We start from the raw sequence: 505,554 nt of genomic DNA, 5'->3' as shown, positions 1-505,554 counted from the left end.
GTATGTATGTATGTATGTATGTACGTATGTATCAAATGTATATGTCCCTCCATCTTACACAAAGTGACTCTGGGCGGCATATAATAAAACCAACAATTAAAAGATTATACAAAAGCCATTTAAAATAAATATAAATAAAAAACAAGGTGACAAAAAAGAATACATCAGAACATTGTACATGATGCAGCCAACACATGGGCTCCCCGTTGGCAGGGGATTCCCCAGGCTTGCTGAAAAACCCACATTTAAGGGATTTCTGGAAGGTCAATAGGGTTGGGACCAACCTCACCTTGTGGGGGACGATATCCCAAAGAGCAGGTCCCACAGCAGGAAAGACTTGTCTCCTAGGCCCCATCAGATGGAACTTTTTGGTGGATGGGACCCAAACATGCCTCTCCTGCCAGACCTGATGAGATGGGGAGATGTAACTGGGGAAAGCCAGTCCCTCAAATAAGCTGGCCCCTTGCCATGTAGGGCTTTAAAGGTCAAAACCAGTATGCTCTGATTAATCCCTTGGACTCTGGTACTGAACACTATCTGTAATGGTTGAATGGCTGGACTTCTTTTGCTGCTGCTTTAGCCTATCAATCAGTGTAGCTTGGCCTGCCTCAGCTTCCCTCTCTGAATAAACCTAAGTACTAGTAATAACTAATAATCTCCTTGTGAAGCTTCTTGGGTACAATCATGACATAATTCTCCATAAGAATCTTTTCAAACTTGGCATTTTATGAAGAGTTAGGATTGCAAGTCTCTTAAAATTTGAGTGGGTTTATTAAATGGGTAGATTTGTTTTGATTGTATAGTGTAGTATATAGATTGTATAGCATTGAGTTATATAGGTAATCCTCAGTTATCAACTGTAATTGGGACCAGGAACTCCATTGCTAAGCGACACAGTCATAAAGCAAACAATCACATGACTCTGCCAACTTATGATGATAGTTTCTGTTGTGGTCATTAAGCAAATCTCGTGTGGTCATTAAGCATGATGTCACGTGACCACGACTTCTGCCAGCTTCCCCACTGACTTTGCTTGTAAGAAGCCGACAGTGAAGGTCACAAATAGTGATCACGTGACTGTGGGATGCTGGACCATTGTAATTGCATGCCATTCCCAAGCGCTAAAATTGCAATCCTGTGATTACAGTGACGCTGCAATGGCTGCAGCTTTGAGGACCAGCTGTAAGTTTCCTTGTTTAGTGCCATCGTAACTTTGAGCTACATTGTAACAGTTGCTGAATGAGTGGTCACTAAGTGAGGACTACCTGTATATAAAAAAGGCAGGATAAAAATATATCTCCAATAATAACTTATTCATCAAATTAGAGTATTAATATTATAAAGTAATAATTGACTATACATCTGAGATCCAGATGGCCCTACCCTGTTAGTCTTCCAGAAGGCCATGAAGACATCACTCTTCCCCAGGTGCTAGGCCAGGATAGGAGTCAAGTCCAGCACATGTGTAGTTTGGTATGGGATTATTAACAAAGTTTTGTCGGCACAAATAAGCAAGTAGTCCTCTTATAAGAATTAATACTAGTGTACAAACTACAGAATTACAAACTAGTGTAATTCTGTGAGTTTGGCTGAAGCTGGTTTCCCTAGATTCACCTTTCTTCATCTGATGTGCTAGGATCACATCTGTTGGATCTATTAGTTAGCATGGTAAAATTAAAAAATCTGCTTTACAAATACAGGTAGTCCTCATTTAGCAACCAGAATTGGGACAGGCAACTCATTTGTTAAGCAAAGCAGTTGCTAAGTAACACCACAACTCTGCTTACGATCTTATTTCAGCTATCCTTTGCTTTACAGACCTGCAAAGCTCATAAATGCAGGGATTGGTTGCGAAATTACTTTTTCCTCACTGTTGTAACTGCGAACAGTCGCTAAATGAGACAGTTGCTAAACGAGGACTACCTATATGTTTACTGCACATCTTGTAATGTATGTTGTAAAGCTGTAGTGTTGCAGATTAGGTACCACTAGATGGTGCTATTGCTTATGTCACATTTTTAATGTTTCCAACCCAAAAGAATGCAGCAGCTATTATGTAATTTCTAGGCTCAGCACACTGTTCTTTACCTGTCTGTTAGCAAGGTAACTCTCTGTAAATCCAACAGTACTGGACTGAATTGAGTACGGGGAGAGAAGCCAGTCAAAGAAAGACTGAAAATGGGCCACATTGGGCTGGGGACTGCAGAGGGAAAAAAAGTCTAAAAAATCCCCCCAGTGCATCCCTATGGGAGAGGCAGTTGAGCAGCTCCTCGGAAGGTTGGTGTGTGCTCCATTCTTTCAGTCCTTCTCCCTCCTGTTTATGTGACTCAGAGCACAGCATATACAGCCCACCTGCTGTTTCCCAGTGCATACAAATACACAAACAGACCACGATGGAGAGTAGAAATACAGACATGCGCACAGATGCAGCATGTTACTTTGTTACACAGAAGAAAATACAGTCACTCCTATCCTGTGGCCACTGCTGGCAGAGGGTGGGAAGAATTCCAGAAGCCTTTACCTTGTTTTTCGTTGCAATCCAATGGCATGTTAGAAAGAAATTATGTTGGGATTCTGTCTGTTTCTGTCCATCAGCAGGATAACACTCTGAAAACAGAACAGAATGAGACAAAATCGGGGTGGGGGAGTGGGGGAATAAGCCAGAAAAAGCAATCCTGAATTTGAAAATGGGCCCAATCTTGCTAGAGGCTGCAGAGAAAAACATTCCCGAAAGTTCCCCCTGTGCTTTCTTATGAGGACCCAGAGTCCAGGCAAGTCAGCCAGGTGCTACCACCTACTGAGACATCTATTTATTTTTTAATTACTTTAATATTATTTATTAATTTTACCTCGTCCAAAATAAACTGAATGCCTATTCCACAGTCCACTTGTTTTTTGATCAGGAGCATCTTTCTCTTGTCTGGATTAATTTTCAATTAGTTGTCATCCAGCCCATTATTACTTCCAAACATTTCTTCACAACATTAAAACTTCCCTGGTAGTAGATGAAAAAGGAAAACAAACATCTGCATATTGGTATCGGGGTATCCCAAATACCCTAATGATCTCATCCAATGGTTTCATTTAGGTGTTGAATAACATGGGAGGTAAGAATGGATCCTGAGGAATTCGGTGTGCCAAAGTTCATAAGCTGAATGCACATCCACATATTTCGCCACCTAAAACCAACCTCTGAAGAAGGATAGGAAACATTTAGAAGCTGCACCTTCTAAACCCATCCCTACCAGGAAGTTCAGAAGAATATGATGGTCAATGGTAACGAACACTGCTGAGAAAACCAGTAGGGACATGCCCCACCTGTCTACTTCCCCAGCATAACTCATCCACTGGGCTGTCCAAAAAGATCTTAGTCCAAATCCAGACCTGAAACCAGAATGTAATAGTTAATAGATAATAGATAATTTAATCCAATTGAAATCCACATTAAAATCAAGGATTAGATAAATGTATGAGCAATTAAAAACTTGGCAAAATAGTGTTCTTGTCAACTTCCTAAATACTGGGAGAGTGTGGGTCAATCACATTTCTCTTGGGAGTATATTTCATAGCCTGGGAGCCACCAAGAAGGCCCTTTCCTGCATACTGTAATGCAACTCTGGCAATGGATATCTTCAGAAGGGCCTCTTCTGCTGAACTGAGTCGCCAGGCAGGTACACAGCAAGAGAGGCATCCACAGATAAGAGAGGCTCCAGCATTTATGGCTTTATAGATCAATCCCAAACTTTGAACTCTGTCTGATAGACAATTGGCAGCCAGTGTAGTTTTTAAGTACAGGGATCATATGATCCCTACATCTTGCATTGGTCAACAACCTGGATTTTGCATTTGTACCAATTGCAATTTCTGGACACTTTTCAATAGTAAGTATGCTAGCTGGGATTGCAATGGCGAAGAGGCCTGAGCATCTCATAAAAGGGATTGGCCACTAGAAGCAAAGTTTGTAGTCAAAGTTGGTTTATAGGGTTTCCCTCTTTGACTCCTTTATGTGCCTTCTTTGAGCTACTTCATGTACCTCAATTTGATTAGACCGATAGTCTCAAGGTTGTCACCACTTTAAATTCCTTTTTTTCTGCTTCATTCTTTTCCTTACAATTCAGCTAGATCAGGAGATTTGGCCTCCTTTCTAAATGTAATTCCCTAATAAAGTTGTTCTTTAAAAAAAGAAAAGAAAAGCACTAACCTTTATGCAAGTTGCTCTGTTGCTTTTATTTCTCTCTGCACACATATTTGTGCTGCATAAGACTAATTACACAAAAATCTCCTGAGGTTCCCCAGAGTACATCTTGCTTCCTTTCTTATGCCCTTCCTCCAGTCCAGCCTCAGAGTAATTTAAGGATCATACACATTTTGTTCAGAACTCTGTAACCATTATTGAATCTTGCTATTTGTCCTTTTTCCTTTGACAGCCAACAGGTAAAAGTTTAATCCAGAAATTGCTTGCTCTCAAATATTTTTGTTCATCCTTGCTCAACGCTATCTTTGGTCTACTCTGATGTCTCTCTTAGTATCAGACAGAGAATATAAAAGATCTGGGAAGCAGCTTTAAGAGCCTAGTCAAGTGTCAGTGTTTAGCTACCTTTTAATCAACTTCTATGCAAAATCCTTAGGGTTCAGCTTGAGTTTTTGCCTCTCTTAAATTATGGTTAAAAGCCTGGAGAATAAAGAACAGCTTGTTGTGCCCACAGCGCTCTTCTAATTCTCTGTAACTATTATTCTTTAAACTAAGAATACATATTAGAAACCATGGTCAACACAGTATAAATCATTGAATGAAATTATAAGCTGTTAAATCAGTACTGAAAATCTAATGTAATTGGAATAACAATTCTTAGTTTTTTAAAAACAATATATTATATAATTTATGAGTAATTAATGATATATTGGAAAATCATAATTTCTGTGGTATTTTAAACCCCTTATTTATTTATTTGTATTTTACTCTTTTATTCTTTTTACTTACCTTTTATCTCTCTTTGTTTATACTCTTTCTCTAAAATGTCTAATTAAAAGAATAATTAAAAAACTGTCCACATAATCACCAGGAGGGAAGCTTGACCTGAGGATATCTTTACATTTTCAAGCTATACATAAATTATGGAATAATAGTGTTCTTTTTTCCTCTCCAAAACCAACTAATTGTTTCCATAGCCCAACATTTTCACCACAAAGAATGGTCACTTTACATGCCCTGCCATGTCAGTCAGAGTGGCTCCTTCTGTAGTTTATGAGTCATAGTACTATATTCCTTATTTTCTACATACCTTTCATTTTCCCATTTTATACCACATGCAGTAGAATAAGCAAAATGCTAAGAGATCTATAATCATTAATTATTATTTTTATTGTAGTATATTTAATATTTCCACCATGAGCTCAGAATAACATCGGCAATAGGCACCAAACTATTTAATCCTCACATTAATCCTAACTTCTTGTATATATGGAAGAGGAGGGCAAGAGTACAACTTTCAGATTTTTGAATCTGGAGGGTTGTTTGAGCTAATTATTCTCCAGCGTAGAAGTATCTATTGCATTTGGAGAACAGATTTGTTTGGAATGTGGCATCACTTTCAAAAATATTCCTCCACATCAGTGACTGCCTTAACCAATATTTACAAACTTGCATATATACATGTGATCTAAAGACATGGTGAAATATCATATTTGGTAAACCAGGGACAGAGAAATTTTGGAAGCTTGGAGTTGCATTTGGGATAGGTAGGACAATAATGTCATAATGATTGGTGAAACTGAAATTTCTGGGGAGTTCTTTGGAGGTAGGTTTCTTGTTAGGTCTGGTTTCTTGGTTTTAAGGTGTATTTTCTGGGACTTAAATAGTGATGACAAAATGACAACAAGCTTGCAATGATGTTACAACACAAACGCTGCCATCATGTACTTGTGTCCTGACATCTGGCACAAATAGAGTGGCTGCCAGATTACAGCATTATCCAATTATCAGTTGTACTCAAGACTTAACTAACCATTCAAATAGTTGCTGGCATCAAAAATAATGCCATCTGAACTATTCTAAATTTTAAATTCATGTGCAGAAGCCATGATTCTCATATTTATTATTTACCAATCCTGCCTGGTCATTTCCAGAACATGTTTACTGATCATTATCTAGCAATAAAACTTCTATCCTTTTACTACCAGTGTGACTAGATCTAAGACATTCCTCCATTGTTTTGCTGGGAAGTGCTATGAGACAGGCTGATAAACACATATTTGCTTAAACTCATTGAGGCATTATGTCAGTTGAAATTACAACTGAAGTGAAAGAGAAAAAAAAACAGGATTAGATCAGCAGGCTATCTAGTCCAGCTTTCTGTCTTAGTTGATGGCCAAATAATGCATGCAGGAAATTCATATGCAGGATTTGAGAGCAATAGACTTAAATGATCCTGAGCAACTGGCTTTTAAAATTAGTTGTCTTTTGATTCTGTAGGTAATATGGCCATCAAAACTGTTAGTCACTGATGGCCCTTTCCTCCAAAAATATGTCCAAGATCCAGATGACATCTTAGGCACCAAATTCCAAAAGTTACTCACGTACTGTGTAAAACAAAACAAAACAAACCCAAACCCCAAACCAAAAACATTTATTCTGAATCTCACTACATTTATTTTAATGAATTAATTGTGAGAGGAGGTTTTTTTCCCTCTACATTTCCCATAAACTGATAGAATTTTATCATGCCCCGCCTTAGTTGTCTTCTTGCTAAGTTAGAAAGTCCCAAACCATATACTTTTTCCTTGGAGAATAGCTACTCTGTTTTCCTTTGATGAGAGGTATAGAGAAGCTCCCCACTCTTAGACTGTATGTCTCCTGCAAGCCCACTTCCTTTCATATGTCTTAAATATAGGTGCTCTGTTTTTCCACAGATTGACTAGTATTGTTCTCAGTTGGAGATACTGAAAAAGTGCTGGAAAGACTTCAGTGCAAACCTTCCCCAAACCATGGCTTGGGTTGTCTTGAGAACAGTGATCATCTTGGCTCCAGATGCTATATAGTTGCAAGAAATCTCTATCATCTATCTATCTATCTATCTATCTATCTATCTATCTATCTATCTATCTATCTATCTATCTATCTATCTATCATCTCACACACCCACACACATGCACACTTTTCCAACCTGGAACCCTCTAAATATGCAAGAAATTGTAGAAGTTATATGTCACCAAAATGTGGAAGTCCCCAGGCAAGTTCATTCTCAATGGTGAACTCAGAAAAGAAAAATTCCACACTAGCTTAGTCATTGCCTAGGCCAACAAGGACTAGGCAATGGGCATCAATAAATAAATGGGCTAGAGGGCAGAGCTGGTCCTGCTAGCAAACAGGGTGGTAGCTGTAATGTGACTAGATGGCCCAGCAAAGTGGAAGAAATGATCAGTTGAAGAAACTTCAGCAGTCATGAAATGCTATTTCAAATCAGATCCTGAAACTATGGGATTTCCAAAGAGAATGTTTGATGTTTGAAAACATAAATAACCAGACTCAGAAACTGATGAAAAACACTATGGATCAATGAAGATTTATCTTTAGAATAAAAGGACATCAAATTGCAAGAACTGGAAAAACTGACTATACTAATAATATTGATAACAATATCACAAATTAAACTGAAGATCATCAAATAAATTAACTTTTTGAAGAGCTGCTGGGAGGGGTCATCTGTCAGTTTAGAGTGAACTATCATCAGTATGCTAATGATACTCGAACATATATCTCTACTCTTGGCTGTTAGAATAACACAGTCTTGCTGTCTCTCATATATCAAAGCTGCTATGTTCCATTTCAAAGAATGTTATTATAGTATCTTCATACTTTGGATATCAGAACTTCCTTCATGTTAACCAGCATCCATATCAGTAGCAAAGTAATTCTTCCTTGTAATTTGGGATTAATGTAGATGTGTGAATGCTTAAACTGTTTTTGACAATCTTTCTGATAATCATGAGGCTCTAGCTTTTGGTTCATCTGGGTGCAAGAGACCAGTGATTCACTGTAACATGCTTGCTTTGAAAAATAAAACAATTGTTGGATTATCTCCCATTGTTTGCTTTTTTGGGGTGAGTTTTCAGTTTAGACTAAAGTTTTGGGGGAAGAATTCACAAATCAATGGTATCATAATTAATAGGGGGAATTAATGTGGAATTCCCCACATGAAATTAATCAGTTCAGTCAAGAAATAGCAGGTTCTCCTATCATGATAGGATATCAAAGATATTGGCTCAGCTGACATTAGAAATGAAGAAGCAAACTGTAGTTGATGCAGAGAAATGAAGAGCTATGCATTCTCTACAATCCATCTCAGAGGACTTTGCAACATGGAAAGAGTTGAACAGCAAAACAGGTTGTTCTCAGTAAAGGAGAACAACCTTCTAAAGAGGACAGGTGCATACGCCTGTTGCAGTACAGGGGAAAAACTGTTGCAGTGCAGGGGAAAAGTTGCCCATGAATGACTTGAGCAAGCTGTGTTGCTGTGTTGAAAGCTGTGTCAACACCTTTGATCAGTAGCATTTGATTCTGATTGAGACAAAACCAAGTCCATAAGGATATCCTGTTGTTCAAAGAAGGGGTACTTCTGGGCACAATCTGCATTCAAGTCTTTTCTTGGCCTTGTTTTCACTCTGATTTACAAGCCTACATTTGTCTGCCAATCATGAAATGCAGCCACCTCGGAGATGGTGAAAGAGTTCCCTTTGTTTTGAACAGTGTAGTGAAAGCACATTAGCATTGTATTTCAGTTATTTTCTGGCTGAGAACAATCTCCCTTTGTATAGAACTCTGATCACATGTCATGGACCAGTAAGTCAAGGTGAGAAGAATAGAAATGCATCTCATATATCTCAAAGTGGTGCTCAGGAAGGAAGAGAGTAAAAAGAAAATCCGGGGTTTTCCTTTGAAATTTTCTATTTTCCACAGTACCTAACTACAAAGAGTCAATTTACTTGTAATTACAATGCTGAACTCATTACTGTCTTTGAGTTCATAGTCAGGCAACAATAACACGTTTTGGTCAGAGGAGAATGTTCTTTCAAAAAGAAATGCCACTTGTAGCAATGATAACATGCATATATGGTGGTAGCAGTGGAGTTCTGGAATCTGCCCTGTGGCTAATATAGAAACTTGTTTGGAGATTGCTATGTTTGTAATAAAAATCAGGTAGCAAATGTTATAAATAATATGCAGTTGCAATTATGCAACAATGCAATAAATAAAATGAGTCCTATTAGAATTCCCCTAAGAGAGGAATGGCCAGCCCTTCCTATTCTATGCTCTCCAAAAATATTGTTACAGCTCCCATAATTCTGTAAGCCAAGACACCAGTAGACAAGTGATCCTGCATATATACATCTTTATGTTTGGGGTCCACATATATTTGAATATCTACTGAACTCATGCTGGGGAGATGGAGGGTGGGGAGAGACAAACCATGTCTCTTTCACAGAAAAGAAGGTGGTTGAGTATCCCCTTCCATGTTTATAGCTGAAGAGATCCAAGCACAACCAAAATGTTAGCAGTATTCCATTATATCATTTGTTTGGAGATGTTAGCCTAGAAAGCAAAACATATTTAACTTTGCTTCTCTAATTCTGAGAAATCAAGGAAATTGAATAAAGTTAATACAAACAGGAATTTAGTAGAGGAAAAGAATGATCCCTTACATCTAAAATGCATTTCTTTAGGAAATATTACACATAGTCAAGTTATGCCGACACATCAAGAAAGAAGGAGAATCTAAAGAACTTCAGTGAGGATTTAACTGAACACTTCCAGGGTGCTTAATGTAGTATACACTTTATAACAATTTGGAAAAAATATCTGGGATAGTTTTGTTGCTGAATTTCAGAAGCAATGAAAAGTATCTTCCAGGGACCATCAAGACTGTTGTGTGTCAGAGGTAGTGTAGTGATGTATTTGGGTTACCACAGGTTGCCAATCAGCACGCACAAAATGTGATAAAAATGGAAGATGTGGAAAGAACTGGAGGAAATTTTATGTCAGTAGTACTAGACCTTTTCAAATGCCCAAAGTGATCTTATAAAAATGGAATGGATCCAGTATGCACAGGAGTCCAATGGTCAGGACTTCAGAATCCACATAAACCTTATGCTGTAGCAGAAGTAAGTTGTACACAGGTTTTAGATTCATTTTGTTGTCCAAGATCTTCCTTTGAAAGCAAGTGCTGAAAAGTTGGCAGAAATTCCCACCATTCTGAAATGGGATATCTAGAAATTGAACTGCAGACCCTAAAATGGGCCTGTTCAAACAACTCCCTATCCATTAAATCAGAGGGAAAAAAGCTATGACATGCATTGCAGAGCCCCACCCACTGCATAATTGCCCTGCCTACTGAAACATTTCTTCTCTGCAGTGTTAGTAAGGATAGTCCCCAGGCACCAAAACATTGCCCTTCTTTGCCTTACAAGTACGGCTACTGGATCTGAGTTGCAAAAATCTGGTTGACCACATTATGCATCTCTTTGTTTCTCTCTGCACTTTTGCAGCCCAGCTCTAATAGCTCTATTACAGACTTCCTGTGGAGAATGTTAAAAAGGAATTTCCCAGTAGCAGTAACTCTTAAAGGAAACTGTTATGTTTGCATCAATTCTAGCAAGATGTCACATATCACAAAGTCTGTATTTCATTTTTTCTCTGCAGAGGATGCTATACATGCTTGGGCCTATGCATGGAGTTAAAATATTACATCAGTTTGCTTGATACTATCATAGAAAATACTGTTCACTATCTTTATATTGAGGAAATTGCTTCTTTTACTGGGAGTTGCTTCATCAAGATGTATAGATGTACATATGCATTACTTCAATTTATATTCTGACTTTTCCCCCATTGGATGCTCAAAGCAGCCCTGGGCTGATGTTCACTTTGGAAGATAGATGACTCCCTGCTCAACTGCTAGTTTATAAGATTTCATTTTGTGAATCAACAAACTCCATTCTTTGGCAGCACAAAATGGGTGTGCGGAATAGAACCAGCCCTGCGCAGGCCTTGGCACTATTCCAAACTACTCTATTGGACAATGAAGTTGAAAAACATGGGGGATGATTGCTGTTAAATTGTCTTGGGCTAGAAGTGACGCAGTAAAACAATGAATGAATCTGGTAAAGTGGTTTCTATGAGAGGAGTCTACTGAATTTAATTGCAGCGATGCAAACAGGTTGGCGAGGGAGCAAACCTTCTCCCCCGCAGATTCCAAATAATGGTGTGTTGCAAGCTTGACAGCACTGGGTAAACATGGGTTATCCCTGTAGTGCAAGGTAGAGTTGATAATACTTGCTATATTGTTCTACATTTGGAGACAGCCAAAATAAAAGACTTTCCGTGTATGGTGTTCAAAAAACACAGCAGCACACCATAATGAATAAAGTACTGGGCCATTTTCATATACTGACCAAGTTCATGCATTATGCAAAAACCATTATGTGGTTTACTTTGTTTTTGCTTAGTATATTATCGGAACCCAATCACTGTTGTTTGTAAACTATGGGATATGGCTTAGTGGCACTGGCTTATACAATAAACTATGGTTAAAATAATTAATGGCTTACACTGATATGTGAACTCAGCACTGAATCTCATCTTAAATTTCTTTACTACTAACAGTTTTTTAGTAATGGAAGAGAAAGAGAACAATAAATAAATAGATAAGGAAAAGAATGGCGTGAATTTTAAAGGTTGAGCATCTAGGAGAAGCAAGCTTTTTCTCTTCTTAGTGTATAGTCCTTTCCAACCTAGTGCTCTTCAGACATGTGGGATTTAACTCTCATCACATCAAGCTGGCTGCGTATTAGGGAAATTGAAATCTAACACATCTGGAGGACACACAGATGAGGAAAGATGCTGCACTTGACCTCAACAGGGACAGGAGTTTTTTACAGTTAGCTAAATTTGTGTAAAGCTTTCTGTACTGTTTGGTTCTATTTTTCAGCTCATTATTAGGCAAGCACACTTGTGTATAACAGCAAAAACAGTTCTTTCCAAGAGATTCTTGATAACAAGTCTGTACAAGGATTTTGGTTAGGATGGCTGCTGTAATGATTATGGCGTTAGAAAGAATAAAAACACATCAACAAAGTGAGATGATACTAAATTAGGAGGAAATACACATCTCAAATGAGGACATACAATAATGTTGTCTCAAATACCTTAGGAAACTGTAAATGTGATCACTAATTATGGTAGAGTAAGTAATTATGGACGAGTAAGATAATATATTTTATAGTACAAGTTTAGATGAATTCTAGAGTGATTGCCTGCTGATAGACTGCAAAGATACATTAGTAGCGAATAATTAAGCCTCCATAGTTAAACGTACTTAGCCACAGGAACATAATACACGGTTAAGTAAAGCAGGAATAACAACGATTAGCAATAAAATAAGAATTAAATTCAACAAAACTAGAAGAGATAGCAGTGTTAAAAATAAACACCAAAGCCATATTTAAAAGCTACATTTTAGCTAAAACAACTTTGAATATTAACTTTAAAAACTCTGAGCAGCACAAAGATTGATCTCCTGCAGAGTACAATTATGGTTATTAAAAGCCATAGTAGTAAGACTGCTAATGATGTGTGGCTGTCATATCACTTCCATTCAACAACCGAATGATTTTCTTTAAACAAATTATTTTCTTTAAACAGAAATTAAGCAGAAATTCTACTTCCAAATAGAATTTCTGTTTAGTAGTGAAACAAGATAATTAATGCACTGAAGAAAATAAATTGGGCCCAATCCAGGAAAAAGTTAACAAGTTATGTTCCATGGGGAAAAAATGGGACTAATAACACAATTCTATAGAATTTTCATAGCTGGATTCACTCAATAGGACCCAAAGGTATAGCAAATATATGCTGGGGTACACGTTTGATAGCTAATTCTGAAGTCCGGGTACAAAATGGACAGGACTGTAGCATAGTAGAGCTGCAAGCTTTCAGATGTGCAATTCTAGTCTCTCAACAACATTTTGACCTTCTTGCCATAATGTGCAGTTGACTGTCACCAACAATTGAGACCTTTCTGATATTTGCCCCTGTATGAGTTAATGATGTAGAGTGGAGTTTCCTGCATTCTTTCCTCAGATGTAATCCTTTTGCCATTACTCTTCTCCATTCAGTTTAGGCAATACCTGCACACTAAGTTTAACATCATATTCAACAAGCTGTCGCTTTTTTCAGCGCTTGGTTGGGACATGTGGTTTGGGCTAACAATAACCAACATTAAAACCAATATACATATAATGTTAACCTTAGTTAATCTCGTGTCTCATGTCTCTCTAGGCAAAAACAAACTTAAATTTGCAGTCAAGTATATATTCAAAAGGGGTTCTACTCAGTGGGGCAGGAACTGATGAGCTGATCTAGACAGGAGTTGAAGATAGCACCTGCTCATAGCCTACACATCAAATTATGCTCAGAAGGATGTATTACAAACATTTAAGCTCAAACGGCACCTGAGGGACTTATGCAGCCAGCTAGACTAGTTCTTTCAGTAGAATGAACAGAGAATAGCACACTTTCTTTTCCCTGCCCTGGATAGTTACACTCATCTGAGTTACCCTATAATAAAATAGCAGTGGTAGCATTTAATGCAACATCACTTTCCATCTCTATACAGTTGTCTCTCTTTCTCTCTCTCTCTCTCTCTCACACACACACACACGGAGAGAGAGAGAGAGAGAGAGAGAGAGAGAGAGAGAGAGAGAAGATCTGTGAGCAACAGGCATTTTATGACTATACGTCCCTGTGGTTACGTGATATTCAGAAATGGGTAGAATAGGAATGAATATGCTGCTTGTCTTCATTTATATTTTACATGTAATGCTGGGGATACTTAAAAAATATACAAAAGTACCATTGCTCATGAAAGAGGAATGGGAGAAGTGTGTACCGCATACAGTGCCAAGTATTTTGATAAACCTAATTTGTTATCAGTTTTAACATCAGTTTGATCATCAGTGTACATTATAATTTAAATAGTATCATAAACAAAGTATTCCAAAGCCACCAAAGAGATTACGGTTTTGGGTCATGGAGGAAGTCCCCAGTCAAAACATTCAGTTGTCAGATTTCTTTTAAAGTGTTTTTGTCCCTTGGCACAAACTGTCCAGATAATTTTAATTAAGAAACTGATCATTCTTTCCATGTCTTCATAAATTTGTAGATTTGGGGAGGGCTGGGAGGAGGACATAATTCCAAGTTCTAGAGAAGAAAGTGACAAAAAATAAGTGTGTCTCAAAGTGGGCTGTGCTTTTTCTGATCTGACAAGTCCATCAGTCCTTATATTGCTTTTAGTTCTTGGAGCTTGGTAAATCAATCTTTGACAATCTTGACTACTAGTCTTTAACTGACCATTGGGTTTACTGTAATAGTCTTGTATATTGGTCATCTTTGCTTTAAACTCTGTTTATAAGGTTGTGGTGGCAGAATTATTGTTGTTGCTGCTGCTGTTATTTCTCCCTAGCATTTTTCCCACAGGTGCAGGATTGGCTTTTTTGGATCTACCAAATCTTGATCCATTGTTTGTGACAGGAACTGACCAACCCGCTTGTCACCCAAGCCTGACGTTGTGGGCTGAGAGAGGGTGATTGGAGCAAAGTCTCCCAGCTGGCTTTCATGCCTAAGGCAGGACAAGAACTCACAGTCTCCCAGTTTCTAGCCTGGTTTCTATCACTACCTTTATACCACTAGATGACATATTATTATTATTATGGTTGGTTGCATAGTCAGCCAGATGTTTAGACTGGATCTGGCATTTTTATCCACCAATCTAGTCCTTCCCAAGGACTTGGGACAAGCAGATGTTGTTGTTTGATGGTGTTAAAGGTATTGTTGCAGGGTATAAGCTGTTCTAAGTGAAACTGCCTTTTGCAATTGACTGATGATGATTTTGTCAATGCTGATGGTGTTCAAGTGATGTTCTACAGGTTCTGGGATTGCACCTAAGGCACCTGTATCTATTGGTACTATCTTTGCTGTCTTTTGCCACAGTTGTTCTATTTCTATTTGCAGGTCTTTGTATCTTGGGATTTTCTCCAGTTCTTTCTCTTCTCTTCTGCTGTCTCCAGGTATTGCAATGGCCACTTTCCAGACTTTTTTGTCTTTCTTATCAACAGTTGTTAAGTCTGGGGTGTTGTGTGACAGGTGCTTGTCCATTTTGAATTCTAAAGTCCCAGAGCGCTTTAGCTTCTTCATTTTCTATTACTTTGTCCCACCAGTTCTTGTTTGCAGGCAAATGGTATTTCGTGCAGATATTCCAATGCACTATTATTATGATTATTATGATTATTATAACATTTGATCTACAATAGCATCTCTGAAATAACAGACTCATCTTAGATATGTCAGTGGGAGCTGTTGCTTTAGGTCACAGATGCACAATTTGTAGCCTACATGCCACAGGTGGTCTACTGGAGCATGAGAGGTGACTCCTTACTTTCCCCAGATTTTATTACTCCCCACCAAATTCCGTGGCACTGCTGCTTCTATCTTGTCCTGCCACGTGCAAGAGAATGAGATGGATTTACCCCCCCCCCCATAGTTCCTTATTTATTTTAAATCTGCTAATCAACTGATATGTAAGGGGGGTAGGAGAACCAATAAAATTACATATGTGTTTTAAATTAATTAAAACTAATAATATTAATGTATAATTTATTTTTCTTCTGTGGTCTCGTCCTATTTTGCAGTGTAGTCCCCAACATGCTGTTCAAAGGCTGGGTGGCCTCTGTCACAACAGAAGTTTCATCTTTGCCTTAGATGTTGAAGTGGCAAATTTAGTGCATTTGGCTAAAATAGAATCATTTACCATATCCCCTCTAAGTGACGGTTCACATAGGCGAGTTGTGGCACTGAGAGGACCATTGCAGATTTCTTGTCCTTGTCTTACATTTGCCCCAATGTCTGATTTATCCAGTTACAGAGTATAACAACCTGAAGTTGCAATGGTTAAAAGTTGTTTGGATTACATGACATAAACTGATCCTTCCTTACCTAAATTGTTCCTGTATCAAAAACTTCTTTGTATGAAACCAATTAGCTATAAAAATAGAAAGCAATTACCTTTGGGAGTCATCTATTTTTGAAATATACCAGCTGGCAAAATAAGAACACTTTACAATGTTCTTGCACATACAGCATGCCATCCTATATTACATGGAAACATATTCTGCTCTAAAAGCTGACCATGGGTCAAAAGCATTAGTACATGAAACAAGAAAGGGAGGCAGGGGAAGCAGGAAGAGCTGGACTAGAAGAAAAACCCACGCTTGCTCCTGCCACTTGGAAGGCTGTAATATTCTGCTTGCAAAAACTGGGGCAATCTTTTCATGCTAGGGCAGTCCAGATGTGTTTGGACTTTGGGGCTCAGAAACCCTAGCAACTTAGCCGGGGATTCTTGGAAATGAATGCTGAACACAGTTGGGAGGCTCCCACTTGGTGAAAAGTGGAGTTTGGGCAAAAGTTAATAGACAGTCAAAGGATAGCCTCTCCTCTTCACATTTCCTCTTTCCATTTTTGTAAGGTTGGCCAGGGGGGAAATAGGCTAATGATGCAAGGAATCACAGCACACTATCAGCAGTGTTACAGAATCTAATATCTAGGAAAAGGATAAGAGAGGAAACTTTAATGGTTCTTGGCAAATCTTGCTATACTATGTACAGTTGCAGTCATGTGGGGCTGGGGGGGGGCAGGAAAAGGCAATTAAAATGATGGTGGGAGCAGTTGGAACCCTTCCTTCATGATGAAAGGTTACAATGTCTGAAGCTTTGAAAGAAAGCTTAGAAAAAAGATGAGTAATGGGGCCAAGATAGAGGTGAATATAATCATGCATAGAAAGTGGCTGGAGAGACATTTCTCTCCGTTTCAAGTAATACCTGACAGTGAGGTCATCCACTGATTTGGAATAGCAAGAGATTCAGGGCAGATAAAAGGAAGTCTTTCCCTGTGCACTGCATATAGCTGAACCATGTAGTCCTCTATATATACAGTAGATATGATGATGGGTATCAGTTCAGATGACTTTAAAAGAGGATCAGACAAATTCAAGGTGGATAAAACTATCAGCGATCTCTAATGGTAACACTACCCGTTATTTCCAGATTTAGAGGCTGAGTACTTACCAAAACCAATTGTTCATCTCCAGCAGTGAAAGTGAACTATTGTTTTCACATCCTACTTTAGGCCTTCCAGAGGTACCTGAATGATCATGGTTGGCAAGAGACATTCAGCTGTGACTGGGTTCAGTTTAGCATGCAAAGCTAGATTGTAATTTAGCCAGTTTGTGGCTCAGTGGCTGCATTTACTTTAGGCACTTAATCTGGTAACTGAATTAGTATATTTTCTGCTTTGATACAGTACCCTGAACCAAATGGAATGTTCACATGCATTAAGCCACACAAAAGGAACCTAAAGTTAAAACCAACCAGTCTTAGTACGTTGTGTGCTTGCAATTTCTAAATCTTCATCTGATCTTGTTAAGCACATTGAACTAAGACAGTAAAATGAATTATGTTATCCATTGCTTAGCATGTTCTCTGAATACAACCACTAAGCATTTAGTCTGGTCTATTAGGACATTTTGTATGTTTTTATGTTCATACTGCTATCTTGGCATTCTTTTATAGTTTCAGGTATTCGGTGTTCTCACTGTTGGACCCCCAGAATCACAACTGACCAATCTTTAGCTGGAATAATAAAGTTTTGGCATATGAATTGTAGCCATCAAATCCCCCAGTCTTTTGTGAAATAAGCTAGCCCCCTATTTTCTGCATGTGGTAGAGATAGGGGGAGCTTCTACTCCCTATGATAAGGAACTTTTCTTAAACAAGCTTCTTTGAACTATCCTAGGCATACCTAAGGATACACCTGCTTCCTTTTTGCATGCAGAAACTTGTTAAAGCTAAGATAATTATCGGGTTAGGCTCCTCTCCTGACTCTTGGCTTGACAAGATGTGCCTTTTGGAGGAAAGGAAATCTGCTAACTCGCCTTGCATTTTCTGGTTTGTATCCCTAACTACTCATATGAATGCCTTTAGCTTTTCACCAGATTTTTTTTAAAGAATTCAGTTTAATTGATACCCAGCTGTAACAAGCTAGGGAAAGGAAGCCCTCTAGATAGGGTAGCATTCAATGGGCAAATCTTCTTAATGGCATAGAATGTACCCTAAGTGGTTCTCTTTCTCTCTGCTGTACTTTTAAGCATAGAAGAAGGATGCAAGGGAGGACCCTAGATGATCTTGCAAAGGGAGCTGGTTGGGCCATACACACCAGAATGCAGCCCTTGGATGAGTTCTAATGTCCCATACATTTGGGTAGGATTTTATAGGTTGATCATACTAAGTGTACATGACCCCAAATTGCTTCTTGCTTAAAGTAATCACTTACAAGATATGATTACCTGTTTAATAAATATAGATTCTGTGCTGGCCATTCATTGTTTGTGCTGGAGATGTTAATATCTTGCTCCCTATCAGCCATTTCCTCCTTCCGATAATTAGTTTTAAACTGATTTCCAGGTGAACTTTTAATCCTAAATGGTGTGATCATCATCACTACTTGATATTCAAGTGATAATGTCTTCCAGAAAATTCCTCACACTACACCAGATTTTTCAGAACAGAGTTTTGGATATTTTTCAAAGGAGTCTTTCTAAAATCACAGACACACACAAACATTGCCCCTTGGAATGCACTTAACAAAACTAAAGTTGAATGTGGATATTATTTAATATGTACAACAGAGCCATCTCCTCAAGAGGCACTCACCAGACTTCAATTTCATCAGCTCTTAGAGATGGTTGATTCCATAAAACACTACATTACTTGTATTTTTGTCCATGACCATTTTTGGAGTACCTTTGGAAGGGGAAATCCCTCTGGACTTATTTGTATAAAGTTGAATATCCAATGAATTTAGCTAAGGAGACACTACTGGATAGGCTGGCAATCAGAAATTTTGTAATATGTTTTGGCAATTAACTATTATTTATTCATACAACCACTGTATTAACTATGTTGTTTACATTTTAATACATTGTTTATTTTAATTATGGTAGACTGCTACCCTACCTAGACCTTCTATTGCTCGTTATGATCTATGGTTGAAACAATATATAGACTGATTGGTTCATGTTCAGTTATCCACGGCTTGGCATATTGTCTAAATACACCCATAAGCATTTAGCCTGGTTTAGTAGGATACTTTTTATGTTCCTATGTTTATAAATGCAATGCTATTAAAGTATGCAATGGAAAGTGTATATCTCTTTGTAAATACCCATTTTATTTTCTAAAATGAAAATTCCTTCTTGTATAAATCTCTCCTAAGGTGCTCCTGGAATGTAAGTTTGCATCCAACTGAAGGACTGGGCTGCCTCTTCTCCCTGTCCCCATACTAGTATCTCCAAAGTCTGAGAAGCCTATTGAGTCGGTGCACAGATTTAAGAATCAGCAAGCTGTCATTTTGTCATGAACCCACTAAGCATTCTTAGGAAAAACACTTCATCTCCAACATGGGAAACAATGATACTAGGTTCTAGAATAGCTTTAGGAATTATAACTAGATAATTCATACTCCTTGAATTCTTGAAAGATGTTTGCAAGTGTTCCCCAGCTGGCTGAGGAATTCTGGGAGTTGAAGTCCACACCTCTTAAAGTTCCCAAGGTTGAAAAACACTGAGTTAATATTACTGAACTTCATAATAAAAATGATTTTTGTAGCTATGGAATATATTTTTAAAACTTTATGGAAAGAACCAATTTTTCAGTCACTGACAGCAACATTGTCTATTGTTAGAAAACAAATTCTATGAGAATACCATCTTCCTGAGGAAGCATACCCAGCTTAGTAAGGGAAATGAAAGTTTAACAGTGCTATATCTTTACTCTGAAGTAAATGTTGATTTTGTTGGCTTATCATGTGAAGCCAAAATGGGGTTTGTTCAGATTTGGCTTATAAACCACTGTAGTTTACAAAGCATGATGTATGGCTTACATGTGCAAATCCAGCCAAGTGAGCTTTATTTAATAAAGCATAGTTGCCTGCACCGGAAGTCAACATGTTCTGTAGCCTTAGATGATTTAATTAACCTTACTTTTGAATAGTCATGTATGAGATTGTATTTCCAGTCCTTTCTAATGTCCTCCGTATTAGTGGCATTTGCTCCATGTAACTGTTCACTTTTTCTAAAAATGTTCCAAAAATGGCATCTCTTGACCTTGACTGACTTCTGACTGCCTGGTCAACTCTCTCTAGCTATTGCGCTACAGAATTTCTGAAAGTATCTAGCAACATACCGTCTTCTGCCATTTACTTTTTAAACGTTTTATAGTTGTAATCAATATTTATTTATTTATTTATTTATTTATTTATTTATTTATTTATCATATTGATATAATATAAACTATCTGGCATTTTTGCCAGTTGATTTAACTAGTCTAAGCCATATATTAAAAAAAAACATTGAAATAAACTGATAATACTCTGACATGACAGCAGAAATGTATTCCCATTATGCAACATTTTTTTGCATGTAATTTATCCATAATATCTAAATGTGAATCCTGCTGAAGCCAGTTTGGACTATCAAACTAAATTTTGCATACATTTTGACAAATGTAACTCAGTCAATCTGAGTACTGTAATTTTAGCAAGAAGAATATATCTGGAAATAACTAGAGACTCTGAAGGAACAAAGTTAAAATCTCTATGGATTTTCAAAGAAACCATTGAACTCATAATGGGCCTCCCTTGCACTGTGTCCTTCCTCTGAGAATTTGCCATCCTGTGACTATCAGAAGTCTAGCTGGGTGTGATTTGAGAAAGGCAGTACCCAAGCTGTGAAATTTCATGCCTAGAGAAATGTTGCTGTTTATTTTTTGGGTGTGCTGTGAAGATCATTCTGTTTCACGTGCTATTTATTTGTGTGATTGCTTTAGAACATCCACTGCGTTTTTTCCAGTAGAATAAATCCTGAGGTATAGCACTCACAGACAGGGGGAAAAAATCACCCAGTGTTTCAGGAAGGCAGCCAGGTAATTTTGTTATTACCTGGATTCTATACAAATGTGTGTCTGTAGGCCTGCAGGAGGATTTTTTTAGTTCAAGAAAACAAACTGATTTGCACATAAAGGGATTTCATGCACAATTAAATTACTGTCCCTGTACAATTTCTGATTTTCTGATGCAGAGATCATCTTCTTTAGTTATTTTTACCATATTACTGTAATGGCCTGACAATTGTAGTTTTACCCCCTATTCTACGACACTGGTCTTGTCTCATCCAGAGGGCATGATTCACTCAGCAGTGTTTTGTTACAAGCCTTATTTATGTCAAAATGAGGACAAATCTGTCATATCATTGCACAAATGATGCAACTATGTAATTGTGTCATGTTGTCTGACACAAGTACATAAGTTGCATGTGACATCATGATGCACGTGTCATAATTTGTCTGCCCCCCCCCCCCGCCCATGCAGATACCTATGGGCCTAATCTTAACCTGCTGCTTTCCATTCCACATAAAACAGAAGAGGGTGAAGGAACTCAAAACTGACATCACTGTCTGTTACCACAGCAAATATTGAGGTGGCTAGAAAGTCAGTTTGCTTAGCGGTTAAAGGCACCAGGCTAGAAACCAGGAGACTGTGAGTTCTAGTCCTGCCTTAGGCACAAACCCAACTGGATGACCTTGGGCCAGTCCCTCTCTCTCAGCCCTAAAAAGTAGCCAATGGCAAACCACTTCTGAAAATCTTACCAAGAAAGCTGCAGGGAGTAGACCAGGCAGTTGCCAGGAGGCAAGACAGACTCAAAAGTGCACACACACAAAAGTTTTGCTAAGAATCTCTAGTGGGGAACAGCTGAGAGTTTCTCTGTCCTTTCATTCCTTTGTAATAGAAAGACAGTTTTTGCGTAACATGCTTCCCATAGTTCCCAGTTCTCCAGGCAGGTTGGGAAACAAGTTCTGGGTTTGCCACTGAAGTTCTTGTGTGATACCTGAGTAGGGCCACCATCTCTGCAAAAAATCAGACAACCGCTAATGGGAGCAGAAAAAACAGAAATGTCTAACTCATTGCTGCTATCTAGTGGCCAAATGGAGCTTTGCAGGAAGATTTATTAGTCCAGAATGAGTATTTGATATCAGGGGCAGCTGCAGTGCCTGAGCTACAGACCAAGAAATGGCCTCAGGTCATCCAGCTGTCTTGATCGTGCCTGAGTTTTTCTTCCTCCACCAAGACTGAGGAAGACTCCTGGGCAAATGGAACATAGGAATAGAAGAGAAGACCTGCTCTGTTCTCCATTTCCTGACTAAAAAATAGAGGGCTCCGTGGCTTGTTAGTCACCTGTTAATTTGATCTGACCAGGAAATTATTTGCCATGCAATGTAACTACTCAATACAGAACAGGAAGTGCTTGGAATTAGTGAAAGGTGCTTCATTATAGAGAAGCCTTTCTGAACCTTAACTTTCAATATTTTGGGGTGGGGGTAGGGGAATAATTTTTCTCAGGCCTCTTGGGAACTTGAGTTATAGACTAGCATCAACAAATACATACTTCTGTTGGCCACCTGGGGTGAGAGAGCCAATGCCCACACAGAGTCGAGGGAAAGAGAATCTCTTTATTTCTGTACAGAGGCAAAGAGAGGCGCATGGGGGCTATGCCCAGCAAAAAGCGTGTGTGCCCACCCAGTTCAGCAGGCTACATTTTATAGCATTCTCTACGACATTAGATACAACCTCATTGGCAAGCATGATCGTGTCACACCTACTAGGTTGGGCTTTCTTGCAGTTGCCATGAGGAACTACCTAACTTCCTTATTCTCCATCTTGGGGGGTGCACTTAATTAACTATGTGTCCCATCTTTGGGTCTGTTTTTTACTATGCTATGATGAACTCTGGTGCTCTTTGTGACCTACATACGGGTCCTTGGCCTATATATGCCAGAAAAACCACTTGATGGGCCAGATGGGAAACTATCTTCCACTCTTGTGCTAGACAGAAAGAGCTTAACCACAGTGTCCTTTGTTTCCTGCTGAAGGAAACAAAGACTGATACCTATACGTCTGATAACAGCCCTTGGCTAACAGCTTCCTAAAGTGCTAAGCCTGTGAACCAAGTAAAAGCCAGAACATCTGCAAATAGGCTGCTTCCAACAGAGAATTCCAACATCAGGCCCTCACTTCTCTATGCATTCATGTGTCCTGGTAGGTTTCTATTTTTGGAAATCTGGTCACTCTAAAGCACACAGTCTGCATTTGCTTGGCCCTCATTTAAAGGAGTCAGTATCCTCCTCTTTAGCTAAAGTTTTTCAGTTTGAATTAATAGTCATTTTAATTCCTTTTATCCATGTTTAATTGTTTATATTTAATATTTTAATTGTTCACTACTTTTAATGCCTTCAGGGCAGAAAGTCTGGATATAAATTCACACACACACCCCAGCCACCACCACTAGGGTAAAATGTGGTTGGCTAGTTCACTGTGTTGTGTAACACAGCTAATGACTTCATATACTGCAGAACAGTCAGGAACGTGAAGCAGAAAACCTCAGACACCTTCCAGATGCAGAACACTTCCTCTCCTCTGCCAAAATTTTTGTATAAATCATTGCTGAAGACAGAGGCAGTGACATGTAGCCTTCTGTTTGCAAAAGCCATTGGTTTAATTTGAAAAAGAACAGTTGAAGAAATAGCACTGTTTCTCTTGAGGGTAAAATGTAATTACAAAGTTCTGGACAAAAATATGCAGCTTCATATACTTCAAAGAGTTCACTTCTTAAAGAATACATCTAAAAGCTGATAGTGTGATTTCTGGTTTTCCAGGTACTGTGATCTGCATTGGTAGCAAAGTTTCAAAGTTCTTTCTCTGCCAAAACTCACCCAGTTCCTTTCTGCACACAAATAAGTGAAGTATAGTCTGTGAATTCTAGGCTTCCATGCACTTTAATTTTGTGGGCAAGGGAGGGAGAGGTTTAATGCTTTCTTTCTTTTCAATTTCCTAATAAAAACCACAACTCTTGACTTGTTCTTTGCTCATAGTTGCATTTTACAACACGATCTTCAGAAGCTAAGTTAACCATGAACATGACCCAGGCCTCCTGTGACCCCCCTGAACCCCTTTTTGTGGTCTAGTGTCCCCATACTGCATATATTGTGACCTCCCCAGTACAACAGGATAATGGGAATTGTAGTCCAAGACTTCTAGAGAAAGCCAGATCTGGAAAGGTTGATATAAGATCTCTGCATATTCACAAATCCCTGCCTGTATTTTAAGATGACCTGGACTTTTGCCATAATGTCTTACCTTCTACTGTATTGCAAATGTGTGGGTGGATGGAAAATCCCCTTCTATCATCTGAACATGAAATGCATTAATATCTGCTAAATGGGAGAATTAATCTGCTGCAAGTGATTTTGAATCTGCACCTTTGAATCATATTAATTTGTTTATTCAGCCCATTCAGCATACAACTCAGCATACAAATCATATGTTGGTAGTCCTCTCCTCCAACACTTGGCAGTTTCTACTAAGGTGTCTAAAATACTTTATAGGATCACTTAGAGCTCAACTGACTTTGTGGATTTTTTTGTGAGTTAAAGATTGTGAACTCTTAACATATTCAGATGGCTTTTAATTATTTTGTTTAATATTACTTTGCATCCTCCTGAAGGGAATCATGGCACTAAAAAGAAGTTCCAGGGATAATGGCTTTGGCTCGTTCATCAGTTATGGCCCTACCTGGATTAGAAGGCCTTGGCAGGGATATAACTCATGCCCTTACCACCACACAACTGGATAACTGAAATTCACTCTGTGTGAGACTGCCTTTGAAGCTGATTCGGAAGCTACACTTGACACAGAATGTAGTGGAGATGGGTGGCCAATAAATTTAAATAAACACAATAATAAGGAAGTCCAACTTGAATGTAGCTTGGATTGATTACAAGAAGGCATCTGATTCCCTGCCACATGATTGGACAATCAAGTGCCTAGAAATAACAGGAATCAGTAGAAACATCAGAAGCTTAGTGCAAAGATCAATGGCACAATGGAAGACATAGTTGCTGATCAATGGCAATAGACTGGGAGAGGTTAACATCAAAAGAGGAATCTTTCAAGGAGACTCACTATCACCACTACTGTTTGTCATTGCACTGATTCCTTTGTCAACAATACTGAACAAGTCAGGACATGGCTTCCAAACATCAAAAACATCTGTCAGGCTATCCCACCTCCTTTACATGGACGATCTGAAGCTGTATGGAAAAACACCATCTGAAATAGAATTGCTGCTCAACACTGTCTGAATATACAGTACAGCCAAGACATTGCAATGGAGTTAGGACTGGACAAATGTGGCACCCTTACCATCAACAGGGGAAAAATAGTGAAAACTGAAGGTATCAAGATGCCTTATGGAAATAACATCAAGAGTGGATGAAGAAGATCACTACAAATACCTGGGCATCCTTCAAGCTGACAACATCAAGCGCACTGAAGTCAAGAAGAAGGTTAGTAGTGAATATATCATGAGAGTGAAAAAGATCTTAAAGTCCAAACTCAGTGGAGGAAATGCCATCAAGGTACTTAACACCTGGGCAATTCCAGTCATTAGATACACAACTGGAATAGTGGACTGGACTCAAGCAGAACTAGAAGCCCTGGATAGGAAGACCAGAAAAATAATGACAATGAATCATGCCTTTCATCCATGCAGCGATGTTGACAGACTCTACTTACCAAGGAGCATTGGTGGTGTGGAATGTTGCAAGTACACCAGACAGTTGAAGAAGAAAAAAGGGCATTGGAAGAATATCTGAAGGACAGTGAAGAAGATGCACTGAAGCTAGTATACCATGAAGGCTTAGTGAATACTGAACAGGCCAAACCGGCCTACAAGAAAGACCAAATGAAGAATACAAAAGAGACATGGCAAGGCAAAGTATTACATGGCCAGTACACAAAAAAACTAGCAGGCAAAGAAGATAACAACAGGACCTGGCAATGAGCAGGGAAGCTGAAGAAAGAGACAGAGGGGCTAATTCTGGCTGCACAAGACCAAGCCTTAAGAACAAATGCATACAAAGCCAGAATCGAGAAGAGAGCAACAGACAGCAAATGCTGCCTCTGCAAAGAAGCTGAAGAAACAGTGGACCACCTAGTTAGCTGCTGCAAGAAGATCGCACAGACTGACTACAAACAACGGCATGACAAAGTAGCAACAATGGCGCATTGGAATAGCTGCAAGAAATACCATTTGCCTGCAAGCAAAACTGGTGGGACCAGAAAACAGGCAAAGTAATAGAGAATGAAGAAGCTAAAGTGCTATGGGACTTTAGAATTCAAACAGACAAGCACCTGCCACACAACACCCCAGACTTGACAACTGTTAATAAGAAAGACAAAAAGTGCTGGATAGTGGACATTGCAATACCTGGAGACAGCAGAATAGAAGAGAAAGAACTGGAGAAAATCACAAAATATAAAGTCCTGGAAATAGAAGTAGAACAATTATGGCAAAAGAAAGCAAAGATAGTACCAATAGTTATAGGTGCCTTGGGTGCGATCCCAAAACATCTGGAGCACCACTTGAACTCCATCAGCTTTGACAAAATCACCATCAGTCAATTGCAAAAGGCAGCTTTACTTGGAACAGCTTATATCATGCAAGGATACCTTTAACATCATCAAACCGTCAAACAACATCTGCCTATCCCAGGTCCTTGGGAAGGACTCAACAGGTGGATTAAAATTCCAAATCCAGTCTAAACATCTGGCTGTGACCAACAACAATAATAGTGGTCAGACTACTGACAGGGGAAAACCACTACTGCAGAAAAACACCTACATGGGGTGGCTGCAAGGAAGCTTCTGCACCCCTTCAAAGTGCTGGCAATCACCTTTAAAGCCATATATGGCACAGCCCTGTCACATAACAGATTGCAGGAAGCAACATGAATCTCCTTGTCCTGGGAGGGCATCTAGAGAGGTGCTGCTCAAGGGTCCACCTTGGTGTGAGAGGAGAGGAGCAGGCCTTCTCAGTGGTTGCCTCTACAGTATGGAATAAGCTGCCCCAGAAGCCCATTGAAGCAGTTGCTAAAAACCTTCCCTTCAAAACAGACTTTTGTTGCCTAAGATGTGCTAGGGGGCAATTGAGTGATTTATTGTAAGGTGCATTTATGATTGGATTTAATGGAGGCAATAGGGATGCTTCTTTTACACTGTGCACCGCCCAAACTCTTAGGATTGGGCGGCATAAAAATCGTTGGAATAAAACAAAGCAGGGAGAAAAGCCTAACTCTCATTAAGTCTCCTCCGAATCAGCGACCCGGAAGCCCGGGACCGTCTCTAGGCTAGCTGCTCGCCTTCGGGGGCAGCCGCTCTTGCTGCGGGAGCCCGCTAGATGGCGCCCCAGAGCCCTCGCGGGTTTTCGTGCGGGTTGCCCAGCTGCGGCTTCGCCTTGACGGGCCGCCGCTCACTCCGTACCGGCTCGGGCTGTGAGTGGCGGAGGAGCGAATCTGGGTCGGGCGGGCGCGTGGGCCGAGACGTGGACCTTGAGCTGCGGCCGGGGCTCAGGTGAGAGAAGGGGGCTTCCTCCTGTGCGGGAGGGGCGGAGCGGCGAAGCTCTGCGGTTGTGTGTTGCGCGTGTGTGGGTGTACAGTTGGAGGGATTCCGGAGTAAGAGGTGGTGGATGCGGAGAGCCCCTACGATATGCGCTTGTGGGTCGGGGGGCGGAGGGGGGGTGCCGAGGTCTGCGATCTGGAGGTGGGCGGGTTTACACCTGGATTCAAGAAAAGATCGGGGGCGGGGAGTCAGGCATACTGGAAAGCCGAGTATGCTGTAGATTTTTTGGGGGGGGGGTTCGCGCTGGTCACGTGTCACGATTAGGCTGGGGTACATCGGGACGTATGTTGGCAGTCAGAGAAGACTGAAAGTATGGAATGTGCGTTTAAGACAAGGCATAGCAGCCTGATGCTCTCCAGAGCCTAGTCCCTTCGGACTGCAACTCCTATAAGCCCCAGCCAGCATTGGCATTGTCAGAGGTAACGAGGGTTATAATCCAAATTACCTGGAGAGCCTTGGGTTGCTGTCTCCTTGCTGAAGATATGAATGGGAAGGGAAGCATGAGGAACTGGAGTGCTTGAGAGTTGGACTATACGAGGGGCAGGATGTGGCTAATGGTCACCCCAGTGAGAAGTTACCACACTGATGGGGCTTCCTGGGGGAGGGAGTTGCAGGCTAAGCTGGCAGCATGTGAGGGGCGAGGAAACGGGCTGAGGTTGAGCCACTAGAGGCAGGATGTGGGACTCAGATGCTGGATCGATCGGGCAGGCAGGGCACGTGGCACTGGGTAAAACAAGACTGACCCTGGCTACTTCAGGGACGGACTTGTCCAGGGCATGGCAGCCCTTGGCGTTAGAGTTCAAGAAAAACTCTGGTGTGTGGATGGGAAGACTCAGAGGACAGGAGGAAGTTGAGGTATGGGTTATCTGTGCATGGAAATAACTGACTCAGGAATCTGTAGGAGTTTGCACTGGAGAGCGTGCTGGATTACGGAGAGAGCAGTGGTGACCCAAATGTCAAAAAGCCTACACAGTGTGGAATGTGCTTGTTTTGAAATACTATTTTGAAACCAGGGATGTGGAATTGCTCTTTTCTGAAATAACTGTTTTTTTAAAAAATGAAGATAAGGAGGAAAGTCTACCCTAAGTTTATTGTTGGTCTTTCATTAAGGCCTGCGAAAAAGTGGCAGAAAAATTGCATGCTCTTTTGTGAGATTCTGTCTCGTCCTAATTTAGGGATTGCCCAGCTGTTCATTTTGAAAGTTGTAAAAATAAGTGATAAAAATTTTGATAAGAGCTGACTGACCTGCTACTTTGAAACATAGAAAATTTGTTAATAGAGACGGCTATGGCTTTTACTGATATATTTACAGGAATTTGGCAGTGATATGTATATGTGGGTCACCTGAGAAATGTCACTTCACTTTTCCTATGCAGGTGTGCATGGGTATGTACAAGTACAGGCTAGACAATGACAGCCTGCCAGTGGATGCTTTAATTTGGATTTCTGCACCAAAGCCTAAATGATCTCTTCCAACTATAATTCTGTGCATCTGATAATTGGGGTTTTTTCTTATTGGAAGCTGCAATCAGTGTACCACCTAGTAAAATAAACACTTGTGACACTGTCACACATGACTTTGTACTTATCTGTTTAAAGCATTTATATATGGCTTCTCATTAAAAAAAATCTGCACTGTTACATAACCTAATGAGGAAAACATCGTATGTGAAATGACCTTCAGATACTTTAAGAATAGGACAAGCTGTTCTCTGGGGGTATCAGATGATAGGAAGATTGGTAATGAACCCCCCCTTCTCTTTTAATCATGTAGCCTTCTGTACTTACGGTGAAGGTGGCTGAACCTCCTGCTGTATAAACCTTTCTGTGTTTTTTCAAAAGTGAGCACTGTCGAATTTAGTAGTATAGTTCCACATAAAAGTGGATAGATTTTAAATTCTAGCTGTTGCATTTTATATTAATCAATATCCACAAATACATTTGTAGTCTTTGACTCTAGTCACTGAAATTTCTGTTTATGCCAATGATGTAGGTCCCTGAATTGGCACAACATTTATTTCTATCAGAAGAGTTACTAAAGTTAGGTTGTTGTGTTAACCTGGATGGTCTATATGTTTATTTTTGCGGGCAATGAACTAGAGAATTTCAGACTACTGCAGTCCTTTCGCTAATATCAGCAGGAAGCTTGCAAGACACAAGTAGGAGTCCAGGACAAAGGAAGAAATAAATAAAATTACTACTAATGAAGCTACTCTGTTATGGCCAACTATGCAAAAGACAGATTATTTACTTCTGTTATTGTTGATTCCCTTCTTTTCCTTCTTTTTTAGTGCAAACTGTCTCCAAATGATGTGCTAAATATTTTGCCATGTGCCTTACCAAACAAATCCCATATTTTCCCACTTTCATTGCAGGTCTTCTTCCTTCCTGTGGGCTCTGTACTAAAGTTTATGATGTAGTGGGTCTGTTATCTTCCATTTGTCTAGAAGAGAGAGAAAAACACTTCATTTACCATGACTTCTTTTTGTCTAACAACTTGCACTGCTGGGTTCTTGTGCAGTGTTATACACACACACACCCCTTACAGATCCATCTGAATCTTTTCCCTTTGCAAATGTAATGGATTCTTGTAATGGAGTGATTTATTTAGCCCTTTTTTTGGCAGGCTGATTGTTGTAAGAAGAAACCACCAGAAGCACTCAAAATAATTGATGCCCATCTACTTGAGGCTTTGGTAGTGAATAGCTGCATAAGCCCTAGCACCTTGTTTTGGAGCAGTGTACAGCAAGGATGTTCTACCAGCTTGGCAATTTATGGCTGCTGCTGTACAAGCTGGCATTAATACGATCTTCCAGTTACTCCAGGCATATCCTCGGAACTGGAAGTGAACAGTTCCATGAGTTCTTGTGTAAGCTCATTGTATTACAGGATAGGAATACATGGTGCCTTTCCTTACTTGCACGTAACTGTAGCACAAACGTGCCTTGGCAACTTCTTTTTTCTGTTGTCTGCCCCTAAAGTCATCTCATCTGTAGCTCATGAGTGCACTTAAATTGTCCTTACTGTACCAGTTTAGAAGAGCATTTCCCCCTTATTCCAGCACCATCCAAGGGCAACTTCAAGATTGTTAGATTTTTTCCATTATCTTGGAAGGTACAGTAGCTAGTTGGCTGGCAGTGACTAGGAACAGAAATGATGAGGGTAGGATAAGAAACAGACAACAGTGACAGCAATTTTAATGCTAGCATAATTTTTTGCCAACTTAAGGATGGATGGATATCAGCATAACTAGATATTTGGAGAAGGCGGCATTGATTTTTGGCCAGAAGTCTCATACGCAAGAAGGAGGGCATTTCTGCTTTATAATAACAAAGAACAAGACATATGCTGACTTGCAGTATTGAGCAGTTCCTGTTTTTGAATTTAGGGCAATGCCATAGAATCAAAGTATGTCAACTATTTTACCTTGGGAATTCTTACAACTATCTTGTGAAACAAGCAAATTTGATAATTTTCCTTTAGTAGCTGAGGGAGAACAGCTTATTTCTTAATGGCTAATTGGATGCTTGAACAAATGGACTCCAAGTTATGTCCCTCAGAGATGCTGCAACTCTTCTTCCTTTCATATTTATATGAATCTGAATTTGGTAGAAGCATATACTAGCATTAATATTCTATGAAGATCATATTTTAATTGTATGTTTGGTGATGTAGGGCAAAAGCACTACCTATCCAGGTACTTCCTTCTAAACAACTTTCTTCATCTAAAGCTAGAATAGGTATGTTGCAATCTTATGCACAGTTATCAGTGAGTTAATTCCATTTAAGACAGTAGAATTTCTCAATAGACATACATATTAGCACTGTTAATAGGATTATTGCTTTAGGAAGACAGGAACTTGGTTACTACTGAATCAGACCATTGGTCCATCTAACCCAGTGTTGATGATGTGCCCAAATGGGCTTTTGGGATGTCCGGTCATACTTGACACTGACACAGATCTGGGTGTCCCATGCTGGGATTTCAGCCTACTGTAAGTCAGCTCCACCTTTTAGGCATGTCTCTCTCAGAATCAGCTCTAGAAAGCTGGAAGTGCTTCAACAATTTCAGCACCCAGCACCATAGGTATTCCTGCTAGGAAGAATGACCTCAAGATAACCTACCAAAACAGATCCCAGAATAGTCACCATGACATCCCTACAATTTTGCCCCCAAATATAAAGTAATTTAGAATCTATATTAATCCTAACCCCAAGGTAGTCATCGTAACATGTCTACTGGTTCAGCCCCAAGACACTAAACACAATTCAATCAAATCTGCTACATTCTAGCTCCTCACAGGCATGGCAGCACCATTCCACTCAGCATGCACCCCTTCGACTTCTTAAGTGAATTATAACATGAGAATCAAGAACCCATCAATACTAGATTGTTTGGTCTCTTTACTAGCTTAAATGAAAACTTACAATATTTAAAGTTGACACCTGAAATTGTAGTCTAAAGAGGGAAGCAAGGAAAAAAAAGGGAGAAATTTTTAGAGAAGATCTTCCTAAGAAGCTCTTTGATTGGCCATCATCCATGGCAGTTGATTTTTCAGGGCAGGGCTGGGTGAAGAAAGGATGCTGGGTAGTATGGAAACCAACAAGGCTGGTTCATCTCCAAGATGCCAGATGATTTCCTCCTCCTTGCAGTGTCTTCTCTTTGTTTTAAGGTTCAGCACTTCATAGAGGTGTTCGACAGATTTTCCCCCAATTGGTTCTTTCACCCCATTTCTCCATATGTGACCAAGACCGCTTGATGCCCTGTTTTCTTTACTTTCTATCTGTCTGAACCTATGATAAATTAAAATTTTCTCACTGCAGGCCCTTTGACAGACTGTGTCAGAGCACTTCTACTTCTTTCTTTGGCCCTTGGTGGTTGGCTAAGAATGCTTGGAGTCTGGGGTCCAAACTGCATCTGTTAACTGCAAGATCTGATAAGGATTGAAGGGGGGAGGAGGTTGTAACGATCTACATCAGATCATTTTTGTCATGGTGTTTCTGCCAAAAGCAAGATTTTTGGCCTATCAGTGATCCTGACTGGCATGGCTGTTCAGGATTCAGGCAGGAGCTTTTCTAGTAGTGAGTGGAGAAGCTAGGAATTGAACCTGTGAGCTTCTGAATGTAGTGTGTCTATTCCACAACTCGCTATGCTATCTGCGTGTGTCTACAAGGTTTCTTGCAAATAGCATCTATGGGGAAGTCTAGGATTTTAATTGGTAACATAGCAAAGTGTTCCAGTCCAGATAGGTTCCCCTGTGGTTAATATTTGCTAAAATATAGATGGGAGATTTAATTATGTCTCTCCATCATCTTACCAAGTCCAGCCTAGAGGCTGTATCTGAAAAATCCCTATTAGTAGCATTGTAAATCTAAAAAAAAAAAAGCCTTCACATCTGCATTTCTTTTTAAAGAAGACCAGTAACAATACAGGATTCTGGCACAAAGCAGAAGATTAGCCAACCTGTGTTTAGAAATGTCTAATGAATTAAAAAAAAACAACCATGTTTATAGCTGGTTTATTCATTTGCCCATAATTCTGTTCCCCACCCCACCTGTTAATGTCTATCCTAAAGCCATCTTCTTGTAATATAATCCTATTAGCTCTTCTACCAATTGTAATAGTAACGAAAATCAACAGGTTTGCAGATTGCTTCTGCTAGCAGACTGAAATCTGTTACTATATCATATGGACTAGGCAACCTGACACAATCTATAGCATTTGGCCCTGATGCTGAAGTTGATGAGTCCAAAATATCTGAATGATGTGAAATATCTGACTTAACTATTGGCGTTACTTAGGTCTTCATACCTCCTTCAGTTTCTCATTTCCCTCGTGCCCAGACTTTTCCTCCAAGTGGCTGTTGAAGATGCTGAAATCATATCACTTTCTCATGTGCGTTTTATGGACATGTAAACTCAGTGTTAAATAACTTACAGTAGTTCCCTATTTATAAACTTTAAAGTGATGTATAAATATACAAAATGCCAGGCATTTGCAATCTCTCATTATCACACTTGCTTTTTAACCCTTCTGCCATAACCCTTCTGTCACATCACTTCTTCCCACTTGCAGATAACTTCACCAGCATCTGTGGATCTTTCCAAACAATTGGCTCTAGCTGAAGAGAGAACCACTGGAATATGGTTACCTCTGTATACAAACCCTCGCAGGAGCTTAACCTGGGGTTGTTGAGCCACATACTGCCTCAGGTTGTGCTCTTTCATTTGAGGCAGATCACTTCTGCTGAATTGTAATTGTTATTGTGACAAAAGAGAAACATTGAGGGGTAATTGTGTATAAGTAATGAAATCTAATTTCTCTCCAAATTCTACCCATTTGGAGGATTGAGTCTCTCAACAGTATGCTACTGAAAGTTCAAGAGTAGATCTCAATGAAAAGAAAAAAAGTTGCACAGCTGGGCACTATACAAAGGAAAGGTACTGTTGCTCTGCATTCAGAGAGAACATTGTATGAAATGAATTAGAAACTTCAGTAGAGGAAGATCCCTCCCCATAACCTTTGTGGTAACAATGGCAGGATCAAAAAATAATGAGTACAGGAGATCTGTTATTGTTCCCCAGACCACTATTCTCCATGTGTTCTTCTAACTGAGAATAAAATCAAGAAGAATTCAAAGACAAAACTGTTGTCATAATGGGTGACTACACTTAACCATACAAAGACTGGATAAATACCTATATGTCTATATTATCTGGACCCCTTTCAGTCTGGTTTCAGACCAGGGTACAGGACCGAAACTGCTTCAGTTGTGCTTGTGGATTAACTCTGGCGGGAGTGGGAGGGGTTAATACAGGTAATTGGGACCAGGAACTCAGTTGCTAAGCGACGTGATCATAAGGCGCGATGTCATGTGACCAAACTGACTTACGATGGCCGTTCCACAAGTCTCAGTTGCCGTTTTTAGGCGAATCCTATGCAGTTGCAGCATCCCAGTCACATGATTGCGATTTGTGATCTCCTGCTGACTTCCCCATTTACTTTGCTTGTCAGAAGCCAGCAATGAAGGTCACAAATGATGATCACACGACCACAGGTCGCCGACTGCCCAAATCATGATCACATGACTGCAGGGATGCTGCAACGGCCACAACTATGAGGACCCGTTGTAAGTACCCCTTGTTGAGCGCCGTTGTAACTTTGAATGGTCGCTGAACAAGTATGTTAAGCAAGGATTACCTGTACATCCATCCTTGCTCTTCAAAACCTCTCAGGGGTCTTCAGTACCATCAATCATGGTATCCTTCTGGACCAGCTTTGAAGGTTGGGAGTGGGGGCATTGTGTTCATGCTGATGATACTCAGCTTTACATCTCTACCCCTGGCTGACCGTGTGATACAGTGGAGGTTCTACATAGATGTTTGGAGGCTGTGGGGGAGAAGAGGCTTCAAGTCAACCATAGCAAGATCGAGTGGCTCTGAATTTTAGGGGCCCCTGGATCATCTCTTGTTCTGTATAGGGTTGTGCTGCCCCAAACAGAACCAGTGTGCATCCTGGAGGTCCTCCTGGACTCGCAACTCCTGTTTGAGGAACAGATGCCAATCATGACTTTCATACAACTTTGTTTTTTGCACCACTTGCACCCTTTCCTGGACCGGGAGACTTTGCTCATTGTCACTCGCACTTTAATTACCTCCTGAGTGAGTTACTGCGGTGTGCTGCATGTGGAACTGCCCTTGAAGAACATTCAGAAGCTGCAGCTGGTGCAGAATTCAGTAGTGCAAGAAGTTATAAATGCCTCTTGGGGTGCCATTGTTACACCTCTACTCAGATACGAATATCTGAATTGTGGTTTTCAAGGAGAGAGCTTAAGGCAGTGAGGCAATCATGGTGATAAAATGTGTTCTAAATCAGAAGGATGAGGCTTTATTAAAAGGAGCAGCCTGGGCAGCCTTCTCCAGCTTGAATACCCTCCTTAGGTGGGGGCATCAGCTCCTGTGATTCCATAGCCAGTATCCCCATTGCTCTGAATTCTGAGAGTTGGTCTACATATCTGAAAGCTTCGCTCTTGCTTATAAATCAAAAATAAGTAAGCCAAGTTCAAATTAATCCATCCATGAGTTCTTAAAGAATTCAAATGTAAAATTGCTGATTATTGAAAGTAGAAATATGTTACATACCATGGAAACTAACAAAGGTAACTTTGGTCTGTAAAGTAGCCAATATAGTACCAGTTTTCAAAAAGAGTTGTACAGATACAGTGATAATATAAACATCCTAAAGTATTACATAAATATGCACTGTTAGCACTAGTATTGATTGTTACATTATTCTATTTCCTTTTTGGCATCTTCATTGTGTAAAGCAACAGCATGGATATTTTCCAAGCCTACTTTTAAAGATGTAAATGGAAGTATAGCTACAATGGTCCTTATCAGGGTGTGTATATACTGTAGGTGTGTGTGTGGTCCACTGCACTGTATTGGCAGCGGGAGAATACTACAGGTAAGACTTGAGCTTTTCATTTTTCAGAAAAATAATTAATACCAATAAATGGGGTTTGGATCTGGCTGCCAATTTTCTGTTTTTATAACAGATTTCTTAAAACTCTGTCCAAATTGTCTGCTTTGTTCTTTGAAGACAACATCTTTAAGAAATATGGGTTCATTTGCATATTTCTGTTTAGGCTGCAATCTTATACCTTATGCAGATCACGTGGAGCATCTCACTGAACTGAGAAATTGAAATCAGTAGTGTTTAGTTAGGAGTAGACATCTATAGGACTGCACTGTTAGTTAATAACTTCAGGAAAACCTTCCCAAAATGGTGATTCAAAAGAAGGAATCACTATCAAATTCAACTTATACTTCTTACTCAAACAACATTATACCAAAGTCATGTTGAACCCAGTTTATGTCAAGAGTGTGTACCCTTTTTGAAAGTAGGGACTGCACCTAATGTTTGCTCATTTCATTTTTATTTTTATTTTCATTTCATTTCATTTCATTTATTATTTTAGCTGTTCAATTTTACCCCTCCTTTTCCCTAGGAACAATGGTTTTGGTGGGGAATCTCCCTTTAGTTTATGCCCAGAAAAACAACCCTGTGAGTTAGGTTGGAACTAGAGACAAAATGATAGGCCCAAAGTCACCCAGGGAGTTTCCATGGCTGAGGCTGAATTTGAACAGGGTCTCCCAAGTCTTAGTCCAACACCATGGCCGCTGTACCACATTGACTGAGGACTGCAGTAGACATAGTGATAATGCAAAGTGGACAGGCATGAAGGTGGGCCTAGGATTTTCTACTTTTTCTTGTTTTGGGAGGAGGGAGATTTGCTTTTTAGCTATGCTTAGTTATTGTAGACTCACATTACAGTTTTCATGAGTTCCTCACCTCAAAACAGCACCAAACAATGGGGTAGTACAATTGGAGAAGGCCCAGAGGCCATAAAGAAGAGCTTAGGGGTGCCTGTTGCCCAGTTCGGGTTTATAGTTTAGCGTTAATGTGTGAAGCAGGGCACAACAGCTTAAAACAACCTGAGGTTTAGCATGATATGTGGACCCAACCTCAGCCTGGCTACTCTGTTTAAAAAAGTGTCAAGTTCAAAATTTTCTTGGTCCATTTGGTTGTCTAAGGGAATTCTGGGAGTTGAAGTTCACGCATCTTAAAGTTGCCAAGGTTGAGAAACACTGGTCTGTGTTATTTGGTTAGCCTCTGAAAACCTACTTTTCCCCATTGATAAGCCATTATTTGGCCTGCATGAAAATGCAGCAGAGGGTCAGAGAGTTTGGATACATCAGCAATGAGAGGAGGCAAGCATTCCTGATGCCACCTAGATTCCTGGAAGGGGGGCAAGAGGAACACTCACCCTGTCTTGGACTACATCCACAGTTGATGTGTAGCTCATGGCCCATTGCCCTGTACTGCTCTTGGGAGTAAAAGATTGTTCATGCTTGTTTTAGGTTATGTAAATATCAAAGGTGCTATTTCAGTGGAGTTTACCTGGGTAAATTTGTCATATTTAAGCTGAAAAACAAAATGTTTTTATGAGAAATTATTTTGGTTGCCTTTTTTTATACCTCGATGATAAGTTTATTTTCCTCTGAGACAGCTTGTGCTTATTGAGTGCATTGCCTTCCCAAATTGTACTGCTGATAGGTTGACAAGCATTGTCTTCAAACACTATAACATATTATTGCAAAATTGGATATACCACTGCAGCTTCAGCCTAATGGGATTTTTCGTGGTACAAAAGAAATGAAGTGGAGTTGAATTTCTAAGTATGGATTCGTCATTTAAAAAAAAAATAAAGATGAGAAATTGTTCTTAGCAGTGAAAGAGTGGTAGTTTCCCCTCCCAATTAATTTGGACAAAAGCTTTACTTGTTGGTTATTTATTTACACATGCAGATGTTTTATCCTGATCCTGCATCACTGAGAATGCTTCATAGCAGTTTAAGACCATGACATAGTAAAACACATTCATTAAAATGGGGAGGCAGAGTCCGTTGATAAAACAATCCTTAAATATATAAACTATTTAGCTAGTAGATATTGAAAAGAAAGATCATCCTCAAGTGGTAAAAGACATCCAGATGGTAGGACCATCTGTTCTTTGTAGGGCTAACAGTTTCATGGAATGGATTGTCCTACAGATCCTGTGAGATCATCATCAGGAGCATCAGAAAAGCCCTGTTGGATCAGGCATCTATCTAATGCAGTATTTTATGTCACACAGAATTACATGGCAGCAATGGGGTGCATTTGGGATACTCACAAGTATGGATAGAAGCCACTATTGTTCCAGAGTAGCTGGTATGTAAGATATGCACCTGTCAAAACAGCCATCAGTAGACTGATCTTTCATCAATTTGTCTAGTCATCTCTTAAAGCTATCTAAATTGGTGGCCTTCACCATATTGTAAGGCAGCAAATTCCATAGTTTAACCAAGTTTGTGTAAAGAAAAAATAGCTTAGATATTAACACTGCTGAAGATCCAGGAAGCAGAGGATTGTCTCCTTTCCAACAATCATATTTTACCTTTCATGAATTTCTTGTCCCTGTAATTTGGAGGAACCCAACTGCTTTCCCGTGAATATGTTCTAGGATCAAGTTCAAGTGTTTCAGACTTTCATACCTATGGAGCAAGAATAATAGGCATTTCATAGCTGTTTTAAACAACGGGGCTGTTATGTGGTTTTAAACATAGGGATACATTGCTTTGGTGGAGAGGACAATGGAAGGAAAATAGCATTAAGCCAACGGCTTTAGATAGGTAACTGTTCAGAGTTACAATTCAGGACACTGTTACCCACATGTCACAGCTTGTAAAAGAAATGTCCAGCCTAGGCCCATTTTGTAGGCTTCAGGGCTGTCTTGTTGCTTTGAATTTGTGCAGACTGTTGCAGCTGCACAGCCTGTGATGCTCCGTTGTTACAGAGAGCACCCCAAATGTGTGGCAGTGTAGGAAGGTTAGAGGCAGAGTGATCTGTACTGAGAAAGCCCACCTTCTTCACACTGCTGGTCTTTGAACCAGCTTCTGTGTGGCTGCCCCAAAGAGATTACAGTTTTTCATCACTGAAAATAGTCTTTCAAACCTGGTTTCAGGTGAGACCTTAAATCATAGGTTTTAAAAGTTTTGTTTCTGGGATGTGTCAGCTGCAGTGCATTCAGGGTGGCTTTGAATAGAAAAGAACTGTACTTAACAGGAAGGGCTGGACAATGATTACCATAGCACCAAGGATGTAAACTGGTTAAATAATTTTTAGTTGATTAATATTCTGCCTCTTTGGATAATCCATTAACCAAATTAGCACATTTTAGTGATCTTGGTTATGTCTCCTGTTAAGATATTGAAGGCAGGGTGTAAATTCTAACCCTTCCTTCAATAGCTTCAAAAGAGCTGTTGTTTATAACAGCGTGGGATACTCCAGTGCCATGCACATCTGCTGAAAACATCAGGTCCCCCCTCCTGATCAAAGCGTTTTTACCAGATTGTAATTTTTAATATGACAGGTGAGGCAATTATTAAATAGATGACTAAGAAAAAAATAGTGTGAATTTACTAGAACTAACACACTTTCTAAAAATTATGTTTTGTTTTTGTTTATAGTGATTCAAAATTCTCCTGTGATTTAAAGATGTAGTCACATAAATGAATAGCAATAAATGCTTGATTCACTGATGAAATCAATTTAACAGTTGCATACCTCCTGAAAGTCCTCTAAGTTGGAAGGGAGGCATATATGAATACAATATGGCCCACGTGCCCCATCTGCAAAAATAGTTTTGTTTCCTCATCTTAGTAACGACTGACCACAAATGTAACAAAATATGTACTATCTGCTCAACTGTATGTAACTTGACTATGTAATGTAGCTAACTCTAGATCATTTAACTGAGATATGTGTTTCTGGTTGCCTCCTTACAAAATGCCAATTACTTGTAGTGAAATGCCTCACTGAGTTCTTGACCTCATGTGCCTAGGTACTAAGATGGCCTAGCTACTGAACCTAAAAAGAGTCCTACTACTTGACTTCTTGTTGGATTCAGATGTCTTGCATAAAAGCTGATTTGTCACTCAGTAGGTTGTGTTCAGGATTCCTTTTGTTAAACCAGTCCCATCTTGTTCAGCAGATGTTATGAAGGTGAATGAATCTAGATCTTTTTTCAAAAGGAGATTTCATGAGTTGAGTGTGATTTACCATGTTGTACAGGACAACCACCCTAAGAATTTATGATTTCTTCAGTACAAGCACTAAGTTGCTGTTGTTGAATGTTACAAGTTTATAGTTTGTAAGAACCAGACTTTCAGAGATTAGGTGTGGTCAAACTGGGTGGCAAATAGGGAACGGAAGTAGAAAATGTGCCCAGGAGTGAGAGAACAGGGAGGCAGTTCCCCAACCATTACACCTGAATGAGAGTGGAGTGGGGAATCGCGGAAGGTAACAGGAGAAGGTAAAGAAGATGAAGTGAAGGATTATTACATTTTTTGGGGTATGTTTTTGCTATCTTACATTGAATATTCACTCTTGGGGGAGTTGGTATGTACTATAATGATAATGATATATCATAGACTTGTAAGTTATTTATTTATTTATTTATTTATTTGAATTTATTGGCCGCCCAACTCCAGTGGACTCTGGATGGTGCACATAAAAACCAGCTAAAAATATTAAATCAATAGGCAGGGCAGACTAAAACGCCCTAATAACAAAATCCATGAAATAAAACAGGGGCCATTAAACAAATAACAAACATCAACCCCAGGCCTGGGACCAAAGCCAGGTTTTTAAAGCATTCTGGAACCCCAGGAGAGAGGGTGTTGTCCTTATCTCTGGGGGAATGCTGTTCCAAAGGGTAGGGGCTACAACAGAGAAGGCATGCTTCCTTGGTCCCATAAGACGGCAACATTTAATGGAGGGTACCTGGAGCACACCGACTCTGCTAGAATGTACTAGGTGGGTAGAAAGAATTGGAGACAGTGGGTCTCTCCGGTATCCAGGCCCTATGCCATACAGGCTTTATAGGTAATAACCAAATCTTGAATTGCATTTGGAAGCCAACTGGCAACCAATGCAGGTCACGTAGCAGTGGTGACCTATGGGCACACCAAGAGGTGCCCATTATTGCTCACACTGCTGCATTTTGAACCAGCTGCAGCCTCAAGGTCTTCAAGGGCAACCCCATGTAGAGTGCATTGCAATAATCCAGTTGTGAGGTGATCAGGGCATGAGTGATTGAAGAGTCTCCTAACTGAGGAAAGGGCCCAGTTGGCATACAGAATGAACCTATGCAAAGGCCCTCCTGGCCGCAGCTGCCAACAACTCTTCAAGCAGTAGCTGCAAGTCCAGAAGGACCCCCAAGTTGCACACCAGTCTTGACTGGGGAAATGCATCCCCATCCAAGACCAAAGACAGTAACATCCCTGACCCAGGGGGTCCAAATAGCCACAGTCACTCAGTCTTCTTAGGATTGAGCTGAAGTCTGTTCTGTCCCATCCAGACCCAAACAGCCTCCAGACACTGGGTCAATACATTGACAGCTTCACCTGTGCCACTTGGGGTGGAGATGTAGAGCTGGGTATCATCAGCATACTGATGATACTGCATCTCGAACTAGCAGATAATCTCACCTGGTGGTTTCATGTAGGTGTGAAACAGGAGAGGGGAGAACATCAAGCCCTGAGGCACCCCACATATGAGGGGCTATTGATGTGATCTCTCCTCGCCCCCATCAACACCAGCTGGAACCAACCACTGAGGAAAGAGGTGAACCACTGGAGCACAGTGCCTCCCACTTCTAACCTCCACAGTCAGTCCAGAAGGATACTGTGGCTGACAATATTGAAAGCTGCTGAGAGATCAAAGAGCATTAGGATGGATGCACCACCTCCATCCCAGCTCTGCCAAAGGTCATCAGTAAGCATGACCAATGTTGTCTCTCTACCATAGTCTGGCTTGAAGCCAGATTGAAACGGGCTCAGATAATCTATTTCCTCCAAGATCCTCTGTAGCTGTCGTCCAACCATCTTTTCCACAACCTTCGCCAGAAAGGGAAGATTGGAAACTGGCCGATAATTCTCCAACAGGGAAGGGCTGAGTGATTTCCTCTTGAGGAGGGGGTGTACTACTGCCTCCTTCAAGGCTGGTGGGACCATCCTGTCTCTCAAAGAGGCTGAAACCACCTCATGAACCCATCTTGTGGTCATCTCCTGGCTGCTTTAATAATTCAGGAGGGACAAGGATCTAACAAACAGGTGGCTGGACTAACAGACAAAAGGACCTTGTCCACTTCCTCAGGCATAACAGAATCAGTCCAGATAACATCACAAGACTGTTCCCTGGGCAACTCATTAGGACTTTCCCACTTGGAGTCTAACTGTGAGTGAATCAGAGTGATTGCCAGATAGCATGAATATTCCTCACCACGGCCCTGGAGATGATCTTATGGCCCAGCCTCCACCCCCAAGAGGGAGCGGGTCACTCTAAACAGGGCCAGCGGGCAGCTATAAGGGTGGAGAAATAGCAACATTTCGCTACCCTTATCGCCATGATGTAGGCCTGAATATGGGCTCTTACTCATGTTTGGTCAGATTCACTCTTTGCCTTTCTCCAACTGTGCTCTAGGCAATACTTCTGGTGTTTCATCTCTTGGAGCTCTTCGGAAAACCAAGGACCACCCTGAGATTGGCACGCTGAGAGAGTAATCCAGTCCAGGGCCTCCGTCACATGCCTATTCAGGCTGCGGCCAAGGCCTCAGCTGAAGGGCCTGACAGGTCCTTGGGAAAAACCCCAAGCTCCCTCTGGAACCTAACAGGATCCATCAGTCACTTAGATGTGTTTGAATGAAGCAAGCAGTATCAAAGTAGCTGTATACCCAATACATGAATAAATTATAATGGGCACAGATAATGAGTATCTTCTAAATGTGCCTGGAGTTGTAAGACTTCTATCTTTGCAATGATACTACAGTTGAGAATGGCTTGTAATTCCACAACACTCCTAAGGCAAAAGTAGGTCTCTTGTACTGTATAGGTTTCATTATAGCCTCTCTTAAGCTGGAAACATCTATCTCACACAGAGGCTTCTATTATTTTCTTTAACTGTAGTGCAGCTCCCGTCTTGGCCAATTTAATCAGACGTGTTCTTTTTGCCCAATTCTTGTAATTAATACTTTCTTTGAAAGCCAACCTATATCCAACCCTCTGTATTCTGCAGTAATTCCTTCTTTTCCCCCTCTCTTGAAAATACTGGAATAGTAACTGGGAATATTAAGTTTGAAAAGGAGAACTATATACCCAGTGGTGCTTGATTATTGACAATTACTTGTAATGGTCTATAAATGTGGGCCCAGGAGATCTCAAGCACTTATTTTTTCCTCCATGAATCCTGCCAGCTCCAAAAGCTGTTTTTTTTGTATTTATTTAATTAATTAAATTTATAAGGCTTCCCAACTCTACAATGACTGGGCAACAAACAGTAAAAAGGTAAAATACGATTAAAATCAAAGTGTCTGGTAGAAAAATGAACCATTAAAAAACAAATACACAGGACCACCACCCACTCTAACACAAAGCCTGGGAAAAGAGCTGGGTTTTCAGGGCTCTTTTAAATATGGCCAGGATAGGGGCCAGACATATCTTGGGAGGATGGTATTCCAGAGAGCCGAGCTACAACAGCGAAGGTAGACTTCCTAGGCCCCATCAGGTGACACTGTTTAATGGATGGGACCTGGAGTATGCCAACTCTACCCAATTGTACAGGCCAGTCAGAAACCATGAAAAACAGATAGTCCTTTAGATAACCAGGCCTTGTACCACTTAAAATTAATAACTGGCACCTTGAATTGCACCCAGAAACTTTCTGATAACCAGTGCAGCTCATGAAGCAAAGGTGTTACATGGGACTGACAAGGCATGCCCATAATTTCCTGTACCACTGCATTCTGGACCAGCTGAAACTTCTAAGTGGTCTTTCAGGACAGCCCCATGTAGAGTGGATTGCAATAGTTCATACATGAAGTGACTGAGTAACTATCTGAAAGGTCTCACAGTCCAGGTAAGAGCTCAGTTGGCATACAAGATAGGTTTATGCAAAGGCTTTTTTAACTATAGCTACCACATGCTCCTCAAATAGTAGCCATGAGTCCAAGAAGACCCCCAAGTTACGCACCAGTCCCCAAGAAGGAAGTGCAACCCCAGGATTAAGGGTGAAACTTCCCTGGCTCAGGGGATCCAAAACCCATAGCCACTTGGTCTAGTCAAGATTGAACTTTAGCCTGCCCCTCGCCATCCAGTCCCCCACAGGCTCCAGACACTTGGACAAGACCTTGACAGCATTGCCTGGTTAGTCCAAAGTCAAGATGCATAATTGGGTATCATCCGCATATTGCTGATACCTGATCCCAAACCTTACCTAGTGGCCCCATGTAAAACAGAAGTGCAGAGCTCCAATGTTCCCCACGCACCAGAGGCCTTGGACTTGAGGTCTTCCTTTCTGTCAATACTGGCAGGATCTCGGTACAGAGAAAGGAGGAGAGCCCTGCAACATTGTGCCTTCGACTCCCACTCCCTCTGGAACTCCACAAGGTCAATTAATCATCTAGGGTGGAGCAATCTAATATATAGTGCTTATGTAAAAGAATATTTTCCATTATTTTTAAGATTTGTTGGATTAATATTTTGAAAATACTTCATAAAATAGGCTGTAACTTTATATATTCCTAATGTGACACCTTGTAATCAATAGTTGTTTACAGCAAAGTATGGATGGAGAAGCAATTGGATGTTTTATTTAACTAAAAGGGGGTTTAGTAAGTCTCTCAAAGATTCATATTTTTCTATTTCATTATGTAAGAAACTGCACATTTCAAACATTAAAAACTTTTGAACTACTCCATTGTGAATTCTGTTTGATCTTATAAAATGGAATGCCTCCACAGAAAATAGATCTTTAAACACAAAATGGGTGGTTTTGGATTTAAAATATACGTCACACAAACATATGGGAAACACCCTGTTTCAATAATAAGCTTTGTTTCAAGATCTTTATAAACTAAGCTCCCTAAAGTTCTGGGAGAGATTCCTTATTCAAGAAATGATATTGGAGTGATGAAAACCTCACACTTCTCCCAGTGCAGAATTTAATATGGTAGCAACTTTATTAAGAAGACACTATTCCTATGTTTAGTGAGATACTGTTTTGTTGGAATGTATTTTGTTTAAGTATGTTAAGGATATTTCAAAATGGGAAGCTGGGGAGATAGCAGGATCTTGTTGACTTTGACTACTGTACAGTAATGTAATCCCTAGAGCAGTGTTGTCCAAACTTGGCCACTTTAAGATGAGTGGACTTCAACTCCCAGAATTCCCCAGCCAGCTTGGGCAACAAGTTTGGACAACACTGCCCTAGAGCCTCTGAAAAAGGTAGCCTTTTATCTTCAATGTCTCATATGTCCCAATGCAGCCTTATTCAACCTGATGCCATCTAATTGCTTTGCACTGCAATGCCTACCACAGCCAGCCAGCATGCCCACTGTGGTTAGTGATTATGGGAGTAGTCCAGTACATCTGGAGGGCACTAGGATGAAGAACGTTGTTAATTCTATTTGTGATGCTAGAAGTTAAGGTGATGCTGAGATGGAAGGCTGCTTTTGCTTTAGCTGTGAGCATGCTGCCAGAATTTGACCTACTTTCTGATGACTCTGTCATTGTGCTCTGGCAGGTTCTACTTCCTAAGTCTTAATAATATATGTTATTAAATTAACCTTTGCCTTGATGTGCTTCTTTTATGTACAATACTTCTTTATTATATGGTAGACTAGATAGGACAAATACTTCAAATAAGTCCCTGGATTTCTGGAGATTGAAATTCTATAAATTCTTGGTTTTCCAGGAATATTGGGTTTTACTCATGTTAAACTAAAATTAATTATTAATCTTTGTGGTAAAAAATTAAAAAGACACAGAAATCTATAGGCAGTATTGAAATCTGGCTGGGGTATTCATTGTTCCAGGAGAGAAATTAAGGTCTTTTTTTTGCCTAGTTCCCTTCCTTTCATGGATTTTATTTTCTGACCTTCGTCCCTAGAACTTTTCTCCTGAGCCATGTCTTGTCTCTTGACATTATTTCTCTCTCTCCTACTTAAAGCGTTTATGTAATAATAAAATGAACAATCGTACATTTTCTAGTTTCAACATGGATTATGAATGGGTTACAAAAATGACAATAAGATAGGGAACATCCTCCTGGCTAAATGTCTGGCTAGAAATGGCTTCTAGCTTGGTGTTACTTGGAAATAAATTCCTTTTAATAATTAGGTATTATTTCCACGTAAATATGTACTTTAGATTTAGAATACCTACGTGATACCTCAACTAGAGCTGTAATGCCGCCTTATTTGCTAGCACATAAAAACTATTCAGATGTGGTAGTGTGCAGTATTGAGAGAAAGCTGCCTGAGGCCAAAAGACAGAAATTGCTATTGTGTGTTTTTCCTAAGGACTTATTCTTCCATGTATTTCATTAACAAAACTCTGTAGTTGAACCTTTTGGCACTTTCCATTTTTGTTTCCACCCAGACTCAAAGAAGGGTAGACTTTTTGATCTCTTAGGATCCCAACTTTATTCATTATAATCCTTTCACAGCTTCAAAGAAAGACTACTTCAACATATATGTTTTTATTTTTAAAATTTGTTATATTACCAACCACTGAAGTTTTTCTGCAGTTTATAGTATACATATTCTGTGACTGGGATGTCACCTCTAATGAAGCTTACATTGTGTCAGCATTTAGGTGCGTATTTTCACTGCCATGACTGGTTAGATTTTCTCCCATTCTGTCTAGATCTTCTCCCCTTCCTGGATATCCCTGTTCTAATTCTGATTTACCATGCAGTGGTGGCTAAAATAGCAACCATCTCTGGTGTATTAAATGTAATGGCACACTTGCTCTTTGGTCGGCCCCATTGTTGCTCCAAGTACTCTAGATGGTATGTACTGGAACACAGATCTGGATTCTCCTATCAGTATAAATTATTCAGACTGAGAAAAATGTGCATAATGTAGTTGCTAGTAATGGGAAAAAGCTGTGTAGACCATTAATGCCTTGTCCGCTAACAGCTGGTGGAGATGTACAAAAGTCTGCTGCAGCTTTGGTGATTTCTCCAAACATTGCCTACAAACCTCTAAGCTGTTAGTTTCTAGAAACTTGATATTGTTTTTAAATGGAAGATGGAACTCTTGGGATACTGAATCCAGTCTCATTCACTGTAAGGAAAACTGACATAGAGCCCTCTCAAGGCATTCTTTGCTTCTGAAACATTTTAAATGTCCACCACAGTGCAGTTAGCAAACTTGTCAGTTCAGAGAGAAACCTCTCACTTAAAATAATATGCAAAGAAGGAAATGGATATTCAGAATCCATTCAGTCTGTCTGGGAACCTCTCAGGCATATTCTTTGTTAACTTTGTATTGTGCTGGCTTCCTGGATGTGCTTTTCCCATAGCTGTGGATTTTATTGGATGTTCCATTAGACTCCCAGCTCCCAAGTTAGTCAAGCGTGCCCCCAATACGTATTCAGTTTAAAGAGACATGTAAGCAAGACCTTTGAACTTTATAACCTTGGAGTTTTGCATGCTTTGCTAGCTCAGGAGACTTGCTTGATGCTGTTTGGCTAATAGCTGATCTGCATCACTAAAATTCACATTGTGTTTCTTCTGTTTCAGTGGAGAACAAAATAGATTAATATGCAATTTGGCCAGAAAAAAATAGACAGTTTTTGGAACTGATACTGGGTTTAAAATTAATATTGATGGGGACTGTTCCCCATCTGGTTGTTCAGTATGCTTGAAAAGACCCTCTTGCTTTTAAAAGCACACCACAGAGTTTCAGTAATCTTTTCATAACTCTTAAGACATAAAGAGATAGTGCTTCTAGATGACATGTTGATAACGCAATCACTTGGCCTCAGGTACGGAATCTTCTTCCCATGTTCTCCTATTGCTGTTTCTATCTTTTTACCTTATTAAAAGTTATGTAAAGGAAACAAAGACAGATTAGTTAGCCAGTGCTTTTTTTACTGATAATGCTAATACCCACAGTGTACAAAGTTCTCCTGGAATTTCCTAATTGTTCAGGAATTAAGAAACATAAATCATTACAGTACTAAGATTGTGGCTCTCCATTGTTCTGTCCTTGCACTCCCTTATTTATTTTTAAACACTATACTATATATACTGTTCTTGTGCTGCTTTGCAATCAATCATCTCTCTGCCTGTCTGTCAGCACTATGCTGCTTTTCCATCAAAAGTCCAATGTGCCTTAACAGTAAGCAAAAATAATACAGTAAGCAAGGTATAAGGTGAAATAATACAGTGTATTAAAAACACCATGCTTAGCTGGTAAATAATCTGTTCAGTCATGGCTTACCTCTTCAAGAGGGATATCAAAAGAGAGGCTGTATTTTATGACTGTAGCTGCCAGATTCTGTTTTGGGTCTTTGCTGACACAGGTTTTGTTAATATGCTTGCCAGGACAATGCTGAATTGTAGGAACCAGAAAAGTGGCTTTGTCCAGATGAAAAGAACTGGTGATTTTTCTTTTGGGAAGGGTTCTGTTAGGGAAATGGATTTTTGAGCCCTGATAAATGTAGGCCGCCTGCTCTTAAAAGAAATTATTCATTCTTCTAAAGGAGACAGAATAATAGGATAGGAGAATAACCTGAAGCATTTGCAGAGGGAGTTAGATGTAGTATGTGCATATGAATTTCTGATGCTCATAGATTAAAGCTGGTGTTAGCAGGAGTAATTGCTTGGAGTATGAAAAGGGTGTGTGTTTTAGGTTAATTATTTCAAGAATATCATTCCCTCCCTGCCCTTAGCTCTTCCCAGTAACTAACCTACGTATAACCTTCAGGGCAATTCCAATTTCCAGTAATTGCATAATATTTATGGGGAGGGGGAATAGTGGGCAGTGGCACTAAATATCACTGCACTTTGGAGTAACATAACTAGAAACATAAGCTGAGGTTTTCTTTTGATGGATGACTTCCTCTACTCTTTTAGCAAGTAAATTTTCCATTCTGCTTTTAAAAGCATGGACTTTCCAGTCTAAACCAAGATGAGTAACTTACTTCCTGCACTTTCAACAGTTCCCTGTGTTCACACTGGGTGAAACATTAGCCAACTTTTTAATATTCAAACGACTATTTTTTTAATGTGTCCTCAGAGGCAAAAAGCTACAGATTGATCACTAGCCAATGAAAACTTGGGAAGCTGGTACGGTTGCAAGGGTGCCCAAGACTAGAGATTGTATCTTACTTCATGATCCCCTTGATCAAGAAGGAGAAGCCCAAGAGCTGCCCTGCCTGCCCACTGCTGATCTTGCCCTCTGCTCTTTCTTAAATGCCTTGCAGAGAAAAGGAGCTGATGCTGCCCTGCTCTTTGGTTAAACTTTAGTCAGTGTTTGCTTTTTGATAAGGGAGTGCCCTGGTTTCTTTGGAAGCTAGAGCCAGCTGAGTGTTTTATCATCAGCCAATCACTTTCTACAGGAACAAACAGGTAGAGTGGCAAAGTTCAAAGCCTGTTTGCAGTTTAGAAACCTAGTAAGATTGGATGATTTTTAACGGGAAAGGGTGTGTGTGTGTGTCACACCCATGTCTGGTTGAAGTGCACATTTATAACAGCCTAGTTACATGGCAAATCCCATGATTTTTTTTGATACATGATAAAGGTTTGCCAAATATAGTTTAGCTATTTTAATATGAATTTTAGGAACCATTTCCTCAAACTTAAAAGATCTCTCTCTTTCCCCTCCCTCCAAAACTTAAATAATAGACTTTTATTAATGGGCCGAGAATGTCAGGAGTTGCAGTCCCAATATATTTTGAGGGCAACAGGTTGCAAAAAGAAATCTTGGGTATTTCAGTTACATTTTCAGTTCAAAATATAAATACAGCTGAGTAAGGGAACTACTTACTGTGCATACTAACAGAGAGATTTATGATCCTTTTGCTGGGAGGAAAAAAAAGGTAACATGCAGAAGAAGACAAAGCCAGAACCATCCTAGACCAGGAATGGGCAGGGTTCAGGCATGTTGGATTTCCTTTTTTTTTTTTTTTAATAGAATCTGTAGAAGTAGCAGCCAGGTCAAGAATAAATGCCCAGATATGTTTTCAGCACATTTCTAAGGAATTAAAATTGTAGGCTATCCATGCTGAAATCCACTCCTTTTGGATTTGATTGGTATGCTTTCTTCCTGAAGCAACTTCATTTGGCTGTAAAAAATAATTTCCTTAAAAAATTAGGAGTCAGAAACTGTTTTGTAACATCTTGCCTGATGAAAAGTACTGGAGAATTCAAAGGTTTGCACACTCTTTTTGTGCCGTTTTGCTTGGTCCTAATAAATGTGTGACCTGATTATGGATTTTGAATATGTGTGCGTGTTCCAATAGAAAAGAATATCTGTAGCTCAGGGTTGAACTATGGAGTTCTTGGTGCTCTCTCGGCTTGGTTGTTTCCTTGTGTACACTTCATTACCCACCTAGGTAACATCATCAGTGTGAGTAAGAGTGGGGTTTGATGCCTGTTTATATGCGGTAGCTTACTCTGCCAGCAAGGAGGAAACTACACCCCCACTCAAAACTATGAATGCAAAGAATTGTCCTTGGATCCATATTGAGAATGATTGTTATGTCTTGGTGCTAATGTTGCAGCCATGCTCTTTGTTTAGAATGTTGCCTTTCTTAATATGGTTTTGCTCAGGTCATGTTATCCTTCCTCAGACAGTATCCAATCTGGGAATTACAACACAAAAGATCTATAGTTTTGTTTTTATTTAAGGCAGTTCAGGAGGACAAGTAGAAGTTCCAAATTCAATCACAGTAGTGGTGCTGACAAAGTACTTTAAAACTTCCATCCAGTTCCCTGGTCCTTAGTGCTTTGGTGACTGTATTTAAAGAAAATCAGTTCTGGATCTCCTACATAATGTCAGATGTGATCTAATAATGATATTTAGGGGTAAATAGACTTATTAAATACATGAGGTGAGAACAGCCAAGTGCATATTTGTTTCCAGAATAAAACTAGTGCAGTATTTTTTTTCTTGCAGCTCAACATATATGCTCTGATTTTTGTTCTGTTCTGTTGAATATCATGCTTTTCTTTAATACTGAAGGTTTTATTGTATGACGCAACAAGGTCTCAAAGAGAAAAAACAAAATCCTGATGTCTTTACTAGTTGTGCCTTGAACATCTCACCTGGTTTCCTTTGACAACTTCTACATTCTGTCCTTCAGTCAGTTTGAGTAACAGTAGATTGCATTCTATTATATGGGCTGGGTTGTTAAGATTTTTTTCCCCTTATTACCTGGGGTTTGAACAGATTCTGAGCAGGCCAAAGACTGTTCTTCCACATATGATGTGAATTACTGAAAACTCCATGAGCTCTGATAACAGCAGCACCTGGGTACAGATTAACCTTTGTTTTTCCTTATGAATTGAAAGAATGTCCTTTATGTCTTTCATACATGCCAAAGTTTAACTGTGCATGTAGTTTCGCAACCAAAGGACCTATTAACAAATGAGATCAGATTTAGATCATTCTTGTCTTTCCAGTTGCATTTCACAACTGACCCACACACTTTTCACACAGCTTTGGGCATATTGTAAGTCCCAGTTCTTGCATTCTTTTCAATAGCTGAGTATCGCAAATCTGCTTACTATTGTTATTTGCCCTTTTTAAAGGCAGGCAGTAGATCGCACCAAGCCTGTACCTTGTTCCACTCTTGCACAATTTTGATTTCGCTGTCCATGGATCTCTCTGTTCCTTCTTTTCTTATCTGTGATGAAAGCTCTATGTGGTGAACATATAGGCACATTTAAAAAATCTTAATGTTACCTTAGGTACTTCACCATCTGATCTATTTGTGTAGGTAAAGAGACACCAAAAGGAAATATTTCAAATTCTAAAGGGAGGAAATCTGGAAATACAGGAACATTTGGATCAGTATGAGGCAAAGTTGATATGAAATGTGACAAATGCTTGTGCAGGTACAGGTTTAATCTTTATCAGTTCTGCTGCCTTTGTTTGGCATGATACCTTCATATTGAATCTGGCTATGCTCAGTTACTTTATGTAACGGAAATAGGGAATCAATGGCCTTCCAGTTGTTGCTGAACTAAGCATTTCTCACCATTGACCGTACTGTTTGCTTGTCAGAGTTGTAGTGCAGCAACCTATGGAAGGTTTTCAGCCTTGTGGAAAATACCAGGTAAGGGAACTAGATGTGTAGAGATGCATAATGGAGACCAATATTTATGAGCTAAGCTTCCTTTAAATGTATAAGAGAAGCCATTAACAATCAATGTTTAGGCCTTGCTTAGGCCTTGCTTACTTAGCCACCTTGAATATGGTATGTTGAGAACAGTGTGGATCTTTACTTTCCCCTCTCCTACCATCTTATTTTGTTTTAACTGGGAAGGAGATTTGTGATACTGCTTTCAGAATTACTGCCCCATCTCTTTTGCCAGTTTCTTCATTGGCCACATTTCTTTTGTCTAAAACTGCTTTAAACAGTGGTTTGGTGTAGTGGTGAAAGTGCTGAACCAGGAGACTGTGAGCTCTGTTCCCCCCTTAGGAACAGAAGCCAGCTGGGTGGCTTTGTGCCAGTCACACTCTCTCTCAGCCCAACCTACCTGCCAGGTTGTTGTTAGGGGGAAAGTAGGAGGAGGGAGCATTATGTACACCGCCTTGAATTGTAAAAAATAAAGGCAGGATATAAACTGAAGAACAGCAGGGAAAAAATTAAAACAAAATATTACAGAAAAGCAAATAACTTGGGAATGTGCTAAAAGTATGTATCTTTTCTTAGATTCATTTGTGATCCTAAGGAAAGATAGCATTTTTAGCATCCATATTCCATGTTTATATTCCATTATATAATAATTTTTGGATAAATTATTAGGTATTATTTGTTGAAAATATCTAAAAAATGAAGATCAAATATGAATAATAGTATCTTTAATTAAAGGATACTTCAAGACTTTTGGATGATTTGTTAATTTTTCATCAGTGTTATTTTTTCCATTTGTAAATATCATAGAGTCAAAGACAGATGTACTTTAGTTTTATCAATGTAGCAGCTAACAACAAATATTGGCTTAATTTCTTGTGTTGTACCATGCTGTATCCTGGGGAAAAAGAACAAGAAAACTGTGCTAGAAATAACTATTAAAAGCTGTTGTATAATTTTCCCCCAAAAACTTTAAATCAAAAATAGTAAGTAAATACAGTCAAAGAATGGGAGAAGAAGGAAAGGAACATGGGCCAGGTGTTCTTTAGATGGCAGCGAAATTAAAACCTTGGAGGGATCCAAATTAATTATTATTTTTAAAAGGATCAGTTCATGGTATTTAAAACCTGTCATGCCATCATTAAGTCTGCTCTGTTTTGAATCAGGTGCTGGCTAGTAGAATTACTGTAGGCTTACAATTAATCTAAATTATTCTGTTAAATCCCATATACAGCTTCAGACTTCCAGAGAATCTGCAAGTTGGAAGAGTTGGTTGATAGCATATTTATAGACATTCAAGCCATGACAAGACTGATGACTCTTGGATGACACAGTATCAGGATATCCAGCAACTTTACTCTCTGTTTGTTTGGCAATATAGAATTATGTATATTGTGCTAGGGGTCATGAAGAGTCGGACACGACTTAACGACTGAACAACAACATATTGTGCTAGAAAGCAAAGCCTGAACTTTTAGCATCATTTTTATTTCTAAGATTTTTTTTCTAGATTCTGTATCACCCCCCAGAGGCCTTCTTGGAGAACAAATATGGTAGATGATTTGTTTGGAAGAATGACCAGCTGACCAGGAAAAAGTAAATGGGATGTTAAAGGTTTAATTATCAATTTGATGTCTGGAAGATGGTTTTGTTTTTTTTGGTGACTGGCTGTTCCCAATACAACCATCATTTTGTTAATATACATCTGCTTCTCCTGTGGCAGTAATTTCATGAGAACATGCTCTCAAAATTTCCAGTGGGTCCACTGTTCCCAAAAGATATCCTACTCTGCTACTAACATGTAGATGTACTGTTGCATTTCACTTGGTTTTCTAGTGCCTGCTGAAATGGTGGTGCTGTCTGGTGCACAATTTGGCTGAGGTCTTAGTTGCAGCCTGGAATGAGTGTGTGATGAGGGCCTTGGATTGGATTGCACCTCTGCAGACTCTCTGTGATCACGGATCCCATAGGGCCCCTTGGTTTACAGCAGGGCTCAGGAAAATGAAATGACACAAGAGACACCTAGAGTGCCGCTGGAGGGAGTTGAAAGATTAAGCTGACCAAGCAAAGATACACACCTTAATTAGGACTTACCTTGTGGTGGTAAGAGCGGTGAAGCATGCTTACTTCTCCACTCTCACTGCATTCACAAATGGCCAGCCAGCAGCCCTATTTCGGGTGACCAGGGCCCTCCTGGGTAACGGGGGGGGGGGGCAGGGGAGCCTTTGCAGGGTTGCCATGAGGACTATTCTAGGCATATGTCAAAGTTGCTCGACTTCATTTGGAGTTGGACTCTGGCTGGGCAGATCCAGTGAAAATGACTGAGACAAGTCCTAACTCAGTTATCTGGAAAGAGTTTAAGCTGATCAGTCATGAGGAAGTAGACAGTGTCCTTACTGCTGTGAACTCTGCCACCTGTAGTCTGGACCCATGCCCCTCCTGGTTGGTTAAGGCCTCCTGGGAGGTGGCATGTGGTTGGGTCCAAGCAGTGGTAAATGCCTCCTTGCAGGAGGGGGTGGCTCTGCCAGCCTTTAAAGAGGTGCCCCCTCCTCAAGAGGCCATCCTTGGACCCTACAGTTTTGGCCCCTTTATCCTTTGGATAACTTCTGTCCAGTCTCCAAACTCCCCTTTTTAGGGAAGGTTGTTGAAAGGGTGGTGAGCTCCCAGCTACAGAGGGCCTTGGATGAAGTGGATTATCTGAACCCTTTTCAGTCAGGATTCAGGCCGGGCTACAGTACCAAGACAGCATTGGTTGCAATTGTGGATGACCTTTAGAGGGCTTGGGATGGGGTTGGTGTGTCTATCCTGGCTCTTCTGGATCTCTCAGCAGCTTTTGATACCATCAGCCATGGTACCTTGCTGGACCAGCTTTGGGGATTGGGAGTGGGGATCATTGTCTTGCAGTGGTTCTCCTTTCTCTATGACTAGTACCAGTCAGTGCTACTGGGAAAGGAGAGGTCCAGCTCTAGGTGCCTACTATGTGGGGTGTCTCAGGGCTTGGGTCTCTTTCCTCTATTTAGCATCTAGATGAAGTCACTGGGAGACATCATCTGCCAGCATGGGGTTCAGTATCATTAGTATGCTGATGATACCCAATTATACATCTCTACTCCATGTGGAGCAGGTGATGCTGTTCAGGTGCTGGCTCAGTGCCTGGAAGCTGTAAGGGCCTGGATGGGGAGAAACCAGCTGCAACTCAACCCTAGCAAGATGGAGTGGTTGTGGGTTTTTGGCCCTCCAGGGTCAGGAGAGTTGACATCTTTGACTTGGACAGGGTAACACTTCCCCCGCACAGATCTGGTGTGCAATTTGGGGGTCCTCTTGGGTTCATGGTTCCTGCTGGTCAGGGCCAGGCAGCTGTGGCCAGGGGGGCCTTTGCACAAATTCATCTTGTGCCCAATTGCACTCATTCATGGACCAGAAGGCTTTTCTCATAATCACCCATGCCTTGGTCACCTCCTGTTTGGATTACTGTAACACACTCTACATGGAGCTACCCTTGAAGGCCATCCAGAAGCTGCAACTGGTCCAGAATGCAGTGGCATGTGCAGTTTTAGATGCCCTACAGTTCACCTAAGTAACACCACTGCTGCATGAGCTACACCGGCTCCCAGTTGCTTTCTGGGTGCAATTCAAGGTGCTGGTTATCACCTTTAAAGCCCAACATGGCACAGGGCCAGGTTACTTGCCAGACCACCTCTCTCTGAGGGTATCTGCCCATCCTACTAGGTTAGACAGGGTGCGTGCGCTCCAGGTCCCCTCCCTTAAATGTTGTCATCTGATAGGACCTCGGAGGCACGCCCTTTGGAACAGCCTCCCACCTGAGATCCTAGGGATCCCTATCCTTTTAGCCTTCCAGAGGGCTATGAAAACCTGGCTCTTTACCCAGGTATTGGTCTAGGATGGGGGTTAAGCTGTGAGGACGATTGGTCTGGTGCCTGGGGGGAAGGGTACTTTTGTTTATAACTATATTTTTTATGGATTGTTGTGAGCCACCTAGAATCATCATATGAGATAGATGGCTGTGTAAGTCCTGTAAATACATAAATAAATAAAATAAATATGCTCCACATGCAGAACTGTGAACCTGTTAGAGCTCTAATTACAGATTATGTGCTCTTTGGTTGGGGCAGGTTCTCCTGTGTAGGAACAAGATTAGGCATTCTGAGAGATGCCAAATGTTAATTCAAGTCTTACTTTCTGTGTACGTTGTTATTAAAAACAATAGTAGTAACAGAATGCGAGATGAGATAGAACCTAAAAAGTACTTTAAATATGCTTTTTTATTTGGTTTGATGTCTTTAACAAAATGTTTGTTTCAGATTAAATAGAATCGGCAGCTACACTGTGCAGTTTGGTGGCAACACAAGGATATATGTGGGCTTGGTTTCCTGAAAACGTTTGATCAGTACTTGCCATTTAAAGCCACTTACTCATTTGTGGTTTTCACTAATGTCATACAATTTATCTGGAAAGAGGTAGGATGATTTTCCATTGGAGGGTTTCCCCTGCTTTGGCTACAAAGATGAGTTTGGATGAAATGTTTAACATAAGTCCCAACACTTAAGAGATAGTCCTCTTTTTCTGGTAGTGACCTATAGGATAATAACTCTTCCAATTTTGTCTTTAGGAGATGCCTTTATATTGGTTTGTTAATGTGAACTGAGTAAGGTGAATTGATACAGCCAGAATGACATGTTTGAGCTAAAAATCTGGTTATGAAATACTGCAGCTTAATTCTTCTGCGCATGATATACAGTAGCTGAAATCCAGATGTGGTAGTTAAAGAGTTGGATTAGGAGTGGGGAGACCCAGGTTCTTGTCCATTCTGAACCACAGAAGAAACTGGGTGACTTTGGCCCTTTGGTTGTTGTTGAGGGGAAAAATAAGAAGAGGGAGTGCTATGCAAGCCACTTCCTGTATGAGTCAGGATATAAATCTAATAAATACATTTATCTGGGTGTAAACCCCATTGAACTCAGTGGGACTAACATCTAGGATTGTAATCATTTTACATCCTGCAGCTGTTAAGATAAACATGGTTAGTAATAGAACAAGTATGTGTTTAACCTATTTCTTTAATCCAAAGATCATACATCCACACACTCATTATTAATATATAAATAGATGCAAGACACAGTCTTACAGAGTAGATGAATATAGCAGAAGGAAAAGGTTTTTCCACAAAATGTAATGGAGTGGAAGTTACTATATTAATTAGCATGTCACAGTCCATCCTTTTCATCCTTAATGTTTCCTTTGCATGATGGGGCTTTGCAGTGTTGTTGCTAAAGATATGTGGCTTTCTTGCTGTCATATGTGATAAACCAGGATGACTCAGGGAGCTGATAAATGGGACTGGCCTATAGACATATTGTTAATAACATCTCCAAACACTCACTTGTTATGTGCTAACTGGTGGAATAAACCTTCTGGATGTCCTTGTGCCTTAAATCAGCAAGCAGAAGCGCAGTTGTGTGCATTTTATTCCTTCAGACTTGCTCCCCATATAAAATGGAAAGCTGTGTTTACATTCAATAGATTTTTTTCTTCTTTCTTTGGAACACGTGGATGTAGCTTTTTTCCATTGGAGAGCATCTACTTATATGCTTTCTTCATGTTCTGAAAACAGCTGTCTGGTTCATCACTTCCTAACAAGAGAGTAGATGTTGAGCCACAAAGGCTTGATGTGCTCACTCCTGTTGCTTCTTGGTGCTGTTTTTTGAGCTAAGCAGACGGAGTGGATGGAAAGGTGACTGTGGCAAAAGGATTAGCTGCTGGATTAAGAGAGGCTGGTAATCAGCAATTGCTCCTGGCAGAAGATTGAGTTCTGGCATGTTGCCTATCAGTGCCCTGTCATAAGCCCTATTGAATTGCATAAGGCTATACTCATTATATTATATGCTTATAAATGTAAGTTCATCAGAGAAGGCTCTGGTTTGCAAGGCTAATTGAGCTTAAGTTCAAGGCCAAAACTGGCATGGAGCCAGAAGTTGCCATCTGCTTCAAGTGACACCAGTGGTGGGGTAAGATGTGTAAATTGTGGCATTAAATTGGGTTTGGAAGAGTAATGCTGCTGTCAGGACGTGAGGTGCCTTTGAGCTGTGCATCAGGCAGCATAATGTCTTGGGGTATTGATAGATAAAAAGAGTGGGCAGTGGGCTTATACAGCCTCTTTACTGTATTTCTGGCATATTTTATAAGCTATCTAGTTCGTTTTATTTTATTTTTACTTAGTTCCTGTCCCTTGACTCATGTGTTTCAGAAATGTTCTATGGATCACTTTGGACATCAAAATCCTAAGATAATAAAATGTAATCTAGACATTTATTAATATGTTGAGATAGAAGAGAATAGATTTACTCAATAAAGGGAATACTTAGACATCTGTTATAAGTGCAGGTCATTTGTGCAGTGTCTTGGAATAATATTTAAAATGAATAAAATGTGATTAAGCCAACCTCTTTTTGTGCCCCACTGATTTTCAGATGAAATATTTCAGCATTTACTTATTCTTCCCACTGATTTCTGTGGAGAGAAAAAAAAAACCTTACTGAACTCTAAATAGATAATGTCCATAATGTTTAGCTTTATTTCAGATTGGCTTTTGGCAAATCACTGTTGCCAAGCACTGAAGAGTCAAGAACAGAAGCTTTACTTTCCATTCCATGGATGTTTTTAAATACTTCCTTAAGATAAGGGAATTTAGCTTCTTAATGTTATGACCTTGATGCTGGTAGAGATCATCTGTTAATTTGGGATAAGGTGTCACTAATATGCTGGTGACACTCAGCTGTATATCACCACTTCAAATTGAACTAGGGATGCTGTGGAAAGCTTGAACTAGTGTCAGATCAAATTTCTCCAAGACTGAATTGCTTTTCATTAATAAACATCTAGAAATGTTGGTATAGTAGTTATTCTGAATGGTGTTGTACTCTTCCTGAAGGAGTTGGTTTTTTGTTTTTTTTTTAATCTAGGAATCCTCCTGGACTTGCAGCTACTGTTTAAGTAGCAGGCAGAGGCCACAGCTACTTTGCCCAATTTTGTCTTGTGAGCCAGTTATAACCTTATCTGATCCAGATTGTCTTGGCAAAAGTAACTCGTACTTTGGTCATCACTTGGTTGGATTACTGTAATGTACTCTATGTAGGGCACCCTTGGGAGATGATCCTGAAGCTGCAGCTGGTCCGAGTACAGTGACTAATTACTGTAAAGTCACTACTGAAGTCACTACATTGGCTACTGATAGATTCTTGGGCCAATACAAAATGAGTTATTCCCTACAAAGCCCTATACAGTTTAGCACTGGATTGTACAACTCCTTGGCCCCAGAAAACTGTGCAGCTCTTTACCATTTAGCATTGTACAAAGCCATCAGAACAACCCTATTCTACCATGTTTTTAACCAAAATTGAAAGTTTATGATGGCCATTTTTTTTAATTGTATATTTTTCTTTATGTTGTAGTCTCTATTTTTTACTCTGCTGTATACTGCCTAGAGCCTGAAATACCCATGATCCTTGTGTAACCTTGTTCCAGATTGTCCACTGCAATTTATACTTCCACTTAGCTTGGAAAAGAATAGCGTTTTCCTGGAAGAATATGATATTGATATATTATTGGTCAGATGTGTGGAAAATACAGCACCTCCCCCCAGAAGTATTTTCTGGATGGAAGATATATAAATACTGTGCAAGCATATTCATCTTTTATATTGTAAACTGATCATCTTGAATCTTGAACTGAATCAATAGTTTAATTTATGGTCTTAAATTAAGAATTATCTCTCTTCTGTCTTTCTCTGATATCAGTAGGAATGGAAAGGAAAATATATACATTTTCTGAAGGTATATTTGGAAGTGAGTTAATTTATACTAATACAATACTAATTTGAAACAGATCTTTTGCCAAAATGTTTGCCATTGCATTCTTCCAGGATATTTTTTTCAACTTTTTAGTTTAGCCTACAGCTCTAAGATTCCCTAATAACCTCCTCTCCAAGTATGAACCAGGCTGATCTTGAAAAAGCTTGTTCATTTTTAAAAAAAAATCAGGCAAGGTCAGCTATGACATTCCATAATTTTCTTTTTATGAAAAAATTCTTATCAAAGGAAAGTCAGAGCAGTTAGTTAGTGGGTACATCTTTTTTTTAGTTAAATCATAACACTCATTCTGGATTGGATCTTGCATGGAACAATAGAGAAGGCTTGAATTTTCTTTGTTTGCAGGTTCAGTTGCCCAAAAATAATGCATTGATTCAAGCATTACTTTTTGACAATGTGAATTTCAGGCCTACAAAGGTAGTCTGATATTGCAGCAGTAGGACAAAATACAAAAAATATCCAACCTCCTCTCCCCTCCCAATAGAGCTTCATTCTGGATTAGTTCTTCTGCATTTCAAATTAAAGTAGTTAGCTGCTAAGTAGATTTCTATATTAGCATGTAAACTCATACATTCTATTGAGAAACTCTATCAGTCTGGAGGAACAAAGAGAAATCTTCCAGTGAAATTCTTCTTCCTTCTTTTATTAAGTTTCAGAAACAATGCTTTACAGGAAGAATCTCAGCAACTTTCTAGATTTCCTATTGTAGAATCTCTGTTTCATATTGCAAGAGTTCAGAAGCATGGTTCATGAATTTTCACATTCTGCAATACATTACTTCTCTCTTTCCCGTTAGAGTCATAATCAATTTTGTTTATGAAGGCTCCAAATAAGCCCCACCCCCTGTTAATATCACTCAAGTAATGTGTATTAAGCATAAATGCATTCTGGAGGAAGTCTTCACACATGTGTGCATTTGTTGGCTTCCCTGTGAGCCAAGATTCTGCTTGATGAGTGTGCTAGTTCATATAAAGAACAGTGTGTGTACAGTTGTACACGTGATTCCTTTCCTCCTGTGGATAGATAAGCTCAGAGTAAAACCATTTACAGATTTGCATCATTTAAGTAATGCTGACTGGGGTTGGGGTTTAATTGGAATGTCACATGATGAGCAATCTGGAATTAAAGACTGGAAGTCTCTTGGCTACTGCTATGATACATAACACAGACTTAGCTTAGTTGTGGAACAGCATAATCTGTGACCTAAACCAGGGTCTGTCGAAGGCACCTCTAACTTTTGAAGAAATCAGAAAAGAAATATTCACATCTGTAGGCTGGACTAGTATGATTATAAAAGAACATTCTGTTGGATAATGATAACCCAGGAGGCAAACCTAATTTTCATGAATGAGAAGGGGTAATTGTTAACTACCATATGGGAGAGTGTTTGAAAGCTGGTAAAAATGAAATAAAATCAGAAAATATCTATCTGATTAAAAATATTTGAGTTGTCAAATAGAGACATCTGTTATTTCTTTGTTATGAGTTCTTTCTGTTGAATGCTACATAATTCATGACTAAATTTGCATAGCTTGCAACCAGTAGTAATGAATTGCAAGATCTTCAGGAGAGATTTGGCTTTGTTTTCCAAAGAAATAAGCTAAATCTAAGAAATGGCTTTCTTTCAGAGCTGCCACCTGCAGCTTGTTTTCTCTCCTGAAGCCAAATTTTCTCCAAAGTGTTGTGGGTTAATTAACCTGCTATGGCGCAACCTGGAAGTCAGGAGAGGCTATTCCTATAAACCTCTGTTTTCCCCTTCAGCAGCTTCCTGTTTTTCAGACTTCATGTACACGATAATTTTGGCTACTTTTACAGGTATGTTCAAGTATGATGTCACCATGGCCATATTTTATAAGAAAAACTTTGTTGGATCTGACTGAAGGCCTCTCTGCCCTGCATTCTCTTTTCACAGTGAGTCATCACTTCCCTGTGAGAAGCCCTTCAGCAGGATGGAGATAAAACCCTCCGTCTTCTCTTCCCCAGCAATTGGTAGTTATGTGTCAGCCTAGCGAAGCTGTCCAGACAGGAAGCACAACCAGATGGACTAATTCTACTTTATTGTAAGGTTACATTAACAGAATCTTGCAAGTCTGAAAGTACATTTCTCCCCCGTTGCTTTTACTGCCCAAGAAACTAGGGAGGGTCCCTTCTGAGATGTTTGTCATGCCCATATTCCTTTTGCGGGCTGAGATGCCTCTTGTCCAACCGTTCCCCTGGCTGTGGCTCTTCCCCCTGTCTTCCAGGGTCATTCCTACATACCATTACATTATGCTGCTTCTGATAATGGAGGTGATGTTCATAATCTGATGCTCTCTCTCAGCATTTTTATAATAATATTAATTTTTGTGCTTCCTGAATATTTTTACAATTGTTTTTTATAGTTTGTTTGTACACCATAAAATTCACATCACATGAGATGGATGGCCATATAAATATGACAAACAAATAAATAAAATTAAAACAACTCACTACAATATGGCAGTGTGTGTATACAACCATAATTAGTATTAAACAAGTACTAACCTGGGTACTGCCGCCTGTCACAATCGGGTGGGTATACAGATTCTGCACTAACCCACTAGTCAAGTAGAAAGGTCTTTAGAACTGTTTTAGAAGATATCCGACAATTACAAAGACAGAGGGAAAGAGGAAACTGATTTCAGAGTTGTAGAGCTAGGTCCCTCAAGGCCAGAACCTGGAAACCACAATTCTGGAATGAGGAACAGAAAGAAAACTCTGCCTAGAGGAATGTAAAGAATGAACAGGAAGATATGGAGAAATAAGGGCAATAGATACTGGGGAATTGTGACTGGGGAGCTCGAAATATGAGCACCAATGGTTTCAGCTAGGTTCTGGCTCAAATAGGGAGCCAGTGAACAACTGTGCAGTATAACAAAACATAAGAATAACATGGAAGGTCGAGAACAACGCAAGCAGCACTGTTGTGAAGAAAGATGAGAGGGTGGAAAGAGGAATTGGGAACATCTGCCATGAGAGTATCATTGCAGTAGTGGAAGTGTGAAACAACTAAGACATTAACCAATAAAGTGAAAGTCTCCTCCACCAGAAACTCTTAGATCATGATGTTATGAATACTCATCAAATAAAAATGGGAAACTCTTGCCGTAAAACAATAAACAGGTGCAGAGTCAGTTAATAATTGTTAAAAATCTGAGCCTTCAAGTGGAGGAAACTGGGCCAATCTAAGAGCCTGGAAACATATAGGGGAGGAACACAATAAAGAGCAGGAAGGACAATCAGGCTGAAACACATCTTATCCATACTCAACCTGAGGCAATGGAAGGACATTCAGGATGAAGTATTAATAAGATATTCTGTTACTGTTGACCATGTAATGCCCTCAATGACCACAAAAATCTGATATCCTTGGCATAACAATTATATTGAAGGCCTGACCCTGAATGAGGGCACCAATGGGAAGAGAATAAATATAACCCATGAGGGAACCCCTTGTAATAGGAAATACATGGCATTATAAGACTTTAACCACCAAGTGCACAGTCAGTGATGCTCAGGAGCCATTATCCAAACAGCACTAGCTGGTAGTCAAGTATATCAAAGGTACCGTCAGATCCGAAGGAGCAGCACAGATATAAGACATTGAGATTTAGCCACCAGAATATTTTATCTATCTATCTATCTATCTATCTATCTATCTATCTATCTATCTACCTACCTACCTACCTACCTACCTACCTACCTACCTACCTACTAATCAATCAATCAAAATCAATTTATATAGCTGCCCATCTCACCACAGGTGACTCTGGGTGGCGTACAACAAAGCTAAAAAACAGTAAAACACATTAAAAATATATAAACAAAATAAAACAGAATAAAAAGTTAAAAATAAGGGAGCCACCTCACTAATTCCCTGTCCCCTGAAGTCCCCAGGCCTGCTGGCATAACCAAGTCTTCAGGGACCTCCAGAAGTTCAACAAAGAAGAGGCCAGTCTTACCTCAAGGGGGAGAAGATTCCACAGCACAGATGCCACAGCAGAAAAGGTTCAGAGTTCTGAAATATCATTCAGAACTCAAGATAGTGCTGTCTCATTGAGCTATCTGCTTGAAGTTCTGATTTATATGGATTGAGGAGGCTGTTTGGAAGACAAATGAGGAATTAATTGTGAGACAGCAGCTCTTTCAAGTTATAAAAAGGAAGCAGACACAGGCTGGTAGCTTGAACATGAAGAAGGTTCCAGAGGCGGTTTCTTCAACAGAGGACAAAGAAAACTGTATTTCAAAGAGTCTTGAAAATTGTCAGTGGTTAAAGAACAATTCAACAGTCAGATAACACAGGACAGAAAAACAGGTAAAAGAGTAGGAGGCAGGCCGGAAAGGGATCAGCCAGGGAGTAGCATAACCCTTCCAGGTTTTTGAAATTCTTTCTCTGAGACAGGAGTGTATTCAAATACCATAAGGTAAAAAACCATAAAAAAGGTGGTGGAGGAGAGCTGGTGAAACGAAAATAAGAACAGCGTTTGCCATTTTGTTAGAGAAGAATTCTTGCAAGCTTTCAACTGAAGGCATATTCTCCAACACAACAGTAAAGAGAACCAGTAGAGAATGAAAGATAAAGAAGAGGCCTGGGACTGAATGGAGCCTGAAAGAGGCCTGCTTTGCCTCTGACAGGTGAGATAAGGCACTTCCCAGATACCTTTCTAGCCCTCTAACCAGAACCCTCTCTCTCCTCAGAGCTGCAGATCTTCATGGCCGGGGCGGCCTGGCACAGGTTTACAATCAGGAGTATCTCAGTCCAGAGGAGTTTTTTTGATATCAAAGGTATAACTACAGGAGTTAAAGGATCAGCAGTGGTAGATTCTATGGAATAGGAAGAGGGGGAGGCAGAGGGGGAAAAATGCAAAAAAAACCAACAACCAAACCCTGAGAGATGTCTCTAAAACTACAGGTGAAAATGACTCACATGAGATAACATGAATAATCACACAATATGCAGTTCCTGTTAGGTGGAAGTTGAGGTGGCAACAATTGAATTATGAGTTTCATTAAAAAGCCTGAGTACTTTGAAATATTGGGGGGGGGGGCTTTGTTCTAACCATTCTCCCCACATCATATATAATTTAACTATCATTTACACATTTTCCTCATGACCCCCTTACTTGCTTTTTTCCTAAACTAAGAAGCCCTAAAACTTCGTTTGCAGAATTTCTGTAGTCCCTCAATCATTTTGATTATCCTGTTATGCACCTTTTACAATATTTTTTTCAGCATTCTTTCAGAGGTTGGTATATTCTAAGGGTGGTTGTGTCATAGATTCATACAAAGGCATCATGACATTGGTAGTTTTATTTTGGGTTTCATTCCTAATTACCCTCAACATGAAATTTTAGCCTTCTAGAGTAAATACACACTGAACTGATTTTTTTCCTTGAGCCTGTGCACTGTAATTCCAAGATTCCTGCCTGACAATATTAGCACAAGCCCCTCAGTGAATCTGTGGTTAGCAATTTTTGCCTCAACCAGCATCACATTATACTTGGTTATGTTCAGTCAAATTTTAATTTAATGGTAATTTTTTTTTTCTGTTTGGAAAGATGCTTTTGGAGTTCTTTGCTGTCATTAGCGAATTTTACCATCTCACTGCTCACCTCTAATTCCAGAACACTTGTGAGCAAGTAAACAAGCATTGGTTTCAGTACAGCTCTTGGAAGGGAGGGGCACTATTTACATTCCCCATTATGAGAACTTTCAATTTATTCTTGTTCTCTGCTTCTATTCATTATAAATTATTGATTCAGAAGAGGAATCCTCTCTTATCTCATGACTACTTTGTTTGCTGAAGTCTTTTTAAATGAGATACATCATCAAAACAATTTCACATCTGAGCAGTTTTAAGAATTCTTCGATGGACAGCATCAGGAGTGGGCGGCTTGTTTGTTTTCAGCTTGTCAATTAGCTTTAGATGGAATTCCTTCTCTTGACACCATTCTTTGCCTCGGCAGCTCAGATTCTGTTTCTAAAAATGTCAGTTCAGGGACAGTGTCTTATCTTTTTCTTCTGCAGTGAAAACAAAAGCAAAGAATTCATTTAACTTCTCAGTCTCAGAATCCTTTCCCTTTCTGTTGTTATGCAATAGATTAGCTGCTTCCACTAGCGGGTTCCTTGAATCGTGTCTATGTGTATTTAAACTGGGTTCATACCTCATGCTAAGGCAAGACCTACAGACTACAGTGGCTGGGTTCACCCACCAGCTAAAACAAAAACAAAACATGTTATGGCTTAGCACAATGTATAAACCAATTCCTTTAACTGGCTGCAATTTCAACAGTAGAATGTCGCTGAACTTCAGTTCCAAGCAGCCCCAGTCAGCATGGCTAATGATGAGGGATGCCAGAGGTTATACTTCAACACCTGGAGGGACCCAGGTTCCCTGCCTTGGTTCTGCAAAATGCTTATAGCCTATGTCTGCCCATCTGAACAATCAAAAAACATAATTGGCCTTCATCTCCAGGGGATTACTCTTCTCAAGCATGAAGCTGTTGGCCTCATCTGGCCATAGCTAAGAATTCATTCTTTGCTGGTAGGAAAGAAAGAATTGATAATTTGATACTTTGTTTATATTGCAGTTGTTTATGAGATGGTCCTTGCTTGATTAGCACTCAGACCAACAGTGCTATAGTGACTTTCTGGTCATACTCATTTTTTAAAGTCATAAATTGATGTAAAAAACAAAATGATAAGACAAATAAGAAAACCTCCACACCTTATTCCAGCCTCCCTCCATCTTCTTTATTATGTTCTAATCTGTCCATAGCAAATACCTTAGAGTAAGGTCATAGAATTGCAGAAGGGAGCTTCTTTGTTAGAAGTTGGAGATGAGCTAGTTCTTCCATTCATTTTTCTCTTCCCAAGCTCCTTAGTGTTTGAGAATTATAACCCCCAAGAGCAGCAGTGTCCTTGGATGTGTGTGTCAAATAGACAAGTTCAAAGCCCCACCCCTTTGTATGTGCATATGACTTTGCAATGGTACAATTGCCATCTTGCCTGTTTTGACCCCGTCCCCACCTATGTATACTACTGCCCTAGAGTAAGGTGGGCAAACTTTTTCTCCTGTCAAGAACATTCCCACTGAGTAATTTTCTAGGGCCGCATGCCAGTGTTGGATAAATCATCCAACTAATATCTTACCAATTTTACTTTCTCTTTTGGTTTCTGAACTTTGTTTCCTTTTCCCCCTACACGATAAACTTTTGGAATTAACAGCTCTTGATGACTATCAACCATACTATCCTTCTGAACCGTCTGATACGATTAATGTTTTGTGGTAGTTCCGGTCCTTCCTGTTGAGCTGTGTCCAGAAAGTGGTGTTGAGAGATTGCTATTTAACATCTAGTTTTTGAACTAAGGTTCTATTTTGTCCCCATGCTGTTGAATATCTAAATGAAAGTGCTGCTGAAGATCATTTGGAGTTTTTAAGAGGGGTGCCATTAGTATGCTGATAATGTCCAATCCTTCTGTTTCATACCATCTAACTCCAAGAAAGCAATCAGTGCCCTTCAACGTTGTCTGAACTTTATAAAGGGCTAGAAGAGGAAGAACAAAAATAATTTAAGATAAGATAAAGGTGGTGATGATCAATAAGAAACTGGACTTGGGGATGAAGGTTTAGACTTTTTGGATAGGGGTTGTACTACCCTTAAAAGAGCAGGTTTACAGTCTGGGAGAACTATTAGATCCTCAGTTGTCACTGGAGGGCAGGTGGGAGCTATGGCAAGGAGTATATTTTAAAAATTCCAGCTACTGTGCCAGCTTCTATAGTTCCTTACTGGTTTGGAAATATATTCCACTCTTGGTTATATACCTTATTGATACATTAAAAATGTCAGGAACTAGCAAGTTAAGCTGTTAGCTGGTGCAAGGTATGGGAATAGTGGCGCTGAAGATTGGCCCTGGTTGCTAATTGCAGGTACAGTTTAAAATGTTGGTATGGACCCCTAAAATGCTAGATGGTTTAGAGCCTAGCCTTCTGTACATCTGTTAAGACATTTGGTTCTGCAGGCAGGGTCTTCTGAAGGTGCCCTACTGTCAGAACTTGTGTATCTGGTATGCAGGAAAAGGCTTTATCCTGGGTTACTCCCAGACTGTGGAATGCACTCCTCAGTAATTGCATTTGACTCCCACTCTCTTCTAGCCAAGACATTTTTATTTTGCCAGGCTTTTAATCGTTCATTGGTGGCTGCATTCGTGTTAGCTTATATTTCTAAAAGCTTCCTTTAGTATCCCATAGTTTATTTATGTTAAGCTTGAATGCTGAAATTGTCTAGAAAGATATAATAATCTGTGAGTTAGACTGGATTACACTGGATTACAGGTTGCTTTGTGTTGCCTTAGAGAGCCAGGCTCAAAAGTAAGCTTTTTTCATATTCTTCCCCTCTTATTTGGTATCCTGTCTGTACCATTAGATGGGAGCAATAGTGAAGCCTTACTTGATTCTTTATTGAAACTGAGTTGCATGGATCCAGACTTGAATTACATAAATTCCTGATCATTAGCGTTAGGTTTTGCACAGAGCACTCAATCTAATTCCTCAGTCATTTGAATAGCAACTGGTTTATCACTTTCCATAAATTAATTTGGGGATCACCTTAATAGTTATATTCTCATGACAAGATCTTAGCTAAGTGATACTTAATCTGTTACCATCCAAATGTACTAGCTTTACAGTGTCCAGAATTCCTTTGGTCACGCTAGCCAGGAATTCTGAAAGTTGTCTTGGCGACACTTCTGGAAGGCACCCAAATAGAAATGCTGTTTTAGTCTAGTACAACCTGCTTTTTGTTTAAGGACAGGGTGTTGGGGTTAGATTTGTCTTTTGCCTGTTGGTTTCTGCAAAATATATAAGGAGAATGAATCTTCAGCAAATTTTTATCTGGAATTCTCTGGTAGTATATATAACGTTAATGAGTTTGTTCATAGCCGCTGTATCACACCATTAGTGAATACCATTATGTCATCGAAAGCTTCAGCGGAGTCTTCTAGCTTTTAAGCTATGAATAACTTCTCAGCTTTTAGCTTGTTCATTAGAAATGCTTTAATATTGAAGAAAAATCTCTTTGGTTTTCATTTGCCATTTAAGTTTTGTGTGCTTGGCCTAGCAATGTCTTTTTGATGAAATTTCAGCTTTATTGCAAACAGTCTGTACCTTTTTATGAAAGTGCTTCTGGTTCTGGAAGGCCAAAACTGGGTCTTTATATCACTCCAGTGCTATGTGTTGTGCCTATTTAACCAGAGACTTAGGAAGTGTAGAAACAAATGCTGGTTTACACTTTTTATTTTCCACTTCACAGCTAAAAGCACCAGCGCACAGGTACATATGCATACCTATTTGACTAAGTTTATCTGGCCAGGATAGGTTTGCATTACAGAATAAATTGAGGCAGGGTGGCCATCATGCACTGTATCTCTTTCTGTCTGATGTCTCTAAGATGTTATAGTTCCCATTGACTTTTATAACTTCCGGAAAGGCACTCTTCTATTGCCTTTCCATTTGAGTATCATTGCTTCGTTCAGTCCTTCATGTTTTGGGAGCTATCAGAGTGGTACATACAGTCCACTTTCCCTTCAGCGCTCAGAGCAGAGAGATTCAGATGTTTCATTAGGTCATGCCCCGATGTACAGTACTTTACGTGACTTCCACCACCACCCTCTTGGGGAGGGGCGAAATTTCTCTGTTTTTACACAGTGAATATCCTGTCTGGTGCTTTCAGTTAGATTGACCACCAGGAAGCACTGTGTGACTGTTTTTGTCCTTAATGGGATTCCTCAGATGTGGGTAGATATTATAGTATATACATTATATCCTTGTTTGGGGAGCTATCTCTTCTTTGGGGAATTTCTTCATGTTTTGAGAACCATCTGTGGTTGTTTCTTAGTAATCTTCATTCTGGTAGTTTTCCACATGGTGTATATTCTTAAATGTTTCAGAACAAACCTTTCTTCTTCTATGGTTTCCTTTGAGTGAGCGTTATATATTCCATTTTTCATTCACAACATCACACAAATACAGTACATGACACAAGGTGTGCATGTGTATCTACAAGAACCAAACAGCTACAAACTAATGCGTATGATAATAACATAGCAATGCTGGTAACGATATGTCATACTTCTCTGTATCCTGCTGTATTACAGTTCTCTTATTTGGAGGAGTACCCTGAGGCAGTCTGCTAAAACAATAGTTATAGTATACATTCCTGGATAACAAATATACTGTTCTTTTTGTATGATCAGTATTTTTCTTGTGGATATGATAATACCATTGTTCAAATCAGGGGCTGCCATAACATTTTTGTTCATTTGGCAAGCTTCTAATACATCTGCTTTCCATGCTAGTAGCCTTATAGTGTAGCACAGTGTTTCTCAACCCTAGCAATTTTAAGATGTGTGGTCTTAAAGTAGCCAAGGTTCAGAAACACAGGTGTAGCACTTCTCCAATAATCTGTGTATCAAAGAAGTATATTGCCAAAATTTCAGGGGAAAAAAATGTCTAAATTTAGTTCCCTTTCCTTGGGCATTGCAAGTGGATCCCCAGTTAAATTCTCTCTGGCTGTGCTCCTAACAATTATGTGGAGAAAATTAGTAAAATCAGAAGACAGTTTAGGGGATTAGAAGGGAAGAATAGTCTTTTGAGTATTCCTCAGAGTAAAACAAAATCCCAAACAAAAACAGAACAAAAGCAAATGTGGCTGAAAGTAAACAAAAAGCAAAATCAAGCAATTATCTTGCTTCTTTCCTTGCTTTGTTAGTTTATTGTTGCAGGACATTTTTAATGAATAGGAGAATTCAAAATAATAACATTCTCATCATGAGGCCATATAATAAATGTTACCAAGTTTTTAGCTGCTTCTGTAAACTAGGGCATGCCTGTCACATTTTTCCTATGACAAAAGAGATCACTAGAAAACTGAACTGCCATTAAGTAATGTTTTGGTTTCTTTTGTAGTTTTTAAACAAACCCCATTTTGGGGAGATTATTTTCATAAAGTTCCCTCCCCCCCCCCCGAATCCTATTAGATTGAAGCTGAATGTGCACTATAATTACTTGAAGAGAAGAAGATAAGAAATTTGGTGTTTGGATCTGTTTGGAAGATTAGAAAGGACTCTAAATCTGTGTGATTCAAAGCAGAGCATCTACAGAACTTTCACCCACACATCCATGCAGCAGAAAGTCTGAAGAAAACACTTCATTTGACTCAAGGAAAATAAACCAAGTTAAAAATAAACCAAGAGTTACATAGGTTTCCCATAGGGATACCTACCTCTGATTTAGAATTCACTTTTTGCTATGGATTTGGGAGACTGCAGAGTTCATCAGTGGATGTCCAGTGGTTTCTTATACCTGAGAGGTCCTTCCAAATTGTTCTCAGTCTCATCTTCTTCCCAGTGCAATATGGAAGCAATAATGCCAACCTGTCTTACAAGGTCATTAAAAGTATATTTCTTATATCAGTTTTAATACTAAAAATACCAAGTATTAAGAGTAGTAAGTAACTGAAGTGCTGAGCTACATCAGAATTTTATTCCTTTCTAGCAATAAATCTGAAATGAAATAAACAATTGCTATTATTGTTCATATTATTGTATCATATTAAAGCACTAATAAAATAAGGCATAAAAATGCAAAAATGCAAATGTGTCTTCTCAGTATTTTCACTTAAGCAATCTCCAGGTTTGTGTTTAGGCATTTTAGTGCCTTATATACAATCCTTAAACAAAGGAGTTGTTCACAATTAGCTTGTTTTTCTCCAGATTTTTTAATTTATATAACATAGGGTATTTAATAATTCAGCTGTATTTTCTAACTGAAGCTGTAATGTCACTGCAGTAAAAGAGCTAATTTCTGTAACATTCAAGAACTGGCCTTGGAGAATCCAATGCATTTCATGTATTTGTTTGTGGCACTGGGATTTAATGAGGGCAATTTTCAGATCTAGGAAAGAAAAAGAGTTTTTAAAACATCTTGCTAGGACTACGTTGTCAGTGACTTTTCAGAGCACCAATACAATTTTCCACATGTGACACATTGGTTGACAACTGAAGAATGACTGCCTGAAATGATGAGGAAAAAATATACTGTAGGACAAAACTGAATACTACCGAGTCTTAATACAGAATATTAGGTGGGGCAGGAATGAGGAACAACCTAACAGGGATGTAGAGGAGAGACATTGCTTGATCTACAGGTACAGTGACCGTATGTCCTTTATTATAAAGGACAGTCTTTTATTTCAGAAAGCTGTCCTTTAGATTTATTTAATTTAATTATTTATTTTCTTGGTTTTGCCCTTGAATTTTCCTTTGTAAAGCAAAGTTATAAACATAAACAATTAATTTTTAAAAAATCCTTATGAACCTCTTTCAGATCTGCCCCTTTTTCAGGTTTGTCCTTTATCTTTTCCAAGAAAATATGGCCACTGTATCTACAAATCAAGTTGTAGTCATATAGAAGCCAAGGATATACCATGCAAAGTACTCAGGCTATCATTTGTATCTTTCCATTTTGAGAAGTTGGAGGGCAAATTCAATCAGCTGTGCAACTCCACATATTCAGATGCATCAGCCCATAGCTAGGCTGAATGATGTTTACCTTTTAAAAGATACTGGTTAATTTTATAGCAAATGTTTGACTTGAGAGATGCCATCTCTAGATTAGACACATTATATTAGTGCTGGAATGTTGCTTTATTTTTTTTTTAAAGCTTTCATTTTGTATTTCAGGATTTTCTTCGCAAGCTGTGATGACACATGTAGAATCGACAGGAAACTTCCAAGCATCTAAGGCAAATTTGTAGAAAAGGGCTGTCTTGCCCTGTGAGCAGCAGCCTTGGTTGACCAAGAAAATGAGAGAGAATGTGCTGTTTTATCTGATGGGTCTCTCTGTGGCCACAGTAATGGGATATCCTTCCAGGCTGTCTTCTGCGGATTTGGATGCCACCCCCCGTATAACAATTGTCTATAACGGTAAAGGAAGTCTCCTGGTTTTCTGGAACTAGTGAACTGCTAATTTGGATGCATCTTGAATGCATATGAAGAATATTATGGAGTGTGTGTGTGTGTGTAAATATTTAAAATGCATGTATACTCCATGTTGTCATTGTATAAGCAAATTTCTGGATTCTCTGTCTTTCTTATACATTCCTTTGTGACACTTTCAAGGCTAACACGTTTAATTTTGTAGGCATGTTGTAACAGTCTGTTTGGTGACTGTATTTAAAACAAAGAAGAAAAAAATGTTCTTTATTTTTGGTAACTCTGCTTGCTATGAATTATAAAGCCCATGGAATTCAAGGTACCCAAATTATTGTCCTCTGTATTGTTTTCATAGCCTGCTTTCTTGAAGTTGGGCAGAAGGATTGATAATCCAGGGCCCCTATAGCTCTGATTATTCTCCAATAAACAAATTCTAATGTGAAGCAAATCCTAAAAGGCAAACTCTGCAAACCATCTTCCAAACATGGCTGTGGCAGACACTCTAGTATCTTGTAATATGTAGGATGTTTGTTTTGACATCTTCAAATCTTTTGAAATAATTGTTGCAAACACTTTGCTGTCTGTTCCAAGTTTCAAATATGGCCTCCTCAGAAATGGGATATGGGTTAGCCAGTTTTGATTATAGGAAGCTGACCAGGCTAGCTCTTATCTCTCAGTCCTTCACCAATCAGAGATCCGTGTGTGGAAATACAGAGTGAATTAGATTGTTATGAACACAGTAAATGAATTTATTAAACAGTTATTCCATAGCTTCTTGAATTTTGCTGATAGGGAAGAGCCAATAGAATTATTTAGAGGTTCTTGCTTTGTTTATTATTTTAATGCTAAAGTGATAATAGTTGCCTTGTAGTTTTGAATCTGTTCTGTCATATGTGCTTTGACAAATGCTGATAGTAGGAAGTCAGGTTTTTGTCTTTGAGGTGTTATCGAAAATGATATACTGTAACTCTGCACAAGAGAGATGGAAGGAAAAGAATGCTGAGTTATCTAAGTCCTTTCAGTTTGAAAAAGTTGTTTGTTTATAATCACTCTTACTTTTTAATGTCCGTGTGGAAAGGTTTTATGTTGCATCTGAGTATTACATATGCTGTGTAGTCTCTGATTTCTGATATCAGTTATGGAGTACCTCACTTGACCTTTTGATGGTAGAAGTGTGATTTGCTACTGTTGATCCAGAACCTTCACACTTCTGTGATACTGTAACTTAATGGATTTCTGAGACCATACCAAAGAGACAGTTGGTTTTGTGAGGCTGAAAACAATGAAGGGCAGATGTACATTGGTGATTAGCATGAGTTTGGAGAAACTATTAATATTAATGTGGAGAGAGTGCACTATGGTGTGAATGAATGATATAATAATGGCAATGCGCTGATTCCTTTCATCTGTTATATTCAATGGCTCTGTAAACTGGAGTGTAGGAAAACCCAAAATATTAAATAACTTTTACGTTATGTTTAATATTTTAACTATCAGTTTTGTTACCTTCAGTGAAATGTATTGTTCCATCTTGAAATAATCAGTCATACTTTGGATAGGCCCCACCCTATGTGGCCCAAAGCAGTTGACTGATTGTCAAGGACCTCACTTCTGTCGCAACCAAAGGATACCAGATTGGGAAACTCTTCCCTAAATGAACCGTAGATACTGGCTTGTTCAACCATTCAGTGTGTTATCTTACAGAGTGCTTATACAGAAGAAAAGTTCCCTTTTGAGAGGCCCCAGTTAGGTTTGTTGCCCTTAGAATGGTTCCTTGTTTTACTATGGAACAGAGGTGGAGAGGAAATCCTGCTTTAAGAGCTGTGTGAGAGCTGCCATTGATGATTACATGCCAGGTTGAAGCTGTCAGCACTGCTATCTTTCGCCTCAACATGCATGTCTGATTATATCAGCATCTTGGTACAAATCCCCAGGCTCCACTTTCCTGGGAATCTGCATGCATTAGAAACGCATGATCAGAAGTTTCCTCATGACGGCAAGGGAAAGGGGGGAAGAGTTTTGTTTGGTTTGCATGTGCTGCCTTGCCCACAGCTATGTTTTACGTTGGCTGCCTCTGGGTGGTACCCGGCTTAGAAGGTTGAATTTGTCAATCCCAACAATAGAATTGTTTAATAATGCTAAAACTTTGAATAATCTCTGTTCTCTCCTGTTTAAGCTTTGAGAGAACAAACAGCAAAGTGAGGCCAATCAACAGTCTATAAATCATGTCACAGAAACCAAAAGCAATGAGTCCGAAGGACAGGAGCAAAGACTAAATCAGTAGCTACTCCAGAGGTCAGCAACCAAGCCAGGACACAAGTTTAACAACAGTGTGAGCAACAGGCAGTGTCCAAAAATGCTATGAGTTCAGGCACAAAGAGGACCAGGCTCAAGCACTGAGAAACCAGGGGCAGGCTAAGAGCTTCACGGGCCTCCGAATGCCGTGCTGCATCCTCTGAAACTCTTTCAGGTAACCTACAACAGACCAGAAAAGGTTTCTAAGAATTTGAAGCAGAAAACTATAATACAAGCCTTAGAACAGACCTAACAGTTTTAAACCCAAGCAGCCAACCTCTCCCTTAAAAGAAACCCAGAAAACAAATGGGCATAGCTTCATTTTGCATTATTACCATATCCCACTACAGCCCAAAAATGTTAAGTGCATCCTCCAAGCACATAAGATTGCTTTCTTCCACCATTTCTGTTACAGCAGAACAGCAAGACTGTTATATTGGCTGAGTTTGCCTAACCTGTTCAACTAGGCTAAAATGGGCTTGAGTAATTTGTGATTCAGTGTGTTGTGGGAACCCAGCAAGAGTCTCATTATATGGTATGATCCAGGCCATCCAATTAAGCCAAAACTGCATGTTATATGAACATAGGAGCTGAATTACTGTATGTTAATCTGGGTTGCATGTTGTATGTGAACACAGGCATTATTTCATCCAAGGTCTGCTTTATAGTAAAGACTGTACCCCCAAAGCTTCATTCAACACTATTAAGACTATCCACCTAGAAGGAATGTGCAGGATCAAGGACTTGCTCTTGAGGAGTCCTTCGTTGCAGCCAAACTCTCTTGCAGCTCTCTGCCTATGACCTTGAATCCTGAGCTGCCTGCATTCCTGAAGGTTCTGAAGGATCTGCTACTCTGGGTAAGGCATAGCAGAGGATGGGCCAGGCACAGCCTCATGTGCAGGTCGTGGGCTCCTTTGCCCTTTGAACTCTGTCTCATTAGAGATAACTCCTTCAAGGAATTTATGTCACCAGTGAAAACAACAACACCCTTTTGTGCAGGTCTTGCTGAAGCTGCTGAATACAGGACTTACAGTATGGGCAATACATTGGAATTGTTTTTGTCTATGCATTCAATGTCCAAGATGGAACTTTCATGCAAACCTTTAGTATCAAAAAGATGCCAGGAAAGCAGTTTTTGTTCCACAATCAAAGAAACAGGAAGTGGGGAACAATGAAGTTGCTGGGAGGATAGAAAAAAATGTGGGCTTTTGGAATTTTTTGATGTATGCTAAGATAGTGGAAAGGGTTGTGAAAATGGAAGCACTGAAGGTGAGGAAATCATCCATAGGAAAGGGATGAGGAAAAGTATAAACCTTAAACATCTCCTGCCTCTCTGGCCACAGATGTCTATTCCACAACTTTCAACAATTACCTGAATGCTTTCATGCATTCCTCTGTTTTTGTGAGGTCTGTATGGTTATTTTAAAAAATGAATGAAATAGTGTTTTAGGCTACAGAACTTTCTCTGAGCCTTGAATGTTATTCCAGGGGTTGCACTACTAAGAGCAAGGAGAATCAGATGAAGAAGTGGACAAGGACAGGGTCAAACATAAATTTGCTTTAATTTAACTTACACTTAGCTGAAGCTTATTTAATTAAATACAATGAATATGTATAGTAAATATGTATAGAATAGTATTTACCTTTTGTCACATTAAAATTCCAGTTTGGAAGGAAGTTCCCAACTTTAGACAGGCCCGGGAGCTGTAATCAAGACGTTTGCATAAAATCCTGTCTCTCTGTGTGTTGCGTGTATAGTGTGTGTGTGTGTGTTACTCCCCTGATATAGGGCAAGAAATGCAATTTAGTATTTGCCTGGAGGCTGTGGGTGCCTGGAGGCTGTGGGGGCCTGGATGGGGGACAACAGGCTTCAGCTGAACCCTGGTAAGACGGAGTGGCTGTGGATACAGGGAGCCTCAAGATCTAGGACCTTGTCATCTTTGGTTCTTGACGGGGTTGCACTACCCCAGACAGACCCGGTGCATAATCTGGGGGTTCTCCTAGACTCACGACTCCTGCTCGAAGAGCAGGTGGCAGTCGTGGCCAGGAGGGCCTTTGCACGACTTCGTGTTGTGCGGCAGTTACGCCCCTTCCTGGATCAGGGGGACCTCCGCACGGTCACTCATGCCCTGGTCACCTCTGGGTTGGACTACTGTAATGCGCTCTATATGGGGCTACCCTTGAAGAGTATCCGGAAGCTACAGCTGGTGCAGAATGCGGCGGCGTGGACAGTTCTTAATGCCCCTAGGAGGGCACATATAACACTGCTGTTGCGCGAGCTGCATTGGTTACCAGTTTGTTTCCGGGTCCAATTCAAGGTGTTGGTCATCACCTTTAAAGCCCTTCATGGCACGGGACCAGGTTATCTGAGGAACCGCCTCGCCCTGGTCACTTCAGCCCGTTCCACTCGGTCCAGCAGAAGGGGCAGGTTGCAGACCCCACCGGTCAGGGAATTTCGATTGGTGGGGTCTAGGCAGAGAGCCTTTTCTGCTGCAGCGCCCGCCCTATGGAACATCCTGCCTCCTGAGGTCCAGTGTGCCCCCTCCCTCATGGCCTTCAGGAAAGGTATTCAATCCTGGCTTTGCCGGAAGGCCTGGGGGCCAGAGGGGGGCCCGCACCTGTGGAGATGGGTGGTGGGATGATGGGTTGCCCCCCCCAGCATCTTACAAATTTTTATAGGGCCAAAATTAGAGGTGGTTTTTTAGGGTATTTTTAATATGTTTTTAAATTATTTATAGTTTTTAGCCATCTTGGAGAGAATTGTATTTCTTCTTTTTTATTGTGAGCCGCCCAGAGTCACCCGTGGGGGAGATGGGCGGCATACAAGCCAAACAAACAAACAAACAAATAAATAAATCCAGTTCCACAGTGACAAAGTTAATAAAAATATTACAAGAACCAGGTGGCCTGCAGCTGAAACTAGAAGATATCTGAAGATTGAGGAAGGTGGTGTTAATGCAATGAACCATTGGCCAATTTTGCTAGTGGAATCTTAGATTTTCTAATGGTGTTTTGGTTGGAATTGAATTGCCCTCTAAGGAGCTGCTCTGAATGAATAACAGACTCATTTTCCTAAAAACAGCATCTCATTAATCTATAATTGCTATACTGAAGATTGCAGAAGTTCTGTCCCTGTTCTTCCTGTGAATTGTTAAGGCTTCTTGGGATATTGCACATAAGGAAATGATGGCTTGTGTTCATAATGTTTGACAGTTCCTACATCAAGGTGTTCCACTAGTTTCAGTTGACTTGGGATTCCACAGAAAGTTTCACACAAAGGTGGCATAATCTCCATGCAATAGTCCTGTAGATATTAAGCTGTCAGGATCCAGACTATGTATTTCCAGATTGGTATGAAAGATGCTTCTGACTCACTGGGGTTCAACATGCTCCAATCATGCTACAGTGGCATAGGATTCATTCTTGTAGAGGTAATGTTCAGATAATATATGTATCTACATTGAAATTGGTTGTGCTCTTGACTATTGGCCATGCTGTTTTTTCTCCAGCATATTTACCTATGGCAGTGCTGGTCAGGTTTCAAGCTTTTTTGTGGTAAATAGGAGATGGTCATTTTTTGTAGTACTGCCTTGAAAGGACAACAGAGGAAGCAAAAGAAGATTTAGGCAAGATGAAGGTAAGGAAGTGCAGGGCAACTGGCATGGCACAGGAATGCATATTAGAGGCCAGATCATGCAGGGACACAGTCTGAGTTCAAAATTGCAGCAAGACATTATGAGCTTTGTTTGATTTTGACTTAGCATAATATGTGAACCTGCATAATGCCAATCATACTTTATGATTCAGTGTTGTGTGTGAAACAGACCACTATTGCTTGATTAACAAGCCATGGTTAAAAATAGAGATTCAAACCTTTGATGGCTTACACTTTCTAAATAATTGTGGTAATGAATGCTATTTTGTGCTGAAGATGGCTGCAATTTAAACTTGTTTTTTTTTTAAAGCAAGAGAGAGAGAATGCTGTCTATTTTTTCCCAAGGGCTTAGATGCATAAAGATCAATAAGCTGTTCCTGAGATTTCTGGAGATCAGGAAAGTGTAACCATGTTACTATCATTAATACCTGGGATGAATTTGTTCCAGATGGATGCTTTACCAGAAATACTGTACATCTTAAACCTCACAATTGGGAAGGAAGAAAGCTATCCGAATTGAAAACTGCTGAACTACCCTTCTGTTTTTCTACTCCTTGCAAAATTACAACTTCCGAAGCCTCTTCTGCTTCTTTTATGTTTATGCAATGAAAAATCTGTGCTGAATTAATTAAGAGCTTAGAAGATATATTGGTCCTGGTTGGGAAACTAGAGTGGTTGATAGGTGTTTGTTTCTACTGCATCCCTCTGTGAGAAGACAAATGCACCTGTTCACTTGATTGGTTGAATTAATTTGCCATCTGTTTGGGCTTGACCAGTAGAGGTACTAGTAGAGGATCTTTTTTGTGACTGACATAGATACCAAAGGCAATTTTCTGGGCCTGAACAGCCAGGGAAAGCAAGTAATTCTTGCTTTCTTCCTTTAGCCTACAATACATCCACATAACAAATATGCCAAGGGACAAAATAGTCTTCTTGGGAAATGAAGCCAGTGGATTTCTGTAAATCTTTCATATACAGTACTGCGCAAAAGTTTTAGGCAGGTGTGAAAAAATGCTGTAAAGTAAGAATGCTTTCAAAAATATATATTGTAATTGTTTATGTTTATCAATTTACAAAATGCAAAGTGAGTGAACAGAAGAAAACCCAAATCAAATCAATATTTGGTGTGACCACCCTTGGCCTTCAAAACAGCATCAATTCTTCTAGGTATGCTTGCATGCAGTTTTTGAAGGAACTGGTCAGGTAGGTTGTTCCAAACATCTTGGAGAACTAACCACAGAACTCCTGTGGATGTAGGCTGCCTCAAATAGGCTGTCTCTTCATGTAATCCCAGACAGACTCGATGATGTTGAGATCAGGGCTCTGTGGGGGCCAAACCATCACTTCCAGGACTCCTTGTTCTTCTTTACACTGAAGATAGTTATTCATGACATTGGCTGTATGTTTGGAGTCGTCCTGCTGCAGAATAAATTTGGGGCCAATCACATGCCTCCCTGACATGGATAAGTATCAGCCTGTATTACTCAGCATTGAGGACACCATTGATCCTGACCAAATCTCCAACTCCATTTGCAGAAATGCAGCCCCAAACTTGCAAGGAACCTCCCCCATGCTTCACTGTTGCCTGCAGACACTCATTCTTGTACCGCTCTCCAGCCCTTTGGTGAACAAACTGCCTCCTGCTACAGCCAAATATTTCAAATTTTGGCTCATCAGTCCAGAGCACCTGCTGCCATTTTTCTGCACCCCAGTTCCTATGTTTTCATGCATAGTCGAGTCACTTAGCCTTGTTTCCATATCGGAGGTATGGCTTTTTGGCCACAATTCTTCCATGAAGACCACTTCTGGCCAGACTTCTCTGGACAGTAGATGGGTATACCTGGGTCCCACTGGTTTCCACCAGTTCTGTGCTGATCTTCCAATGTTGAAGGGAAGTAAGCATGATGTGTCTTCCATCTGCTGCATTAAGTTTCCTTAGCCAACCACTGTGTCTACGGTCCTTAACTTTGCCCATTTCTTTGTGCTTCTTCAAAAGAGCTTGAAACCCCAGTCTGCTTTGCAATTTTTTCCTGGGAGAGACCTTGCTGATGCAGTATAACTACCTTGTGTCTTGTTGCTGTGCTCAGTCTTGCCACAGTGTATGTGACATGAAACTGTCTTCCACAACCTCACCTTAGTAGCAAAGTTTGGCTGTTCCTCACCCAGTTTTAAGCCTCCTACACAGCTGTTTCTGTTTCAGTTAATGACTGTGTTTCAACCTCCATATGAAATTGATGATCATTAGCACCTGCTTGGTATAATTGGTTAATCATACACCTGACTCTAATCCTACAAGATCCCTGACTTTGTGCAATTGTACAAAGTGTGCAAGTATAAGAATTGATGCTGGTTTGAAGCCAAAGGGTAGTCACACCAAATATTGATTTGATTTAGATTTCTGTTCTGTTTGCTCACTTTGCATTTTGTAAATTGATAAACATACAATTACAATATATATTTTTGAAAGCATTCTTACTTTACAGCATTTTTTCACACCTGCCTAAAACTTTTGCACAGTACTGTATATTGCTACTTTCCTCTTGAGTTGGTTGTGCTAATACATGCATGTTAATCAGCTGCTAGAGAATCTTGGCTGTTGCACATCAGAGTGTACAGAAGCAAACTACAAGGCATACCACCTTTTGGGGAAGGGGAATCCATTTTAATCATAGAACATCTGTACTGATCTCTGCCCACAGTAGCTTTTCATTGGTGAAATAATAATAGCAAACACATATTTTCTAAAAAATCATTTAATAGTCAGGTGAAACCATCCAAGCTTTGGGAAATGCCAAAGCAGAAAACCAAGTTAATAGAAAATTAACTCCCTCATTCTCCCCAAATAAATCAACAGTTATGAGCATGCTCAGCGTGTAGGGAATACTGACTGATAATTTGAGTTACAGGATGGAAAAGTGAGAGGGAGAGATGGAATGGAGATTCTCTGAAAAGGAGCTGGTTGGCTGACTATATCCAGAAGAACACCACATGTTGCAATGTTCTGTTGTGGTTGTTGATCACATAAAACTTCTACTTCCTGAGAAAAAAGCAAAGTTAAGGGACCTTCCAAAATGCTGCTTAGGAAGCTAACATGGCTTGCCTTAAAACGGATTGGGGCAGGCAGCTCAACAATTGGAAGTCCAGATTTCATGTTGTATGAGAGGTTTTCCTGATTTTGAGACTGCTGCCTTCTGTGTAACTGGAGGAGCTTGAAGCCCTGCGGTTTCCCTGTAGATTCACTCTGAGACAGTCATCAGTATGGAGGGACTTGTAACTGGTACAGGAGCAGCACGTAGGATTTGGCAGTTTGCCTCTAAGTGATTCTTATAGACATTTTCTCACAAAGTACTGCTAATTGCTTTACACCAGTTTGGCAGCCAAGTTAAGAAGAATACAATTCCTACCTTGTAGAAGCGGCAGGAGAATGAGTAAGTTTAACATTTTACAAATGTTATCTAAATGTCACATAGAATTGGGAAAATTGGTTTGTTTATGAGATGTTTTTTCTCATGTAGGAACTGGGCCATATCTTGCCTGACATAGCTGTTATATGCTGGGTACAATTTCAGTTTTTATTGAGAAAAAGTTAGTTTCAGTCAAAGAATCATATCTGCCATAAGTAGTGATACTGCTAAGAGCAATAGGATTCTCCAAGCTTGGAAATCAAAATTTCTGGAATGTGCTTCTTATGGAATCTAGCTCCTTGAAACACCCACTGGTAACTCATGCAGATTTATGTGTCTCTCTCGCCCTTTTAAGGCTGTCTGGCATAGTAGTTCCAAGTCTTTTCCTTTATGTGGACCATTACATCATAACTGAAAGCTTTTGAGTGGTAGGCTGATCCCCACTACACATGCTAGGTAGGGATCAATCAAGTGGCATCTGCAGGCATTTCAGGCACCATGATGCATATGATTCCTTTAGATGATACCTGTAGGAACTCAGCATTAAATGATTTAAGATATCCTGTATTCATGTAGATAAATTAAAATAAGGAAGAACACTAACATCTTTTGAAATTTGTAATTTTCATATTTTTTACTTGAAAAAACAAACCTGCTTTGGCTTGCACAGTGGTTTCCAAACCACAGACTGGGAACCATTGGTGTAACAGCAGTCTAAGTGTATATATTTCAGGATCTGACAGGTATGAGCAGCTTCAGTAAAGTGGTCAACAACCAAATGTGCGTGCTTGGGAGAGGTACAAATTGCGTCACTGATCCTCAAGGCAGCAAAGACTTGCTTGTTGTAGAAAGTTGCAGACCTTGTAACAAGTTTTGGAGCTCTCTTTGGCTTGGATATCCATCAGAACAGAAGCAAATTATTGCAATGTGGCATTTTATCAATATTGTGCACCCTACATACTTAACTTGGTGTTGCCCTTGGTTTCTGAAAGCAAAAGGACTGTCTTCCAGTAGAGGTTATGATAAAAGAGTAGTTTGGGTAGAATGCAATGAAAGGATTAACTGCCTTTAATGAAATACCCAAACTGGCAACAAAGAGAATTTGGAGAGGGGAAAGAGACTGTGAAAGACAGGAATAAAAGAGGGAAAGAAAAGGAGATAACCCACACATATAAAGAAAAATAGTCGCCCTTGTGAAAGAACAAATAGTTGTTCTGGAAATAAGCATACTGGATGAATTTTGTTGATCTACCTCTTTAAAGAGAAAACTTCTTCCTGTCCTTTCTGTTCATGCAGTATTACAGTATTGTTAAAAATCGTTTTAAGTAGTCATAATCAACTGGTCCTCTATAGAAATGACCCTGAGCCAGGGGATAGCAAAATTTGAGGAGTTAGGAGCTTCAGCAAAACCTCCTGACCTTCTAGAGCAGTGTTTCTCAACCTCAGTGAATTTAAGATATGTGGACTTCAACTCCCAGAATTCCCCAGCCAGCATGTTGGCTGGGGAATTCTGAGAGTTGAAGTCCACACATCTTAAAGTTGCTGAGGTTGAGAAACATTGCTCTAGAGACCACCAAAGGCCATATGATGAGGTTGTGGTGTCAGCACAAGAGGTGTGGCCAGAATTTTGTTGCCTTTCTGGAGTGGTTATAAAAGTAGGAATGGGAGCAAAAAGCCTCCTGGAGACAAACCACCCCCATTTCCATCATTAAACCCACCCCAAACCTGAAAAACAGACCAAAAAATGGTGCTAAAATTCAACTATTTTGTTGCTAAATTTTGCTGAGGTGGTCTCAGGATATTGGTGGCAGTTGCACACAACCCACATGTTGCCCATTTTGGGACTTACCTATGGTTTATATAACCATGATTTCATGCATAAACCGTAATTGGCTGGGTTCATGCAATACACTGAACTGTAAACCATAGTTCACTGTAGGTTTACCCACACTTTAAGCCACTAACAAGCAAGAGACATTTTGGCTATGTGCATTGTGTGCACAGAGAGTATATGATTACAGTAAATGTATTGTTATCAAGTGATTTACCACTGAATTTACGTGGTATTTAATTTAATACATACATAACCTAAATATGAGGATTTCATCTGCAGTATAGGCACTGCTCAGGAACTATAGGCACTGCTCAGGAAGTAGGATAGTTTTAAATCTTGTGTCCTTCAAGATTTACTGTAGTTGACCTGAAGGAACAGCCTGAAATGATAGCAATAAAACATGTCAACATGTTTATAGCTGCTGTTGTGCAAGTATACAAGGCTAACATAAAATTCTTTCTGGCAAGCAGTTCATACCAGCAGCTTCCCTTTTGGATGAAGTTTTTAAGATCTTGAACATAAAAAATAACCCGTTCTTCAAGTTTCAGAGTCAGTTTCTTACCCCAGGGTTTTTTCATCCTACAACGCTGAAATTCTTTTAAAGTGTTTGTAAAGAAATAAGACATCCACTCAGCCATATTCCTCTATAATAAGTGACAATTGAATGGTCTAAGTCCAGGTCACTGAATCATGTTGCCTGCCTAGACTTTGGAATGGCCGTTCATATTGGAGTAGTACTACAGCATTCAAAATGGGTGCTGAACGTGAACAGATAAGACCCCAGTGGCAAACACTGCATTGGGAGATGGCGGCTTTCTTAGTCTGGTATCCCTGCATATTAGTTGGACTGAAACTGTCGCAATCCCTCAGCCAACATGAAGGCTGGGATTATGGGGTTTTATTTCTGTGCTCTACATTCCAAACACCCTCAGATTCTTAAAAAAATGAATGGGGAATCATTCCAGCATTTTCTTAAAATTCAAAATAAGTTTATTTTTGATGTTAAATTCAAGTAGGAGGCAGTCAACATACAGATACAGTGAGAATACTGATCACATTTCGGTCAAATTGTAGCAGAGCAGAGGTGAAGTGATGAGTAGATTGCAAGAAAATGATGAAGTTAAAAACCATTTGTAGCTTAGCTGATTAAACAGCTATTGATCCCTGTGATAACATCTTGATAATGGAGGATCCCAGGAAGGCCAGTGTATACACAGCACTTTGGGATCTCCTAAGGTCAGGTTACTTCAAGTCTTGGCTAATCACCACAGGAAATGGATGGTCACAACCATGGGTATACATAAAGGAATCCATGTTAGGCAGGATAAGTTAGAGAGTCATTCTTCTCTCAAATGTTAGGAAAATTCATTGACCCAGTGCAGCCCACAAAGGTTGTCTTTATACAGGTTGGGAAAACAATTCACTGTGTTAACGGAGAGTGGCTGAAATTAATAACAGATTTCTTTTGTATTTGTAGTAAAAGGCCTAGTTGATGCTTCTTGAAAAGGAGAGATAGTAGTTAACACAATATTGATTCCTGACATAGTGATTTGACTAGTGGTAAGGTACTTGAATTATGTTTCTCTACATTCACCCTATTGTATGATTAGTGTGCCATTTTAAATCTCTTCAGTGTGATTATAGGGGATGTAAAAATGTGCATACTTGCTGACGATCAAGAAATAGCTGCTGAGCCTTTGACTGCTGCTTATTGTTAAGACTTAGGGCTGAGAAAGCTACTGTGATAGACTCCAGGCATAGATTGACAGACTTGAAGAAGCTTTTGGAATGCTCTGCTTTTTTAATTATTTTCTTTTTAGACCTTTTCATGAAGCTAACTTCTTATGGTTTAAACCTATGACAATGGGAATTAAGACATTTTGCTTTTATCCTAGTCTTTAAAGATGTATCATTCCATTACATCTCTTGTTACTCACTTTTTAGAATTACCAGTAAATATAATCCATTGGTATGATTTAAAGCTGCAAACATGTGTTGTTATGTTGTCATGCTCTGTTGGGTCATAGCCAGTTCCTGGTGATTCTATGGATAAAAGCTATCTAAGTTGTCCTGTCTCTCCCCGGGGTATTTCTGTGGCTTCCAGGTCCCCCCCCCCCATTTACCTACCTTATGCACTATTGGCTTCTTCTTCTCCTTCTGACAATCTTGCCCAGCATTATTAACTTTTCCATAGATGCAACAGCCCTCATGATATATCCAAAATACGATAGCTTTTGTTTCATGATCCTTGCTTTCAGTGAGCACTCTGGCTTGAGTTCCTCTAGTATTGAACAATTGGCTCTCTTGGTTGTCCAAGGAATGTGAAATCGCCTTCTCCAATGCCATAGCTAAAAGGAGTTGATCTTCCTCTTGTTCTTGCATAGAATCCATCCTTTGCATTCATACATTATAAAAGGGAATACCACTGAGTGGATCATTCTAACTTTTGTCTTGAATGAAATGTCTCAGTCTTTCGTCTAGGCCCCTCAATGCCTACTAGCCCTTTGTTAATCTTCTTTGCATTTCTTTTCACGCTCACCATTTTTATAAATTATAGAGCTTAGAAAATTGAAACTGTCAACTACTGTTATTGTCTCTTTGTCATAAATTCTTCTGGACATAATCTTAGTTTTCTTGATGTTAAGGAAAGCCCTGCTTTTTTGTTCTCCTGTCTTATTTTAGAATGATCATTCTTAGGTCTTCTTCAGTTTCTAACACTAACCTAGTGTTGTTGTTAGATAGTTGGGGATAATTCAATTTATGTAGCTGTCCAACTCAAGTACATGATTCTGGGTGGCTCACAACATTAAAAACAATTAAAATAATACAAATTTTAAAATAAAACAAGAAATAAAACACACAGCAGCCGGAGAATCATTAAAAGGCTTCAACATAGTCCAGAAATGGGCTCTGTCCCACACCCGGGGTCCCAGGCTTGGGCAAGAATCAGGTCTTCAAAGCCTTATGAAAGGCCAGCAGGGTGGGGGCCAACCTAATCTCAGGAGGGATGATATTCCAGAGGGTGGATGCCACGGTAGAAAAGGCTCTTCTTTGGGGCCCCACCAGCTGACACACCTTGACTGACGGAACCATCAACATGCTTCTCCTGTTGGATCAGACAGGACAGGTAGAAACAATTGGGAAGAGGCGGTCCCATAAGTAATCTTAGGTTATTGACATTCTTCCACTGATTCAGGTCGTTCTTTGGAAACTTTTGGCTCTTGTTATATATTTTCTGTCTTCCTCTTTGCAATCATTTTAGCTTCTTCCCACAATTCCTTGAGCTCTCTATCCGCTAGATCTTTGAATCTGTTTCTAACCTCAATCTTATATTCTTCTGCAATGGGTTCTAGATTATATCTTATTGGGACTGGATATTTTCTAATCTTTTTCAATCTGATGTGTATTTCTGTACAGTGATACCTCGGGATACGAACGCCTCTGCTTGCGAATTTTTCGGGTTACGACCAGCTCTGGCCCCAAAATTTTACCTCGGTTTGCGAACTCCGCCTCGGGGTACGAGCCATTTTCCGCCCGTGCCACGTGGTCCGTGGCCATTTTCTGCCCGTGCCACGTGGTCCGCGGCCATTTTTCCGCCCGTGCCACGTGGTCCGCGGCTGTTTTTCCGGCCCTGCCGCGTGGTCCGCGGCTGTTTTCGCGCCGCGCCGGGCTGTTTTCGCGCCGCGCTGGGCCGCGCCGTTTTCGCACCGGGCCGCGCCGCGCCGGGCCGTTTTCACGCCGCGCCGCGCTGCACTGCACCCAGCCATTTTCGCGCCGCACCACGCCGCGCCCGGCCGCTTTCCGTGTGGTCCGTGGACGCCAGAACGGATTAACAGTAATTACATTGAACCTTATGGGAAATTGCCTCAGGTTGCGACCAAATTCGGGCGGAGGGCGGAACGGATTAACTGGATTTACATTGAACCCTATGGGGAAATTTGCCTCGGGGTGCGACCAAATTCAGAGGGCGGAACGGATTAACCGGATTTACATTGAACCCTATGGGGAAATTTCCTTCGGGTTACGACCAACTCGGGATACGCCCAGAGTCACAGAACGGATTAAGTTCGTATCCCGAGGTACCACTGTAATTAATAGTTGATGGTCTGATCCACAGTCAGCAGCCAGCAGTGTCTTGCAGTTCAGCATAGAGCTTTTCCATCTGTTGCTACATAAGATGTAATATATTTCATTATGGAAGTGATTAGGTGTAGAGACAAGTTTGTTGTTGAAATAATGTGTTCATCACATACAGCCCATTTTCTTTACAGAAGTCTATCAGTCATCTTACATCATTGTTCCTAGTCCAAATTTTCCAACCAATTTCAATGCTAATTCCTCTCCAACTTTTCCATTAAAGTCACCAATTAGAACATCCTTCTTTAGTGTTTGAACTAAAACTGGGGTAATCTATAGAATGTATCAACCATTTCTTCAGTACTGGTCCATATATCTGTATAATCATTAAATTGAATGGCTTTCCATGAATCATGATGGAAATTATTCCACTACTAACTGGGTTGTATTCTATTAGATGTATCCTATGCATACATACTTGCAAGTAAGCCACACTGAACACATGCAGCAAAGACTACAATGGTATTGGAAGGCCTAAGAGAATAATCATATTTGTGTTTATTCCAGAAATAGTCCTGTTGAGTTCAGTAGGTTCAGTTTACTTCCAATAAACATGTATGATTATTATGGTGTATGTCTTCGTTGGTTACAACCTTATACATATTGGTTTAGGAGTGAGCTTTACTGAACTGTGGTAGAGCTTATTTTTGATTGGACATGCATGGTACTTGTTCAGTAATTGGGTAGGGTAGAGCTGGCTTATAGAGCCAAGCATGAACCAGAAGGAGGTGAATTTTATCTGGTAAATTCTCTTGGTATGAATTGTGATCCCATAATGAAGAAAAAAGAACATTCCAGTACATCAAGCATGCATTATAAATAAGTTACCTTTAAATGTTTTATATACACATATCCTTTACATTGACCTTGAAATGCCAAACTGGTTTTCATTTTAAATTAATTTTCTGCCCATTCCCAAAAAGTGAGGTAGAGAAACCATATGAGGGGAGAAGGAATAGTAGCAAAGGGAAAATCCACAATTAAGAGGTGAAATGAAAACAATTACTTATCTTGAAATTCTAAGAGGGAACTTGTTCAAGGCATTGTTGTTTTGACTTTTCAGAAGTCAAAACAGTATTTATAAGTTGGTTTCCAAATCTCATGAGACCCCCAGTTTTGGGAGATTTCAGGATGAGATTTCTGAAGTCTCCTAAGGTCTTACTGATCTTGTGTGAACGCTGAAATTTGCCAATTTGCCAATATTTTTTGTGTGTATATGTGCACACACTTATATAATTTTGGGAGGATCTGGGGATGCAACATTGCCAAACTACAGTATCATCTGTTTGGCCACAATGGAGCTATATTAGATGGTCTTGCTTCAGAGAATACATCCTTCCATGCTGCTACTGCTTCTACTGAGACATACTGAACTCCATAGGCTGTGCTTTACTGCCATCTTAAGATGTGATAGAAGCTAGCTCTAATATCCCAGCTGGCTTAACTGTACTGACCAGGAATTGTGGGAACTGAAGCCAAACACAGTAAAAGGCCACTAGCTGGAGAAAGGTGCTTAAAACATCATTTTTGTTGAACAGGCTGCATGCAGCTATAGTATGTTCCAGTCCTTACTATTAACAAATGGAAGCCAAGAGCAGATGGCTGATTCAGAAACACAACAGGTAAGTTCTGCTGTTGTCTTTGTAATCAAACCTTAGTTTATGGAGCTCCTAGGCAACTAGTTTCATCGATGCCTGCAGATAGCCAGGACCTTGAATTCTCATCTCTCTTCCCTACCCTCTAAGAAAAAATTCAAATAACTATCTGATAATGCACCTTCATATGGGATTATTATTTAAGATTTGGCTCTTAATGTGCTTTTGAATAACTCCCAGCTCTCTGTGGCCATGTCCTAATTGATGGGGAGTGCCAGAGTTCACTTAATTAACTGAGACTTAGACAGCCTGAATGAGAGGGATCCCAACTAAAGGGAATGCTGCCATTCAAGCAAATGACACTCTAGTTTCTTCCAGGTGGGAGAAAGTAGGAGCAGAGCTGACATGTATGTGCTCTATCTAGTCTGTAGTCACCATATATTGAGACAAAAACTGAAAAGGAGATAGACTATATTGGACAGAACTTGATTCAAATAGTGTACAATGTAGCTTGATTAATACCATACAATGTAGTTGCACTGACAGTTGCTGCTGTAATCTCTCCTATCCTTTCTACTGGATCATCTCTTATGTTCCATTTCTCTTCAATAGGATTTCCTTATTTATTTAAACAATGTGTTTTCTGCCTATTATCTCCAGAGTTCCAGGCGATTCACAACAGGTAAATTTTAACAATTAAAAGCATTGCTCTAAGGCAAAAAATATATATAAAACATAGAGCACAGCGGAAGAATAAAACATATACCAGCTTTTGAAAATATATGTAGTATTAAAATCAGTAATTGATTGTAAAACAAAAGGTAAAGTTAGGATAAATCCTTTAAAAGAGGTGCTACCAAATACTTGCTAACTGAAAGCACCTCTTTTCAGATAGTTAAAGCAGCCACATCTTTTTCCAAGCAGCTGACAGAACAAGTAGCAGTGCCTTTTTTCAAGCTTGCATGGAAACCTGAAAAAGGTTGGTCTTCTTTAATGAATAACAGAAAGATGGTGTGCTCATGTAAAGTCTGAAGCACATTTTCCAAATCATTTTGCAAATATACATGGCCTTGCTATATAGACAAATGTTGACCTTTTGTTAACAAGCTGTAAATGTTTGCTTTGGACTGTAGCATATTTTGAATAGTCACAAGGCCAAAGCATCTCTTCAATTATTTCCCAGTTACGTTGGGAGTTCAGTAAAGAGAGAGCATTTAGATCCAATCCATGGTCACTTTCTTCAGCTTGTTCTTTTTCAGCTCTTAATAATTGGCTTTCCAGACCAATGCACTGCTTTATTCTGATATCATATTGCCCAAAAGTCTGTAATGCTTGATTAATTATGGGACAATTAACTTTGGATAAAGGTAGTGCAAATCCAGGAAACATTTCAACACTGCAGATGTGGTCTAGGACAACTCCACAAGGGAGAAATAATCAACTAACCTAGATGAATTTCTCTTGCTTTATTTTGGGATAGGCAGACTTGCTCTCCATAAGCTCCCTACAATGGTTAAATTTACCCCTGAGAATTGCTAGCTCCATTTGGATTAATGTTGCCTGAATGCAGTTGGAGACTATAGGCTTTGCATCAATTCCCATCTCCCAGCTTATGTAAAGAAAGATTCAGTCTGCTCTGACTTTTAATGACATTCATGTTATGGGCAAAACTAAAATGATGCAGGAGTCCCTAGTTTCACTCAAGGGTATATCCTGCAGGGATATGTGGATGACTCATTTAATCCCTAGTTATGCACCAGCTATAGCATCAATGCCTATTCTTCTCAGCCCCTGGGACCACAGTTGTCGTAGCAAAAGAAGCGAAAACCATCTATCAGTGCTCTTTGCTGGTAATGGAAGCTTATGGGGGCAATTTTCTAGAGGAAGTATCCATTCTGAACTGCGAATCCAAATCTGGCTCTTGTGGTAGCTCTTTGGGAAAGAGATCTTGGAGGTCTTCAACATAATAAATTGTTTGGTTACCACTAACAAGGAATTTGTACAAAGTAAGTTTCAAGTCATAGTTTGGAATAAATCCTGATTAGAACAATCATAATTGACCTGATTGCTATGATAGCGATCCATAGCTACAGAACATTAGGAATGGGAAAACTGAAATGGGTGTATACTGTGGAAGAGAGAAATACATTTGGCATTGACAGTTGTCAAACCAGAGTGAGGCAGCAAAATATTTGAGCCAAAATATGTTTATATTTGTAGATATATTAATGAGAAGATTCCCTGTAAGACTGGCAAATAACGTATAACATTTAACTTATGCTATGAATACTTCTCATTGTAGCCAAGATTAATTTACATAAATGTTTTCATTTACTACTGTACTATGTAATAAACTGACTAAGTGTGGGGAATTGCTGACACAAATTGCTGTCAGAACCTGTTGTGATATATTGGTTAAAAAAATAAAATTGCAGAGGAATTGGTATGATATATATACAATAGAAATAATCTAATAAAGTAATTGTTTAACTTTTGGGGTTACAGTCTTTTTCTGGAAACCTACAAAGTCCCTTTGAAATAAAAATTAAAGTCTAGCAGACATAGAACATAACATCCTAATGTTTAGTAATGCAATCAAGCTATAGATTCCTTGCCATACAAAGAAGTCCAGCTGCATATATTTGGGATTTAGGTATCCTCTTTTATAAAGTCCACTCCCCACCTCCTGAGCTAACCATTTTTTTAAAGCACCCAACCATTTTCCTATAAAATAATCAAATAGAGTGGTACCTCTACTTACGAACTTAATCCGTTCCGTGACTCTGATCGCAAGTCGAGTTGGTCGCAAGTCGAAGTAAATTTTCCCATAAGGTTCAATGTAATTACTGTTAATCCGTTCCGGCGTCCGCGGACCACGCGTCAGGGGTGGAAAAACAGCCGCTGACCATGCGGCAGGGTGGAAAAAATGGCCGCGGACCATGTGGAACGGGTGGAAAATGGCCGCGGACCACATGGAATGGGTTGAAAATGGCCGTGGACCACGTGGAACGGGCGGAAAATGGCTGCGGACCACATGGAACGGGCGGAAAATGGCCGCGGACCACGTGGAATGGGCGGGAAAATGGCCGCGGACCACATGGAACGGGCGGAAAATGGCCGCGGACCACGTGGCACGGGCGGGAAAATGGCCGTGGACCACGTGGCACAGGCGGAAAATGGCTCGTAAGTCGAGGCGAGTTTGTAAGTAGAGATAAATTTTTGGGGCCGGAGCTGATCATATCTTGAAAATTTCGTAAGTAGGGGCGTTCGTAAGTAGAGGTGCCACTGTACTCTGGAACTCAAAAAGTGTCCAGTTGGGGGATCCATTAAACAGCCTTTTTCCTTTTCATGCTGACCCCCAAAGCAACTTTCCTTTAAGATTGAAATGTGTTTTCCCTGACCTGGAAGCACTAACAGCTGGGCAAATAAAAAAGTGTTCTGAACTTCTTTCAAATAAAAGCTTGACTTGTAAGAATCTGAAGTGTACCCTGTTGCCCACATTCAGGTTGCCCAGTTCTGTGTAGTGTAATTATTTGTTCTAGTTATCAGGGGATCCTTACGCCATTAGCTAGTCCATAAATAGTTACAGAAATAATGGGATGTGTGCACATTGAATATAGCAACTTGTTCTGTATGCAGGATCCCTGTTCTTTTCCTTCAGAGTCTTCTGAAATGTGGGCTATGTGTCATTGCTTTGGTGTACAGTAGCGCGTATTTCCTGCTATTAGTAGTGGGTGAAAAGGCAGCACAAAGATTCAGGTGCACCACAAAATAAAACAATACTCTTAATTCTTCTTAGAATAGAAAGGCTGATCTGCTAAATGGAAGCAAAGACCAGAACCCAGCCATGGCTAAAAGGAGCTCTTCCAATGAAGAATAACATTCATATATGACTTGGGTGTCTCCTGTGTAGTATATTTCTTCAACCCAACAGCGTTTATACTGACTAGGGTCTCATAATCCTCTGACCTTCCCTAACATAAGGCTATTCAGATGTCAAGATGAAAGAGGTAGACAGAGGCTGAAGGGAACAAATTGATGAACCCTTGAGTGCACTGAATTGTGCAAAAGTAGTGTTAATTTTCATCCAATACAAAGGGAAAGCATAGTGAAGGTGGCCAGAGTGAAAGCTTCCACAGAGGGGAATTTTCCTTTCCATGCTGTGACTGAAAGCAAGCTGAGATACTGTAAAACCAGTCTGATGGGAGATTTCTCTGAACCTTAATCATCCCTACCTCTCATTATACAAATATGAGGAAGTGTTGGGAAAGGTTTGCCTAAAAACTGTAAGTGTTGAACATAGTTCCATAGTGAAAAGCATTTCATGGAAACTATGTTTAGCAGAAGAGGAAAAGGAGAAACATTGGAGAGTTGATGCAATACTATATAGACCAAGAATGGACTGTGATTAAAGGGTGGTAATAAATTCTTGCCCCATTGGCCCAGATAGGGAACCTCTTAATCTCTGGTACTTTGTGGCTGTATTCATATGGCACACTAACTACAAATTAGCCAACCACATTTTATCCTAGGATGTTGGGTGAATCTACATTTGGTGGTTAATTTAGGGATTCCATATGGCTTGCCAGTCTTTAGATGATCACTAAATGGCAAGCAATAGAATTTTTGGTATCTCTCTGCTGCCCTCTAATACTTATCTGGATTTTTGTAGCTCATATAGTAGCCAGTTAACTTGTGGTTCAGTGTATTGTAGTAAGATACTGCTGTGTCAGGTATGTGAGCATTTTTTAAAAACAAAGTTTAATTCCAAAGGTATGTTTTAACTCTTCCTGTTATAATCAAGATTTCATCAAAAATTGCCCCACTCCTTTGGCACCTGTCACAGATTATTTTCCTAAGGGTAATTGTAATGGTGATGGTGGAGATTACTTTCATCACATTTATGAGAATAGTTCTAGGGATCTCCAGAAACAAATCTGGCATGTATTAATTATTCTTTCCAAATGGAACACACACCCTTTGCTTCTGAAAAAGAATAACCTACAATAATAGCTGAGTTCATTCATAACAAAAAATCCTGAAATCCATAGAAGGGTTTCTATTAACACCAATCCAACTGATAAAAATAAGCTTGCAAGTTTTCAGGTCTTGAGAATTATTCATCAGATAAAAATACTACAAAAATCAAAAGAAAAGAAAGAAAACCAAGAGTCGGCCAGTTGTTTCAGCCATGAGATGAGTAGCTTCTGGACTAAAGCTGTTCTGTACTGTATAGGGAATGTTAGCTGTGGTCAGTGTTAATGGTACTCCTAGCATTCAGGGATAAAAAATAATGTGCCACCTCTAGAAATTCCATTAAAACAGGAAAGCAGTCCTTGGTTAAGTTTGGATTTGTGAGGAGTTCTAGTAAAAAAATGTGGCCTTTCCCTATTGCAGAGCTGACATGTTCTCCATCCACCCTCAAGTTGGCAGAAAATCTGCTCTCCCCATTGCTGATCCTTATCCTGCTTCTGCTGCCTCTGTTTTAATTCACCTGAATTCCTTCCAAGACTGTAGCAGATGACAAAACCAGACAGAGTTTACACATTTTGAAGCTATCCCTAGGCGCTTTGAGAATAAGGGGGAGAAACACCGTTTTAACACTGGTGCAGCTATGGATGACTTAAGCTTGTTTCTCATGAGCTTAGGATGAAGTGAAGGCAGTGTCATGGGAACATGGCAGAAAAAAGAGGTTGCCATGGTTAAGTGCAGGTAAGAAAAGGTCCTTGGTTTTTTGATAGGGTGAATTTGTGCTCCGTTCCATAATATCTTCTGAGCCATTTTGTAGATGCAAAATATTATAAAACAATGCATTTGCTATAACATTCTCAAGAAGTTAGTTTTGTTCAACGAAGGCCCCCACTTCTGCTCTATTTTACAGAAGAAAGCAAACCCTTTTCAATTCCTTTCATGTTCTGGGACTGTTCTCTAAAAATCTAACACTGCCAGCTGCATTGCATGCCCTGGGTAATGTATGAATCCCTTTGTTCTGGCTAACCGATATACTGGAAGCTTTTAACTTGCCCTGTAGCCATGTTCCTCCTTTGCTGTAGGCAGAGGGCAGAGTATTTGTTTTTTCATCAGAGGCGTACTTGCTTTTACAGTAAGGAAGCCATCCAGCTCCCCTGAAGCGCAAAAGGATGTATGCCTATGCTGCTGTTTCAAAAGGCTGAGTTAAAAGATTAGCAGGAGAATGACATTGAGTCATGCCTGCTGCATCTCAGTGCCACCCCAGCAAAAATATAAGGAAGCAGTCTATTCCTTCTGTTCCAGCTGCTTCTGCTGAGAGTGTGCATGCTTAAGAACTGCACAGAGCTCTTCTTCAAGGAAATACTCATAAGAAAGATGGCAGGAAGAATATTTCCAAGGAGAATGTTCATCAGTGCATTTAATACAGGTTGTTTGCAATATGTTCAAGAATAAACAGTTTTGTGGGTGTCCCAAATTGTAGAAAAGAAAAATTTCTGAAAGGAGTATATGAATACAGGTAGTCCTCGTTAAATGACTGCCTTGTTTAGCAATTATTCGAAATTATGACAGTGATGAAAAAGTAACTTTATGACCGATCCTTGCATTTGTGACCTTCGCAGGTCTGTAAGGCAAACGAAAACTGAAGTAAGATCATAAGCACAGTCATAGTTTCACTTAGTGATCACTTCGCTTAATAACCGTATTGCTGGTCCCAATTGTGGTCACTAAATGAGGACTACTTGTATGTGGAAGCCGACATTCTAGTTACTTAGAAAATAGAGATTAAATTCCTTTTTGCATCTTCCTTTGTTATTCTTGTCATTACTAATGATAAAAGAAAACCTCTTTTAAATGGTGATGGATTAAACAGGCATATATCTAGGACATATATATCCCTGTATCCCTCTCCTCCCACCTCACGCTGAGACTTACATTCTTGGACTTCTCTTCTGCAAAACTGCCTTTTCCAATTGGGTACTATCAGTAAGATTGATTGCAACACTTTGGGGAAGCTTCACTAAAAAAATATTTAAAGATATTTTAGTTTACATCAGATCACACAGGATAATGGAAGTTCAGAGCAGTGAGGTAGTTGGAGAGATAGGAGTTGATCTATTTTTTTCATCTTGTTGAAATGCCATCTGGATTTAATTTTTGCATGAGATGGTACAAAGTTAATATCACCTGAGGATATGCCTCTTGCTGTCTCTGAAAATGAAATAAAATATTGTAATCAAACAGTGTGGATAATTTATACTTTGGTCCTACAGTGTATGCTTTAACTGGAAGTTAATTCAGTTTAGATTGGTCAGCTTTTTTCCATGTCAGGGTTTTGTGTGCACTAGACTAGCTTATAAAAATATAAACAACTGTCTTTATCCCTTATGTCTGCAAAACTCTCTTACAAGAAAGCATATAATTTCTGCTTTATACAAATAGAAGAAAAGCTACTTCAGTCCAGGGCTAAAGTAGGATTTCGCCCAGCTTCCAACTGAACTATTTATTGTGTATCAAGACATGTTTTTCATAGAGAGCAGCTGCATCTTGGGGTTTTATTTGCATGGGAGGATCCTTGTGATTCTTAGCTGCATATTATCTGTTGCATATTACTAGCTGCAGAAATGGACAAATACCTTGTAGAATTGGCTTTCTAGCACATCGAGGAAATTCCAGTTGGATTCCTGGGCTCCATAATATTTCATGGCTTTGCCCAAGGGCTAGAGCAGTGTATGGCCTGTTTAGGAAGAGGGAGAATAGCAACTCCTGCTGGCCTCTTGTGTGTGCAAGAATGAACTTGAGAAGCACTCTCTATTTGGCATGATACTATAATCATAACACAAACACTACAGCACCTATTGATCTGCAACTAATTTTAGTGGATCCCTTCTGCTTATGTGAGAGAAAGAATATGGAGGAAAGATATAATTTATTGCAGTAGAGAAATCTCTTCCTACTGGATCCTACAAACTTCCAGCTGCAAATAGTTTTTCCTTTTTAAACATAGTTGTTCAGACAAGACTGTGACATTTCTTTGTTTTAAGGTGCCTGCTTCTCTTTACTGTGTTGAAATAAATCTTTCAGTTCCTAAAATGCTTTTTCACTTGCAAAAGTTCTTCTCTTTTTCTATCTCTGGGTCCTCAGTGTGCTCAGCATACCTACAAATATCTCTCTGGGATCTGACAGCCTATCTGCTGTCCCAGCTTTAGGTATATTTTAAAACTTTTTTTAATGCTGCCTATTTTCAATGGATCTCTAAGATTTTTTTTTTTTTATAGCTTAGAACTTTGAAAGGATGCCATTTACTAAAAAGCACAACATTAAACAAGGGTTTTGGGGACTAGGGAACTACACATCTGTTGAAAAATATACTTGTGATGTTCAGGAGTGCATACCAAACATCTTTTTGAATTATTGAAGCAGCTTTTTCTAGCCTCCTGGCTGCCTATCTGTGCCTGGAAAAGGCAAAAGAAAGCAAACTGGCTGTGCATGCAGACATGGGTGAAGATAGATAAGAGCAGCTTAAGAAGCAGTTGGAAAAGCTGGGGAAAAGACACAGCTGCTTTAATGATTGGAAGAAAGATGCTTGGTATGTCCCCCTACACATTGCACCACCCTCCTTTTGAAAGATTTGCACAACCCTAGTAGGGACCATCCCACTGAAAGCAGGGTAGAGGGGATGGCAGGTTGCTTTCGGATCAATAGGTATCTTGTGGGTGGGTATGCCCCCTGTGGCAGCCATTTTGTGATTGGGAAGACTCTCCAGAAGCCATTGTGTGAGAGGACCAACAGGTTCCCAAAATTGCAAATGGTGCCACCAGTTCTAAGAATGTTGGAAACCAATGATGTAATCTCATTCTCAGGGTACTGCAAAATTATTTTTGGTTGTTTTCGGCTATTGTAGTGAGGTGACAAGCGATAATGCATCTACTGCATATTTTTCCAACTTTGGAGGCTTCCTGGCTAGCTATTCTGAAATAACCTCATGGGAAGCGTTCCCTAATAATGGTCTTGTTCCTAAAACATGCATATTTGGGTCAGTGAATTGTGGGAACGTTAAAAAGGAGTCAGTTGATTCAGTCAACTAAACCACAAGGAGGTTAAAAGTAATCCCAAATAGGCTCACTATTGCCAAGGATTAAATTCCATCCAATCAGCTGTGTTGGGGGAATATCAAATCATAGTCATATTTTGCACATTTAGTCCTCCAAGAAAAAAGTATGGTGATTCTGTTTGCCCAAAATGGTGGTTTTTGACCCAGTCTGATTCTGGGTTGCCAAAACTACTGGTAAGGATATTTGATTGGTTTAGGTATGTTGAAGGAAGGGCACCAATATCTTTCCTCTGAATTTAATAGAAGCAAGGGAAGGCAGGGAAATAGCAGATTCCTTGAAAAGTGGTGGTTTAGTGAAAGACAGAACTTTGTAACTGATCGGTGGTTTCAGGAGCTGTGTGGTAAAATGGGAGAGCTGGCTTTCTTGCTGGTTTTGAGGAAGTTACCTTTCCCTCTCTACTGGTTGGGAAGTAGGGGAGCTGCCCAGCTCAGCTCAAACCCACTTCACCCCACAGCTCCCTGATCAGGCAATTCAACAGCTACAGGGAACTGCTAGACGTGGTGGCAGCTGGCTCTGCTCTCCTCCTGTCCCCCCTCTTCCTCCCCCCACCCCCTGTAAAGCAAAGAATTGGGGCTACCAGCATAGGCAGTGAAGTGCAACACATTCTAAATGTGTCCCGAAATTGCTGCTGGTTGCTGTTGATTTAAGTGGAAATTACTACCAGCACAGCCCACCACAACATAAAGATATCTCCTGCATGGGCTGAAGATGAGATGAAGGCAATGTCATGGGGATGTGGCAGGATAAAGATGTCACCAGGGGACATTTGGTCATACAATGGCAAAACCCTCAGTCTCTCTTCACGAGCCTTAATTTCAACCTTGATTTCTCAGCATTGTCTGTGGTACAGTTACTGACATTCATATTGGCAGTATTTTATAATTACTATCCAGAAGTCATTAAATGGCCCAAAGTTCTGTTATTTGTAAGAAACACAGTTTTATGTATGTGCAAATTTCTCCAAGTAAAAAACACAATTGAAATGTCTTCCAGAAGTTTTAGTAATGGAATAATGATCCTGATCAACAGATTTAGTAAGTCTGAGCAACCTTGAGAAGAACGACTGAGAAAATAGCCAGGGAAGGGCATCTAGCAGACCATCCAATGTGAATGTCACCTATCTTCATGGCACCTCAGGGGACCTATGAGGTTAATTGCTGGCCTTGAATCATGTTCTCTTTCACAATTAGAACTAACGTTCTCTTGGGTGGAAGGAGTGTTAGTGCTACAGTTCTCTCTGCTGAGACTCATCCTGCAGCTCTGCACTGTGGTGCAGCAATGACATTTCAAAGGCAGGTATCTACCATCCGTTATGATCTGATTCCCCTTCGTTAGGACTGCAGCAGCAACAAGGTGTCTCTCGAGTGTTTGAGCTTTGCTCAGAAAATGTATTTGATCTAGGAAGGCAGGAAGAGTCATCAAGTTACAGTACATAAACGTAATTTGTAGTGATTTGGTGCATTCAGACTGTCTTCTCTATTTACATGTCATTTGTATCTGCTACAGTACATGTACATGAGCAGAATTGGTGTTTTCATAAGCAGTATGTTATTTGGAGCACCTTCTTAGATTGGTACCCTTCTCATATGTTAGACCAGTTCATAGAATTCCTAGGTAAAATGGTCCAAGGCCATGTTAGCTTAGAATTGTTAACGTGATTGAACATATCTGAAAGGCATCAGATTAGAAGGATAGTGTAGAATCTTAGAACAATGTGATTCTCCACTAAGGCTGCATCTAGGTTAGTGGTGGGAAAGTGACCTTGCAGATGTTACTGAACTATAGCTACTATTACTCTTAGCATTGGCCATGTTGGCTGCAGCTGCTGAAAGTTGTAAAACAGTAATATCTGGAAGCCACAAATTCCCCATTTCTGAACTAGATGTTTCTAGTTTTATATATCAGGCAAACTATTTCAAAATGGTTTGAATTCCACACCCCACATGTTAGGAAATTTCCATCAACATTGTATCAGTGATACTGGTGAACTAATACATGGCATCCAATCTTTGTTAACTAACTTCCAGTAATTTGTGCAGGGTTGTCTTGCTTGCCCAAGGCATTTCTCATGTCTCTCATTACAGTATAAGTGTCAGAAGCTTATGTATTGGTGGGGGATGGAGAAGTTCTTCCTTTCCAATAAATACTGTTTTACATTTGTGAAAGTATTTTTGGAATTATTTGGAAAGCTCACAGATGGAGGCTAGTCTGGGGAGTTTTTTTAAAAATCATACCTGATTTCAAATGATTTCCTATCCTGCCAGTCCTGGTCTGAGCTGCCTTCTGATGAGAGCCTGAGAAGAAGGAGGTTACATTAGGTGATATAAATAGCACATACCATCCAGGTAGCTGGCACCCAGGGGCTTTTGTGTCCCAATCAAGATTATTGTTTCTTTCTCGTTTCTCTCAAGGGAGTTTTCTTTCCTTTCTATGAAGAGGAGGCCCAAAATGATTGTTGAGAAGTATTACTTTCACATCTATACACATCTATAATTGAACAAAAGAGTTTGTGTTATAAGCAAAATTTGTATTCATAGTTCTCACAGATGTTTTCTGTTCTTCTATAATAGCAGCTGGTATGCAGATAATTTACTGTTTTCTGTCAAAAAGAGGTGCTTTTGTTAAAAGCAATATGATTTAATATCATTGGAAGAAGTTCAATCTATTTTGCCTTGCAGGTTAAATTAGGATTAAATTCTGTTGGGTTTGACCTTAGTATATTTTATACAGTTTAATGTTTCTTCCGATGTTGTCCTAGGAAATGGGGCGTTATCTTCTAAGGCAATCAGATACTGATTCAGTTATTTTATCTTTCTTTCATTCACCCACCCACACACTGAAGGTTTCTGAAAGCTCACATTTCCAGTTGAAAAGCACAGCCTTGATATGAAGGAAGAACCACCTCTTGATTAATTTTTATTCATATTGTAGAGAACAACATTCTTAATCTAATATCCTAAAGATGCATAGGACTATAACCCCATCACTGCTACCATACCCCATATGGTATGGGAATTGTAGCCCCACCTGGAGGGTACCAGGTTTTGAAAGGCTGCCACAAAACATAGCCCTCCAGAGTGGCTAAGCCAAAATTCAGTAAGTATGCTGCCCATCTATGCAACTCTTATTTAATGCCTGCAGAAAAGAGAAATTTGAGGGCTTTTCCTCAACCTGGTGCCTTGCAGTGTAGGGCCATAGCTGCTATAATTCACAGCCATCATCCATCTGTGCTGGAGATAATGGGATTTAGTCTAACCCATCAGGAAGAGCCAAGTTGAGGAAAGTTGAAATGTAGGATGTCATGAACATACATACATACATACATACATACAGTACATACATACACTGAGCCAAGTTCAGTTGCCATCCTGGTATGCTATTGGTGTTCAGTCCTGTTGTGAGCCTGACAGACTGAGGTTTCACATCAAGGCTGTTCTCCAAGGGCTAATCCTAGCCCTTTCAAGATCAAGTGTCAGAATGATCTCAACTTGAAACAGCTTATTTCTAGAATAAGGAATTTGCTTAGTTCTTGTTCCTCTTTTCTGCCCATTGTCTTGAATATTGACCTAAGTTTGGTTGCTTGAGTATCTTTTGTTTTGGATTTTGTTTTCAGCATGATATCAGCTAAACTCCTACTTCTCTCTTATTCTTATTTGCTCCTCTGAAACTTAACTTCATCTATTTTATGAGTATCTGCACTATGTAGAAGAAGATCAGGCTCTCTGGGACTCAGCACCTAATAGCCTAAAGCATGTTCTTGCTGGTACCTAATCTGAGTATTGTCCCTACATTAGTATTGGGTCCTCACTTTAGGAATAGTTTAGTTAGATTTCTGTCTTACGAGTTTCGTTGACTCTGAAGAAAGGAGAGAGACCTCTCAAGATTAATAGTTGCTGCAGCATGGTTAACATTGATTTAGAATTCATAGCTTATCTTCAGAAGACAGAAAGAGTTCATTGGATCAATAGAAACTTCATAATAGCTGGCTTCACACTGTGCACTAATTAATAAACCATAGTTGAGTGAGTTTACATGTGTATGCTAAGCCATAAGCCATAGTTTGCATGCTGTTATTAGCTGAATTCACAGAGCAAGTTAAACAAACATTTAAAAAGTCATGTAGGTAGGAAAAAAGAAATCATATTAAAAGAATCAAGATCTACTAGAGATTGCCATCATTCTACTAGAAAAAAAAAACTGTGTTAATCTCTGTCCTTGGGCAAAGGTTGCTATGGTTACATGATACAACTGGAGGTGGAACAAAACTCACAAAACTGATTGCAATCAATTGGAGAAACTTAAAAATCAACTAAAAATATTGATCCCTGAATTGGTGACTTTAACTATTAAAGTAGATAACCAAAAAGATAAGGAAACCAAGTCAAACATGACTTCTGGAATTCTTTCCAAGTCCTTAATAACAGTTCACTCCAGGTCAGTGACTGGGAGGAGCTTAGAACAGGTAGACAACAACATTCTGAGTTATTGCCCAACGGGGAAATTTTTCAGGATTTTGTTTTTTTCTGAATTTAACCTATTTTTTGCTGGCTTCTCCCTTCACACCAAATCTCATCCTGTTCTGTTCAGTTCAGTTTAAAGATTCATTGTGCTAACTGATTGGTAGATGGAGAGATCCACCTTTTCACATAATTTCTCCCCGACACTTTATTTGGTAGGAAAGAATAAAAATGACCAATCAGTAAATTTTGACCCATGCAAAATTGGGATCATTGCACTGGGAACACCAATAGCAATGCAAGCTTTGATAGCTTATTGTTAAATAAAGCTTTGGTAAGAGACCAGCTTTATCAGATTCTCCCTCCAGAAAATGGAAAACAACCATGGCTTCTGCCCATCATTAGATATCAGCTCCTTCCCATTTTTAATAGTTTCTGTTCCATCTGGTCAAATAAGAAATATTATTAGAGCTACCATATTTAGGCTACAAAAATCTAGATGATTACTACATAGCAGCAAGGAGATATGGAAAACTCTTTGCTTCTACCTAGTGGCCATCTGTATTTTTGCAGCCACGTTGCAGTAGTCTAAATACTATTAACTTTATAGCAATTATTGGTTTTGCTTGTCTTTTTGGAACCATGTTCCTTTTTCCTTTTGGATTGTAAGGGTGTGAGCAGGTGATGCTTTTTTTAAATTGATTTTTATGAATGCTACTGGAAGACCCACTTTTTTTTAGCAAAGGGTGGTCTTCATAAATAAATAAGGTGTTTATTTAAATTAATGTTGTAAGCCAGGTCATGTCACTTTTAAAATTGGCCTCATGTTTCATGCTAAGCCAATGGTGTAGATGGTTTGAAGCATTGTCTTCGTTTTGAAGCTAGCCATCATGGATTAGTCAAATCATGGTTAACAATGGGTGAACCTGCTTACAAGTAAGTCTTACTAAGTTCTATAGAATTTACTCCCAATTAAGGATAAATAGAGTAGCTATTGAAGGTAGCAAAACTGCAACACTTCTGCAAGGGAATATCAAGCATTATGGGATTTGATTTTATCTGAGTAAAAACAAATCATTTCATGATAAAGTCTATGCATCATTATTTAAATCACATTTTCTCTTAATTTAGGATTTAGGAATTATATGTATTATTTCACATATTCTGTCTTTCTACTTGGAGTTCAAGGCAGCACACATATTGGTCTCCCCTATTATTATCCTCACAGCAATCCTATGAAGTAAGTTGTGCTGCAAAATAATAACCATTCCAAGCCACTAATTGGCCTCCATTCCTTTCTCATGTGTAATCATCCATTCAGATTTTTGAATCATTGTAGTGTTTTTCTTTAGAAATAGCAAAGCATATGAAAAGCTGTTTCATTTCTTTACACTGTAATCCTGTAACCATTTCCTGGCAGCAAGACAGATATGCGTAAGATTGCACTTTTAGTGATTGAGATGATCTAGGAAACAACATATTTATGGGCAGGCCAAAGTAACTCAAATATATTATCTGTGATCAACAGCCCATCCTGGATGGTGATGCTTTCCTTTCAAAGTCTTTAGGTGGTAAGCTTGTATTTGTTTACAGACATTTACCCAGCCTAGAACAAGTATTAATCCACAGCAGAAAACACCACAAGGGTACAGACATGGGACTCAAATCCTGTTCCAGACCTAGATGCCAACTCCTTCATCTCTTCTGGCAACTTTATCATCAAATCTAAGAACACTCCCACATCAGGGAATGTGCACTTGCTCTTCCTCCAGGATGATATATGTGGTCCTCTGTTGGCATTATCCCATGACACTTGACACTGGACAATTGGCCATACTCTGTATAAAAGAATCAGTGGCATAAATCTGGTATCAGAAATGGCAACATCCAAAGACCAATAAGAAAACTTCTCAGCTCCCCTGGATATGCTATCACTAATTGAGCAAAGGAATGAAAAAAGATCAATTTAATTATAAAACAGCTGATTTACAATTTATTAGAAAATTTAGCACCATTTCTTACACATTAAACAGCAACCTTTAGTCATGCAGTTAACCAGCTCATTAATGCAAAAATGTTTGTGTCACACCTAACTACCGTGTTGTTAATAGTCATTGTCTATTTTGTCTCTCACCTCTCCTTCCACCATTCCCCTTCCTTTCACTCCCCACCCCCAGCAGCTCTTGTGTAGGTATATCTGTGCCTGCCTGTCTATATCTGTAATACTGCTTTCTTAGGACTCTACTCAGTGCAGCTGATAAAGTGATCTGCAAAACCTTAAGGAGTAATAAATGTATTAATTGCTGTGATACCACAAGCCTTTTTGTTATTTTGATGCAAAGACTTAGATTAACCTGTCAATATCTCTTTGAAGCTTTGTATTTATTTACTTGAAGGTTTATAAGCTTTTTCCTTTCAATAACAGGGACATAAAGTGGAGAGGAATCATTTATAAGAGAAAACTTACAAAATCAATAAAACTGTTTAAAAAACATATGAACGGAAATGTTTGTGAGCGATAATTCTTGAGTCTGGTGAGTGTCTGTGTGAGATGAGTCATCAGAGCCCTTATTTGGTTGTGTTGAGCTGTTGGATACCTGCTGAGTGATTACAAGTTCTTGGAAAAGCTTATTCAGAGGACTGACTCCAATAGTACCTGCACTTTAAAACTCAGTAGTTGTTTGTGATGTCTTGGAGCTTTATATGATGCTTAAGATAATTGTTCAGAGTTGCATCAGGCAAAACATCAGGTCATTATGGCTGTCCAGAACACCAGCAGGGTGAAAGCCATCCGGATCTCAGGGGGGACCCCATTCCAGAGGGCAGGCACTGTGACAAAAAAGTTCTGCTCCTTGGGTCCTAGAATGATAGGATTGGAAGGGATCTTGGAGGTCTTCTAGTCCAACTTCTGCCCAAGGCAGAAGCCCTCATCCATCTCAGACAAATGATTGTCCAATCTTTTCTTGAAAACCTCCAGTGATGGAACACCCACAACTCTGGGAGGCAAGCTGTTCCACTGCTTAATAGTTCTCACTGTCAGGAAATTCCTCCTTATTTCCAGGTTGGATCTCCCTCTGACGAGCTTCCACCCATTGCTTCTTGTCCTACCCTCAGGTGGTATGGAGAATAAATTGACACCCTCTTCCCTGTGGCAGCCCTTTGAGTATTGGAAGACTGCTATCATGTCTCCCCTTGTTGAGCTAAACATACTGTCCTGATAATGACATTGTTTGAAGAAATCCTTTTGTTATCAATAAATCAATTTGATATGCAGATGCTAAGGGATGAGTGGAATAAAGAATTAGAGGTTTCTATATTGCCTAGACAATGGGAGAGTATCTTAACTTCTATACCAAGAGTGTCAATGGACCTTAAATTATGACTTATGCAACAAAAAATAATATTTAGAATTTATTGGACTCCACTACGTCTGTATAGAAAAGGATTGTCAAAAACAGTATTTTGTTGGAGATGTAATAAGGACAATGCCTCTTTAAGACATATGTTTTTACAGTGTCCTATACTTACTAAGTTTTGGGAGAAAGTACTGGACTATATAAATACAATTGTACGACAAAAGCTAAAATTTTCAGAGAATAATATCCTTTTGAAGTGTATACCTAGTACATTGAACTTGACAACTGGACAATGTAAATGGATTCTCTGTGCCCTTACTATGGCCAAAAGGCTGATATCGCAACATTGGAAAGATAAATGTATGGCCCCATTTAGTCAGTGGATTGAAGACCTTGCTACTTTTGAGCAGATGGCCTATAGACTTAGACTTTGTATGGACACGTATAATGAAATGTGGGAGTCATTTATACAAAATACACTGGGTTTAAATAAAAACAGGAAAGTCTCATAACTATATTAGAAATATATATGTACTTGAATAATGTTTGTATTAGATAAGCATATATAGAATTGGAACTGTGTACTATTATAATGATATATTAACTTTCTTTTGTTGTTGTATTTTTTCACTTTTAGGTTAAAGCACTTTTTTTTCCTCTTTTTTTTGTAATTAAAAAAATTAATAAAATATAATTAAAAAAAGAAGAAATCCAGGGTGCACCAATCTTGTCAGCTTGAATTTGACAGGTAGATACTATGGCAAATAAGCAGTCCCTCGAATAACTGGGCTCTGTGCTATGTTGGGATTTAGGTTAAGTCATAACCAGCACCTTGACTTGCACCTAGAAGTAAACTGGCAACTAATCTACATTTCTTAAGTCTATATCTAAAAATCTATTTGAAAAATATTATGCATATTTTGGATGGCATTTGAAAATCCAGGAAGGGTTTTATAAGAATTAATTTGTTTCCTCCATGATAATTCCTGCCTGGTTGGTTTACTTATAGTCTAGCAATATAATACTGAAGATATCAATAGCGCTTTAAGGTCTCAAATTTCTCTGTATTCTTGTTTATAGAAGTTCTTTCTTTTTCTCCCCAGCTTTGAAGCATGCAAGGCACTTTAGCAGCCATGCCCAGAATTACACCACCCTCCTGCTGGAAGAGGAGAAGGGAATTCTATATGTGGGAGCCAGAGGGGCAATCTTCTCCTTAAGTTCCAGCGACATTACTGATGACTCCTATCAGATAGTAAGTGTTGTTTTATCCAGTTGCCATGCCTGCTGTCTTTCCTTGGTAAATGCACATTGTGTGTGTGTTTTTAAAATATTTTTTATTAAAGATTTTCACATAAATAAAAGATAAACATGAAATTATATAGAGTGAAATTAAAAAGGAAAGAAAGATAAAAGAAGTAGAAAATACAGTGTAGACAGGAAAAATAAAAGAAAAGATATATAAACAAACCTTTTCTGAACTTCTTTATAGCAGTTACAAATATATTCATTATATCGCCTCCCTCTTTAAAGTTACAACATGGTTCTCTACTTCCCATATACAACCCTTTTTAATCAGCAAATCCATAAATCACCATTTTCTTTTTTTTCCATTTTCAGCAAAAAAGTCCATAAGAGGTTTCCAGTTTTTTTTATAAAAGTACTTGTCTTATCCCTGATCACTTTCTCAAGTTCTGCCATCTTCACGGTCCACTCTTCCACTGTAGATATTTCATTATTTTTCCATCTTTGTGCATATGACAGTCCCGCTGCAGTTACCATACACAAAATCAGTCTTCCATAAGTCTTGATTTCATCTGAATATTGGTCTTTAAAATTCTTTGTATCATTATATGTATTTGTATCCAATATTTTTTTGCTTTTTTGCAAGTCCACCATACATGGTAAAATGTCCCTTCATTTTTTTCACATTTCCAGCATTGCTTAGAAGTACCTTCATACATCTTTGATAATTTCTCTGGAATCATATACCAATGGTACATCGTTTTATAAAAGTTCTCTCTTAAATTGTAACAAAATGTGAATTTCAGCCCTTTTATCTACATTCTCTCCCATTGGTCCATCTTTTTGTTATAATGAAAGTTCTTAGCCCATTTTATCATGCATTCTTTAACTTCTTCTTCTTCTGTTTCAAATCTCAGCAAAAGTATATACATTTTAGCAATAACATGTCCATCATTTGTACATAATTCAATTTCAAATTCCGTCTTACGTTGTTCAATACCAATTACCCTTTAATCTATATTAAATCTCTCTCTTAATTGTGCATATGAAAACCATTGAAAACTAAATCCCTGTGGAATCAGATGTTCTCTAGACTTTATCTTAAGTTCTCCGTTTTCCTGTACTAACAAATCTTGATATATTAACTATTCATCTTTGCCCGTTGTTTCTTTTCTATAAAATGCTTCTTGTGCTGAAACAATACTGTAAGGGTATTTTCAGGCACAGCCTGGGATTATATGTGTTTCATATTGTTAATATGGCATTCCTAACATAATGATTTTTTTCATACCACAAAAAAACATGCCACCCAAACCTCAGGTTGTATTCTTTTAATTCTAACATTTTCTTATTTCTCAACAGCACCCACTCTTTCATTCAAACCAAAAAACAGGCTGCAAAGTACAGTTTAAAATCAGGCAGGCCTAATCTTCCTCTTTCCTTTGCATCTTGAAGAATTTTATATTTAACCCTTGGTTTCTTCCCCTGCCTTATGAATCTAGATATATCTTTCTGCCATTGCTTAAAAGGTGTGTCATTAGTCAAAACAGGTATTGTTTGAAATAGCAACATCATTCTAGGTAGTATATTCATTTTTACCACAGAAATTCTCCCAAAGAGTGATAATTGCAACTTCTCCCATCTTAACAAATCTTTCTTAATTTCATTACATACTTTAACGTAATTATTTTGAAATAACATACAATTCATATTAGAGATAGTAATACCCAGATATTTTACTTTTTTCTCAATCTGAAAGCCAGTTTTTACCATCAATTCTTTTTGATCTTCCATTGTTATATTTTTATTAACATCTTTGTTTTTTATTGTTAATTTTAAATCCAGCTAACACATCCAATTCCTTTAATTTTTCCATTAATATCTCTATTCCTTCCATAGGATTTTCCAAAATTAAAACCAAATCATCTGCAAATGCCCTTAATTTGTATACTTCTTTTTTAACCTTCACCTCAGCGATTCTCTCATCTTGTCTTATGTCTTCAAGAGCTAGAATGAATACCAGTGGAGAAAGTGGGCATCCTTGCCTTGTTCCTTTCTGTATCTCACAGAGCTTTGTCAGTTCCCCATTAACTATAATTTGTGCTTTTTGTAAAGTATATATCGATTTTACCCATTTAATAACATTTTCTCCAAAGTTCATCTATTCCAGGATTTTAAAACAAAAAAGTCCCGTTCAAATTGTCAAATGCTTTTTTCACATCAAGGAAAATCAACATGGCTTGTTTTATGCTACTCCAAGTATTCTGCTACTCCAGGTATTCTAATATGTCAAGATTACCTCTGATATTGTCCCTTAATTGTCTTTTAGGTAAAAAGCCACACTGATCTTCATGAATAAAATCTTGCAAGACATTTTTCATCCTTTCAGCTAGAACATTGTAAATATCATATAATCATTATTCAGTAAAGATATTGGTCAATAATTTTTCGGTAAAATCAAGTCTTGACCTTCTTTAGGAATTAATGCTATATTTGCATCTGTCTAGCTGTCTGGTATCTTTGGTAAATGCATATCATTAAGGGATCTGTACAGAAAATTTCAAGGAGGAATGGATACAGCTGTGGACTCAGCTCTATTTAGTTCATCAGGTGTTCTTCAAACAGCCTCAAGAGCAATGTATACACGGCACAAGTTCGTACTTCAGAAGGGCTGAGTATTTTATTTTGTTAGATTTTCTTCAGCTCTTTATTGCCTAAAATATTTTTACTCTCAATTTAAATTTGAAATCTGCTTTGATAAGGAGATATGACTGATTGAGGGTTGGCCAATCAGTCCTGTGCAATTCAGTTTTTGCTCTAACTAGGAACAGATTCTTTTCTTCTCCCTCTAAATTCAGGTTACAGCAGAAAGATACATATGGAAAAAAGATGGAGAGAATGCTCTTTCCTAGTGGATTGGTTAGATTAGATTAGTTCCTTTTTATTATTTTATGTAGAGTTGCTTGGGTTGATATTTTCATATGTATTATTTAAGGATAGAGCTTATACATTATTGCACCCTTTATCTTTTCTGAATTGTTATATATATTGTTGTCTGTTTTATATGTAGTGAAACATTTTAGGCCCGGTGTTTTGAAAAGTGGCATAGAAATAGATAACTGAGATGCAATGTTCTGTATCTCCACATAGCCTTTATTATGTTAGAATATAGTCACTCAAAGGCTGTTTTCACAAGGAGATAGACATTGGGGGTAAATTTGAGATTTCTTTTATCCTGTTTATTTACCAAGGGAGGAGAAGAGCTGAGATCTTATTTATATGTTTTATTTTATTTTTAAACCACTTACCATTACTGGAAATTTCAAGCAGTTTATAGTAAACAAAATATAAAATGCAAATATAGATTAAAACAGTATAAAAAGTTTTGTGTACAGTTTAAAATATAAGGAAAAAAAGGAAAGCAAGAATGAAGCATTTATGCCCAGAAGGCTGTCAAGAGCCACCCAAGTGATGTAGTTGAAGTATAGCATGAATTTCAGGGAGAGAGCATTGTAAACAGTGCAATCACCTGGAAAGCCAGACTGTACATTGTGGCTTAGCATGATGATCAGGGTCAAAATGGCTGGGGGTCATTAGTGCAGAAATAATATATTTGCACTCTTATTTGGGCCCCTTGTGTTTACCCCGCCCCCTGCTCTCTATTTATTCAGAATGAGAAAGCAACTCTTGAAGGGGTAAAACCCTCTCTAATATCCATAAAAACTATTTTTCCACAGTATGTAGCAGCAGCCTAAAACTCTCATTTCAGTCAAGGACCTTTCAAAATAAATGGGCTACAAAACTCTCTAGTGCCTTCCCTGCTTTGTTTTTAGATAAATTCACTTATTCTGAACAAAGCTAAACATGAACTCTGAAGGGGTTTTGTGAGCTTCATGGGGTTTGCTTTTTAATGTCATAATTAACCCGTTTCCTGTGCTGGGATGGCTGAAAGAATAACGAACTCGTTTTCTGTTACTTTGCAGCTAGATTGGGAAGCATCTCCTGAGAAGCAAGCAGAATGCCTGAAGAAAGGCAAAAACAACAAGGTAGGTGCATTGCCTCTGCCTCTTTCTGGGTATCTGACTAGCTTGTTTGAACCTTTAACAAACAAGAAAATGGTACAAGAAGTCCTATGAAAATTATGTTCTTGCTTCCTCTTTGTAGACAGAGTGTTACAATCATGTCAAGCTTTTGCAGAGACTAAATTCAACCCATCTGTATGCCTGTGGCACATATGCCTTCCATCCACTCTGCACATACATTGTAAGTAAAAGTGGGGGGTGGGGGGGATTTTCACCACTGCCTTGGGCTTTCATTTTACTTATCTGCAGTGAAATGAGGGTGATAGGGAGTCCATAATTAAATGATTCTCTCCCACAAGTTTGAAGGAATTATTATCAACTGGTTTCTGACATTCCCAGTCATTATTCTGATCAACAGCCTTTTCATATGGAACTGGTAGTATGTAATAAATCAGTCTCCAATCCTGGCTCTTCCATTGCTAATTCCTGCCAAGGTGGAATGGAACGGTCTGGAGGAAGAGAATCTATTTCTGTAGCTTGCCATGACAAAGGCAGATCTTGCCAATTTTTTTCCCTCACTGTTCTTTGTTGATTTTCAGGAAGCGGTTGAGCCTAGACTGATGCTCTGAACAGCACTCCTTTAATTTTGTTCCTATAAAACAACATTCCCCAAACTCAAGCTTTCCATGTGTTAAACTATAACTGCAGTAATTCCCAGCCAGTTGTCCATGAAAGTCACCAAGTTGGTGAAGACTAACATAACCTTATTTTCCATAAAGAACACAGGAAAATGAAAGCACAAATATGCCTTTATTAAGTCACTGTACATTCATATTTACATTGATTTCATTAATGTTGGAATGCATCATGTTATTTGGAGTCAAGGAAAAAAATATTGGGGTGGAATCTGGGAGACTGTGGTTCAGATCCTCACTCCACTGTGAAGCTGATCTTGGGCAAATCATATTATTCCAGCCTAACCTATCTCACAGTGTTATTAAATATATCATAAATAGTATATTCTTGGATTTTTGGAGGAACAACAGGGATCAACATCTGTGATTTTAGATATATACTTACTAGTAGTCAGATAAATAAAGGAGTTTTTCTTGGTAGGAAAAATGATTCAATAGCTCTTTTATGTAATGGGGGAGCAGAGTTGGGATGAAGGCCTGTTCAGCTGCTTCTTGTTTATGTTTGATCCATTGTTCTTCAAGCTGGTACATCTGCTGCAGATAAATGGTACATTCTCTACATTGAAACTCCAGTGGGCTATAGCTGGGGAAATACATTTTCTCCCAGCTCTCTCTAATTAGTGGACCAGTTACAGTAGGTCATATTATATGATGTCACTAGTGATAGGATTTCTTGTTTTTATTGTTGGAACATCTCTACTATTGGTAGATTGTATTTAATTTCACATTCCATCACTCAAAGGAAAAGAATATCAACCCTTGCTTTTTCAAGGATCATTTAACCCCAGTTATGTTTATTTAGCTATTATATCTATGTTAATGACACACAAATACCTATGTATTCAATGTATAGATTCAAAATTTTATTCTTTACTTTAATCTTTTAATTAATCTGATTGCTTTATTGTGAAATTAAAAAGGAATGCATTCTGACTTCTAAAAAATAGAAAAGAAATCAAATGCTTTTCTAAATGCAAAGCTTTAGGAGACCTTGAGGAGACCTATAGGGTCAGGCTTAGACAAATCTCCTTGGATACTGCACTTCAAAGAACAAGAAAGGTTGTTGATAAAGAATTGATAAAGCTTTGTTACACTCCCTCTGCCTCTCTTTTTACTACCAGTGTGAGAAGTGTATTTAATAGATACTGTCAAATTGATCTCAGTGGATCCCACAGAAAGGAGGTGTTCTTTTAGTCACAGTCCAAGATGCTGAGTTGAGATGCAAAATTCTATGAATGACAAGCAGCCCTGTATCCCCCCCCCTTTTTAAATTCATAACCTAATTTATGATTTGCCCCATTGCTGTGGAGAGCTTTTTTTGGGGGGGGGGGAATATGGGGATATCAGAAGCCAGGTTCCGGGAGCAGATTTGGAAGAGAAAGATGAACTATAATTCCTTAAAACTGAGATGAATTTCATCCTTTTCAGTCTTTAGTCTTTAATACTGATCAATAAAAACTGTTTTAGAGGATAATCCTACAGGGGTGAGAGGTGATCCAGTCTTTGTAATGTCTTCTCTCCACAAGAACCCTTGTAAAATCTCTATGTAACTGGTGGACTTGAGTGCTTCAAGATATGGTGGTATATATGTTTGTGTTTAATTTTTCTTGGTGAAATATAGCAAACCAAAAGTAATACAACAGTGATAGAACAATACAATATCTAATAGTGATTAAAATAAACTAAAACATAAAGGGAAGAGAAGAAAGAAAATAATCCATATCATCTTCGTATAAAACTAGTATAAATCTGGACCCCCATAAGCTGCATGATATAGTTGACACAATTGTCAAAAGATGTCAGAAGATAAGTTCCTTTTTGAAAAATAAAAGCTCTTGTTAGTTAGAATGGCATCGTTTGAGAAACAAAAACGACAGAACAATTGCTTCAATGTCAAAGTAATTACATTTAGGATGAAAGTTCTTCCTGTTGCTTGAACATTGCATTTAAGCTTTGAAGCATATACTTCAACATTTGCTGGACAGAGATCTATGGTATAATCATTTCATTTGGTATATTCTCCGGAGAGCATTATCTTCTCTTTGAATCCATGTTTTGCCTTTGGCAGTCTCTTCTGTTTTTTTTTCCCAGGGTCTTGCTACATTTCTCCATGTTATGCTTTCATTTTTCCTTTATCTTCCTTAAACTCTTTCTTTGTATTCTTTAGGTATATCCTTGCACTGAAATTCAGTCATTTGAATTATCCCAGCCCCAGTTCAATCTCTGGAGTCCCTGGGGTTCTCTGAGCTTGGTTCTTCTCTTGCAAATGCTTCATTACTCAGCTAGGTAACAACTTCAGTTCAATATGTGAAAGATGCTACAATTGCAGCCTTTCAGTAGTTTCTTCAAGATATCTAGATGCTGTGAAGCTTTCCTGAGATCTCTTTATTCCTACCCTTCACTTCCTTTCTAGGCCTTTGGACACTTCCTGCACTGATCTCACTCTTAAATCCATGAAGCAGGGCTGAAATGTGCCTCAGTGCAGGACATATTTTACACAAGATTCTTCTTTTTTGTCTCCTTTATTCTTCCATTCACATGTAGTATGATGCTTCTATAAATCAGTTGGTTGGATCACATGTTGTCCTTGTGGAACTGGAACAATTGCGTTCTTCTGCTTTTATTAGCCACTTGCATCTATTTGTACTGTCTTGTCTCTTGCTGTACTAGATGCTTCTTTTTTGTTTTGTTTAGTTCCATGCATTGTGTCAGTTCCATACATGTATCTTTTAAGCTGTTCCCTATAAATAAAGGGGACCTCCACACCACTAGCATTTTTATTCTTCCAGAGAATTGTATTGCCTTCATAGACAGTCTTGGAATAATCGACATTGTCGTGGAATTTTGCCAAAGACAGGAGCACAATGTTGAGAAGAACCATGTTTATTGCAATGATCATTGGGTGCCTGCTTTCAAGAAAAAGGGACCCTGAGCAATAGAAAAGGATAGAATTTACACACTTTTGAGGTTGAGAGGTGGGAAATCTGAGGAATCTGATTAGAGGATAGGTTTGGATAGGTGTTAAATGGGGGATAAATGAGATAAGAACCACAAACCCTTAAGCAGACAGGTAATGGCCCTCCCATTGTTTCAGTATGATAGAGTTAAGAGGGCTATTTTTGGCAGCAGAACATAGTCACTCTTAGGTCATGCAATGGCTTGGAGCTGATCCTGTTTTGCATGAACAAAGAATGGCAGAAGGAAGTGGAGAAAAGAAATTGCAGGAGTGGTGGTGGGGGGAGGGCAGAAAGAGAGGCAAGGGGGAGGGAGGAGTAAAGAGTTTGCTGCAGGAGAGGCAAGGGGAAGGGGGGAGAGTTTCCAGCTTTACTTTATTATTTTTCCATGACAACATCATTCTACAGCTGTTCCAAGAAATCAAGCTCAGTCCATCCACGTCTCACTGTCTTGCTGTTGGCATTGGGGAAAAAAATTGCAATGGACACTTTAATTGCTTAATAAAGTATCGTAAAGCCTGGTGTGAGGGACCAGGGTCTCCATCTGCTTAGTTGGCTTATCTGTGATGTGGTGGGAAGGGAAGGGAAGGGAAGGGAAGGGAAGGGAAGGGAAGGGAAGGGAAGGGAAGGGAAGGGAAGGGAAGGGGAAAGACCAGGACAGGAGTCAGGAGTGGGCATTAGCAGGAGTTCTCTCCAACAGGAAAGCTGCCTGCCCACAAGCCCTGCAGAACTAAAGCATTTCAGATTGCAAAATGGAAGTTGTGCAGTTTAGGATTGTGGGCAGCCAAGACAGAAGAAAGTGTGGGAACAAAATTGATATGGATGATAGCATGGGACCTTACTGACTTTTTGCAAACTATTAAAAACTTGGTTGTTCTCTCAAACCTTGGGATAGGATGGTGGTCAAGTCCCTCTGGTTTTTGGTTTTATGATTATTATTTATTTAAATTTATTGGCCGCACAACTCCAATGGAAAATTCGTGTTATTGAGTTGGTCTTCCAGTTAGCTGTATTCTTTTTTGATATACTGTATACTGTTTTATTTTAATTGTAAGCTGCCTAGAGTTGTTGTATAAAGTTCTCTGCATCTTTCTATGTCTTTTACATCAAGCAGATCCTCCATGGATCGGAATACCCTCCAATCCATTAGTCTCCTGCTGAAAAAAATGTGGCTTGGAAAACAGCCCAGTATTCACCAATGAATTATGGATTTATTGAACAGCAAGAAAAGGAATTTCTGCTACTGTTGGCTTATTTTCCTACAATCTTGTTTGCTTCAGAACATATTTGTCTCACCTTTTATAATATATTTTTAAAAAATTAAACAAGGCATGGTGAGGACTGAAGAAACAAAGGTGATATAGATTATACCCAGCTATAGAACAGTAACAGCACAGATTTTTTTAAAAATCAGTACTACAACTTAAAACAGAGAAAAGAGTTTAAAAAAATTAAAAGATGGGGAATGGAATCCTGAAAACATCATTAAATTAGGACTGATTTTTTTAAAACAAGGGTGCACAATGTTTTCTGTCCAAGGCCTAAATTTGATCTCATTTAATGTATATGATCTTAATTAAAATTAAAGATAGGTAATATGATTATTCTCAATCATATATTTAATAGTTTTCTCATGTGTCATATTAAAAATTACAGTTTGGTAAAAACATTTGGAAGCCTCTGAAGAGTACAGTACATCCAAAGCTTTAGCTTAGGCACTCTGCTTTAAACAATTACAAGAAATAGCTGCACCATCCCAAGTCACCCCTGAAACAGACTTCATAATGAACTTCCAACAAGTCAGAAGTGAGGAGACCAGACAAGCCTTCTAGGAAAGATTCTTCTTGAGCCTGATAGATTTGCCAAAAAGTGCCATTTGCTTCTCTTAGGACTCAGCTGAGACTCTGTGCTCTGCATCCTTATGGTCAGGACCTTTCATTTGCTGAGATGGGATTAGCTGTGCTCTCAGGCAGTTCTTTGGGCTTCATCTTAATCAGCTCACTGAAATCTCTGACAATCAGAACCTTGTTTAAGAAAGGATGTACTTCAAAATAATTGAAGGACGTGGCTTCCAAATCCCTAAAAGGATTTGGACCTCATTGCTGTCTCACTTTGTGCAATAGGAAGCTAAACTCCAAAGAAAGAGCTGGGCCTCTTTTCAATATTGCTGCGAAGGAGCAAATATTGTCTGGGAGGAGGTGATAGTGCTTGAGATACATTGAACTTGGGGTGTTTAGGGATGGTCTAAGATAGTTACAAAAGTTCAGAAGAATAAAAATGTTACTAGGAAGTTGGAATAAAGCTAAGACTCTTTCCTGTTGGTGCTTACATTTCAGAGTAAATATTATTTTCTCATGGATGCCGGTTGGATTGAGAATGAGAGAAACACAAATAAAAGAAAATGGTTATTTTTCCAGATCTTTTAGTGTTTGTGCTTATATTTGTTTTTATTTTCCAGAAATGTCTGGAAATGTTTCTACTAGTAACTGTTATACTCTAAACTGTTACTTTACACCTAGAGGGGACAGTCTTTTTGGACCGGAGAGCTGCCCTTGGTCTCCAAGTTGCAGTTGAAAGCACAATCCCCAAAGTTGGCAGGGCAGGATTAAGAAATGGCTAGGACCAGGACATAAACTAAATGTAAATTAAGTACAAGTAGTATGATTTCCCCATGTATTTAATTATGTTCCCCTTTGTTTCTCTCTCTCTCTCACTCCCCCCCCCCCCCACAAACCATGTGAAATTTTGGAGGGGGTTAGAAGCAACATATGTGATCCTGGGTCTTCAAGTTGTGTTTTTCTGCTTTACAGTGTTTTGTTTTAAAATGGTAGTTGATCAGTCCAAAAAAGAATGTCATTAAATAGTTTTGTATAAAATATGTTAAGACAAGTAGGTCAAGATAAAGTAGTAAATCTGCCACAATGTAAGATTTGGATAAATTCAAACTTTTGTATGGGCATTTGGTGCTCTGCATCAGAGCTCCAGTCACTTCCAGTCCACGTGCACTGAGTGCTCCTCCTCAGGCCAAGTAGCTAATGCTAATTAGCTAATGCTAAATGCTAATTGAGGCCAACCATCTGGTTCACAAGGAGGGCATTACTGCTTTTGCTCAAAACCAGCACGGTGGTTCTAAACTCCTGGAGTAAGAAACATCTCTCATTTTGTTCAATTTCCAATTATACTTGCATGATTGACTCAACTGGCATTATTAGAAGTTACTTTTAAAAACAATTTTGGTATTGGGGTTGGGAAGGAGAGAGGAATTAAAGAGCAGGTCCGCAACTTGAGGGTCCTCCTGGAATCATGGCTCTGCTGGGTAAATGGGTGGAGGTCAGTTGCATCCTTACGTGGGACAGGAGGCTTACCACCTGATTAGACTACTGTAAGGTACCCTACATGGGGCTACCCTTAAAAAACATCTGAAAGCTTTGGTTGGTTCAAAATGCAGTGTCCTGGATGCTCATGGGTACTTACCAGTAAGCACATATTAAACCTGTTCTGCGGCCCTGGACTGGCTCTCCATTATTTTCTGGTTGCAATTTAAAGTCTGTTTTTAATCAATAAAGCTCTTCACGTCTTGGCACCAGGCCACTTGCAGGACTGCAGCTCCCCACTAGAGTTGGACCAAGGCTTGGAAGCATTGTTTTGCTGCAATGGGATCAGCCCCCTGGAATAGCCTCCCATTGGAGGCTCAGTTGTTCCCAACATTACCTGCCTTCTGGAACAAGCTGAGAGCAAGCTATTCCAGAGGGCTTTTGGTTCTGACCTGTTACATGATTCCGGGATTTTTTAAGTCGTTACAATTTCCTTCTTTCTGGTGTTTTTATGTTTTTGTTATTGTGAGCTGCTGAGTGTCCTTTTGTGATTGTGATAGGATATACATTTGATAAATAAATAAATGTGTGAGAAACTGGAGGTGTAAGTATCTGCATCTTAGGAAAAAAAAACCCAAAATTGATGGAATTAGAAAAAGGTATTTATTGACCAGTAGAAACTACACACTGGATTCACCTCTTATGCCAAACCAAAATCATGCAAACTTTTTGCAACCAAGTGGCATCCTGGTGAACTGGGGGGCGGGGCACACTCCAAAAGGTAGGGGTAGAACCAGATCTAAACTAAGCTTTTGTTTAATTGACATTTAATTAAAATTAAATATAATCAATAGGATTACATTCTGATCATGTAAAACATACTTTCTCATTGTGTCACATTCAATATTATAATGTGAAACAAATTTTATTATTGATTGATTGATTTCTCACATTGATATATTGCCACAATCCAAACTGTTGAAGGTCATTCACTTGGGTGAAGCTGTACCCAAGCTTTTGGGAGAGGAGTACATACAGCCCAGGGACCCCAGGTACTGCAGTTCTGTGCTAAATCATAGTTTACTGTTACAATTATTTGCACTAACCAAACTGCCACTGAGCAGCACGTGTTCTGCAGAGAGAGAACTATTCTCAGTTCTGGGAAATGCTGATCTTTGTAGTCTACCAGAAAAATAATGAGCTAGCCATATTGGTCCCCTTGTTCTGATTAACTGGAAGTATGGGTACTGTAAATGGGCAGTGGGTATGTGGAAGAGTGGGAGTCCTTGTCCCAAAAGGCACCCAGCAGCTTTCTGGGGGAGTGAGCATACAGCTGACTTGAAAGAATTCCTTCCTGTCTCTACCTTGCTCCTAGAACATTTGGTATTTGCTTCCATGGTGGGAGAGTGGAGCTCCAAGATCATCAGGGAAGAGTTCTCTGTCTTAAGAGTGACTTGCGTCTTCTGTTCATCTTCTGCAGGATACCAATAAATTCACGTTACCCTCTCACTTTGAGGAAGGGAAAGAAAAATGCCCTTATGATCCTGCCCATGGCTATACAGGCCTCATTGTGGGTATGTAGTTCCCTTCTCCACAACCCTTTTCTATGCTGCAACTTTGCTTGGATTCAGAGTGGGCAGAGTGAGAAATTCCTCTCCGAAGTGTGGGGGCGGGGGGCGTTTGTGTGGAACTTCAAAGGAAGGCATCACCAGCGATCACTACCTGAGGGTCTAGTGCATCTCTGTCCCCGGCGCTTAGTTTTCCTATTCTGGGTGCCAAAGCAGCTGTGGTGTCTTCTGTTATCAGAAACCAAAGCCCAGCCATACATGCAGTGCTCACCCCAGGCAGGGATGGAGGCATAAACAAAAAACCCCTTTGGTGAGGGTGATTGAAACCCCTTTTTTTCTTTGTTCCCATCCAGTTTTGTCATTTTTACCATCTTTATTCTTTCTGTTGTTGGCTCTTTGTTGTTTCCTTGTTTTTAAATGTTTTAAGAATTTGTAACCGCCCAGAGTCTCTGGAAGGCGGGCAGCTTATTTATTTATTTAAGAAATTTCATGAGTGGGTAACGCTCTGGCTGTCTCTTGAAAAATCCTTCTGTGTCTAACCATGTTAAAATCGCTATGCCCCTGGCACACCTCAATGACTGTAACAGACCTAGAGGAGGTAGAGGAGAGTTTATTAAAAAAGGTCGATCACTTAGTGAGCAAATCTATTGGGATTTATTTTCCTTACTGCTTTTGCTGCATTTATTTCCCAGATGGCAGTTTATATACAGCAACACGCTATGAATTCCGCAGCCTACCAGACATCCGACGCAGCCGGCACCAGCGGGCTCTGAGGACTGAGGAATCCCCCTTGCACTGGTTGAATGGTGGGTCCTACAGCCACAGCTCAGCTCTCTCGTTCCTCACCCTCCTAGACAGGAAAGACAATCCTGCATTTACCTACATTAGCCTTCGTATGTCTGGAATCATAGCTTAGTTCCATTCCCCAAAACTGACAGCCGGCCATTTGAGTTGGCTTCTGGAAAACTCTGAATTCAAGGTGTGAACCGAAAGCCCCTCCCTCACTTGCTTGAGAGACTCCAGGCTTTTGATGGTTGACCCATCCTGTGCAAGCAGCATCTTCCTTAGACACTTTTCCTTGCTAACCTTTTTCCTTCTCTTGGGTATATGCAGATGCAGAGTTTGTGGCTTCTGTGTTGGTCAGGGAGAGCATGAGGAACTCCATGGGGGACGATGACAAAATCTACTATTTCTTCACTGAACGTGCTGGAGAGGAGAGCACATCGATATTTGAGAAGACCCAGCTGCCCAGAGTAGCTCGAGTGGCTCGAGTGTGTAAGGTAAAGAAAATGGTCTGTTGTAAATATACATTTGCACTAGTGAAGGCATTTGGAGGGTTGGTTCAAGCTACTATGCAAATGAAGTAGAGGCTATGGACGCCTCTGGTCATCCCCTTAATTTGATCAAGCGCATGCAAGCTGAGTAAGGGATTTGTTTAACCTAGCTCTCTTCTGTTCCAGAATGATCTTGGCGGCAAAAAGATTCTTCAGAGAAAATGGACATCCTTCATGAAAGCAAGGCTGGTCTGCTACATCCCTTACTATGAAGTACTGAAAGATGTTGACAGTCTGGATGGTGGTAACTGGACGAGCACTGTCTTCTATGCAACATTCAGCTTATCAGCCCAATGGTGAGCCAAGCATTTTTACACCAACGATTTAGTATAAATTTGGGCACAGGTGGTTTTTAAGGTTAGGAGCACATTTGGAATTTTGATAGCATGGGATAGGCAGAATAATGCTATTGTGGTTCATAAAATGTCTGCCATTTTTGGCCATGGCTTTTTATCAAAAGGCAAGAGAATCTCCCAAGACCCTCTTTACAATTGTTAATTGGTAATTTGTCTCATATCCTCATAACCATCCTGTTTTCCCTTCCTTTTTTTCCCCCCAGCCTCATCCCAATTTAAACCCTACATTGCTTCAGCCACTCCATATATCTGTTGAAAGGACCTGTGGTTCACAGAAGCTTATGCCTTTTAATAAGTTTGTTAGTCTGAAAAGGTACCATCCAGTGGACCTTTATGAGGCACAAAGGCAAAGTTGGAAATAAATGTGTTTTGCTTTGAAGTGTGTCAGTTTTTGACATATTCATTTGTAATTAAAACATTATGTTAGATAGTCAGTGGAAGAGGGAAGCTGTTAGACACCAAAGGAGGTATGTGAGGGCAAAACAGTGCTCACATGTGCTATATTGTTGCCTCTGAGGTAACTGTACAGGAAAGGTGTGTTGGAATGTGTCATAAATGACACTTTGCATGATGTGACCCATCAACTTTACCAGAAGGCAAGGAGAGTGCTAGGAATGCTTAGGGAACAAGGCAGAAACTAGGCAGGCAGTGTCATGGGCCTGTGAGTATTGGATGCAATTCTAATCTGCCTGCTGTATTGGAGAATTTGCATCCTGACCCATGTAGCAAATAATGTGGAGAAGTCCTAGAGCAAGAAAGGTTCATCATATATGTCTGGATGTTCTAGAAAATATTTGCACAAACTGGTACAAATTAGTTCAATCTGAGTTCCAAGCCAACAGACTCAACCCACTTTTGAAAGGATTCTAGAGACCTTCATAACATAGTCTATATATGTTCTACTATTTAACCTCATTAAAGCACTGAGAAAATCATCTGATGTTGATAGGGGAAAAAAAGATTGGTAATTATGTTCCTGATCTCTTCAGGAGCCCTTGAGCTAACTCCTCTTATCTTCAGATACTTCTTGAACTTTTTTTTTTAAGTACTGATGCAGCAGGTCACTCTTCTTCTCCTAGCACTAGTCACCCTAGGCATCTTATATTGGCTAAGACAGGCAGATTTTTAAATTGTACTTGACCCTCATTCCACCAAACAGTAGTGGGTGGATAGATGGAACACAAGAGACTCTTGGTTGTGATTGCCGGTACAGTCATCTGTCCTTATAAATGCTTTGGCACCTGTAATTGGTGCAGCAACCAGCCAGAGTTCCTGTGGCCATTTTATGAAAGTTCTCCGGGTGACTATCTGTGATGTAGATTAATACTATGCAGAAGGTGGTAGTGATAGGAAAAAGAATCACCCCAATATTTTGGCAAAATCACTTTGGCCTAACTGGGAACAAAGACTGTGCAATTTGCCATATGGACTGTAACTACAACCATCGTTTCATGGGGGGGTTTTTTCCTTCAGAATTTCTGGACTGAGCCCAGGCCAGCTTTTTGCATTTTTCTCTTAATGATAGTGTGAATTTTTACAAGTTCTCCTCAGTTAATTAACACCTTTGTGCTTTTGTAATATTTGTCAGCTTTGAAGTCTGCATTTATAGCAAATACCACCCAGAGAGCTACATCCCCATTGTGAAGGGACTGCATACCAAATATATTTATTAATAATTAGCACTTGCCATTGATCTCAAAGGAGCATTTGGAATGCACAAGATATTTTATGTGTAATCTTTCCAAATTTAAAAGACTTCCTTTTATCTTCAAAAACAAATAATACTAATCTTGTGCACCCTCAGCTGTCTTTTTTTTTTTTCTCATGGATCAGCATAGTTGAACTGCGAAATTTGCTGCCCACAGATGTCAGGGTGGCCAAAGGAATTTAGAAGATTTTTAAAGGAGACTGGACAAATTTACTGAGGATGGAGCTACCAGTGGCAACTAATCTTGGTGGCTGCTTGCTACTTCCATTATCTCAGAAAAGCAAGTTTTGAATTCCAGCTCTAGAGAGCAACAATGGAAGATGGTTATCACACTCTTGTCCATATTTTCTGAGTTTCTTGAATGAAACTAGTTGCCTACAGTGTGACACAGACAGCTGGGTGAAATGGGTCCTTAGCCGGATACTCCTGTGTTGAGATTCCAAGATTTCACCTTCCTCTGCATCTTCCCTTTTCCCTTTTCCCTTGCCTTTCCTGAGAGTTAGGCCTTAGGGAAGACTAGTGGGCTGTATTCAACCCATGGGCTATAGATTCTCCATTTTTGGGTCAAAGGAATGGAACACATATAGAAGTGTCAGGGAAGAACTGATATACATGAATATGAAGAACTGATGGATTTGTAGGCCTCAGTATTTTCTCCAGAGCATGACAAAGAATGCTAAAACTTCAGATTCCTTATAAGGTCCTAGATTATGACAAGAAGTCATCTGATTCAGAAACAAAAAATCGAAAAGACTAGCTAAGTGAAAGAGACTGAGCCAGCTCCAAAGAGTGGCACTATATAAAGAACTTGGTGTACAACATATGTTCTAAAAACAGAGGTTCACAAGATCAAGGTAGCATACCAAGACCAATGGCAGGCTTCAGAGACCCTGTGATGAAGTGCTTCCTGGCAGGTTAGCAACAGCAAAAGAAGCTGAGTCCAAACCACTATTTCAATGTCTTATTATGACCCAGAGCAACATTGTAGCTGGGATTGATCAAAGCAACAACTCATAATGCTGTGTGATTTGTAAACCATGATTTATAGCTCAGCATGTTGTATGAATAATTGGGTTATTAAATATGGTTAAGTAAACTGTAATTTGGCCTGTTGTGAAAAGACAGCCTATATCAAAAACACTGTGGGAGATTTAAGGGGCAGTAGTGACTCCTACTGGGACTTGGAGACCCTGACAGCTGCCTGATTGTGTTTGGTGCTATTGATAAACTTGCAGATTACTGACATCGTCTGCCAGACAAGTTGCCTCGAAGCCCCAGTGAATCCTTGTATCTTGCTGTAATGTTGATGACAATTTCTTGGAAGCCAAACAAATATAAAAATGAAGAAGGGCAATCATTTGACTGCAAAAAGGTTGCCTGTCTTAGTCCTAAGGGAATGTAATCCTCCACAGAAATTAAGTTTCCCTTCTCTTGGTTTATGATTGATGGTTAGATTTAGTCCTTTCCTACCATTTCCCTATATTTTCCAGGAGGAGCATAGAGGTGTCTGCTGTTTGTCGATATAACATCTCTGAGGTGCGGGCAGCTTTTGAAGGGACTTACATGGAATACCAAGACTCCTCCCGCAAGTGGTCCCAGTACAATGGGGAGATACCAGAACCACGACCAGGATCAGTGAGTTGTATTCATCTGTATCTTATCTTCATCCTTATCCAGATAAAGTGTACAGGAGTCACATGTACTCCCTTGTCACAAGAGATCCAAGGATCAGGGTGAAATATAAATGGGAACTCCCTGTGATATATTACAGAGGAGTTGTGCCACTTTTTACTGTAGGTAGATGATCAAATGAGGTAGGTTGAGTATGTGGGGAAATTATATGGGAGAGCATTCAGACGTTTGCTGTAGTTTGAAGGAGTACAATTCCATCAACTGATATATCACAGAAGGCCTTAATTTGTATGCTTTAGCTCTTTTGCAAGCTTGGTCCCTCCAGTTGTTTTGGATTATGTGTCCCAACATTTCCAGTTGATAATGATGGGAACTGCAGTAAAACACATCTGGAAGGAACCAGGTTAAAGAAAGGAACATTACAGCTTTGGATCTGGGTGGGCCAATTATAGCAGTTTCCCCTCTGCAGTGCATTACCAATCGTGCCCGCAAAAGAGGCTACAACTCCTCCCAGGATCTACCCAATGGTGTGCTGGATTTTATCAAGCTTCATCCACTGATGTATGAAGAGGTGAAACCTACAGATAGAGTCCCTCTGCTAGTGAAGAAAAATGTGGTCTACACCCAAGTTGCAGTAGACAGAGTCCAAGCCCTGGATGGGCACATGTATGACATCCTCTTTTTGGGGACAGGTAATTGCAACTAAGTTCATCATATGTTTATGTGTGTTTGGGTGTACTCTAACAACTCAAGAAACTTTTAGTTGTTAGCTCCTTTCTTGACTGTATGCAAGAAAGTCTAACCATAATTTCCTTGTTTATTATAAGTTTTCCAAACCTCTATATTCTATATAGTACAGAAGTTTGCTTCCCTAAAACTAAGCTATCTCAGCGTTGCTCAGTTTTGATTGACAAGCAGGTGCTATATTTTTCCTTATAGCAGTTTATATTCAACTTCCTTCTGTGTTGCTTCTGGAGGGAGTGCATCCAGTCCTGCCTCCAAAACAAAGACTTCTCCCTTCCTTGTTTTCAACTCCCCATGCTCAGAGAAGTTGTCCATTTTGTGAATATTTCCCCATCTCTCAAAAATAATAGTTCTTGATTACGAAAAGACACAAATTTAATCCATGTAGAGGAATTGGGAATATTGTTCTGGAAAGGGGCAGGTGGCGTCATGGACACACAGTTCTGGATAGTATTTAGAATGTTGTTAACTCAATTCAGAAATACAGTTCTCAGTAGTGGGAATGGGAGGGTCAGGCAAATCTGTGATTTGTAGTAGTTGCTATAAGTGGCCTTTTGAAATCTGATTTCCTCCAAAAGTCTTCAACTCTTAGAATTCCAATCCCAAGATATTCTGATGATACAGATTTGGGAAGTCTACCCTGCAACACAGACTAGCTCTACATCATTAAAGTGTTCCTTTGCTCCATCTCAATTTGGAATTGGATAGATTTCTCATTTACCAGTCAGGGTCAGGATACAACCACATCCTACAACAAAGCCTTAATGATGAGACTGTAAAGTTAATTTTTCTTGTTGCTCCTTTAAACAATTAACTACCTCTGACTAGGTAATGGCTGGATTCACAAGGCTGTTGTCATTGGCTCCATGGTCCACATCACAGAGGAGATGCAGGCCTTCAAGAACCCCCAGCCTGTGGAGAACATCATCATTTCCAAGCAACAGGTATAAACAGTTGTAGAACCTTCCCCCAATACCATTGAATACAGCACCTTAAATTACACATGTTCCAGTGAAAAAAACATGCATTACAAAAATAGCAAACTCATTTGAGTAGTTGTATGCCAGTGTAAGAATCAAACCAACACAGTCTGAATTTATCACCAAATCATGCCTAGTTTCTCTTTAGTTGGCCTCCATGTCCACAGCAGGCTGGTAGATAAAATAACTGATAGAGGTATTTTACTTTTTCATTTTCAAAAATGGTTTTTTAATCTGCTTTATTTTATTTCACTTTTAATTTATTTTTAAAAGTGGTTTTTAGTTTGCCTTTCGTTATTAAATGAATTCCAAGGTCCATTAATTAGACCTTAGAGCAAATGATACTGAATTTAAAAAAGGATAAACATTTTAGACTTTTATAGTTTGTTTTCAGTCTCTTAACTGAACTCCTTCCAACAGAAGTCCACTCATGATAACCTTGAGCTTTCTTTATTTCTCTAGTGTAATTCAGGTGAAAAAAGAAACAATTTTGTTGTTATCAATATACTGTATAATTGAGAAATAGAAACCAATCATCCAGCAGTCCAGATCTGCTTTCTGTCTGCCAATAGCATTAAAATGTGATGTTGTAGCTTGAAAGAAAGGGTGGCTCTGCTCAAAGCTTGCCCTCCATAAAATAAAGGGAAAAAAATACAACTACAGTAGTGGAATCATGGTGTGGATGAAGGTTCTGCTGGTGATGGTGCCACTCCTAGGTAAAGGGTTGCCTTGAGGGTGTTTATTTATCCTTGTTCTTAGTAGTAGTCCACCCAGTGTATTAACTACCACTTGTCCAAGGACTAATCATGTGGCTGTCCTTTCACAAGTGTTTAGAGCTTGCTATTCTAGTTCCTTTGTGAGGATACTTGCTTCCCAGTTTCTATGGTTTCTTTCCAAGGTCCCAAGCGTCCACTAAATCTTCCAAGGCTGGCAGGTCTTGTTTTGTTTTTTTCCTTGACATCTTTCATTATATGCTTTAATAACTGCTGGAAAGAAAATCAGCACATGGGGATTGTATCTTTATGTTAGCATTTCTCCTGCTGAATTTCTCTGTTCCCATCAGGCAAAAAAGAAGTGACTCTGTTTCAGCTTCATTCCCAAGTTTATTCTAAATTTTAAATGGTATAATTGATTTATGGCCTATGTGAGATGCTGCAGGAGGGAATAATGTTTAATCTGTATGCTTGCCTTCTTCATTCTGGTTCTCCCCAGATAAACTGGACTACTCTTCATCTTCATCCAGCATGGGTGTGAAGAGTTGGAGTGCAACACATCTGGAGGATATGGGAAAGGCTGCCCTAAAACTTAAGTTATTAGTATTGTAGGCATTAACATATCTGGGCTGCAAAAATCCAGGGGAAACTAGATGGCAGCACAGAATCAGAGTTTTCTCTGTGTCTTTGCTGTCATCTAGTGGTCACTTGCAGCCCAGATATGATATGCCCAGGGTGTGGTCTTTGGGCCATTTCTTTGGACAGAACATTTCTATGTTTAACTGAATCTGTTTCTGTGCCTTTCAGTCATATCACCTGGAGAAACAATATTTAGCTAGCAATCCTTTTCTTGGCTCAGAGATGAAAAGAGGGAGTAGCTATACTTGGTTAATTCCTATACGTTAGGATGCTTGCTGGAGGGAAAATGCAAGTGGGATGCAAGGAGAGAGACTGTTTTTTATTTTATGTATTGTCGAAGGCTTTCACAGCTGGAATACGATGGCTGATGTGGGTCTTCGGGGCTGTGTGGCCGTGTTCTGGAAGTTTTGGTTCCTAACGTTTTTTATTTTATTGACTTTTTTTTTTTTGGCCTGTCTTCCATTAAACAGAAAATGTCTATTCCTAGATGTTTTGATATGAAGGTTGCTATTGGACTTGTGTATACTAGGACATGGACTTGGCAGAATAATACTCTTGATCTATGTGGAATAAATGGCTGCATGGGTAATGCTAGCGCCGTGTCCTGTTTCACTGCTTCCCTCTGCTGGAAAAACTCTGATGCTGCAGCCAAGACAACAAAGAGTCTTCTGGCCCTTCAAAGACTAAGAAATCTATGCATAATCTTTTGTGGATCATAATCCTCTTTAGCAGAAATACAGAACGCTGTTCTGAGAGAGAGGTATTCTATTCATAGAAAGAGGAGAAGGATAGAGTAGTTAGAGAGGCCAGAGGCAGAACTGTTGGTACATGGCCACTATTGGTAGGTAATTTTCATGCCCTTTGTTCACATAGCACACCTACCCGAGTAACCATGATTTACTTCATTAACCCAGATTGCCTGGGTTCACATGATACACTACCCATAGAGGCTGAGTTTGTGTTACACGCTAAGCTAAAAGGTGCTTGCCTAGTGTGTGGCTATATGTGTGATATGAACACAGTCATTGGATTTGCTCCCACGTGTTTAACTGGATTAGTAGAGGATTAATGTGTTATGGAAACACCAAAAAAGGGTCAGTTGACCGATTCAGCTAACCACTGAGGGGTTAAACATAGCCCCAAACCAACCAAATCTTGCATAAACTAATTCCACCATTCAGCCGTGCCATAGGAATATCAAAACAAAGTTAGTTGCCTGTTTGCCTCCCTGGTTCTCCAAAGAAAAGATCTGAAGAGAAAGAATGGCTGAAAAAGCAAGCCTCTCCATTACTGTGCCACTGCCAAGGCCTGGCAGCACATAATACATTTCTCAGATAATGATAAATTACAGCAACTGAACTATACCTAGTGCTTTCTGCCTGGCTGATGGGAAGGACAAGTTGGTAGTAAAGTTATGCTAGAATTCTCCTGGTGCAAGAACTGATGGGGTACTGATTATTTCCTGGCAGGTATTTTATGTTCACAAAATTGAGACTTTTGATCCAGATAGTATCACTGTTGCCAGAAGCACCAGTAAAAAATATCTGACTAGGTCAGTAACTAACTGGGGTCTTTGTATTGTGGGAACAGGGTCATGCTTTGTGACCTTTTCTTTTACTGTTCCTCTTTCCATCACCTAACAGTGGCCTTCTAATTCCATCCCTGTATCTACCTGGATGGGAAGGATAAATAGAGTACTAGGCCATTTGCAACCACAGAGTGCTTCCAGATCTTAGTACTAGTACAGGAACAAAAAAATAGTTGGGCAGCTGTTGATTCCATTCACATGACATGCTTAACCTGCTTATTGAACTAGCACACTAAAAACCTAAACAAGATTAACCCCTAACCAAGTTGGTGGAAGCACAGCTGCTAGTTCTTTAATTGAACTGATTAAGTATGCTGTGTTCTTTCTATTTAAAAAACTGTTTTGTGGAAATAAAAACAGAGGTTGGAGCACTGGGAAAATAAGAAAGGGTCACATTGGGTTATCTGGACTCCTTGTACATTTTTGTGAATGAATCTGAGTAATTGCATCGCAGAAGCCCGCTCTGTGTTTTCCTGGAGAGGGTCAGTGGAAGTTTAAGTGGTAAAGAGTCCTGTCCATGTTTTAACATTTCCACTCTTCCGTGTCTTGAGCCTGACCTTGGAATCTTGCACTTTAAACTGCCATTCATCTATAAGTTGGCAGTATCAGTACCCTGCCTGAGCAGCTGGGAGGAACATGACCAACTCGCTTGTCAAGAATATATGCGGTATCTGTGCTAAGTATCCTTGTTTTGCAGAGGAACTTATATGTTGGGGCTCAGAGTGGTGTCTTGCAGTTACCACTGTCCACCTGTAGGCAATACATCTCCTGCTTCAATTGCATCCTGGCCCGGGATCCGTATTGTGCCTGGGATGGCAAGAGCTGCCGAGAAGTAGCTGACGTGCTGGACAGGTATGAAAATGTTGATAGTGAAGAAGAAAATGTGGGTTCAGGCTTCCTGTCTCTAAATGAGGTCAGGCTGTTTTTTTGAGGATGTGCTGCAGCTTCTGCAGCCATCCTGCCTATTAGATCAATAGAGCCACACTAGGTCTGAACTATGCCTTCTCTATCCATTTCATTCAAAAGAAGACATCCAGTAGGACTCTCCTGTGACTTGCTTTGGTGTTTGTTAAAACTTGGCTTAGGTTTATCATATTGAGAGTCTGTTGTAATTCCCAAGCCACTTACAATAATAAAGAACATAGTTGAAAAAAATTAAAAGCATTTCATTATTATTTATTTATTAAATTTCTACGTTGCCCAACTCCCAGCAACTCTGGGAGGTTTACACAAGCAATACAAAAAAACAGGAAAACGGCACAAGACAAAAGAACAACGATGGGAAGGAAAACAAATCCAGAGGGGAAACAGAAAGGAAGAAAGGGCATCAGTTGTCCTCTTCAAAGGCCTGGGCACAGAGCCAGGTCTTTAAGGCCCTGCGAAACCCCGGTAGGATGGGAGCCGTTCGAATTCCAGGGGGAACCCCATTCCAGAGGGCAGGCGCTGCTACAGAAAAGGCGTGCTTCCAAGGCCCCAATAGGTGGATTGTTTAATCAGTGGAACCTGGAGTGCACCAACCCAATTTCAGCTACAAAGTATTTCAACTATTATACACAAGCATAATAAAAGCTGATCCCCTCCAAAAATTAAAAGCCCAAAAATGTAAGGCAGCCACTCATTAAACATAATTAAAAGCAGATTTAAATAAATATCTCCTGTTTCTTTAAATAAATATCTCTTGTCTATTTCTTTATAAAAATACAGAGTTTAGGTTCAGTTTAGGTCTCCCCAGATCCTAAGGATCAATACCCCATATACACAATCTTAGTTTCATCTAAGTTCTGAAGAGCTCTTTATTTTGTGCTGTTATTATGTGCTGGCTGAGTATGTAGGTCTCTATAGACTACATATTAGACTGTGAGATGAAATAAGAAGTGCTGGTGAGATCTACAGTTTGCTTATTGTCCATATTGGAGTGCTTAGCAGGTGAGCGTTTATATATGTGTGTATGTGTTAAAGAATCTGCATACAGGTATGTTAATGCCAGTGAAATTTCACTGAAGTGCCTTTAGCTGCTGCTGCTGCTGCTGTTTCCCAGCTGATCAGAGTCCTGCTTATTCTCACCAGGTCTCTGCTGATCCAAGATGTGCTGCATGGCAACCTGGGCTGCTGGAATGACTCTGTGCAGGGTAAGGTTGTGAGTCTCCTCCCACCTTAGTCTCCTGTTCTTTCTTAGGAATTCTGGCTTGAGATAAAGATCATTCAGAAGAGGAGATCATCTGCTTCCTATTTCTTTTGAACAGAAAGAGTAGCAGATCACTTTTCTTCTCCCTGTGCAGACTTAGTGTTGTTCCTAGATAACCAAATATGACCAATATAGAATAAAAACAAAACCCCAGTTATGCATGCAGAAAATAGTTGATACACATTCAGGCAATCTGCATATAGTTCTTAGCTTTGTGGGTTTCTTCTGCTTTCAAAAATAATTTCCTGGGTCCTGCAAGCAAGTTCAGTGAAGTGATAGAAGAACATGGAAATAGTAAGTAGATTAGAGTCATGGGCATAGAAGGACACAGTCACTGGAAAGAGGTGTTGTATGAAGCGGTTGTGATCATTCCTGTCCTGAGCTTAGATATCTGGGTCTCTGCAAATGCTGTCCCCAGACTGTCTTTTCTTTTCTTTCCTACAAAGGCAAGGCACTTGGTTTGGTTTTTTTAAACCATATTTTCAGAGTTTTGAAGTTTTCATTCTTACCTGAGCACTTGGAATCTTACCTCCTTCAGATTGAGAGTCCCAAGTCCTTCTTCCCTAATTAATTAAATTCCCTAATTAAAGTGATGCTGTGCTCTGACACCTGAATTATTACAACAGGCTGGGTAGTGAGAGCGCCCTTGTCTGTTATTGTGTCTCTTGCAGCTATGCCCGTGCAGAAGAACCGGACAGTGCTTCATGGTGGTGATGTGCTCTTGCCTTGTGAGCAGACATCCAACTTGGCACGGGCGACTTGGATGGTGAATGGCACCAAAGGGCTTGCTGAGGATGGGCAAAGACACTTCCGCTTAGGCGTAGATGGATTGTTGGTGACAGACACACAGCTTGAATATAGTGGGGAATACCAATGCTACGCTGAGGAGAATGGCCTGCAGGCCTTGATAGCCACCTATGCCCTAACTGTGCTGCCCAAAGAACTGGGGCCACAGCCACCCGCCACTCCAGCCCTCCCATCCTGGCATTTGGCCAGTTCTGATGCTGGGAACATGAACTTGATCTACATTCTGGTCATCACAGTGCTGGGTGGGTTGTGCTTCGTGCTCAGCGTTTTGCTTCTCTATGTCTTCTGCATGCAGAGGCACAGGGGCAAATATCACTTGGGGGGTCCCCAGTCATCCAGTGTAGAGCTGCAGACTGTTTCCTCAAATTGTCTGAGCAAAGGAAGGCAGGATGAAGAGGAGCTGAGCCCGTATCCAGATGGCTGCCTTCAGATCATTCCCGGAGAAGCCACTACCTTGGCCTTGTCACCCAAAGAGACACCTCTGGCCCTGCCCCCTCCCCCTCCCCCTCTCCCTGCTGAGTTCACCAACGGCATTTCAACATTGCCCAACATGCTGCGCAAGATGAATGGCAACAGCTACATGCTCTTGCGACAGAATGAGGAGCCATGTACTTCACCACTGTACAACTCTTTCACTGAGGAGCTGAGCAAAATTCTGGAGAAGCGGAAACACACCCAGTTGGTAGAAAAACTGGATGAGAGCTCTGTGTAAGGGGGAGAGAGAGTCCGGGTGCTGAACTATTCTCTCTCACCACTCCACGATTCCGCCTCCTCAGGCCAAAAGAACCAGTGTTAGGACTCAGCAACTACCTCCGGAGCGGCCCTCCGGAGCCGCCACAGACTCCGCACTCATTTCTTTTACCTTGTTGTTGTCTTTTTTGTTGTTGCTGCTCTTGATCATTTTGTTTTCCAATTGCTGTAAAAAATGGAATCTGTTTAAAAGGGAATTATATTTATATAAAAGGCTGATCAATAAACAGGGGCCACAGAGATTTGTTGGGTTGGTCTGGTTGTCCCCTACTTCCTTCCATCGTGAGGCATCTCCGAAAGTGCCATTAATTTCCTGACTACAGCCTACCAGCTAGAAGGAGTCTTAATAAAAAGTGAAGGCTTAGCTACAATTTTAAGAAGTTGGTAGCAAAATTTGATAAAACCCAAATGTTCTCTAAACCACAACGATTTACGGTTAGATCACGTTTCAGATACATTTATATACAGTATGTATGATTTCTTTTTTATGTGAGAATTGCATTGAAACTGTTTTTTTTAAGGTGAACTTTGATCATGAACAGTGATAGATGAATCCTCCCTCAAAACTTGATTTACCTTGAATAGCTTTAAGCATTATTGTTGTTGTTTCTCTGTTTTACATGTACAATTTATATTCATAGCTGTTGACCGGTGTCAGTATGGTCAAAGGATAGGTCACCTCTGGTCTTTCTCTCAGTAGTCTAGCCAAGATGGCCAGAGGAGAGATAGTGAGAGCTGTAATTCAGCAACATCTAGAGGGCTGTAGGGTGCTACCAGCCAATAGTGAGTGGCTATAGAAAGAAAGATTTGCTATGTCATAGCATGGCTAGGCAATTCACTGGATGGTTAAACCCTGACATTTAAATTCTAATGGCCATGAACTATATTAAAACAAACCTTCTGCCCATTAAATGTAGCTTACAAATGTTGAATGCCACCTTGCTGGGACAGAGTAAAGAAATGAACAATCATTAGTCTCAGAGCCAGCCGGACAAATTTGGGTTACTCTTTTATTGATCCACTTGAACTTTCTTCTGTTTCCTTCAATGTGAAACGTTTCTACTCTTTGTCTGACAATACATCTCACACAAGAGAAAAATGTATAAATTTTGGATTTAGTGAGGTGCAAGAACAGATGTTTAGATCTTGGTGTTAGGGCATGTCTTTTCTAAAATCTATTGCATAGAATATATTCTCAATCCAGATTTAGTGTAGTGGGAGAAAGAGTAACATCTGCCAGACTTCATGAGACAAAGCTATTTATGCCTAATATGGAGAACACTGAAGTTTATTTTATTTACTTACTTGGGTTTATATGCTGCTCTAATCGATGAAAACTCAAAGTGGTTTACAAAATCCTCATCAGTAAAATGATTTTTAAAAAGTACATCAGATTGACAAAAGAAATAAGAAGATGAAACAATGAATTACAATTGCAATAAACTTTTCACCAAAGAAATAAATATCAACAAGTGCTACAGCAAAGGGTTTCCTTCTTCACAATATCCCAGCCATCCCCTGAGTTCTTAAGGCACTGCAATATGGTAGACTCCAAATGTGTTGGCTGTAATCCTCAGAATTTCCAGAAACAAATCCCTGTGCTTGCTGTAGATATGGAAGTTGTAAACTAACACATCTGAAGGGACCCAGTGGGAAAGATTGTCCCAGAACCATCTAAAAGTCATCTAGAGCTGCCTTTGTTCTAGCATGAATGAGTGAGGATCCACATCATGGAGTGAGAAAAGGAGAATCTGCTAATGAAAAAGTGACTTCAGTGGTAGAAAGTAACATTTTATTTTTAATTTCGATCAAACCTAATCTGAATTGGGAATAATCTCTTTCACTCCAGACCACTAGAATTAATGGTATGGGGATATGGGCCCTAATACAGGGTGTTGTAAGGATTTCTAAAACATCTATATGGAACATTAAAGAATGGTGCAATATGAATACTGTTATTGTGATAATCATGCCTATGATGGTCTTCTCTAACACAAGGAAGTTGATTTTCTTATTTTTACATAGCATTTGTACTTGGATAGTTCAATATATGCTGTAATTTGCCTGTTCCAGCTATATATAAGATATCTTTAAGAAACTCATTAATAACTCTCAAACTTTTGTTGTTCAGATCACTCAAAAATTGCTGAAGGTGTTTGTGGGCCATATTAAACTTTTTTTGTTGTGTTACTTATGTGTACAGCTAAAGGGCATGCAAAGATATTTTTATTCTGCAACTTTGCTGCAGACCATCTGAATGAAACCTCACAATCAGCTTGAAGATCTTTGAGTATCCAAAACACTGACAGCAAAAGTTGCTCTTTGAGCTTGGTTTCCATGATAGAGAAATGGGAAGCTTCAATATATTTTCACTTCTGTTACAGCTGGAGTGGATGATAGGTTACCAGATAGCATGTAGAGTATTTTTCAACTTTCATAGTTTTTTTGGCATGACTATGTTGTAATTTCATGGAGAACATTTGGGCTATTTTAACAGCTTCATGGATGTCAGTCTACACAAGCCTCCTCTTAACTTGGACATTATGGTGGAGAATTCTGGATTTGCAATCCCAACTTGTCTGAAGGATGTCAGTCTGGCAAAACTGGCTCAGAAGTATTAAGACAGCCTTTGAAAGAATTGTGCTTATTCATATAGAAGGACCATCTGTTGCAGCATCTTGTCTCCTAAACTGGGCAATTAGCTCCCCTTGAGAAGCTTCCAAGGACAAAGAAATGCTTCCCAATGGTTGAATCAAATGTTTCATGACATGTTGCTGCCCTTACCCTCACCTCTAACTGTCCAATCTTTTTTAAAAGCAGTTTTGGCCTTTACAACTTGTGGCAGCAAATTCTGTAAATATGACTAGATGGGTGTTGTGTAGTTCCCACTTCCCTTTGTCTGTCCCGGATTTAACACCAATTAATTTTGTTCCTTCAGACTACCAGCACTAGTTTTAAGGAGGAGCAAACCTATTATTTTATGTTCGTGTGTGTATGTGTATATGCATGCACATACTTTATACATCAAGGCTGCCAAGGTGTGTTGGGGGACAGTTAGGAATGGCATGAGGGGATTTCTGGCAAGATGTCTTTTACCTGTCATACAGTCCTGAATGCTTCACTTTCCAGTTTCTCTCCCTATAGTCCACCATGTGCTTTATAACCCCATCCTGCAACTGCACCAGGCAGTATTGCTACCTTTCTTTTACAAAAAAAACAGAAACAAAATATCTCCTTTCATCCCTCTTCCTTTCTTTGTATGAGTAGACCCCTAGAATTTTGACTGCTCTTCTTTCAAATTGACAATAATCCTTTTGAAATGAGGCCACCAAACTGTATAATGAATTCTAAATGTACCATGTCATAGATATATAAGCATTATGATATTGGTATTTTGATGTTTTTAATACACCCAACACTAATTTTCCCCCCTGTTGCTACTATGCACACTCAACTTTTTCTTTCATCTATCTGCTACCTCAACTTCATCTCCCCACCCCTGCCCCACAATCTACTCAGGTCCTCTGTATGTGGGTAGTGGGGAATTTTTGTCCCCTTATGAAGCACACTGCATTTAATCAAACTAAGTATTTTAAGAACTTTTGAAATTGTTTTTTAAAAAATGAAAGAATAATACTGGCTCTGCCATAATCAAAACCCCATTCTGATACTTTCTTTAGTAAACATATTGAAAACAAGGAGTTGCTTGATGGGCAAATTGTTCAACAGAAAATTGGCTATATAATCTGAATAAATTGAGCCCAGTATCAGATGGAATGCAAGTTTGTGGGAGTTTCCCTTTCACAAACTTAATAATATGCTCAAACTGAAGATGAATTGCAACAACATCCAGATACATATTGAAGGAGGGGACAAACTGTACCCCTGACAGATGTTTAAATCCTTAAATGAGGTATTTATCTGGCAATGGCTCCTTCTCTTCCTGTATTAATTCTATTTAGGCTTCTGCACAAAATGTTTTGCACATCCCTAAAAAAGGCTTTCTCTCAAATACCCTAGTCCAAATCATACAGGGTTTTAAAAATACTAACCAGCACTAGGTATTTCACTTGGAAAGAAATTTATTTTATTTTTATTTATTTATTAAATTTCTCCCCTGCCCATCTCCCCCCAATGCGGGAACTCTGGGCGACTTACACAAACATTAAAACCATAAATATATATAAATACATAAAACATCAATTTAAAAACATTACTAAAAAGAAAAGGAGAGTCCAAGAGATGAAGAATCTGGGGCTGAAGACAGCAGGCCTCTATGGGGCTAGCCATCCCCACGCTTGAAGTATTCCCTCCGCACCCCAGGCCAAGTGGCAGAACCAGGTCTTCAAAGCCCTACGGAAGGCCAGGAGTGAGGGGGCTAATCGCACCTCCGGGGGCAGAATGTTCCAAAGAGCGGGGGCTACCGCAGAGAAGGCCTGCCTTCTGGACCCCACTAATCAGAGTTCTTTTACTGAGGGGGTCCAAAGCATGCCCTGTGTGATCGGGTGGGATGGGTTGAAGTCATGGGGGAGAGGCGGTCCCTTAGGTAACCTCAACACCTTGAATTGGACCCAGAAGTAAACTGGTACCCAATGCAGCTTGCAGAGCAGTGGTGTTACATGGGCCCTCCTTGGGGCTCCAAAAATAGCCCGTGCAGCTGCATTCTGGAGCAGCTATAGCTTCCGGATACTCTTCAAGGGTAGCCCCATGTAAAGCGCATTGCAGTAATCTATCTGGGAGATAACAAGGGCATGGGTGACTGTTCAAAGGGCATTCCGATCCAGGAAAGGGCATAACTGATGCACAACCTGAAGTTGTGCAAAGGCCCTCCTTGCCACGGCTGCCACCTGCTCTTCAAGCAGGAGCTGTGAGTCTAGGAGGACCCCCAGATTACACACTGGTAATGGGGCAGTGCTACCCCATCCAGCACCAAAGATGACAGTCCCGGATACAGAGGAGCCATTAACCCACAGCCACTCCGGCTTACCAGGGTTCAGCTGAAGCCTGTTATTCCCCATCCAGACCCTTACAGCCTCCAGGCACCGCGAAAGGGTGGTCACGGCATCACTTACTTCACCTGGGATGGAGATGTATAATTGCATATCATCAGCATACTGATGATACCTCATCCCATGATGGTGGATGATCTCACCCAGCAGTTTCATGTAGATGTTGAAAAGGAGTGGAGAGAGAACTGAACCCTGCGGCACCCCACAAAGGAGGGGCCGAGGATGGGACCTCTCACTCCCTACCACCACTGATTAGGATCGACCCTGAAGAAAGGAGGTGAACCAGCACAATACTGTGCCACCCACCCCCAATCCCCGAGTTGTCCCAGCAGGATACCGTGGTCGATGGTATCGAAAGCCGCTGAGAGATGAAGGATGGTCGCATTTCCACCATCCCGCTCCCACCAGAGATCATCCATAAGTGCAACCAATGCCGTTTCCGTTCCATAACCAGGCCTGAAACCTGACTGGAAGGGAACCAGATAATCCATTTCCTCCAGAACCCTTTGGTGCTGTGATGCCACCACTTTCTCAACCACCTTCCCCAAAAAGGGGAGGTGGGAGACTGGACAAAAATTGTCCAGTACAGTAGGATCCAGGGAGGGTTTTTTGAGGAGGGCGTGCACCAACGCCTCCTTAAAGGCAGCTGGAAACACTCCCTCCTGCAAGGATGTAGTAACCATCGCCTGGATCCAACCACGTCACCTCCCGAGCTGCTTTCACCAGCCAGGAAGGGCATGGGTCAAGATGGCAAGTGGTGGCCTTCACAGTCCCCAGGATCCTGTCCACTTCCTCAGGAGCAACAGGATCAAACTGTTCCCAGATAACTGGGTAAGAACGGTCCCCTGGTATCATCCCCAGACCCTGCCCCACGCTCGGAGTCTAACTTGGAACGAATCTGAGTGACTTTGTCCTGCAGATGCTCTGAAAATTCCTCTGCACAGCCCTGCAAATGAATCCCCACATCCCCCTTGCCAAGGAGGGACCTAGTGATCCTGAACAGGGCCACCGGGCGGCATTCTGTGAACGTGATAAGGGCGGAGAAGTATTGGTGCTTCGCCGCTATTGCCACAATGTAGGCCTTGATAGCGGCTCTAACCTGTGTTCGGTCGGATTTGGTCTTTGTCTTCCTCCAGCGGCACTCTAGACGTCTCTTGACCCTCTTCAGCACCTTCAACTCCTCCGTAAACCATGGGGAGTGTCGGGGCCAATGTGGCAAGAGAGGTCGCATAGGCGTGATCCTGTCCAAGGCCCCGGCCGCCTCCCTATTCCAGGCAGCAGCCAAGGCCTCTGCTGGACCTTGATAGCCAGTGCAAAGCTTTTAGCCCAAATATGCTCTTTGAATCCTTCCAGATTCTGGGTGCTGAGTTCTACACCAACTAAATTTTCTAAACCATACAAAAAGGCAGCCTCATGTAGAATGTGTTACATTAATCAAGCCTAGAAGTTAACCAGCGCATGCACTATAGGCACTTTCTTCCAGGAAAGGACACAGTTGGTCTGTTAATTGGAGTTAATAAAAGACATGTTTCAATCTGAGACACCAAAGAGAGAGAGAGAAAGATCTGGATTCAGAGGTACCCAAAAACTATCTACTCTTTCTGGAAAAAAGAGGCAGTGTTCAGAACAGGATGATTTACTTCTCTGGAACCACGATCCTCTCACAATCAGCCCCTCTGTATTTTAAAACTAACTGTTATGTAGCAGGAAAAGGTAGAAAGATCCTATGGACTGCAAGCTTCCCAACTCTGTTCTCAAGAAATGATGGGCCAGAGTAAATTATGTTCCGTCATTTATTTATTTTCAGTAAGAATTAAATTGCAAAGTGCAATTGGAAGAAAGCTACTAGCATAACTATCCAGGTCTAGACCCACCCAACTGTAGAATTTACTCAGAAATAGTTCAGTTTTCACAGAAATAGTTCAGTCTGCAGCAGAGCTGATAATTCAACCAGAACCAAGGTTGTTATGAAAACGTCAGGTCTAGAAGACAAACCCACCCAATTGTAGAATTTATTCAGAAATAATTCAGCTTGCAACAGCAGAAATCAACCTGAACTAGAGTTGTCATAAAAACATCAGGTTTGCAGACACAAGCTAGTTATTTCCCTTCAGTGTCCACTTTCTTAGGGAAGGAGATAAGGATTTCCTGCATGCAAGAGATCCTCACATTCATAAATGTCACAGGCTATACAGCATAGCTTTATTTTTCCAGTGATTGGAGTTTGGCTCCTATGGTTTGCACATTGAGTACACTGGGTTTATTTGTGAAAGGATGCCACTGGCCTTGGATACTGGGGTTATCTGTATGGAAAGGTTTTCGGATACGAATGATTTCTAGGCCAGACTGGTTGACCATCTTTTGAATGATATCTGCAATCTCTTCTGCAGTCTTGCTGGTTAAAGGCTCCTCCTTCACAGTTCCATTCACTAAGAAGAAAATAATCTGGGTTAAAAACTTGTTCCATCTAAGAAGACACATTAATCTGGACAGCTGTATCTCACTACCTAGGATTTCCAATTTCTCAATCTCTGTAATTTTACTTTTATGTTTTAATTATGTAAACTAGCTTGCCCAGAAGTTCCAATAAAAATACAGTCACTTCCATGTGATTCTTCTAGTACACCCCATCAGGGTGCTCTTCAGAGACACTGAGATTGCAGCTCAGAATATTGTTTGCTCACAGGGCCAGAAGACTTGCTGGCTTAGAATACTGAAAATTGCAATCCCAGCACATCTGGAGAGAGTCATGTTGGGGATAGTTATTCTAGAAGGCCAAGTTTCTATTGCTATTGTTGATTGCTTTGCAAGAAAAGGAAGGTCCCTGTACTTTCATAAACTTGTTGAAAGAATATCCACATGATTGCTTTATTTATTTATTCATTTCATTTTGTTTTCCATACTTATGTTCTGCCTTTCTGCCCACAGTGGCTAACAACAACACAAATTTAACATAAAGACTCAAACTTTCATGGAAACAATTAAATCACTCCAACTGAAAAGACTTGGCTAAAGAGAAAACAAACTTGACATTTTTTCTTAACAGGGAGCTGAGCACATCTCCTAAAAGAGTATATTCTTAGGAGCAGATTTCTTGGGCAATGGCAGTAATCAACAATAGTATATTCCATACTCACAATATTCAGCAACCAATGTGGGGATCCTGCAATTCTTTGGGTTTACATAAACCGCAATCCCAGGGTTCTGCCTTGCAAAATCCACTATCTTTTCTTCAATATATTCTCTACAATCAGACAAAAAGTATTTGTTTTGAGGAGTTTAAAAAATACACTTAAGTGAGGGATTAAACAGCTGAAGCAATAAAGTCTACCTGGACATAGGACATTTTTAGATAATTATTTTGAACATAAAGACTTGAGAGCCCCCTTGATCAAGACAAAAGTCCACTAAGTCCAGCATTGCTCTTCCAAAATAAGTGGAGGTAGGCATTTCCAAATGTTTTGGATTCAGGGGCATCAATGAAGGCCAGGAAGGGAGACCCAAGTGATATTATGCACCTCATGATATCTTGGTACAAATGAAGTAAATTATATAATTTGCTTCACTTGTTAAAACACACACACATATACTGGGTGCCTAAGTTTGGAGTAAGCATTCTACAAGCCTGGCCAGAAGACTTGTCAGGGTTTGTGGGAACTGTAGTGCAAATAATCAAATATTAGATTCTGGACAAGATCCTGCAATTCTAACTTTTACAAAAAGTACCTTTAATTGCTGTCTGAAAATAGCTTAGATTGGATCAAGTGAAGAACAGAATATAGCAATATTAAATCAAAAATAGGGAGCTGCAATCTTGTAAGTTGAAAGACTTATACAACTAACTGGAGCCGCGGCTCAACCGTAGGAGCCCTGCTCAAGGGCAGGTCGGGTCTAGGAAGAGCAACCACAGAGGGGAGGCCCTTAAGAACGGACCGGGGCTTCCCCCTCTCGTTCCTAAGGGTCAATCTCAAACACCGGGAACGAGGAAGCAGAGGCACGGGCTTCGACTGCTCCAGCGCCTCTCTCTCCCTACCTGGCGCCCAGCGAGTTCGACAAGTGCTGGCTGACCGTCACGGTGATGCGCTGCAGCTGACACACGTAGCGGCCCACGCCGTTCCGCAGGACGCTGGCCAAAAAGCGGCTCGGGGTACCCCGGCCGGTCATCGTCCTTGGCAACGCAACGCGCGCCCGAGCCCAGGAGCGGAACAGGAAGTGAGGCAGACGGACCATCGAGTTGGTGCCGGTCTAGCATACTGTCTCTCTGTGCCTGTAGAACGGCAATTGTTTTTGAAGTCGCTTCTCCCTTTCCTGCGGGATAACAATAACTCGGAGAAAATGTAGAGAAATACTAGACTTTTCCATCGCAGTAGTTGCACAGTAAGTGGCCTCCACTTTATTCTTGCAAGAGAGAAGCAAAATTTCGGGTCATTGGGGTGCAAACATCTATTTAAAAGCTGCATTGTAGACACAGTATGTATGATGCACGTGCACACACAGAAATCGCCAGGAAGGGTTTGCATGTATGGCTGAGGTTAGGTTACGGTGGCTTTCATAAGGCTGCAATAATCGCCAGATGCCAACATCTCTGCAATTCGCATCTAACAGCCGTAAAACGCTCTTCCGACAATACGACCAGGGAGAGGTGTATATTAGTTCGTAGTTTTTATCTCTATGGTGGCAGACGTGTGTGTTCCTCCAAACCTGTGTTTGTTTCCGGGGTGGTTCCTGTCCCCCCCCCCCCCCGCTATCGGAAGTGACGGTTTTGCAGGAGGGCCATGGCGCGCTTTCTGGAGCTGCACGTGGGAAGCGGAGACCCTGGTCCGGAGCTAGGCACGGGGGCAAAGCTGTGCGGTTCGGCTGCGGCCAGCGGGGAGGTTGGTTTTTAGCAGGGCAGATGTCGCTGGCTGGAGAGCGGCATTTGGTCTGCGCGGGAATCTGGACGGGGGGCATCTGCACCGCAAGCTGGAACGCGGGCAGCGGCGGCATAGATGGGTCATGAGGGGAGATGCAGTTTAACCAATGTAGGAGGTCGCTTCTCGGAGGGTGGAAAGGATTTCTTAAAGAGAAGAAAGTACTTATCACGGGGCGATTAGGGCATTCAGAACTCAGCACTGTAAGGCTGTAGAGAGGAGAAGGTTCCAGGAGAACCTGCTAGCGTGCTGAGAAGATCGGCGATCGAGCCGTAGATAAAATGTGGTTCTCTGTGTCGTCACGGGTTCTTTTACGCCACTGGTGCCTTCCACGTAAATGGATGCTTGTAGGAAGCTCTCCTTGTAAGCACTACAAAAAGGAGACGCTTCCGTCAGTGCACGACCCAATTCCCCCCGCCTCGGTCACAGAGATCAGGCAGTACCTCAAAGCACAGAGAATCCCATTTCATGATGGCTATAGTTGCATTCACGTGCCCAGTATTTTTGTGGAGGATAAGCAGCAGCTTCGCCATAGTTACAGCCTCTTTATTGATAAGACTACAGGTCACTTTATCTGCACAGCCACACTGGTTGAAGGTAACTGGCAAGACTTCCAGGCCAATGTAGAGTTGCAGCATAAAGGAATAACCATAGGTGATAGGCACAGTGTTAATGAGCAGAGTGACCAAGGTGGGGAGGATGCTAGGCATATATGGGAACGAGCCTTGCCTCTCTGGGAATTGCTGGATGAGCTGGAGACAAAAGAAGTCAAGGCTAAGTTTGGCATTTCCAGTGTGTCAAATGCAACTCTCAAACACTTTGGTGTGCGTTTTCTTCGGACCGCTCAAGCATTGGTTTTTCCATGGTTCAGCCCATCTGGCACCAGCTTGAAGGGATTAAAGCTTCTCAGAGTTGAGCACCAAGGAGAGAGAGTACACCATGTGGAGAATATGCTGCCTCGTCCAAATGCCTATCATAACCTCTTTGGTTTGCCTCTGATCAGTCGGCGTGATTCAGAAGTGGTGCTGACTGGCCGAGAGTTGGATACTTTGGTGTTGCACCAAGTGACTGGTTTACCCACCCTGGCTCTGCCTCGTGGGATTTCTTGTCTTCCCCCAGCCCTACTCCCCTACTTAGAACAGTTCAAACGCATCACTTTGTGGTTAGGAGAGGATCTCCGGTCCTGGGAAGCTGCTAAACATTTTGCACGCAAGCTGAATCCTAAGCGTTGTTATTTGGTGCGACCAAGTGACCAGCAGCTTCGACCTCTAGAAGCTTTTAGCAGTGGCATGAACCTCACCAAGATTCTGCGCTCAGGTCTACCAGCTGGCCACAAGTCTATAATTTCATTTTGTCAACTGCGGGAAGAGGTGTATGGGGAGCTAGTCAATGTAAATCAGGTGGCAGGAGTCAAATGGGCTCGTTTTCCAGAATTGAGCAAACTTCTCAAGGGCCACCGCAAAGGAGAGCTCACTGTTTTCACAGGTGAGTGTATATGTGGTGCTTTCCCTTTCCCCCTTCTTCCACTAGCATGTCTAATCATTAAAATACTATTTGCTGTGATGTTCTTGAGCTGTTTGTCAGTCTTAGGTTTTGGCTGGCTTTTCAGACATAGCTTGTGATCTGAAAATCAGTCTCCCACATAGCTTCTCATGGTGTTCGGTCCCCATACAATATTGACCATAACCCACTGTGAATAGCCTAAAGGTTTTACAACTAAAGGCTTCCTGCACAATCAGCTAGAAACGGTTAAAGTATTTTCTTGCTGCTTTTTTTTCCTCTAATCTGTTATATACTATGCTAAAAGCTATTTAGCACTGGGTTGTCCTTGACTAATTTGTTATTTTGCCTGGTTGTGGACTTGTGACATAGTTGGTCTAGAACAGAGAAATTGTTCTGGATTGATCTGATGTATAGGTTTATCCATAATCCCTTTTCTACTATTTTTGGATTATTTTGTGTCACTGTTTGCATGCTGGGAATTCTGTTTATTATGTACTCTATTAAAATAATGACTGCTTATTGTTTATATCTGAGATGTGTTTCAATTAACTAAGAATTTATGTTCATTCTTATATATAGGAATATATCCCTCCACATCCTGTTATACACTGTTCTGTATGTATTGACTATTTTGTATGTACTATATATGCACAGGAAAACCACATGAACATCTCTCACATACATAACGCTAGTCATGGTTGTATTTTTGTCTGGAGAAGCATAATTTATTGCTGGGTACAGCAACTCCATAAAGGTGATTATTATTAGGAAGAAAAGGGAGGAGGTATTGGAGATATCTAAAATAAATTAAATTAAATTGATTTTCTTTGCTGCTTTTTCTTGAGTTAGATCCCATATGTCTCCAATTCTGGCAAATGTGAAGATGAAAGTAAATGAAATTCTGACTTATTGCAGTTCTGTGATTCTGTATGCACTGTTCAGCAGAAGGGTCTATGGAAGATTCCATATACGTATATCCCCAAGTTTGATTTATATTACATTACCAAATAGTGATCAAACCATCTTAAGTACAATTGTAATGGGTAAGTGGGATTTTACAGTCAATGGGAAAAATACTGTATTTTGCCACAGTTCCCCACTTGAATTTCTTATCCACAAAGGAGCTGCAGAATATCCAATGTAGCCAATATAGCCACCCATCAAAAGAAAGGGTGTGTCAGTTTATTCAGTGTTAAACCGACTGCTGTATAAGTTGGATCAAACTGTCTTTCTTACTAATTGTGCCTTTGTCTTTTTGAATCAGGTCCAACAGGCAGTGGGAAGACCACTTTCATAAGTGAATATGCCCTGGATCTCTGCATGCAAGGGGTTAACACATTGTGGGGCAGCTTTGAGATCCACAATGTACGTTTGGCCAAGATCATGCTTACTCAATTTGCCATGGAAAAGCTGGATGAGCAACTGGAAAAGTATGATGAGTGGGCAGACAAGTTTGAGGATCTTCCACTTCACTTCATGACCTTCTATGGACAACAGAATATCAAGTAAAGTTTGGGGTAGCAGCTTTCCACTTGTATATTGTGGGTTATTGCTCTTCTATGAGACAGATGTGAATTAGTGCTATAATTAATGGTAATGCTGAGTTTGCAGTCTTACTTCTGTTTAATTAGCAGCAAGTAGACATGTTTCGGAAAGGAGTATAAGTGTCCTTGAAAAAGAAATCTGTTACAAGATTTGGTAGTAAAGCCAAAATAAGGCTAAATTAACTAGCCCTATGTAGTATGTTTGTTGGTCTGGGAATTGTGTCCTCCTATTCTGTTAAACCAGCAGTATGTCCCCACTTTGGATAAGACAGCATGGTAGAAAAGCCACAGAAGATTCTAGCACATGTTGACTGTCAAGTGTTACAAAACACCTTTAGCTTAGCAAATATTGGGACTGGTCTCATATTAAATTATACAGTGAGTTGTTAAAACAGATTATGAATACACTATTATATGTTAGGGCAATTGGTTCTCCCTTAGATATGCAGTGTCTTGTGAGTTCCTTTACTGTGGATACAAATTATATATTGCAAAGTGTGCAAGTGTCTTGGAGAAGTTCATTAGCTCCTTATTCTTTGTTCTGATCTCTATTAATCAGATTAAATTTTCTCTAGGATTCTGATGGTTTTAAGCTACCTTCTTGAATTACTAACTTTATAAATGTATTTGTCACTCTGAAATAATTGAGATTGCAGACATGTTTTAATTTGCAGCAGGATTTTCAGTTTAAAAACGCCCTAGTTGAACTTCAGTGTGATCTCTCCCTATCTAAGAATGGCAGAAGAAATTAGCTTCTACATGTGTGTAACTTTGATAACTTTTTCATGCAGGACAGTGATTGACACCATGCTCCATGCTGTGTACATGTATGATATTAGTCATGTTGTCATTGATAATCTCCAGTTCATGATGGGCCAGGAGCAACTCAGTGCAGACAGGTAACCCTTTCCTTTCATGTTTCCTTAGGCACAGAATCACACTTTACAATATTGTTCCTTCTTTCCTTTTGCTCTGTCCACTGCATCTTTTTAAGCTACATCGAGAAACAAGGAAAAGGCACGTGCAAATCCCATGACCCTGTTTCCAGTCGCTTAATCATAGTTCTACATTTGTTCAGGATCATTATGCCTATTCTGACCTAAACTGACATAGCTTTTAATGCCATAACATTTCAGGGTGTGTGCTAAACTAAAGGTTAGTCTTAAATATCTACTTTGTACAGTCTTGTCAGTTTAGCAATATTTGTTCACCGATAAAGGAAAACACTATTTTTCAGCAGCTGTTCATGAGCTTTTGCAGCAAGGTGTATTTATTTTGCCATATTGCTGCCCAGGCTTGCTGTCCAAGACTACATTGTGGGTACCTTCCGAAAATTTGCTACAGACAACAATTGCCATGTAACTCTGGTCATTCATCCCCGGAAGGAGGATGAAGAAAGAGAGCTGCAAACAGCTTCCATTTTTGGATCTGCAAAGGTAAATCCTTCTTGGTAAAGTTTTCCAAGGAACTGGACAAATACCCAATCCATCCATCCATCCATCCATCCATCTCTAATCAAAGTGTTACTTTTCTTCTGTCTCTCTGTCCAGGCCAGCCAGGAGGCTGACAATGTGTTGATCCTGCAGGATAGGAAACTAACAACAGGGCCAGGCAGGCGCTACCTACAGGTCTCCAAGAATCGCTTTGATGGAGATGTGGGAATCTTTCCCCTGGAGTTCAGCAAAAGATGCCTTACATTTTCTAACCCTGTCAAAGGCAAAACTAGGGTAAAAAAGGTAAAAGAGGATAGTGATGAGCCGCTCCAAATATCTGCAGCAGGTGCTGATGAAGTGCCAAAGAAGCAACGTTCCCAGAAACAGTCCAATAAGAGCACAAAACCTGACTTAAAGATCACCCCTGATGAACCCAACAAAACCTGAGGACTTGAATTTTATTCAGAAAGGATTCACAGCCAGCAGAATCACTACTGTTCATCTGATTATAGGAATAATAATCAGTCTAACCATACAGGCATTGGTCAAGTTCTTCTTGAGCTGTTGCAGCTTTTTTTCATTGGAATCAGTTGCATGAGAGATCTGTGAGTGGTAGCGGGAGTTATAGCACCGTTTACTATTAAGAAATAATCTGAAAAAAAACTTGGATTACTTCCCCATTCCATCCAAAATAGATCTGAGAGCAGATCTGGTGCATACAGCAGAAAGGTCCAGGTGCATGTACAGTGGGGTATGTGCAAGGAAGGAGCTGTGTTTTGTGCTGGTTGTAACAAGGAATGAATAATACAGCTGCAAGGAATACCAGTGTGCAGAAGTTGTCTCATGCAATTCTTATATGTATATGGGGATAGAATCAAGGTTCACTGCAAGCTGGCATGTTAATCATGGTATGGAATCACATATGCCAATTGAATCCTCTAATACTGTACACAATGGTGGATGAAAAAATTAAAATTTACAATAGAAACTTTTTTCCTCCTGATCTGGAGAATTGAGTGATGGAGTTAGAAAGCTTAAAAGGGAAATGTATGTACCCATGTATTCCTAGGGGGGCTGTTGAAAAACTGCCATTAAGAAAAGTAATGCAGCTTTATTCAAAAAGCATTTCTGTACCATTAATGGTTTCCTCATTGATTTCAGTTAAAATTTTGAATCAATCTTCCTGGCTTTATTTCCTGACCCAGTCTTCCAGTTTCAGTGGTGTACTGTAGGAAATCTGCATTCAGTGTATTTTCTGCTTAGGAAAACTGGTATTGAAAAAGAGGTTTATGAGTGTTTTGTTTCCATTGTACAAGACAAAGGAAAAACATTGTTTTTTAAAATGATGATAAATGAACAAGATGAAAGACTTTGATAGGAAAATAAAGAGTGTTATTCTCTCAAGCTGTTTAGATTTAATATTTGTGAGATTCCAGGGGATGCCTAAGTCCTTGTAGCCTGAGACTTGATATGACATCTATAGGCTACGTCATCCTTTCTTAGTCTGGTTCACTCCAGTGCTGGGAATGCAGAACCATAAAGTTATGGATTGGCTGTAAATATTTTTCAAGCCCATATATGTAGTAAGACTCATTTATTTAAAAGTTTGCATCTGTAAAGGTGTGATATTCCTTCTATTTTCCACCAGAGGTCAGCCTGTCTTAAGTTTTTACTTGCCTTTTCAAATTAAGGGCATGTCTTCTGATTTCCGTACTAACACATCGTTCATTTTTACAGTCTCAAAAATTGAAGACTCTGATACATTTTTTAGAGCTGCTTGCAGTATATCCTATGATTCTTTAAATTTATACTGTACCAGTAAATACTTAATTTTTCTTTGTAATCCTTTCAGTTGCAAGAACAATCTTCTAGGACATATTCTTAAATTTATGAGGATTTCTTGCTTAATATCCCTGAATCTGTTGCTGTCCTGTTCTCACTAACTTTAACCCACCAAGTTCTCCCTACAACAACCCTTTGAGGTAAGTTGGATTGAGAGAGACTGCTGGCCCAGAGTGGGCTGGAACGAGACATAAAACTGAGGAGTTCTTGGTGTTCTCTGAGCTTGGTTGTTTGCAGATATTTCATTACCCAACTAGGTAACATCATCAGTGGAAGCAAACTAAACTCAGGAAACACCGAGAACTCCACAGTTCAACCCTGAGCTACAGATATTCTCTTCTGTTGGAACATAAAACTGAGTCTCCATGGTCTTCATCCAATAACATGTTTCACACTAAACAATCCATGGCTTAACATCTTGAAAACCCAGCCTGTAAGTCCTTTAAGGTCAGAACCGTCTCATACTTGTTTTGTTGTAAAGTGCCCCAAAGAAAGATGGCTGTATGATAGCTGATTGATACAAGCAACTGCTTCTGTTTTACACTCCTGGAAAAATACAGCCACTATGTTTTAATTCATTCCTCCTGCAGCATGATGAGATGGTTACAACAAAAGAATGAATTGTTTCCACATGCTGAGCCACTCACTTCCAACAAGATTAGCCATGTTTGCATCTCAGATTTAAGAGGGTACTGCAGGCTTCATGGGAGTGAAGAAGTCCAATTATGTAGCCTAAACATAATGCCAATCTCATGGATAGGTTAGCTTCATATATAACAGAGAAATGGCTATTTATTTTTCTCTCACACCCTCATCTTCACAACAACCTTGTGAGATACGTTAGGCTGTCAGATAAAGACTTGGTCCATGCATCACGATAAACTGATTTCTTCTAATTACAATTTGGAATAAGCCACAGTATGCTGGGTTCATACATCATGCTAAATAACCACTGTTTACAGAGTGCAAGAGCTGAGCTGACACATGACACTGAGCAAGAACCAAACTCCTGCTATGGCTTACTGATGTGGGAGCTCAGGTAATCGGAATTTGGAACTCCCCTGACCACTCAGTTATAATAGTAAGTTATGGCCTATAGGCTTCTCTGCTAGGAAAGGGAGAGAGGGCTGTTCCCAGAGTTCAGAACTGACTACTCAAAGGCTTTCAAATCACATTGAGAATTACAGTCTGGGTGGAGGTTTTGCATTTTTGTTCTCCAGCTTTTCTATTTCAGACAATGTTTATCCGTAACTTGTCTGCATGTAATTCATTACCATATAGCTGTATGAAAATACATAGTGTAATGAGATTCATGTAAACCATAGCCTTGCAACTGAAGTTCACTCTTGTAAGAATTGAGCATTGGATCATGCCGCAATTGCTTGCAAAAGGGGTGTTAAGTGGTTTTGTAAGCACTGAGATGAAGTTTGATTATTAGAGTGGCTAGAAGAGAACAAAAATACAGAAGTGCTATTGCTTAATCTGTCTAAAACAAGTGGGATGGAGTTCATAAGGCTTATTTTCTAGTGTACGTGGAATTTCAGGTCCTTCCTTCCCTTTCCCCTCCTTAAACAGGCAGCATAAAAAGATCCAGCTTTTCCAGAAGATGGAAAGTTACAAGAATTGTACAGTGTTATAGTAAGTGTGTTCATGCATAAAATCACTTGGATGTATTTCCAAGTAAATTGTCACCTTAAGTTTTTATGGCAGTATTTGGAAGGCAGTATTCCTGTCCTCAAGGCAGAATTGGTGCTGGTCTGTGGCAGCTGGAGGTTCTAGTTTCCATCAGTTCCTAATCATCTTGGCTGGGCCAAATAAACAGGTTTGAACTGTTACTTTCCTTGGTGAAGGGGCCATTTAATTAACTTGAGTTGCTCCCACTAATGAACTGCTTCACTCCAAACAAAGCCTTTCAGTGAGCAAGTTATGTTGGTAACTTAACCTATACCAATCTAGTCAGTATTTGACTTGATTCACAGATCATGCTAAGTCAAGGTTTGCCTAACCATAGCGTACTCTATAAACTACTCTGGGCTAGGTCTGTACAGCACTTAGTGTGGTGCATGAACTCAGCCTTCAAATTTATATGTAGGTTACTTGATGGCCATACTTGGCATAGACATAATTTGCTGAGTAAGTCATTGTAAGCCATGATTTACCAGCCACAAAGTTGAACAATTGAAAACAGTTAAAATCTGGAAATACAGTCAGGTCCAGAAATATTGGGACATTGACACAATTCTAACATCTTTGGCTCTATACACCACCACAATGGATTTGGAATGAAACAAACACAATGTGCCTTAACTGCAGACTGTCAGCTTTAATTTGAGGGTATGTACATCCAACTCAGGTGAACGGTGTAGGAATTACAACAGTTTGCATATGTGCCTCCCACTTGTTAAGGGACCAAAAGTAATGGGACAATTGGCTTCTCAGCTGTTCCATGGCCAGGTGTGTGATATTCCCTCAGTACCCCAATTACAATGTGCAAATAAAAGGCCCAGAGTTCATTTCAAGTGTGCTATTTGCATTTGGAATCTGTTGCTGTCAACTCTCAAGATGAGATCCAAAGAGCTGTCACTATCAGTGAAGCAAGCCATCATTAGGCTGAAGAAACAAAACAAACCCATCAGAGAGATAGCAAGAACATTAGGCGTGGCCAAAACAACTGTTTGGAACATTCTCAAAAAGAAGGAACGCACCGGTGAGCTCAGCAACACCAAAAGACCCGGGAGACAATGGAAAACAACTGGTGGATGACCGAAGAATCCTTTCCCTGGTGAAGAAAACACCCTTCACAACAGTTGGCCAGATCAAGAACACTCTCCAGGAGGTAGGTGTATGTGTGTCAAAGTCAACAATCAAAAGAAGACTTCACCAGAGTGAATACAGAGGGTTCACCACAAGATGTAAACCATTGGTGAGCCTCAAAAACAGGAAGGCCAGATTAGAGTTTGCCAAACGACATCTAAAAGCCTTCACAGTTCTGGAACAACATCCTATGGACAGATGAGACCAAGATCAACTTGTACCAGAGTGATGGGAAGAGAAGAGTATGGAGAAGGAAAGGAACTGCTCATGATCCTAAGCATACCACCTCATCAGTGAAGCATGGTGGTGGTAGTGTCATGGCGTGGGCATGTATGGCTGCCAATGGAACTGGTTCCCTTGTATTTATTGATGATGTGACTGCTGACAAAAGCAGCAGGATGAATTCTGCAGTGTTTCGGGCAATATTATCTGCTCACATTCAGCCAAATGCTGCAGAACTCATTGGACGGCGCTTCACAGTACAGGTGGACAATGACCCAAAGCATACTGCAAAAGCAACCAAAGAGTTTTTGAAGGGACAGAAGTGGAATGTTATGCAATGGCCAAGTCAATCACCTGACCTGAATCCCATTGAGCATGCATTTCACTTGCTGAAGACAAAACTGAAGGGAAAATGCCCCAAGAACAAGCAGGAACTGAAGACAGTTGCAGTAGAGGCCTGGCAGAGCATCACCAGGGATGAAACCCAGCGTCTGATGATGTCTATGCGTTCCAGGCTTCAGGCTGTGATTGACTGCAATGGATTTGCAACCAAGTATTAAAAAGGGAAAGTTTGATTTATGATTATTATTCTGTCCCATTACTTTTGGTCCCTTAACAAGTGGGAGGCACATATGCAAACTGTTGTAATTCCTACACCATTCACCTGAGTTGGATGTACATACCCTCAAATTAAAGCTGACAGTCTGCAGTTAAAGCACATTGTGTTTGTTTCATTCCAAATCCATTGTGGTGGTGTATAGAGCCAAAGATGTTAGAATTGTGTCGATGTCCCAATATTTCTGGACCTGACTGTAGAACAAAAAAATGGGAGCATGCATTTCAAAATGCACCAAAATCTAGCAAACCACATTACAATTTGCCGTGTGGTATGTAATCTTTTTTTTAAAAAAATTTCTATTAATTTTTATTGAAAATTTTGGTTACAATACTGTATGGTATGTCATCTTGTTCTGAATGATGAAAGGCAGGATGTAAATCTTCAGGGTTCAATTCAAGGTGCTGGTTATAACCTTTAAAGCCCTGAATGTCATGGGGCTGGGTTATCTGTGGGACCACCTCTCCCTGGTTACATCTACCTATCAGGTCCAGCAGGAGGGGCATGTTGCAGATCCTGTCTGCTGAGGAGCTTTATCTGGATCCAGAATGACAGCCTTTTCTGCCATGACACCTGCCTTTGGAACATTTTCACCCAAGGAGACATCAGCCCTGGCCCTGTTGACCTTCCAGAAGGCCCTTAAAACCTGGTTTTGTCATCAGGCCTGGGGATCCCATGGAAACATAGAGCCTGCAAAGTGGTTACATGATTCGTAAGTTTTGAAATGCACGCTCCCATTTTTTTGTTCTATTTCCAGATTTTAACTCTTTTCAATTGTATTTTAATGGGTTTTTTTTATTGTTTTGATCGTTTGGTTTTTGTTATTTTAATTATACATACCTCCCAGAGTCACATATGTGAGATGGGAGGCTATATAAATTTAATAAATAAATCAGATAGATAAAGGCATCCATGATCTATTATCTTTTTGGCAAAAGAAAAAGCTAACGTGCTTCTACCTCCTCGTGACCCTGAGAAAATTCTACAAGGGCTACAGACCAAGGAGAAAAAAGGATGCTGGGGGAAGTCCGCAGCTGCCTCTTGGCTCTGTTGTCCAAGCCGCAGACATGGGGAGCTTTCTCACAGACCGTTGGACGCAGTTCAGCTTCAGGCAGAAGAAGAGGGTGGGGGCTAACTTAGAGGATCAAATTCCTATTTGCTGGACCTGCTTTTCTCCTCTTCTTACCTCTAATTCTTCCTCACAGTGATCCTCTTCTCTGGCTTATAATAACTCTCTGATAGCAGCTTTAACCAACTGGCAAATTGATTGTTCAAGGAAAACCAACAGTTTTGTTTCTCTCACTCTCCCTTAAGGCCAGTTACAAAACAGCTTCTTCCGCCAAACCCAAAAACAAATTAGGCTAGAGTGGGGAGGAAGGAGTGCTAGCCAGTAGAGGAAAATGTGTGCAAATAGGTGGTGGAAGCAACGGGAAAGAGACTGCTTACTGTTCTGGGCAAGAAACAGCCAGCAGCATCAAACTGCCAAGTGTGAAAAAGGCCAGCAACAAAGAAGCAGCTGGTGCTTTGCTTTAGTTTTTGCAATCCCGGCACATCCAATTGTGTTGTGCGAGGTCTGTAGCACCCACCAAGTCTTGGCCCCTTTCATGTTCAGCTCTCAGTTACTTTTGCACATTATCCAAAGGACGTCTTTATCACCTACATCACAACAGAAAAGTAGCTGCTAAACTATATTCCCAGGAATTTCAGCCAAGATGGCCAATTGGAAGACATACTGGGAACTGCAGTTCAGAAACAACTGGAGGGCCCCAGGGAAACCCATTTGAAACACTGAGGTGTGAATCCACACATAGTACACTCTGGAATAAAGAATCATGGCTTAGCTCACACAAGGCTTAAACCATGGTTTACAAATCACAACTGGGTTCACACACAAAGCCAAAACCAGAGAAACCACATTATGCTGAGGATGTACAGCATTTGAACTGGAACCAGCAGCTCCATATTTTGGCACAATGTGCTAAATCTATGGTCTCAAATATGAGCCCGAGTACCAACAAAGGTATCCATGGGGCCTTTTGGTGCCCCCAGGAAATTAGTGTGTGTGTGTATGAAACTAGGAGGCCATAAAGTACAGTATCAGCTTCCAGAATCCTTCATTTCCAAGAATGGCTCTAGGCCTCATTATCAGTATCTACAATATAGTGCTTTTCTGGAAGTGTAGCTATCTGCCCAGAAAAATGATAACAGTAACCATACATAGTACAGAGCATCTTGTAGAAAGGGCACTGGGGGGCAAGGTTAGATGGCAGGGTCATTCTGATAAACAATGCCTTGTAAGTGGTTACTCCCTTATGGTATACATTTTATGAATGGGTAAGTTTTTCAGTATCTATATTGTGATAGCACCCACAACATATTTTCAAAATGTAAAATGTGCCCACCAACCCATAGACTTCCAGGACTAGGCATAATATCTCATTTTCATAATATCACTATGCAAATGATACTGATTATGAAAGTTGTGTTAGTCAAAATATTGCAGCAATACATTCCCTCCCATCAGCCTCCCACTTCCGTTGATCTTCCTAGTACATTAGATGTTATTTTTGCATTGATAATTTTTCTAAAAATTTCACATTGCTTCAACCCCTTGGAAAATTCTACATGCCTCCCAGTTTGGGAACTGCTGTTTTAGAAAGTGCAGAGCATCCCATGCTCCTTACACTGCCCACCCCCGCTTGCCGGTGCCTCCATTTGTGACTGTAATCTTGACTGCATATCACAAGACTGTGCATTCTTTTTAGGGTGCATGAAAATCTAAACTGAATGGACCCTATTCAGCTCAGTTTTCATTCATCAGAAATACAAATGAGCATGAGTGACTGTGGCATTTAGGAATCCCGTTCATGTCCATTTCTATAAATGAGGAAGGGACATCTTTTGCTTCTTCTGTATACTGTAATATTGTAACAGTTCACACCTTGTGCTAAGCCACTATTTCAGCATGGTTTGTTGAATAAACCACAATTAGCTGGGTTTGTGCAATACTTTAAACCATTAACTACTGTTTATAAGCCACTGTGCCTTGGCTTACACAGCACACTAAGCCCAAATCAAATAAACCACATTGTGGCTTGGTACTGTGTATGAAGTGAGCTTTTTCTTTGCAATTGCCACCCGTCGTGGTAGAACATGACTCCTGGCTGCTGACAGTGTGTTCCCCACAATGCCACAAAATGATAAGGTGCAGTCAAAAATGGTGGGCATCAAGAATGATCATGGAAGCCAGTTTCTCTTGCTGCTCCTGCTGGCAGAAAGCCATAAATGAATGTGAGTGCTCAAATGATAAGCATGCCAATGCATCTGTGAAAGAGCAAGAGACACTGCCACTCAAAAATTAACAGCACCATGAAACATTTTTTTTCTTGCAGCTCCTTTCTCATTACCAAAATGTAACGCCTATTCTGTAGAGTTATATAAAAGCACAATTTGAGAACTGTGATGTTTATGTTACGCAGTGTTTGTAGTGTTGGCTTATGGCTGGGAATGTTCCTGTTCAGCCAAGAAGGTTACTAGAGTACTCTGGACACCACTAGTTCTCAGCTTAACCTGATGCAGCCTGGATAAAGCTATTTTTTTACATTAATATGTTCAAATGGATGCTGGTGTACATGCTAAATTCTAATTTTCTGAAAGCATTAACTAAAATAGAGGAATGAAGTTGAGCTGGAGTCCAAGAGAAATATGCGCTACTTGATTCACCAAAGAGAAAGATATAGATCTTTAAAAACTCTGAACCTCATAAGACTTATGTGCTACTCTCCCCTCCTTTTATATCAGCAGGTAAGTGCAGATCAGACATGCCAATTCATTACCCTAATTAGTTATGATCACATCTTCTCGTTCTACATTATTCATATCATGCAAAATGAATTATAACTTTGCTTCCTCCCACTTACGTCATACCTTTTTTAACAGAAGTTATAATGCCACCAATCTCTTCTATATCTATTTCAGTGAAACTTATCATTTGTCTAATTTCTAAAAGTCAGAATAATAAAAGATTAACAATTAATTAGTGCATAATTGTTTTCACAAGGTAGAGATGCTCAGCTGATACTAGAAAGGTCAGTCATGTGTAGCACTTATAGTATGAGGTTATCTGGTTTTACTCAGAAGTAAGTTTACTGGGTTCAATAGGACTTTGAGCCTTTCCCCTCTACCGAGGTGAAGTGCTACGCACCCCACCCAACCCCATCTTGAGTTAGTGGTTGAAAACCATATCAGCATGAAATTTGCTGCCCTGTTCTTGACTCCTCTCCTGCTTCTACTGCATTTGCTCTGATTTGTGATCAAGCAATGCTGAGATGAGTTTGTCTGTGCAGTGTGTACAAGCAAAGGGGCTTGTTTGCTACCCTCCCTCTTCTGGCTGTAAAAACATTTGCTAGTTGTGGTGTCTCAGCAGGAACTGGGTAAGCCTTGCTGCAGCCTTCTGATTGTCATCTCTAAGCTTCTTCCTTTGGCCCTTCTCCTACACCCAATTCTGTCATAACAGCAGCTTCTAAAGTGGGGTGGGGGTGGGGGTGGCAGAGAGGCAAAAGCAAGAATATTCTGCATATACCACTGATTGTAACCCAACCTGAATACAACTTTAAACAAACAAACAAACAAACTGGCCCATAAGGGAGTTGACTTTTGTTTAGAATTTCTCTCCTCTTCCTCCATGCTCTTTTTGGGAAGCAATGGGGTGGGAGGTTGCATCCCTCACCCAGAGTCGTTGGGTCTTGGGTATTCTTAAAATCTATATAAATAAATAATCATCTCACTATTTCATTATTTCTCCCTGCACCAAATTGGTAAGAGTCATAGAATTAAATACTCATGCTCCTGCTGGCTAAGTGGTCGAGCGCAGTTAAATGGTTCTGACAAACCATTGGTTCAGCACACTTTAGACAGAGAGTAGCAGAATGGTGGCAGATGACACTGACCAGAGGGGCATGCCTGCATCAGTCTGTGAGGAATATTAATCCTGTTTAGAGTGTTGCAGCCAAAAGACTGAGGGAGGAAGATGTCCTTGGTTTTATCTTTGCCTCAATGACCTCTCCTGCATTCTGGAAGTATTGTTACAAGTTAGCAACAAGTGTGTGTGTGTATTTCTCACTAGAGCAGTGTTTCTCAACATTGACAAGTTTAAGACGTGTGGAGTTCAACTCCCAGAATTCCCCTGGGGAATTCCCCTGGGGAATTCTGGGGATTGAAGTCCACACATCTTAAACTTGTCAAGGTTGAGAAACACTGCACTAGAGTGAGGGTAGGCAGAAACTACTATAGCTTTATGCATGAATTTGCCCACATATCATTAGTGCTAAAGTGAAGAAGAGAAAAATTATGCATATGTATGTAAGTCTGACCCCAACATCATAACATGTTTGGCTGTCTCCTAGGTCTCTACATTTTCAGTTAAAACATTTGCAGAAGGTTTTGTGAGTGCCTTTGGCTGAATGTATTTACAGAACTCCCAGAGTGGGGAAACTGGTGAAAGCAATTTCCTAATTATAAGCATTCTGCAAGATCATTCAGAAGCCATCCCAAATGTTTGTACTGAGCATGCAAAGGAAGCACCCAAGTCTGCAAAGGTCTTTACTGGGCAGAGCTCATATCTGTGCAGATGTTCTTCCTCCTCTACTCTTAATGCAAAGCTTTTTTTTTACTGGCATTTTAGGGAAATACAGGATAGTAACTTAGAGCAAATAGAGTTAATACCTTGTAGAATCAGTGTACATAACTAACATAACTAAGACCAAGAACATGTTTTAATAGAAGAACTAAGTTCATTTTTACACAAAAATCTAGATTGATGTTTCCCCCAAGCTTTTTAAAATCTAAGCATAATATTAAAATAGGGAAAGGAGCATTACTGCTGTTGTTAAGCAGTTGGAAGCTAAGGTCTATTAAAGTCATCCATAAATCTGTAGTTGACCCTGCTCTAGTTTTTATGCCCTCTGCCCAGAAGAGGATGTAGAAAGGACATATCACCAGAACATACTATTTTTAAAACCTTTATTGAAAATCAAAAAATTGTTCTTAAACTGCTTTTAGATCTTAGTGCTACTGTGTAGTTTTTGTTTGTTTGTCTATTTTATTTATTTTTTATATAGACATTTGTATGTTACCTAATTGCAAGACTGGAGGCAGATTATTGTTCTTATGGTTATAATCAGTTAAACATATAATTAAAACCCCATCACTGCTGTTTCCATAATTGGAGTTCTTCATACTAAAGTCCCTAAGAAAGAACATTGATTTTACAGCTTTCCTAAATGTTAACAGGATGGGTGTCATCTTGACTTCAGGATGCTGGCTGCTACAGAATGAGGGGGTTGCTACTGAGAAGGCCATCCGCTGGGTTATCTTCCTTTATGATCTCTCAAGTGGTAGGTATCTGCAGTGCTTCCTCCCAGCTGGCAGGTATTGGGTGGCTAGATTTCACCTGAACAAGACAGAAACTGAAGGTAATGAGGACCTAAGCCTTATAGATAAGGGCCTTATAGGTTAAAGCACCTTAAATTGGGTCCAGAAGCCTATTATCCAGCTCTGCAGCAAGGTTTTTACTCTGCTAAGCCAATTAGCATGGATCAACAGCTGGGTAACTGCATTCTGTGCCAGCTCTAGTTTCCTAGTTGTCTTCAAAGAACAAACTGCAGTATTATAACCAGGAGATAACAAGGGCATGAGTCACTATCTTCAGCATCACCACCGCTTTCCTGGAAAGATTGCATCTGGCAGAGGCACATAGGAGTCACACAACACCACCAAGAATAACAGATGGAACAGCCATGATACCTGATGGTCTCTGTAATAACAGCAACACCATCTTGCTGGGATGCAGTCTAAATCTGTTTCACCTCATCCAGCCTCCAATCACTGTGTTAGGACTTTTGCTGCATCTCCTGCTGGGCCTGGGATGAAAATATATAACTAGATGATACCTCACCTCAGACTGATGGATGACCTCTTCTAGTGGCTTCACACAGATACTAGAGAATAGGGGAGAGAGCCAAACCTGGGCTTTACCATTCTCTCCTCTGCATTACTAAAGGGAACTGCCCACTCAGAAAGGAGCAGAACCATTGCTAAGCAGTACTCTCAATTCCCAACCTCAGAGGCAGCCCAAGAGGATACTATGGTCAATGGTAACAAATGTCACTGAGAAATTTAAAAATTTAGGAGAGATGAACCACTCCTCTTCAGGTCTCCCCTCGGGTCATCTATAAGAGTAATTAATGCAGTTTACATCCCATGCTTAGACCTGAACTACAACTAGAAGGGATCTAGATAACCTGCTTCATCTACAGCCCTCTGTAGTTACTTCCCTACCCCTTCTCTACCTAAAAAGAGAAGGCAGAAGACAGGATGGAAATTAAGATGGCAGGGTCAAGTCATGGCTTCTTGGGGAGGCAGTTTGCCATCACCTCCTTCAAAGGCTGGTCTACTCCCTCAAGGACACATTTCCCAACTTCCATACCCACCTCATCATTCCTTTCTGGCTGCAGGTAAAAGGCCAAAGGAGCACAGATTTACAGGTGGCATCACTTATTCTACAGCAGACTCTTGCCTGCTTCCTCAAATGTCACAGCTTGAAAGAGTCCCAGACGACATTGCAACCACAAGACATTAGTACCTCTGTCCTCTCATGAGAACATACATATCCATCACCAACTCTGCTTGAATATGAGTGATTTTGTCAGTAAAATGCTTGGCACTCTGACCATAGCAGGGTCTTGTAATCCAGCAGTCCCCAAGGGGGAATGAATCACATTAAATAAGTGGATGGGCAGAATTTTACAGCATGATGGATGCAGAACAGTACTGATGCTTCAGTCCTCTTTCCTCCATGGTGTAGGTTCAAACCTGAGAAGTCATCTTGACTTTTTGTCTTTTGTTGGCATTGCTCCAGGCATTTCCTTCTATTTAAACATTCCTTTGAAGTACAAATGGCCTCGTTCACCAGATTGTTATGACAATGAAATGGAATGTCTTCATGTACATTGTCCTGATCTCAAAGGCATCTGGCACAAGCCACGTGCCCCCCCATTCCCCCCCCCCATGGACACTCACTTAGAGGAAGGTCAGGATGCAGATGACATGAAAACAGAAACTAGCTATTATAAACCTGAATGTCTGTTCTGTTCATTTCAGTGTTATGCACTTTAGAAATGGGAAATGGGGAAAAATTCAATGGCAACTGTGAGACTCCTATCTCCGCAACAGGGATATAGCTTAGGGGCTTAAGTCCAATTGCTTTCCTTGTCTTATTAGCTGCAGACATATTCATGGCTGATCAGGTTGCCATGCCTAAGTGGAGTTTTGTATTGTGGATTCACAGAGAGAATTGCCAAAGACTTTGGAGAGTGGGCCTAACCACATGTCCCTCTTGACTCTGGTGCTGCCTCAGCATTCTTCCCCAAAGCAGTACTCTGTTTAAATATTAAGTATCTTGGCTGAAATATTAAACATTCTGACTCTTCCACAATCAGGGTTAGGCTGGACACAGTGAAAGTGGAGACAGGGCATTGTGCCAGATGTCTTGATGGAACTGTCTGTCTCTGCTCAAACAGTCCTATATTGGGGGTGGAGAGGATCAATTCCCCACATAGAAAACACTCTTCAAAGGCATGCCGGATTGAAAGTTTAGCCTATTTTAAATATTCATTTTCATTTATTCAAAGGGCAAGCCAAGAAGCTATCCATCCCTTGCTCCCTCCCTCCCTTGGATTTAAATCCTGCTTCTCTCTTCAAATGAGTGATCCCTTGGGAATTTTTGTAGGGAAGAATGAGAGAGTACCATCCCGCATTCTAGCTTTTCCAGAGACACCCTCAGATTATGTGCTTGACCATGAAGAGGCAAAAGGGAATAGCTTATCTTGGAAAAGATTCGCAAAGTTTGGACATTTGTGAAATCCAGATATTTGGAAGCTTGTTGCAGTTACTGGATGAGAGAAGAGAAATGAGTGTAGTTATAGATGACCTCTTGTTTACTGCTTCAAAGCAGGTATTTATGTTGAATGGTTACAAGAAGATACGCTGGATTCATAGAGTGCCTATGTTACGATCGGTTTATTTTTGGCTTAGCATTAAGTACAAAGTCAACTATTGTGGTTTATGGCTTATCATTGTGTGTGTGAACCAAGTATGCTGGGGCTTAGTCAATGAATTATGGCTTAGTGCAATATACAAACTCCTTCAGAATCAAATGATTGCAATCAACTGTATATGTCTTCAGAGAGAACTAAGTTTCAACTGAAGACAATAAATGTCCTTATTGATTCTTGAGTTAATTTATATCAGTGGATTTGACAAAATACTCAGCAGTACAAACAAATCTGCTTGTTTCTGTCAAAGAACAACTGAACCTTTGGACTGTCAATTGGTATTTTCAGATGGAGGGCTTCTTGTTTCACCATTCACAGGGTTTTCTACTGTACTTCTGACTTTCCTAAAAAGGATAAGAAAAATGAGGGAAGAAGGTGTTTGAAAAGATGTTAACTGGGAACCCATCATCATATTCTCTGAATAAGGCAGGATGGCTGCACCGTCAAAGCCTTGTCAGGAAGTGCCCACTATGAAGTATATTACTTGGTATGATGCAATTCTTTTTTTAAAAAGTCATGTGATATTTGAATCTTCAGTTATTATTATAGTTGTAGGGCTCATCCCTATGTCTGGCTAACTGCAGTACAAAGATGCTTGATAACAATTTTCAGAGGACATATCATGACATTGCTTCTAACTCCTTCTCAACCTGTCAGGGAGGCAGCTTGAAGTTGCATTTGGCTGTTGCAGTTTTAAAGTAGTGTTCTTCATCTTCTTCCCAGACCCAAATCTTGCTGTATGAACAATCTGAGACCCCTCTTTGACAATGATGGAGATAATTCAACCAGGAGCTCCTATTGACCTTAGCCTGTTTCGGGCATGCCTCTCCCCTCCAGTCACTAGGCACTGCCCTAGATGGCCATTTTGGCCTGAGCTGCTGGAATGACAGATATCTATTTCCCGCAGATGCATCTGCCAGTGTAATGCTTGAGTGAGCATGATGTGATCTTTCTGCTGCTTCTGCCAAGAAAAGATTTCACGTACTTTCTCCTGGATTTATTAGTTGTAATGGACAAGCCATTTTTGCCTATACTCCATGGGCTACTTCTGGGTGTATCAGCTATGGCCAATTGCTACCAACCCTGCCATTCCCTTGCAGCACTACTGATCTGGGATATATGGGAGTTGGACTGAAATTGACAACAGCAATGCCTATTTCCCCTTTTCAGCTGAGTGACCGGTCACAAGTGCAGCTGAGAAAGTGGACTGAATCAAGTGTTGCCTATGATGACCACTCACTGCTAACACAGACATGCCCTTGCAGCCATCATACTTTGTCTCCTCCCATTTCACCTGATGCCCCTCTGCTGTGTGTGCAACCAATCAGCGGGGCTGTCCTAAAATTACGGTGACATAGTCCTTTATATAATGTTATAGTGAGACAGCAACAATCAACACATTCTGTCTCAGGGCCGATATGTTTTTTCGGAAGATAAATTTTATGATTATACTATGGTGAAACTATCATTAGATTGCATTATTATCTGTTTAATCAGAAAACCTGTGCCATTTAATAAACCCTTTTCACATAAGCAAATATTTATCTTGTGTAAGGGAAGTTCAAAAATGGTGCAAAGTATTTAAGAAGTGAGTGTTCTTTAACAAAAAGACCATGTTTGGTTTCATGGTGGAAGAGTTAAAAAGCCAGAACTTTAACTGCAAGGCTGCCCTGAAACCCAGTACAAGGTCTCCATAGCTTAGCTTTAGCAGCTTGAGGGAGAGAAGGAAGGCTAGGGATGTGGGGATTGGTGGGAGACACTGACAATGGGAAGCTGGCCTGCCTTGCCCCTAACCTTGTGAGGCCTCAGTGTTGAAAACTGCAAAATGAAAGTTGTGTGATTTGAGCTATATCATTGAGCTGGAAGAAAATTGGATCATCCGCTCAACACTATGACATGGGATCGCTTGCAGGTGGCACCAGTCTAAGAGTCTCACCAAAAGCCCAGAGGAAAGTCCCCTCAGAACATCTCCACTTGATAGTTTTTTAATATTACTCACTTGTTCTGGGGGAAATTCAGAAATCCTGCAAGTTGTCAAAACTGAAGTATGGGATGAAACAACATCTTACCACTGAATCACTGAGAAAAAACAGTTCTTCTTACATTGAATTTATTACTACTCTTGCAGTTAGGTTTAACATGCTTATATTGTAGGTGTATGGGGCCACTTTTAGTAATATTCATATTAGATTACAATAAAATTGTAAGTCTCCATTCAATCCAATTACGGTACCACAATTTTCTGACCAATGCACATAGTGCTAAATTAAAGACTGCAAGATTATAAATATGTTATATATAAGTACAGCTGTAATCTTTCTGGTTCAAATCATGCTAATTTTTAATTTTTTCCCTTATCTGCAGTGTCCATTGAGTGATTGTAGACCAGCAATAATATTTCCCTGTGTCAGCTTGTAATTCCCAAATCAGAGTTTTTGGTCTCTTTTTAAGTTGTTTTTCAAGTATGTGCACTATTTGATTTTATATAAGTCACACAAAAGTTCATTTTGTAGCTTAAGTGCTCCCAAAGTAAAAACCTCTGCTGACTCATGGATTCTTTGTTCAGTTGCTACACTAGCTAAAAGCACTACGCTCTGTCTTCAACACAATCAACTCTGGAGTTGAACCAAATGTTTTCCTGCTGTTTTCTCTTACTAATGATGTGTAGTGTCAGTTGATCACAGCCTCAATTATGCATTCTGCTTTGACAATTGTATGTTCTATCTGGACATTTGGGAAGAACCTATTTTAACATCAGTTGTGCCTGAAATTTTTGCAGAATAGTATCAACAGAAAATGGTTGTGCAGATGTTTTTGCTGTTGGCAATTTTGTAAACCTGGTCTTGATATATTAGAGAACTATTTCATTTACTTGATTTTACTGTGCTCCTCTCCTTTTAAATCTTAATAAACCAGAACAGACTGACTTCCATGAAACCCCCAACTACAGTATTCTCTTTCCTGGGGAAAACTTGCTGAATGCTTTCATTTTTGCAAAGCAGAAGTGTATCTTTACCCCTTTGGGCTGGGAGAGTGTTAAAAATTCTTTAAATAAGTCAAACATCTGTTCTTCATGATTTTTTAAAAAATAAAATTCCTGGCAAATTAAAAAAAAAGTATTGTGGAACATTTCAAAATAAAAAAAATGATTAAGATCTTTCAGTTGTACAAGACTGCTGTGGGGGCAATGGAAGCATCTTTTCTTTTTGCATAGAGTTCCTTGAAACTTCAACTGAAATTTTGTAAAGTAGCTTTTATCCATATGTTCCTTGAGCAGATAACCTTTGGAGTATGTTCTCCAATTTCAAACTTGTGTGGTTTTTATTATCACACAATGATCATAATCTCCAACATGAAAACTATACTTTGGCAATTTTCCAAGGCATTCTATATACAACTAAATAACAGTTGAGAAACCAAATATACTGACATTCCTTGATAACATCTAATTGGAGTTATTAGTGGCATGGCTTACTTGCAGCATTTACTATGATCAGATGAGAAAACTTAATTATGCTGATGATATCTCCTTGATATACACATCAAGGACACACTTCTTTGAAGACAAGCTAGTGCACCAATGCATGTTGCTTCTACATTCTCACCAAGCATATTCTACAGTCATAGTTTACCACTGGGCAATAGTCATGGTCCTTCTCTTTGGATTTCATCTGCAAGTGACCTTTTGCATGTTATTCTATCATCACCCACCACCATAATATAAACAAGCACAGGTTGTTTCCTTCAGCTTGGAGGATAAATCTTGCTCTCTGCCCTGCCCCTGTCCCTTTTGAGGTCTCTCTTGAGATGTACACAATTGTTTCTGGAATACAGTAAATATCATAGGATTCAAAAAGAACTGTGTTAGGAATGGCTGTATGCACACTGTGACATCACAAACAATGAAAATTTGGAAAATTATGAAAGTAATATCTGGACATTGTGAGGGTTGTATATTCCAGACCATCTAATTTTGTATATATTAATAAGGTTATTTTAGGAAGCTTAGAAGCACATATTGGTAAGGAACTTCCAAGCAGTTTTTTTTTCAAAAAATATCCTGTAGAGAGTGGTAACAGAATGCTACTCTTGAAATTGGGAAATAATTGTTTCTTCTCACAAACTGTACTCACAAAGTCACAACCATGCTAAAATCCACACTACAGATCTATTATCTGGAAGATGTATTTCATTTTCTTCCCTCTCATGTGCAAAAGTTCCTTTCAGTGAAAAGACAGTTGGATTAAACTGTGCTATAGACACAGGATACTAAGGGCAAAATAATATGTTACAAAAGAAACACAAGATACCCTGGCCTGTGATTGTTGGGTAACATAAAGGGGGCTGTATGTATGGATTTTTAGGGGAGAATTGGTGAGAGGAGGAAGATGCTGACCTTTTGCCCATGGTAAGTTTTCTTTTCTTTGAAGAAGGCTCTAATGCTGGGAAAGGTGGAAGGAAAGAGGACAACCAGCAGCAAGGTGAATGGACTCCGTTACAGTATTGATGGGGGCACCATTGGTAGAGCTGAAGGACCAGGTTAGGGACAGATCATCACGGAGAAAATCTATGTGGTCACTAAGAGTCAACAACGACGTGATGGCACATAATCAATTGATCAGTTTTCTTTCCTGGCAATTTTGTCCTCCTCCCAATGATCTTCAAACTAACTGGCTCTCAGCAGAAATGCCCCTGGTAGCAATAAAGCACATGGCTAAGGTTAGATCCCCTTAATCAAGTATTTTTCAGACATGTTGCATTACAATCCCCAGTATCCTCAGTCAGGCTGGTGGCTGGGAAGATGGGAGCAGTAGATCAACCTGTTTGGAATGGCAGAGATCAAGAATTTGTGCCCAGTTTCAGAATTGAGATCATGGTACCTTTCACATTAAAATCACATTCCCAGTCCTGTTCTCCAGAGATGTTTTCTTCATATAGGATTAGCATTCCAGTAGCAGAGGGAAAAAAGCCTATTTTTGCATAAACAATTTAAAGGCAAATTCTCCTTCAGGGATATTGCAAATCAAATACTAGTGATCTGCTAATACATTATAATTTACGTTTCACTTACCCCCTACATTAGACAATACTAGGCTAAATAGAATATTGGCCTGACTTCATAGCTCTTGTCATGTGATAAGAAATTATATACAATGAAATTGGGGCGGAGTATAGAGGATATCTGATCTTGACCACTGTGAGCACAAAGGCTACAAGCAGTTGTGTTTTAGGAACAATGTCTACAAACACAAAAGTCTTTGCATACAGCTTAGGACTCCTGGAAAGAGATTGTCTCTAATCATAGGACCTGAGCTGAGAAAGCACATGTGATCCTCCTTTCTTTTCAAATGTTTGTTGAACATATGGCTACTATGAATGGCAGATTTTAATGCAATTTTCACTAACTTGGTGCCCTCCAGGTCTGCAGATAAATCCTATAAATTCCTAGCCCTAATTCTCATGCTTGTTGGAATTCTCCTTGATTCGCCAGGATATAAGAAGGAGGGGAGGTGAAGCACAGTCAGGCTTGCAAGATTCTCTTACTATAGCTTGTCTCAATAAAGTATAGTTCTAGTCTTCCTGTGGTGTCTGTTTCTTAATCTTGCCTATCTTGAAGAGCTTGGGGTCACATGAGGTGATAGGAACCTGTGAATAAGAGACCTAGTACTCTTCTTCCACCAGAAGCTAATCTGTTGACAGTTTAATAATCATATAGAAAACAAAATGAATGTTTTGTACCACCTCTTAAGTTGCCCTGCTATTGATCCTTGTTGTGATCTTGCTGTTAATCCTCCTCTAGTTCTGTTACAGAGATTTCTTTTAAGAGAGGTCTATCGTTGTTTCACTAGAACAGTGAACATGTGATAATGAAAAGTCTGTGAGATTCTACTACCATCATCACCACAGTCACTGCTGAAGCACCATAAATAGTGTATATAGCAGGGCTTATATTGGAAGAAGAAGGAAAATATCATTTTAACATTGGCTTCACTAACACAAAGTTAGGTGGCTTCAGCTACAGGCTGGATATGAGATGTCAAACTGATGGTTATTGAGTAATTATATGAGAAAAAAAATCAGACAGCAAAAAGATAGATGATTATAGCAAGTACTTTGTGCATATGTATGCACTGCTGGGGAAAACTGAGATATTTGAAAGAATAAGCCTCTTTAAATGGGTGGATGCTACTGTGTTTTTTAATACGATTAGTTAATTGGAGCCTGATGCTAAAAAAAAAAAACTCAGCTGTGCCAGTGAAACAGGAAGAGGTTGTCCATGTGTTGTTCACACACATACACACACACCCCATGACTCTAGTGCAGCCTGTGGGATTGTCTGATCCCTGTGCTTTTGCACAAACAGGCAAAACAAGCCAGGCTCTCAGCCCCACCTCTCACAGAAGAGGCTGAGAACTTGCTCCCACTTTGGTGGGAAATTATGTTTTCTGTAATTTTGTGTTTCCATGTATTTGGAATAAGTGTGCATTTGTTTTTGTAAAAGGTGAAAAAAGACATTATTCAGTGGAAGTATGTGCTCCTCAAAAGGAATCTAATGGAGTGGAAAAACAGGCTTCTGCTCACTCCCCCAGCAAAGGAAGTTAACTCCTGTTTTGCAAGCAACACAGGAAACTCACTTGCCTTGAGATGCCTGCATAGCTAATGACAAAAAAAAAATAAAAAATCATGCTCGGTGACAGATCTTATATAATCATTCCACTGGAAATAATGGTTAACTAACAATGCATCATCTTACAGCCATGCGTCTCACTCAAGGAATTTAAATAAATTCAGGGACTCTCTTGTGTTTCTCCTGTTTTCAGAGTATTGTGTTTGCTTCCTTGTTTCTGCACATATTTTGCCAGATGTCCCTTTTTTCCTAGTTTCCAGAGATAGCAGTCTTCTGCAGTGTCCCCCCCCCACTTTATTATTACATGCATAGAAAACGTCTCACAGAAGTATACTTAATATATCTGAATAAATAAACTCTGCTCTATAACTCGGGAGATAGTAAATGTGTTAATGTTATGGTGCCAGAGATCTCTTCATTGTTTTCTTTCCCTTCTAGCTCATCATTTAATTGTTAACAAGTCTCCTTTTTCAAAATGCTGTAGTTTAGCAGAACTTCAAATAATCTCCAGGGCTCAATAATATCCCCTGAATCCTTTTTCCCCCCTTTCAGATGCTGATGTGGGGCAGGAATCCTATCCTATTTTGCTGGTTAAGTTGGGAGCTGAGCCACAATTTGCATAAGATAATCAGTGTAAGCATCAGCTGATTACTTTGAAAGAAAGGAAGTACAGGATTAAAACAGGTAATTTATTATAATAATACAACCTATATAAATATATCAGTAAATCCTGTCAAGATCTCTAACCCCTGAAAAAGATGAACAGCCTCTTGTATACAATGAGTTCAATATATATTTATTAGAATTGTTAGGTGTGTTGTTACATTAAGGATTTTAATTTGTGTCATGCGTTGTATACTTCATGTTTTACTATGATTTCCTATAACTGAATGAAGCATGTTGTAGAATTTTTGTCACCAGTGGTTTAACATTTGGTAGTTCAAGGATAGTGCTTTAATTTGTTGTTTTTTAAAATATGTATGAAACTTACAGGAATGAAATCGCAAGGACCATCTTGGTTCATTATTAAAGCAAGCAGTGAGCCAACTTTTGAATGTTCCTAACTATTCAGAGTCAGTCTGGATATTAAGAGAGAAAGAAGATAACATTGAACAGGGACCAAACATCAATAGTTTTTAAAGTTTAAGATGGCATGCAGAAAGTTTTAGGGAAACAACCTGATTAATTTTTCAGAAAGCTCTTAATGAGTAAGGGTACTTCTGAAGAGATTTGGAAACCTGACAAGTCATATCCTATTTTTCCCCGTGTAATTTTCTTTTGACACTGCAGTGTCAAAAGAAATGCAATCTCTATATGTGTGCATGTGCACAGAATCACCTGTAATGTAGTATTTTACACTTTGAAAATAAATAATACGTAAAATACAGCATACATAAAAGTTTACACCAGGATACATTTGCTCACTTTTAAGACGCTGTAAGACCTTTACTTTGGCTGAAGCATAACAAGCGCCCCCTGAAAAGTGCTGCTTCGTCTTATTTTAGTTCGTCCTCTTTATGTAGGCCATTTCCCCACTCAGGACTTCCAGCGCCTTCTCACGTCCCTAAATGGGTCCTCTTTCCCCTGCCCACTTTGGATCATCCGAGGCCAGCCGCCGGCTGTCGAGAGCTCCCCAGCCCGGCCCCTTTCCTCTGCCCGTTCGCTCGACTGGCTGCCTATCTGGGGAGGCTTTAGGGGGTGGCAGCCGGGCGGAGCCAGAACCTGAGGAGAGGAGTGCATGGAGAGAAGTTGGGGTGGCAGTCGAATGGGGTGGGCGACAGGAGCCCGCCGCTGGCGTCGGCCGTCCTAGCGCTCATCTCCGCGAGGGTGAGCGAGCAGCTGCCTGAATGCGCGGAAGGTGGGTCTCAAAGCGAAGAAAAGGGTGGTGGTTGCTCGTTTAGAGGCAGGAACGTCGGTGGTATCTGTGAGAGAGAAAGAGAGTGTAAGAGTGTTTTTGTATTCGTGGGGAAACTGGGTTCGGACCTATAAAGTACGTTAGCCAGTCACGTTCTAGCCTAGCATGTTAAAGGAACTCCACCGCTGTGGCTTAGTATGTGGTGTGAACTAAGAACCCTGCCTTGAATAAGTTGTGATTCCTTCAAGTGCGTTGTGTGAATGCAGCCAAAGGGTATTTACAACAAAAGTAGGAAACCAAGTGGAGAAGCCATATGTTTTGAACGTGTGGAGATGTGCATTTTAAATATAAAATATACTGAGGTGGGAACTGATACACCTTTTCAGTTTCACATTTGTGTTTAGCTAGGTTAGTTCTACTGTTCTTTGTTTATCTTGTATTTCAGAACTGTGTTTGTTGAACATCCTGGAATGAGGGTGGAATTGTGTATAGTACAGCAAATAAATACTAAATAAGTGGAGAAATGGCTCACATTTAGGGACTGAGCTTCTGTAGGGCAGTGTCCCCCAATCTGGTGTCTTCCAGATGTGTTAAGCCACAACTCCCAAGAGTTGGAGTTCAAGCACATCTGGAAGAGGCCAGGTTAGGGAAGGCTGACGTAGAGGATGTGAGGTATCACGTACTGTAGGGGAAAGGCTGTGTTGCAGGAGTTGTGGATCTGGGGGAGATACATAGCTTGCAATGCATAATGGGCCTTATGGGGTTGTTAGAGATTCAGAAAAAGACTGAAAGACCAGGCAGGATGAGATGTGAGGAAGGACAGTGGCTATAGAAGCAGGGAAATGGTTGATATATTGGGTCTGTGGGAGGGAATCTGAAGGGACATTTATTCATGTCCATTCAGAAAAAGTCCTGACTGAGATTGTCTGAACCTGAGATTACTGTCACTGTAAGGATTGGCTGCCAGATGAAGAAAATATTTGGTGTTATGGTGGTGCCTTCTCTTCCCCATCTACGGATTCCTCTAGCACAAGTTTTCTGTGAAGCTTCTTTTGAGTACATACAGTTCTCTGCTTCCCCTGACAACCTTTCCTTTTCCTTTCAAAATAGTTTTTCTTCCCCATCTCACAGCCACTTAGGAAAAACTGGCTGCCTTGAAATCAGATACAGGGCAACACTCCTGATCAAAAGAATGTCTAGATTTTTTTCCTCCTCCTATTGTCCCATAATATATCTATTCATGCTTTTTTCATTTTGTCTTACCAACATTTCTGGTTAGTCTTAGACTGTTATCTGGATTAGCAACAGGCATACTGTATAAGGCATCTCTGTTTTGGCCACACTGTCAACACTTTCTGGATATCAGCTTTCAGCCAAGGATGCAGAGCAGTTAAACAGTCAAAAATGTACTTGAGAATAAGATTTTTTTTTCCTTGGGTTTGAGAGCAGAGGTTGTAGTTCGAACCAGATGATTCTCATCTGTAAAATGGAAGTAGACTCTTCATGATTATTTCTAGTTCTATACATGTTTATTCATCAGTAAGTTTTCCTAATTGAACAGGCTTTATTTTATCCCAAATAAATATGTATAGGACTGCAATGTTAAAATAGAGAAGAGAGTTTTATTGGTTGTATGTATGCCTTCTGAGTCCCCTAAGTCCTGCTGTGCTGCCTCATTGTGGTAGGGTGGGGTGGAGTGGGGGCTTCCTGGGAAAGATGAACGAAGAGCATCAGAAGTGCATGCTAAGAGTATGTAATCCCAGCAGAGTCACCCTAGGTGTGAAGGTCATCTCAACTCCCTAGCTAAAGCAAGCAGGCACCTATATTAGACAGCAGCAATATATGAAAATGCTGGAGGCAAATTATCACTTTAGCGATAGCAGCAAAGGCATCATTTCATATTGTGCTGGAGAAGGCAATAATCTGCTCCTGTATTTTACCAAGCAGGCCATATGGGTAGGCAATATAATGTGCCTGACGATATAGTGCTGGATGATAGTCCCTCAGATTGGATGGCACTCAACCTGTTACTGAGGAAGAGCAGAGGATCTTTCAGAGTACTAATGATGTTTATGATGTCGCAAGATAAAAGCTTGTGGGAAGTATAGTTGCTGATGTTGCCATGCAGGAAAAGAATCCAAAGCTGCAAAGACAGAATTACAGTAGGAACACGGAATGTAAGAAGCATGAACGTGGGAAAACTCAACATAGTGAAAGATAAAATGAATCGATTACTCATTGACATCTTAGGCGTCACCACATTGAAATGGTCTGGAATTGGATACTTTCAGTCAGAAGATTATACTGGTTACTACCCAGGACATGAAAAACAAAGAAGGAATTGCATTCATAATCAGGAAGGATATAGCAAGGACAGTACTTGGTACACTGCAATCAGTGACTAAATAATATCAGATAGACTCTGTGGACAACTCTGTAATATGACAGTCATCCAAGTTTATGCTCCAACCAATGATGCAGAAGAAGAGAAGTTTTATGAGTTTTTATGGTCAAATTCAATCTGAAATTGACAGAACAGGCAAGCAAGATGTGCTGTTTGTGGTTGGACATTGGAATGATAAAATTGAAAATATAAAGGAAGAAAATGCAGCAGGAGAACATCATCAATTTCTGCCAACTGTACTGTACTGCTACTGTATATTATTGGCACAAATAGATGGAAGAGCCCAGTTATAACAGCAAAAATATAGCCAGGGAATGACTATGGAAGAGATAATAAATTGCTCATGTGCAAGTTCCACATCCAGCTAAAGCGAAAGAAGAAAGCCAACTAGTTTTGATGATATGAATGTGAGCATATACCCATCATTTTCAAGAAGAATATCAGGAATTATTTTGAAGTCCTGAACCTCATTGATAGGGAACCAGATGAACAGTGCAATGAAATGAAATACATTATTTAGGATATATGTGAAAAGAGACTGTCAAAGAGTAAGAAACAGAAGAAAGGAAACTGGATATGTGAGCAAATGGCAAAAATTGCCAAAAAGAAAAGAGAAAACCAAGAAAGACAAAGATCTCAGAAAGGAACAAAGAATTTCAGAGAGCAATTAGAAGAGATAAGAAGCAGTATTACAATGACATCTGTAAAGACACTGAAGATAGAAACAGACATGGAAAAACAAGAAAAACCTTTCAAAAGATCTCCAGGAGATTCCAACTTCAAATTGGTTTGTTAAAGGATGCCAATGGACAGATAGTAGTTGTTTGAAAGAAGATCAAACAAAGATGAAAGGCATATACTGATATTCTGTGCAATAGAGAAGTCAATGTCCAGCATAAGTTAGAAGACATTCCCTACTTACGAAAACCTCTAGTAATAGAAAATGAAGTTAGATCAGCATTCTAGTCAATATCAAGTTTGGGAGGCTAAAGGAATTCATGGAATATCTAGACATATATAAATATGATAAACAACAGAAGAAGAATCAGTAAGCATCTTAACCAAACTATACCAACAAATCTGGAGAACAACACTGTGGCCAACAGATTGGAAGAGGTCAGTCTACATACCAATACCAAAGAAAAAATGGCTGTGCACACTTTGCAAACAGCGTGTGCAAACTATCAGACAATATCTTTAATTTCACATTCTAGCAAAATAATGCTTAGGTTTATCCAATGAGGAATAAAGCCCTACATGGAAAGAGAGATGCCAGATGTTCAAGCTGGTTTAGAAGACGCTGAAGCATTATTGCTGATGCATGCTGGATAATTGAAAAAGCTAAAGAATACCAAAAAGAAGTCCATATGTGTTTCATTGATTATAGAAAGGCCTTTGATTGGGTCAAGCATATCAAGCTGTGGAATGTGTTTAAGAAAATGAGAATCCCATAGCATCTCACTGTCTTCATGCGAAGGTCATGGTAGGGAAGCCATGATCAGGACAGAACCTAGACTGCCTCCATGTTGGCAAAGGAATGAAACCAGGCTATATACTCTTCCCTTATTTATTCAACTAATATGTTGAATATATATCCAGAGATGCTGGATTGGAAGAAGATGAGTGTGGTTTTAAAACTGGAGGAAAGAACATCAATAGCATGTGATATGTTGATAACACTAGCTGAAAATGCAAGTTATCTGCAAGCTCTAGTAATGAAAGTCAATGAGCACAGTAAAAAAATGAGACTAAGTTTAAATATAAAGAAGACCAAACTAATAACAAGTAGAGCTAATAGCCTTAGAGTTGACAGTGAAGGTACTGAAGGTGTGGATAGTTTTGCCTTTTGGAATTGACTGTCGACAATAAAGGAACCTCCAGTCAAAAAATATGCTGTAGATTAACACTTGGTCTGAAGATCTCAGAAAAGAGAGTCAGATGCTGTGATGTGTCACTACCTGCAAAGATGAGAAATGGGCAGGCAATAGTTTTCCTGTGATATTCTATGGAAACAAAAGTTGGAGTTTGAAAATGCAGTATAGAAAGAGTATTGATGCTTTGGAAATTTGTTGTGGGAGAAGACTCCTGGGAATATCACGAACAGCCAAGAAAACAAACAAATGGATCATCAAACAAATCAACAACAAATCAAGAGTTTTCAACAAATCAACAAATCAAGAGTTCTCACTTGAGGCACTAATAACCAGGTTCAAATGATCATATCATGGACACGTTATGCAAAGACATAACTCCCTGGAGAAGGTTCTAATGATGGGAAAGGTGGAAGGAAAGAGAAGAGGACAACCTGCCGCAAGGTGGATGGACTTAAAGTGGCAATGAGTGTGCCATTGGAAGACCTGAAGTACAAAGCTGGGAGCAGATTATTCTAGAGGAAATTTATTTATGTAATTGTTAAGAGCTGACATTGACTTGAATGGCACATAATCAATTATAATCAGTGCTTCATAAGAATTAAGAAGAAACTCTTAAATTAAGAGCAGTGTACTATATTAATGCACAAATTAAGGAAAAAACTCTTCAGCAAATTCCTCATGAGGAGCGAACATGTTTACATTTGTTCTCTTCTTTTTGAAAAAAACTTTACTTTTCCAGCTTACAGCTGATGGCAAAATTCAAAGTACTTGAAAAAGTAATTTTTAAAATGGTGTTTCTTCTGTCCAGATTTTTGGAAGTGAGGGTATTTGTGTCTCTTTTTGTTCTTCCAAACCTGGTTTTATATGCTCCAAAAGCCTGTGAGAAAGAAATTGGCAAGATGGCATTTTTATTGGACACATTCTTGTTAACAAATATACCGTGTGCAGCATTTCAGAGGATTGTAATGCTTCTCTTCAGAGCTTGTAACTGAAACTGCCTAGAAGCCAGTGGCAGATTCCAGGCTAACAGCAGCTGCTCGGTGGGTAGTTCCTTGGGTACTAAGTAAGGACTTGGTTTCTGCCTTGTATTTGGAGTACGGTGGGATATTTCTGTAATATGATACATAGACTTCTAAGGCTGTAGGAGTTTAGGGGTGGGAAAGAGAGGAGAGAATAGTAGGGGCTTCTAAGCTGTGTATGATTTGCTGATTAGCTGAAGAGAGAATAAACTCCTGGGCTTTCCCTTGGCAAAAATCCAGGACCTTTTCTGTATTGTGTGCCGTGTACAATTTCTCATACTTCTGTCTGCTAGGCCAGGGAATGCTGGCTGGGGAATTCTGGGAGTTGAAGCCCACACATCTTAAAGTTGCGGAGGTTGAGAAACTCTGTGCTAGGCTATCCTAAGTTGTGGGGCCCCCATTTATGGATTTCTGTGGGCTTTATGTTATGCCTTGAAACTGGTGTAGGTAACAAGAAGCGAATTGCATGCAAACAGGGGAAGGAGGTAATGTGTACTGCTCATGGAACTTGCGCACTCACAAACCCAGTTGTCAGCATGGAAGAAATGTGAAGGAACAGGCATCCTTCCCCTGCTGTACTCTGATTAGCTGCAGAAGAAGGTTTGCTTATGACCCTGGCTAGAGGGGTTCTATTTTGTTTTTTGAAGGGGAAGTTGAAATGCCAGTGTGGAGGAGAGCAGGAGGCGTCATCTTGAAACAAGTAGTTTTTACTCTGATAAAATGTGTCCTCTATCATTTACCTGCAAGGACAAGTTTCTTTGGTGGTTGTCCTTTAGTTCAGATTGCATTTGTTTTCTACATCTCCCTGCCTGCCTACTTGCCAAGCATGTGGCATGAGATGCAGAGTGTAGTAGTGGCGATGGAACTCAATTTTCTAGGCACAATTTGAATTTTAATGTTGCCTAGAGGGAAGGAGTCTTAGATATGTTTCAGAAGAGAAAACAAATTCCATTAGGCTGCTGTTAAAATTAATTGCTTATGCTTTTAACTTGGGTGCCTAAACTAGCTTTCCAGGTAGAGAATTCTACTGTGCAGCAGCCAGATTTAGAGTGCAGGTAATTCTAAAGTGGAAGAATGATAGTGATGGAAAGCAGAGGAAAAAACCCCTATTTAATAAATAAAAACTATTTTGATATCTCTAAATTGTGCTGGTAGAAGGAGGAGGAAACTTAAGGATCTTGATGAATTTTAAGAAGGAATTATTTATATTTTGCTTATGTATCCTATGATGCTCCTTAGCTTTCATTTGGCAACTGGATAGGGAATGTAGAGTGATATGGAATTGGTAGCTTATTATGAAAACCTCCTAAGACCTTGCTTGCAATTTAGGCTTATCACAGGATCCACAAGCAAAAGACTTGCACTGATGTTTTGCTGGAGTTTCTAAGTTTCATTTTTTCCCCTGCTGTTTTAGGAGAAAGTCAGAAACAGGGTGCATAGCTCACTTTCAAGATCTGAGACAAATAAGGGACACGCAGAGAAAGCTCTCTCAGATATCTCTGAGCAAAGTTTACTAGGTTGTATTCATTGGATTTCTGAACATGGGCTTTGTGTTCCAGATGAACTGAATTGTCTTGATGGTTCTGATCTTTTTTTAACTTAAAACAGCTCTCTCTTTTGGCTGAAAGGTAAGCCTTTGTTCATTAGGAACTCTTTACAATTAGACCAAAGCACAGCAGATTTGACTGACAGAAGAATGCAATTTAAAAAATATATTAAAAAAACCCACATTTTGAAAAACAGCCATCCTTCCTCCCTCTTGATTTTTTTTCTGTCCTTCATATTCCTTATATTTGTATTTGCTGAAAGGCAGATGGTTGGCCTGGAGAGGGATCTGGGGGTGATTCGTGTTTTATAGTCTGTGGATAATCGTGTGTGTTGTTTTTTATATAAATTGTTTTTTATATAAAACAGGCTCCTCCAAGCTATTGTTCAGCAAATGCATGGAATATTACAGCAGTCATCCCCAGAAAGAAACATCAGAACAAAAAAGGGGGAGGAGCTTATAGCCATGCTGGATGGAAATAATGGGAGTTGTACTTCAGCAGTTTTCCAGAGCACTGACTTGACAGAGGCTTCATTTAGGCAATTGCCAGAAATATACTTGCAAACACTCCCCTTAAAAACAATGCATTTAATAACCTGGAAGGTGCTTCAGTTTGGTGTTACATTTGGGATGATTAGCAATTTGCTAAATAAAAGCTGGCCATCCTTCTTATCTGTGTGCTGACCTATGTCATGAAACAGGTAATCTTTTTGAACAAGTGAATGGTATATCCTGTTCTTGCTTGCTACCTTACCCAATCCTAAAGCCATTTTCTTTCATTTTAGCCTCTGGCTGCCAAAATGGAGGATTTACACTGCCTACTTAATTTTGTATGACACTTCTTTCTTTGTGGCAAGGAAAAGAAAAAAATCTGGGACAGTTGCTTTGACTTTCCATGGGGAGTGAATTATGTAGTTACAACAAGGCTTGCTCTGTGTGAAAGTCATAGAATGGCTGAGAAAAAGTACCCATCAACCATACAACCTTCTAGTCGTCTATTTCAAGGCAGTTTGCAGCTGTGATGGTAACTGCAGGGAAATGAATGTCAGGCTATTTCAGAGCTTTTTACATACTGACAGCCTTGGGACTGTCTTTGCGGTTTGTTATTGCCTTGTGTAGTAATATTATAATTTACTCCTGCTTGTGTTGTGCTTCTGTCACATGTCTCCACTTCAACAAGGGTGATCCTTTGTTTTCACTTGCCTGTTGTGCAACATTAATATTTTCAATAGAAGAGAATATATGTAGCTCAGAGTTAAACTGCGGAGTCCTTGGGGCTCTCTGAGCTTGGTTGTTTGCTTGCAGACATTTCATTGCCCAACTAGGTAACATCATCAGTGCCAGTGATTGTGGGGTTTGCTTCCTGTTTATATACAGTAGCTTGCCCTGCCAGTTTTGGTGGGGGTGTGGTTCTTTACAAAATTCTTTTATAATTTTACCAAATTGCAATCTTTACTGTGATGAAAGGGGAGAGTTATTAAACTTCCCAGACACTTTCTGGAAAACATTTGGATCCATTAGGTGCCTGTGAAGGACCATCCAAATTGGTTTCCGTAACCCATGGAGGTCACGGGTGGCTGTCAATTGTATTTGGATCAGGGCATGATCCAACCATAGCAACAGGGTGATGGAAATCCCTTCCACCTCCAGATCGTATAACATCTGCTCTGAGACAAAAATAAACTCTAACATATGATCATTTAACGTATTTCAGGCCCAAGATTACTTGAGACAAGCTGACCCCAGGGTACGGAGGTCGAAATCTTCCAACACCAGGGGTGGGGGTTCTCAGAAACCAGCTCCATCAGCCCAGGGAGAGACCCTGCGAAACAGCAAAGTGCATGGTTCATCAGTAGGATCCCAAGCTTGTCTCTGCAGGACAACCTGACATATAGGCACTCACATTCTGGTATCTCAGGAGCAGAGTCCTTCATCTCAGGAAGGGTGTTCCTCATGATCAAAGCCACCCCCAACCTCCTCAATGTATTAAGTTTGTTGAAGGACCCAGAACACACCATTTTGAAGAATTAGTGAAAAAGTCGAAGGGCCATAGCCAGAGCAGGGAGAAGTTTAGATGTAAACTGTTTCAGGTTCAGTCTCCAGCATCTCCAGGTAAGACTGAGAAGCAAAAGAAAACAAAACTTGAATCTCTGTGTAGCCACCACAGCGTGTTATCAATGGAACAATGATATCACTTGGTATAAGCCTTATATTGTATGTTGAAAGTTATTTGTGTTCTGTGCCAGCTATTTTTTAAAAAGAAAATAAATCTAAATAGGTAAGCTTCCAGAAAAGTGTGGAGAGGGATTTGGAGGGATGTAATGTGAAATGGGATTTTGTTTTTCTTACAGTACATTGAAACTTCCTGTTTACTTTACAGCTCATCAGTATCATGCCTGTGAATGAAAATAGATTTAGTTTCACATGCTTTATAATTCCTTCTGTAGTCAACTCAGTAGAAAATTGCTTCAAATATGCATAGTAAGATAGAGCTTTGGACCCCAAGAGTCTGTATACAAAAGGATACACATTGATTAACTGGGACTGTCCTTATATCAGGACAGGCTTGTAGATGAACAACAGACATGTAGTACCTTGGGACATTTTTTTCCTATTCCAGAGCTACGCATGAAGCATTTTAATTTGTCTTCCTGTTTTGGATGTGCAGTCTTAGTATTGTTACGATTTTCATGGGTTTGCAGAAAGTACCATATTGACCTCCCACCTGGTATGAAATTATATTTTTTCAGGGGGCAGGGGATTGCATCTCAATAGAATCCCGGAAAACAGAGCAATAATTATATCTGGTTAATTGCAGTTTCCTCCCAAATTCAAACAGATAGCAGTCAGAAGTGGTCACAGCTCTTAAGGAAGATACTGTGTCTGTAGGGTACACAGATGGCACAGTACAAAGATAACTGAACTAAAAAGAGTGTGTTACTGTAGTTCAGGAAATAGCAGGGGAAGGAAGAACTGCTTTGTGGGACAAGTTACCCTGATAGGCCTACAACGTGGTGTGCTTGCTTCAGGTGTTTGGCTGGAGTTTCAGCATGGCTGATTTGCGCACAGAAATGGGGAAGAACCATCTGTATGGTAAGCCAAGGCAGAACTCCTTTTTATGGTCCTAGAGAACAATTCCTGCACTACTCCTCCTTAAATGGATCTAGGTCAATCCGTTTCTGCTGCTTTTGTTGGAATTTCCTTGCTTTAAAGTGGTTCAGTGGTTAGTCAACGTGTCCTGCCATACTCAGCAATAGATCACTGGAGTTTGTGTCTTAAGTTACTGGGTCTGGGGAAAATTGTCTGTAACTAATTGTTCCCTTATGTGCAGGAGGGGGGTATCAGAGTCCTGGACATAAGGGCCTCTTCTTTCAAAATCCCTATTTTGCTCAATGTGATACAAGCAGCATAGGCTTGCTGGCTGTCATTTGTGATACATTAGGGCATTTAAAGTTATGCTGTCTTAATCTGCCCTAAAAGATTTTAATAATGGTGGGTAGTTACATTCTTAAATTCATTCTTAACAGAGACATAACTGCTTGGGATTCTACTTCAGGTATTTTAATTTTTTTCTTCTTGGTAAGGAAGGGAAGAATTGTAAAGTGCTGTCTAGCCTTTACAGTGTGATTAGTCCCCCGTGAACTTGGAAGAATAGCCTTCCAAATTTGTGGTTAGCAATTTGCAGGGCTACATTTGAAAACTGCATGTATTGGAAGTCATAGCTAGACTCCAGTCCATCTCACCCTGCTTCTCCAATGCTGATTTCAGGATCTTCTCTTGATGTGTTTAAATTAGATGCAGATCTGACGTCTGCAACAATGGCATTAAACTTCATGAAATATGAACAAAGGGAGAAGAGCGGAGCTCAGTCAGTAGCTTCTATCCAAAATAGGCAACATTTTTGATGGCAGAGATGGCAATGAACAAAATAAGTCAGAGCTAGAAGGCACATGGTAGTAGCAAATCAGAGTTCCTTTATGAAATGTGTGTTGCAATGCAAAAAGTAACGTTCATTAAAACGATTGGCTTCTGGGCATGAAGAAGTATTGTTGGGTCTGTAGATCATGCGCTTTTAAAAACAGTGGGACTTTGACAGAACTGCACCCTTATCTGGATTGTAATGGTGCTGCAGGGTTTACTTTAGACACAGCCCTAATCCTGTTAATATGACAAGGAATGTGTGACAAAAGGAGAGTTGGAAATCCACCTATCTGTTACCTCTCCTCCACCATAACAACATTTTTCCCTGGCAGCTGATCTCCAGGGCAGAGATTGCTTCACAAACATCTGATTAGACATATCAGCTTTTGTGGATGTAGAACACACTATGCAGATTTATACATGCAAAAAAAGGAAAAGAGAGAGGCAGTGAGAGAAAGACAACTGATTTCAAACTGTAGTGTTTTAATCTTCCTGGCTACTCTTTTTGGCCAGTGACATATTTGAAATTTTAAAAGTGGGTGGTTGTTGTACTCACAAAATGGCTGCCCCAGTAGGCATGGCCAATCATGAAACGCTCATTTATCAGAAAGTAATGCAGCATCCCCAGATTTTGGTGAGACCCTTTGTGGGGCATTGGAGCAAATACCAAATAGATGTTGGTACTCTGTTTTGCAACATACTTAGATTCCTATTTTGATTTGATGATTCTTTAATTTTTTTTAGAATAGACTGATTTGGTAGGAACCTGCCTGGCACTAAAGAAGATATCTGGAGGCACATTGGTATGCACCATATTGCTCCCCCTACTGGAAAATTAAGAAGCAGGATAGAATTGGGGGCTTTTTGAACTTCACCTTATGTAACTAATTGGAATAAAATTGAGGATGCCTTGGTTTTTGTCCAGAAATGTATAAGCTTATCAAGGCATCACAACCAGATTTATTCTGAAAACTTGCAAGTGTCCATCTGAATGAAGTTTGGTTTCCATGCTGTATGTGCGGTCCTGATACTGAATTGCTTACATGGAATCCTGGGCTTCTAGCCATTTTGGGAAGAGTATTTTTAGAAAATAAATTGCTCAGATGTGAAATGAAAACTGTCACAAATGAGATGCAAGACAGTACAGTAGTTACTTGCCTACTGTTCCCTTTGTGAAAGAAATGCTTATAATGGCTTCCTTCAGCTGTGGACTTTTTGTTTTTGATGTCCTGCTCCTGGCCCTAATTATCTGCTGATGTTGTCTCAGGTCTGTAGCTAAAAGCCTTGTGGTATTGTACTTCTATGTATAACACCGTGGAAAATGCTGCTACTTTCCCCTTTAAGTGAGGTTTGTTTTCCTCCAAGTCTATAGCTATTTTAATGCAAGCCCAAACGTGCACGTGGTCTGTGTAAAACTCCAGACAGAGCCAGACAAGACTCCACTCCTTCATCTGCTGGGCAGGAACAGGCTCAACTGCTTTCCTGGGCTCTGATGAGGGAAGGGTCCAGTCACGTAAGTTTGCTTACTTTGTGGCCTGCTTCTGCACTCTTCCTTTAAATGGCTTCTTGTGGAACAAGAATGGGGTGGTACATTTTTTGTACCTCTTCTTGGTCATCCAACAGCCAACTGGATTTTTTCAGCCCAAATCTGGTAGCCCTACAGGTGAAGAGAACAGAAAATCTCTTCCTGAGTGTAGAAAACTAGATTTATGAAAGCTGAGAAATATTTCCACCTAAGCAAGGGCTAGATTTGGCAGGCTGTGCTTCCAGAGGTTATTTCCTTGATCATCAGAGAATCTAGTGGCAGGCACCACCCCTTCTGGTTGGCACTAACAGCAGCCAATCTATTGGCTGCTTCCTGCAAAGATTCATACATGACCACTTAATAGGGTTCCACTGTAATTGGTTGATTGGTTGCAAAAGAACTTGGAGGATGAGAAGGTTTATTGTGCAATTTTGTGAAAGGTACAATCTGATGAAGACTGTAGTACGGTAGCTATACCAGCACCTCGTTGAAGTGGGGCTCTTGTGATACCAATGAACATAGAAAGTTACAGGATGATTATTGAGCAACTCCAGATAGAGCTAGAAAGCTTTGAGAGTTGCTACCAGTCAGTGTTGATGGTATTAGAGTTGGTATTTGACTAAGTATAAAGCAATTTCCTGTGTCTTCTATTACCATGCCATACGCCTCTTGAAAAAGGATGGATTACTGGAAGAACACATTCCCTGGCAGCCATTCCCACTCCTCTATTTTATATATCAGCCTCCAAGTTAAAGCTGCTGTGGCAGAACCAACACTTCCTACTGAGGTTTCTTTATCATTCATTTCAATCAAGTATCAGAAACTGTGCTATTTATAAAAAAAAAGTTGTAAGTAGTTGGATCGGAGCACGTATCTTGCTACGGTTTTTTTATTGCTTCCAGTTAAAATTTGACAACTCCATTTCCCATTTCAGATAAACAACATTCTCTTTGTCTTTTTTTTTTTCTTAAGCATTTCACCCATGTATGCTCTCAATTTATATGTTGGTCACATTCTGGGTTATGTTACTCAGCTGCTCACTTTAACTGTTAAACCCAATTTGGTGAAATCAGTGGGGCATATCTTAGCTTCACCCAGTATAAGTTGGAGGTATGGATTGTCTCTTGGTATATTTGTGCTAATTTTTCAGTTGAGCAGGAGTTGAATGCAAGGGAAGCAATATTTTTTACATACCTTGGGATGAGCCTTCCTGGTCATAATTGGTTTCCTCCCATGTTTGCTACCTCCAAGGCAATCATATCTTTCCATATGTTGCATAATCCTTGAAGAGAGAAACAGCCTCCACCCAGAGTTCTTATAATTCTCTGGCTCACTTCTCACTGAGATGTTAAACCTATGTCTGGATTGTATTACCTCAACTGGCAGGTAGATGTTCATTTATTTAAAACTCCCCCATAAAAACAAAAACAAATTCCTCAGTGTCAAAAGTCAACATGGCAAAGAGAAAGCTAAGGTAGATGTTTTATAGATGAGGGCTTGTTGTTCTTTTTTTGTGCGTTTAGGAATATCTACCATTGCTCCCATTTGTGATCTAAAGAAGTACAACCTAGGCACAGTGTGCCTATCTCTTCAGGAGATGAGCCTTATTTCCTAGCAGCATTCCTTTTGCCCTGCTGAGTGGAATTATTCATTGTGAGCCAGGCATGTTTTGCCAGCTTTATGCTGCAAGAAAAAATGAAGAGCTTTCCAAGTATTAAAAGCATCCAGTATGTTGAAATCAACAACAGAGATGATAGGGATTTCCTCCAATGTTGCTAGAATGGGGTCAGGTAGTCCTCGACATACGACCATTCATCCAGCGACCATTTGAAGTTATGAACATGCTGAAAAAAGTGACAAACAGTGCCTGAAGTTATGGCTGTTGCAGTGTCCCCGCAATCACATGATCAAAATTTGGGCACTTGGTAGCCCGCCCATACTTACAACCACAGGGGTGCTTCAACTCCCCCCACCTGCCTCTCTCCCCCATCTATGTCCTTATGCCTGCCTGCTGCCCTGAGCTTCGCTGCCCCAGCTGACCTTCGCCATCTTCTTGCTCCTGCTGATGATGAGGCGTGCCTGGCCTGGCTGGCCTTCAGCTGCAGGGAAAAAAAAAAGGCCAAAAGTAGCCCCTGAGCCGCAGCGTGCCAAAATGCTCCTTTGTGCCGCGTTCCTGGGCTGAGCTGGGCTTTTGGCTTTTTTTTTGCAGCATGAAGCAAAAGCCCAGCCCAGTCCCACCCAGAAGTGCAGTGCAAAGGGGTGTTTTGGCAGTGCAGCTCAAGGGCTGCTTTTGGCTTTTTTTTTTCACTGCAGCTGAAGCCCAGCCCGGCCCAGCAGCCAGGCTGGGCATGCCTTGTCAGCGGGAGCAAGAGGATGGCAAAGGTCTGCTGGGGCAGCGGAGCATAGGGAAACAGGGGTTTCAGAGTGCAGGGTGGCAAGGGTGACTATGGCTGGGCTTGGGCTGGGGCGGCTGTGGCATCCCGGGGCATGGCAAGCAGCCCCAGAGCCATGTGGTTCTGGGGCTGCTTGCCGCCCCACACAGTAGGGTGCAGAGTGGCCAAAAGGACAGAGATGGGAGGGAGATAGGTGGGGTGGGGGGAATTGGAGACAGTCCCTTACCTTACTGAGGTTTGGGGCTGGGAGGGACCAAGCCCGGAATAGCTTGGATTGGGGTGATGTGATGGAATGTATCTACAAAGAGGAGGGTGATGTGGGGGATAGAAGCAGAGATCAAGGCTATCAAGAAGGAGGGGGTGCATTCCAGGAAGGGCAGGGAGACAAAAGACAACACAGTCTGCAGGAGGAGCGAAAGAAGTTAGGATAGCCATTCCCTAGGATCTCCCAGGGTATATTTACTTGTTGCAATAGTATAGATTTAGTCTGGCAAGATTCTGTCTATAGGAGTAAGAAAATAAAGGAACTTAACACAACTGGACTGTTTCACTGTTGTTCTTGGGCTGGCCCTGATAGGTGGGTCCTTACTTAATGACACATGATTCTTGGTTAACGACAACAACGGGACTGTTGGGATAGCGGTCACGAAGCAATGTGGTCACATGATGTCTTGCTTTATGACCACATCGCTTAGCGACATAAATTCCGGTCCCAATTGTGGTCATAAGTTGAGGGCTACCTATATTGCATTTATACAACTTTTAGTATAAACTATGGAGAATTCAGAGAAAGTGAAGAAAGCTTATCAACAGCCCAGACAAGGTTGTAGAATGTATGGTCTTCTAAATCTTGCTGAAATATAATTCCCAACAACCTTGGTCAGCAAAGGCAATAGTAAAGGATGCTGGGAACTGCAGTTTAGCGATATCTGAAAGGCTAAAGATCCTCAATTTCCCAGCTGAAATACGGTATGTCATATGGAAACCGACCATATCTAGTTCAGTTTCCTCATTTTCATATCTTAGAATTATAGTCTATAATCAAGGGTGCTTCCAGATCAGAGCTTTTCTTGTACTGTTGTCCTTGTAGAAGGGAATATAGGTAGCTCAGGGTTGAATTGTGGAGTCCTTGGTGCTCTTGGAGTTGGGTAATGCTCTCTAGTTGGGTGTTGTGCTCTAGCTGGTGCTCCCTAGTTGGGTAATGAAACATCTGTAAGCAAACAACCAAGCTCAGAGAGCACCAAGGACTCCACTGTTGTCCTTCTTCATTTGTAAACATTTAAAAGGCTCCTGATGACATTGCTTCTCATTTGTAACTCTTTTCCCCTACTGCTGCTTTTATCCCTTTTCATTCCTCTAAAAGTTCATGAAGGGGGAAAAAATGGAATAGCTGTACAAAGTCTTTTAATTAATAACAGTAGGAGTTATTCATCTGGCAACACCATCTATTTTCCCTCTGCCTCTTGCTGCTTCCATGTCTCTCCCCTTTCATTGTTGAGGACCTGTTGAATTTTAGATTGTAAGCTCCTTTGTGCAGGGAGACTGTCTCCTATTACTTGATGGAATTCCATTTGCATTGATGATGCTATATATACAATAAGTAAATAACATACAACATTAGAAAAGGGTCAGAATGTCTTAAGGGACCCTCAGGAGCCACTTTCAATGCAACATAAAAATGTTCCAGTGTAGGAAATGTACATGCAGAAATGTAAGAGGCTCTTTGACATCTAACTTTGTGGTGTAGAATAGGAGGGGCTGTTAACAATTCTGCAATACTGTAATGGTTGTAATAAAGAAGGCAGCAAGGAATATTTCTCTAGATTTTCAGCTGGCAGGCATGAAGCTCTGAGTTCAAATTCCAAGGCTTTCAGTTCAAGTTAAATGTTTAAGCAGTGTTCCTCAAACTGATACTATCCAGATGTGTTGGACTTCAGTTCCCAGTTTTGCTAGCCAGCCTGGCCACTGGGTACTGAGGCTTTATACATCTAGAGGACACCAGATTGGGGTAAACAATGATACAAAACCATATCCTAGGATAATTTGGCAAATCCTCAGTGAGGATTTAACCCAAGAAACATTCCATGCTGACCCTGGACAAATGTGGAATTATAATGAACTTGGTTGGTTCTTCTGAGGATGTAGAAAATGCAGTTTTCCTCACCGTTGAACAGCCATTATTCACCACTTCACGTGTGAGATTATGCAGAAGGTTTCCTAGAGGATATGGCCTTCCTGGAGGTGACATCTACTGTAACACCTTTCTTTTTTAGAATGACCACTGGCCAGTTAAACTGTTTGCGCTTATTCAGAATCAAAGGAGAAGAGGCAAGCTGACATGGTCTTTGGCTAATATTTCCCATGTTACTACCATGAAGAGGTGTGAAATTAAGGGTGGTTACTGTAACTATTCTGGCTGGCAGAAGCCAAATTTTAGGTTCTTGGAGTGCTGGATTGCTGCTGCTTTGAACTTTAGTGGCACTTACATGCCTGCTTGTTTCCCATTTGCTCAGCTGTATATTTCTAACAGAAATATCACAAGTCTCCAGTATCATCTTCACACATAGAATGGATTCCACAGAGCTGCCCTGAAATTTCTTTCCTCTCAGGAGAGTGAGAAGCATCACAATTAAGAGATAACCATGTTAAACAATCATCTCTCTCTCTTGTTTTGGCAAAGCCGTGCATGGAGAATGTGGCACCTTTCAACTGATCTTTACATTTCATGCATACCAACTGGGGCACGTGCCTTATTTTTGTTTTACTAGGGGAGTGAAGGTTGCCTTTCTTACTGACTCAGGCTTTTAGGCTGGAAAGGCAGGCAGTGTCTTTTCCTTGAGGGGACGTCCACTTTGAGGGACACAAAATATTACACTAAGTGTTAGGAAACGTAAGGAGCAGCCTTTGATGTTTAGCGCTTGCTGGTAGAGATATTAGAGGTTTAAGATTCTAAATCTTTCTGGCTGGCTGGCAAAGGGCTAGGACTTGTGCAAAAATGTTCCATCTCCTCCCACTCCATCTGGCAGTATGTTTGCCTGCCAAAAGGACTTGTTTCCGCATCTCTGTTTTATTTAAGGAATTCCAGGCTCAGAACTTGAAGCAGAAGAATGCGCCTTCCTGGAAGCAACAAGTCTAAAAGCAGACCCTTCCTCTGCTTCAAACTTGCCTCAGGGGAAATTGGTGCTGTTTGCTGGCTGTTGTCACAAAGGGCATCCGCATCATTCCTACCCTGAGATGATATTACCAGTTACTCAAGGATCTTCAGATCGATGTGAGAGAAGGGTGTGTTTTCCTGGCAGGCTGAATTTTCTTCAGAACAGGCCCAACTGGTGCACATGTGGGAGGCCTGCTGAACACTGTGTCCCTGTCTTTTCTTGCTTTGCATGGGGTGCTTCCTTGCCGCTGAGATAGGAGTGTTGATACTCGGGAGGAAGAAACCACGATAGTGATCTGGGACACGCTGAACTTGAAGCCAGAGTCTGCGACCGACAGCTGCTTACCTCCATGATGCAGGAGGCTGGTGGCATTGTGTTCAGTTGGAGTAGGCAAAAGCTAGATTGAAAATCTATTTGGGACTGGATGATCTGCAGTAGATTGGTAAGGCTTTGTCTCCAACTTGTTTAGTGATAACAGCACCGCTGTTTTTCTCACTTAAATAAAACAGTTTAGAATTGTTGCTTGGTATTCGTTCTAGTTAGATTTGGACTTACCCATCGTATGGCTCACAGGAAACAATAGCTGATTGGCTCCTCCCCCATTGCCCCACAGTTCAAACCAGTATTTGAACTGGTTTGAATTATAGATGTCTTTGTTCTAGGAACTTACATAGAAGATTCAGCACACCTGAGTCTTCTCATGCCTGTTATGCTGTAAATCACTCTCAAACACCACAAGATTCTCTTCTGGTAAAAGAAAAAAATAGACTAATAAGTTACAGTATGCAAATTAATATAAGACTAAGCAGACTCATGGCTGTTTTAAAAAGAGTACATCTAATTACCATAACCAGGTTCATTTTTTTTTCTTGTCCTGTTTTAGTTATTTCTCTGATTTATACTCCATTTTTTCCAGTATAGTCCAGATAAATGTTGTTTGATTTTGGCCTCTGGTATGATACAGTTCAATCCGTTTCTTTTCAAATGCTGGATGAAAACTTCCACCATCCATCTATAGAAGACGCATCGTTGAAGCAATCGGCTTGCTTTCTTCTTCATCATTTTCTGTGTTGTGTAGTGCGAAGGGACAAAAAAGGGAAGAGTAAAGAAGAGTACCCCAGTTCATAGGGAAGAAACAGTCTGGCTCCTGTAGAGAAGCTGGCTGCATCATGCATGCTTGTCATGGAAACAATTCTGCCCTTCCATGGACTCTGAGCGTGTCCCAACAGAAGCTCTGCTGTGCTGTAATTCCAGGCCTCCCCCATATTTTTGTACTGTGAAAATAGCTTTAGTTTTGTTCCACTTGCTTTGTTGCAGTTTGTTTAATGAAGAGGCTGTAACTTAAAACTTCAAGGTTTGCAGAGATTGCCCAACAAAAGAGTTTAGGTCTGACTCATCTGTAGACACCCCTCCTGAAGGTGGCCACAGTCATGGTTATGTGACTGTGGGGGGGTTCTAACTGCTTGCACAATTGCAGCATTTGAAAAAAACTTTTTTTTCAAGAAACGTTGATAGCCTGAACTAAATCACAGCAGCCGTGTGAAGAGCTGCACCCACACCATGGCTTATCTTAGCTCTCCTTAGTCTAATGCCTTCCATTATACAAGTTCCCCATAATCCCCCATAACTATAACTCCCATAATCCTCCAGGCAGCATTACATTGTAGCCCAACAAATTTGAGGGGTACCTGATTGGGAAAACATTAACCTGCAGCCATGTCTTTCTAATTTGGGGGGTGGGGCATATACTTCAGCTGGAGTTTAGTTTGATATATAAACCCTCTTGGAAATTGCCCTCCATGGTTAGCTATAAATGCCAATTTCACTGTAGTATTAAAACATTTGATGTAGCATGCAGAGGCAAGTTACAAAGCTTTGCAATGCAGAGATAATCTGATAATACTTTTATTTCTTAGGAAAAAAGATGAACATCTTTCTTATTCAGGAAACAAATTGTATGCATTTCAGAATGGAGAATAAAACAAAATATGAAATTCTTCCTTCTCCACAGTCCTCAGTTTAAATGTAAAGGTTAACTATATTGAATAAAGATGATATACAGCTTACACAAGATCAGCTTCTCTGATTGCATCATGATTTCTGTGCCAAATGTTAGGCAATTATGCAAAGTTCCCAGTGAAGTTTATAGCTGGACAGCATGGTTTATTGTAGCATCTGTTTATTTTAGTATTTCAGTAGATTATAAATGTACACTACTTTTCAATGTAACTGTTATCAGACTTTTTAAAAGTCTGGTTATATTCTGTTAAGTTTAATCAGATAGCTCTTAAAAGTGTTCTATTATTATGATTTTATGTTGCTTGCCTACTGCCCCTATTCTCCACAGTCATTATTAGTGGGAAAAATATCCATTTTAACATTCTAAACCAGCTCAACCCTGACTAGGGTGCTGGTCTTTACCCCCTGTGATTGCTTTGATATTTTTGGGGACTGCTGTTTTACTTTGATGGTAAAGTTGAAATATTTGAGAGAGATGCTTTTGACTCCCTTGCTTTTTTGGTGAACAGTCAACATTGTTCTCAGCCAGGCCTTTGCAGCTGAATCGCCTGCCTGCATCAGATAGTGAAGAGTTAAACTTTTCCCATGGTTCAGCCACATGACTGGCACATGATGGATTCCATCCTGTCATATGAGGCTTGATATGTTCTGAGTGGGGTGTTCTGCATCTGGAGTTTATTTACACTATTGAATTCTTTTTGGAGCGAAAGACTGTGCTGAATATACAAAGGGCTGAAGCCGATTGCTTAGGCAACACTTAGTAGGGAGGATATCCTGACAAAAACTTGCTAAGGTTCTCCATAGCCAAGGAAATATCAAAAGCAGCCCCTTAACCCATCTCCATAAAGAGTTATTTGTGTGGTAGGCAAAAGAGGGAGATGATTTAAATAGTCAAAACTGCCTACTTCTTTGAATAGTACTTCAAGTGTATTGTCCTCTCTCCCCACAGTTTTGTTTCTGTCTTGCAATGCTTTTCCCATTCTCATCGTGCCAAATATTACACTGCAAAATATAAGTACAACTTGCTCTTGTATGCTTTGCATAAAAATCTGTGAATGGTTGTAGGTTAGCCTTACCCAACTTTTTGCCTTGTGGATATTAGCTGGGAATTTGTGGAGCCTTGTCCCAATATATCTGGGGAATGAGATGGAAAGAAAGCAGTTGCAGATTTACTTGACTTTTTTTTTTTTTTTTAACTTGGAGCACTGAACCTGAGAGAGGCCTTGTCTTTGTTTGTTGTTTTTTTAAGAGTTTAGGCATTTCCATTAGTACTTTTGAGAAGAAATAATTGGTGGGTTTCTTTTGAGGATCACCAGCTTTCATATCAGCTTCTGCAATATTGTGTACCCTGATCATTATGACCTTTGCATAAAGTGGGATCTGCAATTACTTACCCAGGGATTTTATGCAAAGGTCAAAGCAAATGAAGTAAAAGCCAAAATACAAAAATAAACTATTGTTTTTAAAAAAGTAAAAATAACCATAATAATAAAACTAAAACTAAAACTAAATTAAGGGGTGAACACATGCTGGAATATAAACAAAATGCAGCTGTTTAAGAGTCAAAATAAGAAAAGAGTAAATATGGCAGATACAAAAGCTTGGACATTCTTTAAATGAGTATTTTGTAATACCTCCTTTGGCAGAAATAATAGCTGTCAAGCATTTCCTATACCTTAAGAGTCTTTCTATTCTTGCTTTTGGAATCTTTTCCTCACTCTTCCTTGCAGAACTATTCTAGCTCAGAAATATTCTTATAGCTGCATGTGTGCCCTGCTCGTTTGAGATCTCTGTGAAACGGGCATCCACAGCTATTGTCACTGGCTTCAAAATGACAAGGCACAACTGGGTGAGCAAAATACTGCCTGTTTTTACCGTGCAGGTGATGCATAGTAAAAAGGGGTGAGGCTGGAATTGTCTGATCACACCCACCATTTTGAAGTTGGTGACCATCACTGCATATACCCCTACTATAGTTCCAGATTCTCCCTCCCTCCCTCCCTCCCTCTCTCTCTCTCTCTCTCTCTTTCTTTCTTTCTTTCTTTCTTTCTTTCTTTCTTTCTTTCTTTCTTTCTTTCTTTCTTTCTCTCTCGTTTCAAATTGTTGTGTTGATGAAATAGTCAGCCTCTTTTCAGCTTCAGTTTCTTCACTGACTGGAACATTAGCTTCTAGGATATCTTGATATTTAGTTGAACCCATTCTTTTTTCCACCCACACAATATTTCCTGTGCCACTGGCTGCCACACAACCCTAAAGCATAATAGAACCACCCGCGTGCTTAATGGTTGGCAAGCATTTTCTTCAAATGCTTCATCCTGTTTTCTCCAAATGTATCTTGAGTGATTGTGGTTGAACAGTTCAATTTTTGTTTTATAGGTCATATGTACCAAAATGTTTCAGACTTATCAAGATTTTCTTTTGCGTATTTGAGACCACAACTTCTGTGATGAAGTCAGAGAAAAGGTTTCTTTTTCACATCTCTCCCATGCAGTTCACCATTGTATAAACATTGCTGTACTATGCACCTGTGGACAATTGCTCCAGTGTCAGCTAAACTTTTCAGCTGTTGTTTGCAGTGAACTGTGGTTTCTGTTGTTCAGATCTGACCAATTTTGGGAGCAATTCTGGCCAGATTCTTCTTGGTCTTCAGGCTAATATCCTACAGTCAGGGAAGAAATTGAAGCTGAAAAAAGTTTGGATATTTCAGCAAGACAACAATCCAAAATATTCTCCAAATGATATACTTAGAGGAAAGAAAGTAAAAGATTTTGGAATGGTCTTCACAGTCCCCAGACTGGAATAATTGAAAATCTGTGAGGAGATCTCAAACATGCGGAGTCTGCAAAGAGACCTAAAATATAACTGAGCTAGAAGAGTTCTGTGAGGAAGAATGGGAAAAAATTCCAAAAGCAAAAAGAGAAAGACTATAGGAAATGTTTGGATGCTGTTATTTCTTCCAAAGGAGATGTTAATATAGTACTGACTGAAAGGGTGTTGAAATTTCTATACCTATCATATTGTTTTCTTATTCTGGGTTTGTAAACAATTGCACATATATAGTATATGTTCAAATTTTCAGAAAGATTCATGTTTGATTTTTTACCATGTAGAAGTTGTTCACACAGAGATTCATTGAAGTGTAGAATTCAGCCAGGGATGACTTTGTATGCTACTATATCTTTACCTCCTGCTGGTATGCTTGATGCAAATCAGCACCTCGCTCTCAGAAAAAAAGCTTGTTCCTTTGAGATCAAGGTACTTGACCTGGAAAAACTGAGAGGGAGGTGAATATCAGGGATATCATAACAGCATTTACTTCCCATGGTAACAAGACTTCAACTGTCACAAAGAATGAAGGTCTTCAGAAAAGAATGGAATTGATCCATTAAAAGAGACTCTTCTTTTGAGGGGTGAAGAGCTACTCTTTTGCCCAAAAATATAAACTTCAAGACAAAAATGAATTTTAAAAAATACTATGTCTAAATGGTGTCCATCCAACAGTTCTTAAAGAACTAAAAGTGAAATTGCTACTCTTGCAATAAAAAAAAAAGTAACATCCTTATGATCATGAACAGAGGATTGGAAAAGGGTTAGTGTGACTTCTGGGGAAGAAATGGTGAACTGAAGACAGCTCTGCTAAAAGTGGAGCCGACAACTGCGCAGGAATGTAGAGCCGGCACGTAGACCGGCTTTTCATAATTCCTCTCTGGACAAGGAGAGGACTTGAGATTGCCCACAAGTGCTCCTTATGAGGAGACTACAAGACAGCAGTCTCCGGTGGGTTTAGAGCTCTGGGAGATGAGGGAACAGCCATCTTGCTCAAACCACTGTCAGCCTTCAAGAACACTGGGTTTGCTTCCTTTTCTAATCACTTTTGGAAATTGCTTGTTAACTGCTTTTTAGCTACTAGGAACCTTTGGACTGACAAGTCTGAAAACACTGCATGAGTTTCCTTCAATCCTTAGCAAAAGAAGTTTTAAATACAAATTTAAAGACTTAAAAAAAAAATTCTTTTGGAAATAAACAGCAAAAGGGTGATTAGAACTTTGATTTTGGAAAGTTACAAACCGACTTAGGGTCCAGATGGATTAGACATAAGATTTTGGAATTAATTATAAGAATCCTTCCAGTGGAAAAATGTTTTGTTTTGAATTCTTTACAATTCTTTACCAAGATGATGATGATGATGATGATGATGATGATGATGATGATGATAGGATGAGACTTTGAAGGTTGGACACTAGAGGGAACCAGAAGGAAGTAAAGATTACAATTAAAGGAGAAAAACACTTAAATTTGACTTACTAATACAGACTGAAGCAAAATATTTTAATATTGGACATATTGAAGGATATTTTTGAACAATGGACCCAGGAGTTATTTTTAAGATTGGCTGGTGTGGGTCTTCCGGGCTGTGTGGCCGTGGTCTTCAAGTTTTGTTTCCTAACATTTCGCCAGCACCTGTGACCGGCATCTTCAGAGTGCAGGAGCACAGACAGGAGCAGTTCTCCAGGGACACAGAGAGAACTGCTCCTGTCTGTGCTCCTGCACTCTGAAGATGCCGGTCATAGGTGCTGGCGAAACATTAGGAAACAAAACTTCAAGACCACGGCCACACAGCCCGGAAGACCCACACCAGCCATCGTATGCCGGCCGTGAAAGCCTTCGACAATACATATTTTTAAGATTGTCTGTCTCTATAGATAGACTGTGTTTAAAAGATGTTATGAAAGAGGAACAAGCTTTACCTGACAAGTTTGAGACTGATCTGAAAGTAGATTTAAAAATGGCAGGCTACAAGAATGATATAGAAAAAGATGCTACACTGGACATACAAAAGAAACTGTCTTAATAATTAAAAGGGATATACAAATAACAAACCAAGAGAGTGACCTGGATAATTTTCCTATATTGGATTTACAAAAGAGGCTTTTAAAGCTTTGAAGAATTTTGTGAGAAGGGCTAAAGAAAAAATGAAAAGAAATCAAGTTCTAGGATGTTATTTGAAGGGACTAAAGATCATGATTGTTAAAAGTAAAAGGAAAGAATATAGTTAAAATAGATATGCTGTTATCTCTGGTAATCCTTAACGGACTTTTGCTGATCAGGACTGAATGATGAGGCTTTAAGGATTTGTTTATAGATAAGAGATGAGATATGGGAAGAAGAGATCATTAGTTGTATTTTAAGAGAAGATGATAACTTACTAAAATTGTTTATGCTTGCGATGAAGGGGGAAGTCATTTGTTTATATATTTCTTTTCTTTTTCTTTACTATATTCTTACTTTTTCTTTCCTTTCTATTTTCCTTTCTATTTTTTTTTCCTTTCTACACCTTCTATTTTTTCTTTTCATTCTTTTATTTTTTTGGGTTTGTATTTTTATCTTTGCAATTGTAATTTTTAATAAAATTACTATTAAAAAAAAAAAAGGAAAAGGGCTAGTTTAACATCAGCATTTTTTAGAGGGCTCCTGAGGGGCTCCAGAAAATTAGAGGCTGGCTAGTTTAACATTTGTACTGGGTAATGTGATAAAACTTCATGTTACAGGTAAAATTATTAATTGCATAGAAGAGCAAGCATGTGGCTGCTGTGTAAAAGGCAAATTCTGTGTTGGAGATCATGTCTGTAGTTTTATTTTTATTATCTTTCTTAATGAAGATATTAAAAATAACATGGCAAATATTATAATGCCTTTATAGAAATCTATAATTATAGATTAATTGTAATTAAAAACTAGCAAGACAGAGATGTTGTTCCTTGGCAATTATTCTAGCTCTATTCCAGCCCTGAATTTGGCTCTGCTTGTGGTCACTCTTCCCTTAAATGAATGAGCAGGTTGGTAACTTTCCGCCTTCTGTTGGAGCTGCAGATAGAGGCCATGGCCAGGGAAGTCTTTGCCCAACTTCAGCCGATGTGCCAGTTGTATGTCTTTCTGCACTGGAAAGTCCTGATTATCATGATACCCTCGTTACTATACAGGTAGTCCTCAGTTAACAACTGCCTTGTTTAGTGACCGCTTGAACTTATGATGGCGCTGAAAAAGTTTTACAGCTGGTTCTCAAATGTATGACTGTTGCAGTATTCCCATGGTCACGTGATTATCATTTGCGAGCTTCACAGCCAGCTTCCAACAAGCAGAGTCAGTGGAGAAACTAGCAGTAAAATTGCAACTCATGCTCACATGATGTCTCACTTAACAGCCATGGGGGAAGTGAGGTCATAAGTCTGTCATGGTCATGTGATGTCTCATATAATGACCACATCACTTAGTGATGGAGTTGCTGGTTCTATTTGTGGTTGTTAAGCGAGGACTACCTGTATAGCACCAGTGCTCCATTTGCTGCATTGGTTACCAGTTAGTTTACAACCTGATTCAGAGTGCTGGTATAATTAACCTATAAAGTGCCACATTGCTTAGCTCACCTCATGGGTCCTTACTAGTCCATCTCTCCTGATTAGATTTGACCTAACTTTTGCACTCTTCCCGAGGGGATGCTCATACATGAAGTGAATGGGTGGAAGCCCAGAGGCAAACTTTCTGGGTGGCTGCCCTACTGTATGGAACAGCATGTAGAGCCCCCAACCTATTATCCTTCTTGAAGGGTATGAAGACTATCCTGTTCTGTCAGGCATTGGGTGGATAGTGGGTAGGCTGGGCTTTTTTAAAAAATAGGATTTGTTTTGGGATAAGATTCACTATTTTGTTTTGATTGTCTATATAAGGATTGTTTTAATGCATGTACATTATGTCTATTATAAACAGCCTTGAGCATTGGGCAGGCAGTATATGTAAATGGATATATGAAATTATTGGGAATATTTAGCTAGAAAAAGGGGTGGGCAAAGCATTAGTTGAGCTGCCCTATTCTGAGTTATTTTAAGTTTGTATACTCTTCAAGGGATATCTCTAACTGAATGCATTGTAGAGCCCAAATACAAAATAATCAGTGCATGAGTGGCTTGTACAACGTGGCCCCTTTTCTATGGAACTTATCTTTCTAAGGCTTGCTCAGAAACTAAATCCATGGGAAAGTTACTTAGATAAAATAAGTTTGGATTATTTTATTTTTTATTTGTTATTTTTATAATAATTATTGATTCATTTATATCATGTTTTCCTCTAAGAAACTTAAGATGCTATCAATATTTTGTCTTTATACTTTGTCTACATGCCAACTTGAGAGAAGATATCTATTACATGACAGAAAAAATGAAAGTTATGTTGTAGCCCTAGAGTAAGAGTTCAATTTAAATCTATATCTATAGCTGTTGTAAAAAAAAAAAAAGGGAAGTCATTTCCTTATACAGTGGTACCTCGGGATACGAACTTAATCCGTTCCGTGACTCTGGGCGTATCCCGAGTTGGTCGTAACCCGAAGGAAATTTCCCCATAGGGTTCAATGTAAATCCGGTTAATCCGTTCCGCCCTCCGCCCGAATTTGGTCGCAACCCGAGGCAATTTCCCATAAGGTTCAATGTAATTACCGTTAATCCGTTCTGGCGTCCTCGGACCACACGGAAAGCGGCCGGGCGCGGCGTGGTGCGGCGCGAAAATGGCCGGGTGCAGCGCGGCGCGGCGTGAAAACGGCCCGGCGCGGCGCGAAAACGGCCCGGCGCGGCGCGAAAACGGCTGCGGACCACGCGGCAGGGCCGGAAAAACAGCCGCGGACCACGTGGCACGGGCGGAAAAATGGCCGTGGACCACGTGGCACGGGCAGAAAATGGCCGCGGACCACGTGGCACGGGCGGAAAATGGCTCGTACCCCGAGGCGGAGTTCGCAAACCGAGGTAAAATTTTGGGGCCAGAGCTGGTCGTAACCCGAAAAATTCGCAAGCAGAGGCGTTCGTATCCCGAGGTATCACTGTACTTTTTTCTTTCTTTTCTTTCTGCACTTTTGGCTTCGTTCTCTCTTTTTTTATTTTATTTTCTTCCTTTATCTCAAATATTAGTTCTTGTTAGATTATATTTCTTGTTTAAAAGTTTAATAAGGTTATTAAAAAAAGGGAGAAGATATGTAGCCCAACATCATCTAGTGAGAGGTTCCTGACTGAAGGGTGGGAGGTGGGGGATTAGTATTTGATCAAACTGCTCTCTCTCGCTCTCTCTTAAAAATATCTATGGTATTATTTTATTTCAGGTACTTCAGTGTATCGAAGTTTTAAATTTTATAGCTTTTTTTATAGTTGTATTTGGGGAGGAAGAGGTGTGATTTAATTAAAAATGGTAAGATAGAAAATAAACACAGAAAATGAATGCAAGCAAATAATTTGGAAAGTTGGAGCTTGCTCCACCTGGAAGAGTTACCAAACATATCAGCTATATGTACCATACCAACCTTATACTGTGGCTGTACTTTTTTTCTCATCTTGACTGAAGGGAGAATTATTATGGGATATTAAGGAGAAAAATAGCATTGTGGAAGCATACATTAATACATTAGAACTGGAACAATGAAGATACTAACACAACTCCAGAAGTTTGAAAATGTATTCCACCATCAGCTGAGGGCTGAGAAAGGCTGTATTTACAAATACAAAATTTTGTATGTTGGTGCAAGAGATAGGGAAGTTGGGCAGTGTGCAGTCACATTTTTAAGATTAATTAAAATGTGAGGGAGAGAAATTCTCATAAGGCAGACTTTCAAAAGTGGACCAGAGGTTGTGGATTTGTTAGAAATAGGCAGAAACACGTACGGGCTGACAGCAGTACTTCAGCTCAAAATATTTCTTCTGGTGGTAAACTAAGCACAGTTATTGTGGAATCTGCCATGCGTCTGGGGGAGTGCGGTAGTATGAATTCAAAACTTCTGATTACATGTACATGCGACTGAGCTGTCTGGAAGCAGAAGCTCCTATTTATAAATAATAAGGAGCTCCATTGTGGTCAGCTAAAGTATTTTTATTTAAGATCAGTCTAGACCTGCATTAGATGATGCTTCAGTTCCAATAAATGTGGTGTTTTAAATATTTCAGAAAGGTGACTTCAAAAACTTGAAATGCTCCAAAACTGTATCATATCATTTTGCTGTGTTGATCTGCAAGCCAATAAAAAGCTGTCTGCTTGGTATGGTGTCCAAAGGTTGTTCTTTTGTGACTTGCTATGTAAAATACTCCTTCAGCGTCTTTTAAAATACTGTAGTTTGTAGTGTAGATGTTAGACCAGTGTTTCTCAACCTTGACAGCTGGCTAGGGAATTCTGGGAGTTGAAGTCCACACATCTTAAAGTTGTCAAGGTTGAGAAACACTGTGTTAGACAGATGCTCAAGTAGGCAGTCCCTGATGGGCTCATTTGCTTCCTTCAGAGCCCCAAAGCGGCTGGGGCCAAAATGTTCAGACCTGATGGCTTTTTGGGGTATGTGAAAATTTTAAGGGGTAAAATGTGTACCTTAAGCTGTGTAAATAAAGTTAGCCCTCAGGCTAAAAAAGATCACCACCCCCTGGCATAAGCTAGAAGACACAGCCCTAACTTTCAGATTATTTTCAGGTTTATTACGAAAAATGTAAATAAATATAAAATGGTGCCTACAGAAATGTAATAACACGCGAAGGAGATGGTATATTTTTCCCACTGGTATTGAAAATCTGAATTAAAAAGTGCTGAAGTGTTTAGGGCAGTGTTGTCCAAACTTGGCCACTTTAAGATGAGTGGACTTCAACTCCCAGAATTCCCCAGCCAGCATGGCTTAAAGTGGCCAAGTTTGCACAACACTGGTTTAGGGAGTCTTCATAATTCCTATGATCTTCTTCAGAGTATAAAGTATTTTATATTTGATGCTCTCACCAGCCCTATGAAATGGAAACCTGTCAATGCATTTTTCCTCCTGAGTATGTAAGATATTGAGCCAAGAACTGGGGAGGCCCAAGTACAGGCATACCTCGGAGACATTGCAGGTGCATTACCACCACACAATAAAGCGAGTCACACAAATTTTTTGGTTTCCCAGTGCATATAAAAGTTATGTTTACACTATACTGTAGTCTATTAAGCATGCAATAGCATTATGTCTAAAAAAAATGTATATACCTTAATTAAAAAAAAATCTTAAAATAAGACAGCAATGAAGTTTGCCACATTGATTGACTCTTCCTTTCGTGAAAGATTTCTGTAGCGTGCAATGCTATTTGGTAAATGCAATATCTGCGAAGTGCAATAAAGCAAAGTGAGGTATGCCTGTACAACACTTGCCTGTTGAATTACACTTACATTCAGCTTTTTAAGAATGGCCTCACCCTTGTTTCTCACTCACTTTCTCTCCCCCACCCACCCAAATATCTATCATGTAGCAACATCGCCCAGTGAATTTCCAGGCACCCTGCTGGGCCAATCACATCACTGCTCCAGACACAGAAGGGGTTGGAGGGCTGGGCTTGCTTGTAAAGAAGCAAACATCAGAGACAAATGCCAGAGCCTGAAACAGGCTCGTGATGGGGTGGGCGGGCAGGCTTCTTTTCTTAGATGAGCTACACGTTTTGATTTCAGTTTTATTACAGCCATTAGCCAGCAAAAGGATGAGCTGCAGGGATGTCTTTTTTGCCGTCTCTGTGAGCCAGTCTTGAAACCACCTAGCCATCTTGAGAAGATGATGGGCAACAACACCGGGGGACTCAGAAACAGCTAAAACCCAAAGTGCCGTTGATCTTCCAGTGACACTTAGTCTCAGCTTAGGCAGCTCTGGCAACGGGGAATCCCGTTAACCCAGAGCCCTTTCCTCGCTGGCTTACGCACCTCAGCATTCACTTGCAAGTATTGTATATCAGGATAAACTTCCTCAGTATTTATTTTATTTTTTTATTTATTTCAAGATTTATAAGGCCACCCAACTCAGACAGTGTGACTCAGGGCAGCATACAGTGTAAACACACAATAAATCCAAAAGAAGAAAAAAAAACCCCAATCTAACAGCAAACACTATATAAATACAAAATGGAAAACGGCGACCAAGCACACAATACAACAACCACAAGGGGGACTCCCACTCAACCGACCCCTGGGCCTGGGGGAAGAGTGTAATGGACTATGAGAATAATCTTGAGGAACAGGAGGAGCTTATCTTCCCCTCCAATGGCCTCTTCCTCCTCTTCCTCAAGGTTATTCTCACAGCCCTTTACAAAGAGCCAAGCCTTAAGGGCTTTCCTAAAAGTGAGAAGAGTTGGGGCCTGTTGTATGGGGGGGGATAGTTCCAGAGAGCAGGGGCAACCCCACAGAAGGCACGCTTCCTAAGTCCCTTAGGTGACAAGATTTAAAAGAAGGAACCTGGAGCATGTCCTCCTGTGGGACCATGTGGGGCGGGCAGAGGTTCTTCGGGGGAGGTGGTCCCTCACGTAACCCGGTCCTATGCCATGTAGGGGTTTAAAGATAATCACCAGCACCTTGAATCATTAGCCCTAGAAAGAACCCTCCCTCTTGCCCGATTTGCTTCTTAGAAGAAAGCAGTCTTTTCATGGCTTCTCCTTCCCCAAATTCCAGGTTTAAGCAAGAGATAGAGAAGCATGCCTACCTCCTAAATTGAGGCAGAAATTAATATGACACCACAGGATGCAAACTCAATCACGGTTCATGCCAATTGATTTAACATTCTTTAAGTGCCTTTTCATGCTTGCAATCAAGCAACTTAGAGAGCTGTGAAAGATCTGTCTTTTCCCCGCGCTTTCAGCACATATTGATGAGCAAAGTGGGAACTCTTACCTGCATCAGGAATATTGCTGTCACCAAATCATTTTGTAAATTATTTTACAGCAGAGGTGCACAAATTATTCATGCCTTCAGATGACAAGTCAGCAGGGGAGAGGGCTGCGCTCCAAAAAGTAGGTGACGGAGCCAAGACAAAAACAAAATTTCACTTCATTTACATTTAATTAAAATCACATATAGTTAATATGATTACTCTGCAGTCATGTATTTTAATAATTTTATCTTTCTGAGACATTAAAAGCTACAAGTTGATAAACTTTTGGAAGTCTCCAATGATCACACCAAGGCTTATAGGGGGAGCCTAAAATCCTAGGATATCAGGTTGTGATCCTGGGCTTATGGTACATAACAGTATAATCTCATGTTTGTGATTTGTTTTGTTTCTGTTCCTCCCTTTTTACCCTCATTCTGTTTTGTTCCTCCCTTTTTACCCTCATGTCCATTTGATGAAATCGATTCGTAGTAAGCTGAGAATGATTAAAAACTGTTGCATGTAATTAATTTATACAACAACCTATTTGGATTGGGAATGATAGAAGCTATAATCCAAAACTTCTGAAGGCAGCAAGTTGGCAAAGTTACTTGAAAAGCTATTTCGTAAATGTTTTGCTGCTGATAAATCTCCTGAGATCTGCTTGTTCTCTTACCACTTTAGAAAATAGTATTTCAATATACTGTAGCATTCTGTCACAAACTGTATTGTATGCAAAACCAGAGTGCATCTAATTTGCTTAATTTTTAAAGAATATGTAACTGTGGTTCACTCCCTCTTTTTTATTTGCAGGAGGCTCCTCTTTTCACAACATTGGAGGCCTGTGGACTCTTCTTACCTGCCTGTAGTGGATGAACATAAGGTACCTTTAGCATGTAAAGCAACCTTTTCAGAATGATGCCCCCCAACATGCTTTCAGTTGCAAATCTCATAATTCTAATCAGCATAGTCAGTGATGCTGTCTGGAAATTATGAGAACTGTAATCCAGCACATCCAGAGGTCATCAGCTTGGGGAAGCGTGGGAGAGAGACTTTTACATATTAATTAAAATCATGTTTGATGTAGTTCTTTTTCTACAGCCAATAAGGAACTGCTACATGCTTAGCTTGGTACCAGAGATTTCCAAACTCCTAGAGGTGTTCTTGTAGTTTAGAGAAACAGCTTGAAAAGCTGAAAAGAGGTTTAGAGACAAGTTCCAAGATGACAAAAGGTATAAAAGATCAATCATATACAGAAGGAGGAAATGAGCTGATTATGTTTAGCTCATGGAATGGAACAAAGGGAAGTGTTGACAGTTGCCAGACATTTAAACAGAGATCAGAAATGAGAGAAGGAACCATTTTCATTCATGTGAACCAGGCTAAACCACATGACAAAGGAGTTACATTATAAACAAGGAAAAGCTATCTCATTTGGGGAATTGGTTCAGCAATGGAATGGTAACTTTCTTGGAGAGGGTTCAAGAAAAGTATGTCACCAGCAAGCATTGTTTTATAAAGATTGACTAAAAATAAAGCATTCAGCTCATACCTTCAAGTGCTTAATAAAATCTGTCCAATGACTATATGGACCTGTTTTCTTGGCAACAGCAGGAGAGTGTTTTGCCATTGCCGTTTTCCAGGTTGGTTTTTAACTTCTCAACCTAGGTTACAGCCTAGGTTTCTTTCTTGGGAGTCTCCCACTTAAGTATTAACCAGATCCGATCCTGCTTGGCTTTTTGAGATTAGCCAACCTTGTCTATGTCCCACTTAAAACATTCATATTGAGCATTTAGGGGCCTGTTACCCCTGTATGTCAAAGGGACGCCTAAACAAAAATGCCCCAATGGGAAAATGCTTTGCCCACAAGGTGCCATCTGTTGTAATTTCTAAAATATTAGAGGTGTAAGTATGAATATTATTTGACTTAAAATGCTAAAGTTTGGAACAAATTAAACAATCTTGTGTGATCACACTGACTAGGGAGTGTGGGGGAGAACCACGTGCGTACCCAAACGTAAACATATACCTAGGAGAATATGTAATTTAATGGTGCCCTCATGTGGTTGAAAGAGAAAAAGCTGTCAGGGAATTTTAAAAGTAGGTTCTTTTTCCGGAATGAAGGTAATGGGAGAAGATCTGTACAGTATCCAGAAGAATTCAGCAGAACTTGAGGGGTGGATCACCATCTGCAGAGAGGATAGCCTATACCTGTACTCCATGTTCTTTCTCAAAGAGTATATTGATTGCAAATGCCCACACAACAACAGGTAGCTTCTTGCATATGGGTCTCTGCTGCAACCAGTGTTGCCAGCTCCTGGCTCCTCCGTTGCAATTGTGTGAATGAGATCAGGCAGCAATGAGCAGCCATCCTAACCTGCCTGCTAGAAGCCTGGCACGGCTAGAACAAACTGCCTGTGATGGAGAGATACAGAAAAGCTGTGGAGAGCTTGTGGCTGGATAGGACAGGGCACAGCAGTGACTTAGAGGAATGAAATGGAATGCTCAGGTGGAAGATCCTGAACTGAGTGAGCGGGAGGTGTTTCCTTTTAACACCAGTTTCTTCTGAGTTTCTTATATTCTGCATTATGAGAATAAAAAGTATTGAAAACTTCCTTCCCTTCTGCCTCCCCCTCCCCAAAAAACCCAATGTTTCTAAGGTCCAAGGATAAAATATACACACTGCGAGTGATTTCTCTTCTAACACTGAAGCAACAGAAGAGAGTTTGGGGGCTTCTTTAAATTAGTGAGCTTTTTAAAAATTATTGCCATATTCCTAGTCATATTCCAGAATACCTATTTCCCAGCAACAGTTCCAATCCCTGATTTAAACATTCAGACAATGTAACATCTCTTTCCCTACCCCAATATATTGAATCAAAATAAGATATGTACCTAGGACTGAAGTTTTTTTTTAATATTATTTTTACCATTTGGTATATTAAAATTCATTCATTCCTGTAAGAGACTTGTGAAGTAGGATGATGGCATTTCCATTTTACCCATGGAGAAATGAGACTGTGAAAGAGATTGCAGACTATATGTTGATTGAACCTAGTTTCAGCTTATGTCTTGTGTTCTGTGCATTGCTGATACTTGCTTTTGTTTGATATAATTTGTTCCAAAAGTAGAATTTAGATTTATTGTCCTTTTCCTCCTTTGTGGGGGCCAGGGAGGAGGAATTACACTGAGATTATTCCATAGAGCACTTATAGCTTTATGAGAATGGGTTTTCAGTGTCTTTTCAGGTATTGCAGGAATTTGACCTCAGGCATGTTAAATGTGCATGCTTAGTAGTCCCATAGAAGATGTTAATATATGCTTTGTAAATGTCTGTACACAAACTGCCTCACACCATTGAAATTAGTAGGAAGTTGTTCCTGGGGAATGTTCCACAAATATATGGGAGCTCTCCTTATACAGATCATTAAACTGGACGGAAGCCTACAAACAGATGCTTTCTCACTTTAGAATAATGATTGTGAAAAAGTTCTGTTTTTTGCAGAATCTAGACAGCTGGCATTTTAAAATATAGTTTAGTGTAAGTTCTTTACTGACAGCTACTCTAGCTCCTTATTTGTAGCTTGAAATTCAGCAGGAAATTGCTAAATATAGGTGAGACAATTTCCTGTCTTTTTGGTCAAAGAAGCAGTGAAATAGGTGCACTAAGTTTTCAATAGGTTAAATATCTTAAATTTTAATTTAAATTTAAATTAAATTTAAATACCTTAAAAAAAAACACATACAAACAGCCCCCTGCAATGTGAGAGAGAAAAATTTAGCATCATCCCCTCTAGTTTCATCATTGTATCATTGTGATGTTCACAGCAGCACTTAGCTGTTGAAAAATTATTTTAGTTTTTCAAAAAAATATTTCAATCTCCAGCTGCAGAAGGTTGCTCACCATTATTATACGCAAAAATCATTAGATGAAACTTTACTCTGGAAAGTATTTTTCAGCATGTATGAGGAATTAATTTGGGGGGGGGAGTGTGTTTCCTCTTCTTCTAATGGAATGACCTCTCCTGATTTAAAATGTTTCAATTTTGCTAGAGCTTTGTGGTGAGATTAAATGAATTCCCTCTTGGATTTTCTCAATGCCACTTGTTCATTGCATTATGTCAGTCTAAAGTACTATGTTTTAATATTATATGTATTTTCTTCTTGTAAATCAATTTTTAAGAGCTTTTATTGGACTGCAGAATAAGAGAGCCAGTTTGGTGTCATTTTAAGGCACCAAGCTATAAACCAGGACACCATGAGTTCTAATCCCACCTTGGGCACAAAGCCAACTGGGTGACTTTGGGCCAGTCACTGTCTCTCAGCCCTAGGAAGAAGGCAACGGCAAACCACTTCCAAAAATCTTGCCAAGAAAACTGCAGGGACTAGTCCAGGCACTTGCCAGGAGCCAACTCTAACTTGAAGGCACAAACATGGCTACACAACAACCACAAAATATAAAAATGAAAATTTTAAAAGTCATAAATAATTCCTTGACTTTAGGTTACTGTAAATGCCCTGGAAAACATACTATACAAAGTGAAACAGATGTTGGATTTCTGACCTCTTTTGACTGACGAGAAGCAGGCCTAATAGTTATAATGGGGAAGACTTTCTTACTTTGATTCAGAAAATGAACTCTTGATATATGTACAGTTTCAGCACTTTGATCTGTTCTGTGCTCTAAAGCTAAACTATATAAAGAACAAGGAAATTAGAACATTTTTTTTTACTTTGTTTTCTTCTGTGTCAACTGAACTTGGTGAAATCCAGGAAGAAGTTAAAATGGGACTGAATTAAGTCCCTCTGCATTATCTCTCTTGATTTAATCTAGGAGGCTCAAATTCTAGGCAAACTGAAATGGATGATTTCTTTTTTTTTTTATTGGTGATATCTGGGAAGGCAAATAAGATCCAGTTGGTAATAAGGCTGATCCAGCTGATAAAGAACAATAGGTCTTGTCTCAGTTCAAGTATAAATTTTATACAAGGGACCCTAATTAGCAAAGTAGTATTTGAGAGAGGGGAACTTATTCTCCTTTCCTGAGAGAAGGCAGACATAGAATAAAGATGTGGCTCTTTGGTGTGGCATTATCAGCCCAAACCTTTGTTTACTGTGTTCTACAGTAGGAAGTGGGTGTAGGATGTAATCTGTGAAATACAGCAGAATATAACCCTGATTTGTACCGTATGTCAGGTTCTTCCTCAGTGAAATGCAGAGAATAGCCTTCAGTCATCCTCGGCCAGCAGATCCAGAAGGCATCAGAATTTTTCCTTAATGTTGGTCAGGGAATGGTGGAGACGGTAGAGGGAGAACTTAACAGAGATTACTATGGCTAAAAAGATTTCAGTATTTTCAGAACTATGCCCAACTTTTCTATCTGTGCCCATTGTAACTCCACCTTGTTGCTATGGTGATGATTCTCTAGAACGATTAGATAAAAGCAAGAGCAGAGCATCTGTACTTTCTAGTAATTGCACAGAAAAGAGGATGTTGATGCATGCGCTAATTTTGCATACACACTTGAAGCTGCTTTTGCCAAAGCTTGGTCTTCTATACAGACAAACTGGAGGTGCATTCTGATTTGGGCATGGATACCCTTACCAGGCTTAAAAGAGAAAAATAAAAATAACGTGGCCCATCTTAGCATGGCTCCAGGAGCCTGTAGGACTTGATCAGCCAATCAGTATCAAAGAAAGGTGGTGGGACTGGAGAGAATAGCGATGGGGGGCCTGAGCGCAGGGGCTTATATATTGCCTGCCAGTATGCTGGATATTGCAGGTCTCGAGGAGGGCTCCGAGCATAAGCGTCGCGCGTGTGCTGGCGAATGCATTTTTAGTAGGCCGCCCGTTCATGACGTTTGGGTACAAAGCGGGCTTCGAGATGAGCCCTTGCATGGTGCCCGAGATTGCGCGTCCAGCGCTGTGCCGTAGAATTAGGATGCCTGCTTGTGTGCTCTTCCCCGACCAGGCCGGGAGGGGAGGGGGAAGGAAGAGGAAGAGGAGGCGAGGACAGCGGGGCCGGACCAGCGCAGGGGAGGGGAAATCCAGGCACCAGGAGTCCCGGGCAGCCGAGGGGAGGAGCCTCTTCAAACTTGTCGAGAAGCGGCGGGACTGATCCGGCTGGGACCGCGTTCTGAGCGGCGGAGCTGCGGACCGGCACCATGGAGGCGGCCCCGCGAGGTGTGGGGCTGGGAGCCCGGGGGCGGGGAGGGAAGATGTCGGTCAGGGGGCGACCCGCTGTCCGAGAGCGACGGGGAAGTGTGCTTTAGGCTCAGCAGAAGCCGAGCGCGCGCCGACCTGCTCCCCTTCTCCCCCCCCCCCCCGTTAAATAGCTCGGGCGATCTGTGTGCCAAGACTCGCCTGGGGTGCGGAGTTGCAGTTGGAGACTTGTTGTTCTCGCGTTGAAGCCTCTTCTGGGTGGCTGTTCCGAGTCGGTTTTGTATCCCCGGTTCGTCTCCTGTTCCGAGGGCCGTCCAGTTGACCGCGTTGTCCCGCCGAGATTTCTGCGCGATTTTGCCCTCTCCTGGCCCTGGGTGACGGGTTCGAGCCGTGCACGGGTCCGAAACTCCCGTCTGCGTCGTCGACCTGGTTTCCTAGTGGAAAAGGAAAGAGAGGGATACTTACCTTTGTCCTTCGGGCGCTTTGCCTTCGGCTCCCTCAGTTACTTTGTCCGCGAAAAGACGGAGGAGGTGCTTTCCCATCGTGCTTGTGGCCTGTGAGAAGGTGCCCGCTTTCCCCTCTGCTGGTCTCCAGCGGCGTCTCGCCAAACAGCCTCTTGGAAGGGGCCTGGTGGACTTCCCTGCCTCTCTCTTTGAATTCACTATGAAAACATGGCCCAGGCTAACCCAAGCTGGTGCTCAAAATGTGTATCAGCAGCAACACTTGACGATTGTCAGCAGGCTGTGGCAGGAAACTTTCCTGGCATGGAGTAGCTACCACGTCCCCTGCCCTGTGTATGATACCTGTGAACCAGGGTGGGCCGAGATGGGCTTGATGCCTGTCAGAGTCACTCTGTGGCTCCTTTGAGAAGCTGGATGGACAATGGGACGCTCGCAGATCCTCTGGAGCGGCGTTAACGCAATATACTGGCTAGCCCCGATGGCCTGTTCAGGGCTCTCTGATACCAGGATTCTATAGAACAAACTTCCCAGAGAGTCTTGTTAGACTACAATATGTGATTGTGCATGATACCTGAGAACGAGAAATGCATGATGGATAGATGGTGTATATGCTGCTTTTGGCAAAGAAGGTAGACATTCACACATGGGAGAGGTTAATGAGGAAGTTGTGCTATGCAAAAGTGATACTGAGGTAGACAGTCTGTCTGAAGTGAAGTCACAGAATCTAATGAACTAAAATGGGAGGTGTATTGTCGAAGGCTTTCACGGCCGGCATACAATGGCTGGTGTGGGTCTTCCGGGCTGTGTGGCCGTGTTCTTGAAGTTTTGTTTCCTAACGTTTCACAGCACCTGTGACCGCACAGCACTTCAGAGTGCTGGCGAAACGTTAGGAAACAAAACTTCAAGAACATGGCCACACAGCCCGGAAGACCCACACCAGCCATAAAATGGGAGGCCTTTAAAAATTCTCCATGGAAGCCTATAATAAAGGCAGTTATTTAATATGTTGATGTGATTAGTTTTGGAATGTGTGCAGCATTGGATGTCGCAGCTTTCATGTGCATACTTTTATTTGTTAGTTCTGCATTGTATACCATTTCTCTTTGCTGTGTTTAGCTCTGGCAGAAAGGTATTTGTCAGAATGTGGGATATCTTATCTTTCCCTTAAAAAAGCTCATGACGTGCATATGGGTTCACCTCCACATTTTATCTATGTGACCACTCTAAAAAATTGTGGAATCCTTGGGGTTCTCTGAGCTTGGTTGTTTTCTTGCAAATGTTTCATTACCCGGCTAGGTAACATCTTCAGTGCTAGTTCGGAGAAAACAACCAAGTTCAGAGAACCCCAAGGACTCTACAGTTTAACCCTGAGCTACACATATTCTCTTCAATTGATACTCTAAAAAATAAGTTACACTGATATTGACTGATCATCTTGTAAACAACATAACATAAGTGAGCAGGAATATCTTCATTTTGTCTAGGTACATACCTTGTGTTAAGCTGTTATTCCCTGCTCAGGGTATATGAAAAGTAACAAGAGGCCCTTCTGTACCCTTCTGAAAGAAATGATAAGGAGTGAGAACAGAAGAGCTTCTAGACAATGGATCTTACTGTGCAGTCACTCCTTTTATCAAAACGTAGTCTGGCTCCTTATGATGGAAATATTCCCACCACTTTTTGGGGGTAAAGAAGATCTTTGAGGGGAAGATGCAATATCTGTTCATCCATTTCAGTTGCTAATGCAAAGAGCCCTTGGACTGGAAACATCCCAATAAGCAGGCATTTTATCTCATACAATTTGGATGCTTGATTGTTTTTGTATGAGAGTTTAATGCTCCTTGAAATCCTGCCTGAGCCTTAGAATTGCTTGGTAAAGTACTGCTGCTGTGACCAAGTTGTTACTTTTTGGAATATGTTTGTGAATCCCTACTTCATTCTCCAAAGAAGAAGCTGCAACCCTTGAAATCTCTGATACTGCTAAGACATCTTATTGCTGGCACAGTTGGTCTTGTAGGGATCGGCGGTAGTGGGGAAAGCTGTACTATTAGTAACTTTCTCCCAGCCCATGTGCTGGCCAGTTGAAGACAGTGGTAAAAAGTATGGAAGAGCTAAGAAGCCTGTGCAGTGCTCCAGAATAGCATGCATGTAGGGAATCGATGATTGGTGCATCCGTGCATGCAAAGAATAAAGCAGACTTTACTGGGGTAGACTCATCCAGCATCGCTGAGAGAATTGTGGAAGTTCACTAAGGGGCCTGCCTGCTCTGATCATGTTCTTTGTTTCCCAGCTTTCGTCTGGATGAGCATGATGGCTTCAGCAGATGCTTCCCTGCTCTCTGTGCTTTGAACTGAAAGTGATGGGGGAAGGGTGGGTATAACCCCTTGATCCCTCCTTCTCCTCTTCCCTGCAGTGCCTTGTTCACCCAGTAGCACTGTTGTTAATGCACAGAGTTGAAGGCTGCTGCTTCAGAGCAGAAGCAGAAGGCTCTTTTTGATGGTTTTGTTAAGCCTTTATTTGCCATGTAGGTGGCATGTTTGATTTCAAAACATTATGACAAGAATACTGTGGGTATGAGCACTGATGTGTAACAACCAGACTGGATCTCTGGGGGATTGAAATGATGATGGGGATTGAGTCTTGTCTAGGCTATTGGAAACATGCATGTCCTAAAGCTGCAAGTGGTAACTCAAGTAGTAGGAAGTTCCTTTTCTTAATTTCCAGTGGAGCATGGATTTTTGATGTGGAAATCTGTGCTTGCTGCTGCTGATTGCTAGATCCCTATAGGAGACAGACAACTGGTGGATTTCCATTTATTCTCTAGTATGCTGATGCTTGGATCATATCATTTATGTGTTGCATGTGTCTCTGCAACTGTGTCTCACAGAAGTAACTGCAATGCCAAGGAATCTTATTTACTTGTTTATTTTTACAGTAAATTTGTATCCTACCTACAGGAGCTCAATGCACTATACATAGCATTTCCTCCTTCAATTTTCTCCATAACTATGACCCTGTGAGTTAAGTTGGGCTGAGAGAGAGAGTGACTAGCCCCAAGTCATCCAGTGAGCTTTCATCTCCCTGGTCTTTGTGGAACACCTTCACTACTACACTACACTGGGTCTTAAATTTCTAAATATGGGCCAGTTAAAATGTAATTGCTGGCCTAGTACTATAAGTTGATTTGTTTCCTTGTATATGAAGGTTTGTGTTTCCTTAGATAAAGTAGTTGAGACGTTTGTCCAGGAATATGTAGTGAGGTATGTCTTTACCAGTGTTTCTCAACCTTGGCAGGTTTCAGATGTGTGGACTTCAACTCCCAGAACTCCCTAGCCAGATTTGCTGGCTGGGGGATTCTGGGAGTTAAAGTCCGTACATCTGAAACCTGCCAAGGTTGAGAAACACTGGTCTATACTGTTGACTTGGAAGCCTTCAGTTCAAATATTTCCTGTACACAAATTCTCATAGTAGTTTCAGGCATGCCATTACTTCTCAAGCTCCCTCTGTAATAAAGCTGATCCTACTTTGTGACTCACCATTCCTGAATTAATAAGTGTGCAGCATTTGAAGCATTCTAAACTTTTATATAAATGCTAGTTTTGTTACTACATTATAGCTCTCTAGCATTTGGGGTTGTTGGATTAAATATTATATAAACCTGTACTGTATAGTGCTGAGCAGGGATGGCTTAAGCTTTTGCTGTTAACAATTAAAATCATCTTCATATCTTATCTTATACTGAACAGCATCAGGTATATTTAATTATCAGTAGTTGACAAGGGTAGTATTTTCTCATTTTAATGATTAATACATCTTATTTAACAAGTATATGTAAACAAGGATGATAATAATGCCCAGCCCATCAGCTGTTAAGCTGACTTTGGGATGCTTCTTCAAAAAGTACAAAGCATTCTCTCTCTTTAAAGTATTTGCATATTGTATTTACCCCAAAAGAAAGTAGTACTGTAGATGAATTTGCAGATTTGGCATGCATTACAGAAATATGGCTGGGCAGGAATGGGAATGTGTCTAAAATTTGTTTTTTGTGATTTTAGGTGCTCTAGCAGTGCAACTTCAAATTTGGGAGTTGAGGGTGTGGCGATGATCTTGTGTGACACTTTAGCTATGATCAGGTGCCCTGCTCCTCACATGACTTATTATGAGTGCATGCATTAGAAATCAGGCTGTAGTTACACATTAGCAATACTGGAATACTTTCTGCTCTGCTACCTGTCTGGTCCTGGATTCATCACAGGGCTGGTGGTACATAAGAACATAAGCAGTGCCATGCTGGATCACACCCCTGACCTATATAGTCCAGTAGTCTGTTCACAGAGTGGCCAACCAGCCTGCTGGTCTACCAGGAGATGGCCTTCAGAGGTATCAAAGCCATCACTGCCGTCAAAGCTAATAGCCATCCTCATGACTTCTGTTAATTGATCCAACCCTTTTTGGAAGCCACCAAGCTGGCAGCCAGCACCGCATCTTGTGGTAGTGAATTTCAAAGTTTTCAATTACGTGGTGTGTAAAACAATACAGTGTTTCCTTTTGCCTGTCCTGATTCTTTCATGATTCAATTTCATTGGGTGACCTCTGGTTCTATTACTTTGGGAAGGGGAAAATAGCTTGTTCTTGTCCACTTGATCCACACCATGCATAATTTTGTATATCTAAATCATATCCCCTCTCAGTTGCCTCCTTTCTCGACTAAAAAGCCCCAAATGTCACAACCTTTCCTCACAGGGAAGAGTAGATTCTCTCTACCTGTTAGTGCTGGGGGAGTTCAGCTTCTGGGCTCTGGGAATGGGATTTGGACTCCATAGCTACTCATACAGGTGGTCATTCATGGGCTCCATAGCCACTCCTACAGGTGGTCATGGGCTACACCTGGTATTTATCTCAGAGCAGTTCGCTTGTGTTCTGAAGATGGAGGACATTTTTATGAACTATTCCCATTGTTATATCACTTCCTGGTTTATATCTAGTTTGTTGGCATCTTAGAAATCGGTAAAGGTGGAGGAGCAATTAGAATAATCTGCACCAGGCACCTAGCTTATCCTGTTGATTTTCAACAGGTGCTTGGGGATTTCCCCAGAGATGTGGCCTTGTTGAGCTCTGGAATGTGAAGAAGGTGAGATCACTGTTTCAAGTAGTCTCTTTCTATGCATTGATCCTGGGATGCTTCCTGGTTTATTGAGGAGCTCTGGGATATGAAGTGACAGAAAAGACACTAATATGATTGAACACCAGTACATGCCCATGTTTGGGCCTACATTGTCTTAACTCTTAGTATATCTACAGAATCTCATCCAGCAGTTTTGTTTAAAACAGTGTGCAGCTGGTGGACAAGAGTAGTCCAGAAGACTGTCCTGCAGGCCATTGTAAGAGAACCATCTATCCGTCTATGGTAGCAAAAAATCAGAAGGAATCTGGTAGCATGTTTTCTGACTAACAAATTTTATGAGTTTGAATGGTAGAAAATGTGCTACCAGACTCCTGATTTTCTGCATGCCACTGTGACATGTTTGCTGGATTTTTTGCAGATAAAATCACTCCTATTCACTTTGAATTAGACATCATTGGGGCAGAATGGAATGAAATGATAGGGGCAGTGTCTTGTGAAATCATCTGCCTAGAAGCAGAAGTTGGCTTTCCTATGCTATTGCAAATCATGACAGGACTTAAAATCCCCTCCTCCCCTGCTACACACATATAAACGCACACCATTCAGTGAAGGGAAGACAATTATTGTTCTCATGACCTTATCTCAAATACATGTGGAGATGGCTTGCTGAGTTAACTTAATCATGGCCCTTTTGAATAATGTCTCTGATTGGCATACACTAGATACTCTTCTGGGTGGCCTGCTGTTTCATATCTATCCAGCGCTCACTGGCTCACAGGGATCATAATTCATTAACTCTGCATATATGCAGCTATCACAAAACCTGTCTTGATGTGGAGTTGCTCTTCAAGGGATGTGTTGCATTCCTGCAGCTTGTTTTAGCCTGAGATTTAATGCATTTTTGTGGATTCTCCATGCCATTTGTATCCCATTGTGTGTACCCTTTGTGTAACCTCTGCCTCATTCTTCTTCATAGAACATCTTATTGTGACAAAGCCCCATTGACTTTGTGTTGAGATGCTTAATGCTTAATAAATTTAGTGTAGAAAAAATGTGCTGTGATATTTCTTTATTGTTTAAGAGTACAAATTGAGGGCTGTGTTGTACAGGAGTTAATAACAAATTGTAAGAAGCCATGTAAGTTTGACTAGGGAAGGAAAAAAAAATTCCACTTCTAAATTTTGCATTTGATTAGATACGGAACATAAATAAAATCTGTTCACTGAATCTTTGAGATAAGATTTGAATCACAGGCTGTAAATATAAGTACCTTATAGCCAGAACAGAGATAGTATTGGTGTTTTGATCCCACTAACCCAGCTTTCCCCACCCTGGTGCTTTTGTGTATCCAGTCTAACTGGATGGCATCCAGCTGGAGAAGACTGTAGTGGAACACACTAATGGCCTAGCAGTGATAAATTACTGCTACTTATGTCTTGATTTTATGAAATTCCATTAAGCTGTTGACTTTAATTATTAAATGCAGTTACTAGCCCTCATGATCAAATGCATTCCATAACTAAGAACTTGTCAGTTCTACTTTCTCAGTTTTAGGATTTCACATACTATTTGGGGATTTGCTTACTGAAAAACTAGTTATATGTTCTTCTGATATCTGAGTCTCTATATCTCTATTTTTATCTTCAAAAATAGTCTCCCCTGAACTGACCTTCTTATTGAGCTCTCCTGTCTTGGATAATGGGTTTCCCAGGTGCTATGCCTGAGTAGCACAGCGTGCAACTTTCTTAGGTTGTTGTCTCTGAGAATGACCCTGCTGTGAAGTCAAATTCAGGACCTCCCTGGAGTTCCAGGTTCATTGGTTCAAGCCAACATTTGCATGAAAACAGCAGCTTTGTTTCCCTCTTCAGCTTCTGCCTTACTACTGTTGGTGGATTATTTCTCCCATAATCCCTTAGCCTGGTGGTTGCTGGGTGATGTTGATTATGTCACAGACAAGAGAATCCTGACATCAAACAGGGTCTAAAGCAGCAGGAGACTGCTTGCAACAAAGATCCAGTTTCTGGACAGATATCTATTTTGGATGAAGAGCAAAGTGGTAGTGCTAGTAGCAAGTGTGGGGTAGAGAAGGGCATGTTTCCTTCAATGGATAAATGTTGGAAATGTTTCTTTGAAATTTAGCAATAAATACGTTTTCAGTTATAAATTCTGTTTCAATGAGCTGGGCAGTGACAAATTTGATAAGTGAATAAATAACGTGCTCCATTTGGGACTGCTTTTAAACATAGAAATTTTAGTTAATACATTGATGTCTACTGTTTCTTGTAGCTACACTTATAGTAAAAGGATTTTGCGTGGGTAGCAGCTCATTTTCTATACTTCTGTAGATTCTATGGATTACTTTTGTATAATAATTATTATTTTTATATTATTATTTCCTCTTGAGTGTTTTCTAATCACATACTGTAGCTGCTGTAGAGACACTTTTGAGAAATATGGTGGCTTTTTAAAAAATATGGCAGTCTTAACTAATGCCATGCTGATTAGGAATGATGGGAGCTGTAGTTCGATTCACCCCCTTGAAGGGCATTGAGTAGCACTAACTGATTTGTACCACCTGTAGGCAATTGTTTATTAGGAGATGAAGGCTCCATAGGTAACTAAGCTAATATCATTCATGCAATCTTGATTTTCTCTTCAGAAAATGTAACTGGTGTTACTGTGGTCACCCATTCAGGTTATCAGATTGTCAACTGCCTTGGATAGTTTCCTGAGGGCCTATTCTAACTTCAGAATTATAGATCTTATTGTTTATACCATCTGGTTTGCGACTGAGCTGTTTCTCCAAGGGGATTTAGCCACAGCCAAAGGAAAATGTTGGCAGCAGTACTCTCCTTTTCAGAGTATACTTATAGGAACTATAAAGTGATTATGTTGCATCAGATTGAGAACAGAAAATGTTGGTTGTACCAGATTAATGAATGTGGAATTTGTGAACATGTTAAAGGAGAGATATTTTCCTTCATTGGTAGGCTACTGCATGCAAAATGTTCTAGGTTCACTCTATGATATTTCTAGTTAAAAGGATGAAATAGCAGTTAATAGAAAAGTCACTCTCTGAGACCGTGGGGAACTGCTGGTGATCAGAGTAGACAAAGTTAAGCCAGATGGACAAGCCATCTGACCTGAATGATGACAGCAGATTTCAATGCTCCAATTCCTTACATGCGATCACAATCTTCTAGCACTTTTGGAAATATGACAAATTTAATCAGGGAAACTACAGTGGTACCTCGGTTCACGAACTTAATTCGTTCCGCGACTCTGGTTGCAACCCGAATTGGTCACGACCCGAATCAAATTTTCCCATAAGGTTCAATGTAAATACAGTTAATCTGTTCTGACCCCTCCGAATTTGGTCGCCAACCGATTTTTGGTCACGTCCCGAATCAAATTTCCCCATAAGGTTCAATGTAATTACGGTTAATCCGTTCTGAACCATATGTTGTTGTTTTTTTAAACTGCAAAAATATGAAACAAAATACAGCACGAAGAGAGAGAACACTAACCTTGCTCGACGCAACTTCTGGTGTGGAGGACAGGAAGGCGGGTGGGGAGGCGGTTGTTGCTCGGAGGGAGAGTCCCCCTCCCTACAGGAAGCCGCAACCACGTGTCACGGGAGGGAAAATGGCCGCGGATCCTGTTCATCACCCGATCCGGCGTTCGCGAACGGAGGCAAAATTTTGCGAACGGAGCTGTTCGTGAACCAAATTGTTCGTGAACAGAAGCATTCGTGAACCGAGGTATCACTGTAATTTGAATTAAGTATACTTGAGTTTGAATTCCCAACCTTTAGATTAAAACATGGAATAAGATAGCGGTTACATTTTGGGGATTCAGTGTTTCTAACTTCAGCACCCTCCCCACTCCCCGCAAAAAAACAACAACAACAAAAACCCCACCTCCCAGGCTACTCCAACTCGATTGTGTTCCTTCCATTGAAATGAAGACTTTAGGATCATTCTCTTCAATTCTGTTATGATGGTATTCTCCTATTCACCAAACAATGGACCAAACCTACCATTATCTCCAAATATAAAAGTTATATTCCATCTCCTGCAGATGACCCCACTGTAGGGTCACTATATGTATAATCTTGCACCTTTTTCATCACTATTTAATCCTGACTGGCGAGTACATTGGCCTACTTCCTCTCTGTTACCATTGCTTGGAATTTAGGAAGTCTGGACTGCAAAAATCTGGACAATAACTAGAAAGTAACAAATAAAGACAACTTCCTTTTCTGCCATCTAATGGTCACTTGGACTTTGCAGTTGGATGTGACATGCTTAGCAGAGCTGCTACAGATTCCTTTTCTCCTTAAAACAGTAATGGATTTGTGATAGACATAGAGAATTATTTTAAAGTGAGATAAGTCAATTAGTAAGTTGAATAGTAGAATTAAATATTCTCACGTGCTTGCTTATTATCTCTACTATATCTTTAAAGAAGCATCTCTTCCCTAAAGCAGATCACATCCATCACCAGTCTTTTTATTTCATTGCTCTGATCTTAAGTTCTGCCCACTTAATAATCACAGGTTGTTTTGAGAGGTGTAGGGCTGAAGTCTTTCATTTGGTTGGAGGCTCACTGATAAAATGTGTTCTGTTCTTCAAATTGCTGCTCCCTAAAAATTTACAGCTCCCCAAATTCGATTGCTTATTAGTGATCTCTTTCCTCTGATGCCATTATAGGGCCAGAACAGAAAAGCTTGTCTTCTGTTCAGTTTTTACATTCTATGATTTCAGTGTAATTGTCTTTTTTTCTACTTCCTTTTTTTGCACTTGTGGTCACTCTGTTATTTCCTCTGACCCTTCAGTTCTAATTTCTTCTGAAGTGTCTCCAGATTTCACATTTCTAATTTGAAACTTACACTGACCATCAGCCACAGTGACTTCATGTCTATTATGTTATCATGCAAATGACATGGATTATTTAATTTATATTACTTACTTTGGAATGCAATTGATGTATGTTACATAATTCACATGATTTGAGTGATGACATCATGATGCACATCATATCACTCCTGCCTACAGACATCCATGACCTTGGGAAAATTGTGTTTGGTCTTTTATTTCCTCCAACCCAAAGCTTGGATCCAGTCATGTGCTCCCTTTGGAAAGTTAACTGTCCATTGGTCTATTCCTGAGATCTCCAATATAGTGCCTGGGGTACCAATGTGCCCACAAATACCATCCTTTGCCCAGCTCTATGTGCTACATATTTTTTAACATTAAAAAAGGAGAAGCTGGTATTCTGCAAAGCAAATTTCCAAATCATCATCATCATCATCGGTCGCACAGTCAGCCAGATGCTTAGACTGGATTTGGCATTTTTATCTACCTATTCCACCTTCCCAAGCACCTGGGATAGGCGGATGTTGTTTGATGGCGTTAAAGGTATCGTCGCAGGATATAAGCTGTTCCAAGTAAGGCTGCTGTTTGCAATTGACTGATGGTGATTTTGTCAATGCCGATGGTGTTCAAGTGGTGCTCCAGATGTTTTAGGATTGCACCAATAGTTCCTATTACTATTGGTACTATCTTTGCTTTCTTTTGTCACAGTTGTTCTATTTCTATTTGCAGGTCTTTGTATTTTGTGATTTTGTCCAGTTCTTTCTCTTCTATTCTGCTGTCTCCAGGTATTGCAGTGTCTACTTTCCAGACTTTTTTGTCTTTCTTATCAACTATCGTTAAATCTGAGGTGTAATGTGGCAGGTGCTTGTCTGTTTGAATTCTAAAGTCCCAGAGTACTTTAGCTTCTTCATTTTCTATTACTTTGTCTGGTTTGTGTTCCTACCAGTTCTTGCAGATATTCCAGTGTACCATTGGTGTACTGTTTGGCAAATGGTATTTCTTGCAGATATTCCAGTGTACCATTGGTGTACTGTTTGGCTTTTCTTCTTGTTTGTTGATTTTGCATCCAAGGTATTCAGTTATAACTGAGCCGTGTTGTACATTAGTTGGTTTGTTTCTTGCAGCGAGCTCATGCTTATATTTGATGTTACAGTATTGGCAACTTTTAATACTTATGCTAGCTGTTTCCTTGTGTCAGGCTTCAATGCAGACAACCTTATTCTGTTGTTTTTGTGCTGTTCTAGATGCTCAATTATTCTTTGTTTCAATTCCTCTTGTTTTTTAGTTAGAGGGCTTTGTTCTTTCAGAGGAGAAGATGCCTGGTTTGGGAACGAAAACGATTCAATAGCTATGCTGGCTTCCTCTACTGCCAACTCCCCTTGGTTTGCCTCTACAGTCTGAGCTACTTCTGGCAAGGCTTCAATTTTTTTGCCCTGGGTAAAACTTTGCAGTTCTTCCAATTCTACTTTTGTGAATACTTTATTTCGTATTATAAATCAGCATTGATCTGCTAGCCTCTGTTCTGTTATTTCTGATTCTGGATGTTGTTCTTTCCAGAACTGGTGCATTCTTTTCAGATATCCTCTTTTCGTTGTACTTTATTTGTAATAGCAGATCATTATTTCTTTGTTTTCAGTCTTTGTATATTTGCGAGGGGTAAACAACTTTTCTTCCAGTAGTCCTGCAGCTGCTGGCCCTGGTTGCTCAGCCAACAATACTGAGTCTTGTAGCCCACTTGTCGCCAGATGTCCAGGAACTACAATACCTAGCGCAGTCCTTGTTGACTCGGGCAACGACCATTCTCGTATAGGTTTCTGTAAATTACATCTCACCATATTGTTTATGGGAAAGAACTCTTCGTCTGGCTCCTCTGATGAGACCTGTCCAGTATGGTTGAACCTCTGGCATAGCTCTCATCCTCCTTGGAACATGCAAGTCTCACAACCATGACAAGGTAGTGCCACACTGGGGGATGATGATGATGATTTCAAGAAGTGCCACTAGAGCCCAAATGGCCCTATAAGCTTTCTTGGAAGATTAAAATGATGGGCTGCTGTGCCCCAGTACTTGTTTGGAATGTTTCTGCCAACACTTTGAAAGGATAGTGATCAGCAGAAATAGCAAGGAACATCCCATTGGAGGATGATAGCATTCTTTCAAATGGGTGCTTTGAAATTCTATCCCCCAGGGCTGCCATTCTGTGAATAGGCAAGGATCACTTTGTCATGTCAAGGGAGTACCCACAAATCTTCCCAATCAACCCCCCCCAAACTGGATGCCCTGACCTATACTTGGGCCAGTGAATGTGGAAATACTCTAGAACATTTGTTTCTCCTTCCTTTTCTTTATGATTCCACTATTAAGGGAACAGACTTCCCCTAGTCAAAATGACCCAGTTGAAAACTTCTTAAAGCCCAAAGTACTTCCTTTTCCAGAGCAGCTTTACTAAAACTGCTGTTTCTTGATAGTTTCTTGATAGACTCTATTAGCATAGGTACACTATATCTTCCAGTACATACTAGGCAACATGTACTCATCTCTTTCCTTTAACGTTCGTAGGCTACTTTCACTTGGCAGACTCAGTGTCCAAGGAATTACTTTACTTAATTCTCTGTGTTTGAAAAAATTCCTTGGATTCATTCCTTGAATCCAAAAATTGAATCATTATACTGATTCAACCCAGTTTTTCCTTTCTATGAGGTCTTTGTAGAGGAAACTTGCACCTGGCATTTCAGGCTGTCCTGCAGGCCAAACGTCCTCTGTATAGATCTCCAACTACAACTTCCATTATTCCCAGTCAGCATGGCCATTCTGAGTTAGCCAGGTAAGATGAAAATTCTACTTAGAGACGTTGGGGAGTTGTGTCAGGTTGCGGAAGTTTGACCTTGTAAAATACCTTTGACTGTTTGCTGCAAATACAATACGTATCTATTTTATTTATTTATAAATGTTGTAACACATGGCAATATAATTCATTAGCTATCCCCCTCTCTAGAGTGTCATCAGTTAAAAAAATAATTGCATGTAACAGGAACATCTAGAGATAGCTGCTTGCTCCTGGTTTGATGCTGCTTTCCAGTAATGTGATTTGCTTCTTTCCGGATCCAAAATAACCCTGTGTGGCTAAAAATGAGGACAGGATATATACACATGTGTTCTACCCAAGATTTCACAGTGGCCAACAACTTATCAGGGGGTTGATATTTTTCAGATTTAAGCTCTGTAGCCTTTTTTTACGTGGCTTGCAGCCTTGTTTTGTGATTACCGCAGCACATTGAACAGCCTCGGTCTAGTTCGGTGCACTTTTGCCCAGTTGGTATGAATAGGGCTTCAGCTTAAACATTTAGAGGTGCAGTCCTCAGGACCTATATTGGGAAAAGTTACAGTGAAAGCATTGGGACAGTAAAAATAATTAGATTCTGGATATAAGTATATTTTCAAGTACAAATGGAAAGGCTTTGTTTATTTTTTTCTAGTGATTGCAGTTAGCAAAGGATGCTTGTGTCTGAATCCCTGTATGTTGAAGTCTGTATCTGAAATGGTTTTCTCTGCTCTCCTCCTCCTTTCTTAAGACATTTGTGTATGCTTCCCTCCCACCCCCTGAATTGTTACGGCTTCATTTAAATTGTGCCTCCTGATCTGTGTGTCTTTCCTCTGCCTCCTTTATGTTGTCTCTCTCCAAAAATCTGTGCTGATATCATCTCTAGATAGGGCTCTTGTCACTTTGATATATTATAGAGCATCTGGTATATTCTTCACACTTTAAAAAGTTCTACTTCACATTTTAAATATTACCATTACTTCGCATTTTAAATAGTACTACTTCAAGGAACATTTTAAAGGAGTTTAGCTGTGCTGAAGTTCTGTTGTTCATTCAAGGATAGATTCTGCTCAGATCTATGTTCATAGTAGAGCTCTGTCAGACAAGATTCTGGGTCCACTGTCTAGTATCATCAGGTAACATCTACCAGTAGAGTTGGAAACCCTAGAGAATTGCTGCCAGTGAGTACAAACAATACTGAACTGAATAGAATAATTCATCCTAAGGCAACTTGTAGTTCTAGCCTAAGAAGAAATGGCCATGCTAGTTAGGAATCATGAGAGCTGTAGTCCAGAATATCCAAACAGTACCAGATTGTGGTCCAGGATGATTCCCTCCCAATGTTTCCAGAGGGGTAGCTGTAGGTTGGGGGTTTTTTTGGTGGCAAAAATAATAAAGACTCTTATGGCAGGTTTGTTATGACATAAACTTTGGATGGACCACAGCCCACTTCATCTGATGCATGGAGTATAGTTAAAAGCAGAAGATTAAATGTACTCACAGCTGTTGGTGGGGTGAGGGTGAGAGCAAGGGCAGAGAGGAATAATGAAAGAGAAGATATAGAAAAGAGGGATGATATAGAAATAACCTTCTTGGATTGATGAGCTGAATAATATGTAGTGCAAGAAGAAAACCTGGTCTCTGTTTGATCCGTGAGAAATGGTGATAATTGGATGAATTGTCTTTTGATTTGTTCTTGTAACCCCAGCAGCATCTGTCAGCATGGCTGGGGATGGTCAGAAATAATTGGAGTTGTATCCACAATATTGAGAGGAATCCAGTATTGGAATTGTGGAATGGTGATCTCACCTGGCTCCCTGACACATCTGGAACCTAACCCAATCTGGTTTTACATATAGGCATACCTTGTTTTATTGCGCTTCACTTTATTGGGCTTCACAGATATTGCATTTTTTTTTTTACAAATTGAAGGTTTGTGGCAACCCTGCATCAAGCAAGTCTGTCGGCACCATTTTTCCAACAGCATTTGCTCGCTTCATGTTTCTGTGTCACATTTTGGTAATTCTCGCAATATTTCAAACTTCTTCATTATTATTAATCAGATGATGATTAGCAATTTTAACAATAAAGTATTTTTAATTAAGGTATGTAGATTGTTTTTTTAAGACGTAATGCTATTGCACATTTAATAGATACAGTACAGTATAGTGTAAACATAACTTTTATATGCACTGGGAAACCAAAAAATTCGTGTGACTGGCTTTACCCGCAATATCTCCGAGGTACGCCTGTATTCTCATTGTAATTTCTTTCTGTTATTATGCATTAGCTTTTGCTTGGTAGACAGTAGCAACGTGGTCACTATTCCTTCTCTTCAGTAATTTGCGTCCATTACTCATGTCCTATAAAATTTCTGACCATATTTATGGGGGGAGGGTTACTGGATCAGAAATACAAAGCGTGCATTTTTTTCTCCTTCCAGAAGTGATGGTTGCCTTGGTCTTAAGTAGTTCCGATTTACATGTCTTCATTTATAGGTGTAACTTGAGGGGCCTAATCCAGAGACTTGTTCTCTCTTTAAATTCAAGAGAAGAGTCTTTCATTTTAATCATCCCAGTAATAGTGCAATGAACTCTAAACCCCTTTACCCTGGGGATTATTGCAGGAGCCTGTCTTTCATTAGAGAGCAGACGAGGTATGGGGCAGAGGCAAATGTTTGGAAAAAGAAAGAGAAGCATAGCCAAGATAGTAAGTCAGAGGTCATCGTTGTTTCATCTCCTCAGTGTCCCTTTGCAGATTTGTTGTTTTTGCAGTACTAGTGACATCCAGCTCTGCCCAAGATGGAGCTGAGCAAGGGCTGGTCTAGCGCCTAAGGTTAAAATAAATGCGAGTTAGTTCCACTCCATGATCCTGAACTGCCGGCCGGAGCAGGAGATACAGGCGTTTTCTATTTAAAGCACAGCGCAGAGGGCAGGTTATAAAAAGGAAATCTGTTCTATAGGCAGCAGCAAAGGGAGGAGGAAGCAGAGTTGGCAGAAGTGGGGCGGGGGGAGGACAGCTCCTACTGTTGCTGCTACTTGGACTTCCCTCTCCCAGTGCTCTCCTTTGTTGGTGGGATAGCATGGAAATACCCTCCTGGAACCTCGTATTCGTCACCCCAGGCAAGTATTTTGCAGGTCCCTGAATGGATAGACTGCCTCCTACGCTGAACGTTAATTAACAGGATAATGCTCTTGCAGAAGGTGCTAGTGCCATTCTGGGATGGATTTACAAAATCATTTGATATAAAATGTTCAGTCCATGATTTATTTTTGTTAAGTGGAATTGCTTCTGATCCCTGTGAGACTTGAACGTCAACTGCAGAAGGAAAATGCTTGTAAACAGTTCACAGTGCCAAAGCCAGAGGACAAGACATTCAGATTTTCTTGGAGACATATAAATCTATTATTATAATTGCCCATACCAGCTCTTTATAGTTAGGAGAGGCAGCTGGAATAAACCATTGTGGTGTAGGTAGAGGTCATCCACATTAACCCTCGTAGCTTGAAGGGCCAGGAGAGACTGATCTTCTTTCCAGATGAGGATGTTCTGGGCTATTACTGTTTCCCCTGGGTAGGTGACATTGTGCTCCTTTGAAATAAAAGTGTGAGGGAGGAACCCCAAAGAATGCATGGAAAGCAGGTTAAAATGCTCTGTAAATGAAAGTGGCTCTTTTGCTACTGTCACTTGGGGGTGTGTGCATGTGGTCTATATGTCTGAATGTGTGTGTGTGTGTGCATGGATGGTGTGTGTGCTTTGACACACACATAGAAGCTTACTGCTGCTGAAGAATTGTGAGGTCAACAATGAAATATTAGATTAATTATGCTGAAGCTTTCAGATTTACATATTGCGCGTAAACACACAAACACATATATAACATCTGTTTAGAACAACACTGAATAGAAACAAAATTAGACTTGAGGCATTCCCAGCAAACAAAGGAAAAAACCACCCAAACACTCATCCCAGTAACATTGAGTCATATAAACATAGCATCTGTGTAAGAACTTCAGGGCATGAGAAGCATGGGAAAATTTGCAAACACCATAGTCTCTAAGCTCTGATGCTTTATTTAGCAAGTCTGCCTGAATCAAGGGAAGGGGGAAAAAAAACCTACCATCAGCACCCATGGAAAGTAGCCTTTAATCTTACTCTAGAGGAAGATTTCCCTTCTATTTGTAAGAAGCTAAGATATAATTGCCTGGCCCTCTTAATCTGCACTTTGATATTTTTTGGCTGGATCCACATAACATGCTAAACTCTAAACTTGATTTAACAAAATACAGTTGCTGTGTTCGCATGGTATGCTAACATGGTGTGCCCAAATAAACAATCCTTGTTATGGTTTAACTAGGGCTACCATAGCCAAGTTGCAGATATCCTTATGACCACAAAATGCCAGCAAAGACACTCATAGGCTGGATTTCTGCAACACACTGAACCACAAATTACCCATCTTATTTTAGTCCAATTTAGAATGTTTATTTTTTTATCCTGCCTTTCCTCCAGGAGCTCAGAGCAGTCCATACATAGCACTCCATTGTCCAATTCCCCCTCCCCCAAACAACACTGTCAGGTAGTTGGACTAAGAGAGGGGCCTTGGCCCACAGTCACCTAGTGAGTTTCCATGACGGTCACTAGCCTCTGCAAAATAGTTGACAGAAATAGACGGATCGCTAATGTCTCCTATGTGAATGAAATGTGAAACGTACTAAGTCTCTGCTCCTTAGCTTATTCTTTGCTTCGCTTCTCCTTCCACTTTGTTGATGTTTTCCATTCTCCCCAAAGCTGCTTTTTTCATCTTCCATTTAGCCATTTTTACAGACCTTTCCAATGACCTGTGGTCTGGCAGAGCACGGAGCTGAGAACTGATAAACAACTTTGCTTTGTAGAGTCCCAGGCCTGTCTTGTGTTGTCTTAAGAGAGTCCACATCTGGGAATTGGACCTTGAGTCAGAAGATGCCTGTTTTGTCAAATGCCGGTTAGCTTGGCTGAGCCCCGTCCCCCACTTCTCTCTAGACACAGCAAGGGTGTGAATCTCTTCATCATCTCTTCTGCTGATGTCATCTTCATTTTCAAAAAAACATATGTGGGGCATGTGACAAAGGAAGGACATGCACTGTTTTATACATAGGAAATTGAATTAATGCTGGGGGGGGGGTTCGGACAGGCTGCTGTTTCCTCTTTCTGTGTGTGTATATGTGTGTGAGTGTGAAAGGGGAGGAAGGGAGAAGTTGCATTGCCTACTGTTACCCAGCAGCAATTGGCAAGAGAATGTTCTTCTCAAAAACTCTTACCCATTTCCTTTTGAAGAACCAAATTTCTAGCACATAGGATTACAGTAATAACATTGAGAAATGTCGTTTACCTGGTTTATTTCTGCACTGTAGGCAATAACCATTTTTAATGAATCTGGCAGTAAAGTTTTTCAGTAAACCTGTATATCCATCAGCTGCTGCTATTTCTTTTGCCCAATTTTATATATCATTAAAAATCATGCCTTAAATATGATTGACAATAATATATTACATTGAAAATGGGACAGAGAGTGAGGCTTTTGGCTTCAGCTAGTTAGTATGTTATGTTTCATTGCAATTTGTTATCTATTTAGACTTTTAATTAGTTAGATAACTGAAAATAAATATTTTTGCCAATCGTCCAAGTCATAAACAAAATCAACACTACAGTCAAAACAACTATCTTAGATGCAGTTTAAAAGTAGCCTGGAGTCAAATAGCACACTAGACTGAGAAAAAATGGGATTGGATCATTAGTTGGTATGTTGTATGAACCAGGCCACCACATTAAGGTAAACTGTAGTTTATTTGTTTGGGCATAGGTTTTTGTTGTATGAACCCAGCCTTATAGAATGTAGTGTCTTGGCCCAGATTTTCAGAAATTCAGATTTCTGTGTAGTTCATAAGGTATCCATAACACAAAGCTCCATCTCTAGTGCCTGTTCTCAATTTATATTTTTTCTTTCTTTCAGATTACCTGCAAAGGCTCTACTGTGACCATCATGGCCATAGTGCAGACCTTGCCTGTCTCTATTGAATCTGTCTCTGAAGGGGCTTCCCAGCTCCATACTAGTGCCAGCTCATCCCCTGCAGACATGGGAAGTGTCAGCAGCCTTATTTCAGGCCGGCCTTGCCATAAGGCCACCGCTGAGTTTGGTGCTTTTCCCCTGCATGGAAATGCTGGCTCCCAAGAGCTTCTGTGTCATGGACTCCCTACGAAGAAGAGCAGCTATGCTTATGGTAGTGAAGAGGACTGGGCTGAAGCTGTATCCCCCATCAGCCCCTGTAGTGATGCAGAAGATCTGCAGGATGACAAACCACGAGGTGGCACCATCCGTGGACCACCTCCCAAGTTGGTTCCTGTTTCAGGGAAACTTGAGAAGGTAAGAAGAGGCAGCACTTTGGCAGGACAATTAGACCTTTCCACCTAGAGCAAGTGTAAGCTGTCTATTTGTGGCCAGGCTCTGGAATCTTATTCTTTAGTTGATTTTTTTTGCTGGTGGACAAGAGAGATGATATCACCGCTGGAGCTGGAATTTTGGGCTCTTTAATCATTTTTGAGGTTTAGTTCTCACCCCACCATTGAAATGGATAGGTTTATTTTTTGGAAGACGTAATATATTTATTTCATTTGACTTAAGAAAAAATTGGAGGAAAACTATGCCATTTTTATTCAATATGCGTTCCAAGAATCTTTGTGGCATAATCCTGAAAGTTTTGGGGGACTGCAAAAAAAAAAAAAAAAGTTGAAGGCTGCAGCTTGCCAATTTCTGATCTAGATAACGATGAATACAGATTGAACAGGACAAAATTGCAATGCCCCTTCTTCTCCCAGTGGGCCTGCTATACTTTTCCTACACTTTAATTTCATAGTGAAAGCAGGGGGTTCACCTTTTGAGAAAACACATCAGTGAGGGATTTCTTCCCCCTCTGCTTCCTTAGCAGCACAGGGGTAAGGAAGGTCTGCCATTCAGTCCATACTGATTAAAGGATGTTGTGGATTGCATCTATCTGTGTTGGCTGTAAGTGGCCAATTGTGATAGCCTTCCTAACCTGGGAACTGTTGGCACAGCTGATGAGGAAGAGACTCTATCCCAAACGAATCTCCTCTAACTTTGTTGAGGATAAAGAGGAGCCATTTCTTCTTTTATGAAATGTAGTGAGTAATTCTGCTTGTGGCTTAACTGAAAGCATGTTAAAGGGAGAGGGTTTTAGTTAATTTGTCCTTCCTTCATCAAGTTCTGCTTTCTGCTGTTTCTCAGAACATGGAGAAGACGCTAATTCGCCCTACAGCCTTCAAGCCAGTTATGCCCAAGAACCGCAACCTCCCACTCCAGGGCCACTTGGCGTTGCGTCCTGGGACTTCGGTGCTCTCTGAGAGCCAGTCTAGCCTCGCCCAGCTCTTTGGTGCCAATGCTGTAAGCACTACAGAGAAGCTCAGTTCTTTGAGCTGCCGTACCAGCTCCCATTCTGGCACAATGTCAGACTCTGGACGCAATTCCCTCTCCAGCCTACCCACATACAGTACTGGTTGCAGCCAGCAAGTAGAGCCAGTCAGCATCTCCATGGGCCATGCTAATCTTGACAGCCATGGCAGCAGCAGTTCACGAGGTCTTACTGGTCCGTCAAACTCAGACAGTGGGCGGTCATCCTCGAGCAAGAGCACGGGTTCCCTGAGTGGCCGCGGGCATCCTTCCTCTGACAGTGGCTCCTGTGGGGGACGCTCCCCTATGCACAGTGGCGCTGATGAAGCCCTTCTTGTCCATGAACTTGAAGAGAAGCTGAGGGAGCGTGAAGCTGAGCTGCAGCATTTAAGAGAGAGTCTGGATGAGAATGAGGTGGCCATATGCCAGGTAAGCTGGGTATGGGAATGAGGGTATCTTGTTGCTCTTTCTGATATACAAAGTTGCGGGGGGGGCAGTGTTTGTTTTCTAAAGACTGCTTCTGCAGTGAAGCTGCCCTTATCAGAGACTGGGATAGGCAACTTTCATATAGCAGCTGGTGTAGGGCTGGAACTAGTTGGATTATATTCAATAACATGCAGGAAATCTGAGCTTCCTTGAGGACCAGATAGGCCAAGTGCCAGATCTTTTTCCCCCTGTTTTGGCAACTTCAGTGGAGTAAGGGTGGATATTTTCAGCACTGAATGCAATAGTGCTGGAAAACAATTGGTCATCTGTAAGAATGAATTAGCAATATAATTTCATTTTCATTATTGAGATTGGTTCTTCCATTATTAGCTGCTTCTCCTTTTATCTCTTTGATCTTTCCTCAGCATAATAAGTAATTTCTGGAATGTATCTTAAAACTTTTATTATCATCTATGATCTAGGTGAGTAATTTTGGAAACTCATAAATTATTGTTTTTGGAGTATTTCTGCTGAGATCTAAGCAGAAGAACCTAAGATTGGTTGCCTATACCTTCATTCATCCAAATTCTTCTTACCAATAAATCTGTTACTCTAGTAAGAAGATTGCTGTTGGATTATACTAAAAAGCTACCTAGTCCAACATCTTGTTTTTTAGTGTGGCCAGCTAGATGTCAGTGTTATAGCCTTGATATGTGCTGAATACCTCAGTATGCAGAGACATGCTGCTTTTGATCTTGGAGGTGGCCTATTGCCATCATGACTAATAGTGGTGTTCTTCATGAATTTATCTAATTCCCCTTTAAAGCCATCTAAGGTGGTAGCTCTCATCACTTCATTTTGTGGTAGTAAATTTCACTGTTTAACTAGGTGCTATGCAAAGAAATATTGGTTCCTGAATCTCCCATTGTTCAGCTTCACTGGTTAATCTCAGAGTATAGTGTTACAAAAGACGCAAAATCATTTTTCCTTTCCAATTTCTTCACCATGCAGAATTGTATATACTTTTATCCTTTTCTTCTTGCTTGCTTTTTTAAAGAAGCCAAATAGATCTCAATGTTGTAATCTTGTCTTTATAGAGTTTGCTTCAGCTCCTGGATCATTTGGCTGTTTTTTCCTGCAGTGTTTCCGGCTCTCTTTGTTTTGATCACTTTCTCAAACTTTGATCACTTCTCGTCTCAAACAACAACTGTGGCACTTTTAGAAGTACAGTTCTGTCCTCCAGTAATATTCATTGTCCAGGCCCTTCATTAACAGCCTGCTTGCAGCTTACTGTCTTCCTTAAAACTTAAAAGAGCTACAGGTTATGCAAAGGAATATGGTTGCCCTCCTTGTTTGAGGCAACCTTTAGGAAGGAGGACCACAATTCCAGAAAGCCCAGGATAGAAAGGGACTGTTCTGGGGCAAACTTAAGAATCCAAGGAGATGGTTATATAATATCAACTATGTCAGTGCTACTTTCCAGCCGTGGTTTTCCCCCTCTTCCTTTCAGGTATATGAGGAAAAGCAGAGGCGTTGTGAAGAGGAGATGGAAGAGCTCCGGCAGGGCTTCAGTGCTAAGCTGCAGCAATCGGCCCAAAAGGCTCAGCGTAGTCAGCAGGTGCTCCAACTCCAGATTTACCAGCTGCAGCAGGAGAAGAAGAAACTCCAGGAGGATTTTGTGCAGCTGCTCGCAGAGCGTGAGCTGCTGGAGCAACGCTGTGCCTCCTTTGAACGGGAGCACACAGAGCTGGGGCCCCGGTTGGAAGAGACCAAGTGGGAGGTGAGTGGAGGGATTGAGGAGGGATGCTCCTCCATAGGTCTTGAAAGTCGGAGAACTGTAAGAGGGTAGCACCAGCATTAGGCATGGGTATTTTCATTCTCTGCCCTGCAGCTAAACTGAATGACAGGTTAGAGCAGTGTTCCTCAACCTTGTCAACTTTAAGATTTGAGTACTTCAACTCCCAGAATTCCCTAGCCAGCACTGAAGTTCACATCTTAAAGTTGACAAGGTTGAGAAACACTGGGTTAGAGAGATCAAGCTCACTTTTCTAATTGTACCATAGAATTATACCTTTTTAAAAGCTTTTGCAAATTGGTCACACTAGAGCTCACATGTACTTTCTCTCTCTAACACACAGTTCCCATGTTATATTAAGTCATAAAATGAGATTCTACTTTGTGTAGATTTTTATCTCTGGTTTATAGTTCAGTGCGTCATGGATTCAACCAACTGTATCTTTAATTAATATCAACTAATTAATTAGACTAATTTAATTTTTAATTAATATCAACTAATTAATAACAATTAGTTAATTATGATTAAATAAAACAAGGGTTAATGTGATCCCAGATAAAAAAGCACACAATTTTTTTGATAGTGTTCTGGTAGCAGTTTTGGAAATAGTGGTTTCCCCTTCCTTGGGGAAGGACAGCAGAACAGGGGGAATGTTGAGGGAAGAAATTTTATATTGCCCTGAAATATTTCCTGTTTGCTGATCTATGTGGGAGAAGTACAGGAGAACGTTCATCCCATTGAAATTATTGGATTGTTTGAAGTCTTTTCAATCTCATTCTCTGCTGACCTGAACACAACTTTGAGTTGTGATCTCACTAGGTCAGTTATTTTTCCCTGAACTGAAAGACAACAGGTACTCTTACCATTCATATCATGGAATCAGATCTTAGCTCTGCTGAACTTGAAATGGGACACTGTGGCGTCCTCCCTGTCATCTTATATCTCTTCCTTCCCACCAGGTTTGCCAGAAGTCAGGTGAGATCTCATTACTAAAACAACAGCTGAAGGAGTCCCAGGCAGAGGTCGTGCAGCGGGGTAATGAGCTAGTGTTACTAAGGGCCCAACTGAGAGAAGCACGGGCTGAACTGCAGACAAGTGAAGAGCAGGCCTTGAGTTTGCAGGAGGTGGCTCGTACCAAGGCAATGGAGCTAGAGGTATGTGCCAATGAGTTGGCCAGGCGCAAGAGTGAAGCAGAGCTGCTGCGTGAGAAGGTGGGGCGGTTGGAGCATGAATTAGATGCCTTGCGCAACACTAGTGGAGAACTCTGCCCCCTGTTGGCTGAATGTGATGAGGTAAAAGCCCAGCGACAAGCAGCGGATACCCTGCAGGGCTTGCGTGCCCAAGCTGAACGGCTGCGCACAGAGCTATTGTGTGAGCGACGTCGCGGGCAAGAGCAACAGGAAGCTTTCCAGGCTGAGCGTATCACTTGGCAAGATGAGAAGGACAGGGTCATCCGCTATCAGAAGCAACTGCAGCATAATTACATCCAGATGTATCGACACAATCGTGATTTAGAGTGCCAGCTACGCCATCTCAGTCTTGAACTTGAGGCCCGGGACATGGATGAATATGAGCTGCATGGAGGTGAAGGCATCTGCTTGGAGGAGATTGCAGCTACTGAGATCTGAACATGCTCATGGAAGCCATAGTGCATGGGCCACACTGCCACAAAGAGATACTGGCCAGGTTAGAGCATGTTTCCCTGGGATTTTGTCTGACTGAGCTGCTGAGAAGGCAGTGAGCCTGGGTTCAGTAGTGGAAAGAGCTACCTTCTATAAGGCACAGTCATAAATCCCAGTGATAGAACTTGTTCCATCACTTAAACTTGGTCATGAACCCTCAGTAAGTCAACAGTTTTAATGGCTATTAAAAGTAGAGTAGTGTGTAAAACCAGGCAGCTGGCCTTGCCTCTAGTGAGTATAGGAGCTGGTTAAAGATTTCCACTATTAATTTCCAGGCCAACCTGGGAGAAGGAGGGTCCACACTCTCAAAATCCTTCCTTTGAAAGCAGCAGCAGCAGCAGCCTTTATTCCAGCATTTCACTGGAAATGAAGCAAGAACAGCCTTTGCTTTGGGAAGAGGCTGTTAGATGCTGTTGCCTTTCAAGCCCCAATGCTAACTGGCCTTCCGCAAGACCCCAGGAATCACCACTTCCTTCTTGCTCTTTGGGCCAGTTGGAGATGAGAGTAGCATGGGTGGGATTGCCAGGATTGCGCAAAGCAGTTTTGCTTCTACTCTCCTCCTCTGTTACATTTATGAAATGACCCAGTGGACTCTCAGCCATCATTTGCTAGCAATTAGGGAGATTTGGCTGTTCAACAGCTAATTAGCTGCTAATTCAGTTAGATGCCAGTTTTAGAAGCTTTGTTTATGGAAGGCTTTTCTTGGACTTTTACCCAGTTCTCTATTGTATGTGAAGTACATCTTTTTGAAACCCAAACACATAAGCACATACAATCAAAACTTGTATTATGGAAAACTGACCCTGATAGCTATGCAGATGAAATACATTTGCATTTATTTCCTTTTTGCACATATTTCCAGTAGTTCGGAAGGGTAAGGACCTTTGTAGGCAATTCTTTGGCCAATAGATGATGTGGGCCAAAGAATTGGAAATTTGGGCATTAGTCCAAGCTTATTTCTTTTTATAAGATAAAAATGAATTATTAGTACAATTAATGAATTGTACTAAGTTCAAAGCTGATTCTCAGGATTCTGAATCATGCCTCCAAATTCTGTGCTTTTTAAAAGGCAAAGGAATTGCAGAATATATGCAGTCCTTTGGCTTCTCTCACCCAAAGCTTTGTGGGAAGACCCTATGCTAAGTTTTTTAAGGGAAAGCATGATGTCTCCTATGCTATGGAAACAGAGACCTAATCTCTCTCCTGCTCCACCCCCACCACACACTTATTGCTGCATCCATATTATAGACTTACCTGGGAGTAAGACTGTTCAACTCAGTGGGACTTGCCTCTGAGTAGGCATGCATAGGAGTGTGTTATAAAAACCAAAGATTCTTAAAACAGACTCAGGATCTTTTTGGTTATCCCAGGAGCCTATCTCTAGATTATGGCACCAAAATCTGGCAGAAAAAATGTTGGAATTCAGTGGCACAATTTTTTTCACTTAAAAATAAATTAAAGTAAGAACAAAATAGTTGTGGTAAGGCTCCACTAGATTTTGTTCACTTATTTTACTTTCTTTGTTTTAAAAAAATCCCCAGAATATCTCTTCCCCTCAATCCCTCATCACAGCTCTGTACCAAATATTTTGGCTCCACTGCCTTTGTTAACATTACTATGTCACTACTACACTCTCTCTCCCCCGCCTCCCCCTTCTTGAAGGGTGATTTTAAAAAAAAAAGCCTAAGTGTAGCACACCTATTTTCTGTGAGGGGATCTCCATTTCCCCTTACTTGCCTTTTCTGCTCTTGGTTGGAACTCTACTCAGAGTGTCTTTCCCATGGCCTTGCTTGCCTGGGTATGTCTCCCTCACTACTCACCTTCATCCAGCATCTACTTGTTTGCCCAACAACATCCATGTCCTGCACGCTACATACTTATTTGAGGGTCAAAGATGGCTGAGTTTAAATCTGCATTTCCCTCATGATAGTCTTGTTTCTTTGTACAGTATCCTTTGTGATTCTCAGAAGCTCAGTTTCCCAGGCATCCATGTTCCCTTCCCTGTCATTTTTTACAAGATCTGATCTAGTCTGAACTATGATCATTTTGGAGCCCTGCAAAATGTTTGCAGTGCAGTCTGTCCTGTAAGGGTACAATGACTACTTGTCTACCCTTCTAATGTGCTCAAGACTAATAGCATACCAGAGTCACTCTATTCCATGCATGCCGTACAGCTTCCTCTCCTTAAAAGCTGTCCATGCATCTGTGCTTGAACAAGGTGTATCGACTGCATTAGGATACAGTGATATTTCAGTAGGTGCTCAGTCCAGCCCTACTGCTGATTTCCTACCCTCAGAGGCCAGTGACAACTGCAAGGAGCTCCTTTTAAAGGAAAGAAGTTCTGTTTGCAGAGGGTATTGTGGATCTGCACAGACTTCTGTAAAGAGAGATGTGGGGGCTACTAGATGGTTAACTGACCTCCTCTTTGTCTTCCACTGTATGCTCAGGAGAAAAATGGTCAGTGAAACAGGGTAAGTCAGAATTCTGGACTGCAGAAAAGCCATTTTCAAAGGAACTAGACTGACAAAATAGCCGGTTAATTACAAACTGAAGTGCTCTCTTTGCTGGAGAGATGTGACTCCTCTTTTCAGACTAAGTAAATACACTTCCCTGTGGTTACAAAAGGCTGAAGAGATTTGGATCAGGTGGGGTTGAATAAAGGGACCTCAGAGCAGGATTTGAGTTTTGGTTCCAACCCATGAGAATCAGACCAGCCAATGCAAGACATGCCCACCATGTCAAGTTGGTTAGAAGTTGTTAGCCTCTTTCCTCTGGCTATAAAAAAGTCAACAGGGAATGTGCTCTGGCCAGGATGCAGCCAAAGTATAGCATACTGTAGTTTTGTCATCCTATTTAGGCCAATTTGGGCTGAGCTGCTATATTGTTAGAATAGAGGGCAGCTGCTTTCTGCTAGCTTAGTCTAACTTTTGCTTCAGGTCCTCTTCTGGATGCAAAAATGAACAGTCTGAAAAATTTGGGAAGAGTTGGGACTGTTTGCAGGAGGATCATGGTATTTAGCTACATTTTGGAAATTCTGTGCATTCCAAGAGAAGAGGCAATCTCCACTCACTGCCAGACATTCTTCCCTATTGCCCATTGTTATCAGAGCTTGCAGAATGGGTGCATTGGGACAAACACCATTAGACCAAAGGAAAAGCTTGGTGCATGTCATTTCTGTAACTATTAGCAACCTATACCTCTTCCTTAACCCACTTTTAGCACCACTGTGTATTTTTCTTTTACTTTATTTCTGAAATTGTATATTTTCCAGATGGTGTAAATTTCTTGTACAAACCAAAAGAAAAGTGTGAAATAAAAAAGCTAAGAAAAATGTCTTTTTTTTTTTTTAAAAGAAAAGTCACATGTACGTTTGATGAATGGGACAATGAGACATGGAAGGATGAGCAGAAGGTGGAATTATTCTAATGGTGGATAAAGGCAGAGATAAAAGTTTTATCTTATATCTAGCATGGAGTGTGCTTTGTAATTTCACATCCCTGCTCTTGTTCCTGGGTCTCAGTGAACTTCTTACCACTACTGCTTTTTTTCCCCCACTCCGGCCTATAAAATGCATGTGATGGCACTTTGTAAACATCTGGCAGTTGTTCCATATGAGAAGTATTGACTTGTCACTTGGAAATCAGCCAACTCTGATCCAAAATAGTTACTTCAGCTCAGGACTGAGAAAATGATAGCAATATTCCTTTAGTTAATCTTCTCTGTTAGGTGATAACTAACACAATACTGAGGATGGCAGTGAATCTGGCTTTCTGAGAAGACCGCAACCTGCAAAAACTTGATTTTTTCAGTCTGTGTTCCTTGCTGGCTTGCACTATGGCAATCACTGAGAGTGGCTTTGAGGCCAGATGCAAACAATGACTACTTCTTTGTTTTCCTGGATATTCCTCTTGGGATTGCTGCCAGTTTGTGGCTTACTCAACAGTGGATTTAAGAGTTTCAGTGAGAATATTAAGTCCAGAGTCTTGAATTTACAATCTGAGATTTTGGATTATTGTCTTTCAAACTCCATGGTTCACTTGCAAATGCATTAGTATATGTAAATTTACAATTGTGCATTACTGAACCTGAGTTAACAAATATCCCCCCCCCTCCAATTGTTATATTGATTTTTCTTTGTAGTCCTTTCCTTATGGCTCCTGTTAGCTAGAGCTGGCCTTACCATCTAGGAAATGCCAACTCGGGGTTGGGTTCTGAATGTCAAAAACAATGTCTCCTCCTCTGAGATGCTAACTCATTTCAGCAGGAAATTCATTGCAAAGCAATTGCTCTTAGTGACAGCTGTCCACGTGCAGCTAACTGTAGTTTTGGAAACAGTACTTGTTGCTTGAACTGGGCAATGTGATCTTTAATCTTCCCTGGTCCTGTTCCAAACATGCCTCTCTAGAACTGGAAAACTATTACTTGCTCCATTAAGCCTGAAAGCTTGCTGAGTGGCAGATATTTTAGTAACCCAGCTAGCAATTTGTTTCCCTGATACCATACCTTTCTGAACAATGGGCAGATATAGTTAAACAGATCCTTCATTAACAGTAGCATCGCATAAACTGCTTGATCTGCAACATTTATTTGCTTTTCTTCGGCACCTTCACCACAATCTCCATGGGCTCCTTAGCTTTGTTGCGGTAGGCTTGGCGGATTACGTCCACAGCTCGCTGGTGTGTTACATTCTGCAGACTCTCTCCCTCTACTGCAACCAGCTCATAGCCAGCCTAGCAAAAACAAAGAAAAGCATGGGACAAAAATGAAAAACAGAAAAAGCATAGCAAAATACAATTCTACCTTTTTCAGATCTGTATGTGTCATCATTGGTTATATATTGGACATGCACATGGGAATTTTGAAGCACTAATGTTAGTGAATAGTTCAATAGTATTGATAGTATTTCTGAAGCCTTTCAATATTTCCATAGCAATTCAGAGAGACAAAGGACTTTTGCAAAGACATATACATTTATTCTCAACAAAATGTTAAAGACTCCCTATTATCCTGAGCTTCTCAAATTTTTTAAGTACTGTAGGTCTTATTAAGGTCATTGCTGTTCTGCATGTCATTTTCATAACAGATGGATTCCCCCCCAAACAATTTTTTAAAAAAATTCCTAACTGGAACACTACATCTTTCATAAGGGATTCTTAAAAATCCCACCCAATTTGGTTGAATGGGAGAAAAATGTTTTTAAATTTTTAAATAGTACGAAGATGGGGCAAGCAGGCTCTTAAATCAGTTCAAGACAAACTGGCCTCTCTGGAACACAAAAAAAAGTCCAATTTGGATCCTCTAGTTCTCTGTTCTCAACTCCCATTCTATACCCCCAACCCCAGGTAAATGAGTCGGAAATTAATAGAAAGGTTTCTTAGTGCTCACTTCCCTAAGCTCCTTTGTTACTGATACTGTTACTACAGGGCCAAGAATTTTTGGAGATTGGCAAAGTCCTGTTAGATATAGGCCTCTGCAGAACTATCACCAACTCAAACCCTGATGTTTCCATCCAACTGCAAATCTGAATTCACAGAATAGCTTGATCAGCATCTACAATCTAAAGCAGAAGCAAAGCTGCAGGAAGTGCCTCCAAGCACTATTCTGCCCCGAGTGAATGTTTGTGCTGCTGGGATTGGGAGGTGGGGATCTGCTCACAGATGCTAGAGGCTTGAAGGAATTGTGCCAAGTCTTGAAATTGGGCTCAGGAATAGACTGGAAACCTGTACAGCTACCAAAACACTAGCTTTACATGACCATATTGGCCAGTTCCAGTTAATAGGTTAGCAGCTCTATTTTAGATTCTACGTTTTAGAACTGCAAAGGGGCTTCACCTGTGTTTTTACCAGCCACTCCCATTCCCTTCTGTCATAGCAACCTAGGTCCATTGGGCTCTAATCCAAATCAACATAAACCAAACCTGTAACCCCTAATGGAAAGAGGCCCTCAAAGGGGGAAATCTAATTAGAGCTGCCTGGTGGGCGGGCAGGCTGGTCAAGGTCCACAATGGCTCTTTGTCAACCCCCAGCTTCATTACAGAGGCCTTGGGAAATGTTGTACAGCGCCTTGAACTATGAGGGACCCTGAATGGCACAATGGGGTGTGTATGTTGCTAGGCCTTTAGCTACAAAGCACAATGAGATTTGTTTCGTGCAGGGTAGGGATCACTTTAAATGAACAAAGTGACCAGGCTGTGGTGTCAAAGGGTGGCAAGTCCTCCAATGTGGTCAGAGGAGGGAGGGAAGATGATCAGCTTACAACCCTTGTCCTCTTTAGTCCTCAAATCTGAATCAGATTCTGTATAAGGTTTTGTTCACATGGTGATCAGTTCATTTGTATTCCCCTTCCCCAAGTCTGTGATCCCACTCCCTATTTGTTCTGATTATAGTATCCAAAATAAATTATGAATAATTCAGAATAAAAATGGCAAGTTGTAGAGTCACCCTAAAATCTATCTCTCAGCTAAGTTGATGCCTTTTTCTTTTATTTTTTAAGCCTGGCTACATTTAAGCGTGCCTCATATTACAAGAGAAGGGCAGGCTGAAAAATTTTAAAGCAAGTAGCTCCAGGGTATGGTCATGAAGCTGTCTCCTCTTGGTAGAATGGTAAGCAGTGCCACACTTGCAAGATTAATATGATTAACTGAAAACTATTGATTATATAACAAAACTATTTTTTCTTCTCCCAGAAAAATCAGTCAATCCTGTTTATGCAGCACGCATTTTGCATTAAAGTATGGTGCACAAATGTCAATAGATTCCTCACCAATAAAGTTACAGAAATTGAATGCTATATATGGTGGTAGGAACATAAAGGTAATAATCATTTCATAATTTCATACATGGGTTGCTGTTGTGAGGAAGCCCCCATGAACATAGTGGGTCTTATTTCTGAATAAATATACATAGAACTGGGAAAGATGAACAATGATGCATAGTGCCACAGGAGAAGGAGAGCTGAAGAATAGAATCTAGTCAAGACAGCAGAGCGATGTTCTCTGTTGCAATATTTATTTTTCTGAGTGACTTTGGATCAGTTACTTCCCTGCTATCATGGGGCAAGAAGAGTAGGGGTGCTGTCCTGCTGGATGTGTGAGGAAATGTAGATCCCAACAGAGTTTCTGAAGCAATTGCTTTATACAGCTTAACTGCTAAAAATCCTTTTGAAAGAAGATGAACTATGCAATACTGAGGCTTCATTCTGGAGAAGCTCAAGTCTGTTACTATAAGTCCACAAGCAGATGGTTAAATGTATAATTACTAAAATCTGTGCAAGACTTATACCTGAGTGATGGCTTACTCTGATTATATAAAATGGATGTCTGCAGCGATTGGAATAAGTTGATCATGGTCTTAGAGCATTTCATTAAGCTGCCGAAGAGAGAAACAAGGAGCATCTGAACCTCCTACTCAGCCAGCTGACAGTAGTGACAGATACCCATTTTCCCCTCCCTACTGCTTTAGCTACCTCCAATTCTCCACTCAGAGAGGCTGCTCCCCCAGGAAATATCTTCTCAATCTTCACCATTGGCTGCAATTTGGATTCTATTCCCCCTGAAATGCTGATGCCTGGAAAACAAGACAGTGCTGTGAGTATTTGGGAAATGGTGGCATGTTTAAGTTCCTGCAAATCCATCTCAAAGATAAAGTTACATCAGCCTTAAAAGTAAACTTCTTCCAAGCAGAACTTGGTTTCTGATGACTTCACCAACAAGCCTATATAGATTCTTGACAACAATATGGAAGTAGTTTGTCATTGTCTTCTTCCAGGATGTTTTTTTTAACCTCATATATTAACCTGTGATTTCCTGGTAGTCTCCCTCACAGGTACTACACAAGTCTGACCCTGTTTTCTTATGAGAGAGCTGTCAAGGTCAGAGAGAGAGACTTAGTTTAAAGAATTATATATTAAGCAGCAAATGGCAACCCTCCTTCCTTCAAACTAACTTGACAAGTTCTGCAGTACTGCATGTGCATACAGAACAATCACACTATTCACTGGTGGGGTAAGCAACATTGTAAGTACAAAGAAAAATAAGGAATAGCAAGAAAAAGAAATTGGGGATAGGAAATCAGAGGTAAAAGGAAAGAAAAGGAAATCTAATTAAATCTAGTTGACACCAACACCATTACTATACTTCTCCATACCTTTTTATCCTGGCAAACCATCCTTGCTTTTATCATGTTCAATATACTGTTTCATATTTTCTCTTTTGTTCTTTAAACTTCTCATCTCTCTCTTCTTCATGACCTAATAAACTCCATCGAAATATGACTTCCTCAGTCTTATACTTGCTCTCAACGTATTCGCGCTTTATACATTTTTTCCCAATTCAATCCTCATTCATTCTCTCTATATGACCAAACCGATTCAAAGTTTTTTTGTACTGGAGACTTACTTTTGTATTCAATCCACATTCATTCAGCACCCATTCATTTTTGGCCCCATCTCTTCTTGTTTTATCACAGTTCTTCAGTACCCCATACCCACTGCATCCCACTTTTTGTTTTTTCTGACATACCCAACTTTCATTTCTGCAAGTAAGCAGAAGCGCATTTACACATAGCTATTTTTACTTCTTTCAACAAAAATTATTCCTTGCATTAGAACACATCCTACTCACCACCTTTCTACCTGTATTTGCATATCTTAAAATGCTAACATTCTACAAGGTACACACCTTTATCTACTTGTTCCAGTTTTTCATCTTTGTGTATAGCTTGCAGTTGTTCAATTTCCACTACCTTGATCTTTGATACATTAATTTTCAGTTCTATACTACTTATTGCTTCATACAGTTTAGCATTTGCTGCAAATCTTTTTGATTATCAAACCACGCAACATCATGTCTGCATAGAAAAGTACACATACATTCATCTTGCCAACCAAAATACTCTTAACATCACCATGAGCACTCCTTAAATGTTTACTCCTATATGCATTATCCAACCTGTTCCTGCTCAGTGCTGAACCATTTGCTAAGCAATCCATTTATTCTCACACATGCTTTACTTCTATCATAATCCACCCACCAACTAACCTTTGATTCCATTCCTTCCTTCCCTTCCATAATTTAAGACATTATCAAAACTTTCCTCTTATTATGCAATAAACTTTCTTTATCTCATACATATACTTTCCAGTGACCTGCTGAAGAGCAAAAATCTGGTCTGCACATCCCCTCCCTGACATAAAGCCACACCTCTAAATTTTGTTTGTTGTCACCTTTCAAATTCTTTTGATTGGAATTCTACCAAACTTCTGTCCAGACATACTTAACAACTAATCCTGCTGTAGTTTTTACATTCATTTTTTAAATCTTTTGCTTTCTATAAAGAAACAATAACAGCATTCTTCTGACCATCAGACACAGATGCAAGCTTCACACACATATTAAACAAGTCACACAGCCTTTCTATAACCAGGCCACATCTATATTTTGACATTACTCCTATTAACATCTGCAGCCTTATCACTTTTTAACTTTCTCCCCAAATTTATTACTTCTTGCCATCATTTTTTCTTGGAGACTAACATTTATTGCATTTATTTCAATTGTATTCTTCAGCATATCGCAATCCCATACCCATCTCCAAAATAATCCTTGTAGCATTCCCAGCACCAGCTTCATCACCAATGATTTCATCACTTTTATTCTTAATTCCATTTACTCATTTTCATCCAATTCTGAAAGTTTTTAAAAAATTTTTAATTAAAATAGCTTTATATGTTCTCTGTCTTGTTTAGTCTTAAGCATTACTTGCTCTCTTTGACTACATTCATTCTTTTTCTCTCCAAAAGCATTGCACAGTATTTTTCTGTAGTACTTCATTTTTGCAGAAATCATTCTTTTACATGCATTCCTTTTCTCATCACAGCTTCTTTCACATCATAATTCCATCAAGCAAGCTTTTTGATATTTCTTAATAGAAAACTCCACATGCATCTGTTATCATTTTGTAGCGTTTTTTCCACTTTGTTCCAAGAGCTTCCGCTTTGCCTTTCCTTACATCCACTTCCCATACATTTCTATTAGGAGATTATCTTGTACTTTCTCATCAGAAGACTCACACTTTCTCTCCCTGAAGCTCTTCTACTTTCACTCTAGTTTCTTTCATTTCTTTCCTTTTCTTCCCTATTCATTTTTTCCCCATGATCCATCTTTGACACTACCAAAAGAAGTACTGCTCAAATTATTCTGGCACACAAGGCAGAAAGACAGAGAAGTGCCTTCCCCCCTCCCTGAAAAGTAAAAAGAATGCAATTATGATCAGTGTAGTAACTCACAATTTGCTACCCATTCATGACACCAAATGTGATTTGCTGAGGCTTCCTTCTCACTCTGCCTAGCAGTAGGCCTGTAGGTCTTTCTCTCTCTCTCTCTCTCTCTCTCTCTCTCTCTCTCTCCCTCCCCCTCCCCTCCTTTCAATTTAGAGAGCTCTGCTTACCCAGAGATTGTTTGTCCTTGGACAGTCTGATAGTCACCAGTTCATATTCCTCCTCCTTTTTGTCACTGGGGCCATTTTGGAGCAGCTTCTCTGGGACCTCATCTCCCATTTCTGCTTGCGTTACCTTGCTAGTAGCTGGGGTTTCCTTGAAGATCTGTGAGAGCAGGGGCCTAGCTCTGCGTGGTCGATTGATTACAGAATAGAGAGTATCCCTGGCAGGCAAGACTTCCCCATGTGGTCCCCTTGCCACATCTTGCCCATGGCTTGATTTTGGAGTAGAAGGCCTCCCTCTGCTAGATTGTCCATCTTCATGCTCCAGGGATTGCACCTGAGAGGATACAGTGTGTAGGGAGTTCATTGAAGGTTTTGTAGGTTTAGTTAGACTCCAATGAGGTTCCTTGCCCCTGGTTGCTGAGGAGGAGACACTGTTGGGAGTATAGGCATCCACTGGCACATCAGCAAGAGGAGTATAGCTTTGAGGTTGAGTCTGTCCAGGGCTGGGAGAGAGCTGCAGCCTTTTCATGGCATCCTTCAGCATCTCCTTGTGTTCCTCCTCCCCCTTTGCCTTGTTGGTCATCACTGGTTTCAGAAGGAAACTACCCCTGAAATCTGTAACCAGATTCATAGGATAAAATTATTATCATAATTTCCTTTTCCTCTCAGGATTAGGAAAATTAACAGAGGGAAACATACCCAGTATCTGCTGCTTGAAGTGAACTTGTTACTGTTGGCCAGAGTGTAGATTTTGGAGTGAAAATTTGGCCCCAGATATTGAGCATATAAGCAATGGTTAATTTAGATGATTCTTAATGTGATAATTACTCTGTGTGTGTGTGTGTTAGTCCCCCCTAACTAATCAAATTCAGATCACCCCCTTGTGGCTTATTTGGCAGGCAGTATTAGTAGCCAGCTTATACCAGACATGTCAATAGTACTGTATTTCCATTCAGCACTATTCCTGTCAAAAGTAATTGTTCTTTAAATTATTGTTTTCAGTGGTGGTGTCACATTGTTCAGGTCCCCAATATTCCTTTCCATTCTATAAATCCAGTTACAAAAAACATTTCTTATCCTGCATACATACAAATGCAGTGTCTAGGAAGAAGTGTGCACATTTAAAATTGTGCACAATCATTACATCTGTATAACTTCCTTCAAATCTAGAATTCAAACTCTTGTCTTATAAGTAAACTTGCTTGAGGGATAGGAGGGTGCGAGGTAACAGAAAGACTCACCAGGTACCGGAGTGATAAGATGTCTCTTTGGGGGTATTTCATGCTGTGTTGGGCGAAGAGCAGGTGATCTCACTGTGGACATGAAAAAAAAAATCAGTGTCTCACTCTTTTCCTATACTAAATTTTGTACAGAGGTTTTGGATCCCCTAGCAACAGGTGGTCCACCCTGCTTAAACTGCCAAGATCTAGACCAGTGTTTCTCAACCTTGGCAACTTTAAGATGTGTGAACTTCAACTCCCAGAATTCCCCACCCAGTGCTGGTTGAGGAATTGTGGGAGTTGAAGTCTATCCCTCTTAAAGCTGCCAAGGTTGAGAAATGCTGGTCTAGACAGTAAGGATTTCCACAGCTCAAGACTGTTTTGGAAGTCATGCTTTCTTTCTAGATGTTAGATTGAGTGTGCGTGCATGTGAGAAAGTAATTTGTAGTCTTTAAACTTGATATCATTTCAAGGTTCAACTGTTGGCATTAAAGATAAACTGAAGACAAGGCTGGTTTGGTTGTCAGTTGTCGAGATCTGCTGATGCTACTAAGGTGTTGAAGAGCCGATTATCATAATTCCCACATTGCACAGAGCACTCAAGCATTTCAAAATGTGCTTGTAGGTGCTGCCCCTTCAAGTGTTAAGTAGATCCAGTCCAAAGTTCCTGCAAGCTCCAACTCTGGCAGTGGTTGAAGAGTTCAAATTAAAACTTTCCCAGTCTTTGATTATCATTCTACATGGACATTGCTTGATATTACAACTGTTTATCTGAAAGGGAATCACATCTGCAGGGAAGGAAAAGAAGAAGAGTGCGTTCCCATTTTTCAGGGATGGAAGAGGAGGCAGATTCGACAGGTGCAGATCCTGTAAGGTAGCAGTAAAGTGTTGAAAGGAGAGAGCTGTGTGCCATGTATCCTGCCCTCTCCTCCTTGAGCTTTCATGCTGTCCAACTGCCAGTGTTGAAGAGAGATTTGATGCTAATTTGATTGGCTTTTGCGCAGGAAGTAGGAGATGGACACCATTTTCTTCTTTGCCTCAAGTAGGAAAATGGTTTGTGCTCGCACAGCCACTCCAGACAGAAGAGGGCCTTGTCTGACATGGCAGTCTTTCCCATAAAACAGAACTTGCCAGGGATGTCTGCAAGGAGGGACTCAAAAATGTCAAGGGCTTTGGTCACCTGGTTGTGGCTGCCATCTTGCCTTTTTTGACCTCCTCTCTGCAGACACCCCTGGATCATGGCCTTGTTAGCCCTCCTTCTCAAGCAAAGAGGTTACAGAAATGAAGCTGGCTGAGATAAAGGGCTGTACATTGCTTTATATGCTGCTTGCTAATTAACACTGAACAGAAAATTTGAAAAGGCATTAAATGTGAACACCATGATGCTTTGTAAGAAATCACAAATGAGTTGAGATTTTTATTTTCTGTGCCTGGATTTTTTTAAATAGCCAAATAAATTGAAATGTTCTTTTCCTGATGACAATCCTTTATATGAAGGAATCTTTTCTACCATGCATATCTATATATTTTAGTTCATTTATTTTCTTTTTGTGCTGTCTTTGATTTATTGATGTGTTTTATTATTTTGTTGTTTTCAATTTGGTTTAACTGTTGTCATCCCCCCAGATAATTCTTTTTTTAAGATTTCAACTTAAAAAAAACCACATACCCTAAAGTAGATAATCCTGAAATTCATCCAACCCACAGTATAAAGAAACCCTGGGAGAGGGTAAATGCAACCCCTTACGGGCTCCTTCACCTGTTCTGCTCCTGAGTGCATCGTAGGCTTCCGTCTCCAGGGGCACAACCATACTGTCAAAGCGGCCAAGATCCGTAGGGGCAATCACACTTCTGAAAAAAAGGAGGAAAATTCTGCTCATTGACCTATAATGCAGATCATGAAATATATAATAGAGGTGTTTCTAAGGGAGAACATTACCACAATTTTAAGGAACCCACATACACCATCATTTCACAATCTGGTGCCCTCCTGATGTGTTAGACTACATCTTCCATTACCCACAGCAGCTAAGGGGCATATTGCCTAAGATATGTTGGACCAATGTATGCAGATTATAGGCATTGTAGTCCATCACATCTGGAAGATATCAGCTTGGGGAAGGCTGGTAAATTGATGAAAGAATCACAGCAATAGCTATATCCTAAACATTTCCTTTATATTCTTTGTGTGTGTGTGTTCATAATGTGTGCCCTGTTTCTCCTCAGGAAGTTCAAGGCAGTGCACCTGGGGCTTTCCCTCATTTTACTCTTACAACTATCTTGGTGAGGTGGATTTAGCTGAGAAGGAACAGCTGGCCTAAAGTCACCTTGCAAGCCCTGTGGCTGGAGGGGCCTCGAACCTGGGTCTCTCTCAGCCATTCCAAACTTGAACTGCTAAACTGTTCTGGCTGCCTGACCTCCTTCTTACCTGATATCTCGGAGAAGTAGCAACTTCTCAGGACGGTCAAGAATTGCCAGCAGTGGCCTCACCAGATCTTCCACCCCACTTTCTTGGATATACTTTTGGAGAAAAAATGATCAGCAGCAAATATAGAAGAAGTGCTTTATCAGGTTATTCTCTTTTGGGAATTGTAGTGCACAGCTTATTGCCCACCCCTCTCCCATCCTTGTTACTATGCCACTAGCCTGATGGCCATCTGAGTCACTTAGGAGTTATGCCTCCTATTCAAGTCCATCCCCAATAGTTTGACTTCAGGAGCTCAGGGAATACAGATTTCCCCACAGTCATTTTTAGGTGGCAATATTAACTCTGTTACTTCTTGTCAAGTTCAACTTGATGCTTTCTTTTTAATTTAAAGAGAACAGAAGCAAGATTCAGGGCTGCTGCAGAATGTCAACAGTCCTCCCCATATCCTGGTTGGATCTGACTTTCTGCACAGTTGTCTGCTCCCTTCATTCTCTTTCATGGTTTATGAATTTTGAAAACGAGTGCCTTCCAGCAGCTTCCTATCAGTACTCTGGACATAAATTTCTACTGTGCATTGGTTCAAAGCTCCCTCTAATGGCTGTTTTATGGATGATGAAAAATGGGAGATACCAGTAGTTTAAATGAAATTTCTCCAACCTGATCCCTCACCCCCTGTGTTTGGGCAAAGTCCAAATTAGGCTGGGAATTCTGGAATTGCAATCTCAATATTTCTGGAGGGAACAAGGCTGGGGAAAGCTAGTTCAACCTGATGAAAACCAATATTGCCATTTGATTGCCAGGTTTGCTGATTTAAAGCATCCCGAACTCCAGCATGTGTGTGAGTGTGTATGAACATAAATATATACTTATAAACCAGGAGACTCAGAGTGGATGATCTCAAACACAAGAAAGCAAGCCAACCAATACTGTTCTGCAAGAAAGTATAGAAAATCAAGCTAAAATTGTACAATGGTAGTAGTTCAGCACAATTAGAGGACAGTACTTGGAAGGGTTGCTGGAAGTCACTGCACGGTATTTAAATCAAAATCATTGGGGAAACATTGGGGAAGCTTCTTACTCGGGTGCAATGTCGCAGTACAGCTGCCACTTCATCTTCCATCAGCAACTTCTTGGCCATGTCTTCAATCAGTAGCAGGTGGCTGTCGATAGTTTTGCCAGATTCACTGCCTCTGTGTTTGTCAGACGACAGAACTGACGCCTTGGAGCTCAGAGATACGGAGCAGCCTTTTTCTGGAGGGGGTGACCAAAGAAGCTCAGGGTGTATAGATTTTATTAGCCCTGAACAAAACAGGTTGTGGCTGTTCAAACCTGGAAGCACACACCTACAAGTCACACACATGCTGTTGTATGTCTGAATAAGCTGACAGAATTGTGCATGCAATTCCCAATAACAAGAAATCCACTAAAGTAAGATGATTAGAGCACAGGATATGGATACAGATACGGGCTAGAAAGATGCCATTTTAATTTTGAGAGCCATGAAAACATCACTGTTTCCTACTATTTTCTAATCTATGTTCCATTCCTGGGCTCCTGTCCCCTTACCACATTTTGTGAATGAGTCAGGACAATCATGAAGCTCATTTGGAAGAAGACGATTTATTCTAAATGAGCTTGGGTTTTAGGTAGGTTAATTAGCCCCCTTCCACAATATCCTCGGGTAAGGATTACTTACAGTGATCCAGCTGCTAGAGGGAAACCTGTTTGTCTATCGTAGAAAAAATAATGACATGTCTTGTCATGGATGATGAACAAATATGGTGTGCAGACTAATGAAATTATGATATGTGTGACCTCAGATCACTGAAAATCTTATGCTATAATAAATTTGTTAGTATATGCTTTGATATAGAGATCAGTTTAATTTATACTCTGTGCTTCCTTTAATGATTAGGGAAAGGCAAGGTCTAAATGCTTTAAGAAAGTAAATAACAAATGTTAGACTTGGACCATGCACTCCACGCTTTCAAGCACACACACAAACAAAGCCACAGACTACTGCCCAGAGCACATACTCCACTCCTGCTCATTTACCCCATTTCAGAGTCCGGCTGACAAATTGCTGGATAATGTTAACTGCAGGTTGGGGGTAGTGGGAGAAAAACCAACAGCAAAGAGATTATGAATTTGTAGTGAAGAAGAATGGCTGAGCAGAGACTGGCCTAGAACTACTATATGTGTCTTGCAATATTGAAATGTCTATAGCCAAGAGTGTTTTCTGCATCTCTGTGTAGAAATCTGGTTGTCCAGATTTTTGCAGCCCAGATCTAGTAGCCCTGGAGTGCAGCTAACTGGGGCTGGCTTCTGGAGTAAAAGCTGTATTTGCCTGCCATTTTGCATTCTTTCATGCAAGTGATGCTTGTAAGTCTGAATTTTTCACTGCCACCAGCTGCGTCAGAAGCCCAGGGAAAGCAGTGCTACTGTGCCAGGGTACAATTTGTCAGATATCTTTTCTCATGTTCGCATGAGTTAAATGAAAAATACTTGAACAGGACTTTTAGTACCTTTCTCCAGACATGACTAACATTTATACCAAGGACCTCATGATCTAAAGCCTCCAATACTTGCTTTAGCTGTTCTATTTGAAAACTGAAATTCCTCGCATTCTCTTGCTAGAACATTTCATTTATCCACCCTGAAAGTTGTTTTTGCAAGAATGTAGAAGGAACAGCAATTGGATGCAGCCCCTCAGTGGTGATTGTCTGATCTGCAGTGTCGTCTCCTGTCAAGACCTGGCAGCCTAATGTATATCCATCTGCTAAAGCATTACTGTATAACATAAACAACGTGTGATGCTCTAGGATATTTTATATGGTGTACCAGCAATGCTTAGAGATGCCCACTATGATCCAACTCCTGACTTTTCTTTGCCCCCAGTTTACTGACTTCAGGGTGGGGGATGCCTTTGCTTTGCTTTGCTTTTGGCACTTTTTATCATCCACTTGGCAGCTGCACGCAGCTTGTTCCCCTTGATCACGCATTTCATAGGCCGATTGGGGAACAGATCACTGTCACTCTATAGCTGGAAGAGAAAGTCAGGTCCCTCAAGAATGCTGAGGGGTGGGTGGTGGGGAGGGTAAGCCAAAGGATCTTGCCAGCAAAGGGACTGCTGGAGCGCATGTGAAATTATAACTCCCCCCACCTTAGTTAGTTGGAGTGGGGAGGCTTTAACATTCATTCTTCCCAGAAGACCTTCCCCCAAGCATTGGGCTAGGATGGGGGTTGAGCTTCGAGGAGGTTTGATCTGACACCTGGGGAAAGGGTACTTTTGTTTTTAACCATGTTTTTAAGGATTGTTGTGAGCCGCCTAGAGTCATTATATGAGACAGGTGGCCATATAAATCCTGTAAGTAAGTAAGTAAATAAGTAAGTAAATCTCGGTGGAGAGACTTCATTTCCCCACTGCCATGAGCACACTGTTTGTGATAATGGTATGTGAGAATAAAGGTATAAGTGTGCGTGTGTGTTGCGCTATGGCCATATTAGCCATCCCCAGGCAACCCAATGGCCCTGGAAAACCAATTTCAAAAGGGCTGTCCAGTCCTAATGTACAGGGAGGAATTGACCAGCTAAAGTCAGAAACATAGATGCCAGCTGGCAAGAACATGTGCAAAACCGAGTCTAGGGGGAATGATTTTTCTTCGGTGTTCCTTGGGAGTCACCCCAATAGCTTGCCTCCACTTCTGTCCCTTCAAGAAAAGAGAAAAGTGGCTTCCTTAAATTCTGCATGTGGGTTAAAAGCCATGGGACTCTGCATCAGTTTGAGAGCGAACAAGGAGGGATGTTTTCCACCTCCCTAAACAGCTAAGTGGTGTCCACTGGTAGAGCTTTCAGGAGAAAAGCCTTTGCCCTTAAACTCATCCTTTCCAAAAATCCTTATCCCTGCCCTGCTGCCCTCTGCTTGTCTTTCTTCTGCAATTAGGCAGTGTTTCTCAACCTTGGTAACTTTCAGATGGGTGGACTTCAACTCCCAGAATTCCCCAGCTAGCCTTGCTGGCTGAGGAATTCTGGGAGTTGAAGTCCACCCATCTGAAAGTTGCCAAGGTTGAGAAACACTGAATTAGGGAATGGGGGAGGGAGAGAAATTTGGGAAGGCCGCAAGGCCCTCTCCCTCAGGGTTCTGTACAGCCTATGGTCTGAAAGCTCCCTACCCCTGGCTATTTGTTTAAAAAGGTCACTTTTTATTACCTTTCTCCCCTTCAGACTGTGCAGAGAATTTGGACTGCTTCTGTGATTCCAGGGATCCAGTTGTTGAGCTTGGCCTCCCTAGTCGGGTGCTCTTAAAGAACAGGTTCATTAAGGTTTTGGAGCGCTGGAGAGTGACTTTTTTCTCTGACGATCCTGGCTTCTCTTTGTTTCTTTGATGCTTTTCCTCTGGGGAAAAAAATCCAGGAAGTCAAATCAAATGATCATGGCTATAGGAATAACAGGACATCTGATCCTTGCCTCCAAATCCATCAGGGCACTATCATTTCGACAAAATATTATAGCTACCATTTTCAAAGGGGATCAGAAAACCTGGGGGGGGGGGGGGTGCGTGCATGCTCGTGTATGTATGTGTGTGTGTGTGTGTATGTGAGAGAGAGTGAATAAGAAACATGAAACAATACATCAGCCATCCTCAACACGTCCTGAAGCTGCAACATGCAGAATTTTCAGCCATCGTGGAAAGCGTGGTGGAACTACAACCTGAGCAACATAACTGACATCTGTTCTGGCCAGATCTGCTCTGAAGCAAGGTACATTTCCTAAACAATTGATTTATTAAAGTTATTCTTTAGCAATATGTATTTTCACTTACTATATTTCCTTTTTGCGCAACACTTGTCATTTGCCTAAAGACGCTGCCTGCATTCCCAGTGCTAAAAAGCTCCAGCAACAGCTATTCAGAAACATGAATTTTGGCCACAGTGTTTACAGCTTATTGGCCAAAATGGACACAGAGCTGAATTTATTTAGTAATTGGGACTCCAATGCAACCTATTATTATATTTTATCCTATCTTTGTTTAAATATATAATTCAAGGCAGTGAACATACCTAATACTCCTGCCTCCTATTTTCCCCACAACAACAACCCTGTGAGGTGAGTTGGGCAGAAAGAGCGTGGCTGGCCCAAAGTCACTCAGCCAGCTTTCATGCCTAAGGCGGGACTAGAACTCAAGTCTCCTGGTTTCTAGGCCAGCACCTTAACCACTACACTAAACTGGCTCTCTACTAAGAATGGAATTATTTTGTAAACAGATGGAGAATGGTTTTTGTTCACGATAGGAGGTGGCTTCTAGATGAAGATTTGTCAGGAGAACTGATGGAGGAGGTCATATTAGCACTAGGGCACCGATATGAGATGTCTAATAATAGAGCCAAAGGAGTAATTGAATGTACACGTGGTGTTACCCTTAGAGATGGTTTGGAAGGTTAATGTGTTTGCAGGATGAGGTAGCAAGATTACTTGCAAAAGTAAGGCATTTTAATCACTTTGCAACTGCTTTATCAGTTGCATCAGTCGCCTATTTTATGTGAGCATCATTTTCCCTATAAATCTATCCTTGTAAATAATCAAATAGACATAGACATAATGGCTTAGTGACACATACCACAGACGGTCAGATAGCTCTGTGATCTCTTAATGGGCTGACGGGGATGGCTGAGTGCTAGTAGAAGTGCCATTTTGGGGGATGACTCTGTTGTTTCCTTGCTAACAAATGGCTGGTGCTTCCTTAGGTGGAAAGACTCTTTGAGGCTCTCTGTGCGAATGGCCGTGTCTTTTAGGATTTCCATGGGCTGCACGATCTGCTGGGTCTCTGAAAAGGAGGCCCCATCAGGCAATGGTTCTGTCTGCATAGCAGTCTCTGCCCTCTGTGACAAATGGCTCTGAACTGGCAGCTCTGTGGAGATGCCAACATCCACCATGCAACTTTGAGCTGAGCTGGGAATTGGGGCCATAATCAGGCCATTCATGGAGCTTAAGGGGGTCCCTGAGGAGTAGGATGACATGGATGAACTGGATTCAGAGGTTTGGGACAGCTGCTGCAACTGGCCATTGGTCACTGCAAAGAGAAGGTAGAAGAAGTTAACTTTTGGGAGTCTTCAATATACAACAAATGCATAGCTGCTGCACATTGTGTACATACATTTTTTATATATTTCCTTGTTCGACTTCCCAGCACTTGGTGTGCTATATTTTGCATCTGAGAAAAAAATATTATTTTCCCAGATAATGCAAGTATTGCTGTTTCTGCTGCTGCATTCAGGTTGTTATATGAGTGCCACTGATTATCTATCTATCTATCTATCTATCTATCTATCTATCTATCTATCTATCTATCTATCTATCTATCTATCAATCATCAGGCTAGTATATTGCCTCAATCACAAAGACAACTTTAGGTAGTTTACGTATTAGGATAAAACAATGACATAAGAATAAAAATAATGATACTCATTGGTATATCAGAAAAAACAAAACAAAACAAAGCCAGTCACAGTCATAAATCGGTATCAGGGTGTGCATCATGACTCACTCTGCCCCAGGGCCCATTGTAAGAGCCAGGTATTTAAAGCTTTATGAAAGCATAGGTAAGTTGGTGTCATATGGATTTCAGTTCTCTAGAGTATGCCTGGCCACAGAGAAGTCCCATCTCCTAGGTCCTGCAAGATGACGTTACTTTATAGAGACCTGGAACAAGAAAACTCTGCCAGATCCTGGCTGGTCAGAAACAACAGAAAAAAGGCAATCCCATAGATATCCAGGTCCTAAGCCATGAAAGCCTTTATAATGGCAACCAGGAAACTGAATTGCACCGAAAAGCCCATTTGTAACCAGTGCAGCTCTTAGAGGTGTTACATGGACAAAATAAGTGCCCATAACTATTTATGCCACTGTATTCTGGACCACCTGTAGCTTCCAAGTGGTCTTCAAGCATAGCCCCATGTACAGCACATTGCAGTACTAAAAATAAGAGGTGATTAAGGCATTAAGGCCTCCAAATCCAGGAAAGGTAATAATCAAATTACAAAATTGATCTTGGTTGGCCATAGGTGCTACCTGCCAAGAGTCCAGGAGGACCTCCAAATTATGTACAACCTGAGGGAGGGTTACCCCACTGAGAACTAAAGATGGTAAGTCTATGGAAATGAAGGTCTGTGAATGCAAAGCCACTTGCTCTTACTAGGATTGAGCCTAAGCCTGTTCCCCCATCCAGACCTTTACAGACTCCAGGCACCAGGACAAGGCCTCCTTGGTCTTGCCTTTTCAGACATGGGACAAGATGCAGAGCTGTGTATCATCTGCATATTGATGATACCTGACCTGTGCTGATGGATGACTTCACCCAGTGGCTTAATATAGATATTATATAGGAGTGTGGCAATCATTGAGCCTGTAGGATATCACAAAGCAAGGGCCCCACCATCAACACTGACTGAAGCAAATCTCAGAGGAAGAAGAATGACTGCAGAATAGTGCCCACCACTCCCATCCTCTGGAGTTGGTTTAGAAGAATATCCTGACTGAATGTATCGAAAGCTGCTGAGAGATTGAGCAGGACCACAAGGGTCATGCTACCCTTTTCTTGGGCAATCACAAATGCAATCAGTGTTGCCTCAGTAGTGCAAATGAACCTAAAGCTCAACAGAAAAGGGTCCAGATAATTGCTTCCTTCAGGGCCCTCAGGGGTTGCAGTGCAACATCTTCTCTATACCCTTCCTGAAATTTTTTTTATTTTTGGTATTGTCTGCTTTTTAACCTATTTCCCACATGTCACCTATTATTCCAAATGGCAATGTGCAACATTTGTTCTTCCATTCATATGTATATTTCATGATCTTTCAAAGAATGTGATGAATGGATGGATTGATGGGTTTAGAGAGAATTGGTCTACTTATGTGCAACTCCAACATGAGGAGCACTGATTCATCTGTTTGTTTTTTCTTTTGTAAAACAGACTCACAATTCTGTGATACTGCAAGGATGTCTTTTGGTTAAAGAACCTGCTGGGATGTGAGGGTTGGGCACCATCAATATCTGTCTGCGCAACACAGCACCTGCTCTTGGGTTCATGTGTGTTTCTTAATGTGGCACCATTTATGCGGAAGGGGAGGAAAGCAAAAAAATGTTTTTTGAAATCTAGGAATAAAATAAATAGATTGCTTTGGCATCCCTTATTCTTCCTTAGCAAAGCAACAACCTCTCCAGAAAAGATGTCTTACATCTGTTGAGCCAGCAGTACTCAGCCACCATTTCCTTGTACGCCGGGAATCTCCCTGTTTCCTAGAAGTGAGAGATAGAAAAAATGCAATATGTAATGGGATCATTTGCTACCTGACCAGCACTGTGTGGAAGTTTAAGAAACTAACCAGGTGGAGAAACACTTTGATAAATGCTTGCCCCATGGCTAGGTCCCTTCCTAGCTGAAACTGGATCTGCTATGTTTGAAATTCTGAGTCCCATAGCAACTTCAAGAGGGAATTACTTGGCAAAAGAAACTGAAGGAAATTTTGGGACAGAAAAGCATACTGGAAAGCTTAGCTGGGTGGGATGCTTGGTCTGCACCTACCTAGAACTGATGAAGTCTATCTCTCTTCCACAGCAACGATAATTTCTTTAATAATAATGACAGTCTTGAGACTGGGATAAAGTTTGGATAGCCTTAGTCTGCATTAACCCTTCTATGAATAATACCCCTTCCTATAACTGCTTTTGACTAATACTTGGCAAGACATCAGCCTCACCTTAATGGTCAGCATGATGTGGGTCTGCCCCTTTAGCACTTCCACTGCCCTGCTATGGCTGATGTTATCAAACTTGATTCCATTGGCTGCAAGGACTTGGTCACCAACCTTGATCCCATGTTGCTCAGCCAGCCCGCCAGGATCCACTCTGGGAATGATACAACATTGAATAAACACAAGCGGGACAAGATCAGGCTTTTCCTGAGCAAACAAGGTAGGAGCAGAAAAAAACTGGATCATCTTGAGAGAGCAACAAAGTTGATAAGGAGTAAAATGCTTATGTTAAAAATGGAAAGGCAAGTTCCTCTAGGACAGGTTTTCTCGTGGCTTTCTCACAGCATTTGACCAATTTTGATGTCAAGATTCAACAGATAAAAGTATTTTCCAGTCTGGCATTCTCCAGATGTATTGGACTATGACTGTAAATATTAATTACAAATAATATGAGTTGTAATTCAGCACATCTGGAGAGCATACAGGTTGTGGAAGGCTACATGAATGCCTGCACATTTTTCTAAGAATCAGTATGGGAGATAGTAGACATTTATTTCTGATAAATTCCCTAATATCTCAGTACTTTATTCTGCAAATAATGACATGTTTTAAGTTAATGGTAGAAGATTTGGATAAATGAAATCCAAGCTTATACAGTGCTGAATATGATTAGACCCCAAATTGTATCAGACCATGAGCTATGTGCTTGTATATGTCTCCACAGATTTGTATCCTGAGAGATATAAATAATTCTTACAACAGCAGCAATAAAATAGTAACATGGCTTTCTCTTTGATGCTAGATTCTCGTTTTGCAAATAGTCAGCATGGAGGAGGGATGATCTGGTTGGACAGAACCATTGATTGAAAAGTTTAGAGGCTTTAACTGTTTTGCTGTCTCTGAAGTCCCAATCTGGATCATCCCCCTGCATGCTTACTATTTGCAAAGGCAGAACATCTCCCACTGAAACTAATGAGAGTTTGAACTAGGACCCTATCAATTCAGCCTCTAACTTATTTTCCACAGATCAAGGTCTTGGGCACTGGCTACTTTGCAAAAGGTAATTTACTTCCTGAAACAGAAACCTCAATATTAAAGTGGAATTTGAATCTAAGTCCTGATGGCATCAGGATCTGAAATAGTCAAGAGCAGAGCAGAAGGTTCTAGGATTAGTGAGACTCACTTGGAGACATAGATGCCAAGGCCATACTCCTTCCCTCCACGGATGTTGAAACCCAAGCAATAATCATCAGATGTGGTGTAGAGATGGACAATACGTCGCCTTCCTATCTCAGAGCTGGTATCTGAGGGACTTGACCCACTCCTCTCCACAATCAAGCGCCCGTTTACCACATCAACCCTGTGACAGGTGAAGAATTAATTCAATATTCCAGGTGATCAGGTTTTTCTACTATTCTCCAGTTTCTCCTAAACAGCTGAAGTCTTTGAATAGGCCTGCAAACTGCCCTCTCACCCCTCTGACAGATAGATTAATCCAGCTTCATTGAAGTGGGTATTATTTTCAATCAAGGCTCATCACAATCCAAGAGCATATCTGGCTGTGGCCCTCAAACCTTTTGAACAATCCCTTTCAGCATATGTGATTCCCTCCCTCCTATTTATATAATCAGAGCTCCCCATCACATCTGGATTTATACTTTTAAATCAAAGAGAGTGCCTGTTGTCCAAGTATGTTTGGACTTTCAAATTTCTAGAATTCAGGATGAAGTTGATGTTAAAAACCAACTTCTCCCTAGTAGATTTTGGGACTGGTATATAATGGTGCTGTGATGCACTAAGGAAATCTGCATTCTGCTCTCTGAGCAATTGCCTGCAGTTGTAGAAAGTAAAATAGCAGTCATGCAGTGACTGAAGGGTGCTGGCTTTCTGCATTGCCAGAAAAAGAGGCAGGGGGGAGCAGGAGGAGGAGCTGTTCCTGTGCATCTGTATGATGAGAAGAAGGCCAGAGCAGGAAGGGAAGATCCAAGACTTTCTTTATTTGCATTTACAGTATTTATTAAACTTACACCATCAATCTAACTGAAGTTAAGAAAACTTTCCCACGAGGTGAAAAGGAATAGCTCTAAATAAAGTCAGCACTTGGTGAAGGCATACTTAACAGATAGGGGGTAAAAGAAAAATAAGAACTTACAGGTAGGAAGAAAGGGTGCAGTGGAATTTGGATGAAAGGGAAAGAAACATAACATTTAAGAAAAGTAGTATCCTTAAAATATCAGAAGAGGAAAATAAAAAGGCCTTTATAATATGAACAACTTAAATATAAGTCTTATTTTGTAAATAAAACTGTTTTGCTGAATAAAAACTTGTCCCACCAGACTGACTTGAGTTAACTGTCTAGTTGTTGCTGTCACCTGATATAGTCCCCATGACAAGCAGGCTTTCCCACCCTTGGTGCCTTCCAAAAGAATGGACTTCAGTTCCTAGAATTCCTCAGCCAGCATCACCATCCTTCTACAGTGGCCAGACAAAAGCATTGCTGCATTCGTGAATTGCAGTGAATTGTTGTGGCAAGGTAAACCCTGTCCTTATTCGTGATTTATTGCTACAGTGGTGGCTGGATAATAATATAAATTATTAGTGCAGAAATTAACTATAAATTGCTCATCTGGAAATATTCTCTCTCTTCAGTACAAATAAATATTTTCCGATATTCAAATTCAACACTATTTTGAATGAAGTGCTTTGAATACTGATTTGATTTCTAATGTTACTGCAATTGTTTTTACATTACAACTGAATTCAAAGGCTTCTACTATATACACGTTTTTGTCAGTTGCATGTCATCACAGGCCATTGCCTTTTACTTATCAAATTTTCCCACATACTAGCTATTATTGCAAAACATTTTTCAAGTATGATCAGAGCAAAAACATGTGCATTGTCAGGGCCAATTCTAAGCACACAGCTGAGAAAGGATAAGGCCAAAACACTGTTCTGGATGAGCATGACCCACAGTTTTCTGGAACTTATGGGTTTTACGCATAGATATTGGGACTAGAAACTTTTTCTGAAGTCAGGAAGTTCAAAACCAGTGTAATACACCAATGTATATCAATTGTCTGTATTGCCCAATATTAAATAACACTGCATTTCAAGTTACCTATCAAACCCTATCAAATATCAACTGCCTGATATTTGGTACTGACATCAAGTATCATTTTGTACCATAATCTGATATTACATGGTGCATTGTATTCAAGTTTATATGACACAGAGAATTTTCAGAGCTGATAATGGATGGAAATTCTTTTAAACAATATGTCAGCAAGGAATTTTTTCTGGCCTGGACTTCCCCTCTCCCAATATTCTCATCCCAGGTCTTTTTTACCTCAGGCTTGTCAATTCCCAGGGCATGGTCTGAGGGCATCTGACACAACCTCTTGCTGACGCTAAGGAAGTTAGTGTGCAAATAGGGGGATCACTTGGGCACAATTTGTATGCTGGCTATGAGTTCCAATGGACTCAATTTTTCAGCCAGATTTCCGTGAGCATGATTGATATCCTCTAGCATCCCTTCCCTTCTTTCCTTTTATTAAATTAGATGGTTTTCCTCCTACCACTCTCCATATCCTACCTGCATACTACATAAATAAAGCCTCTTTTTAATCCCAGTTTCAAAATCATTCATTTTGGAAAAAAAAGTTTAGCCCAGTAACCTCACATCCTTTTGACCAGTGTTGTCCAAACTTGGCCACTTTAAGATGAGTGGACTTCAACTCCCGAATTCCCCAGCCAGCATGGGTCCACTCATCTTAAGAAGTCCACTCATCTTAAAGTGGCCAAGTTTGGACAACACTTCTTTTGACCCTTCCATCTCTGGTTCCCTATCAGAGTTCACTCTAATAGCATCTCCCTGCATCTCAGGAAACCTAATCCTTCAGTCACTGCTCTTCTGAAGCCAGTGCACTTGTCTGAGTCCATACAATTGTGATTTTGGGGTTATCTATGGCCTGTTAACAATGGGTATAAGTTGGCAATGGGTATAAATTGGCAGCTCCACTTACCATGTAGTCTTTTCTTTGGAAAACTTTATCCCTGGCACTTTGCCCATGCGTCTCACAACCATTCGCAGCCTGTTATTCCCTGTCAGGACTTTGATGGCGCTTCCCATTGTAATGTTCTCCAAGCTCACGCTGTTCACCTCTGTGATTTTATCCCCAACACAAAGTCCAGCCTGTTCTGTTTATATTAAACAGAAAGAGCTCAGCTTCATAGATTTTCTTTTTCCGGGCTCACTAAAATTAAAGAACTACTAAAACAACAAAGAGACAAACTACAGCAACTTATTAACATTAAAATAGATTAGAACTTTGAATAATTATCCATCCACATATATTGCAGGGCACAAAGTATGTTAACCAAATTTCAAGATAAATATTTGCTTTGAGCTGTATCTCTTTTGGACTGTATGCATAAATATAGTCAAACTGTAGGTTTTTTTCAAGTATTTTGAAATACTTGATAACTTTTTGTCTTCACATTATCAAAATGCTCATTGTTCACAATGGCCATAAGCAAATATATGGAAATCTTGACATATTGTGGTATTTTCCAGAACATCAGTAAAACATTCTAAAATGTCAGATTTAGCAATATGACATACAAAGAAAAATATTTGATGAGTGACCTTTCAGTGACATTATTTTGCCTGGATTTTGTTGCAATATCCAGACACAGGATATGTTCTAGAGAGGAAGTGACTAGCATTGAACCCAGAATGCAGATTTATACTAATAAATTATAAGCAGATTGTTGCCTGTGCTTGAATCTGGGAATGTTGAAGCCATTTTACTGACCTGCACTGCTGCCCTCTTCCACCTTGCTGACAAAAATACCCAGGCCATGTTCAGAGCCCCCACGCACACTGAAACCCAGCTTCCCCTCTTTGCTCTTCTCCACTGTAATGGCATTGATAGCATCACTCTCATCACTGTTAGCTGTGAAGGGAATATAGAACAAAATAGCGATGAAGGTGTAGCTTCAAAATGACTCAATGAACTGACATGCTCAGCTGATGCTAATCTTGCATCCAAAACACAATCCTAGCTCCATAGACAGAAAATCAGGAGAAATGTTTAGACATATTTCTGGACTGGGTGCAGATTAGCCTTTTTTCAAAGTGACATACCAGTTTCACGAATAATACTGAAGTAGGCTGGAGCCAGAGGCCTCAGGCTGCGTTATAACATTCCAGACAGGTTACTTAAGAAGTGGACAGCCAAGACTCCATGGCTGCTGCATAAGATCAACCCCTTGAGATCTCTCCAATTACCATGGCTGTTGTTTTGACATGGGAAAGACACACAAATGTGGTCTAAACCCTAAAATAGTTTAAAAATTACAAAAAACAAACAAAACACTCCACCCAATCCAGGAAAAAACCCCCAGAAAATCCTGCTCCTGTCCACAGGTGTGAGACACAACTGTCTATTTCATCATTCCCCCAACTCATTGCACCCTCCCCAAACTGTAAAGTGTGGTCCTGGCTCATTCCTTGATTACTATCTAGGGAGACTTGGCAGTTGTTCAGTGTTGTCCCTTCATACATACTTTTTTTTCTTTTCTACTAGAACAAACTTTCCTTCCCAATGGCCTTTCAGATATGTAGGATTATAATTCCTAGCCAGTATACCTGTTGACCCTGTCAGCTTAGATTTATGAAATTTGTAGTCCAACACACCTGGAAGGCTGTAGAGGATTGTGGAAGGCCATATACTAAAACTCATCACTATATGTAGAAGATGGTCATGCTATTCTTGTTGACTACTGGTATTAAATCTTATGCAGCTTGTAACCATATTTCTTCATTATTTCAATGATGTGTGTATGTAGGAAAGTAGGGTAGAAGTCTATAAATAAACAATAAGTAAATATGTGGATAATGGTTATCGATGTCATGCAAATGTACAGCTAGTAGAACTTTTCACTGATGTCCATTAAAAGCATACTATACTTTGAAGACAAGCTGCTAATAAGATTTGCAAATTTGATTTTCATCTTGGGTGACTATTCATAAACTGCATCAGAAATCAGAGATGCAGATATGAGTAATGTCATCTGTGTACTGTGGTCTCCCCTCTTTACCCCAAAAGTACCTTCCAGTGGTGTGTTGATAAGGATAACTCTTCCCATAGGGGATGATGTGTGGAAGTTTTGATTATTCCCATTCATTAGACGATTCTGCCTGCTCAGCAAGAGGAGGTTAGCTGTGCTGATGTCACTGCTGGAGTCCTGAGAATGAGCAGGGTAAAAAATATCCTTCGGGAATGAATTAGAAGCATTGGCCATGGCAAGATCAGACTTTGGTTGCTCATGGAGAGACTTTCACAGCCATCTGATTCTACAGATACTTTGGAGAAGCATTCCTTGTTTTGGTCATGGAAGAGTCTGTTTTCTTCATGAAGGTTGACAGGATTACAGTTTGGCCCCTTAGGTTGTTTCCCACCAGAGGAAAAAGTTGTTGGGCATATTCCAATGCATCATACTATTGGGCTTGTGAACTCATTTTGTTGATGATGTTAATATGGAAAACTTCCTTATCTTTAAAATGGAGAATCTAGTGGAAACATCTTGCTTCTCAGTGGGATTTATCTTTGATTTGCTCTCACTTCCATACAGTTGTGCTACATTAACAACAAATGTTTAATTAAATATTTAATCAAATTTACTTATCCATACATATATGTATACATACATACATACATACATACATACATACATACATACATACATTTATATACTGCCCTACTTCAAAAGTCTCAGATTAAGACTGGAAATCTATCCACAAGGAGAATTTGGAAGTAATTACACTGAACTGTGTTGGATATGAATTGTGAGGAGATATGATTAGGTTGTTTGGAATTAGAATGATAAATCTTTTCTGAGTTTCTGGGGCTGAAATAATTTCACTCCATTTTATGCCACTTTAGAAGCCCAGTTGGCAGAGTCACCCTTCTCCTTTTCTGAACTTTTAGGAGAGAATAAAACATATTGTAATTTTTCATTTACAATGTTGAGAAAATCTTTAATTACAAATTAAAATGTGTGGCTCAAATATTAACCTACTGAATACCACCTAGAAAGTAATATATGATGGCTGTATTCACACATGAGCTAACAGCTCCTAGCAGTTCCATAAGATGTAAGCTTTGTTATTTTAAGCTTGGTTTTGGTTTGGTTTGTTGGCTTAGCATGTTGTACAAACTCAATTCATTTGGTTCCTTGTATGAAATATTGTCCAAATCCAGAAAAATAGGTTGATTCAGTAACCAGGTTAAATAGGGCTATCAGTTCTGGGCTGTAGAAATCCAGATGACTGTTAGATAATAGAGACAGAAAGCTGAACTGGTTTTGCAGACCAGATCTGGTAGCCTTAAATTGGGTGTTATGTGAAAAGCAGCCATCATGTCTCCTCTATAAAGTAGGGGGGAATCTAATGCATATTTAACATTCATAGATCATTTGCTATCTAAGGCAATATGATGAATATGTCATTTTATACTCTTAAAAGCAGACATATTATTAGGAGTCAACATGATGGGTGGACAATTTCAAAGTGGCAAAACTATTGTGCACCAAGGAATTTATATGTAGAACAGAAAATGATGAATGAAGCTGATTCAGAAAAAAATTGTTAAAACTAAAATCAAAAGTAAGATGGGGCCAGATTCTTTCCTTTCCAAGATCACAGTCCAATGAAGAGCTGAAACAGACAGCAGCTTCCACAATCTGGTATCCTCCAGATGGGTTGGAAGGGAAGTATCCAAGATTCCAGAAGTTGTAGCACATACACATCTGAGAGGTGTCAGGTTGGGAAATGCTAGCCTAGAATATCTGTTAATTTCATTAATGTAGCTCTAGGTGCAGTTGCCCACCTAATCAGCTGAGACCAGAACTGAATTCTAGACTGAAATTATTTCATTTCTTCATAATTACGTCATAGCATCTTGACATTTCTACAAAAATTGACTGAGGTCATCACAAATTTAAATGTTTAAATGACAAGAAAAACATATTCTTTTAAAATTTATTTTTGGTATTAAATTCCAGAAAATAGTCATAGACTAGAAATCAGGAATATATTTCAATTTTTTTTACTGAATTGCATAAGAACCTATTGCTGTGATCCAGCTAAATCTCAGTACCATAGCCTTTACATTTGCAATCCTATACTCACAAAAATGAAAACAAGGCAGAGAAGACATATATTTAGTTAAGAATTATGAAATTGTAGAAATTAAAAAATACATTTGTCTTATTTATACACTTGTGCTTTCTTATAATTAAACATGTACCATTTTGTGCCCTCCTCATTATAAATACAATGATTAGGAATAACTAAGAAACAGGCATTTTTCACACATCTATTGGCAGGCACAGGCCAGTTACAAAAACAAGAAGATATGATGTGCAGATAGAGACAAATGGATATTAAATGGATATTCACCAAAATGGAGTTGCAGGCCCTGCAGCACAGATATTCAGTAAGATCAATATCTTACTTTTGAAATTTCACTTTAAGTTTACACTGGAAGATTATTCCATAGTTGGACATCAAGCTGCATTTGAATTTAAAATTCATTGTGTACTTTTGTTTGATAATCTTGAATTATATGGGGATTTTGTTGCAATCTCTGAACACCTAGCACCACCTATTCATTAAGCCCCACATGCTTAGAAGTTGAACCAGAATGTAAAGCAATATACCACAGCAAAATATTTTGCTCTTAATATATATCATTTTAACTTTATTAATCACAAGCTCTATTGTACCCTTAATAATTTGTGCCTTTTGCTTGTAGACAGCAAAATTGACAGCATTGTTCTGTCTAAGAATCTGGAGAGTTCTCCCTTCTGCTACGTAATCTCACATAGGAAGGAGAGAAGGGATTTTCCAGGCTCTTCAGCATGAATGACATACTAGGCCCATTCCCCTCCCCTCCCTCCATGACAGACTCTTTGCTTGCACATTATCTGGAAACAGCCTGCTTGCTCAGTGACCTGACCCTAATAAATAAGTGATTTCATCCTTCCATTAGAGACACAGCACAAGGGTGGGGAACTTACAAACAACTGTTAGAGAAGATGAGATACCGAGCATGTTACATCTAATACAAGGCCACTAGTAGGTACTTTTCCAAGAATTCTCTCTTCTGCCCCCTTTGCTTGAGAGGAGCAAGAATTTTCAGGACCTTGGACAGAACTTCTAAACCACTTGGATTAAATTATGCTCTACCTTGTGCAGGTAAGCCTTCTCTTGTCTTGCTATTTTGTTAAAATTCTGCTCATCCTGACTTAGCACAAAAGAATCTGAAGGTAGCTAAGAGACAGGGAAAGATAAACTCTCAAAATGTTGTGAGTAATCTCTAATCTAACCCTTTAAAAATTCCTCACCTATTTCCACGTTGCTCAGCAAACTTCCTTGCAGGGGAAAGACACACCGATGCTTGCAAATGTAGTGTTTCCAAGGAGTACCTCCCACTATGTCACATGGATTGGTTAGTCCAACTAGGAACAAAGGCTCTCATAGGTTAGACTATCTGTCAATTATTCCCAGTATTTCTTCATTGTATTAGTTGTAGGTAGAAAGAAAACAACTCAGCAGAGGAGTAAAATGTGGGATTGGGAATCTAACAAGAAGAGAAAAATGGGAGCCCTTTAAGTAGTAACCTTAACAGATGTATGCTATAGAAATTGGGACAAATTATCGAAGTATTTTTTTTAAAGTTTTGAACTGATGCATATGTTTTAATACATAAAACAAATTTTTGCTTACTAATTGCTAGATTGTTTTTTTAAGATACCATAATATCTCGCTGGAAGTGCTAAATGGTTCTTGAGCATTTTGATGATTTATGTATCATATTTATTTTTGCTTTCACTAGCAAAAGGGCTAATTACAAAAGATTAAAATGTGCTTGTGTTTTAGCAAGCAATACATTGGCTGAACAAAGTCATTACAACATATGGATTTGTTAACATAATTAGCATCTTACTGTTCCTTCTGTATTAAGGTCCTTAAAGCATGTACAGCTAAAAATTAGAAACAATTTACTCTGCAAAGAAATACCAAACAGTAACAGAAGAAATACATGATGTCATAACCCACACCCCAAGTGCTAAGAGCCAATGTGTAGGATTAGAGGGCTGGGTTCAGCCATAGGTCATTTGCTATCCTATAGACCAAACTACCTTACGAGAGGTGGAGTGGCATAAAATGGTCCTGAATAATACTGTTTAAGAATTACTGTTCCTGTTGTGTCATTGGAGTTGGCAGTTGATTAAAAAGCCTATGCCCATTGGATTGAAAAGGTTTCTGCCATCGGAGGTGTTACTTATTATCAAAATTGAGCTAAAATTCTATTTTAAACTTAGCCTGTATTGCCTGTTGTTGAAGCAACGTTGTCGTGCTCTTATTAGTGGCAGATTGAATGCCATATGAGCTGTCCAGTGTACTGAATCTGAATCCCAAACTTTGTTTTGCTCCAACTAACTTTGTTGGACTCAGTGAAGTATAGAAGTGTCCTTCTCACACTGCTCTGATAGACAGAACCACAAGTTTTCCCTCATTTGGGCCATCGTCCCCTATACTGCGGATGTCTTGATTCATCTGTGAAAGATAAAAATATATCCCATAATTCTCCATTACAGTGTGGCAGGTTCTACTCTATATACTAAATATGTACACAACCCATATAAATCAGACATGTTTGCAGAAAGAGTTTCATTAAAAAATTGAATTGCTGTTTTCCTTGCTACAAAGATAGATAGATAGATAGATAGATAGATAGATAGATAGATAGATAGATAGATAGATAGATAGATATCCATAATAAAGAAAATATTGATGTAGGATAAGAAAATACTAGGCAGATTTCACAGAAATCCATGGACATAGGAGATAGAGAAACAAATTAAACTTTTTGCTGAATTTGTCTTGTAGTTAAACTGGAAGAGGGTTTTTATTAGATGGAACTTAACTGATGACACTAGAATAAGTACATTCAATTAAGGGGCAAACTGAATAGTTGTAAGCTCACTCACTTCAGTTATTTCCTAATTTTCTGACTCAGTTGTGGGAGAACAGTCTGTTTCTATACTTTGATAGCACAAATATTTATCAGTCTGTCTCTTCTTTGTCATCAGTCTAGCTCTCAAAGACTAGAGAGCAATAATAGAAAATCACTTTATTATACAGAGCAAACTCTTCCTAAAATACAGCACCTTTAGAAATTCCTTATGCTATTTATCCCATGAATTATGCCATTAGGAATACCTAGGGATATTTTGGAATTGTGCTCAGCCTATAAATTTTTAACCAGGGGCTCCACATTTGAACATCTTAATAACCCCTTGTATGGAAAATGTGACAATTCTGGTATTAATTTCTTTCTCCAAGCATTTATTTGGAACCAAATTGAATCTGAACTTTCCCACTTGAGCATACAGAGACTTCTGAAAAATGGCCTCTGAGTCATGTTGGGTCAGTTTGTTTAGTTTTGGTTTCTCCATAAAGTATATCTGATACTTTATCTCCATAAAGTATATGCTGATGGTGATGATGATAATATACCATTACATATGTATAGGTGAGAGGAAATGTGATGTGTTTGATTTACAAGTGCATGATCAGATAGCAAAGCAACTCCTTTGGAAATAATAGCTATTTTCCTTCATATATCCACTTTTGCTATCATCCTCATGAGGTAATTAGGCATTAATTATCCTCAAAGCTGGTATGCTCTCTCTCAGCAGGTCTTGCAGTAGACTTCAAAGAGACTGGCCACTGAGTGCATGCGATAAAATATGCCCAATGGTAGGGAAATCTTGACCACAATGGCCCAGAGAGTAAAGCCATAGAAAGACTGTTCAATCTGGCTCACAAGGTGTGGGCGTGTTCCATAGGCGTACAGGATCCACACCTAGCCAAAAAAAGGAGACAGGTGAATAAAGCAAACTTTGAAACTCTTTGTATAGGCATTCCTCAGTCAAGTCTCTCATGTTTTGAGATATGCATAGATAACCTTTTGGGGCTGGTAGCTCCACCCCTTTTATATAGCCATGCAACATTGCAAAGTATGTAGAAGGAGGCAGGGTTTGTATCATGATGCTGCCATGCTGCTTTTGTCAGTCTACCCCACCCTTCCACCCCCAGCAGACTGCATCTGGAGAGAATCTTGTGGATGCTCTTACAAAATGATTGTTAAGGTAGGATAGGCTGGTCACAAACTGAATTATTGTTATTGTTAAAAATGGAATTATTTCAGAGGGCTTTTTCTTATGTTTATATCTGATAACATTTTGTTCTTGTTCTTCTTGTTCTTTTTTCCCCCCTTATCTGTTACTTTTTAATTTTGTACCCTTATTTTTCTTATTTTGGGGAAGGAGTTGGTTTTGAGGTTTTTATGCTGTGATTGTAATTGTGATTGGTTTCCGATGATTGTGGATGTTTTAATATTTGTCTTATATACATTATGTAAGCAACGGAGGGTAATTTGATTGTGGCAGGATTGAGGTTTGTGTAGAGAGAATAGGGTTCAAGTTTGCCTTGAAGGACAGGAGGAGGAGCCATTACCAAGACAATGGTGAGATAAGTGGGGCTTGAGCCTGGGCCAAGAAAATAACTTGAGAAAACATCTCAGACAAGCCCCTCCCTAGTTTACCCAAAGATAAAGTGATGGAGGGGAGAGCATGTTCAGACTTGCAAAATTGTTTCTCTAGCTGTTACAATAAAAGTAGTCCTGACCTATATGGCATTGGTTTCTTAGTATGGTCTACCTTATTAGGGCTGACAGTTTGATGTATTAAATATATATTCAGTTGCGTCTGATTCTCGGAGATTGCAGTTTTCTTGGCAAGGTTTTTCAGAAGTGGTTTGCCTCCTTCCTAGGGCTGAGAGAAAGTGACTGGCCCAAGGTCACCCAGCTGGCTTTGTGCCTAGGCAGGACTAGTCTCCTGGTTTCTAGCCTGATGCCTTAACTACTACACCAAACTGTCTGTCTGCCTGTCTGTCTATATAAAATATATATGTTCAAACAAGTAAATTGAAGAGGTGTATATATTAGTTCATGCATTTATACAATGTACAAACTGAAAACTCATGATCGTGGAAATAATAGATATTTTCCCCCAGACAGTATTTTTTTTTTTCAGAGAAGTCATCCTGAAAGGGTTGTTCTAAATTGACAAAGTTTCTGGAGGGTTCCATTAATGAAAAAGTTGTTTTTGTTTTCTCTTAACCCAAATTTCATAGTTGAAAATGCCAAGCTTTCACAGTCAGACAGCACTCTTCAGCTATGCTATAGGAGTTCTTTCATCTGTTGTTTTAAAGCTTAACACTATATGCAAAGATTGCCCAGAAATTGCAATGAAATATTTTGAGTTTTGGAATCCAAGACACCACTTTAACAAGAACATACTCAATGCTCAGTGTAGCACCATGGGCTACAAATTATGGTGCTAGGACTTTAACTGACTAGGTTATGCAAGCTATATGAACACAGCCACCAAGAATTACTTGTAAAAAAACTAGTTACTAGGAAAAAAGGCTATAAAGTGAGCAAAACTCCCACTATCTTATCCTGTTTAGATATGACAGGCTTGGCTAAAATGATCTCGTGCAGACGATATTTAATTTGAAATGTCTAATTGTCTCCATAAAAGCCATTTTCAACTGCCATAACTTGCCTCTCTCCTCCATGCCCCCCCACCCATCATTTTCCCTTCCTTTGTGGGGAGGCAGCAGCACTGATGAGTCAGTTCCAGCTTTAGAAAGTCATCATAAAGCAATTATATAATCACCACAAGATTACCCTAGAATATATTGGAGAAGTTAAGAAATGTGATGCCAAATTGTGAGATTTGGCAATAGCTTTCATGTATTCAGATCAGGGAGAATTAAGAGGAAATAATTTGATGGAGAGCAAGAATATAGAACATTTAGATGCCAAATAACTCTTTTCCTTTGTTCAGAAGAATCTATTGAGGGTTTTGATGATATCTTTCTAATACTGCCCCATATTTGTAGGCATTAAGCATGAAGTAGCATTTAATATATTGTTTCTGTCTTTCCTTTTTTATTTTAATAGTTAATTTTATTTATGAAATGCTTCTAATTTATCTCTATAGTGGATGTGCTAATAGTTGTAATTTAATAACTGTTCATAAATTAACCATTCAAAAATGGCATCTCTCCATCCTGGTGTACAATGCCTGCCCAATTAATTGGTGCTATTCTTATCCCCACAGAATACATGGTTTCACTAGGCCTGAGCTAAGACCTGCCACTGTGAAACAGATCAATTATATTCTCAAAATGACATCAAGGAGACACTACTAGCCCAGTGTTCTAGATTACAGATCTTGGACTCCTCCTTAAGAGGCTCTCCTCAGTCTAGAATTCCATTTTCTATTTGATCTAGGAACCTTGCTAGATATGATATAACCAAAACCAAGCTCACCGATATGTTATAAAAGATAAGGAGAACTGAAATATTTTGTAGAATCTTTCTTCTGATGCTTGGTCTCCTCTGTTCTCCTTGGGTGTGTGAAATCTGGAAGAGAGATGGGTCACTTCCATAGTCTGGTAGGTTTCTGGATGACTGATTCTCCAAACTGGACATGAAGTTGGTCAGGGTGAAGGCTTTGGAGAAAGGTCCATTATTGTCCTGTTGGGGACCTCCAGAAATGGAAAAGATCCAGCCAGTACTAATGCAGTCAGTATTGTCTTGCGGATTTGGTTCATGAGACAGGCTAGAGTACAAGGCTTCAGTAATGAATAGATTCTGACCTAAGATCTGGATGGTCTTGCAGAGGGAGAAGCAGAAATCCAGAAGATGGAGGCTGCCATTGGTACGAAGAAAAAATATGGCAACCAAAGAGAAGATTGATACCATGAGAGGTCCACAGGAGCTTCCCAGAAGCAAGGTCACATCTAGGTTTCTTACCACACTCTGAGAGTATTCAGTGGCAGGTTTTTTCTTCATCCAATAGGTAGTGATGCCCATCAAAGTTGCCAAGAACATGGCAGATAACAACACAGAGTTGAAAACGTAGTATGTATGAAGAGCTCTGGGAATTGTTTCAGGAGACTTGGCAAGTACCCCAAAGGAGATCATCACCCCAATGGTTGCTGAAATGGCCAAGGCTCCTAATACCAGTCCAATGAAAGCCCCACTCAGGTGGAAATGTGCCTTATGAGTGAGATGGAATTTCTGGGGAGAGCCTTCCTGCCCAGTGTTCTTCCAAATGATGTACAGCATTGTAGAAGAGAATAGGCTGAATTCGATATTGAAGGGATGTAGATAGGCAGCACCTTCTGAGAAGATGTGGCAAAGACTGGTGGTGCAGATGCAGCTATTGGTATAGGAACCACCTACAGAGAGACCATGAAGCGTGTGCTAACTGGAGTGCTTAATTGTAATAGAACAAAGGCAGATGGCTGTCCCAACCAGAAGAAACACTTTCTTCATCCCACTTTCTTTATCTAATCAAGCTTCCTTATGAAAACTGTACCCTTTTCAAAATGAATGTTGTGGATATGGGAACTGTAATACAACTGCAGCTGCAAAACTGGGATCAAGCCAACACCATTCTATTTTGAAGGACACAGCCTACATTCAGAAGAGCAATGCAAGAACAGAAAGCATTATGGCATGATGTGTTTATGAAAGACAGTAAACAGTGTGGAAATCAGATGAAATAGGGTGTTGAGGAATGACCACAGAAGCATGGGAGCACAAAGTAGCTGGCATTGGAGAGCAGCGTATGATAATTAAAATTAAGTGATATCTCTTCATGATATATAATCCAAATCTCTCTCTCTCTCTCTATTCTGAATCAGGAGGAAATTTTGGATGAGTCTCACAAAGATTCCTTTTTTGTGGTTCAAGAAGCCTAATAGGGTGGCAGGTGAAAACATGACTGCAGACCCCGCCCCCCCAACCATTTCCCAGGATTCCCTCTTGGCTCAGTTCTAGTCAAGCTGCTTATAGATTGGTGCTCTTTCAAGATGCCCTCCCTAATCAAGAGACAGGTTTGTACCATGGAAAGCCTGGGCACTTGCTCCCTTGTGAGCATCATAAAATTCCTCTAGCTGTTTCATGGATTCATCCAACACCACACTCATCCACAGGAGCACATTGGTGGCCAGTGTGTGCATCAGTCCAAACCTAGAAGCCACAGAGAGAAATAAGTTGGGGTGGGGTGGGGAGAAAGGAATGAATGAATGAATACCAAATCATTGAAGTTCAACAGTTCAACATAATTCTAGCTTAGAACTAGATCAAGATCTCTCTGTACCACATTCAACTAAATGATCATACTCTATTTTGAAAGGTTAACATGATGTTTGCATGCATTCCCCAAAAGTTGATCAGCCCACCTTCATTTGTATTGCTTAGAAAAAACTTTTACTCTTACCTGTTCAAAGGTTGGTGATCCTGGATGCAAACTTTAGCATTAAATAATAGCAAAGACACCTGGAAGAAAACAACAGAGTTAGACAGATCACAATTTGCCTTTAACTTTATTAATTGGATCCAGGGACAAGCTTTTGTCAACCCTAACTGCCATGTGGGAGGTTGGGTGTAAATGAATATTACAGCATATGGGGAAAGGAGAACTTACTCATGTTTCTAGATAGTACCCCCATTTACTTAGGCTTGAAATTGATAGCTTTCTCTTTTTCTTTTTTTGTGCCTTCCAGTTAGTCTTGACTCCTGCCAGTTGCCTGGGCAAGTCCATGCACTTTTCATGTCAACATTTTTCAGAAGTGGTTTGCCTTCTTCCTAGGCTGAGCGAGAGTGACTGGTCTGAAGCCACCTACCTGGCTTTATGCCTATCATGCTAGAACTCAAGGTCTCCTGATTTCTAGCCTGGTGTCTTAACTGCTACACCAAACTGGCTTTCTAAGTAAGGGCTTAATTTACTCACTTTGTCCCTTAACCACCAAAGAGAAAAATCTGTCTCAATTTGCTTTGAGGGATTTAAGAAGTGCCATGTATACCTTAAGCCTCTGCAAAGCTTGATTTGCCCATTTTGTCCTTTAATCTCATCCCCAAGCCCCTTCAGAACAAACACAAAAGTTCAGTGTTTGGCTCTGCCCAACGTGGACAACTTTGGGGACTGAAAATGGGCGGCTGGGAATGTGCATCTTCACATAAACTACAACTGAAGTTGTTTCAAGTCCTCCTCAATGGTGACTCCCTGAAAATTGCTCCTCCCCAACAATTCAGCTTTTTAAAACCCTCCAACTGCACCGAAGCTCTTTCTCATCATATGTAATGGCAAAAGCCATTTTGCTCAATATCACAAGGGAGAAGAATATCCTGGGACCCTCAGTGTGATGCAAAAGAAGGAATTAGGGCAATGCAGAACAAAATGGACACTGCAGACTACAGCTGAGAATGGAGAGTGTAACTCAGCTAGGCTTTCTGTGCTTCCCCACCCAATATCTGAATCAAAGCTCACTCACCTGTATAATGGTGAAGACAGCTTGCAGAACAGGGAAAGCAGTGATTAGCATGGGAATACAGTGCTGCAACTCATAGTAATAGCCCATGGAGAGGCAATCCAAAACCAGGGTGGCCAATGCAAAGAGGGACAGACCACCTGCCATTGAAAGAAAGCACAGCCAGCCTAAGGATTGCACAGATTTGACACCCCACAGCAAGCTTTTCATACTGAAGATGGAAGAGTCAAGCTGCAGGGCTCTACTGGTCCAATCCAAGAGTTGCCTTTTAGCAAGAGCGACATAGACACAGCATTCCTACTGAACAAAGAACCTCAAAGCGTTACTTTTTTTTCCCCCAAGCCATCCACTTAGGTGAGACATGTAAGGCTGAGCTTCGGAAGGGTGGTTGGAGTTAGACTGAAAATACCTGAGATCACATGGAATCCCTCTCCCGCCTTCTGCAATACTGCATTGTTCCCTGAATATATAATATTTAGACTTGCTTTCAGGAGAGAATGTCTTCAAGGCATTTGCAGAACATATAACACCACCAAGTGAATCACCATAAACTGGCAGACATCATTCCAATGGACTCACAACTTGGGTTGCCATATGTAAAATTGCATCTCAGACCTCACCCCTCCTGAGGAGAAAGGAATGAGTCCGGAGAGCTGCCTTCTTGGTGGAGGCTCATGCTCTGGAACATCTTGCCTCCTTGGGGCCCTACCGGCTCTCCTTTCACAAAGACGTTCCAGTGAGCTTTCCATGCAGAGGGTGGACTGGGCTACCTTGACATACTGCTTTGGCAGTGTAATTTTTGTTACATAGATTATAGAACAAATAAACAGGTTAATCTGGAAAGCACACACCTGATAGTTCAGAACAATTTCTGGGTTGTGTCTGACAGACATGGAGAGCCCAACATCATTTCTGCAGTTTTATGTGTCGGTTTCTTTATTTCATTCATTGTATCTATATCCTCTAATTTCTGCAAGGCCGGAAAGCAGCTTACAGGTTCTTCCCTGATTTTATCCCCATAGTAACGGCCCTAAGAACTGGGTTAGTCTGACTGGGGATGACTGGCCCAGAGCCATACAGAAAGCTCAGCAGTCAACTGGAAGTAATGCATTCCTCTGATTTTCCTTTAATTAAAATGACTGAAGTTGGAAGGACAAGAGAATTCATGACTATTGTCAGAGTCTTTGGAATTTGGGAGAACTAGGACATTGTTTGCAAACACTAGGGAATTAGTTGTTTGCAAATACTTTTTGCAGCATCTTTACCTTTGAGCCAGCTTGCGCCTGCTTGGTGATCCTGGTGCATTTTCAGCTGCTTGTTGTGAATCGAATGCCAGCCAAACCAGAGCATCCAAAGGCAGGAAGAACTCATGAGCAATGTCAGAAAAGCATGTACGTTGAGGCTGGGCAAGCTCTGGTGATGAATCTCAGCAAGGAGCACAGCGCTGCCCACAAACGTGAGCAAGGCCAGATAGAGCAGGGACAGCAGAGAACTGGGGGCTGCTGGGGATGCCATGGCTAAGCAGGATTTCTTTGGTGGACTGTTGCAGGGTGGCAAAGCACAACTCAGTTTTATGAGAGTGTGACTGCAGTGACAAACAAGGCAGAGAGGGGAAGATCAAGCATAAGCGTACATCCTTTGTACCTAGACAAATATAATACAATGTTTTGTGCTTTTTATCACATGCGACGCACATGGTTTTCCCAGCTTAAGTAACAGTAACTAGCTGACCTTGACTGATCTAACAACTAAACAAGGTCAGCCTGGTTACTATTTGGTTGGGAGACCATCAGGAAATCCATAGGTTTTAGGCTAGACTGGGAAGTAACAAAACAACCACCAGAAGACCATTGCAAACTGTTTCTGAATAGTCACCACGAAAACAACATGAATATGCCCTTGTATTCACCAAGGGTTAAGTCTGATTTTAGAGAGCCCTTACCTTTTTATATATAGTGGTGTGTGTGTGTGTGTGTGTGTGTGTATGTATGTATGTATGTGTGTATGTATGTATGTGTGTATGTATGTATGTGTGTATGTATGTATGTGTGTGTGTATATATATATATATATATATATATATATATATATATATAAATAATATGCACTATGAAGTCTGATTTTGTGACCTGGGGGTGCCATTTCAACAGATCCTTGATCTGTGCCAATTCAGTGCCCGCCTTTATGCTTCCAAGCATAAATGGCAGATTTTTGAGGTGCTGCCATTTCTGTATCTGATGCAGATGTATAGCTGTGGTATGGGGAAACTAGCAGGATTTTAACACCTATGAATTACAAAAACAAGTCAATGGCCAAGCCAAAATACACATTCAATATCCCCAGCAATTGTGCCTTAAGTGCCTCTGAGCATGCCAAATCAGTATACGAACAGTTTTCAATGCTTTTCTTATGTTTCTTATTAAATTAAAACAATGAGGCCGAAGTACAAGCTATTGGGCTCTAGTATTTTAAAACATTTACAGAACATAATTAAAAATGATTTCTAAGTAAAACATTCAATTTGTTTGAATATATTTCAATTAGAATTACGTTTCCTCTACTACCAGTGGCAATTTAGCCTCCATTCCTTAACAAACTCCACTGAAACAGGAAGAAGAGAAAGGCTTAAAACTATCACAAAAACTATTTAACTGAAACAACCCCTGGGATGTGATATGCAAATGCACCCTTCAGTCTCTACTTAACCCCAAGTTTGTTTTAAATACAACTGTTGTGAGAAAGATGCCCACTTAAAGAAGGGATGAAGAGGTCTGGACGATGCACAATGTCTCTTTTATTGGCATGCACAACTACAGTGTTCACTGGGCTCCTCCCCAACGGGATGCAGACAAGCCCCAAAAGTTATATTCCCTCTGAAATGATCCACAGGAATTACAACAGCAGTGTAAATTATAACATAACCTTTACAGCAGGAACCCAATACCAACATGGGGTGCTTACTATGGGCTGACCAGGAGCCTCTACGTACTGCTCTTCTAAGGAGACACCAAGCTCACCCTTTCTACTGATATCAGCACCATCTAACATAAACAATGTCCTTTATTGTACTCATATGTTGACTCCCTTCATACTAAGGAAAGGACACCCTGGTTTCTATTGTCTATCTTGTTCCCCTCCAGGGTCACCAGGCACTTTCTGTTTGCCTGTTCCGCCTGCTCTGCAACTCAAAACCCCTCACCATGATTGTGTATGTAAGGATACAATATTATTTGTTCCTCACGTTACTATCCATTTCCAAACAAAATGTATTTCTTCGTCAGCAAGGAATGCTATTGCCCAAGCATCAAATTCTCTAGACTAAGACTTCATTCTACAATGTATCACCACAAGTTCTAGGTACGTGATTTAAAGAACAGTTGCCTGTGCCATCAAACTCCATTTTAGGCTTGACTTCAGCTGGTGTGGTTGTGAAGATGGTGTTTTATTTTGCTTTTTCCTGATCTGATCCCAGCAATGAAGTGTGTGTGTGTGTGTGTAAGCATGCATGTATATGCATGTATATGTACTTCTTTCAAGTACTGTACACATACATTCTTCGTAAAAAGAATCAGAGCTGCAGGAACACAAAGGTTTGGAGGGCATTTATTTCAGCAGTGGAAATTGCAACTTCTCCCACTAGTCTCTCTGTGCATTCCCTCTGCCTGAATTCCCTGCCTTTCTCATGCACCAGTCAGCTCAGATCTGGTTCCATTCCCATTCATATTCTCAGTTACATGTATGTTTCTCATCTCACAACTTATGTATAAGGAAGCAAACTCCAGCAGTGAGTTCACCTTGGACAAAGAACATAAAAACTGTGTGGTACACAAGGACTCTGTACAGGTGGATCAGAGGATTGTGAGGACTGATAGAGAGAATAGGACATCATGATCTAGAATCCCTACTTTCCACATCATGGGTACTTTTCTTATGAATAGTGTGTCCCTCGCTATAGGGACAGATAATTTAATTAATGAGGCCTTCTTTCCTATAATTCAGTGTTTCTTGACCTTAGCAACTTTAAGATATGTGGACTTCAACTCCCAGAATTCCCCAGCCAGCCATGTTGAAGTCCACATATCTTAAAGTTGCTAAGGTTGAGAAACACTGCTATAATGGATTAGGAGAGAATTTTGTACTAGCAATAAAAGTATTTCACAAAGCATGTTGATTGTTAGTCTTCACCTACCCAAGGATTATCTGGGACTACCATATTGATATCCTGGGGTGGTGCACGAATGAATGAATGAATGAATGAATGAATGAATGAATGAATGCATGCATGCTTTGGGAAATCATTAAAACCACCAACGGTCTTAAACCACCTTGCTATCACGGGGAAGGTTGGAAAGAGGTTCATATTATCACCCTCAGCGTTACTTGTCATTTCTCCAGAGACTCAAAACATGTAGAAACAAATGCAGGTTTATAACTTCCACTGTTCAGTTTTGGAACTAAAGGCTCACTCACACACGTATGCACATCCATGTGTACCCACACCATTCAAAGTTTAGCAGGCCAGGTTAGGTCTGGGTTTCAAGAAAAGCTGAGGCGGGAATCCCACCATGCCTGTTACCTTCTTTTATGTAATGGCTCCAAAATACAACAGTTCCCAGCCACTTTTATAACTTCTCATGAGGCCAGTCCCACCTTGGAACTCTTCCCATTCCCTGTGGTACCTTTTCACTTGAGTACCATTCCCTCATCCAGTTAACATGGCAACCATCTCTTGTTGAATCTTCTTAGTGATCTCCATTCTGGCATTTTCCGATAAGCTGTATAAGATGAAATCTTCCAAAACACAATCATCTGTCTCTACAATGTGCTCCGTGCTGGTCTCATGTGCTCCATCTTTCATACATGTCTATCCATACTTTATCCAAAGAAATGTCACAAGGGGTGTGTGTGTGTGTGTGTGTGTGTGTGAACCAAACAGCTACAAATTAATATACATAATTATATGATAATACTGGTAACAGTATAGTTGTAGTGCAACCCCTTTTTGCAACTCCTGAAAATGAAACCAGTGACTTTCCCCAAGAATAACCGTAATTATTTTGGAGTCCTTGCATGCATTTGTATAAACAGATCTAGATATTGCTTTAGAGCACCCTTCTCAACCCTCTTTCAGAAGACACTTACCTGTTATTGTCCTACTGCTGGGATCACAATTCTTTCATGCATTCCTATCAACTGACAAGTCTGCCACTTGGCAAGGCAAGATATTAATATACCAATGAGGATGGCCTGGGGGAGGGGAGAACTTGGGACCACCCCACCAGCATAACCTGAAGCAGGACTTTCTCAGTTGTTTTTGACCCTTCCTTCTGTGCCCCTGCCTGGCTTTCAAGTTAATGGGATCCACAACAAGGGCCCTAATGCTATTTTTCTAACTCATACCTTACACAACTGGATAAATCAATAGGCATACATTTTGCATGAACAGCACAAAAGATGTTTGAATTGTAGCAAGCAGGCAAATAAGTAAATAATTTCTAACTTGCCTGAAGAAATAAATCTCAAAACATTTCCTTTCAAATACCTATTTTTTGTAATCCAGACAAACAGATCTTTATATTTGTTATTGCTTAAATTAAAAATAGCATAACCACATTGTCCAATACAATGACAGCATACTTAAACATATTAGATTACAAGTATCAACAAAGTGAATCATTTTACTCAGATGAAATACTAAAACTATCAAACAGAAACAAAGCTTTGCAAAGCAATGCAAAACTCCATACCTTTCCAAGTAACATTAATAGCACAATCTTACATTTGTTTACTAGAAGTCCCATTGAGTTTAGAACACACCCTTGCGTTAAGTGTATATGGGATTGCAGCCTATTTTTTTCTGCCAAAACATTTAATCCAGGTGAACAGAATTTCCTCATCAACAAACAACAGGGATGAACAATACTGAACTGATCTATGGGATAAATATTATCCCACTTTCAGCAAACATTAACCAAGACCAATATCCCTATCTGAAAGGACCATCACTGCTCTGTTCTTCTATTCCACAGTATTCTCAAAGATACTTAAATTGTTCAAGGCTCTGGGCTAAGCTTCTTAGACGATCTTATGACTTCTGTCCGGCTCCTAATTCCACGGATTACCAGCATTTTAGCTGGGCCCTTCCCTGTGCCCGCTTCAACTTAATTAGGCTTACAAAAAAAAAAAAAAAGAGGAAGAGGAAGAGGAAGAGGAAGAGGAAGAGTAAGCGATACAGCCGCTGGTCGGAATCCCCCAGCCCTCCCGAGGAAATCCCAGTGGTGTTTTGTACCCGGCACTATGCAAAGGTTTTCCCGATATTACAATCTGTCTTGTCTTAGCCACTTCCAGGAGTAATGGTTACTGCGAGGAGGCACTCTGCATATGTATGCCCAGAGGGTCCTTTCCAGAGCTTGAACCGGCTACTGATACTCAGGTCCCGGCCGGGCTGAATCTTGGCATCCACGCGACCCTGCAGCCTACAGTTTTCACTTCCAGGGCGCGGATCGTTCCGAGGCATTGCAGGGAAAGCACAAGGCTTTGCCGGTGCCTTCCACGGCTTGTATCAGGACCCCGCAGCAAAGGACGGAGGAGCGTAAGCAGGCGACCGTCCCCGGGGAGAGCCAGGGAAAAAGCCGGCTAGAACAAGCGGCGCAGGCCGGCTGCAGGCCCGCCGGCCCCCCTTCACCTTTCAGCCGAGGGCTGCCAGAGCCAAGGCTCCCGCCTCTCTCCCCCCCGCCCCTCCAGGCAGCCGCAGCCCCACCCCGGTCTAATGCTCGCCACGTTCAGCCGCTTGCCAAGCTTCCCGAGGCTCAGAGTAACTTGCTTGCCCCAGCCCTGCCCCTTCGACGGGCTTCCGCGGCGATCATTGGCTCTCTCAGCCACGGGCTGCTGCGCTCGGAGCCCTGGCAGTCCTAGGGAGGGGCTAGTCTTGGGAGCTGAGCGCCCCGCAGTTTCAGCGCCGCTGCCGAGCGATTGAGTTGCAGCCGCCGCTCGTAGGAACGAGTGAGTCGATTGTCTTAAAGGTCGCGCGTCCCCCTCAGCCCATCATTTGCTCGCTGTCCCTGCCTCCTGCCTTTTCTTAAACCGGCTTCTAAGCGGATCCAGCCTCTTCCTCCATTCGCACACAGCTTGGAGGGCTCTGTTCATCATCTGTTCCGATTCCCCTCCCGCCGGCGGATATTTTCTGCCCATTCCTAAATGAGTCAGTGATTTGGGTGGAGATCGGTCGCGTCACGAGCTCCTGCGTGCACGAGTCCCGCTGGAAGGGGGAATGAGCGCTATTCGCGAGTCCCAAAGTGCCCATAGGCAGGGAGAGGATGGCGCGTAACACATCCATCCTAGACCAGGGTTCGCGTGGGCTGGACGTCTTATCCGGACTGTAACAGATGATCTTTCTTTCTCTTCAGCTGTACAGGGATTTCTGTTCTGTGCTCGCAACTTTCCTCACGTTGTACTGGCTCCAACCCTGTGAGTCATGCTAAACTGAGAGGTTTACTTGAAATTTCAGGACTGGCTTAAATTTACTTTGTGACTTTCACAGTTTAGTGGGATTTCAGGTTGCATCACCCTACAGTCTTCCAAGACTGTACTCACCATACCCACTTTCCCTTATCCAGCTTTCCTGTCCAGGGTGGCTATTGGTTCTATGGCAGGAATAATGGGAGCTGAACCCCCACATGTAAAGGGTGTCAGGACAGGTGATATCTACATGGCATGCAAGCTGCGTGGGAAGGGCTCTGCCCATAGGACTGAAATGATTGAATGACTATTGTAGGAGGCAATGATTTAAAAAAAACTAATTTACAACCTGGATTGCGAATTGGAAGGGGAAGTCCTCTATTTGATAGAATTCAGACTTTCTGTATGTGTGTATAAATTGTTGGAAAAGGGAGAGGTTGCTCCCTTGGAATGGAGGCATTTGGTCAAATTCTGGACTGGGTTTTAGCAGTTTAAAAGTAATGTCTAAGTAGCCCTCTTTGATTCTTCTATAATTTAAGCACAGATTTGTGCTCGGTGCTCAAATGTCAATGCCTGTTTCAATCATATGTAGCCAGTGTATATTAATGAAACAATTAAAGTAATGAAAATGGCTGTACATGACATTGAAATAGGCTTTAACTTGAGATCATCTGCCACTCATGCAGCCAAGCGTCATGTGACAGCCCTATAAATCCTCCAAAGAATACATCTGATTAAATTAGGTCCATGTATTTATTTATTAAAATGTTTATAGCTTGCTTGCTATTATATGGATTTCCGGTATGTTCAAGTTACAGTATAAAATTATAAAACAGTGAAATAAATAAAAAATAAGGACTCCTTCGAAAGATTAAAATAGCAATAGTTACAGGACTTGTATGAAGACTTCCTGCTAACTGGACCTAGAGAACATGCCTAATGTCACAGTGTCACCTTTGTCACATTGTCAGCCCATGAGACAAAAAACCAGCTCTTCACTTGGCAGCAAGAAGCAAGTGGTGGCCCAGACTGGCTTCCAAAACTGAAATGGCACAACAGAGAAGGCCCTCTCCTGAATCTTCCCAGAACATACTTCTGAGACAGTGAGCAGCAATCTTCCACAGATATTAATGTTTGAGTAGGTACATACTGGCAGGGACACTCCTTTTAAAGAACATTACAAAATTTTGAAGTACATTGTTTATAGCAGCCAGTGATAGTTCCCTTAGGATCAGTGTTTTATGATATCTAGCCAGCAGTGTCTGCATGGGGCAGAGGGAAAAAATGGGGTCTGAGTGATAAACATAGTATTTTGGGGTTGCAACACAAGCCCCGCTCCTTTTCTATGTGTGTTGCAGCATCTCATGCATGTCCCAAAGTTGGAGAGCTTGAGGTGCAATACTGTGATGTTGCTTTCATCATTCTAATAAAAGCAGTGTGGACAGCCCTGTCTCTAGCGGTGGGTTCCAAGCCACCTTCAAGGGCAGTTCCATGCACATTGCAGTACTCTAATCTGACAGGCCAGAGATGGAACTAGCACAGTTACTTGTGGCCACATCACCCCTCCCCCAAAAGGGTTGCAGACAGTTGCACCTGATCAAATGAACTGTGGGCCATTTGGGCTTGAGTGACAGATGAATCCAGGAGAATTCCATGGATGGTCATCTGCTCCTTCAAGGGGAGTGCAACTCCATCCAGAGCCACTTAGTCCATTCCTGAACTTGTGAGCCACCAATCCAAAGCACCTCCATCTTCTTAGGGATCACTCTGTTTATTGGTCCTCATGTAGCCAAACACCTGTCCAACATCTGCCACTATCACATGTTAATGAGCAGAGAAAAAAACACAGCTGGGTGTTGTTCTTTTTTGGGGGGGGGGAGGTACCTTTGAATCATTGTTGACTCCTGCACTTTTCTTGGCAAGATTTTGGAAGAGGTTTGCCATTGCCTGCTTCCTAGGGCTGAGAGGGTACGACTAGCCCAAGGTTACCCAGCTGGCTTCATGTCTAAGGCAGGACTAGAACTCATGGTCTCCTGGTTTCTAGCCCAGTGCCTTAACCACTACACCAAACTGGCTCTCTATTCTTGTATTAGTAGCACCTATATGCCCTGTTGATCTCAGTCAGTTACTCAATATAGTTATTAAACAGCAAAAATGATAGCCACTACCCTGAAGGTAGGTGTGAAATTGTTGAAGACCAGTGCTGCCTACTCCACCCTCAGACAATTGTGATTAAAAGAGATGATTTACAAAGATGGAAGATAAAACAAAGATCAAGTCCTGCTAGTAAGACTAGAGAACCAAGTTTTAGCAAATCCCAGGTGCTTATTTTTGGTTCTGAATAGTGCCCTACAATTTAAACACAAGGATCTCATTATTCAGAACTTTTTTTTTAAAGTTAGGCCAAAAATTATGCATTTGAATATTTTTTCCTCTCCCCCCTTAATTTCTTTGGTTTCAACAGTCATAGAAATGGTCTCCTATGTGTGAAAATTGTGGAAAAAATCTTCATTATTGAGAAAAGTGAGATAATCTACTTAGCCAACTTGTTAGACCTTTTCCCAACCCCAGCCTACTTCTCATTTCTTTGTTGATGCCCTTTTTGTTCACTACTGGGAACAGAACTTAAATCCATGAAGTATTATTGGATTCACTCTGAATCCTTGCGCTTGTTTTGAGGAAAAGCTCAGAGCATTGGCTCTAACAGTGCATTACACTAGCCTTTCTTTTTTGCTGTCACTGTGCCTACCCGGATTTTTGTTCAAAAGGACTATTCCATTTAGAAAGTACTTTTGAATATCAGAGATTGACCTTTTTCTTTGGAAAGAGAATGTTTGTTGTTTTTCTTATTGCCTAGGAACTAAGCTGGATATGGAAAATGAGATTTAAAGAGCAACCAATGCTTCTTTAGAAAGTGCAGAGATCATGGTAGGAGGGAGCCCTTCTCTAGTGCTGATGGAAATCTTATTGCCTTCAGTAATTTAAAATGAAAAAAAAAACCTTTATTAAAGCATTATTTTGGCTTAGTCTTAAAGGCTAAGAAATAATTAACATATAATGTTGATCAATTGATTATGTATATTGCGGTGGCCCAGCATTGCTTTGATACATACCTTGCAGGAGTAGAAAGCACAATAACTAGGAAAGGATACTGAGGCAATAAATCATAGCTTGTTTAAGCATGGGTTGTTGAATGCCAGTTGGTCGAATTTACACAATATGCTGACAAAACCATTGTTTACAAACCACAGTGGCTGAGCCAAAGCCACACAAATCACAATTTGATTTAGCATGAGCTGTGAACCATGCCAGAGAATACTGTGATACTAATTGGGCAGATTTCCTCAAGAATGAAGAGTGTCTCAAGAGCAAAGCAGGAACACATCAGGATGTGAGAGAGGGGCAAGGACAAAATATGATCTGTTGTCCTTTTAGGTGGGTATAAATGAGAAATACATTTCAGGATGGCCTTGCACAAGTCTGATAAATATTCCTGTATGGCTTATTCCTATTCTGTTAGATGGGATGGCCAATTAGTTTTTAATAGGAGGCAGCTTTCAGGACAATAAGATGGTCATGTCCCACAAACCTATCAAGCTGGTTAACATGTGCCCCCAATCTATGACCTATTCAACAAACCAAATTTAAAACAAACTACAGCTTAATGTCAACCAGCATCACTGTGAAGTTGCCTGTTTTGGTCTCTAAAAGCAATGGCTGTTTTAAGAAGTGCCATTGCATGTAAAAAAGCTATTTGTGTGGCTAAAAGAACAGATAAGTTTCATTGGCTGCCTTCTAGACCAAACTCAAGGCTCTGATTTGGGAGTCTGAGTTATCTGAAGGATCACCTGGGTCTGTATGAGCTTGCCCAAGTATATTAAAACCATTGTCTACTTTCTGGATTGCTAGTTAAAGCCATTCAGTTAGCAAATATCAGGAATGGGATCTTTTGGTGTTGTGTATGCTCCATAGGATGGCTGTGTGGATACTGTAGTAAACTGTAGACTTAATCATCATAATTTGTATGCAAGTTTGGAGCCATTTAGTGAGTAGTGGACTAATAATCAAGGAAGTATTATTTTTTTTGAAGTGAATAAACACACCTCTGTATATGCCATATCTGCCTGTCTCCCTCCCCACTCTAGTTATTATTAGGTTCAAAGGAAGTCAGCAGAAAACATACTCTTCTTGAAAGGGTACCATATATTTTGTATCTTTCTTGAAAATCTCCAAATACTCTGAATGCCAAATCTTAACCAGGGGAAAAGATAGAATGGTAGTAAATTGAGGATGTGTCAATCTCTTGTGTGTCTCTGTATTCGCTGTGCAATGATATGATTATTTTGCTTTCTTTCTTTGCCTTCTTGCACAGAATGTCTGCAGAACTGTCTTTGCTCATCAACATAAATGAGCCACGATGGGATCAGAACACCTTCATGGGGAGAGCAAAGCATTTCTTCACAGTGACAGATCCCCGCAACCTTCTGCTTTCTAGCAAGGCCCTAGAAGATGCCCGAAGAGTGATACAGGATTACAGGTTCTCTTGGAGAGTTGGTGGGAGGCAGTTGTAATGACAAGAGAGAATCCTAACATGTATATTTTTGGTCCAAGTTGTTTAAAACACCTGATGGAACTGTGATCCTCCGTTTCCACTTCTCTCTTCTAGATGCTGGGATGATAGAGCTTCTTTCCCTCTGTCCCTCCTCCTCCTCCATTGTTCTTCTGAGCATTATCTACTGTTTGTAACATTCAGCAGGGTACCTGTGATAAATAGAATATATTCAGTGAAAGTAGAGGGAAGAGAATTTATACAGGTGAAGCTGGGCTGGGAAGGTGACTCTCACTGAAGATCTGAGGAAGGTCTTTTTTGTTTGATTGAACTTCTGTAGTAGTAATTTAGTGGTGGGAGTCTTGGGGTAGCTCAAGACTATTGCACGATCTTTTTATGCAATCCCAAATTAGGATTTGGAATGTGTGAAGAAATGTAGCCTAGGGTTTCTTCGACAGAAGCTTAGGGAGGTTGGGCCCTGTGAACTTGGGTGAAGAGAAGAGCAAGGAGCCTCCATTCGGTCTTCCTTTCTGAAATCCTTTTTGCTCTAGGGGATTCTGGGAGTTATGAATATAGCCCCTCTGTTCCCTAAACCTATCTCCACCCCTAGCATTAATCTTTTCTTCAGCAATCTCCACAACATCACATTTCATTTCTTTGAACTACCATCATTTTCCTTTCATTTTTGTGGATCTTTCCAGAATGGGTAAGGTAGCACCAGGCCTGACTGAGGACCAACTATGGCGGGCAAAATACATCTGTGACTCTGCCTTCCATCCAGACACTGGTGAGAAGATGATCCTGATTGGACGTATGTCTGCCCAAGTGCCTATGAACATGACCATCACTGGATGCATGCTCACCTTCTACAGGCACGTGTGTATCTACTAAGGTCTGTCCTCTTGTGTGGGCATAGGATACAGAGAGGTGTGAGATAAGACACCCATAACTAAGGGCCAAAGAGGCATGTGATGAATGAATGAGAGAGCAGCTTTTATTTTACTTTATGAAAAATAGCAATTCCTGGGGTCAAGGGAATATTCAGACCTGATTAGTATGCTAGAAATATAATTTTTTTGTTCCATAGATTGCTCAAGCTGCTATTAGTTGGGGGGGGGGCAGGGGGAAGAAGAGACAATATGGCTGTTTCCCCCAGTAAGTTTCAATATTGGATCAGAGGAGGTGATTTAAGGCAAGAAAGCAGTGTAGATAGGGGGGAAATTATCTTAATTCCCCCCTGCCAAATATGTTTGGTTTTAATGAAAAAGATGCTGGTCTCCTGCATGATATATGCTTGGCTTTAATCTGAAAGTAAGGGGACACAGCTTATTGGGGTAAATAGCATTATCTGGTCATTTGACTTTCAAGCACTAGAAAGGAATGGAGAATAAGGTCCTTAAAGCCAGAAGTGTGCAAAAGGTAATGAAGGCCATGTCTGTCAACTTCAGTTTGGCTCACTTTCTCATTCTTCCAATGGCTTAAAATGAAACCTTGAACTGACTATAGGGATTTTGGTGTAGATTCTTCCTAATGCATACTTTTTGTATGGACTTTTTCCTAACTTGTGGGTGATAGTACATATATACTCTGCAGCATATATATCTGCAGCAGATATATTGCTCTGTGAATCTTCTTTAAAGGGTTCCAAAAAAGAAAAGCATTTTGATTTGCATTTTGATTTGAGAAGCATGATGTAAATAAGTTTGGATGAAACGCAAGCCCCAACATTTCTTTCTCCATCTGTAGCTGATATTCAGAACAAAGTCCTGACCTCAGAACTGTTTAATTCTAAGTGCCTATTTGTTGCCTTGTTCTGGTTAGTGGATCTTGGGATTCTAAATAAGGCAGATTCCCCCAGATCTGAAGGCTCCACACCCTTGCTTTAATTGCATGACACTCACATTGTACACTTAGGTCTGGTTTATTCTCCAAGTTGTTAAAGTATACCATTGTCTGTTTATTTTATGTGATAACATTTTATGCAAAACTGTGAGCATGGTAGGTATAGATTTTATGCTTTATGCATATAAATAACTGCAATGCAGCATTTTAAAATTCAAACTATGTATGAAAATTAGCAAAGGTGTTCATGCATGCAAATGGGTTCTCTGGAAAGTCCTGAGTGGCTTCAGTGATGAGCATGTATGTAAAACCATTTAGAAATGTAGGCATTTGCAGGGACGCATGTTAAGAATGTTTGCAACTTACTTGTTAATAAGGGAAACCACAGCTAGGCCTCTTGAAGTGTATGCACAAATGTGTGTGATTGTACACTAAGACAAACAAGCACAGTTTTCCTAGGATGCAGAGGGTTAGCCTGGCATTTTGGTTTCTCTGATAGCTTTCTGTCTTGCCTGCCCGATGGTTCTGGCAGACCTGACTGTCTCTTTTCCATGGAGTCCTTGGTGTTCTCTGAGCTTGGTTGTTTGCTTGCAGGCATTCCATTACCCGACTAGGTAACATCATCAGTGCCTAGTTGGGCAATGAAACATCTGCAAGCAAACAACCAAGCTGAGAGAGCACCAGGGACGCCACAGTTCAATCCTGGACTACATATATTCTCTTCTATTGTCTCTTTTCCTGCAGGACGGCTCCTGCTGTGGTTTTCTGGCAATGGGTGAACCAGTCATTCAATGCCATTGTTAACTATACTAACCGGAGTGGAGATGCACCTATCACTGTCAAGTAAGAAAACACTTGGTTTACCCAAAGTAACTGGAAGTGAATACTATAAACTTCCCTGCAAAGAGTTGCATCCAGTGGTCTTGAGCTACCTGGCCCTATGCCAGCCATGAGCTATGGCAGTTTCTAGGAAGTGCCATTTTCAGGACTCAGTGTTTACCTGGGAAGCAGAACAGGAGATCTCAGTGCTACCTGTTCTCTAATTCCAGATATGATTTGTACTCCTGAAGATATTACTTCCACCTCACCATTTTATTCGTTTTCTTTGTTTACTGAGCTTATAGGTTGCTCCAACTGTTGATGATTATGAGCAGTACACATATCTAACATACGTAAACTGGGTTAAGATCATAAAAATAAAATAATAAAATAAAAAACGTATCAACATACATAAGTACCAGGAATATCAATTACATTAACCAAAAGGAAAGAGAAAAAATATCCAGTGCTAAAGGGAACAAAATCACAACATCTAATCCACAAAGCCTGCTGGAATTGCCAAGTTTAAATACCTTCTTAAAACTCAATAGGATAGGAGCTATTTGGATTTCTGGGGGAACTCTGTTTCACAGAAGGGGGGGCAGCAATTGAAAAGGCTCCCTTCTGTGATCCTGAGAGTGATGTTCCCTAAGTGAGGGGATACAGAGGGAGCCTACTTGATCAGATCTTACTGCACAGGCAAATCTATTGGGAGAGTGGTCCCATAGATACATAGGTTCTGAGCCATGTAGGGTTTTAAAAGGTGATAACCTGCACCTTGAATTGTATCTGGAAGCCAACTGGCAACCAGCGCAGCTCTAAAAGTAGTGGGATTACATGGGCAAATCAAGATGCAGCTACAAGCTGCTTCATTCTGGTAGGTACTGAATGCTTTTCATGGCTAGTTCTATGTAAAGCATATTGTAATAATGAAAGGTGCCTGAGGCAGTGATACCTCCCTCTGAATTGGATTGATGCTGTTTTGGTTTAGAAATGATCCACATTAGGTCCATGAGTTCAGAATTCAAATGCGTCATCATTTACAAAATGATGCATTTCACAGCCAGTATTTCTAATACATATTTGAGCTGGTATGTACTGTTAGATATTTAATAAACAATTTTGTCCTCCATGTTGGAGAGTTCAGGGGGATGATTTTTCAAAGTGTAAGTGAGGAAGTGATGGGAAGTAGTGGGGATCGTTGAGCATTTTAGAAAGGAAGACTAAAGGGAGAGGTGACGTTAGCAGTGTTGGGATACAACCTCTGTGGAAGAGAACTGCTGTGCAGAAGCAGAAGGAATATGAAGAGGGCAGGGGAAATTAACAATGCTGGAGACTATGTGAAAAAATAAACCTACTTATTCCCGAGACTTTAACCGTGAGTGACCTGAGTGACAGGCATGGCTCAATTTGATAAAGGTAGGCAGCCTCTTTTGGCCTAGTGTGCCATGCTTCATTTTTGTGTCCTCAGAGACCAGTGATGTCATCCGAGTGGGCAGGACTGGCATTTTCAGTCTGGTACTTTTGTATTTTGGTAAGGCTTTAAGAAACTTGTCATTCATTTTGCCCTTAAACCCCTATAGAAAGGCTCCATAAGCTTCTGCAAGGTTTAAGGCACCATTATGCTCCTTAATCTTCCAACCAGCCCCAAATACAATCTGAAAACTTTGATTTTGCCTATCCCTGATCAGAGGTAGTATATATGCCCTATGATACTCTGAGGCTGCTTATAGCCTACAGTGTGTAAGATTGCTACCCACCCTGCCACAATTCTGGGATTGGAGTAAGGACTGGGGTTAGGTTAGACAGGAGGGAGTGTCTTAGTGTCACCCAGTTGTCTGCTTCCTTTACAGACAATTGGGCACTGCTTATATCAGTGCTACTACTGGAGCTGTGACGGCGGCGCTAGGACTCAAATCTCTCACCAAGGTAAGAGACTCATTGGCTCTGTCACATCACAGAGGGAAAACATGCACTTCTTGATCAAGCCACTCTGAAGACAGGATTCCTCATCTCTGAAATGAGGGTTAGACATTTGACCTCGCTTACAAAAATGATTTTGTCTCTTTACTTGGTTACCACATGATCTGCCTCTTTGTTTCAGGAGCAGGAGGCTTCATTTTTATCATGGACATTTGGATATTGGTGCAGTCTAGCTATGGAGTTCATGGATAGTTCTTTATCGCATATTAATAAGCCAGGCTAACAATTTCACTCTTTCTATCCTAGTACAATAGATTTAATGTATTAATATCTGTATACATACAAATATTAAGAAATTCCTAATATAGTAATTCTTGTACTGTATACTACATTTATCCGAAAGGAAGATGATTCTGAATGTAATGCCCCCACCCTCCAACACCTGAGAAAATTAGATAGAAAAACTCATCTGCTTTCCTTACCAGATTCTTAAAGAATTACTCTTCCAGTTCAAAGGTTTTGGGGAAAAAGTCTTCCTTTCAGATAATTTTGCATCTCAGGCAGATGTAGGGCCTTTCTCCATTTGCAGCTGACCACAAACATGCCCAAGCAATGTCTTTTTTTCTGCCATTGCTTCATAACCTTGCTTTCATCTTACCCCAACTCATACCTGACCCAGCTTAAAGCTGCCTGAAGCAAATTTCTTCAAGTAACTAACAAGCCATCTTGTAGTTTGTCAGTGTTGCAGTCAGATGTTCCATAGAGGGTGGGATCTGCTTGTTATCCATGGAACACATTAGGCTGGTGTGGATACAGATATTACCTTCTAGTCCCTAATATTTTCATCCAGAGCATTTTGATTTGGACAGTGGGAGAATTGGGTTTGTTCAACCTGGGTTCTCCCCCTGTAAGCATCCGGTCTCTGAGCTGATCCCTGACCAACGGTGGCAGTGGGGATGTTGCAGGGCTGTAGCTAGTTCACAGTGCAACTTTCCCCATGCTTGTCAACTGTTGTTTGGGCTACTTTTCACTAAACCTATAGCACTTTTCTGGCATCCAGAAACTAACATGTTTGAAAGGAGTTCAGTTGTCATCTGATATTCCCTTTGAAAGCATCCATGCAGAACACTTATGCAAAACCACAGCAAGTTCTGACAAATGGCTAAATCTATCAATATAGCTATCTGTAAAACTCACCTGGTTGGTGATATTTATGGGAGGGGGAAAAAAGCCAGGAAAATCCACCAATCCACCAATCCCTGTTCTTAATGTACTCTGAACATTATAAATAAGCACTGGTGTTCCTGTGGCAGGACAGGGGTCTCCAATGGGTGCAGCAAATTGTAGAGTCTTCTGCTGGCACAAGGACTGATGGATAACACACTGACTTGGTGATGAGAAGGAACCTATAGATAAGCATATAGGTTTTAACTACGAGGCCTTGCTTCTCAGGGTCATGCTAGCTTGCATTTTATAAAGCGTTTTAGATGTTGGAAAAGCAGTGATAGTCCTATGTAGTCAACCTTTGGCTATGTACACATCCTAATTGTGTTTAGATTATATCTCATGCTAACAAGAGACTCAGAATTCTTACACTAGCCCCAAAAGAAGAACAAAACTAAACAAAAGAAGAGCAGAGGGCTAGAAGTTGAGACTGTTTTGTTAATGTGTTTTAAGCCTGAGCTCTCTCACCAGTTGGCCTATCTAAGAGGTTTGCCTAGCAAATCAGAGAGCCGCACTTATGCCCCTCTGTATAATCCAGTGCATGAATAAAACAGTATACAGTGGATCTGGCATAGTAGAAGAATGAAGGCTGAAATTTCATTATATCTGTATGGTGAATTCTCAAAGGAACTGAAAAACAGAAGGAATTGATGGCAGTTCCTGACTGCATCAGTGACCCTGTTGTAAAATATAATTCTGTTCATCATGTTATTAATTTAGTCTGTATCACGAATCTTTTTCTTCTCTCCTCATTTCAACCCTCCCCTCCTTGATAGCATTTGCCCTCAATCATTGGACGCTATGTGCCTTTTGCAGCTGTGGCAGTTGCAAATTGCATTAATATCCCATTAACGAGACAAAGGTAAGATGGTATGGTTTGTTGGGTGGAAATGTAATGGGAGAACTGCTCCAGGAAGTTAAACTCCTAATAATTCCTTACAGGTTGCATATTCTGAACGTCTGTAACATTGGATAACAGTAAGATGAGATATGAACATTAAATTTTAGGCTGACCATATTTTTTTTACCCCAATGCTGGATGGTCCCGCGATCATCTAAGAAGAGTATATGTCATAAATAGAAAAATAATTGTAGTGGCAATGAACTTCAATAATAAGTCAATATTTACTTACCTAAACAGATAAACAGAATGATCATGGGTGGGCAGAAAAGCACTGGGAGCGGGAGCAAGTTCCGACTTCCTGCTGACTTCCCCATTGACTTTGCTTGTGGGAAACTGGCAGGGAGCTGGCATGATCGCATGACCACAGTGACACTGCAACGGCCACAACTTTGCAAATAAAACTAGTCTGAACATCATGGAAATTTCAGTTCCACAGGACTAATGGGTTCCAGATATTTTACGCATTCTTTAAGTTAGTGGATTTTAGGTACTTTGATTCAAAAATAGTTGTGGTATAATGCACGTTTGGGCTAATTTGAGGGTACAAACAGACAAACAGATAAACACAGTAAGAGTTGTAGTAGTCTATAGATACCAACTGTAGGCTGAGTCAGCTTCAGCAAAATTATTCCATTGTGTGTATTCAAATCAGAAACTGGGATTTTGAAACAGGAATAGGCAGTATTCTTTTTCCTCTAGTCTTTTCCTCCATACATCTCCTTCCTTCACACATAGCAACTTTCTTTCTTTCACATTTACTCCTTTGCAAATATACATGCAGTACCAAACATGGATTGGGATTTAAAACACTCCAGTGTGTTGGGATTCCACTGGGTGCTTCCTGCCACCCAGTTGAATTAGCACTGGGAACAGCTGAGGTGTATACTAGTCAGTTCTCCTCAGCTGTTTCCTGCAAAAATGAATCTGGGTAGCTGGAAAGTCAACCAAGGACTTCCTGTAGTTCATAAGCAAGAGGTTTTCAATGTATGGCTGGTAGGCTATGCAAGTACTGCAGGTGGATCCTGGTGAGGGTATATACTGTATATGATCAGAAGATTAAAATAGATAATAGATTAGAGAGACAGATGAGAGAGAGAGAGAGAGAGAGAGAGAGAGAGAGAGAGAGAGAGAGAGAGAGATTTAATGTTGGGTGGGAGCACATGCTGTAGTGACTGGCTTCTGTAGCAGTCCTCAAAAGCTTTTGTTGATCATGTGGTGGCCCATATAGTGGAGAATGTTGGGTACTATTGCCATAAACCATCAGTATTATACAACACATGAGAAAAAACAATATAATGAATTGTAGAGAAAAGACAGAATGAGGAATGAAGCCAAATCTCTTGTTACCCATAAGGATGTGTGTACCCTTCTTAATTTTCATAGCTCCAATCTGTTTACAGTGTTGTTCATTGTGTACTGTAACCTCTGCAATCTGTGATGCTTAACTCATCTTATTTGAGACTTGGGCAGTGCCTAATGGGTCTATGGCCCCATAATACATTGTTCCTAAGCAACCTGTTATTGGGAGGAGCGTGGGCAACAGGGAGCAGATTTAATACTTCTGCCCCTAGCCTGGGAAGAGAGGAAGCATGACGATTTGATCTCAGAAGAATCATTGCATCTTCAAAGGCAGAAGAAAGGAAAGGCTGTCTGTTGCAATAAATAGAGCTTACATTTCCCCCTTAACCATTTCTATAGGGAGCTAAAGTTTGGTATCCCCGTTATGGATGAACATGGGAATCGGCTGGGCGAATCGAAAAAGGCAGCCCAGCAAGCTATTGTGCAAGTGGTGATTTCACGCATTGGCATGGCCGCACCTGCAATGGGTATGTAGTGGCTACTTTGATAAATATTTGAATTTCAGTGAATATTCCTTTTTTGTCCATCTTTTTTTTTTTAATGAGAAATTTTGAATCAAAATTAAAATAACCTCTGAACATAGAGCTTGAAAGCCACAAGGGTTTAATATTATATAACAGGTATTTGTTTAGTCCTTAAAACTTCTGAATTCAGTGGAACTTGCTTCTGATGAGAAGAGTATAAAGAATTATGCTACAGGGAAAGGATGTTAGTCCTTCCCTGTTGAGGCATTAGGAGAGCGACAGATAGGAGAAGAAGCATTTATTATAATATAAGTTTCCATATCTATAACTGGTTCCTAGAATAACCTTCACTAATAAGTCTCATCTTCAGTCATTAACTGTTGCTGAGGCTGATGGGATTTGTAGTCCATACACTCCAGAGAGGAATGCACCTTGAAGGTGGGGAAAAGGTTTCTAATGAAAAAAATATCTCAGTGAGTCCAGTATGTGCAGGTCTTCTCTGTCCCTTCCTTGGGGAAACATGTAGTTGATGTATGTGCTGTCTGACTCTTCTTCCACTTCTTCCCCACAGCCATCCCTCCTGTGATCATGAATGCCCTAGAGAAAAGAGCATTTTTGAAGGTATGATTTCTCTGGTTCTTGATCAAGTTCATGTGCCTCCATGTCTTTATGCTAGAAGGATGTTTTTGTCAGGGTCCCTTCTAGCACAAGAATATGAGGGAAGTTGGCAAAGTTTAAGCCTCATTTTTGCTTTCTGAGTTGCAGCCCTATACAAATGGCAGCTGCAAGAAAAGAAAAGGAAGTTTACTTTTCTTTTTAGAGGTATCACTTGTCATGTTTGGAATCAGGGTTGATTGGATGGGTGAAGAACGTGAAAATCATGTAAATTTTAATTAAACCAACTTTCTCCAATCTGGTCCTCTCCAGATGTGTCAAATTTATAGTTGGAATTGGTACTCATGCTGGCTAGAAGTTGAAGCCCCAGAAACCTGAAGGGCAACAGGTTGAGGAAGTCTGTATTGAAGCAGGGTTTTCTTCCCTTGTTGCAAATAGCAAATATGAGTTTAACATAAAAAGAAACTATCCTGTTACAAATGCCATGTTTAGCTCCTAGTATTAAAAATTATCATGAGGTTAATATGTCACTTCAGTGAGATTGCTAATATTCTGCTACCACTTTAGCCCTGTGATATGGATTTTGGGAACCATATAGTATTTTTCCCCTCATATTTCTGACTCCTATAAACCAGTGTTTCTTAAACTTTTTTCTCTCAGGACCCCTTCCCACTTTTAAAATTTATGGAGAACCCCAAAAGAACTTCTGTTTGTATGGCTTATATTTATTGATATTTACTGTATTAAAAATTAAAATTGCCACATTTGCTGCCATTACCGCTTCTCATGATTGTTTGATGGGATTTTATTATTGTATTATTTTTCAACATAGGCTGGCAAATAATTTTGATTTTGTGGACCCCTGAGAGGGTCTTAGGGAACCCCTGGGGTTCTCAGACCACACTTTGAGGAACACTGCTATAAACCATTAATGTAGGCTTTTGGCAGCTTGTCTTAGATGTCCTTCCAAAGTTTGTGTTATCATTCACTTTCCTACACCAAATATTTATTGCTGAGGACAACAGCTTCTATGAGGACGGTCATTTGTGTCAAAATCAGCAAGATGGCAGATGGAGCATTGTAATCAAGCCCCTTATGTGGCTTTCTATGTGCATCAACATTGCACGTGTGTTCAAAAGAAGTAGGACTTGCATTGTGATGCTCTGCAGTCTTGCTGATTCCCCAGCTCCCCACCCCTTTTCTGGCTAAGGAAATTGTCCAGGTTTTCAGTGCTTTGAATCATATTTCTTTCCCGTATCTGATACGTTTCTGGGTTTAAACAAAAATAGAAATATTCCTAGCAGCAGATTAACCCTATTCAAAAATCAAGTCCTGGGAGCTCTGTTGAGTTCTGTCAGATTTACTTCCAGGTAAGAATGACATGCTTGCAACACTGAAGATATTCCACTGGGGATGAAGGATGGCTGTGGCAAAGGCAGAAGCTGAACTTGCCACAGTGTTGAACTGTGGCATTGTGTTCTTCAGGCAACATGACATTCTGCCTCTGCTTATATATTCTGTGCATCAGGCTCAAAAAGGGCCTGACATCATCTCAAGAAATGTATGACTATGATTGCTACATAAGTAGTTGCACCTCTATAAACTATGAGTAAGAATTTCTGTTTTGGAAAACAATATGAATATTGAGTGCAAACAATTCCTTTGTATTTCCCATCAGCGGTATCCCTGGATGAATGCTCCTCTGCAGATTGGACTGGTGGGCCTGACGTAAGTGAGATCTTTCTCCTGTGCAAATAGAACTGTCCTGGAGCAGATTAATGTTCGCTTTCTAAGCTGCCTTGTAGTGATGCTGAGGCCTGTAAGGTAGAAGGCTAGATGGCCGTTCACTATCACATTCATTGGCCACATCGATGGAAAAGCATCTATGCTGAATTTAGTTAAACCTATATTGGGAGTTTCCTTTGGCCCATGACTTTTAGATTCAGCCTGGTCTGCTTGGGCCTTCATTTTGGACAGCCTTTCTCAAGATTTCCCACATCTCCACATTTGAAGCATTTAGAGGCTGGTGTGTCAGAAAACTTGCCCTGGTGACAGACTGGGTCAGATTTGATATGGTATACCTGATGTTGGATGTGGTGCAGCACCTGAGTTAGCCCCAGCTGACCACTTTCCTTCCACCTCAAGTGGGCGGCCATGTTATAGGGCTTCCATTTCCCCTGAAGTCTGTCATCTGCCAGCCTCCAGCACTTGTCTCCTACTTCCTCTGGTCTTGGGTCCCCTAGATATACCAGGAAGGCAAGAAGAGAAAAGAGGGAACACAATTGGATGAAGATGAGGGGAAGGGAAGAGTAACCTAGACAGGGAAGGGGGCAAAAAATGAGGAGATTCATTTTTTAGGCATCACAAGAAGAATTAAATTTACTGGGTAAGCAGCCTCTCCCAAGTAATAACTAATCTTCAAAGGTATCCACTGCTTCTCAGTAGCAGTAGTGTCTGAAGGCATTTGCAGAACTTTTATTCCACTAAGATGGAAAGTAAAGTCTCCCTTGAACTGAGCTCTTGGTGGCTGTTTGGAGGTGTCCATACTGTTTTCTTGGCAACAATACAGAAGTGATTTGTCATTGCCTTCTCAAATATTCTTTTGATTTCCATGTCTAGCTCATAGTTCTGGGACTTCCTGTATTCTCCAGCCATGTACTAGTAATGTCCAACTTTTAGGGGGAAAAATCTCATTTGGTGAAGAGGATATTTTATTTGTAGTAGCAAGATACATTGTACTATATTCTGAGGAGTATACTATATATCAATATACCCAGACATTAGTAGTAGTCATTACTTATTATTCCTTATTTTTAATAATTACCATTATTTTTAATATATATTCTAACCCTCTTCAAGAATATGAACCTTCCTAGGTAGCTTACAATCTAAAATACAAGATATTTCAATTATTACAAATAATAGTAGTAATAATAATAATAATAAGAAGAAGAAGAAGAAGAAGAAGAAGAAGAAGAAGAAGAAGAAGAAGAAGAAGAAGACGACGACAACTTTATGCTGCAGCATATTATATTACTTTGGTCACATGATGCAGGGACACTTCACAGGACTTCTGGATTTTCTGTACTGGAAAATGTGACTTGGCTTAGAGACTAATGAGGACTTGCACCAATATTTAGCAGGGAGTTCCCATATGTTTGTGAAAATTTGGGGGGACTGTGATCTTTGTGTGGTCTTGGCTATTCCATTCTGAGTATCTAACTTGTACTGTCAGCCCAAAAGCTTTGTGCAGTCCTCTAGCACCACTAGATGATGATCCTGGAGTCTTCCCAAATGTGGTATCCTCCATATTCTGGACTACAACTCCCATTATTTCTGACTGTTGTCGATGGTAGCTGCACTTTGGAATTGTAATCCAAATCATATGCACTGGTTAGGGAGGCTGAATGAGGGTTAACATTCAGTCCTTCCTCTTAAAAATCTAATTAGATTAATGTTGTGGGATAGAGCCTGAAAAGGCATTGGATACTAGAGGGAAACTTTGATTGGGAAGCAAGAGAACTACAGTACAGGATTGTATTATATGTTGTTTTCACTCAGTATTCTGACCAGGTATTGGAAAGTTGACTTATGTAAACCCATCACATACTGTAGACAATCATGGCTGATAGTACTCAAGTGGTTGGTGGGCATGATAGTTATTTTTCCTCATGAGTCGAGTACACAATGAAGAAGTGGCAACCAAAGGTACTTCTCCCATTCTTGTCTTTCTTTCTGTAGCTTGGTGTTTGCTACACCTCTTTGTTGTGCATTCTTCCCACAGAAGAGGTAAGAAGTACTCCTCATATTCTTGCATGTTACTGTTGCTTTCAGTTAGATGCAGTATTTGTTTCCTGGATGTTTCTCAGGAAAGTGTAATCTATAGAATGCATTTCCCCGCAGATCATGCCAAAGTATTGGGGACTGGGAAATATAGCGCAGTGGTAGAGCTTTGCAATGAGAAGATCCCAGATTCATTCTCTGATGTGTCAAACTGGAAAGGTCTGTTCAGCAGCAACAGACAAGAACAGCCATTGTCAGTTGGAGAAGGCTGAAGGCAGAAAGATTGAAAAGCACATTTTCTGACCAACGGCAGCCCTTTGGCTCCTGACATTTCATACTTTCAAGCCCACATACATTCAGGGTTATCTTCATAGCTTTAAGGGCTTTTTAAAAAAATGGACATTTACATATTCTGATGGCCAATTCCATACTGAATATTACATTTTACATTTCTGTGGAATGGTCACAGAAGTGTGGAGTTCATAGAGTCTTGTATTTAACCTGCCTATTTTGTCTCTTGCTTTGTGGGTCAGCACGCCTGGCCTATGAACTAAGTAACTGGATACTGAAATGATATTTGAAATAGTGCAGTCAAATGAATAATTAATAGCACTTTGATTTTACTTGCTTTCTTACAGAAATAATTATCCCTTTCCATTGGCCATGAAGTTGAAAATATAGCTAAACCAGCTTTTCCAACTTAGTAGCTTTGTGAGGGCCATGCTGATTGGAGATTATAGGCGCTGTAATCCAACACCTCCAGAATGCATCATATTGAGAAAAGTCTGTCGAAGCCTGTAGAATCCTAATTCTCTAAGCACAACCTTTCAGTAACCCTAATCCTCTAAGATCTTGGTGTCACATCCATAGGAGGTGTGCTTTCAAGTAAATAGTGTATTATTTCCTTTTGCAGTTCCATGTGGGTGAATCGCCTGGAACCACAAGTCCAGACTCTGATCAGGGAGAAGAACTCTGATATTGAGGTTGTCTATTTTAATAAAGGACTTTAAGAAATGATGCCACATACTACTCTGATATGCAGCAGAAAGAAGTCATTGAGGAACCAGTGAACCAGCACTCCAAAGGAGAAAGTTACATTTTGTAATAATATAATCACTTTTACATGCTTCTTTCTTACTGGCTGTCAAATCTTGGCAGTCCTATGTGCATGATATAACCTTCCTGGATTCAGGAACAGATTATAATCTGGCAGTGTGCTTTTGCTGTGATCAAAGCAGAATCATTCCAGTCTTGACTCAGCTTGATGTCAGCACTAGAGCTGCTGATAGTTTTTAAGCAAAGCCCAATCCCCATATTATGTATAATTCCGCTCTGATGTGTAGGTGTCGTGTGTGAAGGAAAGAGTGTTTGTGTCCATGCATGTAATCCCTGTGAAATAATGTTTAAGAATCATAGAAGTGAGATCATTCTGGGGAGAGGAGACTCCACAGATATAGGTAGTCCCCAGTTTAAGAACGAGTTCTGTTCCCAAAGTCTGTCCTTAAGTCAAATTTGTATGTAAGCCAGAGCAGTATTATTGTATAATACTGTATAAGTAGTATTGTATAATGAACTCAAACCATTGTGTATATAACTTGAATCAATGTGTATTTAACTCACATTTTGTAGGCTCCATTCTTAACTATGGGGCATCCTTCAACTGGGCCTTCTTAACCCAGGGACTACCTGTACCTTAAATTCTACAGGAATCAAATTCAATGGAAAAAGTGACTTGCCCTTCATTTCATTTGAAATCTTTCGTATTCAGCACCTAATAAAAACATCATGGTTTCATGAAGGACTTGCACATGTTTGTGAGCTGCCTATATTCCTGGGATTGTAAAATGGCTTTGCTCCAGCCATCTGTTCTTACAATCAAAACTGGCTGCACAATAACCATCTCTGCATTCTCTTGCTATTTTAGTATTTTTGCAGCCCATGAAGCATTTAGTTACAAAGAGAGCAATACTTGCAGCCCTACTGCTCCAAAACCCATGAGTAGATACAATCACTAGTAAACTATGAAGGTGAGAAAATACTTAGGTTTTCATGGAAACACACTATTTGACCATAGTGAAAGCATATGTGAATATTGTTGCAAGGTGGAGGGGATTCTCTATTAGAGGTCTACAGGTACTCCTTGTTTAGCGACCACAATTGGGACCAGGAACTCGGTTGTTAAGTGAAGCAGTCACTAAGTGACAGTGCACTGTGCTTACAATCTTACTTCAGCTTTCCTCTGCCTTACAGACCTGCAAAGGTCATAAATGTGAGGATTGGTCATAAAGTTACTTTTTCATCACTGTTGTAAGTATGAACAGGCGCTAAACAAGGATTACCTGTATAGGACTGAGCATGCACTTCAAAGATGAAATATTTGAATCTGTAGATATCACAAAAGCATATAGAAAACTGTGATACAAAGATTTGCTTAGATTGTTTCTGAAGACGGATTATTGCCTGTCTTCTGCTTACTATTTTTGAATAACTAAAGCATCATTTTACAATTAAGTATATATTAGGATAACATTGGTTAGCCAAGAATAAGCTCAAAGGACAATAAATAAAGATGGCATTCAAGCTGAAGATTGATTCTTTCAGCTCATCATGTTGCATGTTGTGTTTTCTACTTCATTTGATTAGGCACATACTATGACATCCATATCCTAGGCTTAAAGTATACTGTGGTAATCTTTCTCAAAATAAGAATGACATTATTTACCTATCCTTTCGTTATTATCTTCATCATGCCCATTTTAGAGCACAAATCTTCTTACCCGTAGTGAATATTTGTTTGGGTTACTTTAAGAACATAAATGGCAATATTTGATGCATAATGGAATGTGTAAATATCCCTCCTAGAATGCAGGCATACCTGTGCTTGAACTGAGTCAGTCATCCTGAAGTTATGGCTTTAATCATGTCTCCACAAGGTATCTGCATGGATGGCTGGATGCAACCATTTCCCTGGGCTAATTATGGCACCTGCATTGCAATGCTATGGTTCCTTCTGTCTGCCATGTAGACTTAATAGATCAGTGCAAGGATCAGTCAATTTGCATGCAGTGATCAAAGGCACTGAATCAGTGTATCCACATCCTAGCAGAAATTTTGGGTGGATCTGTCACATTAGCAGCTCCTTAAATGTTTTGAAAAATCTAGGCAAAATAGGCGGCTGAAGCTTCAGAATTCTCTTTACAGATGGAGTGCAGGGAAAAAACACGCTAAGGTGATAATAGTGTGCAGTCCTTTGATTGACAGTATACTGTATGAATCTGGTATTAAATATCATTTGCAACTTTAATTGAAGATTCTTTTTGCCCTTCAGCAGCAGAAGGGCCAAAGAATTTAATTTAGGCACCGCAATGCGTAAGAAGCTCCATTGAAACTGATTTGTGTTGTTTGCAAAATGGAGCAAAAAAACCTAACTTGCCAGAACTGCCTTTCCTAAAGGTGTTGAAGGTCAGTGCTTAATCCAGTTTTCTGTTGTTTTCATCTCTATAGCAAATCACTTATTTTAATCCGAGCAAAACTGCCTACCTTTGGTTCCTTATAAATGTCATTGGTGCTGGAGGCTCAGAAGTTCAGTCAGAGGTTGCTGTGTGCTCTTTATTATGTTTACTCTTAATGAAACCTCATGCAAACCTTATAATATTACAATACCTTTTTGAATTTTTATATCAATTCATTTTCTTTTTATATGCTAGGTTGTGGTGGAGGCCTATTTTATCAAACTAAAAATTATTTCTGTGCAGCAATCCATATGTACTCCATATCATCATGCCTCTTGTATGGCTTTAAATAAGGCCATTGTTTCCAAATAAAGAATATAATTTCTGTCTCTTGAACATGATACAGTTGCTGTCTTGGAGTGATGGAACACATGCACATATGGTTCTTGTTTCTACTTAATGAATTTTAATCTCCATTGACTGTGTTAAGGAAAGGAGTTGCATAGCTGGTAACAAAACTCTTCTATGCCTTCTTCTCTTCTGGTTTGAGGCACTTGTGTCTTCAGGGGTTAGCCTCTTCTAAAGGCTAACCTTTTTTCCCTTAAGGTTGAATTATCCCAACCCACAATGTAAGAGCCCAGCTGTCTTTTTTTACTATGTACCTTCCAGATGTGTAGGGCTACATTCTTCATTATCACCAGCAAGCCTGGCCATCAGATTTGACTGAATTTTCATGATCCCCAAAAAGCAACTCTTGCCACTGAACTGGGAACTTGAAATCTCTGGCCAATCCTTAATATCTGCAAAAAACCCTGCAACCTATGACACAGCCACTCCCATAAATTGACATGTCATGACTGAGAAAAGAATTGAGCACAAAGCCCGGGAGGAGGAGCAGATGCTTCCTGCCTGTGCGTTTCCCCAGCTGCTGGCCATTGATGCTTCCTGCCCTATTCCCTCCTCCCACTACCTCTCAACGAGCATATTGCATGGAGGGTTGTGGGGATGAGGCATCAATCAATGGCTGATAAATAATGTAGGAGTCTGGTGCAATAAGACTTGTCACTTGTAATGCAGCATTCATAAATTAAAGATGAAAAGGTACAAGGCTCTTGCCAAAAAAATGAAGACAAATTTTTAATAGCTTGCCAAGATGCTGTGAGATGGAATACTCCAGAAAAATGAATTACATTTTTATTATGTGTTTTATTATGCTGTAATGAACAGAATTAAGAGAGAATACAATACATTTCTAATACAGTTGAATGAAAGGAGACTCCCTCCCTCCCTCCCTCCCTCCCTCCCTCCCTCCCTCCCTTCCTTCCTTCCTTCCTTCCTTCCTTCCTTCCTTCCTTCCTTCCTTCCTTCCTTCCTTCCTTCCTTCCTTCCCTCACAAAGGATCCCCCCCTTGTGGCCCCCTGCGTTTGAAGGAATATGCTGTTGAATGTAGAGATATATTTCATGGAAGAGTAAAGGGTAGGTTGTTTTCACTGAAGTGTGGGAAGGAGTTGTATTCCAGCTTACATGGAAGCCATGAAAAGATGATATTCAGATAGACGGTGAAGAAAAAAGTTATACATTCCTTGGATGGAGACAGAAGGGTTTCAGGTGAAAACTTGACTGGTTACATCAAAGAAATATGTGAAAATAACACTCTTTCTTACCTCTGTAATTCTTGGCTGTCTCCACGTATCCTCTCTCCTAAATTCTCTGCTGTCTGCGGTTCCATTAATTTCTCTGAACTAGTGGATCCTAGGTGTTGAATGAACTAGGTGTTCATTGGTCACATCAAAATAACTGGTAAATCACAATTACACTGAGTCAAATTAATTTTTTCTCCTAAATCAAAGTATACACATAACTCAGATTTTAAATATTAGACCAAAAAAAAAAAGCCAATTGGGACAAAAGAAAATGTCTGAACTCTATATTGGGGCAGAATTTATTCAGTAATAATTATTGAAAAGGTTTAATAACTCCCTTCACCCTCTTCATTGCTGATGGCATCTTGTCAAACAAAACACTGTTTAAAAAATCCTGAAGCATAAACCAATTGACACTGAAAAAAGCCCCTCTGCCTTCTTTTGTTGTTGCTAATGGGAAGAAATTAGTATATTGTATTAGTGCTGTATTAAAATCACAAACTCTTGGCTTGTATGAGTCTTAACCTGCCTATTTGATAAATTGTTGAAAATGAACTAGATTATAACTGGAAATAAATTATAAAATACAGTGAAATATATAGATTCTCTCCAACAGCTCTGCAAATTTTTTGTGGACTACTTAGATGTTGTTCAAAGAGAACTAATGGTCCATAGACCAGAATATGAGAATCTCTGTGTTTAACTATTTCTTAGCCTCCCTGCATTGGCTACCTGCCTCCTTTTCTAAGGCACTATTTTTTCTGCCTTCTCTGTCCATCTGGCCCCCACCTGCCCTTCCCCTCTCTTCAGAATATGACCTTTATTCTGCCCCCTTCTCTGTGACAGTCAAAAAATCAGCAATCTCTACTAGGGGCTTTACCTTCTCCATCACCTGCTTAACAACCCTCCCTTGATTTCAGTATGGAGGCACACATCCTTTGTGGCCCCCTGTGTTTGAAGGAATGAATGCCTCTTTTCAAAGCTGTCTTTTCTGCTGTGTTAGAGTCCCTTGTAGTAGGCATGTTTTTAGAGATTGTCTCACGGTCTTTGATGCTCAGCTTTGATCCTCCCACAGCACTGCACAAAAGGTCAAGGAATAACCAGTAATGAATTCAAAAAACAAGCAAACTCCCAATCTGTTTGGGAAGTTGCTTATATGCTGTTTAAGTAGGAACCTAATGCCTGCTCAATTATAAAGCAGAAAAAACTGCATTACAAGTAAAGCTATATGTACTGTACTTAATAACAATTGGCAATCATATGTAAAGCTTTGCTTCACATCCATTATAACAACATTACTGCACAATGTATTGCACTTCATATGAGACATCTGATAAAATATTTACAATACAGGGTGTGAAATCACCCCTTTCCAATGTCTCAAGAATACATGAGATTGCTTGTTCAGGTTGCTTGATTCATTCTGAACAAGCCACCCTTCACTACTGCACATTATTTTTAAGCCACATAACTTAGAGACTTGGGTTTCAGTGGCTACATTTGTTATATCATTGATCACCCTAAGCCATGATTTGTTGACAAGCCACAGTTAGTGGGGTTCATACATTACACTAAACTATACACCATAGTTTATAAACCATAATGGGATGGATTGACATTCCAGTAAACTGTGCCCAAACAACCCACATCATGGTTTAATGCAATGTGCACCTAGATATGCCTCTTTTGGAGATACTCAATATATCTGATTTATGAGGTTTCCAAAGTTCTTTTCTGCCTTTCTTGCAACCCTCCTTGGCTTCAGCATGATGGTGGAGTCTAACCCACCATCTAAAGCAAGATTAGACATGCCAAGAAAAGAGAAACTTAAACATCCTTTTCCATTCCCCTTTTTAAAAAGAATGTTTGAAGATAGCAATCATTCTAATTTTAAAATAGAACATTGTATGTTATTAAGAGAAAGAGATGAAATTTAGACATCAATTATCTCAAATGAGCAAAAAATAAATCTCTCAATCTTTTCACAAAATAAATTGGAGCAGATGGTATCTACTAGATTGCTAAAGTTCTGCTACGTTGTGCTGGGCTGAGCACATTGGCATAATTTCCTAGCAAGAAAACAGTAGCTATGAATGTTACATATGGACAGACTTAATTATTGTCAGGGCTCACTGGGATTCAGTTTTGGCATCCATTTCAAATGCTCGGGCTGAATCTCAGTAAGCCCTGGCAATAAATAATATCAGAACACAAACCTAGGATATATCAGATATATAAGTCCCCCAGGCAAATGTAGAGTGCATTTCCTTTACCACTATCATGATAATGCCACCAAGAAATAGGGCAAAGACAGCCCTTTTTACCAGATAGATTTTGGATAGCAGCATTTTTCCTGTTTTAAATGGATATATCAGGGTGGAATAGCAAGTCTGAGGAAGGGAGAATTTTCACTTATTTAATATTATATTATTGCAGGCAAGATGTAGAGTGAAAAGAATAAACCGTAACCCAAAAGCAGAGGCTGAGAATTAAAGGCAACTCAGAGTGGCTTGTCAATGTCACTTTAAGCCAACCCATGAGGATCATCTAGGAAGAAAAATAGGGCACCACCCATTTTGTCCCTGAAGAATGATGTGTTCAAACAATCCACAGATGACGTCAGGTGAGACAATGCAGGCATACATCTTTTCACAATAAGATATGTGAAGACAATCTAGGATAGTTCCTTAAACCCCAAAGTATTTCTTTGTTTTGGAGAGAACTTCCTAAGGTCTAGGAAGCTCCCTGATTCCTTCTTGTGTACAACCAGTTCTATTAATTCCTTAGTACTCATCGCACTACTTGCCCCCCAATATACATATTACCATTTTTTCTTTCCCTCTTTCTAGCCTCATTAGTGGGTTCTCGTTCTCACCTGCTGTCATCTATTACCTCTTTCTCCTTGCCTCTCTCAGGGATCCCGTGCTTTGTTATGATTAAGCGGGCCATTAAGTGGAGAGTGGTTTTACCTTTAGGGTTGGATTGTTTGCTCTCTTAGTTCTCAATTAGTATTTTGGAAAATGTCAACCAAGATTAATAGTTGCATCGCTCCGGGACAGGGTAAATGAAGACTGGGAAAGGCAACTTGCAACTGGCAGTGATGTGGTTGGCACAGAGGCCTGCTCCTTCCAAGACAGGCAGGGGGTGCCAATTTGACAAGCTAGAATCCATTTGGTAAAGGCCAAAGCAGTTGCCAGTTTATGGGAGATGAGTGTTGAGGATAAAAAACAAAACCAGGAAGGAAACAGAATCTCTGGGGATGCGTGAGGACTTCTATGAACATTAAGATAGATGATAGATAGACAATAGATGATAGATAGACGATAGATACCATACCAAATCTTTCATTTTGGTGCTGCGGAGAAAACACTGCGGAGTCACAGAGGACCAATGACCTATTTTAACACCACAGACAATCACTGTACATCAGGAGTGCAAGAACTGTGTCCTGCAGCATCTCTGAGCTCTGGATGCAATCCCCAGAGCACCTCCAAAAGTGGGTGCTGAGTAATCATTTAAAAAATAAACAGAGAGTAATTATATTTCACTATATTTGTGTCAGGTTACCTGCAGGACTACTTTCCCCCAATGCAGTTGGCCCAACCATTTCAATTGTCTTGGGAGAAGCAGCTGGTTGCCCCCCATTTTTTGGAAATTAGTGGGGCTGAAGCCAGAACACATTGTTTTTCCATGGTGGGCTCTCTGGAGTGGCCTCCTGCAGGAGGTTCAATTGCCTCCAATGTTATCTGCCTTCTGGAAAAAGTTGAAAACAGCTTTTCTGGAGGGCTTTTGGGGTCTGATGCCAAGCATTGTTTCCAGGGATTTTTAAAGTATTTATTATATTTTTTGGGTTTGTATTATTATGTCTTTATTATTGTGGTAGGATATAAATTTGATAAATAAATTTCATTTCTTTTCAATTCTATGTAAATTGAAACCAATTGTGATTCTTGTTGTGAACCTCAATCCTAACCCTAACCCAAACCCACTTCTTTCTTCCCAGCACTTGGCACTGCTACTCTGAAGAGAAATGCATCCTTTGACCTAAACAAAAGCTGTGCCATAAAAGCTGTGATAAATGTTTCTGAATCCATATAGCTAGGCTTAATGCAACAGAAAGGAGAGTAGCTATAGCATCCTATCGAATGGCATTCAGAAGTTTCTAGTTGCTGAAGAAAAGGTCCTACTTAGGGATCCATGCAAGATTTGACAAGTGGTTGATCTTAGATCATGGCAATGTATGTGTCACCCCTCCCACAAGAAAACTTTACAAAAGGGGGGAAATAAAACAACAGCAGCAGCAACAACAGAAGAGGGTACAGATTTGTATAAAATAATTGCTAAAAGGTAAAAGAATAAGCCAGAGGGCAGCATTCTCAGGGCTTTTTATGGGAACATTCACAGAGCCTTTCCCCCGTGAGTGCCTTCCACCTGTGTTGATCTGCAATGACCCCTGGAGAAGTAGACCAGGGTGGGTACTCATGAGCTGCACGCAGCCCCAGGATCCCTTTGGCAGTCTATAGCTCTCCCTGAAATAGTCACCCTTTCAAGTTTTGGTGGGGGGGGTTGGGAGCCCTAAGAAGCATAATCTGTGCCTTAAGCTTTGCAGAAACTTTGTACCCATTGCATTCTTAAAAAGCACCCTCCAGTCTCATAGGGTCTTTTTTCCTGTTTTAGAGGAGCTTCAAGTTTAAAGCATTCGTTTCACACGTTAAAACTTCCTTTCTATCCCAAATCAGGTGATTTCCATGGTTTTGCTATGCTTTAAAGGGGATTTTGCTCCTTAAACCCCAAGGGCCCCAGAATTTGGCTCCATCCACTCCAGGGACACTATGACTCCACTAGTGGTGCCCCTTCCCGACCTGGGAGGACAAAAGGTTTAAGTGTACTTGTACCCCGCACACACACACACACACAATCTGGCCATAAGAAAGTTGTCCATTTTCAATGTAGATTGAAACATTGGAAGGGTGCCAGTCTGCAAGAGGTTGCTTTACATTAATATCTAGTACAGGAAACTATACAAACTTTACACACACACCCATGTGAGAGATAAGGAAGTAGTGTTATGTGTTATGGTTATCAACTAGTTGAAGATGGAGAGGAAGTTGTCTCCTTGTGTGAGATAATGTAAATAAAAACTAGTTTGGAGCAATCTTTATCAAGATAATGTGATTAGCTGAAATCTTGAGCTTAAAAAGACAGAAGTACACATGAGTAATGAACTAATGAATATTAACTGAGCCGGCCTGCATACTTAAACACCTAATTACCATCAACATGCAATGTATGAAGTGGGAGGGACCAGGAAGAAATCATAGAGCGGCCAGAAAAGAGTATACACCCGGAGTATCTTAGCCAATGGGGAAACGGGGAGAGACTTGTGATCAGGAATGTATATAATTATGCTGAAGTTTGTAGTTGGGTGTGGCTTCCCGCTTGCATGCTGTGAGGCCTACCAGCCTTTGCAAACGCTTTTAATAAACCCAGAGAGATTTGTGTTGCTTGGTTCGCACACCCATGAAACAATATTGGAGCTAGTATATTTATTATTAAATGTAATTTTCATACAAATGTCTTCCTAGTCCAAACACATAAAATACATAACAACCATTCCAAACTAAAGATATAAGTAGGTGGTTTTTAATATATATATATATATATATATATATATATATATATATATTTAAGGTATATCAACATTCAGAATTGTTGTAGGTAACAAAATCCATAAAATAAAAGCAAAATAAATAAATAACAAATTTACTCTCATAAAATAGGAGCAGAAGTATATTTGCCACCATAAGATGTACACCAAATTTACAGATTAGATTGAAAATAGATATGAGTTAATCAGGTCAGTGTGCAGTGCTGGAAAATTAGGGCCTTTGTCCTCTTGTATAACTTCAGATCAGGGTTCAGTCAGAATCCAGGCTAGCTGGAACCATTCCCAGTGCCAGCTTACAGTATTTCTTCCCACAACAGACTAGGTTGCTCTACATCTTCCTGAAGACCCTCAGTGATGCTTCTAGTTTCTTGCTGAGTTCAATACTGGTTGAACTACCCAATATATGTCAGTTGCTTGGTGCAAAGGTGCAGAGGAAGGGAACAGGGAGCCATTGCAACATTTCTGAGCAATTACAGAGTGAGCCATGGGCAAGGCAGGGGAGGGGCAGGAATCGATTAATCTCTAGGATATTTAATGAGGAGCCCCCAACCGCAGACTTTAACCTTGCAGATAATGGGGTTAGGGCTGGTAATTCCTATTGACAGAGTCGGCTCCCCATCCTTAATGAGCTAATCAATACTTGTTCTCAGCTTAATTTCCATCTAATTGCTCTTTAACGACGCCTGATAATGGCCAGTCTCCTGTGAGTGCACGGGATGGGGGTGGAGAGATAGTTTAGGATAGGATTGTCATGGGAGAACAGTAAATTGTCCTATCCCTGCCTGCCCAGTTATGATCACACTTTCCAAAATGAGTAGAAACTAGGAATTGGTTTATTTATTGTTTTTCATCTCCTTCGGTGATCGGTGGTAGGCAAACTTTTTTGTACTCTAGGTGAGCTGAAGGCAATTTGAACATTAATCCAAAGCCTGAAATTATTTCACTTCATGCACTGCCGTGAATTCATATTTTAGGCAGGGCTGGCCTAGTTTTTAGGCCATGTAAAGTATTTAGGCCATGTAAAGTAAATGCAAGTATTTCTCTAGTTCAACAAGTACTTCTGGCTATTTTGGGAACTATGAAGAGAACTAGCCCAGTTGTTTTTAAAACCACCTCTTTCTAGGCAGTATTCTGGGTTATGGGTTTATTCAGTAGGAAGACTATGCAACCTCCAAATGTAAACCTTTAAGAAGATGCATCTGAAAAATGAATGAAACATGGGAAAAGTTTGTGTCATCACTATTTACATCAGACATTGTATCCATCTGGTGACTAAGATGATAGTTATTATGGTTTGGGTGATAAGTGATATTGCATTTATCATTGTATAGTAGTAAGGACAATTCTGATTCCCCGATGACATTGTGGCACTAACACTGATCCTCCTTAACATCCAGATAATAATGTTATTGCAGGAGGAGAGCTCTTTTCCTGATTTGCCACTGCTCCATATAAAGTGTAGTACTTTGATGATATTACTTCTTGTGATAAACATTCTACTTTCTCAAGACTCCATATGTTTATATGTGGACATGCACCTCTTATGGAGCCCTAACCATGTTAGTAAAAGAATAATGTAGAGTTGGTAGGCAAGCTGGAGGTTATTGATTCTAGTCCTCCCTCAATGTCTATTTGCTATGGAAGATGAATTACTACAACTACATTGTTGATAGATGGTCAACCACGGTCCAGTGAAGGAGAGTTATAAAGTTGCAAAATGTCTCAAGTGACACTCAAACAGGTTAATTTCCTGGTGCTGTTAAAGATTTGTCGGAATACATCTGCTGCAGCTGGGAATTATGAGAGTTGTAGCTTAACCCACTTAAAATGGACCAAACTGATGAAGATTTCAACTAGTGGGGTATTCAGGGTGACTCCCCCCTCCAAAAAGTGCTCCTTTACACGTGGCCCATAATTTAATTATCAAGCAGCTTTTACAAGATGAGATGGCTGCTAACAGCTTTGTGCTGTATGCAGGCCACTAACATGTGTCCTCTAGATGGCAGCAGAGGGTGCTGAATTTACAATATAGAACAGGAATCATTCTGATCTATCCTAGTGGAAAGATCATTGTAAAAAACTACTTTGTTAACTCCTGTTAAACTGACATGTGGCTGCCTGTGATAAGTGAAAGTCATAATTCCATGAAGAGAAATTAACAATTAAAAAAAATGTCTGGATGAATCCCTAGAAAGAAACCTATGGCCAGAATTTGGCCCAGCATTCCCTTGTACTTTATAGAAGGATCCTGAGAATTTTGTGAAGGCTGAAGCAGAGTTTAGGGCTATTTGAATGGTTCCTTGCTGTCCCAGAAACTTGTTTTCCTGCCTCTCCTTATAGCAGAAGGAAAATGGCTTGCCAAGTTGCTTACTTCTTTTTCTTTTTTTTTCTGTTTGGATATCATAAAGTGGATTTGATGGATCTGCAAAATGCAGTTTATGATATCCCAGATGTGAGGAACCTGGAACATACAGGACATCTGGCATCGAAGGATCCAAGTCCCTACATTTGCCTGAATCCCTGGTGCTTAGGACACTGAAGTGCAGTATCTACACTGGATACAAGGGAGCACCTCTAACTTAGATGATAGAATCACTAAAAACAAACTTTTTAGACAACATTATACTTGCTTTGTCAGGCAAGCAAGCATTATGAGCATTTCCAGTTAGGTGAATACGAACTTCAGCCACAGGACTGGTAGAATAATGCTTACTTTGCAGTGTGATGGATTATCTTCCAGTTATAATTTTATTCTCTTGTTCCTTAAATGCTCAGAGGAGCAATTCTTTCACAAAATATGAGATTAGTTCAAAAATACAAGCTGCAGCTTATGTTTGCGCTAAAAAAAAGTAGTACTTGACATAAAATTGTAAACAGATGTCTCTTCAACCAAAGATTTCTGTGACAATTACTCTTGCTCTTAATTATAACAGGAACCTCCAGCAAAAGAAAAATCTAGAGACTCCCATTAGGTTAGAGCAGTGTTTTTCAAACTTGGCAACTTTAAGATGTGTGGACTTCAACTCCCAGCACACTGGCTGGGGACTTCTGGGAGTTGAAGTCCACACATCTTAAAGTTGCCAAGGCTGAGAAACACTGGTGTATATAATAAAGCTTGAGTTGGGAGAGGATGAAAAATACTACTTCTCCAATGATGAGGAAAACCCAAAGTTAACTTGCCTCGGCTATGGGTGGGGATGAGTGGAAGCCTGCATCATGCAGACTGGTTTTCAAACAACAGTTAGCAGGGCAGTTTTGAGCGGAAGCTGGAGGGGATATGCCAGTGTACCTTGTGACAGGACAAAAATGCCAGTACAAAGAAATCCCACGTCTACAGGAAAAGTGAATGTTGCCATGTTCTTAAAGACAACAGACCATATGTTACAATAGAATGCTTTCCTATGGCAGAGGACATATACATAACAAATATGTTTCTGCAAGATGAATCAAGTGAATTTCATTAGAGAATCACACATTCCGCAGTAAATTATCCTGGTTACAATTAACTGGATTTGAAATGGATTTCACAGTGGGAGGCAATTCCAAAGCTGTGTTATTGGAAATCGTGGCTTCAGATAAGGAATTTGACCTAATTTGAGATGCCCTCTTGAGCCAGCTTCAGATTATATATGATCCACTACCTAGAACATTCTTCTAGCTTGGATGCTGCTGGATTGCTCTTGTTACCTTTCTTCACCTTTGCTGGAGTGCTGACATCCAGATGTTGTCCACCCTTATCCTTTTGGGAAATTGTTTCTAAGTCAGTGCAACTAATGTTACAGGGAGATAATTAATAACAGAAATGGGCAAAACAAAACAACGCTCTCCCTCTGTTTTTCTCTGCTGAGCTACATAAAGGGCTTTGCTTCCCTTTTCTTATTTGGAAACCAGATGTCTGATTATCAGAAACCCTGTAGCAGGGGTCCCTGGGAGGCAAGCAGACTATTCTGCCAGATGTTGGGAAAGGGGCCAGTTTTAATGTCTTCTTGCCCTGGCTGATTCTGGTGGGTGTGTCACTTATCTGGTTAAGTAATGAGCTGTTTGGGTTTGATGACTGGGAAATAAATGGCTGGTGCAACCTCTGATCAACTCACTTCCTAGGAATAGGACTGCAATTTACTTTAAAAATAAACAAACCAAAAATCTGCTTGATGGGCCTTTTCCCACTTTTTATTAAATGTTTGTCCTTAGAATTAGGCAATGGGCCATAATATTTGAATTATTTGCATGAAGTATGCAAATTATGTATGCAATACTGTACTTTTGGTTTTTTTTTTCTGAGCAAAGGAACAATTCTACTTTTGCATACTGATTAAGGTAGCGTGAGATAATAGAATGTTGTATTTGAATGCTGACTTGGATTATCTAAAGACTGCTATTTATTGTAGAATTGTCTTCTACTTCTGGAGTAATGTTGCAAACCCAAATTGTTAGCTGTTCCAAAATAATTACTTCATGATCACTTAGACCCCAAACTGAGCAAAACTGAAGAGACACTTAGGCTTTCCATGAAGTTCAAGTGCTCCAGCTGTGTGAGAATAGAGGACCTCACAGGATCGTGTTTATTGCTCTTGGCTTCTCACCCACTGCTGAGCTGTCTGGAAAAGCACAAACCATAATGCAGCCACGTATCTCAGGAGACCTGTTCTCTGTCATCCCAAAGGGAAGGACACAGAATAATGGATTTAAGTTACAGGAAGGCACATTCCAACTGAAAGTTAGAATACATTTCCTAGCCATAAGAACAGCTTGACAGTAGAACCAATTACTCAGAGATATGATGGGCTCTCCCTCACTGCCTGAATTCGAGCAAAGATTGCACAATCATCTGTTGCAAATGCTTTAATTTGGATTCCTATAGTGAGCGAGGAGGTGGACTCAATGGATTATATGGCCCTTTTCAACATTACGGTTCTACATGGAAATTAAGATTCTTCATGGGATTTTCACGTTTTTCGGTCTGCTAAATAATGATATAATGCTGAGGTTTTAATATAGACATGGGATGACCCCACTCAAAAGACCACCTTTAAATTTTAAGGCATGTGTACAAAAAGTGGCTTGACGGTCTCAAGTGTCCCACCACCATCCTTTTTGTAGCCTCCAGAGTGAACAAGGGCAACAGTTAGGTCCTTTTAAAATGTTTTATTTATTTACATGATTTCTATAGCTCCAAATTCCAAAAAATTCTTGTGGTTACAGAATTACATAAAAATCATAAAGGCATAAAACAGTCCCATCATTAATAAAACCTATGATCCCATGGCAGCTTCCCCACCTTATTATTAGAAGTTCTCAGAAGGAGGATTGCCGGAGAGGGCACCATTTAGATCTCTGAAGATAGGATATCCTGGCCATTTTCAGCAAAAGGTCATCTTTGATAGGAAAAGGATAGGATAGTTATATCTCCACAGTGTTGGGCTGAGGAAAAGGCAAGGAGCATATAAGAGAAGATGGACCATCCCAATTTGGTGGTGATCTCAATTTCTAACCCAGTTGTCCCATCCTAGGGGCCAGGTGATCAAATTGCTGGTATCTTTGGTCTCAAGGTACTTTTATCCATGATTTGGTTGGTGGTGGATGAGGTCACTCAGTGTCCTCTAAATATTGAACTTTAGCTTCCTTCACCCTGATCAATGACCATGATGATAGGGGCTATAATTGGAATTAGAGTCCAGCCTTTACAGACTGCAAGTTCCTTACTACTGTCATAAACTTTGGAGACTAAAGAGTGGAAGGATATTTAGCCTGAGATCTATGGCTCTCTAAGGTCCAAAGAATTTGGAAAAATGGTAACAAAGAAGACCTAGCACTGACATTGGGGTTACCTACTGACTTGGAGAAAGAAAATCCACCCTACTGATTTCAATCAGTGAAGCTGATTTGTTTAATAAGAAAAGTTTGCTGTTTTTATCCATTATCCAATATATGTAAAATGATCTCTAGTCCCTCTCACCAATGGGACAGAGAATACAGATTTCCATAACAGTTTGAAATACTAATATACAGTTAGAGAAGCTGATTTTGAAATTGTTATTAAAATCTATATAGAAATCAGTACACCTCACTGTAATGGAGAGAACCGTGGTTGTCCCAAAATTATTATTTCAATTTCTATGGCTGCCCATCTTAAATTTGTAACTGTAAATAGTTAACAATATTAAAATTGCATAAAAAATAGAAAACACACACAGAGAGGCACATAAAAGCAGCAGGCAGGGTAAAAACAGATTCATCAAAAATAAATCAGCAGAACCAATGTATGGGCTCAGCCACATCTCCTGACTTCCAGGCCCAGTGACAAAAATTAACTGTTGATGGGACAGTTCAACCCCCTGCCTTCTTAATATGCTTCTTTATCCTTAAACTGGAAGTTGCCTTTAAGCAGAAGTCTGTCCTTTGACAGGCCATCAAAGAATGGGTGGTATAAAAGTACAGTAGTCAATCAAAGGGGTTGTTTTAGAACTCATGCTTTGTTTTGCTCATCTACAAGTACTTGGCCTTCCCCAAACTTCAACTTTCTGATGGCATTGGACTCCAATTGCAATAATTCTCAGCTTTCAGGCCAATAGCTGTACTAGCTAAATACCCTGAGAGTTTTAGTTGACCAAATCTGAGTGGAACTTGGTTGGGAAAGGCTGACTTATTGATTTAATCTCTATTCAGAGAATGGTCCAGAGAACTTCAGCTCTTGTGCATTATAAAGATGAAAGTAAATACATTATAAGACTATCAGCATACCATCCTCAACCCCCTCCCTCTCCAAGTTTTCATGGACCACAACAGTGTTCTTTATTTGGTGGAGTTGTTTTTCCTCTGCATTGCCCTCAGGAATTTTCCTGATTTAAATAAATAAAAAACAGTTCCTCGCAGGAGAACAATAGGCCTTGAAAGAAGAAAAGCTAGAAGTGTGTGAGGGGTTCAGCTGGCAGCTCCCATAACTGGCCCCTTCCTGCCTAGTGGTGATGGTTTTAGCAGCAGCAACAGAGCAGATGCCATAGTGGACCGAAGGATCAAAATGCGAAAGCTGTGCTCTTGTCAGTAGCTATTGCTACTCTTTTGTTTAGGCCCCTGAATCAATGTCTCTGCAGTGTTGTGTTAATCACTTCAGATGTTTTTAAAAGATCTTACGGTAAGTAACTAAGCAGTCAGGCATGTTAAACAGGGTAGTTGTGTGTGGTGCATGCATGAAACATGTATGGACTTATTTTAATGTATTTACAATACTTTCTCTGTCACTAAACATTTTAAAAATCCCAAACAGCTGAATGGGATTTATTCTCAGGTAGGTGACAGTAGGGTTGTACCTCCAATTTGTAGTTCACTCAATCCTGAAAGCTAGTGGTAGATAACATATATGCTAGTCTGTAAAGAAACGGAGTGGTAACACCTACATTTTGTACAGCAATGCAATAATTTGTATATTTTGATAAGTAAAACAAGTGACTTCTGCAACTCACTCTTGCAGCATAAAGCACTCTCATTCCATGTATCAGTCAACTGGTCATGGCATCTTCTACAATATTCTACCTAGTTTTATCTGTGTCTGCAGCAATCGGTCAATCTTCCATGGCCACTGAATTTAGTGAGTTACTCTTTAGGCAGCTTTTCCAAAGAGGGTTTTTAAAATTAATTAATAAATAAAGATCTTGTTTTTACTATTGTAAACGTTGAAATAAAGATTCTTCATAAATGCAGATGACTTGCGCATGGAGGGGCCTGCCAGTCATATGTCTCTCCAGGTGGACTTTTTTACTTTTCCTTATTCCAATAATCCCATTTTGGAGACAGGGACCTCCCTTGCTTGTCTTTACATTGGATGTGATGGGATCTTTCCATGCCTCCTACAGCAGAATCATCTGTTCAGGGAGAAGCTGTCTTTTGCATATCTTTGTGATTCATTGAGTTGGGTTTGTCTCCTTCCAGACAGAAAGCATGCTTTGAATCTGCAATTTAGGTATAATAAATGCTGCAAGCAGAGGTCATATGAGAATACTGAATTCTTCATCTAATTCCTTCCTTAGAAGAATGGTAAATTAAGATATGCGAGCATGCATCAATGTCAAATCTAATTTCTTACTTTAAAAAATCAAAGCAGATATAGAATTTAACTTAACGTGGAAATCAATTTTGGATTATAATCTTACAAAAAGGTTTGTGCCACACCCATAGTTTGGGTTTCTCCTAACATAAGATTGTATCATTAAGGTTTTTTTCTTTTCTTTTTTCTTGATTTGCTAAATTCATTACATTTTCCAGACCAGATAGAACTTATTGCATTTCCCCCCATAGTTTATAATTTATAAACTGAATCATACTGTTTAAAACTATTAATTACTGTACAATAATCTGATTCTGATATTGATATATTTTAACAGTAATTCCAATTTCAGATTGATAAATTTTAATATGTAGATTTATATCAATGTCATTCTGAATGTTTTTCTTGTCAATTTTACAGTGCTTGCAAACTTTTTTATTTATAACTTGATTGTTCTATATTTTTCTTCTTTTTCTGATAATATTTGTAAACTTAATTTTTTTAAAATCTCAAGCATTGCATTATATAAGTAAATTGAGATTCAAAAACCAAGCATGTTTCAACCTTTCATTCAGAATGCCTTGACTATATATAATCATATTGTAGTATGAATTCTAAATTCACAGTAAGCCAAAATGTGGTTAATTTGTGATTTAGTGTATTCCTTGAACCCAGCCATTGTGGTTTGTAAATTATAGTTTTTGCCTTAGCAGTGTTATATGCACTCAACTAATTGGGTTTATTCAACAAACAATAACTTGGCATGATATATGAGCCACATCTATAAATCCCAGAACTGAAAAAAATTTTGTTACCTCATACTAGGACAGGCTTGTATTCCTCAACTATGAAATATATAGAATTCACTGTATGAGAGTATCTGGTAAGACTCAGGCTTGTTTATGGAATTACTGTAAGGAAAAATAGAATTCTATTCCTACCCCATCATCTGTAGCCACAGTTCCGGCTTCATTCTACCTAATGGTAAGACTGAGTTAAATGAATGTAGGTACAGTAGATTACATTTGAACAATACTTATGGCTTAACAGTATGACTAGGTTCATATTACATGCCAAGGCATGCTAGGGTTTGTCTGGTTTTGCTCTGAAATGTATGGTTCATGTTTCAGCATGGCGTGCAAATTCAGCCATAATGATTTGAAGATGCATTTAATGGAAGATAATCCTGTTGCTGTTAACCAAGATGAAACCAGAATAGATATTCATGCTCATAATTGCCTTAGATGTTTGAGTCAGCCTTCTAAACTTCCTGTGATATAGTAGCTGTTGTCCATCTTGAATCTTGTTTAGTTTGTCATTGGTCTAGCTGAACATAAGTCCCTTTACTTTAAATAACCTTTGAGGACTCTTGATCCCTTGGCTGAACTCTTCAAATACTCCTGTGTGACTGTGGACATGCGTGCATAGTTTTCAACCATGAGAAATAGCAAGAGTAGGAATGAATTTGATCCTGAAAATGCTATTGAGAGAAAAATGATATCCCTTCTATCAACATCATCCTCCCCTGTGGCTTCTATATGTTAAAGTTTTTGAGAGACATGAAATGTATTCACACATCTCCATTGCACTTCTAACATAAACAACACAAAAGGGTTTACTTAAAATGTACTTGCTGTATGAGAATGCAAGGTCTCTTCTCTATCAGCACCCATCAACAGGACTCAGTGACAAACTGTTTGCCTTATCAGATTTATTTGTTGTTCCATTATGAAGTTGCCAGAGAAATGCATTTCTGCTACATAACATAAAACAACAGCTCCCATCAGTAATGTCATAGCCTGGCTCCAAATGGCAAGCCTCCTGCATAGATATTAACACACTTTGGTTCATCATTCAAAACTGCCTTTATTGGTTGCTCCCAAAATAAGAGAAAGCAGATTTCCTATGGCAATTAGAAATGATAAATAGTTGGCCACCTTATACCAAATGCATTATGCCCTCAGCCCCTAATACAAGTTTTGTGCAGAATCCCAGCCAACTTAGAATAGGGAATTCTGTGGCCTCATAGAGGTAAGGCCTCCCCATAAGGTTAAAAGTGCTTTAGAAATCTGTCTTTATCATCCACTCATCTTGCCCCTCTCAGTTAGGACTTTCCAGATATGTGGAACTATGATTTCCATCATTCTAGTCAACAGATACATTGAATGGGCTGCATAGGAATAATGAGTGTTATACATCTGGAGATATCAGGATTAGAGAAGACCATTAAAGACTATTGAAAACTTCAAGTCAATTTCCTACCTTTGTTTTTCCTTTCAAACTCTCTCCACAACCAATGCTCAATTCCAGATTCTAGGAGCTTCCAAGGACACTGAATGTATTGCTCCACTCCACACCCTTGTTCTTTGTCTTTAAAAATAAATGGCTGTCTGCAAACCTGGGATTTAGTAGTGCCTTATCAATTGGTTGTCTTGTTTTGCTACTCAGGATCATCAAGTTCATGTTGCTTACAGCAGAGTAGATCCTGGGCCTTCAAGGTCAAAAACTGTCAGAAAGTACCAAATAAGGAATATAGGGGTGTCCCGCTGAAGGGTAAAACTGATTATTTTAGATGATCAAAAATATATGAGCTGCTTTCCTGAGATTTCTTTACACCCAACCCTGAGGGATTCACCCCAGGAAGAAGGAATGGAATATGATGGTACACCCATCTCTGCCCCAAAGAGATGCATTTCCATTGGAATTGGGGTTTCTTGTCTTTGTTCAGGTTCTGACCCCAGCTTCTGTGTGGCTATTTGATATCAGATTCCAGCAGGTACTAACAATCAACTGAAAATACTACCTGAAGATGCTTTCCACAGTATAGCACTCTTTGGTTGTGCTATATGTCAATCTCTGTTATCCTCAACCAATACAGCTTACTGAATCTTTATCATCTCAGTTAGTATAAAGTAGTTATACTTATTGGAAATGATGGTGTGGTATTGATGGCTGTAGACTATGGAAAATATCAGACTATGTTGAGCTGCTATATACGTAACAAGTTCATCTGGCAATCTGGCTGGGTTCACTCATTGTGCCGAGACATTGTTTTCATCATGGTGGTGGAATAAACCTGGAAGTTTTAGTTCATGCATCCCACTTAAACAATAGTTTACAAAGAACTGGTTGGGTTCACACAACATCCTAAGGCAAAATCAAACAAACCATGTTGTGGGTTAGTGCATATATAAATCCAATCTTTGTGCGTATGTGTGGGGAATTTCTTGTCTAAGATAATTGATTATTCCCTGGAGACTTTGAAGGAGACAACCTTCTGATCCTGACAAACTAAAGCAATTTTTTAAAAGAAAACAATCTGGGTTCATATTTTAAGTTATTTATTATACAGTAGCCATAGATTCTGAACAAGCTTGAATCACACATAATATTAAATTACAAACAGTGGTTGAGTTCATGCACTATGTTAAGCCAAAACAAAACAAATTGTACTGGCATAGTGTGATATGTGTATGAAAATGACCTCGCTGGGTATGGCACAGTGGAAATTTTATCTTAAAAGGCAAAAGGCTGATGAGTTAGCCTTCCTTTTCTTTTAAGTATTTGCAAGAATACATTTCTGCTGGAGCAAACTTTTTACCTTCCACCGTTTCACTGCTCACATACGTTTTATATGAATGTTGTTGGAAAGAGCCTATGGAAAAATCCTTGCTCTTATATTGGAATATTATGCAGAATAATTAATAATAACTAGGTTGCATGCACACAGACATGCACACATAGACACACACTTACATGTGCCAACAGTGGAAACTGAATGGGTCTTTTTCTCATATGTATCTGGTTTTAGTGGATCTCTATGTTATATGTGTGTGTGTATATATCTATATATTCTAAATGACCTTTCTCTGTACGGAGTGATAACTTGTTGAGGAAATTAAAGGACAAAGCATTCTCAAATCCCTAGCTGCTACTAATAGAATATTTTGAAATATTTTTGCCAATTAGGCAGGCGTGTTGTAGTAAGGTTAGTAGTATCAATTTGCTGAGACAATACTTTGCTGAATCTTATTGACAGAGTGGCCATACAAACCGTGATGGGTTCTGGACACACAGGGAGACTGAAATCATTATTAGTGATCTACAAGAGGAAGCGTTTAGTTGAAGAGCAATCAACACATACCTGTCAGCTATAGTATAAATGACCGAAAGGCATTGATGGCTTTTGGCTGCTTTTTCCATCTCAGTATGCTTTACAAGCAATCAAAGGGTCTCTTTGGGGGCACTAAATAAACTTGAATGCTTATCTCTCTTCCTCTACAGCAGTGTTTCTCAACCTTGGCAACTTTAAGATGTGTGGCCTTCAATTTCCAGAATTCCCAAACCAGCTTGGTACATTTTGGAGAAGCTTTGAAATTAGGAACATTTGGCAATCTGTGTGACATACATACACATTTTGGACATGCTTCTCATCACTGAGCTTTGTTTCTTCTTAGAATTATATTTAAATTATTGCAAGAATTTGGGGAAATTTTTTCTTTCTAAACCACAAGCCCAATAGTCTGTATTTGTTTGTCTGAGTTTGGCCAACCAGATCATAGTTCAAGCCTGATCTTGGCCTTGGAGGACCCTATTCCTTTGTCAAAACCTCAGCCTCTACAATGGGAATTTCACAGTGACAAAGATCCTGAAGCATTACACTAAAAATGCCACAACACTTTGTGCAAATATACAGAGGGAGTAGGGATTTTGCCTTGCTAGCAAAAGAATTACTTCAGGAATAAACTTCTTGCATAATGACAGAGCAAGATTTCTCCACAGGAATTTGGGAACTGGAGTTAAAACTAGCGCACAAAAACACCAACTTAAAATAGAAATGTCTTTTTGAAAACAGTAAGAAATGCAATCCAGAATTTACCATACCTACATCTTAGTTCTCTTTTTCATTCATGAGAAACCCTGGCAGTTCTGAGAACCAAAAGGAAGCCAACTTACTTTCAAAGGGAGCAAACATTCCTTATAAAGCAGATTATACTTGCGTGGTACCTTATCCTTTCTAAAGCAGGAAGGATGGTTCAGAGCCAATGTAAGATAAGAAAGTAAAAGCTCTTGAGTCTCAGTCCTGAAGAGCTTGGTCCACATTTGATGATTCAATCCCCTCTGTCAAGCAGCTGGAAACAATGGAACCCCTTGAATTGAACGTCATATCTAGAACTCTTTGGCTTATAGAGGACCCTGACTTACTGGATTTCTTTGAGGAAAAAAAGGCAATTTAGCTTGAAATTCAGCAGTTTTTATATCTAGCTCCCATCTTGGTTTTTAGTTTATCTTATCCATGTAGAACTGAGGACTGGCTTTAGATAGCGAAGGCAAAATATGTCTATGCATGTTTGTTCAAGCTACCTCTACATGGGCATATGCTCAAAGTGGCTTAAATGTTTCATAATAAAATCACATTGAAAGGGGAGAAAAGCACTCCAAACAATGTCATGCCCAAAAGGAAGGAAGTTGTATTTAGTCGTATTTTCCCAAACTCAGTTTAATTAGGACTGTACTTTATAATATTTATAGAGCAGAATATTCAGCGCAGCCAAAAAGGACAAGTCCACAAACCCCTTCACGGATAACATGCACTATTTGTCTACTGTTCACGTGGCTTCTGTTTCTTCCTGATCCTGCTTTTTTCTTTCCAAGAATCTTTAATCCAACTTTGCCTCAGCTTTGTTTTAAACCCACAACTTACACAAGTTTATTGACAAGTGTCATGATGCCTTCACATCAGAAGTACAATCAAGACATCATCAACAAACCATCTGGTCACCGCAGCCAATAAGATAGAAGGATAGTGCGGTCAGGGGAAACTGAAGTGGATTATGAAGGCAATGGGGAAGAAACAGAACAATGCAGGAAACATTCAGAACAAATGTTGCAAGCCACTGAAAATGGGAGGTGTTTATTATTAGGAAAAGAAAGAAAATGAAGCAAACAGTTTTGATATGACTGCTACTTAGTAAGGATGAAAATAAGCTATTGCCAGCTCTGTGAACTACAGATTGAAAAAAATTATTTCATATGCATTAATTGCATGACCTGGGCATGGATTCAGTGGGCATTTTATGAGGCAGCCGGTTGGCAACAACTATATAATCGACTTAGGCTTCTACACAGACTTTTTGTCTAGACCTTGCCCAGAGAAAGGGACTTGTTTCTTTCAGCAGTGTGTGAAAAAAGTCTGCAAACATCACTGTGAGCTTTTCACTTACTTTCGTATTATGTGTGATTCCATTGGATGGATTCATTCCTTCCCAAAGATTTGCTGCCTCCTTCTCCTTCAGGGACAGGAGGAACAGGAGAAGAAGAAGGTGCACTAAAAAACAAAGTTCTGTCCAGTTATTTCAAAAGTGGAACAGATTTCACTCATTCTACCCAAAAGGCTGGCTTAAATGTCTTGGCTTTCACTGCAATTTTAATGGGGCATATTTTAGGGGGAGAGGGGACTGTAGAGCAGAAAAGCAGGAAAAAGTCTGAAGGAATAATTTGCTTACTCTTGGATTGCTTGATGCTATAAATTCATCCCAGGGCAGTCGCATTTTATGATCCTGTACCACTTACATCAAGAGCAAGTAATTTTTTTCCTCCAGGTGACCATGCCTTTAATGTGTTTCTCTCCCTCCTGTCTTGCACAGGCATGGCAATGACATGGTGATGTTACTGGAAGAGGCAAGACTGATAATTCTGGCCTTTTACCCCCTCCCTTTTGGGGGGTTGGATTTTTCTTTTAAAAAAAAAAGCACTCAGAAGCCCAGCTCATCTATTTTGCTTGTTTTTTATTCTTTAAAAAATACTCAGAAACATTCTATTGAATGTTGATGGCTTGCTACCTAACTGCAATGGCAAAATGTTATTGGAATCCAAGGGCAGGAAAAAAGCGAGCTGGGGCCACCTCTGGTTCTTAGAACATGGGGTGTCTGCAAAGTATGGTGCAAAGTCAAGATGGCAACCACAATGATGCAATCAAAGCAATGCATAAAAAAAAAAAAAAGAGCAGAGCTTTGATCGTACCATTGTGGTTGCCATCTTGACTTTCTTTACCATACCCCGAAGATACCCCTGATGGAATGCAGTTAGCTATCCTTGAGTTATCCAGAAAATCCCCTGCATCATGCAAACTCTAAATGAATAACAGAATATTTACATTACCTTTTCTCTCAGAAAAGTCAAGAAAGTGAATGGAGGGGGAATTATATAACTATAGGTATTATAGTTTATATTTAATGTCTACCCTGAATGTGTGAATGAAATATGGAAGTGAAACATAGAACATGATGGGATTAGGAAAATCAATGCAATTGTCACTCTTGTGGGCAGAAAAACATGGAGGGTGATGGTCTTGGTGGTTACATCAAAGTGCTACCTCACATACTAATATTACTGTTTCCCCTCAGTTAGACTTGTCCCATTTTTACTCAGTTTAGCAAAAGGATAGATGGGTCTTCCTGTTTCCCAAACCTATCATTTTCAATTATTTATAAATCCAATTACTCCATCCAGTTATTGCACTGAGATTTCTTTTAAAAGTGCATAATGTTTAAATATGAATTTTTGACATGACTTTTTAAACATATTTTATTTTTGGCAATTAATTGAGCCAAACTATTTTGCAACACTGAGAACAATATGAAAACTGAATAAAAATAAAATTCTGGTAGACATGTTGAGGCAGAAAATGTGGATCAGGTCAGATCCTATCAGAATTCACTATAATTTATTCAGTTATTTATTATTTTTACTTATATTGATTTATATAGCTGCCTACCTCACTAGATGCGATTCTGTGAGGTAAACATAAGTTTTAAACCAACAAAAGAAAACAACAAACAATAACAAAATAATACAATAAGAACATAATGGTGCCCAAGGACAATCAAACCAAATCCATATAGTAATGACCATATTAAAAAATCACATTGAAAAATCACACTGATGGGCTCACTCAACCTCCAAATCCAGAACCTCCAGATTCCTCAACAACCTCAACTTTAGGGAAAGCACAGTACTTCATTCCAATGTATATTTGACTATTTCAGACTTCCAAGAAATGGCCTACAAAAGGAATATCCATATCAGCTTGAAATTGGAAAAAACAACCTGGTGCTCTCCAGATGTTTTGGACCACAACTCTCATATTCCCATGTCACTAGTTTTGTTAGCTAGGGTTGATTGGAATCCATAATAGCTGAAGGAGCTTGGGATCCTGAACTGAATACTACAGCAAGAAAACATAGTCCTTTTAATTCCATTCTTACTGACAGTAGTAGTGAGGGTGTTAGTCTCCAGGTGTTTGTGAATTTCAACACCTGTTAACTGATTTGTTAACAGTCATGTTAACAAATTGTAGGCTTCATGTCCCAGTCAGTCATTTTAATTCTGTACTTGTTTCATTCTGCTTTATCTTATTTAGCAAAACGAAAGACTTGCAATAAACCCACATGAAAAAAATGCCTTAATGACTGAATTTTATGTAGACAACAACAGTGGAATTGTAATCTAACATATCTTCCTGCAGTCCTCCTGGCCTGCTCAGTAAATTGGAGATGTAGCCACAACAACAGAAATGGATGGCAAATATACTCCTTGTTTTTCCAACCTCAGAAGTAGTTCCTGATGGGATCCTTGCATTTTAAATGATGTCTGCATGCTAGAAATGCCTCCACTGTCTGTAATGCTTACAGTTAATGGCAGGATGCCTTTTCTAGCCAGGCATTAAATGAAGCTGAGCTTGATCCATTCCTGGTAATGCTTCTATAACTGCTTCTTATGGGGACCAAGTAATACTTGGATGACATCTATAATGGAGAAAACATGTGTTGCAACTGGATACCCCAGGGAACCTTGGGAGATGGGGGGAAGTCATATACCAGGTGCTGGCTTCTTTAGTCTGGAAACTTAAAATCTGCCTCAGTTTAACCCTAAGAAAAGCACAGTGCAAGATTTCTAGAAAGTAGCTCATCAACTTCATTGCTTAGTACAGGATGAAGAAAAGTATGCTGGGTAGAACCAACTTTCATGTTAAGGAGCATATGTATGTATGGTGTATGTAATAGGTAAGGGTTAAACTTGATCATTAGATTGCAGGGGTAACATAGTACCTGAAGGATCCACTGTATCCCAGACAGCTCTCTTGTGCCAATCAAGTGCTCTACACATCTGATTTTGTTGTAAAATATTGATTCTTTTGACTTAAACAAAATGAAAGAAAACTAACAAAACAAGCATTGTATTTATCTGAACCCCATAAAATTCCTACTGGGACAATACAGAGGGTCCTTGAGACCAGTTTTCTTCTTGTAAATGGGATTTGTAACTTGTGATGCCTGCCATGGTAGCAATTTTACAACCACCATATATGCTCTCAAAATTCCAAATGCATCCCCTGCCAAAAAGTTGCTTTCCTTGATGAGTAGTCTTGGGAAAGCCACTACTGTATGTCTTAATAACTGTTCTTCATCTGTTAAAATGGAAATAATTGTTAGCACGAGGAATGACCCATGAGTTATAACTTACTTTTCAAAAGAGATTCTAGTAACTTCAACAAGTTTATTGGGTAAGCAGAGGCTGTTGCAGAGACTATAGGAGGAATATAAGGGAGCAAATTTCCAGAGAGTGAGGTCACTGAGCAAGTGAACAGAGAGCACTTACAGAAGCCTGGTAGCAGAATTCAAGGAGAAAACCTTAACATTTTTATCCCTGTAAGTAGATAGTATTTGACTAACCCAAGAGCCTAAAAAGTAGACAAGAAAAAGAGGGAAAAAAAGACTTTCAGTTGGTAGTTATTTAAAAAACACAAATGAAAATGAATAAGCATGACTCTGTAGTCATACTTTATAATGCTTGTGGCATTTTTGTGTTTCTGCCTGAAAGCAACCTGACATAATACATTTGCAGCTAGTGCAGGCTGGTACTGATGCCTTGAAGAAAAAGAATAATTATTGGATCAGTGACTGAGCACACTTCACTGTGTTAGACCAAACAAAGGAGACACTACAACAAAAACTGAAAGAAGAAGCAACTCTCCACAAGGAAAAGAATCTAACGAAAGGACAAGTCCAATGTCTGTGCTGTCTGCCTGGCACAAGGATCAGGGATCTCACAGATTATCTTCAAGAACTATCAAACTTACTGACATCACTTCTTGCTAATCCATATGGGGGGAAATGATGCTGCAAAAAACAGCTACAAGAATGTTAAAGGCTTATGATTGGCTTCAAAAATGTTATGCACTAATTTGTTTTGGGGGTCATGATCTTAGTTGTATGACTGATGGTCTTTTATCCACTATGTTTTTTTTAAAGATCTAGGAAAAAAACACAACCCACTGGGGGTTCAGATGGTGTTCTTACCCATCCTTCCTATGCATGGAAGAGGACCAGAAAGGAAAAGAAGAATATTGCAAGTGAATGACTGGCTATGCAAATGGGGTGGACAGGTGATATTTGCTTTCTGAGACCATGGCTTTCGTTATTTGGATGGTGGACTGCTGGCATGGAATGGGTTGCACGTAATAAAAATGTGTGTAGCCAAAGTATGATGAGAAATCCAGGAGAATCAATGATGTCCTTGACAACTGAAGAAGGGCAAATGTTCCTGTCTTCAAAAGCAGAAAAAGGATCTAGTCAATCTATAAGCACTTTGAAAACAATATAGTCATTATCAGAAATTATCGTGTATTTGCCAGACTAATTATATCTTTTCCTAATCAGGTAACTGCTTTAGTAGATTATGAGAATGCTGTAGCCTAATATATATCTTGATTTTGGTAAAGCATTTGGCAAAGTACTTTCTGATATTCTTATTAACAAGCTAGTTAAGTATAGACTCAATGACATGATAATTAAATTGATACATGATTGCCTTGAAAATCATACTCAAAGCTTGCCTATCAATAACCAGTTTGGGAGAGAAATTGTTCCATTTTTTTCTTGCTGTTTGGGAAAACATTGAGTGAGGGCCACAGAGTTCAGCCCTAGATACTGTACTTTTCAACAAGTTCTTGTAAAACAGAACAGAAGAGGGTGGCTCTTTCAAAACTGACCACATCTGCAAGCCCACTGAACAGACCTGTGGAGAAGTGGGGTTTCAAAGAGAGTTAAAGAGGGTTAGGTTTATACCAGCATCTATCTACCTTATAGAGATTTAGGGTTTTGAAAGATCTGCACCGTCCTGCTTTATGGGTAACCTTAGGGGAGCCCCTACTTTTCAAAACAGGCACCTCTCCACTGGGAGGAAAAAGAAAAAAAATGGTGGTAGAGGAAAGGATTGGAGGGGAGGGAATATGCCTATATCAATCTGAAGTGGTCAGTAGGTATGGCCTGATCCTCCCCTGTTACTGGACACCTAACAGGGCCATTGATAGCATGGATGGTGAAGTGTGTCAAATTTGGCACATCTCTAAACTAACGCTGGTTGCTGTTCATTAAGGAGAAACTATTACTTAACATGGGTATAGCTAAATATAACTTAAGGCTGTTTTATGGTAGGTTTGAGGATGAAATGGGGGCAATATTATGGAGACATGGCAGAGTAAAGAGTTTGCCAAGAGATACTTATACCATGGTTCAGTGTAAATTGAGAAACCCACATGTACTCTTTTCCAAGTGCAAGACATATAATTTAAATTCTGGAAAAAATAGTATTTGCAAATACATGTTGAGGATTGCTTGCCAGAAGTGGGTGCCTGAAGTCAGAAAGGGGATAGACCAGAGATTCCTCTCTTATAATCTCTGCTTCTTACATGCACATCAGCCACTCATTCACATTTATAAATCAAGTATTCATCCAGGCCCCCTCCTTCCTTACACATACCTTTATCTTCATTCATTTATTTTCTGTGTAGGAAAAAAAATCCAATATATATTTATTATTTATTTATTTATTTAGCATATTTATATAGTTGCCCATCTTACAAACACATGACTCTGGGTGGTGTACAACACAACAGCAGTTAAAAGCTCCATGACAATCTAAAAACAATTAAAAATAAACAGATAAAATAAACAGATAAAACCTAAGAAAATGGGAGAACAAACATCACTTAATCTCATACAGCCACCTTGCAGGCTGTCCCTGGGACCCCCAAAGCTGGTGAAAAAAACATGTTTTAAGGGCCTTCTGGAAGGCTAATAGAGATGGGGCTAACCTCACCTTGAGGGGAATGATATTCCAGAGGGCAGGGACCACAGCAGAAAAGGCACACTGCCTGGATCTCACCAGATGGAGCTCCCTTGGAGACAAGATGGGACCCCCAGCACATCCCTTCTGCCTGACCTTGTGGGATGGGTAGATATCATTGGGAAGAGGCAGTCCCTCAAATAACCTGCTCCCCTGCCATGCAGGGCTTTAAAGATCAAAACCAGCACCTTGAATTGCACCCAGAAGCAAACTGGCGACCAATGCAGCTCATGGAACAGAGGTATAAGGTGTGCCTCCAATATATCCAAGACTCCTTTGGAATAGTTTAACTGGTAAATGGAGGAAGCAGGAATGAAGTAGGAAGGCTGCAGGTTAGATCCAATGGTGACCAGAATTTCTCTGAACAGTAAAAGGGAATGAGAATAATACACATCCAAGATATCTATTATTATATACATTCAAACATCCATCCATCACTGAACCATAGAAAAGTAATTTATCACATTACAAAATAGTAGCTAGTTATATACTAGCTATACTAGTTAGTCAGCAGGAAGAACAAAATGTCTACACTTTAAGGAAGAGTAGAATTCATAACTAGGAGAGTCTTTGTGGATATTCATAGAAATGAGAGTGTCACTCAAAATGTGCTAGATTCCAGTATGGAGATCAGAATAGGCCCTACTTTTCATACAGTTCTGTCACTGAACTGTCTGCATGTACAAAATCCTTTCCTTTCCTTTCCTTTCCTTTCCTTTCCTTTCCTTTCCTTTCCTTTCCTTTCCTTTCCTTTCCTTTCCTTTCCTTCCCTTCCCTTCCCTTCCCTTCCCTTCCCTTCCCTTCCCTTCCCTTCCCTTTCCTCCCCCACTGTGCACCAGAACAAAAAAGAAACAATCCCGCAGCATCCATTTTTAGCATGCCCCAGCACAGGCCGGGGCAAGTGCTGCGAGAGCCTCTCTTAACAGGATGCGGTGGCTTGGCAGGCAATGCACTCACTGGAGTTTCTGGCTAGGCTTCACATGGACTCAGCCTCTGTTAACCTCATGCTCATAAAGACTTGGGAAACAAAACAAAGTTCCCATGGTGTGGAGGCCTTTTGAACATACCTGACAGCTATAGGGAGGCTGTGGCCAACTCTTTTGCCAATGCTGTTTGATGGCCTTTTAAAAATGTGCCAATTACTAAATTGTGGATAGAAACATATTGGCCTGTGGAAAATCCAGCACTGGCCTAGAAAGGGAAAAGTGTATAGAAAGCATTTCCAAAAGGAAAAGGATGGAATCATTTAGAAACAGGGCTGGCCAATCTGTAGTAGCCTTTAAGTGTTAGCTCTGAGAGGAACCCTGGGAAATTAGTGTGGTTGGCCACAGCAAGCAAAATGGTTTCTAGAAGAATTTGCTGAGAGGGAACTTTCTACCAGAAGACAGCCCAGAATATACCCACGGTAAGCCAACAAGCCAGAGCCCCCTTACTTATCCCTTCTGCAGATAACGCAGATGGGGAAAGAGTGTGGTTTCTTGGGATGAGAACAATTGCTCTGGCCCAGTTCGGCTTGGCAAGAGCATGCAATGTTATTAGAGCAGCAGGGACCATGGAGAGCCTGACTTCAGTATGTCTTCATTATAGACATAACCTATAGATTTTTGCAGGTTTCATTTGTTTCCTGTGGGTTGCCCTAGGACTTGTGGAGCATCTGCACTTCAGTGATGGAGTCCAGCAACACCAAGAGACAAGTCCCAGCAGTTCTTTTATTGCAGCTGCCTATTTTGGAAAAGACTAACATGTTTTTCACATATCCAAGGGGAAAATCCATCTTTGGAAATTTGAGTTTTCAGACATTTGTTTCTCTTCCTCTTCTCCACTTCCTCCTTTTTCTGCATATTAAAGGAAACTAACATTTAAACTCAAGATAAACATCACAAAGCTACCTTTCAAATTCATAATATATAGCTCCGTAAGTTTGATATCCCACTCAGTACAGCAATACCAAAATTGTAATGACTGATTATTTAATCTGTCAGCCTCTCTGGTTTTTCTTTTGCTAGATGATAGGATTCTTAGTTGGAAAAGACAAAGATTGTACAGTTGGGGATATGGCAGCTGCAGCCAAAGACATCTGGTGGCCACCATGTTGGGGAAGACTATTGTAGTCTGAAACAGGCAATGTGCATAAATTTTGTTCTTATAATGACATTTACAAAGCCCTTGCCAAAACCTTCAGGATTAATTGCAAATTGGATGCTTTTATTATTGGCTCTCTCTACTTCTCCAAGAAGAAGAAATTCAAGGAGAAAGTAAAGAGAGAATGAAAAGTTTGAGTGACAAAACTGCTGTCTGATTTCCATTAATTTCCTTAATTGATTAAAATATCATTAAAATGAACAGGCTGGATCCAAAGATATTGTTTGAAAATGAGTATTGGAAGAAGGAGGAGGAAGAAGCTGCAAAATTAAGGAAAGATAAAACCATGTGTGAATTGGCTGGAATAAATGTTTGTACATATTTGTGTTGGGAAGAAAGCTTGTAAGTTCAGCCTTTATTCTGAAAATTTTGCCTAAGTGTATATTTGAAAGCAATTTGCTAAACGCTTGGGGAAATAGGGGACTGGGCTATTCAGTGAAGGGAAAAAAAGTTGCATTGCATACAGTATATTCAGGAATATATGTTTTTCTATACTTATGTTTTCCTATGATCCAAGATTCATTAGTAGTACTGAATATAGATTCTATCAGGGATGCGGTTCTGGGCACAGATTAAAAGGAGGCGAATTAGGAAGAGCAGACAGGCACTGAACAAGAGAGCAGCTAGTGGGAGGGGGAAGTGGAGGATGAATGTTATGTGTGATCATGAAGAATGTTTTTATGAAGAGTTGCTGTATCATAGATTGGGGTACAGAGGGAAAGTAGAATTATATGTTGTCTGATTATGGTTTGTTGGTGTAATGGAGCATGCTTGCACATCCGTATATACAGGGATATGGTGGGCTGGGGCTCCTGGCACCCATGATGGGAGTGTCTAGAACCTTCACCTACAATCCTCCTGCACCTTCCCAAACTCCTAGAGGAGGCCCTACATGTAAATGCTGCCATCATCCTTTCTTCCAAATCAAGTCCCTATGTGCACTGATTTACTCAGAAGGAGGAAAATGGTCAACCTCCTGCCTTTGTTTCTCTCCTTCTTTTGTAGCTTAATCAAGCAGGAGGAAAGTGTCTAAAGTTTAAATCTTTTCAGATCGAGGGGGATGATTCAGTAAGAAATGCAAGTCTTTATTATATATATCAAGATTAGGGAACTAAACAGGAGATGAAGCACAAAGGGAGGGAGGAAAGCAACAGTTAACAACTGCAGATTTTATGTCAGAGGTTGCCCCTCCAGCCAGAAATATACACACAGAATACAAGCAGAACAAAATGGGCAACTGAGATTATTTTCCAAAAAATAAGATCAACATTCTAATGCACATCAAACTTCCACTAGTTCCTAGTTTGCAATTTATTTCCTGGATCTCAAGTTCCTCATCTCTGGGAAATTGAGCCACTGCTTACTTGACTTTGAGCCAGCTGGAAAAAGCTGGGCCTGCTTTTCCATGAGGGGAAAGACAAAACACAGTCAAAAGTGAGCTGGTCCTTCCTCTTTCTAAAAGCTCATCTGAGAGGAGAAATCTTACTGCTTTATCCAAGGCTTGGTTGGTCTCTGCCTAATATCTAGATTGACAGATTAGATTTGATGGATAGATCAAGTTTAAGTCTACCTTGAATTATTTTATGAGGAAGCTGAGTGAGTGCTTAAATTCTAAAGCTAACCTCCATTTCCAAGATTTAGCTATGATACACGTGAAGGATAATAAAGAAAATGCCTCGAGAGTATATAGAGTATATTTCCTTATCTCATAGCTCTTTCACATCCAAGATTAGTAGAGCCAACTTCCACAACTGTCTTGACTTACAGAGCTTACACCTTTCACTCCACAGTGTATGAATTTCTCTCTGTGTGCCACTGCCATTCTCCTCTTGTCTTAACTCATTGTTTTTTAAAATCTAAAGCTGTTGGGAGGCCAGACATCTCAGGATATAAAATTGCTAAGAACATCACTAGAAATCATTAGAGAATGGATAATAAAGTTGCTGGTATGGTATGATGTGTTAAGACCAGGTGGGGTGAGTTCTGTTTGGGCAGATCAGCAGCTGGACTGAATAGATAGTTGAATTCTCAGGTCTTTGCAGTTACAGTTCATTTACTTTGTGACTTAGGCTGGTGGCCACAGGCGTTAATATTGGCTGGGGAGTGGGAGGGTGTTCCTTTTGGCTACTGCTGCACATTGTCTCTTTCTGGAGTCTTGAAGGTGACAGATAATATATGGGCAATTAGATTTCTCTACAGGCCTATGGTCAGGCATTCTGTTGTAAGGAGACTTAAGAACTGCAGAAGACAAAAACAAACAGTTTAATATACTTTTTAATTAAATTAAATTGCATTTCAGTGACCAGTTGGATACAATATTGTCTGCAGACTTTGCCTTACATCTACACAAATAAAAAAGGGTTACCTTTTTAATTAAAAAGAGCAATTGATGTATTGATGATGTGCCATCAAAAATATGAGAAAGTTTACTCCTGAATGGATCAAGCTCTGCAAGCACCCTTTTAAAAGGAGCCTGATTTTATTCCTAATAAAATCTAAATTCTAACATGGAATAAATTAAGAACCAAACTAACATGTAACCATCTGCACATTATTTCCTCCTGAGAGTCATCCCTTATGAGTGGAATCAATGGCATGTGTTTTTTTCCTACATGAAAATATTAACTGAGTTAAGGATTAGAGAAAAAGAGTTATGACTTTTGGAATGTTGTGGGAAGTATGAGAGAATTTGAGATTATTTTGTCATTTGTGGAAAATTTCATTTCTGAAAGTTCAGAACAGATTACCATGGATAAATAACCTATACATCTTCATAAGCATAAGAGATGTATTTTGGAATTTTTTAAAAAATAAATGAATTGGAATGTTCAGGATTCAGAAAGTTGTTATATCCTTGGTGTACTAATTATTCCACAAGTAATATAATGACTACACTCTTACTTTTCAATCAAGATTCTTCCCAGACCCCAGAGCCACCTGGTTTCTCCATAGGAATCTCTTGAAGAAATAAAACTAACAATGGATAAAAAGTCTGTCTTTGATTTTACTGGCTTGGAGCCCTTGGATTTCTCTGTGTTTGCACAGGAAGAGCTTCCAAATCAGGTGCTGGCAGGAGGCAGACTTGTCGGCTCATTTCCTCAGATACCTGGGCAATTGCCAATATGGTTGCTCAGAGTACTAATCTATGGCTTGTTTTAAGAATGATAGACATGAGACAAGCTGGTTTAGTTGCCTGGTCTTGCAGTAGATTAAAACAGCAGCTGAAGCCATTGTGTTGTGCTGGTATAATAAAGCGAGAAATGTTTTGAGAAGGAAAAATAATTCTTATAGCCACAGTGAAGAGATCTCAATGCTCTGGCAATTCAGTGTTCGCAAATCCACACAATAGAAACAGACCCCCTTTGTTTAACTTGAGAGGTGACTTTCAGCTTAGACTTCACCAAGATGTAAAGTCTTACAAAGGAAAAGAAAGGTTCTGTGGACTGCAAAGGCCGGACCAATGCTTCTCAACCTTGGCAACATTAAGATGTGTGAACTTCAATTCCCACATCTTCAATTCTGGGAGTTGTAGTCCATACCTCTTAAAGCTGCCAGGGTTGGAAACATTGGGCTGGACAGTCATAGTCCATAGTCTATGCTGCCATAGTCCTGGAGCGAGATAGGATCCTGTATTCTCTTTCCATTCCCAAATAGGCAGTCATGTGGTAGTAGTCCACATCCTGAGAAGCCTTTTGCTATACCAGTATTCCAAACAGCAAACCATTTGTTTTAGTCAAACCTGCTTCCTTCCATATGAGACAGTGGTCTCTTCTCTTCCTTGAACACAGTCAGCACTAGCACAGTCTAACCACATGCAGCTCTTGCAGTAGAAGTCACCCTGGGTCTCTACTAGGTCAAGGGAATTCAGAGCCTCACTGCTTTCTCCAGGAAGTGCCAGGGAAGTACTGGCAAAACATCAGGTTTTCACTAATCCTGTCCCCTTTGGTCAGGCAGGCAGCAGTGGGCACGAAAGGGAAAAGAAGACAAAACCTTGGCAGTTCCTACTCGCTTTGCCTGTCCCTGCTGTCCCCATCATCTAACATACTTTTGGCCAACCTTTGCCCAGGATCCCTTCCATCCCCCTGTCCAAAAGGGCCACAGATGGCCTCCACTTCTCCCCCATCACCCTGGCTGTCAGGCCGACCCCATCCCTGGCCTATGAAAAGAAAAGCACGTCCTCGCTCCTTGTAAGGAACACAAAACCTTTAATGAGGGAGAAAAATCACAGCAAAGGAGACAACCCCAAGAAATCCCATGGGGGCCTGTAGTGATTGGGAGGAGGCTAAGAAAAACACATGCAAGTAACTGACATCATATCCCTGACATTCAGGATGCAAAGTCAGGGTTGGCCGAACTTGGAAAACAGAGGAGGGAATACAAGAGCCCTCCCACATTTGTTGCACTAAGCACGCAAGCAGTGCGTCCAAAAAGCATTGTTTGGAGCTTGTTTACATGTGGAGTGCGTCTCCATGACTATGTTCGGAGTTTAGACACAAGAGGCTGTGCTGAGGACTTTTCCCCTTGATGGCACATTGCTGACTGGAAGTGCACACAGGAGATGTGTTTGCTGGCAACTGAAAGGGGGCAATAGCCCATTGTTCTTAGGGAGTATTGGAGAGATACCCTGAGAACCGCCCCCCCAGCCCCCTTCTTCCTTCTCTGCCACTTGGTTGTCGAGGTTCAGGTTTGCTCCTCTACTCAGTCAGGACATGGATTAAAAATCTCCAAAACTTTATTAAGAGTCTGCAGAGTCTTGGTCCGACAGGCAAGGACACATTAAGTAATGTTCCCAGGTAAAAGACCTCCAATACACTTTTTTGCGAGGGAGGGGCCTCCTTTCAAGTCAGTCTTGACTTCTGGCGACTGCCTGGACTAGTCCCTGCAGTTTTCTTGGAAAGATTTCAGAAAATGGTTTATCATTGCCTGCTTCCTAGGGCTGAGAGAGGATGACTGGCCCAAAGTCACTCACCTGTGCCTAAGGCAGGACTGCAACTCACAGACTCCCGGTTTTGAGCCTGATGCCTTAACCACTACACCAAACTGGCTCTCCAAATACACATTCAAGCCCACTTATATAGTCAATTTCACATAAGGTGTTTCAAATGGTGCAATTGCACTGGCTAAGCTACATTTCTAACCAGTGGAAAATCCTCCTCCCGCCAATTTACCTTTGCACATGCTTGTAATAGTGGCATTCCCATAGCAACCTACTACAGGGTTTGTGTGTTATCTGTAACAGCTGTTTCATGGCACAGTGTACAGTTGTACTGTATGCAAACTATACCCTTGCACCTGTGTAAGCATAGCAACACTTTGGTTATCTGTTCTGTGCTGTTTCAGCTAACTTTGCATCCTAATAATGAACTCTGTTTGGCTAAACCTTTTATTAGGACTAAATTCCTCATGAATCCCCCAAATTCCTCTGGGTTTATCCATCTCTTACAAGGGACACATTGAGTGGCAGGACTTCCTAGAGTGCAGTCATTTCAAAATGTGGACCAGGGCTTCTTTTGGTACACTTTCACTCAACCTCTTTTTTTGGGGTGACTAGCTGACAAAACTGGGCAACTGACTAGTTTTCCTGTTCCCACAATACATCTGATGGGGTGATTTCACCCTATACAAGTCTGGATTTGTTTTGGATTACTTTTAACTTTTTGAGACTTAGCCAACTGGTCAACTGACCCTTTCTGATGCTCCTATGACACACTATTCCCATTGACTCAGCTATATATTTTTTGGAACAGGGCTAGAGTATTGTAAATTTTAATCCCACTCAAAATTTGTTTGGCCCCCACCCTGGCTCTGTTTAAGCAAGCCCTTAAAACTTGGCTATATCCCCCTTGTGGGGTGCTTTGGTCTTTTAACAGGTTGCTGATTTTCTCTGGCCTTTCTTTTGATGATATTTTCTGTGTTTTTATTGCATTGTTATTGTATTTTGTAAGCCACCCAGAGTTGTAACATTGGGACAGCCTATAAATCAAATCAAATAAATAAATAATCCTAAGTGTATTTATTTGGAAATAATCACCGAGATGCTAGTGGCCCAAAATCGCATTTATTGGGTATCATCTATCCCTGTTCTATGTTGAATTTTCTTAACCATTTATGTAGTATCAGCATGCAAAAATAGTTTCCACAAAGACCCAAAGTATGTGATCACAGCACATATATGTGGCAGCCCATGAGTTAAGAATCCCTTAGACATGATGCCAGATTGCATGGAAGATAGCATACGAACTCTGCAGTCAGCCTCTCATTCAAATCATTCCCCAAGAGTAATTTATTTTCAAATAGATTGAGCTGCCAGCCTCCCTAATTATTGCAGTCCTCATAAAACACATCCACCATCCAAGACTCTGATGATGACCTAGAGTGGAAAAAACAACAAAATGCAAACACGTCTTTGCACAAAGACTTTGAGATCATTGGTAGATATGAGTCAAAAGATAAAATGTCTTAAGTGTTTAAGGGAAAGAACAGCACGAGAGAGACAGGTTCTTCTTGCAAGGTACACAAGAGAACAAATGCAAGCGCCTAACAGAGGCAATCATGAACATTTAATTACAATGTCTCTGCCCAAGTTTAAGTGCAGGGTAAAGCTGGATCTAGAAATTGATGCAACTTAAGACTTTTATTTTCCTTCACTAAGTTTTATCATTGCTTATCTGTCTTCTTTGTTGGTTCATAACTATTTTTTTGTGTTTGGGTTATCCATGCTGCTCTGAAATTCCAGTCTTTCTTTTTCCTCCTCTCTCTTTTTAGTGGGGAGAAATCATCTTCTTTCCTTCTTGACATTTGAATTTTCTTTGAGCTTGGTTTTTTTCTGGCTGGGATTCTGGATAGTCTGATTATATTTGAAATTATAATGAAAGTTTCTAGTCCATGTTTCATAGTCCCATTTTGAATTTAAATGTGGGAGGAGGGAGCTTCCCTTCTTCACAATGGCTTGCCTGTTATAGGATATTTTGAAGCTAAAGGTTGATTTGAGCTATGACAACAGCTATGACTAAAGAACAGGCTTGGTTCTGAGACTCCTGCTGTCTTCTCACTCCATAAACAAGGGTATGTGGATAAATCACAAATATCAAAATAACATTTGGGATTATATTGTAACAGTTAATTGTACTATCTTCATTAAGAGTATAAATCCATCTGATCATACCTTAGATGGGTTTCTCTCCATATGTAGGACATGGGAGAATTGTTTCTCTCTAAAATGACCCTGAGGAAGTGGGGTACTACTTTTGTGATGGGATTCTAATATTAGGGAAAAAGACACCAAGGAAATAACTCAAAGTACTGTATAAGCATAATGATGTTAATAAAGAATATTGAAATTGTGCTTATACAGTACTTCGATATATTTCCTTGGTGTCTTTTTCCCTAACATTAGAATCCCATCCCAAATTTTGTTGCTGGAGTAGGTAGTATAGTCTAGTAGGTAGGTAGAGTAGGTAGTATAGCAGCTTGCACAGGTAGATGAGAGAAGATCCAAAGGTTTTAATGATGGTGATAATGCTAAAAATGATAGTATTGCGCTACCAATATTCCAGGATTTATTTATTTATTTATTTATTTTATTTGTATGGACACCTGACTCCCAGTTTCTCTGGCTCTTGGAAATGACAATTACCTTAGAGATGGTAGGGTGGTACCCATATGCACAGCATTTATGTTAGTCTAATTTATTTACCTGAATTAAGTACTGAATAGAAAATCATCACCAATTTGAGTGTAAATGCTAAATAAGCATCAGTTCTAATACTATTTCCTACCTTTGGAAGTCCCACAGACACTCCTTCCCAGCATTACTTAGTAGTGCACAATAATTGTCGAATTGTGCTAATGAAAATTGAAATTTTAAACACGAAGGGTAGGTAGTGGGCCTCATGGAACACAGCAGCTATTCCTAAGTAAACTTGCATAAAATTGCATGAGGATTGCACTGACAGAGGTCAATGACAAGTCCATGGCAAAATGCTTTTCTCCATCCTTAAGTTGGGAGAAAAGGATGGATGGATGGATGGATGGATGGATGGATGGATGGATGGATGGATGGATGGAGAGAGAGAGAGAGAGAGAGAGAGATCCACAGGGTCGATCTGAAGAAGAAGAAGGAGAAGGAAAAGGAAAAGGAGAAACAGGCTACACCAGTGAGGTATCAGGTCCCTCTGGCAGCCAAAGCATAAATTGTCATGAAGTCACACAACCCAAGGAGGTTTTCTGCCAGCATAGGATGGAAAACACTTGTTTCATGCTGGAACACCTTTCTTCGATCTGCTAGTTTTACTTTGATCTGCTTTAGAGTAAACTGGAAATGAGATGAAACTGAAGCATGAAGATGCCTCATTTACCAGCTGGTAAGGACATGTCCTCCCAAATGGTAAATGAGGCATCTTCATGCTTTGGCAACCAGATCACTAGGTTGAGGCTAAGAACTTTAGATTCTTTATTAATGCAGTTTATTAATGAAAAGAATGGTAAAGGCAGACAACTTATCAGAGCACATAGGGACACTCTGGATCTTTTCCCACTATTAACTTAATAGTGCTATTCACTCATCATTGAGGTGGGAGAGAACAATACTGTATACATTTTTTAATTTCAATTGCTGATCCCTATTCTGCTTCTACTGCATCTGCGCCCGATCACTGTTGAATGATATCCTGATTTTAGTGTGTACAACTTGGGGTCATCTGGCTTTGCTGTCCTCCCTCTTCAGTTTATCACTAGCCAGAAGAGCACTGATCAGGGCACTGAAGCAGGAATGGGTTGGAACAGAGTCTGAAGAACCCGTGTTATCCACTTGGGGCTCTCTAGCTTGTTGTGTGCCTCCTGCATCCCATTCTGCTATAACACAAGCAAAATAAAATATGAAGGAAAACATTTTTGTAAGCTGGAGGAATGCTGAGGACAACTAGCAATGATCCTTGGAAAAGAGCACTTTCCTTTAGGATTTCCCTCCCTTTCCCAGCATTTCATTGTCAGGCTATTTCAACACTGTACAAAATGAGGAAAGGTCTAGAGCAGTGTTGTCCAAACGTGGCCACTTTAAGATGAGTGGACTTCAACTCCCAGAATTCCCCAGCCAGCCAAGTCCACTCATCTTAAAGTGGCCAAGTTTGGACAACACTGCTCTACAGTAATCTAGCACTATTACAATAAACTAGTTGACTGCTGATACAGGGGCAACCCCCACTTCAAACTGTTGACTACCTTTCAATAATAATGTAACATTTCCATCACTAATCTCAAATCCTGATGACATATGGACACAATTGTGAAGTTTTGTTGGCAAAAATATGGAAGTGTAGCAGCGATAAAATCAGTGGAGCAGACGGAGGGAACTTCCAATCAAAGCATAGGGAGCTTCTGTTCCCCAAGTTTTTCTCCAAGTTGCGAGCACCAAGAGACAATAACAGCAGATTAGAAGCACCTTCCACTACTTCTGAAAAATAGTCTATCATGCTTTTGCAGTGTGTATTCTGCCACTTTTGCACAAATCAAATGGACCGTTGATAAAACATAAGATGTGATAGTTTTGTGTTACGCTCCAGTGAATGGTGATAATGGAAGAATTAGAGATGCAGTATGGAAAATAATTATGCAACATTCTACATGAATGTAATCTGGAAGGGGGGCGTTACTATTCTACGTTACATGAATAGAGGGGAAGGAACAAGATGAGAGAGTACATAAAACGTGACTGGACCATTCTGAGCCTGAAGAATGAATTAGAGTGGTGACTATTCGAAAGTATCTGCTTAGAAAATTGTCTGTTTCTTTCCAATACTAAATCTGAGCATAAGTCTATACATACAGTATATGAGGCGAAGGATGGCTAATTTGGCTACGAAAAGAAGATTATAACAATCAGTAAAGGTTACAAGGGTGATAAGAGGTTCTGGATGTGAAGAGTAGAGTCAAAAGCAGATATGAGAAAAAATGGATATCAAAGAAAAAGAAAGAAGTGAAGGGAAAAAACCCCCTAGCATAAAGCAGAACAGCTGCATTAACGGATAGTATGAGTCCTGTATGAGAAGGCATTAGATGATAGATCCATCCTCCAAGAAAATGATTGGAAATACAGAAAGAGGATGTGGAAGTGTGTGCAGCTACACTATTGGGAAGAATGAAAAGGGGTGCTTGATGGAATGATGGAATAAAAGAGGCTCTGGATTTTAAAAAATGCATATAAAAGAATTATTGCTTCAAAAAATGAGGATGAAAGATATTGTATCATGTGCATATAGGGAGAGAAGATAGTTGCATGCTGTTAATCTTTCCCTTCACCCTGTACAAAGAGAAAGACAGCAAGAATGAATGCAAAAATTACAGGGAATTTTTGTTGTTCTTCTTGTTAAGTATGTCTGGGAAGCCATTTGGCAGAATTCTGACTGAAAGCGGTGTAAGGGAACATTTGGGAAGTGTAGTTCAGGTTTATGCAGATCAAACTTCTGCTCTTTAGAAAACTATAGAGAAGTACAGTATATGAATGTGAGAAAGGAAGTTTACCATATATTGGTTGATTCAGAGAAAGCATATAATAAAGTGAATCGGCTTGAATTATGGCTTAGTCTGTGCAAATATGGAAATGAAGATTGTTTGTTTTTATAAATGCTGTAATTCCATCATATACTCCTCTTACAGCATTAAAAAGCAGTATATGATGGAATTACAGCATTTATGAAAATATATGGGATGCTCAGTAAATGGTTCAGTGTTGAGTGGGGAGTGGAGCAAGAATGCATGATCTCCCTTAGTTATAGACAAATGAGCAAGGAATGCTTGTGGTGACATTAAAGATGTATTACACTGACGTAAATGTACTTTTGTATGTAGATGATGTCATATTGTTGGCTGAGCAAACATATAACTAATGATAGGTTGTACGATGCAGCAAGAAGTTCAGTTCTGAAAATTAATATACTGAAACCCAAAACAGTTGTGTCTGACAGGGAAAAAGGGGTGAGTGATTGCTAGATACATAAATAATGAAAAACTTAGATACATTAATAAAATGTTTACTAATTATGGGGAAACGGATGGAGATAGCAGCATCTGTAGGGGGGTCTGTAAGATGGAAGACAAAATATTGGGATGTAAGCTCTGTCCTTTCAAACAGGTGTATGACATAGACACAAAAGGAATGGGGCTGGCATTGTGAAATTCTGCCATCTTGACAATTTTGAGCCCCCTCCCCCCATTGTGGACACCAAGAGAGAAATGTTAAGATATGCAAATGCTAGTGAAAAGGTAGAGGGTAATACATGTCTGTTGTGAGGGCTTGCTTCTGCCCACCCAACTCACACCTCTCTTACCGAGAGGTGAGAGTTTGGTAAGTCAAAGTTGGGTATGTCAAGAGAAACTTAAAAGTAAACTGAAGGCAGCAGGAAGTGTGCGTGGTAAAACAAAAAGGGTCAAGAATGAAAGAGTGTGGCTTGAATGCAAACGTGAATGAGTGGTGACTACTGTACGTAAGAAGCCCATTCAAGTGGTTTGGTCACACAGAGAGAATGATTAGGACTGAAGTGTAAAACAAATATATGAAGGAAGAGTGAATAGTTCCAGAAAAAGGGGAGGCTTGAAAATACTACAGAGTTGATGAGATCCTCTGAAAGAATGATGTGAGAAATTTGGAGAACAAAAGGCAGGGTATGAAGTATTGCATAGATGTGATGAAAGCAAGAATGGTTTGCAAGAATATAAAAGTACAGAGAGGTATAATAAATGGTCTTAGTATAAACTAGATTTACTTCCTTTTTTTATCTCACACTTTTAATTTTTTTGGCTTAATGTTTCTTACACTCTTCACCCTTCCTGTTCTTTGCATACATTGCTTATCCCAAAAGGAAAAGCATGCTAGTATCTGTAGGCATGTATATTTCTAAAAGAGGGCCATCAATCATTTCCTTATTTCTTCTTCTAACAATTTTTTATGAAACCTAAAGTGAATATTAACATTCCAGAAGATTACTCCATTCATCCACCTAAGAATATAGCTTAATATAGGCAGGGCTCGACAATGGCTTCATTCTCTCCCCACCCCCCCCCACCCCCATTTTTTTCTAGATTTGTAACTATCTTGCCTGATGAAGAGTTTTGGAAAACTCAAAAGCTTGCATGCTGTTTTCTAAACCTTTTGTTAGCCTCCTAAAGGCATTGGTTTAATACGGATTTTGATTTGTTATTGGTGTTGCTAATCATGGCAACACTGCTGCCTTTACTCTTTTTGCATTCTTGGTATTCTAAAAAGAGTCAGTTGTGGATTTTTCTCCTGCTCTCATATTTTCCAGAGTACAGTTTTTGTTTTGCTTTATGCTGCTTAGGTTAAAAAAATGGTGATGGGACCTGAATTAGGGCATGCTTATTTTAATACTATAGTTTTAGATGCAGGGTTTTAAACATTGTATACATTTTCCAAGGTATTTTGCTTTCATAAAATAGATTGTACGTCTAAAGGTAGGGTGCAAATGAAGAGAAACTAAGAATACTGTTTGGAAATAATAGCACTATTATCAGGCCATCTGACACTGCTTTATCCCGCTATTGTTTCTATAAATATGAGCTTTCTTCCCACAGATCTGGAGAGGCACACCAGGAATAGCTGGGTGCTTCCTGCTTTGGCAGTTTAGGCAAAATATAAATATATCACAAGATATATTTTAGAGATGTTGAGTTCCATTTTATACTACTCATTAGAAATTGGGGCTTCTTTTCCTTCAAGAGGCTACTTCCAAAACAGGCAGTGAGCAAGGTGTCTAATTACAACTGTAGTTGCTCAGTGGAATTGAGAGGGAGGCAGCTGCTGGGGTTCACTTGTGGCTATTCAGCATACAAGCAAATTTAGTGGCAAATCAGGCAAGTTTTCATAGTTGTGGGTGTGTATATGTGGGGGGAGTTTGGTGAAGGCTGGGTCCAGGGGATCACATTTCATTGTGACATCACTGGTCCTTGTTTAAGCACTGAAACAGCAAACTAATCCTTTGGAAAAGACAAACATATCCAGCATAACCTAGCTGAAAGAGATATTCAGAACAGCCCTGGAAGCAACTGAGCAGTAGATTTTGAATGAGCTACCAGCTTTGCCCTGTCTGAGATGAGGTAGGTGTCTCCAACTTCCCTCAAAGCCTAGAGAGCAGGGTTGTTGCCAGATTTAAACTATGGGGTATTTTGGAACTGCAGTGCTTATTGTATGTATTATGCTAAGGACCAGGAAAGCTCTCAAAAGAAGAAGACATACATTATAAGAGTTACTCCCCCTCTACCCAGATTCTAGCAATCCAGATATAAGCTTTAAAAGAGTGAAGTATGGTGATCTTCTTTCAAATCCTGGTACTCCCAGAAACTTTTCCTTGGTGCTAATTGTAGTCCACAATAACTGCTTAGTTCCTTGAGAGTTCCTGAAATGACAAAGTATCCTTACATTTCTGAAGCATTTGAAGTAACTTTTGGGAAAATAAGTATTTCAGATTTGACTTCACATTTTCGATTAAATAAGATAAATAATCCTTAGAATCCTTTAAGCGTAAGTGGGATAAACATCTGGATGATTCCAGGAAATCCTCTTTACAGGCAAAGCTGTTGGCCTCTGAAGTTCGTACATGGTATAAAATCCTGTAATTTCCTAGAAACCCCATGTTTTGGTTACAGTACTCCTATAAAGCTGGAATATTGTAACCAAACCTGAATTCTGAGTTAGCAGGATGAGAATAATGTTGATCAAGAGGATTGTTGAGAATCTGTCTGGAATACAGAAAATATGTCCCAGTTAGCTTCATGCTGTGATTTAACTTTGCAGCAAATGAACTTTCTTAAACTATTTTTTTAAACTAAAGTGTTAACTACAGTCCATTATATGGCATGATTAGCTATGTTCTGTCATATTACTGGTATTGTTCCTTGTTTATCAATACTAGTGATATAGCAATACTAGCAAACGTTTTGATATAAAATAAGCATATTTGTGATTAAGAGAAAGAGAGGACAATTCTGTGAAGGCTTGGCTGTCAAAAGATTAACCCCAATGTTTAGAATTATGTGTAGTGTGCTTTCTAGAAAAAAGCAGAACTCTTCCTGGTATGGATTAGTTTGATCTGAAATCCGATAGCTTGTTTGTAATTCAATGCTATTGCTAACAGTATTCATATGTCCCTGTAGTAACAGATTATAATTTGATAGGTGAGACCAAAATTATAAGTTCCCAAATTGGCCTGTTAGTTAAAGAAATCTGGGGGGATTGGAGACACTGCAGAGAGAGACTGCAGTAAAACACTAGAGTCTATCTTCAGAACTGGTGTGTAGGTGAGTGTGTGATATGGAGTAGCCTGGAATGACTGGACTTGGAATCGACTGCTTATTTATAAAAATCTATTTGTCTGCAAAGCCCAAACAGGAAGGTGAACCTGGGATACTAAACTTCTCTCCCAGCTTCCAGATATAAGCAGTATGACATAGATATATGACAGAAGATCTGGCAGAAGAAGCAACGTTTAGTGAATTCTCTTTGTAACTCCAAGAAGAGAATTACTTTTGAAGAAGAGAACAAAGGAACTTTGTTATATAGCAGTGTTACATATCAGTAATCAAGTCATCAAATTCCAATCGCTGAAAGAAAAATCTTCTAATTCAAACTTTACTATAAATTAGAACCATACATTTATCCCATATCTTGATGACACTATGGTGATAAATAAAACAGACATATTGATTAAGATGCAAAGGAAAATCTCCATATAATTCAGGTGAGGAACTCAAGCATCAAGGAAGAACTAAAATCGCCAGCTAATTAGGGTGGTTGGGAAACATTCTTAATGACCCCAAATATAGGTAGGAGCTTTACTAGTGACTTAAAGCATCTTCTAGTCACCCAACTGTCATTAAGGCAAAAAGAAAAAAACCCTAGTCTTCATTACTATTATTTTGACACACTAGTGATTGGATGCCTAGAAGCTGTTGTAACTTACTAATGGGGTTAGATTAGTCCTGGCTTTAGCTGCCTTCTGGAAGCAGTTGAAGACAGAGCTCTTCTGGAGGGCGTTTGGGGCATGATGAGGTGTTTTTGTATGGTCTTTCTGAATTGTTCCTGGGTGTTTTTGGTTTGTGTGCCTCATGTTTGGCATTGTTGGATTGTAGATGCTTTCAACATTTGTATTTTAGTGGAACCACTAAGAATCCTATGGATATGTGGTGTGGTATAAATACTACAAACAAAAAAATAATGATCAACCCAAACACCCACAAACTAGGAACAGAAATGGTTACTAGTGTATAATTCCATGTCACTCACTATCCTTTTTTAAATTCAGGCAAAAGAGTGAGGAATGCCGTTGGAGATGCTATTATATTGGAGAAAGGAAGAGCAACTTTCTTTATTGGCAGCCTGCCCATGACATAAAAATAGCAATCAGACACACATTGCCATTACCCAAAGGCTAGATGTTTAAGAACAACACTTAGCTCTCTGATGTAATGCAAGAGATGTGTTTGTTGCATAAGGTCTGGCAAAACAGTCTTTAAGATCTTGAATGAACTAGCTTAGAAAAATGATTGTGGATCAGGATAATATTGCACTGAGTTAATATTTTCCCCAGCATGACTAGTCCCTATCTGACCTCTCAGCCTTTGTTGCAAAGGAGTCCTGTGCAATAAACTTGAATGGCAAGACTGGGGATTAACAGTTCTAGCTTTGTGGTGGAGAAACAGCACTGACTTAAAGATTGTAGGACCTTCCATTCTTGGCTGGTTACAACAATAGTCTATAACTACCTGCTTACCTTTGGTGTAGTTATTAAAAGCATCAGGCTAGAAACTAGGAGACTGTGAGTTCTAGTCCCACTTCAGGCACAAAATCAGCTGGGTGACCTTGGGCTAGTCATTCCCTCTCAGCTCTAGGAAAGAGGCAATAGCAAACCACTCCTGAAAATCTTGTCAAGAAAACTGCAGGGACTAGTCCAGACATTTGTTGGGAGTCAACATGGAGTCAAAGGCACCAACCCCCCACTTCGGCCCCACTTAATAATTACTTTTTCTGTGCTGTTCTTGCTTGTTCTTGCTTTGGAAACAATACCTGAGATATAATCAGATATAAAGTTCTGGTCTTTTGTTTCCTTTTTATTGCCTCTTTTGAATAGTGTGTAGATGTTGTTTATCTCTGTGTGCCTGTTGATGGCTGACTTGTCTGAATACCAAGCTTCCAAGAATTCCCTTGCATTTTGGGATTTAGCTTGGTCTAAGATACTGACAGTTTCCCAGAACATCTCCCCGCCAGCAATCATCACCCAGATAAGCAGAGATTAACACCAAGATTAACATCAGACAAACAATCAGGCAGTTAACAATACCCTAATCAAGGAACTACAAAGGGGGGGGAACCATCCCCACCAACACTGTCAAGCTACTGGCATATAAACAGAGAGCAGGGCAAGCTACTGCATATAAACAGAGAGCAAACCCCACTCCATTCTACCACTGAAGATGTTACCTAGTTGGGTAACGAAATGTTTGCAAGAAAGCAACCGAGCTCAGAGAACCCCAAGGACTCCACATTTCAACCCTGAGCTACACATATTCGCTTCTATTGGTAATATTATAATTACTGAAACTGATAAAAATGGAATGCCTTACTTGAAGTAACAAGAATATCCTATAATTATCTGTCAAGGTTTAAGATATATGTATTCTTTCCATTTCAAATATTGCTGAATATCTATCTCTTTCCTTGTATTTTCTGCTCAAATAGTTCTGCTAATAATTCCAGCATATGGAGGATGTTACATAACGGTTCAGAGGAGGCTGGGTTTTTGGAATTTCCTCCCTTAGGTTTCTGTCTTAATGTACTTCAAATGTGCACCCATGGGCTGTTTGTTTCTGGAATTCTAGCTCTTCTGTCCTTATTTCTCTCTTACTAGCTATCTCTTCTATTTAAGATTCTGGTAAATTACCAGCCTGGCAACATTTGGTAGACAGTTTAGAGTAAATCAAGCAGCTCTGTCTTCCTTTTCATTAAATTCTGGGGATGTAGTTGAGGCTATGGATCAGTGAAATCAATGATAAATCAGATGAGAGTTGAGAAATTGAAATGTAATCCAAGTAAGATGTTGTACTGTTGCTTTGGGGAACGACTGATCCAGGAAAATATGTATAGCTTATTCTGGAGGTGGGTGCTTTGTTTCCAAAAACTAATCTGGCTGGTTGAAGGCCTCCTGAATCTGATGTTTCTGGATGTTGAGAAGACTGCAGTAGATAGGGGTGAGGCTTCCCAGCTTAGGGTGGCATGCCAGCTATGGTGCAGACAGACTTGGCTATACTTATTCACATTGTAATAACATCCAGCCAGGACTATTACAATATAGTCTCACTGGGGCTGTCTTTGTACAGTTCTCAGTTTAGAAACTGTGTTCTGTTAAAAAAGGAAGAAAAAAAGACAATCTTTTAACAACATTTCCTGCAGTGAACGTATTATTCTTATACTATTCCAGCTGTATTGGATACTAATTTGTTTCTGTGCCCAATTCAGGTTGCTAATAGTACGCTTAAAACACTCAGTGGACTGGGACTAAAATATCCAAAAGACAGTTTCATTAAACATGCATCAATTCTTATGCTCTAGGCAACATCTGGATGGCATTGTACTATATTTACTGTGAAGTTGCCAGCAGCTTTACAGTTTCACTAGTTTTGAAGGATTTTTATTGTTCGTTTGCTTGGTTCCATCTCCTCCCCAAATTCTTATATGTGCTTTCTGCTGTTTTAGTTTAACTCACCTGTAAGTTACCCACATTGAAGGGGAGATAATTAAACAAGTTCCTTTTATAAGAACTACTAAGCTAAATCCAAGGATATTCAAGCAGAAGACATTCCAGTAGTGATACTGTTCAGAAAATTATCACAGAAATGTCAGAACTTTTATAAACATAACATTGATTTAATACAAGTATGCGTCTTGAGCAACAAATTGTGCAATGTCCTGCACTAATCTTATCCTAATGTTGGGAAAAAAATCTTCCCACTCCTGAAACGGCATTTTTGAATCCAGTCCTATACATTTAACCTTAAATGTCTAAGCTCAGTAATTTAACACTATAATTGGGAAATGGGAATGCTACTTTTCAAAAAAAATAAATAAATAGTTATAGTAAATTGGTGAAGACAATTAGCAGTTCATTAAAAGAGCAACTGATCACAGCAGTAACACTTTTCCATTAAAAACACACATCATGTACCAATCATACTGCATAATAAAAAAATAAAGAAGTCTTCTAGGTTTTCTAAGAAAAAGTGTGTCCCCCGTGAGAAAGGACATATTTAGCAGAAATGGTTACATCAAATGTAATTAATCCAAGATGCTGAAGAAGCATTTTGTTCCAGAAAAAGGCTTACAAAATATTAATTTGTTTATACAATTAAAGTGCAGTTTGCAAACTTTCAAGAAGGTCTTCTATTGCATGTTTTGTGTATGACATTTATTCTTTATATTATTTTTCTAGTTTACATGTGAATACATATTAAAGTATTAAAAATTTTATTTTAAGTTTAACCATTTTTTGGTAGTGGATTCAAAAGCAGATTTCCAAAAATAGTTATTTTTCATCATTTGCTTATGGCACAAGCTCACCCTCCAGTTTAGCAACAGCAAAACCATAAAATTGAATTTGCACAACTCTCATTGATAGAAAAAAATGTTAGGGCCACCTGCCTGTTCTGACATACAAAACAATACAGCTGACTTTTTAAAAGCCCATATTAAGGGATCTACAAAAGGTGATCTTGTCCATTTCCACATCAGGTACATGAGAACAATATACAATAGCTGATAAGTTTTGAACCTGAAAGAGTTTCCTTCAAATCATTTAGTGTCAGAGATGAAGAGGGGCTATGGGCATTTGACCTCCTTGCTGATCAGCTATCATTCAAGCAGTAAACCTCCAATCCTTTTACTTACTTGAAGAAATATAAATAGATGCATATTGGCTATATTTTACCAACTACTTGCTTAGAAGTGATACAATAAAAACGATATTCCTATGTAAGTGTGCTACTGTGCTTAAGTTCTGAGGGCTCTGCAATGATTCTGTGCCTTGCTTTAGATTCCCTTACTTGAATCTCTACCTATGGCCTGTTATGGTCAACTTGAATTTAATATGGCACAGGCTATACAAAATAAAGTAGAATAAAAATAATAAAATAAACAGAACAGAAAAATTATCACAAACATTTCTGTGTCTTATGTTCATCATTCATGTGCTGACATTGGTATGAAACTGGAGCCCCAGTGACCCTACTCAAGAGTCTGCAGTAGGCCTCATCAGACTCTCAGGCATAAGTGACAAGGCCTTTTGCTGTTGTGTCCCCATCATTATGCAGCAACCTGGATGGGAGGTGTACCTGCCTCCCTCATTGATTGATCTAAAGACTAAAATGCTGTCTGGACAGTGTAATTTTCCTGAGAGCTACTTACACTGAGAAGGGTCAGCCTTTCATCCTGGTCCAAGAAAAATCACAATAAAGGGTTTAGATTGTCAATGGGAGTCATGGAAAGCTTTTTTCTCAAAATGTTCCAGTTCAAGCATTCATTTACAGTAAATGCTACATGAAACCATTACTGCATCTGGATTCATTCCCCTTTTTTGCAGGCAGTGGTGACTTCGTGGTTTTGAGAAGGAGCCAGTAGTGAATGCTACTCCATTGCCCCAGGAATGGTGACAAGCAAGGGTGACAAACAGGTGCCAGGTTCCAGTGAACTAGTGAGGATGCCTCAGCCTGCTACCTTAGCTTCTGCACAGGTCACCTTTCTTATGCTATTTCTCTGCTGGGAGGTACTTGTCTCAGCACCGCCCACCGGCCCTGACTATTTGCAGCGTGGCTGGCAGAGGCTTCTAGAGGAAGGGGAGAGTTGTGTGGAATGTAGATTGGAAGAATGCACCACCCCTCGTGGGTGCCTGGCTGGAGTGGTGCTGGATGCCTGCGACTGCTGTTGGGAATGTGCAAATCTAGAGGGACAGATCTGTGACCTGGACCACACCAACCACTTCTACGGCAAGTGTGGGGATCACTTAGAGTGTCGTCTCGATTTAGAAGACCTGCAGCACGGTGAAGTGCCTGAGCCCCAGTGCACGTGTTTATCTAATCGAGCTCTTTGTGGCTCCGATGGCAAAACGTATGCTCAGATCTGCAAATTCCAAGAGGTGTTTAATTCCAACCCAGAGGCTAATCTCACTATAGCTCACGAAGGACCCTGTGAAGCAGGTAAGATGCACCCCAATTTCCATGGGGGTCCAGAAATGACTGATTCCTAATATTTTGAAAAGAAAATAAATGGGAAGCAATGATTTCTATGTTCTTACATTCTCAAAACAAAGAATGTCTGGTGAAGTAAATAATCTGACAGTTTTAAAGCAGATAAAAGAGAAATTGATTTTTGGTTTTAGTCATTTTGCAGGTTCTCAGAGGCAATAAATGTTTTTCACATAATCTGCTATCTAGTCCTTTAACTCTGGTACCAGAGATTGAAACAGGGGTTTTCTGCATGCACTGCCATTTGCCTACCATCTCTCTACAAGACTGAATATATTTCTTAACAGTACACAGTCAGTGTGGCATCTATTATAACGGATAATTATCTTAATGGATAATTCATCATAATCAGCATTAAGATGGACCTGAGTATCTGGAATTCTATCATGACAGAGTGTTACTTTCTAGTGGATCCCAAGCAACTGTACATAAGAGTAATTGCTGGAGTCAAGGTAAGTGCTAGAAAGATTTCATGTATAACAAACAAAACATCGTATTAGGGAGATCATCTGGCATATACATTGATCTGCACTGATATATTGTCTAGGAATTCATAGTATAGCAGAACTTGACGAATCAAGCCAGACTGGATGTTGATCTAAATGTCTACTACTAAAACGGCTCTTACATATTAAATATCTCTTCTCTAATAACTGGTACAAGTTAAGTTACCTTGTGGCTTAATATCCCATTTCTTCTCACCCAGCATGATACAAAGTGCATACAAAATCTCATGAGACACTGTGATGACACTATTGCAAACTGTTAATAAACAGGGAATAGATATGCAAGTGCTGTTTGGAACAATCTCTAATTTGATCTCACCATCCCAAGGAAAGGAGATATCCTGAATCAGAAGGATAAATTCAGATTCCATGTTGGTGGTGGTAACAGAAAGTAAATTTAGGCTGGTTGTGGAGAAACAGAAAAGAGTGTGGAGAGGCAGGATTGTAACACTGGAAGAGATGGACGTTTCTAATGTTTGGCCTCACAATGCTACATTATTTGGAAAATACCACTGAAAGATAAGAAGCTGCTTTCTAATAAAACATAAATTATTCATCCATCCTGGCATCTAATGTCTAACTGGCAGCACATGCTCAGATAGAAATCTATCTCATTGTTTGCTACTGATCCTTGTAAAAATCCAAACAAAACAGGAGGTGCCAGAGCTTGAACAAAAGTAATTCTGTATGCAAAGCTTGTGCTCTACCTACCAACCAGCTATAGTCTCTCCCCAGACACCAAACCTTAAAACAAGAGGAAAAGTGAGTAGCTGGGAAGCTTAAAGTCAAATCCAAGCATTTGACAATAAAGCAAGCTGATTAGCAGCTGCCACCAAGCTGTCATGTTTCCCCAGCAACAGGAGGCAGCAGCAACATCCCTAGAAAGCATTTCATTTAAACGACTGCGACAAAGCACCGGACCACCGTTTAGGGGCCAAGGGCCCTGGTTCACAGATGTGCCATGCTGATGCAAATACATTCTTAACTAACAGCTGCTGATGGCCCTGGCAAAGGAGGACTATTTAGCTCAATCATAAAAGGTTTTCCGCTGAAAAGGAATAGAGAGTATAGTGCAATAGTTTATTTATTTATTTATTCTGTTTATATGGCCGCCCATCTCAAACATATGACTCTAGGCGGCTAACAAAAAATAAAAAGATAAAAAGACCACGAAAACAATGAATAACAAACATAGGAGCTGAGATTAAAAAAACCCAACAAACATAATATAACCACAATACGGGCCCCGCCACACAGCCTGGGCCCCAAGCTCGGCAACAAAGCCAGGTTTTTAAGGCCGTGCTGAAAGCCACTAGGGTCAGAGGAAGCCTAATCTCCAGGGGAATGATGTTCGAGAGGGCAGGTGCTACAACAGAAAAGGCTTTCCTCAGGCCCCACCAGATGATACTGGTAGATGGGACCTAGAGCATGCCTCTCCTGTTGGACCTCACAGGACAGGTAGATACAACTAAGGGGAGATGGTCCTGCAAGTAACCTGGTCCTGAGCCCATGCCAGTTGTGATTAATAATGTGCTGAATAGTTATTGTTATTACCACTATTAAAAGTTTAGATGTTGCAGAAAAAATAAAAATAAGACAGGCCGTGCCTACAAGCTTACTATCAAAAGGTAAGATTGATTTAATCACATGATTAAAAGATATCTTGAAATATGTACTAAATGATAACTTGTAGGAATCATCATCTCTAAAATTTAGCAGAAAAGATAAATAGTATCTTCATGGACAAATGATCTAGAGATTCTTGGCTTCTCAGATCTTTTTTGGCCTTTCCTAGAGCCCCGCATTATATCTCCTCCCTATGATATCTGGAACATCACTGGGCAAGATGTGATCTTTGGCTGTGAGGTCTTTGCATATCCCATGGCATCTATTGAATGGAGGAAGGAGGGTCTGGATATGCTGCTTCCTGGAGATGACCCCCACATTTCAGTTCAGGTAATCCTGTGCCCACAGGATAGTGGTTATTTGTGTATATGGGCAACGTGGTCCTCCCTTTAGCTCTTTGTATATGATCCTAATATATCTCTCTTTAGAAAGTGTCTCTATTCATATTTAATTATTTTGTTCCACTTTTCCTCTAGAAGCTCAAGATGGCATATGCAGTACTGACTTATTTTTTTTCCCCAACAACATTGTGAGTGAAGTTTGGCTGAGAGGGAGGGGCAGGTCCAAGTCATCAACTGAGCTTCCATGATTGAAGGTGGACTTGAACCTGAATCTCCTAGATGAAAACTTTAATGAAGACATCACACTGGCTCTCAAAGTTCTTCAGATCGTCCATCCTATATATTGCTGATTTAGATTTTCTGCTTGCTTAACAAAAGATGAACTGTTGTATTTCTAACTGAGAGCTAGTTTTTGATGTGTGCAGATTTCTTCAGATAACCTTCTGTGTTTTTTTGGCGCTGCTAAAAATACAGTTAACCCATGAACCTGTCCCCCGCTTTCATTTTGTTTTTCTTACTGCAAGCTTTAATTATCATTCCATTTTTATTGCTTGTTCTCCTGCTGGGTACAATCACACACATTTGCAGTAGCGGTTGGAAATATTGTGTGCACTGTGAATGTTCTTAACATGGAAGATACACCAAGTGATCTTCACAGATGTTAACAAGGTTGGAAAGCCAGCCTAAAATAGAACTTAAAGGGCTGCAAAACACTTACTGTTACACCCTTCCATTTAGAGGGTGTGTGAGGAAATCCTAGGAATTATTTATGGAAACTGAAATTTGTACTATTATATGGAATGTTTGGGTGGGGCAGAAGCATATGTCAAGTCACAGTCAGATTAGGGGGCTGGGATAACACCATGTTATGGCAAGGGAGAAAGTAGGATAATGCCTGTGATAGCATCTATCATTTAGAATAAGAGACATTTTTGTTGCTTGCACTGTTGCATCAAACTTCAGCTACCCCTTTGGCAGTCAGTGCCATAAGTACAATGACACTGGTCCATGAAAGCAGATGAGGGAAACATAATTGAATAAATTAAGCTGGAACCAGGAATTGCTTTCCTACAAGAAAAAGCTAAAACAATGGAAAAATCTCCAGAGAGAAACTCCATTGCTGGGAGTTAATTAAAAATAGTTTGGATGTAATTCTAGAGAATATGTTGCATCAAAAATGTTTAATGGAAGGATAGATATTAAACAAGATTACCAAGGTCCTAATGCATTGCTAAATCTGCATGCAGCGTGGGATCTGGAGACTGTTTAGAAAACAGTGGAATTTTAAGAGTGTAATCCTGCATACATTTATCTTAAAGTGAAGTGTAGCAAAAAGAACAACGGTATAGGTATATGGGCTCTTTGGGCTTTACAAAAAGATTTTACTTTCACATACAAGCAGTCCCATCTCTATCATTATATATTTATCATTGTCCTCATGCAAATTTTTTGCATAATTGTGCTTCTTGCATGTATATAAATCTTCACACCTGCAATTGTACATATGAAGTCTCCCCACCTAGAGACATTAATCCAACAGACAGATGGAGAAGGTAAAGAGGTATGAGCAGTGTCAAGGGACACAGTGGCTTGGAACTGTTTTTATGTGAAGGTAAAGATCTTTGCCAGTATGGTGAAGTAGTTAAAATGTTGGACCTGGATCATACTGAATGGGGCACAGTGTTCTTTCTTTTGTACTTCTGTAGGGCAGAATCCCTTTAGCTGAGTGCACATGCCCATTTGAACCTGGAGACTAAAACAATACAACATACTACACCTTTTATAGGGGTCTCCATAAAATTTATGCTATGGAGTATGCTTATGCCAATACCCAGGCAGAATGAATGAATTTTATGTCAGGCTGTTACTTTCTAAAAGGAAATAGCTTATTACCCACACCGTAGCCAGATTTTGTATAGCTGCAGTGAAAAAAAGGCATCAGGTAATGCAAACTTGATCATGCTATTTTACTGATTCATGTATATATGTTAAATCTGACTCATTCAGTAAGTCAAAGGTTTTGACTCTTGCTAATAGGAATTTGCTAGTGGAGTTTGGTAGAAGAGTTTACTGGAAAGTTTCTAACCAATTTTCCCTAGAGGTTGAAAACTTGTACTTAAGCTAACCTGAGAACCAGAAAAAGACACAGGAGGATATAAAAACATGTCTGCTAGTGCTGTCCAAAAAAACAAAGGTAAAGATGAATGGATAGGAGTCTGTAGTCATGAGCTGGAACGCCTGTGGCATATTTGTGTTCCTGTCTGAGAGCAACTTGGCATATATTCACAGCAGGTGCAAACTTGTATACTCCTTGAAGAAAAAGTGAAAGGATTGGAGCAATAATGGGGCACTCCAGCTGATGAGAGAGGATTTATCAGATCACAGTGAAGAAGCACTACAGTGGAAACTGACTATAGAATCAATGCTCTATAAGGAAGAAACTCCACCTAAGACGCTGTTACGGTATGGTTTTAAGATCCCTCCTCAGATGAGGAACCATTGCCAGAAAACTATGTTGCCAGGCATCATGGAACTGAGCTACCACTGGCCCCAACATTCCTAAAATGAACACTACAGACTTTGACCCAAACCTGGAACTTCCTCCGTCTAGCCTCAAGCAGACCAGCATTTGAGAAGTGAGCAGCAACAGGCAGAGAGAATAGGAGAGCTGAACTACACAGAGACACAGCAGGACTTGGTAGGGTTACTCAGGAGTAGTCTGCTGGGGAAGCCAAATCTGATGAGGGCCAGCTATGCTCAAGCAGGACTAGAAGCAGCTGCTATCATGGGCTTTTAAGGTCACTGGAACAATACTATCTTGTGAAGGCCTCATGAAATTCCTGCTGCAGTGTCTCCTCACGAGCAGGCTTTTTCCTGGAAATTTGATTTCGTTTATTTGATTCATAGCTTTGCTGTTTTTTTTCCTTGTGCACAGTTTGCTAGTAAGATGTAGTATGATCTTGGACTGGATTCATTATTTTGAGATAAGCCTGACATGTTCATTGCTATTCAAGCCAGATAACCATAGCCATTCGTGAGGCCTAGATAGGAGCAAACCTAGTGAATGAAAATAACACCCAGAATCAAGAGACAAAGAAGATATTGTGTACCATGTACTCAGAAACAGTTTTCAGGCTTTTGCAGCTGAAACAGGCTCAGAACGTTCAGAGGAAGAGACAGTGCAGGATGGAAGACAGGACAATTGATTCCTAAAAGCAGAGGGAAATGCAACAGTGACAAAGAGGAGTCATGGTAATTGGTAACTCTTAGCTATGAGGAACCGAAACAAGTGTATGTTTACCAGACACATTAGCTTATGAAGTGTACTGATTGCTAGGAGCAAACCTTAGGGATATGGTGGAACAATTTCCTAGGCTTATCAAATCTAATATTTATTGGTTCCTGCTGATACTTGTAGGACAGATCATCATATACTTTAGAAATCTTAGAAAAAATGTCAAGACTTGGGGGGCTCAGGCAGTATTTTCATCCATCCTTCATCCATGGAAATGGGCCAGAACATCCTTTTCTGCAGATCAGTCACTGGCTACACAAAAGGTGTTGACAGAAGTTGGATTCTGGAACCATGGCCTGTGTTAACAAGATGAAGATGGATTGCTTGAGTGAAATGACATTGTTAGAAAGTGATCAGGCATTGCTGGAGTTCTTGATTTTAAGGGAAACCAAGTCTGAGTGCAGTCAAGCATATATCTTGGTTCTCACAAAAATAGATTTTAATATGAGTGAATATAAGTAGAATTTCATGGTAGGAAAAGCTCATGGAAAACTGAATATGAATCAACAGTGTGATGTGGCTGTAAAAATGGAAAATGCAACTTGGTTCCATTTTATTCTGTTTGGATCATATTTCACTTTGTACTATGTCCAGATCTGGGCATCACACTTCAGGATTCAGAGAAATAGGAACAAATTCAGAGAAGGGCAGTGAGGATGATTAGGATATTATAAACTAAAACCTATGAAATGAGAGTGAAGGAGCTCGGCATAACAAGAGAAAATAGATGGGGGATAACACTCTTTAAATATCTGGTAGAAAGTCACACAGAAAAGGGCAATACCTTTTCTCCATTGCTCCAGAGTTCAAGACACAGAATAATGAATGTAAGTTACAGAAAAATAGATTCCAGCTGAATTCTAAGAAAAATTTCCTAATTTTACAGTCAAACCAAGTTGGCTTCCCTTCACTGAAAGTGGTTGAACCAAGACTCAGTAGCCATCCATCAAGGCTGTTTTAATTTGGATTTATGCACTAAGCACTAGGCCACTCAAAGGCCTAGATGACCCTTTCCAATTCCATGATTCTGAGTCCACTCCCAGTGGTTGAATTTGGGCCAGTCACTTACTTTTGAAGCAATTTGCTTTACAGAATTGTTGCTGTAACATGAAGGGAGACTGAATTCCTGCAGAAAATGTGGGATTTAAGTCCACCAAATAAAATATAAATTTTGAACTGCCTGATCAGTCTAATAACACTCCACAATATAATATCACTCCAAAATATTAGGAGATATAGATGAGATTTCTAGCAATTTGGAGTGAAATTGTGGATCCTTGTGTATATACAGCTATTTATGTGCTCTCTTCCCTCCTGATTCTATAGTCCACCCTTTTTCCTTTCTTCTAGTCCAGCCCCTGCCAAAACATCACACATTTTAGAATCTTTTCAATTTTGCAATGCTGTTAGATAAGTAACTGGCTATTCCAAGGCAGTTTTTTTAATCAGTCCATTGATTATGCAACATCCCTTTTTGGATGCAGTTCAGCGCTCTGGGCTGACAGTGAAAGGAAAAACCTGGTTATAGGCAATCACATAGAGACATGGACTCCATGTATCCTGTTTACAGAGAAGGCTAAGAAATGAAGACAGTATGTGGGCAACTTCCAAACCTCCTCAATTTAGGCTTTAAAGGAAGAGAGAGAGCATATACTACTGCTTGTTACATCTGCAAAGAATTTAGATTATTTTCCCTTATGGAAAGAACAGCAACATAGATTGGTATTTTACATCAGGCTGAGATGTCTAGCACATGCCCAAGTACAAAATACATATGCATTGTGTCAAGTGTGTGCATATAGAATTAGATGTATGCTTCTTTGAAAAACCTTAAAGCTCCACATGCATTATGTGCTTTGGAATCTTAGGCTAAAGGAAAAGTCAAAGATAGGATGGAATCCAACCATTTCCAAATATATATATGGAGATGATCAGATGAGCTGGGAATAAGAAAAGAGAGAAGGGCTGAAAAATCTAAGAGGACAAATTTCAAAGTGCAGTGTTAAACACTTGTCCATGAACTGAACAGCTAAACATATTTTTCTATTGTGGTGCCTGCCCTTTGGACCAATCTCCCCCTGAGATTCAGATAGTTCCAGTCCACTTAGCCTGGAGGAAAGCTTTAAAAACTTGGCTTTTTCCCCAAGTGTTAGTCCAAAGCGATAGATGAACCCATCTTCTGGGAGGTGAGGTGTATGATAGGTAAGCCCTGGCTATGTTATTTGATATGTTGGTTTATCGATTTCTTGTTGATGTGGTAAGGCTTTTTTTTGCAATATTGTTTGGGGGATTTTTATTTGATGTATGCTACACACAGTTGCAGTTACACAAGTTGGGTGGCTATATAAATCTTCTAAATGGATACCTGCTGTGTAGGAAGATTATGGAGCCTTTCTCAGATAAAATGCTCAGCATAATTTGCCTTCCAAACAGCAGGTAACATGTTTGGTGTTCTAGATTTGCAGCTTTCTAAACTTAAAAAATGTCAAATGTATATTTTGGAGACATACTGATTAAAGGCATGTATTTGCATTAATGAATAGATGTGATTGTGTAAAACAGTATGATTCAGGGAGCTATGCTCAAACCAATATTTAATCCTAGATGAACTATATCTTAGAATATTAACCAGTAAACGATTCGTGTTACATGTAGACTATCCCTATAGCTTTCCGTGAAAATACACACATACACACACACACAATTGCTTTTTAATGTGTAACAGAAGAAAAAAATAATCAAGAACAAAAATATTACAAAGAAGCAAAAGAAGATAAACCAAAAAATAATTAAAGCATAGGAAAAGTAAAGGAAAACATTTAACAAATTAAAAAATTAAATTATTTTTAAATTCACTATTGAAAAGTTATATGAAGTTAGATATGCGCAACTTGCAAGTAATTTGTGTTTACTACTTCGTCTTCTGGCATTTAGGCGTCACTCCAATCCAGAGACTCTGAGTGGTTTATAATAACCAAATACAAAGTAGGTTAAAAGCAATAGAAAGAAACACTATACAGCTAATAAGGTCCAGCCCAGTGGCTCTACAAATTGATAATCTTTCATGTTACCCCAAATGCCCTCTGAAAGTGGTGTGTTTTCATAGCTGGTCCAATACATGAGGTAGGTCCAATACATGAGGTAGCCTGTTCAAGAAGAGGGGGGCTATCACCAAAAAATTTTGACAATGGGGTTCCTGCAGGCGATACTCCATTGGTGAAGGGATTCTCAGCAAGCCTTTGCTCCGTGATCTCATCAGTTGAGTAGATGAGAGAACTGGTGGTTTCACAAATACCCAGATCCTAAGCCATGTATGGCTTTAAAGTTGACAACCTTGAATTGCACCCAGAAGAATGAATTGGAATATCTTAATAGATCAATGGTTAGAATTTTAAATAATAATAAATTAGCATTGTATGACGTAACAATGGGATTAATTCAACAAAATACTTTTTAAAATGTATTGAACCCCTCAGAAGATGTATAGTAAGGATTGTTTTCAATTTCTGTATGTTGGAAGCATGTTTTGGGCCTGTTCTACATTAACATTGTGTTGATTTAATGTTTACAAGGTGGTAAATAGAGTGCTCAGAAAAGAAATGAGTGAAAGGTGTGAATATGGTGTTGAATTATGTTCCAAAAAAATTTGGAAGTTTGGATTTATTATGCATGGGAAGCAGCTAAGATTATTCTGTTCTAGTGGAAAGATTCTAGTGTACCCAACTTAAAATCCAAAATGGAAGATAACCTTATATTTTCTACATATGAATTGATTTTCTACTGGCCATGGGGAAATGAATCAATATGATTCTGTATGGTCAAGTTTTAATTTGTTGTTTAAGACTTGACACCACTGTATATTTAATTGTTCTAATATGTATTCATTAAGCTGAAGATCCTATATACCAGAGCCAGTACAGGGTAGTTGTAGTCCATTTTCACCCATGGAAGCTCACTGGGTGACTTTGGGCTACTTACTCTCAGCCTAACGTACCTCTCATGATGGTTGTGGTCATGGAAAAAAATGGGAGGAGAGTCATAAATAAACAAACAAACTTCAGAGTAAAGTCTTTTAAAAGACTTTTCCCCAAAGGAAATTTAGAGATTTAAAATGTGTCTTACATTTTAATTGCTACCTTGTTAATATGTAATTAACTGTAGTTTAGGGGCGGTCCTCAGAAGTATGAGGTGACCAGTTGGCTTCAGATCCAAGCTGTGCGGTTGACTGATGAAGGAACATATCAATGCTATGCAAGGAACAACATTGGGCAAGTAGCAGCTCCTGCCAGCCTTATGGTCCTCACTCCTGGTAAGTAGAGACTTATTTCTTTAGTCAAATTATTTGTTCCAATAGTTGTTTTTCTCTTGTGTTCACCAGTACCCACACATTTCTTCCATATTCAGACAGCTGTTAATATCTACCTAGCCATTACTCTTTATTTTATATATCTTGTGATTCCATAGTGATTGAATTTAGAAAATTGAAAATTTGAAATTCCTTTTCTAATTTCACCAAGTAAAGTATTTACTCTCTGTGCCCCATAAAATGCTGCTGGTATGAAAATATGAATACTGTTTTCTAAAGAAATGGAATTGCATTTCTTCAATCTTCTGCATTTCGAATAGTGTATTGTAAATGCATGGCCTTGCCATCAAAATAGCAGCCTTTGTCCTGTTCTTAGCAAAAGGGTAGATGATCTGATTTCCTCCAGATGTTTTGGAATTCAGCTTCTATCAGATCCACTAGCATGGTCAATGCAAAGTATTTGAAACATCTACAATAAACATGCTAATTGTCTGACGAATTGTTTGACAGTTATGACTACTTTGAAAGATTGTAAAATGCATAGACAGCATCCATTATCTAGTTAACACAACTGACTATACATCATCATTTCAAAATGTAGTTATTTTAGCCAACAAGCTAAAGATAAAGCAATAGATAAAGGAGGACAATAACTCATTTCAGATGGTAACCATATGCCTTGTGTCCTATACTTGCAGATCAGCTGAATTTAACCTCATTGGCTCTGCCCAAGGGGCCCAACTTTGGATCAAATGATGACTGGGAGAGTGATGAATCGTATGATTATTACTGAAAAGGACATACATAGGAGACCACTCAGAATGGAAAGGCATTTGTGTTCTTTCCCATTTGAACATTTATTTCATCATCAACTGCTGCCCCAGTTTCCTAGAATAATTAATATGGAAACTGTAGGCTGAATTCAAAGAAGCCAAAGGAAAATTTTCAATGGACAACTTTAATATAAGTTAATTCAGGGTAGAGAAAATTAATGTACCTAATTGTATGATCTATCCCTTTCCTGGATGACAGGGACAGCAAAGCAGGTGGAAGGGAAGAAATGATTATATTTAACTGATGCAAATCAAATGGGCATTAAAAAGGACTTTGATCAGCTTCTAAGGGGCTACAATTTCATTGATTTGATGCATCACGTGCACAGTTGTTCCTCTTCCAGCTGCTTAGAGATTAGGACTACACTGATGTATATGATACATGTAGCACAGATCTTGGAGAAAAAAAGAAGCCTCTTTCTTTTAATGGGAATCCAGCCCATCCTAAGAGCTAAAATCTCTAGCAAAACATAGTAATTGGCTATTTGGTATGTAAAAGAATTTAAAGCATTTAAAGGAGGAAAGGTTAGATCACCAGAGAAGGAAACTGCTGAAACAAATTTGGGAATAGCTTTTAAAATGGAAACCAGATTTCAAATTGTGCCAAAACACATACTGTATATAAATTGGATAAGAAGTGCAGGATATTATTTGGAGAGGCCTATGTTTTCACAACTTCGGGTTTCCTCATTGCAGAAAGAAGAATGAATGTCAATCAAAAAGTGCTGATCAAAGAGACCGCAATTGAAGTCCTCCAAAAATAGTAACACCGGTCAGGGTCTCCACTGTAAATTTAACTAGTCTGCAGCTTCACTGCTAACTGGAATTCATAGTAGATGCCACTATTTTCAATGTTTTTTTTTCCTGTCAAAGCCTGAAAGCCTACATTTACATACCCTGTATGAAAAAACTGTCCGAAGGCAGTTTCTTTCAGATCTGAAAGTCTGGAACGACATCCAGAAAAACCTTAAATGAAATGAACATGAATGGATCAACTGGGATTAGGACCTAAATATATCTGATCCTGGTGAGCCACACAAAGCTATGACTGGTGAAGTAGTGAGGTGTAGTATCTGAACGCTGGAATTTAGGCTATGACAGCTGCATTAATATCTCTGTTCAGCTATTAAAATAAGTAGGTGCCCTTGAGCTAGTTATTCTCTCTAACTAACCTACCTTACTTATTGTGTTGTTGGCAGAATAAAAACTGGGGCAGGGTGGGGGATAACCAATTATCCCGTCTGAAGATAGTAAATTCCTTCTAGAATGGCTACGATACATTAAAAAAAAAACTAATGAGTGCTCAACAAAGCAGCACATCTGCTCTGCTGATTTCTGAATGTTCAGCTCGGTCTCAATCTATTCTGTTCCATCAATTCCAGATGCTTCTCCTCCTTGTTGTTTTCTCTATCCAGCTAACTTTATTTATTCATACAAAAATGTCTATACCACCTATTTCACAGGATCCAAGGCAGCTTAAAAACAATAAAGAAAAGTTATAAATAATACTCCAGTTACATAAACTAAAAGCATCCTGTCGTGATTGTGACCCAAATACCTTGCAAAATAAAAATGTCTCAAGTGCCTTCTTATAGGCTGCAAACTTAGGTGCTCCACAGACATTAGAAGGCAAGGTATTTCAAAATGTGGGTGCAGCCACCAAAAGAGTGTTGTCATACACACACACACACACCAGTATCTTCATTTCATATGGGACAGAGACCCTTAGCATCTCCTCCTGAAAGCATGCATGGGACGGGTCATGATCTTTCGGGGAAGACAGTCACAACTGTAAGCACCGAGGGGCCAAGCCACGTAGGGCTTTATTGAAAGCCGAAGTAAATTGGTAACCAATGCAGTGATAGTAGAATTGGTGTATCCCTGCTAAATCCCTTAATACTTACTTTTTAGCAGATGTACCATCATATTCTGGACCAACTGTAGCTTCTGAATTTTCTGCAAGGTGATCATATAGAGTGTGTTGCAGTAGTATAACTATGCAGTGATGAGTCACTATTGTTAGGGCCTCCCAGTCTAGAAAGGCTTGCAATTGTTATACCAGCTGAAATTGGGCAGAGGCCTCCTGGCCACAGCATCTACCTGTTCCTCTAGCAAGAGCCACGAGTCCCAGAGGACCCCCAAATCTAGGAACCTGCTTCTTCAGGAGAAGTGCAACCCTATCTGGAGCCAATGGTGGAACCAGAATTGAGCTATGTAGGTCAGGCACTGAGAATAGCAACTCTGTCTTGCTAGGATTTAATTTGAATTTTGACTCATTCACATTGTCACAGCCTCCAGGCATCAAGCCAGGATTTTGATTGCAGCCCCACCCCAGCCTGGAAATGCAATTACAGCTTAGTATCATCAGCACAATGATTATATTTCAAACTAAATTGGATGTAAAACCCCCACTGATTCATACAGATACTAAATACCATGGGAGGAGAACAGAACCCAGTGACACCCCACTGTCGGAGCAAGTACAGATATGACTGTTGCACTCCTATGCACACAAATGAAAACTGCCCACTAAGTGCCTCTAGTCCCCAGTCCGGCAGGCTGTGACAGCCTGCATTCAGCCATGACTTCCTACTGGCTCTTCTTGTATCCATATAGAACATATGTTTCATAGTAGTTTGGGTGATAAGGATTAGCTGAGAGTAGTGCATAGCTGAGTTTCTCATACAAAACATTCTCATGGGGGGGGGGGCTTCAGATGTGGAGCTGGCACTAGAGGTAGAGTCTTAAATTACCAGATGATTCTGGAAGGAGAACCGGGAGAATGTAGGTAATGGCTGGTGACTAAGATGGACGTAGACAGCTCTGACTGTTAAAGATCTATGGTTTTCTTTAAAAACTGACAGACTTGGATTGAGCAAAGTTGCTACTGCTGAAGGCTTACTAGTTGGAGAGTGGCCTGAAGTCTATGAAGTGAAGGAGAATTGCCAAATATTGTCAAAGAGGAAGAGGAAGACATACCATGGGACCTGTCTATCCATTGCAGATGGCCCTGGTGGGGGTTGAAAAAGATGGAAGAGCAAAGGTTTCACCAACCAAAGAAAAGCCACTTGCCAACCTGATTCACAGAGGGAAAATTGCCACCTATGTCTGGAAGCCCTTCTTTAACTCTAAATTAAGAAGTTGGTAGGGTGTGGAAACAGAGTCATGCACATATGTATTAAGTCAACATTACAGAGTGTATACATATACAGCTATCAAATATTTATGCTACATAATATTAAGTAAAGAGGCAAAAGTTCAGTCAGTCTGCAGTTTAGAATCACAAGCAGCTCTGCCTTATCTGGAAATGGAGAGAAGCAAGCAGGGGAGCTCAACATCTCTAGCTGTAGAAAACCTTGCTAGCTCTGCTAAGGAATGCAGCTGGGAAATTGCTAGTTGCTTGCTTGGTTGTTTGAATAAAGGGAAAACGTGAAATGGCGTTCTGCAGGGTTTCTATGAAATCCTGAGAAACTGCAGGAAGCAGTTGTGACAAAGGTAGTCCAGAAGGATATAATAGAGTACCACAGTACTGAAAATCACCAAGAGGTCTAATAGGCCCAGGAGTAGCATACTCCCTCCCTCCAAGTCCTGTTAGAGGTCATCAATCAGAGCAACCAATGGCATCTTGTTAATCCAGCCACACATTCCTGAGTTTGAATGAACCAGGTGGGGCATGGATCCAGCCTACAGGTATGCCACAGAGACCCCAAGTTACATCCTTCCTCTCCATAAACTCAGAATAATCCCAGATAGTCTTGCAAATTGCTATCTGAGTCATCTCACTAGGCTCTGCCCAAGGGATATCCAACTCCAAGAAACTATAACCAATTTTGTCTGTAAAGAAGCTCATAAATCTGTCACAGTGGCCTACTGGAGGATGTTCCCCTGCATACTTCCCCAGAAGGAAGTGGGCATGAGTCGATGGATATGAGTCTGCAGATACAATAAGCATGGAGAAGTAAGCATGCTTTGCCACTCTTATTGTCATAGTATATGTTCCCACCTCCATACCTGTGAAGCAGCAGTCTGAGATCATCTATTCTTCCTTTTCTTCTCTTTCTCCTTATTTTCTTAGATATGATACAGTGTTTCTTAAGCTATTTTCTCAGTGTGATTCAACTCTTATCCTCAGCTCTAGGTCCTGCACTTACCCAGAATCAGGAGTGAGAAACTCTGGCCTGTTTCTGACTTATAGATGTTATGTTATATGTGTGGGTGAGAAAACATGTTCATGGGTATGTGTTATGTATGATAATGGCTCTGTGTATAAATGAATTTGTAGGTGGGCACTATGTGTAAGAATATGTTTGTGTGCACATGTGTTATAGATGCATTTATGTGTTCTATGTATATATAAGAGACAATGGGGTGGCCTGCCAACTTTGCTTTTGACTCCACTTATTTTTGTTCTGTAGTCCTTGGGCTTCACTCAGCTAAAATGGGTTTCTACTCCCACCATATGATTCATCTATCCTGAGCAATTCTGACCATTTTAAAATGAAAGCACCACTCCTGTCTTACCAGTAGACTTGTAAAGCTGTGTTTTATAATGCAGATATAATAATAATTTCCTCTTGGAACAACAACGTGAACCTGAGTCCTACAACATGCTCAGCACACCCATAATCTTATCTGCTTACTTGCAGATGGGTTGTGTGTGAACTCAGCCATTGTAATTTGTGAACCATGATTTATGATGATTTAATGTGTAATGCAAACCCAGACTTCAACAAATCATGAGTAGACATTTGCCTGTTAAGTGAACAAACTCATAAAGTATAATAGCTGTACAACAATGCACTTCACGTTACACATAGGACTGGATAATAGTACTCATGTTTGCAAGTATAGTCCCCAAAAAAGAATATGAAGTATTTGTCTAAGACTTTCTAAAGCTGGAACATTTTAGCTTCTTTTTTAGCCTGGAGGCTTCCCTTTCATTCTTCATGCAAGAAGATTGAATAAAAAGGTTCTGCATTCATACAGCTGTACATGCTGAAAATTCTCTTTGGAATAATGTTCAGAGCAGGCACAGCCATTGATAACAGGGGCACCAAAACTGATCTACGCTGTGCTCTTTAGGTATCAGTCAAGAGGCTCAAATAATTTCATGCCAGGTTTGTTGATGGTACCCAAATCTCTTCAATATTGCCTATCATGTATAGCCCAGGAGTGGGTTGCAGGCTCAAGAGTTAGCTTGACTCCCTTCTAATAATTTTGCCCTAGAGCTTTTTTAAACCCATACTGTAGCCTAGCTAGAAGCCTGCATTCTATATACACACCAGTTTCTCCAAGCCTTTTTTACAGAAGATATCCATCTTCTACCTCTTGTATTTACCATTGCAGGGCTTTACCAGCACTTCTCTGTCCTAAACTTGCTATATTTTTTTTTCTAGTGGTCCTTTGTTGTACAGCTGAATGGAAAATATCAATACTGTTACAAAATAGAAAGAACAAATTGTATTTTCTGAAAAAACTGATGGACAAACCTAGTGAACCAAAAGATGAGATTTTAAAACTTGTCTACTCTCCTTTTAACTTTCAAAGATTTTTTCAGGGCTAAGGAAAAAAGCATGAAGGCATTCCAAAGGCTGAATACACTTCTATTTTGATTGTCACCACTTAGAAATCTTTAGACAAAACTACAGTTTCTGGGTGCCCTCAATGGAACATCTAATTCTTAGTTAAAAGATCTGGTGGGCAGTCTGTTGGGTTAGGGTTAGGGTTAGGGTTAGGGTTAGGGTTAGGGTTAGGGTTAGGAAACGAGAAGAACAGCATTGTCTCTTGATTGGATCCATATGGACTCCTTTGATTCTTGGAAATTGGTTGCTTTCAAGTCTGGGAGCAATTAATCAATTTATAAATGGGTTTCTGACATATAAACACAATTTACGCCCAGTGAGCAGATCATAAATTGGAAAGACTTAAACAGACATCTGATGGGAATTACAATTATGCACTACACTGTATGTATATATCTGCCTGTTTGCATGAGATAGAGGCTACATGAGACTACGCTGAGGGGTGTGAATGGAAGTGATTTACTTCAGTCCTGCTACTATGAATGTGCTGGTATGGACTGCATCTGTGTAGATTCTATATATACAATTCTTCACTCATCCAAGTATCCCTGTTCACCAGCTTTCCCATTCAGTGACCCAGCAATTTGAAACACCAGAAAGTAGATGGAAGCCATACATTTTACACTCTGTCTCAGAGATGCTTTACCAGATTACTTGGTTTTCTGATGTTAGCAGTAAAGACCCAGCACTCTGCTTCTCCTCAGTCACCTGTTCAGCTGGGGAATGAGCAAAGAGAGGCAATCCGGCAATATAATAGGCCACACTTTTTGTGGCCAAGAGCCACATGTGGACCTTGTCAGCCATTCATGGCTTAGAGTGTTTCTAAGGAGATCGTAAGCTTCATGAAGCATCTAGACCAGTGTTGTCCAAACTTGGCCACTTTAAGATGAGTGGACTTCAACTCCCAGAATTGGCTGGGGAATTCTGGGAGTTGAAGTCCACTCATCTTAAAGTGGCCAAGTTTGGACAACACTGATCTAGACTATTGTTGTGCCATTATGCCTGATTCATTTTTCAGCTACATGTGACTGTTTTAGATTTCTCCCTGACTGCATCATCACAGTTTACTTAACCGAGTATGAGGCATCCCTGATGGCAACTAATATTTACCACTGAGAAGCTATCCAGATAACTAAAAATAGCAATCCCACGCTTTGTTTCCAGTCGTACCAGTTGGAGAAGTAGTTGAGGTATAGAAAGTTGATTTGGGTTCCCAGTACAGCCTTCCTTCCCATCATCAAATGTGTCAACTGGGGAGTTAATTCAGGCTGCAGTAGACTGTGCTGCCTGTTCTTTTGCTGCAGCAAGAGTCTCAAGGGTACCAACTCTTTCTTGTTTCAACACCACTTAAAAATTAAAAGAAGAAAATCACCTCCTCCTCAGCACCAGACCTAAGGTTAATTGTTTGGAATCTGTCACTGCCACAGAAGTTAATTAAAGTTATTTGTTGTTACGTTAAAATATGCTGGTTCGGCGCTCCTGCTGGGGCATTGCCGATTTCCAAGAGATGCCTTGGTAGCCTCCATTAACCCTGCTGTGCCTGATCTTCCTGTATCTACCCCCAGTGCCAACAGTTTCAAGTAAGTTCATCACACTTGCCTGCCCGCCCTCCCTCCCTCCCTTTCTTCCTGGCAAAAGACTTTAAGTGATAAGCAAAAATAAAATAGGAGAAATACTTTATGGCATTGCAATTCTGTCTGGAAGAAAGCTTCATCTGTTGAATTTATTTTTGTTTTAAAGGGACAGAAGTCCTGCCAGAAACAATAGTGACTACTGAGTGCTTCCTTCCCCTTGCTATCTTCTTACCAGGGTATTGTGATAGCTCTGGGTTGCTTTAGGGTGGTTAGTCAGCCCTGGGCACCAACTGGAACATTCCACAATTTGCCTGCATTCAGCTTTGCCACTATCCCTCTGCTATGCAGGCCAGCATACAATTCAGTATGAACCAGAGGAAACTTATTCCTTCATCTTCATTTGAATTAGTTTTCCTCTGGGCGATGGACCAAAGCAAGCATTGCCATAATAACTGTTTTGTCTTAGTTACACTTGGAGAAGTCTGCAAAGTTTTAATCATGCCCTAGAGAGGCTTGCTATCCTAATAATGTTTAAGAGAAGTGTTGCTCAAGCTAAACAAAGCCTTTAATATATTTTCTTCATTTCTAATATTTAACTCAATAATAACTGCAACAGGAGAGAGAGAGGAGGGGAGAAAAGAAAAAGAAGAAGAAAACCACTTCATTAAAAAACACACACATAATTTAGTATTTGTTCAGCAGAGAACATTCTGAGGCTCTTGCGTAGCTCTGACATATCATGGCTCCTTGGTCTGGGTTTCATCATGTATCCAGCTACACGATCTTTTGTCAAAAAAAAAAAGAAATATAGTTCAGGGAGTAAGGATTCACCACCTCAGTGTCAAGTCTGAGGAAGGAAAAGGAAACAAAGCAGTTGAGTGCCCTTGCTTCATTAATGGAAGCCAAGGAACAGTTCCTGGTTTCCTTCAGATCACAAGAGTCTTTCTGGAGAGGGTCAAAATATCAAAATGGCCAGTTAACCCAGATTAGACGTATTCACTTATCACCATTTGTCATTGTTGTCTCCTATCCTATAAATTGAAAGACTGTTGCTAGCTTGGAGGATCAAAATGTGGTTCTATTGTTGGCTACGAGAGACAACATGGGTTCCAGTGCCACTACTGGGCCTTTAGAAGTTTCTGTCTCTCATGGCTTTTAGAGTGCAGAAGGAGGAAGCGGCTCTTAAATAGTCCAATAGGGGATGTACATGGCCCTGGACTCTTACTGAAAAGGCTTCAGTTGACTGGATCCAAGCACAGGTCATGCCCATGCTCAAGAAAACAAGAAAAATGAGAAAACTGGTTCCTTAAAACCAGGATGTTGTGCAGACTTTGGCCATGTCACTTGACAAAGGCATCATTTAATATGTGACCTTTTGGGTCTGCATATGACCCTCCTTACAAGCAGGACCTCTGTGTGAGCAGGAAACAGAATTAATTTATAGATGCACCCTCCTGCCCATTTAAAATGCTACATGAACAGCAATACATAAGAGAAATTAATTCTGTTTGCTAAGTATGGTACAGAAGGCCACTCATGGTATTCTCAGAGAGGTATTCTCTCTGTTCCGTTTTTATAAAAACATAGTGGCCCTGTTGCAGAGAGAGAAACAATGAGAAACCTGAAATTTCATCTATAAAGGTGATTTGTTTAGGGGCAAAACTTTGTTTTATTGCCCCCCTGTGTAAAATGGATAATAAACCATACGCAGGGACGTCTTATCTCCTCTGCACATTAAGCCAAAAGGGAGAATTAATGGTGAAGGCATTGTTGAGGATCTGGTAATGCTATTAAAACAGGGCCTTTCAAATAATGTTTGTATTTGATTTAAACCTCCCCCTCCCCCCTGCTGCTGCTCTCCTCTGCTCTAAGAAGTACTAAGGGAAGCAAACAAAATTTAAAAGCAAAGACAGAAATCATAAAGTTCAAAATACCAATTAAAAATGACAGCAAAATGATACTAAAAACATCTAACAATTAAATGCCTCCCAAAAAAGATGTATCTTAATGGTTTTCCTAAAACCAGAAATTGTGGGGTCCAAACACAATTCTTGATGGATAATCCTACGATCTTCAAGTAATACAGGAAAAGGCTTCTCCCTTATGCCAGAATGATATGTCTATCATGGGGGAAGGGAGGAGCTAGGAGAGGTATCTTCAAGATGTCCTCCCCTACAATACTGATCACAGCAGACAGGTTTGTAAAGGGAGAGGCAATCCCTTAGACAGCCTCTAAGCTGTTTGCATCTTTAAATGTACCAGCACGTTAAATCGTGCCAGGTAAGTAACTGGCAACCCATGTAACACTGGTATCCTGCACCAGCTAGCAACCTAGTTGCACATTTTGCAGCAGACGCAATTTCCAGTTTTCAATTGTAGTCCCATATACAGTACATATAGCCTGTCCTCAATCCAGTGATCCAGAAATACTTACTCCTTAAACAAATTAACAGTATTTTAGGGATATTACTAATTGGAACTCTCTAAGTATAATTTCCAATTGGCCAGAATAAAAACAAACTGGTACGTTTCTACATCTTTAAAAGATTTTTGATGTGCAGACATTAGCAAAGTGAAGCTTCTCAAGGCATGGACCTAAACTTACTTACAGTACTCTAGATCAAACTACTACTGTTAAAGAAACAGCTACAGTATTCAGTTGATTATGCATACACACAGAGATGCACACACACACACAAACCGGTGTGGTGTAATAGTTAAAATGCTGGACAAGGAATGGAGAGATCCAGGTTCTAGTCCTCCCTTAGATGTGGAAGTTGGCTGGATGACTTCGTGCCACTCTCTTTCTCTCAGCCCTAAACTGGGAAGTAAAAAAAACATTCATCTACCAACCTGCACTGGACCAGCGTCATACATTTCAGTCCATAACCTTCAATGGACAGGCGTTCTTCCGACAGTGAATTGATTTGGGCTGATGCACATGCGCGCACCCCCTATACGCACACACATGGGTATAAAATACAGCGCTTGGCAATGTATTGTTGAATAAGTAAATAACTGAACAGAGAAAGTATTTTGTATTTGGAACGCAAGCATACGAAATGAGATTGCCTATGCAAATATAGGAAACTGTGCTTGATGGAATCCAGCCCTGGTCCATCTGGCTTAGTAATAGCTGAGGGAGGGGACAAGATAGGTCCATGGACAAAAGTCCACCAAACTGATATTGGAATCTTTCTTCAACCCCAGTGACATAAGAGCACCCATCATCATCCCTGAGAACTGCAAGCTCTTGTTGGGATTCATTGCGGGTCATACAGCGAATCACAGTTTCTCGCTCCAAACTTTGTCCTGTCCCTTTACTCTGTTCTGGGCCTAATCTTCTGAATTCTACTGCTACTGCTGTCTTAAACTCTGGACTGTTTTTTACTAACCTTGTTGTGTTGCCTCTGCTTGAAATGTCTCATGCACTCCTGGCCTTGGCCCGTTAGAGTACAGGACAAGACACCTGTACATCTGCTATCTCATCTGCTTTCCAGTGGAACTGATTCTTGTTGGCTGCATCCTTTAAGGTCTGAATCCTGCTGCCTGAACCTGGGGCTTCATTATTGTCTGCAGAACAAGTATAGTACACTAGAGAAATTTACTTCCTGTCCTCGAATGTATATGTCAGTAACTATGATAAAATAGCAAGCAGGAAAAACAAGAGAGAAGAATTATCCAACCTGGTAAATTAGAAGTCTTTATTCATCTCAGATTTTTTTTTTATTTTTACAAAAAAAAAAAGGTATTTTTAACATACAAAAACAAAGTTTGAGTATGTTCTTTCTCCTCTCCTCTCCTCTCCTTACACTCATTGTATGGACAACCTGATTCTACTATTTATGGCTCTAGATTTTTCATCCTCCTACCTGTTGTTAAATGATTGACCACTAAATAGTGCCACCTGCTGGTGAATGCTTCATTCATACTGAGATCTTCCGTTCACGTTGCTTAGGCTGAAATCTTTTCTAAAAGGATGAGTCAAGTGTGTCATCTTTTTTGGACATAGATCTATATATTATGTGTTATGTAAACACCTTTCTATATTTTATATCAGCAGGAAATCCATCCTTTACAAGATTTTCAATGGAAAATCACCTAACAGAGAGGATTCATAGTCTCAACTCTTTTCTCACCAATTACTCCCATTCTATCAGCTTCAAGGGAATAAGACAGATTGGTACTGTAAGATTTGTCCCTAGTAATAGTGTATGCTTGTAGCTCCTCAGATTATCTACCTCCCATAGATCTGATGATTTTCAAGGCTTAGAGCCTGCATATCACCAACTGGATTTGCACGAATGCTGAATCACCAACTAGCCACAATTTTTTAACTTGGCATGTTATGCGAACCCATCCCATTTGGTTAGCTGATGGTTTACTCTGTTGTATGACCTCAGAAAAGTGTGTTAATTTTGTATGTTATGTCTAAGTAAGCTGTGTAAACAAACACACTCTCTTCTTGGAGTCAAAGTGCATTAATGTATTTTATCTGAAGCCTGATCCTCCTGTTGAAACCTTGCTCTGAACTTAATTCCCACTGGAACACCTACCTTTCTAACACCACTCTTCTTTTTGGTTATCTTCATAGGAATTTCACAGAATTTCTTCAGATACTTTTTCAGAAAACAAAACAAGGACATTATATAGATAAATGCCAGTAGAATTTAAAAAGGAATGTACAGTTTTGCCGATGTTCCAGTTCTGTCTGTATTAACAGGAGGATTTTATGGTTTTAATATTGATGAGCTACTATTGTTTGCTTATTTCTTTCTCTCAAGAATTCTGTGGACTGTACTAAGTGTATCCAGCATAGCACCTGACAGGGCTCAGTATGAATGTCTGCTGTTTTTCCTTCCCCTTCCATCTTTAGACTGTGATTAAATGCAGATCTCACAGCTTAATCAGCCAGCATTTTCCCCCATCCCTCCTTCTGCTTTTTCACTATCTCATATGATAAAAAGTTCTGGGGAACTCAGAAGTTTATGACATTTGGTTGGCTTAATGAAGAATTGCTCAAGTACATTTTTCAAACATCTCATGCTATTTAACCTGTGGAAGATGGCCCCACTGTAATTGTCTGTGAGAATGTCCTTGAGAGACAGAGGAGGAGGAGGAGTCGCAGACTAGGCAATGTTCAGATAAGAGGCAGCTTAGCACGCAGAAGGAATGGGGGAGTGGCAAACATCTCAGGAGGGACCCTCCCTAGTTTCCTGGACTGTAAAGGCGAGTGGGGGAGAGATGTACTTTCAGACCTGCAAGATTCAGTTACTGTAACCTAACAATAAAGGTAGTGTTAGTATTCATGTTGGTGCTTCTTGCCTGGACTACCTAGAAGGGGTGGCATCAATTTTGCAAGTCTGAAAGTACATCTCTTCCCCCTCACCTTTACAGACCAAGAAATTAGGGAGGGTCCCTCCTGAGACATTGCCACACCCCCATTCCTTCTGCGGGTTAAACTATCTCTTATCTGACCGTTGCCTAGTCTGTGGCTCCTCCTCTTCCTCTGTCTCTCAAGGACAATCTCACAGACTATTACACCCACCAATCAGCTTCCATTGTCACAACATATCATAGAAATTGGGGTCTTCTACTTGCATTTGGTCTGAAATACTTTTCTTAATATAGGTTATTTTCTTTAAGAGCAGCCCCTGTTCTGTAGCTGTGGTGCCATACTCATCCTCCACTTGAATGTTTATTTTCTAATTTCAGTTAAAAGAATAGCCCGTTTTATCTCTGTCTCTTGCTGGCACTTATTCTGTCTGGCAAATAAAATGGGGAAGGGGGAAACACCTTGTGCAGTTGTAGCAAAGAGGCCTGGTGGGTGGGGAGGCTGAGGGGGACTTTAATAATTCACAAGACTGCAGCATACTGAGTGAGCGAGCTCTGGTGGGTTTTAATAAATGCAGCTATAATGTGACATCCAATTTATTATTAAATTTTAAAAAGGAGAGGAAACGGCAGAGTTTAATAAAAACGTTCAAATGCCTGATATTAGTCATGGCAAATGGATGAAGGCTGCAGATTTGGCTGAGGTTTTTAATGAATCTAAGTTGGTCCCCTGATACATGCAGGGAAAAGGCAAGAGTTTGGTGGTGGCAGGGATGGGAGGACTAGCTTTCCACACTTGCTTTCCCCTGCTCTTCTAAATTGTGTGTTTCAAACTATACAAGTCCCCGGGTTAAGAATGCCCAGTTTAAAGATGACCCATAGTTAAGAATGGAGCCTACTGTAGCAAAATTTGAGTTAAATACACAATCGTTCGAGTTCATTATACAATACTACTTATACAGTATCATGCAATAATACTGTTCAGACTTACATACAAATTCAACTTAAGAACAGACTTTGGGAATGGAACTCGTTCTTAAACTGGGGACTCTCCGTACTTACTGTCAGCTCCAGCAACAGAGGGGATGTCAGTCCAGAACAACTGCTCCACTGATATTAGATATGACCATCACTGAATAAACACATCAACAAGAATATAAGCCTCAAACCAATTAGTGGGACTGCTACTAGCTCACCAATTGCTTAAGAAGTCCTAATAAGTAGTTAGGTAACCTTGAAGAGAAAGTTGTGAGACAGGGCCAGAGCTAAAAATGCAAGATTTTGGATTACAGCAGGGACTTTGTACATTTCCCTCCATTATCTCTCAGGGGGGATCTGGGACAGTGTAATGCAGTAAATGACTGGTTACTTAAAAGTACTAAGAATGAGGAAAGAATTCACATGCAGTATTGTTTGTCAATGAATCATTCACAAATAAATGAACAGGGGAAAAAAGCAGAGAACTATGTACTTAAAGAGAGCTATACTACACATACATGAATTCTACATCAATTATAAAAGTAACATATTTAATAAATAATTAATTGCTTTTCTTTTTAAGCCAATGTTTCCTCATGTGGGTGCCTTCAAGACATGTGGACTTCTACTCCCAGAATTTCTCAGGCAACATAACTAAGAATTCTGGGAATTGAATTATCCAGATGTAATGGGATGTAGGAATAACCTTGAGGAGCAGGAGGAACAGCTGTAACAAAGAGAATGGTCAGATAAAAGAAGTTTGAGTCCAAGGTAGAAAGGTAATTTGAGAAAATGCCTTAGGCTTGACCCTCCCTAGTTCCCTTGAAGATAAAGGGAGGGAGGCGCATTCAGACTTGCAAGATACTGTTACTGTAGCCTTATAATAAAAGTAGTATTAGCATTCATAACTTTGGTTTCCTAGTCTGGTTTACCACAAAGGGCTGACATTAGGCTAGGGAAAGCTGATCTCAGCATGTACTGTGTGATGAAATACTTGTGACATCATAGCTAGATGGGGATGGAAGAGGTCTAAAATATGGAGCAGTCATCAAGTATGTCTTTTCTTTACTATCTGAATCAGACCTATAGATAGTCTTATTAAAAGATCCTTATCGACCTGCAGGGCATAAAAAAGAAGTGGCAGTTAAGCTACTGCTTTTTTTAATTGATCAGAGCCAGATAGAAGAATATGTGGTTTTCATGGCACTTGTGAAAACATCTTCTTTTTCACTGATAAAGGCGATACAGTGTAAATTATAGATAGTATCATATAGAACAGTTTTGTCCATGCTGTTAGCCACCAGCCCCAGCTAGCTCAGTCACACATACAGAAAATACTTGCTAGCGTCTGTGTCATCTTCTATTCAAACCTGCTAGGAGAAACATTGTGGAGAGGATTTTTACTTTAACTCAAGGATGGAAGTGGTTGTGGAAAAACTAAAAGTGACAATGTGATATACAGCAATAAAATGTCAATGGAGAAATTAAAGAAGCACATGGCCATAACCTAAGAGTCAGCTAAGAGTACTCCCATTCATAAAATCAATTGTAGTTCTGGTTTTAGTCATTTTTGACACTCAGCTCCAGGTTATCTCCTTGAGTAATGTGCTGTTTCGTGGAGAAAGCACTTATCGGAAATCTGCTTAGCTGCTTGTTGTCTTTCTACACATTCATTTCCATACTTGCCATTTCTATCTGGTACTGCCCTGGACTGAAGTTGCCATTGGCCAGTCTGTCACTTCGTTAAGATTAGCCATTACTTTTTGCTTCTCCTCTGCTTTGAACTGTGTCATGAAGCACAACTAAATTCACAGCAGGTGATATGTGAGTGGAACATAGTGAGTTGTGAGAAACAATTTAATTTCCATTCAGTATGAAATAGTTGCATCTGAGCAAAACTGGAGAAATGGGAAAAGAAAGGATCGATATATTTAACACCAGTATTATTTTAAGTGAAAAATAATTCAATTAATATATCGCTTGGAATTAATAAACACTTAACTTTCAAAAGGATTAGACTGGCAGAATTCTGCAGGATTTAGGCCAAAGCAATTTTGTTTCCCATCCCCAAAGGAATCCTCCAAGTCTCATGCATTTTTTATTTATTTATTTATTTATTAAATTTTTCAACCGCCCATCTCCCCCCAATGGGCGACTCACAACAAACATTAAAAACATAAATATATATAAATACATAAAACATTAAAGTATTACAAATGTTTTCATTACTCTATTATGAATACATTGCCTATTGAAAAATGAGGCTTTAAAAAAAATGTTGTTATCGTTTCTATTTGGAATAATAGTTAATAACTATTCTAGTAGTTTTTTAAATTGTACTTTCTAAACTTAAAAGATGATGGTGATGATGATGATGATGACAATGATCTAACTTTGTAATTTGTATCTGAAATAGTTTTTCAACAATTGAAGCAGCTGCCGCAGCCTGGGGTTTTCTAGTTGAACTCAGATTACTTCAGGCTGGGGAAGGCTCCATCTGAACATACAAGACATTATCCTGTCTCCTGTACTAATCTTTATTTCTGCATACAGTAGTATTTTGGTTGTTGTTACTGAGTCAAAATCACAAGGGAATGATTTTGTTAGCACACTTGGATGAGATCTTGGTCCACCAAAGAGCAACTACAGCCAATAAAACCCCTGAGACAGTTCTTCATAACCTGGTCCCTACTACCATTAATTAAGCTTTTTTATCTGCAAACTGTGAAAAGAAGGAAAATCCAGCCGCTTCCTCTTGTTAACAGCTGACAAAGAACAGAGCCAACATTGGGCGGAAATTAGTGATGACTGTATTCTGTGATGGGATGAGCAGTGGCCAACTCAGGCAAGTAAAGCAACTGTGTAATAGATCCAAGTAACTTACGCTTTTGGGACCCCGCTTCTTATTCTAATAAGTATTGCAGAAAGACCATATTGTAGCCTTTGGGAATTTCAGAGGGAGACGTAATCAGCTCATTGCAACACTCAGACAACTGGCATGTAGTGTATCCAAGCCTCAAAAATGGATTTAAAAAACAAAATCCTGAAAAGACTGCAGCGCCAATTTATGGCTCCTTAGAAATGGACAGTTACACTGTATTAAGCTTCCTGCCAAGAAATATTATCAGGCTTAGAAAAGCAACATCTTGCCCACAACATAGGATAATCAAGAAGGATTTCTGATTCTCTAAAACCTCATTCAGGGTGCTAAAGTCAACCTAATAAAGATATGATATTTCAAATATTCAGTAGAAAACAATTACACTGAGATCTATTTATAAATGATTCTGGTATCACACTTATTAACCATTCTAACAAGTCAACGTGATCTGTTAATTAGTGTTTTTATTTATTCTGTCATATTATGATTGGAGCACTGACCTGCTGAAAAAGCATCTGGCCTCATTCCTTTTGCTTTGGGGGCAACATAGAAAAGTAAAGGTAGTCAAATATATCATTCACACCAAGGCCTTAGGGGATAAAAATTGGATAGCCCTGAGCACTGCTGTAGAAAAGGCTCGTGTCTTGTACCAGAGCCTTATGGGAACTGGTGGGAAAAAGGGAGAGAAGTCCTTCAAGGCAGGAGAAAGAGGAAAATCTTCACACAATGGCTAGACCCGCATGACTGCATCCCTGTTTGCAAACAGAAAATGTTTTTGTTTAATTAAATTCTGAAGAGTTTTACATAAGATGGCAACATATGTATTTTTCAGAAAGAGGATACGTTAAAATTGTATTTCACACTGGCTGACTTTAAAGTATAAATGTAGTGCTTTCTTTGGGAACGCCCAAAGAAACCTAGAAGAAATAGTGTAATAACTTACAACTGTGATTATGACTTCTTTTTCTTCAGATCTATATCTGTGTTTCTGTCTATCTGTATATATCTATCTACATTTATACATACATTTATATCTATATATTCAAAATTTGGTAGTTAGGTCTCCATAGGAGAAAACTTTAGCGCTGGCCTTTTTTTTTTCCCATGTAAAAATAAATAAATAAACCATACTATTTGGAAGATTGGGTCTTTGGAGGCCCAAGAAGACAAAAACTGAATCAGGACTGTTAAATGAGGCCAGAATTTGAGGAAGACCAGATTTTCCAATTCATCGTTTCAGCTACTATTTCAAATGCTAAGAATTTGTGTGGAAAAGTGTGCATCTGCTTATGGGGCAAAGTCAGCATGTCTGGAAAGTTTTATATAACACTGATGCACACAGAAATGATAATAGCTATGAACAGTTGTTTTAGGTTGCAGACATTATCATCTTGGAGGATTATTGAATGGTAATATAGCAAGATAATTTAGTTAATTAATTAGATTTTTATGCTATATAATTCACAAAACTCCCATCTGAGTTGTGGGGAAAACAAAATATTGTTTTTGTTTCCGGGAAGTCCTGGATGTACAGAAAGTTGTAGGGTATCAATATGGTGCCTTCTAGGTGTTTTGGACTATAACTGCATCAGATCTGTCCATCACAGCCATTGAAACCAGATGAAGTCCAAAACACCTGGTGGGTATCAGACTGGGAATGGCTTTGTTATGCCATTGTGGCCCATGTGTTTTATGTCAGCCAAGTATTTCTGAGCACATTTGATAGGGGTTATGTGGGACTGCTGCTTCCACAATGTAAAAGATTTATCGGATGAGTAGATATGTAGAAAAGAGATGTTTAACAAGGTAAACTTCTAAAGATAGAAGTTTCTCACTTATTAATTCCCTTGTCCGCATATATTCCAGAATCAGAAGAGTTAACGTTTCTATACAACAGCCTCCATTCTCCAGTGCTCTCAGCTCCTCTCAAATGATGTAGCCAGGCCTAAAGTTCATGGGAGCTGTACCTGTGCTTTGTCTTCATCTGTCACCTCTAGTGACAGTCAGATCCATCTTAAATTGGGAGCGAGTCAGGGTGGAGAGAAGCAATAATTAGCCTCTGTGCTGTTTGCTCTCCACAAATACTGTATGTAACCCAGTGATGCCAAGGAGACAATCATGACACTTTTATTGCTGCCTGGCTGTCCCTATTCATCCTGTGTATAGGAGAGGATTCTGTGGAATTGTGCTATCTGAGATCTAGGCTGTGAAAGGTTTTTAAACAGTGTTAAAAGAATACCTGCCATTAACTAGAGTGATCCAGAATGCCAAACATTCCAAAATTCTGTGATAGTATAACTGAGCATACTCTTATAAGAATTATCGGGTTAATCATTTTTCCCCACAGGTCAAACTCATCTAAGAGAATTCATATATCTCATTTCTGTATAAATTATTTCACTTGCAAAAAACTATGGGGTGGAGAGGGAGATTGCAGAACTTTAAAATGTTTTACAGAGACTAGAATGTGGGAAAAAGTAAAGGGGAACTAAAAAAGCAAAGAAGGCATATAGGGAATGACATTCATGAAAGAGTGCAGTATTTTTCTGTTTCTGACCACTGGAAGACCACAGAAAATAAGGTGGTCATCCTTTCCAGGTACTTACATGGGAATAAGTTCCACTGAATTCATTGAGTGGGCTTGTCTCTCTCATAGGCTAGGGATCAGATGAAAGCAGCATCATGGGGACATGGAAGAAAAAAGATGATGCCAGGACACTTATCTGCCATACTTAGGTACATGTGCAGAAAGGGCTTTAGTTTATGAGTATTTTTATGGATCATCTTTTCAGATTACACATCAAGATAAGAATCACAGAAGTGATTATTTTCATTTCAGGTGGGGATTGCAAGAATTGTGGTATGAATGGTACAGCAAAACTTTTGAAGTATTGATCCTATTGAAAAGGAGGAGGAAGAGTATTTGCAGTGTTTCATGGAGCAAAACGTCTAGGGTAGGTATTGCTAAAAAATCAGATTCAAAGTAGGTGGAAGGAGTGAAATGGAACTATGACGATACTTTGGGGATATTCTTTGTCTTACATGAGTTATTTACATATGAGGTGAGGAAAAGCAAAGTGGTTAAGGTGCTGAATGAGGACTTAGGAAGTCCAGATTCAAGCCCATCCTCAGTCACAGAAACCCATCGGATCACTTTGGACTAATCACTCTCTTTCTACTTAATCTACTTCTTGATGTAGAAATTTTAAAAAATGAAGGGAGATTGCCACGTAAGCTGCCTTTTGCTGTTGGAGGAAAAACATCAGAAATGGGAATAACTCTTTTTTGTAAAATGGTATGGTACATAATAATTGTTAATAAATAGCCCAAATATTAGGGCTACACAAAGCTTTGGAAAGTGATAATCCTTTCAGCAATGCACCCTCTGAAGCTGCTTTGCAAAGGAATATAGCCCCCCTCCCCATTTCTAAAGAGCAGCATTACGTTGCTGCATTGTGTTGCTTTGCATCACTCCAATATCTTCTTGTATTGCATGGAGGAGCCAAAGGAAGTCATTGGAGCAATACAAAACACCTTGACGAGGCACATACGTTCAGTGCTGTACTTTGACAAGGTGAATAGCATCACCCCTGAGGCACAAGACATATGGCTGAGACAAACTGCAGGCACTTCACATAGGCCTAATAAATATTATCTCCTTTCTTGAATCTGTTATCCAATTAGCATTTCTATTTCAGCCATTCTGCTGTCTTGAGCCAGGTCCATGAATGATTCTGTGAAATCTGAAAATGGATATATGAGGCCTTTATTTTGAGGAGATGCTTTGTGCATGCAAATGACACAATTCTCAATGAGGTGCAACAATGATGTCGTTTGTTTCACTGAAGCATTTCATGTCCTTCTGAACTCTCTCCGGCATGCTCAGGAGGAGGCTTCTGCACATGCTCAGCATACACACAAACACCCCAGAGTGAAGCAGTTTCAAAATATTTCTTTGTTGAAGTTTCATCAAAGCAGAGAACCCAATCAAAGCTTTGCATAGCCCTAGTGAGTACAACGTAAAAAGAACTGGTCAAGAAAAGTAGTTTTTCCTAGGCTTACTGTCCTACTGGAAGCAAAGCAAACACAGTAGCTCTCCATGGTGCTAAAACCTGAACCCAGCCTTTCCTCCCACCCCAACTCTGCAACAGGTACCCCAATCCCTCCATGGACAACTCTCATTGAAGATACTGCACTTTCAAGGTAGTTCAGTAATAGGCAGATTTTTGGTTTTGGAAATGGTTCTTTCAAGCAGTTGTAGACAGAAAAGGTAAGATGAAATGGTTGATTACTTGCCATCTACCAACATAAATAAAGGCTTGATTGGACTTCCTTGTAAGGAAAGGAGATAGGAAACTAAGAGACTTTAAAGACCTTAGAGGAAAGAGGAGAAACAGTTTGCAATTTTTGAAAAGGGCATGAAATAAAAACAGAGAACCCCAGCTGGCTCTTGTAAAAAAAAAAGTACAATAAACTATCATTCTTTAAATAAAATTGAGGTTTGCTGTTGTGACCGCTAAACAGAAACATACATGCTTCATACAATTTTTCCATGCAAAGTTATTGTTAAATAAAGTTTTAATTGTTTATAAACAACTCATCCTCTGAATAATCAAGAGATAGGATATAAAAGCCAACCCCTCCCTTGCATCTCAGATACTAACCTACCAAGAGAAAAACCAATAGGAAAGGAGAAAGCTTCAGCATAAGAACTCTTAAATTTATCATTTTGGGATCATGGCAGTGAAATTTTACATTATGTTAAATTAACCCCAAAGTAAACTTAGAATAAATTATGTCACTTTGGATCAAAGAAATCTGATTTCATCAGAGATACTTTTAGAAACATGTTATCACTCTATAAAAAAATCCTTTCTCTCTGGTGATTTTACAGGAGAGGAGAATGGGAGATAGGTACAGTTATCAAATTATCTGTTTTTCCCCAAACATGTGCCTGATTAGTAATCATTTGGTTGAACAGTTAAATGTTTTTATTTTTCTTTGTTTCTAAAGCTTAGCATATTATAACAGTTTAAAGTAAAGATTCCCTGCTCCTTTTAAAAATGTAAGTATTAAATAAAGTGTTTCCACAATTCAAAGAAAGGATCTATATGAATATGATTAGCTAAAGTTTAATTGCACAAATTTTCCGGGAAGGAAAGGTCTCAGAATCTTCCTTGTGAGTAACTAATACAAGAATTCGTATCATATTAACATAGTTAATAGTCTATTACAACATCAGGAAATAGGGTGCCAGCAATTTGTTTGGTAGAAATGGTAATGAAAATCTTACACTTCCTTTTTAAAGACAGAATTGTCATATTACACACACACACACACACACACATATATTCTCTCTCTCTCTCTCATGATATCTGTATCTGTATCTATCCATCCATCCATCCATCCATCCTTTTTTTTAAAATAAAAAAGTTTTCAGAACTGGAAATTCTACTATACCTTGCAGTTTGATAAAGCACCAATCTGTAATGAATGTAATTAATATTTATTTAGACTCTACTAATGCCCTAATCCACTGAGCAAATCTGCCAGCCTAGTTCCCAGTGAAGTTTCAATAAATAAACAAAAAAGTCAATAAAATTTGTATTTTGTAAACTGTCAACATGGTCAAAAGTTCTCTGGGGTGGCAGATGGAGACCGTCATCCTAGTTTTCAAATAAAACTGAAAAGTAGTTAGCACCAGATTTGCTTTGGCAATTATAAAGAATGTATTACTTTTAAGAGACATTATTAAGTTGAATGTATTAATAAAAGACTCCATTATGATCTTTCCCTCTTCATTTCTCCCACATCCAGTTTCACAACACTAGTTAAAATCAACTCTTCAAATGTCAAGAATGCACAGATGGGAGTTTAATCAAGCCCAGTCTGAGCACATGGGTGCTCATGGCTAATCTAATTTCAGTCACTTCACTAGGAAGGATATAATTCACTCAATGATTGACAAAAGGCTGTAAGTTACAGTGGAGTCTAAGAGGTTATGCCAGCAATGGAACGTTATCAAGTAAAGTACAAATAAATTTCTATTGGACTTCATTTATAGAAACACTGTGACTTGTTACAGTAATATTTGGCATTTTGTTTAACAGATAAAAAGTAACCCTCCGATTCCTTAATCAGGTTTTCTCATTAGTATGAAATTTTTTTTAGAAATCTGATCAATTGATATTCTCTTGTGTATTAGGTTATAGAGTTTTTTAAAATATGATAGGACAGGTCCAAAATCAGAGATCCACATGGTGGGTAGCAACTGGTTGCCCTGAAGCCACCAGGAGTTCTGCCCACTTCTCAGCATGGTCAACTGGCCAGCAGACTACTAATTAACCAGTTCTCCTCTCCTTCCAGTTCCTAACACACAAGGCACCCATGATGCTATACTTTTTTAAATTCATATTTTACAGAGTACAGAAGAGGGAACTCTGATGGAAAATTATGGAGAAAGAGTGTTTTACTCATACAAAGAGAATATTACTCAAAATAATCTAATTTCATAATAGAGTCTGGAATTTGAGTAGATTGCTACAGCTGTTGAGGATAAGATCCTGATAGTTACTGTGGGACTCTGAGCACATAGACAGCCATCCTATAGTTCATAATCCAAGGGTAGAACACTTCATACAAGGAAGCAAGGAAAAATAAGATGTACTGTAATATACACTTGCTGCAACAAAACTTCATGTTCTCCTTATACTTTTTGCAGTAGCTTAATACAATGTCTTGCCTATCATCTACTCTCAGAGAGAAGGCATTCATACCATATGCAGGTAAAGTCTCTTTGACAAGGACTAAGATGCCACTCAATCCAATTTAGGACTGGTCAAATATTTGCTTTGCAGGATCATAGCCAGGATACACAGAACAGAGCAATCAACACTGCACACACAATGTTTCAATAAAAATAAAAATAAATAAATACTTAGCGGCTGCCAGACTGGGGTTTCCAAAAATCTGGACAACCCCTAGAGGACAACAAAGATTTAGAGGGTTTGCAGGTCACTTTGATTTAGGCCTTCTTCATGAGTCCCTTCTCATAAAGGAAGCTGAGACATGAGCACTAACTGAGGATTAAGGTTGTACTACTCATTTTTCACTCTCAACTCCTCAGAAGCATCCATTGTGCATCCTGATTCAGGCAATATCCATTCCTTGTTATTCCCTCTATAACAGTATTTCTCAACCTTGGCAACTTTAAGATGTGTGGACTTCAACTCCCAGAATTCCCCAGCCAGCATGCTGGCTGGGGAATTCTGGGAGTTGAAGTCCACACACCTTACACTCCCAGAAATACAGAATTCATCTCACCTGGTGTGATGAGAAAGGCTCATCCATAAGCAACACCTATGTCTACAGGCAGCCAATTATTCTTCCAGGCCCTTGGAAAATGCATCAGTGGGGGAACCCAAATGTGTTCTCCATTCTTCAAGAGCCTGTGTGGCCATTTATGAGATTGGAAAATCCACAAAGGAGGCATCTCATGGGCTAGGCATGGCGTGGAGAAGGAGGTATTGCTGTTCATTTGCTGGTGTGGCTTACCCATGTGCTTGAGCATTAGAATGCTCTAACCACTAGTTAGGATTCCCCTATTAGTCATTATGCATGCACTCTCACACACAGGTGTGTGTGTGTGCACTCACAAACCCCCCAATTGTTATTGAAATATAAGTTATAGAGATATATAGATCCTTCACTGGCACTTGTCTCTTTGTGTAAACATTCGCCTTCAAGACTACTCAAAGGTTGGAGATCTCAGAGGCCAACCAAGATGAAGCTTTGTATCAGGCAACCCCACAATTTGAGTAGGAATGGCAGAAACACTTTGATGGGAGTAATCCATCTCCATCATTGTAATGACCATTCCCATTAATCGGCCATAAACTAATAAAGTAAGCACTTTCCCCTCTGCACCCCCACCCCTCCAAACTTCATTAAGTCTTTAGTACATTAATATGTCTTACTTAGTGTCTGTTAAGGTTCTTTTTTCTCCGTACCTGATGAAACATCTCCCATGAGACAACTGAAGCCTTGACAGCTCAGGCCTCAAGTTAGAAGCCATCTCTAGACCTTGTTGTTACGGCAACACCACCCTTGCTACATGCATATGGGGAGGGGGGCAGCAAAAGTAGGAGAATAGTAAAAGAGCTGCTACATTTCCAAATTAAATTTGCGATGCCAAGCATCAGATGGGCCCACAGCCAGAGATTAATTCGCCTGATCAAGTTATAAAGAGTGCTGAGGCTGGTAATCAATCTTGGAGCTGTCAGGGAGATAGGCAGTGGTATTAACCTGGCAGGACTTGCTGAAATGCAGGCCTCTTTAATTCTCCTCTCACTGACGAACTCCCCCCTACTCCTTATCTAGTTGTGTTGGTGGTGTCAAGGTGGGGAGGGTTTGATGAGCTGCTTTTTATATGCTCTGTCCAGTTCAGTGTTATCTGATTACTCTTCCTTGGTGACAGTTTTGCCCTGGAGATGGGGCATGCGTGTCCGTGGGGAGGCAGGGATGCATCCCAGGTCTTACTATTTCTTTTCTGCCCCCCATGCCCAGCAGACTGCCTATCCATAGCCATTTCATGTTGATTGGCCATGTCACCATTTAATTCTCAAACTTGGGTGATGAAAGAATAGCTATTGAAGGACTCTTTTCTGCTGATCTAATGTATGCTTATAGGTGGAATGTGGCACCTGATTTGTGATTATAGATACAGAACAGGATAGCCCAGGTTGATTCGTCTGGTACAAATATAAGATGGATCCAGAGACAGGGGTTTATTGCCAAGGCCTGGGAATGGATTGTTCTAGTGATACAAAGGTTAATGAGGAATTAGAAATAATTAATGGGGTGTGTGGTGCTGACTCAGACAAAGGTATTGAATTGGTGGGACCTATGGGACTGAGCATCAGTGAGAACCGCTATCCATATATCTATTCATAGCTAAGGCTATAAATATCATAGATTCTATAGACTGTAGATTCTCTGTCCCACTCATCATCCTGCATCTTCCTCTGCCATTCCTATCCTTCTCCATACCTTTTGCTTCTTATTCAGACTTCATACTGGGATTTTATTAGGGCAAAGCTACAGGTTGCATTGAATGTTATATAATTTTCTTCTTTTTTTTTAATCCTAATTAAAAGTACTGTAGATAGAAATGAAGTAAGAATTTTAGCATGTTCTCCTTCAGCCAGTTTCTATTTCAAAATTGACCCAACTTGCTTTTTTTGCTGCAGGTAATCCTTTAATACAGTGACAACCTGTGGCCCATTGATCACATAACCCCCTCACATTCCTTTTATGATTTATTTACTTTGTTACTTTATTTGTATGCCCCATTCCCAAAGTCCCTTGGGCAGCTAACAGTGAAGATCAGCATAAAATAAAAAGCAACCCTCTCAAAAATAATAAATCCACTTTTAATATAAACAAAATTGACACCAAAATAATAAACAGAAAATATACAAAGTCATGAGCCTGCCAAATTCTAACCTTCGCTCCCCAAATGCCTTCCTCTTGCATTAGATGGAGTAATCAAGTCTTAACTGCCCTCCTGAAACCTAGGAGGGAAGAAGCAGATTGGCTCTCCATGGGGAGGGAATTCCAAAGTATGGGTGTGGTGACTGAAAATGCCCACTTCTGAGGTCCCATCAGATGACAATATAGACAGGACCTGGAGGGAGCTGACCCTGTTCAATCTGATCAGGAAAACGAATATGCGAGAAGATGATCTCTCTGATAAGCCAGTCCAGAACTATGTGAGGTCTTAAAGGAGACAACCAGCACTTTGAATCATATTCAGAAGCCAACTGGCAACCAGTGCAGCTCCCACTGGGGTTACCTGATATATTTGGATATACCCATCCCTGCTTGGGCCACCTAATTTTGCACTAGCTGTAGCTTCCGAGGGAAGCTGCCTGTAGTGATGATTCCAAGGGCAACTGTATATAGTGGTCATCCCCATACCACTCCCAGATTGGAGTACTGAAATTTTTAGTGGCAGAATCTGCCCCTTTTATATATATAAATGTAGGGGGCAGAATGAGTGAAGGAGCTAAAGGGAGAAAAATCACCTTGTAAAGGATCTAAGGAGCAGAAAGGATTCAAAAACAATCAGCAAAGAAAAAGTCAAACATCTACTGCAAGTTGGGACACAGATACATGAAGTAGTTCCAGACAAGATGTGTATTATGCAGTCACTTTGCCTTTTAATGGTTAGTGTCCTTTGCATTTCTGCTATAGTTACAACAGTTAAAGGGGAAATGGACAAGTGAATTGCAATGGCCCAGTGGTTACTGAGAGCAATAGGGCTCTCAGTGTAGGCAATCCCCAGAAGCTCCAGATACTTACAGCTAATTATAAATGGGGTGTGGAAAACAAATGTGACAATCCAACATTCTGTTATTGAAACATTTGTCCAGCTGGTATTTTTGATTAGGGCTTAAATAACAAGGTGAAGGTCAGTAGTATTTTTGTTTTTAGTCCCCATGAAAGTTTCTTGTTTCGAAATCATAGCTTTATTCCCTTCCACCTTGTACCTTTTTTCCCTAAAAACCATAAAAATGGATAGTCAAATTCCAGTACAAAACACTCCTAAAAATTGGTAGGTTTGCTGCTAAATTTCAGTAGTAGGATTTGTAACTCCTGTTGGGGGCTGGTTGCCTATCTACAGGTTGCCTATCTTCCTTCTACAGAGAAGATGGATTCACAGTTATTGGCATACCTTATTAGTCAAAGCTTCAGGAAAACTCATTCCAATCTTCTAAGGGAACTGTGTGTGTGACATCAAAGGATAATCCCAGCATTTTTCTCCCATGGTAGCAATTAGGTGCTCTGGGAAATCCCCAAAGAGAAAATAGCAAGCTTCACATTCATGTTATCCCACAGTTCATATCCATACTGCCTCCAGTATTGGAGTTCATATATAGATGTCATACCTTGTAGCCTGGTTAGCCTTATCCTCCATCAGTATTTCTAATTCCATTTTAAACATTATTAAGTTGATGGCCATCAACATATTTTATAATAGCAGTGTCCATAGTTTAATTAGATGCTACATGAAAGGGAAATTCCTTTTATCTATCCTGAATTTTGCATCATTCAACATTTTTGAAAGACTTTTTATTCTAGGAGCCTGAAGGACAGGGTGGGAAAATCTCCCTATCAATTTTTTTCTACATCATGCATAATTTTATACAGCTGTGTAATATCCTCCCTCCCCCACCACCAACTCACATTTTTGAAAACTAGAACTCAAAGTGCTGTAATGTTTCCTCATTGGGGATTTATATTGATTGAGTGCATTTTTGCAAAAATGGCTATATGTAAGAGGGTATTTCTGCATACTTCATTGTATGAAAGGGTTGATTATATCAGGAGTAACATAAAAGTCAGTGAATTCAGTGGGAATGGGTTACTTAAGAAGTGTGGTAAAACAAGAAGAGAGAGGGTAAAAAATGAATAGGTGCTGAATGAATGCGGACTGAATGTAAAAGTGAGTAACCAGCACTAAAGAAGTAGTACAGTATAGTTAGTGTTTGGTCATATAAAGAGAAAGAATGAAGATCAACTCACAAAACAATATATGAAGGTAGAATGAAGGGGTCAGGATGAAAGGATAGACTGAGAAAATTTGGTTGGATGAAATTGGTGAGATTCTCAGAAAAATGAATGATGAGAAGTTTAAAGAGCAAGTCAGTATATGAATGGGTATATATCATGGTGGAAGCACGAATGGCTTGGAAGAATAGAATAGAATGGAGAGGTATGAGTATAAATTCCCCTTCATGGATCACTGCCTTGTTGTGGCGAAGGGGCTTGCGTAACTCAGTGAAGCCATGAGCTATACCATGCAGGGCCACCCAAGACGGACAGGTCATGACAGAGAGTTCTGACAAAATGTGGTCCACTGGAGAAGGAAATGGCAACCCACTCCAGTATCCTTGCCAAGAAAACCCCATGGACAATGTTAAAAGGCTAAAAGATATGATGCCGGAAGATGAGCCCCTCAGGTCGGAAGGTGTCCAATATGCTACTGGGGAAGAGCAGAGGGCAATTCCAAGTAGCTCCAGAAAGAGTGAAGCGGCTGGGCCAAAGCCGAAAGGACGTTCAGCTGTGGATGTATCTGGAAGTGAAAAGAAGATTCGATGCTGTAAAGAACAATATTGTACAGGTACCTGGAATGTAAGATCTATGAACCAAGGCAAGCTGGATGTGGTCAAACATGAGATGACAAGATTGAACGTCAACATCTTGGGACTCAGCGAATTGAAATGGACGGGAATGGGTGAATTTAATTCAGGTGACCATTATATCTACTACTGTGGCCAAGAAACCCTTAGAAGAAATGGAGTTGCACTCATAGTCAATAAGAGAGTGGGAAAGGCAGTAATGGGGTACAACCTCAGAAACGACAGAATGATCTCAGTGCGTATCCAAGGCAAACCATTCAACATCACAGTAATCCAAGTCTATGCCCCAACCACTGATGCCGAAGAACCTGAAGTTGACCGGTTCTATGAAGACCTACATCACCTTCTAGAACTAGCACCAAAAAAAGATGTCCTTTTCATCATAGGGGATTGGAATGCTAAAGTAGGAAGTCAAGGAGTAATCGGAATAACAGGCAAGTTTGGCCTTGGAGTACAAAATGAAGCAGGGCAAAGGCTAATAGAGTTCTGTCAAGAGAACAAGCTAGTCATAGCAAACACTCTTTTCCAACAACACAAGAGACGACTCTACACATGGACATCACCAGATGGTTAATACCGAAACCAGATTGATTACATACTTTGCAGCCAAAGATGGAGAAGCTCTATACAGACAGCAAAAACAAGACCAGGAGCTGACTGTGGCTCAGATCATGAGCTTCTTACTGCAAAATTTAGGCTTAAATTGAAGAATGTAGGGAAAACCACTAGACCACTCAGGTATGACTTAGATCACATTCCTTGTGAGTACACAGTGAAGGTGATGAATAGATTTAGAGGATTAGATTTGGTAGACAGAGTGCCTGAAGAACTATGGACGGAGGTCTGTAACATTGTACAGGAGGCAGCAACTAAAACCATCCCAAGGAAAAAGAAATGCAAGAAAGCAAAATGGCTGTCTGATGAGGCTTTACAAATAGCTGTGGAAAGAAGGAATGTGAAAAGCAAGGGTGAAAGGGAAAGATATAAGCAACTGAATGCAGATTTCCAGAGAATAGCAAGGAGAGATAAGAAGGCCTTCTTAAATGAACAATGCAAAGAAACTGAGGAAAACAATAGAATGGAGAAGACTAGAGATTTCTTCAAGAAAATTGGAGATATCAAAGGAACGTTTAGTGCAAAGATGGGCATGATAAAGGACAAAAAAGGCAGGGACCTAACAGAAGCAGAAGAGATTAAGAAGAGGTGGCAAGAAAACACAGTATACAAGAAAGATCTTAATGTCCCTGATGTCCATGCTGGTGTGGTCACTGACCTTGAGCCAGACATCCTAGAGAGTGAAGTCAAGTGGGCCTTAGGAACCATTGCTAACAACAAAGCTAGTGGAGATGACAGTATTCCAGCTGAGTTATTTAAAATACTAAAAGATGATGCTGTTAAAGTGCTGCACTCAATATGCCAGCAAGTTTGGAAAACGCAACAGTGGCCACGGGATTGGAAAAGGTCAATTTACGTTCCAATTCCAAAGAAGGGCAATGCCAAAGAATGCTCAAACTATCGCACAATTGCACTCATTTCACATGCTAGCAAGGTTATGCTCAAAATCCTACAAGCTAGGCTTCAGCAGTACGTGAACTGAGAACTACTGGATGTACAAGCTGGGTTTCGAAGAGGCAGAGGAACTAGAGATCAAATTGCCAACATTCGGTGGATCATGGAGAAAGCACGAGAATTCCAGAAAAACATCTACTTCTGCTTCATTGACTATGCAAAAGCCTTTGATTGTGTGGATCACAACAAACTGTGGCAAATTCTTAAAGAGATGGGGGTACCAGACCATCTTACCTGTCTCCTGAGAAATCTGTATGCGGGCCAAGAAGCAACAGTTAGAACCGGTCACGGAACAACTGATTGGTTCAAAATAGGGAAAGGAGTACAACAAGGCTGTATACTGTCACCCTGCTTATTTAACCTATATGCAGAGTACATCATGAGAAATGCAAGGCTGGAAGAATCACAAGCCGGAATTAAGATTGCAGGGAGAATCATCAATAACCTCAGATATGCAGACGATACCACCCTAATGGCAGAAAGTGAAGAAGAACTAAAGAGCCTCTTGATGAGGGTGACAGAGGAGAGTGCAAAAGCTGGCTTGAAACTCAACATTAAAAAAACTAAGATCATGGCATCTGGACCCATCAATTCCTGGCAAAAAGAAGGGGTAGAAATGGAAGCAGTAACAGACTTCATTTATTTGGGCTCCAAGATCACCGCAGACGGAGACTGCAGCCATGAAATTAAAAGACGCTTGCTCCTTGGGAGGAAAGCTATGGCAAACCTAGATAGCATATTAAAAAGCAGAGACGTCACCTTGCTGACAAAGATCCGCATAGTCAAAGCTATGGTTTTTCCGGTAGTAATGTATGGCTGTGAGAGCTGGACCATAAAGAAGGCTGAGCACCGAAGAATTGATGCCTTTGAACTGTGGTGCTGGAGAAGACTCTAAGAGTCCCCTGGACTGCTAGAAGATCAAACCAGTCAATCCTAAAGGAAATCAACCCTGATTGCTCATTGGAAGGATTGATAATGAAGCTCAAGCTCAGATACTTTGGTCACCTAATGCAAAGAGAGGACTCTTTGGAAAAGACCCTGATGCTGGGAAAGATTGAAGGCAAAAGGAGAAGAGGACGGCAGAGGGTGAGATGGTTAGATAGCATCACTGAAGCAATGAGCATGAAACTGAGCAAACTCAGGGAGGCAGTGAAGGACAGGAAGGCCTGGCGCAATATGGTTCATGGGGTCACAAAGAGTCGGACACGACTTAACGACTGAACAACAACATGAGTATAAATTCAATTTAGTTAGATTTTCTTTCCTTTTCTTTCTTCTGCCTTCAGTTTATTTTGCTTACTACTTCTTATTCTTTTTCTGTGCTTGAATAACATTCATTACCCTGAAAGGGGATAGCATGATATCTCTATATACAATATGTATGTGACTAGAACTCTACATCATTCTCAAAGTAGAGTCTTGTATTTGTAGAAAAGCAATACTACATTGTTACTTTTATTTTCAGATCTCTTCTGAGTGATCACAGCCATGGAGTTCTTCTTGCAGCAGCTATACAGAAGTTGATTTTTCATTAAGCTGTACATGATAACTTTAGTATCTCTTCTGGTTAATCATGGCTAATTCAGATTTTATCAAAGTACATGCACTATTTGGAGTTTTTACTCCATTGTGCTTCTCTTTGCACTTCCTTACTTTGAAGTGCATTGGCCATTTTAATGTCCTTTTCATCAGGATGAACAAAAAATTTTGGATGTTCCAGAATTTGCTCTTAGCGCAGCGAACTCCAGAGATCAGAACATATGTTAGGCTATGGAAAAAGAAAATATGGGAGAAAAGGCAAGAAAGAGAATGCTGCAAGGTGATGGGTACAGATTGAATCACACAAGAAAATATAGAAAGCATTGTGGAAAAGGAGATAAATATTGTATTGATATTAAAACAGTCTTGCTGGTTTTACTGAAATTGTGTTAATAGATAGATGCTGTAGATTAATTTAACTGTTGCTGCTATTCTTTTATTAGTATTGGACACTCCCTTGGAAGACTCTGTGCCTGGAAACAGCCTATAAATATATTAATTAAATGAACAACTCCCTATGGCAAGGGGCAGGGTTGGCAGAACTAATAGGTGGGCCCAGGCATATCCTGCAAATATGGTGAGTTGACTTGGACCATCGGGGCCTAAGTTCTGTTCAAACCCTGAATGCAATGCCTGAGACCATCCAATGTTGCTACTTTGGATGCTCCAGGCACTCTACTATGTGAAACCTATTGTGATGTCTGCCCTTTCCACCAACACAAATACTGATACTTTGGCTCACCCCCACTTGCAGCTATCAGCAACTGCAGTAGCATTATTGTCAGGGTTCCAAAAGTCAAAAGGAATACTTACAGTAGGGAAAGGGTATAGGCGCAAAGATGATATAATCAGCAGTATTTTGTGGTATGCATTGTAGCCTGTAGAAGCTGGTGGATCTAATGCTACCCCTTGATGTTCATAATCAGTGAAAATGTACCTTACTTTAGGTACCTTTAGGTATCTTATCTCCTACTTTAGAATTTCTTGCCTAGAAGTCAAATCCTTGATGAGATGATGTTCACAGACCCCAGAAAGGACATAAACAACAAACCGTATTATCACCTAGCACTTCATATATGAAGCATTTTATATTTGATTTAATAATTGCTACCTTCAAAAATAAGGCAGCTCATTGCTCCTTTGCAGCCTAACAAGGGAGAAGCATTATGAAAACAATTAGAATTTGGGAAGGGGAAAATGTATTACAACATGTACATAATCAACCTTTAAAGAGGGGTCAGGTTACATCTCTGTGTAATCTATTAACTATCACTAGAGGGAGCTTGAGAGCTTTAACTATTCGGATACTTTTTTTTTAAGGGCAGAAATGGGCAGCATGTAAACACACCCACCACCAAACCAGATATTAATCTGGAGTGACCATACTAATTTGTAATCACAATATTCCAGAGCGTGCTCTGAAAAAGAATAGAGTTTTGCTATTCTTTGACCATCTTGATGGTACTGATGACAGGGTAGTTGAATGTGTCTGGACTCACTGCTCTAAACCTTGAGTAAATGCTTAAAGACCGTAAGGAAATTATTTAAATTTACCTAGGTCTAATGTAAATGAATTCATATATTTTGAATCTCAGTCCTGGTCATATTATTATAAAGATATTTTAATGACTCCACCAAGGTAAGTTCCAGCCAATTAATACAGGAGACATTCACTGCTTTCTCCATTCATTAAGTTCCATCTTTGATTAATGACTGAAATTCTTTGTAACTACTCTGTAGCTCATCAAACACCTGTTTTTCCAAACTTGCACAGCATTGTACAGAAACTCCTCTGTTTTCCAAAGCCAAGGGCTGCTGATGTGAAATTTTTAGGCAAGGAATGGAGTGCCAAATGTGTAGTGCTTGGATATGCTCCAGTGTATTTTGGAACAGGCTTCTGCCAGCACATTTGCTAATTTCTAGCCTACTCTCCACCATAGGTAGCTGTCATTTATCTTAGAGATACCTTCAACTGAGTATCTGCAGCAGCATGTTCTATGAATCTTCACCCTTTTTACTGTCAGAGGGTGTCTATTTTTACTGTGTTAGGTACAGTAAGATTATTTGAGAGGAAGATGCTAACTGATGCAATATAAAAGTTATGTAGCTTATTAAGGACAGTAAATAGTAGAAATGTTGGGAGATGTAATTGTTCCCAGATTATTTCACACATCAGACGAAGTAGACTTTTGCTTGTCAAAGCTCATTATATTTTATTTGTAATTTACATAAAGACATATCAAATCTCTGGATGCTAATGGATGAACTTGGATTATCATGATCCTAAACAATTTTTGACAATGGCATTAAAGTATTTCAGTGTTGTCATCACTGCAGTTACTTGTGAGCATGAATTATCTTATCCTTTGCTCTTGTTCAGTTGCTTTTGTCTCTTTATGACCCCTTAGACATCTTTTTGCCAGGATTGTCTATCAGGAATTGCTTCTTTGAGTTCTTGTAAGCTCACTTTATTTATTTATTTATTTAATTTATTTATTTATTTATTTATTTATTTATTTATTTATTTAAATGTATTGGCCACCCAATTCCAGTGAACTTTTGTCATCAGTTATAGTATTTAAGTACCTGGTCTTTTGTCAGCCTCTTTTTCAATTGCCTTACCTTTTCCCAAGCTTAGCTTCATTATCAGATGTTCCAGTGAGCAGTCTGGTTATACTTCATCTGGAATTGAATGTTTTGTTCTTCTTGTGGTCTGAGGTATTACCAAGTTCTCCAGCACCACAATTCAAAGGCATCAATTTTTACTCATTCAGCCTTTCTGATGATTCAGCTTTCACAGCCATAGGTTACAAGTGGGAAAACCATGGCCTTGACAAGCCATATATTTGTGATTAGTGTGATCTCTCTGCACTTCAATGTCTAGATTTGTCATGGTCTTTCTCCCAAATAGCAGACAGCTCTTTATGTCAAGTTATAGCATTAATGTACATGTCATCTCTTGTCCTTATAATTTTTATTGAAAGTTTTTACATAATTAAAAGATAAACAAGAACTAATCTATAAAAGAAAAGTAGAAAAAGGAAAAAGAAAAAGTGCTAGAAAAAAAGAAAGAGAAAAAAGGGGGGAAAAGTTAAAGCAGCAGCTTCCGATCTTCTTTACAGCAGTTACAAACAAACTTTTATTATTTCTCCCCCTTTAAAACATTACAACTACAACTACTGTCTCACCTCTATTATATCAACCTGTCCCACCTGGTCAAGCAGAGAAGATATGCTGTGGACCCTGTCGATGAAAGAATGACTGGCGGGGCCCAGAAGGAGGGCCTTCTCTGCCATGGCCCCCGCCCTATGGAATACCCTCCCCCCAGAGGTGAGGCAGGCCCCTACTCTCTTGACCTTCCAGAAAGCAGTCAAGACCTGGCTCTGCCAACTTGCATGGGGCGAGAAAAGGGGCAACCAACCCTGGGGTTGGCTAGCACCTTGAAGATGCTCCCGTATGTTGCTATCTTTTTGATCACCAGACCTTGGAAGATATTATTTATGTATGTATTTTTATACTATTTTTATTGTATTTTAATTAATATTTATTTGTTGTTTTTATTGTAAACCGCCCAGAGTTACTTCCTCGTGAGGTGGGCGGTGACCAAATTTGAAATATAAATAAATAAATAAAATTATATAGTTCCCTTCTTCCCATATTCAACCTCTTTTAACCAGCAAACCCAGAAATCACCAGTTCATTTTTATCCATTTTCAGCAAAATCCATAAAAGATTTCCCATCTTTTATAAAAGTACTTATTGTTTTGTCCTTAATCAAACAGGTCTATTTTGCCATCTCTGCAAGTTCTGCCATCTTCACAATCCATTCCGCCATTGTGGGTATTTCTGTATTTTTCCGTCTTCGTGCATATAGTAGCTTTGCTGCAGTTATATGTCCTCTTGTCAATACTTGCACGTGTGCATCTTCCTTAGGATGGACCTTCTAGGTCAGTAGCACCTTCCCTCCTTGGCAGCTTCTGTGAAAAGGACTGCACACGGGTGATTGGAAAAACTTGGAAAGCTGCCGCTGGTCAAAGTGGAGAATGCTAAGCCAAATATATAAAATAAGTTACCTGATTTTATGTATTTTACAAAATGCCAAATTTTGAAACGAAAACTTTAAGCAAATAGGAAAGTCTTTTTAAGATTCATTGTGGAATGTGTAATATTTCTGTGGATCTTGCTGATCTATAAATCTAAATGTATGAATAAAAAAAACACACCCCTCTTAAATGACTTTCCTTTTTCTGCATTTATTGAGATCACTTTTATTATGTTTTCCTGTGAGAAATACTGATCATGTAGCATAATACCTGGCATGGCAATTATCTATGAACCTTAATATTTTAATGGGCATGGCTTTCTGTTCCACCTAGCTTTCAAAAATTATTTAGGATTCTTGCAATTATAAAAAATAGAAAGCTGGGCAAAAAAAAAATATATATATAGCATCAGTCCATTAAAATTCTGCTTTCAGTAACATTTTTTCTGCTCCTTTCTATTTAGACTTTTGTTTTTGCAGAACACAAAATCAGCCATTTGTTTCTACAGCATAGAAAATAATCTACTGGTCTTCTCGCTGCTTATCCGTGCAGATATGATCTGAAAAAAGTTACTCCTTATGATGTACCTGAAATTCAATCATGCCAATTACAAATATGAACTTGACTTATTTAGCTTTTGTTAAACATTTCCCCAGAAGGTTCTAATGGCCCTTATAGGTGTCAGCTCAATTGCAGGGCAAATGGACCTTTGGTATACATGACTCACAAGTAATCTCTCCGCTAAAGGAAAAAATGCTCAGTAAACATAATTGTGGGAGGAAGAGGGAAAAGCTACATTCCTAGGTCAGGGGTTAATGCTGATAGAACTACTAGTACAAGCAACTAAGAAAACAAGGATTTCAGCTGCTGATAAATGAAACCACTGGGGAGCTGATTCGCAGCAAGACAGGAGAAAGGGAGTCCCAGGGAGAGAGTGGCTGAGCAAACACAATGATCTGTCCAGCTTGGGCGGTTCACTAAATGTCTGAATGAAAGCTAGGCCAGATCAGCTTACAAAGTTGTGAGTGGCAGTGGGTTACCAATACCAGCGAAGATCCTCTGTAAACCAGACGAAAGTTCTGGGCCTTTAAAAAGGCTGGTTAACAAGCAAGATTTGAACAGCTACAATTGTTAGCCTAGGCATTGTACATAAACCACCTGATTCTCTGCCGATCATTAAGGCAAAGGCATTTTTATGTAGATGGGCTTTTAATTTATAAGGTATTGTGTCTATATGTTTTAATATTAATTCCAGATTTTATTTTAAAGCTGTTTTAATACAGACATGTTTTAATACTGATTTTGGACTTTAGCTAATAATTATTTTAAAGTTATTATTCCTTGTGAGCACCTTCAGAATAGATAATGTTCATCTGCCTCCTAAACTGTATTAGTTTAAGAAAGCCATCCCATTTCAAAGGTAGATTATTTGGGGAGAAGATCTCATCTTCCTTTCAAATTAATATAGTAAGTTATCAGATTTAAAAAAAAAGGAAAAACTCTATTAACCAAACATTGAAAATAAAAATGAGTAATGAAGAACTGACAAAAACTACAGAAATATTTTTTTAAATGCATAGTTTGGGAATATATATGCATATATTTGTAATCTTAAGGATTTATAAGATTATTATAATTTGCTTCAAAGCTGAAACTACAAGCAATAGGAGCTGTATATACAGTATGCCTCATTCTTGAAGAGCTAATATCTGAAGAGGTTGTAGAAAATTATTCTAGTTTCACATCAGATGATCTTTCTCACACTGAAATGCTGGAAACAGCCCCCCCCCCCCAAATTTGGCTCGTTGCCTTTCCCTTCTTGTACCTATTCTCCATTCAAAGGCAGATATCTGAAATACAGAGCAACTTCTGGTGCAGCTTTAAGGCCTACAGTCCTGATTTCTTTTCACACTGATACAACAAAGCTAGAAAACATGGTGGAATTGTACAGCTTGCTCCCAAGATCCCTCTGCATTTGGCTTTCAGTTTTGTGTATTCAGTGCAAAGATCTGAAAATGACTCTGTAACCTCAGTCTTTTTAAAAATTATTATTTTTAAAATTATGAAATTTGAAAAAGTCTATATTACCAAAAAAAGAGGCTACATGGTGTTTATACAGTGAAAAACCCTAAATAAAGTGATTAAAACAAACTAAAGATAACCAACCCCCCCCCAATTAACAGAAAAAAGTTCCATAGAACATGTACCTGTATAAAATCTATCCAACCGTTAAACTTCTCAATAAATTTAGATCATTTAGCAATATACTGTACCATCTTCTCATTTTTAGAACACAGACACTTTCAAAAAATAGATAACAAGCTCATATCCTGGATCTATTCCTTGAAATCAGGAGAGTAACTTTCTTTTCAATTATGTAAAATTATCGTTGTCGCTATATCTCAGGCTCAATAGAGATGACAATAAAGCTCTTCACGAGATGATAAATTCCATGTTTTAGGTATATAAGCATCACATTGAGATTCTTAATTATATTTCTTCCCAAAATTATGTTAACATATGTAGTAACTTGAAGCCAAAGCAAAGCTGTAATAAAACAGAACCAAATCATATGAATTTAAAAAATCCTTCAAATTTCTTGCATTGCTAACATAACATAACCTAACATCCATCCCTTTTTAAACATTATTTGAGGGATCCATTAGGCACTAAGTAATATTTTCTGATGAATTAATGTCATTTTTAAATCATAGAAAGTGTATTTCACATTTTTTAACATTGGACCCATTGATTTTCCAAAATTGGATATTCCAATTTTCCTATCCACAGTTCAAATATGTTACTAATAGTAATTTTTATAATTACCTTAGTAATACCTTATATAATTGTATTGTTGGTTTCTGTTCAAGTACTTAAAGAAGCTAAAATTGCAAATACTTCAAAGACTGCTAAAGCATCCGAGACTGTTAACCACAATCTTGCAGAGCTCCAAAGTCAAGAACCCTTGCTGATCAGGAGGTCTATAAGAACGTTCAGTTCAATATGCTTGTAACCCATTTCACATCTTTGCATCCTCATGATAAAGCAGTAGGATGTATGGGGGTAAAGGAGGGCAAGTCTTTTGTGCATGCCTATATCTCTCTAACCAGGAACAAAATTTACATGGGCCCTTAGAATCTTGCATAGTGAGGCTTCCAAAAGCCTATGACACCATCACATATCCTTCAGGTAGAAGGATGCAAATGAGAAGGAGACATTCCCCAGGCATTCTGTGTGTCCTTTATATGATCTTTTTTAAAGCCATAGCATTATACATTTGATGGCTGGTGTGGGTCTTCCGGGCTGTGTGGCCGTGTTCTTGAAGTTTTGTTTCCTAACGTTTCGCCAGCACCTGTGGCCGGCATCTTCAGAGTGCAGGAGCACAGATAGGAGCCCGAGCACAGAGAGAACTGCTCCTGTCTGTGCTCCTGCACTCTGAAGATGCCGGTCACAGGTGCTGGCGAAACGTTAGGAAACAAAACTTCCAGAACACGGCCACACAGCCCGGAAGACCCACACCAGCCATAGTATGCCTGCCGTGAAAGCCTTCGACAATACATTATACATTTGTTGTTTCATATTCCTGTGATCCTAGGATGGTGATAAAATTAGGGGGCAGCATTGCCTGAGTTTAGTTTCTTGGATAAGAAAGAATTGGAAATATGTAATGAAATCAGATAATACTTCATTCAACAGACTTTATTTTTTAACTATAACAACAAATTCTAAATACCTAAATGCCTGCTGGCCAATGAATCCATTACATTTTGAGCTGATGCTCTTTCCTTAAGTCAGATCCATGTGAATGTATTATCTTTTACCTATTTCCAAATTCATAATCCATTATACACTTGTCTTGCTTACTACCATTGAGAAGGAATTTGGTATGAATTTCTCATATGAGAAACACACAAGCAAACATATAGGAAATATTATAGTATGTCAATACCAAAATGGGAGGACATGAAAGAAACGAAGGGAAGGGAAGGGAAGGGAAGGGAAGGGAAGGGAAGGGAAGGGAAGGGAAGGGAAGGGAAGGGAAGGGAAGGGAAGGGAAGGGAAGGGAAGGGAAGGGAAGGGAAGGGAAGGGAAGACTTCAAGCTTACCAGCTGCTATGGATGCTAACACTAAAGTCTCCTGCCTGGAAAAAGCTGAACAGAAGCCTCAAAATGTAACAAGCTGCCAATCATTTGGACCATGTATCTGGCAAAACATGAGGACAGGGTGCAATCCTGCAAGGACCTAAAAGGCTTTGCTATGGAATTAAAAGTGATTTCCGAATAGAGGAGTCAGTGCCCGGACAGGCACCACTTAATACATTCCAGGGCTTTAGCTAACCAAACTCGTACCAATCCTCCATCCCATTCACCCATATAATCTGCGTCTAGCTTGCATTAGCATAGAAACCCCCAATGTTTGAGCAGCTCCTCTCAGACTAATGAAAACTGTGTACTCTGCAAGGAAAAGCTTGCAGGGAAAGGGTTAATGTGTTTTGATATTGGCAGGATAATAAGGTTTCTTAATGGGGTTTTGAAGGAGATGTCTTGAATAAACAAAGCAACCAGAGAATTAAGGGGATGAGTAACTGCCTTGCTGTCTACAGCTCCTAATCCTTTCTTGATCTGTCATGTGAGCCTGAGGTTATACTATCAGAACAAAATAGAGACATGCAATACATTTATGAACTGAGCAGTTACTACAGATGCATAGCAAACTGTACTGGCTGTTTTATAAAGGTAGAACATTTTTGTAATGTGAGCATTCAGGCTCTAATTTTTACCAGAGAAATAGCTGACCTGACAGTAACGCCTAGAATTACCAAAAGAAGCGTCCATTAGCATTGTCTAGCCCTATCCCCGGGCATTGTTGCACGGCAGGAGTAAGAAAACAGAACACTAGAAGCAGTTTGAAGTGGTTGGGAAGGAAAGCATTAAAGAATTACATTCTTTTCCTATTGACATATATTTTGAGTTATCTCATAACACTGAAGATATTATACCTGATGGGTTTGCTTTTTATATCTGCTGCACAGTGCTTTACCTAAGGATTCACAACCTTCTCTTTCATTTTCACTCTTCCAGCCATCATCAAAGATATCTCAATAGTGCAATTAGGAGCATTTAGAAGAAAGTTCATACCTTTACACCACCATATACTGTTCAGATGTTCCAGACTCCAATTCACAGTCTTTTGCTGAAGCTAGGATTTCTAGGAATTTAATCAAAATGTAAAGGGCATCAGGTGCTCCCTTATTAGGCAATTCAATGTCAGTTCATGCCTATCTGAAATAGGAATATCCAGCTCATACTTTGATTTCTTAACTATTGCTCTACATCATCTGCACATTGATGCCTAACAACACATTCCTATGTATTTTAACCATTTGCTGATTATCCGTCAGAGCTCCTAGAAACTAGTTCCTAAAAAGTGGAATTTTATCTCTTTGTATCTGTGTTCTAGGAGGACAGACTTCAATTTGGACTATAATTTTCAATTCCAGCCTACTACATTTGTAGTCAATTTTGGGTCTTTAATTGCTTGATTTTATACATGGTATTTCCTGTCTTGCAATGGACCCTGATAGACAGCTGAACTGTCTGGTAGATAAAAGCATAGAATATTTGTTGGTTTATCTTTCTTTAAAAAAATAAGGCTTAAGTGGACTTGCTTAATTGCCAAAATAACATGTAAAGTATAAAAAAAGAGGAGGGAAATATGTTGTGAAATCATGTGTTATGGGATATGTTACAAAAGCAAGGGTATAGCTGAAAAAAAGCAAGGGTATAGCTCTTGGTTACAGGCTTCAGTGCTGTAAAGCCAACACTAGTCTAATTTGTCCCAAGTTTGTTCATAGGCTGGTTTATTGCCCTTTTCCTTTCCCATTCATTTTTTGAAATATTTCTGTATAAAAAGATATTAGTCTTGTGTATTTGTACTAATGTTCCTTCTCAATATTTTGAGTAGTTATTTTTTGGTGGTGTGGTCTGAGAAAATTATGTTCATTAAATATTAATATAATAAACACATTAATAATTTTAGGACTGGAAAACCACAGTAGCTTTTGTTTTATATATAACTAATAATATCATGATATGTTTACTCCTGACTACATTCTGGTGTTAAGAAGACCATGTACTGTAAACTTATTTTTAAATAGCAGTTTACTATTCAATTTCATTTCTGAATTTAAAGTAAGATTTGGAAAAGAGTGAATATGTTTAATTGAAAGGCACAGGAAAGAACCCAACAATTATTTGCAAGACTTTAAATTTATGAATAGCAGGAAATTAAATTTGAAAGCAAAATCTCTTCATTTCTGAAGAGATGAAGCCTGAACAGTTTCTGAGAAATAGGTACAATGGAACAAACTGCTTTAGAACTACTTGCGAATGCACTCTGTTGTTTGGTGTCTAAAAAAGTCCACAAAAATTATTGCGGGGGGGAGGGGGAGAGAGAGAGAGACTTTTATAGGCTTTTCCCATCAAAGCTGATTTTGGGTACAAACAAAGCAAGCAAGTCACAAATACGCTGTGGCAAATAGGGGCTCCAAAATATTTGCTTTTTAAAATATTACCGCTCACTTATGAAATCATTCCCAAAAAGCAGATGATTTTATCAGATCCAACATCTCTCTCTTCAAAATATGGTTGGAGAACCCCTGGTGAACTGTTCCCTGAGATTGGAAGGTAGAATTATTAACTCCTCCCTCTTCCCATCCGGCTGTCCACATATTCTATACAACTGGTCCTTTTCATCTTTGGGGGTTCTGTTCCAATCTAGCAACCCAGATAATGGAACCACAGATCATGGAAAAAAGGAACCATTTATGCCCCAAGTTTGTCTATCATTTCATACATATATCTGCAGGACTGTCTCTCCTGACAAGGTAGTTCCACACCATGCTTTCTTATAAAAAAACAAAAAAAAAAACTTACTAAGGGTTCACTCTCCATATGAAGTAAGGGTGGTTATGGCCTGATGACATGCCTTCTTGGTGGCTGTCCCCAAGGAATACCTGGATCCCGCAGCATTAAGGAAGCTAGCTAAGATCTGCATTTGGGTTCTGATGGTGTGCAGCTACCTGGTAGATATTTAATAGTTTCTCCCTGGTTCTGTAATACTGTATATTTGGTTGTTTATAAACCACCTTGAGTCTACAGAAACAGGCAGTCCATAATTTGTGTAATACATATATACATAATAAAAAACAAAACCCAAATTGAAAACACATAAAACTGGTTACGGCTGAAATGAGAGTTATTTCACCCAGGCATTTGACGAGGGACAGTGAGACCTCTGGCTTCATCACACTTGCTGTCTTTTATCTTTATTTTTTATTGATTTTATTGTAATTTCTTTGTTTGATTGTTGAGCCACCCAGAGTCACTGAGAGTTGGGTGGCATACAAGTGTTGTTGTTGTTGTTATTCCAGAACATTTCCCCCTGACCTTGCAACCATGACAGGGACCAGGTTCGGTTCCCCACTTTACATAATCCTGTCAGATCCAAAGGAACTATTCCTGCCCCTAAACAAAAACTGCCCCCCCAGCCGCCATCTTTTCCTGACTGAAAATACAGAAGTATTGCTCACCATTAACACAGGCAGAATAAAATGAATGAAAGAGAGGCAGCAGAGAGCCAGCCCTGGGCAATTGACTAAGGCAGGCCTAATGCCGTAAGGGAATTGCAACAAAGCAACTGGGCGATGGGGTTTAATCTCACCAATGTTCTTCTGCTGGCTAACTAGAGACAATGGTATCTCCTCTAAAAATCCATAGTTTTCCTTAACAATAAAAAGGCTCTTCTTACACCATCACACTTACCCAATTTTTCCAATATAGTCTCATGATCCTGACAGTGAATCGGAGCCCTAGAATTTCCCACTCCACAGTTCAAAATTCTTATAAAAGGTCTTACTTTTTTATCTTTCTCTGGTCCCCTTTCTTGCAAAGCTGGGACCAAGGATCGTTAAATAAACGGCTGTTTATTTCTTCTTAGGGTTCAGTTACTTTCTTCTGAATTTTCCATGACAAACCTTTACCAAGACTACCAACATCTAGTCTCTTTCTGGCATGAATATGCAAAAGCCGAGCTGTAATGGAATTGTGGATAACAAGGGCCATCTGTATATTAAAAAAAATTAAATAGCAGTGGCCCTCTAAATGGTTTAATTGGTCCAAAATGATGAACTGGTCCAAAGCTGCCTGCTTCTGCTCAAGTATGAGATATATCCTTCTTTCCTAATGTAATTTAGAATGATAATAGCAATAGTTATTGCTGTGCTGTAAGTGGCTGTGTGGCTGCACTTTATCCTCTGTGGAAATGTGGGTGGGTGGAGTGATTCTTGCACTGCTGTTAGGAAGGAAAGTTCCTGCACTAAGCAGTGTGAATTTGATGGGGCATATCCATGAGTTAAAAAGGTGTAGGATGTTTGTGTGTTACTTTTATCTGCCAGCTCTAGCAACACCTCTCACTACATCCAAAAACCTGGTATTAGAATTCCATTATAGAGCTGTGATCTTAATTGTAAGAATATCAAGTAACAATCATGCCCCCTTTTTAATGTTTATGAAATCCAAATGAGAACAAATGTTATCATTCAAAATATTCAATCTACACCCTTCCAACCCTCCAAATAGCTGAACAGTATAGAAATGAGAGGCATAACATGATTTTACTGCAGCTGCTGTTAATCCAATCCATCTTCTTGCAAAATGTCTCACAAGAAATGTGCATTAGGTGGTTTTATTTATTTGTTATTGTGAATAATAGTAAAATTATTTTTAAAATAGGTAGCAATCTCTTTCACCCAGAAATTAACCTGGTGCTGTGCCACAAGAGCTAAAACATAAAACAGCTGTTTCTTGTGCGCAAAGTATGGGTGGGTGAGTGTGGAGGAGTAGTTTGAACAGTTCAGTGGCCCTTCCTACGTTAGGAAGGTTTTAGATAGCTCTAAACCAAGATGGATTTCTAGGTCTCATGGGAACTTGGGCACTTTGACAACCCTGAGGTGACACTGGGCTTTGGATAATTTGAAATAAGGGGAGAGAGTTTATATTGAATTCCCCTCCTGTTTCCTGTTTTTTAAATAAATGCTGCTTCTTGCCCTATTTTACCAGATGTTTATCCTTTCCAAGTTATTCTTGGGGAAACATATATTCTCTCATGCTTATGCCATGCAGCATTCTTCCTAGGAATCAACAGCAATACTGTAGCCATCTCAATCTCACTTTACTTCAGACAACCTCATAGGCCAGAGGCCAAATATTTAGTTGCTGCCAAAAGATATTTACATCAATTACATATTAAATAAATGTTTCAGTGTACAATGATGTTAGGAAGTAAATCATCCTTTTCTCTTATTTTTTCTGGCAAGGAACTAAAACAAAGAGTATCCTGCTCTAGATCTTCCAGCAGTATATCTTAGTCTTCAAGTAATGCCTTATGTTTCTTTCATGCTGCTTCTATTATCACTCCTAGAGTAACAATGAAAAACCTTACAGTAGCTTAGAGCCATGATTTTTTGTTGTGGTGGTGATTTTGCTACAACAAACTAAGATGGTACTCATCTGGAAACATTCACGTGTTAACTGATTTTCAGTTACCTTTCTTAAGCATGCTCTAAGCTTGAATAATATGCATTAAAAAATAAAATATTTTGATATAGATACTCAGCAGCTTCCATTATTAGAAGAGATTGTCAGGGCATATGTGATTTAGGTAGATCATCATACTGAATGGCCTGACGATCCCAAAACAGAGGAAATGTACAAACAAACGCCTAACATTTGTTCTTCCTAAAAGATAGGAGGATTGTATTCTGCAAAATATTAAAAATAAAGCATAGGTACATGGTAAGAACACATGCAAAAGACAGTCACACAAATCACACTTTGTTCACCCAAAGAGAGTAAGGAGGAATTCACCAACGGAATTCAACAGGAAAAAAAGAGATAACAAAGGGAGGAGCGTGACCAGGAAAGCTGGGGAAGCTGTACATTCTGTGGGATTGTGCGGTGTGTTCAGCTGTAAGGGGTAAAAAGCTTATCAGCTGAATAGCTGTTGATTGCACACTGCCATTTATCTATGATAGATGACTGACTGCTTCCTGCTGAGAAAGCAGAGACTGTAAGAACATGTAAGGCAGACAAATTTCAGGGAGCTAGCTCACCAAATAAGTACCAGGGAGAATGAACAGCAGTTTGTCAATACAGTTTAATGGAGTGGGGATTCTCAAGGAACAAGCAACATGCAGTTTAGGTTTTACTTAGAATATTTTGGGTACAATTTCATTCAGCAATAAATGAAAAACAACTAAAGGGGAAGAATGTACGAGCTCTTACTTTTGTTCTATGCTGGGCAGTAAAGTCCAAATCACAGTTTCCAAGATTCAGTTTTCAACTGAATGGCCAGCTGGAATCAGGAGACAGGTGAAAGCTGAAGTAGGGAGGAAGAGAAGCGTGAGAGGACCAGACATACAGTACTGTGCAAATGTTTTAGGCAGGTGTGAAAAAATGCTGTAAAATAAGAATACTTTCAAAAATATATATTATAATTGTTTATGTTTATCAATTTACAAAATGCAAAGTGAGCAAACAGAAGAGAAATCCAAATCAAATCAATATTTGGTGTGACTACCCTTTGCCTTCAAAACAGCATCAATTCTTCTAGGTACACTTGCACACAGTTTTTGAAGGAACTGGGCAGGTAGGTTGTTCCAAACATCTTGGAGAACTAACCACAGATCTCCTGTGGATGTAGGCTGCCTCAAATCCTTCTGTCTCTCCATGTAATCCCAGACAGACTCGATGATGTTGAGATCAGGGCTCTGTGGGGGCCAAACCATCACTTCCAGGACTCCTTGTTCTTCTTGATGCTAAAGATAGTTCTTCATGACATTGGCTGTATGTTTGGGGCCGTTGTCCTGCTGCAGAATAAATCTGGGGCCAGTCACATGCCTCCCTGATGGTATGGCATGATGGATAAGTATCTGCCTGTATTTTTCAGCATTGAGGACACCATTGATCCTGACCAAATCTCCAACTCCATTTGCAGAAATGCAGCCCCAAACTTGCAAGGAACCTCCACCATGCGTTACTGTTGCCTGCAGACACTCATTCTTGTACCGCTCTCCAGCCCTTCGGCGAACAAACTGCCTCCTGCTACAGCCAAATATTTCAAATTTTGACTCATCAGTCCAGAGCACCTGCTGCCATTTTTCTGCACCCCAGTTCCTATGTTTTCGTGCATAGTTGAGTTGCTTAGCCTTGTTTCCACGTCAGAGGTTTGGCCTTTTGGCCACAATTCTTCCATGAAGACCACTTCTGGCCAGACTTGTCCAGACAGTAGTTGGGTGTACCTGGGTCCCACTGGTTTCTGCCAGTTCTGTGCTGATGGCACTGCTGGACATCTTCCGATGTCAAAGGGAAGTAAGCATGATGTATCTTTTATCTGCTGCATTAAGTTTCCTTGGCCGACCCCTGCGTCTACAGTCCTCAACGCTGCCTGTTTCTTTGTGCTTCTTCAAAAGAGCTTGAACAGCACATCTTGAAACTCCAATCTGCTTTGAAATTTTTGCCTGGGAGAGACCATGCTGATGCAGTATAACTACCTTGTGTCTTGTTGCTGTGCTCAATCTTTCCCATGGTGTATGACCTGTGACATGAAACTGTCTTCCACAACCTCATCTTAGTAGTAGAGTTTGGCTGTTCCTCACCCAGTTTTAAGCCTCCTACACAGCTGTTTCTGTTAATGACTGTGTTTCAACCTACATATGAAATTGATGATCATTAGCACCTGCTTGGCATAATTGGTTAATCATACACCTGACTCTAATCCTACAAGATCCCTGACTGTGCAAGTGTACAAAGTGTGCAAGTGTAAGAATTGTTGCTGGTTTGAAGCCAAAGGGTAGTCACACCAAATATTGATTTGATTTAGATTTCTCTTCTGTTCGCTCACATTGCATTTTGTAAATTGATAAACATAAACAATTACAATATATATATATTTGAAAGCATTCTTACTTTACAACATTTTTTCACACCTGCCTAAAACTTTTGCACAGTACTGTATGTTGGCAAAGCAGTAGATCCAGTGGCTCATGCCCCAAGCCCTGTCCTCTTACACTTTTCCAAGGGGCCAGGTTGCAGGTCTTCTGAATTGTGCTCAGCCACAACCAGCCAACATCCTTAGGACTGGTCCAGATAGGTTATATAACCAGTCCTTGGCTATCTTGGGTACAGATCTTGGACATCTACTTCTCTGCCCCCTCAAATCTGTCCATATTGGAATGTTGTGCATACCTCATTTCATCATATATTTTTTATGTCCAGTCTCCAGTTATTTAGCAAGATGTTCTGCCTCAAGTAGTCTGATATCTTGGTCTTCCTGTTCTAGATGATCCAGTGCAGTTCACAGCAAACACATAAACAGGTCAGCAGTAGGCCTTTATTACTTAGATTAATAAATTCCATACAAGTAATCATAAAAAAAGTTAAACAATTATAAAATTCACTCATCAAAGCAAAAATATAAGGAAATTCCCTTCAGATCTTATCTAAGATGGTAGGATAGTAATAGCTGATGAAGAGAGGACAGAGTTCTTCAACTCTTACATTGCTTCAGCCTTCTCCCTAAATGGGAATTGTGTCCAATAGAACTAAACATAACAAGTGACCCAAAAGGGGAATGACAATCCAAGATAGGTAAAGAAATGGTAACAAGCATCTGGCTACCACAAAAAAAGTTTTAAGTCTCTAGGATCAGATCAATTGTGCCTAAGAGTCTTGAAGTGGTTGGCTGATCTTCCTGGATCATTCTATGATTTTTGAGAAATCATGTAGGATGGACAAAGCACTAGAGAATTGTGGAATGGCAATTTTTTTTTCTAGCTGCAAAAAGGGGAGAAAAATAGGATCTGCATAACTACAAAACAATGACACTGCCACTGATACTAGATAAAACTTGGGAACAAATTATTAACCAATCAGTTGTGAGCATTTAGAAAAGAGTATACTGCTTGGCAGGAGACAAGCATGGGTTTATCAATAACATTATGTAAAACCAGCCTAAACTCCATTTTTGATAGAGTGAGTAGTTTACTAACCACAGGAATGCAATAGACATAACAGTGCTTTAGTAAAGCACTCACCAACCTTTCTCGTGAGATTCTAGTAGAGAGGATGGCAGACAATAAATTGGACTATGCTACCAATAGATGGATGCAGAGCTGATTGAACAGTCATACCCAATCAGTCTACATCAATGGTTCTGCATCAAACTGGAAATGGCATACCATAAGATTCCCATCAAGGCTTCGTGCTGGGTTAAAAAATATTATCAAATCTGCAGACAACACAAAGATAAAACATCTTAGAAGACAATATCAAGATTCAAGAGGATCTTGACAAGCTGGATCAATGGACAAAGACCCACAAGATGAATTTCAACTGGGACAAATACAGAAGTCCTACGTTTGGGTAGGAAAACTCAAAGGCATAAATATATATTTTTGGGGGGAGGGGAGAAAGCATACAGGATAGCAAAGTATGCAAAAATGAAGTGGGTGGTTGCCAGAACAACAAGTGCCATTTTAGTTTATATCAACTGTACTATTGTTCCCAAATCATTGGAAATATTAGTTCCAATTGAATATGCATTGATCAGTCTCACTCTGAGTATTATGTTATCTTCTTGGCACCACACTTTAAGAAGGATCCAGACAAACTGGAATAGGCACAGAAAAGAGTAATGAGGATGTCTCTGGTAATTAAGTCCTATGAAGAGAAATGGAAGGAACTGGAAACGTTTAATCTTGAGAAGACTGAAGGGAGATTGTCTGATCAAAATACATCAAAGGCCATAACACAGAAGAAGACTAAAGTTTGTTCTTCATTATTCCAGAATGCAGGACACAGAATCATGGATTTAATATACAGGAAAACTAATTTACTGTAATGAAGAACTTCCTTTTCTTTTTAAAATAATTTTTTATTAAAGGATTTTATACAGTAATAAAAACAAGCATACAGATTTAAAGAAAAGAAAAAGGATAAAGAAAAATAGAGAACAAGTGAATAAACAGAAAAAGTAAACAGAAGAAAAGATATAAAGAATCGGCTTCCGATATTCTTTACAGCAGTTGCAAATAAATTTATCACCTATCCTCCCTCTTTAAGGTTACATCATAATTCCCTTCTTCCCGTATTTTATCCTTTTTAATCACCAAATCCATAAGTCACCAGTCCAAAGATTCACCCAAAGATATATTTTCCCCATTTTCCTCATATCTGTTTTCTGCAAAAAGTTCATAAAGGGTTTCTAGTCATTTATAAATGTACTTGCTATATTTGTCTGTTATGAGAAAATTTCTAAGAGTAGGGTCAGCATTACCAGAGAGGTGATAGACTCCCCATCAATGCATATGTTCAAGTAGAAGTTACCCTATATTTTGGTTGGAGTGCTTTAATTTGATTTTCTATCCTAAGCAGGAGAGAGTTGGACCCCTTCCATCTCTGTTGGATCCAGTCAGGTCACTCCCTATATGCATCTGAAAACAGGTCCACTTTTTAGACAAAACAGAGCACAGTATGGGCAAAAGAAGATCTGCTTTAGGGCAGATTAGAAATAATAATGATAATAATAATGCACCAAGTCACCTTACCATATTCCATCACATTTGAGCAGTCTATTTCTCCCCATTTCTGATACTGGAAGTGAGCTGGGCAGGAAAAAATAAGCTTGTTAAAGCTCCAGAAATAGCAAAATAAGCTGAAGAAGAGATTTTATACTCCTCCCAATTCTCCTACTCCATTTTAAATGTGAATACATCTAACATGCATGCAATTGTTCCATGTCTCTCACTTCTAAAGGTAGAATGAGATTGATTCCTGGTGATTTACTATCTCTGCTCTAAGATACAGCTGATTTGAGGATAACATCCAAACTCTGAACCTTAAGCATAGAACATCAGGTATCCACCTATCAGATTAGTGGGATATGTGATAACAGCCAGAAGAGAATATTTTAGTGGGGGGATTTATTCCATAAAAATATGTTCCACCTTTTCTAGCAATTCAAAATATGTACATAAATACCCATTACGCTCATCCCTTTGGGGATAAACAATGCTATGCAGAGTGCAGATCTCTACCTTGGATTTTTCTAAAACTTTCTAAGAAGAAAACAAGCAAATGATTGTTTATCCCTGCTTTGGAAATACACATGCATACCTACCCATCAAACTGTTTCCTTTTGGGGTAACCAACATTTTGCAAAATATATAACGGAAGTAAAAAAAACACTGAGATGAAGAAATTAATGGCATGAGATAAGGAAATAAATCTATATTACACCAACACTATTCATTTATATTCCTCTATGCCAAGGGTTCCTACATTTTTGGCCATCACACCCCCTTTAGTGTAATCTTAACCTCCCCTAAAGATCCAAACACCAAAAAAAGCATAAATGAACAATGAAAACAATACAATGAAACTTTGGGAAAGGTGGATTTATTGTAACAATGTTCAACTAAAAAGTTCTTCTGGACTCTGTCTGCACCTTTCCAAGACAGGAAGTCCTCAAAGTTTGGGAAACCCTGCTCTATACCTTTCTATCCCTGCAAACCATCCTTGTGTTTCACCACAAATTATCTGGTACCAATTCATATTTTCTGATCCATGTTTTAGCCCTTTCACTTCTCTTTAAAGGTTCACAGGTATTGATACTGACCACCCCTCATCATGATTTTTCTCATTTGAGACTTTCACACAGTGCTTTTTAGTAAGATTAAGTATAGACTAAATTACCCATACCACCTGCAACGTTCTCTGCTGATCATAAGGACAGTGCCAGTCATTTTGGGATACATTTTAGCTACGAAGCCACATGCAACCAAAGCCCAGTTTTAGAGCAAGCATGCTCACCCTACTTTATGCAAACTAGGGTCTCTAACGTAGTGGCTACCTCCAAAGCTAGTGTAATCTTCACTGCATCCCACTGGTGAAGAAGTATACAATCTAACACCATTGTGACATCTCTCTCATTTGCTTTGCATCTTTTAGATTCAGTGAGGACAATTTACTGGGAATCTGTTAATCTGATGACAGAAGACCTCCCTAGTTATTGGTCTTTCTAGTTGCTTGAAACCCTTTTTGTACAAGACTACATCAGAGTACGTAATTGTGTAACTGATTTTCTGTGCTCTGGGAGCCCAAACTCCAATCTTGTGGCATCCTTGCTTATAAAATAACTCATGTTAAGCACAGTCACTGATTTATTGTCTCCTTTGCCTTGTACATAAATAATTCACAGAGCTGTGGGGAAAAAGAGTTGATCAGGGTGAACAAGCACTTCCATTCTACCTGCACTGTTCTATTCTGTTATGTTCCAGATCTCTTTCCATTCTTTTTTTCTATTTTATCATTTTTATTTTATTAGGACAACTAATTTAAAAAAAAATACCAATGCATACCACAGTATTAAAGAATCAACCCAACCACAAAATTAATAAGCAGAGCAATAGGTACAAAGAAAAAAGAAGAAAGGGGCCTGGAAATTACATTATAAACAGAACAATTCCAAGAATATACACCATATTGCTTGAAAATCTCTGTCTTTGTCCATTTGTCCAAAAAAACAAAAAAAGGACTGATCCAAACGTTACTTTGCCCAGCCTCTCAAAACCCAATTATTAAAAGTACCCATTTATCTTTCCCCTACCAAAGACACTCTCTGAAGATTTCACTGTTATTCTCTATATACTGTACAGAATGTTCACCAATATTTCAAAGGAACGTCTATCCTATCTATCTAGAACATGGGACCCCTTCTGTAGTGGGTTCTATTGCTGAAGAAGCCTTGGTCATGAACTCCATATCAGAAGTACCAATTTAAAAAAGACATCAGATGATTGTCAAGCTTTGGGTCAAAGAGTTTTTCCATTTCTAAGACCCATCAGCCCAATGTTGCTTTGTAGCCATATATTTCTGGACAGGGACAGTCTGCATGTTTGCCTTCAGGGATATGTCCATCACTGCTGAGTTTCTTCTTCTTTCTCCACCCCCACCCCCAGGAGTTGTTTCCCTTTGAGCCCCAATTAAGCCAAGACTCACACCAAAACAAACATGTTCCAGGCCTCTGAGGTACACGTCGGGGCTCAGACTGCCTGGTGCCGGGGCCCGTCTGGCCTCAGGGAGTGATAAAACAGCTTGAGAAGATCCTGACAAAGGAAGTTGGGGCTACAAGCATGTCACAAAATTTCTTTTAACAATTAATCACAAGGGAACAAGAACCACTGACACTAGGAAGAGAGAAATTGAACTTTTTTCCAGTGGATTTTTCTCTTGGTCAGATCAAGGTTGAGTGAAAACGGTCTCTGCAAGATGTTCTACAACTTTTGTAAGTTCTCAGAAAAGTATTTTATGAGATGTTTTAGCCAAGCTCTGTGAAAACTACCTTTACTTGCTGATGGATATACCTGCCACTAAAGTCTGATGCACCCTTTCCCAAACTAGCACCCTCCAGTTGTATTGATCTATAACTCCTGTAAGTCTTAGCACGGACATAGGCTATATTGATTTATATTTGTGGAATTATACTTCAACATTATGACTTGCACTAGGTTAGAGAAGGCTGAACAATCAGAATTTTGCAAGCTGAAAATAATGCAAAGATTAAGTGTTGAAAAACTACAATGTGCCTGATCTTCAATCCAATATCTTAATAAGGCTCATTGCCTGCCATTATAAAGAGAACATAGAATGAATATATATTATTATACCATATTTTATTTGATTACTCCTTTTGTCAAAAATTGTAGACCTTCCTTGTTGATATACAATCTATTTTTCATTGTTTTAAAAAAGTTCTGAACTTATTTCTGTCTGCAGCCAGGCTTATTCTCTATATAGTCAGCTTGCTGAAAAGTTCTGTGTAATTCAGAACTTTTATCTAGTAAAAAAAATGTAACCTGTGGTTACATCTCAATTTGGCCTAAATTTTGCACTTTCCCCCTAAAAATACAGATTAGCCTCAGATGCAGATTTTCCTCCTGGAAGAAACTGCAACATACATGTTGTGTTTTTTCTGTTGATCAACTTGACACTAAAATCAGGAGTATGTTTTTCTGCCGCTTGCTTTAATAAAACTTTAATTTCCAGGGAGTCTGAAAGAATTACAATTTACACAAGAAGCCCAAGGTAATTAAGAAACAATGCTAGATTACAGATATGCTTAATCAAGTAATAACAACAATGACGACAACAATAATATGCTACTCTCCTCAAAGATAGGTACCCTGTTATCTCTACAAATTTAGATTCAGTGGTAGATTTTGTATATGAATAGGATAACATCTGTCACCACAAACAAGAGTGTTTGGTGTATCTGACTACTCACAACTATGAAGCAACTATTGGTTATGCACCTACTTTGGCTGTAGGTGCTACTGGTAGTAACTCAGAAATTGCAGTTAAGTCTCCAGATGTGTTATTTGCAACTTCTTCTTTCTGCACCTTTTTTCTCTTCATCTATCAGTGTATAATGTTTCAGTATGAAAAGATTGATCATCTTTTTTCAGCTGTTTGTCCTGAACAATTATTCTCAAATTAGGTGTGAGAAAGTCCAACCATTACTGTATGGTATGTCCAAGAAGAACATCACTGGTGTTTGTTTTGTTGTTGTTTGCATTGTGTTGTGATGAAACAGAAAATGTGCAAGCTTTTGATTCAGTATGAAGTTTTCTTCAGATATTGCTCACAAAACATTCCTGAAGATTTGAACAAAATATTCAGCCAATCTGTTTGTAGCTGGGTGATACAGTGTTCATGTTACATGCCTTATTCCACTCTTCTTCATGAATGCTGGAAATTCCTTTCGGTAAAAGTTGTGGTCCATTGTCACTCACTAATGGTTCTGAAACATCTGTTCCTAAAAAGAGTTTTCTCAATACATCTGCTATGTGGGTGGCTGTTGTTAACGTTATTGGAAACATTTTTGCCCATTCTGAACATGCAGCCACTGCAACTAACAAGATTGTGCCCTTAAATGGTTCTGCAAGTCAATATGATTTTTTTCCCATGACAATGCAGGCAGTTCCCACAGGTGATGTGGTGTTAAGCAACTCATTGCTAGTTGTTCAATTTGTTAGTCTGTTCCCAGCCATCAAACAAACTATGATCTTTGCCTTCATCTTTACTTCTCTGAGATGTCCAACATGTAGCTCTTCCAAGACTTTCACTCAGCTTAGATGGTATGATGACTGTCTCCACTTAATACAATCATTGTCATATATAAGTTTATCATGACACTGATAAAACTCTGTAAACTGGTATTTTTGCTTGTATTTCAGCTGCTGTGTATTTTTTCTGTGTAGACTTGAGACTCTCCTAATTTTGCTGTGAATTATCTCAGCTGTAATGGGCCTTTGATCTCTGTGAGAGAAAAAATGACAAAGAAATCCCCATCTGAAGTGGATTTTTCATTGTTTACCCGTGCAGAAAAAAGACAATCCATCCATCCACCTTTGCATTATTATGTGTCCTTTTGAATTCTGTTTTGAATCTGTGCCCTCCAAGGAACAAAGCCCAATGCTGCATTTAATCCACAGCTGTAGGTAGGATCCATTTTTGTGATTTGAAGATTGACAACAGTGGCTGATGATCAGCAATGAGGGTAAACTCCATTTTGTACAAATACTGGCTGAAATGTTTAACTCCCCAAACCAAACTCTTGGTTGCCTATTTGTGTTTTTTTTTTTTTTGCTCTGCAACTGAATATGATGCAAAAATTAATTGGCCTTTCACTACCATCTTTCATGATGTGTGACATGACTGTGCTACCATATTGTGAGGTATTACAAGATAACACCAGTAACTGCATGTGTCAGCACCATGTCTGGTATCATCATTTTCTTTGCTTCAATGAAAGCTTGCTCACACTATTTTGTCAATTGCCATATTCTCTCCTCTTGTAATAAAGTGTTCAAGAGGTGGAGCATGGTGGTTAAATTTGGCAAGAATGTGTCATAATAATTAACAGTTCCTTAAAAAGATCATAGCTCTGACACATCTTGTGGTCTAGAGGTATTCATGACTGCTCAGGTTTTCTCTGCACACTTGTGCAGACCTTGTACATCGGAGGTGTGACTGCAGTATGTAATACCAGTTTTAAAGAACTCACATGTGTTGCAACATGCTGTAGGGACATAATCCAACCAACTCTGCAGATGCTGATTTAAAGGCTTACAGGTGCACCTCGTTTCCTCCAGTGCCAATCATGTCATTTAAATAGCACTGGACAGCCTTGTAGCACTTGGTCCATGGCTCTCTGCCAAAACTCTGGTGCAGATGCTAAAGAAATAACAATATAACCCTTTGTGTGTATTTAAGGTGAGACATAGCTTAGAATCTTCCTCCATTTCCATTTATATCTAAGTTTCTGCTAGATCTATTTTGCTGACATGTCCCCCAGTGAAGTAAGCAAGAATGTCCTCAATTCTAGGCAAGGGATATTGCTCGGCCTGTAATAGTAGATTAATAGTCACTTTTAAATCACCAGAGATTCTGACAATTCTCTCTTTTAGCTTGGAACCACAAATGTAGTCCATGGGCTTCAATCAACCTTTGAAATAATACCTGCAACTTCCATTTAATCCAGGTCAGTTTTTACTTTTGTCTTTGGCTTATGGAACTAGGTGTGCTTTGCGAAAATTGGGAGTTGGTGTTCTCTTGTAACATTACTTCATATTTGATGTCCATGCGTATGTCACCTTTGAACACAGGGATCTTATTCAGCTTACTCTTAGTAGTGTCCATGATAGGAAAGGCAGTGCACAGACTGCTGATGGAACAGCTTCCTTGGCTAATTATAACTCCAGAGGGCTGATTCATCTCTTTTCACAGCATATAAATTCAACATACCTTGCTGTGTACTGTATTTTATAGTTGCAGGTATCACTCCAGTGGAAATGATCTTTTTGACAGTGTAAGTTTTTAATTGTATTTCTGATGGCCTTAGCTTAGCATCTCTGAAATGCTTCTCAAAAACACACCTGATACAACAGAGGCAGGATCCAGTTGCACTGATAATGGTTTTGCCATTCATTTCTGTTGTGGACCTTATTGCTATTCATCCTTTATTCTATAACTCTCCAAATGACATATCTCTGTTACGCTTTCATTATCAAATTCATTGATAGCCAGCAGTACTGCATTTTTTAAAAGTAGTGGTTTGGTTGTTTATTTTTATCAAATGGGTTTTCCCCCTGAATAATAGGCTCCTTTGGTATATCCCACCATACTGCATTTTCAACAGGTTCCTCCACTGAGCTGGTGTGTGTGAACCTCTGCCACAACAACAGTATGTTTATTTTGACCTGTTACTGTCTGTATGATAGTGCAAACATATTCATAATTTATTTTCCTCCTGAGTGCAGCTTTAGAGTATCTCTAGCAGAAGTTTCTATGGAGACAGCAGTATCAAATATTCTCTTAAATTTTAAATCTGTCTTTGATAAGACTCTTTTAATATTTTTTCAGAGTTCCATAGACTAGCTATTAATAGAGGATCATGGGATAACAATTAACGTATGAGGCATGTAAAGGGTATAGAAATGTATTTTTTTACTTATGAGGAAACAGGATTTCTTATTAAAACAAAGAGCAAAAATTTTGGAAATATAAAAAGGATGATACACACTACCAAACTCAGCAGTTGTTGCCAAAAAGAAGCCATTATATTAGTAGGGCATGCCTATTTCAAAATAAATATGCTTAGAACTGCAGTTTTCATAGTTCTTTCACGTAGCTCCTAAACTGAGTTGTGCATTTTCCACATCTCTACTTTACCAGCTAAAAAGTATCTGATTTGAAAGTTATATTCCATTTTCTTACATTAACAGTGTTAATACACATGTATAACTTATCCAAAATGATGATAGAAGCTTTTATAGATATGAATGAAGCATTATTTGTATAGCAAATTGAATGCTGGAAACATGTTTACCCTTTCTTTCATTCCCACATTATAATTTCTTTAGGACCAAAAAAACTAACAGTAATGATCTTATGCCATCAGTGAAACATATAGTTCCTTAGAGGTTTGAGCTGAATAAATGATAACCCAAAATATTTTTTTTTTCTTAATATGTAAGTGGCATGCTAATTGCACTGATTTGAAATCCTTTTTGTGGTTATAATTATCTCAGCCCTAACCTGGGTGAGAAGCAGATAAACCATGGCATCTACTAATTGGCATTGGACTTACTTGTATTTAACAAGATGGGTGAAAAGAGTCTGTGTAGCCTGAATGTCTGGTGTTCCACACTATATAGGAGTACCAGGATGGTGGAGGGAAAGAATATTTTTCCTTTTCAAAAACATTTTTAAAGATTTGCCAATGTTCATTTATTTAAGATATTTTATTTATTTTTATTTATTTTTCATTCATTCAATTTGCATGGCTTCCCAACTAAAATGACCCTGGAAGGATTGCAAACAAATTTAAAATGACCATAAAAACAATACAAATAGAACACACAGAACAAACTGGCAACTGAGGACAACAAAGAAGATACCACAATGCCCTTTAGAGGTGTTGTAGTACCCCAGCCCAATGACTGCATGAATAGCCAAGTCTTCACTGTCTGATAAAAGGCCAATAAGGTCAAGGCCATATGAATTTGGGGGGGGGGGCAGCTTTTTCACAGCACAGGCACAGTAGAAAAGTCCTGCTTCTTGGGTCTCATCAGATGGCATTGCTTGATAGAAGGATCCAGAGAATGCCAGCTGTGTTGGATCTGGTGGGGTGAGCAGAACTAAGGTGAGGCAGGTAGTCTCACAAATAACCTGGCCTTGTCTTATGAAGGGCTTTATAGATGATAACCAGCACCTTCAATTGCACCCAGAAGCCTACTGGAAACCAATGCAACTCGCAAAGTAGAGGTGTAACATAGGTGCACTGAGGCATGTCCATAACTACCCGCACTGCTGATTTTGAACCAAATGAAGCTTTAAGGGAAGCCCCATTTATACCACATCTTTCTTTCAGGAGCTCAAAACAGTGTTCATAGCACTCCTTTATCCAATTTTTCCCCAGAGCAAAAGCACCTCTGTGCAGTGGCCAAGCGGAAGACCATTGTTATTTCAAGGAGTTTAGGTGACATAGTTTGATTTCTCCTGCACATATTAAGAAACCTCACTTTGAATCATAATCATGTTTACCCGGCTTGTTTTTCACTTTTACTTAGAAGTGGGGGGGGGGGGAGGAAAACCCTCAAGATTGTTTAGGTTAAGCACTAGCTTATCTGTACAGTTCTCAGGCTCTGAATTTTTTGATGAGCAGGTATAACTTCTGGTCATTTTTAGAGCCCCTGACTCCAAAACAGAGTCATTGGGATTGTAGTGCCAGACTTTAATAAAAATCCCCGGCATTGCCCCTGGAATTTGGAGTGTGGACACAGGCCTTGGGACTAGGTACTGTGTTGGCAAAACCATCTTGGGGCCTCTCCCCTGTCGCCTTATGGTAGTTCCCGAAAGTAGGGGAAGAAGTTTATCATCTTGCTTGGTATCTTTTTATACCATGCTTATGTATTTCTGTTTAATTCTATCTTATGCTCTTGTATTCCTGTTTAAATCTGATTGCTAGAGATAACAAAGTGTGAAATCTCCTTACCTACTGGTGTGTTCATTGTCTCTGGATCTAAAAGAACCAGCCGTCTTGCACCTGGCCAGTGCTTTGACAACTGGCAAAACACCCTGTGAGGTAGGTTGCTCTGAGAGAGAATGACTGGGCTAAAGTTATCCAGTCAGCTTTTGTAGCTGAGGGTGGACTTGAAACCTGGGTCAGTCCAAACTTTAACCATTGCACCACACTGGCTCTCTTCTGGGTACTCTCTGAAAACTGCTTCACATAGCCAGATATAAGAACAGCGGTTGAGACATAAAGACATACTTGTACCAAAACAATTTCTGCCAAATACGGTAAATCAACCTCCTATTCATTTCTAGATTGAGTTTCATGTGAGGTTTTAGCTGTTTGACTGGCCTTCCTGCTCACAGTTCTGTTCTGCTAGAGGGCTTGGGGTTGCATGGTTAAAGTCCTGAGCTTGTGAAGAAGATGTGGTACATTAGTTTCCACCTATGATGGAGAGCTGAACCAAGTATTTTTTTGGTACGCATCCTCCTTGTACTTCTGACTTTAAGCTAGATTTGTCTCATACAGGCTGTGTATATATGTTTTGAATCAATGGTGAGGAGGGAAAATTCCACACCAGTTGCTCTCCTCCATACTGCATTACAGAGTGAGATTACACCAAACAGGTGTAGGTCTGACACAGTAATGGGAGCCTTTGTCCATGCTTGAATGTGACAATATGTGGTAGAATGCCAGGAACAGCTTTTATGAATATTAGGGCAGCACTTGGATGATGATCCAAAACCAGGTGCATCCTCATGCCACAATAATACCCCCAGTCTGCCAGTTCACTGTCCTGTTATGACTGCTCTAAACAGAACTGAGCTTTACCATAATAAAAATAGCTGCTAACTGCTACATAGATTCCACAACAGAGCTGAACTAAGATGTTTTATTGTCCAACCAGCTTTGAGTACTCTAAGACTTTGACATTTAATGAAGACTTTCTGAGGCTACACTTTTTGTTTTATCAGTTGTTGGCATAAAATACTTCATCTAGCTTCACACAACAGGACAAGTATAAAAAATGACAACTTTTTTCCCCAAAGGAAAATGGAAAAGATGGAGGGGGCTGTGGTGATACAGGTTGTCAACATACATCACCAACCATTGTCTCCAAGAAAAACACTGGCCAATCTGTCTGTCATTCAACCATCCAGGGAATACCTCCTTGACTAGAACTTTACGTTGCTTTTGTACAAGGGCCATCTAAAGTTAAAGACACATATTTCCGGGTTCATTATGTTGTTCTCTGGGAAATGTCTTAGGTCCTGGATGCCTGAACAAACAATGAGTGAAGTGAGAATAGGGTTCTTTTGTCTGTGTGTGAACCAATTTTTATATTTTAACATGAATCAAATCTGATTAGCCCTTTTTGCCACATTGTAAATATAAATTGCCTTAACTTCTTTTAAATTGGAAATCTATCACTGAATATAAATTCTGGAATAACACCCACTAAAGCTATGCATTCCTCCACAAAGTAATATTGATGATAAATTGAGGTAAAGTTATTAGAAATGTATGGAATTATTTTTTCAGACATTGAAGTATTTTAACCTTTTTAAAGAAGTTTAAATATAATGACAAAATATCAAAATACTTTCATTGTTCATTAACTCAAAGTTGTTGGATTGTAAGTATATAAAAATATTTAGGTCTCTAAGTCACTCATTAAGATGTCAGAATTGTTAAAATATTCCTGCTGAAGAAAGCAAGCTGATATTTAGCACACATGCAATCTGATTACTGCAAATGCTGAAAAAAGTCCATGAAAACATTTTTATATATATAATGCTTAATGCTGCAATGTGATTTGTTTCCTTGTAACAATGGCAAATGCTCCAACAGATTACAAAGTCAGCAAAACATACAGCTAAGCCAGAATTCCCAACATGGTGGCCAAGGGCAACAAGAATTCAGATTCTGAAATTGAGAGAGTATTGCATGTAAATCATCATTGTGGACTTATTATTGCTATCATATACAAAAATAAAAAAGAAATGGGCTCTGCTCTAGGAAGGAGGCAATGGCAAACCACTTCCAAAACACCTTGCCTTGAAAACTGCAGGGACTGGTCCAGGCATTCGCCGCAGAATCAATCACGATTGAGTGTGGATAAAAAAAAACAACTGAAACCCATGACACAACTTTGCAACAACTAATGAAAATCTCATCCATTTCGATGGGATGACTACAAGCATGACGTGCAGAGCAAGATCCTAGTTTGAGAAGCCCAAAGCCCTGCTCATTTCAGACTGGGCTGGCTGCAGATTATGGCCAATATGGCTGGAAGAAATCAGAACAGGAAAATTTAGGTATTTCCAAGCCTTGTTAACAAGTATTTGAGATTCTCAAAGATATGCATCCATGCATAACATCAAATATATTATGCAGAGATACATGTGTTTTAAATTCATATCACAAATGGGAACACTGAAGTAAGGAAATGAAACCTAGAAGATGAACACAGAATGTTAATTATCCTCCGAGCCTACTGTCTTGACAATGCATTCCCCTTTTCTTGGAGGTAAACACGACTTATGAAGATTTCAAACTCAAATGATTTGCAGACCAATGGTTCTATTTTACATGTAAATTTAGCATTGTAAGCCTTTTGCTTTGAGACTACGCCAAATCAAAATATACCAATATGGCATCACTTAACATGTGTTCAAGTTGCAGTAAAAGCTTTTTAAAAGAGGCTTATTTTAACTTTTTAGTAATGTTTTAAGAGCATACCACTTTTTTTAGGGGCAGCTGCTGCTTAATAACAGAGGAAGATCAGGTGTCAGCGAGTCATCGTATTTTGAATGTGATTTAGTCAGAAAAGAAAATTGTTTCCACTATGGCACAACATTAAAATGGACATGGATGAACAGGAGACCCTGGGACCAAAGTAAATCAACAGTTGACCTTCCACCTTTGAGGTCAAAGATCAAATGAAAACTATGGCTGATGTGAGTTCAGAAGATTCCAGTGACACCACTATATACTCACAGGGATGTATTTTCTTTGCCCTTGTGTATACAGTCAACATGCATGTAATTCAGCTCTCTAGGAAAGATGGTTATTTACATATTGATCAAGCCATCTGCAAGACTCTACTACCAACATTTATATTCTTCAGTACTCATTTCTATTCTCCTAAGAGAGCAGCTAAAATACTTTTTAGAGAATCCTTATCTGGGTCAATAGATCTGGGCTGCAAAAACACAAGGGACCATTAGACGGCAACAAAGTATTAGAGACTTGTGTCTCCTCGCTGCCATCTAGTAGTTATTCAGATTTTTGCAGCCCTGATCTGGTAGCCTTACATTTATGGATCTTACTTGCCAATCTGCATTGCCAACCTAGAAACTTCTTATTCACTCCAATAGGCATTACTTCTGGATCAATATAGAGAACACTCCAGAGTTCCAATAAAGTCACTGAACATTCTATAGTAATAAAAAGACAGTAGTAGAAATTGCGTGTGAACGTGTGTTGTAAGGTAAAGGGTTAAATCAAGATAAATAGACAAGATCTGGTAACTTTTTAGAGTGTTGGAAACCTTAGAAATAAAAGGTGTAATTTACAGTCAAATATATCAATTATTTTATTCCTGATTAGGTTTATATGTTTCTTATCTTCCAGGAGCTCAAGATGGAGTACACAACACTCCTTTCTCCAATGGTTGAGTTCAGAAACAGTGATTGGCTCAAAGTGACCCACCAAGGTCCCACAGCTGACAGTGGACTTGAACATGAATATCCCAAAGCTAGTCCAACATCTTAACTGCTACATCACACTGTCTCTCATATGCATTAACACTGTGACAGCCAGTTCCCCACATACTAGATCATTCTAAACCAGTGTTTCTCAACCTTGGCAACTTTAAGATGTGTGGACTTCAACTCATAGAATTCCCCAGCTAGCCATTCCACCAGGGAATTCTGGGAGTTGAAGTCCACACATCTTAAAGTTGCCAAGGTTGAGAAACACTTTTCTAAACAGTCTAAAAATAACTTCTCATTAGGGGAATAACAACAGTGCATTTAAAAGTCCACCCTTCTTTAATATCCACCTTTGTGCCTAAATGTTTCTCTTCAGCCACCTTCCCAATTCAAAATGATTACCACCTTTCTGAGAATATTGGCAGTGGCTATTTTTTGTAGGGCAGGGATGGAACATTCATATGTTGCTACCTGACAGTTCCCATCACACCTAACAAGGGCTACCAGGTTTCTAACCACTTTGTGATAAACAGAAACAGGAAGAAACCTTAAAAGCACTCAAGTCCACTATAAATCCTAAGAGCATTATCCCATGCTTTTATGCAAGAGCCTTAATGTAAAATGGTTGCAATAGGATGTGTGTTGAGGACTGCATTCATTAAGCCAGTTTGGACTAATTAACTGCTTTATAGTTATGATTTATAAATTCAGACTGCTCTTCAACCTGCTGCCCTCCAGATGTGTTGAATTACAACTCCTAAAACTTAAGACGGCTGTTACGTTTTGAATTCTGGGAATCATAATTTAACACATCTATATGGTGCCAGCTGGAGAAAGCTGTAGATCAAAAGGAGGAGATTCCAAAAAGCCACAGTCCCTTTTGAGTGGTATTCATGAAATAGTTTTTTCCTATTTAATCTGTTCCATTATTTTTCCAGACTGAACTAATCATGTACATTTTAGCCCAGAATATTTGAAGCTGTAGGACTTAAATGGTCAGCTTCCTTTTTCTTTTCTAGGTAGTTAACAGCCACCATGAAATCTCCAGCCTCCTATTGCATCCTACAAAACCTCAGCATCTCATTGAGCTGTTATTAATAGGGAGTTTGTCTAGTGTCAGAACACAGAGACATAGAACACATTAACCATTATCACATAATTATATTTAGTAAACACTTGGTGCTGCTTTGCCTTTGTAATTGCATTTTGTAGATGCAATATTTATGAAAGGGGAAACAGAAATGTCACAGCTCATCTCCATGGAGCAGTAAAAGTCCTGAAATAAAATTGCATTAGATTGAATTTTATGCAAGCCTGCTAAGACACTGGTTGCAATAGGTGTAGCATTGGAGTTAAATTCTATCTGAACAAAGTGACCTCCTGGCTTTAATTTCCTCAGGTCGGGAAAATCCATACTATAGAAAATCTTGGTTTAAAAAAGAATATCTATTTTATTCTAATGTTTATCTTTGCTGAATTTATTATTGTCCCTGAGATCAGGAAAATTCATACTCTAAGAGGAAAATGTGTTTATACTGAATTTTAAAAAACTGCCACCCAGATTTGATTAATCAAAAAAATTGTAAAACTGTTCAGAGAAAGAGCAGTTCTCATGTTACAAATGATGATTGGAAAGATTAGCATGTCATCACATATTGCAAGATCTCATGTTACATGTAACTCACTTTCCTATTCATTGACCTATATGCCATTTATTTACTAACAGTTATCACTGGCTGGTCAAAAGGATTTGAGATATATCTGTACATTCAGTACTTGATCTTCCCATTGCCTCTACTTTGAAGAAGATAATCGGATTTAAGTTCACCCCTTTAGCGTTTCTGTTGTTTTGTAACTAATTAACCTCCATAAAATTTAATATATTCACCGGTGAGAGTTTATCATCCAGCTGTAAGCTTGCAACAATTAAAACAAAAGTCTTTGATTTGTTCGGTAATTAAGAAAACGCTACCTTGACAGTACTAGAAGCAATATACTGTAAAGCTTCTTCTGTAGCCTCCCTCTCCTCACACAGATGCATACATGCATTTACCCAGTTTCCTTTGATCACCTTGGTTGCTGTTTGGGAGCAAAGTTCTATTGCCAAAACAAGGGTTTGCCTGCTTTGAGAAACAAACAAACCCATCTATCTCCTCTGTGATCCCCCTCTGTGAAGGGGGCTTTACGAAGACAAATAAAACAAGGCAACTACTATTAAGGCAAGAGAATGGCCTGCTAGAGTAGATGCCTCCTCCTGAAGTCCAAAGTCTTGAAAGGTATTCAGTTTCAATTCCTCCTCAGTCCTGTACAGAAAGCTTTAAAAAAATGAGGATGTCTTTGGGGGCCAGTTATAAAGACAGCTGTCAACCACTTAGTGCTTGGCTTTAGGGGAGGGTTAATTTTGTTTTGCTAAAATTTCATCCTGCTGGGTTTTTCATTTTGAGATAAGGGGTGGCCATCCTGCTAACAAGAGTTTGGGCTATAGTGATTATTCATTCTCATTTAATAGCTGTCTGGGCCACCCTTTAGCACCATGCCTTACAAAGTAGTTTCAAATGCAGAATATGCCATAAATAATAAAAATCAAAATATATCAAAATAGCATAAAACAACTTAAATCAGTATCTAAAACACTAGATTAATACATTTTAAAATATTTAATGTAAAACCAATTTAAAACAATAGAAACTCAATCCTTGTGTTCATGCAGCAAAGTGAATCACTAGCCAACATTTTACAATACATACTTCAGCATGTCGTGCAGTTCCAGCTTGTGAGATTACCTTAATCACAACTGCACAAATCCAGTCTCTACAATTAACCAGAGTTTTCTAGGTTTTAAGAATACAAAAGAACCGACTTTTGTGGGAAATATGGCATATAAACAAAAGTCGATCGATACCACTTTAGATAAATAACAAGAAAAGCCTTCTCTGTTGTTCCAGTGCCCACACTACAGCCGTCTTAACACCATACATTAACCTCAGTTGTTAGACTTACACAACTCCGGAGATAAAACGTGATTGACTACTTTGTGACTCGGCGTGTCACGTGCAGGCAGTTTGGCAGCGGAAAAAACAGGAGGGGCTGCTCGGCACAAGCCCTGTTCGATGTTCTCAAAAGTGTCAACACGTGCCGGAGGAAACGTTGGGGTGCCCTCCCCTTCTCCCCCCGAGGATTTGGCACTGGCTGGCCCTCTCGTCACTTCTTGGCTTACTCTCCACCCCACCCCCTTCCGCAAAAGCTTGCTTTAAATCATAGCGCTTGTTGGGAGGCAGACGCGGAAAATAAGCAAGCCGTTTTCCTTTCGACTTCCCGTTACGCAGGCCTCCAAAGCCCGCCAACCCGCCGCTGGACTCTGCGCAACTCCGCGCCTTCCTCGGCGCCTTCGTTCACAATAGCAGGCTCTTCCTCTGGAAAAGGTCCGCTGACCCCGCCAGCTCCGAGCGCAGGAGCGGCTACGCCCCGCATCCTTCAGGGCAGGGTTTCTCAACCTCGGCAACTTTAAGATGCGTGGACTTCAACTCCCAGAATTCCCCAGCCTTCCATTCAGTCCCCGCATCTTAAAGTTGCCGAGGTTGAGAAGCCGCGCTTTAGGGTTCAAAGTGAGCGTCAAAGAACGCGGTGTGGAAGTTCGTACAGGGATCCAAGGGCTGTCTGCAGTGATCTCTTGACCGGGGCCGCGATTTTTACCTGGCATGCAATAGCTGTATAGATGCACGTCGCGGCTGAGCCAAAATGTAAAATTTGCGCAGGAATTATGTGCGTTCGCTAGTTCTGCTTTTTATAGGATGGGTTACGCTTATGCTTTAGTAATTACGCATACTTTAGGCGATGTGTAAATGCAGCCAACTGTGACTTATTCAACCGACGGTGATGTAATTAGATGTAAAGCACTAAAGAAATTGTACAGAAATTACTACCCAGAATAATCCCAGAGTGCTTTTGTCAGCCTTGCGAGGTAGTCCAGACAAGAAGCACATCCAGATGAACTAATCCTAGTTTATTGTACGGTGGTTACATTGACAGAATCTTGCAAGACTGAAAATATTTCTCCCCTCCTCTCTTTTTAGTCTAGGGGAAACTAGGGAGGGTCCCTTCTGAAAGCTTCCCATGCTTTTCCCCCACCTGCGGACTGAGCTGCCTCTTACCAGATCATTGCCTGGCTGCAGGTCTTCCCCGTCTCCCAAGAGCATTCCCACATGCCATTACATCTTTACAATATGACTACTAATCTTAAATGTACCTATCACAATAAAGCCAACCAACCTTAAAAACAAAATACATGTGAACATTAATGCAAATTCAATTGGAAAAGCAAAATAACAAGCAACTTTAGAGGCAGTCTGTAAAAAGCTCTAATGCTGGGAAAGGTAGAAGGAAAGAGAAGAGGATGACCAGCAGTAACATGGATGGACTCAGTTACAGTGGCCATGAGTGCACTATTGGAAGACCTGAAAGACCAGGATAAGGACAGATGATGATAGAGAAAAATCTATGTGGTCGCTAGAAGTCAAAAATGACTCGATGGCATATAATCAATTAGAGACAGTCTAGTCCTGGAAGTAACGTTTCTTCAATATCTCAGTAGGCAAGTTGTGAAAGGTGTGCATGCAGTTTGTGTGTGTATGAAAAAGAGTTAACTTCCAAGAGTAAGTAGAAGTTTGAGGCAATTCCCTTTCTGAACGTATGGAAAATTCATTTCTATATTCAGTCACTTGTCCCGTCCCAGTAGTTTAAAGATTTTAATTCATATATTTGTTGTTTATCTTGCCAGATAAGGACAGGTGAACTTCTGGCTTTTCTGGAGCCCTGCTTAATTAGATATATATTCTGCCCTTCCAGCCCAAAAACAGTAGCACTCAAGAGAGTTAATAATAATAAAATACATTTTAATTGTATCTTAAAGCCAATCTATTGCAACAACTTGGACCTATCTATTGCAAGCAGATCAGTAACATTAAGAAATAAGATTTTGCCCTGGGCATTGCTCAGGAGGTTATGCAAACAAAGGTGTGGATAAATTGTAGGACTGTAGACTGACTATCTTCTTAAAGAGAGCTAGTTTATTTTAGAGGTTGATGGTGCTGGAGAACTAAGAGTGGCAACACCTGAATTCTAGTCCTGCCTTAGGCACAAAGCCAGCTGGGTGACCCTGAGCCAGTCACTCCCGCTCAGCCTTAGGAAGCAGGCAATGGCAAGCCATTCCTGAAAATGCTGCCCAGAAAACTGCAGGGACTTGTCCATGTAGTCACCAGGACTCAACACTGCCTTGAAGGCAAAAACACACACAAAAAGTCCCTTGCACAAGCCCTAGGGTGATATTTCTATCAAGAACTGCAGTGTATTATACTTGTATATGAAATATAAAAGTGTCAGTTTATATTCACATTTCCAGCTAATACTAATAATTATCAAATGGGGAAAGTGCTTAGAGAATTCAAGGAGGCACATTCTTCCCTGCCTCCTGCAATTCACCTACATGCCATTGTCAGAAGTCACTGCTGGGCAGCGAACCCAGATTTGACCTGGACCTGTGCAGAAGGCTCTCTCATGTAAGGCCCAGAGATCTTGTTTGGTATCCAGCGGGGTTGGGGCTGAAGAAGAAAGGAATGCAGGATGTTTGTGTGCGAGTGTGTGGGAGGGAGGGAGGGAGGGACCAATTTCAGCAGCATTTGATTTGAAGCATTTGGCCTGCTCATCACCGCCCCTTTTACTTGAAGTGCCAACCTGGAACCTCTTTGGCGCCTAGGAAAGCACTTCCCAGGCCCTTCCCGACATCTCAGTTTCATTTTAGCAGCAAATCCCAGGGGAGGATGATAATCCAGGAAAGCAGACACTGTGGCCTTTCCCTTCAAATTTAGTCTAAACAAGCATTGTTGGTGGATGACATGCCAGAGGATGAGTACACCTCAAATCTTTCATCCCACCACTTCTGGAATTAGGTGAATGAGGAATCCGTAGACAATACTTCCAGATGTTACCTAGAAAAAAACATCTTAGCTTCTAATGCAGCAACCTTACAAGTGCAATTCAGGAGTAAGACCATTGCGCAGGATCCAGACTTAAGCATATTTAGATATTGATGGGATTTATTTTCAGCATGATTAATTTAAGTCCCATTCATTTCAATAGGTCTAACCTGGCTCAGTTAAGCTCACTCCAGGGAAGTCTGCATAGTATAGCCACAGTTAAAAGGTGGGGGATGGGAGGGGATGCTTCCTTTGATTAAAATGACAGTGGGAAACTAGAGTTTCACTTAGTAAAGCATTTGGGCAATTTATATTCTGCCAGGAATGGACAATTTAGCAGAGGTTTCCTCATTTTATCATACCGCAATTTACTAGCCACCTTGAGGGCCCTCTAGGTAGAAAGACAGGATATCAGCTGAATAAATAATAATACTTTATTAGTAAAAGATAAGGGATGGGTTGAAGAGAGATCTGAATTTGCTAAATCTAACAGATGCTGGAGATCAGCCAAGGCTCCTCTTCAGTTTAGCAATACCAGTCAGCTAACTTTGGTTGAAGAAAAGGTGGGCAGGAGTGAATTCCTGGAAAGGCTATGAGCACCATTCAGTTCCAAGGGAAAACCCTGGGCTCAAAACACTTTTATTCCAATGGGCTGGCTCAGCGTTTTCTGGGCCAGGCTTTGCATTTCCTGCCTCTGGCTTCTCCCCTGCAGGTCAGGTGACAACTCCCTTGCTCCAGAGTGCTTCTTCTGGGAACTCTGCACTACCTCAAGCCCAAGTAGAAAGAGACTGGCTTCTCTGTAGTCCGACTGCTGGGCTGCAAGTCTAAGTACACTTACTCTAAAGTAAACTCTGAATTCAGGCAAGCCTAAGCTTCTTTCTGTCTCCTGCCTGGCCTGGTTCCTGGGTGTAAATGCTGACTTGAGCCCTGTCTCCTGAATCTGAACTGTTCATTTTCTGGCTGAAACAAGGGCAGATGCTTTTTGTTTTGTTTTATTAAAGTACTGATGCTGTAGCTAGAAATAATTAATGACTTTGACCCAAACAGACACCCTGGCTGCATTTCTCCTGAGGGTTTGCACACAGAAAAACACCGCTGCTTGAAGCCGTGGTCTTTGTTTGGGAACTTCTTCAACTGAACCCGAAGGGACATTCCTCAATGTACACTGCATTTGATTTCCAAATGCGTATGGAGGTGCAGAGGCGGCCGAGAAGATACACAGAACAATAATATTAAAACAGCAACAACTAGAACCTGTGCAAAAAAGCAGAGGCCCAGAGCCCCTTTAAATCACTCTGACATGAGCTTTCATGGGCTACGAGCACACCCAATACAAGTTGCTGCTCTGGCAGTGAACCTCCGGGGAAGAGCTTCCCATTCCTCCCCCACATCCGAGCCTTCGTGGTCTTTCCCATTAGTTCAGGAACTCTCACCTCCAGCTGAGTTATCATGAGGCCAGGGGTTGGTTGGTTTAAGCCTTGTGGTGGCTTTGTGGTGGATTGAAAAAAGGTACCATGGCTTGTTCTGTTCTTTTCTTCATGGTTTGCCAAACCATATTTCCGTAATCAAAACAGGATAAAATTCTATTGAACATGTTGGGATTTCTGAATAAACAGATAGGATTTCAATTGCACAAGAAATTGGAATCTCTTTATCCGTTTAAGCTCGACTCGTGACTACTACAGAGGCTACATGGAGCCACCACTCTTCTTCCTGGTTGCTTTTTGTTTATTTGACTTCCCACGCTAGTCTGCAGACCTGAGGTTGCCTGGTGGTCTCCCATCCCTCTTAACTTTTTGAGATCAGCCATTAACAGGCTCCAAAATAATAGGAATTCAGTAACATTTCCTCTGCACTTGTTGCTCTGATCCCTGCAGCTGCTGACTTTATTGGAGGAAGCCTTCCCCAAGCAAATGCCCCCGCTTGCTGGGTCGGAACTATTCCTACAAGAACGCTCAACCGCTGGCTATGTTTGCTGAGGGCCAAACGTAACTGGAGGGTACCGTGGTGGAATGGAGGCTGCCTCGGTCAGTGAAAGATACATGCATGGAGCAAATGCAATCTGGAGTCGGAAAAAGCATAGCAACTTGCACCGCGGAGGACGTTCAGCCTCCGGGGAGTTGAGTTGGGCAGGGCATGAAACTATCTTCATAAAAGAGAGCTCGGGCATCCATTAAATACGAAGCTCCCCTGGCAGGAAAGACGGATTTCGAGCGGGCTGCGTCTTATCCATCTCCCTTACTGTTAATAATAATGAGAATCCTGCACCTTGCAATGTTGAAAAGAAGCGATTGCCACGGGAATATTAATATTTGCAGCGGCGTTTAAACTATTCCGGGCCGCAGGCAGTCAGCGCAACTTATCACGGGAAGGGAAGGAGGGGAGAGGCTGAACTTCGGCGACGCGTTTCGCTGAACTTCGCGGCAGTGACGGACGGCGGGCAGCGAGTCCTCCATCAGGCGCTCGCCCGCCTTTACGTCGAAAACGGCCGGCGGCTTAATCTTCCTGCCTGCGCGCCGGCCTGAAGAGCGGGGATGGGATCCAGAACGAGCCGGCGTTCACCTACTCTCCAGCTCCTTCGGGACAGTCCGCGGCTCAGCACTTTGCTTTTAAGTGATACCCAGTCGAAGCAACCACGCCCGGTACCCCGAGCTAGTTTTTGGTGCGAGAGAGGCGAATGCGACGTTGGTTCTGGGGCAAGAGGAGGCGCGCCCATCCCGGGCACCCTTCTTGGCCTTGTTCATTCGGAGCATGTTCCGCCGTTTTCCGTGAAATGCACTCCCAAAGATAGTAATAGCAAGGGAAAGCAGCAGCCTCTGGCTGTTTTGGACTAGGCTTTCCATGTTATTTGGCATGCTAGTCCAAAAGACAGGAGGGCACCGGGTTTCCTTTAACAGCTTCCCAATGTACTGCCTACAACTCCAGGAGCTTGCAGAGTTGGCCATGCTGGCTGGCAATTTTGGTAGATACAGCCCCAGCAAGCGGAGGGCATGAAGTTGTGGAAGATTGGCTTATTGGTTATCGGAGTATAGTTGGGGTAGGTAAGATGTTTTGGTGAGCCAGGTTAAAGCATAGCATATCAATCCTTCTGGGATGAAATAATATTGGGTTTAGGGGATTAAGCTAGGCAAAGAAGATGGTTGAGGCTCAGCCCCAACTTATGTATGACTGGTCTTGCTGGATGAGCCTGTGGGGAGTTTACAGCAATGCTCTCTGTGGTGGTCTTTTGTGATGGTCGCAGGCTCCAGAGGAACTCTGTCAGGGGTTAGGTGTCTGCAGAAACGATGCATATCACAGTTCTATTCTAGGTCTGAATAGAAACCTACAGACTTAATGCAGACTTGGGATTCCAGTGTGGTTTCCCTAGGATTCCAGTTCCAGTGCGAATGTAAAAAAATGAAAAGTAGCACTATAGAAAGAGGTGGTTAAAGCAAATGGTTCAGGAATAGATGCAGAGACAGAAACAAATGGAATGGGGTGAGGTAAGGGGGGTGGTGGGAGAGGGGAGTATTCGGGATCTTGCTTCTGTGGTACTGTTGAACTCCATAGGTTGGAAACCATTTCTGATCTAAGGATCTACAGTGTATCCCCATTTATCTTCATTCATCTATTAGTTACAGTGAAGTTTCTAATTGAAAATAAAACTAGAATTATATAAAGATGTTGACATTCAAAGCAAAGATGTCATGAGAGAAATACAAAACAGTTAAGATGGGAGCAATTTCATGGGGGCCTGCTTTCTGTTTATATAGAAGTCATTGGTCTTCTTGCTATTGAAAAAATCTTCAACTTTATTTTGTTGTACTCTTTTAGGTTAATGCCCAAAAGAAAAACAAAACAAAACACCAAGACAATGTCATACTGGCCATTATGTTACTGAATTTACTAGGGAAACAAATTACTTTGTTCCTTGCTAAAAATTAGATATGGAGCTTGTGGTCTGACAAAATATTCAGTGTAATTTGAAAGCTGTGAACGTGAAAGTTAAAAAAAATAATTTGAATAATTTAATTAAATTCAGCTGGCTTTCAGTATCTTATCTGTAATGTCCAAGTAGCCAACCAGTGTCCCTCCATATGTCCCTGGGATGGAGCTATCATCAACTCATGGTCAGGGATAATGACATCTCTAACAAGATTTTGAGGTCCATCAATATTTACCTCTCTTATGATTACTGGTTAAATGAGAATGCCGATGGAGAAACATCTCCATCTCTCCTAATCCTGGAAGTCCAATATATCACTGTTTATGTTTCTCATCACTACAAAAATATAAAAGAAAAATATCTTCCATTTCCTCCTGATTTTGTGCCCTTCTGGAATGCTTAATTACATTTCCTATCAGAGCAGCTGGTTAGATTGAGTAGGGATAATAGTTATAGGTCAGCCCATGAAAAGAGCGTCCAGTTGGGGAAAGTTGCCCTCTTTCCATTCCTTAGGAAAGAAATTTTAGTGGCAACCTGATTCTGAAAGTCCTAGCTGGAAAGTTTTTCTGGTCATCTTAGAGTTCAGTGAATCCATGCTTCTTATTGGCACCCCAAGCCAATCCCAGCTCTGTGACAAAAGTATACCTATATTATGCACATATTTGCTATATTCATCATTTACATTTTTAGAATGTGGGAGAAAAATCTCAGACTACTTCCCCTTTATGTTTATGAAGATTCTCAGTCATCCACGTGGAATTGTCTGAAGGTTCAGTCTGGAGAAGCTGCTTGGACAAGTAGCGAAACGTCTCTAACCAAAAAGAAAAGAAGTCCAGTTGCCATGACTCAACCTCCAGATACTTCCCCTTTATCACAACTTTTAAATGGTTATCTGGAACAGCTTTGTAAATCAGTCCACTTCAAAAATAGTGGCTGGCACTAAAACATTATGCAGGAAGCCATAATGTAGTTTGCTTTTGGCTTAGTGTGTTGGGTGAGTCTAGCTATTGTGATTTGTAAACCCAGCCCCTGTGAATTAATTGTGGTTCTCTAGCATAGATGTGGAAATAAACCAGCCAGGCAGGCTTAAGCATGAGCTGTTCCTGCCATCTCTTTGGAAGAGGAGGAGGAAAGGAAGAGATGTGGAATAGCTTTCACCCTAGATATGGGGAAACAAACAGCAAAGAACTCCTCGGCACAGGACTGAGGAGAGGACATGGAGCAGTTTAAGCAGGAAGTTAATATCAGGAGTCAAGAGTAATCAATCTCTGTTTCTCTGAAACAGCGTGAAGGAGGCAAATAAAAGTTCGGCACCTGATGTAGGGCAGCAGCTGAAAGCTGGTTGATTTTCCCTCCCCTTTCTTCTCTTTCTGTGTCATTCTCCTCGGTGCCTCCATTCATCACACTGTCACTGTCCGTTCTGGCTTCCCCTGGCGTTTAACTTGCCTCAGAGCTGATGGCACAAATTTAATTTGTTACAGGCAAAGGAGGGGTGAGCTGAGCCTTGCCTGGGGGCACCATTGCTGTAAGCGGTGTCAGGCGGAGGTATTGTTCCTTAATGGTGGCTGGCCGGTGCAGGGAGAGGTGGCAGAGGAACCAAACTGATTAAATTAAACCAAATTGCTTCTTTTTTCATCCTGCAAGTAGGCAGCTTTTGCCAAAAGACAATAACTTTGGAGGCAGATGCTCTTTGGAAGCAGAGGAGCAATTAATATTTATTAAAAAGCTCAACAGCTAAAATGGCCTTCCTGCCCCAATCTGGTGCCCTCCAGATGTGTGGGCTACAACCCTCACCATCCCATCACCAGCATGCCTATGAGGATGGGGGGTGTTGAAGGGCAGCAGGTGGGGAAGGCTGAATGGAAGGATACAACCACACTTTGGGAATATGTGGAGCTTTTCAATCACCATTAACAATGTAATTCTATGCATGTGTCATCAGAAGTGAGTTCCACAGGATTTCCTTGGTAAAAGTCCATAGAATTGCACCTTAATGGGTATCCTTTCATATTTAACTCATGTTGTTGGTGGCTTTGAAACTTAGTATTATGCCATAGTTTCATCAGCTCTCAAATGTAACAATTTGCTATTTGGCATAAAGTGTGTATTTTTTTTAAAGATGCCTGAATCTGCAAAAGAAAAACAAATATTACTTTTAAAAAATGACTGAGTACAGGTGAGTTTTATTTTATTTTAAAATGTACTCCCCTTAGGCATAGGGAGAAATTTCCTTTTTTCCCTCATAGAAAAATGGGGAAGGTTATTGATAACAGTGAGCTTTATTGTGTACTGGCAATGTCCATCTTAATAGTCAGATGACACTAATAAAGTCTCTGACTTCAGTTTAATGACTTAGATTCCAAACCATACAGATTTGGTCCAGAATAATACAAGAATTACATTCTTCTGATATTCCCTTATTGGGGTATATCTGTATTAATCAATTGCAGCAAAAATATATAAGGTCCTGGGGGGCTTTAAAGATGAACATACTTATTATAGCATTTGTGTTCTTGAACTATGCCATAATAAATAGGTTAGAATTTAAGATGATACAGGACTGTTTGTGTGTCTTACTTGAATGCATTATCATCACATCTGTTGCTCAGGAGGCCCACTTGCAAGATTAGGGGTGGCTAGATCATCTCTTTAAAAACAAGCCAAAATCAAGCACCTAACTCTCGGACATTGTTTTTAAATTAAAATGTTTCCTGTTCATGGAGATTGGAAGTATTGAGAATAGAACTCCTTTGTCAGTTAGCTCTGGTCAAGTATGTAGTGAACCTTGTAAACACAGCAACTTTTGTGTTTTGTAAAACCTATCCAAGTGAAAACCAGTATACTAACTCTACTATTGAAATGAATTCATAGATCAGATTAACTGTTAGGTAAAGTACAATGCATAACAATTCCCAGAAAAAGTGGGGTTGCCACCAGTTTGGAAACTGTAGTTACACTACAGTGCATCCTGAATTTCTTTAAAATTCTGTATAAGTACATTACTCTTTTTTTTTTTTTTAAATCACAGACAGTTGGAGGTTACTGACCATTATGTTCTTAGCAAAGCAAATTTTAAAAACTGACTTTGCCCTAGATGGTCCTCCTAAGCAGTACTGTAACATTCTGTAATGTAGATTAGGCTAACTGGCCCAGGTCAGTTAGTGAGTTATGTGATGGAGCAGAGATCTAAAACCTGCACTTTTCCAGTCACCCAGCATTCTCCATTTTGTATCCTGTCTTCTTGCATTGGACTTCATATGCCATTATTTCCAGTTAGCATAGCTGCAGGGATCATGGAAAGTTGCAACCTAACAAATCTGAAGGGCACTCACTAGCCTGGAAAACTCTGGCTTAATTTACTGCATATGCTTGGCTTATATGCAGGTGTTTACATGCTTTGCTATTCACTCACTATCTTGCCTCGTGAACTTCGGTATTCAGATTTTGCTTTAAGACTCCATGATAGTATAATTTGCATTTTTGATAGAAACAGCTGAAGTTTTGATTTGCTTGGATCATTATATGAGTGAGGCGCCTGTGTCCACCGTAGAAGAAGGCCCAACCCCCTGCTTTGCATTTCCCATCCAGTCGTTTAGCCACAGGGGAATGGCACCCAAAGTCACCTTCATTCTCATACATCTGACAAGTATTTGCAATGACTAATCATTTTCTGTGTGGCTTGCACTAAACCACACTTGCAAAATAATGTATTCTTAGACTCCATCCCCATAAAGGCTCGATCATTTAGTAGTGTGGAGAACCGATTAACAATTTGTAACTATAACAAGGGAAAAATGGTGTTTGGTCAGGTTCTTAAAATCTTGCATTTTATTCCCTTCCCTTGAGCACAAGGCTCTTTATACTCATTAAGAGCTCCAGAGTGCTAAGTCATTATTATAATAAGGATATATGCTGAATAAAAAGAGCTATGCTTCAGGCTCCATAAATTACAACTGTCAGGGACAGTGTTCAAGGGATCCACAGAGCTGGGAATAATTATTTACAGCATGCTTTATAGAGCAATTAAAAATTCCCCAACTGGTGTTAATTGCTTTTAATGTGCAGAAAGCACTGTCTGGGTTTCAAGAGAGTACACTGCAAAAATGTTTAAAGATTGCCTTAACTTGTTTTATTTTTTTAAAAGAAAATGTTACTTTCTAAACCACTAGCCCTTATAATTTCTGTCATTTTAAACAACTGTGTCATTGGTGCTTGTTGAAACAATAATGCTGTTGTGAGCCCATCTTCACCTGGATTTTCTTATTCAGATGGACTCATCAAAATAATTAACAGATCAAATTGGTCTTATAATTAATAGGAATACAGAGCCATAGAATTGGAAGGAAACTCCATGCAATAAAGTTCAAGATCTATTTTTTAACCACCTGTGGAAAACAAATATTAATTTGTCACATTCTCCCCAGTCTTGTCACTATCTAGATCAAACCAGATAATGCAACTCTGAAGCTTGACAGTATATTGTTGTTAAAATTCAACATCAGAAATAGTTTAGATTTCTAAAAGGAAAAAAAAAAAAGACTTCTCTAGCACTACAAGCTATTCTATTTTGTCTTTCCTTACAGTTTTTTTTTCCTAGTAAGAAAAAAAAAGGATAAAAGAAATTATTGGAAAATATAGGAGGACTATATGGAGTAAACAATGTCAAATTCTGTGGAATAAACAGGGTCTGCTCTGATAAAAATCTGAAATCAACAAATCTTTGTTTTGCTGTCTGGATGAAAATTAATCAATCAACCCAAACAAAACTTGGCAGCAGGTATGAATATCTCAGCAGGTATGAATATTTCAGAGCATAATTTCCACTTGACAAAATTAATTGATGAGCAAGCTATCTTTGATTTGATTCAGAACACGCTCAGTATTTTCACAGTTGTTTGCTCACAAAATTCTCAAATCCATGATTTCTGAAGGTTGTATCCAGTTGAAAATTTGGTACAATATTGGCTATTGTCCCCAGTGGAATTGCAGTTTGATTTTACTCATCCTTTACCCATTAGATAGTCCTAGACATTGTAAGGTCATTGCTTGCTTCCTTTGGCTTGATAGCAGTGTGAGACTACAGAGGATGAGGTTGACAGTCTAGATTGGAAGGTGAATGGCTATGTAACTAATGTTAATACAGAGGAGGCTGAAGGTCTAGGCCAAGCTGATAATGTCCTGAGCAATGTGATTGACATCAAGTCTTCCATTTTATTTCAAGACTAAGATAGTTCTTAAAGTTTTTCCTGAGAACTGTCAGCTACTTTTTTAGACTGAGATTTTTGTTTCTCCCCTTTGGAACAGTTAATAGCATTTTCTTCTTGCCATCCCAGGACTTGCCCAAGGCCAATGGCATCTAGGGTGAACAGTACCTGTGGCACCTATCCAAATACTTTAACCTTTATTGCATAGTTGGCCCATTTCATTACTTTGATGCATGTCCTGCATGATTTATCCCTTTCACTTAAGCCATTAAACATATATACATAGCTCTGATCATAAGCCCGCACATGCACATTGAATGAGCGCTGATGTTACAAAAATTCTATATATTGATATAATGAATACAACACTGTTCATTCAAATTAGCATCAGCAGCTTTATGTCTGAAAATGAACTGTTTCTACTATTTATTTGAGCAGTTCAGCAAATAGTTAAATGGAGCAGCTTGATACAGTATGTGCTACCCAAGCGGGTGCTCATGTGGTCTCTTCTATCTCTTCCTGTTTCTGAAACCAGCTATTTCTATACCATCAAGAGGGAGCAAGAAGAGTACAAATACAAAATGTAGTCAAGAAACCAATATAAAGCTAGCTTAATTTCAAGCAATTTTTTTTTATCGTAAAAAAACAGAAAACTTTAAAAAATCACAATTTGAGAAATTAAATTCAAATGTAGTATAAAATAAATGTACCATTAAAATATAATTGGAAACAGATAATATTAATGTAAACAATTACATAGAAATCTACATTAGCTTTTGTTCAAGAAACAGGATTAATAGACCATACGAGCGAGACTTGGGTTTGACTGAAGGAAACAGTACTTGTCTATCAAAACAAACAGATGAGCACAGATTTTCAGCGTATAAATTGGTGCATGCATTCAAAAATCAACTATTAAAAAATCAAAATCCTGCTGCCATTATATTCAGATAAAGATCCTCTATTTACCTGTGATTACTGTGCCTCATTACACTTTCCTAAGTATGTGTCTCTGAGGAGACAGAACTCCCACAATTTCCACCCAGAGGCCAGTTACGGCAGTTGCGGTCCAACACATCTAAACTGCACCAAGATGGAGAAGCTTGAGATAGATACACTAATAAATCTTTCATTTTTTAAAGAAAATAGCATTTACCCCAATTTGGCAAAAAAATAAAAGAAAGAAAATCAGGCATCGGGGGACCAATGGCCTCACTGGAAGAGATTATGTCATATTCTTCATCAAAAATAAACCACTTCGAACTCGTGCAACTTCAACAATCTCCTAGTTCAGTTGCTCTAATTTTTTTTTAATTTTTTTTTTTTGCAGACTTTGTCTGCAGATGCAGCCTTGTTGGAGATGAAAGTCTGGCCCTGACTGTCCATACCAATAATGCTGGTACATCACAACCATTCATGTGAGCAACACATTGTCCTCTTCTCTATCTGTCAGTTCATCTGACTGAGCCCTGCCTGTTTTGCCTTTCTGTTGCTAAGGAGGCATTCCTTTTAATACCGCTCAAGTTAAACTTTCTTCTTTAGTATCTCTTTGTCACCCTTTTTTTCCTTTTGTCAATATGCGCATACTTGTATGGATAATTGAAACTAATTGTATATATTCACTCTTCCAAACTAAATCCACACTTCTGGCTTTTGCAAATCACAGTTTTCTTCCAAACCACTTTTTCAGATTAGCAACGATTCACTGTTGGTATTAGCAGAAATCCCTATACACTGTGCCCAAACCTAAGGATTACTTCCTTATAAAAAGGAATTAAGAGAGGAGGCGCTTCCATTGACAAGAATAAATGTATGAAGCACATCTGTACACTGGTTGCCAGCTCTGCTGCCTCTTGGAAAGAGAATGCCTGATCACAGTTGTCTGTGCTCTGGTAACATCCCAATCAGATAGCCTCAATACATCTGAAGACAATTGAGAAACATCAGTTGATACAAGCTTGGCAGCAAGATTATAACTAGTGATGTGTAACATATCAGGGTTTAGTGATTTCCACTAACTTCCTATGTGTTTCCAGATGCAATCAAAGACACATGGTTACCTAAAAAAAAATCACCTGCTGTCAATATTAGGATCTTTGTGAGGCCCACTCTGTTGCTTCTGTCTTTGGAGTTTAGGCAGATGACTATCACAGACTGTTTTTCTTGGGAACGACACGGCAATAATGAACATTCCTCTCCAAGCATGTTCAACACTCCTAATTTTCAGGTATTAATTATTGTGTATGGAGGCTTAGCTTGAATGGTGTGCATACCCTTTTTAACCATTCATTCATTTGGTCATTCATTTGACATCATGCATATATGGGAAACAGGTTACAAAAAACAGGTTTGATAGGTCTGTGAGCTTCCAATCTGAAAAGAGGCATAGGAAAACAACACCGGAAAATTGAGCAGTGAAAACAAGGAAGAAAACATGCAATGTTTTATTTATGTTATGATTTTTAATATTGTTTTAATAATGTTTCTTAATTTTTAAGTAACTTTGAGAATTTACTGGATGAAAGATGAAATATACATTCTCTTCATATATGCATACAAGTAAAAGTTGTGTTAGTTGTGGTTGAGATAGCCCAGCAGCACAGAGAGAAATCACTTCTCCCACTACAGAATAATAAGCTTCTGAACTTCAATTTAGCATTTTAGACAGTCTACCCCAAACTTTATCCTCCAAATGCACTGAACTACAACACCATCATTTCCAAGCAGCACAATTTAGAAAAACAGGATACATCTGCAGATATTAAGTATCTTGGTAAAGATGAGTTTTGTTGAGGAAAGGAGTGCACAGATTTTATAATTAACTCACAACATGTTTGCTATACCTAACAGAAAAGTTACTGAGGGTTACGTGCTAACCTTCAAAAGCCTGTTTTGTTTGCCATCCAAACATTATTGCACCAATCAGGTTGGTGAGTGAATGGCCTTCAAAATCAAAGAAATAAAATAAAAATTAATAGCAATGAGGCTTTATATCACCTTAATAATGGCTAGGAAGTGCCAAAAGAAGCTGTAAATAACTAGTGAGGAATTGGCTATTATTAGAGTGCTAGAGCATCTTCAGAGAGCCAGTTTGGTGAAGTGGTTAAGGCATCAGGCTAGAAACTGGGAGAGTGTGAGTTCTAGTCACACCTGAGGCACAAAGCCAGCTGGGTGACCTTGGGCCAGTCCCTCTCTCTCAGCCCTAGGGAGAAGGCAATGGCAAACCACTTCTGAAATCTTGCCCAGAAAACTGCAGGGACTGGTCCAGGCAGTCACCAGGAGTCAACACTGATTTGAAGGCACCAAAATAAATAAATAAATAAAAATAAAAAAGAACATTTTCAGGAGACAAGAGCCCCCTGGAAACCTGAATGATACTTAAGTACCAGAAGGCCAGGATAAAAATTATTATATACAATTTAAAAATAACAGGAACAAAAGGAATGTTAACATTGTGAATGTTTGATATATATGTATGTATGTATGTATGTATGTATGTATGTATGTATGTATGTAAACAAAGGATCCAGTACCTAAGCCTGGGAAAGCATAGCCCTAAGTCAATGCTTACACTCTGGAATTCTCCCTGCTCAGGTGACTGAGGTGTGAAAGTGCAACACTGGGCGGGGGGGGGGGGGGAGAAAGAAAACCCGTGTAGCCTCTGCAAAATAGCTGTCATAAAGCAATTGTAGTTGCACATTTATACAAACACACCCTTGCCATTATGCAGAAAGTTTATTGTTTGTGTGTAGGATTAGTAATTCAAGGAGACTTGCTTGCCCATGACATCCTTAGCATTTTGGCAAAATAAATTGGCCCTACTTTGCAACATTCTTCATCTGCAGTGGAAAATTCATGGAGAGCCCTTTCAGGGTAGCCTTAATCAAACTGATGGATTCCTCTCCAGTGACTTTATTAATCCAGATTGAAGGAGGGACTCTAAACACCCCCTCAGGAGTTTGAGGTGGGGGTGAGAAGAAAAGGGAGCTGGGATCTTAGCAGATGATTGACTTCTGCGAGAGCTGGTAGGAACTAATAAATAAAGAGCACAGCAAATGGACTGCTAGCTCTTTGCAACAGGCACACTTTCAGAGAAGGGGCAATGCTGATGTGAGGCTCTGCCAGCCACACTCGATGCCTTCTCATTTAATAAAAGCAGTAAGGCATGTCATTACTAGACTTTCAAATACCTGCCCCACTCAGATTGCCTATTGCCCTCAGGCTCCCTTATACTCAAGTCCCCAATTATTTAAGATTGCTTGCAGATCTCTCTTTACTCCAAATTTAATGGAAATAGATTATTGGTTGGTGGTTTGTAATCTAATGCTAGCTGACCTACCTGCCAGTGAGAGTAGATGTAAATTACCTTTCCCAATGGCCTACTGCTTGTTTCTACAAATGTTGCCCATGATTGTCTGAGCAGCCTTTCTATGAACATGATGCCCACTAAAGGTTTCCTAGGGAGCATCCATGATGACATAATGAACATTTGAGTTTTATTCTGAATTCACTTGTGTTAAGCATGTTCCCATCACACTATAGGGAGGCAGAGCCGGTCTGTCCAGTGAAACTCTTGTCCTGGCTTGTAACCAGGCCATGTGCCAATGGGCAATTAGTCCCTATCACCTCTTCTGGCTTTGTTTCTCCAGCTCTGCTGGGGGAAGTTGTAGGTGTTGACACTAGAAAGCTCAACCATCTCCAAGACAGCCCCGAGAGAGAGAGAATTTTCCTTGGTTCTCCTCAAGAAAACATCATTATAAAGAGATTTCACAGCTTTCCTTGCTGGCGCACGCATCCAGGGATATTATTAGCATTTGTCAATAAATATTTGCACTGATTACATAAACTGTTATAAATAATCCCGAGGTATGTGATGGAATTAAAAACTGATTGATTGATTGATTGATTTGTTTTATATCCCACCTTTTCTCCAGGAACTAAAGGTATGGTATTCCCTATCCCCACCCCCCCAACTACGTATGGTAGACTTTCCTGAGGAATATGATTGGCTGAAAGTCACCCAGTGAGCCTTTTCCAAAAAAAGCAATAAACCAATAAAAATCTCAGAAAAAAACTCTGACCTTATTTAGCTCTGCTGTAAGTGTCAGAAACCTATATATTGGTGTATTTATAAATATAGCTAATGTTTTTAAAGATCCACCACCTCCACAGAATAAGATTAGACTCTGAAGATTTCCCAACTTAGCAGATTTATTTAGAGAAAATATCTGTTTTGAGATGGTGAAGCTAGGGAAGTGTTACTCTGCTCATGCCTATCAACTCAATGTCTGTGCCAGTAGAGAACAACCTGGGGTCCCAGGACTGCAGCTGACCCCCCAAATGGTCCCCAGAATGCCTCCAAAAATGGCTGCCAAATTGTAATTTTAAATATAGCTGTTCAATTCAATTTTAATTCAATTTAAATTTGAATGCTACCCTGGTCTTGTCCACTTCCCTACTACTCAGAGATAGTGCATCCTTGATCTAGTCCCACTGAATGTTGATCTGGGTGTGTATTTTAATAAATATAACTTTCCAGTGAAAGAGTTAACTAAGATGCTCAGGGTTCTTTTGAATGGTCACAAGCTCTATCAGAATGGTACGGTGTACTGTAGGGCACCTTTCCTTAAGCTCTCAGACAGATGCAGATGTTATATTGTGTCATGCCCCAAATATATGGAGTTTTACATGACTCTCTGCTCTGAAAGCTTAAGGGAAGGTGACTATACTGTAGACGCCATTCTGACAGAGTTTCTCTCTCTATATAGTTCAATCACTAGATAGCTTCTAAAACTAATGCACTCTATATAGTCATCTAAGTGTGAAGATCTATGAGTTCAATTCCTAGCAGAGGGTTTGAACCCCATAGAACAACATCTGACTACCCATGTCTGAGAAGTCCCAATGAGGAGAAAACCAGTCATGCGGTACCTCCTGGTGATCATTACAACCGAAGGTACTCCAAAGTGTCACTGCTTCATACCTTATTGATCATCAGTCTCATGCTGCACTAGGTTTGTATGTCTTCTGATCGGATACTTTACATCAGGGGTCAGCAACCTCCTCCTACATGGGGGCCAGAGGCCATGTGCCAGCCCACTAGGTACCAGACTAGGAATCAATTCCACAGGAAGGCTAAAGCCACTTTTATTGAGACTGGCTACAATAACAGAGTCTTGCACGTCTGATTGTGCTGTAACCCCTTCTCCTCCTCATAGTTCAGTGAATTAGGGAGGTGTCTGCCTGGGCCACTTCCAGATGTTACCTCATTCTGGACTGCTGCCATTTCCAGAGGAGCTCCTGAAGCCATCTCTGAGGTGGCAAGTGCTCTCTCCCTCTCTCTTGTGGGACAGATAACTATCTATCTATCTATCTATCTATCTATCTATCTATCTATCTATCTATCTATCTAGGGGATCATGGGCTGGATGATTTCAGGTGGTGGGCCATATCTGGCCCGCAGGTCATGGATTGCCAACCCCTGCTTTATATGCTGTTTCTTGGCCTCCCTCCAGAGAATTCTGATTAATTGCCGTTATTTTTATAGAAGATATGGGGGGGTGGGCTATGGGCAACAACTTTGCCAGTCATTAATTGCTGTTTTCAACAGGTATATGGGTTTATTAAATGACCTCCAATGCAGTCAGGCTTAACAAGGTGAAAACAGACAAGGCTTTGGAGCTGAACTTGGACTGGCAGGGTCCAAGTATTAGGTGAACTGACGCAGTCATGGCTGGATTTTTAATGGACTTTTAAATCCCCTCTTCCATGTCATCTGCTAAAAATAAAGGACTTAGCCATGAAGCACTCTACTTTGTAGAGTCACAATTTTAAGTTAAATTTATTCTTTATTTTGAAAGAGTACAAAATATAAGCAAAGTACCAAGATACACTACCTAACAAAATTAAACTAAACAGTCCATAAACGATTATAAAACCAGAAAAAAGCAATCCTGCCTAATTTTCTGTCTCCTAGATCTTCTACCACTAATGAACAGTATGAGAATATCTCGCCTAAATCTGGTTCTAAGATCAGGATTACCAACTTTACATACTGTATGAGAAACATACAGTATTTAAATGCACATCAATTGTATTAAAATGACAATGATTTTCAAGCAAGTGTCAATAAATTAGAACTACCTGGGCTGCAGAAACTCAGATAAACACTAAATAACAGCACAGTGTCTCTTTGCTGTCATTTAGTGGTTGTCTGGATTTTTGCAGTCCAAATATAGTAGTTCTATATTAAATGCCATTATTTTTTCATCTGTTTATCACATTGTTATTTCAGATCCAAGCTAGACGTTTCAAGAGATTTTGGTCTTGGTGTCTGTATGGCAGACAAATATCTGTCTACCCTCTCTCTCTCTCTCTCTCTGAATCATATTTGAGAGTAAACTTGAAATGAATTTTTGGAAATGTAAAGATGTTGTATGCATAGTATGCTGAATGCATAGTAACTATGGGATTTGTACTCTAAAGGCCAGTAAGTACATTTTCTAAATAATTATTTATTTATTTGTTTGTTTGTTTTTATTTTATCAAATTTCTCCTCCGCCCATCTCCCCCCAATGAGGGAGGCAAGGCTAGCTGTCATTTTCTCATATATCTCACAATTATGTGAGATATATGAGAATACCCATCAAAAACAGAATGTTTCTATTTCTGCTTCTGCCTCCCCCTTCAAGCTGACTTTCAGTGTGGGTCCCTGATTTGGCTAAACTCCTCTTTGATGTTTTAAAAGTTGTATGTGTGTGTGTGTGAGCAGGTGATAGCTGGCTCTCTGGCTAGTCTCAATAATTGAAAACATTTGTGGTTTCCTCTCCCTGCTAGCAAAGCACTGATATCTGAGAAATTACTGGCACAGAAGTTACTTTGGCAGGATCAGACACATCCCACGACTCCGGAGCCTTTTCCTATCTGATTCCCTCACGACAATAACTTCTGGAATGTTCCAGTCATCTTGGACACTATATTGACTGGAAAATTCTACAAATTGTTATCCCAACTCCTCAGGAGGTTTCTTTCAATAATGAAATATGTGTACATATTTATACTAGTCCACTTATTCATTGATATTATGAGATTATTGCAGAATTCTGCACAAACAGTTCTGCTTGTCTAAAGTTGCCTAGGTTCTGAAAAGTCACTGCTGGTAACTTGTTTCTTATGGTTTTGACTTATCCTGGGATAGTCTTCACACTTTCTGACAACATACAAATGTGTTCTCCCAATGCTATTTTTCCATTTTTTGAAAGCAGTGGGTATATCTAAAACCAATCTTAGCATCAGCGTTGGAGGTAAGGCTAGCTGTCATTTTCTTACTACTGAAGACCAATTTATGTAGAACATATCAATGATTCAAGAGACCCAGACTCACCAGACTCATATCTCAGCCAGGTATCTTGGGCCAATCTCCCTCCTTCCCTCCCTCCCTCCCATAGCCAACCACATAGGGTTAATTAGGACAGGGAAGACAGGGAAGGATTATGTATGCCAGGGTTCCTCAACCTTGGCGACTTGAAGTTGTGTGGACTTCAATTCCCGGAATTGCCCAGCCAGCATGGCTGACTGGAGAATTCTGGGAGTTGAAGTCCACACATCTTCAAGTCGCCAAGGTTGAGGAACCCTGATGTATGCTATCTTGACCTCCTTGGAAAAAGGGAATATTTTATACAATGTTTTTAAATTAAAAAGCCCACCTTTTGAAGCCTGATATTTCAGTGGTAGAATTGTAGGGGGGGGTGTTTCTCCTCTAGCTATTTTCCACTTTCACAACATTTCTTTTCAGAAATGTTCAACTGAGGAAAGTGCAGCCTTCCCCCCCCCCCCATTCTACTAAGAAGTCATTCTGCTGAGTTTTGTACCTAGAAGAATTAACCAGTCATCCCCACCGTCCTTTGTTACCTGCCACCATTGCTTTTTCCACTGAAACCTCTGAGGATGCGTGACGCAGCTGGTTTCTTTTTTTAATGAAACCATCAGAGAAATGAGAAAAACGGTTGCATGCCACATTTATCCGGTCAGAACACTTGTGGTGACTTTGCAAAGATTATCCTCCAAACTTTCCTGCTCCTTGAATCCTAACAAAAGGATAAATAATAATCAGGAAAAGCTTTGCTGGAAGCCTGGCCATTATAAGCCAATCAGTATGCAGCTTGGTTCTGAGCCACTCTAAAGCGCTGTGTTCTCCAGCAAGATGACTGTGTTATTAGGATGGGTCAGTCACGCTGGCACAAAGTTGTCAACAGTCATGTTAGTTTTCCTTCTGTGGCAGAAGTGTCTGACTCTCAAATCCTTACTCTAAAAGCACATTCAGTGAGTTTCATTGTTCCGCAATCAACCAGCTTGGGCTTTAATCACAAATTATGGAATTGTACAGCCTTGGCCTAGAGAGAAACAACAACAAATTACACAAATAAATAAAGTTTTACACAAATATATTTTCACAACCTTAACAAGTTATGTATTGCAATAATTTCAAGACTGTCTAAAGTAGAGAGCCAGAATCAAAGAGCAATGAAAGCTAATCAGATAGCCAGACATGCTGGCAAGGCACGTGATAATTGACTGTATTTTTAATCTCATCTTTTTTTCTATTTGAACATTACAGGTGGCTATCTCAAATTTAGGAGTAGTAATCATATAATACTGAGCACTAATGTAGTACTGTGTAGACTGTTCTCCACATGTGTACCTTTGTGTTCAGTGGGTCTTACTCTTAGATCACAGTGTATACAATCACAGAGTATTTAAAGCTCACTGGTTACAATTTATTAATGCTAAACACTGCTATCACTCTTTCTGGATCTTCTGGATCTGCTACTGTATCTGGCAAACAGCGAAAAGCAATTTCTATACCAATGTTTTTCAAACTTGGCAACTTTAAGATGTGTGGACTTTATGCTGGCTGGGGAATTCTGAGTGTTGAAGTCCACACATCTTAAAGTTGCCAAGTTTGAAAAACACTGTTCTACACAGCTGAGAACTATTTATTTATTTGGTATCCATCCACCTTTCCTTCTCCAGTGTAATCTCAGGCTAATGTACTGAAAGGCCCACAGTCACCCTAACAATTTAGGGGGGATTTGTCCCTGATTGCCTTAATCTGAGTCCAACCCTCTAACTACTATATCTCACTGGTTTTCGTGTTAGGAATGTTTAAGATGAGGGTAAAACACACACCTACAAAAAAACTCTGCATGCATAGCTATTGTTGCAAACCTTACAAAGCACTGCATAGGAAGTTACTGTAATCTTATTAGCCCGATACTGGAGGCTGGGGCTGAGTCAGAGCGAGAGGCTTGCTAACATCAGGTCACCTGACATATTCAAAGTGAGAACAAGATTCAGATCTGGAATGTTATTATTTCTCTTTAGCAGACTAATGCTACTAGACCAAAGTTTTTCAAAATTGGCAATTTAAAGATGTATGGACTTCAGTTCCCAGAATTCCCCCACCAACTCCCCAGACAATTCTGGGAGTTGAAGTCCACACATCTTAAAGTAGCCAAGTTTGAAAAACACTATACTAGACCTAGTCATACTTCAAGGAGTTGAATTCCTAAATCAATGAAACTTCAGGTAGTGAAACTTCATTTTATGTCCCCCCCCCCCCATGGAACTATTTTAAATACAGACTATTAAATAAAATAATTAAATATTAATTGTCCTATGCAACACTTAGGTTGAGTGGGGCAGCCAACCCACCATGCCAAATGTAACACGAGTGCCCCTTTTGTGGAAGAGCAACAGTCTTTCTTCTTTGCCTAACGCCCCCCCCCCTCCTCTCCCCGCAGTAGCCCCTGGGAGGGCCATTAAAGGGCTCTCCTTCTTGAGGCAGTCATCAGCGCCTTCCTTTCTCTCCGAAAAGCGCCCGCTCTCCCAAACAAACCACAAGGACTTTGGATGATGGAGCTGGCGCCGGCAGATTCCCTAAAGAGCTCAGAAGAACTTTAGGCAGGTAGGGAGGGGGCAGCGGGGGAAATCCGATCACCTGCAGACAAGGCGCGCCCTAGAAAGGAGAAATCCTGGGCGACCAGGGAAGGTAGCAGGGCCCTTTCGCAGAGCCGGGGAAAAGGCTGGGCGACTCTGTCCGGATTTGGCCAGAGTCCCAGCTTCTTTCCCGCGCCCTCGCAGACAGAAGCGCCGCGCCGCTACCTTCTCCATACTCTGCGCCGAGCAGAAATTCAACAGGCGTGGCCACGAAAACCCGTGAAAAGCTGACCCGGTTGAACTTCTGCTGTCAAATCGCTGTGAAAAGTAGCAGCAGCCGACAGCGATGGCACGGCGCTGGGCCGGGGGGAGAGGAGAAAGCAAATAGTCCTGCGGTTAGGCCAGGATTGTTCGCTGCATCCCGAGTACATAAAGTGGATTGGAGTTTCAGAAACCTACAACCGTCTAAGGCGGTGTTTCTCCACCTCAGGGACTTTAAGATGTGTGGACTTCAACTCCCAGAATTCCCCAGCCAGCAAGTGGCCGAGACTGGGTAGGGACCTAGGCGTCAGCTTCAGCGTCCCAGTGGAATTTTATTCCAAATAAATACCCTAGAATCTAGCAGGAGCTAATGTGCAAACCTCCTCGTACGCAGGACAGCAAGCAGTTTTGAGCAAGGGCTCAGAAGAATTCGGAAGTGAACATCGTTTATATCGTAGAAAAAGTACTGTACTATCTTTTTTTTTTAATGATATTCTAAGATTGCTTACTTTTCTCTATACTCACAGCTTCTGTAAAAAAAAGCATCAAGTGGAATAATTTACACTTCTACTGTGGGAGCGAGCCCTCGTTAGAAAGGCGGGGGCGTATACAAGAGGTGTATGTAAAAGCCCGCTCCTTTAAACTGTGTAAGAATTACAAATTTACTTGCCACAAGTGCCACAACTTTCGCTACCAAATGAAGAAGGGGAAGGATACGGTTGGGAAAAAAAATCAAACTCAACGTGGACAAGATCTCAATGGCTATTTTTTTCCCTTTTCCACGTCTCCCACCCCACCCCCCCGTTCGAGGGCGGAGGAATCTGCATCGGAAGACGCAGGCTGTGCGGAATCTTTGGTATAAATTGGATCTGACACGGAACAAAACAGCCTTGCAAATATTTATTCGGCGCTTCTGCGAAGCCGCGGCTTGGGTTCCCTGGGACATTTGAACTCGCCCCGAAGAGGTCTGCGGGCTGCAGGAGAGGCGGCGTGGCTCCGCGTCCTAAGCGAAGAGGCGGGGGAAGGGTGCCTGAACAGATGCTCTTCCCCAATAAGATCGTCTCCCGATCACTTAGCGGCGGCGGCGAGGCAAAGGCCATCTGGCTTGTTATTCTATAGCCTGGGGGGGAAGGGACAATATTTGGGGGTCCCGGAGCAACTGGGAATTGAAGCGTCGTTACAACAGAAGCCCTGGATATATGTGTGTATTAAGATCATGTCGAGAGGGGCGAATAATGTTAATTTCAAGTTCTTTCCGAAAGGATCGCAAACACTTTCATAATCACAAAAGAATGAACTGCGAATCTCTTGCTTCCATACTCAGTTGGTGGTTAGTCACCGCCATTACATTTTCTGCCCTGATTGTTTTATTCAGAGCAAAAAGTATCTCTCACAGTGCGCATCGAATGTTTTCTACTACTACAACCAGCTAACTTAAAACTGTGTATTTCTCTCTTCAGTAACCTTGCCCAATTTGACGGCCTTTAGATAAATTGCACTACGGCTCCCATCATTCCTATTTTTGGCCATGCTGGCAAGCAATCATGGGATTATAGTCCCAACTGGGGAAATCAGTTCGGAGGCCAGAGACCTCTGGGGAAAGGGGTGACTGCCTAGTTTTCAAGTTCACATATATTTTCGACAATTTCAACTCAGTGCATATTTGAGAATATTTCACTAAAGAAAGATCGCAATGAGAAAAAAAAAAACCCATACATTATTACACGTAGGAAAAGATTACGGATCAAGCGCTCACGGGCGTTCGGCCGAAGGGGCCATTCGGATGTGTCACAATTGGATTTATAATTCACATTCGATGCCATGAGCGAGTTGATGGATACCTCACTGATTAACAGATGGATCCTTTCAGCATTTTTAACTGAAAAGTCCGCTAATTCCGCTACATCTCAAACTATGTTTAGCAATATAAATGTACCCCTAACTTGCCTATGAAGGGGATCAGTTCGACCTGCTTTTAAGTCCATTGTCTATATTCGTATCCTTCCTTCTAAACATTGGATTCCTCTGAGTCAGGTGGATGAAATGATTCAAGTCCAAACTTCCCGGGATGCTGAAGGAAAAACGGAGCTGGCGTTATACAGGTGTCCCTCAGCACCAACTATTTCTCAAACGAAGGACTAAATTGATGCCCTCCACCCCACGATTTTCATCCGAGGAACAACGCTGGCCGCTCATTTCTTGTTCTTTGTCCAACCTTCGGGTTCCTTGATTGTCGATTTTATCGCAGGATCTCCCACAAACAAATGAATAAAAACAGTCCAAAATAACTCCGAAGAATAAAGCGGATGTGAGCTTCTTCGCTCGTCCCACCACCAGCCGCCCCGGGGAAGTTGCGCGTCGATCGGACCCTGGCGGGACTTGGCGTTTGCTCATTCCCTCAGTCCTTCCGCGGCCTGCCCAGTTTGCCCACGAATCTTCCGCGGAGCCGCTCCTGCCGTAGGCGGGCGGATGCCCGCCGGTGTCCCCAGGCTACTTCTGTCTCCTCCCTGAAGAGTTGCATTTTTATGCCTGCACTGATAATAACTCCTGGCTCTAAATAATCTCCCTGACCTGGTAGGGAAACATTTCTTTTTAATTATTTACCTGTTAGTGAGAGGGCTACATCCCCTTTCTTCAAGCTCCCCCGCCCCGCCTAATGGGCCGACAAGCCTTCTAAATCTGGCCAACAGATCATTTCATTAAAGTTTAATGTCCGTCAATTGCCTGACATAAAAAATATAGACTCGGATCCCATCTAAAATATTAATACTTTAATGCTTGCAGTGAAATAAGCCAGGCCCCTGAGGGCCCCAAATCAATTCGCCAGAAGGCTCTCCTCGTTTGGCCACCGGCTCGGAGACATTTTTCTTACGCCGTTATTAACTTCTGTCAATTGCTTACCCAATTAGTGCTCGCGCGAAGAGGAAAAGGCTTTGCAGAGAGCGAGCGAGGGAGCCGCTCCGCTCCTGGGAAAGCCAATGCCGAGAGCGAGGCCCGCGGCGGACACTGGGCCGCAGGACTGCCCGATCAGCAGTGGCCGCCCAGCTTCTTACCCACAGCTGGAGGGTAAGAGAAAGAAGAAAACAGCAGTGCCCACACCTCTGGCATCCAAGAACAGCTTCCCCCAACCCGAGGATCAACTCCAGCTCCCATCACCCTCAGCGTGAGTGGTGGGACTTGCAGCCCAAGGAATCTAGATGGTAGGGGTTGGAGGAGGCTGCAGTAGCCTAAGCCACAAAAAAGTGGTAGAATCCTGAAGTAGGACTTGGACGGTACCAGCTCACAATTTACACTCTATATAAAAGCCTGTGATAAACTAGTAAGACAGGTGTCTTGTGCAATGTTTCTATCTGAAGAGTTCAAAACAAAAACCCCGCAGCCTCGAGTGTGCAATGGATTGTACCACTGGCGCTTTCCCACTTGCAGTATTATTCTGGGGAACAGCATGATACTTCACCACCCTGAACCCATCTCCCCGGAAGAAAATGCCACCAAATTCTGCAGCGCTCTTTCGAAAGCTTGATCCTTCTTTGGGTGAGCACAGAGTGCCAAAGCCTGGAGCTTCAGTCTGGGCTCCCGATCACTGTACCTTGGGGTCATCACCCTTGGACAGGCTGCTCTGATCGAATGAAGTGATGGAAAAGTTACGTTTCTGCAGCAGAAAACAAATAAATGTGCATTCTTTTAATATTGATTATTAAGACTGCCTGCAAGTGGATCTATGTCCATGCTCTCCAACCTGTTTCAAAATAGATTGAAAAATGAACTGATCACACTTCAAAAATAAAAGGTGGGGGGGAGCAGAGGCTCTGACTCTCTTTTACCATGGAACTTTTCCCACTTCTGGATTCTTAACTGAAGATGGAGTAGAAATGGAATGAAACGAGCCCTTGTGAACTGGACAGCTCCCCAGCAAAGGTTAAAATGTTATCATATTGGGATTATTTATGCACATATATCAAATACAGGCACAGTTACATAATGACAGGTAATTTGGGTGCCAAAAGCATGCCCAGTACATGGCACTCGACCTTGGTCCCGGTTGCTGAGATCTTCCGCTTACTCACTGTTTTTCAAACTTACAATATGCTTCTCTCCTTCTTTCTCTCTCTTTCACACACACACACACACACTTGTACACAATTTTGCAGAAAAGAAAAAACATTGTTCTGTTGGCAGCCCTAATCAGACAGGCTATGCTTGCACCACTCTAGTATTTTGAGCATTACAGCGATTTAATCTCCTCAGTCATAAACTTCTTGACATGCTAATTTAGCAGACAGAACAGACTGTTTTATAAAATCATTTTGATCAGAAATTCCTTGAAACTACCGCAGCATCTGGTCAATTTAAGGCAGCCAAAAGTTCTTTGGCAAGAAAGGCGGGGAGAAGGAGGGAGCCGAAAGCGAGCGTGTGCTCAAAACAAAACCTCATGTGTTGATGTGTTGAAGTGAAACTTCCTCCGTTTTCTTTCCCCTGCTGACTAATGCTGAACACAGCGTTTACAAAAAAAAAAGTAAGAAATTAAAAGTTAGTTCAATTGTGTGTGTATTCATTTTAGAAATATCTATAGTCTCTGTAATATGCCTGTCTATTATGTACTCCATCGTTTAAACGTTGATACAGAGAACAACAGTTTTGGAAGCAGGGAGCTGCTAGATGGCTTTCTAAAAAACATAATGGCACTGAAGAGCAATACCATTACTGATAACCCTGCTGAATAATAGTGGGATTTTATATGAGAACATGGAAATATAGGCAAGGAAAGGTGTATTTTTACTACCACCACCACCAAAAAAAAAAAAGGCATTCAGTTTTAGTTTGGAACAAACGTTTGGAGTTAAACTCATAGTGAATTTTGTCCTTGATTTCCATAACAAACAAATAATAAACCCAGTAATATAGTTGTAATTTGAGATGGTGGCACAAGTTGCTTTTAAAAACCGGTTGGATTGAAAAGATGAGAAATTGTTATATATTTGAGTCACAATCCTGCCTATATCAATCCTAGTCTAAGCTCTGTTAAACATAGTGAAAGTTCCTCCCAACTAAACAAGGCAGGACCAGCTTGTACGAATACTTTTTAATTTTATACATATATTTCTGCAAAAGCACTAATGAACCCATTTGGATGGCAGAGGAATCCCTTGGGCCCAAATCAAAATCTGCTCCTTCCGTCTGCTCTTGCTGAAGCAGTGCTAAAGTTGAGAGCAACTCTGACTGGGAATTCGGTGCCAATTAGGTTCGAGCAACTACAGATGCCTCTGAATAAAGAATTTGGGATCCACTGAAAATTCTTTTAGACACCTTAAGCTACTTTGACAATTCTATTACATCTTACTTATTTTTAATTATAATAACCAGTTGGTGTTACTGTTATTCTAAACAATATTTAGACATCACACAGAATCACTTGTCTTCAGGACTGAAAAAGAATGGCTTTCATTTGTAACTTTTAATCCAAAAAGTTTTGATTCAGGTTAGCCAAATCTTCTGTCCTGCTTAACTCCCCTAACCCCCAAACCAATTAATTAATGTCACAAAGCTACCAATTTATAGATTTCAAAAATATGCCATCAGTTTCCTCAGGGAAAGTGATTCCAGACAAATGCAAAGGGGAAGATGCTGTAACCTTAGGACATAAAAAGCAAAAATAAAGGCTAGGTGACAAAATAGCCACAGGAAGAGATTTCTGGTTGCCAAGGATCCCATCAACCTTGTAGATGGGTCCAGCTAAGCAAAGAAATAAGTGCAGTGAACACTGAACATCAGAAAACCCAAAAAGGGTTTCTCTTATCCAATGAAATAAAATGATTTCAGTTCCTATATTATGTATCTCAACTGATTTTGAAAATAAAACAGTTATTTTCTCCTCCTCCATTTTAAATGTTATGGGCATGTCTCCTCAAATTACGATGTCAGTAATTTCGGCTTTTGTTCACTCACTTGAAGGTTCAAGAGTGGTTGAATCTGGTGGGGGAAGCCTGAACAAACATGGGTGAACACCTATGGAAGGACCTACTTTGTTGATTTTGAAATTGTTTGATAATCTATCATTCCATCCATATAAAATGTCAGGATAATTGATGTGTGTGAATGTGTGCATGAACAAAGTCAAATGTGTCAGTTTCTGGTAGCCACAGCAGCTATTGAACATCCACCTGGTTTCCATCAGAGCTGAAGGAGATGATTTAAGTTAATTTTAACCTAAAATTAAAATTAAAATGCAAGCTGTTTCCACAAGCCTGTATGAGCAGTTGGTGGTAGAAAGGGGAGCTGATTAAATAGTCTAGATTCGCATCTCTGGGTGATGAGGATTCTAATTGTCTCTAACTCTTTACATCGGACACACTTCCAGAAGATCCTTGATCATTATATCACCAAGGACCTTAATTTGCCTTGGGGTTTATTCTGTCTCTTTTCCCTCCAGCACGGTTTACCACATATTGAAAGGAACTGCACATTGATAGTAGTGAAGGAACTAGGAAAGCTAACACCAAGGCCATGGCTCCTTCCCCCAGCTGCCCCCATTGCTAGATTTCACCCCTTTCCCCTGAGCATCTCCTGCTCCTTTCAAGAGCTCTAGAAGTCCTGCCTCCCCACACCATCAGTTCAGGCTGGGAGTCCAACTCAGAGCTCACTCACTTCTCTCTCCATGGAAAGCGCTGTCTATTAATAGAACTGCACACCGCTAATGAGCAAAAGCATCTCTGGGGGCTTGGACAGCAAGCACTGAGGACTGACGTCATTTGCAAAATGGAAGGTTGAAGGTGAGAGAGGATTCCTGAATCTGCAGCCAGCCCCAAGAGCCTTCAATTTTGCTGGCTCCAAATGGGACCATAAAGGATTTTCCTAACTTTCCATCTTTTGCACCTGCTGTCAGGATAGAGAATCAGATGCAGACCAAGAACTGAGTAGCTTCTGAAGATCACCCACTCTACCATCTCACTCTTGCTAAAATTTTACTTCCACACTTAACACATAGTCACATGCAGCTATCAGGAAACAGAGTCATTGACAAACTCTGTGCCACTGAGCAGGCCTGTAAAGTCCTCCTAATCAGACCAGAAGAGATTGATGGGTTTATGTAAATTAGGAGATCCCTACCAAATTTGCTTTCCTCTTTTTTCTTTGCTTTTTCCTGTATAATCTTGATGAGGATGAGGATGATAAGTAGCATCAGTAGTAGTAGTCTTCTGGTCTGTTACATTTTTGTACAGAAAAGCCATTCATTGTGTTACTTTTTGTGGTCAGCACAAAGTTGTGAAATTTCCTTCAACAAGCGTCCTTAACATTTCTTGTATCTATTTCCTCCCTTCTAAAGAGTCAAAATAATCAGAATTTTCTTCTTCTTCTTTTTCCTTTAGCTAAAAGTGGGGCTTTTATAAATGAGGTTAAGGCAGAAAGTGCTAAGTGCCTGAGAATGTTCAAACCGTACCAACTCCTATATCATATTAGAAGTTTGTCCCGAAAACTTTCTGAAAACATATCCTCTGGAAAGACTCCATCAATTAAATAAAAATATTCCTCTCCTCTGCAGGGACTAGTCCAGGCAGTTGCCAGGAGTCAACACTGACTTGAAGGCACACAGGGACACACACTCTGCTCTTGCCCAGTATTGAGGGCCATTTAACGATACGTGGTTCTGGCCCAAATTAAGCCCAAGGACGGTGATTATGATCTTTTAGACTTAGGGGTTCTCCTTGCCTAGGGTAGGTCGGGAAGGGAAGGGAAGGGAAGGGAAGGGAAGGGAAGGATACAAGACAAGAGCTATAACGGAAAGGAAAAGGCCTCTCTATGTTTTTAATGGGACCGAACGCACGTGGCGCCCAAAGGTTCAAAACACCCGGAGCGAGCGCTACAGACGCAACAGTTTCCGCGGAGAGTTAGAGACCGCAGAGGAGAGAGAGCCAGGCAGTTTCACCAGCCCACCCGGGCTCTGCTTTCCGCGCGTGGTCGGCTGGACTCAGGTCTGCTACTGCCGGTTCCCCGCTCAGATTTTTGCTGGGAGAAGCTCCTTGGCTCCGTCTCTTTCGCTCCCTCCTCGCTTCTCTGGGCTCCACCAATGGGGGAGCAGGGCCTAGCAGCGCCAGGCTTTGGGCCAGCATGATTGATGCCCTTGGAGCGAGGCGAGAGAGGGAGCCCACGGGCGCGCATGTTCCCCCTCCCCACCCCCTCCCCCTCTCCTTCTCCTCCTCCCCCCGCTTTTCCTTCCTCCGCTTCCGGCCGTCTTTTTACCTCTTCGGGAGCAAGTGAAGCGAGACCAGAAAAGCTGCGCGTATTTTTAAAAAATCTCTAGCTTGGAATCAGAAGGAGGAGGAGGAGGAGGAGGAAGAGGAGGTGGTGGCGGCGACGGCGGTGGAGGAGGAGGAGGAGGGGGGGAAGTCACCCTCTTCGGGGTGGCTCTCGGCCCAGCATGGATCACTTAGGGGCGCACCACCTCCACCAGAGCCACACCGAGCCCATTAGCTTTGGAATCGACCAGATCCTGAACAACCCGGACCAAGGCAGCTGCATGATCTCCAACGCGCGGCTGCAGGACGCGGCGGACTACGGCCTGGGAGGATGCGTGGTGAGCAGTGCCTACAACCCCATGACCGGCCACTACGGCTCGGCCCCCGGCGGTGGGGGGTCCTCCTCCGCCGGGGGCTACAACAACGGCGGCGCCTGCAGCATGGCTTCGCTGGCGGGCTCCTACAACCTGAACGTCGGGGTCGGGGCCATGAACGGAAATAACCTCAACGCGGCCGGGGGCGTGATCCGGGTGCCGGCACATAGACCCGTGGCCGGCGGCGTCCCCCAGCCACTCCCCACTGGCGTGCCCACCGTGAACAACCTGACGGGGCTGACCTTCCCCTGGATGGAGAGCAACAGGCGCTACACCAAGGACCGCTTCACGGGTGAGTGAGAGGCTCCGGGGCTCTTTCCGCCCCACGCGAGGAGCCGGCGCCTTCCAGCGCTGCCCCCGCTGTCTCCCGGCTCCTGCCTCCGCAAACCAGCTCGCTGTAGAGCCTCCCTCTCCTGCCCTCCAGCGAGAGAGTCCCGGGCGTGCTCGCATACGATTTGTAACTACTTTAATTGAATCGATTGGTTTGATTTATAAACAGCGTTGACGGGTGCGCCTTAGATTTATGGCCCGAAAGAGCAGCGATGCCAGAAATCCAGAAGGCTAAACATCAAGAAGCAAGTGTTCCTAATAATTGCCCGAGCAAGATTATTTTTATTAAATTAAAGATATTTTATAGTATAACTAGCACGAGTTTTCATATTGATTAAAACTTCCACGGAGGAGATACGACATCCCCTTCTGAAACCCTTACCAGTCCTCTCACAAGATCAATCCACGAACAAATAATCTCGTTTGTCTAGCCTTTATGCACCCATTTAGGAACATTTAAGCACGCAATTTCACATACTTGGATTAAGCAGATACATTTAACATTTTTAAACGGGAGGGGGGGTTGTTTCAACCGGATCCACATGCTGTGGATTCTTTTCCAATGTCTCTGTACTTCATTCACGAGATAGATGGATTTTGCCCACCCCAATCCCGCTCTTACGAAAACGCGTCTTTACGAAAACGCGTCCGCCTATGGTGACACATCTTGTAGAAACACCATAGATATTACTAGTATCTGTAGCATAATACTGTAATAACTCTATCATAATCATCATCATCATCATCAACACAGTTACCAAACAATTTCATATACATAGTTCACCAACTTTTGTAGTATATAAATACATAACCCAAGTTACAAAATAACTAGGTTTTAAAAATGTACCATAACTAGGATTTCAAAACTCATAAATCATAAATTAGGTATTGAACAAATAATGCGTCTGCTTTCATGTTCACTGATCCGGTTCATTCTGCATCCCTCACAATTATTGTTATAAATTATGGAGCACACACTGGTGTGCAGACACGGATAGAAAATATACATTTAAAAGAAATGTATCTTTCAGCCAGACGGTGAAATGATATTAATACTGATAGTGCAGAATTCAGCGCCTGAAAGGGAGGGTGCCAGAAGATGATGTATAATTGGGTCGAAAGAACTCCATGCTCCCCCCCCCTTTTTTTTGCCTCCGGTCAGATTCACCTTTTCCTAGAGATATGGGGCATGAATGACCCATAAATTGGCACCTACATTATTCGACGTGCATTAAAAAGGGCGGGGGAGGGGGAGAAGTGGGGGGGGGGAAAGGTCAATTCATCGTTTAGTGGCAGATCTATTGGAAGATAAATCTCAGCAATCCAGTGCTCTTTCTGAATCGCCCAGATTTACACTCATTCCCCCCACCAGGATGCCACGAGCAATGATGGTAATAATATTTCAATTTTAATTTAAACAGCGAGATCCGACCTTCATCAATAAAGGCCCCATTATCTGACGCTTCGGAGCAGGATACGACCTCCCCTCCCCAGGGCTAGCCCTTTACCTGCCTTCCAGCCGGGGCGGGGAATTATAAAATTCAGACTAATGGCTGCTGCGATGCCCCCAGCAAGACGGATGGGCAGATCGAGGCCATGGCGGCGCGATCTCGCTCTTTGACGCTCTGCTCCGAAGGGAGCCCCACGGAGTTCAATGGCAGCAACTCCCAGCCTGCAATTTTAGATCCAACCGGGAGTCATTACCACTGAACGAGTGGAGCCAATTTCGGACTAGACGTGGCCTGAAAGGAGGAGAGTCCCCTTCGGTTGTAGGCATCTGCTCTCGCCGGGATAGGCCGCGCCCCAGCCCGCGCATAGAGGCCTGTAATCCGGGTTGCACCGAGTTTTGAATTCCCCGCCACGCCTGTTTCAATGGGAGTTGGTTGCTTTACTCAATGGCGGAGAGAAATCGTAAACAGCAGCGGAAGCTGGGGAGACCGGAGACCAGGCGCTTCTGGCAGCGCGGGCAATCCCTGAAGCAACTTCCCCCGGAGACGCGACTCGGCCTTGGTAACCCCCCAGGCAGCCGCATTATTTATTTTTCCCGGCCGTCGCCAGACTGGGGGTCTCTGGTTCTGCTGGACTGCATCTCCATCACTGCCAATGAGCAAGGCCAGAGTAGAGATTCTTTTTCGAAATTTCCACCCGCGATGGCGCAGACGCGGCTGAGGGCCGTACCGCTCGGAAGAGCCTTCGCCTGCCTCCGATGGGTCTCCTCCCTGCCGAGGGGGTTGCTGCAAAAGCGGCTGGATCGTTTCAGTTCAGAACAAATCGTCATCCGGCCCGTCCTCGTCGTTTTGTTGTTGTTGTTTTTTAATTTTTTTACGAGAACACTTTTCCCCCTGATCTCAAATCGTTCCTCGGAAAGGACAGGTTTTGTTCTTGCTACAGAGACCTAACCTTGGCCTTTTCTCCGCCGCCCTTGCGCCGAGGGCCTCTGCTGGGAAAATGCGAGCCTTATTGGCGTGGAAAGCGAAGGCTGCGCGGAGCTGCTAGGGCTATTTGTGGCAAAATCCCGAATCGACCTCGGCATCGCCGAACAAGGTTCGTAGAATTTCCCTTCGTTCCTTGCTCGGTTTGAGAAACTGCTGAACAGTACGGAGAGCGCAATACCCAGATCAGGCGAGCTCAGAGCGGTCTCAGGTGAGAAAACGGGGTGTTACTTGGTAAATTAACTGAAAGTCATTTTTTTAAAAAAGCCATTAAAAGTTTTGGGATTATCTTAAATGGATCTGCTGCCACTAAACGATATACAAGCAAAACCAGATATCCTAGGATAGTTGGAGACAGATTGCAATGATTCCACTTTAAACACTGATCTCACCTTCATTCTGTTTCTCCCCCTCTTCAGTTAAACCTTTCTGTACCTCTCTGGCACCTGATCAGCATCTTTCCTGCCAATGCTCAGCCTTGGAAAGAGGGGAAGAGAGAGGGTACAGGTAGACCCCCCATACATACGTTTGACAAAATACTGCCCAAACATGCAACCAAAATAAAATGCCCCCAAGAGAGTCTTAAATCAGGTTTGTTTCTGTTGCTGTTGTTGGTGATTTTGGTATCCATAATATGAATGTAAAAATTTACTTTGGTTAGGAAGATTTTGGAAAATAGGGTTAATTACCACTGTTGCAAGTAAAATATAATGTTCAGCATGTTCCTCAAACAATTTAAAAGGAGCCTTCTTTAATTGCAAGGGGGGATAATCTATCTAAGGCCAATCACAAAATCACAAAATCATGGGGGAAACCCCCCAGAAAGATTATTTCTAATTTATTATATATGTAATAAAGATATTTTCCTGATACGCATGTTTCATTTTTTCCTACAAAGTCACTATGGAAAGCGATCTATCTAACTAAAACAAAACAAATTGATACTTTCCTGATACTTTCAATCCAACGATGCTACAAAGGAAAGATTTTAAAACAGGTCAGATTTCCTAGATTTAAAATTAAAGCCATAAATGAAGGAATTCCAAAGAATGACAAAGCAACTCAGAGCAACTATGCCCAGATTAATTATTGGAAAGCATTCATGTGTTGCTTCGTTTACCTTCTGCTTCTTTCATTAACATTTTCCTTAGCTTTGTGATTTAATGCATCCTTGACATTTCTTGGGAGTGTGTTCAAGTGAGTGAGGTGGGGAGGCAAATATATTTAATGTTATAAACAAATAGCAAAGTATATATTCCGTAAGCATTAAATCAATTGGTAATTGCATGGATTTTTATGAATAAATCAAATACCAAAAGCAGATTTTGATAATGAGGAAGAAACACATCCCAGTTTCATGCACATTTACAAACAACTGTGCCCACCGTAATTGCAAGCCGAGGTATGTGACCTACAGAGTCAATTCCATTGAGATCAGTGGCACTTATTTCTGAGCAAACAGAGTTTGTCTTTAACACCAGTGTCAGTCCAGTGTATGTTTATTTACACGTCGTCCCAATATTTAAAAAGGAGTTTACATTCATATGAAGTGTGTTATGATTTACAGCCTAAATAACACACATCTTTTTATTCAGAGAGAATGGCTCAAAGATTTAATGGGAAGGCAGTCCTTCACATCAGGTTTACTTTGAATTAATTCCTGTCGATTTTGCTGAGAGTACTAACTTCACCTGAGGTTATGGATTTCAGTAAAAATAATAATCAACGAAACAAAAATACAATAAACGAAAATGTACTTTGCTAGTTACATAACTAACATGGGTGTGAATAATCACCATAATTTTAAAAACGTTGTCAAAAGAACAAAAACTGGGGGGAGGTGGAATCCCAGATTTGGATTTTAATAAGGGAGGACCTCAAGCTCTGTTTTGTTCCAAGGTCTTAGATATAACAATGGCTCAATAACACCCTTATTCAGGCTGCAGCGGTCTGAAGCTTTCTTCTTAAGGATTTGCTCCCAAGTAATGTTCAGAGGTTTGAGCTATAAACGTATACGGTTTCAGTCTCCCTGTTCCTAGCTCGCAAGGTGGATTTTGGGGCTCCAAACAAGGATTTGTCCCCTCCCCATTCTGGCCTCCTGCCCACTTAGTATATACCCTGCTTGCGCCCCTCTCCCGCAGAGCTCTCATCTTGCAGAGAGTCTGGTTCCTCCATATTGGGATCCACCTGGGGACATGGGAGGGCTCCTCCATAACAGCACATAGTTAAGGAAATATCGGAGGGATCCAAGTCATGGATTTGTTCTAGAAAGAGCAAGGAGGGGATCGTGAGCCCTGTGACCAAGCCGCCTCTGTGCCCTCCCCACTTCTCCTTCTGACTCTTGGTGTGTCTTGCTGTCTCACCTCTGCCGCTGCTTCTGTGGAGTCCTTCCTGATCATGTCGCCGCTTGCTTCTTTGCCCCCTGCCCGCCCTGTCTCCCCCTCCAGTGGCCCTCTCACCGTTCACTGTAACACGCCGTATAGGTCACCCCTACCAGAACCGGACGCCCCCCAAGAAGAAGAAACCGCGCACTTCCTTCACCCGCCTGCAGATCTGTGAGCTGGAAAAGCGCTTCCACCGACAGAAGTACCTGGCCTCAGCCGAGAGGGCAGCTTTAGCCAAGGCTCTGAAAATGACCGATGCCCAAGTCAAGACCTGGTTCCAGAACCGGAGGACAAAGTGGAGGTAAGCGCCCCAAACAGGCGGGTTGCTGCTGTTGCTGTGCTGGAGCATGTTTTCTGCTGCCTCTTGCCTGCGGGCTGGGCGGCCTCCTGGGCCATCAAGGCCAGGCTCTCTGCAAACCTCCAGTGGGAGTTGTTTTCCAAACTTCTAAATGGGAGTTGAGCAGGAACAGGGTTGATTTCTTGGGGAGAGAATGGTTAGACCTGTCCTGCCATGCCCCGAGGGTCTGCCCCGAGGGTCTGCCATGCACAGGTCCAGTCATTCTTGGAAGAGGGTGCTCCCACTGGGAGCCATTCAGGAACCAAAGGAGAACTTGTTTGGCTCCTGCTTAAATGTTCTTTGTAGGAAGGCTTCCCCAACATGGTCCTTCCAAATGCTTAGCAAACGGAGTAGCCAAGCTTGCTGGGAAATAGGTGCCTTGCAATCCTGGCATATCTGGAGGGAAATTGATGAATGGTGTGCAGTTTTAATGTCGAAGGCATTGAGAGTTGTATCAGAGTTCAATTTTTCTGTGATATCTTTGATCCTACCACCTAATCTGATATCTAATGTCTATTTATTTTCATATATATCACTAGGTGTCCATAACATCTATTTTGAATGTATATGTAATACATAAAACTTTTTACTACATTTACCTGACTCACCCGCCCCTTCTCTTCCAATTAATGTATGTTGTCTACCATAAGGTAGCACATTCTTATTTCTAGATAAAGGAGCCTCTTTGGCTCAAGATCTTCTCTGGTGGGTGAAGATTATTCTAATACTTAAATTAGGAATCTCTATGTACTATTTATGCCATCTTTCCCCAAAACTTACCCATTAGATGGGTTAGATATAAACTTCCAGAATTCCTAGAAACACATTTGGGAATGGAGAGCATCTACAGGACATACTGTGGGGAAATCTTCCTTTCACCACTGAGATACATGTACAGGACAAGCCCTCCTGTCCATCATATGACCCTTATCTGTGGAGGAATGTATTTCAATCATCATATATTGGCCGCTGTCTCCCATTTGTTTTGCTTTGGAATCCAGCAATCCATCTGGCCTATTTTAAGCTTGGAACAGATGAACAACTGATTGGTGAAAGCTGAGTTAACTGTGCTCCAATCTTGGTTTATTGGCTGATGGACTGGAAATTGGGGGAGGGGCTGCTTCCTGTGAGTTGCCATTCAAAATTGAGACAGCCAGGTTTGTTGTGGAAGGACAGTTTCCGTTGCTAGAGCTACAGGAGAAATAAACCAAGGAAAGCTTTTGTATGGAGAGGTCTGGTGCATCCGGCCTTCGGAAGCAAGCAAGGAATTTCAGAGGCCTTACCATCTCTCATTGTGGGAGGCTCTTCACCGTCTTCATAGGCTAGAATTGAGCAGAGCAAAGGTGGGGCTCCTTCAGTGTGGATCTTCCTGAATGTCCTTCTCAAACTGTCCCCTCAACCCCCATCAGTCCATTGGCCAAACTGACAAAAAATAATGGGAGCTGTAAGCCACCATCACCAACAGCAGAATCCCAAGTCATTTCCTATGCCATCCTATGACTCAGCAACAGATTGGAGTGAGGTAGACTAGAAGAGGCGTAACCCATAAATATTCTCTATCTCTGGAAATGTTAAGTTGTCTTTAAAATATTGGATAAGCTGATCCTACTTTTTTTGTTCCTTGTTCTACTCCTGATCTTTAAGTTGTCTAGAAATGTGATCTCCTTGCTTAAAATATAACTCCTGGGAATAACACAGGATTTAAGCAATATGAGGGGATTTGCGCCAAGCAGCCCACAGGTATTGAGGGCAACATTTCATTGTTAGGACTGATCTAGAATGGGTGAGGTGAGCTTTCTTACCATTGCTAGGACTGATACAAAATGTGTGGGCAGCAGAGAAGAGAGGATTTTCATGACTTCTAGAGACATCCAGGTGCTAAACTGCATTAAAGCAGCTTCCTGGATGGATGAACTAGATAGGATTGAACTGAATCCCTTGAAAGAATAACCCAAGGGCAATCTCATTTTCCAGTTTTAATGTAAGAATCAATAATTTTTTAATATAATCTGATCAACTAGGTTGTCCATGTAAGCTATCATAAATATATAGTTTTGAAATTCATAAAGCTCCTAATGGTTTTATCATAAAGAGTCTTTCAATCACCTACCATGTGGCCAGATATTAATATCTTGCTCAAAAATGACTAAAGTTTTGGGAGGCAGACAAGTTTCCCAAAGGATGGACATTTGAGATTTTACTACTAAAGCTTTAAATAGACAGTTTGTCTTTTCCTGGTCTTAAGAAGGCAGCATAGGCAGTATACTTGGTCTTTTCTGAGAGTAAGAAGTGGATAATCCTTTCCCAAGAAAGTTATATACTATTACAGATGTATATTTCTCATTTCTGAGTTTTTACAGCACCTGAAAATTTTGGTCCTAACATCTACATATGGAATCCATGGCATTAGGATAGAAAATAAACAGTTTCATCTTTTAAAAAAAAAATCAACAGACATAAACATAGATGAAGTATTTTTTCAGATATGGATGGGAAGGGGGCTAGTGATGCTGAAGTTCACAAAAGAAACAGCAACAAAAGACTAACATTCTTAATAGCAAGCCATTATTATTATAAGTGTAATGCTAATAATTACACACTAACATATTAAGGCAAGGTTTGTAATTATATCATCACTGAAATGGAAACCTGTTATCTAGGGATACTAATATTAACAGACAGAATCCTTAAAAAAACAAACTAAAATCAACCAAACTAAAAACGAACACACAGAGTGCATTTTAAAATATTTATTCTGTTTGCAAATGCATTCCAAATTAGAACAAGTACCTTCTCTTTTTTTAATAATTTTTATTAAGAGATTTTTATGCAGTAGTAAAAACCAACATACAGTATAAATTTAAAGAAAAGAAAAAGAATAAAGAAAGAAAGCAGTGCAAGTGAATAAGTGAAAAAGTAAATAGAGGAAAGAAAAGAAGAAAAAGAAAATATTAATAAAGGATTCCCTTCTTCCCATATTTTTCTCTTTCTAATCATCGAATTTATAAATCACTGTTTTTTTCCGTTTTCAGCAAAAAGTCCATAAAGGGTTTCCAGTCACTAATAAAAGTACCTGTTATCTTCTCCCTAATCACACGTCAATTTTGCCATTTCTGCAAGTTCTGTCATCTTCACCAACTATTCCTCCACTGTATTTCAGAATCTTTCCATCTTTGTGCATATAATAATCTTGCTGCAGTTACTATATACAAAAACAATCTTCCACATGTCTTTTCCAGCTGACTATCTGTAAGTCCCAACAAGAAAAAAAATCTGCTTTTAGCTGTACATTAATCTTTAAAATTCTTTGTATCACTGTATGTATTTGGACCCAAAATTTTCTAGCTTTTTTATAAGTCCACCTTGCATGGTAAAATGACCCTTCATGTTTTCCACCTTTCCCACAAAAATTAGAAGTACCTTTATGCATCCTGGACAATTTTCTGGCATCATATATTAACCGTACATCATTTTAGAACAAATACTGTACCTTCTCTTGTGTTTTTCTGGCAGCTATTTAGCTAGCAATATATCCAGTAGTCAGTGCAAGAATACTTCTTCCTGGCTGCTGGAAGGGAGTCTTTCCACATAATCATAGTCTGAGTAAAACATTTAGTTTTCACAGCTCAGCTGAGCCCTGTGTACTTCTGCCTTGCTCTTTGCTGGAATGCAGCCAATGTGATAATAAACAGTGTGAATTGCAAAGGAGAGTTGAGGAGGCTATGATTTGTCTAAACCTGGGAATATTTAGATAGGATTCATGGTTGCCATTATAGTATCTCCTCTTTTATATTTATGCCCATAATTGATCACTGGCAGAGTTCATGATCCCAGACAGATGTTATAATTCAATATAAAATACAATGTATTAAACTTTTCTGCTAATCAGTGTCTTGTAGGATCTTTGGGGCTATACAGTGGTACCTCGGTTCATGAACTTAATTTGTTCCACGATTCTGGTCGTGAACCAAATTGGTCGCCAACCGAATCAAATTTTCCCATAAGGTTCAATGTAAATAAAGTTAATCCGTTCTGAACCATATGTATTTTTTTTTAATCACAAAAATATGAAACAAAATACAGTACGGTACGGTATGAAGAGAAAGAACACTAATCTTGCTTGAGGAGACACCAAAAAGCTTCACAGCAAGTGTCTGTCTGTGACCACAATCTCGCCTAGAGGAAGCCACGACCATGTGTCAGAGCAGGGAAGATGGCCGCAGGCCGTGTTCGTCACCCGATGCGGAGTTCGCGAATGGAAGCAAAATTTTGCAAATGCTGCTGTTCACAAACCGAATTGTTCATGAACAGAAGCGTTCGTGAACCGAGGTATTACTGTACTTCTTGGCCCCTATTCAGTTACAAGGCTTGCTATTAATTAGAACATTTTGAATCTTCTTTCTCTCTGGGTACATGTATTCATTTTTGTAAGAGCAACAAAAACGTTATTAGCAGAGCATTTCTGTTATTGGCATTTAATCATTTATATAATGAAGAATAATTTGGTTGTTTTGGTGTGTGCATGCGTGATTTCACAGTAAGCTGTCTTATACTGTAAACGTGTCATGGAAATGCTACTCAGGCTGCAATCCTATGCCAATCTACATGGGAATAAGCCCCACTGAACCCAGTAAGACCTATTTCTGAATAAACAGAATGTATAGTATACAAATAATTAGTATAAATTATATATACACAGAAACACATATTGTAAAAGAGCCAGGAAAGGGATTAGACTATGAAGAGGCCCAGGCTTGTGCCTAACCCCAGGCATGAAAGCTCACTGGATGACTTTGGGCCATTTATTGCCCCTTATTCCAGCCTTCTCCACTGGACTGCTGTAGGAAAAATAGGCAGGGGGAGTGCCATATATGCGACTGTAAACTGCTGGAGGAAAAGCAGAGTTAGATATAAAATGGTTAAATAAATAATTGTAAGGTAGCGATTCAGGGCAGAATTGATACTGATATTTAGTTTTACAGGCTCAGAGGGTTTTATTCTCTGTACTGTATCTCAGTTTTAGAGATAGGTGCTGAAGTGTGCCCTCTCATAACACTTTAAATGGGCAACATATTCAGGCCCCAGAAGCATTCTTTTTCTCAGCCCAAGAACCCAATACATTTTTACATATGGATTTCAGTTCCCAGAATTCCCCAACTAGCATGCTTACTGCTGAGAATTCTGGGAATTCTCCAACACCCAGGTCGGAGAAAGGTGATCTAGTTGGTAGGTCTTAGAAAGTCCCTTTTGAAATGAAAAGTAGTTTCAGGTACAGTATTCGCTTATGAAGGCTTCCTGGCTCTACGTGCTATGATGTCACCAAGCTGAATTGTTCTCAACCTTTCTAAATGTCAATCAACATTAATATGTTGCCATACAGAATCATCCAAAAAGCTAAGGACTCAGCCTGTCTGAGAGCTGGCGAGAAAAAAGAAGAGTCTATTTTGCACACTTGCCACCAGCAAAGCCTAAACTGTAACAGAACCAAGATAAATGAAAAGAATGCCAGAAAAATTATTGAAAGGGAAGAGACGTGGACATGGTTGGTTTACAGAGACCAAGTGTAAGAATCTGCAGGAATTCACTTCTTGAGCTCTGGTTATAAATTCATTTTTGTCAGTGGATTGTTCTGTGTGAAGGACAGAGTTAGTATTGCAGAAATGGTTACGCTGAACTTGGAAGAGCTATTCTCAGATAGGGTTGTGCTCAGTCTTGACAGCTGTAGAATAACACACCTTTATTATTAATACTGCATGTGCAGTGTTGGATACCCCTCGGTTTTCCCGTATTACACCACTGTTGTGTGAGCTGCACTGGGTCCCAGCTTCTTTCTGGGTGCCATTCAAGGTGCTGGTTATCACCTTTAAAGCCCTACATGATACAGGCCCCAGAGTCACCCTTTGGGGGAGATGGGCGGCATATACATTTAATAAATAAATAATTGCAGGGCTGCCTCTCCCCGTGGGTATCTGCCCACCCCACCAGGTTAGATAGGATGGGCTCACCCCAGGTCCCTTCCCTTAAATGTTGCCATCTAGTGGGACCTAGGAAGTGTGCCTCTTCTGTAACAATCCCTGCCATGTGGAACACTCTTCCCTTGAGATCTGGCATCTCACACCCTTTTACCCTTCCAGAAAGATGTGAAGGGTTGGCTGTTCCCCCAGGCATCAGGTAAGGTGAGGTTGGAGCCTGAGGATTGTTCAGTGGATTGGAGATCGTTGGTTAGGCACCAGGTTTTCGGTTTTGCAATATTTGGTTTTTATTATTGTTGTGAGCTGTCCAGAGTTGTGTTTCATAAGATGGGTGGCCGTATAAGTCTCCCAAATAAATAAATAACCAACCAACCAACCAACTTCCATCTGTGTAGATTTCAGGGATTTAAATGCAACCCTCTTCATATTTGCTTGAGCAGTCCATGTGGTGTAGTGGTTAAGGTGCTGGGCTAGGGGCAGGGAGACTCAGGTTCTACTCCTCTCGTAGCCATGGAAGCCAGCTGGGTGACCTTAAGCCAATCTCCTCCTCTTAGCCCAAATCAGTGTCAGGTTCTGCAACAAGCTGGGTGATAGACAAAACCCCTTATCTCATCATGCATTGAAACTTTGCTGTAAGAATTGGGTGAATGCAGTGCAAAGCAAGCAGATTCTGTAACTAAGTGGAACAAATGCTAGGAAGAACAATCACCTCTCCATATTTACTTGGGCAAATGTATTTTTCTTTAATTCTCAAATGTATGTCCTGCTTATCTTCTAAAGCAAGCATACAACAAGTGTGATCCAGAGGCTGCAGGCAGCTCAGCAGAATCTCTTCTATGGCCACAAAGTTCCCCAGAATGTTTGGGTCCTTTCCTTGCAGTTTGTGGGTTTGTGACGATTTTAAGGCATAAAATGATTGCCTTAAACTTTTCAGATACTTCTGAACCCTCCTTTCAGAATGGGCCCCCATCCCATCAACTTTTGGAGTGCAGACCTTGACATGCCACACAAAACATGGGAAGGCCTCAGGTTAACAGAAGTAGCACACCCCCTGGCACCAGAAGAGTTCAAGGTGCAGCACTCCTGAGTTTATCTTTAAAATAACAACATGGACTGAGAAGCCCAAGTTACCCAGTGGCCTTGGTGGTCCAGTGAGGACAGGAAGCTGGGTCTCATCAGTGCAATACAGGTAGTCCTCACTTAACAACTGCCTTGTTTAACAATCATTCGAAGTTATGATGGTGTGAAAAAACCAGATTTGCAACCAATCCTTGCATTTACAACTGCCGCAGTGTCCTGCAGTCATGTGATCGCCATTGGGTGCTTCACAACCGGCATGCATTTAGGACCATTGCAGCATCCCTTGGTCACATGATCGCCATTTGCATGCTTCCCAACTGGTTTGCAACTAGCAGTTAATGGAGAACACAGAAGTAAAATGTGTAAATCGCAGTCACATGATGTTTCACTTAACGACCATAGTGACTCGCTTAATGACTGAATGGGAAGTGACATTGTAAGTCCATCATGGTCACGAGATTTTCCACTTAGCATCTGCAGCACTTAGCAATGGAGTTGCCGGTCCCAGTTGTGGTCACTAAGTGAGGACTACCTGTATTTTAATCCACCAGGGTTTATTTCAGAGTAAGTGTGCATAGGATTTCATTCCTTTTGTGATTAATATATGCTGGATTGTACTCAGAGGCAAATATTTCTTTTTATGACAGTGTTTCCAAGGTCCAGAGCATTCTGAGTGGAGCTTCTCCCATGAGACATTTCATATCCGTGCCAGGAAAGCTTTGCTTGAATTTGCATATTTGCAATTAAGGCAATGGAGGTCTGGCCGAAGAGCTGTAACTAAGCTGTTTGTTTTCTGTTGCAGTCTTGAAACAAATTGAGGTGGGACATGTGGTGCTTACTTTGTTCTCCCCCCCCCCCCCGCCCCCAAGCCTGGGCTTTGTTTTTTGTTCTTTAACAAATTATTCCTTTTCTCCACCAAGTAAACAACTTGGCTAACTGAGAAAAATACTCCATTCTGAAATTAATAATCTGTTTTCACTAATTACAAACACAGCTAAACAACAACAACAGAACAGGCTGGGTTGCATTTCTCTACTGAGTCAAACAATATTAAATATATATCAGGAGTAAATTTATAGTGGAAAGAAAATGGCACATTATTCATGCAATTCTTTTGTTAGAGAGTGAGCAGAAGATGACTTTAGAGTCCTTCCCCAGCACATCCACAGACCCTCAAACAGTGCATTGGTAGACACACACCTGTACCAAGGGCTTAATTTAAAAGACATTGCTTTATATGAGAAAATTAACAAGTGTTTAAACTACTTGTTCTAAACTTCCTCCCTTCAAGAAATATTGGATCAAGCCTTCCATCCTCCTCAATCATTGGGAATGATGAGAACTGTAGTCCAAAATAACCAGAAGGCACTAGACATGATGAAACAGGCATAAATGCATGCCGCTGAAATCAAAGCACCATTTTTAGTGTTAGTTCCTTTGCATTTCTCTTAATTGTACAAAGCTAATTTTCAGAAAATAATTCCTTGTGGTAATCTTTACAAGTGAACTCAGTTTCTTCACTTTATTGCATTAAGACAGGTATTTTTAGAGCATGGTTGGTTAAATAAGCCACACATAGCTAGGTTTATTCAGCACACTAAGACAAAACAAAAAGCTACATTATGTCCTAGTGTTCTGTGTACGAGTCTTCCACCATGCTCATACGTCCTCAGTTTTGTGTTAACCGACTGTAGGAGTCTTTTACAGTTAAGTATAGATGTATAATTATATAATTTGGCACTGCTGTGCTCCAGAATTCTTATGGTGCTCATGGCTAAATTCAGCCTGTTAGCAATTCCACATCTGTAGCATCACAGCTTTGTTTAATTTTTCATCTTTTCCCAAGCTGTTACACATTTATTTGAGCATGTGGTCTTTTCTAGTTTTAGTATTTCCTTAGCCATGGAGGTCATTTGGCTGCTGAAGTGCCTTGAAGGGACTGGGTATCACCAACTTGCTTGTTCTCAGAAAGGAGCACTATTCATGGCTATAGTTACAAGTTTGCCAATGAGTTCTGAAGTATTTTTAGTAGGCAATTGATGGTTACACTGTAAATACAGAAATGTTGGGCATAACCTAGCAAAGGTTAAGTAGTTGAGGCCACAATGAATTCATAAGATCAGGCTACATATCTGCATTGAAATCAGACTGACTTAAATGCTCTATTAAAGCTATCTGTGCCTAGGTCTTGCATATTTTTTGTATTTCCTCTTAGGTGACATCTGTAAGGAGCAGTGATCTTAATGGGACATTTTTTGTGCACCATTTAGATCTAAACATTAGTCATCTTCAGAAAGATGAAAGTTAACTTTTCCTCAGATAAAACATGGATGCTGTTTCTTTTTCTCCTCTCCAATCTTCTTGAAAACTATTGAGGTTTTTAGATTGACAATTTTCTTGTGCTTTAAGAAGTTAAACTTGCATTATTAACCACATTTCACTACTCTGCTTTTTGATAATCATTTCAATACACTTCCTAGGTTCAGTGGAATCAAACTAAACCAATATCACAAGCAGAAATTGTTTTATGTTATTACTAAAAGTCTGACGGTTCATGAGCTGCAGCAATGGAAAGAGATCAATATCGATAAAGATAATAAAAAGGAAACTCCTAGAGTTTCATTATAAAATGATTTTCAAAACAGTTTATTACCAAGTAAAGAGGAAATTAATAGATTGATGGACGATAAATCAGATTACCTCCTCATTCCAATCAGAATGGCTTGTTAAAAAAAAAAAGTGGGGGGGGGACTCTTGAAAACATTAAGATTGGGGGGATTTCAACAGAATTTTGAGCAGTGGAATGCTCTAGAATGGTCGTATTAGTTAGCTTGTTGGCTTTGGCTCTGATGGAATTTGCTACATAATATGAGCCCTGGATTACTGGCTTCTGGGTTAACTGGGCATGTTGAGAGAAGTAGACAAGCAATTCATTTCTTTGTGTCTTATTCACTTCTCATATTTCTAAGTCTGGTTTCAAAGCAAAAATGTTTTATGGAAATTGGGTTTTGTTTTGTTTTGTTTTGGTTCCAACCTGTGGTCTAGTGACAACTATGGATGCAGGTGTAAACGAGAGAAAAAAGTTGTCAAATCTTTCAAGATGTTAGCATTCTCACCTGAAATCTTGTGAGATTTTGGCATTCTTGTCCAAAATCTCAGAAATATTTGAGATAGGAACACCAACAATTTATAAAATTTAGTGACTTTTCAGACATTAAAATTACACATTAAATGTATTTATTTTTGAGAATCTATATGGTTGATAAGAGTCAACAATGATTTGATGGCATGTAATCCATCAATCAATCATTCGCCATCTGGAGGTTGCACATGCTATTATGTCCAGTGGCATTATCATGCTGTGTCACTGATCCCTGGCTTATGTGATAGTCCTTAAAAACATTTTTTTAAAATTTATCTATATATCAAATTTGTCATTGCCCATCTTGTTGAAAGCAACTTTGGGTGGTTTACAGAAGAGATAAAATTGATTAAAATACAATATAAAAACAATCTTAATAATAAATAAGTTCCAAGAATGTTGGAGAATTGGGAAATAACTCAGGGAGCGTCATCCGGGTACTAACCATCCCCAGGGACAATTAGAGCTCTTATCGCCCCATTTGATATAATACAATGATCCATATAAAGGATAAGGTTTGGAATTGCTGTTCCAGGGTGGGGTCATATAAAACAGGTAATCTATAATACTCTTTCTGGATTTCTATTTTAAAAAGGCAGCTAAGAGGGTAGTTGCACTTATTTTAAGGTACTACAGATTTATTGTAAGCTTGTCAAAGGAATATCTGATGAAATAGCTCCAACAAGCCTGAAGTCTTCCGTTTCCTGTTTGAACACTGCCCATAAGAGATAATTTCTAAAATCCAGAATGTACTCCTTATGAATTAGATTTAGGATAAAGGCATTGTGAAAGAAAGGGGAGAGAGAGAGAGAGATGAATGCAAATAATTTCTAACTTGTCTTACAAGGAACCCCAATTCATTCTTCTGTTAGAACAGCAGGATCTGGCACCTGCCAGGTCATAGCACCAGTTTATAGAGCTGGAAAGAGAATTGCCAACACCTTCCATACTCCTCCCATTCTGACCATTTTCTTGTAACTGTTTTTATTTTTCTGCCTCCCTCAGTTTCTTTTTCCTCAGTCCCTTGTTTTTCTTTTTCCTTGCCTTTCTTCCCCTTTATCTTCTTGTGGACTTCTTTGCTCCCTTTGATTATTTCCGTAGTCCTTAAATAAATTAGAATTAAGACTGCCTGGGAAGTTATCTGGAGCAACAGGATGAGAGGTGTTATGTATCTCTTGGGCACCATATTGTGCCATGAGTTTTCATAAGTTCTTGTGTATTGGGTGCAACCAACAATAGTTTATGATAGACTTTATCAGCCTGGTTCTCCTCACATCTATTCTCACCCACAGCCAATGGGTATACAGTGAGTAAAGATGGGGTGTGTAGTTCAACCCACCTGGAGGGTTATGGCCACCTAGCTTATGATAATACTTGGCCCAAGAAACTGGTTTGACTAAGGACACACTGAAGGTGTTTCATTTGACAATAATAGTGCAGCCTGCATTTTGTTCTGCAGGACTCTAGTATAATATCGTTTCAAGGGGTTATAGTCTTTGAAAAATTCCTTTAATCATCTCCAGGATCATCACTATTACTTTAGCTCAACCTTGTCTGCATTCACAAGTGACATCTCCTTTAAAGTTCCCCCATCTCCTTTCCATTAGTATGATCGATGACATCCCTCTTCCTGATGTGCCGAGTCCTGAATTTAGATAACAAGATTCTAATAAAGTTTGACTGAACAGCAGTAATACGCTTCTGCTTCAAAGAACTGGTTTATAGAGGGTGTCACCTTCCAGTACCTCCATCTCCCAGTGCTGCTATTGCAAATCTATTTTCCTTCACCTTAGGTGATCCCTGTAGGATGCTAATATTCATAGTTGGATAATTATTAGATACTTCATAAAATGTACATGTTATGCATCATGATATACATACACTGCCAAAAATTCTATATTTTTCTTTTTTTTTAAGAAATCCCAAATTGTAATCACTGGCAATGCTCATAGCTGAATAAATCGTATGTGGTTAAAAAACCATACTTCTAATTTCTGGTCCAGCTTTGCAGTAATTAAGTAGACAGTTGTTTTTATATATATAAAAAGATTTCAGTCTTTTTCTATGTTTCCTTCCTTGAAGTAATACTATAATACCCCTGAAATCAATTGTGGTAGAAATACTCTTATTAGTAGGTTATAATATATTTAGTCAGGTTATAAGTATAGATATATCTCTGGAATACCATAGAGTTCATTTATAGCATATGCCAACGCACGCAACATTAAAAAGTATTCCAAAGACTACTAGCACCCAAAACACATATATTACATATATTTATTCAGTACCATCAAATATGATGAGGCCACCAGTAGGGAAGTTTTTAAGAGGAAGCTAGATACATTTATGGAGGATAAGTCTATCAGTGCTACTAGTATTGATACGTAGGTACTAATTTCAGAATTCAAGGCAGTATATCTAAACACTGGTTTAGATACCAGAAACAGCAAAGTAGAAGAGGGTGATTGCCATCATGTTCTGTTTCTGAACTTGCTAGATACATCTGGTCAGCCACAGTGTACTGGACCAGTGATCCTTTGGCCTTCCCTAGCAAGAGTCTGCTTAAGTTTCAAATTCCATTTAATTCTATAGAACTTGTTTCTGGGTGAACCTGCATAACTTCAGTTTGTAATGCAGGTCTCAATATATGTACTGAAAATAAATCACACTGAAATTTATGTATGGGATCAGAATTAACTTTGGGATTTTCTTTTCACTGATATATTATTTAAATAGAGTGGTGGTGAATACACATTGGAGGCAGATATTTTATATTCTTTCATACATGCAGTTGGTTATGATTGCTTTCTCCATTTATTCTCAGGTTCATATGCTCTTGAGCCCTCCATGTAGAAAATCCCCCTTGAAAACAAACTAGCTTGTTACAGCCAGATTGTCAGGAATAACTTTCTGATGATGATTGTCAGATCAATAAACTATTACTGTGTTTGTGCATATATAGGGAACATCTAGTTGTTCGAGAGGGGTAGACATTTTTCTCTATACAGAACTACATCCACGTAGAAGTTCTTCATGGGGAATATGTGATGGGCTGAACTGAACTTCTGTTAATATAGTAACAACAGTTATTGTTCCATGGCTACTTAGGAAAAAACAAGCCTTCATTAAACACAGTTTCTTTCTTTGATAGAGAAATCCTCTGCTAATATGCAGGGCTGATTTCTGGTGTACAATTTGAAACTATTTTCATTTGTTTTATAGATGTCTCACGTCATATCCAGCCAGATCATACTAAAGTGACTTGATCTGTATTTTGCTGACATGAATGTTCATTCAGAAGGCATATTTCTTCTTGTTTTTCTAACTTGATGAAACTTTGCCTTCAGGGTGCTGAATGTTTTTAAGAAAGAGAAAACAAGATGCCAGAGTTGGTTGCCTGTTTATGATTTGAAGTGCCATGAGAGAGAACGTGGTGTCTCAGTGTTGAGTGGAAAGACACACTGCGCATTCTGTAGCACTTAATTTATTGTTTTCGCACATTTTCCACTCTTGCTACTAAAAACAATTTTCAGGTTTTGAACTATATAAAAATTAAACTGGATTTGCTTTCAAAGAATATCAGTCTCAAAATTTTGAAGTAAATTAATCCTATTTAGCAATTTGTTTCTGGGCAAAATTCCAAGTATTTTTAATAATCTTTAAAGCTGTAAAGGCTTAGTATACCTTAAGGACTGCATTCTTCTATTCCAGCCTATGCCTTCTCTCTGAGATCTGTGTTAAACTGTACCAAAGACAACTAATCATTTTAACAACACCTAAATTTTGAAACTCCCTGCCTCAGGAAGCCAGGTTGGCACCCAATATAATTGTCTTTTATCTACTGTATCAATCTGCTTTTTCTACATAGAATTCTTTTTTGTATTTTCTTTTTTTTGGTTTCACTTTTAATGGTGCTAATTACAATATGATTTTAAATACAGTTAGTTGCTCTGAGTAGTGGATGTGGACTAGAAGAATAGTGTATGAATTTTTGAAGGAAGGAAGATTTGAAATGCTTGTTCTGTGAAATTTTAAGGAGTGATACAGTTCAAAAACAAGAGACATTCTATTTACTAGCAAGACACTCAGTGAATGGAGCAATGTTTAGAATCTGTAGCTTGTTTTTCACATTCTCCATTCATAAATGTGTAAGGACAGAGTGGTCAGATTACATAGACACACATATACCTGATCCCTCACAATCCTAACATTTGGCATCGACAATGACATTAATCGTCAATGAACGGATGCAGGTAGAAGAACAGAATGTGCTGCTTCAGACAACACATAGTTAACAGATGAGGTTGGCTGCCACTGAGATGGTCTTTGACTTAAATGGTTGCAAAGAAGGGCTAGGTCTTTCAAAGGGTTTTGCCTTTGACTATTCCATGCTCAGTTATATGTTAAAATAACTGGGCAGCAGGTTGCCTGAAATGTGACTTTTCATTTTGGCTGTTATGGAAGAAAAAATCCTTGAGTATAAAAATGTTCCAAAAGACAGGAAGGTGCTGTATGTTGTGATGAAATGGAACGGGAATCAACTTTTACAAGTAAGGGCACTTACAGATTCTACTTTTTCAGCTGGGATCTGTTGTCCTGCTGAAACATGACATTCTCTGTGTATTTCTCTTAGGCGGCAAACTGCAGAAGAACGGGAAGCAGAGCGGCAGCAAGCCAATCGCATCCTCATGCAGCTCCAGCAAGAGGCCTTCCAGAAAACCATCAATCAGCCCATCCAAGCAGACCCAATCTGTGTTCACAATTCCTCCCTCTTTGCCCTCCAGAACCTCCAGCCATGGTCAGATGACTCTTCCAAGATCACCAGCGTTACTTCTGTGGCCTCTTCCTGTGAGTGAAATCTTACCTTTGCCTATGCATGGACTCTTGTATTACAAGGTGGCTGGCCTTATTCAGCACCATCAGTAGAAGACACAGGTTGCCTGTGAATGAGCCAGTGGCAGCAACCAGACAATGTCCCCTTGCAAGCCAATGCTCTCAGAGGCCATATGGTGCTGGTCTAGTGGAGCATTCTAATAAAAGGCAACACTTTCACTCTTTCTTCTTCTTCTTCTTCATCATCATCATCATCTTCTTCTTTAAAAGGGTGATGTTGGAACATCCTAAAACTCTTCCAGAGAGAAAACAACCCAAGGTTCTTCCTTTCAGCCATTTCCAAGAAAAACCTTTTGTATCATTTTATCTGCTGACAACACAGTTGTTCTCCCATGTAAGTATTTCAGACTGATCATTTCAAGAAAAACCACAACTGCAGTCTGAATGAAGAGTAAGAAATGTTTTTAACAACTCCTGCATCTTCTGCTGGAGCCCTTTTCTTAAAAGACGTTTAGATTTTACAAACAAATAAAATCTCACTCCTTTTTCTTTTGTCTTTTCCAAGATGAACTCTTTGGGTTTTTCTTTGTTTACTTCTTTTCTTTCTGCTGAAGGAATGTTGATACCAGAACTACTGAGAGATGCAACGCTTGCCTCACAAACTCTTGTGTGAAGGTTGAAATCAGTTTCACAGCCACCCACAGACTCTGCATTGATCAACTTATATTGTAATAACTCCGAGGCATCTGTGGCATTTTTGCAGGGGTAATGCAGTTTCGCTTGATAGATTATTTTGGTATCGTTGATGATATTGTTCAATATTTTATTTCCTTTTGCTCAAGAAGCTAGCTCCACAAGAGAGGGAAATGTGAACCAAACAGAACATCCTTCTCTTTCCATTTCTTGACTAGTAATTTCACAGTTTTCTTTTTATTGTATTGAGGAAAAGCTTGTGATTAATTTAAGCACTTCTTATAGCAAATTCCAAGAAGATACAAAGATATCTAAAATATATAGTTTTTTTGAGTTACCTTTTAGCCTAAGCATCATTGCCATTTAAAATCAGATGGTGCACACAGCCAATTTATCAAAAAGAAATATTTTAGTGAGTTTCTGAGATGCAGTCTTTGGTTTGTTTTTAAGTTATGCACTTATAAGAAGGTTTCTTTTTTGTGTAATCCTTTTTTAAAGTGTTTGTGTAATTTATGTGGAAAAAAATGAATAAAAGGGGCAAAGTATCAGTCTCAATTATTAGAAATACCTTTTTAAACATAACATATTTCTTCACTTGACGTTTGTATTGATTTTTCTAGAGGAATGTGGCTTCAAAGAAAAAACAGCAGCTGCCTGAAAGACCCACTTTGAGTTATAGAGAGGGGAATCTCTGATTTTTCAGTTTATTTCCATTTTGTATCCTAATAGCCATGAATTTAAGCATATCCTTAATTTCAAGCATGTAAACTTGAAAGTTAGCCAAGGCTATAGACACACATAGTCAATCCAGCTCCCTAATCTGGGGCTTTCAAGCTCTATCATCTCTTTTTCAGGACATTTGGAGGTCTCCAGTTTTGGCTAAACTGAATGATAAAATATATTTAAATATTAAATACTATGTAAACTTTAAATAGCACATAGCAAAATGCTGAATGCTCAAGTCTTTTTACATCTAATTTTTAAAATGAACTATGGGCTGAAAAGATAACCTTACTATCAGAATGATGCTTCTGTTCAACATAAACAATGAACAAACATTAATGTAAATAAATGAAGAAGCTGAAAAGCCTACTGCAGCATTATTTCCAGCAGATCAAAAAATTCTCCAAGAACTGTCCCCATGAGTGACAGGCAAATTAAGCCCAGTGGGAGGCTCATCAGCTTCCAAAATGTGTTGTTTTTAGATAAGCCTCCTGCCCACATGTTAAATTATTTTTTTTCTGGCATCATACCATAATATAAAAAAATCCCTCTTTGGGTATTTATTTTTAAATAGTAATTTTTTAGTTTATTAAATGTTATTCAATTTATTATGGCCACCCACTCCGCAAGACTCTGGGCAGCTTACAATATCCAAATATACAATTAAAACAGTTAAAAACATGAAACAAAATGGGGAGATCCCAGACTAAAAACAGCCATAACAATAAAAACACGACAGGGGCTCCACAGACCCAATATCCCCAGGCCTGGGAACATAATTAATTAATTAGGAATTAACATTTATAATGAATAACCTAAAAGATGCAGGTTTGGCTATCAAGCACCACTAGATATTAAAGTGTTGCTTGGAATCACGCCTTTGAAGTGATTTGGCATTCAAGGAAAACAGACATCTTCATAGCCCTATCTGCAATATCACTGGTTGGGTTCATACAATGCATTAAACTCTAAATAAACCTGATTAACAAAACACTAGTTCTGTGTTCCCATAACGTGCTAAGCCCAAATAAAGAAACCATGCTAAATGATGGCCTGTTTCACATTACATGCTAAAGCAATGAGTGAATATTTGCAATATATTGAATAACAAACTAGGGTAACCCCATTTTACCTTACATTAGTGTGTGGCACGAACCCAGCCAATTCTGTCTGAATATCATTACTAGAAAAGGGAATGGATGTGTATGTCTTACAGGGTTTCAAAGAGATGTGTCAATCACATTTTAAAATGCCTTCTTCCCCCCCCCCATACCTCCCAGTTTATTTCTGTACATAGAATAAAGAGGACACCATTTTGTCCTTTGTCTCAAGCAGTAAAAAGTCTTAAATTGACTCTGACAAGACTTGTCTGATGGTTAAAATAATGATGGAGTCGTTGGTGCTCTCTGAGCTTGGTGGTTTGTTTGCAGATGTTTTCTCTCCACACTGATGATGTTGCCTAGTTGGGTAATGAAATGCCTGCAAGCAAACAACCAAGCTCAGAGATCACCAGGGACTCCACAGTTCAGCCCTGAGCTACATATTTCTCTTCTTTTGGGTTAGGATAAGGGAAAATTATGTTGTATTTGGCTAGAAGTATTCTTTAATTCCATAGGAAAATTTATCATTCTGATGTACTGCTGCTATGGCCATTCCCTCAACCTTCTTCAGAATTCTGCAGTATTACATTTCTCATTTTGGATTCATATGGATGCAGTCATAACTTTATGAGGACAGAGATTTGAGAGGATGAAAGATCTGTTTTGGAGGATTAATGATGAATTCCTAGTATCAGCCAGCCTTGTACAGTGGCTATTATACAATAGGATAATAAGTCAGCCTGCTGGGGAAGCCAGCAGTTGTTTTAATTCAGGATGTGCATTGGATCTGGCTAAATCCCAGATTTTGAGATGAAGGGGTATAATTTAGACCCAATTTTCAATGTCCTGAAGCAGAGCAGGCTAGTCTGAACTTGATCTGGTCCTTAATAAAGTCCTAGCCCCAACATAATCTCTTGCAATGTATGCCCTGTGGCAAAGAGAGAGAGGATTTTCATTGTTTATATAAAGTACCATGGTTTTTCTATGCATGGCCAAGCCACTATGCTATTGTGGTGCGAGGAGAAGAAAAATCACAAGGTTGCGTAGGGTGCAAAGCTCCATCAACCCCAAGAGCCTCTTCCAAAGAATCCATAACTAGGAGAAGATACAGTGTGCTGGTAAGTTCCTACACTAAACATTTCAGGATCTGTAAATGTCTGTTTTATCTTTGTGACTTGCTTTGTTTTTCGCCACTTAATGTTTTGGATTATAGTTATCCCAGGGGTGTTCACAGGGTATGGTCAAAAAAGTGAAGATGGTACTGCAACAGTGTAGTTGAAGCTCTGCTTGTTTTATCCATGCGTCACATCTTGACTTTTTTGACCACACCCTGTGGGGACCTCTCAATTATCCTCTCTCCCATTCAGAAGATGTGCCTGAACATAAGCTTCTTCACACCATTCTGAGAAGCTACCAGTGATCAGAGCTACTCTATCTTGCAGGCTTCACAGTGTTTCGGCTTTGCTCAGGTAACAGCTGAAGCTTGAGACAACTTGCTCTAACTGGCCTCCCCAAGAATGTGTCAGTTCCTTGTCACCAGAGCACCGTTGCTGCTTTCTCTGTCTTCCTCTCTGAGGCTGTTCCAGATGGAAAATAATAAGAATCAAAATATTTCAAAGACCGAGAGAAGGAGGGAGGAAGGGAGGGAGGAAGATGGGAATCAAGATGTGAAAACACAGGCTGGGATGATGGTGTCAAAGAGAGACATTCATCAAAATAGAAGGAAAGCGGCAATATCCTCAGGGTAAACAATTCTGAGAGTTTCTAAAAAGTGTTTCTTTTATGGATATCATAGTTACTGTGGGTTTTCAATATATACCTTAGAATTGCCTCCATTATGGTGATGGCTTTCAGTAGGCAAATCATCCTTGTCACTGGATGTGTCAAGGGCACAGCTTTCCTCAGGCTGAGAACCATAGTAGCCTTTAAATGGTATGGGGGACTGAAAAATGAGGGGGGATCTCATTTTAAAAGAGGGTGGGGTAAAATAAAAGATTTTAGAAGGCAAGTGGTGACTGAACGCTTCATTTAATTACCTGTAACATTTAGCACAAAAACTTACACACACAATGAACCCTGATTCCCAGATTTAGAATAAATTAGGAATGCATTGTAATTGAATGAAATACATTAATTTAATTACATTAATTTTATTCAATTTAATGCATTTATTAAAAATCATTAAAATAATCCTGCACCCTTCTGTCATACGCATAATTTCCTATGCACATACATTCCCTCATAAATGCAGACATGGGCGCGCGCACACACACACACAAGAAAATCTGCTATGTCACATTTTATTTGCTTCTCATTTATAGTAACAGTAGCAACAATCTGGAAACAGATTAGGGAAAACTGCGGAAAATTATAGTCAAGGGACACGTTGTGAACAGCAGTTACAATATAGAAGTCCCTCTCAAATACTGTATTTGCAGTTTGATAAGTTTAAGGAGCATAATTATAAAAGTTGTAGCATAAGTTTGGACAAATCAACAGATTTTCATTTTCTCCTGCATTAACACTCCTCTCCCAACACCATGTTACATTTTTGATTTCCCAATGTTGATTTTTTTTGGAGAGGGGGGCGTGCCTTCAAATTGGTGTTGACTCCTGGCAACTACCTAGACTAATCCTGCGGTTTTCTTGGCAAGATTTTCGGAAGCAGTTTGCCATTGTCTCTTTTCTGGGTCTGAGAGAGTGATTGGCCCAAGGTCATCCAGCTGATTTGTGCCTAAGGCAGAACTAGAACTCACAGCCTCCTGGTTTCTAGCATGATGCCTGAACCACTATACAAACCTGGCTCTCCAATGTTGATTACTTTTTATATTTAGATGAGCTGAATCACATTCTTACCCATCTGCACCAGCCAAATTCAGTAGGTATCGGGATGCTCAGCCTGGAGAAGGCTATGACATCTTTCTACCATAAAACTTTTAAAAACTTGTTACAGTCACTCATGCCCTAGTCACCTCCAGATTGGACTACTGCAATGCACTATGCATGGGGCAGCCCTTGAAGAGTATCCAGAAGTTTCACCTGGTTCAGAATGCAGCGACACAGGCAGTTATGTGCGTTCTGAGAACAGCACATGTCACACCTCTGCTCCGCGAGCTGCATTGGTTGCCAGTTTGCTTCTGGGTCCAAATCAAGGTACTGGTTTAAACCTTTAAAGCCTTTCATGGCATGGGACTGGGCTATTTGAGGGACCACCTCTCCCTGGTTACATCTCGCAGAGAAGGCATGCTGTGGGTACTATCGGCCAGGGACCTGCATTTGCTGAGTCCCAGGAGATGTGCCGCCTCTGCTGTGGTGCCCCCCTTACGGAACATCATTCCTCCTGAGATTAGATTAGTGCCATCCCTTTTACTATTCCGAAAGGCCCTCAAGACCAGGTTATGTGATCAGGCCTGGGGCTCCCAGTGAACTGGAGACCTGCTTAGATGGCTCCATTGCTGAGGGGTCCGTTTTTATCCTCCCTTCCCCTATGGTTTGTATTTTTGTTTTTTTACAGTATTTATTTTTCTTTTATTATTTAAAATCACACATTCTTTCCAACCTTGTTATGAAAAACCAGGAGTCTGTTGGTAAGAGAAGCTGCTATTCATATTGGTAATGCTAAACAAAGATCAACTTTAATTCAGAAGGAGATGAGTGGTTTTGGTTGGAGACACTTTTTCAAGGAATTGAAAAACCAGTTTGTAGCTAAATGCATCATACATGTAATCCAGAGAAAATTAGAATTAATATGTGTGAAATGACTCTACAGAGGGGTGCTTTTAAAGTTGCTCCTTATGTGACATATGGCACCTGGCACATAAACAATACAGAGAACTTCCAATCCCAAACCGATTCATTGACTAAAACAACCTGTGGTAGCTGCTGTTTTTCATCAACCTAACTTCCAGTTGCATTACATTGCAATGCAATGAACATAGTTCCAGTTCTACTTCGAGCACATTATCACCTGCCCACATCTGAATGCAGCTGAGGACAGGGGCCACAGAAAGGTGGATCTGCAAATGTTGAGGAGTGAGGCAGAGCAGCAAGAACTACAGGAAGACAATGCTTTCAGGAATGCCACGGCATCAATAATCTTGCAGGGTAGAAAGGACAAGAGGGAAACAGAATTGGGGACCAGGAAAGGTCATATTGGAAGGACAATGTCATGATCAAGCAAATGATATCTTGTAGTGGGAAAGCAATTTTTAGAGAAGTTTAATTGCAGATACTGTAGTAGCTGATGATGTAGCAGGATCAATCTAAAAGTGAAAGCTAGAATAGCAAATTAGCAGAAGAAAGGAAGCAGCTGGACTAGAGAAATTAGCCACACATACTGGAGATTCCACATTTCACAAGAACATAGTTTACGAATACAAACACGCACACACACATATACAGAGGAACAGGGAGTGAGAAAGAATATAGAAAACCATCCATGAAAATAGTCAAAATTGCTTACCCATCACCAAGAGTTTCCCAGTTCATTCAGATCTTAAAACCTTGTTAGCCTGGAAAAATAATACTTTCAGTGTATTTCTGCAGAAGATGTGCTTGTCTTGAAAGAACAGGAATGGGGTTATACGCACTGTAACTGATCCAAATGGGCACGAAAATCTCCTAAAACGATGGCTTCTTATAAGATCTCTAATGGTCAGGCAGGTTTATAGCATAAATATGTTTTCTAATTATGGGGGGCCCAAATAACAAGTGAATGAGATTATTTCTACACCGTTCCCTTACCATCGCAGAGGCTGGCGGTATTAGCTGTACCATATCCCACATGCGTACTTGCAATGAAGTGTCCTGGTGCAGCTTTTCTAATGGAAGAGTATCATATCAACCCACACATCCATATATTTCTAATTTAAAGACTCGGTGACACATTTCAGAGGACAGACTGATGCAGTTGTCATGAATTATTTGAGAGGAACAATCTATGCAAATTTTTCTGAGGGTCCAACCAAAATGAGAATAACAAAAAGTTATTTAGTGATGCACACTAGGTTCTTGAACCATATTAGAAAATACTTGAAATGACAGATTTATCATGAGGCTTGTTTCTAATGTACATTCCCAGACTTGGCTGAAATTACTGGCAAATTAAGAAAATGGGAATGGAATTTCCCCTTTTACCAAAGGCCCTCTGGTTGAACTTGACATTCACTAAGTAATGCTAAGTATTTCCTGGTTATCTCCTTTAGGATTGCATTGTGATCTTCAGCAATATGCCTTACCAATATGCCTACCTTTGTTTTAACATCAACAGTGTTGGTAGCCTGTTTGCTAGGCCAAGGACAGGAACTTCACTAGCCAGGTCCTCTCAATCCAATATTTTATTTTGCTTAGGAAATTGCAAATCATTCTTTTTCTAAACTGGGAGCAGCTACAACAACTTTTCTTGGTTTTTAAAGATATATGGATTAGCTTAATTAGCCACATTAACTCATGATGTAGGGGGCTGCAGCCTCAGCATACCAAACTATCATCTCATTAGCTAGCCCAGATTCCCAGTTTTCAAAGAAGAAAAGGAACAGAAAATTCTAGGACAAGTTTCTAGTTCCCATTGGGCATTCTTCCACCCACTTGTTCTGTGAGAAAGGAGCCTGCTCCCTTTTGTCATTATGTTGTAGCTAATAAGGTCCTGGTCATGACTAACAATTTGTGTGCAGTGCTAGTCAGAGAGATGTTTTGACTGACCATTTGTCTACAGAAGGAACTCTCTGGTTTATTTGAAATCTATTTTGGATTTATTATTTTGGAGCAGTAAGCATTTTCTTTTTAACCTCAGTAGATGCATAGGAAGGACAGTGCTATAAGGGTACAGTGCTATAGACATTTACCTGGGAATAAGCCCTGTTGAATTTAATGGTACCCCCATTCTGAGTAGTCATCTGTAAATTTACACTTTTAGTCAAATTTTATTTAGTTGATGATCTTTGGAAGAGGAAGGCTGATGAATAATGCAAAGGAAGACATTCATTATATTTTTAATCTTGGAAATTGTTAACAGTCTTCAGGAATTAGCTGCATCCCCAGGGTCTCTGGAAGATGAATATTTAAGTAGGGTATGGGGTATATAGTAGCCCTTTTCAGGAATTATCAAATCCAGAGCATTCAAGATAAGTTCTGAGACTGACGGCATAGATGCTGCTGTCATGACATTCTCAGGCTAACCCATTGCATATACAACAGCGCTCAAGTTAGCTTCCAGGTGAGCTAGGACAACACAGGCTTCTGGCATGTGTAGAAGCTAGTGAACTTACAGTTATATGCATGGATCCTTTTCTTCTACATAACTTTATTCAGAATCCATGCAGGTCTGCAGAGAATGAAATCCTTTTAGCGCTGTATTTACATTTTATTTAGATTTTTATCTTGCCCTACCACCTCATGGTGTTCAAGGCAGAGAGAGGACTTATTTGAAGTGTTGGTTCCTACTGTACATATGTATAAGTGTGTACACAGGACAGCAATACTATATTGCACAACTAAGAAGGCTTATTTAGATCTATTAATGATATATTGCAAAACAATCATGTGCACAATTGTTTTACATTTATATTTTTTCTTTCCTCAGAAGCTAAATTGTCTTTCTAACAACTCTCTGGTAGGTGAAGCAAAGTGATAGAGATTGGCCAAGGTTTTCAGCTGAGGAGAATCATGCCTGCATTTGCTGATCCGGGGGTAAACTTTCTTCCCTTCTCTTTCTCCATCCTGTATGGATATTGCCTTAGAGATGACAGCCGGGTTCATACATCTCACTGGGTCAGAATATGCTTGCTTGATGTTGGCTTAGGGTGTCATATGAAACCACCTAATTCTGGTTTAGTCATTAAACAAATAATGGCTTAATGAAATGTTCAGCTAGGCCTGTGAATCAGCCTATGTTTTGCTCTGTAATATGTAAGTATCTGTGGACGGAGAGAAAATAAAGAATTTCGAGTGTAGTTACGTTTTGTGCCTATCTGCTGTAAAACAGAAAGCAGTAAATGAGATTAAAAAAAAAATATTAGATTTAGGTTCCACATTTATTTGTACAACTCAAAGCTGTGTACATAATGCTCCTGCCTCCTATTTTCCCCACAACAGCAACCCTGTGAGGTGGGTTGGGCTGAGAGAGAGAGACAGGCCCAAAGTTACTCAGCTGGCTACTCACTGGCCCAAAGTTACTAAGGGAGGACTAGAACATTTATATTTATTTACTTTTGTATTTGAGTATGTGCCATGTGCCAAAACATATTCATTTGTTCCCAATAATGCATGAAAAATTCTGTTGAGATATAGTTTTGTAGACTATTTGGATTGTTTAGAGTATAAAATAACTTTCTTTGACTCATTCTCCTCATGGTCTCGTGCATGTGTACCTGTGCCAATCTGTATCTGTTGTGTATCAATTCAGAGTTGAAGGCTGAGTAAAACCCCTCTATTACCTGCTATATCTTAGTTGTGGCCTTGGCTCTGTGAAGGTTTTGGTGCGTTGCAAATGCAGCAAGCAGAAAAAGTTCATTCCTTAGTGTTCCCCATTCTTTATCTGTAGTTTATTTACACAGAGTTGAAGGGAAGCCATTCATTTTTATACCTATTATGGTAACTGACAGTTTTCTCCAGGCAATTGCCAAGCAAAGAAGACAGAGGTGAGTTTCAGCTTCTTAGAAGAACTTGCAAGAAAACAGGTAAGCTTATTGCACCCTCTGGTGGCCATTGTTGAAGTCGCAGTTAAACAAGTGCTAAAGTGTTAAACCCGCGCACTCTCCCTCTTTCTCTCACTCACTCTCACTCTCACTGTGTTGTGGAATTGGAATAAGACCAGGGAGTCCCAGATACAAGACCATTTTAAACCATGAAAATTCTTCCCTGGGTGACTGTGGGCCAATTACTATCTCTAAGCCTAGCCTACCTCGCAGGATCGTGAGGGAAGATTGAAAGAAGGAGTTCTATCTATGCCACCTCCAGCTCCTGAAGGAAAGCCAGGATATAAAATTAACAGACAAACAAGCTATGCTGAACAGAAAGAGGAAAACTCACCAGGCAAACTGTAGAACATGATGGGATTTATAGGGACATTATTAATCACATTTCCAACTTTACTGTGGGAGTGCCTCCTAGAACAGTTGTCACGAAGCCTGCTGACATCCCACATAATTAAGGCAAAAGAATCACTAATATCCTTGGCTTTCATTTCTGCTTGTGTTGATGCCTGTTTTGTCATTTGTTTTCCCCCGACTCCGTCCTCCCCCATTTGCTGTTTTTAGTGATCTGTGAGTTAGTATAGCCTTTATCCTGCTTTATTTTTTTTACACTGTACTTTTATGCCGTACTTTTTTCAAAAAGATGTACAGTACCTCTAGAGATTCTGTCAGGGATGTTGACGAGATATGGTTAAAAAAAAAAGTCAAGATGGTGGCCACGATGGTGTGATCGAAGCCCTGCTTGCTTTTTATGTGCATCGCATGTAAAAAATGGCCACACTTTGAAGATACCCATGGACTCTATTAAGATATGAATAATGAATACTAATTTATTAATTACCTCCTTGAGGAATGGGGTAGCAATGACTCCTGGCTTTAAAAGGAAATTAGACAAATTCATGGAGGGCAGGTCAGCGCATGAGAGTAAGTCATGATGGCAAATTGTCCAGAGTCGGGGCCACTGTGCTTCTGAATGCTGACCTTTTCTGTGCAAACAATCGCTCTGGAACGGTTCCAACTTTCCTGGCTTAATGAACATTTTGTGGCAAGAGAAAAGACAAAAGAAATGGGGCAGGGGGAGGAATTGTGGCAGAATTATGAATAGAAAAGACATTTGGGCCCACTGTAAAATTCCCTGAGTGGGTCAGGGTGAACTGAGTTTCAGCTGCTGAAGGTGAGTGCTTGCCTTCATATGCATGAATCTGCCCACTGCTGGGAAACGGATGCTGGGCTAAATGGGGCATTGACGTGATCCAGCAGGGCTCTGCTGATGTTCGTAGATATGGTCAAATTTCATTAATTGTGTAATTATGCAATACAGTTGTTGTCTAATTAGTCAATAAATGGGGCACCTATCTAAACCAAGGGTATTGTCAACGTTTCTGAAGCTACATATCTCAGTCCACAAACACCTACCAACAACATTAACCTGCCCAGAGTATTGCAAAGGCAAGCAACAGAAAAGAGGGATCCATTTTGTGGAGACAGAACAACCCAAACCGTGAGGGCAGTTAAGTGGTCAAGAATCACAGAACACAGCTGGATGTTTATACACAACTCCTGGGAGAGGTCATTTGACAGCCTGGTGTGCAGTATCATCAATGTGCTGATTATACCCATCTATATATCACCACCTGGGTTGTAGGAGGATGCTGCTGATGTGTTATCCTAGTGCTTGGATAGGAGAGAACTGGCTGAAGTTCAGCCTAAGAAAGACAGAAGTGCTCTTTGTTTACTGCTAGTTCTATACCAATATCAGTCTACTCTCTGGATGGGCAACCACTAACCTCAAAGGAGCAAGCTCATGATTGAGGGGTCTCTCTGGACTCACAGTTCCTGCTCAAGCAGCAGGTAGAAGCTGTGGCTAGAGGGACCTTTGCCCAACTGGTGCACAAATTATGCCCTTACCTGGTGCAGGAGGACCTGGCTATAGTAACTCACACTCTCATTACCACCCAGATAGACTACTGCAATGCACATGGAGCTGTCTTTAACAACTACTTGGAAACAGTTAATCCAGAATGAAGTGGCCCGTGGCTAATTGATGCTGGAAGTGTTACAAAGTTTTCAAAATTGATTTGTGCCTTGCATCCTTATATATCTCACTTATAATTGGTCATTTTCCTTATGCTTCCTGCTGAGGTATGTTCTTCCTAGCTGTCCCCACTTGCTTTGATCTGCAGTTCCCATTCTGTCTGTCTGTCTATCTGTCCCTCACTTTCCCCTGGAATTCCAGTTGAGAGGCAGCTAGATCTTGCAACAAGTAACAAGATCACTGACTTCTAATGACAATAAAGCTTTATCAGTTTAACAAGATGGACACCCACATACTTAAACATGCTGTCACCTCTGCTCATGTCTCTTGCTACTAGAACTGCCCAAGTACCAGTATGAAAGAATGGGAAGTTTTTGTCTGGATAAGAAGCATTAGGATTGAACTTTCTTTTTCCAGAACTTTTATTAGCTTGCACTGCTGGGCAAAATCTCACCGTACAACAATAATTGATTAATTGCCAGTCATTTGTTTATATCTTTGGCCAGCTTCCTCTTTTTCAGATATCTTGTTTTTCTCCCCATCCCTCTTGGATTGCATATGCGATGCACTCACTTCCAAATAATGTCTTTGCATAACGGTACTGGCATTTTACTGCCTTTTATTTCAGGGAGCTGGCTCTCACCTTCCAGAGGGTTTTATTCAAAACCAGGAGACTGTGAGTTCTAGTCCTGCCTTAGGCACGAAGCCAGCTGGGTGACCTTAGGCCAGTCATTCTCGCTCAGCCCTAGGAAGCAGGCAATGGCAAACCACTTCTAAAAAAACTGCCAAACTGCAGGGATTGGTCCAGGCACTCACCCGGAGTCAAGACAATCTGAAGGCACCCCCCGACACACACCAAAAAAAAGTCATGCACATGCTATCAGCCCAGTACTGGCTACCACTTGGTTTCTGGGTATAATTTAAAGTGCTGGTTTTGACCTATAAGGCTTTTTATGACTTAGTACAGACAGTCCCCTACTTACGAACAGGTTACATTCCAAGAGGCTATAAGTCCATTTTGTTCATAAGTCCAATCAAAAAGAAAAGAGGCAGGGCAGCAGTGTGGGCAGAGGAGCCCCGTCTTCTGCTGCCAATGCAAGGAGCAATAGCACGCAGACTGTGGAGAGTGCAGTGGGATGAGGTGGTGGGGTGCAGCACGTTCCATTGCCAGGTGAGGCAGGATGGTGACGGAGTGCACTGCGCCCCACCAGCTCGTCCCTTCACCCAGGGAGCCACCACCACCTCTCCTGCCTCACCTGATAAACTAACCCCTTCCAGGAACTCCAACTCCAGTGCAAATCTCCAACCTTCCGGAAAGTGGGAGAAAGTGGGAAAGGGTTAGTTTGCGGGGTGCCACAAACTAGCCCTTCCCTGCCTTCTCCCGACTTCCGAGTCCATCTTGTTCGTATCAGCAAAAGTTCACAACTCGAAAGTTTGTAAGCAGGGGACTGTCTGTATCTATCGGACCACCTTCTTCTGTCTGAATCAGCCCAACCTATTAGATGAACCAGGGAGAAACTCCTTGTAGTCCCCCATTTCTGGGCTGAGAAGGGACCTGAAGCCAGGAGGCCCTGCCCTTCATTCGTAGTGCTGCTGCTTTGACACAGCAAATCTCTGACAGTGAGCAAACGGGCCCCCTTCTCGATGGGTTTCAGGAGGATGTGAAAGACTCAGCTGCTTTGAAAATTAGTCTAGGCAGTTGGTGTAGTGAGTTCTGCCATCTTTTATTCTTTCTTTTAATTGTTATTATTCATATTGTTTGCTTGGGTCTTAGGTTCATTTTAGACTTATAGTGGATGTTTTAATGTTTTTGTATCACGTAAGATGCCAAGAGTAGCCAGATTGTGGAGGGCTAGACAAATAATAAATCAATACCATCAAAGTATTCATAAATCGCTTTTCAACAAGATACAACAGCAGTATAATATTTTTATTTATGTTTAAATTTATATCCCACTGTTCTGTTTGTATAAACACTTAAGTTGGTTTACAATACAGTGGTACCTCAGGTTATGAATTTAATCCGTTCCATGACTCTGGTCGCAACCCAATTTGTTCACAACCCGAAGCAAATTTTCCCATAAGGTTCAATGTAATTCCCGTTAATCCGTTCCGGTGTCCGCAGACCACGCGTCAAGGGTGGAAAAACGGCCGCAGACCGCGCGGCAGGGCAGAAAAACGGCCGCGGACCACATGGCACGGGTGGAAAAATGGCCGCGGACCATGTGGCACGGGTGGAAAATGGCCGCGGACCACGTGGCACAGGCGGAAAAATGGCCGCGGACCACGTGGCACGGGCGGAAAATGGCCGCGGATCTGGTTTGTATCCCGAGGCAGAGTTCGCAAACCGAGGTAAATTTTTGCGGCCGGCACTGGTCGCAACCCGAAAAGTTCATAAGCAGAGGCGTTCGTAACCCGAGGTACCACTGTAATTAATAATACAAAACATAAACCAAGAGTAAATTAATACTATTAAAATTAAAATAAAAGCATTATCATTAAAATAAACTGATCATTAAAATCTTGGTAAATAAGCACATTTTTGCCATTTTCTAAATACTTTTATATCTATTTGGATAGCAAAAAACAAAGCAGCTTTAATCTTGATTTAAAAGGATCCATCGTAATGCTTGGGGTTGAATTGTTCTTGCCCCCAAAGAATATAGTATAAAACAGGGTTGTAGTTATCCAAATTAGCTGGGTCCAAGGAGGTGGTCCAATAACTAACTTTTTCAAAGATCCAATCCAGCTGTACAGGATGGCTACACATGAAAGTAATGGTAGCAGTGTTTAAGGCGTAACACTGATTTACTGTACACTGTGTTAATCAGATACCCTTAGTTTAAAGCTTAACAGTGATTTTTACTTTTTCTTTTAAAAAGCGAAGTAACATATTTCTTAACGTTCTAAGTAACTAATGATATATGGAAAAAACTGTAATCTCCATAACATTTTAGATCCCATGTTTACTTATTTGTATCTTACTAATCTTACTCTTTTATTCTTTTTGTATGTCTTTTCTCATTCACAGTTTATATTATTTCTTTAAAACGCTTAATTAAAAAAATAAGGCATAAAATTCCAATGACTAGGAAAAAAAATTCCCTGGGGACCTGGGGAGATGAAGGACACACAGCTAGGAAACAAGATCTTCTACTCAGAGGGTGTTAGAAAGGATTTCCACAAAGGCATAGAAAGAACACACTGAACCATCATGATGCTCTTCCCACAGATCAGTGATGCCTGCCCGCCCTCAGATATATAAAAACACACCTGAAATCATTATCAGTCCAGTCAAAGTCCTGACTGAAGAGAAAAGTCTTGACTCCATTAACTACTAAGCCCAAATGAGTTCATCCGACCCCTCAGAGCAACTGGCAGATCTTTCAGTGTGGGAATAATCTATATACTACTAAAACTCTCATGTCTGTAACCTTCAACTCAGTGAAACAGTGTGCCATAGGGCAACACTATTTGAACCAAGGTACCTCAAATGGGCTAATTTACAGAAAGTGTCTAAAATCCAGACCCATTACTCCTGTGGGATTGAAATTTGGGGAATTTGTGGCTGCTTCAGCACTTCTGTGCTGCCAAGCCGCTGTGGTCAACCCAGGTCACATGATCATCATGGGCACATCCCTGACCTCTTCCCTACCTCCTTCTGTCCTCTGTGCCCAATTGGCTGGCAGAAGGCCCAGCTGGCAAGCAGCAATTGGCTGCTTTGGAAATGAGGCAGAAATTTGAAATCTCTTAACGTGATTGTCACTGAGGGAAGGAGGAGGGAGCAACTTGGATGCCTACTGGTGAGGTAGGGCTGGCTGGGGGCACCAGTGGTTGATGGATGAGCCTTCTTCCTTCCTTGAGGGAGAGGGTCCTCATGGACATGCTGGAATGGGGAGCAGGGGTGCAGTTTTCCTCACACTCTGCAGCTCCCTTTGTTCCAACTCCCCCAGCAAAGTGGCAGAGAGTTCTGCAGGTCAGCTGAGGAGGAGGAGGCTTCACTGGGGCTCTCCTGAGGATTGTGAGGGGAGGGCAAATGGCACAAGCCTATATCATATGGAGGGAGGGAGGGAGATTTCTGATGCTTCCTACCAGCTTCCCACAAGCAAAGTCAATGGGGAAGCTGGTAGCAAGTTGTAAGTCACTCCCACTCCCACTGCTTTTTTGTCCTTGGTCATTCTTTGTTTAGGTAAGGACATATCTCTGAAATGATGACTCAACAGGTCATGGGTTGTCTAGTAGGATCCTGATATTGTGCCCTGGTTAGCAGCCCCTCATTCTGTACCAAGTAAAGCTTTGAAGATGGCCTCATCCTGAGCTCATTGCAGAAGTTATCTATGCAACCCAGGGGACATTCAGATATGATTGACTGACTGTTGGTCACAGATGGAACACTAGTCACAAGTAATTGTGCATGTGTGCTCCTTGCCATCATGGCAACTTGAATCTTGCTACTATTATCAGACAGTATGGGGAAAGCCTGAAACTGTGTAGGAAATTATTGGTTAACTTTTCTCCCTTCAGCTTAAGTCAATAGGCTTTACACTGTTGGAGCTTTAATTGTGAGTGTAGAGCAGTGTTTCTCAACCTTGGCAACTTTATGATGTGTGGACTTCAGCTCCCAGAATTCTGGGAGTTGAAGTCCACACATCTTAAAGTTCCAACGTTGAGAAACACTGGTGTAGAGTATAATATGGTTAGTGCAGGATTTTGTGCCATCTTATATACTGTTGTATATATGTCAGCCCTTGGAGGTAGTTCAGACCACAAAACCAAAATCATGAATACTAATGCTACTTTTATTATAAGGTTACAGTAACAGAATCTCGCAAGTCTGAAAAGTCTCTCCCTGCCTTTACATTCCAGAGAACTAGGGAGGGTCAATTCTGAGATGCTTTCTCAAATTACATGCCTGCTTTGGACTCAGATTTCATTTATCACATCACTGTCTTGGCCACAGCTCTTTCTCCTGTCTCTCAAGGTTATTCTCACAACCCATTACAGTATATAAGATTACTTATAAAATATACAGGTAGTCCTCACTTAACAACCATTCATTTAGTGACCATTTGAAATTACAACAGTGCTGAACAAAGGGGCTTACAACCAGTCCTCACGCTTACAACCATTGCAGCATTCCTGCGGTCACGTGATCACGATCCAGGTGTTTGGCAACCTGCGCGCACTTATAACAGTTGTAGTGTCCTGGGGTCACGTTATTGCCATCTGCAACCTTCCCAGCTAGCTTCCAGAAAGCAAAATCAAGGGGGAACTGTGTGATTCACTTAATGACTGCGTGATTTGCTTAATGACCGCTGCAAAAAAGTTTGCAAAATCAGGCATGATGACTCACTTAACAACCGCCCTACTTAACAAATTTTCCAGTACCTATTGTGGTCATTAAGTGAGGACTACCTGTACAAGGATTCCAGTAGTCTGTGGGGATTGTAGGTGCTTCCTTCCAGATTTATCTAAAATACCCCTATTTCTTTTCAATGGGCATCAAGTCTGACTTAATCTGAAATTAAACCATCCCACTTTGAACATAACCTGAGAAAAGAACTGGAGAGGTTGAAGAATGGAGAGTGCAGGAATTTGGGAGTGGCGTGCTTGTGAGATAGACATGTCGATGTGGATAAGGTCCCAAGCCTGAGTAAGCCAGCATGACTCTTAGAAGCTTTACCAGCTTGCTCTAAGACTGCAGCCAAGAGTCCAGCACTGACGGAGGTTGTCATCAGCATTAGATATAGCTTATTCCGCTATCTTGTTCTTGGATTACCCCTTTTGTTTTATCTCCTCTTGTACTCAACAGCACAGCACAGCTCAAAGCAAAAATATTCGCAGACAATGCACAGGCAGGAGATATATCACCGGAGAGGTTTACAGCTGTCATCGTATATAACAGGCTAGGATCAGTATTTATAGAGCTACACAAAGTACAAATCATAGCTGCAAATCCTTCCTGAAGTAGAGAACTAGGTATAAACTCTAGAACTACTGCAAGCAATCTTTTGGTAGGGCTGCCCAGCAGCTCCTGTGGCAATAAATTTCACGGTAATGCCATAAGCATCTGCACGTAGTGCTGGAGTAGTTCAAATGTTAGCAGTAAGCCCCTATTTCATTCCTCCTGGCCTGTGATTCAAGGCTGTTGAGGCCTCTTTGGAGCCAGGCAGCTGCCATCTGATTGACTTGCTCATAGGAGAAAATACCTTATTGGTCATTCCCCAGTCTTTACCATTTTCTGTAATCAGATTCAGAAGGATCAGACATAAAACCTGCAATGTCTTTAGCAGATTTCCCATGATCACAGAAACATAAAGGTTGCCACACCAAACCTCTCTAGATCCCTCCCAATTTTCCCAGAATGTGAAACCCCAAGTCTTATGGGTCAAAAAATAAAAGAGTGCTCAAAATAAACTTGAAACTATGAGATTGCCATACTTTTTAATATGTGTACAATTCCATACAGATTGAATGGACAACCACTGAAAATATGGTTTTGAAAATAGTGGTTCTTAAAGCTGTATATCTGCCGAGAAGCTTAGATCCAACTGTTACTGACTCATCTTCAACAATGAAAAATAAGGGTATTTTCTGTAGCAAATATGTAATAATTTACTTGCAAAGGCAGTTAGTAATATGCTAATACATGATACTGCTGCTCACTCCCCCAAATAAATTGGGACTTCCTGACTTAAGGAGCCGGTCTGGTGTAAGGAGCCCACTGGGCCCTCTTCAGCTGCTGGAGCTTTGTTTCAGTGAGGCTGGCACTGTAGGACTTCACAGAAAGTGGAGAGTAAATCCCCTCTAATTCCTCCCTGGGAAACTCAGAAACCCATAAAAGAAAGCAACCTCCTGGATGTGGACAGAAACAGGTTTACTATACTATTAATATTATTCTAGTTGCTTTACTGAAATCAGACTGTTAAAAGAAAAAAATATGCCTGTTAGGATTTCTAAGTGGCCTCAGTAGCAATTATACTTCTCAGCAGTTTACAGAGCATAGATTAAAACAACAAGAAAGAAGGATAGCTCAAACGAACAATAGCAACATCTCTAAAACCCACACCAGGGAAACAATAAACCCTGTTACACACATATGGTATCCACACACACAACATAAATCGGGACATGCTGAAAAAGCTTGCCCTTCCAGGTCTTCTGAAAACACAATGAGGTCAGGGCTATGCAGACTTCCAGAGGATGGGACAGTGTTAGCCCTGAGGAGTAGTCCAGACAAGAAGCACAGCCAGGCTTACTAGCTCTATCTTTATTGTAAGGTTAGATTAACAGACATCTTTTACATGCTGGTTGTCCCATCTGCATTGTCTCCCATATACCATTACAGGCAGCCACAGAGAAGAGCCATCTCCAAGGTCCTACAAGATAGTACTGCTTTACTGATGAGACCTGGAGCATGTTGACCCTACCAGATCTTTCTGGAAAGGCAGAAACAGTCAGAGAAAGATAGTCCCATAGATACCCTTAACCAGGCCCTAACCCTTGAAGGGCTTTATTGGTGACAAACAGCACCTTGAATTGCACCTGGACGCCAACTGCCAGTCCGTGCAACTTGTGAAGAATCACATGGGTGAAACGCAGTATGCCCACAACCGTTTCCACTGCTACACGATTGAACCTCTGAAGTTTCTGAGCAGCCATCAAGGGCAACCTCAGGCAAAGCACATTGCAACTGTCCAAATGGAAGATGACTGTGGCATGCATGACCGTGAAAAGGGTCTCCTGACACAGTAAAGGGCATAACTGGCACACCGTATTAATCTGTGCCAGAATTCTGTTGGCCATGGTTACCACTTGTTCCTCAAGCAAAAGCCAAGAGTCTTAGAGGACCCCTAAATTAAGCAAAAATCTCTTCTGAATAAGTGCAGCTACGTCAAAAAGTAAAGTAGGAAATCGATTTTGACACAGTTGGGAATGTAAGGCTGGGAATGCAAGGCTCTCTTGCTTTCTCCCTCCCTCTCACCCATATGCCTCTGCCTGCTCCTTTGCAGTTTTTCTTCTGTGCAGGGATTTCTGTTTCTCCATCTTATTATACTCCCATCATCTCACTTTCCTACAGCCCTTTTGACAATGATCTCTGGCTCATTTTTTTCCTCATCCCCTCCTGAGCAGGTGTATACACTCCTCAACACACCTCCCTTTATCTTCTCCTGAAAGACTTCTTTCTCTTCTTCCTGAATTTCTTCTCCTGTTGCTTTTACATGATCTCGATTCTTCCCCAAGTGTTTTCCTAGCCCTTTTAATCTTTCCTTCCATACCTAGCATCACTTGTTCCATTTATGGTATGTTAATAGTGTAACCACGTTTTTTTTTGTTTTTTTTTTGGGGGTGCCTTCAAGTCAGTCTGTATTTCTGGCAACTGCTTGGACAAGTCCCTCCAAGTTTCTTGGCAATGTTTTCAGAAATGATTTGCCGCTGCCTTCTTCCAGGGCTGAGACTGTCTGGCCTAAAGTCACCCGGCTGGCTTCATTCCTAAGGCAGGACTGGAAACTCACAGTCTCTGATTTCTATAGCCACTGGAACCCTAACATCTTCTGATGTTTAGCCAAGCCTGGGAGCAACCTGATCAAAGAGATTCCAGAGCTCCCTGCAGGGACCTGTCATCCTCTGGAAGATGTGATTGCTAGGCAGCAGCAAGTTTGACTAGGTGAAAAGCCAACTCTCTCTAACTCACAATTCCTTACTATTCCTTACCATTTCTGACCATCTCATTATTTCTCATCATTTCCTATAACCAACACCCATTTTGAGCTGAAAGGACATTCATTTGCATTTCTACTGTATAACAGACACATCTTTAGTTTGTTCTCGGTATGAAACAAGAAACTTATTTTGGACAGTGAGAAAACTTGAAATGGTATAAGCTGAGCTGTCTGTTAAATGGGAGTTGACTACTGTCTTTCTAGTTTTGATTTCCTCAGGGAAACCCTTTCCCCCACAGAAAGCTTTCCTTCCTACCAAACTCCTTGCAACAATCCAGTTATGGGGTCCTATACTAATAAAGATCAAAATTAACACATACCATAATTCATGAAGTATCTCAACATCTGCAGCTTCATGTATATTCTGCCAATATTATAATTTGCAAGTCTGTTTCTGCTAATGCTGGCATAAATATGCCTGACTTAATAAATAAATTAGGCTGTGGAATGGTTCAGATTCAAAGGGAAAAAGCTGCTTCAGACTGTACATGTGAAGACATGTGGCACCTGTCAGAAATTCCTTAAAAAAGCTCTTCATCTAGAATTAAATATAGTTTTATCCAGTCCTCACCTACTTTTTTTTCTAGAATAAACAGTATGTTCTCATTCACCATGCACTCACAAAAATCCTTATATTCTGATTAAAAAGCCATTGTATCTCATTATTTTGATCTGGTATTCTTTGAGATGGTCTATAGTTCTGCTTAAATGTGTTAGTTCAATGATACAGCCTTTATTATGCATGGAGTACAACCAAGCAAGCAAGCAAAGAAAGAAAGACATGCTATTTTTCCTCATGCTATGGCAAGTAATTAAATGTGCATCATACATGATTTAGTTGCCTATGTTTCTAAATGAATTCTGTCATTTGAAAAATTGATGCTCAGGAGGTCCTGTATTTTGCAGAGATATAAGCTAGGGCTCAGTATGCTGCTTCAGTAGATACACAAACTCTTGTAACATTGCATGCTCCCATTAAAAATATTTCCTTCCAAATCCCTTTTTAAAAATCCAGTTTGCCATTCTACTCTCCCCAAAAAGCTAATCAACATTCTGCGACCACATTAGGTTATTTTGGGGACTTCCTCTGAAGATTTAATTCCTAAAGTTGTTTTTTTAAAATAAATTTCTGTAAAGTTCAGGATCCGCAAGTTCTTCCTTGTAGGTCAATGGTGCTATTTTTGTCTACATCAGGAATGGGTAACCCAGAGCCTTGGACTAAAACGAACTCTCACCCTTCTTTTTTATGGCTCATGGTGCCCTCCCCCTTTAGATCATGCTGCTGAAATTTGGCATCAAATCACTGAAGAACAATGGCAAATGTTTTGTGTTTTGAAGAAGAAAGTAATAAAAATTTGCATTAATATCTTCCAGTAAGTCTAGAAGACTGATTTTAAATGGCTGTGCAAAGCATTCAGAACAACTACTTCACAAAGTGTATTAGCACAAGTGATATGCCTCTTCTTGAAGAATTAAACCAGCCATATCCTTTGGATTCTTAGCTCTCTCTCACTCTGCGTGTGTGTGTGTGAGAAAGAGGGGGGGAGGGAGGGAGGGAGGGTGTAATGGTATGTGGGGGTGACCTTGGAAGACAGGGTGAAGAAACCCAGTTAAGGGAATGGTCCGATAAAAGGCAACTTAGCCCTCAGCAGGAAAGTAGCGGGCCAAGAGGCTCAGAAGAGACCCTCCCTAGTTTTTTGGTCTGTAAAAGAGATGGGGGAGATATATACTTTCAGACTTGCAAGATTCTGTTAATGTAATCTTACAATAAAGTAGAATTAGCTTGTCGGGCCTTGTTTCCTGTCTGGTCTACCTCGCAAGGCTTAAAGAGAGTGAGTGAGTGTGTGTACACACAAACACACATAGACAACCAGAGACAACATTTGAAGAAGCCTCATGGGCCTTCCACAGGACATGGGGGGTTTTAAAACTTCAAGGAAGCATGCTTCACTTGTGCTAACATACTTTGCAAAGTACCCCAGGGTCATGCTAGGTAGCAACTTTAGCTCTATGTGAAAGAAAATGCAGTGAGAAAGAGCTCTAAATGATACTTATATGGCAAGCACATCTGGGAGATTCCCCAGAGGTAATGAAGTGCCAATCGTTGCAGTGAGCAATGCAAAGCATGTGTAACAAAAGACAGAGAAGCCATTGCAGTCTTACACCTGCAGTTGAAGGAATGTGGACGTATCACCCGTGCTGCTGGTCTTTGAAGAAGACATTGCTTTTTAAATATATATATATATATATATATATATATATAATAATAATAATTAA

At 40.1% G+C, this 505,554-nt stretch overlaps 9 protein-coding genes across 26 annotated transcripts; 6 read left to right on the top strand and 3 right to left on the bottom strand.

Annotated features, from left to right (window-relative positions):
* The first annotated feature begins 27,512 nt into the window (after positions 1-27,512).
* On the top strand, positions 27,513-136,735 carry SEMA4G (semaphorin 4G). 4 transcript variants are annotated; one of them, XM_025164587.2, is made up of 16 exons: positions 27,513-27,625; positions 65,031-65,117; positions 73,074-73,316; positions 108,245-108,393; positions 112,367-112,429; positions 112,548-112,646; positions 120,849-120,942; positions 121,629-121,742; positions 122,050-122,216; positions 122,397-122,566; positions 125,825-125,969; positions 126,436-126,658; positions 127,539-127,654; positions 131,328-131,482; positions 132,698-132,759; positions 133,487-136,735. In XM_025164587.2, the coding sequence occupies exons 3-16, from the start codon at positions 73,196-73,198 to the stop codon at positions 134,332-134,334; spliced, it is 2,526 nt and encodes an 841-aa protein (XP_025020355.1). In that variant the 5' UTR covers positions 27,513-27,625; positions 65,031-65,117; positions 73,074-73,195; the 3' UTR covers positions 134,335-136,735. The 4 variants fall into 4 exon arrangements, with proteins under 4 accessions (XP_025020355.1, XP_007424994.1, XP_025020356.1 ...); XM_025164588.2 differs by lacking the exon at positions 27,513-27,625 and adding an exon at positions 27,992-28,528; XM_007424932.4 differs by lacking the exon at positions 65,031-65,117.
* A 4,425-nt stretch (positions 136,736-141,160) lies between these two features.
* On the bottom strand, positions 141,161-143,597 carry MRPL43 (mitochondrial ribosomal protein L43). The gene is made up of 3 exons (XM_007424931.4): positions 143,415-143,597; positions 142,519-142,625; positions 141,161-141,810 (listed from the first exon to the last, which is right to left on the bottom strand). The coding sequence occupies exons 1-3, from the start codon at positions 143,543-143,545 to the stop codon at positions 141,584-141,586; spliced, it is 465 nt and encodes a 154-aa protein (XP_007424993.1). The 5' UTR covers positions 143,546-143,597; the 3' UTR covers positions 141,161-141,583.
* Positions 143,598-144,122: 525 nt separating this feature from the next.
* Positions 144,123-149,569, top strand: TWNK (twinkle mtDNA helicase). Of its 2 annotated transcripts, XM_088131956.1 has the most exons (6): positions 144,131-144,255; positions 145,163-145,776; positions 147,059-147,299; positions 148,130-148,237; positions 148,633-148,774; positions 148,889-149,569. In XM_088131956.1, the coding sequence occupies exons 2-6, from the start codon at positions 145,242-145,244 to the stop codon at positions 149,216-149,218; spliced, it is 1,356 nt and encodes a 451-aa protein (XP_087988082.1). In that variant the 5' UTR covers positions 144,131-144,255; positions 145,163-145,241; the 3' UTR covers positions 149,219-149,569. The 2 variants fall into 2 exon arrangements, with proteins under 2 accessions (XP_007424991.1, XP_087988082.1); XM_007424929.3 differs by having other exon boundaries at positions 144,123-145,776.
* A 22,142-nt stretch (positions 149,570-171,711) lies between these two features.
* LZTS2 (leucine zipper tumor suppressor 2) lies at positions 171,712-235,891 on the top strand. Of its 6 annotated transcripts, none has more exons than XM_025164582.2 (6): positions 171,712-171,864; positions 204,196-204,265; positions 228,820-229,230; positions 230,110-230,700; positions 232,208-232,477; positions 233,452-235,891. In XM_025164582.2, the coding sequence occupies exons 1-6, from the start codon at positions 171,854-171,856 to the stop codon at positions 234,118-234,120; spliced, it is 2,022 nt and encodes a 673-aa protein (XP_025020350.2). In that variant the 5' UTR covers positions 171,712-171,853; the 3' UTR covers positions 234,121-235,891. The 6 variants fall into 6 exon arrangements, with proteins under 6 accessions (XP_025020350.2, XP_087987939.1, XP_087987938.1 ...); XM_088131813.1 differs by having other exon boundaries at positions 171,725-171,833; XM_088131812.1 differs by having other exon boundaries at positions 171,863-171,948.
* A 1,508-nt stretch (positions 235,892-237,399) lies between these two features.
* PDZD7 (PDZ domain containing 7) lies at positions 237,400-263,317 on the bottom strand. Its single transcript, XM_007424937.4, has 15 exons — positions 263,125-263,317; positions 261,826-261,966; positions 261,034-261,208; positions 258,192-258,368; positions 257,015-257,162; positions 256,493-256,553; positions 253,879-254,331; positions 252,471-252,656; positions 249,340-249,512; positions 248,262-248,353; positions 247,593-247,684; positions 245,855-245,926; positions 244,620-245,228; positions 241,639-241,739; positions 237,400-238,904 (listed from the first exon to the last, which is right to left on the bottom strand). Exons 1-15 carry the CDS (start codon positions 263,315-263,317, stop codon positions 238,758-238,760), a joined length of 2,820 nt encoding a protein of 939 aa, XP_007424999.1. The 3' UTR covers positions 237,400-238,757.
* A 1,791-nt stretch (positions 263,318-265,108) lies between these two features.
* LOC103052670 (proton channel OTOP2-like) lies at positions 265,109-281,148 on the bottom strand. 3 transcript variants are annotated; one of them, XM_088131707.1, is made up of 7 exons: positions 279,641-281,148; positions 275,765-276,084; positions 274,503-274,639; positions 273,449-273,507; positions 273,071-273,198; positions 271,489-272,402; positions 265,109-268,950 (listed from the first exon to the last, which is right to left on the bottom strand). In XM_088131707.1, exons 2-7 carry the CDS (start codon positions 276,012-276,014, stop codon positions 268,777-268,779), a joined length of 1,662 nt encoding a protein of 553 aa, XP_087987833.1. In that variant the 5' UTR covers positions 276,015-276,084; positions 279,641-281,148; the 3' UTR covers positions 265,109-268,776. The 3 variants fall into 3 exon arrangements, with proteins under 3 accessions (XP_087987833.1, XP_087987834.1, XP_007424989.3); XM_088131708.1 differs by having other exon boundaries at positions 280,788-281,148; XM_007424927.3 differs by lacking the exon at positions 279,641-281,148 and having other exon boundaries at positions 275,765-276,424.
* A 218-nt stretch (positions 281,149-281,366) lies between these two features.
* Positions 281,367-304,208, top strand: SFXN3 (sideroflexin 3). 5 transcript variants are annotated; one of them, XM_088131712.1, is made up of 12 exons: positions 281,414-281,500; positions 281,905-281,965; positions 286,329-286,493; positions 287,207-287,377; positions 289,092-289,190; positions 291,020-291,095; positions 293,090-293,175; positions 294,916-295,043; positions 295,612-295,661; positions 297,334-297,383; positions 299,397-299,444; positions 300,352-304,208. In XM_088131712.1, the coding sequence occupies exons 3-12, from the start codon at positions 286,330-286,332 to the stop codon at positions 300,446-300,448; spliced, it is 969 nt and encodes a 322-aa protein (XP_087987838.1). In that variant the 5' UTR covers positions 281,414-281,500; positions 281,905-281,965; position 286,329; the 3' UTR covers positions 300,449-304,208. The 5 variants fall into 5 exon arrangements, with proteins under 5 accessions (XP_007424988.1, XP_087987838.1, XP_087987835.1 ...); XM_007424926.3 differs by lacking the exon at positions 281,905-281,965 and having other exon boundaries at positions 281,367-281,500; positions 300,352-304,206; XM_088131709.1 differs by lacking the exons at positions 281,414-281,500; positions 281,905-281,965 and adding an exon at positions 282,930-283,059.
* Positions 304,209-345,538: 41,330 nt separating this feature from the next.
* Positions 345,539-368,759, top strand: KAZALD1 (Kazal type serine peptidase inhibitor domain 1). 2 transcript variants are annotated; one of them, XM_007424924.3, is made up of 5 exons: positions 345,539-345,680; positions 352,211-352,823; positions 355,173-355,333; positions 362,801-362,948; positions 363,644-368,759. In XM_007424924.3, the coding sequence occupies exons 2-5, from the start codon at positions 352,274-352,276 to the stop codon at positions 363,736-363,738; spliced, it is 954 nt and encodes a 317-aa protein (XP_007424986.1). In that variant the 5' UTR covers positions 345,539-345,680; positions 352,211-352,273; the 3' UTR covers positions 363,739-368,759. The 2 variants fall into 2 exon arrangements, with proteins under 2 accessions (XP_007424986.1, XP_025020348.1); XM_025164580.2 differs by lacking the exons at positions 362,801-362,948; positions 363,644-368,759 and adding an exon at positions 355,480-362,794.
* Positions 368,760-461,610: 92,851 nt separating this feature from the next.
* Positions 461,611-482,335, top strand: TLX1 (T cell leukemia homeobox 1). 2 transcript variants are annotated; one of them, XM_088132130.1, is made up of 3 exons: positions 461,611-462,094; positions 467,048-467,249; positions 482,113-482,335. In XM_088132130.1, the coding sequence occupies exons 1-3, from the start codon at positions 461,611-461,613 to the stop codon at positions 482,333-482,335; spliced, it is 909 nt and encodes a 302-aa protein (XP_087988256.1). The 2 variants fall into 2 exon arrangements, with proteins under 2 accessions (XP_087988256.1, XP_087988255.1); XM_088132129.1 differs by having other exon boundaries at positions 467,012-467,249.
* The last annotated feature ends 23,219 nt before the right edge of the window (positions 482,336-505,554 follow it).

This window comes from Python bivittatus, unplaced genomic scaffold (genome assembly GCF_059951505.1).
Source record: "Python bivittatus isolate LINGU-HERP-01145 unplaced genomic scaffold, Pbiv_v1 ctg000980_np1212, whole genome shotgun sequence".
Taxonomy (NCBI): Eukaryota; Metazoa; Chordata; class Lepidosauria; order Squamata; family Pythonidae; genus Python; species Python bivittatus.
The sequence above is the reverse complement of the archived record's forward strand: the minus strand, read 5'-3'. Positions and strand labels throughout refer to the sequence as shown.

What these genes read in the sequence shown, in the direction of transcription:
- TWNK (XM_007424929.3), top strand. Translation starts at nt 144,573, where the DNA reads ATGTGGTTCTCTGTGTCGTCACGGGTTCTTTTACGCCACTGGTGCCTT. An exon ending in TATGGACAACAGAATATCAA is followed by an intron (nt 147,300 to 148,129) that starts GTAAAGTTTGGG and finishes TTTTTCATGCAG; the next exon opens with GACAGTGATTGACACCATGC. An exon ending in CCATTTTTGGATCTGCAAAG is followed by an intron (nt 148,775 to 148,888) that starts GTAAATCCTTCT and finishes CTCTCTGTCCAG; the next exon opens with GCCAGCCAGGAGGCTGACAA.
- KAZALD1 (XM_007424924.3), top strand. Translation starts at nt 352,274, where the DNA reads ATGGTGACAAGCAAGGGTGACAAACAGGTGCCAGGTTCCAGTGAACTA. An exon ending in CGAAGGACCCTGTGAAGCAG is followed by an intron (nt 352,824 to 355,172) that starts GTAAGATGCACC and finishes GGCCTTTCCTAG; the next exon opens with AGCCCCGCATTATATCTCCT. An exon ending in CCTTATGGTCCTCACTCCTG is followed by an intron (nt 362,949 to 363,643) that starts GTAAGTAGAGAC and finishes CTATACTTGCAG; the next exon opens with ATCAGCTGAATTTAACCTCA.
- LOC103052670 (XM_088131707.1), bottom strand. Translation starts at nt 276,014, where the DNA reads ATGGCATCCCCAGCAGCCCCCAGTTCTCTGCTGTCCCTGCTCTATCTG. An exon ending in AAGTGCCCAGGCTTTCCATG is followed by an intron (nt 272,403 to 273,070) that starts GTACAAACCTGT and finishes GTCTCTCTGTAG; the next exon opens with GTGGTTCCTATACCAATAGC. An exon ending in TTATCTTTTATAACATATCG is followed by an intron (nt 268,951 to 271,488) that starts GTGAGCTTGGTT and finishes TTTTTTGGCTAG; the next exon opens with GTGTGGATCCTGTACGCCTA.
- MRPL43 (XM_007424931.4), bottom strand. Translation starts at nt 143,545, where the DNA reads ATGACCGGCCGGGGTACCCCGAGCCGCTTTTTGGCCAGCGTCCTGCGG. An exon ending in TCGAACTCGCTGGGCGCCAG is followed by an intron (nt 142,626 to 143,414) that starts GTAGGGAGAGAG and finishes GTCTGATTGTAG; the next exon opens with AGAATATATTGAAGAAAAGA. An exon ending in CACATTGGTTGCTGAATATT is followed by an intron (nt 141,811 to 142,518) that starts GTGAGTATGGAA and finishes TTTTCTTCTTAG; the next exon opens with TGAATGGAACTGTGAAGGAG.
- SFXN3 (XM_088131709.1), top strand. Translation starts at nt 283,004, where the DNA reads ATGGCACAACAGAGAAGGCCCTCTCCTGAATCTTCCCAGAACATACTT. An exon ending in TGCATGCTCACCTTCTACAG is followed by an intron (nt 287,378 to 289,091) that starts GCACGTGTGTAT and finishes CTTTTCCTGCAG; the next exon opens with GACGGCTCCTGCTGTGGTTT. An exon ending in AGAAAAGAGCATTTTTGAAG is followed by an intron (nt 295,662 to 297,333) that starts GTATGATTTCTC and finishes ATTTCCCATCAG; the next exon opens with CGGTATCCCTGGATGAATGC.
- SEMA4G (XM_007424932.4), top strand. Translation starts at nt 73,196, where the DNA reads ATGAGAGAGAATGTGCTGTTTTATCTGATGGGTCTCTCTGTGGCCACA. An exon ending in CCCCTTGCACTGGTTGAATG is followed by an intron (nt 121,743 to 122,049) that starts GTGGGTCCTACA and finishes GGGTATATGCAG; the next exon opens with ATGCAGAGTTTGTGGCTTCT. An exon ending in GAGTGGCTCGAGTGTGTAAG is followed by an intron (nt 122,217 to 122,396) that starts GTAAAGAAAATG and finishes CTTCTGTTCCAG; the next exon opens with AATGATCTTGGCGGCAAAAA.
- LZTS2 (XM_025164582.2), top strand. An exon ending in TTTCAGGGAAACTTGAGAAG is followed by an intron (nt 229,231 to 230,109) that starts GTAAGAAGAGGC and finishes GCTGTTTCTCAG; the next exon opens with AACATGGAGAAGACGCTAAT. An exon ending in TGGAAGAGACCAAGTGGGAG is followed by an intron (nt 232,478 to 233,451) that starts GTGAGTGGAGGG and finishes CCTTCCCACCAG; the next exon opens with GTTTGCCAGAAGTCAGGTGA.
- PDZD7 (XM_007424937.4), bottom strand. Translation starts at nt 263,317, where the DNA reads ATGGCCAATGCTTCTAATTCATTCCCGAAGGATATTTTTTACCCTGCT. An exon ending in GGAAGAGGGCAGCAGTGCAG is followed by an intron (nt 261,209 to 261,825) that starts GTCAGTAAAATG and finishes TAATATAAACAG; the next exon opens with AACAGGCTGGACTTTGTGTT. An exon ending in ACATCATGCTGACCATTAAG is followed by an intron (nt 256,554 to 257,014) that starts GTGAGGCTGATG and finishes TCTCACTTCTAG; the next exon opens with GAAACAGGGAGATTCCCGGC.
- TLX1 (XM_088132129.1), top strand. Translation starts at nt 461,611, where the DNA reads ATGGATCACTTAGGGGCGCACCACCTCCACCAGAGCCACACCGAGCCC. An exon ending in CACCAAGGACCGCTTCACGG is followed by an intron (nt 462,095 to 467,011) that starts GTGAGTGAGAGG and finishes CTCCCCCTCCAG; the next exon opens with TGGCCCTCTCACCGTTCACT. An exon ending in AACCGGAGGACAAAGTGGAG is followed by an intron (nt 467,250 to 482,112) that starts GTAAGCGCCCCA and finishes TATTTCTCTTAG; the next exon opens with GCGGCAAACTGCAGAAGAAC.